The sequence below is a fragment of the Staurois parvus genome, unplaced genomic scaffold (genome assembly GCF_062004578.1).
Source record: "Staurois parvus isolate SC_StPar_1 unplaced genomic scaffold, SC_StPar_1.0 ptg000031l, whole genome shotgun sequence".
NCBI lineage: Eukaryota > Metazoa > Chordata > Amphibia > Anura > Ranidae > Staurois > Staurois parvus.
In genome coordinates, this window is record NW_028317827.1 from 2,462,218 (window position 1) to 3,038,933 (window position 576,716).

General features: G+C 41.3%; 1 protein-coding gene across 1 annotated transcript; it reads left to right on the top strand.

Annotated features, from left to right (window-relative positions):
- The first annotated feature begins 3,264 nt into the window (after positions 1–3,264).
- On the top strand, positions 3,265–326,438 carry KCNJ3 (potassium inwardly rectifying channel subfamily J member 3). Its single transcript, XM_089659642.1, has 3 exons — positions 3,265–4,891; positions 77,161–77,377; positions 314,603–326,438. Exons 1-3 carry the CDS (start codon positions 4,220–4,222, stop codon positions 315,184–315,186), a joined length of 1,473 nt encoding a protein of 490 aa, XP_089515768.1. The 5' UTR covers positions 3,265–4,219; the 3' UTR covers positions 315,187–326,438.
- Positions 326,439–576,716: the final 250,278 nt, after the last annotated feature.

Genomic DNA, 576,716 nt, shown 5'->3' on the forward strand with positions numbered 1-576,716 from the left:
ATTTGCCACTGACAGGGGTGCTTACAATCAGCTTTTATTTATTTATGTAAAATCTTTATCCCAAAAGAAAAAAAAACTGTTGCTGTAACTGCAGTGAAAGCTGGAGTTTGGCTTCAATTTGTTAGTGTATCTAAATCTGCTAGTTCATCAAACACTTACCTCCCCCCAGACTGATAATGCTGCTTTTCAAAAGGTGCCTCCTGTGCTCCTTCATCCAGAGTGGGGACACTCTAATACAGGAGGTGTGTTACTGAACAGATCACCAGGTGAAAACAGAGAGGAGAAAAAGCCTAAAAAAAGAAAACTAATGCAGCCACCACATCCAAGAATTGGTAAGCTGCGATATATTACGTTTATGTTTGTGGGTGTAGTACCACTTCAGGGAGTTCTGAGCTGTGCTAAAACATGCTAAAAGAACATGCAATAATATTGACTGAGAGGCTATATCTTGGTGGATAATTATCAGAATATTATTAGAATAAAATGGCTGATTTGGTAGTTTATTTAATATGAATAAAAACATATGTGTTATAAATGTGACAATCAGCAAGATTTTTTTAGGTATGTCAGGTGATCTTATGGTCTTTTAAGTGCAATTCCACTTGTCCTATTCAATTTGCTGCAATAAGTTTGATTTTTCGTATATGGGCAGATCACGTCACCTAGGTCCACCGTTCACAGTACAATCGCCACATATGACCAGAACCGGGACAAGGGGTGGGCAGGGGGAAGGGCAGCTGCCCTGGGCACAGCAGAGCATGGTGGCAGAGAATGGACACAAGGCAGTAAATCTATTCCATGGCATGCATTAACAGCGGGGGAGGAGGTGCAACATCCTTGCCCTGGGCGCTAGATGAACCTGTCCCTGTACTGCATATAACATCAGAATCATATACAATGTTTTCTGGTGGCCATACACACTTTGATTTGATTATCTGGTCGAACAAAACAATTAAATCCACAAACAATCAAATAGCCATAACTGCCCTAATGATCAATTTAGAATCAATTTTGATCGGATTAGAGTCAATTGGCCAGGGTGGAATATTATTGATTATTCTGCATCGATTGGCAGCACTGGGATAGTTTGTTCATGAATATCATCGTAGTTTGACCAGTCAGATTATGAAATGACATAGTGGAATGTAAGTGGAGATGCATTCAATAACTTTCGTTCAGCCCATACATTCAATTTGTTTTGTTCAATGAGCTGGTTGAACTAAAAAAAACTGACCCAATTCCCTCATCCAGGCACTCAATGTGGATGGAGGGGAATTGATCCCGCTGTGCTATTGTGTCCTGACTGTGGGGAATCTTCCTCACCACCAGAATACAATGATCAGTGCTGCTGGCTATAGCTGGCGGCACTGATCGATTGGGAAAACCTGACAGGCTAGTTGTACAGAAGTCCATAAAAGGTAGAATAACTTCTGTACAACCAGGGTGCCCATACATGGATCAAAATGTGGCTGGTAATATGTCTACAATCACCTCAAGCAGCTGGTCCTTGCTGAACTGAACAAATTTTGATCCATGTATGGCCAGCTTTATGATCGTATCTTACCTATCAGTTGAAATCCACTTCTACAGGTGAGGCAAACCAATCAAATGGGATGTAAACTATAGATCAACTATTCCTATCAGAAGAGATCAAGTGGAATTGTGTATATGGCCACAAGTAGGTTGTAAATATAGTGTATATGGATGTGGCACTACAATACACCTCCCCCTATGTTCTATTAAGTGGCTATAATCTTTTTAATAGAACACATGGGGAGGTGTATTGTAGTGCCACATCTACATACACTATAATTGCATTTTATTGTATCCCTTGTGGCTATAATCTAGGTGCTGGCAGCTACCACATTGTACCATAGCGCAGGATCCTATTTATTATTCGTTGCCATTAGATTGTGTATGGTACCCCTGGAGGTGGTTATATTGGCCATACACACTTTGCTTTTTTTATCCGATCGATGTGAAATTCAGTTAAAATGATCAAATCCACAAAGAATCCAGTAGCCATCATTTCCTTTCCAATCAATTCAGACTGAATTGCAAACAGATTCAATCAAACTGGGTCGATCAGCTATGGAGGAATATTATCGATCAGTTTGCACCTATTGGCAGTACTGAGATACTTTGTTCATCGGTATGATCGTATTTCAGAGATTACATGGTGGAAACGGAGATGCGATTGACAGTTTATGATTGTACATTCCGAATGTATTGACCACAATTCACTTTGTAAAAGAAATGGATCATTTATCGAAGTATGTATGGCTACCCCTGGGATCGCCGCACACTGGCCTACTTTTCGCAAGTCACTGAAATCAGTTCTGTCAACAATACACACAAAAGCCATGCGTCTATATTTTGGTGCATTTAGCACATGGTGAGCATGGCGGTGTGTATTGCGTCTGCAATAGGAATCACCTCTATAGCAAGTGCACCCAACACCAACGTAAGCAGATCACAATCACAGATCAATTTTAAGGCAGCTTTCACACTGATCCGTTTTTTTATCACAAAAGCGGAAGAAAAATGTGTGACCATGTATACCTGTAGAATTCTTCACACTGATCCGTCGCGGGTCAGGTGCTTTTTTTTTAAAAAAACCCGATGGCTGCATTTTTGGTGCAGGTCTGGTGCGGTAAAAAAATTCACTAAAATGCACATCTCCAGTGAAATCAATAGAAAATGCATCAGCAACACATCAATAATGCATAATAAATGTGTTTTTGTGCGTTTTTGAGTCACGTGTGATGTAAAAAACGTGGTAAAAACGGGCCAAAAATGTAAAATAATGGAAAAACGCAATTGCATTTTTTGCCACATTTTTGCTAGGATCGGTGTGAAACCAACCTTAATCCAGGGATATTTCAAGGGAAATTTTTTTTTCCTTTCTTTCTTTTTTATTTATTTATTTATTTTTATATTTAATGTAATTAAATGTCTTTTTAATTTTTTTAATTTTTTAAATTTTTTTAATGTAATTCAGTTGCCTGGAAAAGGGCTGAGTGGAGTGCCCCTGTTAATTATAGACAGAGTTGACCACAGTCCATGGTTCCTAAGGACCAGTGCTCCTGGGTGCACCTGCCTTGATGTGCATGCAATGGTGCATGTGTGCAATGCTCTGGATGTGATGGGCCCTATGAATGGTAGTGCATGCTGTACAAGTGTGTGTGGGAAGATGTCCTCATTGTCTGTGTGTGTTGGGCACTGCAGTCTGGAAGCACCGTACAGATGGGGAGTGGAGGAGAGGAGAGGAGCAGGCGGAGTCAGGGATCGCTGCAGCTGATCACATATACACACACACACATCCACCAACACTATCTCCATTCTCCCTAACACACACTCACCACAATCACCATGATCCTTCCACCTCCCCCGAGAAGAAAAAAAGACTGGAGCTAAATCTCCCTGAGCTGGGTCCCTTCATGCCATCCACCTCACCACCACCCCCCCTCCCCTTGTCAGACCCTCAAAAGGATCTCCTGCAAAGAGTATAAGGATAGAGGCAGACCCTGTGAGCTCTGAGGATCATTAGTGTCTTTTGTTCACAACATCCCAGGAAGCTATAGGAAGAGTAGGTTGCTTGGAGAAAGCAAGCTGGATGTTGCAACCTCAAATCCTTGCAAGCACAAGACAGTTCTGCTCTGCTGAGCCTCTCTTTTTAAGGGGAGGGGGGACTATGCCTCTGTGAGACTGCAAGCCTGGACCTTCGCTCGAACCCATGTGCATTTGCTCAGTGATACTTTCAATGAGAGCCATCCTGAAAGACTTCCACCTGAACAGACGGGAGCGAGATTCGCTGTCACTCTTGTAACCAGATTGCTATATTTTTCTATTCCTTTTTTTTTTGTTTTGTTTCTTTCTGCATGCTAACTTATAGGCAACGCAAAAGCTGCCGGAGATGCTGTGCTGCAGAACCCAAGCTAAAGGGATAGGGATCTGAGGATGAGATAATGAGATCATTTGTATTGTGTTTAAGAAGCTATTGCCAGTCAGTTTCGTAACCTGCTTTGACCAGTTCACGCAACCTTTCAATGGATTCTGACGGATTATCAGGTTTGTAGCTTGGCGCAGGAGAACGATAGTTTGCCAGGTACCCAGGCTGTGGAAGGCAACCAAAAAGAGACGACAAAAGGCCAGAATAATAAACTAACATTGATTTGCACATCCACTGAATCTGGCTGTTGTTGCTTTTTTTCATATTATGTCTGCACTCCGAAGGAAATTTGGGGACGATTATCAGGTTGTGACCACTTCCTCCAGTGGCTCTGGATTTAATCAAGCTGCCCCCAAAAAGAAAAGGCAGAGGTTTGTGGAGAAGAACGGCAGGTGCAATGTCCAGCATGGGAACCTGGGAAGCGAGACCAGCAGATACCTCTCTGACCTCTTTACCACCTTGGTGGACCTTAAATGGCGCTGGAACCTATTCATCTTCATTTTAACTTACACCGTTGCCTGGCTTTTCATGGCATCCATGTGGTGGGTCATTGCCTACATGAGAGGGGATCTTAACAGAGCACATGACGAGAACTACACACCTTGCGTGGCCAACGTCTACAACTTTCCATCTGCCTTTCTCTTCTTCATCGAGACTGAGGCCACCATCGGGTATGGATTCAGGTACATCACGGACAAGTGCCCCGAAGGAATAATTCTCTTCCTTTTCCAGTCCATCCTTGGTTCCATCGTTGATGCCTTTTTAATAGGCTGCATGTTTATTAAGATGTCCCAACCCAAAAAGAGAGCAGAGACTCTCATGTTCAGCGAACATGCCGTCATCTCCATGAGGGATGGCAAGCTCACCCTGATGTTCAGAGTGGGCAACCTCAGAAACAGCCATATGGTCTCCGCTCAAATTCGCTGTAAATTGCTTAAAGTAAGTATACACAACGTCATATGTTTTTTTGAATCTTGTAGCTTTAAACCTTTGTGGTACAATGAAGTTCAGCATGTTTGAAAAAAATAAAATAACACAGCCCTGCCGTTTTCAAATAGCCATGTTCTCCATGTCAAATTTAGCTTGGAGGTTATACGACTTCATTATGTTGATTGAAGGGTTATTTTAGAAAACTGCCAGAGATGTTAAATCAATACATAAAAGACTAGAGAATGAATAATATGAAAACATTTGTAAACATCTAAAAAGACTGAGGCTAACTTTTTGTTGCAAATGCCAAAAAAAAACACACACACATAAGCACACAAAAAAGTCAGATGCAATGTAAAAATATCATTGCTGAAAAAAAATCACAGTTTGCTTAAAAGATTTTTCACACTTTCCACTAAATCTACATTTGAAATGTGGTGACCTAGAAAAGCTTTGCAAAGGTATTAACTGTGACTGTATTTGTGCAGGATCTAAAAGCATGATTTATCATCTATTTTGTTGCAACAAAATATAGTGTATGGCTAAGGACAGTTGTGGAGGTACTGTTGTGTATAGGCTTGGCTGTAGAGTGCACAGTATCAACTAGCATTGCATTCTAAATGGCGATCATGCATTAGGGAATCCATACCTCCCAACTGTCCGTCTTTTGGAGGAACTGTCCCTTTTTTAGAAGCAAGTTCCTCTTTCTTCCTCTGTTGTTCCTCTTTTTGGACAGACATGGAGACCTCTAAAATAAAAGCAATACTTAATTACCAAAATATAACATTGCACTAAACCTTTCACACAGATCTTTTTATTACCACATTATTTTGAAAGCCAGTATAAGGGACGTATAGTGATGAAAAAATTATTGTGGGTTTAGCCATTCATTTTTTTGTGTATGAGTTCTTCATGGTCCATGTAACTAGGGACATGGCAGAGGTTTGCACTTTGCCTATATTCCCTCTTTCCCATCTCAGAAAGTTGGGAGGAATGGGAATGGTCAAACCACTGCCTGTCCAGTTCTCATAAATATGTGTGCACTGATATCTTGCAAAGGTCCTCCTTTGTAGGACAGAACTAGGCTAGAGACCATAGGGGCATCATTTGCATAGCTAAAACTTGCAATAGGTACTCATTAACAAGACCCATGACCCAAACCAAATTAAAAATGTCAGCCATAAGACATCATCCTTCCCACAATTCAAATGGTTTCCACAAACCATTGCATGTTACTAGTTATATTTATTGGAAGAGGACTGGTGCGTACACACAAAATACTCATGGCCTGGACATTTTATGGATAACTGAGGGAAGCAAACTCATACATGTTTCTATTGTAGATGGTCAGCTGAAACAATCCATCTCTTCAATAGCCACAGAATGAGCTGTGGCAAGGTTCTTTTCCAGAATATCACATAGAGCAGGGTTTCCAAAAAATGGTTCTATGGAACCCTAGGGTTCCTCCAGAGGGTGCTAGGGGTTCCTTGAGCAATGAACAATTTCTGCATCTCAGATAAGTTCCCACTGACACCATTGATCTTCATTAGCTATCTGTAAGGGGGTAATTCTTCCCAATGTTCACAAGTGTATTCTTCGCACAGCCATCACACTATTCATGAGTTGCTGATACAGTCATTTTTAGCATGGGCTCCCTAAGGCTGGAAAGTTATTTCAAGGGTTCCTCTGTGTTGAAAAGGTTGAGAAAGGCAGACATAAATAGGCCAAATGTTGTCCAATTCACCTAAAATCACAAACGTTACAATCATGTAGGCCATAGAGGCCTACATATATACGTTAAACAGTTGAGCAAATTATCCAGGAATGGCCATTTCCCACTCCATGGGTAGGCTCCATGTGTATTACATCCCTAGCAAGCCAAATTCAAGTTGTGATATGTTTTCTTTTCTATATACACAGAATTCTGACCAATGCCAAGTAAAAGCATTGTTTCAACAACATGGCATCTCTCTATTTTTGTGACCTTGGAATTGAGCAAATTTTTTCTGCCTGCTAAGTCTTTTTGTAACCAATAAACAGATTTGAGTTGCTCAAAGCTGATGGACACATATGCAGAGATTTCTTTTGTTCATCCTGTTGGCTGAATGAAAGAAAATAAACAGATTCCTCCATCCACTGTAAACAGTGCAGATGGATGAATCCCCCCTGACTGGCTATTATCAGAATACCCAAACAGTGCCTGCATCTGATTAGCTGCTGGCATTATTCAGCCAATAACTTTCCTCCTGGCTCTTTTGACAAAAGTGGATTGAACAATCGACTGTAGTTCAGCCAGGTGATGCCAGCAGGAACACCCACAGCTCCAATTTTAGTGAATTCTCTGTCCCAAATTTGAGCCACGTGTGTCAGCCTTTAAACTCAATACTATTTTGGAGTTCAGGTATTCCCATGCTTGCAAAATCCAAAGTCACAAAGCTGTGTGCTATGAGCATATGGTGCCCCTTGTTTTCTAGTAAAACCATCTTGTACAATTTAAAAAATAAATTGTGGCAGTGCCCTTTAAGTGAATAGGATTCCATTTTTTTTTTCAAATACACCCATGTTACATAATGCATTTTGTACGTGTTTCAGAGCTGGCCTTTTTTTGCAGATGGTATAATTTGGTGCCGTCAGGGTAACAAACTGCGGATTTACTGACTCTTCAGGGGTTAACCTTTGCTAGTTATTAAAGGCCTTTCTTGACTTTCGTTGCCTTTTACATCCGTAGGTAAATACTTAGCTGGATGCTCATTTAGCACCTCATCCGTCACTGTTATAGATCAACACATTTATTTGTTCATATAACTTTCTTGCTTAATGATCACCTGGAGGAGTCTACTTGTTTGTTGACTGTATTTTGCTTGGTCAGGTTCCAACGCTATTGATTTGTGGTGGTAGCTCTGTCATTTATCCTCCCTGCAGTCTATTCTGATCAGTGCACTTGCTTAGTCTATCCTTAATGACAAAATGGAAATTCAAACTAGAAAAATAAATAATATATAAAGTATGTGTCACTTAAGAGTCTTTGGAAAAAAATGCAACATCGCATGTTTTTTCAACTTTTTTTATAGGTCCTCTGTGGGCTTAAAGGCAATTTGTAAAAGCACAAAAAAACAAGGACACCTCTCCCAGTACCCTGTAGAAGAGACTGTCATTGACCATTACACTGGCATTAAAGGGCTTGGGCTTAATCATTCAAAATTTGAGCTATGGGTGATTCTGCAAGCACCACCTGGCTTGGCAAAAGTCGATTTAAAAATTGATTAACAAAGTGAGTTATCATCAGTACAGTGACTGCATCCTATCAGATTTAGTCACTGTTCAGTAGCATCCTTTGGGCAGCTGCAAGCTGACTGAGAGACAATCGAGCCATGTAAGGTTGCTTACAACAAAAATAAAGGCAAAAATACTCATCTTAATTCCAACTGTCCGATGCCTGTGAGGTCCCTTACCGGTGATGGCATCTTCTCCCCAGCTTTTTCCAGGTGGGAGTTTGTCAACAGATCCCGGTCAATGATTCATGGCTGAGACCTGCTGATCAGATGTGTTGAATCACAGACTTGAGCCCTGTGTTGATAAACAACACAGGGCTCTGTACAGAGGAAAAGATCTCTTTGCTTATTTTCCCTGCTTAGGGAAATCAGATCAATGGCAGTAAAAAGCAGCACACGGTACACACATGAACACTTGTTAGGCACACAATTAACCCCTTGATTACCCCTAGATATTAACCCCTTCCCAGCCAGTGTCATTAGTACAGTGACAGCGTACATTATTAGCACTGATCCCTGTATTAGTGTCACTGCAGATGTCAGTGACAGTTAGTCAGTTACCCTCAGCATCAGTTTGCCCGCTGCACTATCACAGTATCACTATAAGTCGCTAATCGCCTCCATTACTAGTAAAAAAATTAATAAAGTTCCAATATATATCCCATATTTTGTAGATGCTATAACTTTCTCGCAAACCAATTAATATACACTTATTGGGATTTTTGTTTTACCAAAGACATGTAGCAGAATAAATTTTGGCCTAAATTTATGAAGAAATTAGATTTTTTTAATTTTTTTATGGGGTTTTATAGCAGAAATTTAAAAAATGTTTTTTTTTCAAAAATGTTGGTCTTTTTTCGTGTATATATTAAACAATTAAAAAACCCAGTGGGGATCAAATAAACCCAAAAGAAAGTTCTATTTGTGTGGAAAAATGATATAAATTTTGTGTGGCAACAGCATTGCATGACTGCGCAATTGCAAGTTAAATTCATGAAGGAGGTAAAATCTTCTGGAGCTCAGGTGGTTAAGTATAATTTTACTTTTGAGCAAATGCTAAAGGGAACCTGTGAGGACAGACATATGAGGGAGGCTACAGATTTGTTTAAGGTTTAGTTCCGCTTTAACTGTTACTAATCGGGTGCACAGTTGAAAGTTACAGAAGCAATGCAGTGTGTGACTTACCTCCGGATGAACAGCTCTAGCAAGCCAGAAGCAGCAGGGTTGCAAGCCTATTTGATAACAGCAATTTTTATGACTTTATAAAGTTCAGTTAACTGAGGCAACCAATCCGATATCTTTACTGTAGTCAGATAAAGTACTACAGTAGTTGGACAATAAAAATTATAGTAGAGAAATTATCAAAATGTGTTATAGATGAAAGTGCAGTTTGTTTGATAAGTCATTGGATGACATTCAGATGTTTGTACATAACATGCTCTCTGAATTATTTACACAGCACTGACTAAGCAAAAAACATACACTATATGGTCAATGGTTTGGGGAAACCTGACCATAACACCTATATGAGCTTGTTGGACATTGTATTACAAACCCATGGGCATTAAAATGGAATTGGCTCTGCAGCTATAGCAGCCTCCAGTCCTCAGGGAAGGCCTTCAACAAAATGTTGGAGTTTATTGTGGGAATTTGTGCCCATTCAGTTCAGAAAAAATATTTATGAGGTCAGATACTGATGCTGGAAAGAGAAGACCTGACTTCCAATCAGTGGTTGACTGGCAACTTTTGGTCAGCGACTCAGCCCCCCCTTTCACTCTCCCTCAATCCCTGCTTCTTCCTGACCCCATCCCAAACTGAAGTTTCACTCCAGGTACTCTCTGTTGCACCATCTCAAGGTTCTCAAACTGGCCAGCAAGGGGTGGCTGGGGCTGAAGGGAGGAGACGGGGTGGTTCGGTCAGGGCTTGCTGGGAGAATGGAGCCTCAGGTGGGGCATGGAGACGGCCTCTGCTCAGACACAGCATACACATCCATGCTCTGTCCTAGTTCTCATCCTGCACTTCATAGGACACCGACAGACTTTTTACTCCTCTTCAGCAGGAAGCCTTTAGGCATGTCTGTGGTAGAAGCGGTGCAGCATTTTTACTGGGTATCAGAGCGACCCGGGGGGCAATTGCCCCCTGGCTCAGTCTTGTCATCAGTATTTCAGTATGGGTGAGGTCAGGACTACACCTAACAGATTAAACCATGTCTTTATGGACCTGGCTTTGTGCATAGTCATGCTGGAACAGAAAAGGGCCTTCCCCAAGCTGTTTCCAGAAGGTTGAAAGCTCACAAGGTTTTTTGACCCTGCAGACACTCTGGAAGACCTTTATTGTATTAGGACACAGACTGCAGTGCCCACAACCAGCAGATCTAACACTACTAACGCCCTTAAGAGGAGGGGGGTCCCAATTCCCCTGGTTGCCTATTTGTATGTGTTATGTCATACAGTAATAAAGTGATCAATGTTCTTTAACTCTCCATAATTTCCAAGACTTCTTATTCAAGCATTACGCTACAACCTTTAATGATCTAAAAAGTCTTTGTAAGCTGTAACAGTACCCTTTGCTGGAAACACCTGAATTTTAATAATTTGGAGATGTGCTCACATAATTTGGGCAATATGATGGTCAGGTGTCCACAAAGTTTTGGCCATATAGTGTATATGCTGATATCCTATAAGTGCAAATTGCTAGCTGGTAATTATCTAATGCCTCCTGGAAACCCTCTGATATGCTTAAGTTTTATATTTTTTAAATTAAAGGATAGCTGAACCCAAGAACAAAAATGTAATATGTTACATAGTTAATCTGGTTGAAAAATAGCAGAAGTCCATCTAGTTCAACCAACAGAAAAAAAAACATACAACACACACACAAATAGAAAACCTCCCAATAAACTATCCAATACTCACAGTTGATCCAGAGGAAGGCAAAAAGCATGATCCAATTTGCTCCAGCAGGGGAAAAAAAATCCTTCTTGATCCCACCAAGAGGTAATCGGATACTCCCAGGATCAACCTATAAATATTAATATCCAGTTATATTATGTTCATTTAGAAATTAATCCAGGCCTTTCTTAAACCAATCTACTGAGCTGGCCAGAACCAGCTCTTGAGGGAATCTATTCCACAGCTTTTACCATGAAGAAGCCTTTTTTGTATTTGGAGATTAAATCTCTTTTCCTCTAGCCATAAAGAGTGCCCCCTTGTCCTCTGTGATGACCTCAGGGTGAATAGCTCTACACCAAGTTCACTATATGAACCACTGATATATATATACATGTTGATCATATCCCCCTTAATCTCCTCTTCTCAAGAAAGAATAAATTCAGTCCCTCTAATCTTTCCTCGTAGGTGAGCTCCTCCATGCCTCTTATCAGTTTGGTTGCCCTTCTCTGTACTTTCTCTAATATCCTTTTTGTGAATTGGTGCCCAAAACTGACCTGCATATTCTGGATGAGGTTTTACTAATGATTTGTATAGGGGCACAATTATGTCTCTCTCTCACTGCAGCTCACACCTCTTTTAATACAAAAAAGGATTTTTCTCACTTTAGAAACCGCAGCTTGGCATTGCATGCCATTATTAAGCTTGTGATCTATCAGAACTCCCAGATCCTTCTCCACCATTGATTCCCTCAGTTGTACTCCCCTAGTATGTATGATGCATGCATATTCTTAGCCCCCAAGTTCATAACCTTACATTTATCAACATTAAACCTCACACTTGCCACATAGTTGCCCAATTTAACCGTGTACTGAGGTTGGCTTGTAACTTGGAGACATCCTGTAAGGACGTTATTCCACTGCATAACTTGCTGTCATATTGCAGCTTACCAGTCCTGTATATGTAGTGACTACATTAGTTTTATTTTTTCAGGCTAAACACATTTTCAGCACTTACAGAAAATACCTGTTGATCATCCCAGAAATGCAAAGTCCTTGTCACTTCCTGTGAGTGCAACCGAAAAAACCAACATTGTTATCTTCCTTCTGTAAACTGCTAATCCCCCCACCCTAATATAAATAAGTTTGGAGTGAATGAGAATAGTCACCTAGGGAAAGACAGTGTAATATTCTTATGAATTACTATGTTAAAATAAAGGAGAAAAAGCCTTAAAAAAGAGCAACAGTTGTGTTCAAACGTTTGCATACCCTGGCAAAAATTGTGAATATTTGGCATTTATATTGAAAATATGACTGATCATGCAAGAAAACTGTCTTTTATTTAAAAATAGTGATCATATGAAGCCATTTATTATCACATAGTTGTTTGGCTCCTTTTTAAATCACAGTGATAACAGAAATCATCCAAATGGCTCAAAAGTTTACATCCCCTGGAATGTCTGGCCTTGATACAAACACACAAAGTGACACACACAGGTAAAATGGCAATTGAAGGTTAATTTCCCACATCTGTGGCTTTTTAAATTGCAATTAGTGTCTGTGTGTAAATAGTGAGTTTGTTAGCTCTCACGTGGATGCACTGAGCAGGCTAGATACTGACCCATGGGGAACAGAAAAGAACTGTCAAAAGACCTGCTTAACAAGGTAATGGAGCTTTATAAAGCTGGAAAAGGATATAAAAAGATATCCAGAGCATTGAATATGTCAGTCAGTACTGTTCAATCACTTATTAAGAAGTGGAAAGTTTGGGTATCTATACCAAGCCAAAGTCAGATAGACCAAGTAAGATTGCAGCCACAACTGCCAGAATAATTGTTCAGGATACAAAGAAAAACCCACAGGTAACCTCAGGAGAAATGCAGGCTGCTCTGGAAAAATACAGTGTTTTTTTTTTTTAAGGAGGACAATACAACAACACTTGAACACAAATTAGCTGCAGGGTTGAGTTGCCAGAAAGAAGCCTTTACTGAGCCAATGCCCCAATAAAGCCCAGTTACAATATGCCCAACACCTTGACATGCCTCACCGAGCTTTTTTGTGGCATTGGCGAAGTAAAGCTGACCAGTGGTAAATGGTTTGTCTCATTCATGTAAATCAATACATTTGCAGGAGAGCTTGTTCTTTTGAAAAATAAAAGACTTACTGGCAGGATCACCAGATGAAAAAAAGAAAGCCTTAAAATGAAAATGATTGCAGTCATCACATCTAAGAATTGGTCATCTGCAATATAATACATTTTTTCTTTTGGGTTTAATACTGCTTTAAGTCTTTTGACATAGTCCCAGTGAAATAGCACACATACGTGTAGCAATGACCCCCCAAGGAGCTGCTAACATTTAATGAGCTCTCCTGCTTTCCCTGCTAGTGATCTGCAATGGCAAAAAATACTGCCTCGGTTCTGTAGAGAAAGATGATTGGGGGTACAGAATACCCCAAAATAGTAAAATATTTCAAACCTTCTTAGTAGCCGTAGTAAAGTTAGTGATGGCTTTGATGATTCAGCTGCACCCTCCCCTTAGCAGGGGTAAGAGCAACTAGTTGATGGCCCTAGATGTTTCAGTAGCAGCTTACCAATGACAATAAATCCTCTATTGTCCTCTGTTAGTGGCCCTTCTTACTGCAGGAGCAGCGTTCCAACAGGAACTGGTCCTCATGTCCTTCGTGAGCAATCATAGATACCTTAAAGAGTTGGGAGAGGAGGTTGTCATGCAGTGTCCATCTGGCAGCAATTTGTTCTAAGCCAAAGGCATAACTAGAACCTTTAGGGCCCCGTTGCAAGAAACAATGAAGGGCCCCCCATCATGGGACCCTTTATTATGGTCCCTCAGTGGGCCCCCTTCCTGCCATCTTGGGGTCCCCCCACAGTGGCGGAACGCCAGGGCCCAGTCTCAAGTGTGACCTTTGTGACCCTGGTAGTTTCGCCACTGGTGTCAGTAGATTTTTATTTTTGTTATTTTAGAAATTTGTTTTACCATTTTATCCTATCTTATTTATTTATTTACAACTTTATTTTTTATTGTTTTAAAAAAATTTGTAGGTACCCAGTTGGGGGGCTTTGGTGAAATATCAGGGATCTAAACAGACCTCTGATGTTTCAGCTTTGATCGGTACCGATCTCTGACTCTTTTCAATAAGACAAGGAAGAGGCCAGTAAATGATACATTTACTGGCCCCTTCCCAACTCTCAATCCTGATAGTATTCCCAGGGGAGCACACAGGGGCCTGTAGCAGCAAGACAGGGATAGGGAGGCGGCAGGGGTGGCATGTAGAGGAACCAATGCTCTCCATTTTCCTTCTGCAGCCACTGAATGTCTGTGGGAGGAAGACGAGGAGAAGCAGACATTCAGCGGCTGAAAGTTCACCTCTCTTCTAAGCTCTCCTAGATATTTTTGCACTTGGCAGACTCCTCTAAAGTTTCTTCCTTTGAGTAACCACTTCCTGACTCAACAGGCCCTAACACAGGCCAGGTTAGGTTCCTTGGACTTTGGCTTTCTCTCCAGGCTAAGAGCCTGGGAGCCAAGGGATTCTCCATGCAAATTTATTCCCCAGGCAGCAAGCCTGGAAGGCAAAGACTTCCTGAAACTACGTCCACTCTAAGCACAGCCTGAGAAGGAAGGACCTTCTAGAAGATCTTCCCACATAGTTATTCTCTTCACTTCACATCACTAGCATGCCTGGACAACAGATGGGCAAGAGGGGCTGCTGCCCAGGGCACAATAGTAGAGAGGGTGCCTCTTCACCACACACAATCCCCAGATCAGTGGCTAGCAACCAACAGGGCACAGATTCATGATACTGATGCCACACATGCTCCAACTGCCCACTCTCAACCCACAGCTGACACAAAAACATACCAGACATAGGCAACTACCTCCTATTTGTTAGAAAGCAAGCAACTGGCCAAATGTAGGAGTGTAGTGAACTCTCCAGGGCAACCATGGACATATGGTGCAAAGGGGGCTGAGAATGGGCACAGGGTGGTACAGCCATTCTACTGCATGTATTAGGAGTACTATAGGGGGTGCAGTTCCTCATCCTTGCCCTGGGCACCAAACAAACCTATACAGGTACTGCTAGCATATACCCCTTGGGGATTAGCCAGGGTGGAATAAATATTCATAACCCCATACACTGTAACTTCTCACTCTATCTGCTAGAGAACATTCCCAAGTAGCAGGCCTGTAGAAGGAGCGAGAGGCTCCGAGAGCGCAGTCTGTGTCACTCTGTGGTTCACATCTGGCCCTCTGACTCTTCTGGTGACGTCAGATTCTTCCTGGTCTTTACATCATATGAGTATTCAACTCCATCTCCATGGCGTTTTAGACCATGACTGGCGGTACCTGCTGGACAGAGAGGAGCAGCCCTTCATAGACCTACAGATGAGCTTTGTTTTCTCTTAAATCTTGTGAGTGTTTTTTATCCTATGGTAATAAATGGCTTACTAACTTACTGCACGTAGCTGGTGCCTCCTTTTCTCTCCCTCTTCCCTCAGTATTTAGAGTTGGCACCACTCTTAAGGACAGCTGATGCCACCTGACTTGCAAGTGATTTAGGACTTACACACTTTTATGGACGTTTAAAATGACGGTTCTCCATTATAGTGCCCTGACAGCCAGTTGGCTATTTTATGTTTTATATTGTATTTGATATCATATTATTTTGGATAAGCTATCTCTGTGCGCCAGAATTACCCTTTGTCCTTAGACATGTTACCAGCAGCAGCAGAAGAAACACCCAATAGTTTACGCTTAGGCTTGGATGCAATTTCATATATTGTGGTATCAACATGTTTAAGCATTTTCTGAGTAATTCTTCCTGGGCCATTGTGGAATATGCATTGCTAGTTCAATAATGTCCCCTGAATTAGCAGTAGACCTGTTTGAGGGTTTTAGTAAAGCCAACGGCTGAATGTTTCTGTTTCCAATGGGCATCTGTTTTTTATTGGCAGTTACTACTCTTGTGTAAAATGTTGTTGCTTGGACCATGAACTACTGAACAGCTGGCAAATCATCTACTATAGACAGATGTTTCCCTTGTTTGGTAGCCAATCAGAATGCTGTCTGTTGATTTAAAGTTTGCACTATTAGTGTGGGCAAATGCAATCTGTGCATCATTTTCAAGGGAAACCAGCAGATTTGGCCTGATAAAGTAGCCCATAAGACTTTTAAGTAGTTGGCAGTACTTGAAGCACAAGTCAAGTAACATAGGAGAATTTGCTTCATGCAAATAAAATTATTAGCAGTACTACTCTATCCTGGCATCCTTTCTTGGGGGGGCTCTTGTTTTGAGTCCCACTACCTACAGCATATCCATCCGTACGAGGGGTGTAAGATGCCAGTGATGATCCAGGAGCGGGTACTTATCTTGGGAGTGGGGCATACAATGATGATCCAGCTGACTTCATGAGATCTTTTCATGCGCTTTAAAATTGCGCATCTGGTGAGTGCGTGATTTTATCATTTGTGTCACACCAGAAGAATTCTGCATGATCACCTGGATTATGAGTCTCACGTTTATAAAAGGATGTTTTTCACCTATACACACCTGTGATCACTTTATTAGGAGCTTTTCATATATCTGAATGCACATTGTCACTTTGTTTCAGCACTCTTTTTGTGTATATGCATTTGGTCTACACTTTGATATATGGTGATATATATTTTTTTGTGTATTGTTATATATTTTTTTGCTATATACTGCGATTGCTTTAGCGCTGCACCGCCTGTATAGAATGTTTATATTTTAAAGGAGTATTTGGTGTCTCTGGTGTATTCAGCAGCTTATCAATTAGCGCTCACTTTTTCTTACCTGCTTTAACATAGGAGAATTGCTATGGAAAATTGTATTGAATTGGGTGAAATTTGGCAGCACTGATTGAAGAAACAAAAACTAGGTCTTAGTGATATGATCCTGTAGGAAGAGACCTATTGCTGCAATCCTTGGTATCTTTATGGAAGCATTAAAATTACATCACCGGTATGAGAGGAACATTAACCACTTCCTGTATGCCCTATAGCAGAAATACTGCTACAGGGTGGCATGGGTGTGCAAAATCACATATATACATACATATGGGGTGCGCAAGCCACGTGCGCGCCCTACCCGCGCCGCCATTCGCGGCCTCAGCTGTCAATCACCGGTCTCGGCCGGTGATTACTTGCCGGCACCTGGTGATCTCTGAGTATTACCAACGGAGAGAGAGAACTGTATGTAAGCAATACAGTTCTCTCCCCTGTCAGCTCCAGAACACTGCTTTGTGTGGCTCTGCATAGCAGAGCCATACAAAGCAGTGTGCTTACAGTTGAAAGCACTCACACAGCAAACTGTGAAACAGCACACAGTTAAACCTTTAGTCGTCCCAGGTGTTAACCCCTTCCTGCTCAGTGCCATTAGTATAGTGTCAGTGCATTTTATTAGCACTGATCACTGTATTGGTGTCACTGGGGATGTCAGTGACACCAAGTCTGTTCCCCCCAGTGTCAGAATGTCAGAACTTTCACGTATACCAATTAATTTACACGTATTGGGATTTTTTTTAGCAAAGACATGTAGCAGAATACATTTTGACCTAAATTTATGATGAAATTAGATTTTTTAAATTTATTTATTGGACATGTTTAATAGCAAAAAGTCAAAAATATTGCTTTCTTCTCAAAATTGTTGGTCTTTTTTTGTTTATAGCGCAAAAAATTAAAAATACACAGGAGATCAAATACCATGAAAGAAAGCTCTATTTGTGGGAAAAAAGGACATATATTTCATTTGGGTGCAGTGTTGCATGACCACGCAATTGTCAGTTACAGTAACACAGCGCCGTAATGCAAAAAATGGCCCGGTCAGGAAGGGGGGTAAATCCTCTGGAGGGCAAGTGGTTAATGTTCCTGTCATACCCGTGATGTCATTTTAGTGCCTCAATGCACGTTACTGAAGCTCACAGACGAGCTGTGCAGCACCCTGGGTTCCAGTTCACAACATGTGAGAGTCTGTCACTCACCTAGAGCGGCATCATTTTAGCAAGAGACCTATCCTTTCCACAGTTACCAAATGGTCTTCATCATCACTTGATTGAAAATAACTTAAAGTGTTACTAAACCCAGGACCCTGCATTCACTATATCTGCTCTCCCACAGTACACAGAACATGGAAGTGCAATTATTTTAGTAAATATAAACTGCTAAATACCTTTTCTCATCAGCAGTTAGAGCAGTCTTGTGACTTCAACAGAGCACTGGGTAAAGCTTGTAGGAGGAATTTTCTTTCTGCTCTAGGAGGATGTGAAATCCCCTGACCCTCTGTCTGGACAGTTCTGATTGGCCCTGTGCTGATCACATGGACTCTCCAAAGAAAAAAAAAAGCTCTCTAGCAATACACACCAAACTGAGCATGTGTATGTGACCACAGATTTAGTCAGTATCAGGTGGTCATTTCAACAAGAGGAAGGGCAGAGAAGAAAGGATCAACCAGCCTTTTTACACAATGCAGAGGATTAACCCCTTAGGTTCCACAGTGAGTATAACAAGCATGCTTTACTATATATACAGACTGATTTTACTGTTGTGGGTTTAGTAACACTTTAATGACATCATATTGATTGAGAATGTGGTTTACACACTCAAGCATAGAAAGCTAAGCGATAGAACAAAGCTGTAAAATCTTTAAACAATCTGCCTCAACAAATTCCTGAAATTCGTGATAAAACTGTAAACATACAACTGTAAACATGTGCAAAGTGGATATGTTTGTCTCTGCAAAGTTGCTCAGCAGTTTTAGGTATGGATTTACAGGCATCTGCAGCGCACAAGGAAGCAATATGGCAGGTACAATAAATGTGAAAGATGAAAGGCTGCTCTGCTCTGAAGCGGGATAATACAGAGTTTCTTGTACCAACCATTATACTCAACAAGGAGGTAGAACTGGTACTGGGTTTTACCAGCATCTTCATCAAAATAAATGGCCATCATGGCTCATTTTTTGGTGGTTGATAACAGGCAAGTTTTTGGCACTCCTCATTATTGCACTTGCCAATGAGGTTTTTGTATTAGCATGGACCCTTTGGTATGTTTACTACACTGGGGATTTGCTAATTTGGAGTCTGGAAATCAGTCAGCCATGCTGTTGGCAAGATCATCTAACAAACACAGTGGCAAATTTTTTTTGGCAATAAAATTAAGTATTTTCAAGTCAGTTAAACAAATTATTCTTTTATGAACCAACACTTCTGATTCTGTGCTTTGTTTAGCAAACGCAACAATTCTAGAGTTGGCTTGCCTAGCTGCAACAATAGTGTTGTGTTTGTAACTTACAGCACAACTGCGAACATCACAGATGCCACCATGTGCTATGCTGACAATTGTTTGCACCATAGACACTTTGCATTGTGCTTTGAATCATCATCTACTGATAACCAGTATTTGAACTGCATTTGATCTATTAGCCATGAGCCTGAGAAGGAGCAATGCCTCAATTTCTTCTTTTCGTTTTTTGCCAGGAGGCTCAGGCATTGTCCATTCCATACAATCCTTTTGTAAAGTGCAACTGCACTGCGCACAGTGTAACCTAAAACACATATCATGAACTTTTGTGTTACCAACAGTAGCTGTTAAATGTATCAAACTTTAAAGTGGAATCAAAGAGCCCTTTAAAATCTTTTGACACTTCTGTAGGAAAACTGTGGCCAAACCAACGCAGACTGAACCCGCTTAAATTTCAATTACTGCATAACCTAACCTAGTACTGCCTTGTGTGCATGCTACAGATGCATATATGTCTGACACAAGTCAGGAAAGCTATAGTTAATGAAAACTTATCTTTTGGAACTCTGTGAAAAATGTTCTGAAAACATATTAGGTGCAATTAGAGATGCATCACGTGTGAAGATTGGTTTGGAGTCTTGGAAGGTGTCTAAGACAAAGAAAGAACAATCTTGTTTATCTTTCACGCTAGTACACCACATACACATTTTGTCTTTGCAACTTACTGTAAAAGGCAAGTGGACAACAGAGATAACCACTCACTGCTAGATGACCAGGTTGTCTAATCTGATGGTGGTGGTTTCTGTAGACCCATACAGCTGGCTTCTCAATATGCTGTTGACTGTTTTCTAAGGAAGAAATAAAAACATATTCAGATTGCCGTGACCCCAGTGACTGTCCCCAGACTCCCCAGTCCCCACCCAGGTTTCCAAAAACATAAACAATAGACAGTCAAAAAAACACTGGATTCCAAAAATTACATACTGGTACTTGCCAGAAGACAGAGTTCCAAAAAAAAAAAGGGATCGGGAGGCAGTGCCAGTGGCTGGCCAATAGCGATTACTGATTGTCAATAACCTAATGGCACAAAGACTGAGAAGGAGAAAACCAAACATGACACTATAGCAGATATTTTCTTGAAAAAGCACACTGCAACAAATTGTGTATTTGCTTACTGTATGATACAGTTGTATGAAGCCAAAGGGAATGATTCAGAACAGGAGTTGCAGCTGACCTTGTGTTTGGTGCAATTTACTTGATCCAAGGAGGGCTGAGGGCAACAGGCAGCAGGCAAGGCATTGGTGGTAGTGGTAGAACAGAGGCTGGTCAAAGCAGTGGTGTGATTAGACCAGGCCAGGGAGTACCAACCTAACAGCACAAAGAGGGAGAAGTAGAAAACCCAACATGAGACTCACTATAGCAGATAAGGTATTGAAAAAGCATAATGCAACAAATTGTTTATTTTCTTACCATGTGATATGAAGCCAAAGGGAATGCTTCAGGAGGAGTTGCAGCAGGCAGGAAGGTGGTACTTCTTGATCCAAGGAGAGCAGCAGGCAGGCAAGGCAGTGGTGGCATAGGCTGGTTAAAGCAGGCGTGATTGGAAGTCCAGGGAGAACCAACCTACCTGCACAAAGAGAGAGGGAGAGAGGGAGAACATGAAAAACCAATAGTATAGCTGTGCTCCTTCTCTGCAACCTTTGCTTACTCCAATAGTCTATTCCATTCCATTGCATTCATTCATTATTGCAGCCAGTAGACTGCTCCATTCATTGAATGTATTCATAATTGCCCTAGAGAGAGTACACTGATTCATCCATCCATTGACCTTTGCATTCATTCATTACTGCCCCAGTACTAGTAAACTGCTCCATGCCAGCATCATTTATTAATTTAGCCCGAGCCCAGACCAGACTGTTTCATCTGTTCCATTTCAACCATTGCATTCATTCCTTAATGCCCCAGCAGTACTGCTACATTATTGCATGAATGCCAATTTGTCAATAATACCAAGTCAATGCCAACATAAACCAATCAATCCATGTTCATTTACCCACTGTAGACTGCCCCCACCATGTCCATTGGCCATTTGCATTCATATATTAATAATTCACCATTTGCAGACCATTTCTGTGGCTTGTGGTGGCTTGGCCTGGGTGTGGGCAACGGCAGACAGCAGCAGAGTGGCAGTACAGAGGGTCAGGGTAGTGGGCAGGACGTCCAGGCACCGTCTGAGACCAAGAGGAGGAGAGAAGAGTAGCATACTGAGCACAGCAGGGCAGCGTCCGTGACTGAGCAGTGACGAGACTCCTTGCTCCCGTGATGGAAATGGCGGCTAGTGGGAAATGGTGCGCGGTTTTATGCACATTGTGCACCATGCATCATGACATCATGAATTGCCCACAGTGTGTGTACGGACCCAACCTGACATTGCAAAGTGCAATTGGCCGATATTAACAAACTGTAAATTTATGGATGGTTACCAACCCTGGAGCAAGGACCACATGAAATGGCTTGGTGATCCAGATTCAGCCCATGGGCCATGTGTTTAATACTTGTGGTCTACACCATGCAGTGTCTAGCTCCTTGCCTGCATTATACATGCCTATAGGGTGCCCAGGGATGCGTTCTTTCACTTTTGCAATCAGCAGGAAGTTGATATATAACTCCCCCTACTGGTTATTTTGAAGAGCCAAAAACAGCAGCTACAGGGATGAACTGAAAATATATACACATTTTTATAAAAAAATATTTTGAAAAATCCTAATGCAACATTCTGTGTCATTGATTAATGTTCTTTATTAATATTTAATTCAATAATTGTGACTTTGGTACCCCTGTAATGCATCTCTAAGCTGATTGTTTGGAGCAGCTACTGCTAATTGTGTTCCTCCTTGTGAATTCCATCTATGGTTTTAGAGCCATCCAATAAAGATTATTCAACATATATTATTCCAGCAATACAGAAGGTCAACTGCAGGTGAAAAGCACCTGTCACTGAATTCTAAATGATCTCTGAAGGTCTTAAACTGATGTCATCTGATACCCCCCCATAAGCCCAAAGCCCACTGACACAGGCCCTAATGCATCCATTTAAGGACTCGTAAGCTGCAATACATTAAAATTCTATTTTAAGTTTAGCTATGCTTTAAGAATGTTCAAATGTAGATGTAAAAAATCTGTTGAACCCCATTACACAAGCAATCATTTATGTACAGGATTTCATGAGATGCTCTGGGAATAACACACAATTAAGGTGAAATGTGTATGTTATAGAAAGGTAGAGGTAAAAATATGAAATTCACAATACAAGAAATTCAAGTGGATAAATGATGGAGCCTGGAACAGCTAGGCTGATGAAATATAAGCATACCCATGAACAGTTTGTTCCTTGAAGCAGAACCTAATGTAAATGGAAAAAAAATTACCCTTTAGTCAATTTATGCAAATAATAAAAAATCATAAGGTAGAGGTAAATTCTAAAGAAATTAAACTTAGTTTGCTAAATCGTTGTATTTAACAAATAATTTAAAAAAAAAAATACAAAAAGGATTAATAGCACTGCTGCATGGCTGCAAAAGGGCAGTGCGTTTCTGTGTGTTTCTGCAACACTGACATTTGAGCGTAGCCTAATTGTATTTTTTAAATGCAAGCAGTTTAACCAATTCAAGTCCAGGTCAATTCTGACATTTCTCTCATACATGTTAAAATCTACATTTTTTTGGGGCTAGAAAATTATGTAGAACCCCAAACATGACATATTTTTTAAGCATAGACCCTGGAGAATAAAATGGCTGTTGTTGCAATTTTTTATGTCTCATGATATTTGTGAAGTGGTTTATCAAAAGCAGATGTTCAAGAAAAACTATACTTTAATGGTTGTGTTTAATCAATGCACACAAACACAATATAACACAATACATAAGTACATACAATTGTTTTGGTAAAACAAAAAATGATGTGCCAAGTAAATAGATACATGACATGTCACGCTTTAAAATTGCATATGCCAATGGAACTGCACCAAACTACGGTACCTAAAACAAATCTCCATAGGTGATGCTTTAAAAGCCTTTACAGGTTACCAGTTTAGAGTTACACAGGTCTGGTGCATTTGCTTGTAAGCACTTGGTAGCAAAGGGGGCGCTTTAATATAAAAATATATATATATTTTATTTATTTTAAAACTGTACCTATAATTATCCAAAAGCATCTAATCAGACAGAGATCAGTTCAGATCAGATGCTTTCACAAGTCGGTAATGGCTTGTTTACATTAAACCGAAACGGGAGGTGACAAAATCCTCATTGCTTCTGGTTTCTGACCTCACAGATGAACAATGTCAATTTCTTTTCACTTTGTGTACAGCATCAGATACAATCGGTTGCTTCCTAGACTGCAAGCTCTAACGAGCAGGGCCCTCTGTTTCCTCTTGTACCAAATTGTATTGTAACTGTAATGTCTACCTTCATTTTGTAAAGCACTGCGCAAACTGTTGGCGCTATATAAATCCTGTATAATAATAATAATCCGTACCGGGCCTGGAAGGAGCCCGCTGCCATTTTAAGTAATCCAGCAGCTCTTTAGCCACTCGGATTACTTTTACTTGAATGACCAGATCTAAATAATAATACCTCAGCTGCTGCAATGGCCGAGATATCACCCTTCCCATCCACAGACATACAGGTGCTTCCTATGGACAGGAAATTATTAAGTACCTGAATTTGATTTGGTATCAATCTCTTGCTGTATCTGTACAGCAGAGCTCAGGTTAAGAGAAAGAGTAGCAGCACAGGGAGCCAGTCTGTATTGCAGTGCATGAAGTATGCTCATAGGAGGAAAGAACAAAATTACAGAGGGATGAGCTTATCACTATGCTGCTTCTCCTTTCACTGTCCATTCACAGGCTGGGAGAGAGGCACAACCTGTAAGTATTACTGTAACAATACTATAGAAGAGAAGAATCAGAGCCCATAAGAGGGCTTTCCTGTTTGGCAGAAATATTGGAACTAGATGTACAAAAATTCAAATCCCTTGGCAAGTAAGGGTTTGTTCACACATGATGTTGTAAAACCCAACAGTTGAGCTGCAGTTTAACCACCCCTCAACCACTCCCCCCTTTGCAGAGGCAGCAGACGGGGCTGTACAAATGCTGCAACTGTTACGCTTTGTTTACTGGCCACGGTAGGAATTATACCCTGCTGATTTCAACTGACTCTTCTGCCCACCAATTGTAACCCATTCAAGTGAATCAAAATATTCCCAATGCACACATTCCTGAAATATGGCTGTTCGGTATTGCTGGGTGCTGCAGTGAGCACAGGTTGGAAACCGTGGACACTCAATGTAAAGAAATGCCACCAGCACACCAAGGATTCCTTAAACAAGTCCAAAGTTTTAGGTCCAAAGTTTGAGAAATCCTTGGTGTGCTGGTGACATTTCTTCCCATTCAAATGAATGGGGCCATCTGCAAGGGCTTTGCGACCACGCACAAGGCACATGGTTGCGCTAGTGTGGTGTCCAAGGGACTAAAGCAAAAGGTTAGGAGGCGATATAACGCTTCATCATTGCCTGTCAAACACCTCTGAAAAGTGATCTGAGCATGGATCATTTTCAAAGGAGCAGCAGTCCCTGTCGCACACACGAACGAGCACTTAAACAGCTCCCACATGCGTGTTTCACTTTGTATTTAGCTCTTTGCCTGGAGTTTAGCTTTAAAGGCTAAGGATAATTTTCTGTAAAATGCAATGCAATATGGCTTCCATTTTTAGGGTGGAACATGTAACATGTTTCCAATGTTGCGGTCGCTGCCCTTCCCTTACTGTGGGTTTCCATGGTAGTTCATTGAATCTTCTTATCAGTAAATCTGCTTGCCTGTACATCCTATATGGGCAAGCAGATATACTGACAGGTCTGCAGGAGACCTGCATATTACCAGCAATCTGCTGATCGCAGGTGCAATGCTTTACAGGCTCCTGCAACCAAAAATAATACATGAGTATTTTTTTGCCAGCAAAAAATCCTTTAAGGCTGTATATTCTAATTCTTACATGAGCCCAGTCCTGACTGGTTCTTTTTGAACTAAAGATGGCCAAATCAGAAGATTATTGCAGAATTATTTTACCAGTGAGTCCAATCTGACAGCCAACAGGCAGTTGTAAGGAGCAATAGAATATGATGTGTTTTATCCGACAGTGCCAGAAAAAACTCAGAAATGTTGGGTACCAGCTTTAATTTTGTATATATTTTTTTTATCTGCACCGGTTGCCTAAATTCTAAGATTTAGCTCTATATTAAAGAGCCTGACTAAATGTATAACAGGTTCTCTTAGACCTAACCTGCAGAGCCCGACCTTCAAATTATATGTCTGATAAGAATAACATGAACAGTAGACATGGCTGCTTCTGTCAACAAATGTGGTCATCTCATAACTTTCAATTATTTGCCTCACCTATCTCTTTCAGTGTGTTTGGCTAGGTCAGTTAAAGTGGACCAGTCATTCAATTTATACTTAACGTAAATTGACAGTGTACGTGTCAGCATTGCCAAATCACATCATCAATTTATTTTTTAAAAATTTCTTCCATCTCACCAGAAATAGAAAAGTGCTAACACCCATTTCCCCATCTGAGTCTCATGGAGCCTCAACAGTGAGGCAAGATAATCTAAAAGGACAAGCTGACCTGCGAAAGGAGCAGTTACAGGGTTGGGACAAACCATTTTACTTGCTTCTGGCTCCTCCCCCCTGCTGAATGCCCACTATATCAAGCCGTTTGCTATGGGGGCACTCACTCCCAAGCCGTGCTCTGTGTGTCTATAGAGTGTGGCTCAACCCTGCCCCCACTCTCTCCTCACTGACTGTGATTGACAGCAGTGGGAGCCAATGGTTCCTGTTGCTGTCTCTAAACCTATGATTAGGGAGAGAGCCACTGCTCTTGTGCACATCGCTGGATGGAGATAGGGGGGGGGGGGGGAGACTGCATGCAGAAGGTTTTTATTTTACACTAATGCAGATAATGCATTAAAGTGGTTCTAAAGGCTCAAGGTTTTTTACCGTCATGCATTCTATGCAGGAAGGTAAAAAAACCTTCTCTGTTCTGCACCCCCAGCCCCCCTAATATTCACCTAAGCCCCCTCTCGATCCAGCGATGTACACTGCAGTCTTGGCTATCCTGGGACTCCCTCTCCTCATTGGCTGAGGGAAAAGAGGGAGTCATTGTCTCCCACTGCTGTCAACCACAGCCAGTGAACCAATGAGAAGAGAGAATGGGCGGGGCTGAGATGAGGTTCCATGTGTGAATGGACACATGGAGCAGCGGGTACCCCCATAGCAAGCTGCTTGCTGTGGAGTACCCGACAGGAGGGAGGGGCAAGGAGCACCTTTAGAATCACTTTAAAGTAAAAAAACCTTCAGCCTTTAGAAGCACTTTAATGCTTTTTTTTTTCAAAAGAAAAAGAAAATTGTTGTAACTCCCTTATCAGTCATTAGACTTGGTTTGTCTTTTACCTAAAGTCTATGTGAACTACATATTCATCTAAGACTACTCTGTCCACAGGGTGACAACGCTGTTGCGTGATCTTTACTTCAGAAAAAACAGCATTGATACCATATTAGGGGAAGTGGGAAAAATAACAGATGTAGTGACATGATTTAAAAGGCCTCTCCTATTCCTATATCGACAAAATGAAACAGTGTACATTTAAAGGGTAACCACTTGTGTGGAAAAAAAACAACAAATAAAAAGAAAAAATAATATAGCGTATACATTAGTGACTCAAGTCATATTGTAATTGAATGTTATTAAAAATTACCTTTCCTTTTCAATCTACAACGCTGTAATTTTCTGTAAAATGCAATGCAATATGGCTTCCTGGAAGTGTTCTGTACACAGATGTTGTACAGATGCCCATTGAGAATATAATTTCCTGCTTGTGTGATTGGCTTACTGATTTTCCCAGAGATCTGCACTATGATACAAATCAGATTTTGAGCATCCCCTGCAACAAAAATGGCATTTTTGGTGAGATACTCCCAAAGGGAAATAACATCTAAAGGGACGCACACCCTTTCACTTTCCGCATTAGAGCCCTGCAGGTGCCTACTTACCAGGTTCCTCACAAGACAAGACTAGAGTTTTGAAACAACCAAAAAAACTAATTTACCTATCTGCCACCAGCCCCCTGTTGTTCACCTGGCCTTAGTGAGTACACTCTTACAAACCCAATGACCATGAGATGACCTTATCCCTCCCCATGATATTCCAAAACCAAGATTCACCATCACCTCCTCCATCACTGTCCAAATCTTCATTGCATGGTTGAAATTTTGCATTTGTTAGAAGCCTGCACCCAACTTCCAAGGGAAGTCCTCAATTTTACCAGTCACTAACCAACTTGGTAGGCTAAACATGTGTCCCTCTTCCCAAACACCACACTTGCACTATAAAAAACTAAAAACCCAAAACAATATAAGGCTAGGCTCACATGATGGCAGTTCACTAAAAAAACAGTTTTGCAATAGATGGCTTTTCAGGGGGTGGCAGAACACAGGCTTCCAGATGTCCAGGAGGCAATAATGTTACCTCCCGAATGTCTGTTTTTTTTTTCTTTTACAGCCTAACTGTAATTTTGCATGAAACAAATGTGCTGCAATTGTGAGCAAAGCATTTGGCTTGTGGTTGTGGCCCAATCCCATTGACTTCAATGAGTGAATAAGACAGGCGGTGCTTCTTATCAACTCAACAAGCTGTGTTAAAACTTTCATGGCAAGAAAGCCAAGCCTCACGGCTGTAGCATATGTATGGCCTCCTCTGTGTTTTTTTTTTTGCTTTTGGTGGGAGGTTGAGGGCAATCTGTCTGAATGAGGCCCAAGGGAGGGTGGGTGTTACTGCCTTCGGTTGTTCTACCACAAGGGAATGGCTGCTTCTTTATGGTTGCTGTCACCCTTACCTCCTAACTCTTCTCCCCTCCATTTAAACCTACCTCTGCTGATGCCCTAAATACTTTACCCTTCCCCTCTAACCAAAGCAACAAACAAAATTGTAATCCCTCCATTGCTTTGCCCATTCCAGTCAAGCCTCACCTTCTGCCGAGGTGCAGTATCAACAGGTAATAAAACCTATAAAAGGGGGAGACAAAAACTGTTGTGTAGTGACAAACTGCATTCTACACATTTTATAAAGCAAACACAAAAGCCAAATCATTTAAAATCAAAGAGATACAAAAGGAGTTGGTATGAAAGGAATGTAAACTACATAGCAAGTCGTTCTATAAAATGACACACACATATACAGGAGCATTGTCAACCTGCTGCATTGTTAACTTGTTTTTATGACGATCCATTTTCAGGACGTAAAAGAGGTTAATGCAAGCTCTTGCTTTACTACCGTGCCATTAAAATGAAGTAAATTAACAATTATAGCTCAGCGAACCTGATTTAGTCCTTGCTCAGTGTTTATTTTTAGCATTATATAAGGTTCACTGTGCACATTATGACTGAAAGATGATCTGTGCCTTCCAGGGAGGCGATTGCAAAGTGGTACAGTGAATGTATGAGCAAAGCATTATGGGATAGTTGTCTTCTTCTTTTTTAATCTTGTATTTAGAAGCAGAAAGCATTGTGCAGTTCTATTTCCATTACCATGTTTAATTTCTGTTTGTTTGTTTTGGGGTTTTTTTTGGGCATGTGTGTTTTTTTTTTAACGACCTTAAAGCAAAGCAAAAATGTAAAAGGGCCCCAAAAGGTTCCAAGGGAAAGTTTTCAATGCTCTACACACAAGTAAATCATTAAGTGCTTGTACACAGTTTATTTCACAGCCCTTTTAATTAACGGCATGGGGGATGAAGTACAAATTAGAAAAGCTTAAGGGTCCCTGCTGTCTGTCCACTTAGCAATATACAAGAGTTTCTTAATTATTAAATGAAGGAAAGGAAGCCTCTTGATGGCCATTTTGCCAGTTGTCTTTTATTTTGGACAACAGCTGACGTGCCAGATTCTTGTACAGTAAGAAAATGATGTTGAAAATGCTCCTGTCACCCAGGCACAAAAAGGGGGCATTGAAAGGGAAGTCGGGCTGCTGACTCACTTAGAAATTGTGATATTCTTAGGTATCACCAAGGTGTTTTCTATAGAAATCTATATATTCTGCCCTTTATTATATTCAGTGCAATGTGGAAGAATGTTACTGGTTTCTATGGGCCAAAATAAAGGATGAATCCTCATACTTAAAGTCAACCTGTAGCCACCTCACTCACTAAGCTAAGTGAAACATCACTTTTCATAGAGAACATTCACTTGGCTTAGTGAATGAGGTGAACGTTGCTGACCTAATGATCATCCAATTGTTGTACCTAGGAGCTTTGTAATTCCCAATAATAGGCGCAGAGTAGTGGGTTGACGCAATTGGCTACAAGTGCCTTACCAAATGGTGGCTATGGGCAAAGTGAGAGGGCTATAACTACATCTGGACTGCCTGCCTGAAATGTACTGCGGATGGGTGGCCCGTGCAGGCACAGTGGCGTACTGGTATGTCGCTGCTTGTTTCCTGGTATAGGGCACCCCCCACCGATTGTACACAGCGGGAGTCTGTCAGCAGGCCCCGGCCAATGATTCATGTTTGAGGGAACAACACATAAGTAAAAGTAGCACATAACACACACATTACACATTGTTAGGCACACATTTAACCCCTTGATTGCGCTAGATGTTAACCCCTTCCTAGCCAGTGTCTTTAGTACAGTGATAGTGTATAGCATTATCGCTGATGCCTCTATTAGTATCACTGGAAATTTCAGTGGCAGTAAGTCAGTTCCCTTCAGTCAGTTAGTGTCAGATTGCCCACCACACAAGTCAATGACCACCGCCATTAGCATAAAAAAAAGAAATACAAATTCTAATATATATCCCATAGTTTGTAAACGCTGGAACGTTCATGCAAACCCATCAATATACATGTATGTGAGTTAAAGGGGAAGAAGTTAAAACAGAATTAATTACACCTAAAAAACACTGACAGGTAGGGTTTATCCCTTCTCCCTGCCTGCCACCGCTTACGTACACTGAGCTGCACATGCACAGCTAAGCATACACTTGTAAATGAGATTTAACTTCCATGTAAATGCGTGAGCGTTATGTCCTCCTAACCCAGTCAATCAAGCAGCTGAAGAGTCCCAACCCAAAAGGAAGATTGGGAAAAGATGAAAGTGCCCACAAAGGATGGGAGTGCTGATTCCACAGCATTAGATGAGATTGTTTGTACGGCAAGTCTGCCATAATTTGCTAATATGAGGAACATATTTGCACATTATGGTTAAAAGTCCCTGGAGCCCATTTTATTAATGTGTTTTTTTGTCAAGATTTAATTTGGCTTTAAGGGTCCGTTCACACTGATTGCGGTGTGGAATGTACACTTTCAGCACCACACGCCAAAGCGCTGCCCTTGTCAGATGCACACAGGTGCCATTAATTGGTATTCATACCCCAAAAACTTCTAAAAAAGCATGTTTTGTGGCCACCAAACCACATGGTCCAGCGGTACTATGCGTTTTGGCGCAGCATGATTTTAAAAGTCGCACCTGACGCACTTTATGCACGTTCCCGTGTGTTTGGCAGCCCATTGAAATGAATAGGCTATAAAGCATGCCATGCAGGAACACGCGGGAATGCAATAAACACGGGCACAAGAATTCCAGTGTGAAATTCCATTTCACACTGTGAAAGCAGTAAGCAAACATGGCTGCTTGTGCAGTATGTAAATATATACTGTAAATACAAGTTATGTACACAGGAATGTACATTTATACATTGACACAATAATATTACCTGGATCAAGTCATTCTCATTTTTGGTATCTAAAAATGACTGAAAAGCTTAAAATTCCCTTTAAAAATGACTAATGTGTAAAAAAAAAGTGCATGTTATAAATCTGCATTGTTGCATTTTCTAAGGCTCCATGTACACGGGACACTTCTGAATGATGAAAAACGACTGATGGAAAACATAGGTTAAAAAAACCTCTGTTTAGCAGCATTTGCATACCGCGTTTATGTGCGTTTGAGCGTTTTAGAAGCGTTTTTTAAAGATAACCTCAGGAGACCTTCCAAAATGCCCAGAATGCACTGAAAAACAGTAAAAAATTAACTATTACAGACATTTTGAGAGAAATAGAGAGAGCAGAAGCAGAAAGAGAAGTATTTGTTGAGATTAGCTGTCTTTTTTTTGTGGTGTTTGGATGTGTTCCAGCTCATTTCTGTGCAGAAATGATTGCAGCAGTATCTAACATATTTTCTTTCAAGTGAAAACTCAAAGTATGGTGTACCAGGTCCATTTGAGTACTGGGAAAACGCTTTGCATGCATTTTTCATAATGAAAAAAGGCTCTGGACAGCATCTGGAAATGGAAGAGTTAAAAAATTTTCAAAACCCAAATGCTTATAAATGCAGTTAGCCACATTTAAACGTGTTTACACTTGTTTACAAGTGTTTAGTGTTTGAAACGCTGAAAAAAACTACTGAACGCAAGTTTGGTGTGTTCAAAAAACTGCCTGTAAATGACTGTAAACGACTATGTGTACATGGACACATAGGAAAACATTAGGGTGAGTTCAGGGGCTGCTGAAAAAAAAAGCGCAGAAAAGCTCCTAACAGTGAGTTTGCAGTGTACATGGAACCTTAGCAGGGGCGGACTGACAACTCATGGGGCCCCCGGGCAATAGGGGATCATGGGGCCCCTGTGTCCTTGCCCAAACTCAAAAAAGCCTATGAAAAAAGGTACCAGGGGCATCTCATGGGGCCCCCTACTGACCCCGGGCCCTCGGGCAGTGCCCGAGTTTCCAAATGGTCAGTCCACCCCTGAGCCTTAGTGTGTGCTGCTGCATGTGTGCTGGTGTGCAGATTCTCTATGCAGGTGTGCAGATTCTCCATGCAGGTGTGCAGATTCTCCATGTTTTTTATGTAAGTCCATATACAGAACTTCCTGTATTACAGCTTACCTGTGACAACCAAACAGATGTGTCCTTTCATTTTCTGCCTTGCACTAGAAGAATGACAGGATGCATCTGATTGACATTAGTGTAGCAGCCATTTTCCTCCCCTTCTATTTGTTACACAAGGTCTTTTTTTCCTGTTTCCCAGAGGCTGCAAAAGCCAGATATGCACTTGGCAGGGGCAAAGTATTTTTGATGATAAATAGCTAACACTTAGCCCAGGAAAAATGTGTGTGGTTAAAAAATTTTATAAATCTAGGTTTCCTAGCTAATTCTTAGGTCCAAAAAAAAGAAGAAAAAAAAAAGGTTGCCACGGCAACACACTGCTAGTAAATTAGGATTGTGATGGACCCCCACTATTAAAAAAAAAAACCGGGAGAAGCAGTCATTGCAGAATAAAATATTCCATCGTACAGTCATTTGGTATTCTGTTTGTAGGCCCTTGTACTCTATATGATTTTTTTAGCCTCTCATTTGTGCCATTTATATTACACTGCATCTAAAATTCAATAACGGTGTCCTACATGACTTATTGCTGTAGATAAGTAAAGATTTAACAGTTTACAATATTTGACGATGGCTCTAGTGGTATTTTACAAGCATGACTGTAAATCAACTGGATCACCTTCATTAAAGGCCCACTCTGCACAAAAGATTTTTGCTTTGGTAAGTTAATTATCATCTTCTTTAATTTTGCATGCAAACCAGTGGGTAAAAAAAATGTACACCAAGCCTTTGGAGCAAGAATGGCAGTGTGTGTGAGCAGGGATTTTTTTTTACATATTAGGTGTAGGTACTCCCCTCTTCCCTCCAGCCACCCCTTGTCTCTGCCTCCTATTCACCTCCAAGCACTTTCCCTTGTCTCTGCCTCCTATTCACCTCCAAGCACTTTCCATTGTCTCTGCCTCCTGCCCACCTCCAAGCACTTTCCCTTGTCTCTGCCTCCTTCCCACCTCCAATCACTTTCCCTTGTCTCTGCCTCCTACCCACCTCCATGCACTTTCCTTTGTCTCTGCCTCCTACCCACCTCCAAGCACTTTCCTTTGTCTCTGCCTCCTACCCACCTCCAAGCACTTTCCCTTGTCTCTGTCTCCTACCCACCTCCAAGCACTTTCCCTTGTCTCTGCCTCCTACCCACCTCCAAGTACTTTCCTTTGTCTCTGCCTCCTACCCACCTCCAAGCACTTTCCCTTGTCTCTGCCTCCTACCCACCTCCAAGCACGTTCCCTTGTCTCTGCCTCCTACACACCTCCAAGTACTTTCCTTTGTCTCTGCCTCCTACCCACCTCCAAGCACTTTCCCTTGTCTCTGCCTCCTACCCACCTCCAAGCACTTTCCCTTGTCTCTGCCTCCTACCCACCTCCAAGCACTTTCCTTTGTCTCTGCCTCCTACCCACCTCCAAGCACTTTCCTTTGTCTCTGCCTCCTACCCACCTCCAAGCACTTTCCCTTGTCTCTGTCTCCTACCCACATCCAAGCACTTTCCCTTGTCTCTGCCTCCTACCCACCTGCAAGCACTTTCCCTTGTCTCTGCATCCTACCCACCTCCAAGCACTTTCCTTTGTCTCTGCCTCCTACCCACCTCCAAGCACTTTCCTTTGTCTCTGCCTCCTACCCACCTCCAAGCACTTTCCTTTGTCTCTGCCTCCTACCCATCTCCAAGCACTTTCCCTTGTCTCTGCCTCCTACCCACCTCCAAGCACTTTCCTTTGTCTCTGCCTCCTACCCACCTCCAAGCACTTTCCTTTGTCTCTGCCTCCTACCCACCTCCAAGCACTTTCCTTTGTCTTTGCCTCCTACCCATCTCCAAGCACTTTCCCTTGTCCCTGCCTCCTACCCACCTCCAAGCACTTTCCTTTGTCTCTGCCTCCTACCCACCTCCAAGCACTTTCCCTTGTCTCTGCCTCCTACCCACCTCAAAGCACTTTCCCTTGTCTCTGCCTCCTATCCACCTCCAAGCACTTTCCTTTGTCTCTGCCTCCTACCCATCTCCAAGCACTTTCCCTTGTCTCTGCCTCCTACCCACCTCCAAGCACTTTCCCTTGTCTCTGCTTCCTACCCACCTCCAAGCACTTTCCCTTGTCTCTGCTTCCTACCCACCTCCAAGCACTTTCCCTTGTCTCTGCCTCCTACCCACCTCAAAGCACTTTCCCTTGTCTCGGCCTCCTACCCATCTCCAAGCACTTTCCCTTGTCTCTGCCTCCTACCCACCTCCAAGCACTTTCCCTTGTCTCTGCCTCCTACCCACCTCCAAGCACTTTCCCTTGTCTCTGCCTCCTTCCCATCTCCAAGCACTTTCCCTTGTCTCTGCCTCCTACCCACCTCTTAATACCTCCCCTGTTAGAAAATACAGAAGCAGATATCGGAGTGTGGTGCTAGGTAATTTATATGTAAAGGCAATAAAATGAATGTCCTGCAGAAGGCAACAATAGATTCCCCACCCCAGGAACAATACCCCCTCCCCCAGCAATGTTCAATATCCCCACAGCAACAATAGACCTCCCCTCAACAACAATAAACCCCCACCAGCAACAAGAGTTCGCCCAGCAACAACCAATTCTCATTAGCAACATTAGAGTCCCCCAGCAAAAACACTTCCCCCCAAAAAAAACAATAGACCCCCCAGGAAAAAAATGCCCCTCCAGCAACAATACAATAGATCTACTGCCAGCAACTATAGATCCCTCAGCAGCTAGGATGAATAGACCCTCAAGCAGCCAGCAACAATAAATCCACATCTCAAAAGTAGACCCTCTTCAGTAGCATAAGACCCCTAACCAGCAACAATAGATCTTACACCAGAAATAATAAACTCCCCACAGCAAAACAGACCTCCTTCCTCCACAATATCAGATCCCCCAGTGACAATAGATTCCCCAGCAGCAAGCATCAATATCCCATCCAGAAACCCTTGCCAGTACATATAGTTAGTGTAGGTGTCAGAACTGCATAACACCATGTTCCAGCTGAAAAACATCATGTGTGTGAAGCCATTTATCTCTGGGAAGCTGTTCTGAGACAATGATGTATGAAATGGTGTATGTATGCTGGCTGTGGACAAACTGGGTATATCTGTGCTCACACACTGTGATACCCTCAGTGCAGCATGCACTATGGCTTTTTTTATACATTTACTGTTTTTTTTAACAGTCACCTTTAGGGCTAATTTACATTTGCAGTTGCAGGGCAGTAAAAATGGTTGAACTGCATTTTTACTGCCCACAACTGTTCCCCATAGGCTCCCTTGACACAGATAGCTAGGAGGCAGTAAAAACTGGTGGTTAATCTGCATTTTTATTGCCCCTCGACCACAAACCTGCAAGTGAACATGGAGCTGCTCGGAATAGTACACAATTGCTATGAACTGCGATGTGGTAATTTTAGCACCACATCCTGAGTCCTACAGGTGGCATTGCCATTTAAACGATCCCATATATTTTAATGTGACTGCTCTACAACCGTAATCCAAGCTTTTGGTTCATAGTTTGCTAAACAGGCCTGTAATGTAAAATTGCCATTTGGCAAAAAAAAAAAAAAGCCAAAAAGAAAACTGATGTAGCACCCCTCTAGTTAGCCAGGGGGAGCTAGCTAGATTTTTTTAGTTAGAGGCTGGATAGCAGCCTGGGATGAGTCAGCTTGGGACTCCCTGACCTAACTTTAGGTCAGTGCTGAGGGCTCTGCAGGTCAGTTCCCTGATGCTGCCCCCTGCTCTACAAGCTTGAGAAGTTTCTAGAAGGCAATGGGTGGGAGTGAGTAGGTGCATACTCAAGTACTCTGACCAATCCCCAAGCAAGAGGCTTGGAATGGAGTCAGGACAACCCTTAAGTAAGAGAGAGCCTGATCAAGAAAGTGGTCAGTGTCTGGTGGAAAATGGAGAGAGAGGCTGGAATGCAGAGCCTGGAAGGGGGCCCCGGGAGGGGCCTACCTACAGGCAGGTGTTGGACAGGAGGATCTCTCTACTTCAGCTTCCCCTGAGAGAGGACAGCCTGGCAAGCAGGGTAGGAGCGAGCTCAGCGAAAGGCCTGAAGGCAGCCACCAACCCAACAAGCTTACAGGAGAGCAGAGTGAGTAGTCCTACACCCCCTGGGCCAGACAAGGGAGAAGGCAGTCAGGTGGAGAACCCAGCTAGCTTCTCATCTGGGGCTGCTTTGCTAAAGTTCATAGTTCCCTTGGGCATCCCATACACCCCTTAACCTCATCCAAGTACAATACCCCTTAATAAAAAAAAACAAGCTCAAGGACTGTTTACTGTCTCCAGTGTGCAAATGTGGAAGAACATGTGTGTTGCCTGACTGTGCAGGACTATAGGAAGACCCAAAAACTCAGCGACTCCAAAGGGTGTAGTGCTACATCTGGAAGCGGCAGCATTACCTCCTGAATGCCTGCAATCCTGTCCTTAATGCAACTCTGTAATTATTAAAGCAGAACTATACTCACTTTCATTCCAGTGCTGTGGTTCCTTTCCATACACTGACATTTTCAGGTGATCTGCTTCTGGGAATTGATCTTCAACCATTTTTCGTTGGCCAAGTCGAGATTATGTCACTCCTGCACATTTGTGGGAGTTTATTCATCTCAACAGCGCCAAAACTGTTCATTGAGCTGCATATACGCAGTTTAGTGTACAGGTCAGACAGGCAGGTAAGAGACATAATGAGGTTAATTTACTAAACCTGGAGAGTGTAAAATCTGGTGCAGCTGTGCATGGGAGCCAATCAGCCTCTAACTTCAGCTTATTCAATTAAGTTTCGACAAAAAAACCCGGAAGCTGATTGGTTTCTATGCAGATTTTACACTCTCCATTTTTAGTAAATCAACCTCAGTATGTCTCTTCGGCATTATAAATCCTGCCTGTTCAACAATTTTTTTCCACTTCAATAAATCGTTAAAAGAGAAGTAGGGGTTTCTTTTTTTTCCTCAGTTGTACTTACCTAGGTAGATGCAGGTGGAGCCCCCGCCAGCTCTAATGCAGGCCATAGACGGTTCATTTATTGGCCGAATTTTTGTCCGAAAGAATAATCGGCCAATATTCACTCCGTTAGTGGGGCAATGTCCTCAGCCGATTTTCGCAGTTCCTCCTCATTTCTTTTATCGGTCATGCTGGAAAATTTATGAAAAACGGCCGATTTTTGTAGGCATTGGTGGCAACAGAATGACCGATTCTTTGTTTTTTGGCCGAAAATTCAGCCGATAAATGAACCGTCTATGGCCTGCATAAGTGTTAGAACTCAGCGATCACATGGCCGCTGATCACTGAGTTCTCATAGCAGCTCTGAGCAGAGAGTGGGACTGTCAGTCACCGCTGTCTGCTCAGACCCCCCTCAATGCTCACTGGAATGCTGGGCTGTGGAGGGGGGAGGGAACGACTGGCTCAGGCTCTTAGCGGATCGCCGAGAGGCTGGACCAGGTGCCACGCCAGACTCTGGTGTGGATCCCGACTTTAAAGTCGGGATCTTTCCCCAGCCTGGACCGGCTGAGTGACATTAGCCGACAGCTGGCTTCAACCTGCTGTCAGGTGAAAACGAGTCACAGGACTGCAGAACGAACTGCACTTCTGTGATCCACAGAAGAAGTACAGCCAGAAGAGCTTTGGTTGTATTTCTCCTTTAAATACATATTTTTAAATGCAAGCAGTGTGAGGCTCCATGTACACGGGACGTTTGGAAAACACTTCTGAACGATGGAAACTGACTGCTGGAAAACATCTGTTTAGATGCGTTTGCATACCGTGTTTATGTGCGTTTGCGTTTAGAAAGCGTTTTTTTAAAGATAACATCAGGAGACCTTAAATGCCCAGAATGTACTGAAAAACAGTAAAAAATTAACTATTTATGACATTTTGAGAGAAATAGAGAGAGCAGAAGCAGAGAGAGCAGTATGTGTTGAGATGACCTGTCTATTCTGGTTGTATTCACTATGGATCCCATCATGAGCATAATGCCACACGTTCTAACATTTTTTCCTTCATGCGAATCCTGGAACTGACTGCGCTGGTGTACCGGGTACATTTGAATACATGGAAAATGTTTTGCATGCATTTCTGATGAGGCTCAGACAGCATTTGGATATGGATCAATTAAAAAACGCTTCTAAACGCAAACGCTTATAAACGCAGTTAGCCATGTTTACATGCATTTACAAACGTTTGGCATTTGAAACGCTGATAAAATGTACTCCTGAACACAAGTTTGGTGCGTTCAAAAAAAGACTGTAAACTCAACTGCCTGTAAACGACTATGTGTATATGGACACATAGGAAAACAATAGGGAGAGTTCAGGGGTTGCTGAAAAATATGCAGAAAAGCTCCTGAATGCCAGTTTATCAGCTGCAGTGTACCTGATCCCTAAATAGCTGAACTGGAAATGATACCAACCTCTTTCAGTCATTACACAGAAAGAAAGGAGTATGAAAGGCAGTTCAGGGGTCCCTCAGTTCATGTGCTGACAAGGCACATGCTGATAGGAGAAAGCTGAGTGACAGAGAGATGAGCTCATCATTGTGCTACTTCTCCATTCACTGACCAGTCACAAGCTGGGGGCGGGTCCAGAGCAACCTGGGGTCAGGCGGAAGGAGGTTGAATGATTCTGGTTATCAGACCGAGGACATCTAAGGGCAGAAAAAAGTACTGAAGGGGAAATCTATGGATTGAAGTTGTATATTGCAGCAAAAGCAGGTTATATTATTTTATTTTTCAAAAAACTAACTGCTTGTAAGTTATTTTTTTACAAGCGTTCTAGTTTAAGGTCAGGGACGCCCACAATGAAACATTTTCGAAAGGCATGGTCCTGTAATTTCTTATAGCTTTCCTATAACTGATTAACAGAAGCGAGGAAATGACTACTTCACCAGATTGTAAGCATGAAATGTATTGTCTGCTGTAGATGTCCAAAAGTTGCTGTTTCAGTAGCAGAACAGCATATATTAGGCTAAGCAATTATTCTGAATGCTTGGCAATATCTGTAGCCTGACGGATTGGACAGGGTTTTTATGGTAGGTAGGTGCTCAAACTGACTTCAGTTCTCCACAGCCTCCGGGTAGAATGTTTTCCGATTTCTCGCTGTGCTGCAGAATGTTCTCAAACCGAACTCTTCTAACAACACGGCTCTGAGCTCCTCCCTTAGAAGACGTGATAGCCAGCAATGGTCACTTCAGTTTACATCGTGCGAACATATTATAACTGGCAGAAAAATCAGAGAAACTACATTCTAAAGAGGACTGAATTACCAAAGAAAAATATGCATCTGAGCTTTTTCATAAAACAGAGCCTTAGGTCTACAGAGATGTTTGGAAGAACTACCTGTATCACCCATGGACATCTACTGGATGCCCTATTGTATTTGAATCAAACTGGTCTCAAAGACATCAAAGGAAAATCTGATCTGGCTCTGGGCAGTTTATGCGCTTGTTCACACCAGAATGCAGTGCGTTCCGCGTGCATTTCACACACCATATAAAACACACACTGGGTATGCGATCTGCTGTGGATGTCAATATATTCATAAAAACACCCCAACACAGACTGCAAATGTTTGCCTGTAATGGATCGCATGGTAGTGCAGTACCGCAATTAGGTGCAGTGTTTTTTTTTTTCTGGTGAGTTTTCACTTTGGTGGATGATTTGAAGTTTTATGGATTTTAATTTGATGCACGTGTCATGGTGAAGGAAATACATTGAAGTTAAATTTGAAAGAGATTTTTTCAATGTATTTGTTTGCATAAATATTTATTGTCTTTTGGCACTACATTTTCACCTTGAACATTCTTTTGGGATTTGTATGCTAAACCTTGATGTTAGCTGCCTAGCTATTGAAATCCCTAGCACTGACTTTTATTATTTTATTTGACTCGTATAGAGACGACCATTACAGTACATTGGTTGATTTGTGTGATACACAAAATACAATGTTCAGTACATAATCAGTCCAAACATTGAAAAGGTCTTAAACATGTGGTATCAATATATTTATGTAGCACACCCTTGGGTGATGCTTGGGTAGATATATAGGTTCAGCTCCCACCTGAATCTGGTGACACCTCCGATTTTACCCAGAACACTTCGACACTCTGAGAGTATTTTTTATGGGTTTTATTGAAGAAGACAAACCCTGAAAAAGAACTAGCTGATTTAACACAGGTAATGTACATAAAACACAGATACCACTTTGCATAACACAGTTAGTAAGAAGTCACAATTCACTCGCCAAAGACTCCAAAAACTGACTAGTATCACACTGACTAGGGCAGTGTTTCTCAACTCCAGTCCTCATGGACCCCCAACAGGTCATGTTTTCAGGATTTCCCTCAGATGAAACAGCTGTGGTAATTACTAAGGCAGTGAAACTGATCAAATCACCTGTGCAAAATAATGGAAATCCTGAAAACATGACCTGTTGGGGGTCCATGAGGACTGGAGTTGAGAAACACTGGACTAGGGTGACATATGAGAGTGACATTGACACATGAAACAATGACTGTTAATGAGGTTTAGCAGCTTATTGACATTTGCTATAGCGGTACTATCTAGAGCAGAAATGTCCTACCAAACCACTGGCCAGTGGGATGAAACTTAAAGTCTCTCAACGTTGGGGCCCTTTAATCAATGGAAGAGCGCTCACTCTCTGCATGGGAGAGCATTTGTAATCCAGGGGTAGCAGGATAGCACAGTCTCCTTTAAGCAGAATCTTCCAGTGAACATTGCAATAGAAGAAAAACAACACTTCAACAAAATCTTTACCATACAGGTAAAATCCTGATATACTGACACTTGCTCAGTATATTGAGAGCAGCAAGCTTCTGTGGGGACTTGTGCTATGGTTGAAGTGTGTGTTTAGTTCCAAGTCTTGAGGAAACAAACCAGTAATATACAGAGACAGAGTTCTCTCATCAATCAGCAGCAGGAATAGCTAATTCTGAGCAGCTTGGGCTTTCCAAGATCTGTGTCACTCTGAGAATTAGAGAGTAGGCTTTCTCATGACCATTCTCCAGAGATGAACAGCAAATGCAGCAATACCAAAATCCCCTTTCATCACAGAGTACTCACTGTTTCTGGATTTTCCTCTAGATAGCATTAGACAGTAGTAGAAATCCTCTCTCTTTCAGCAGCTCCAAATTTTGAGAGACACATGCACTTGAGTGGCTGTAATCCTGAGTGTCAGGCAGGACAATACTTGATTTGCACACTGTCCTCCTGCAACCATTCCTCTGCTACACACCCCCAGCCCAGTTTATGGGTTCCAGCAGCACAGAGAGTGAGACTCTGTGACTTTACACCAGGAGCCCTTGCTCCATGCTGTCCCCTGAAAATGTCTGCTTCCCCACATGTGCTTCTTCTTCCTTTTTCCTCTCTCCTTTCCTCCACAGCCAATCATAAGTTCAGCTGCAACAGTGCTGCTATGGGTGGATCCTTCTCAGCTGTAGCAACAACCAATTAAAGCACAGTCCTGCTTTTCCTGTCTGTCACTCACAAAGAGAGAAAAGAAAAAAAAATGCTTTGCAACTGCTGTTTAAGTTTTAAAGCAGCCAGCACATCTCTACACTTAGAAGTAGTACAATGTGTTTTGGGTTGTAATTCTAAGTATGCCCATGCTGTGTGTGAGAAACATCTTTTTAAATTGGCAACTTTGTGTAAAAAATTTATTTTTATTTTCTTTCTGCATTTTCCAAAAACTTGTGACAAAAAAATTAAGTCTTCAAAAGACTCACCATGCCTCTTAAAAATACCTTACGAGTATTTACTCTCCAAAATGTCATCATTTTGTGGGTGTTTCTACGGTCATGGTGCACCAGGGCCTCCAAAAATGTAATAGGTAGTCAGGAAATTAGATGTTTAATTTTTACTGCCCCTAGAATGCCTAAAGGTGCTCCTTGGGCCTCTCTATGTGGCTAGGCTGTGAAAAAGTCTCATACATGTGGTATTGCCACACTCAGAAGGAGTAGCAGAATGTGTTTTGGGACGTATGCCTACACTGCGTGTTAGAAACAACTTATTAATTGACAACTTTGTGTAAAAAAAAAAACCTTACATTTTTATTTTCAATCCTCATTTTCCAAAAAACCTGTGGCAAAAAAAAAAAAGTTCAAAAGATTAACCATGCCTCTTAGAAAATACCTTGAGATGTTTACTTTCCAGAATGTTGTCCTTTTGTGGGTGTTTCCACTGTTTTGGTACTCGAAGGTCTACAAAAATGTGATTGGTAGCCTGGAAAGAAGATTTTATGCCCCTAGAATGCCTGAAGATGCTAGGCTGTGAAAAAGTCTCTACACGTGGTATCCCCATATTCAGGAGGAGTAGCAGAAAGTGTTTAGGGGTGTAATTCTAAGTATAATTTTAGGTATGTCTATGATGTGTGTTCAAAATACCTTGACAATATTGATTCACAACTTCATGTAAAAAATACATTTTCATTTTCTTTCCTGCATTTTCCAAAAAGTTGTGGCAAAAATGACATGTTCAAAAGACTCATTATGCCTTAAAAAATACTTTGGAGTATTTGCTTTTCAAAATGTGGTCATTTTGTGGGTGTTTTCTTGTCATGGCACTTTGAGGACTCAAGAAATTTGATAGTTAGGAAATTAGCTGCTTACTTTATACTCCTTGAAATGTCAAGGTTCTCCTTGGATTTTGGCTCCCCTGTGCATCTAGATTGTGAAAAAGTCTCACACATGGTATCTCCATACTCAGGAGGTGTAGCAGAATGTGTTTTGGGGTATAATTGTAAGTATGCCTATGCTGTGTGTGAGACGTAACTCGTTAAAATGACAAAAAAAAAACAAAAATTGAATTTCTTCATTTTCCAAAAAATTGTGACAAAAAATGACAACTTCACAAAACTCCTCATACCTCTTACTAAATACCTTGGACTGCCTACATTCCAAAAATGGGTCATTTTGGGGGTTGTACTGCCCTGGCATTTTAGGGCCTCAAGAAATGAAATTATTTTTTAGCAAAGAAAGGTAGCAGAATACACGTTGACCTAAATTTATAAAGAAAGATTATTTATTTTCAAGATTTAATAACAAAACCTAAGAAAATGCTTTTTTTTAAATTTATATAGCAGATATTGAAAAAAAACTATTGGTAGTTAACTATCATCAAAAGAAAGCTTTGTCTCAAAAAAATACTATACAATTAATTTGGGTACAGTGTTGCATGACTGAGTATTTGTCATTCAGTATGACAACGCTGAAAACTGAAAAATGGCCTGGGCAGGAAGGGGGTGAAACAATCCAGTCTTGAAGTTGACAACTATGTCGTTGTGGGTAAATTTTGCCTGTTCTTTATTGAGATCCTGATTTCACCTGAAATACCTGTCGAACCTGCCAGTTTCTCCTTCTGCTTGTTTCATTCTGACCAAGGGAAACAGATCTGTGCTGGCATGACCATTTTGTGTATCTATGCTTTCTGAATGGAGATACAAGACTCCATGTCCATGCACGGCATGTCTGCATCTTCCATAGTCAGTTTGGCAGCATACATAGATCTAAATGAGCCCTAACATGTTACAGATATAAAAAGGACAATCTTATTTTCTGCTCTGGGCAATTTAGACTATTCCAGCCATACTGTCAAAGGACCAGACTAGAATAAAAAGTTTCCCTGGCACATAAAGCAATAATATTTCATTTCATGACCAGAAAAGGCTGGAGGCTGATGTTGCACAACTCCAAGGAATGGAGCTCCCTCCAGGGCAGAGTACACTTCTGTAGCTTTACACTCATATGCTTTCCTGAAACAAGCCCCTCTTTTTACAGTTGTGTAAGGGTTAATACAACAGCCAGGTCCACCATAACCTATAATCATCCTATACGTTTCATATTCTTTTAAATGCTCAAGCTGGCTGTACTTAGTCAGTTGTGGCCGAATAACACTTCTTGGCTGAAGGTGACCTGATCTGGAACAGATAGATTTGGCAGTCCACGGAGATTAAATCTGACAAAAAGGGATGGGTGCTGAGCATGCAGAGGACAGTAAAAATGGTTATGAAAGCATCGTGCACTCTAACAGTGCAGTATAGTTTCTTTACTACACATTTAATATCTAAGCAGATATCTTAAATTACAAAAGATATATTCAGTTGCAAAAGTCAAGGGCAACAAACTTATGAGTTCATCTTTACTAAGCACTTTTTGCACCTATAAATCAATAACCTGCGCCAAAAAAAATATTTAAATCCTTAACCATTGCTGCTGCTCTTTGTTGACAAATCAAACAATATTTATGAAAATAAAAAACACAGCGCAAAAATATTTAAACAAATGAATAAGAAATTAAACAAATGAATAAAAATATAATAAATGTCCAAATAAATCTATGTGCAAAAAAAAAGTCCCGATCCAAAGAATAAAGAAATATTAAAATCTGATGTGCTCCAAAATCAACACAATGTGCTGTATGCAGAAACTTCAGTGTATTAACACCTTCATTGGCAACCAACATATACTGCACTCACCAGATATATTGGACTCTCAATAATTATGAGTCAGATATATGCTTTGTGGATTTTACATATCCTCCCAATAGGGGATCACACTGCTCAGAAGAAGCTCCAACAGAAGGATTTCCTGCAGCACATACAGCATAAAGAAACATAAAAGTTCATAGATGGGATTTACCCCAAAGTTAGCCGAGTCCAACTCTGGCTGTTTGGCAGCTCCCAGCAAATGTGCAGCACTCCAACAGGTCTCTCTCTCAAAACTGCTACTAGTACGTTTGCTGGGAGCTGCCAAACAGCCAGAGTTGGACTCGGCTAACTTTGGGGTAAATCCCATCTATGATCTTTATCTTTCTTTATGCTGTATGTGGCGGCACAGTGGCTTAGTGGTTAGCACTTCTGCCTTGCAGTAATTGGGTCATTGGTTCAATTGCCAACCATGGTGCCTCCTGCATGGAGTTTATATGTTCTCCCTGTGTTCGCGTGGGTTTCCTACGGGTAGTCCGGTTTCCTCCCACACTCCAAAGACATGCTGGTAGGTTAATTGGCTCCTGTCTAAATTGTCCTAATTTCATCCCTGGCCACGCGGGATCTCCTGCATGGTAGGGGTTGGGGAAAGACCTGGCAACCTACCCTGTAAAATAATTGCTAAGAGAATTCATGGAAAAAGTTGCTTACGAGTGACGCTCCATGCAATCGCCAAGGGTCGGATACGACTGAATAGATAGATAGATAGATGCTGTATGTGCTGCAGGTAATCCTTCTGTTGGAGCTTCTTCTGAGCAGTGGGAATCCCTATTGGGAGGATATGTAAAATCCACAAAGCATATTTGACTCTTAATTATTGAGAGTCCAATATTTCTGGTGAGTGCAGTATATGTTGGTTGTCATGGATGGTGTTAATACACTGAAGTTTCTGCATACAGCAACGTTTGTTGATTTTGGAGCACATTTGATTTTAATATTTCTTTATTCTTTGGATTGGGACATTTTTTATATTATATTTTTTATTAATTTGTTTAATTTCTTATTCATTTGTTTAAATATGTTTGTGCTGTGTTTTTATTTTCACTTTTTGCACCTAAATTATCAAAATGACAGATTACAGGGTCCCTATGCCTCTGAAGTTCAAATACATGCAAGAAGGTAAAAATTGGAAATTGTAGGTGATGAGAGACGTTAACCCTGTTTGGTATGTTGAGGAGGCTGTAGGAGCCAGTCAAAGCTTACAGAGCAGCTATGGGGGACTGGTTGCAGTACTGGAAGGGAACCTGCTGTAGTAAGGTAAGCAGGTATTTTCTACTCCTAGACTAAACAAGAAATTAATCCCTGGGGGTCAAGGTGAGGGTGGATTCTTTACAGAGTTTGGCTTCAATTGTTTCTTTTTGGTATTTTACATGCTGGTAGCAGCACGTACATTGCATTTCATTCTTCTCCTTTCACCTGGTCATTGCAGGGGTGTTTTCTTGGCTTGTAGGGTCATTTGGAGTCCCTCTGAAGCCATTCTTATGTGCATGCTCACACATCTGTCCCCACTCTCTGTACTGGCAACACACAGACAGTCCAGGGAGACAGAATAATCATGTCATGGTATTTGTGCATGTTAGATTTGCAAATGAAAGCTTTGTTGCAGCTGTGTTACTAGCCATTTTCTTTTACTCTGTTGCAGTCTTCTGTCACTGTATCTTGCATTTATTTGCTGTGGCAGGCTATGACTGGGCCCATAACCTGTTAGAAATTCTGTATATAGTCGTACAGAACAGACAGTGCACAGTCCACGTGTGTTTTTCTGATTCGCTGCAATCAGGAATCAGGAACATTTATTCAGAGAAAAGACATAGAGAATACCATAGATGCAGCTATAAACCTATAAACACTGCCATCTACTTGTTAAAGAATATATCTCTACTTAAACTGTTACTAAACCTACAAAAGTAAAATCAGTCTGTATATGCAGTAAAGCAGGCTTGTTATACTCACTGTGGAAGGTAAGGGGTTAATCCTCTGCATTGTGTAAAAAGGATGTTTGATCCTGACTTCTCTGATCCTCCCTTTCTTCCACAGTCCCCATTTCATCTTCTGATAGAACAGAACAGCCACACATGCTCAGTTTAGTTTGTATTGCTAGAGAGTTTTTTCTTTTTCTTTGGGAAGGTGCATGTGATCATCACAGGGCCAATCAGCACTGTCCAGACAGAGGGTCAGGGGTTATGCATCCTCATAGGGCAGTGAGAGGAGAATGAAAACTGCTCTAACTGCTGATGAGAAACGGTATTTAGCAGTTTATATTTACTAAAATATTTGCATTTCTATGTTCTGTGTACTGTGGGAGACCAGATATAGTGAATGCAGGGTCCGGGGTTTAGTAACACTTTAATACTGATGTAGTTGTCGCACTAAATAAACAAACACTGTATTCCAACAGTGCGAATGTGTGATGGTGCAAAGATTGATGGTACATATAGACCCAAGGATAGTAAACAGAAGACTTTTTAATTCAGAGTGTGTGCTCACCAACCAGAAGTTCAGAGTAAGAAGGTGGCTGCACCAGTAAAATGTGAGTCTGTAGTGGCATTGTGGTGAGCAATCAATTATTGTCCAGTTATAATTGGTCAAAAGGGATGTGATACAAAAGCAAAAGCTTTATTACCTTCTCAAGTACCTACAGCCAGAGAAATTCCAGAGCTGCTGACAAGCTTAAAAAAAAAAAAAAAAAAAATCCTGGCATGTGCTGATATGATTGAAATTCCATGTGCATGCGCAGGAAATACATCATCCCTGGCCAGCCAGGTAAGATGACCAAAAATACCAAATCCAGGTGAGTATAATTGCATGTATAGCGCTATCCCTAAAGGGGCCGAAGTAGATTAGACAGTTTCTTTCTCAAACAGTTCAGAAGCAGCTAGGCACACAGCACCAGTCCACTCACTTTGGCTCATTGAACAGTTCACGTATTGTCTTTTAAATGATATTTGCTTGTAGAAACTTGTAACAGGAGAGGATCTGGGGTGATGTGGGGTACGCCAAATCATCAGGTATTTTAAGCAGAGGACACTTCTCTCTCAGGTGCTGTAGCACCATTACAGGTAGAGTCAAACAGTCTACAAGTCCACGGCTGGGGAACATGAAGTAGATATAGCACAGGTAAAGGTTCGACTGGAACAGTCTACAGCACGAGTGTCAAGCTGACGGCCCTCCAGCTGTTGCCAAACTACAAGTCCCAGGAGGAATTGCAAGATTGACAGTTACAAGCATGACTCCCAAAGGCAGAGGCATGATGGGACTTGTGGTTTCGCAACAGCTGGAGGGCCGCCAGTTTGACACCCCTGGTCTACAGGTTCACAGCTGGGGACCATGAATTGAGGTGCAGCACAGAAAAGAGGATCTACTCACAGGATCCTGGAACAGAACTGAACAGAAACAGAAGTCAGCCCATAGGTGTAGCCTCTTGTAAAGTAGTTAGTATCCAGTCCATGGTGCTCCAGGAGCAAGCACCCCCCCTTTCAGCTCACAGACCCATTCCCTCAGCCAGGAAAAAGACAATAAGGGCTCCAGACTATTTACCAGCATCCCAGCCACCATCTGGGTACACCTCTCCAGGGATTGTCTAGGCCCCGCTCAATATTTATGCTGGTCATGTGAATTCTTCTTCTCTAAACTCCAAAACCTTCTTCAAGAGGCAGGGGGAAGTAATCAAACTCTCAGCCTGTAAAGCCCTGAACAGACCAGATCAAACAATTACTGCTCCCCTGATTACAGAAGGAGCCAAAAATTAAATGTGCATAGCAGCCTAACTGAGAAGGTGCTACACACTAAGGTTGTCACCAAAGCAAGAGGAACAAGTGACAAGGGGAAATCTTCCAATGGAGACACCTATTTTTGTGACAACAGTCAAAGTAGTATTTACTTTCACTTTGGAGAGATTACCCCTAATTTCCTGTTATGTTTGTGAGACAGGAAGTGAAGGGAAGTCTCCCTGGTGGGAAAAAAACAGGGACACCAAATGTTCCCTACAATAACCAAATCGAAAAAAAAAAAACTTTTCACTTATACAGTAAATACACTTTAACAGAACAATGCCAAGAGTATAATTGGTAGAAAAACACATTACAGTAAAGGACAAAATGGATAGCATACAAATGGTCATGCAGTGGTTAATGTTGTGGTCGAGATAAGAACTTGCTACAAAATTAGCAAGTTGAGGCAAAATTAACTGCCACAGGGAAAGTATGTACTGTCTCCCAATGTTTGGTTGCAGATACCATAAGAACATCCAAATGGGTTTGGCTGAAGGTTAAATGGTCATATAAACATACCATCTAATAAATTGCTAATTTAGCTGTGAGTACACATTTGCTCAGAACTAATATAAATCAATATACATTATATTTTATGGTAAACCACATTTAATACGTGTGTTATTAAAGCAGCAGCACCAGATGGGAGTGCATATGCTTTTTCACATTTCTGCGGGTCCAATTTTAAAATAGTTCATATTGTAATTTATTTCTCACTAAACACCCATGGAGCTATTTTAAGATGCTTTCTGGATGTTAGCTAAAAACTCTCTTCTACAACATGCAGTAAATCATTTTCACAAAGAAGTTATTTTTAAACTGCAAATAGTGTCTGTTTTACCTTGAAATACATATTTATAGTAAAGCTATAATGGATTTGAAGTTGCGCCAAAAATACTCTGCACTTAGGAGGAAGCCCACCCACCAAATATAACTTACAATAGTGAGCTGCTGCCATAAATACATAAAATGACACTATAAACCAAAAAGAGTAAATATAATTCTCCCTTAGGCAGCACTCCTAAACTTAAATATATATAACGTAAACACCCAGAGATTGTGGTGAAAAAACAACATTTCACCTCTGTGATAATCATTCACAGTTCAGAAGTCATATTTATCCAAATGCTCGTTACATTTACAAAACACTCTTTGTGTATTCCGATCCCGAAGCCAATCTTGTCCCCTAGATTGCTTTCACCAGAGTGCATCAGGTGACTCTCACTCCCCACCAGGGGCGGACTGACAACTCATGGGGCCCCCGGGCAATAGGAGATCATGGGGCCCCTGTGTCCTTGCCCAAACTCAAAAAAGCCTATGAAAAAGGTACCAGGGGCACCTCATGGGGTCTCCTACTGACCCCAGGCCCTCGGGCAGTGCCCGAGTTTCCAAATGGTCAGTCCGCCCCTGCTCCCCACAAGACACCACACTCACTGAGTTTTATTGTCTCTCATTTTACTGATGGGAAAAAAACACTTAAATTGATCCTTCACAGCAGTTTCTCCTCCCCAGACCAGCAGACTCCACAATCTCCTCAGATGTGCGCTATAATTTGGAGGAAGAAATGGCCCACTCAGTGTAATCCCATTAAATACACTTTTTCTATCACCTCCCAGTTAAAAATACACTAACAAGAGTAAAGATTAGTGCTGCAATCAATGTATATAAATTGCCAACCCCACGCTTAGACTGTGTGGCTGGTGTTACCAGCGTCTCACCACCCTCATCATATGTGGACATCATGGTCCGCATCACTTCCAGTCAGCGTGTTGACATCACTTTCAATCATTGTTTAGCCTTCCACTGACGCGTTTCATCATCATGACTTCCTCTGAGTGTGTGGCTAAATGGCACAGCAAAGAGGAATTTATATGCACCTATTGCCGTCACTTAAAGCGATAGTAAACTTACGAAAAAAAAAATCTTCCATTTTGCTTGAGGTGATTGTAGCCGTATTAGTGCATTGACGACAGAAACAATTGAGTACTGTCTCTGTTATCTCTTTTATATCTTATATACTATACTGTTATAGTAATTATCTCTGTTCTCTCTCTTTTTTTTTTCCATCCCCTACATCTCATCTAACATTCTGCTAAACCTTTGTGATCAGTACTTCTTTGACCAGAAGAAGGGGACACTCCCCGAAAATTTGTCCTCAAAATTGTTTGTTAGTGCAAATAACAAAAGTATCACGGACAGTACTCAATTGTTTCTGTGAAAAAAAATTAAAAACCTTTCTACCTGCAAGGTAAAACCATAATGTGCTATGCATCACATACTAGCACATTATGAAAGACTTACCTTTAAACTAAGTTCTCCAGTGGCACGCTGTCACCGCTGCAGAGGCTTCCATTGTAACCCAGTCTTGAATGGCTGAACCACAATGATGTCACTCTGGCACATGCATTTGGGTGTCTCGGCCACAGCACACAGCACTGTCCCCACTGCAGAGTCTTCCATCTTCACTTGATTTTCCTTCCAGGTTCGCGGGCTTGAATGACCGAGCTGCCGATAACGTCACTCCAGCGCAATTGTACAGGAGTCTCGGCCACGGCACGCAGCTCTGAAGGAATGGCATGGGTATGCTGTTCCTTCAGAGCACATGCGCCGGTGATGTCACCAGCTGCTGCTCACTGAAATATCCCCTAAACAGTGCATGTTTAGGAAATATTAATTTTACCTACAAGTAAGCTTTATTATTAGTTTACTCGTAGGTAAAAATCACGATCAGGAGTTTACTACCATTTTAAAGACATAAACCTTAACTTACATATATAATATAACAAACAAATAAGTAGTACATCATAAAACATTCCTCAGACACTCAGGATTGTACAATTTAAATAAAACCATTTCAAGTTCTCCCTGATCCTGTTCTGATCACAATTTCTACAATTTATAAAAAAAACGTTAAAATAAGTAAAATAATAATGGTGACTGCTTCAGAATAAAATGGCCCCATAAAAAAACATAAATAATTCCTCTATCCACTTAAGATACAGAATCACAAGTAATAGATTTTGCTATTTTAAAGAGCCTATTTAGCCTTTGGTTGCGTCTCTGCTACATATCTCCTTATAATCATTGATGAAGAAATTGATGTCTATTTTTATCATATTTAGTCTATTAGTATACAGATCCATTTGGTTTCCCTCTTTGATAAATCCCTAACCTGGTTAGGGATTTATTGAAGAGGGAAACTAAATGGATCTATATACTAATAGACTAAATAGAACAAAAATAGACATCAGATCCTCTTCAAGAGGAGTGGACCCTATCCAACCTCCAAAATTTCAATCCTGTGGGGTCCCCCCCATTACATTGCCTACAAGGAAGGGATACATTTTGTTGCTTATAACCTACAGTATTTAAACATTGTGTATATGCTCCAAAATTATTTTCTGTAATGGATGTTAAGTGCTGTCCACATACATGGGTGGTATTGCATGTGATGAATTCAGATATTTTAAACTCCCTATTATTGGATCAGAACATAAAACTGGTTAAATCCCCAACTTTATTATTAACCTGTTTGCCTGCATTACACTCACAGAAGGCATAAAATCCTTTCTTGTCCCAAAAAATTTGCTGCCTTGCAGGGAGATCCAATATCTTTTGAACTATTTTGTCCCCAAAGTTCGGGGCTCTCCTGTAAATTAAAATAAGATTCTTTGGAAGCAGTGATCCTAACACTTTATCCATCAGGAGAATATGCCGATACCTTCTATAAATGGCCTCCACTTTTCTGTACTGCGAGTGAAAATCTGATTACCATCGTCTTTAACTTTGTCTTGCAAACTCTCCTCTTTAGGTATATTTAACACCTCCTGTATTACTCTCACCAGCTGTTCAACTTTATAACCTTTCCGAATGAACCTTTCCTTAACCACTTCCAGTCCGGCCGCTGTTTATAAACGGCAGGACGGGACAACTACAGGAGCGGGTTGCCGTCTCTAAACGGCACCTTGTATCTGAGGCTCGTGCGCGGCTCCTAGAGCGCGCACCCGCGAGCCCGATGATCGCCGAGTCCGACAGACACGGTGGATTAAGTGACATGGTATGGGACCAATGAAATCGTTCCCATACCATGTGATCAGCTGTGTCCAATAAGGACACAGCTTAAGTGTAAACAAAAGCCGCATGGTGCGGCTTCCGCCTCCTTCTCCTCTCACGGAGTTGTCTGTGAGAGGAGAAACAGCGAAGGAGAGGGTTGTAGCTAACTGCCCTCCACCTCAGTGACACCTGATCGCCCCTAAAGTGTCCCTGATCGCCCCTAAAGTGGCCCTGATCGCCCCTAAAGTGGCCCTGATTGCCCCACGTGTCCCTGATCACCCCAATAAGTGGCCCTGATTGCCCCAACAAGTGGCCCTGATCGCCCCCACAAGTGTCCCTGATCGCCCCCACAAGTGTCCCTGATTGCCCCCACAAGTGTCCCTGATTGCCCCCACAAGTGTCCCTGATTGCCCCCACAAGTGTCCCTGATTGCCCCAAGTGGCCCTGATTGCCCCAAGTGGCCCTGATCGCCCACAAGTGGTCCTGATCGCCAACAAGTGGCCCTGATCGCCCCCACATAGTGTCCCTGATTGCCCCCACAAGTGTCTCTGATTGCCCCAAGTGGCCCTGATTGCCCCAAGTGGCCCTGATCGCCCACAAGTGGTCCTGATCGCCCACAAGTGGCCCTGATTGCCCACAAGTGGCCCTGATCGCCCAACAAGTGGCCCAGCAGTGTCCCTGATTGTCAGTGTCCCTGATCACCACATAGTGGCCCAGCAGTGTTCCTGATCGCCACAGTGTCCCTGATCGTCACAGTATCCCTGATCGCCGCAGTGGCCAAGCAGTGTCCCTGATCGTCACACAAGTGGCCCAGCAGTATCGCCGCAGTGGCCAAGCAGTGTCCCTGATTGCCACACAAGTGGCCCAGAAGTGTCCCTGATTGCCACAGTGGCCCAGCAGTGTCCCTGATCACCGCAGTGTCCCTGATTGCCGCACAAGTGGTCCAGCAGTGTCCCTGATCGCCGCAGTGTCCCAGCAGTGTCCCTGATCACCGCAGTGTCCCTGATTGCCGCACAAGTGGTCCAGCAGTGTTCCTGATCGCCACAGTGTCCCTGATTGCCGCACAAGTGGTCCAGCAGTGTCCCTGATTGCCGCAGTGTCCCTGATTGCCGCAGTGGCCCAGCAGTATCCCTGATCGCCACACAAGTGGCCCAGCAGTGTCCCTGATCGCCGCACAAGTAACCCAGCATTGTCCCCGATTGCCGCACAAGTGGTCCAGCAGTGTCCCTGATCACCACAGTGGCCCAGCAGTGTCCCTGATCACCGCAGTGTCCCTGATTGCCGCACAAGTGGTCCAGCAGTGTCCCTGATCGCCGCAGTTGCCCTGATTGCCGCAGTGGCCCAGCAGTGTCCCTGACCACCACACAAGTGGCCCAGCAGTGTCCCTGATCACCGCATTGGCCCAGCAGTGTTCCTGATCACCACACAAGTGGCCCAGCAGTGTCCCTGATCGCCGGATAAGTGGTCCAGCAGTGCCCCTGATCACCGAAGTGTCCCTGATCACCGCAGTAGTCCAGCAGTGTTTCTGATTGCCACACAAGTGGCCCAGCAGTGTCCTGATCATCGCAGTGGCCCAGCAGTGTCCCTGATCGCCGCAGAAGTGGTCCAGCAGTGTCCCTGATCGCCGCAGTGTCCCAGCAGTGTCCCTGATCACCGCAGTGTCCCCGATTGCTGCACAAGTGGTCCAGCAGTGTCCCTGATCACCGCAGTGTCCCTGATTGCCGCAGTGGCCCAGATCACCACACAAGTGGCCCAGCAGTGTCCCTGATCACCACACAAGTGGCCAGCAGTGTCCCTGATCGCCGGACAAGTGGTCCAGCAGTGCCCCTGATCACCGCAGTGTCCCTGATCACCGCAGTTGCCCAGCAGTGTTTCTGATCGCCACACAAGTGGCCCAGCAGTGTCCTGATCATCGCAGTGGCTCAGCAGTGTCCATGGTCACCGCACAAGTGGTCCAGCAGTGTCCCTGATCGCCACAGTGTCCCTGATTGCCACAGTGTCCCTGATCGCCACACAAGTGGCCCAGCAGTGTCCCTGATCACCGCAGTGGCCCAGCAGTGTCCCTGATCACCATACAGTGGCCCAATCAGTGTCCCTGATCACCTTACAGTGTGCCTGTTCATAAAGTGTCCCTGATCTCTGCCACACCAGTGGATCCTGTTCACTGCCATCGTCTGTGAGGAGAGAGATCCAGTACAGCTAACTGTGAGTAATTTTCAGCCTTTGCACAGAGTTTACACACACTCACAAAACATTGCCAGCCACCTCACTGTATCTCTGATTTTTGCCCAACAGTGACTAGTGTGAACCAACTGCAGCCAGATATCTGTCCCTCACTGCAACACCATCCTGATCACTGCCATACCAGTGGGTCCTGATCAGTGTCAAAAATATGGCCAAAAGATCATATACAAGCGAGGAGGCATTTCAAATTCTGAGTATGACAGATGAGAGTGACGGAGAACTTAAAACATACCTTGGGGTGTTTGCTTTCCAAAATGGGGTCTTTTTATGGATAATTCCATTGTCCTGATGCTCCAGGACCTCCAAAACAGCAATAGGTAGTTAAGAAATTAGATGTGCGATCTTTGCCCTTAGAACGCTAACAGGTGCTTATTGGATGTGGAACCCCTCTATGTGGCCAGACTGTGAAAAAGTCTCACACATTTGGTATCACCATATTCAGGAAGAGTTAGAGAATGTGTTTTGGGGTGTAATTTTAAGTATGCCTATGCAGTGTATTAGAAATATCTCATAGATTGACAACTTTGTGTAGAAAAAAATACATTTTCATTTTCTTTTCGCATTTTCCAAAAACTTGTGGCAAAAAATGAAGTCTTCAGAAGACTCTGCATGCCTCTTAAAACATACCTTGGGGTGTTTGCTTTCCAAAATGGGGTCATTTTGTGGATAATTCCATTGCCCTGATGCTCCAGGACCTCCAAAACGGCAATAGGTAGTTAAGAAATTAGATGTGCGATCTTTGCCCTTAGAACGCTAACAGGTGCTTATTGGATGTGGAACCCCTCTATGTGGCCAGACTGTGAAAAAGTCTCACACATTTGGTATCGCCATATTCAGCAGGAGTTAAAGAATGCGTTTTGAGGTATCATTTTAAGTATGCCTATGCTGTGTAATAGAAATATCTCATAGATTGACAACTTTGCGTAAAAAAAAATACATTTTCATTTTCTTTTCACATTTTCCAAAAACATGTGGCAAAAAATGAAGTCTTCAGAGGACTCCCCATGCCTCTTAAAACATACCTTGAGGTGTTTTTTTTCAAAAATGGGGTCATTTTGTGGGTAATTCAATTGTCCTGGTGCTCCAGGACCTCCAAAACTGTGATAGACAGTCAAGAAATTAGATGTGTAATTTTTGCCCCTAGAACGCCTAAGGGTGCTTATTGGATGTGGGGCCCTTCTATGTGGTTAGGCTGTGAAAAACTTTTACACATGTGGTATCGCCATACTCAGGATGAGTAGCAGAATGTGTTTTGGGGTGTAATTGCAAGTATGCCTATGCCGTGTGAGAGAAAGAACTTGTTAAATGACAACTTTGTGGGTAAAAAAAAAGAATTTTTTTTACTTTCATCATTTCCTTAAAAAATTGGCAAAAAATGACAACTTCAAAAAACTCCCCATGACTCTCATTAAATACCTCAGACTGTCTACTTTCCAAAAAGGGGTCGTTTGGGGGGTATTTGTACTGTCCTGGCATTTTAGGGCCCCAAGAAATTATATAGGTAGTCCATGCATCAGGATTGATACATTTTCAAATATATCAAATATATATACCGTGGTCTGTGGACTCTATAACTTTCACAAAGACTAAATAATACACACTGATTTGGGTTATGTCTACCAACAAAATGTAGCACAATGGATTTTGGCCTAAATTTATGAAGAAAGTATATTTATTTGCAAAATTTAGTATCAAATACTAAGAAAAACATGTTTTTTTTCAAAATTTTCAGTCTTTTTTCATTTTTCTAGCAAAAAATAAAAACCCCAGTGATGATTAAATACCACCAAATTAAAGCTCTATTTGTTTGAAAAAAATGATAATAATTTCATTTAGATACAGTGTTGTATGCCTGAGTAATTGTCATTCACAATGTGAGAGCGCCGAAAGCTGAAAATTGGCCTGGACAGGAAGGGGGTAAAAGTGTCCGGACAGGAAGTGGTTAATTGCTAGACACTGGTCCAGAAAATACGAGTCTAGACTACAATTTCTCCTTACTTGCATTATCTGGCTTTTGGGTATATTTTTTAGTATTAGTATAATGGATTTGAGTCTATTCTAATTTTATGTTTTGTAAAATTATAACCTGCTTTTAAAGTGGAACGTAATTGTATCTGAGCACCACAAACTGAAAATGCTATTTATTTGTGTTTAATATTTAAAGCAAACTCTTCCATCCATCCATGTCTCCATGCTTTATTTTGTTGAGGAATCACTTTGGAAAAACACCCCCCTAGCATTTCTGGCTGCATCCATCTTGATTAAGGATAGATGATTCATGTAGCTTTTACTTTCTGGAATCCATCTACCCTTAGCTTAGGCGTGCAGGTAGGAAGGTGTGCTTAGCTGAGAAAACCCCTCCTCCCTTCCTCCAGATGAATAAAAAAAAAATCCCATCCAACTCTTGGGATGTATGAAATGATTTTGACCTAGGCCACAAAACAGGAAATCTATGGGCGTCATAACGTCAGGAACAGTCCATTGCACAACACCAATAGATCGTGGGGTGTGGGTGGGGCAGGAGCCACAGGGACCAGTCTTGCACTGGGAGGATTGAAGGATTAGTGAGTATATATCAGCTCTCCATGAGCAGTTAACCCATGCAGTGCAGGCACAGCTGCTGCCAGTCAGACGTGTTATATCACGTCATTACTGTCGGGATCCCTGCAAAGCCTGTACCAGCTCTGTGACGTCAGCTGACAGTGGACTTTAGCCCACTGTTGGCTGAATCTGGGTCACAGAAGTGCAGAACTAAGTGCACTCCTTTGACCCATGAGAGAAGTGTGGCCAAAAGAGTTTTTGCCATACTTCTTGAAAAAAAAAAAATATACAGCTTACCTTTTTTGCTCTGATATAGATCATCCAGCAAGTAAAAAAAAAACCTAAGTAGTTCTCCTTGTTTATGAAGGGGTTGGGCAGCTGTGTTTGCCATAATTAACCCTATCTGTACCATACAGGTAAATCACATTATCAATCACATCTAGATTTGAACACTGTCTGTGATAACAAACGGTAGAGGCTGGGCGTCTTGCATTGTATGTTAATTAAGACAGACTTGGGACAGGCTCACTCTAACATTGTTTAAAAAATGTTGCAGTCAGCCATGACAACTCTTCTTGAGAAACATCTAAAAGGAAAGTAATGTAAAAAAAATAGGTATGCTGTGTGAATGGGAACATATAACAAACATATAGCAGAGTTTTCTCAAATTTGACTAAATATGCTTTAAGGTTGAATAAATTGATTTTGTTTATTGAGACAATTTTACAAAAATCACAAAATACTCACAAGGACATATCAGATTTGGGATTCTGAGGACTGGAGATCAGTAATAACCCTAGGAGGGGATTACTGTATTCTGAATTTACAGGTTGGTAAAGGTTTAGAGTGAAGGAAAGTTAGGGCTGCTTATGGAGTCTGCCATTATGGTGAATGTGTTGCTTTGCCAAGCATGGGCACAGTACAGGTTCACATTAAGGTGGATTCAACAGACTTAATGCTATCTAGGAAACACTTCCACTGTGCTAATCAGTTGACTGATTTTATTTGTTGACTGGAGTTGTTTTTTAACGTTATGAACTTTTAAAACACCAAAGATCTGCTTCCACGACTAAGCTACCGATATTCTATAATGAAACAAAAAGTGATTATTACAAGCACTTTTTTTTTCCTGTGAAAATAATGAACTGACAGGTCTGTTTATCTTTAATTCCATCCTTTTTCTTACAGTTAAATTCCATTAGTTCAGACATTGGTTTTCCTTAGTTCTCTCTGCCGGAGGTGATTTTTCAACATATTCACAAATGCTCTGCATTCTGTGAATCAATACATTTATACAATGCTGTAAGGCAGGGAGACTGTAAATTCCTCGGAATGGCTAATCAGATGCTTACAGTCTACTGCGAATGCATCTTCCCGGAAATGTTTTTTTTTTTCACAGTGGAAAATTACTGAAACATTGTGTGCTTGCAGTCAGTGGTGAAGCTTGATACATCTGGGTCTCAGTGCAAAAAACAGTGTCCCTGACCACCAATTCTATTCCAGCATCCTCAACCGCTATAGTTTCCTTTCAGTTACATGCCCCATTAACTCCGGATTTTAAAACCTCTAATTCTCATAGCCCATTATTCTCACCCACCTAGCCAGCCATTGCTCAAAGCCCTTCTTACCCCTCCACCTTCCAGGAGAAACAATTTATAGCTACACTATTCAAGGTAATAGCAATGGATGTTTAGATATGGCTAGATAGGATCCTAGGACCTCAGGAGCAAGGTCCTATGCATGTGCTTTTTACATTGACAGGTGCAGCCCTTATTCTCACCCCTCTAGCCAGCCACTGCACAAAATTTATAGCTACTATATCACTGCTTGAAATAGGGAGGTTCTCCAAAAGTAGTATGGAGGATTACGGCAAAGTGGCAGAGTGTTAGGGCAAAAGTACCATAGCGTATACTAGTGACCACCTCTTGTACTTTTACTGCTACAGTGAGGTCACTGTGTGCAAAATCACATATGTATACGTGATTTTGTACAGTGCGTTGAAAAAGTATTCATACCCCTTGAAACTTTCCACATTTTGTCATGTTACAACCAAAAACGTAAATGTATTTTATTGGGATATAATGTGATAGACCAACGCAAAGTGGCACATAATTGTGAAGTGGATGGATGATAAATGCTTTTCAAAATTTTTTACAAATTAATCTCTGAAAATTGTGGCGTGCATTTGTATTCAGCCCCCTTTACTCTGATACCACTAACTAAAATTTATTGGAACCAATTGCCTTCAGAAGTCACCAAGTTAGTACATAGAGTCCACCTGTGTGTAATTTAACCTCTTCCATACAGGGCACTTTTACCCCCTTCCTGCCCAGGCCATTTTTCAGGTTTCAGCGCTCTCACACTTTTAATGACAATTGCGCGGTCATACAACATTGTACCCAAACTAAAATTTTATCATTTTCTTCACACAACTAGAGCTTTCTTTTGGTGGTATTTAATCAACACTGGGGTTTTTATTTTTTGCTAAATTAACAAAAAAAGACCAAAAATTTTGAAAAAAAACATGTTTTTCTTTGTTTCTGTTATAAAAGTTTGCAAATAAACAATTGTTCTTCATAAATTTAGGCCGAGATGTATTCTACTACATGTCTTTGGTGAAAATAACCCAAATTAGGATGTGTTTTTTAGTTTGTAGGAACGTTATAGAGTTCACAAACTATGGTACATATCTGAATATTGATCAATTCTGAAGTACTGACGGCCAATCTAATTTCTTGAGGTCCAAAAATGTCAGAACAGTACAGATATCCCCCAAATGACCCCTTTTTGAAAAGTAGACAGTCTGACGTACTTCATAAGAAGCAGGGCGAGTTTTTTTAAGTTGTAATTTTTTTTGTCATAATGTTTCGGAAAATGAAAAAATTAAAAAAATTATTTTCACTATTTTTTTTACGTACTATCACCAGTGCAGTACAGCGTCATCATATAACTAGCATGGCGGTGATCAGGGACACTGACTGGTGACAGTATGAAAAAAAATATATATTATTTTTAATTTTTTATTATATTTTTTTTCTTTTTTTAAGATTTTTTTTCATATTTCACTATGACCAAAGTAGTACAATGTTACCATAGTAGCATTGTACTACTTTGGGGAAGTGATCAGTATTTTTCTTTTTTTTTTACACAATTTACTTATAGCAAAGAATTACTTTGCTATAAGCAAGCATTTACCTGAATGACATCGATTCATTCAGGGTTTTTTTTTTTGTGCTTAGCTGTGATTTGGCCATGGCTAATCACATGACACAGCTGGGCTGTGATTGGCCCAGCTTGTGCATGATATCGCTGTGACTGTTCACAACTAGGCACACTAGTATACAATGGATGGCATGAATGAAGCCATCCATTGTATACAACTGTCATGTGACCTACTGTGATTGGTCACAGCAGGTCACATGTTATCGGCAACGGGGCCGGTACTCAGATCTGTCATCGGCCATGTCCGAGGTACACGGCCGATGACAGATCACGCCGCTGCGCGGCTCTGTAGGTGCGCAAACTGCGCATGCCCCAAAGGACGCCATATGGCGTCCACCCGGAATGCTGAGTGATTTTTCCGGCCGCCAATCGGCCATTGGCCGGGCGGCAAAAGGTTAATCTCAGTATAAATACAGCTGTTCTGTGAAGCCCTCAGAGGTTTGTTAGATAACATTAGTGAACAAACAGCATCATGAAGGCCAAGGAACACACCAGACAGATCAGGGATAAAGTTGTGGAGAAGTTTAAAGCAGGGTTAGGTTATAAAAAAAATCCCAAACTTTGAACATCTTACGGAGCAATGTTCAATCCATCATCCTAAAATGGAAAGAGTATGGCACAACTGTAAACCTACCAAGACAGGGCCGTCCACCTAAACTGACAGACAGGCAAAGTAGAGCCTTACTCAGAGAAGCAGCCAAGAGGCTGGTAACTCTGGAGGAGGTGCAGAGATCCACAGCGCAGGTGGGAGAATCTGTCCACAGGACAACTATTAGTTGTGCACTCCACAAATATGGCTTTTATGGAAGAGGGAGAAGAAGAAAGGCATTGTTGAAAGAAAGCCATAAAAAGTCCCATTTGCAGTTTGTAAGAAGCCATGTGGGGGACACAGCAAACATGTGGAAGAAGGTGCTCTGGTCAGATGAGACCAAAATTTTACTTTTTGTCCTAAAAGCAAATCGCTATGTGTGGCGGAAAACTAACACTGCACATCACCCTGAACACACCATCCCCACCGTGAAACATGATGGTGGCAGCATCATGTTGTGAGGATGCTTTTCTTCAGTAAGGACTGGGAAGCTTTTTAGAGTTGATGGGAAGATGGATGGAGCCAAATACAGGGCAATCTTATAAGAAAACTTGTTAGAGTCTGCAAAAGACTTGAGACTGGGGCAGAGGTTCACCTTCCAGCAGGACAATGACCCTAAACATAGAGCCAGAGCTACAATGGAATGGTTTAGATCAAAGCATATTCATGTGTTAGAATTGCCCAGTCAAAGTCCAGACCTAAATTCAATTGAGAATCTGTGGCAAGACTTGAAAATTGCTGTTCACAGATGCTCTTCATCCAATCTGACAGCTTGATCTATTTTGCAAAGAAGAATGGGCAAAAATGTCACTCTCTAGATGTGCAAAGCTGGTAGAGACATCCCCAAAAAGACTTGCAGCTGTAATTTCAGCGAAAGGTGGTTCTACAAAGTATTGACTCAGGGGGGCTGAATACAAATGCACATCACATTTTTCACATATTTATTTGTGGAAAATGTTTAAAACCATTTATCATTTTCCTTCCACTTCACAATTATGTGCCACTTTGTGTTGGTCTATCAGATAAAATCCCAATAAAATGCATTTACATTTTGGGTTGTAATATGACAAACTGCGGAAAATTTCAAGGGGTATGAATACTTTTTCAAGGCACTGTATTTCCAGGTAGGAGGTGCACTTGCGCGTCCGCTCATCCAGCTGTGCTTTGGTAAACAACACAGATCTCTGTATTGTCAGCAGGGATGTGGCAGTTTTGTCTCCCTGCAGAGGATGGGATTAAAACCGTCACATCCTTTAGTAAAAACAGTACACAGTATACACATAGACATTTGCTAGGCACACAGTTAACCCTTTGATTGCCCGAGATGTTTACCCCTTCCCAGCCAGTGTCATTAAGACAGTGTTAATTATTAGCACTGATCACTGTAGTAGTGTCACTGGAGATGTCAGTGTCAGTTAGTCAGTTAGTCAGTTCCCACAAAATGTCAGATTGCCCGCCGCACTATAAGTCTCTGATCTCCGCCATTACTAGTTAAAAAAAAAATTCCAGATTAATATTATTGGCTGTCGATATAAATAAACTGAACCTACATTGCATTTTAATAGATAGGTGTTTAGAACAATTAAGGGACTTTAAAGGTACTTCACAACATGAAAACATATTTATAGTCATAGAACATTTCCTTAGAATATCTTTAAAGTTAAAATAACATTTATTTAATTGCAAAATTAAAATGTTTTGCTAAAAAGCAGACATGCACAAAGTATGGCTGACAAACTATATTTTACAAGCAGTTCATTGATTTTCAGTAGTCCCAACATGTTTCACCCATCAGGGCTTCTTCAGGGAAAATGATCGCTGCTTATTCTAGAGCTACATACAAAAATATACAAAAAAGTTGTACCCAAAAATTACAAAAATATCAGTGATCAGAACAATTAGTAAACAATACATTTGGTTTTATCTGAAAACCTTGGTCTGCCATGCTTACCCAAAGTGTCTCCAATAACAAATTATAAAGATGCTTTTATGACTGATGGCGAGGATTGGGGTCCAAATAGTGATCACAGGGGACATAGAAGGACCAAGCTGTAGAAAATTAGAATAGTTATAGATCCATAGCTTAAAACAAGAGGCAAAATACCTCCCACAAAGAAATTCTACAACTGACTTACCCCAATCCTTACTCCAAAGTCCCTTAATTTTTCTATACACCTAGAAATTTGATTTTTAAAAAAATTGTTTTATTGTATATGTTTTATGGCATAAAGAAGAAAATATTGGGTTTTATTTCAAATTTTTCAGTTATAGCGCAAAAAATAAAACCCCCAGTAGAGATCAAACACTGCAAAAAGAGAGTTGTTTAATGTTAAAAAAAAAAAAGATATAAATTTAGTTTGGGTACAGTGTTGCATGACCGCACAAGTGTCAACTGAAGTAGCTCAGTGCAGTATAGCAAAAAATGGCCTGATCAGTGTCAGGAAGGGGGTAAAATCTTCCGAAGGGCAATTGGTTAAAATGTATTTAATGCCTAAATTTTTATTTTAGATTTTGATGAGTAGTTACAACCCTTGTCAGGTTTGTATTTTTATTGTGTGTCCTTGTTAGGGAAACCACTCTCTGTTTGTTTTGGAGACCATTGTCACTGGGACTGAAAGTGAGGGGGGTACCAAAATTTTGAGTTGCCATCAAACAGGAATAGAAAATAAATATTCCTGTGGGAATACTTGCTCCAGTGACAGCTGTCTAAGAAGGAAGAATGCTTTTTTCTCACTTTGAAGACAGGGTTGCTGTTAGAAATCACAGGGGCACCATATAGCCCAGGAGGGCTGGCTGTACTGCCTTATCAGCAGCCTTGTTTGAGGATATTCACTTACTGTTGTGTCTATGGCACAGAAAGTAAAGGTAATTGCCTAATGGGTCAAAGATGAAAAAAAAACTGGCAGGGCTCCCAACTTTCTCTATCTCATACAAAATGCATACATTTTGGCTTTAGTTATATTTTAACAGCCAAACAAATGATATTGTTGAAATCACAGTTTTTCTTTAACAACATACAAAGTGGTAGTTTACAGTTTGAAAAGAGCAACTAATGCATCATATTTAAGCAGACCAAGAAAGGGATAACTTGACAGATGGACAATTCATGCCACGTACGCAACTGAAAGACAGAAGATGGTTGCATACATGTTAATAGGCATGCCTATTCTGGTCGTGCCTCTTGACCACCTCATTTCATGCAAAATGATTTTCTATATGTTCTTTATTATTTTCTAATTATTTTAAAATTAAATCATAATTGTATAGTTATATTTAAATTTGGAATTATTTTTCATATCTATTGCATTCTTTGAGGTAACTCAGGTGTAGTGCTCAGCGAGGAAGGTAGCATAGCACATAATCAATGGCAAGAGGATGCAGTCCTGTCAAAAGACTCTACAACAGCCCTGCTCCATCTGATTAAAAGAGATAATAAAAAATGTATATTCAAAAACTACAAGGAGAGGGCTTCCTCTTGTTACCATAGAGATTGTATTTCCTGGATTACATTAGCAGTTTACTATATAATTGTACTTGTTGACTGGAGTTTCCCTGTAACGCTGGTTTTACAGGATATGGCTGTCACTTGATTTAGTTGTCTTCTTTTTTCCTATGAATGTTATATTTGTCTTCTTTTTTTCTTCAAAATAACTGAAAATGTTTCTTTTTACACAGAGTAACACATGCAATTAAATACATTCTCACATCTCCTTATATGCGATAACACTATTTCGATGTGCATTTGTAATGTTATTAATCTGAGTTTTTCTTGTGCTTTTGTGGAATGTTGAAATTACTATTATTATTTTTTTAAAAGATAACAGTATGCAATAAAAAAGCTAGTAAAAGTATTGAGTGCTTTTGTTAATTCTGTGGGATGTTTTAAAGTGCTTTACATCAGAAAACAAAAAGTAAAAACAGTACAGAATTTTTTTGTCACATGTTACCATTCAATATGGTCATCTGAACAGCCTAAATACAGTATATGTAGCACTACCCCCTTAGGAGTCACTGAAGTTTGGGTCCCCCTATAGTCCTGTGCAGTCAGGCAACAAGCATTTCCATTCATTCAGACTTGCATCCAGGACACAGTGACTAGTCCTTGCAGTGATCCTTGCTCTGGAAGTTGGTGACGTTCCTAGCTTTCCTCCTTCCAAAACCGTCTGGCTGTAGGTGAGCCCCTCTCCATCTGGGCCCCCTCCCAGACTCCTTCTCTCCAGCATCACTTCTCCATCTTCCACCTGAACTCTCCTGCTGCTGAGCAGGCTCTGTCACTTTTAAGGGTTGTCCTGGCCTCATGCCAAGCCTCCTGTTGGGGATTGGCCAGGATCCCTTGAGAGTGCAGACCAGCCACTCCTCACCCCCTTCCACTGCTTCTGGAATCTTCTCCAAAATTCTAATGCAGGGGGAAGACCCAAAAAGCTAGTCTGCAGAGCCTCATGGCCTGCATTTGACCTCCCTCTGACTATCTCCACAGGCTGCTACTAAGCCTCTATCTAAACATTTAGAATCTAGCTTCCCCTAGCTAACTAGGAGGGTGCTACATATACACCAGTTGTTTTGGTGATTTATTTTTCTCAGTTCGGGAGGTCCAGTTGATGTGAACAAGTAAAAAAAATCTGCTGCTCCACTAAAGTTAAAGGATAAGTTTAGGGAAGCTTTTGGGTTTAAGAACGCTTTAAAGTATATAAAAATGTTTGATTTCCTAACTTTCGGTCCTAGAGACAAAGGTCATCAAGACGAAGAGAAGGGATGAATTTCACTAGACAGGGGACATAACTTTAACCCTGGTCTACCTAAACACAGCTCTAAAACTATCCTGCAATACAATATTTAAAGTGGTTCTAAAGGCTACACTTTCTCTTTAACCCTTTCACTGCCAGAGCCGTTTTTGCATTTTTTTGCACACTTGTTTAAAAAAGCATTAGGTCTGAAGATTACACAAAACTACCAAACATTATATTATTTCTGAAAGCTGACACTGCAGAGAATAAAATAGTGGTAGTTCTTATTTTTTATGTCACAGGATATTACCGCAAAGGTCTAGGAAACGCAAAATTTCAGTAAAAAACACACCAAAGTGAATTTTAGGGAAAACAAACACAATACATTATGCACATTTTTGGTAAAATATAAAAGACAAGGTTGCACCAAGTAAATAGTGTCTTGGAAATTCGCTTTAACGAATTTCTCCTTACCGTGAGTAGTCGCAGTTGGATGCGCAGAAATCCCCCATAAAGCTGTGTGAATCTCGCTTACCACGACTGTAGCTAAACTACACGATTCCTGCCCATCCAACTACTTTTAGCTTCTGTTGAAATGTGGGGATGATGGAGCTCCGTTACCCTAGAATGATCAAACGACACTCTCAGGATGATGGTTGAATTCACATAAGGGCTGTTTTCAGACTCAGCCCCTGGTTTTATTAAAAATACACACATGCCCCCCACATGAATAAAGTCAATCCCCTCCCACCGAACAATGCAATGGGGAGTGCCTATACACAGGATGTACATTCCGATTGGAGCATAGCCTTTCCTATTATCTATCACTGGTCCTCCCCCATGAGCCTTCTGAGGTCAGCAGACTTCCTCCCCTTCCCCCCCCATGAGCCATCTGAGGTCATATTTCCTGTCCTACTAGCTCCCATTGGCATGCAAATCCTTTGTACAAGTATTCCCTAAGCTAAACACCAGTCTGTACCTGGATGGGCCCAATACGATCTTTATTAAAACACATCCATCCAAGATACAGTTTCAAGTTGGTAATGGGTTGTAAGATATGCATAAGCCTACACGTGGAGTTCACACCGCTTGGCGCCTTGCGTTATGAAGCCCATGTGGTACTATGCTGCTGATATGTGGATACAGGCCCACGGTCTACTGCCAGCGACATTCGCATCGAATGCTGTGGTGGCATACACGCCGGTCTATAAGCGCAGATCTGCCATCTCATCCATTACCAAGCTGAGTACTGTAATACATACATTGTACATGCGCATGGCCCAATTGCAGCCTTCAGAGCTTTAATTAAGCCACACGAGAGACATATGAATAACACTCATATATGACACATTTAAAGTTCGACCAACAATACAAAATTTCCATGACATTCCCTCCTGTTTTATCATATTCTCCTCGTGTCCCTTCTTGATCTTCTTCAGCTTGATGGGTGTAGTCTCAAACCTCAAAGAGTTCCTGTAGTTGTCCCTGAGAATAAAGCTCCACGGGGTACCTGAAACAACAAGACCCGACGCAGACACGACGCAAACAGGCTTGATTGAAGCAATGATCCTCAAGAGCGTTGGAACCTTCACTACAGGAAGGCTCTTGCAAAAACCACAAACAGATTTGTGGTATGAATAAGGCTTGTGATCCCACGGTGGTCTGGGGAGATCCAGCAATAGATTCTCAAATTGCCCCTGCAGACGGGGCCACACAAGGCTGGTCTCGACCCAGACAGTTTTCCAAATCGCAGACACAAACCGTGATGAGGCTTGAAGCTTGCTTGAAGGTCTTGGAGAATGTGGTCTTCAGAGAGATAAATTAGAGGGAAGCCAGGACGTAATCTGTAGAGAAGGTGGTTGGTTGGTGAGGTCTTCCTCCGATCAGTGGTTGGAGTGAAATCCCAGGAGCGGGCATGGAGATGTGGTCGTCTGCCCGAGCTTGGCTTACACGGTCGATGAGGCAACAGGAACATCTCACCGCAGCATATAAAAGGCAGATGAAAAAGAGAAGCATCAGGACATACACTCCCACTTCCTTCAACCAAGATCCGATGGAGAACAGGGAATCTCCCAATCCTCCCAAACCCTTGAACGGATTCCAACCCTCACTAGCTATAGCTCTAGCTTTTCCCTGTAGTTCACTAACTTTGTCCATATGGGCCTGGACCTTGTCATCGGTGTCTTCTATCCAAGTACAACAATCCTCTCCGATGAACTCACAGAACCCCCCTTTGGCGGCTAAAAGATAATCAAGGGCCATCTTCTCCTGAAGCACTAAAATTCCCATTTGCCGTTGTTCTTGGGCAATTTCTCTGACAGCCTCTACGGTCTCGTTAAACATACTATCCACGATGACAGAAAAATTGTTCAGGCGCTTCATAAGTTCTATTCCCCATCCTGTCCATGAGGGGAACCAAGCCCATGCCTGGTCGCCCTCAGAGAACAGCTCTCTGCGAACTCTCCCTGCCATCCTTACCTTCTTGTGGACCATCAACTCTTCATGATCCATCACTACATAGGATGCGGGGACTAGCTTTATGAAGGCACACGAACCTTTCGCTTTCTGGGGAAATGTTCTATAGGCTGCCGAACCACACAGAAAATAGTATGGACCTGTCAGAGCAGAGCAGGAGGAGTTCCTCGTTCGGCCTCTGGCATTGAGCAACAGTTGCACAGACTGGGGGATTGCTCCCTCAGTCTGCACATCACATCCGTCCTTCCAACACACGTGGTCTGGTCGGTCAGTGTGGTTACTCAGAAGGGAAGTCTGGTTAGTCAGATTGACAGTTATACCTCCCTCACAGGTGGTAGTCCCAACAAACTTGTTACCTGTGCCAAAGCTGATGTTAAAGCACACCTGAGGGCTGCCTAGCTGTCCAGTTACCCATAATGGACTGAAGAGGGTCCTACTGGAGCTAGAGCTAATATTGGTGCTAAAACTGATGTTACCTGCTAAAAATGTGTCATTAAGTTCTACCGACAAATGTCTACGTGGGGGCTGACCAGGGGTCCCTTGCTTTTTCATGCCGACGCGGATGTCATATAGGGCATGAACAGCGGCCATTGCGGACATGTGATGACTGGGTGGGGGCTTAGAGCATACCCAACAGTTGGTTTTGTTGGCGGTTCTGGCTAAACGCAGGTGCATTTTAAATAAAAGGTTGGGGTATCTGCCGTCTTTTCCTCCGTTTACACACATGTAAGACATACAAACAAAAAGAAAAAGGAAAATGACACCCCTCATTCTCTGGTGTAGCTGAAAAGCTTCTTGCAGTGGCTTGCGTGCACCCAGTTGTCTTGTCCCTCGAGCTTGAGTGAGGTAGGTGTCGTCAGCTGGACTTGGTATGGTCCGGTGAACCGTGGCTCGAGTTCGGTTCTTTGATGTTTCTTTAGGACGACCCAATCACCTGGCTCAATAGAAAGAACACCTGTTATTGCATTTGGATCCGGGAGCGATTTACGAACCCAGTGGTGTATCTTCTGCAGCTCCCGTTGCAGAGATTGCACATAACCTGTAAGCTGTGAATGCAAAGACGACAACTGTTGAGGAAAGTACAACCCTGTTTTGGGAGTTCCCCCAAACAACACCTCGTAGGGTGACAGCCCATGTGGTTGCCGAGGGGCATTCCGGATGGAATAGGGGGCAATGGGGGGACACTCAGGCCAAGGTTTTTGGGTATCGGAAGACGTTCAACCTTACCGCTACTCTCGGGGTGATATGGGGTGTGTCGCCGCTGACTCCAGTTCCACCAAAGAAATGCAGTCGTGTCCTTTGGAAGAGAGGTTAGTAGTGGACAAAGAAGACATGTTAGCAGAAGAGGTGTTAGTATTGTTAGTCGTGTTGCAAAATTCAGCACTGTCATTGCTGTCCTCCCCCCCTTCTCATCTTCCAATACAGGAAGAAGAGAAGCTGGGTTAAGAATAGTGCATCGTTTGATAGTGAGGTTAGTAGGGGTTAGGAGGGCTTTCCCCTGAGAGGGGTACCTTGCCTTGGATGTCCTGTTTTCGCAAGACCGTTCTTGCTGCACTGGTGTCGGTGAGGCAAGGGAGGGAATATTTTAATTCCTCTAGAAAAAGATGGATCTGGGCCGACACCGATTTGTCAACTTCCTATGAGAATTCATAGGAGTTACTTACCATGGTGGTCATAGGGGCGGAGGACTCATCAGGAATGAACTGCCACCGACCTTTAGGTAATTGGGGACAGCTCCTCCTCATGTGCCCCATTTGGTGGCACTGGAAGCACCTGGGTGGGGGCCTATCCTTCCTGTGACTCAGATCCCTTGGTTTTTCGTGTGGGGTCTGGGACATAAGAACTTTGGCCTTGTCTTGTTTTCTTCTATCCATTTCCCTCTCTATTGCCGCAAGAGTGGAAAGGATAGCAGGGATAGACATCTCATTATATTCGGGTCGGGCCAGAACCAGCCTTTCCCGAATTTTAATATTGATGCCTTCCAAAAATTTGGCCCGCAACAGAATGTGCGTCGCGGTCACCTTTACCCCTTCAGTTGGAGCATCAGGTCCAACTTCCAGATCCGCATTCCAGTGCCGTCTGCTTGAGACGGCGCCAGAAGCAGGCGCTTTCCTCATTAGGACCCTGGGTGAGCTTCATCATGTCCGTAGTAGAGGTAGCACCATACATTTCTGGAAGCTTTGCCTTTAGCTGTGTACAGAACTCTTTGCCCCCTGAAGTCATCTCCTCATGCGTGGTTATAGAGCACCCTGCAATCACTGTACTGGCCACTTCCATGCCCACCTTAGCCCGCAGGATCTGCGCACAATCTGACCCGCTCATACCATAGCTGAACTGGTTTTGTCCAAACATTCGAGCAAATCCTCTCGGATTGACTCGATAGTCCGGGAGCTCAGCCAGAATAGTGCGGATCTCTGCCGGGGTGAAGGGGACATGCCAAACTACCCGTTCCCCTAAAGTCCGTTCCCCCTGTGCATTGGGAGGACCTTCAAATTGCTGCACTCTGACTGGATAGGCCTCGGTCCGGGAAGAGTGCAAGGGCTGACCCAGCTTCATCGGTGGGCTTAGATTAACCACCTCGCTTACTGCACCTTCAGGTTTGAGGTCCCTCAGATCAGGGTATAGCTGGGGGCAGGGGTCTGATCAGTGGTTCGTAGCGCTTTGATGCAATCCGCCCTGTTTCTTAACCGGGTGTCTATTCCCCTTGATTCACAGATAGTCTGCAAATCGGTTGTTGAGTAGGCTTCATAGTTGGAAACAGAAGGAGCTGGGGTGAAGCAGGAAGAAGGGAGAGGTAGAGGTAGAGGCTGAGGCATAGATACAGAAGACACAGAAGGTACATCAAGAGTGACGTCACTAACAGAAGAGACAGGTGCAGTTATACTTCTCTCAGCCACTGTTGGTTGTTGGGGAACCCCAGCAGACCCTGATCCTGCCTGCCTTAGTAGAGTCAGCCCTGAAAGAGCTTCCTCCACCTCTGACACTGGATCCTCCTGTTTTATTCCCTCTGGAGGCCAGGTATACATCACCTGGTTCTTCCGGACAGATACCAGTTTATGTATGCCCTGCTTCCCTAATCGGATTGATCTGTGAAGCCATAGCTGTGCGATCTCTAGTTCTGACGCCTGCATTCGTGGTCCAAATTCAGAGATGAATTTTTCCCACCTCCATGCGTCAAATGTACCTTCCCGGGGAATTTCCCATCTGGTACCCTTCGACCATTTATTCCACCTTTTGAGGGGTTCTGTAGACTTCCCCCCCAAACTCACCTTCATCAGTTGTGCAGCTGTCCTTACCCTGAAGAGGGCTGGTTCCCCCTCTCTCTTCATGGACTGACTACTGCCCATCGTGACTAGTCACTGGTATATATCCCGCGTCCGGGTACCTGTTTACCCCCTGGAGCACTCGGTGGGATCCTACCGAGAGGCCTGATTCCACCACTTTCCCAGCACAGCGTAATTTATGTGATACTTATCGATCACCCGAAGCGCATCAAGTGGCGGTCAGACTGAGAGCACACCTCCCACTCCCACAGCACAATTTATGTGATCCTGACCACCCGAAGTGTTTGTGGTAACCAGGCTAAGTGTTATACTTCCCTGGACCGCCCACTCGCACAGCGTAATTTATGTGGTTCTCATCACCCACTGTGTTTGGCAGGCCACACCGCACAATGATGAAAGTGGCTTTTCTCTCCCAGCACACAGTAGCTAACACAAGTCAAAACAAAAAGAGGGGTTCTTGGATGTTACTTAGGGGTCACTGGCTGGCCGGAAACCTGCTAACTGACCTTTAGGAAATTTGTGTAAAGAAAAAAACTTTCCTAATACACACAGAAAAACCCTTTTTCAACCTGAAAAACTGTTAAAAAGGACAAAGTGGATCCTTATGAAAAACATGGGACGTGTCACAGTAAAACAATTACACAGAGGTGAACCAAAAAACTGCGCCAAGAATAACCCGTTGCTGACGCGAAAATCAATCCTATCAGCGCCGCTAAACAATCTGCGCTACACACGCGATCTTCACTGCAACCACCTAAAACCGTTTACACAAAAAGTGTGCTGGACGCGAAACACGCAACGCAGCAGCTTTAAAACAAACCCGCTTTACAATAAGGAACTACTTTTAACAAGAAAAACACAAGAAAAACATAATCACTATACAAGAAATCTATGTGCAAAAACCCAGACTTCACCACGCTCACTAAATGTGGAACACGTGAGGGAAAAACTCGCTTAACACACTTTAAATTGGCCGGCAATACGCAAATTTAAAGCTAAAAGCAAACAAATGAAACTGTAAAAAATTTGGATTAAAAACACAATATGGGTCAAATGCATATAGGAAACTTCATGCACATTGCATAGAGATTACTGCACATGTGGTACTCAACAAAATGGCCACCAACAGGGAAAGCACATGGTCATTAACAAAATGGCCACCAAACAAAAGGAGTACATGTGGTTAGTCAAGAAAATGACCCCCCACAGGGAAGCACATGGTAACACTAGAATGACCCCCCACAGAGGAGCACACGGCAGACTCTAGCCTCAAAATTGCCTCTAACCTCTTACATAAAACAGACTTTTGGACAGAACATACACTGGACAATTACACAACAATATGAAGTACACATACAACACAATTTGGCACAATCACAGAACAGATATAAAACACCAACATGTCACACTAACATGCACATGTAACAGAAAGGACCCCCTGCTGCATGCTTGCTGGGAGCAGTAGTACCACAAAACATTGCACAGACTACATACACACAGAGATCTTACAGCAGTTAACAATTAACCTAAGCCTTTCAGCACTGTAATAATTACCTCACGTGGAGGGGGGTAGAGCAATCACCACAGTACCTACAACCCACAAATACTTACCTAACACTATGCAACAACTTTTACCCACTAAAACATATACCCGTTTAATTTTTGGTTGGAAGATTTTTAAACTTGACCAAATCCAGCCAACCAAACCCACCCCTCTGCTGCTCTCCGCAGAGACAAACCCTCGTCTTTCACCCACAAATCAAGAGTTTAGGACAAAAAACTAGGTCCTTGCTAAGCGGTAATTCTTGTTAGCTAACAGAGAACGAAATCAGCCACACGAACGCGCAAAAAGCGATCCTCTTAATGGCAGAGAGACCTGAAATGTGCCGGCATACTTTTTTTAGATGGCTCATTTCCCCCTCGTACTGGGTTAGCTATGCAAGAATACGCGTTAGTATCCACCAGGCTCGCCAAACTGTCTTGGAAATTCGCTTTAACGAATTTCTCCTTACCGTGAGTACTCGCAGTTGGATGCGCAGAAATCCCCCATAAAGCTGTGTGAATCTCGCTTACCACGACTGTAGCTAAACTACACGATTCCTGCCCATCCAACTACTTTTAGCTTCTGTTGAAATGTGGGGATGATGGAGCTCCGTTACCCTAGAATGATCAAACGACACTCTCAGGATGATGGTTGAATTCACATAAGGGCTCGTTTCAGACTCAGCCCCTGGTTTTATTAAAAATACACACATGCCCCCCACATGAATAAAGTCAATCCCCTCCCACCGAACAATGCAATGGGGAGTGCCTATACACAGGATGTACATTTCGATTGGAGCATAGCCTTTCTTATTATCTATCACTGGTCCTCCCCCATGAGCCTTCTGAGGTCAGCAGACTTCCTCCCCTTCCCCCCCATGAGCCATCTGAGGTCATATTTCCTGTCCTACTAGCTCCCATTGGCATGCAAATCCTTTGTACAAGTATTCCCTAAGCTAAACACCAGTCTGTACCTGGATGGGCCCGATACGATCTTTATTAAAACACATCCATCCAAGATACAGTTTCAAGTTGGTAATGGGTTGTAAGATATGCATAAGCCTACACGTGGAGTTCACACCGCTTGGCGCCTTGCGTTATGAAGCCCATGTGGTACTATGCTGCTGATATGTGGATACAGGCCCACGGTCTACTGCCAGCGACATTCGCATCGAATGCTGTGGTGGCATACACGCCGGTCTATAAGCGCAGATCTGCCATCTCATCCATTACCAAGCTGAGTACTGTAATACATACATTGTACATGCGCATGGCCCAATTGCAGCCTTCAGAGCTTTAATTAAGCCACACGAGAGACATATGAATAACACTCATATATGACACATTTAAAGTTCGACCAACAATACAAAATTTCCATGACAATAGATACCCAACATGTCAAATCTTAAATTTGTATGTTCCCATGAAATGGCGACAAAGTTCAGTACCCTATATTTTCTCTAGGTGAGACTTCAAACAGGTCATCAGGTTAGTGTTACAGAAGAGGTCTTGTGCTAAAATTATTGTTCTCACTTCGTTGTGCGTAGTGATATGTAACATGTGTATCGCAATCAACGTTTTCACACATATGAGCGTAAACACATACATCGAGGGCACCTATGTGCGTATATGTGGGTGGGGGGGTTAACATTTTTTGGGGAGGATGTTATGGGGATGTTGGGTGTAACTTTACTTTTTTGCAATAAAAAAAAAAGAAATTACCTTTTTTTTGCATCCCCTATGTGATGATTTTTAGGTGACAGATTATCTTTTAAGAGACATGCAGGGTCTAAAAAATGCTGCATGTCTCCTCTGGGCTCCACTGAATGTATTGCAATTTAAATCACATTAAATCGTAATTAAAGGGTGACCCAGAAGTGACATCATACACAACACTTTCTGGGTCACAGCAAGAAGGATGTGTGTCTGCTCTCCTCTCTCCCCTCCACCTGCCACCTTTTTTGCAATAAAAAAAAAAGAAATTACCTTTTTTTTGCATCCCCTATGTGATGATTTTTAGGTGACAGATTATCTTTTAAGAGACATGCAGGGTCTAAAAAATGCTGCATGTCTCCTCTGGGCTCCACTGAATGTATTGCAATTTAAATCACATTAAATCGTAATTAAAGGGTGACCCAGAAGTGACATCATACACAACACTTTCTGGGTCACAGCAAGAAGGATGTGTGTCTGCTCTCCTCTCTCCCCTCCACCTGCCAGCACCCACGATGTTGGTCCTGGGCCCATAGATGGCCAAGCAGAGCCCTGATTACATGGCAGAGACGTGGCTGGGGGGGCATTATTGGGGGTATGTGGAAGCAATCGGGTAGCAGCACAGCCGCCCAACTGCTTCCACCTAACAGGCACGGGTCTGCTTGTCAGCTTTATACACAATCCCAATGGCTGCAGCCTCTAGATTATGTGTAAAATGTATGGGCTTGGCAGCGAAAGGGTTAGAGCAGTAGTAACCCCAAAAGAAAACATTTATTATATTGCAGCTTACCAGTTCTTAGATGTGTTTGCTGCATTCTTTTTCTTTTTTTCCTTTGTTTTCACCTGGTGCTCTGGCCAGTAAGTCTGTTGTTTTTGAACAGAACCAGCTGTCCTACAGATATAGCAGTTAAAGGGATGAAACAAGCCATTTACTACTGACCGTGGTGATTACAATTGTCAGCTTTTATTTATTTAGGTAAAATCTTCATCCCAATATGGAAACAAAAGTTTGCTCTAACTGTTTATAAAGTGTTAGCTGGAGTTTGGCTTCAGTTTGTTAGTATATCTAAGGCCCCTTTCACACGAGTGGACCCATCATTTTTAAAGTGGATCCAATCAGATGCTCCATTGCTCTATGTAAATGGTCATGTGTCTGCTTACACTCACCTGCATCCGATCTGATCCTGTGTGCTAAAAACAGATGGATAGAGATCTGTTCTGGTTGATCGGATTGGATGACAGTTGGACGGAAATGGACTGGTGGTCCGTTTCCATCCGACAGCCCACAGAGGACAGTGAGCTGTGTCCGTGTCTGCTCTGCATAAGCGGAGCAGACACAAACCTGTCATGCGCTTGCTCAGCAGGGATCAGCGGGTAAATCCCCCACTGAGCAAGCAGATCCACTGACGGGTCTGCCCCATGCGAAAGGGGACTTAATCTGCTAGTACATCTAACACTCCCCTCCCCCAGGATAACAATGCTGCTATTCAAAGGTGCCACTGTGCTCTTCCATCCAGAGTGGCGTCATTGTAATACAGGAGGTGTGTTACTGCCACCAACATTAGGTGAAAACAGAAGGAAAACAAAAACTAATGCAGCCACCACATCTAATGATTGGTAAACTGCAACATATTAAATTTTGGCCTTGAGTTGAATATCACTTTAGTGCATTCACTGCATTAAAGTTAAAAAAGTCCCAATACTTTTACCACCTTCCCGCTTTCCATCTCCCAACATGTACTTGCTGTCCTTCTCATGGCCGCTGGGTCCAGCATTTATCAGTGCAATTCCCTGAACTACCTAGATGCTAAGGGCAATGGAATGATAGCCTTCAACTGTCATCAACCAGCCTGCCAGGAGGAGGGTGCAAGGTTCTACCAAGGGTATCCTTCCAATGAAATCTGCAGATTGAAAAAGAGCAAAACTTTAAAAAAGCAACTAGCATTTGCAGAATGAGAAGTAACCAATGGCAGTTCCATGATTCTCCTGGGAAAGGTTTGCTTTAAAACATTTTGCTGATGAGGCATTCTAAGATTTTAATACCTACAAAGTTGTAGGCCCCTAACCCTCCCCATCTATACTGTTCATAGGTCCCTGAATAATGCCATACAACATATAGAGAGGAAACGTGTCTCCTGTAATTGAAAATGTCAGATGTTTGCAGTGATGTAATGCAATGTCAGCCTGTCATGAAAGCTGCCATCCTAGTGATAATGTCTTTCTCTCTTCTTCTGCATGCTTGTCTAGTCTCGGCAGACACCCGAGGGTGAGTTCCTCCCTCTCGATCAGCTGGAACTGGATGTAGGATTCAGCACAGGGGCTGATCAGCTTTTTCTGGTCTCCCCTCTTACAATCTGCCACGTGATTGACGCCAAGAGCCCCTTCTATGACCTCTCCCAGCGATCCATGCAGACGGAGCAGTTTGAAATTGTTGTCATCCTGGAGGGCATAGTGGAAACAACTGGTGAGTTGCCTTTTATTTTATTGCCTAATCTTAATCTGCTGTTTAGAAAGGAACCATTCGTTAGAAGCAAGGAAATAAAAGAGTCCATATTTGTGCTGGCTTGTGTCCGCTTACTCTCAGACGGAAGAAATGTTTTCAAAGAACTGCATTTTTTATATTTTTGATATATTTTTTTAATTGTAGGACAGCCTACCACTTTGAAAATATTCCTCGAGTTTGACCCAGATTATGATGTTTCTGACACAAAATAGCTATCTTAAATCTACTTCTTTTGACAAAAACTGTTGGCTTGACTTTTAGATGAGAATCTGTCCTATAGCATATTTTTTAAATACCTCTGTTCTATCCTTCTAACCTCCTTCATGACCCTTCCTTACTAAAAATCCTAACGTGGAATTCGGGGAATTATCTTTTTTGATACTTACGTTGGTCCAGCTTGGTTCAATATACAGTAAGTACTCATATATAATATCTGGAGGGCCACTAAGGATACTTTAAATCACTGTAGCAGTCTGGCCTACATATGGTGATAGCTGTGATCTTCATTGGAGTGCATTGGAGAGCGCATCAGAGAGTTGAATTTAATTTTGTTTAAAAGCGGAACTTCACTCTCTCAGTCAGCTATATTTAATCTTTATGCCACTAGCATTAGTAAGTAGATATGAACGTATATTATATTTACTTGTTTTAAACTTTTTTTTACATTTCTCCAGTTACTTCCTGGTTTCCTGCCTAGGCAAATTATGTAATAGATCCCAGGAGTCTTCGGGAGGGGTTTTATTAGCTAAGCACACCCTCCTGCCTTTGTTCACCTGCCCTTGTTTCTATCCATTTAAATGCATGTTCCTCCATTGTGAGGACTCTCAAGATTTATAGAGTTAGGATCACAGATACTCAGGGTGCCGTGATGTGGCTCTGTGGCTTACGTATGTATTTGCAAATGTGTGCTAACTAAACCCCTGTTTTTAAAACGCATGTTCTTAGACAGGTTAATTTGGTTTTTGATAGCTAACTGGCTGGCAGTTTGAACTGGCTTTCTTATCCCCCTCTTTTGATACGTTATACTTATCCATGTTCCTTGCCGACAATAGCCATTATTTAACTGGGGTAGGCTGGCAAGTTGAACTGGATAGTCCTATTTTTTACTTTGTGACGCCTTCCATGTTCACTGTTTAAAAAGCCAGTTATAGACCTGGGTAGGTGACCAGTTTTTTCTTTGTACTTCCTGGTTTCCTGCCTAGGCAAATTATGTAATAGATCCCAGGAGTCTTCAGGAGGGGATTTATTAGCTAAGCACACCCTCCTGCCTGCATGCCTAAGCTAAGAGCAGATGGATTCCAGGAAGTAAATGCTACATGAATCATCTGCCCTTACTCAAGATGGCAATGGCCATAAATGCTAGGGGGTGTTTTTAAAAGGGATTTCTTAGCAAAGTAAAGCACAGAGATGTAGGTTGATGTCTGAGTTTGCTTTAAATATTAAGAATTAGGTAAACAGTGTTTTTGTTTTGTGGTGCTCAGATGCAGTGAAGTTCCGCTCTAAGTAAGGATTGTTAGCCTAATGTGCAAGGCTTGTGAGTTGAGCCATTGAGAATAAGAACTCTTTACTGAATAGGAGGGTTTGTTGCATATTACTACCTACAGTGTGTGTTTTATGGACACAGAGAAAAGGACATGTTTTGCTTTCATAAGTATTTTTATTTTCATTTTATAAAGACAGAAAAAGCAACAGCACAATATTGCTCATATATCAAAGTGCAAAAACAAGAATAAAAAAGACAAATACACCTCTCATGTCATACATCATAGACTAGCAGGGTACAATAAGAATAGTCGTGGGGCTGAGGGATATAAACAACTAATGTCCTTCCCCCTTTGTCTCTCAGGATGTATGGTTACAGTATATCCTTAGCCGCATTTTTCTCATCTCCTTTTTGGGAGACTTGCTGGGCTTTACCTATCCAAGACCCCCATTGTAGGAGGGGTCCAGCTTAAAGGTAGCATGCTGAGGGGGGGTATTAGGCTGGGTGTGCTGGGTTGGCCCCCAGTTTCTGTTTTGTCTTGCTTTTTTCTGCACTCTGTCTTCTATACCCCCTGGGGAGTCCCCCCCCTCTTTTTTTCTCCTTCCCTTCTCTTTTGCCTATTCCTATTCTGCGAGACATATCTTTACCAGAATAGCCTCTTTATCAGTGGTGGGCCACTGATTTGCTGTGAGAGTTGCTCCTGGATGCTTACTCTTGCCTGGATGATTCAAGGTATTCCTTATACATCCTAGAAGTTAGACCTTCAATATCTTTGTTAATAGAGATGTTATGTCTACATACTGCTGTTTATTCCTTGCACATGTATTACTGAGCAACTCTCTTTTGGCATTGCTCACCTATATGCCACTTACTATTGTTATCTTGTTCTTTAAGTCCTTATAGATAAGAGTGCTCCCTGCTGTAGAGATGAAGATCCTTTACTACACTGTGTTTGTATACTAACCTTATATTTTTACTTGGTACTTTGTAATCTGGCTATTGATAGTCTTGTTTTGCTTTGTCCATGTTCCTGTATATCCTCAATAAAGTTTAAGTGGAACAAAAAAAAACTAACAGTCGTAAAGGCAGGATGCTTCATCAACAGCAGAATTCCCATTTAACTCACCCCTTATTGGCAAAAGTAACCAGCATGGTAACACCGTATAAAGTATCTGGCGTATTGTACCCTGATGTGCCGTCAAGAACCTTGAGGGCCTAGAAGACCTAAGTAGAAAGAAGGAAAAAAAAGAAAGGAGAGCAAAGAAAGGTAAAGAGAAGAGAAAAAATAGCCGGTCTGTTCACAGTAGAGACACTCGCATCCTGCGCCCAGAGGTATCCATGAGGTTTCAATCAAAATGTGGTTATATCTAGCCCATGGTTCTCAGGTCTTTATGAACCTTTGAACAGCATCCTGTAAGACACACTGTTTTCATGAAGAACAATCCACATGATTTGCTTGCAGAAAGGACACCAAAGGTTGTTTCCACAATTTGTTTCTAGTCATTTTGAACTCCAAGAAAGTGAAAAAATCTGGCGTGTTTGAACATTTAGGAATTTTATCTATTGAAGTGTTAAAAAGAGCAACATGGGATGTTTGTGGAACCAACACACTTGTGACCCTACGCAATAATGCATAGACACCATTCCAGAATCTGCAAATCCTGGGGCACTCCTATCAAACATGATACATGGACCCTCACAGATTACATCCTTGGAAAAATAGCAGAGAAGAGGAAAGGTACATTTTAGCCAAATGAGTTGGGACTTAATACCATCGAGTGAGTATCTTCAGATTAGCTTCCATCAGGGCAACATTTGTAATACCAGTAAATGAACATAGAAAGCATTTATGCCATGTATCAAGATCCCTTTCCTCTAAAATTTCCCTCTTTCATTCCAGCATATAAGAGAATTTGGTTGAAATGCCCAGGAGCAGCTTATAGGTGAGAGATATACCAGCCCACTGACCCGGGTCCTACATGCAAGCCCATAGTGTTAAAGTAGATAAATGCTTTTAAATTAAAACCAAGTGAAACGTTTTACATAAGTACCTACTACTCGGTCCCAGTGTGGTTTTAAATATTCAGGACTGGCACCCTTTGGATAGGGAACAACGTGCATCTTGTCCTAGAGCTGCAGTAAACCTTACTGATGAACTACTTCTAAAGTAAATATAAGGGTCTTCAATTCATATCTAAAGGCATGCAGGTTATGTTGTATTTCATACAGCGAATGTAATTTGAATTCAGGCTCTGTGCATTGTTCTGTGAGAGGAAGTTAGCCAATTAAACAAGCAGGAACCCAAGCATTCAGAGAAATCTTGATAAAAAACTGTATTTCTGGTTTGCTGATCTGCGGATATATGCTGAGATGTGATGTGGCCTGCGGCAACCTATGGTCATTGAGATAGATGGAGGTCTGTAGGTCACCACTGACTGCTGTCAAAGTCATCACAGAAGAGCAGGTATGGAGATCTTGGATCCTGATGCCTCATCTAAAACCCTTACATACTAAATAGCTTGTATGGGAATTAAATATATTGTATCGGTTTATTATGGCTGAGAGGTTTAGGTATGAATTTTAGAAATCTTTTGTATATAGGAAGAACGACCTGCAATGGACTTTGTAGGCTAAGTCTCCATCCATTGATCAAGCACGGTCTTTTAAAGGAAAATGTCATGTGCACTTTGCAAGCAAAAGCATTTAATTAAAGACCCATCAGACTTTGTCAGATGCTGTTTAACATAAAGATAAAACTGGACAAAGTACCAGGAGAAATGAAATTAGTACTTTTAAAATATATTAAGTACCGTAAGTGATTTTTTTTGCGTGTTTTGAATAGAGTTGAAAATTGTTACAAATCCCTGCCTTTTTTGGCCATCAGTGTCCCATTGGGAAGATTTCTCTTTACTCTCCATCCTGTAGCCACAACAGAAAGTTAAAAAATGTATCTCCAAAGAGGGGTAAATCTTTCTTAGATAAACACCTAAGGTTCCTCTTATGTAAATATCCCCTCTATTGCTATTCCAGCATCAACTCAACATTTTCCCTCACTTTCAACCCCTGTAACAATGGTCTTCAGCATAGCTCCCAACTGTCCCTCATTTGGAGAGAATGTCCCTCTTTTGAAACCAAATCCCTTTATTCCTCCTTCCTTTTTAGATGTCCTGATTTTTCCTCTGATATATATACAAAGCTCAGTGAATTTAAGCTTGGTACTGTGATAGATTGCTACCTGTGAAATAAGTACATACATGAAATTTCCTTGCTACTAAATATCCCACGGTCAACTGTTAGTGGTATTATAACAAAGTGGAAGCAACTGGAAACAACAGCAACTCAGCTACGAAATGGTAGACCAGTGGTCGGCAAGCCGCGGCTCGCGAGCCACATGCGGCTCTTTACCCACTCTAATGCGGCTCTTCTGTGTGCCGGGCGCCTGCTCCCCTCCCTCCTCTCGGTCGGCCGCTCCCCTGCCTCCTCTCGGTTGGCAGCCCCAAAAGTCCGCGCGGACCTTTTAATCCGGCCCGCGGATGTGGCTGTCAGGATGTGTGTAGGCGGGTCAGCGTGCCGAACGTGAGGGGAGGGGAGCTAGGCTCCTCTCACAGTCCGCCCTGAAGACCCGAACGGCGCGGGAAGACAGCGAGAGGAACGCAAAAGGTAAGTGAATTGACACGGGGGACTTGGCTTACTAGAAGGGGGGGGGGGATAGTACTGTGGGGGGTGAAATACTATATGAGGGATGAATTACTTTATGAGGGATGAATTACTTTATGAGGGATGAATTACTATATGGGGGATGAAATACTATATGGGGGGATGAAATACTATATGGGGGGATGAAATACTATATGGGGGGATGAAATACTATATGAGGGATGAATTACTATATGAGGGATGAATTACTATATGGGGGATGAATTACTATATGAGGGATGAATTACTATATGAGGGATGAAATACTATATGAGGGATGAATTACTATATGGGGGGATGAAATACTATATGAGGGATGAAATACTATATGAGGGATGAATTACTATATGAGGGATGAAATACTATATGAGGGATGAAATACTATATGAGGGATGAATTACTATATGAGGGATGAAATACTATATGAGGGATGAATTACTATATGAGGGATGAAATACTATATGAGGGATGAAATACTATATAGGGGGATGAAATACTATATGAGGGATGAAATACTATATGAGGGATGAATTATTATATGAGGGATGAAATACTATATGGGGGGATGAAATACTATATGGGGGGATGAAATACTATATGAGGGATGAAATACTATATGAGGGATGAATTACTATATGGGGGATGAAATACTATATGAGGGATGAAATACTATATGAGGGATGAAATACTATACGGGGGATGAAATACTATACGAGGGATGAAATACTATACGGGGGATGAATTGCTATGGGGGATGAATTACTATATGGGGGATGAATTACTATGGGGGATGAATTACTATATGGGGGATGAATTACTATGGGGGATGAATTACTATATGGGGGATGAATTACTATGGGGGATGAATTACTATATGGAGGATGAATTACTATATGGGGGATGAATTACTATGGGGGATGAATTACGATGGGGGATGAATTACTATATGGGGGATGAATTACTATGGGGGATGAATTACACTATGGGGGGTGAATTACTATATGGGGGATGAATTACTATGGGGGATGAATTACTATATGGGAGATGTATTTTCAGTTTTAAAAATGTGGCTCTCAAAATAAATTTCAATCATGGTTTTGGCGAGATTTGGCTCAGTTGAAAAAAAAGGTTGCCCACCACTGTGGTAGACCATGTAAAATGACAGAGCATACTGAAGTGCACAGTGTGCGGAAATCGCCAACTGTCTGCAGAGTCAATAGCTAAAGACCTCCAAACTTCATGTGGCCTTCAGATTAGCACAGCAACAGTGCATTGAGAGCTTCATGGAATGGGTTTCCATGGACAAGCAGCTGCATCCAAGCCTTACATCACCAAGTGCAATGCAAAGCATCAGATGCAGAGGTGTGAAGCATGCAGCCACTGGACTCTAGAGCAGTATTGAATCACGCTTCTCTGTCTGGCAATCCGATGGAGGTGTCTGGGTTTGCCTGACTACATTGTGCCAAGTGTAAAGTTTGGTGGAGGGGGATTATAGTGTGGGGTTGATTTATCAAGGTTTGGGCTTGGCCCCTTAGTTCTAGTAAGGGGAATTCTTAAGGTGTCAGCATACCAAGACATTTGGGACAAGTTCATGCTCCCAACTTTGTTGGAACAGTTTGGGGGTGGACCCTTCCTATTCCAACATGACTGCGCACCAGTACGCAAAGCAAGGTCCATAAAGACATGGATAAGCGAGTTTGGGGGTGGAGGAACGTGACTGGCCTGCACAGAGTTCTGGCCTCAACCCAATAGAACACCTTTGGGATGAATTAGAGCAGAGACTGTGAGCCAGGCCTTCTTATCCAAAATCAATGCCTGACCTCACAAATGTGCTTCTGGAAGAATGGTCAATCATTCCAATAGAAACACTCCTAAACCTTGTGGACAGCCTTCCCAGAAGAGTTGAAGCTGTTATAGCTGCAAAGGGTGGGCCAACTCTATACTGAACCCTATGGACTAAGACTGATATGCTATTAAAGTTCATGTGTGTGTAAAGGCAGTTCACAGTTCCCCTGGGCATCCCATGCATCCCTCAACCCCATCCAAGTTCAACAGCCCTTAATAAAACATCAAAACTAAGCTCAATGACTGTTTAGTGACAGATAGATAGATAGATAGATAGATAGATAGATAGATAGTTAGATAGCAGTTTAATAGATAGCTAGGTGCATGTTTGCATACTGTAGGTAGATAGATAAATAGATGGTAGAACTTTGGATAAACAGACATATAATAATGATAGTTTTATATAGATAGAACTAGAAATATAAATTTGCTATAAAGATAGATAGATAGATAGATAGATAGATAGATAGATAGATAGATAGATAGATACGTAGATAGATAGATAGATAAAACACGCTGACTTTATGGTACATACTTGCTATACAATGATATGCTTGTAAAAATTAAAACTGTTTTTCATTATCTTCCCCCGGTGTTTTGTCTAGCGCTCTCTGCTTTGGTATGGATATGGTTAAATTTATTACAAATCCAATTTGGCACATTCCTTGCACCAGTCATGCTATAATAAACAATGGCTAATTACTTTTATATAGCAGAGCTAGAGAGATTTAGCTTTGTTTTGTATTTCAGTGTATCTTGCTCATACCATCTGTTTTGAATTAAGTTTCTTAAGAATAGGCGACATTTTGATAACTTGGGATGAAGATATCAGTTTAAGGTATTTTACTAAACACATTTTAAAATAAATTCTGTTTCCTAATAAGCAGGTGTGGTTAAGCAGTGGTATCTGATATGTTATCTAGAACTTCCTTCCCTATAGACTGCAAACGCTCATGTTGAGAAAACAGAAAAATATTGAATTTCAAGATAATACAAATTTTGTCAAAAAAAGACCTAGAGAAGAATTCCAGGTATGGATATTTTATACACTCCAGCTTGGACCAATGCAACTATGTACAGTGTATACAATACCCAGGGCCAGGACAAAGGGTGGGCAGGAGGAGCGGCTTCCCTGGCACTGTGGAATCATGTGAGGTGGGGGAAGGTATGCCATTGGACTCTGCAAGGAGATTGGGGGGAGGGGATATGTGCTGGGTGGGGGAATTTGGGGGGTTTGTGATAGAAGAGGTGATATTGCGGGGGGGGGGGGATTTATGCCTGGCAAGGGAATTTTTTTTAGGGGGGGGATTTGTGCTAGGAGGGGGATAGGTGGAAATTGTGTGCTAGAAGGGGGGTTTTGGAGGGGGGGGAGAGGATTTGTATTAGAAGGGAAAATTTTAGTGGTAGAGATTTGGAAAGAGATGATTTGAGCTGGGAGGGGGGGATGGGAAGGCGAACACTTTTGCTGGGAGTGGTATTTTAGCAGGGAGGTGGATTTGTACTGGGAGGAGGGGGGATTTATGCCTAAGGGTTAAGCATGCAGATAAGTGCTAGATTTTTTTGGGGGGAAGAAGATATTTTTGCTGACTCATAATGCTCATATCTTCGGGGGGCACAGTTTGACATGTTCGCCCTGGGCTCTAGATGACCTTGTCTCAGCACTGACCATACCTATCCGATACCCCTGGAAGCTTGAAATCACCATAGTAGGCATTGCTACTCTACTGATCTCCAATACTGTAGCTTCCAGGTCTCATGCCAAGTGGCTGCCCTGCTACAATCTGAAGACAGGACGTGGGCCGGTCAGCATGGTGTTCTCTGATTGGTTGAGGTGGAGAGGTGGGACTGTGATGTCACATGCTCTACCTTGTCTAATCAGAGAACTGTTTGCATTCATTCAAACAATGTAAAGCATTCCTATGCCCACCCATGTCAAGTCAGCCAACCTCTTGTGTTGATAAAGCATCAGGACAGCCGCTCAGCACATGACTTGTAAGATAGTAGAGATCATTAAAGTAGCTAAAAAACCTTTTTTTTAGTTATAATAATAGATAAATAAATTATAGAACTGTTAGGACTTAGAATCCCTGTTAGGATTTTATTGGTGTCTGTACCCATTAAGTAGGTTCACTCTTTCCATTTGTTCTGGAAATCATGGGGGCTAAAGGTGAGAGAAAACCCAAATTCTTTAAGGTGCCACCATAACAGGATTAGAAGGGTGATCTTCCAATGGGGATACCTCTGCTGGGAAAACTGTGTAAGGGTCAGTTCACATCTGCGTGGTGTGTTTTATGTGGAATATGTTTTAGGTGCGATACTATTGAACGCTATATTATGTGTTTGCATGAAAGTACATCAAAGATGCAGAAAGCAGGATTTTTTTTTTAAACGCACCACACTGAAAACACACATGCAGTGTACAGGTGTGAACAAGGCCTTACTTTGGAAAAATGACCTTCCACTTATTGGATGGGGTGGACGTTTCAATCATCCACCCATCCTCCATTCATATATCTTGTTTCATTCAAATAATATTTAGGACAGTTTCTATGAATGGAGAAGGTGGGCAGAATGGGGGGGGCATAGTTGAGCATTCTTAAGTTACATGTACACTAGCCTAACCTAACTGCGGCCACAGGAAAATGCAAAACGCTGCAAAAATGCGTGTAAACGTGGTATCATGTATCCCCGTATTTAGTGTTTTAGCGTTTATTCATTTCATTGGCCAGAGTATTTGCCATTAAAATTAATAAACACCCAAGTGCTAAATGAGGCTAGCACTTTTACACATATTTTTGCCGTGTTTTGCGATTTTTAGCCAAAAACTCCCTCTCCTGAACACAATTCTTCTGCATTCAGGAGAGGGATGTTTAACTGCCCCTAAATCCTGCTAAACTCTGATAAAAGCTCATGTATGTATGGACACATAGGCTTTTATTGAGTTGAGTTTAGGGGCTTCGGCAAAAGAATGCCAAAAGCTCCTAAAATCACATTTAGGAGCGGCAGTGTGCACAAGGCCTTAATGTGTGCCTGTCACAGGCTCTATTAACCCTTGCCGCACTGGAAGATTACAATCCCTTGTGCTTATGCTCCCACCAGCCGTGATCTGCCTGCTTTAGAGAAAGAGACACAGAGGCCTCTCTGATGGCATCTCTGGGTATAAAATACAATATGTAATGAAAATAGAAAGGGTTTATTTAACCATTTCAGTACGATGTTGATGAGAGGTGAAAGAATATACCAGAGAAAGCAACATACAAGCAGATTAAACTCCAGTTTTAATGATCTTTATTTACAGATTGCTTTAAAAAATGATGACAAAGTAATTTTATTATCCCTTATTTAGTAAGAGAAAGTGTAGAGGAAGAAGTAGATGCGGGGTAGTCTGTAAGTATAACTGTGTATTATTATAACATCAAATGTCATGTAACACTACTGAGGTTATTAAATATTCTTGTTACCCCCGAATTGCCCTTTTGGCCCCTCTGTTACGATCTCCCTCCCATGTGTTTTCGTGTAGTGCTGTACATGACACTTATGCATAAGACACGAGAACTATGGAAACTGATTGCAGATGACAGGCCTTGCTATCACACTGACACAAAACTGTAACAGATGGCCGTGATTTTGTGGCAGTGCGTCATCTTGAGACCCCGTACCCAGCCCCTCATCTGAAATATATTCAGCTTTTACCTCACGTCCATATGAGCTGTGTTTATTTGTCCAATTAATGATCAAAGTGAATATCTTATCTGGAGTGCCATTCAGCCGGCCAGCGTTTTATTTATTGCACAGTCTTTTTCACTTTGAGATCTGGCGGGCCTAATATGATAACGGAGTACTATTGGAATAATTTATGTTCGGCAGTCAGGAGAAGCCAATCAACTTTTGGCAGTCCAATGAAGTCAGACTAGTGGGAGCTTATCGCTGATCAGTTATGCGTTTCTTCGATTTTCACTTCATTCTTTGCCTCATTAAATAAAGGCTAATATCTGTATGCAGGGTATGGACAGAATGATCTAAAAATGGCACAAGGTCACAACAATGACAAAAGGATTTTAAAGTGTATATTCTGTGGTGACAGTGAAGGAAGGGGTTCAGGTTTTTATCACAATGATGTACTGTGATACACAATGATGTCAAGATAATATACTACATTTGAGGTCATAAACCCACTAATAAATGAGCAAAGATTACTGCTACACATAAAACCGATAGAGCAGCAATTCTCAACAGGGTTCCATGGAACTCTTTTGTTCCGTCAGAGCAGTGGCAAACTGACCTTCCATCTAAAGTCCCTGCATAGTTTTGAAGTCAACACCATTTATCAGCGTCAGTGTTATGCCACCAACAGGTGCGGACTGACAATTCATGGGGCACCCGGGCAAAAGGGGATGATGGGGCCCCTGTGTCCTCGCCCACACCCAAAAAAGCCTGTGAAAAAGCCAACGAAAGGGGCATCTCATAGGGCCCCCTACTGACACCGGGCCCTCGGGCAGTGCCCGAGTGCTTGAATGGTCAGTCCGCCCTTGGCCACCAATTAACTTTTTAGCTGTCTGTAAGAGTGGCATTCTTCTCACTGACCATCGATATATGAATACTCTTCTTGACTAAGGTCTCATGTACACTGCAGCTGATAAACTCACGTTTAGGAGCTGTTCAGTGTTTTTTTCAGCAGCCCCTGAACTCTCCCTAATGTTTTCCTATGTGTCCATGTACACACCTTCGTTTACAGTCATTTACGGGCATTTGAGTTTACAGTCGTTTTTTTGAACGTAGAAAACTTGTGTTCAGCAGTCGATTTTATCAGCGTTTCAAACGCAAAACGCTTGTAAACGCAGCAAATCGTGTTTATAAGCGTTTGCGTCTGAAACTTTTTTTTAACTCTTCCAGTTCCCAATGCTGTCCAGAGCCTTTTTTCATCATGAAAAATGCATGGAAAGTGTTTTCCCGGTACTCAGATGGACAAAACACTTCACACAGTTGTTCCTACCAAGCTTGTCACACATTGTAATGACCAATTCACACCTCAGACCTCTCCCACCCTTGGAAACAAAAGATATGTTAATGCCCATTCACACCTCAAATTCCTCATGAAGACCCCCTGCCAGGTGACCTTAATGGCTCACTCCACCAGAAACAAAAGAAATGTTAGTGAGCAACTCACAACTAATTATCTCAATACATACTTCTGTCTCTGCTTCTACTCTGTGTATTTCTCTGAAACAGTCTGAAATAGTTAATAATTTACCATTTTCAGTGCATTCTGGGCATTTGGGAGGTTCTCCTGTGCTTACCTTTAAAAAACGCTTCTAAGTGCAAACGCACATAAACGTGCATAAACTCATTATGCAAACGTGGCTAAACAGACATTTTTAACTTACGTTTTCCAGCAGTCCGTTTCCTTACATTGTAAGGCCCCATGTACACGGGACACCTCTGAACGATGGAGACACTTTTCCATTGACCAACAGTGTAAGGCGACACTTCTCCCTTGACCACCAGTGTAAGGAAGCTTTTCTCCACTGACCATCAATGTAAGGAGGAACTTCTCCACTGACCACCACTGTAAGGAGGCATTTCTCCCCTGGCTACAAGTGTAAGGAGGTGCTTCTCCTCTTGCAACCAATGTAAGGAGGATTTTCTCCACTGACCAATATAAGGAGGTACTTCTACACTGACCAGCAGTGTAAGGAGGCACTTCTCCATTGACCACCAATGTAAGGAGGAGTTTATCTACTGACCAATATAAGGAGGTACTTCTCCACTGATCATCAGTGTGAGGAGGCACTTCTCCACTGACCACCAATACAAGGAGGCATTTTGTCTAATGATCACCAATGTAAGGAGGAATTACTTCACTGACCATCAAAATAAAGAGGCACCTCTCATAGTTCACCAGTGTAAGGAGGCACTTTTCTGCTAACCACCAAAGTAAGAAGACACTTCTCCACTGACCACTGATGTTGCATACTTAGTCTGTTTAAAAAAAGACAAAGGTCCTTCTATTTCAACCAATTAAAAAAAAATAGAAAACCTCCATATGTGTATGTGTATGTATGAATGTAAGTTAGGGACCTTAGATTGTACACCCCTTGAGGGTTAGGGACTGATGTGAATGTTCAATATGTATGTGTGAAGTGCTGCGTAAATTGACAGCGCTATATAAGTACCTGAAATAAATAAAATAATAATAAATATACAGAATCCTATACCAATAATTAGCTACAGTTGACCCAGAGGAAGGCAAAAAAAAAAAAAATAAAGCATGGTCTATTTTGCTCCAGCAGGGGAAAAATACCTTACTTCCTGATCTTCTAGAAGGCGATCGGATATTCCTTGGATCAGTAATCTCTGCTGTTATTACCTATACATGTTAATATCCAGTTATATTTTGTTCATTTAGGCATGCATCTGTGTCTTGTAAAACAATCTCCTGAGCTGGTCAGAACCAGTTCTTGAGGGAATCCATTCCATGTTTTCACAGCTCTCACTGTGAAGAAACCTTTCCATATGTGGCGGTTAAATCTCTTATAATGACATATTAATTAATACACAGTTGTATTAGTCTGTGTTTGTTTTCATACCTGCCTGGAGCTACGCTCATATAAAGATGCCACCTGATCAGCACACTTTCCCTGTGCTTTTTTCTTTCTGGAAGCATTTTCAGTGTTATGCTGGCCTTACACCTGTAGATTTTCATTTGAATGTTCAGAAAAGAAAGTATAAAAATCGCTTGTCTGACTGTTCAATGATGCCTTCATGCACTCAACTAATTTTAAACTGCTTTTCGTTGGAGTACCGTGTCAACTGTCTCCCTTAGAATGAACATCTATTTCCGGATTAACTTTAACAAGTGCATGAGCATAAGTCTACTTCAAAATTTTCTCATCTAGGGTGAATTCAAGGATTAGAAATTTGTTTCTTCCCATTATATTCGATAACAAATGTCCATCTTTTTCTTTTGATATTTTTTTCTACCTCTGGTTGTGGGTTTTTTTGGAGAGGTATAGTTAGGGCACTTTAGTTTAAGCCATTTAGGGGTCCATTTAACTTAAACTGAATGGCAGATATAAAGGACACATATTAATGGAGCCCTGTAATCATTATTAGATCATTATATCATTAGATCATCGTACTAGCTCCAATTTTTGAAATCAGCATGGCCTTGCGGGGCTCCGCCCACATGTCTGTCATTCATTTGAGTTCTGTGAATGAATGAATGAATGAACTACAAGTCCTGACAGCCTTAGCGGCTGTCAGCTTGTAGTTCTCAATTAACTACCATGACACTACACAGTGGTGGTAGTTCATTGATTATTCCGGTCAGTATACCTGCTTGCCCATACGGGATGTACTGATATACTGACAAGTCTGCAGGAGACCTGCATGGCACCAGCGATCTGATGATCACTAGTACAATGCTTTACAAGTTCTTGCAACAAAAAATAATAACTGCACATTTTTTTACCTGCAAAAAAATGTGCATTTATTATTTTTTTTTAAAAAAGGTATCCTTTAAATTTATAGCTGTGAAAGTATCTGAATTTCAACATGCTGAACAGCAGGGCTGGAGTGTGGGAGAAAGAAAGAAACAGCACAAGGAACCAATCAATTGATGTGCTGAGAAGGCGCATTCTGACAGTAGGAAAAAGCAGAGTGATAAGCTCATCACTGTGCTACGTCTCCTTCACTGTCCAATCACAGGCTACAGGTGGGTCCATGGCAAACTGGGCTTAGCAGAAATGGGTTCAATGATGCTGCCTGTCAGGCTGTTAGACAAAAAAGTACCATGGAGGATAATTCACAGTTGACGGTAAATATTGCTGCAAAAGTTCATTTTTAACTTGTTAATTTTGGCTTTATGAAAACCGTATATAGCGAGGCATGATGGCAACATACTGCAAAATGGACTGTATTTACACTTTAAATATTCACAGATAATTTATGTTTTATAAAACCGATACTCCAGAAAGCTTTGCTCACTGCATCGATGAGTGATATTTAAAGGACGCTTTTAGTATTCACTTTGTCTCTTGTAGCAAAGCAGATTACTCTTGATGTTGCCTTGCTGTGTGCAATTACAATATCTGACCCTCTGCGCATTGACTAGAATGGGTGGGTTAAAATAATATTTGTTCAACAGATTGTTCCTTCTGTGCCCTTTTAGCTGGTAATTGTCCCTCCATTTAGGGAGGTAATGTCTTCCTCGGTGTATGGTAATTTTTTTCACCCTCAACACTCCCATCTGTGCCTTCTTCACACTATTTTTATCATTTACTATCCCATCTGCTCCCATTTCTTCTCTCCTCGCAATATTATCATATTAGTCCTAATACAGTCCTCTGAGTTATTCAGCTCATGTTCTTTTCTTATACCTGTCTGCAGTTATGTAAGCACTACATTCCTCTTGCTGCTTGCTTTTACTGTCCCTGTATTGTGCATTGTGTAATAGTCTTTGTACTTGGCACCCAGAGACAGAAACAGGAAATATGTTTGAGATATATATATACCGTATTTGCCGGCGTATAAGACGACTGGGCGTATAAGACGACCCCCCTACTTTTCCTGCTAAAATGTAGTGTTTGGGCTATACTCGCCGTATAAGACTACCCCTCTTCCAATGCACACCAGTGGGAGGAATAGTGCCCCATCATTGATGTCAGTGGGAGGAATAGTGCCCCATCATTGGTATCAGTGGGAGGAATAGTGCCCCATCATTGGTATCAGTGGGGGGAATAGGTGCCCCATCATTGGTATCAGTGGCAGGAATGGTGACCCATCATTGGCATCAGTGGGAGGAATAGTGCCCCATCATTGGTATCAGTGGGGGGAATAGGTGCCCCATCATTGGTATCAGTGGCAGGAATAGTGCCCCATCATTGGTGTCAGTGGGAGGAATGGTGTCCCATCATTGGTGTCAGTGAGGGGTGGAATAGTGCCCCATCATTGGTGTCAGTGGGGGGAGGAATAGTGCCCCATCGTTGGTGTCAGTGGGGGGGGAATAGTGCCCCATCGTTGGTGTCAGTGGGGGGGAGGAATAGTGCCCCATCGTTGGTGTCAGTGGGAGGAATAGTGCCCCATCGTTGGTATCAGTGGGAGGAATAGTGCCCCATCATTGGTATCAGTGACACCAATGATGGGGCACTATTCCTCCCACTGACACTTGCTGACCCTGTTCTAGTACGGTGCTGCTGCAGCCAGCATATGTGGTTGCAGCAGCACCTCTACACACAGCACTTACCTGCTGCTCCGGCACTCAATTTTCGCGGGGCCGCTCGGCTCCGCCCCCTCGCCGGTGATTGGCCGCCTGTGTGCCTTTCCTGAGCTACAGTTCTGGCGGCCAATCACCGGTGAGGAGGCGGAGCCGCGCAGCCGCACGAACATCCAGTGGCCGAACTGAAGGAGACGCCGCGCTTCCTGGACCGGATCGTCGTGGGACTGGATCCAGGTAAGAGACGTCAGCCCCTGCAAACCCCTGTACTTAATGCCGCAGCCCCCCTAACATGTGTACCGGCGTATAAGACGACCCCCGACTTTTGAGAAGATTTTCAAGGGTCAAAAAGTCGTCTTATACGCCGGCAAATACGGTATATATATACACACACACACACAGTATATACTATATATATATATATATAAAGACTGCTTATATATATATATATATACACACCGCATATAAAAATAAACATATTGTGTATATATATATATATATATATATATATATATATATAAAGAATATACTGTGTATATACTGATTGGTTGCTATGCAGAGGTGCACCAGATTTTGCACTCTCTAATTTTAGTATATATATACAGTCATGGCCGAAATTGTTGGCACCCTTGATATTTCTCCAGGAAATCATGTATTTCTCACGAAACGTATTGCATTAACACATGTTTTGCTATACACATGTTTATTCCCTTTGTGTGTATTGGGACAAAACAAAAAAAGGGAGGAAAGAAAGCAAATTCGACATAATGTCACACAAACCTCCAAAAATGGGCTGGACAAAAGTATTGGCACCCTTTCACAACTGCGGATAAATAAGAATGTTACAAGCATGTGATGCTCCTGTAAACTCACCTGGGGCAAGTAACAGGTGTGGGCAATATAGAAATCACACCTGAAAGCAGATAAAAAGGAGAGACGTTCACTTAACCTTTGCATTGTGTGTCTGTCTGTGCCACACTAAGCATGGACAACAGAAAGAGGAGACGAGAACTGTCTGAGGACCTGAGAACCAAAATTGTGGCAAAATATCAACAATCTCAAGGTTACAAGTCCATCTCCAGAGAACTAGATTTGCCTTTGTCCACAGTGCGCAACATTATCAAGAAGTTTGCAACCCATGGCACTGTAGCTAATCTCCCTGGTCGTGGACGGATGAGGAAAATTGATGAAAGATTGCAACGCAGAATAGTCCGGATGGTGGATAAGCAGCCCCAAACATGTTCCAAAGACATTCAAGCTGTCCTGCAGGCTCAGGGAGCATCAGTGTCAGCGCGAACTATCCGTCGACATTTAAATGAAATGAAACGCTATGGCAGGAGACCCAGGAGGACCCCACTGCTGACACAGAGACATAAAAAAGCAAGACTACAGTTTGCCAAAATGTACTTGAGTAAGCCAAAAGCCTTCTGGGAAAACGTCTTGTGGACAGATGAGACCAAGATAGAGCTTTTCGGTAAAGCACATCATTCTACTGTTTACCGAAAACGGAATGAGGCCTACAAAGAACAAAACACAGTACCTACGGTAAAATATGGTGGAGGTTCAATGATGTTTTGGGGTTGTTTTGCTGCCTCTGGCACTGGGTGCCTTGACTGTGTGCAAGGCATCATGAAATCTGAGGATTACCAAAGGATTTTGGGTCGCACTGTAGGGCCCAGTGTCAGAAAGCTGGGTTTGCGTCCAAGATCCTGGGTCTTCCAGCAGGACAATGACCCCAAACATACGTCAAAAAGCACTCAGAAATGGATGGCAAAGAAGCGCTGGAGAGTTCTGAAGTGGCCAGCAATGAGCCCAGATCTAAATCCCATTGAACACCTGTGGAGAGATCTTAAAATTGCTGTTGGGAAAAGGTGTCCTTCCAATAAGAGAGACCTGGAGCTGTTTGCAAAGGAAGAGTGGTCCAAAATTCCGGGTGAGAGGTGTCAGAAGCTTATTGATGGTTATAGGAAGCGACTGATTTCAGTTATGTTTTCCAAAGGGTGTGCAACCAAATATTAAGTTAAGGGTGCCAATACTTTTGTCCAGCCCATTTTTGGGGTTTTGTGTGACATTATGTCATATTTGCTTTTCTGCCTCTGTTTTATATTTGTTCCAATACATACAAAGGGAATAAACATGTGTATAGCAAAACATGTGTTAATGCAATACCTTTTTTGTGTGAAATACTTGATTTTCAGGAAAAATATCAAGGGTGCCAACAATTTCGGCCATGACTGTATATATATAATTAGGAATGGTATACTGTAAAACACATTTTAATAGTTAAAGTGGTTCTAAAGGCTCAAGGTTTTTTACCTTCATGTATTCTTTGCATGAAGGTAAAAACCCTTCTCTGTGCAGCAGCCTCCCTCTCCAATACCCACCTTCTGTAAGCCCCCTCTCGATCCAGCGATGTGCACTAGAGTCTCGGCTATTCTCCCTCTCCTCATTGGCTGAGACAGAAGTGGGAGACATTGGCTCCCACTGATGTCAATCACAGCCAGTGAGCCAATGAGAAGAAGGAGGGGCACGGCTGATACATGGCTCCATGTGTGAATGGACACACAGAGCTGCAGGTGCCCCCATAGCAACCTGCTTGCTGTGGGGGCACCTGACAGAAGGGAGAGGCCAGGAGACCCAAGAAGAGGAGGATCTGAGCAGCTCTGTGCATAACTACTGAACACAGCAGGTAATTATAGATATGTTTGTTATTTTTTTTAAATAAGCCTTTATAATCACTTTTAAGGTTATTATGGTATTCTCTCTTGAGAAGAGGAGATTAAGAGGGGATATGATCAACATGTATAAATACATCAGTGGTTCATATAGTGAACTCGGTGTAGAGCTATTCACCCTGAGGTCATCACAGAGGTCAAGGGGGCACTCTTTACATCTGGAGGAAAAGAAATGTAATCTCCAAACACGGAAAGGTGTGAAAATGTGGATTGCTTTAACCATTTCCATACCGGGCACTTTTACCCCCTTCCTGCCCAGGCGATTTTTCAGGTTTCACCGCTCTCACACTTTGAATGACAATTGCGCGGTCATACACCATTGTACCCAAACTAAAATTTTATCTTTTTCTTCACACAACTAGAAATTTCTTTTGGTGGTATTTAATCACCGCTGGGGTTTTTATTTTTGTGCTAAATTAACAAAGTTCGAAAAGAACACGTTTTTCTTGTTTCTGTTATAAAAGTTTGCAAATAAATAATTGTTCTTCATAAATTTAGGCCAAGATGTTTTCTACTACATGTCTTTGGTGAAAATAACCCAAATTAGGATGTATTACTTAGTTTGTAGGAAAGTTATAGAGTTCACAAACTATGGTATAGATCTGAAAATTGATCAATCCTGAAGTACTGACAGCCAATCTAATTTCTTGAGGTCCAAGAATGTCAGAACAGTACAGATATCCCCCAAATGACCCCTTTTTGCAAAGTAGACAGACGGACGTATTTCATAGGAGGCAGGGAGAGTTTTTTGAAGTTGTAATTTTTTTGTCATAATTTTTCGGAGAATGAAGAAATTAAAAAAATGATTTTTTTTTTTTTTTACATACTGTCACCAGTGCAGTACAGCATCATCATATAACTGGCATGGCGGTGATCAGGGACACTGACTGGTGACAGTCAGTTAGTTTTCATTTTTTGTTACTTTTTTTCTCTTTTTTAAGATTTTTTTTTCATATTTCACTATAACCAAAGTAGTATAATGTTACCATAGTAACATTATACTACTTTGGGGAAGTGATCAGTATTTTTTTTTTTTTTACACAATTTGCTTATAGCAAAGAATTACTTTGCTGTAAGCAAGCATTTACCTGAATGACATCGATTCATTCAGGGTTTTTTTTGTGCTTAGCTGTGATTTGGCTACGGCTAATCACATGACACAAGCTGGGCTGTGATTGGCCCAGCTTGTGCATGTGATCGCTGTGACCATTCACAGCTAGACACACTTCTATACAATAGATGGCTTCCTTTCATGCCATCTATTGTATACAACTGTAATGTGACCTGCTGTGATCGGTCACTGCAGGTCACATGGTACTGGAAACGGGGCCGGTACACAGATCTGTTATCGGCCGTGTCCGAGGTACACGGCCGGTGACAGATTGTGCTGCATGCGCATGCCTGAAAGGACACCATATGGCGTCCACCCGGAGGGACTAGCTGCTCGCCCGCCCGCCATCTGGCTATAGGCCGGGTGGCAACTGGTTAAAAAAGGCCTGGATTCTTTCTATTCTTTCTTGGATAGACAGAATATAACTGGATACTGACATTTATAGGTAACGTTGATCCAGGGAATATCTGATTGCCTCTCGGGGGGTCAGGAAGGAATTTTTTCCCCTACAGGAGGAAATTGGTTCATGCTTTGCTGGGTTTTTTTTGCCTTCCTCTGGATCAACTGTGGGTGTAGGATTATAACTTTTTTTTTTAATGGTTAAACTGGATGGACTTTTGTCTTTTTTCAACAAGACTAACTATGTAACTATATGGTGAATTAGCATTAAATATCAATTTTATGAATGCGAGGCAATATTTGTTTATCATTAACATCTAATTAAAGATTTTTGGGCACCCTTAAAGTCTCTTTCTATCTTTCTCTTACTTTTTTTGCATGTTCATGGGTGAGATGTCCTGGCTTGCATGATCTCTAAGGTGATTCTGGGCTCTTTGAGGTCTGGGCTCTTTGCAGGCCACTCAAGTTCTTCCACACCAAACTCATTAAAATGTGTCCTTTTGACTCTGGCTTTTGCACACAATCCATCCAACAGTAGACATGCTCTGGCATCCAGGCAATGCTGCATTGGCAATATACTGTATACTCCTGGTGGGAACAGCACAATTATATGTCTTAGGTCACAATGAAAAATAAATTGAAAGAACACATAATCTGAATATACTGTATGTGTGCAAGCAGGGGCAGTTAGCTAATATGCTGGTGACACTTATCAGTATGTCTGTGTGATGTGATGTGTCACTGCCATCTTTGAAGTACATCAGTGGAGTGCATAAAATATACTTCTTGTGTGGACATTCCTTCCTTATGAATATAAAGGCTAATGGCTGAAGATGTTGCGTGTAGCCCTCTGGCAAGGAGATGGGCCAAGATGGCAGAGGCTTTTAGGTAAAAGCAGTGGGCTGTTGTCCTATCCAAGAAGAAGTGGCACAGGAGCCTGAGCAATTGGGTACTTACAGTCGACCAATCAGAACCCTCCTTGCATGTGCCCTTGTTTCTTTCTGATGGCAAGCTTCTGTGGTATCTGCAAACTACAGTTCACAGTGTATAGACAAGCTGCCTTCAGTACAGTCAAAATTGAATTCTTTTAAATTAGAGCATCAGCTGGCCTTGACAGGTTCCACCCTGCTATGCCACTGACTGGCATTTATGTGGAATGGCATTGTTATGATCCGCCAGGTGGTACCTCTGGCTGCCCACTTGACAGACCTACCCAAAGCGTGGAGTCTAAGTCCCGGTCTGTGCTTTCACCAGGGTCCCTGATGGTGGGGATGGACTTGAAACAGACCAGGACCAGGTCACGACCTCTGAGCAGGCCCACCAGTGGCAGGGGGAACCTCTGGGGATGTATTGGTACCGGGAGAGCCAGATGTGAGGAGGACGGCAGGACCTAGCAGGATGGATCACGAGCAGTGGTCCCATGGGGGAGGTGAGGTACAGAATCGGCAGGCGGAGAATCGTCAGGTCACACGCAGGGTCAGCAGGATAAGTCAGTCCGTAGATAGGTCAAACAAGCCTGGGGTCAGGATGGGAGAAGGCAGAGTAGTCAGGAACAATCCGGGTCAAACGCAGGAGAAGGCAGAGTAGTCAGGACAATCTGGGTCAAATACAGGAGAAGGTAGCGTAGTCAGGGTCAATCAGGATCAAAAACACAGGTACAGGACTCAGGAACTCAAATAGACCTTGCGGCGATCAGTGACAGTGCAGGACATCTTTAAATATCGCGCCCTGCACTGTTATTGGCTGCCCAGGACGCGCCCCCGGGCTGTCATTTGCCGCCCGAGGCGCGCCCGCGGCTCTCACTGCGCATGCGCGGCGTCCTGTCATCCGCGGCTCGCCGGGACCTGGTGCTTGTGTCCCGGCATGAGCCGTCGCCAGCGCGCATGCGCCGGCCGACAGGACGCCGCGATCCCTGACAGGCATCCTCCTTTCTTTAAATAGATGTAGGCATCACCTAACAGTGGAGAGGACACACCTGAGGGATGCATGTTAGAATGTAGGGGATGTGGATCTGATTTTGAACTCAACCAGGTTCACACCTAAGTGATTTGAAGCACTTTTCCAGAAGTATTTCAATGCTCTAGTTGAAGATTCCTAAGGTATCCTATGGTACCCATCCACAACTGAGCATCACATAAAGTTTGTCGCTCGAAGTTCCAAAAGGTATGAGAGCCATTTATGGTGTAGAGTCATGCATTTTGGTACCTTTAATGGGTTTTCCTGAAAACATGTGAAATGGGTGTTTTCTGATCAATTTCTTGCCTTTTTATCTCCTAGAACTAATTTTCCATTGGCTAAAACAAAAATTCTCAAAAAGTACCTGAAAGTGCCTGACAATGTGTGTACAAATGACCAAAAAATGGAAAAAAAATAGCAAAAAAAGCTCCTAAAGAAACTCAAGTTCTAATGTGAACCTAGCCTTAAAGTGTTTGTAAACCCTAAGACTGAAATCCTGTAAGCCGTGTACCGGGGTGGGCTCCCCAGGATACAGTGAAGTCACGAACGAGGAAAGCAACCCCAACACCAGCTTTTGCCACAACAGAATTTTACTTAGATGTGGCAAATAAACACAACCACAAATGCTGGAAACATACAATAAATTTACATACACCCACCCCAAAGGCTGAGACCCTTGTGCTGCACGGCATGGCGCCTTCTGATGGATGAAGGTAGAAAGTGAAGTAATTTACCTACTGGCGTGCACAACTAAGCTGCCACACCTTACCTGTTATTACCCTAAAAGAGCAGGAAACAGTGTATGGGTGTATGGTATGGGCTAGACCAGCAATGGACAAACTACGGCCCGCGGGCCGTATACGGCCCGGCGGACCTTTTAATCCGGCCCGCGGAGCTAGGCTCCCGCTAGGCTCCTCTCACAGTCCGCCCTGAAGACCGGTGTAGCATGAAAATCTGTCTCCTATGAGGATCTGTCCCCCTCGACGTATCTGCGCATGTGCTGGAGATCGCCGATCGGCTGCTAATGCCTGAAACTGGCACATGCGGAGATACGTCGAAGGGGACAGATCCTCGTAGGAGACAGATTTTCATGCTACACCGGAACGGCTCGGGAACACGGCGAGAGGAACGTGCGGAGCAAAGGTAAGTGAATTGACACAGGGGGGACTTGGGGACTTAATATGGGGGATGAATTAATATGGAGGATGAATTACTATGGGGGATGAATTACTATATGGGGGATGAATTACTATATGGGGATGAATTACTATGGGGGATGAATTACTATATGGGGGATGAATTACTATATGGGGGATGAATTACTATGGGGGATGAATTACTATATGGGGGATGAATTACTATATGGGGGATGAATTACTATAGGGGATGAATTACTATGGGGGATGAATTACTATATGGGGGATGAATTACTATGGGGGATGAATTACTATGGGGGATGAATTACTATATGGGGGATGAATTACTATGGGGGATGAATTACTATATGGGGGATGAATTACTATGGGGGATGAATTACTATATGGGGGATGAATTACTATGGGGGATGAATTACTATATGAGGGATGAATTACTATGGGGGATGAATTACTATATGGGGGATTAATTACTATGCTTACTATGGGGGAATATTACTATACTTACTATAGATGACACATACACATCATTCATCTACTCTTGGTCCGGCCCCCGGGTCCAATATGTGAACCCATTGCGGCCCTCAAGTCAAAAAGTTTGCCCACCCCTGGGCTAGGCTGTGGTGCAGCACAACAGCTTACACTCTTACACAACTCTACAGTATTCCCTCTCCCATAACTGGTCCTGTAGCACGTGCCTGAGTATTCCTTCTGAGCAAAATTCCAGTCTGGCTTGAGTTTGTAGGATTTTATCAGCTCTCCAATGTGAAATGTCACTTTAAGTTGTGGAGTCTTTCCAATGATCAGTAACAACACTTGTGGCCTGACACAAACAGAGACCCTAACTAACTAACTATAGGCCTGGACTCAGTCTCAAGGTGCCAACACTGAAATGAGATGTGTGCATGATCTTACTGACCCGGGTCTGCTTTGTATGCGCTGGTGACTCTGAACAGAACAAATGTCTCTCCAACAAGCATGCGGTCTCGCTGTATATGTTGCTTAGTTCCTCTGCTCTCATCAGCATTCCTGGCAGCAATCTCATCAGCATTCCTGGCAGCAATCGCATCAGCTTCCTGGCAGCAATCTCATCAGCTTCCTGGCAGCAATCTCATCAGCTTCACTTAGCTGCAGCTCTGGTTATGGAGGGATGCTTTCACACCTGGATGTCATCAGATTCTCAGCTCACAGGGAGCCTTATTCCCCATGCTCTAAAAACATGGCTGCTCTCTCTCTGTGTGAAAAACTCCACCTCTTCATGAATATAGAAATATCTATGCAGTCTGAGGATGTGTTAGAAAAACAGTGACATCTTGTGGCTAAACTGCAGAATGTCAGTCAAAACATTTAATTTACTCCACACAAGCAGTATTCAAACAATGAGAGCTGTTTCCCCATCTCACAATCCTATTAATGCAATCATGTACCTATGCTGAGTCTCCATGGTTAGTCTTGTATGTGGTTCTTTTTTATATATAAGGTTCATAATTAGCAGAAAATAAATAGTAATCCTGCTAGTCCCCTTTCCTATTTGGAGATTTTTGACCATGCTAAGCATAGAAGCAGATTTATGCTTCCATGATCAGATTGCATCCTTCAACTCCCAATCAGAGCTACAGGATGCTATGCCAATGCACAGCATGCTTGTAGTCCCATGATCAGCCTAGCTGGCAAGCCCCCTGCCTTGCTTGGCTTGACTGACAGTGACTCCTACCAGGAGCCTTGCGGCCAAAACAGAAGCTGCACACTGCTGTTTAGCAACAGAACCAAACCAGTGAGACTGGTGGGTCAGAAAGTTTATTGGAACAAAAGAAATCTATTTTGTAGAAATGAATTTCCCCACTGCCTTCTATGTTATGCCATATTTACAGCTCTCTACCCCTCAACAGCAATATATATGACTATTCACAGTTATCATACCATGCTTTCTGCTTAATGGCTTTAAGCATAGGAGGGGCTAGGAAGATTATATCAGGAGCGTGTAGGAAACAAAATATGTTGACACATCATCTGGGTCTCTAGGGATGTACAAATCGGTAACAGGTGCTATTGAGAATACTCACTATACTATTAAACCAGACAAAAAGATGGTGTTCCCTGTACACCACAATATTGCAAACAAGGCAGTTTATAGACCTCGGGGCACTATATCAAAGTGTGGGTGAAAAGAAAAACCCTGGGTTCATAAACAGACCCCCTGGCATTGTTTTCATTGCATATTTCTTTTATGTTACTTGGAACAACGTTTAATAAAAAATTCAGAGGAGACATACAGAGCCTCTTTAAAGTCACACATGACATCTATGTATCTTGTACTGGAGGACCTGGTGCACTCGCTTATCTGCAGGGAAGGTTCTAAATGTGTGCAGCCTCAGCTGGAGGAGCATGCCGTCTGACCTCAGAGCTAATAGTGTTTAATCTTCTACATAGCTGTGAATTTTTCATTGGTAAATGATCTCCAGCCACTGAATGAGGGAAGCCTGAATGCTTGTGTGGTTTCTCTACACAGATATCATACTTAGCTTCTCTATAAGTGCTAGGTTTTATACAAAGTGAATATCATTTTCCAGTTCGAATTACATTTGCAGAGAAGAGCCGGCACTTGCAGGATGAGAGCTCCTTACTCACAAGTGTTTCCCTCTGCGTTTATCTCTTCTGAAAGGCTCTTGTGCTACAAGACAGGCCAAGGCAAATCTTTCCAAAATCTATTTGCCATCTTCTGAAAGATAAGAGCCAGTAACAATGTGACCTTCATCTGACACATACTGTACCATTCACCCTTCCCTCCTAGATTGTAAGCTCCAAGGAGCAGGGCCCTCAAATCCCTCTTGTATTGAACTGTATTGTTACTGTATTGTCTCCCACTATAATGTAAAGCGCTGAGCAAACTGTTGGCGCTATATAAATCCTGTATAATAATAATAATGTAGTTCTTCCTTGTTACAGCAACCATATGTAGAGGTCTTTACCCTACAACATCCATATTTACTCTACCCCACAGCAGCAAAATAAAAGCTCTATACCCCCACATCTGTGATATATACAGTTCTTTACCCTACAACAGCCATATTTACAGCCCTCTACCCCACAGCAGTAATATGTACAGCTCTCTACCCCATATCAGCAATATATGCACTCTATACCCCACATCAATGATATATACAGCTCTTTACCCTACAAAAGCCATATTTACAGCCCTCTACCCCACAGCAGTAATATGTACAGCTCTCTACCCCATATCAGCAATATATGCACTCTATACCCCACATCAATGATATATACAGCTAAAGAGCCTACAAAAGCCATATTTACAGCTCTATAGCCCACAGCAGAAATATATAAACTCTATACCCAAGACATGATACATACAGCTCTCTACCCTACAAGAGCCATATTTACAGCTCCCTACCCCACAGCAGCAATATATATGCTCTATACTCCTCTTCAGTGATATATACAGTTCTGTACCCTACAGCAGTCACATTTACAGCCCTCTACTCTACAGCAGAAATATATACAGCTCTCTACCCCATATCAGCAATATATATGCTCTATACCTCATATCCATAATATATCCAGCTCTCTGCCCTACAACAACCAGTTTTACAACTTTCTACCCCACAGCAGTGATAATAACAGCTCTCTACTGGCACAGCTCTCTACCGGCACAGATACAATTCTCTATCCTACAGCAATGATATTGTATATACAGCTCTCTACCCCACAGCAGTGATATATACAGCTCTCTACCTTACCTATCTTATATATATATAGCTATCTACCCTACAACAGGGTAATACTGTATATACAGTACTCAGCATTTTCCATCACAGCAGTAATATATACCATTTTTTACCTCTTCCCTTATGGCAACAGTTTGGGGAAGACACATTTTCTGTTCCAGCATGTCTGTTTCCCTGTGCATAAAACTAGCTTCATAAAGACATGGTCTCATGAATTTGGTGTAAAGGAACCTGAGTGACCTGAACAAAGCCGTAACCTCAACCCTACTGAACACATTTTGGATGAACTGGAATGCCGTTTGCAAACTAGGTCTTCTCTTCCAGCATCAGTACCTGATTTCACAAATGCTCTTTTGGTTGAATGGGCACCAATTCCATTAGACACAGTCCAAAAACTCGTAGAAGGCCTTTCAAGAAGAGTTGAAGCTGTTATAGCTTTTACAAGGGCTGATCCATAATAATGTTCATGGTTTTGGAATTCAAAAAACATATAAAACCTTGGCTGCACCTTCCCTAAAAACATAATGAAACCTGCAATGCAATATCAATAAATAAATGATGAAATGTGAAATAAATGAGCTTATATAAATAAACTTAATTCATATCATATCATCAATAATAGTTAATGTGCGTCAATAAATGTGCATCCAAAAAAGGTGTATAAATATTAAATAAAGAAATAAGTTTAAAAGTCCTAATTCATTTAATTCGACAATCTTTATCTATTGGTTTCCTGTATCTCTTTTACCATCCATTTTTTTAACCATATTCAGTGATTCCTACCATCATTCAAGATTACACTCACCAGAAAGATGGGACCTGCAAATATTCAGGTCAGATGTGCCTTCCTCAATATGTGCCTTCCTCAATATGGGGTAACACTCAAGATTCACTCAGCTGTGTTAAGAAACCCTCCAGACTTCTATTGGTAGCCTCCCATACTTTTACATGGCTTTGGAATGAATTGTCCAAAAATCTCATACAGGTGTGATAGTCGGGTGTCCACAAACTTTTAGCTATATAGTCTACCTTGACATTTCTGTGTCAAGTCAGGTTATCTTTAAACAACATGCTTGCTAGTGGTTAAAATCCCATGTGCAACTGAGCCTTTAAAGAGAATTGAAGAATTCCATGAATAATTAAAATAAGAGTGACAGGAGCATTGCTTTGCTCTCATATTCAATGAAAAAAAAAAGAATTCTTGCCAGAGATGGGACTGAAAATACAATGCAGATTTCTTCTTTTCTCCAGGTACAGTTCTTAACAGGAAGAACAGGCATTGGAGACCAGCGATTGCTTTTTTTGTGTGCTATGTGAGCACATAGGCGCTCAGAGATTGCCACAGGTCACGCCTGTATAACAGGAGTGTTCAGCGGTTTTACACACAGCACACAATTAAATGCTCCTAAAGAATACGGAGGACGCTGTTATCATAATGACGGTCATCCCCTAAACACTACAGCTTAAAGGAGAAGAATGCTATTCATTTCTTCAGCAGATTGATTGGTGGGTAATTGGGAGCAAGCTATGTGAGCAATGGAATAACAAAGGTTAAGCAGAAATAGATTCTGAAAAGCTGCTACCACTAAAGGACTAAGTACCCCATATATAACCTACTTTCTTGTACTGGTGGCTTGCTAGAAATGTCCAGATCTGACACTAACCCATGCATTGCACTGAAGAACCTGTCAGGTATGCACGCTGATTGGGCAATAAATATCGATAACTGTAACAGTTTTATGAGATGTGTTTTTGCACAGGAACGCATCCCTAATTTTCAGAGGATTAATCATTTGCATGCAGTTTTTTATATGCACATGAAGAATATCAAAAGCTAGTATTTCATTCATCTCAAACAAATACTACCTTAAAACAAACCATCATGTCTTGGATGCTGTCCATGGTGCTGGTTCTGAATCTTTGCAGGATCAAGCAAGAAACTGCTATTCTCATGAAAAGGGAGCAGAAAAGTTATACCCTTTCATGTAGATACCAGCCACCACACCAATCCTTCCCATCTCCACACAGTGTGAACCTTCCTTGGTCTGTGTCTTTTTATCTTTCTAGAAAGTCCACCCCCTGACCCACTTATTCTCACCTTCCCCATACTCCACCGCTATTCTTTTCCTCCTTCAAAGCCAGAAGTGAAACCCTGTATAAGATCCTTGTATGCTGGTGTTTGAGCTTACTCAGGGTTGATATCAGCATTCCTGTTTTATTTGGCAGTGTTCAGGCTTGCTAACTGGTCCTTTAGGGTCGACCACTGCATCCTGTTTCCCCATGTCTGAAACTACCTTTTTTTTTTCACAAGAAGAGACTCTAAATAGGCAAAGTGAATTTATTTAAATCTGACTGGTTGTAAGTGTCTCTTTAGAATTCCATCATAGCTCCACATGACATACATTCACTGGCCATTTTATTAGGTACACCTTGATAGTACTGGGTTGGACCCCCTTTTGTCTTCAGAACTGCCTTAATTAGCATAGATTAAATGGGATAGATTAAAAAAGGTGTTGAAAACATTCCTCAGAGATTTTGGTCCATATTGACATGAGTTACTGTTGCCTTTCTATCATCTCAAACCAGCCTGTCCATTCTCTTCCGATCTCTGACATCAACAAGGCATTTTTGTCCACACAATTGCCACTCACTGGATATTTTCTCTTTTTTAAACCATTCTATGTGAACTCTAGAGATAGTTGTGAGTGAAAATCCCAGTAGATCATGAATTTTTGAAATACGCAGACCAGCACCAACAACGCTCTAAGTCAGTGTTTTTCAACCTTTTTTGTGCAAAGGCACACTTTTTTCATGAAAAAAATCACGAGGCACACCACCATTAGAAAATGTTAAAAAAATTTACCTCTGTGCCTATATTGACTATATATAAAGTAATTCTCTTGAATAGGAATCAAACACAAAGAAATTATTTTATAATTACTTTATTATGAAATAATAAAGTATTTTATAATTGGACCCGGGGGCCGGACCAAGAGTAGATGAATGATGTGTATGTGTCATCCATAGTAAGTATAGTAATATTCCCCCATAGTAAGCATAGTAATTAATCCCCCATATAGTAATTCATCCACCATAGTAATTCATCCCCCATAGTAATTCATCCCCCATAGTAATTCATCCCCCATATAGTAATTCAGCCCCCATATAGTAATTCATCCCCCATATAGTAATTCATCCCCCATATAGTAATTCATCCCCCATAGTAATTCATCCCCCATAGTAATTCATCCCCCATATAGTAATTCATCCCCCATAGTAATTCATCCCCCATAGTAATTCATCTCCCCCATATAGTAATTCATCCCCCATAGTAATTAATCCCCCCATATAGTAATTCATCCCCCATATAGTAATTCATCCCCCATAGTAATACATCCCCCATATAGTAATTCATCCCCCATAGTAATTCATCCCCCATATAGTAATTCATCCCCCATAGTAATTCACCCCCCATATAGTAATTCATCCCCCATATAGTAATTCATCCCCCATAGTAATTCATCCCCCATAGTAATTCATCCCCCCTATAGCAATTCATCCCCCATAGTAATTCATCCCCCATATAGTAATTCATCCCCCATAGTAATTCACCCCCCATATAGTAATTCACCCCCCATATAGTAATTCATCCCCCATATAGTAATTCATCCCCCATAGTAATACATCCCCCATAGTAATTCATCCCCCATAGTAATGCATCCCCCATATAGTAATTCATCCCCCCTATAGTAATTCATTCCCCATATTAATTCATCCCCCATATTAAGTCCCCAAGCCCCCCCTGTGTCAATTCACTTACCTTTGCGCCGCGCGTTCCTCTCGCCGTTCCGGTGTAGGTCTCCTATGAGGATCTGTCCCCCTCGACGTATCTGCGCATGTGCCAGTTTCAGGCATTAGCAGCCGATCGGCAATCTCCGGCACATGCGCAGATACGTCGAGGGGGACAGATCATCCTGACAGTATCACGCTCCGTGGGCCGGATTAAAAGGTCCGCCGGGCCGTATACGGCCCGCGGGCCGTAGTTTGCCCGTCTATTTGTGAGCCGAGGCAATTTTTCCCACGGCACACCAGACAATATCTCATGGCACACTAGTGTGCCGCGGCACAGTGGTTGAAAAACGCTGCTCTAAGTTACCTAAATCCCCTTTCTTCCCCATTCTGACACTTGGTTTGAACTTCAGCAAGTCATCTTCACCACATCTACATGCCTAAATGCATAGGTGTACAAAATAAAATGCCGGTAAGTGTATGCTGGTGCCTTCAACCTGACAGGAACAAGTACACAAATTTGTTGCATGGTAGAAGGCAGCACTGAGGTCAGAGTGTCCATTCTTAACAAACCATTCTCAGTGCAGGCTCATATCAACCCCTCCCCCCCCCCACACACACACACCATCGCACAGCAGCTTGGAATGCTACGATGCTGTCAGATGTTCAGCCAAGGACTCATTCCCAGTCTCGTTCAGATGCCAACTGGGAGATTCCTACCATTGTCCAAATATGGCCATTGCCATATTTCGGTAATGACATCAATGGCATCCCCATTCCATCCCCGTCCCTCCCCTATGTTTACATTCAGCTATTGGCAGTAGAATAGGGCTGGGGATAAGTCATCGGTTGAAACCAGCCCTGTGCTGGAAAGCTGTCATGAATATGACAGCATCCTGCCAGGAAGCTGTCATATTCATTATGGCTTCCCAGCACAAAATGTCCCACTCCCAGCATGAGTGTCACTTTGTATATCCACACAAAGCTGCCTTTATTTCTGCTTATCCACAAACTGGTGGTAAATCTTTTTGAATTTTGCACCGCCATAGCAACAGATTCTTAAAGGATTAGTTCACATTCACAATAAAAGCAAAAGGGTGAACTAACACCCATCCCCCATATCCCTACTGTAGTTACATTCGGGAATGCTGAGCTGTCAGTGCCCATGCAGCTGGTCCAGTAGTCCAGGTATTTGAAATCCCAGCTTTACTCCATGCAGCACATCTGGGCAGGGCCAAATCGATTCACTGTGCAGGCACTGACCAATCAGAATCACTCTAGTCTTTCCTGGAAGCACTGCACAGATTTCTAATCCCCAGACTGCTAACCTGGCTGCATGGGCACTGACACCTCAGCATCCCTGGAGGTAAGTACATCAGGGACCGGGGGGGGGGGGATGGTGTATGGTGTTAATGCATCTTTTTGTTTTTTTTTCAGTAAAGGTGAACTAAAACTTTAAGGTAGTGCAAATAAGAACTTCCAGAACATGTACTACATGTTTAAACTCTTAAAGAAACAGTTGTAATTAATTAGGTGTAGGCAGTTTAAAGGGGAGCCTACCACCATGTTGTAAATGTTTTAAATTGGTTCTTCAGCCTTATTAGAAAAAAAAATTAAAAGTCAGCAGCTAAAAATACTGTAGCTGCTGTTTTTTAAAAAAGGGACACTCACCTGTCCAGGAGTCCAGTGCCTTTCTCACCCGAACCGCTTCTTAGCTGGTCTTTGGGTCCCCTGCACTGGCATGTTTACTGAGGGCAGCCAGCTGTAATTTCTTGTGGGTTCACAGCCGGCTGCCCACTACTTGACTTATACCAGAAGGCAGCAGGTAGGGGAGAACTTGTGAAGTACCAGTGGGAGCTGGTACTTGTGAAAACCATGTGCTTGCCCCCACCCCCTCAAAAAGTGCCAAAACAGAAGAGGGGGAGGAGGACATAAAGCACAACTTCCCCTTTAGGGTGAAGTTCCGCTTTATTGACTTACCCTCATTGTATTTTGATTCAGACACTTTAATAAATGAGATCCTTGGCGTTCCTTCAATATATCGAAAAAAAGAGTACCCATTGTCTCAATATGTTTAGTATTCCGTTACTCCAACATTGTAATTCGTGTGTTTATTGAATAATTCTGCCTTTGTATGCTCAGAAGTGATTATGATCTTGATTGTATGCGAAAAGATTGACTCAGTTTTCCTAGGAAACAGAGCAAGGATTCCTTCTGTTCATTTTTAAAGAGATAATTAGATGCTAGCTGACTAATTTTATGTATTAAAAAGTACAGATTGAAGTCAACATCAATGTAAGATAAAAACAATTATTTCTCTTTGATGGATTGTATAAACACGTGAAACTTTTTTTTTTCTTTTCTAAACTATAATAGTTTAGTATGGTACTTTAGTCGCTATCTCCATCTTTTTTATTTATAACAATATATTTATAATTACATGAATAACTTATTAAAAAGTGATCTTGGGATTTTTTGATATTGTGTCTACAACTTTGTAAAAAAATACTTAAAGACCAACTCATCTTTTCTTTTTATGCAGCGTTGGAAACTAAACTACCTTCAGATTTTTTTTATGAGCTTCCATCCCATTGGAGTGATTTTCCCTCATTTCCTTTCAGGACAGAAAGTGATAAAAAGTCTCTCCGGTCTAAACACAAACTGCAAAATGCTTCTTTTCCTGTGAAATTGGGAAGGGTTAGAACATCAGCTTATTTATACTGTTTGTGTCTTACTCTTATTGTTTATTCTGCTGTCACATGGGCAGGAAATGAAGCAAAACCTCCCTAAGAGGATTAGGGACCTTTTTTTGCATTGTTTGCACACATTTTCAAGTGTTTAAAAAATAGTTTTAGACCTGAAGATTAGTTAAATCCCCTAACAGTATATATTTTCTGAAAGCAAACATCCCAAAGAATAAAATAGCAGTAGTTCTAAATTTTTATGTCACACGATGTTAGCGACATACACTAAAGTTAATGTTTGGGCATAGAAACAATAGATCACCCAATTGTTCTGGCAAAAAATAAATGATGAGATTGCGCTGGGTACCCAACATGTGAAGGCTTAAAATTGTGTGCACCTGCGAAATGGCAACAAACTTCAGTACCCTATGTTTTCCATAGGTAACACTTTAAATATCCCTACAGGTTATTAATGTGGAGTTAATCATGAATAATGGGTCTATGTGGCATTTATGTGGAGGTGGGGGGAGGGGGGATTGCGCCAAAAAATGTTGGGGTAGGGATTTAAGTGCTTGGGTGTATCTGTAATTTTTGTACCCTTTTAAAACATTTTTCCCTAAACTTGATTTTTGGTGACATATGGGAGGGTGCAGTGTGGTGTGATGCCATTAATTACACAGAATCCAGTTGCAGATAGGGAGAGCTTGTATTTAACAACAGCTCAACTTTACAAACAGCCCAGTGGAGGGAGCAACACGACAGGAAACACTCAAAGTTCTATGCAGCTCGGAGGTACAACAGGTTCAGAGGCACCCACAGAGTCTGTCTCAGAGGGTGGAATGAGACCTGACTGGTCTGGTCCCAATGGGGAGGCTTCCAAAAAGATTGGCATATCCCTAGCCTGTCCCTAAGTGTCTGGAACCTGTCCCTTCCACTGTCAGGTGGGTGATCTTTCCCTGCCCTATCCACTTTGCAAATACACACCAAAACCTGGGGGCAAGGACCTAATAAGGCTAACTTGACCCAAGATGGCCACCAGGGATCACCTGGATGCAGCGTAGTCAACCTGATTGCTGCCCCATAGGCCCAGGAAATCAGAGAATCCAGGTTTCTCCTGACTTCCTTTCCAGTTGTAGTACCACGCTGGTCTATCGCCACCTACAGTGGAGGAAGCAGACTGCACCTGCCTACAGACAGGTTCTCTTTAACAGAAAAACAGAGGTCTTTCTTGCCAGCCAATTAATCTAATGGAGTGTAGATTGCACTCTTTGGTCTGTAAATATACCATTGAAAGTGTCTGGTTATATTCAATTGAAAATCAGTTTATTTGGGGTCAGTGGGAAAAAATGCCCCTTACATTGGGGGTCATTGGGAAGTATGCCCCCCCCCTCCACAGTGGTAGTCAGAATGCCACCCTTGGGCTGCATTTCCACTTGACCTTACCATCTTTAGTCATTTTACAGGTATTTTTTTAGCATTGATGCAGGCATTTTCCAGTGTTTTTGTGGGTATTTCACACTTGAGCTTTTTTTTTTTTTTTTTAATTGTTTCTATCCAATGGAAAGCTAATTACTAGGGGAAAACATTTGATATATGCTTTTTCATGCTTTGTTTAGGTGCTCTTATTGAAATCCATTAGGACTAAAAATTCTTGAAGCACAAAAAAAAGCTTATGTACATTTACAAGCTACAAGCTTCAAACTTAAAGTGACACTATGCTCATTTAGGACCAAGCAGAATTAAAAACCATGAGATTTTGGATGTTAAGCATTTTGGAGCTTTGAGATACAAAAGTCTCTGGTGTGACCGGAGCCTTGCAGATAGTTAAAAAGATAATTGGTGTCATGTCACTGCATCATTGCGCCGGTTTCTCCAGTTTCGCCAGTTTCTCCTAGCCAACAGTCCCGTGAAGAGGGCTTCCGGATCGGCTTCTAGGTAGTGTGTGAGCGCCCACTCACAGTAATGCTGCTGAGTGCTCCAATCAGCTGAATGGTTAGTGTGGCAATGTGTAAAAAGGCTTGACAAAGGTGGACCTGCCCCCAAAGTGCCCAGCAGCAGAGCTGTGAGCTTACACACTGTGTAGAAGCCGCTGCAGCAGCCCTCTACACTGGACTCTCTGCTAGGAGAAACTGACAGGCTTGGGAAACCAGCTTCCGCATGAGGAAGATTTGGCATGGGAGAGGGAGCGAACATACTTGTCCAGCTGAATGATGCCCCAGACCTGACAGAGGAACCTTATCCACTGCGCTCCTAGCTTCAGTAGATTCTAATATAAGCAATCTCATCTTCATCCAAATCTATATCCAGTGGTGACTTGGAAGCAGCAAGACTATTGGGCCTTTTCTTCATGATCCTAGAACCATATTTAGAGCTTTATCATTTTGAGTATCCATTTATGGATTATGGATATGAAAGGCTTAACTATCATAACAATATGACAATAGAGATTCGTATTCTTACTGTAGCACCCACTAGTAAGGTAAATTTATTTTTGGCTCATGGTAGTAAATGAGCCTGAAATTTCTGTGGGTTCAATGTGAGCTCAGGCTGGGTGACTTAGCAGGATGGGACTCTATCACCTCTACCTGGTTCTGGAGGGCAATGGAAGCTTCCAGAAGTCAGTGGGCGGAAGGGTGGAGACTCCAAGCTGCATATTCATGGGAGGCTGACCAATCCATGGCTAAGAGGCCCTGGTAGTGTTGTAGACCAACCCATAAATATGAGAGGGCTATGTTAGCAAGGGCAGAGAGTCTGGAGTCAGGTGGAAGATGGATTGAGGAAGGAGCTTGTGTTTAGCCTGGGAAGGGGCTCCAGAGAAGGGGGGTCTACCTACAGGCTGGAAGCTTGAAAGAGGGACCTCCACTATTCCATAGTTACCAGGGAAGGGCACCCTGTCAGCAAGGGAAGAAGCCAGTCTGGCGTAAGGCCTGAAAGCAGTTACACTCTTAAAGCTAAAGGAACAGGACAGTGTGAGTACTTCTACACCCCCCTGGGCCTACAAGGGAGAGGGCATTCAGGTGTCATAAGTATACTGTTCCAGGGAGAATTAGTTGGGTATGTGTCTCAGAATCTCTTGCCCTGGGATACTTTTCATGACAGCCAGGTGGATGAGGAGATTTTCATCTGGAGTTTGAAGAGGTTCATCTAAGAAGACTGAGTGCTCTTAGTAAGGACTGTGTGTTGATCCGTTAAGAGACAAAAGTCACTCCAGAGGGAGTAGAAAGTCCAGGATCCATCTCTGCTTCGCTTTTTGTACATAGAAGGTTCTGTTCTCCAAGCTGTTCCATTGGGCATCCCATACAGTATATACCTAGACTCCATCCAAGTTAACCGCTTGCCCGCTGCCCTATAGTAGAAGTACTGCTACAGGGCAGCAGGGCTGTGCAAAATCACGTATATACACGTGATTTGTATTTTCGGGTAGGAGAGCGTGCATGTACGTGTCCTGTCCTACCCTCACCACCGTTGGTGGCTATGGATGTCATTCGCCACATCCCGGCTGGAGATTCCCCGCTGGCACCCGACGAAAAAAAACTGATAGGGGAGAGACCTGTGTGTAAACAAACACAGGTCTCTCTCCTGCCAGCAAAGACATGCTGCTGTGTATTTCTTTGCACAGCAGAGAAATACACAACAGCATGTTTCCCTAGTAAAACACACACAGCACAAGATGTAAAACACAGCACAGCACACAGTTAACCCTTTGATCACCCCAGATCTTAACCACTTTCTGCCCAGTGCCATTAGTACAGTTTCAGCTTTTTATTAGTACTGATCACTGCATTAGTATCATTGGACTGTCAGTGGCAGTTAGTCAGTTCCCACCCAGTCCCTCTATAAATTTCTGATTGCTGCCATTGCTAGTATAAAAAAAATTAAAATTCCAGAATATATACCGCCATTTGCAGACGCTATAACTTTCATGTTAACCAATTAATTTACATGTATTGGGATTTTTTTTAGCAAAGACATGTAGCAGAATAAATATTGGCCTAAATTTATGAGGAACTTTGTTTTAATTTTTTTTACTGGATATGTTTTATAGCAAAAAAAGTGAAAAAATATTGTTTTGTTTTTCAAAATTGTCGGTCTTTTCTGTTCATAGCACAAAAAATTAAAACTGCACAGGTGATCAAATACCATCAAAACCAAGCTCTATTTGTGAGAAAAATGACATAAATTTCATTTATATACAACGTTGCATGACCGTGCAATTGTCAGTTAAAGTAAGGCAGCACCATAACACAAAACATGGCCTTGTCAGGAAGGGGGGTAAATCCTCTGGAGGGCAACTTTCTAATAAAACTAAAAAAAAGAAAACAAGCTGAGAGACTGATCACTGACTTTGGATGCAAGAATGGAAAATGCATGTTGCTTAGCTGTGCAGGAAAATAGGGGGACCCAAAACCAGCGGCTACTAAGAGAGTAACGCTACATTACCTATATACAGTAGATAATAAACATGTCTAAAATCCAGATCTATTCAGACTTCAAATGCTGGCTTTGTTCCATAAACTGCATCCTTTATTTAGATCTCTTGATTAAATTACTAAAAGATTAACAATGCAAAGTTCAATTTTGTGCTCTTGCCATTCACCTAACAGGCAGTGTTCCCATGATCATCTAATGTCATTATAGTACCGGTTTCAGGTTCCTTTTGTGTTTGCATCTCCACAGCATTGTTTTTAGGGATCATCCTATTGTGCCTGCTACAGCACTTACAAAAGAGAACATTTAGGCTTCCGTTGTTTTCCTTTGTGTATGCAAAATATGTCTTTTGTTAAATGCCATCCACTTTGAGTACCTGGTACCTTTATAGCTTTAAATACATACAGCCTCTCCTTTGTAGTGGAAACAATAGATGGCAAAGGGCAGGGTTATACATACTGCACAAGAAGGGGCACCTTCCATTACAGTGTATTTACTCCCCCTCTAGATATAAATGAAAGGACCCAGATGTCAATGCACACAATACATTTTTTCCTGTAGGAACATCTGTCTCTTTGGCAGACTAATTAGGTAATTTGCTTGGCATCAATAGAGCGATCATACCTTTGGGTTTATGTAAAAAAAGTGATCTGCAGATGGTTTCTCCCCCTCTTTCATTGGCCTGGACACATTGTTCCTGGATGAGTTTGTTTTGTACTTATATTTGGATCATAAAGAGACACACAAATAAAAAAGGAAAATATGTTTCCAAGCACAGATAATGTCCTTTTTTTAATCTGTTAAATATTTTCATGTTCCATGAAGCAATTCCTCTATGGGCTACAGGATTCAACTTCTGGACATACATGTAAAGGTGTATTTAAACCCCACCAAAGATCTTTTCTCATTTGTTCCCATTTGATCTCTTAAATATACCATTGAAATCATTTCCTTATGTCTGTTGACCTTCTCAGAAATTTCAGACTGTTCTGTACTCTCGGACTGTGGGGTGGATTTACTAAAACTAGAGCACTCAGAATCTGGTGCAGCGGTGCATGGTAGCCAATTGGCTTCTTACTTCAGCTTGTTCAATCAAGCTTTTATAATTAAACCTGGAAGCTGATTGGTTTCTGTGCACAGCTACACCAGATTTTGCACTCTCCAGTTTTAGTAAATAAACCCCTATCCTATCTAAAAGAGACTATTTAGCCTTCCCTCTTCTTTTCTTGGACTGCATGTCAATTATTTCTCTATGATGTGGGTAAGACTATCTGGCTCACTAAAATGATACATTCTCCTTGTAGGTAGCTGATTTTGGCCTGTCTACATTCTCCTTGTAGGTAGCTGATTTTGGCCTGTCTACATTCTCCTTGTAGGCAGCTGATTTTGGCCTGTCTACATTCTCCTTGTAGGCAGCTGATTTTGGCCTGCCTACAATACCCTTTATGGTTTAAAGGCAACAGGAAAGATTACAATGGCTCCCAACTATCCCTACTTTGGACAAATGCAGCCCCTGTTCCTACATCACTCCTGACCAAAAAGCTATTGAAAATGACAATGCTCAAGTTTACAGCTGCTAACAACTCGGCCTTTATATTTGAGATTTGTATCCCTAGGTGTAGAGTCAGCTCCTTTTTTTAATTAAAGTGGAACTAGACACTTTCAATGAACATTATCTAGTTTAGGTGTCCGTTTATGAACCAGCAGTAATAGATCGCTGCTCAGTTCTCCGGCATTCTCAGAGAACACAGTTCTCCTGTGAATGCCGTTTATGAAGCATATGTAGATCAGTTCTCCAAACGAAGGGAGAACGGTCTACAAACGCTGGAAAACGGCTGATTTTACTATAATCTCGCGAGATTACAGTAAAAGATCAGTTTACTAAGCAGAGGTAAATTATCTCTGCTTAGTTTGCGGTCCCTCCGATTCTCCAGCTCTGGGCTGGAGAATCTGGAGGGAGAACACAGATCTCCAGTGAAGGGCTGACATGATCTCCTGAGTGTTAGAAACTGTGAATGACCAGAGAATAGCTGCGATCCTCTGAATCACAGCTATTCTCTGTGTCATAAAAGGACACCTTAATCTTTATGGTATTAGCCTTAATAAATAGGTAGGAAGGTATACTATATTTTCTTGTTTTAAACTTTTTTTTGTTTTTTACATTTCTTCAGTTACTTTCTGTTTTCTGGCCTAGGCCAAAATGATGTCATACATCCCAGTCTTCATGGGCATTTCAGGAGGAGGGAAGGAGGAACTTCCATAGCCTAGCACACCTTCCTGCTTCATGCCTGAGCTAAGGGCTCATGGATCCCAAAGAGTAAATGCTACATGAATCATCTGCCCTTACTCAAGATGGCTGTGGCTAGAAATGTTAGAGGGTGTTTTTCAAAGTGATTTCTAAACTAAATAAAGCATGAAGACATGGATGGATGGGTGAGTTTGCTTTGGACATTAAAAATAAATATCAGCTTCTGGTGCTCAGATACGGTTCAGTTCTGATTTAAGTTTAAGTCTCCCCTTTGTCATAACATGTAGGCCTCTAAAAAGAATTTTTCAGAAGCATATAGGGAATTATGATCAGTTCTGTGTTTCTGGTAAAATATGGCAGCTCAGCCACTAATTTTAAGCTCGACAATTAATGTTAATGTAGGAGAGGAATGTACATTCTTTAAATTAGTCATTGCATGGAAGATTAAAAGACCTCCTGCATGAAAACCTAGGATGAAGAAATGAGTTATAAATAAGTAAAGATAGGGTTATCCTTTGGGGAACTTACATTTTCTCCTCCAGCTGTTTGGCGCTATGATATAAAAAATCGCATGGCTTTGGGGAAGTGCGATTTGTACTGATGTTATTGGAAAGCCAGGGAAGATGTATCGAGCTGGAATCCTTCACTTCAGGTTTGCAATGATTTATTGGATTCTTTGCAAGTTTAATTTACTCTGAGTTATTTCAAAGTTAACATTTGCTAAGCCTTTTGCAAATGCTTTTATCCAACTTTGTATCTTTTAAAAACAAATCCTTGTTTATTTGTCTGACACTGTATCATTGGATGTAGTTATTCTGACATTTACAATGGAGCTGAACTCAAAAGCAAAGATTTTCTATCTGATAAGGAACATCTATAAAAGTTAATTACGCTTAAGCAAAAGCCAGACAATGTAGATTTTTTCGGGAATTCCTCCTGGAAAATAGCACTTCTTGTGCCTAGGCACCTCTATTCTGTAGCCTCATAGGGGTATATGTGTAGTGTGAGATCATCTTAAAGCAAAACTAAACTCAATCAACAATAACTATTTTTAATCCTTATTTTGCTATCCTCAGTAAATAGGAAGGTATATTATATTTACTTGTTTTCAACCTTTTTTAATTTCTTCAGTTGCTTCCTGGCTTCTTGCCTAGGCCTAAATGACGTCATACATTCCAGGAGTCTTCATGGACATTTTTTTCTTTCATCTGGAGGAGAGGAGGAGGGATTTTCTCAGCTATGCACGCCCTACTGCCTTTGTGCCTGAGCTAAGGGCAGATGGATTCCAGGAAGTAAATGCTACATGAATCATCTGCTTTTACTCAAGATGGCCATGGCTAGAAATGTTAGGTGGTGTTTTTCAAATTGATTTCTCAACAAAATAAAGCATGGAGACATGTTTGGATGGATGAGTTTGCTATGAATATTAAAAATGAATTCAGTTTGTGGTGCTCAGATACAGTTTAGTCCCTCTTTAAAGTAAAACTATGGGCAAAACTTTTTTTTCATTTTGGATACAGTAAGGGAGGGTTATAACACCCTGCCAGTATTTTTTTGCCATCTATGTCTAATTGGGGAGATTTCCCTTCATTCCTGTTCCATAGTTTAAACAGGAAATGAGAGGAAATCCCTGCAAGTTAAAGGAATTCCTTGGAGCCCCCAGGTCACGGGGATGAGTGTCCCTATTGAAAGATTCCCCTCTCCCCCTATTACTTTTCTGGGGACAACCCAAAATTTGATGACAGTAAACAGGACAAGTTGAGAGGGTGAATTTCCCTAACGGGTACACAGATAGGAATGAAAACTGACAAGCATATGGGACAGACTAATTGTGGATGCTGGTTAGGTGAGGGCGGGGAACCTTTCAGGGTTTGCTCATCTATTGGCAGGTTCCAAGGGGTTCCCTATGGAGGGTCCCATGTTCAAAGTGACTTGGTAGGTCTAAGGGACCACCCTTTATCTGAGCAGGAGTGGATTATAGAGTGTACATGCTCCCCCACCACATAGTTAGTTGAACAGGTGAAGGACATGCAGGCCAGAACCAGGGGCGGACTGACCATTTGGAAACTCGGGCACTGCCCGAGGGCCCGGGGTCAGTAGGGGGCCCCATGAGTTGCCCCTGGTACCTTTTTCATAGGATTTTTTGAGTTTGGGCAAGGACACAGGGGCCCCATGATCCCCTATTGCCCGGGGGCCCCATGAGTTGTCAGTCCGCCCCTGGCCAGAACAGAACTTCCATGATATAAAACTACAATGAGCAAAGGCAGGGCAGGCAAACTAATGGCATTATATAGAAGAGAGACTGACAAGTGTTCCAATCCATCTCCACTCTGTTCAAAACTAAAAAAAAATGCTCTCTGCAGTGCCAATTTCTAAAGATGATTTTTTTCCTCAATGGAGAAGCATTTGGTGTCAGGTGAGTTTTGATTACCTCCTTTAAAACAGAGTTTTTCTTTGCATTTCCAAATTTAAAAGAAAACTGTCTTTAGTGCCACACATAAAGAAGCAGTTTCTGATTGGATGTAATAGGCAACGCAGAGCCCCATGTTTACAGAGACATTCATCCAAGCTGTGCCGGCTGCGACTGTTCAGGTTCTCTATCTACCTGTTCCACACAGGCCTATGGTAGAGTAGATTATGATGGCTTTCTACAGGGTAATTACTGACCTTTCTCCTGAAATACTTAGTAGAGATAAAGTGAGAAGCCCAGGGCCACGGTTCAAGTACAGAAGTAAAGTATTGTTAGATTGAAGGAAAAAGACAATTATTGTTGCCTGGCTGTGTAGTGTACCATTTTCTACTGCATTTCACTTCAAAGAAATCGGTGAAATGGAGTCAGAATTGTCGCAGTGGCTTTTCAACACCAAAGCACATCTTCGGTAATGGCAATGGAGAGGTAATTGTGGCATGCAAATTGTCATTTTAAAACAGAGTAGAAGTCTAATGATGTCAAAATAAGATATTTCTGTTGATACTGTTATATATCTCAAATTCCAAACACCCAGTCATTTCAATCTTTGGGATGCTTACCTGGAAATGTTTCACCTATTCAAAGTTAGGAAAATATGGTTTTGTAGCATGATGCCACAAGGTCCTTCACATTGGTATGAACTCACTTGTGATGCAAAAGACACGCAATGCAAAATACTGAGTTGACAGGCAGGAGTATAGTTAGCAAAAGAAGGTGGTCAAAGCAGATGGCATTCAGGCAGATTCATTACACACATGAAGCCAAAGAATGGTAATGTAGCTGCTAGAGGCCCTCAGAGTAGTAGCGGGGTGTGACCATAGATAGTGAGGTAGTGCCATCCCTGCCAGTGTGGGGTATCTTGGAAAGTAGGGCTCTGTATAAACAGTCTGGTGCAAGGCCACCCAGCGGTCGTCATTGGAAGGGTTTGGAGGACCAATATACAGCAAGGATGATTGATATTGGGGTCTATTGCCATAAGGCCTGAGGAAGATATACGTGTAGGTCGATTCAGTCTACAGTCTATTGCAGGTAGTGCTGTTCTATAATGGCAATGCAGCCGGACGAGGAAGTCAAGAGAAACTGGGTTTTCTCGGTCTCCTGGAACAGTGATACAGTTGGTTATGCTGGATCTAGGTGACCTTGGTGGCCATCTTGGGTCACACAGAGTTGTTCTAAATCCCTGCCCTTGGGTTTTGGTGCACATTTTGTGAGTGGCTAATGTAGGGACACTAGCAGTAAGGAGCAGTTCCAGAGGAGTAGGAAAAGAATAGGGCTTACATCTGCATCTTTAGGAAGCTCCCCTTTGGGTTGGCTGCATTCTGCTTTCCATGCCTGATGCGATCTTTTGCTCGGGCCTACACGCTGCTGACTCTCTACTTCAACCTGGTGTAAGTGTCCTGGCCGGGTGAGCTCACCCCCTGGGACTGTTGTTCTGTTTTCCAAGTTTTGCAATACATTGCACAATGCTGCACCTACTCAACATATGGGACAGACTAATTGTGGATGCTGGTTAGGTGAGAGCGGGGAGCTTTTCAGGGTTTGCTCATGTATTGGCAGGTTGCAAGGGGTTCCCTATGGAGGGTTCCATGTTCAAAGTGCCTTGGTAGGTCTAAGGGACCACCTTTTATCTGAGCAGGAGTAGATTATAGAGTGTACAAGCTCCCCCACCACTTAGTTAGTTGACCAGGTGAACTACAGTGAGCAAAGCCAGGGCAGGCAAACTAATGGCATTATATAGAAGAGAGACCAGAGCCATAACCAAAATGTCCCAAATTACCATGTTCAGTAATTGTTCTAGTGCACAGGACATGACTTATGCCACCCTATGGCATCTCAAGCATGCTTGAACAGTTCTGTACTGCATTTCTGTATTCTAAATAGCAGGTAACAGGGCATGAGCAATCAACCAGGCGAAGACTAAGAGGTCTCGGAAGTTCCTATTTGGTTCTCCGAACATTAGCAGTACAAACACAACATGTACCTTGGTATATTTTATCCATCACCCTTACACTAAACCATTTGAAAAAAAAAACGCAAAGACATTGCTTGTCTTCCCTAGCCTCCTCCTTTGCAGTATGTCCTTTAATGGACACAACAATTTCCACTTACTTGAAAGAAGGCTCATTGGGGCACTGTTGTAGCTTTATTGCTGTGTAATAGTTTTTTTTCTGCATCCAGTTCTACGCAGTTTTCCAGGCCATGCTCTCAAGGGGATAGCTGCTTCACAGAACAGCACATAAGTGATGCTGATCAGCAGACTCCATTTCACTCCATCTGGGATCTTGGTTCCTTGTACGCAGCTCAACCAAAGATCCTTATCATGTTATTTTTTTTCTCCTCCTCAACCACCAGTTTGTTAGTTAAAGTGTTTAGCACTGCAATATTTTCTCTCAGTTTTCGTATTTAGTGCAGTGCAGTACCTCAACCATAAAGAATAGGCTGTACAAAATAGCCTATTAGTAAGGCCCATTAAAGGCTTACGCCAAACAAATTTAAAAATATAAAACTATCAATGGTCTATTCTGTTTTTCATCATTGGCTATAGTAAGGATTAGAACATCTGTCATTTTTTTATTGCTGTCTGTGTCTCTAATGGGAACAAACACCATCTCTGTTTGACCATTTTAACCACTGTCAATAAGATAGAAAGTAATGGGAAATCCAAATTTTAACAGTTGGCATTGGAACAGGAACAAAGAAGATATTTTTCAATGAAGTCTCTTGTTTTGATGATTTCCTTTTACTTTGTAGAGATTTCTTCTAATTTGCTAACTACAAATAGTGGGACTTCTAAGATACCATATACTGTACATCTGACAACCTCAGTTTAAAATTCCATAGATATTTATTGATTAGCCAAACATTTTTTGAAAGGACAAACATTCAAAATCATTAAAACAACAGCTAATTCTGTTCCTAATATCCATATATATTTGTTTTCATACACCTCTCCTAAATATCTCCTATACATATTTTCCCACATATAAATAGATTCAACAAGCATTTCCATTTCATCTTGGTTGGTATGGGGATTTCTCCAAATGTTGGGATATTTAGGAGAGGTGTACAGAATCAAATGTACATGGATATTATGAACAGCATTAAAATGGTTGTAAACCTAAGACATGACGTATGAATCACACCCCTCTATAGTGTGTATTTGTCTCAATCCAGAAATGTAATTTCTGTCCACTGCCTCATTCCTCTGCTATCAGCTTGAATCACTTCCGACAAGTTTTCTTGACACCAAGAGAAAAAAGATGAAAGGGGAGAGATTTCCAGCACACAGCCTGTGATTGTCAGCCTCAGCTCTGTTCCTGTGAGCTGTGTGGAGGGGGGGGGGTGTCCATTCCCTCCAATCGCTCTGAGACCTCTCCTCACTGAGTTCTGCAGAGTGTAATTTCAGCTCTCTGCCCCCTGTTTTCTGACATATCAGAAAAGCTTTATAAGTTATGGACTTTGAACTAATGTAGAGAAGAAAATACTGCAGATAAATGGGTACAATTTATGCAAGAGAATTTGTTTAGTCTCTGTGTATCACCTGAGGCCAGTGACTTCTCTGAACAGTTGTAAAGGTTTACAACCACTGTGACTGCAATTTTAATGATTTTGGATGTTTGTCCTTTTAAAACAGGTTTTTGCTAAACAATAAATAACCATCGAATTTTAAATAATGGTTGTCAGATGCATATGGTACCTTAAAAGTCTCACTATTTCTAGTTATGTTCTTTATCCTGTACAACTGAACTGAGGATGTTGGTACAAAGTCTCTGAAAAGCCATAGAAGTACATTAAATGCAAATTCAGGTGCGATTTGTAAATCGCATGTCTCACCTGAAGCTGCAGCGGTGTGAGACAGGGCTTAAGCTTGAGATGCATAAGGGAATACAGTCTACTTGCCCATTACTTCAGGCAGGCATTGCTGTATGGCACCAGTCCACCACACTCCTTTTTGTCAGTAACCTAATGATCCTGCAACCTACGTGCTAGTGATGCTGGTGCATATACTAGAGAAGTTACTGATTTTGGCAAGCAACAATCCCTATGTTAAAAGCTAGGGCTAAGGAGAATCAAAAATCCAAAATCAGATTCAAGCATGCCTTGGAAGCTTGAATTGAACAAGTAATTCAGGAAACAGGAAATTGCACAGGACAAGGTTAAGGCTGCCATACAGTAATCATTCTTTTTCATTAAATCAATGGGTTGAACAAAAAAAAAAAAGAGATGACCTGATTACCCCATCCAAACATTCATTGTGGAAGGGGGACTCACTCCTGCGGAGGCATTGGGGTTTATTTACTAAAACTGGAGAGTGCAAAATCTGGTGCAGCTCTGCATAGAAACCAATCAGCTTCCAGGTTTTATTGCCAAAGTTTAATTGAATAAGCTGAATTTAGAAGCTGATTGGCTACCATGCACAGCCGCACCGGACTGAGTGCACCAGTTTTAGTAAATCTACCCTGCTGCATAGCAGAGAGACTTCCCTGCCATCAGAATACACTATTCAGTGCCGGGCTAATTTTTGGGGTAAACACGACAGGCTGGTTGTACAGAAATCAGTCGGTAGATCGACTTCTATACAATCAGCCTGCTCATCAGCCGGTACCTACGGAACTGGCTGAATTTCTATGTAGGACCAGCCTTAGGAAGTACACTCCTTTTGCCTTTCTGCTTGTTTGCTCCTTGAAGCAGTGGATTATGGAGAACTCAGAGAAAAGCAAGCCTATGTTTTGCCAAAACAGGGCAAAGCAACACATTCATTGTAACCCCCCCCCCCCCACACACACACACACACGCACTTTTCTCAGCAGCATATACTTTTCCTTTGTCCCCCCCCCCCCCGCCATTCCTTCTAGGCACCTAGGCAACTTACCTTTGACTCGAACATGCAGCCCATCATTACCTATCATGTGTACAGGAGAGAAAGTCAGGCAAAATGTCCCCAATTTGACATTGTAAAAAAACAAAAGCATGGGGGTTTAGCCATTCTCTATTCCATCCATGATAAAATGAAATGAATAAAAAACAACTTTGTCTTTGGATATAGTTTAGCTATAGATTTTAGCACATCAATAGACATGTGCTTTCCATTTTCATTTCGGTTAGTTTTTCAGACGAAAATGTCATTTTCAGAGATTCAGATGTATACGAATCTCTGAATGGACATAGTAATGAATGTCAACAAATGTGAAAAAAAGTTATAACGAAATTAACAAATGCACTTGTTTTATTTGGATGCCATCACATGCTGCAATGATAGTTCAGGCTCATGGGGAGATTAATAAAATGTTTGAATTTGTTTAATCATTTGGATTCGGATAACAATTGGATGCTGAATTTCATTCCATTTGTTAATTCGGATGCAGATGACGCCACTCGATATTGTCCAATCAGCTCATGCAATTTCTCTTGGGGGGGTTGGATGAACATTTGAAAATATTGAATCCTTCTGCTTCAAATCTGTCCAGTTCGATAATATAGCTAAAATTTGCTGTAGCAATCTTATGAAAAAACTACAAAATTTTTTTAATCCACCTGGACCAACGAATATAGGAAGTTAATGCCAAAAAGATGAAATGTGTCCTAAAAATGAATCAGTTCACAATAACGAATATGACAAAATGAAATTCTTCAATGAACAAATGCATCCGAAATGAAGCAAAAATTTCCAGTGGGCGCACATCAGCAGCTTTTGATGGATATGCTTAGTAGCTTGCTACATAATATATTGTTCTGCCTCGAATTGAATCATCTTCAAATGACACGTTAAATTATTTTCACAAAGGTGTCTGAAAACAATTTTTTGCATGTTGTTTTTTTTTTTGTTATTGCACTTTAGGCTTGCTTCTTTTTTTTTTTTAATTATGCCTGTTTGAATAGTTTTTTTTTTATTTTTTGCTTAATTTCAGACTAAAACTGCAGAATGGAAGGAAAACAGCCAAAAAGCTGTTTGTTGTGCCTAGATAGTACATGGTGCACAGAATTATGGGTATTTCTATGCTGCACCATATGTGCTCCAGTTTCCAGGGAAGAAAATTACACGCATCTGGTACTTCATCCCAATTTCTATTTTGTTTCTGAGCAAATCCCTTAAGACTAAAAATAAAGTAAATGTTTTAATAGAAATATATGCTTTAACACTCAATTATATAAATGAATGGTAATAAATAGTCTAATGAAGTCAATATTTAAATTACTGCACCTCACATGTACATAAAATATAAGGAAAAGGAAAATGTATGACCTGAAGCAACCAATCAAATCCCCCGGTCATCTTTTGGGCAGCGCAAGATGTGTAATTTGATTACCTACTTTAGATTATCAGCTTTGTTGTAGATGTACAGTAAACTCTAACTTAAAGTGGTAGTAAAGTCTGTTTTTTTAACTTGTACCTGCAGGTACGCCTATAATAAAGCTTACCTGTAGGTACTGTAAATATCTCCTAAACTTGCACCGTTAAGAGATACCTGTGCAGCAGCTCTGGTGCATGCGCTCTGAAGGAACAGTCCTTCAGAGCTGTGTGCCGTAAAAAGTGACATCATCGCGGCTCGGCCATTCAAGCCGGAAGAAGGACCGAGTGAAGATGGAAGCCCTGTCAGCAGTGACAGCAAGCCGCTGGAGAGCTTAGTTTTAAGGTAAATTTCACATAATGTGCTAGTATACGACACAAACTAGCACATTATGACAATGGGGTTGATTTAATTTTTTTGTCAAAACTTTCTTAGTGTCCATACAATTATAACAAAAAAAAACAGAAATAAAGTCCATAAATCATTTCTTCCAATTTAAAACTCGCCGTATAAATCCAGTAGGTGCCGTGTACCTCAAATTAAAAAAAAACTCAATAGTGTATTACCCTCACAATATAAATTCATCAATATCCCAAAATTAGTTATACCAAAAAACATTTTTATAAAAATTTCATGCAAATTGCATAAATCGTGGAAAATCGTGGAAACGTGGTGACCCGTGAAAACATGTGATAGTGAACCACTCTGTGTATTCTTACTATATCTAGTACTTAGTGAACACTTAGTGTACACATCTAATGTGGCTGAATTGCATACCCTTACCCAAATGAATAATAAGCCAGCCTTTATAAATAAATCCAAAAGGAGGGTGCAGATACGGATCCACTGGAACCTCGTGGGTACCTTCTGATCCCCCAATACTTCTTTCAATACTCTTGCCTCCTTAGTACTCCAATACATCCATTCATAAAGAGAAAACAGATCCATATAGTGTAGTATGTTAAAGATAAAGTAACTCCACGCTTTAATGAATATGCTTACATAATATGCCAGGTAACTAGCATAAAAGATCCCATGACTCCACCATACAGCAGCTTCCAGGAACACCAAACACTATTCCCACAGTTAAAATGGCCACTCCGCTACTTCCGGTTTCTCGGGCAACGTCCAACGTCATGTCTCTTGACGCGTTTTGTCACTTCCTTGACTTCCTCATAAGGGACTTTTCTTTAGTGATTTTTCACAGGGTTTGCAGATATTTTTTAGGACACTGATTTACATTTATAAATGGGGTTGATTTACTAAAGCTGGAGAGTGCAAAATCTGGTGTGGCTCTGCATGGTAGCCAATCAGTTTCCATTTTTTTTTGTCAAAGCTTAATTGAACAAGCTGATTGGCTACCATGCAGAACCGAACCAAATTTTGCACGCTCCAGTTTTAGTAAATCTTCCCCATTGCCTTCCAGGAGAAAAGGTTTTTTTTTGAGTGATCAGGTTTACTACTGCTTGAATGACTTTTAATTTACTAAAGTACTGTATAATAATAACAAATGATGTAAAAAAAAATCTCAGTTTTTCATCCTTTGTTGCATCTCAATGCAACTGATCTCCTGAAAACCCTTTACAGCTACTTCCTGTCTACATGCACTCCAGCGATGGCAGCAAGATATTTCTCAGGGCAGGTTGCCTGATGATAACAATGGACAGTTCTTGGGTGCCGTATTGAAACAGCTAGGTGTTGTCTCCACTGGAATCCCTAGTAACAAGGTGACAATCCAGGAGCACAACTGGGATACAGGGAGAGAACGTTGTCACCCTGTAACAAGAAGTGCCTGAACCAGGACCTTGATGGTAGGATTACCAGTTATTTTTTGTCTGAAGATTTTTAAATATTTAAAATTACTTTTGATATTACATTCAAATGGTACTTAGCGCTCAATTTTCATTAACTATTACAGCGGCTGACATTAGCATGTACTTTGTCTGCTGCTTCATCCTCTTTAAAATCTTGCATATGTACTTAACTGAGGTATTTCAAAGATTGCCAATGCAGGTTTTTTGTTTTAGGGTGGCTTCATTGCCCTGCAGGATCCTATGGAGCCACTTTTGCGTGAGCATTCCTGGTCAGGACTATTAAGGCTTGGGAGGAGGGACTGCTATTAACTAGGGCACGCATGCGCAGTATGACTGGATGCAAGTAATTACGGGGACATTATTATTATTAGTCACAAATCAGAAGGTCATCTGATGCTATTAGGTGGGCACGCATGTACAGAGACAAAGGTAAAGAGAGGACGGGCATTAGGCATCATGGAACATGTAGTACCAAAGCAAGAAATAACCTGATGCTGCACTGAGCTCTCCCCGATCTAGAAGTTTGGGGAAGAGGTGCTCTATGATCTGGAGCTCTCAACTTTGAAAATTTCAAAATGTGTTTTCCCTGTACATTATGTTTTCCTGGTTGGTTCTGTAGTACTACCCTCTTGAGGGCTGCTGGATTTGTTTGATCTCCTCCCTAAGAGATGGTGGAACAGTGAAGATCCTCCTGTCCAGCCACCATCCTGTAGGTAGGTTCCCTGGGGCCCCCTCCCAGGCTCCACACTCCAGCACCTTCCTTCAGCCCATTTTCCACCCCACTCCTTTGCTGCTAAGGATCAGCCCAGTTTAACCACTTGCCTTCCTGAGGATTTATCCCTCCCCCCTTTCTGACCAGGCAATTTTTTGCATTACAGCCCTGCGTTACTTTAACTGACAATTGCACGGTCATGCAACGCTGCACCCAAATGAAATTTACCTCCTTTTTTCCCCACAAATTGAGCTTTCTTTTGGTGGGATTTGACCACCTGTGCGTTTTAAATTTTTTGTGCTATAAAAAAAGTCTGACAATCTTGAGAAAAAAACAATATTTTTGACTTTTGCTATTAAACATGTACAGTAAACAAATTTAAAAAAATCACATTTCATCATAAATTTACACCAAAATGTATTCTGTTACATGTGCTTGCGCACACCCCCTACCCGGAACCACAAAATCATATATGTGGTTTTGTGAACCCCTGCCTCCCTGTGGCAGTATGTCTGCTATAGGGCAGTCGGGAAGTGGTTAAGGTTTGTCTTTGGTCACCATGCCCAGCCTCCTGCCTGGAGATTGGCCAGGGTCCCTCAAACATGCAGATCTGGGCTTGCTCCCCTCCTCTTCCCGTCTTCCGGAAAGTTCTCTAAGTTTCTGGAAGGGTGGGAGGGTTCCAAAAGCCCTGACCTATAGAGCCTCTCAGCCTATCCTGAAATGAACTCCTCACTCTCAGGCTGACTCATCCAAGGTTGCTACCCAGCCTCTGACTGCAAAACAAAAAAGCCCATCAACCTAGAGCGTGCTACAGTTAGAATGCAACCTATCATTAAATTGCATCATCTAATACTACTTTAATATTACTTTAATAATTTAAAGCCTACATCAGATTTTAGTGATTGATTTTATATCTAAACCGAGCTCCTGGTCTTCCCCCCACCCCGTGCCACCCCCATCCTCTCCATCACTACTAACAACGCCACCATCTCTCCCACCCCACACGCCAAAGTCCTGGGTGTCACCCTGGACTCCCACCTCTCCTTCCTACCCCACATCCAACTGCTATCTAGATCTTGCAGGCTCCACCTCCGCAACATCTCCAAGATATGCACATTCCTCACCCCAGACACCACCAAACAACTCGTACTCTCCCTAATCATCTCACGCCTGGCCTATTGCAATTCCCTTCTCACTGGCCTACCCAAACGAACGCTATCCCCACTCCAGTCGATCCTAAACTCAGCGGCCAGAATCATCCACCTCACCAAGCGCTCCACATCTGCCTCCCCCCTCTGCCAATCCCTTCATTGGCTCCCGATTGCCCAACGCATCAAGTTCAAGCTGCTAACTCTGACCTACAAGGCCATTCACAATGCCGCCCCGAACTACATAACTGACCTGATACCCAGATACTACCCTACCCGTGCCCTCCACTCCTCACAGGACCTCCTGCTCTCTAGCTCCCTGGTCTCCTCCTCCCACGCCCGATTGCAGGACTTCTCCAGGACTTCCCCCATCCTCTGGAACTCCTTACCCCAATCCATCAGACTGTCACCTACCCTCCTCACCTTCAGGCGCACCCTGAAAACCCTCCTCTTCAGGGAAGCCTACCCCAACCTCACCTAAGACCCGACCTCACCTAACAACTAACCTCATCCACTCCTCCCACCACTCCATCCCCCACAGCCATCTCCTCCTGTGCCACCTTCCCCTCCCTCCTAGATTGTAAGCTCGAAAGAGCAGGGCCCTCGAACCCCTCGTGTATTGTTTTGTTACTGTCTTGTCTCATATTATGTCCCCCTTGCTACTGTACAGTGCTGAGCATACCCTTTGGCGCTATATAAATACTGTATAATAATAATAATATCTGCTTTAAGAGAAATTTGCTGTTTATATCTGCAGATTTATTGATAGTACCCGTACCACACCTTCAGAGCTCTGTACTGGGGCTCCCGCAGACATGTGTGCAGGATTGATCTCATCGAGGCCCTGGCCATTCATACAGCTGGAGCCTGCGAACCTGGAAGAAAGATCGGGTGAAGATGGTAACTCAGGGGAGCCGTGACAGCACTGCGGTGGAGGGTTCCATGTCCAGGTAAGTCTGTCGTAATATGCTAGTATGCATTGCATTGCATACTAGTACATTATGACTTAAAAAAAAAAATTGGGCCCCCTGCAGGTTTTTTTTCATTTTGGTGGCGGTTTACTACTGCTTTGGGCTCTACTCTGTGCAAGCAAACTCCATCCATTTGCATATGACTTATGTTAGGAAGTTGTATCATGGAAGAGGACTACTCAGTCCTAACTCTTTAAAATGATAGTCTGACACTGCTGTTCATATAATAGGCAGAGCTAGGGTCAGCATTATAAAGAACTCTTAAACACAACTCAAACCTTAATGACTAGAATATTCGAGTTAGGCATCCATCTCTCTTAAGCCTCATTCACTTACCCAAGGATGCCGCAAGTATTCCCTTGGATACTCATCCCAGGTGTTACGGTCAGTTGTGTCTGCTCAGCCTGTACAATTTAAAGACAAGCTGAAAGGAGCTGGGGCTGTCCATGTCTATAAACATGTATCTACATGTATCCACAGATCTAACAGTTACCTGCGGTTAGGGACCATGGACACAGTAGGGGTTATTTACTAAACCAGGAGAGTACACAATCCGGTCCAGCTCTGCATAGAAACCTGAATAGATGGTGCATCTGCATCATCTTCCAGGTTTTATTGCCAAAGCTTAATTGAACAAGTTGAAGTTGGAAGCTGATTGGCTACCATGCACCGCTGCCCGTGATTCTAAGTGCTCCAGTTTTCATAAATCTCCCCCAATCTGTCTTTACATTCCGTCATCACTGCAGCTGCCCAGTATAGGTGCCAGCAACCGACATAGGCTGCAGGGATGCCCTGGCATAAAAGCAGTTAGAACTTTTCCAGCTTATGTTTCTTGCTTTCTATGCCTTATTGTGTTTTGCCAGTTGGCCAAGCTCTGTCTCCATAGAGAATATGCTGAACTGTAAGACAAAATGTTGTGTTATGATACCTTTTATTGGCTGCAAGCTTTCAAGACATTTCAAGTCTCTTCTTTATGCATGATGGCAATATGCCTTAACCCCTTTGTGACTAGAGTTAATGGAAATAAATCTTGCCTGTAGCATAATGCTACTTCTACGTTTGCTGATCCCCATCTAGCCTCAACACACAATACATTCTGCTTTAACAATGATTGTTCTAACAACAAGAGCTCATTTAAGAAAAAATAAAATTCCCTAACACTTGTCCCTCTCCAATTAGATCAGCCTTTCTTAACTTTTTCAACTCAGAGAAACCCTTGAAATAAGTTTGCAGTCTCAGGGAACTCCTGCTAAAAATTACAATATCTACATATCCTGATATATTAGTGTGATGGTCAGTAGGTAGAATGCTCCTTACACTTGTGGTCATTGGGAAGAATTACCTCCTTATAGATCGCTAAAAAAATCAATTGTATCAGTGGGAACTTACCTGAAAGGGAGAAATTGCTCATTGTTCAAGGAATCCCTAACAACCTCTGGAGGAACCCTGCTTGAGAAACCCTGTATTAGATAACGGATTGTCTTGCTTGAAGCAAGCATTATCCCGTTGACTTTCTACTCCAGTGCCGCCATCTTTAATGGCAATCCAAAGCATGAACAGACATGCTGGGAGTCTCTGCCAGGTCTACAGGCAAGTCTGCGCATGTACCAGATCTCCCAGCTGTTCTTTGGCAAAGACCATGCAGAATGTGAGCGCATGTGTAACATCTTGAAAACGGCTCCTGGGATACAGTAACTAAGTCACACGTCTGAGGAAGGAGTTGATGAGATGTCATGCATTTTCAGAGACACTGCCAGAGACCCATGGCGTGTCTCCACATGTAGGTGGGCCCTAATGTCATCTTGCCATCATTTCCTGAAACTGAATATGTGTACATGGTTGGCAAGAGATTAAATAAAGCAAAAGTGGCAAAATCTGTAATTTTGAGTAAAAAAAAAATCACTTCACTCATTGGTTACTAGGTGTTGGCTGTAAAAAGCCTTCCTATCCAGATCTGCTGCAGCGCATAATCAAAATGAAGCAAGAAGGGCGCATAACCTGAGAATTTGAAAGTTTCTTGAAGATGTTAATCCAGACTGCAGCTCTTCTTCAACAGCGGAAGGTTTGATGAAGAATGACACTGCATTGTGATTGACCTTTTTAAGAACAGTATAGTAACGCATCTATTTTTATGAATCCTGATCATGGCGTGACCAAGAAGTGCACAAATGAAGGAGGATGGAAACGTAGCTGGGGAAGGCATCTCACAACACAGTTTACAATTAGCAGCTTTAATGAAGTAATGTGTTCAGACAGCTCCTCTGCACTGGAATGGAGCTGGTGAATGCTAATAATAGAGCAATGTGCAATGTGCAGTGGATGGTGGTATAGACAGGCGGTATAGATACACTGGGAAGATACAGCTCCCATATATATATGCACTTTAAACTCTGGCTAAAACAAAATTTAAAATGCATACGTAAACCCAATCATTAAAATCAGATCTAATCTTATAATTGTTTTAATCTGCAACATTTTTCAAATAACATCTGATGTCTTGCCATGAAGGTCCTTGTTCAGGCATTACCTATTCTAGAGTGACAATGCACTGTCCCTGTCTCCCAGTTATGCTCCTGCAATGTAAACTAGGCCTTCAGTAGAGACTACAAGCAGCTGTGCAGATGTGCATTGCAAAAGCATGTTGTCACCTTTAGGAAACCCATCATAAGTAATGCCATATAGCTATCGCTAGAGTACATAGAGTTAAATATAAAATAAAACTGAGATGCAAAAAAGTAGGAAAAAGGTAAAAACAGCATTTTATTTAAAAATTGGCAATTCTTCATGGTACACAGTGCTTTCAAACCAAATGTCGTCCAGTTTGGGTTTACATTTACTTTAAATGGTGAAACACATTCATAGATTACCTACTCAGAGCTCCTGTAACATGTCCAGTTCAGTTTATTGCTGTCTCTGTCATTCTGTTATATTGTTATAGCACAGAGCGCCATGCTGTAAATGTATGCTGAGATGCACATGTGCGGCTTGGTGTACACAAACACAGACAAAAAGGTTTATGACAAAAGAGACCAGTGGGGGCTCCTAATCCTACCTGACATCGTTTTTTTTTTTCTTTTTTTTAGGTTTAATTTCATTTTAAGCACCTTGGCAAGAATATTTAGTTTACACCAATCTCATCTCATTTTGTCAAACCAGAGAAAGCTTTGAAATCACTGAGAAAATGGCCACACCCAGCGACTGACTGTTCACAGGACAGCAGGGCAGCCACTCGGCACAGGATCACTGTGTGGGTGGGGCCTACTGTGCCCTGCACATGGGGGTATCTTTAGCTCATCAATGCAAAACCAGAGGAGGCCGCGTTCATATGAGGGGCAGCACAGTGGCTTAGTGGTTAGCACATCTGCCTTGCAGTAAATGGGTCATTGGTTCGATTCCCGACCATGGCACCTCCTGCATGGAGTTTGCATATTCTCCCTGTGCTTGCGTGGGTTTCCTCTGGGTGCTCCAGTTTCCTCCCACACTCCAAAGACATGCTGGTAGGTTAATTGGATCCTGTCTAAATTGGCCCTAATATGTGTATGTATGAATGTGAGTTAGGGACCTTAGATTGTATGCCCCTTGAGGGTTAGGGACTGATGTGAATGTTCAATATATATATGTGTAAAGTGCTGTGTAAATTGACAGCGCTATATAAGTACCATAAATAAAAATATGCAAGTGACATTAAGGCAGCACTCTGGATTAGAAACAAGCCATGCACTGTGTGCAGTAGCTGAATGTACAGAATCCCTCTGTGAAGCATGCTGCCCCATGTCACTGTACACCTTGTCTGTGAGTTTTTGCATTTAGAAGGGACACCACTGAGTCTATGCCCTCTCCACCCATTCAGCGTACCTCTGCCACCTCTCTCCCAGTGACAGAATGGGGTCCTGCCATGCTCTAGTGTGGACCTCATGTGTGACTCCAGTAACTCCTGCTGCTCTCTCACACAATGTGGCTAGGCCATGGGTCTCCATAACATGGATTCAGTCCCATTACTTTTGGTGAACCGATGCCTGGATAGGGAGTCAGAGCACCATCCCCTTCGATACCGAGGACCCGACGTGACGCCAAGTACCACATTTCACGACAGGCTACTATTCACCTTCCACCAGTCCTTGTTTACATGTGGCAACCACCCTCCTCCTCCACAACCTGCTCAGGCTTTAGAAAGGTGACAGTCCAATACTGGTGTTCCCCAACATCTGGTAGTGTCCTCCTGAACTCTGGTGTCTTGTGGGATTATATGTTGGCTTCTTGTACAGCTCTCTGGGCTCTGAACTTCTAAACTCACCTCCAGGCTCCCTTGAACTGAACCTTCCCCCTATTTATATATACCACAGAGTAGAGGGCCAGCCCTAGAAAAAGACCAGGAGCTGAGATCCCAGCAGATAACCCCTTCCCCAGCCTAGGCAGACCAACTAGCTAAACCATATACAAAACTCCCTGTAGGCACCTGACTACAACTGGAGTATAGTTGTTTACTACAGCAATTTTCAGCTCCTAGAGAGATCCCACAGGGATATATATATATATATATATATATATATATATATATATATATATATATATATATATATATAGTTACATTGGTCCAAGCTTGACCAATGTAATTATGCAAAACACCATACCTGGAATGCGTCTTTAAAGCGGACCTTTACCCATAACCACTTGTTAAAAAATAATGTTCTTTAGCAAGGAGCATACATTCCCCATTAAGAATTATGCTACCAAAATTAGTGTGTGCTATCAACTGCCTCCAGCATTGCTTCTGTTTCTTCTTGCCGGATGCTGCCAATTTTCTGAAGCCCAAAGTCCTGAGCAGAAGTAAATCTTTAAGTTGTCAGCAGATTGGCCTCTAAAATTTCAGCAGTAACAAAAAATAGAGAGCAACTGAGCATGTACAGAGCAGGGTGAGACATTGTATTACTAGAATTTAAAAAGTATAGGGACTTATTTTTAAGTTTTACATAGCTGCAACTGCTAAAGGGGCCAACCTGAAGTGATCAAGCTGAACTTATTTTTCTAACTAAGGCCCCTTTCACACTTGCGGTCCCCTGCTCAGCGGGGGATCTGTCCCCTGACCCCCACTGAGCAAGCGGATGACAGGTTCCTGTCCACTCCATTTATGCAGAGTGAACACAGACACAGCCCGCTCTTCTCTATGGACGGTTGGATGTAAATGAACCACCTGTCCATTTACATCTGGCTGTCATCCAATCTGCTAGACTAATGGGGAATGGACCCCCATCCATCTTGGTTAGCGAATTGGATGCAGACGGATGTAAATGGACACATGCAGCTCCATAGAGTGCACTGGATGGTCCAATCAGACACAATCTGACAAACGGACAGATAGACCCAATCTGTCTGCCCTTGTAAAAAAAGGGGGGGAATGTAAGTGTGTCTTATGGAGCGAATATGGAACGGCCGGTCCGGTATTCCCGCCGCCACCGCCGTGTCAGAATAGCGGCCGGCCACTCGGCTCTTCTCTGCAGCAGAACCTTACCTGTTTCTCGGTCCAGCGCTGTACAGTCTTCCAGTACCGGCATCTTTAGACTTGGCATCCGGCTGTGACAGCCGGGTACCCACTGCACATGTGCAAGAAGCTCTGTGCTTTGTGGATGGTCCGGCGTCTTCTGGGACACATGACAGGTCCCAGGAGATGCCGGACCATTCACAAAGCGCAGCGCTTCTCAAACATGTGCAGTGGGCACCCGGCTAAAGGGAGGACAACTCCGCAGAAGTGGGAGTGGGTACCTGTCAAATTCAGGTACCCACTCCCCCTCCCTCCCCAAAGGTCCGCAGTCTCTTGGTCATCCCCTGTACTGTCTGCAGTCTCTGGTCATCCCCTGTACTGTCTACAGTCTCTGGCCATCTCCTGTACTATGTCCGCAGTCTCTGATCATCTCTTACTGTCTGCAGTCTCTGGTCATCTCCTGTACTGTGTCTGCAGTCTCTTGTCATCTCCTGTACTATGTCTGCAGTCTCTTGTCATCTCCTGTACTATGTCTGCAGCCTGTGATCATCTCCTGTACTGTCTGCAGTCTCTGGTCATCTCCTGTACTGTGTCTGCAGTCTCGTCATCTACTGTAGTATGTCTGCAGTCTCTGATCATCTCCTGTACTGTGTCCGCAGTCTCTGATCACCTCCTGTACTGTGTCCGCAGTCTCTGGTCATCTCCTGTACTGTGTCCGCAGTCTCTGGTCATCTCCTGTACTGTGTCCGCAGTCTCTGGTCATCTCCTGTACTGTGTCCGCAGTCTCTGGTCATCTCCTGTAGTATGTCCCCAGTCTCTGGTCATCTCCTGTAGTATGTCCGCAGTCTCTGGTCATTTACTGTACTATGTCTGCAGGCAATTGGTTCAGAATATATTTTTTCTTGTTTTCCTCCTCTAAAACCTAGGTGCGTCTTATGGTTAAGTGTGTCTTATGTCCGCAGTCTCTGATCACCTCCTGTACTGTGTCCGCAGTCTCTGGTCATCTCCTGTACTGTGTCCGCAGTCTCTGGTCATCCCCTGTACTGTGTCCGCAGTCTCTGGTCATCTCCTGTAGTATGTCCGCAGTCTCTGGTCATTTACTGTACTATGTCTGCAGGCAATTGGTTCAGAATATATTTTTTCTTGTTTTCCTCTGTCTCTGGTCATCTCCTGTACTGTGTCCGCAGTCTCTGGTCATCTCCTGTACTGAGTCCGCAGTCTCTGGTCATCTCCTGTAGTATGTCCGCAGTCTCTGGTCATCTCCTGTAGTATGTCCGCAGTCTCTGGTCATTTACTGTACTATGTCTGCAGGCAATTGGTTCAGAATATATTTTTTCTTGTTTTCCTCCTCTAAAACCTAGGTGCGTCTTATGGTTAAGTGTGTCTTATGGAGCGAAAAATACGGTACATTGATTTTAATATACATGTCCATGCAATTGTACATCCCTGGTGCATTGTAAGATGTATCTTGTTCACAAAAGGACAACTTGTATATATTCCTATTCTCCCAAGTGCAGGACACACCATCGATGCCACAAGACCTACTTCACCATCATCCCAGATTTGCAGCCCCAGCTATACTTATATATCATGTGGTCATCTTTGAAAGAAAAGCCATGCATCTGGCAACGCAGCCATGGTACAATCACTAAGCATAGGCAAGATATTAATATTTTTTCAACAAGTCTAGTAACATTTTATTTCTTTCAACTTGAGCTTTCAGTACCATAAGCCAGGAAAATATGGTGATAAAAAAAATGCAGCTCTTGTTGCTTAGCAACACCATAACTATATATAACAGCACTAATGCGTGCATTGTTTTAATGAAACAGAACAGCGATCCCTGTATACTCGGAATTGCATAATCTCTAGAAACGTTCTGCAAACGATGCTACTGACTGTGTTTTCAGGAGCAAAACTGCAGCAATTAAGCAGAATGTGTACCAACACTTTAGAGACAGAAGTTTACAATATGCGCCCGTAGCCGAGACCCGATGCTTAAAAACATCGCGTGCAGTGCGCAGAATTCACTCTGTACAGTGCTGATCAAACTTATAATGGAGGAATCACTGGCTTGTTTTCATTTAACACCTGCAGTTTTAGTGCTGTAGTGTTTGCTTTATGAACATCAGACTCCAGCTGGGGCAAATATCATCAGAGATCTTGTACGGTGTAGGATTTTACATTGACATATACAGGATAGCTTTTCCACAAGGTTTAGGCTTTATCAAGAATCAAAAGCACAGTATTAGGCTTTAACTATAGCTGTGTCCACGGGAAGATAACTAATAAAGCTGCATTTCTTTCTGAATGCCATTGCTTCTCAAAATTCAGGTTTTTAAAGTGGATCGGAACTAAAAAAGGGAAAGATTTGCTTTGTTATAACGCCTAGACATGTTAATTGTGCCTAAGCATTACCATGAAAAATTGACCTATGTATTGATTTTCCTTTGAAAAATAACAGTGTTCTTCTTGGTATGTGAGGGTGCCTAGGCTCCTGTGGCTACAGCCTCATAGCTATATATTTGCAATGTGAGATCTAAGGCACTGCTGCGTCTGACTGCTGACTTTTGACCTGAATTCAGAAACTGGAGATTTGATATGGTATAGGGAACATTGAAAAGTGTTGTTACCCTACCTTAATGGGTGTTGGAAATGGACTCTATCATGGACCCTAAACAGGGGCGGACTGACAAGCTCATGGGGCCCCGGGCAATAGGGGATCATGGGGCCCCTGTGTTCTTGCCCAAACTCAAAAAAGCCTATGAAAAAGGTACCAGGGGCATATCATGGGGCCCCCTACTGACCCCAGGTCCTCGGGCAGTGCCCGAGTTTCCAAATGGTCAGTCCGCCCCTGGACCTAAACCTTCTCTTGGCAGTGGGATATGTTAGGCTAGACCGGGTGTCGGCAACCCGCGGCTCCAGAGCCGCATGCGGCTCTTTTTCATCTTTGCTGCGGCTCCGGAGCACACTGCCCACCAGGTGGTCGGCAAGCCGCAGATCGCGAGCCACATGCGGCTCTTCTGTGTGCCGGGCGCCCGCTCCCCTCCCTCCTCAAAAATCCGGCCCGCGGAGCGTGGAACATTGGCTGTCAGGATGTAGGTGGGGCAGCCAGGATGTAGGCGGGGCAGAGTGACGAACTCCTCTCTCAGTCCGCCCTGAAGACCAGAACGGCGCGGGAACACAGCGAGAGGAACGCGCGGAGCAAAGGTAAGTGAATTGAGACAATATGGGGGATGAATTACTATGTGGGGGATGAATTACTGTGTGGGGGGTGAATTACTATGTGGGGGATGAATTACTATGTGGGGGATGAATTACTATGGGGGATGAATTACTATGGGGAATTAATTACTATGTGGGGGATGAATTACTATGGGGGAAGAATTACTATATGGGGGATGAATTACTATGGGGGAAGAATTACTATATGGGGGATGAATTACTATGGGGGAAGAATTACTATATGGGGGATGAATTACTATATGGGGGATGAATTACTATGGGGGATGAATTACTATGGGGGATGAATTACTATGTGGGGGATGAATTACTATGGGGGATGAATTACTATATGGGGGATGAATTACTATATGGGGGATGAATTACTATATGGGGGATGAATTACTATGGGGGATGAATTACTATATGGGGGATGAATTACTATGGGGGAAGAATTACTATATGGGGGATGAATTACTATATGGGGGATGAATTATTATGGGGGAAGAATTACTATATGGGGGATGAATTACTATATGGGGGATGAATTACTATGGGGGATGAATTACTATGTGGGGGATGAATTACTATGGGGGATGAATTACTATATGGGGGATGAATTACTATATGGGGGATGAATTACTATGGGGGATGAATTACTATATGGGGGATGAATTACTATGGGGGATGAATTACTATATGGGGGATGTATTTTCAGTTTTAAAAATGTGGCTGTCAAAATAAATTTCAATCGTGGTTTTGGCGAGATTTGGCTCAGTTGAAAAAAAAGGTTGCCCACCACTGACCTAAGGCTATGATTGTGATTATGAAGATACACTGTGGCCCTGATTAACCCTTTGCTTACTGGGCCCTTAAACCCCCTTCATGACCAGAGTGCTTTTTGCAATATATGCAGTGTCGGATTTGTTATAAATGTTGCAATGGTTTTGCGGCTCCCAGTCTTTTTTTTCCCTTCGGAAACGGGTCCAAGTGGCTCTTTATGTCTTAAAGGTTGCAGACCCCTGGGCTAGACCAACACAAAACTACCTGTGCCTTCTGGACTGTATTTTGCTAGTCCATGGGATTTTCAAAATATATTGTTATCATAAATGTAAAACCTCATCGCTCATGGTGGAGTCAGGTGGGAATATTTCCCAACCCCTCCCCTCTACTCCGAACCTCTCTTCAGTCTCCCCTTCCTTCACCAACCTTACTTCTATTTTCTCTACCCCTGCCTTCTTTCTCATTTCTCTGGAGAGTTTTCCTTAACCTCTTTCCCTTCTGATGAGTATCTTTTGGCAACCTTAGATACATTTTTACTGGGATAAGTAGATACACTATCAATGATTTTTAGGCAGGCAGATATGGAGAACCCATAATATGCTACTACTGAATAATTGAAGTGACTTTACCTAGATATGATTGCCTTCAAGTATCTTAATACATCTATGTACATCTATATTTGTATCTTCAGTATATGTTTCTATACAATACTCTACAGTAGAAATGTTCATACCAGAGATTTTCATTTCAGATGCATTCGTTCATTGAAGAATTTAATTTTGTCATATTCGTTATTTTGAACCGATTCATCTTCGAACTTCATTTGGAATTCATTTTGTATATTCGTTGGTCTGGGTGGATTTGAAAAATTTAGCAGTTTTTCCAGAAGATTGCTATATACTTGATATATTATTGAATCGGATGGATTTGAATCAGAAGGATTTTAAATCTTCGGACGCTAATCTAACCCAGCACGAGAAATGGCATGAGCTGATTGGAAAATATTGACTGGCGTCATCTGCATCCTAATGAATGAATAGAATGAAATTTGGTTCCATTTGTTATCCAATTGCGAATTATCAAACAAATTTTGAAAATTAAATTAATTTCCCCATGGGCCCAAGCTACTATCGTATTGACTTCATCCGTATGGAAAAAATTAAACAAATGCATTTAATGTGTTCTATTTTTTTTTCAGCTTAGTTGACATTTGTTTCCATGCCTATTCGGAGATTTGTATAGCTATAAATCTCTGAAAATGAAATTTTTGCCTGAAATATGAATCATAACGAAACACACGTCTACTCTACAATGTTCGCTACCATGTGAATCTGAAGACTACTGTAATCGTTTCTTTTGCGTTGTCTTTGAGAAACCTAACAAAGTATGTTTGAACAAAAAATTTTTAATTTTGCCTAATTGGTAGCCTGAAAAATATAACCTTTGTCTTGAATTTCTTCTGAAAAATAGCAGTGAATTTCTTGGTATGTGAGAGTGCCTAGGTACTCTTGTGCCTTTAGTCTCATAACTGTACGGTCCAAGACATTGCTGCCTTTGACTGTTAGTCTAAGAAGATTTACTGTGGTTTGGTGATATTACTACTATGCTGCTCATTGTTCTCCTTACTGGAGGATCTAACATGAGGAAGCAAAGTCCTGCTTCTACCAAGATGGCCTTGACACAGAGACACAGTGCAGAACAAGACTTGATAAGTCAGTATTGGGTAAATGTTAGCTACAGGGACATCACAGGGCATACAGGTGTACCTCCGTGCATCTTTTTTTTAGGGGGAATAGCTTCTAGGGTTCAGTTCCTCTTTATGAAGAATTCCAGGGATGGTATATTTTTACATAGTTAGATTGGTCCAAACTTTGTATATACCATACCTGGCCAATGCTCCTTGAAGCTGGAAATTACTGAGTTAGACACCATCACTCCGGTGACCTCCACTTGTCTCCGAGTCCCATGCTGAAAAGCTGGCATGAATAAAGGAAATCGACCGCTTGGCACAGGCATCGTTCAGTGAATGCTTTTCTGTATTAATGCAAAGTGTTTTCTGATTGGAAGAGTTGGAGAGGTGGAGCAGTGGCATTTCCTTAGAAGATTTCCCTCTGTTCTTGTTCTGGTGACAACTCCCAATTTGGAATTTTCCCACACTTTACGATGGCTACCAAGACACATACAGAGAGCATATCTCCCTAATAGGGACACAGACATCAATAAAAACTAGTTAACCCTTCCCTACTTAATATGAATAAAAAATGTTTGGGCTTAAGATACTGTCAGGAATGGACTTGCCAATAATGGTGGGACTTACCTGCTTTGTGGGCTGCAGTACCAGGGCTGGCCAGCGGGTGCTCTCAGCAATCAGAGACTCACCCCTGCAATCAGCCAAACACCTGAAGCTGATTGCAGGGGTTGTATTTAAGGAATGGCCAGACTCACAGTCAGGGCCTTGGTGTATGTTTTTCCATGGGCCCCTGTACCTTGTATCCTGTATTCCTGTTCCTGTCTGACTTGTTGCCGACCCTGCCTGATCCTGACCTCTGCTGACTTCTCCTGCTTGATCCCTGGCTTGTGACCCTGACCATTCTCTGCCCGACCCTCTGTACCGCGCTGCCCGTGAGTTACTGAACCCAGCTTGTGACCCCGACTACTCTCCCGCCTGTTCCTGGTACTCCGTTTGCCCGTTTGCTACTGACCCAGCCTGCCTGACTACTCTTTGTATTGTATGTATTGTTATCGGTGGGTGGTTTGGTTTGTTTGCACTGTGTTTATATTTAGTTTTGCACTGCGTTTTGTATTGTTAGTCTTAATAAATTATATTGTTTATACCATATCTGAAGCCTGCATTTCCCTGTGTCAGTCCACACACCTCTGGTCATACCTGGAGCCCTGACAGATACATTTTGAGTTGCTATGTTGCTTCTAAAGGTTGTCTATTAAGGATATCAAATGGCTAGCTTGGTTGATATACAGCTACTGTATATGGCAGCTCCAAGTCTATAGTATGGGCACCTAATGGTATTTTACAAGCCATCCATCAAATTATGCAATAGGTGAATACGTATTTTATTTTGACATTGAGTAAAATAAAATTTCAGCTGTGCCCTTGGTGGCCGGCCAACCTTTCACAAACACAACAGCTATAAATGGCAAAGGGCTGGCCTGACAATTATGTTGAGCCTTCCCTACTATGGTTATAGAGGAAAATCTACATAGAGAACCTCTTTAATTACAATTTTGTGGATTTTGCCTTGAGCAGTGCAGCCTAACAGCTCTGGAATCCATCCCACAAACTTGTACGCGGCTAATGTTTTGTACTATTAAGAAAAATGCAGAAGGGGGTGAAATTTGCTATTCTTTGGTGCATCCATGGTTCTTTATTAAAATATAAGAATAGAGCCAATAAATGGTTTTCTTCATAAAGATTCACATAATCCACATCTGACAAATTTAGCATCCTGCCTTGGCACCCAGCCATCTGTATTGTTAATCAGTGGCGGGCTAAAAATTCAATTGTGATTCTTAATGAATTTAGAAGGGGTTTTGCTGTTGCTAGAATGAGAGAGAAGTGTAGTGTGACAGGAAGGTTATCAGTTAAAAAAAAGTTTTCATTCGTTCACATTATCATTTGCAGTGGGTGAGAAATCAAATAACTTGGTATCTGATACTCAACACCATTTTATACTTTATGTCTCAATCTGTCCTTCCACCTAGTCATTATATCTCACACCTTAGAGTTAAATGAGAAATGCTCGGCTAAAGGGGATACCTGCTTTCTGCTCTTTCTTCACCCGGGCTTTCTTACACTGCACTGAAGGCAGGTGCTGTATAGAAATGATCGTTTAGTGGCTCTTGGCATTGAAAGAGTTGAATCATCCAGATATATAGAATAACATTAAAGTGTTTAATTTTATCACAAAGGTTCTCTTATCCTTTAAAGACTGAACAAAGAATAACAAGTAATATAACAGTAAAATAAGTGGCATTTTCTTTCTATGCCTGCTTCCTTTGAATAAAATGTCCATAACAATGTATCCATATAGTAGTATAATAATGGTCTAGACAGTTTATAAACACATATTGTACCAGAAGTGCCATCGGCACTAAATGGAGGGGTTGTATATTAATGTGAACATTTGTCTGTACATAAGTCTTAAACTTTTTTTTTCTCTGAGTGACAGAACTCACTAATAGTGATAAGGTTCGGGTTCAGGGCCTACTGAAGGTGAATCTCTCGGTGTAGTGAAACTAAATTTATGGTTGAAAATTTGGTCCTGAACCTATAATGCACTGTGTAACTAGGGCTGCTGATAAGGCAGTACAGCCATCCCTCCTGAACTGGGCCTGGACCCCAGAAATTCAAAAGGCGGGGCCTAGGAACCTGATGAGCAGGAGGGCTGACTGTACCGCCTTGTGACTCTTGTGGGACCCTCTGCAGTGTTGCCATCTTTCTCTCTCAGACTCCACTGCAGGAAGATCAGTTCTAGAATCATACCCCCTTCGGCTTGCATTTCAGTCCCACCTGTGTGCCCCCCCTTCCCCTGCAGCGCTTCCGACTTCCCTCTTCTTCTGCCAGCAGGATGGAGAGTGGGGTTACTAGTAAATATGTCATATTTACTGGCGCCTTTCTTTCCTGAATGAACACACCAATCGCTCCTGTGTCCATTCATCACTGAAGCATAGTAAACTGTTTTTTACTATGCTTTAGACAGGAGGCATCAGAGCCAGGGGTGGACTGACCATTTGGAAACTCGGGCACTGCCGAGGGCCCAGGGTTAGTAGGGGGCCCCATGAAATGACACTGGTACCTTTTTCATAGGCTTTTTTGAGTTTGGGCAAGGACACAGGGGCCCCATCATCCCCTATTGCTCGGGGGCCCCATGAGTTGTCAGTCTGCCCCTGATCAGAGCGCTTCCTGTTCATTCACTGTCCAGTGCAGCTGAGGCTGCAGAGAAAGGGACTGATGAATTGATGTCCTCATTCCTTTTCTCTGTCTCAAATGTGGAGGTGGGGCTGTCAGGTAGGCTGTATGGGGCCTCATAATCTAAAAGGATGGACAATCCAGCCCCCTCACTATAAAAAGGAGGGGCTCCCAGCAGCCATATTGCCTATATACAGTATGTTGAAGCAGCTAATAAAAGCTGAAAAAGCTGTTTAGGAATACATACTTTTCTATGCAGTGCTATACTGTGCTATACAGTGCTATGCAGTACTATACGTTGATATATAATGCTATACTGCGCTGTAATGTGCTATGAAGTACTATATTGTGCTATACAGTCCTATACTGTATTGTTCATTGCTATGCAGCACTATATTGTGCTATACAGTCCTATACTGTGCTGTATATTGCTATGCAGTAATAAATTATGCTATATAGTGCAATACTGTGCTATACAGTGATATACTTGGCTATACAGTGCTACACTGTGCTATATTGTGCTTTATAGTGCTATACTGAGATATACAGTGTTATTCTGTGCTGTATAGTGTTATACTGTGATATGCAGTGCTACACTGTGCTGTACTGAGCTATACAGTGATATACTGTGCTATATAGTGCTACACTATGCTATACTGTGCTACACAGTGCTATACTCTGTACTGTGCTCTACAGTTCTATACTTTGCAATATAGTGCTATACTGTGCTATACAGTGCTACACTGTGCTATATTGTGCTACACCCTGCTATACATTGCTATATTGTGCTGTACTGTGCTACAGTATGCAGTGCTATGCTGTGCTTTACTGTACTGTATATTACAATACTATTTTATACAGAGATATACTGTGTTATAGAGTGCTACACTGTGATTTGCTATGCTGTACAGTACAATACTATGCCATGCTATACTGTGTTATACAGTGCTATGCAGTGCTATTATGTGCTATTCTGTACTATATATCTTTATAATGTGCTATGCAGGGCTAAACTGTGCTATGCAGTGCTATAATGTGCTGTACTATTATACATTGGTATACAGTGAGATACTATACTATTATTTTCAGAGAATGCCTTGCATTCACTGGAAAAAAGGTGTTTTGTGTGTAGCACTACCCACTCAGGGGCCGCTGAGTAATTTTCGGGTTCCCTGTCTTTCTTGACCCCACTCTATAAACCTAACCCCTGCTCACACTACCTTACACTGCAACCATAAAATAGACTCACGCACAGTTTAGAGTGTACTGATAGTTTGGTGGTTTGAGATCAAATGGAAGCACAACAAAGCAACAGGAAAATATGTGCATAAGACAACAGCTGTCACTCTGTAACTTCAAATAAGGATCACAACACAGTACACTCTCAATCAGTTCTAATGTCCTGTAATTCAGAATATAAACAATAGCTACAAGTCCTGAAATGAGTGAGTAAAAAAACTACCAAGCAGAGAGGCTAACTCACTTTGGGCTCTCAGGGGCTACGGGCCGAGTCTAATTCTGAGAAAAAGAAAAGCTCTTCTATAAAATAGGCTAATGTCCCTTTAACTGCAGTGTCTGATCTTCTGCGTGCTGGATTGGGCCCTAGTTGGTGCATATAAGGATTCAAATCTTCTTTGAGGCAAAGGTAGAAGTTCCTTAATAGAGGGTGACCGCAAAGGAAGGAAGCTGCTTTTTAATATGATATTGAATTTGAATGGTACCCCTTTGCCAGATACAGGATGTGGTGTAAGATTTGGCAGAGATTAAACATTGGCAAAACACACTTCTGTAGAATTTGATTCTTCCTTGAGTCACAGTAGCAAACTGCAGCAATGGAGGAGGACCTTGGCGAATGAGAATGTAATGGGAGCAATAATACAGCTGGGCCTGTGGAGGACAGATAGTTCAATAGACCTTTATGATTGGATATGCTGGAACTGTAATAACTAATAGGCGGAACAACTTGGGTCTTAATACATGTAACTTGAAAAACAATAGTAGTCAAGCTGAGTACAAAGTAAGATTTTGTAATGTCATGTGCAACTTAGATGGCTTGAGTATGGAATTCTCTCACCCGATCCATGGCCTCGGTCAGGTGGCGGATGGTCTCTCTGCAGACGGGTGGCCCCCATTTCCTTGTGGTTCCTCCTTCAAAGATAACTTTGGACAGCAGCACTTCAGCCTGCCTGCTCTCAGGGCTGTCTGCCAGACTTGTCAGCAGTGTCAGCGGTCAACAATTGGTCCCCTCTCCTCCACTCTTTGAGATCTGGCCCAGCCTGGACCTCCGGCATTCCACTTGGTCCTCTCCTTACACCTGCTCTCCAGCTCTCTCCGTCCACTTTACGGGCTGCTGTATTTATCTTTCCTGCCCTTCCACCAGCTCCTCTGGGAAAAGTAGTTTGTTAACTCCCTGTTAGACAGTGAAGCAATCAGCTACAAATCCCACAAAGCTTTTCAACGGAGTCTATATAACTGGGCTGCATTACACTGCTATCTTGTGTCCATTTAACATCCTGCAAACAGTATTATGGCAGGGTGTTACTTGTGTATGGTGGCAGTACCAAACGAGCCAACCCCTTTGGTGTGCAGTGGCGCAGCTGCCTTGCACAGTCTTGTTTGATGGAACAGCCATGCTGGTGACCTGATTTTTACTTTTTTCATCTGTAGTTAAGGTAAGCCATAGATTATGCAATTTTCTTTCCTTCAACCATAGATGAAAATTTGGACTTCGCAGTGAGATCCATGTTGTTCTGGGGGCATATTTTACATATTTTGTTACAGCTCCCTAAATGGCAAGTTCTATTCCAGTATGGTGTAGGATGTGAATATACTGATCAATCTCCCCAGTGGGGACACAAGCAGTAAGAGTGACCTGGCATAGGTTCTACCTCTTCTCCACTATATCCAAACGTAGATAAAAATGCTTTGGCTGTAGTTCCTCTTAAAGCTGAATCCAGATAAACAGCCAAAAACAGATGAAGTACATACAGTCAAAGTTAGCTGTTTCACTTATCAAAGGGGTTGCCTGTTAATTTGCTTTGCACATGTGCACACATGTGCTTGCATTTGCGCGTATTTGCACACATGCTCATTCTAATGCACAATATATTTCCAGACAAAAACCATTAATATTTATGCTTATATGAGCATATTGGCTTGCACATGAGAGTATTTGCATGCAGATTAATGACCAGAATTGCAAATTTAATTTTTTTTTTTTACTCTTGAATACGCAGTGCTTGTTTACTAATTGTCTGTATGTACAGGCACATTGTAAACAACGGGCTTCATTTTAGATAAGTAAAGAAAAAATTAGCTGTACTGAGCTTTTTCAAGCTGACTTGTCTAATAGGGAAAGGGACCTGAATTTTTTTTCTCTGCCAAAATTTTATATTCACTTATGGGTCCTCTACCCTTTTCCATCCTCTGAACGGACAATGAAAGGAGAAGGAGGCACACTGATGAGCTTGTCTCTCTGTCACGTTGTTCTCTCTTCCTATCAGCATGCTCCTTGCACTGCAGCACAACTGATTGATCCCTTGTGCTGCATCTCCCTCCCATTCTAAAAGGTAAACTGTACGTACTGCACTATAGACTGCACAAGGCTAAAACCAGGTCACATTCAGGTACTTGCACTGCTTGCATTTACAAAAATACATTTCATGCTTTATTAATGATAATAGGGCTGCATATATTAGTCCTAAATATCTGGTTGGGGTTCAGTGTCAAACCGTTCCCTAATTCCTAACATTAACCTTTAAAAAATGTAAAAGTTTTTTTTTGTATTTTGCAATACCATACATGTTACACTTACCTGCCCTGTGCAATGGTTTTGCTCAGAGTCCTCTTCTCAGGTCCCCTGCTGGCAGTCCTGGTTCCCCCCCCACCAAGTGCCCCTATAGCAAGCCACTTGTAATGGCGGCACTTGTGCATACTCACTCCAGAGCCCTGTTCTGTGTGTCCATAAGACACACAGAGCGAGGTTGCCCCCATCAACCACTCCCTCATCACTGCCTCTGATTAACAGCAGTGGGAGCCATTGACTCCTGCTGCTGTATCTGAGCCAATGAGGAGTGAAAAAGCAGAGAGATCTGGATCAAGATTGGGCTCAGGTATGTATTTAGGGGAAGCTGAATGCAGAAGGCTTTTTACCTTACTACGTAGAATGCAGTAAGATAAAAAACCTTCTTCCAACCACTTTAAGCTGATTTCCAGGCAAACTGCTAAACAGTTGTATCTAAATGTATAAATATGAGGGGTTTAAATCTATAAATATATGGGAATCTAAAACTATAACTACAGTGGGGATCAAAAGTTTGGGCACCCCAGCTAAAAATTTGTATTAATGTGCATAAAGAAACCAAGGAAAGATGGAAAAATCTCCAAAAGGCATCAAATTACAGATTAGACATTCTTATATGTCAACAAAAGTTAGATTTTATTTCCATCATTTACACTTTCAAAATAACAGAAAACAAAAAAATGGCGTCTGCAAACGTTTGGGCACCCTGCAGAATTTATAGCATGCACTGCCCCCTTTGCAAAGCTGAGACCTGCCAGTGTCATGGATTGTTCTCAATCATCATCTGGGAAAACCAGGTGATGTCAATCTCAAAGGTTTTAAATGCCCAGACTCATCTGACCTTGCCCCAACAATCAGCACCATGGGTTCTTCTAAGCAGTTGTCTAGAAAACTGAAACTGAAAATAGTTGACGCTCACAAAGCTGGAGAAGGCTATAAGAAGATAGCAAAGCGTTTTCAGATGTCAGTATCCTCTGTTCGGAATGTAATTAAGAAATGGCAGTCATCAGGAACAGTGGAAGTTAAAGTAAGATCTGGAAGACCAAGAAAAATATCAGACAGAACAGCTTGCAGGATTGTGAGAAAAACAATTCAAAACCCACGTTTGACTGCACGATCCCTCCAGAAAGATCTGCAGACACTGGAGTTGTGGTACACTATTCCACTATAAAGAGATACTTGTACAAATATGGTCTTCATGGAAGAGTCATCAGAAGAAAACCTCTTCTACGTCCTCACCACAAAAATCATCGTTTGAACTTGGCAAATGAACATATAGACAAGCCTGATGGATTTTGGAAACAAGTTCTGTGGACCGATGAGGTTAAAATTGAACTTTTTGGCCGGAATGAGCAAAGGTACGTTTGCAGAAGAAGGGGCCCAGAATTTAATGAAAAGAACCTCTGTCCAACTGTTAAGCATGGGGTTGGATCAATCATGCTTTGGGGTTGTGTTGCAGCCAGTGGCACAGGGAACATCTCACGAGTAGAAGGAAAAATGGATTCAATAAAATTTCAGCAAATTTTGGATGGTAACTTGATGCCATCTGTGAAAAAGCTGAAGTTAAAGAGAGGATGGCTTCTACAAATGGATAATGATCCTAAACACACCTCGAAATCCATGGGGGATTACATCAAGAGGCGTAAACTGAAGGTTTTGCCATGGCCTTCATAATCTCCTGACCTCAACATAATTGAAAATCTATGGATAGACCTTAAAAGAGCAGTGCGTGACAGACAGCCCAGAAATCTTAAAGAACTGGAAGACTTTTGTTAGGAAGAATGGGCAAAGATACCTCAAACAAGAATTGAAAGACTCTTGGCTGGCTACAAAAAGCGTTTACAAGCTGTGATACTTGCCAAAGGGGGCAGTACAAGATATTAATTCTGTAGGGTGCCCAAACTTTTGCAGACGCCATTTTTTTGTTTTCTGTTATTTTGAAAGTGTAAATGATGGAAATAAAATCTAACTTTTGTTGACATATTATAAGAATGTCTAATCTGTAATTTGATGCCTTTTGGAGATTTTTCCATCTTTCCTTGGCTTCTTTATGCACATTAATACAAATTTTTAGCTGGGGTGCCCAAACTTTCGATCCCCACTGTATATGGCCCGATGGCGTCACTTATGACGAAACATGTCGGGCGGAGCTAGGATGCGCATATGTCACCAAGCACACAGATTGTCCATCTCTGATACTGGAATCGTTTGTGCAGTACTGTTCATTTGGATGTGAGTGTTCTACCTTTTTAATCAATAACATTTTTTAAGTGTTTTTACACCATTGGGAGTGCTTCCACTCTTGTGTTCTCTATACACGATAATGATCTTACTGCCGAGAGGAGTCTAGATGGGGTATACATCCTTGCCTGCGGGGGAACTTATTACCATCGCTTTTATGACTGCTCTATAACAGGAGGGTCATTATGCTCCAGTAAGCAGCTTCTTGTTTACAGTGGCGGATGTCAAGTCTGTACATGTTCATCTGGATTGTAGTTCATTTCACAAACTCTAGTAAAATACATATGGAGTTTGAATTTCTGGAAGTTTTTTGGATCTATTGTTTTTGCACAGAGTTTATATTATATGTTTGTATAATGCTATGCTATGTCAAGTTGTGGTACTTCAAATTTAGTTTGTGCAATTTATTTCAGTTTATTTGTGTACAATAGCACTTTTATGTATGTATATGGATGTTTGCTGTGTACTATGCTATAAGGTTGCCGTACGTGACTAACAATTTCAAGTTGTCTACACAAGTGTCATTAATGTGTATGGAGGTACAGTATACTGACACAAGCTTGCTGTACTTTGCTAATGCACTTTCATATTGACACAAGATTGTTTTGTTTTTGTACTTTTATTTCTGAGAGTTTGTTTACCATCTTTTCGTGCTGCACTGTTTTCTATTATTAACCACTTCCTGGCCATCCTATAGCAGAAATACTGCTACAGGGTAGCACAAGTGCGCAAAATCACATATATATGCTTAATTTTGCATTTCTGGGTAGGGGGCGTGCGCCCAACCCGTGCTGCCATTCACGGCTGTCAATCACCAGGTCCCTGCCGGTGATTACTGGTCAGCGCCCGGTGATTGTCGAGCATCTCCAATGGAGAGGAGAACTGTTTGTAAACAAAACGGTTCTCCTCCCTGTCAGCTCATGCACTCTGCTTTGGATGGCTGTGCACAGCACAGCAATGCAAAACAGTGCGCTTATAGTGAAGCACACGAACACAGCCCCTAGTAAAACAGCACACAGTCAACCCTTTGATCGCCCTTCATGTTAGCCCCTTCCTGCCCAGTGCCATTAGTACAGTGTCAGTGCTTTTTTTAGCACTGATCACTGTATTGGTGTCACTGGGGATGTCAGTGACACCAAGTCAGCTTCCCCCCAGTGTCAGAATGCCCGCCGTAGTCAAGCAGTCCCGCTATAAGTCACTGATCACTGCCATTACTAGTAAAAATAAAAAAAACTTTTACGCAAACAAATTTAAACGGATTGGGATTTTTTTTTAGTAAAGACGTAGCAGAATACCTTTTGGCCTACATTTATGACGAAATTTTATTTTTTAAATTTTTCCACTAAACATGTTTAATAGCAAAAAAAATTAAAAATATTTTATCATTTCCATAGGCATTTGAGGAGCGTTAAAAACGCCCCTCAAATGTCTGCTTTCAAAACTAGTGTGAACTAGCCCTTAAGTATATCATATTTGTTATTTAAAAAAAAATGGCTACAAACACTTTAAGGCTGCTTTCACACTAATCCATTTTTATTCATCTTTTGCATTGAAAAAGCAGAAGAAAAACATGTGACCATGTATTTCTATGGAATTCTTCACACTGATCTATTGCGGGTCAGGTGTGTTATTAAAAATCCTGCTTGCTGCATTTTTGGTGCAGGTGTGGTGTGGTTAAAAAAACGCTCAAAAAATGCACCTTCCCATTCACCACTTCCTGTCTGCCCTATAGCAGACGTACTGCTATAGGGTGGCATGGGTGCACAAAATCACATATATATATATATATATATATATATATATATGTGATTTCGCATTTCCGGGTAGGGGGCACGCACATGCGCTATCCACACCACCATTTGCAGCTGCGGCTGTCAACCACCGGGTCGCGGCCGGTGATTACTCGCCGGCGCCAAGTGATTGCCGAGCATTGCAAAGCAATGTGCTTACAGTGAAACACACACACAGCCCCAAGCAAAACAGCACACAGCACACAGTTAACCCCTTCTTGCTCAGTACTATTAGTACAGTGTCAGTGCTTTTTATTAGCACTGATCACTGTAATGGTGTCACTGGGCATGTCAGTGACATCCAGTCAGTTCCCCCCAGTGTCAGAATGTCTGCCGCAGTCCCGCTATAAGTCACTGATCGCCATCATTACTAGTAGAAAAAAAAAATTCCAGTATATATACCGCCATTTGTAAAAGCTCTAACTTTCACGTAAACCAATTAATTTACACGTACTGGGATTTTTTAAGGCATGTCGCAGAATACATTTTGGCCTAAATGTATGATGAATTAGATTTTTTTAATTTTTACAGGACATGTTTAATAGCAAAAAGTCAAAAATGTTGTTTTATCTTCAAAATTGTCGGTTGTTTTTTTTCTTATAGTGCCAAAAATAAAAAATGCATAGGCAATCCAATTGCGCTGTAACGCAAAAAAAGCTTGGTCAGGAAGGGGGGTAAATCTTCTGGAGGGCAAGTGTTTAAAATCAATGGAAAACGTGGCAAAAATGCATTTGGTGTGGTTTTTGAGTAACGTCATATTAAAAACACACCAGAAATTATGTAAAAACACGGCAAAAATGCATATACAGTTTTGACGCAGATCAGTGTGAAAGTAGCCTAATGGTTACAAAGCTTCATTATTTATGTCTTTTATATTTGCCTGGAATTCAGCATTTCTTGTGTAAAATGTATATTATTACAAATACTATAAATAAATAGCATTTTGATACTATCACTGTGTTTGAATAAAAGCTTATCTGTAATGTGCTAAATGACTAGCCCTGTAAAACCGCTGAATTCTCTGCATTAAAACTCTAATAATGTAATGCTGCTGAGGCCTCTTACCTTTCTTTATATCCTGCTTAGCGGACAAGTACTCTTTTCCTTGTACGCATGTAGAGGTAATGTTATTAGCGGAGGGAGGGATGTATGTACCATGCTCCATCACCTCTCTATAGTTACCGTAGGGAGTGGAGTGGTATGAACTCCGAGAGATTGATGGGGCAGCTCTACCAACTCCCAGTAATAATTGTTCATAGAAGCTCCTCCATTGCTCCAATGCGGTCAGATAATTATGTACTAGAGCTAACAGCAACATATGGACTAGGGAATAATTTAACCTGGATTCAGCACGGAGGAAGGAAAAAAAAATCGCTACGAAATATAAAAAAACTAACAGCTACAGATATATAATTAATATACTGAGAATTTACGGTTCACAATGGCCTTCATTTATATCTATAAAGAAGTATAATTAATATATTTTTTTCTGCTCACAGTGGGACTCATTTATAATATCTGGAGCAGAGGAAAAATAGTAATGTTTGCCATAGAAACCAGCTGGTTGAAAGCATTTTGAACCTGCACTAGAAAATCACTGCTTTGGGCTGTGGGCAGAAACCTAGATGCTTATTTAATAAGAAGTAGAAGGATTCCATAATGTGCAGAGATTCAAGTTATTATTGCATTCCCAACTAGCCTGCTAAATATGCCTGTTGTGAAGATGTGTATTTGCTTAGTGACAGTTCATCAAAAATAAGAGAATTTCCCATGTGCTCCTTTCTCCCAACAGTTTTTTTTTTCTTTTATATATAGTAAGTGCCAAATATAATTTTTTATATTTTTACAGTGGCCCTTACACTTATGCTTTCCTAACCTAGGCAAGCCTCCTGGTATATCCATGCCACATGTACCAGTATTTCCACTAGCATCACAGCATCAACCAAAAAGTAGGAACATAGGACTTTGAAGGTACAGAAGTATACATTTCATAGAAATTGTAGTTTAAAAGACTCAATATATTGTAGATGTAGCACTACCCCCTTAGGAGTTGCTGAATTGTTTTCCGGTTCCCTGTGGATCTGGACCCGACTCTGAAAGCCCAACCCCTGCTGACACCACAGTACACTCTTAACGGAAATAAATGATCACCAGAAAGTGAATTCACACATGGATTGAAGTAAACTAGTAAGAGGCTTATAGCAAACTTCAGTATGGCTGGGTTACACAGCATAAACAGAATTGGAATGTGTAAAATCAATTGTTACTTGTGTTGATTTGAACTTAAGGAAAAGACAACACTTATTACAGAATCTCAATTTAGTATTTGCAGGCCTGCTTTTCAGAAACTAACCTAATACCTTCAACCTGAGGTGGTTTTATAGTCCCCATTGAGCAGCTAGGATTATCAAACAGGTAGACTAGCTCACTTTGGGCCCTCAGGACGTGATGGCAAGGAAAAGCCTGAAATAAGGAAAAGTGTTCTTTACCCCAAAACAACCAATGTTCTTTAAAGGCACTAAAGAATCTTCTGCGCACATGATGGGACCCAGTTGGTGCACAGTGAAGAGAAGTGTGGACTGTAATCCTCTGAGGAACATAGTAATAAAGAGAGGGAAGAATAATGGTTAGGACTTCCGCCTGGCAGTACTAGGCCGTTGGTTCAAATCCCAATCACAGTATCACTTGCCTGAAGTTTGCATGTTCTCCCTGTGCCTGCATGGGTTCTCTCTGGGTACTCAGGTTTCCTCCCACACTCCAAAGACATGCTGGTAGGTTAATTGGATCCTGTCTAGATTGGCCCTAGTATATGTATGTATGAATGTCATTTAGGGACCTTACGCCCCTTGAGGGTTAGGGACTGATGTGAATGTACAATATATATATGTAAAGTGCTGCGTAAATTGGCGGCACTATATAAGTACCTATAAAAAATAAATAACAATCCCCCTGCAAGCAACAATTTTACAGATGTAATGTTCCTTCAAGGCACTAATCACTAGCGAATCTAAAACAACAAGTAGCCAATCTGGTAAAAGTGATTGTTGGCACAGGGCAACTCTTCTTTGGGCTACAAGATTTTTGGCACAATAGGGAAAAGACCTCCTTAGCAGAGTGAATTGATGATGATGATGGTGACACAGCGGTGGTTTGGCCTGTGGACGACTATCCTGCTCTGATGATAAGACTAAGCGTAGTCAGACTATAGCAGCTAAAGAAACTAGGCTGCAACATCTAATAACTATGTGCAATGTCTGCAACTGTATACAGGAAAATAGCAAAGGTGGAGCAGGTGTCAGTATTTCCTGTCCTTGTTAGTGCTTTGGACTCTCTCACCTAAGGGATGTTGTCTGGAGAATTCTGGTGGTCTTTCTCCACACACTCTCCACACACTCTCCAGTTCCGCCTGCAGCATTCCATCCAGTCACCTGCTAGCGGATATATATACACCTCTCCCCACACACCAGCTCCTCTGGGAAATGTAGTTCTTTACCGAACTGTTCCTTAGTAAATTCCTGCTGTTCAGCATACAAGATCAATGGGGCCTCTCTACAGAGTGTGAATGCCACTATTCTGCAGGACTCTTCCATCTTGTGTTTGTTTTAACATCCTGCATCAAGACTTGTAGTAGGGTGTTACACAGAGATAGGGCTGGTAATGTATACATTGTATGTTTGCTACATCAAAATATGACATAAACCTATATAGATCACATTTGGCCTATATCTATAACACGTCTAGAAACGTTGACAGGGGGTCTGTTTGTACTAAGGGTTTGCGCTGTGGGGGTCTGTCTGTGCTGAGGGGTCTGTGCTGGGGGGATCAGTCTGTACTGGGAGTAGAGTCTGTATCGGTGTTTTAGGCTGGGGGGGTCCATCTGTACAGAGTGGTGTGTGTTGGGGAAGATCCTTCTGTGCTGAGAGGTCTGGGTTGGGGGAGTGGGGTATTTCTGTACTGAGTGTTTGTGCTGGAGGGGGTTTGTCTGTGTGCTGAGGGGTAATTCTGTGCTGAAGGGGGGATTGGTCTGTGATGCAGAGGGGAGTCTGTACTGAGGGGTTTGTGCTGGGGGGGAGTCAGTCTGTGCTGGGGAGGGGAGTCTGTACTGAGGGGTTTGTGTTGGGGGGCCAGTCTGTGCTGGAAGGATATTCTGTACTGAGGGGTTTGTGTGGGGGGGTCTGCATTGAGGGGGTAGGGTGGGATGGGGGATTTAGGGATGTACTACATTATAGACACTGAATGGAATTGATCTAAACTGAAGCAGCCAGAAAATGGAGCAGCTGTGCATGGCAACCAATCAGCTCACAGCTTTCATTTTCATTTTCAAAGTTTAAAGTGATAATAAAGGCAATTTAAAACAAATAAACATGCTTACCTGCTTTGTGCAGTGGTTTGGCACAGAACAGCCCCTTTCCTACTCTTCTTGGGTCCTCTGCCACCGTTCCTGACCCCTCCCTCTTGCCAAGTGCCCTCAGACCAAGCAGCTTGCTATGGGGCACCCAAGCAGGCTCACTCCCGAGCCGCTACTCTGCATTTCCACTCTGCGGTTCCGTCCTGTCCTCCCTCTCCCCTCATTGGTTTACTGGCTGTGAATAACAGCAGCAGGAGCCAGTGGCCAAGGCTCTCATGCTAATCACTGGATTGCAATGGGTCTTAGGTAAGTATTGGGGGTCTGGAGGGCTGCACAGAGAAGGTTTTTTTACCTTTATGCATAGAATGCATGAAGGTAAAAAACCATAAGCCTTTACAACCACTGGACAAGTTGAAGATAGACAATTTCACAGTTACATTGTCTTTATGCCAGTGAAAATAAAATAGGAAGTTATATTATTTGTTTGGATTGTTTGGATTTGTTTTGGATTTGTTCTCCTGAAAAGGAAGAGGGACAGTGGGGCACTATGGAAATTATTTTTTCTCAGGGTATCTGTGTGATTGTATCCAGTAAAAGTTTTAGAAAACTGCACCATATCTCTGGTTTGCCATGTCTTTAAATGTTAATCAGGCCAATCGCAGACCGAATTCTCTAGAGACATGAACGTATATACGTGTACATTCAGGCATTGTTAGAAGATTATCACATAGAAGTGGTAGGCAGCCGAGTTTTAATATATAGTGAATCATTGTAGCTTCTGATAAGTAAATGCCAGGACATTATTTCCAGCTGTTGAATGAGATTATTTTTAGGATTTCATTAATATTTGGATGTATCTGGAATTATTATTACTTGTTTCTGCAAATTTGAAATGAACAGTTTTGTTAAACTCATCTTGCTTTGCCTGCAAACAGTGGAAATGCCATTTGGAAAATTACATAAAAGGAAAATATAGTATTTTGTATATATTTTCATTCTTTTTGTATTCAGAACTGGAAAATACCATACAAATATATATTGTTTTATTTTTAGTCGGGTAATCATTAAATATTGCTTATAAATATTTACATTTCCAGCTGGAGATTTCTAGGCTCCTTTTTTTTACATGTGTTCCAGGATTAACTGCTGACTTATAATAAAACAAAAAAGCTGTTGTTTACGGAGTTCAATAGCTCATGGTCACACCACCACACGAACTGAATCAAAGTAGTGTCTAACACTTCCTTCCTTCCGTGCCCTAAAAGGGACTGTATGTAATTCGCAATAAAAGCAGGGCTGATTGAAAGCAAAAAGAATCTATTGTGCTCAGAAACTCACTATGAAATGTAAATCCCATGTTTTAGATGACTGCATTCTGTATTGAAGACTTGTTTGTAAACTAAAGATTTTATGTAAATACTCAATTAAAAAATATTACTTTAAACAATTTTTCAAAGTTATGTATGTAAACAGCTTGGTTGGGCCTTAATATAAGAAGGAGAGAAAGCAGGTTTTATCTTCAAGTAGAAATTAAAGTGTATTATTTGAAAAACAATAGCCACAAATATTGTACAATGCCTGGACTGCATGTAAGCAGCTTGGCAACACTGCAATGTAAGAGAGAGAGATGAGGCAGTTTTTATCATGGAACAAATATTGGAGTGTATTATTCAGTGATAATAGCCACAAATATTGTTCAGTAGTTGGACAGTATCTAAGCAGTTTGGTTAGGTTGCAGTACAAAAGAGAGAGATGATGCAGGTTTTATTATGGAATAAACATTAAAATGCATTATTCAAGAATAATAATAGCTACAAATATTTCTGAGTACTGGGGCATCTGAATAGGTGGCATATGTCAAGGCACAAGCAGGATTCACCTGCGGAAAACATTAGAATTTTGGAGGCTAAAGATCAGATGCAGAAACTGATTGATTTACTAAAAGCAGATAGACTGTGCACTTTGCAAAGTGCAGTTGCACTCTGTAAGCACATTTGCTCCAAAGCTTAGTAAATGAGGTTTCTTAGTAAATGAGTTTCTTTTTGCAAAGTATAACCATTCAGGTGCAAGGAACATAAAAAAAACTGCATTTTTGCTTGCACATGATTGGATGATGGAAGTCAACAGAGCTTCTGCTCATTTACTAAGCACTGGAGCAATTGCTCTTGCAGAGTGCAACTGCACTTTGCAAAGTGTGCAGTCTATTTGGCTTTAGTAAATCAACCCCATTGTGTTGCACCTTGACAGTGTCTGGGAACCAGTATAGGTTGCAAACCTTAAGACACAAAGCAGCATTTATCCTGCAACAATATATTAGAATATTGGCGATTATGGTCCCTGCATTTTGGAGGTTAAACTCCAGCTGCATAAACATTATGTGACACCTTTACAATGCTGGAGAAGGTGCAGGAGCTGGTAATAGTGGCCAGAATCTTTCATAGGGCCCAGTGACAGGTAAAGTGATAGTAAACCACACACACAAAAAAAATTGAGTCCCTGCAGATTAATGTCATAATGTGCTAGTATACATCTCCCAATGGATTGCATGCCGTCCATTGAGAGCGCAGTGCGCATGCGCCAGTGATGTCACCAGCTGCTACTAAAGTAAATATGTCCTAAACGACACATTTAGGAGATATTTACTGTACCTACAGTTAAGCCTATAATAAGGTTTGCCTGTAGGTACAAATAAAAAAGCGGACTTTACTACCACTTTAAAAACGTAGTCTGTAGCAGCAGTATTGGTAACCTAAGAATAAAATGAAAGTGAGTTATTCTACACTGTCTGGGGGTTCTCCGTAACAAAATATGGATTCTTCCTAACAAAATAGCCTGCTGTGCTGAAGGCATAGAGGAAATAGAGTGGATATAAACAGTCTACACACCCTTGTTAAAATGGCAGGTTTCTGTGATGTAAGAAAATGATAAATAATTTCAGAACTTTTTCCACATTTAATGTAACCTAGTTGAACACCAACTAAAATCTTTTAGGTGGAGGGAAGTAAAAATATAAAACTAAAATAATATGGTTGCAAAAGTGTGCACACCCTTAAACTAATACTTTGTTGAAGCACCTTTTGATTTTATTCCAGCACTCAGTCTTTTTGGGTATGAGTCTATCAGCATGGCACATCTTGACTTGGCAATATTTGCCCACTCTTCCTTGCAAAAACATTCCAAATCTGTCAGATTGTGAGGGCATCTCCTGTGCACAGCCCTCTTCAGATCACCCAACAGATTTTCGATCAGATTCAGGTCTGAGCTCTGGCTGAGCAATACTTTAATCTTCTTCTGGTGAAGCCATTCCTTTGTTGATTTGGTTGTTGTTATGCTGAAAGATAAACTTTCTCTTCATGTTCAGCTTTCTAGCAGAAGCCTGAAGGTTTTGTGCCAATATTGACTGGTATTTGGAACTGTTCATAATTCCCTCTACCTTGACTAAGGCCCCAGTTGCAGCTGAAGAAAAACAGCCCCAAAGCATGATGCTGCCACCACCATGCTTCACTGTGGGTATGTTGTTCATTTGGTGATGTGCAGTGTTGTTTTTGTGCCAAACATATCTTTTGGAATTATGGCCAAAAAGTTCAACCTTGGTTTCATCAGACCATAACACATTTTCCTACATGCTTTTGGAAGACTTCAGATGTGTTTTTGCAAACTTTAGCCAGGCTTGGATGTTTTTCTTCGTAAGAAAAGACTTCTGTCCTGCCACTCTACCCCATAGCCCAGACATGAAGAATACAGGAGATTGTTGTCACATATACCACACAGCCAGTACTTGCCAGATATTCCTGCAGATCCTTTAATGTTGCTGTAGTCCTCTTGGCAGCCTTCTAAACCAGTGTTCTTCTCGCCTTTTCATCAATTTTGGAGGGACATCCAGTTCTTGGTAATGTCACTGTTGCGCCATATATTCTCCACTTGATGATGCTGTCTTCACTGTGTTCCATGGTATATCTAGTGCCTTGAATATTCTTTTGTACCCTTCTCCTGACTGATACGTTTTACCAGTGAGAGCCCTCTGATGCTTTGGAAGCTCTCTCTGGATCATGGCTTTTGCTGTATGATGCGACTAAGAAAATGTCAGGAAAGACCTACTAGAACAGCTGAACTTTATTTGGGGTTAATCAGAGGCACTAAAAATTATGGCAGGTGTTATTTAACATGCTTTTCAATGTTATTGCTTAATTCTGAAAACAGCTACATCCCCAGTTATAAAAAGGTGTGCATACTTCTAAAAAACTAAAATAATGTGGTTGCATGTTTACTCCCCCCTTAAAAGATTTCAGTTTGTTTTTCAATTGAGTTGTACAGTTTATAGGTCACATTAAAGGTGGAAAAAGCTGTGAAATGATTTATCTTTGTTTAATTTTTTACATGCCAGAAACCTGACATTTTAACAGGGGTGTGTAGACTTTTTTTTATCCACTGTAGATGCAATGGGAGAACAGACTTGAGATCTTTAAAGGGGGCATCTCATAGGTGAGCTTCACATTTAAAAATGTAAACCAGCACAAGGTACAAAATAAGGTATTTTATTTGTATTCATCTGAGGGCTTTACAAGTTCCACTGGTCGTTGCTGTCCACAAGTCCTTCCTGAGCAACAGATGCGCTTTACACTGGCCATAACTCAAACATAAAACTAAATGAGTTTGTAGTTTATTCCCCAATGGTGAGGGCACTCTGTGTTCTCTGAGTTTCCATGGATACGTAATCAAATTGGGGCCTTTGCATTAAATCACAAATGTGAAATCCTCCCATCAGGACTATAAGCTAGAAGCGGAGGATTTTGAGAAGGGTTGATCCTATTTTAGACTATGAAATGCATTCATGTGTGTAGGGAGATGTGCGGAGATGACAGATTAGGTTTTTATAAGTGTATTCTGGTCCAGAAATGTCACAATTCCCTGTCATGATTTTGGTTTCCTATGCTTTAAAAGTTATAACCTCAGTTATAGCTCCTTGCAGTTGGGGGGGCATTATAATCATGCAGCTGAGCTGCATTTTTATAACCCCCCCAAACCAGCTCCCTTTAAGCTGCAATGACAGCGGACAGGGATGTTCACATGCTGGGGTCACAATGCTTAGCAGAAACAGTTATCTGACATGTTGCACTCCTGCCGAACGCAACCCTTAAAAATGAATGAGCAAGTGCTGCAAATACCCCACGGGACTGCATGCAGTTGTGACATGATTGTGCAGAGAATAGTGGGTTAAAACAAACTGATAGGAGGTGTCACATCATCTCCTCAACACCTGTCAAATGGCTCTGAAAAGTGTTCCAATTCCGGTTCACTTTTCAGAGGAGCAGCATTCTAAACCTAGTGTAGCACCCTCCTAGTTTAGCTAAGGAGAGCTAGAATCCTGATTGTCAGTGAGGAAGGCTGAGTAGCTGTCTGGGTGTAATAGGCAGAAGGTCAAATTGTAGTTAGGGCTGAGAGGCTCTGCAGGCCAGCCCCTCTGGCATTTCCATCTGCTCTGGGGCTTTTGGAGGAAGGCCCTAGAGGCAAGGGGTGGATCTGAGGAGTGGCTTTCTTCACTCTTGAGGGGTCCTAGCCAATTCTCAAAAGACATTGACAAGGGCCTGGACACCCTTAAAAGTGTTGGCGCCTGCTCAGTAGGAGGAGTGTGGGAGAGGAGTCGGATGGAAGCGTGAGAGAGGAAGATGTGAGGCTGAAAGCAGGAGGCTGTCAGGAGGCCCAGTTGAATGGGGCCTGTCTGTGAGCCTGAAACTGCAAAACTGGGAACTCACTGGCCCCCTGAGAGAGAACCACCTTTATGGCAAGGAAGGAGAAACCTAGCTGACAGGCATGGTAGCAGCAGCTAACCTGCAAGTGGTACAGGAGAGTGAGTACACCTGCACCCCCTGGGCAGATAGGGGAAGGAGCACTCTGGTGGGAAACCAGATTAGCCCCATACTAGTGACTATTCACCTATTTTATGGTACAGGAGCCAGATCCCCTGCTCAGGAAAAACCTTCAGATTGCTAAGTGAAGACGAGAATTTCATTTAGGGTCTGAGGTGGTACATCAAGGAGATGATGGCTAGCTCTCTAACAGAGACCGTGCTGCAGAGAAGCTTGTAAATATTTCCAGGACGTTTGTCCTCAGTTGTCGGTCCCCTTTGTCATCCTGTACACCCCCCAACCCTATCCCAGTTTTAAATCCCCTTAATAAACCTTAAAAACAAAGCTCAAGGACTGATTTGTGACTTTGGATGCAAGATTGTGTGTAGACTGCAGATTGCCTGGCTGTGCAGGAGTATAGGGGGACCCAAATCAACAGCAACCCCCAAGGGGGTAGTGCTACACAAGCTCGAGGGTTGGTTCTCATGTGTGGCAACCTTTGGTTCCCCACTGAAAAGTCATCTGGTGGTGGATAGCTTTTAAGAGGTGTTTGACAGGTGGTGAGGAGGCACCACACTGTCTGTTTTAACTATAAAAATGCATTGCATGCAATTGCAGGCTGGTTGTGGCTCGTCCCCATTCACTTGAATGTGTCATTCCTGCAGCCAAATGTGACCTACTGTTCAATTTTTTTGCAAAACCTAAGCATCTTGGCCATGGCATGTTTACAGTCTTGAGTGGCTGCATGCCCTTGTTTAGGTGGGCAGTTGGGGGGGGGGGGGCTCTGGCTGCATGTTCGAATGAGCCCTAGCATCACTGTTTCTAGCAGTTACAACCCCGGATGACACCGTACCTTTCATAGCCACCATGGTTTGGAGATCAGTAAAATACATTAAGACGTTTACAGCACGTAAACCATTCAGTAAATGTATTTTATATTAAGCTGGTGTACTACAAGACGCAGTAACAAAGCAAAACAACTGTGATGTGATGGTGATGGGATGATTCATACATACACTGACTCATAGAAGGTGTACTAGTTTGGAAGCAGTTGCTTGGTAAATAGGTTCAGCTTCACCAGCTTAGGTCTAGTATGCCATACATGAGTCAAGGATTAGTTGCGCCCATCTCAGCCTAATCCTATATGTGCTTTGCATAATGATAGGTTCCCTTTAAAGTGCACTTTAATATCTTCAGGGCTTGTGTAGCTGAGCAAATGCAAAATGTTTTTAGGTCCATTCTGCTTGTATTTGAGATCATGTCAATTCGAGTTCCTCCAAAAGGTACTTCTAACCTCCTTCTAAGGTCCTGCATTTGACCTCCTTCTACGGTTCAGCAAGCTGCATTTTCATTACCTTTAACTTAAAGTGAAACTAAACAATTTCCTAATTTTCCAATGATAATCCATACACATCCACTACTTATAGTGGTTCTAAAAGCTCAAGGTTTTTTACCTTCATGCATTCTATGCATGAAGGTAAAAAACCTTCTCTGTGCAGAATGCCCCCTAACCACCTAAGCCCCCCCCGATCCAGCAATGTGCACTGGAATCTTAGCTATCCCAGGACTCCCTCTCCTCATTGGGATGTGTCCCTTGTGCCAAAAACTCTTCTTTTAGTATTAATACAAATAAGATGCAGTAACAAATTCTCATAAAGAGAGCCCAACTATGCCCGCCCTTTCCATTCTACATGTAGAAACTACTAGAGCTTCTATGAATGAAACAGGATCTCTGAATGCAGGGGGTTGAGCTATCAATAATCCTCCATTCTTAGGCATTAATTCTTAGCCCGCACCTTTAATTCCTGAACATCACCCTGCTGATCCCTCCCACAAGCCATGATCTACCTGCATTGCATAGAATACCACGGAGACCCACTGGGGAAAATTTCCTTCACTTCCTGTCTTGAGACACAAGAGGAAGTGAGAGGAAATCTCTCCAAAGCTAGGGAAATCATCTTTTTGGCAGTTGTCATCAGAAAAGATGTTCCCATTAGTAGACTTTAAAATCTATTTCTTGTTACAGTGACAGCTTAAAATTTTAGGTTTTACCTAATTTATCATTCTTAACAACATTTCCTTCCCCAGGGCAGAGTTAACCCTTCTCATTGACCAGGCAGCACAAACACTTACTTGAGTGACCCACCCACACCCCTCCTCTAATTGTGCAGGTATTATGTGGGTACCATTCACCATAATCAATGTCTTTATTGAGGTTCTACTCACGCACAGTAACTCAAACAATGGTGACAGCATGATCCTGGGACATTGTCCATGACAAAGCGTCGGGACTGAAATCCAAGATGCAAGACTATCCTGAACATTTGGCATTGTTCCTCAGTACATATACTCTCACCGCCCACTTTATTAGGACCCCCTTTTGCCTTCAGAACTGCTTAATTCTTCATGGAAAAGATTCAACAAGGTGTTGGGAAAAATCCTCAAAGATTTTGGTCCATATTGACATGAGTTACTGTTGCCTTTCTATCATCTCGAACCAGTCTGCCCATTCACCTCTAACCTCTGATATCAACAAGGCATTTTCGTCCACAAAACTACCACTCACTGGATATTTTCTATTTTTCAGACAATTCTTTGTAAATCCTAGAGATGATTGTGCATGAAATCCCTGTAGATCATCAGTTTTTGAAATACTCAGACCAGCTTGTCTGGCACCAACAACCATGGCACATTCAAAGTCACATAAATCCTCATTCTGCCCCATTCTAAAGCTCAGTTTGAACTTCAGCAAGTCATCTTCACCACGTCTACATGCCTAAATGCATTGAGTTGCTTCCATGTGGTTGCTTCTACTATCTTATTTCTACAAGAGGGAAAGTGTGTATTGTACAGAATGAGTCTTCTGTTGTGAGGTTATGTTCCATGGGATTAAAGGGTGGATTTAAACTAAGAGGTATCGTGTGTTGCCAGATGGGAGGTATTATCTTTGTCAGGGTCTCCAAACTACAGCCCCACAATCCAACTACAGCCCCACAATCCACATGAGGCCCACCACAATATTGTATGTGGCTCACATCTGCTGTGCACAGCCTCCACTTTGATAGGGACCCCAATGTAGGGGGGATTCTAATGGGGACCCTGGTGTAAGTTAGGGGTCTGATGTTGACTCGGATAAAAGGAGGACCCTGATCTAAGGGGGCATTGTGATGATGGGGATCCTACTGTAAGGGGGATTCTAATTAAAACTCTGATGTAAAGGGGATTCTGATGGGAACCCTAATATATGGAGAGACTCTGGCGTGTATTCTGTTTGAAGGGTGATTGTGATCAGTACTCTTATATAAGGGGGATTCTGATAGGGAACCTAATATAAGGAGGGACTCTGATGTGGACTATGTTGTAAGGGGGATTCTGATGGGGACCCTGATGTAAAGGTGACTCTCATGTAAACCTGCAAATATTGTAAAATGTACAATTTGGCCCTAATATTGAAAAGTGTGGAGAACACTGATCTTTATGATGAATACATCAGAAATTGCAGATTTTAATTAAAATATTTGCACAAACTTGGTAAACTATCTTTCTGTTAGGTACATTTTGGTTTGATATATTTTCATTATTTGGATAATTATGTCCCTCTAAGCCATAGGCTGGATTATTTATGAGAGGAATGTAGAAGTGTTTTCTGCAGTAAGGTAGAAGAGATTGAAGATTTTTACCTGGAAGCCAACTTCTTTTATCTCAAGGGCTGGATTATGGTAATATTTGTGCATCATACTCTCAACACAGCTCCGTCTCTATGATTCAGCCATCTCTGCTCCCCTCTGTTATCCATACAACCTATAATCACGTTCAATAAAATAAGCAATACAACAACATATTGTCATATCTGTCAGAGGAGATAAAGGCATTGATTTTTCTTTTATGCTCACGGTAATATGATAAAGGGCTTTTTTATCAGATTTCCGCCTTGCAGGAACAGGATTACACTGACCTAAATGCAGGTCTTTCTGAAAAGATAACAAATGTGACAAGGATCCCAGTATTTTCATAACATTTGGAGGGCACAGCTCCTGCAAAACATCAGTTTACAAAGCACACTCAACTGAAATGTACCTTATGTGCTTTTTACTGCCGCCTTCCAAGTTACGCTAAGTCAGGCCTGAAGCACAGAACAAGATGGCTGCCCCAATAGCCCAGCTTGAAAAATATGATATGAAATTGTTTCTAAAATTAGAAGATTAGCTGGCGGCTTTGTGAAAGCAGAGGCCTATAGCATTTGACCTCTTTGTCATGCTCTAAGAATAACCTTGTTATTAGAATGGTTGGATTGTCATGGATAATTAGATGTATGGATTTCCAGCCTGCTCTTCTCGAAACATATGTTTGTATTTGTGTCATCGAAAATTAAGCATTTGTGTATGTGTAAGTCCTATGTTTATTTCAATTTACAGGCATATAATGTAGTAGATTCATCAGAGTATGTGTACTTTTTATGCAGTAGAGATGGATCGGCACACTGACGTGCAATATTCACCAAATCTCCACTATCTGTCATTAGGAAGGACTATCCCTCTTCTGGAACCTAATCCTTCTCTCCCTTAGTGGAAAGGACTGTCTCTCTTCTGGAACTCAATCCTGATATCTGTCATTGGGAAGGGCTGTCCCTTTTCTGGAACCCAATCCTTCTGTCATTCATTGGGATGGACTGTTCCTCATCGGGAATCCAATCCTTCAGTGGAAAGGACTATCCCTCTTCTCCCTCTTCTGGAACACAATCTTTCTATCCCTCATTAGGAAGGACTGTCTCTATTCTGGAACTCACATCCTGTTAAATGTCATTGGAAAGGACTGTCCCCTTTCTGGAACCCAATCCTTCTGTTCCTCATTAGAATGGACTGTTTCTCTTCTGGAACCCAATTCTTCTGCTCATTATTGGAAAGGAATGTCCATTTTCTTGAACTCAGTCCTGTTATCTTTCATTGGGAAGGACTGTTCCTCTTCCAGAACCCAATCCTTTTATCCTTGGCCCTCTTCTGGAACCTGATCCTTTTGTCCCGCATTGGGAGAGATTGTCCCTCTTCTGGAACTGGATCCTTTTGTCCCTCATTGGGAAGGAGTGTCCTTGTTGTGGATCACACTCCTCCTGTGTCTCTTTACTCTTCAGTTGTCCATCTTTTTGTTTTTACTCTAAACAGCTCTATTAAAAAAACTTTTACCCACAGAAATGTTATACTATACTAAACTTTTCATCCAACCTCTACATCATTGCATTTGTTATTTTAAAAAGCCAATATAAAGGAAAACTAGTAGTGAAAAAGAAGCCTTGTGGATTAAAAACTTTTTGTATATTAATTATACATGATATGAATAATAATACATAATGTGTATTAATTCTAACTACGGTATATACTTTGTTATCTTTCTTTCTTATCTCACATAGTTATGAGATATGTTTTTTTTTTGCTTTGCATTTGTATAAAGCATTAATATTCTGGGTGCAACTCCTCCACAGACAATACTTGCCTACATTTTCAGTGGTTTATTCACTTTTGCATAGTCTTATTCCTGCAATCCAAAAACTGTCCCTAGAAAGTACTTGGAAAGGTTTAAAAAGTATGCAAGGTCATTGGCCATATTGATAAGTACTACCATTCTTTATCATTTGAATCAAATAAAAAAAAAGATCTGCTGATCCCCCCCCCCCCCACACACACACACGGGTGGCTAGTACAGGCACAATCATCTACCTGGAGGTCAGCAGTGTCTTCCGGGTTCAGGGCATGTGCCCCCCCCCCACACCCGTCTAACTCCCACTGTGATTGGACACAGTGAGATTTGGTAACCAGTTGTGGGCCACTTGAAATGAAACGGTTCCGAATTTTTTTGCTTGCACCTGCTGAATACCGGCGGAAGGAAGAGGAGGAGAAGCTGGATTTTACTGGTTGCTGGAGGAAAACGAGAAAGGGTTGGTTCCTATATATGCTTCCCCTGCTTTCCAAGTGTAAAACAGAATGTGACAGGGAGGCCGCATGGGCCACCGGAGCACGGGGCAGGGTCATCATTGCAATCCCTGATGCTACACCAGTGGTTGGGGGGTGTGGTAAAGACATGTCTCAAACATGGGGTTTTACTGCCCCCAAACTGCAAATGTAAACAAGCCCTTAATGTCCTGATCCCCCTATAAGGCTGCTTTCACACTGATGTGCTGCAGTTTACCCGCATCATAGGTGCACTGCAGTGCACTTGTGGCTTTCCTGCGGGTTAGCTGCGCTTTGCCATAGGCTTCTATTATATCTTGTGGAGTTTTGGTGCACTTTTAGAAATCACAAATTACAAATCCGTAGGATATAACATAGAAGTTCACTTCCCTGGTTTGAGGTTAACCCTTTGAGGACCAAGGGACGTATTTGTCCCATGTTTTTAATTGCGTGTATCATCTGATTAAGAACTTAAAACTCTTTTTTTTTTTTTTGGTTTGAGTCAAAATATTAGTTCTCATCAACAAACAACAAATGGATCTAGCTTTTTGCCAAATATTTCATGAAATGGCTTAGTTACAGCAACTGAAGTGTACGAACTTTAAAAACAAAAAAATTGATTCTTTTGGCGTTCCAAAATCTTACGGTCCTCAAAGGGTTAAGGGCCACATCAAAGGGCTCCGAGGGCCCATGGCCTGCAGGTAGAGCAACCCTGATCTAGAACCACTTTAAATAAGACCAATTGTTAACCCAAAGCACATTATAAGTTGTGGATGGAGGCTACTGAGATGAATCACCCACAGGCCTTTTAAACCTCTCCATTAATATTGTTCTTCACAAATTAGAAGATGTGATATGATCAGAGCAGATTAGATGTAGCCATTCACATAGATGTGCCTTTGAATGTATCTTCCAAACAGAAACAAGCTCATTACAGTAAAGGCTAGATTCCCCTGTGTACTGTGATGTATGTCATAAGCCTTGTATGTATCTTTCAGCTTCCACTTAATCAAATGCTGTATATAGTATGTTTGACACCAACTCAATTAATTTAAAGATGAACTCTAATTTTATTTTTCTTTTCAAATATGTATCTCAGCATGGTTAAGAAAAAAAAACTATAACTGAATCACTCTTTGTCAGTCAATTTCTCTCTTTCCTTGCAGACTCATAGCTCTAAAGTTCAGAGCCCTTCATTGGAAAAAACTACCGTCTCTATTTGTCTTGGTGACCATTGTCACAAAAAGCAAAAGTGTGGGGGAATACAAATTGTTTTAGTTGTCAATGAAAAAGGAGTGAAGGGGTTAGCTTCCAGAGAGGACACTTATATATATTTTGGTGTCAGTGGTCGAAGCAGGAATTTATTTTCCTTTTTTGTAATTTGCTCTCATTTTTGTTGTGTCTCTGAGGACAGGAAGGATGTAGAAATGTCACTAATGGGGTTCTAGACAGTAATAAAAACCTATTATGGTGTAAGAGTGCTGATCCTTATGATGATATGTTATAATGTGATGGGTGGTTTGCGGTCCTATAGGCTGTTCACCAGCAGTCATGACACCTGTTTTGAAAGGATGATGTTAAGAGCATGTAGCACTCCTGCACCATCACAGTTGCTGGTATCATTCCAACAGCCTGGTTTGGGTTGTGATACATTATCTCTGTCTGTCTGTCCATCTGCAACGTGATTGATGTGGCCAGTCTCTGGGTAGAGACCAAACTTGATTTAAGCCAGCCAAGCCTGCAGTCTCATGTGATATTGTGTTTGTAACACATGCTCCAAGCTTCCTGTTTGTCTGCCAATTTGAATTTCCTCGTTGATGACCTTGGATTGGATATCATCTACTCTCTGAACTCTGCCTGCCTTTTGATTATAGAATTGACCCTGAGTATTCTGAACCTTGCCTGCCTTGTATGTGGGCTGCCATTGAACTACTCTGCCTGTCTGCCAACCGCAAGTAACTGTTTGCTGTGCTCAGTTCATGCCTGCCCCAGTATGGTAGCCAAGCACTATAGCATTGTGTATAAGTTCTGGGGGCAACTGAGTACCGGTAGGCCTGCTTGCTTTATGGAAAAAAGGGTCTGCTATAGGTGAAGAACACAGATGCCAGCTGTAGTGTCTTATCACCTGTGTTTGGGGTAAGTGTGACAGATGGGCACACCACACTTGCAATTCTTTGAAAGATTTTATTTCGTAACAGCCAACGCATATTGAGGGTTCAGAACTTGCCCTTCATCAGGGTTAAAAACTAGAACATGAAAACCTTTAGTTTGTTTTAGTATTTTATACTTCTCAATTGTGTGTTTTGTGTTTAATAACAATGCATTGAGGTCTTTATAGTTTCATATACATAGTTTTTACCTTGTTTTTTTTTAATTTTTAAATTTTCTTTATTGTCTAAGAACTTTAGCAAAAATTAGCAGACAGATGTTCTAGTCCCTCCCTACTCATGGACTGTTGTAAAATACTACAGAAGTCAGAGTGGTTAGCTGTGGGATGGACCAGTCAATAGCTGCTGTAAGCACAAAGCTGATATCAGCACAGGTTTAGGTACTCATTCACAGCTTTGTATTGTAGTAGTGCATGGTAACACATACATGGCACTGCAACACACAAACTGCGGTGCCATGCCATTCATTTTACAAACCAACTGGAAGCACTTACCCAACACACCACCAAAGCACAGGTTCTTTAACCATTTCCCACCAGCGTATGCTGGACATTAATGCAGAGAGGCCGCATATACAGTATGCTTCCCAAATGTAAAGATTTCTGTGCTGAGAGCGAGTCCTCCCAGCACAGTTACTGGCGGGAGGACTGGGAATCACTAGTGTGATTGGGAGCTTTCTAATCATGTGACTGCTGTTACTGCCAATCACAGCAGTCACATGACCGGAATTCCTGCATTTGCATCCCGGCATTTAGAACCTCTTAAAGGGCTGGGAGGGGTTTAAAAGATCATTGTGGTGCACTGGCAACCCCAATAAATTTCACTAAACTGGACTGCCCACCACAACACATGTTAATGTGCAACTTTCACTTGGTCTTAAACCAGCATTTAAAAAATACGTTATTTTTTACTCAATGGATAAATTCATAATTTGGTGTTTATACTTTATATATGCCTGGAGATCAGACTTAACCTTTCTGCCTTGATAATTCAGGAACAAAATAGACACTCCACTGGTTCTATGGCATGTATGTAACAATGTCATTTTCTTTTACTGCTTTCAGTAAGTGGAATATAAAACCTGATTCATCGTATTCACCTTTATTACATTTTTCATAAATCTGCTATTTAGTATTAATACCAGGCGTCTTTGTTGTGAAAAAAGATCATTTTCTTTGGGTTATATCATTCTGAATTAATGCTGCTACAGAACCAGGAGAGAAACGTGAGTCATCACAGGTCACATCACAATGAGTATAGTGAAGTCCCAGATGTCCATTTGCCAGCAGTTGGCTTATATGTGTGTGCGTATTTTGTCTTCTTTAACATGTTTAATATTAAAGTGTACAGTAGGGAGCCAGCTTTGATGCATCATGAAGTCACAGCCAGCTCCCACAATCAAGGTAGCATCTTCAGGGACCCAAGCCCAGCTAAGGATTGGCTCCAGTCAAGACAGCGGTGGACTCATGGACTGGTAAGTGTCTGTTTGCTAAAAGCCAACAGCTACAGTTTTTGAAACTGCTGATTTTTAATTTTTTAAAACAGGAGCAAAGTTTCTCTTTCATTTACATTTTATTTTAAATAACCCAAATTGTTATAAACTGTTAGTACATGCTATAGTACATTGTGTGCATACTCACTTTGCATTCGATTTCTGTAGATTGCAAAACAAACTTGGTGATCCTGCTCTTCACTGTCCCTCCCTCCTTGTCTGTGTCCCCGCTGCAGCCTGAGATTGTGCAGAAAAGCCCTTGCCACATCTTCTGAGCATGCTCCAGTTTCAGTTCCCTTCTAAGCTGTTCATTTACTCCTTTTTCTTATCTGTGCAGCCCACATGACTACAGAGTCACACATGTGGGTGTATACACAGTGATAAATGACACTCCCCTCCTTTCCTCTTCCTGCATGTCCCTATATTGCTAAACACTATGGGGCAGGATTCCAGATGGTGTTTGATGGAAGCTTCACCTCCCTGTTACTCCCAGCACAAACACACCATAGACACAGGCTGGAGAGGTGTGACACAGCCTGTGACTGGCAGAACCAGTGTGAACAAAGTGAACACTATTGTCAGTCAACTGAAATTTCACCTGTAGGCAGGTGCAGTATCTTTTCTCCTCTGCAGGTGGTGCTCAAGCTGCAATGGCATTTCAGGGGGAGAAGAAGTCAAGAGGTATTAACTCCTCTATGGTTTTCTGGGTCACAGAGATGCGATCTGGTTGGATGTCATTGTCCCATGTGACTTTGGTGGCCATGTTGGGTCAAGCAGAGTCTATTTAAGGCCCTGGACAGGGTAGGGACAGGTTACCCATCTGTCAAGGAAAGTGAATAGTGGTAGGGAAAGGTTCTGGACAAGTAGAGACAGGATAGGGACACACTATCCTTCCTAAGAATCCTTCCCCCCCCTCCCATTGTCTCCGAGTGTAGAATGCTTTCTCGCCAGTCTGAGCCAGACATTGTTGCTGCATCATAATCTGCTGCTCCACTCTACATTTTTGGCACAGAACTGTGAGTGTTCCTAGCCGGAAGCCTTTCCACTGGACTGTTTGTATCTTTGAGCCATTCCTTCATTACAAACTTGTTGCTGCAACTGGACTCAGTGGGGTTTATTTACTAAAGCTGGAGAGTCCAAAATCAGACTCCCTTCTGCATAGAAACCAATCAGCTTCTAACCTCAGCTTGTTCAATGAAGCTTTGGCAATGAAACCTGGAAGCTGATTGGTTTCTATGCAGAAGGGAGTCTGATTTTGGACTCTCCAGCTTTAGTAAATAAACCCCAGTGTGTTCACTGCTGCTGCACCACGCTGCACCCACCCGCACATCTACAACATGGTTTTCAAAAAATAATAAACATTTGCTTTGAAATATAGATTTGTATGAAGCTTTAAAACACCTTTTTGCTATTTATTATATTTTGATTCTCTACTCTGAAAGCATTTTTAAATGTAATGTGACCATTACAGCGCCAATTAGCGCTGTGCAGACACAGATTCATATTCCATAGGCGTTCTCTGCTGCTGATGTAGAGCATATATCAGTAGAGTACTAGAAACTCCTCCCTCAGATTTTTCCTTGAGGACAGGAAAGACCTGCAAATGTCATGTGACCGGTGAACAGCTTTAATAAAATGAGGTACTCAGATGCTTTTTTTAAATATTAAATTATATACAATGGTATGATCTTTATACATAATTAGAAGGGATAATGGCAATTAACCATTTGCCTTCCAGAGGATTTACCCCCTTTGCTAACCAGGCCATTTTTTGTGATACAGCGCTGCGTTATTTTATTTTCATGCAACGCTATACGTAAATGAAATCTATGTCCTTTCTTCCCACAAATAGAGATTTCTTTCAGTGCTATTTGATCACCTCTGCGTTTTGTATTTTTTGCCCTATAAACAAAATAAGACCAACAATTTTGAAAAAAAAAACAATATTTTTGACTTTTTGCTATAAGACACATCCAATAAAACAATTAAAAAAAAAAATCAAATTTCATCATAAATTTAGGCCAAAATATATTCTGCTACATGTCTTTGCTAAAAAAAAATCCCAATACATGATATATATACTGGAATTTTTATTTTTATTTTTTTTAAACTAGTAATGGCGATCAGCGAGTTATAGCGGGACTGCAGCGGGCATTCTGTCACTGGGTGGGAACTGACTAACTGCCACTGACATCCCAGTGACACTAATACAGTGATCAGTGCTAATAAAAAGCACTGACAATGTACTAATGACACTGGGCAGGAAGGGGTTAACTTTTGGGTGATAAAAGGGTTAACTGTGTGCTGTGTGTGTTGCACTATGTGTGCTGTTTTACTAGGGAGACATGCTACTTTTTATTTCTCACCTGATTGCTGTCAGCTATAGTAGAATTCCATGCAGCCAGCAGCCCAGTCTTTTTCTGATACCCCTCCTAGCTTTATGACTTCCTCTTCTTTTCCTCTCAGCAGCCTGCAGACACACACTCCCCTTACTTTGTTGCATCAGCCAATCACCGTCCTCCAGGATTGATAGAGACCCACTGAAGACACTCCATCAATCAGCATTGCAAAATGGTCTCTTTAAAGATGGCTGCTGCACTTCTGCATTAAAGCATTTGTAAAGGTTAAGCTTTTTTTAAAAATAGCAAACATGTCATACTTACCTGCTCTGGGCAGTGGTTTTGCACTGAGCAGCCCCAATCCTCCTCTTCTCAGGTCCCCTGCCGATGCTCTTGGACCCTCCCCCCTGATAAATGCCCCCATAGCAAACCGCTTGCTCTGGGGGCACTCACTCCAGAGCCACCTTTGTGTGTCTATGAGACACATACAAGTTCATAGAATGCATGAAGGTACAAAGCCTTCAGATATTAGAACCCTTTTAATGAATATTCAGTTTTACCCTGTCTACACTGCAGAAGGATAACACAACAGCAGCAACAGAAGAAGTTCCACAGCAGTTATCAACTACAGTCCAGGTTACACTCATAAGCTTTACCAAACTGTCATTTTCAAAAAGTTTTAATCTGAAACTTTCATTAAAGCCATACTCTGCTACTTTCATTAAAGCTAAGCCCTTGTTCAGGCACTTCCTGTTATAGGGTAGCAACATTATCTCCCTATCTCCTAATTGTGCTTCTGTGTTGTCACCCTATCACATGGGGATATACAAGAAGTGAGTATTTAAACATATTACACAGGCATGATTCACTGTTGTCACCATCTGGAAACCTACCCTGGGAAATGCCATGTAGCCATCACTAGAGCGCATATAGATGAGAAGTGGTCGCTAGGAGGCTGCAAAAGATCAGATGCAAGTTGCAACAGAGGATGAAATAACAAGTATTTTTATAAAAAAGGCAATTGTTTATGGTACACATTGGTTTGCCAAATAAATGGCACTCATGTAGGCATTACATCTACTTTAACGCCATCTAATAAGAGACCTAGTTGGTTACTGGACTTCCTCTTTAGACTGTGACTGGAGATGATTTTTTGTGCATTTATACTACGTTTTGCATTGCATACTGACAATAACATACAATAATTATAACATTTCCAGCTTGGTTATCTCTGATGAAACATGCACAGAGCTCCTAGATACAATTTCTATCCCTGTCTCAGCCCATCAAAACTTAATTTAAACTGCTGCATTTTGATTTTCCTTATCTGGCTGAATTGTTTGTGGAAATTATGTTAGCCTATATAGTATATAGAAACCAATAGCAATATTTGTGATGGTTCCATTATAGTATAAGTGCATCTCAGTGAGTAAAGTCAAAGTTGAATGTTATTTACGTCCTCTTCCCTGGTTAATTCAATTCCTTTAATACTAAATGCCATAAAATGATTATTTGTATGCAGCGCATACTTTAAGTGAAGTGTCACAAAATATGTTTACAGGAAACAAAACAAAAAGTAGACAAGCTTCAAAAAAAAGCCTGTACCAGAAACACTGTATTAGAGAACACTTCATATGACCGTTGCCTGGTTGTTAGTACGTTTTTGTATGCATAAACATCTGATAGGGCATCACGATGTGAATTCTCACAACAAGAGATCCTTAAAATGTTTTAGGTCTTAAACTTTCAGTTTAAATCAACTAAATATATACCAGATGTGTGAGAATATGTCCAAAGTCTTACATTGTGCCTTTTTTAAAAAAATTAGCCATAGCCTGAGAAGAAAAGCCTGTTCCCTGCCAGCATGCTGTAGGGAAGGACGCTTGTGGAAGCAGCAGTCTCTCTGTAGAGGTTCAACACACCTGTTAAATCAGACCTTGTGCAATGTTCCAGCTTCCTGTTGATTGGCTAAAGTTATAACTTATGAAGGCTATACACGGTTTTAATTACAAATGATTTTTCGTCCGAAAATCGAAAACGTTGTTCGCTCGGTAATCCGATGGTGCCATCAATGATTTCGAAAATCAGCCAACCAAGTCATAATGTTCACCCCATATAACAGGCAAAACTTCTGTTCCTTCCAGGTCATGGCTCATGCTCATATTCTTTTCCGAAAAAATTATAGTACAATTTGACCATCATTGAGTCGAAAATCAGTTGTTTTTCACAACTTTTCCAACGTGCCCGATCAACGCAAACGGGAGGAACCATGAAAATCAGCCGGTGCCATTGACCCACTAACAGAGCAAAAATCGGCCGATTATTCTTAGGTACGATTTTCGGATGAAAATTTGGTCAAATTTCAACTATGTATGGCCGGCCTTAGCAGAGGGTGTGTCAAACCTCTGCTTCCACGCAAGAGTCTCTCTACACCATGCTGGCAGGGGACAAGCTTTTCTACTCAGGGTGTGATTGCTTTAGTAGGGAACACACTGAGTTTTGGCATCTTTTATTGCTTGATAAAGTTATCTGCAGGTAAACAGCTTTCTGCATACATTGTTGTATGAAAAAGCATCAACAGAATTGCAATAGATCTGAAAACATTATTCTCCCCTTCCTTTAGCACTTTTCTTTTTGTGCATGCTTCTAGACATTTGCTTGAAGGCATGTGATATATCAAGAATTCACTATTATAGCTGCTGGTACTGTAATAACCAGGTATGTAGAACAATAATATTTATTTTGAGCTCTTTTGGCTGATTTTTTAATAAGGCCCGCAACACTGTACAGAATTCACTGTATTCATTAATCAGCGACCTACAGGCCAGAAAACTAGGAAAACACTAAACTGGATTTTGAAAGTTTGAAATAAAATAGCTGAGAACTAGGGATGAGCGAATCTTTCTAGGTTCTGAAAATTGTGAAACCCTATCTTTGCTGCCAATTCCATTGAAGTCTTTGAAACCCTGCTGTTAAATTCTGGTCATCTTGAAGACTAATAGGCAAGCTGTTGTCAAAGGAAGCATTGCTATAGAGGACATTTAAAGCGACATTGAAGCTTCATTAAAACAAACAAAAAAACCCCCAAACAATCATGTTATTCTTACCCATGTAGTATGTTATATTAACTCCCAAATAATAATAACTCCCCAGTCATTTTTATATATGTAATAATAACTCTCTCTATGTAAGAATAACCCCCCTAGTTTTGAAGAAGCTAAATGACAAAAAAGTTGATAGTACGAGCTTAATTTAATATGCCTTATCTGTTGATATATACAGTTGTGTTCAAAATAATAGCAGTGTGTTGAAAAAAGTGAATAAAGCTCAAAATCCTTCCAATAGCTTTTATTTCCATACACACAAATGCATTGGGAACACTACACATTCTATTCCAAATCAAAACATGAAGAAAAATATATCAAATTTGTGTTGTTCCTCTAAAAACAAATTGAAGAAAAGTGAATATTAGACTGTTAAAAAAATAGCAGTGTTTGTATTCTTCTTTACAAACTCAAACATTCACTATATAAACTGAAAAATGTTTGAAGGTTTTGCTTTCCTTTGAATCACTTCATTAATATTTAGTTGTATAAGCACTGTTTCTGAGAACTGCTGTACATCTGTGTTGCATGGAGTCAACCAACTTCTGGCACCTGTGAACAGGTATTCCAGCCCAGGATGATTGGACTACATTCCACAGTTCTTCTCGATTTCTTGGTTTTGCCTCAGAAACTGCATTTTTTGTCACCCCACATGTTTTCTATTGGATTAAGATCCGGGGATTGGGCTGGCCACTGCATAACGCCAATCTTGTTGGTCTGGAACCGAGATGTTGCACGTTTACTGGTGTGTTTGAGGTCGTTGTCTTGTTGGAACACCCATTTCGAGGGCATTTCCTCTTCAGCATAAGGCAGCATGACCTCTTCAAGTATTCTGATGTATTCAAACTGATCCATGATCCCTGGTATGCGATAAATAGGCCCAACACTGTAGTATGAGAAACATATCATCTAATCTTTTACACCCCCATGCAGTGAGGTAAGGGATTAGTAAAACAATCCCTCTTGTGTTCCGCCTGGAGCACACACTCAGTGGATTTATGGACTGAGAACTGGAGGCACAGCAGCAAGAAGAGGAAAACTTTCTGCTCTCTCAGGGCCAGGAGGATCCTTTGCTTACTTGTAGCCAGGGTTAGTGTGGTGATTGTTTGTCACATCCTCCATGTTTTCCAATTAAATTGTTGGGCGCCAAGTCTGGGAAATATGGTCTACCCCGGGGTGGGTTCTTCTGGGCTACACTAGGCATCTTTCCACTGCAGCTTGAAATTAGACGGGCCGTGCCAAACACAGACCACAGCCACCTGTTCAGCGTTCCCCACTACCGATCCCAGTAGCTGTTGCTGTGAGATGGTCACTATTCCTAATTCCCTAGTCCCTAAATCTAACCAGGCTATGTGCTGCCCCAGCGTACCTACAGAGGTAGAGTCCATGTGGTCATGGTATCCAACAGAAGCATACTCCAGCAGCTGGTGTCTTTGGGGTGAACCCTGATTTTGATGGCACACTGTGATGTGACATTTTTGTTGTCCTCTTGGGTGTAGCTCTCTTCAGGACACCGGGAAAACGGGCAAACCATGGAAACAACAAGTTAGCCAATCACCCCAACTCTGACCGATGGACTCGTTTGACTTGAGACCCCAGTCCCTCAGACTCAGTCCACTGACCCCTTTTATATCACAGGTGCAGTGGGCCAGGCCCAAGGATCCCATCAAACAGCCAAAGAACCAGGGAAAACATTAACCCCTACTCTCCCATCCGAAGCAGCACCTATCTAGCTAATTTCAACCTGCCTGCAGACTTCCTTCATCCTTGTGAGACAGAGGCAGCAGTAGGCAGAGGAAGAATACAAGAAGTAGGAGGGTTGGGTTGTTGGCAGTGAGGAACAAGAAAAAGAAATAAGGCAAGCTTTAAGGGGGGAATCTCACTCCTTTGGGTCATCAAAGTAAGTTCGGCCCCTACTGGGTGGCCACCCTATTAGAGCCCCAATACAAGGATAAAATGGCCAATCTCCTGCCTGCATCCCAGAGGAAGCCTAAAATGCAGTATCTCTTTGGTGCATTTGCTTACACTGGTAGGATTGCTGATGACCAACATGCCTCCGATCCTCTGAGGAGGAGGGTATTTATTTAGACTTACTGAATGTGAGATTGCAGACAGAACCCCCTCTGGGGGGTGATGTTCCAAAACATTGAGCTGTCTTTTGCCTGTAGTTACACTTTCTATAAACTCTGTAAGATGTGAATAAGATGTGCAAAATGAAAACTAAAAGCCACTAAAGAATATTCATCCAGCATGCGATATGATATATTTCTGCTGCAAGCTGAACCTGGCGTAACTGACCTTTTAAGCAAGATAGCAACTCTAGAACAATAATTTCAGCAGAAGTTAACTGTCAGCTCCTGTTTGTACCTGACCTTGCCATGCTGTAATAAGTCCACATCCCTATATCTCTTCTCTGAGTTATTCCTGTGCCCCTTCCGTATCACACACTGCACATATTCAGTGAAATAAAATTTTTTTGTCCAAATATCTACTTTATCTCTGCACTGTTATGTTGGTCAGGAGCCAATTAATGCCTCTGTGCCTACACTGCATGGGCTAACTGCTCGTTTTTGCCTAGGGGTGATAACAGTGGAGATATACTTACCTAATCCTCTGAGCGCAAGACCAGTCCTTGCTGCTTCTGTCCCTCTGCATGCTAGCAGTCTTGTGAATGGACTGTTCCTAACGTCATCACACCCATAAACTGGCTATGGATGTGAGGAAGGCAGGAACAGTCCACTGCTGGATGTGGGGGAGGGCCATTTTCTGGAGGTTTGAAGGACAGGGTAAGTATAGTCTTTCGTGGGCCCCCTGGAAAAAACAGGCAGTGGGTTCTGTTTTAAACATATTGTAACCCTTGCACAAGTGATCTTTATATAACAATTTTTCTCTACAGTAAAAAAAAAAGTTCCCAGTACTCAATCATGCCTTCCAGAACAAAAGACATAACTTTAAGTTGTTTCTAATATTTTTATTAAAGTTAAATCAAGCCCTTTTTTTAGTTTTAGTTTTGAATAGAATGGGCAATAATTTTCATTTCTGTTACATTTTTAGCAATTTCTGGGGAGATTTTCTCAGATTTCCTGCCCTGGTGACATCTGTAGAAGAAATTAAATGAGTTAAGATTATAAAATACTCAATTTTTTGTTGCTTATACTGCTAGCATTATCAAATAGATAGGAAAGTACATAATATTTACTTGTTTTAAACTGTAAAAAAAAATATTTAGTCACTTTAATGCCTAGGCAAATGATGTTATACATCCCAGCAGTCTTCAGGAAGGGAGGAGGGGGTTTCTCAGCTAATTACACCCTCCTGCTTGTATGCCTGAACTAAGGGAAGATGGATTCCAGGAAGTAATTGCTACATGAATTATGTGCTCTTACTCAAGATGGCCATGGCCAGAAATGCTGGGGGGGGGGGAGTATTTTTAAAAGTGATTTCTCAGCAAAATAAAGCATGGAGACATGGATGGATGGGTGAGAATACTTTGAATAATAAAAATGAATTAAATAACACTTTTGGGTTGTGGTGCTCAGATACAGTGTAGTTCTGCTTTAAACAGTTCAGCTCTCACACCTGTTCGCCCCCTATGGATCAGAGCAATTTTTAAATTTCTGCTATGAGACTGTTTGTTTGGCAATATGGTTGTCAATACTGAAGATAACAAAATAATACTCATACCATTTACTGTATTTCAGACAATTAAGAATTTCATTTAGTTATATTGTCTTGCAATCTATAGAATTTATACATTAAAAATGTAAAAAATGTAACTAAAAATAGTGTATAAAAAAAGTACACATTTTATTCTTTAATGTGTCATGTTTAAAATGACAATAAAATTATGATTCTCGTAGGAAGTATTGCAAACTTAGTTACAAATGAAAGCTTTTGTTTTAATTCAATGCTTTTTTTCAATATGACATTAAATTAAAAAAAACGAACAAAGGAATAATAAAAAAAGTTTAAATATGAATTACAAAAATAGAATAAAAAAAAAAATCAGCAGAAAATTAATAGTCAAAGAGAGAAGGGGGACGAGAAGTTAATTAGGGCTGTTTAGGGTAAATTAAGGATTAATAAGAGGTGAAATTGCAAGAACATTTTATTGAAAAAACTTTTTTTTTTACTTCTTAGATTGCTTTAGCTGACATCATATGCAGATTGAAGCTTTTCCTTTCGATCCTCAGATGAATGAAACAGAGTAAATACAAAGGTAACAATGTTACTTTGAAGCTCTCTTTCTACATCTGTATATAAACACTGTGTCAGGTAGTTCTCTTTTTGATAAGCAGAAGCTATTACACAGCAACTGCTGGCTGTCAAAATGACCACCAAGTGTGTGGGGTAGAGCAGCAGCAATTTAGAAGGACAGAGTCTGCTGCATACTGTACACTCAAGCTGTTTTTGGGTGTGTGTAGCAAGTTCACAAATGGTTAAAGTATATGTCAAGGCAACATTATTTTTTAAAAAAAGCACATCTCTCCAATATATTTCCCGATGTCTTATCCCTTTCAAAATGCTACAAATACAGAAAAATACCCTATAGAAATTGACTCATGGGTATTTACATTCTGTTTATCTAGTAAGGTAAAACGCGTTGATCCAGTACGCCATTTTGAAAGTATATAAAGCACTAAACTGTATATGGCAACTGATGTTTCTTTCTGTGATTTCATTGATGTTTTTATGGTGCAATACAGAGGTTTGTGTTTTATCAATTAAGTATTATATGTCTTCCTTAAAGTGGAGTTCCACCCAAAAGGGGAAGCTCCGCTTGTCTGCCACCTCCCCCCTCCACTGCCACATTTGGCACCTTTTGGGGGGAGGGAGGATTGGGTACCTGGTTTTGACAAGTAACCGCTCCCACTTCCGGCTTAGTTCACTGCTGCAAACTGACCCAGAAGTTCACTCCCCCCTTCCTTCTCTTGTAGCCTTCTGAGATACTGTGGCCCATTCACTAAGAGCAGCGCTATTTGAACATGCGCAGTAGGAAACTAGCTGTGAAGCCGCAAGACTTCACTACCGGTTTCTCTTAGTCAAGATGGCAGAGCCGACACCTGATAGCTGATTGAAGAATCGTCTCAGGTGGGAACACCTCTGGATGCCTGGACAGGTAAGAGCCCTCATATCAAAAGTCAGGAGCTACAGTATTTGTAACTGCTGACTTTAATTTTTTTTTTTGGGAGGGGGGATGTTTTAAGGCACAATATAAAGTCCCAGTTCACCCTCTCCACCACTAGTCCATGTGGTTTTGGAGAACATTTTACAGAAAAATACCTGTTTATGTGCCAGAATTCTATTGAGCTCTTGTCTGCATAGATGTACACTTTTAGGTTCAATTTGATTGCATTATAATGCTGGGAACCAGATGTTAAATGTGAATGTTACACATGATCCAAGCTGGACCAATCTATGTTTAAAATATCCATATCTGGAATTCTTAAAAAAAAAGGATATTAAAATAAATAGCCTATGGGAGTCTAAAATACATGTGTAAAATATGTCTTCCCTGCATGGAAGATGAATATATACTTCTGCTACTGCCCATGCAATCAGTCTCTGCTGTAATTAGGAGATACTGATGGCCGAAGAATCTTCAAAACCCAGAGTGGTCCCCCCCTTATTGGCCCCACCTCACTACAGAACACAGTAGTCATATAGCTGTCAGTGGATCAACAGAAATATAGGGCTCCTATTAATGAACTTCTGAAAATGATAGCTGCTTTGGATCCAGTACTTTGAGATACTGTCCTGGAACCAGGGTACTGGTCAGGAAGGCTGGAGTCAGAACTAGCCATCCGCTATACTTCTTCACTCTAATAATGCCTTTAATTCTTCCAAATGGGAAATAGCATAATTGAAACCTATACTGGTATATTTTTTTTTACCATTCACAGAGCATTTTGGCACATTAGAGCAAAATTTGAATGACTTCAGTCTATCAACATAAATCATATATACAGACATGTTTCCAATACTGCAATGGATTCAGGCAAAAAACAGCTAGTCCTTTATGAGGCAAGAAACACAGCAGGTTGGCTGTTTTTTGGCTGAAATTGTTGCAAAATTGGGAGCCCTTCTGTATACCTGGTTAGTGTGTCAATAAGGCTTTTTGGAGTGCTGCAACTCTTGTGCTGACTCTAGTCTACATTGCGGCCGCATGGGATGTCCTTGATGTACACCACGCTCCACCTGGCCCAGGTGCAGTTTACCTTGTAATTGCACTATATACTGTGCAATATATATATGTATAATGTATATACTGTATGTATACCATTGTTTGGGTTGTGGTCTCTTTAATGGTGTCAAGTAGTGCAAGGTGAGGGGTACCTGGGCAAACCGTTTAACCACTTGCCAACCGCTGCAGTACAAATATGCAGCCTGACTGTCGGCTCATACAGGCACAGTAATGTACTTGTACGTTGCAGATTTTTTCCAGACTCCGGGCACGCATGTGCATCCCCGCCCACCAGCTCTGCTGAAATTGAACACAGCAGGACTTAATCAGCAGGTCCTGGCCATGAATCATTGGTGATCGGCTGTGTCCAATCACAGCCCAGAGCTCTGTTTTGACAAACAACATAGGGCTCTGTACAGAGGGAATCATTTCTGTGTTAGAAACAAAGCAATCTTTAGTAAAAGCAGTGCACATTACACATTGATGGACACACACTTAACTCCTTGATTATCCTGAGATGTTAACCCCTTCCCAACCAGTGTCATTAATAGAGTGACAGTGTACAATATTAGCACTGATCACTGTATTAGTGTCACTGGTGATGTCAGTGTCAGTTAGCCAGGTCCCACAAAGTGTCAGTTAGCGTCAGATTGTGCAATGCAAAGCATCGGATGCAGTGGTGTGAAGCACGCTGCTACTGGACTCTAGAGTAGTGGAGACACGTTCTCTTGAGTGACGAATCACGCTTTTCTGTCTGGCAATCTAATGGACCTGTCTGGGTTTGGCGGTTTCCAAGAGAACTGTACCTGCCTGACTGCAATGTGCCCAGTGTAAAGTTTGGTGGAGGGGGGATTGTGGTGTGGGCAGGGACGGACTGACAACTTATGGGGCCCCCAGGCAATAGGGGATCATTGGGCCCCTGTGTCCTTGCCCACACTCAAACCACACACAACAAAGCCTATGAAACGTACCAGGGGCATCTCATGGAGCCCCCTACTGACCCCGTGCCCTCTGGCGGTGCCTGAGAATCTGAATGGTCAGTCCGCCCCTGGGTGTGGGGTTGTTTTTCAGGGGTTGGGCTTGGTCCCTTAGTTCCAGTGAAGGGAACTCTTAAGGTGTCAGCATACCAAGACATTTTGGCCAATTTCATGCTCCCAACTTTGTGGGAACGGTTTGGGGATGGCCCCTTTCTGTTCCAACATGACTGCGCACCAGTACACAAAGCAAGGTCCATAAAGACATGGATGAGTGAGTGTGGGGTGGACTGGTCTGCACAGTGTCCTGACCTTAGCCTGATAGAACACCTTTGGAATAAATTAGAGCAGAGACTGTGAGCCAGGCCTTCTCGTCCGACATCAGTGCCTGACCCCACTAATGCGCTTCTGGAAGAAGGGTCAAACATTCTCATAGACACACTTCTAAGCCTTGTGGACAGCCTTCCCAGAATACTCCCTTACAGATTACCCATATTGTCACAAAGAAATAAGATTCATTACACTCACCCATCTAAACTGGTAATAGTAGGACTGTGGGAAGAGTTAACCTTTAGGCTTCAACTTGCTTAGAACAGGCCAGATCCCATCACCTCTGCTGGAAAGATCCCACCAATGGGCATAAGATGGTTGCTGATGTGCTAGTGGAAAATATGTTGGCATTTTTTTTTGCAAGCACAATAAGCCCATAAGACGATGCACTGACATCCCATTCATCAAGGCCTCTACACACTGACAGTTCTGGACTAAACTGGAAACTGATTTGCAGCTAGTCTTTGATCTCTAGAAACCAGTATTGTTTGAGCTGCAATTAATTCATTTTAAAGTGTCTTACCAGCATTAGCAGTCAATTAACAGAGGTGGCTTTACTAATGCTGAATACTGCTGTTCCAGGTGACGTTATTGAAGTCTAGCTCGAGGTTCAGTAGGCAAAGAACAATCGGCATTGTTATTGAGATAATTACGCTGTACTTCACCTTTAGGCTAGAACCACTTCTTTGGTATTAACACGCAGAAATGAAAACCTAGTTTCCATTTACAGTACTTTGAAACATTATATTTTTTGTGTTTTGGGTGCAGACCTTTTAATTATATGATATTAGTGCAGTGCTTTCAAATGCTAGAAAAAAAAGCAGTTTAGAAAAGGGGAAAAGTTTTAATGGAAACCTGCAATAGGTGGCCACCATTGCTGACCTTCTTCCAAAAATATTATTTGCCAGGTCATTTTGTATCCCAATGCTGCCAGAATTAAGAATCATTAAATTTCAGAACTCCTAATTAGGATAGAAAGGTCTTACAAAATGATGCTGCTTTGGATGGACCTCTGACTACTTTGAACAAATTATGGGTACAAAGGCCAGATGGTGTCCATTTTCTATGATACAATCAAATAATATAGAGAGACGCACATCTTCTCAATACTGTTTTTTTCTGTTTCAATCAAATTTTTCGGACTGTATTTTATATTGAGCATAATGCCTCACCACCAGACTCTTGCTACTTCTTCTCTGACACATTTCACCCCTTTAGGGGCTTTAAACACTAAATGTTCTGCTTGTTACACTATCCCCAACTGTCCTACCTCAAATGTTCATATGACAGCTATTAAACAAAAAAACACAAAGTTAGACAATATATTATACTTGGTGGAATGGCTTGAGACACCTGGCCTGGTACCAGAAGCATGAAAGGTAGAGAGGAGTGCAGATTATTCTATAATGTTTGGTGAATGTTACAAGCTAGGGACTATAGAAATATTTTAAATACTGTTTTTTTTTTACTAGATAAATATGTTAGGGTTTAAAATATGTAATGTTTTAGTATTGCATTTTGTTTGTTTCTCATTTTTGGATGCAGTTTGCATTTTTTATTTCCTGTTTTTTTTCTACACTGTAGTCCTCCATCTTGATAACACACTGAAGATGTTCACCTCTAGCCAAGGTTTAGCAAGGCTTAATGTAATGGCTATGCTATCACTACAATAAACCTTGGTTGGAGGTGAACGTCTTTGGTGTGCAGCCCTGTTATTTGGATGTGGACTACAGGGGAGCAAGGGTGAACTCCAGGGCCGGATGATTGCAGGGAATCAAGGAAGATACAGACTGGCCTGTGAGCAGTGAAAGGGGCTGGGTTTGGGGCTGATTTTTCTCTGTTCTATTTGTTTATTGAAAAATCTTTATCCACTTCTCACCACTGCCTCCCTTCCCTTTGATAGGACTTAAATGCCGAGAGGCGAGCATTCCAATCATGTGATAGCTTTGATTGGCAGTCACAGTGGTCACATGATCGGAAAACTCCTGATCACAAGTATGCATTGGGAGCTTTCCAGTACCAGCAAGGAGCACACTCTCAGCACAGTAGGTTACCTAGGGACGCATACAGTATATGCAGCTACTGGGCTGTAAAGCCCACCCGCCACATATATGTGCCAGGTCAGCGCGAAGTAGTTAAAAAATAAAATATGAATTGGAAAAAGATGGAAATATACTTACTTTGCAGTCTGCATATGCCATTGGTTCCTAGATGATGGGGAAGTCATGGTCCTTCTGGCAATACTGAGGATCCCAGACCTCTCAAGAAGATGTTTCTACACTGCGCTGGAGCATCTTCTAGTGAGATTTTGGGCAATCAGAATCCTAGGTTCTTGTCAGAAGGATTGTGAAGTCCCTCTTTCCATGCGTGTGTTTCTTACAGCTATCCTTGGCAATTTAGGATAGGAAAGGTTGATGTAATAATAAATTTTATTGTAAGGACCATTTGAACAGTTACATCAATCAGACTCTATAAACTGTAATATATCAGAATCTGCTGTTTACATTTTATAGATTGCACCATGGACACATAATAAAGTGAGTGCATTCTATTAACATTACAGATGACAGATAACATGGTAATTCAATAAGGATGACTCAGACCTAGAATTTATTTTTTATTTTCCACTCATTAATGTATGGAAAAGCTGCAGCCAACTGCAAAGAATGATTTACTCCAGTTATACGTTCAGAAACATATTTATGGTATTCTAGAGCCCTACTAATTTACAGTCAATTTGATTAAATGGATTGAAATGTTGTACGAACCAAGCAAGTGTTCAGGACACAGAGAGGGAACCATCCTGGAGACTGGCTATGGCCAAGTTTATGCATATTTCTGATTTACAACCCACCTAGCTTAGGTAATGTGCTAGGAAAAATCAGTTAGCTTCTTTGTAAGCAGATGAAGAGGGGTTGATTACTAGGGGCTGATCAGTGTCTCACAGGCTACTGTTCTGGTACTTCCCCAAATCTTCTAGCCAGGGCCGATGCTTCCACTAGGCAAACTAGGTGGCCGTCTAGGGTGCACTGCCACTAAGGAGCACTTGGGCGCAGCACAGGCCGACACTCTCTCTGTGTGTGACGCCGCCATGTCATTCATGATCCTCGACCTGAGAGGACGGGGGAAAGAAGGGAGGAAGAAATGACAGCGAAAGATGCCTAGTGTCTGGGGCCAGTGTAGCAGCTGAGCTGTGGCTCCTTCCAGTGTTCCTCTCAGACTCAGTCCTTTACTACAAGCCGGCTGGCAGCTGCTGATCACTGTGGCATTCCAACCCTTGTCTTCCCATTCAACAGTGGAGGCAGAGCTGCCCCTGCAGAGGAAGGTAATGTCTGACGTCTCGTGTCTGTGTGACCTGGCCGGCCATCCATCACATGTGCAATATGTCAGTGAGTGATGACATCATCTTGATCCCACAGCCTGCTCTTCTAGTGCCTGCTGATCTGTGTCAGTGCTAGTAGTTTTGGATCTGTCACTGTGTGGGATCACGTGTGTGTGTGTGTGTGTGTGTGTGTGTGTGCGTGCGTGCGTGCGTGTGTGCGCGCGCTGGGCTGCCTGCCGTCACAGCGGTTTATCTCCCCCCATTGCCTGGAAATTCCACCCTGGGATCTGTCAGAGAGTGGATCCATCACTCCCCACTCACTGCAACTGTCACCCTGCCACTGCCAGCCACAGATACAGTCCATCCGTGACACTGATTTTGTCTTTAATATTGATGCTGGTGGCATCTTATGGCACTTATTTTTGCAAATTAATTTCGCAGTTTCATGTCTTGTTGATTCAATATTTTCTACTGTTTTTAAAATGTTTTATTTATTTATCTTTTTTTTTGTGGGGTGGGGGGTGCAAATAGCTGGTCTTGCCTAGGGCACAAAACAGTCTAGCACCGGCCCTGCTTCTAGCGAGCGGGAGAGCAGGATAGGCAGCCTGAATATTTATAGGTCTCCCTCCAATCCCTGGGGTGGTGTGTCCAGTAGGTGGAGGAAAAGCCCAAAGATATGATGAGGCCTGGGGAGAGTTCTGGGGTTCTGCCTTCTACAGGAGAACCCCTGTGCTGGGGGCTCTGCCCCGGAGGCAGAGAAGCATGGAGAGTTCCTTCGTTTTGAAGATGTCAAGGTCCCAGCTTGGCTAGCTGGGGGGCCTACCGAGAGAGGGCCTGGGTCAGAGTCTGGATAGAGGCAAGAGAATAAGAGTAAGGAAGCTCCACTATTTGGAACTGAGTGAGTACTTTTCAAGACAGTTGGGAAAGTGGCATACTACCTAAGTGTGCCTACAGCAGCCAGGAGCTGTGCAAGACAACCAGGAGCATGCCATATTGTTTCAGTGTGCCTACAGTAGCAATATAACCAGGATCTGTACAAGTCCAGCCAAGAGACAGTACATTTCAGTTTAAAGTGATTCTAAAGGTCGTAACAAACATGTCATACTTACCTGCTTTGTGCAATGGTTTTGCACAGGGCAGCCCAGATCCTCATTGTTTTGGGCCCCCCACCAGAAGTCCTGACCCCTTCCCCCTGCCAAGTTTCTCCAATTGCAAGCTTCTTGCTATGGGGGCACTTGAGCAGGCTCTCTCCAGAGCTCTTGTGAATGGATATTGCCATTAATTTAATAAAAAACAAAAACACCCAGTGGTGATCAAATACAACCAAAAGAAAGCTGTATTTGTGTGAAAAAAAATATAAATTTTGTTTGGGTACAGTGTTGCATGACCACGCAATTGGCAATTAAAATTAATGCAGGGCCAAATAGCAAAAAATGTCCTGGTCTTGAACTTACAAGCTTAAGTGTCTCAGATAATGCATTTGTGCTACATTAACCCCTTGCTCTCGAACATTTACCCCCCTCTCTGACCAGGCCATTTTTTGCAATATGGTGCTGCGTGCATTATCTCACAAATGCGCGGTCATGCAACACTGTACAGAAATTAAATGTATGTCCTTTTTTCCCACAAATAGACAGAGACACACGATCCTTCAGTTCACCACCTGTCGGAACAGAGATCTGCCTTGTTTACATAGGCACAGCTCTGTTCATTCTCCTGTCCGATGATCAGTGGGTGCTGGCGAACATTCATTTGCTGGGACTTGCAGATTGGCTTCTACTGTGAGTGTTCACAGCAGAAGCAAGACGCCACCGGCACAGGCATGCCTCCTATGGCGGAAGTGCAAAATCATATATATATATATATATATGTGTGACTTTGCACGGGAGGGCTGCCCTGTAGAAGTAAATGTGCTATTGGGTGGTCCTCAAGTGCTTAATAAATAAAATAAAGTAACAATATTAATACTATTAATTATTATTAATAATTCCTCTTCTGCATGTACCGGAGCATCAGAAACCTGACAGGTTCTAACCTCTCCCTACTCTATCCAAAACAAAAGGAAAAAAAATGTCTCTATCCAAAAAAAAAAAAAAAAAAAAAAGGAAAAACAAATCAACGCCAGCATTCTGAAAAGTCCACATTTTCATAAAGTAATTTGTAAGATTCCATGGTTCAAAGCTGACAATTTCACCATAGTAGAGGCACATGGAGGCAATGCATCCACATACATTATTTTTATTACGTTTTGTGTGATATTGTGTTTTGCTTGCAAATGATTTTCTGTCCACTGATTTATTTTTCCGTAGGGCAAATCTGTTTGGCCTAAATGACTACAAGTGCTTTTTATACTGCGTTTTGCAGCTGCCGATCGAACACAGGGAGCGCACAGTTCACTGAACATTTCCCGTCTACATTACTCTGTGCGGATACATTTTTTGCCACGCGCAGAATCTGTGCTCTGATGTCTAGTATCAGCATTTTTTTTACATTCTCATTCCTACCGCAGCAAAAACTAGGTGTTCAGTTGGATTATCATGCACATTGTTATGTGCTGCTGTCAAACAAGAACAGGGTGGACGGAGGAGGGGGGATGTCACAGAATAGACAGTGATCAGAAGGAAGTGGGCCATGTTAATGCAGGTCCCGCTTCAGTAAATTGAGGACGGCTGGATATAGGTGAAGAAATATGTAATTCTGGAGCATCTAGAAATTATATTTCAGTGTTGTTGTCCTATTGAAAGATAATCATGATTGTTACACTTGCTACATAGCTCAGGTCTTGAAGTTTTGTCCCTATAAAGGTTGCTTGATTTTATTTATTATAGGTACTTGTATATCGCCATCAATTTACACAGCGCTTTACATATATATTGTACATTCACATCAGTCTCTGCCCTCAAGGGGTGTTCAATCTAAAGTCCCTATCTTACATTCATACCCATACTAGGACCAATTTTAGACAGGGTCCAATTAACCTACTAGCATGTCTTTGGAGTGTAGGAGGAAGCCCACACAGGCACAGGGAGAACATGAAAACTCCAGGCAGGTGGTGCCGTGGCTGGAATTCAAACCGATGACCCTAGTACTGCCAGGTGGAAGTGCTAACCATTTAGCCACTGTGATTTTCTTTACTGAATGATTTTCCAAGACAATCTATTTTCCTGATTTGTAGGGACTAATCTTAAAGGGGTCTATTTATAAAACATTAGTGGGATGAATGTCAAACACATTTGTGCATGTTGTACAAATGTTGGCTGTAATTTCTTTAATAGAGTAATCCCTATGATCGTTAGCACCATCTAATGGCCAAATGGGCTATATTTTCTCATTGACCACATTTTGGCCACTAGATAGAGCTGACAAACATAGGGATTAATCAATTAGAGAAATTACGGTTGCATTTCATGCAGCATGCACAAAGGTGTTTTGCATTCATCCAAAGAGTTTTAGCCCGCTGTCAGCTGAATCTGGGTCACAGAGGTGCAGAAATAAGTGCAGTCCTGTGACCCACATGAGAAGTAGGGCCAAAAGAGCTGTGGCCATACTTTTCCTTTAACCACTTCCGCACTATCCTATAACAGAAATACTGCTACAGGGTGGCACAGGTGCGCAAAATCACTTATATATATGTGATTTTGCAGTTCCAGGTAGGGGGCGCGCACGCGGCCTATCCGCGCCACCATGCGCGGCCTCGGCTGTCAATCACTGGTTCCCAGCCAGTGATTCCTTGCCAGCACCCGCTGACCAATGAGTATTACCGACGGAGGAGAGACCTGTGTATAAACAACACAGATCTCTCCCCTGTCAGCTCCTGCACACTGCTTTGTATGGCTCTGCAGTGTAAAGCACACACACAGCACATAATGTGAAACAGCACATAGTTAACCCTTTGATCGCCCCACATGTTAACCCCTTCCTGCCCAGTGTCATTAGTACAGTGTCAGTGCTTTTTTTTTTTAGCACTGATCACTGCATTGGTGTCACTGGTCAGTGACACCAAGTCATTTCCCCCCAGTGTTAGAATGCCCGCCGCAGTCCCGCTATAGGTCGCTGATGTTCAGCTGATGTTCATGTTTGTTGATGTTCATGTTCAGCACTGTGGACGCTCAGCTCCTGGGGCTGGGCTGTACAGTATTGTTGGTTGCACCATAACAACCAATGGCTCTGTGAAGCCTGGCCGTCTGCTCCATGGGCAACCAATGATACCGTGCAGCCAAGCCACCAACGTCCTAACAACCAATGATAGTATTTTTCATATTCCCCCAGGCGGTATTCATAATCCAATATGCCGATACTGTCATTGGTTTCTAGGATGCTGGAGGCATTATTAGTTGCTAGGCCACAGACATCTGTGCTGTGTTGTTTTTCCTTCCTGTAACATCCTTCAGAAATGTAGCCACCTTGTAACCATAAGTCAGATCACAGCAGAAAAGAAAAAAATGAAAGTTGGAGGAGCCTGAGAGTAATGGAAGGTACTGTATTAGGTTAAGGATACATACTTGAAAAGATTTTTTTAAAACCAGAGTTTGTCATTTTAAATATATTTATAATTACAATTAGTGGAAGAAAGAGAATTTGCATTAATAATAGGCATTTATAATCTGGGAGCAGGTGGGGACAGCCAATCTGAGCAAATCTCATCAAATCATGCTTTATTGTATGCACATTTGCTAACAAGAAACTGCCTGCCTTGAGAAAAGTATACACTATATACATATTTTTTTCTTTTTTGTTATATTTGTTTTTTTCATGTATATGAAAAATGCTATATATATATAGCATTTGGCATAGGGGGGAGTGGAGAGTAAATAAGCAGACCTTTTATTTTAAGTTCAAGGTCTACTTTAAAGTTTTACTAAACCCCGAACCCTGCATTCACTATATCTGGTCTCCCACAGTACACATAACATGGAAATGCAATTATTTTAGTAACTATAAACTGCTAAATACCTTTTCTCATCAGCAGTTAGAAGTCACAAGACTTCTCTATCAGTGTCCAGCTGAGCACTGGTTAAAGCTTGTTAGAGGAGTTTTCATTCTGCTCTGATTGTTCTATGAGGCAGTATAACCCCTGACCCTCTGTCTGGACACCACTGATTGGCCCTGTGCTGATCACATGCACTCTCTCAAAGAAAAAAAAAATATCTAGCAATACACACAAAACTAAGCATGTGCATCTTGCCACCAAGGCTCTGTTTTATCATCAGATGGATTGGGAACAGTAGAAGAAGGGGAGGATCAGAGAAGATAGGATCAAACAGCCTCTTTACACGATGCAAAAGATTAATCCCTTAAGTGAGTATAACAAACATGTTTCCTGCATATACAGACTGATTTTACTGTTATGGGTTTAGTAATACTTTAACTAAACAGTCTGCTGCTGCTCCTTTATTATGCAATCACCAACTGGAGGTTGGGTGGTGGCCAAGCTGTATTGCTTAGCTGCAGCCTGCAGCCGAGAAAGGCGATGTCACCAACCTGGCAGTGCTGTCTGCCACAAGTGTGTAAATTCCAGACAGGGTGGACACAATGGCATATTCTTGGTCAGGTTAAACAGATCCCATGTATGCATTCTAATTGTTTGCTGTAACAGCGACTATGGATTGTAGCGTGACTGCTGCAACTTGTAGTACGTATTGTTCTGATGAGCCCCGGGTTACGTCTACCTTACCATGATGATTTTTTAGTGTCTCTGATAACCAATTTTTCTTAGCAATTAGAGCTGTTGTGGTAGCAGTTGTCCAACAAGAGACCAAACATGATGCCACTTAAAGAGCTTCGGGTGAATGGAGCTGCTCTGTGAGCGGGACTGAAAAGCCATCTGTGCATGTTATTGCCCAACCAGCAGTGAAAATATTGGGCTGAATGCACGGGATCAGCTTTGCAAAGAACAAAGCATCTGTGTGACAGACTGCATCTCTTCGTACAGTAAAATTAGAATTCTTATCAGCAAAATCCCATAGAGACTTCTTGTCCCATTTGTACAAAACGCTTATGGTGAAATAAGCTGAATAATTGTGCTGCTCCTACCAAGTTTAATTTATTTTTTTTTCTTGCACTTTATATTTTGTTCTCATGGTGAGTCAGCACTGTTTAATTTACATAGATTTCAACAGAATGATATTAAAGGCAAATGAAACAGTAGGGTGGAACTCTTGGAAAATATGTATAATAATGTAGTATTTTTCTTTTTCAGAAATCAGGGTATATTCACAACACACCGCATGTGTTAACGCATGCACATTGCATTGTACTGCATTGATGTGCTTGCGTTTTGTTTTTTATATATATATACATATATATATATATATATACACACACATATATATGTTATACTTTTTTTTAACAAATGTGTTTACTCACTTGCATGTGTCTGCTGAGATCTGTTGATGCTTTCCCATTGTGGACAGAAATAGGCACCAATCATATTGCGACAATACTGTTAACTGTTGTAAACAATCAAAACAATAGTTAAAAAAAAGAAATAGGCACCAATCTTTTTCCATATTAGTCCTTTATTAAGATTGTCCTTGGCCTGCCCATGCTTAAACTGGCCATAGATGTTTAGAATCTTGGCTGGTTCAGCAGGGACCAGGCGAGATTCGAACCATGTATGGGCAGGATGAATGTACCCAAGTTGATTGATCGATCCACTTGGGTATAATCACCCTGCCAGATGTTTCATGCAAATTTTGCTAGTGGCTAATATAGCTGCTAGAAGTAATCACTGTGTTCTCCCAATAGAGACATTCCCCCTTCCCCCTCCAGGAGAACACAATGACTCTGTGGGAGGGATTGCCCCATCAACACTGACTGTGTTAATGGGGGAATTGGGCGATTTCTTGCAACTCGTGGTTGAATGTAAATCGCTCCATCTATGGCTGGCTTTAAGATGATTTTTGACCAAATTTAGCAGTCTGTCTGTGTCCAACAAGTCTTTGTTGGTCATTTTTCTTCTTCTTGAAAAGTTCTTCAGCCAGTTAAGTGATCTCCTTCTCCAGGAGCATGTGGCAGAAAGTGGTATATGGTGCTCCAGAGAAGCCAAACTTCATGGAGCTGAAGTTTTGCCTTGCAGCTTTATGCATTAAGGTGCACTTGTTGCACTTGAGCTGTGCTGAAAAAAGTGTCTGCTATACTTTTTTTCAGCACAGCACAAGCGCAATATAATGCAATGCACTGGTGAGACCAGCACTCATAGGGAACCATTCTTTTTTGAATGATCTGCATTGGGAATGCATTGGGAATGCAGTTGCAAGTGCACCCCAGTGCATGTGATCAGCCCTATATGAATGTATTTTTTTAATAATACTATTTACCGTATGTGAAATTAATCTTTGCATGGTGTATCATAATCCCCCTGAACAATATATATAAGTCTGAGAATGGGAGTGCTAAATAGTGATTGCACAGTGTTGTCATTCTAACATTCAGGGCTGGGACAAGGGATGGGTGGGAGGAGCAGCAACTCTGGGTTCAATGGCCTAGGTCAGTGGTGGGCAACCTTTTTTTTCAACTGAGCCAAATCTCGCCAAAACCACGATTGAAATTTATTTTGAGAGCCACATTTTTAAAACTGAAAATACATCCCCCATATAGTAATTCATCCCCCATAGTAATTCATCCCCCATAGTAATTCATCCCCCATATAGTAATTCATCCCCCATAGTAATTCATCCCCCATATAGTAATTCATCCCCCATAGTAATTCATCCCCCATATAGTAATTCATCCCCCATATAGTAATTCATCCCCCATAGTAATTCATCCCCCCTATAGTAATTCATCCCCCCTATAGTAATTCATTCCCCATATTGTGTCAATTCACTTACCTTTGCTCCGTGCGTTCCTCTCACCGTGTTCCCGCGCCGTTCCGGTCTTCAGGGCGGACTGTGAGAGGAGAGGAGTTCGTCACGCTGCCCCGCCTACATCCTGGCTGCCCCGCCTACATCCTGACAGCCAATGTTTGCCACGCTCCGCGGGCCGGATTAAAAGGTCCACCGGGCCATAGTTTGCCCATTGCTGGGCTAGCTGCAGAGTCCTGACTTTTGGGGCGGCCGCCCGAGAGGAGGGAGGGGAGTGGGCGCCCGGCACACAGAAGAGCCGCATTAAAGTTTGTAAAGAGCCGCATGTGGCTCGCGAGCCGTGGCTTGCCGACCACTGGTATAGAGGCAAAGGATCTGGTCTGACAGCTACTGCTCTCACACTGTGCACTAACATGCCCACTATCACAGCTGTTCACAGCTGGCATGAAAATCACACCATGCATGGAAAATATCTAGATGCTAGAAATGAAGCAATTAGCCACACATATGCAGTGCACACTCCATGTCAACCATAGGCAGCCAGAGCAAGGCAGTAGAATGGGTGGTGCACCCATTCTACAGCATGAATTAAGAGTGGAGTAGGAGGCATAGTTCTGCAATGTTGCCCTAGATGCTGGAGGAACCAGTACTGTTAACATTGTGTAGCACTATCCCCTTAGGGGTTGCTAATGAATTGGGTCCCCCTATAGTCCTGCACAGCCAGGTAATCCACATTCTCCAAACAAGCTTGCACCCTGAGTCAGAAAATCAGCCCTTGGGCTTGATAGTTATTTATCGAGGGGATTTGAACTGGGATAAGAAAAGTGGGGTATATGATGCCCAAGGGAACCGATAACTGAAGACAAACTTCCTGAAACTATGCACAAGCTTTTCTACTGCAATACAGTCTCTGTTAGAGAGCTAGCCAGCATCTCCTAGTTATACCACCCCAGAGACTAGATGAACTCTTCACCCAGCAATCTGGAGACTTTTCCTGAGCAGGGGATCTGGCTCCTGTCGCTTTAAATAGGTAAACAGTCACTAGTAGGGGGCTAATCTGGTTTCCCCACAGAATGCCCCTTCCCTTATGCGCCCAGGGGATGCAGATGTACTCACTCAGATCCTCTCATGTACCGCTTGTGGGTTGGCTGCTGCTACTAGGTCTATCAGTTGGACCGCTCCTTCCCTGCCATATAGGTGGTCCTTGCTCAGGGGGTCAGTGAGCTCCATGTTTTCCGCCTCTCCAGCTCCAGGCTCACAGGCAGGCCCCATACCACTAGGTCTCCTGACAGCCTTCCTCCTCCAGCCTAACATCTTCCTCCAACTCTCTACAGCTCTCCCATCACCACACTCCTGCTACTGAGTAGGCTCCAACACTTTTAAGGGAGTCCCTGCCCCTTGCCAAGCCTTCTGTAGGGATTGGATGAGGTCCCTCAAGAGTGCCCAGCCACACCTCAGATCCACCCACTGCCTCCAAGCCTCAGAGCAAGCGGAATTTCCAGAGGGGCTGGCCGACAGAGTCTCCCTGACCACAATTTGACCCCTCTGGCTATTACACTTGAGCTGCTAACCAGTTCCTGTCTAACCATAAGGATCTAGCTCCCCCTAGCTAAAGTAGGAGGGTGTTACAATTGTAAGCATTGTAATTGGTGCAAGGGGGAAGGTTGGAGTTTTAGAAGCGTTATAGGAAGCATCCCACTATCTAAAGTCTCTTGACTGGAGACATGCCGGAGTTCAAAAGTTAATGCAAGGTCAGGGCCTTCTTTGTACTTTTCTGGAAGGACTCTAATGACATAATACACGCATCTGGAAACCTAGTGCTGTTTGAATATGTTGTTTGTGTGTACAGGTGCACTTTATTGGCTGTGGTGCAGGGGCGGACTGACCATTTGGAAACTCGGGCACTGCCCGAGGGCCTGGGATCAGTAGGGGGCCCCATGAGATGCCCCTGGTACCTTTTTCATAGGCTTTTTTGAGTTTGGGCAAGGACACAGGGGTCCCATGATCCCCTATTGCCGGGGGGGCCCATGGGTTGTCAGTCCGCCTGTGGTGCTTAAGCTGGAAGTATTGCAAATGGCTGAAAACCAACTTTGCGTCTATAAACCAAGGCGCTCCCAAACGACCTGTTAAAGTATAACTAAAAGGCAAAACTTATTTAAAGTTTTGGATAGAGTGCAGACAGATTAGAACTCCTGATGGGTGTTAACGCTGCCTGTGCCCCAGTTAAGGAAATTAAGCTTTTCTCTTTGTCCTGTTTACCACTGAAAATGAAAGTGAAAAATTCCAAATGTTGGCTTGCCATTAGAATGGGAATAGAGGGGAAACCTTCCAAAAGAGACACTAGTTCTGGTAACAAGGGTATTCCTCACTTTAGCAGGATTTACTTTCACTTCCTGTTTTGGCTATGGGATAGGAAGTGAAGGGAAATCTCCCCAATGAGACACAGATGGCAAAACAAAAATTATTTCTGGACTCTAACATCCTTGGCACAAAATGATTTTTGCAAATAACCAGAATCTTATAGTGATTTTGGAAGACATTAGAGGGATAATGAGAAAAAGTTTGGTAAAATTGTTTTTTCATTTTAAAGGCAACTTAGAATGAATTAGTAGAAAATTAGCCAAATGCCTAATGTAGCAAAATTTCACATAAACTATTGTGGCACACAATGCTTCTCCGCCTTCATAATAAGAGTCTAGTCCTCATGTAAAATTTTATGTTTAATTGTACATCATCTTATCACCATGGAGACATTAATAAGTGAACATATTCTCCATTCTATAACGGCAATCCCGTGGTCCCTGCTCACCCGCTGCCTTTCTGGTTACAGAAATCAACATATTAAACAGGATTATATGCTCTGCTCGCTGAGCTGAATTTCTGAAGAGGTATCTGCCAGTGAAAAGAGGGCAAAGGCCTTTTTATTGAATATTCCTCTTTACAAGCTAAATGCACTTTAAAACAAATGTATACCCTGCTCTCCTTTCTCATGTAATTGTAGAATATAAATACAGACTTCTGATGAAGGCAAGGAGGACTTCCCACCACTGGGGTCTAGCATGGGTAGGCATAAACAATTAGGGCCTGCTATGCCAGTGTATTTTTACAAAGAAATGAAGTTATTCAATCAAGAAATGTAAAACCCAACTCAATCTTTTTCAATTATCTAAAAATCAATTGCTCAGCATGCGTTTGCTGCCATACTTACCTTCTCCCCAGAGTAGTCCCTCGCAAACTCAACATTCAGGTGTCTTGCAGTAAGTCCTCTTCCAAGCTGATTGAAGCCCAGAATCATTCAACCAACATCATATGAGCCCAGGGCATGATGGACACCTCCAATGGGGGATGGGGGGGGGGGGGGTGTCATCATTCCTGCCTAAGCTCATTGTATTGCTTTACAAAACCCTCAGAGTGTGCAGGAGCACAAAAAATGCCCAATGGCACCACTCAACAAAATCAGAAGGAACCTGTGATGTAAGGTGACCAGTTGGAAAACATCTAGGTTTTGATATGTTTACTATAGAATGGGCAGCTACTTTAGGGAAGACTGTGAGGGCTAGGTCAGGTCAAAAAAGTTGGACTTGTATGCTAAAGGATAAAAATACATTTAATAATTATGAGGTTAAATGCTTCCCACTTTGCTTGTCTCATCCCATGTATAGTTCCTACCAGGTCAGCCAGTTAAAGCTTCAGCAAGGTGGTGGTTCCCAGCTTAATTTGCACCAAGGTGGTGGTTCCCAGACTAATTTGCACCAAGGTGGTGGTTCCCAGACTAATTTGCACCAAGGTGGTGGTTCCCAGCCTAATTTGCATTCCCTTTTCTTTCTTTACAAACCCAATCAAGAAACTATCTGCTTGCAGAGTTAAAATGTTATGAGCTTTTTAAAATGTGATGATCAGGCCCCTCCCCTGTTGTATGTAAATCTCCCCCCTTTGTATCATAATAGCAATGCTAAATGGTTAGGTTGTGTGATGTAAAAACTTGGCTTGTGACTTTTGCCTCTCTCTCCATATTCCTTTTCGGCCGTTTTCTTCCTCCAAACATCTTTTCACAATATCGTTGCCAAGGACTGTGGGATTTTATGTGACCGAATGCCGATAGCTGGAAGAATGTGAAACTGTAGAATATGTTCATTTGTTAAAAGAAGCTGAATGATAAGGATTATTTGTGATGAAGACTTAGCATTATACTTAGCTTTTTTTTTGGTGAGTCTTTTAATCATTTTCAATTCATCCTTTAGAATTCACCTTTTGTAGCATATACTGTATATGTGAAAAGTTGTATACATAAGGACAAGTTCTTTAAGACAACACACACTTTTTACCATGGCCACCAATCACTATGACACTCTTCGTGTCTCCCACTTCCTTTAGCCCGCAGCTAACTTTCCCTTCCATAGAAATGGCAGTTAGAGAGGTTTACCTTTCAGGCCAAAAGCTCCCAGTCCTCCTGTGATTGCCATTCACTGATTTTTCAGTCAGTGAATTTTCACTGAAGTGGAAATTTTCAAATTTGCTCAAAGAGTTACAAAATTTGCTTAAAGGAGAAGTTCACTGAAGACCGAGATCAGTAGTTTTTGATTGCTTGGTTCCTGGTATTAGGGGCAGCAGGGGACAGATCAGCATCAGAACAATGCTGCATCCACCTAGGTGAGCTTGTAGGTTTGTTTTTTTTTGCATTCCCATACTTCTCTTTTAAACAAAATTACTACTTTTTTTATTTATTTAGAATGTGTTTGTGGTTTTTAACTTTTTTGTGTTTTTTTTCTTTTCATTCTTTTTTATTTCCTTTCTGGGAACAGAAACTTCAGTAAGGCTAGCTGTACACATTAAAATTTCTCTTGAGAGGAATCAAAAGGGTCCCCCTATCAACACTAAACAGGGAGTATGAATCTCCCCTGCCAAACATCCCCTGTTCATACAACTGTTAGAATACCTGACCAGTGACTGCATTTGATTGGCTGCAGTCACTGTGCAGCAGTGGATTTACTGCCCGTCTCCTTCAATTTCCAGCTAGAAATGTGTCGATCCAGGTGGTGTCCATTGACTCCCGTGCATTTTGCCACAATGCTGAAATGTTGCAGGAAAAAGCTAACATGCCAGTGAGGGGATCCCTCTTTTTTATGATTCTTAGGAAACTTTTTTTTTTTTTTAAAGGGACTGTTAATTTAAGCTGAATGCAATGAGACTGGAAAATTACAATGACATGGCTACAGTACAGATTCTTATCTTTGTGTTAAAGGTTTATGAATTGAGCCTTGAAATTGGACAAGGTTAGAACTTCCTGGAGAGATTTGGCAGATCTATGAGTAGCAAATAAAATAGCATGTGGTTTGTTTCATAGAACGTGCAAGTTTGTAAACCTACAAGCCCCTATCTGCTTTATATTCCTACATTGGGGGAATGTGGCGAGAGGTGCTTCAGGAAGCCATAGAGATTTGAGGAATGTTTTAGGAGGCAGAGTTGTGATCCCCTAGGAATTTAAAGTGTTAATAAACCCACAACAGTAAAATCAGTCGGTATATGTAGTAAAGCATGCTTGTTATACTCATTGTGGAACTTAAAGTGTTACTAAACCCAAAGTGTTGCTAAACCCAGGACCCTGCATTCACTATATCTGATCTCCCAGGACCCTGCATTCACTATATCTGGTCTCTCACAGTACACACAACATGGAATTGCATTAATTTTAGTAAATATAAACTGCTAAATACCTTTTCTCATCAGTAGTTAGAGCAGTCTTGCGACTTCTATCAGCGTCCAGCAGAGCACATGTAAAGCTTGTAGGAGGAATTTCCATGTTGCTCTGGGAGTATGCAGAACCCCTGACCTTTGTCTGGACAGTGCTGATTGGCTCTGTGCTGATCAAATGCACTCTCCCGAGAAAAAAAAAAACCTCTCTAGTAATAAACACCAAACTGAGCATGTGCAGAGTGTCTCCGCAGGATATGTCTTATCAGGAGATCAGAGGGAGGCACTGGAAGAAGGGGAGGATCAGAGAAGTCAGGATCAAACAGCGTTTTTACACAATGCAGAGGATTAACCCCTTGTGTTCCACTGTGAGTATATCAAGCATGCTTTACTGCATATACAGACTGATTTTACTGTTGTGGGTTTCTTAACACTTTAAGGGGTTAATCCTCTGCATTGTGTAAAAAGCATGTTTGTTCCTGTCTTCTCTGATCCTCCCCCTCTTCCACAGTCCCCATTTCATCTACTGATAAAACAGAGCCTTGGGGGAAAGCTGCACATGCTCAGTTTTTTTTTGGAAGGGTACATGTGATCAGCACAGGGCCAATCAGCGCTGCTGAGACAGAGGGTCAGGGGTCCTGCAGCCTCATAGGACAGTGAGAGGAAAATGAAAACTCCTCCTACAAGCTTCAACTAGTGCACTGCTGGACACTGAAAGAAGTCACAAGACTGCTCTAACTGCTAATGAGAAAAGGTATTTAGAAGTTTATAATCACTAAAATAATTGCATTCCATGTTGTGTGTATTGTGGGAGACCAGATATAGTGAATGCAGGGTCCGGGGTTTAGTAACACTTTAATCATTTGTACAACATTATTGTCAAACTCAGTTGCTAGTTAGAAAATATTCAAAAAGGGCTTTCAGTCAACAGAAAACATTAATTTTTACCCTTACTGCTGCCGGGGCTGCCAATCTTCAAGTACTATCTTCAGAATCCAACACTTACAGTATAAGAGTGTGAAATGCCAGGTCCCCTGCTGTGTGATCTGGTTCCTTCCAGTGGCCCCTACATCATTACAGGACACATTAGTGACTTAGGGGTCAGCAGAAGGATCCATAGCACACAGCAGGGGAACAAGGCATCTGACACTTTTGGAAGTGAGTTCAAAGCTGAAGTTTGTTTCAGCTGCAAGAAAGCAGAGATTGGCAGCACAAACTGTGGTTGAGTAAGTATCATCCCTTTAGATTGCAGGAAAGCCCATTTAAAAAACCCCTTTAACAAGCAACACTGTCACTTTAAACTGAGGCAGCCATAAAGCAATGGAGTCTTTGTCAGGACAAAGTACCGCTGACACAGAAAAATGACACATTTTATAGTTCTAAATGGCCTTCATGAATGCTTCTAAATAGTATTTATTTTTAACTGGTTTGTTCCTTTAAGCAAAGCTTTGCATCTACAAAAAAAAACACAAACAGCGGCTCCGAAAATGTATTTTTAGCATAAATTTAGATGTTCCCTAAGTAAGCAGTCATGCAGCGAGTCACTCAACAAAACAGAATATGGTTTTAGGGGACTTATTAGGAGAAAATCTCACCCTGACACATTAAAAGGGAAATTTCATCAAAAATGAAGTTTTTGCCTTAGGGGAAAGTACAGCGTGTTCTCTGCAAATTGGCTGCAAGGGTGAAGCAGAGACTGAAAATGAAAAATGTAAATGGAACAAGGGTGAGGGTCACTTGCAAGGAGTCACTGAGGACTGAAATAGGTTGAATTTCCTTAGAGGTTTGTATGCTGGGCTGGTGTGTATTTATGGGCACTTACTGTACTTTACTGTATGTCTTCTGGGCATGGCTTACACAGCTGAAAAATAATGGTTCAAACTCTATCGCTGTTATAATGGCTGCATATCAGACCTGCCAGGCAGTAGTGCTGTATATATCTATTGTTAATTTTATACAATGTCACAACTATGTGCAATGATCACATGAGCTGTATGCCAATATGCCAGCCTGATAGATGGCTTTAGAAGCAAGGAGGACAAACCCCATTCCACGATTAAGCTGGTGGCTCTATTTAATACTGCCTGTAATTTCCTAGTAATGTTAATGCTGTGAAGGAGAAGAGTACGGTATGTCAGGTTGGGCACTTGTCTATTTTATTGATGAAGATTTAATGTGTTATGGAGCTGTCATATTTAATGTTGAACTTTGGGCTAGCAGCAAAGAGAAATAATCTCCCACATGTATACTAGATATACAGTCAGAGGAGGTACTACTGGAGTGTTGTCTTCGTCTTACTCCATTGTCCTGAAGGCTTCCTTCTCTGACTAATGTATCACAGCCAAAACCAGGATGCTGGAATGAAACCAGAAGCTATCAAGGATCAGGAGCGCTACATGTTCCTGACAGCAGCAAGCCAGAATTGGGCTTTAAGCCATGTGTGCTTTCGTAAATGTTGTGTTTTATTATGGAAGCACTGAGGGATTAGGTTGTAGTAAGAGCTGGAGTCACCATTAGGCATCATTGGCCAATGTGATAAAAGATGGCTTTTCTCTTTATTGTCACTGCCCATGCATTTTTTACACAAACTGTAGCTGATGACTTTTAAAAAACAGCCACTCACCTCTCCCACGTTCCAGCAGTGTGTTCACCCCAGCCTGGTTCACCTGCCATCTTCTGTCCCCACTTCCGGCATCTGAACTGTAGGCACCTGGCTGTGATCGCTTGTGGCTTCACAGCAGGGTGCCCACTGCACATGAGCAAGCAGCATTGCGCATTGTGAATGGTCCAGCAGTCTTCTGGGACCTGTTACGTGTCCCAAAAGTTTGCAGGGAGGTGGACTTCCGCTTCCTAATGCTGGTACCTGCTTCCCCCCCCCCCGCTCCTTAAAGGTGCCAATTCTTCACAGGGAGCTGGGGACGAGTCCTTGAAGTGGAACATCCCCTTATGGGTAGAGTTCCTGTTTAAGTTGGTTCTTATTTTGTATATGAATAAGCAGCTAGAGTTTTGTGGTGAATGTAGGTAGTCAGAAAACTGTGAATTGAGTTTTCAGGTGAAGATTTTAGTTTACAATCAAGCTGTGTCCCTGTCCTCACCTGTGGTCGCCGTTGTGACTCTGGACCTTACACTAGTGGTTGGGGGGTGTGGTAAAAACACATCTCAACTATGGGTTTTTACAGCCCCCACCTCCCCAAACCACAAATGTAAATGAGCCCTTATTGTCCTGAGCAGCCTATAAGGCTGCTTTCACACTGATGCACTGCAGTTTATCCACACCGCAGGTGCCGCGCAGTGCACCTGCAACTTTCCTGTGGTTTAGCTGCGCTTAGCCACAGACCTGTGGGTGTGGTGCACTTTCTGAAAACGCACCAAAACACCTGCATTTACGAAGTCTAATAGATGTCTACTAATCAGTGTAGCTAACCAGCAAGAAACCTGTAGGTACACTGCGCTGCACCCGTGGATCAGTGTGAAAGCAGCCTAATAGTTGTTTGCTCTTCTATAGGTATTAATACAGTTGTGACCAAAATTATTCAACCCCCAATGCTGTAAAGGGGTTTAGGGACTATAGTGTACATTTGGAATTGTATTCAGAATCAAATCCTACAAGGACGTTGTAACTACCCAAATGCAACTAAAATGACATCAATTGTTTATGTAATACAGTAGTAAATGGTTCTTATGTGGTTTCTTCATTGCCACAATTATTCAACCCCTTAAAGACTACCACTCTGAAGAACAGAGGTTCATACAGGTGCTTTCCATCAGGTATTGAAAACACCTGTGGATGTCACCGAGCAGCAATCAAGCATAATAAGCACCAATTAGGCAGCTTTAAAATGACTGTGATACTCAGCTCCTTCTAGACATTTACTGGTGTGGTTACAAACATGGTGAAGGCAAGAGAATGGTCCAGGAAGACAAGAGAAGAGGTGATTTCTCTTCACAGGAAGGGCAATGGCTATAAGAAGATTGCAAAGATGTTAAACATACCAAGAGACACCTTAGGAAGCATCATTCGCAAATTCAAGGCAAAGGGCACTGTTGAAACGCTACCTGGTCGTGGCAGAAAGAAGATGCTGACTTCGACTGCTGTGCGCTACCTGAAGCGTAGAGTGGAGAGAAGTCCCCGTGTGACTGCTGAGGAACTGAGAAAAGATTTGTCAGATGTGGGTACAGAAGTTTCAGCCCAGACAATAAGACGCACACTGCGTAATGAAGGCCTCCGTGCCAGAACTCCCAGGCGTACCCCCTTGCTGTCTCCAAAGAATAAGAAGAGTCGACTGCAGTATGCCAAAAGCCATGTGGACAAACCACAAAAGTTGTGGGATAGTGTTCTGTGGACTGATGAAACAAAATTAGAACTGTTTGGGCCCATGGATCAACGCTATGTTTGGAGGAGGAAGAACAAGGCCTATGATGAAAAGAACACCTTGCCTACTGTGAAGCATGGTGGAGGGTCAATCATGCTTTGGGGCTGTTTTGCTTCTGCAGGTACAGGGAAGCTTCAGCGTGTGCAAGGTACCATGAATTCTCTTCAGTACCAGGAGATATTGGATGGAAACGTGATGCAGTCCGTCACACACCTGAGGCTTGGGAGACGTTGGACCTTTCAACAGGACAATGATCCCAAGCATACCTCCAAGTCCACTAGAGCATGGTTGCAGAGGAAAGGCTGGAACATTTTGGAGTGGCCATCGCAGTCACCAGACTTAAATCCGATTGAGAACCTCTGGTGGGACTTAAAGAAAGCAGTTGCAGTGCGCAAGCCTAAGAATGTGACTGAACTGGAGGCCTTTGCCCATGAAGAATGGGCGAAGATACCCGTAGATCGCTGCAAGACACTTGTGTCAAGCTATGCTTCACGTTTAAAAGCTGTTATAACTGTAAAAGGATGCTGTACTAAGTACTAAGATTGAATGTCACTTGGGGGTTGAATAAAACTGATAATGCTGTGAGCACAGAAAAGACATTTGTGGTTATTTCATTATAACTGTTATGTTATATTTGTCTGACCTACAAGTGCCTCTTTAATGTAAATGTAAGCAAGATGACTGAATGATCAAAAGCAATGTCAAACTGGCCAAAACACTCAATTTCAGTGGGGGTTGAATAATTTTGGTCACAACTGTATGTCCATCGCAAAAGCACAGTGTATGTGTTGTTTAATACACTGACCTTTTCATCCTCTTCCAGTTTCTGCTGGCATTGCTCTCCAGGTTGCTAAAAATGTCCCAGTCAAAGTGCACTTGGTAACACTCCTCCTGGGACAGGAGTTGGCGCTACAGAGGAAGTATCAGCTTATGTGGATCCTGCTTCCTCCGCTGCCAGTGCTGGCTCGATGGACTCTGATGTCTGGGATAGTGGGTCTGCAAGCCTAGATTGCAATCAACAGGTTGGGAATGTTGCTTCCCTGGTATGAGGTCAAGGGCCACATCAGAGGGCTCCATGGCCACAGGTTGATCACTACTGCCCTAACAGAACACAATGGCATATTATATGACCAAGACCTAGCTGGCTTGGACATGTCTTTGTATCTTCCAAGAAGAACTGGAGTTCACTAATTGATAGGGAGAAGTCTGGACTGACCTGCTTAGTCTATTTAAACACCCATCTCTTCTCAAGCAGTCTGAAAATGATAAACTTAATGATGGTGGATATAGGGAAGATTATTAATTTAGCTTTTTACTGATTGATCTGGAAAATGTTTCTGTTGCTCACTAACTAACTGTGCCAACTGTACAGATGCAAATCGGAAGACAGAAGGTGGAAGCGTTGCACACTGGAACCCATCTACTATACAGAAAGGTAAAGATACGATTTCAGTCTAAACTCCTCCTAAATGCAATGCATGAGCTTAGGCTGAAGCCATATCTTCACCTTTCTAGAAAGTGACTGGGTTCTGGTGTGCACGCTTCCACCTGCTGTCTTCCGATTTGTTTCTGCTACCTTGGGTGAGCTTGTTTGAACGTCAGCACCCAATCTGTGTTTTGGACTATAGGGGGGGAGCTTTGTAGTGCTTTGAATGGTGCTCCACGTTCTCTGTATATGGGTCATTGTGCCAAGTATACAAACACTGTAATCTGCATGGGTCAGCACTGCTGTGGGTCCTCATAACATTCGTAGATCGACCTTCATAACACTCTATTGGCGAACCAATACAATATAAATAAATAGCTAACAACCCTAGTTTTGAGGGTCTTTAAACTGGAACTGGAAGGCTACCAGTTAAATTGTCAGTCTGCTCTAATAGCTGCAGAGAGGGAGTTGTCATCTAATATTAGCACTGGTTTCTCAATACAGTTCTCTGACTGGAGCTTGTTGTCTGTGCCCGGCTAAACATCGCTGTGCCTGTTAATTCTCCAATCCAACATTCTTTTTTTTTGCCATGGTAACGTACATATATTTGAGAGATAATGAAGGGCGCCGGATGTCATTTATGACAATGAAAACTCATATATATATATATACATACAGTGCTCAGCATAAATGAGTACTCCCCTTTTGAAAAGTAAGATTTTAATCAATATCTCAATGAACACAAGAACAATTTCCACAATTTTGACAGAACTGAGTTTTATAGAACATTTGTTTAGCTCATTACATGAAAGTAAGGTTAATAATGTAACTTAGATTACAAAATCTATACAATAATAGAGCAGTAAGTCTGTGAATTCATGATACGATCAATGAAATGCAGATCCCCGACACCAGCAGCAGTAATGCAGCCCCACAGAAGGACACTGCCACCACCATGTTTCACTGTAGGCACCATGCATTTTTCTTTGTACTCCTCACCTTTGCGACACCATACAGTTTTGAAACCATCACTTCCAAAAACATGTATATTGATCTCATCACTCCAGAGTACAAAGTCCCAGTAGTCTTCTTCTTTTTCAGCATGGACCCTGGAAAATTCTAGGTGGGCTTTTTTGTGCATGGGATTTAGGAGAGGATTCCTTTGTGGATGACACCCATACATGCCATTCCTCTGCAGTGTAAGCCGTATTGTGTCACAGGAAACAAGCATCCCAGTTTGGCTTTCTCCTTCCTTAGCTAGCTGTAGGGAACTTGCATGGCAATTTTTTTCAACACTTCTCATCAGAAGACGCTCTTGTTGAGGTGTTAACTTCTGTGGATGTCCTGGATGTCTCTGTGAGATGGTTGCAGTTCCATCATTGTCAAAAGTTTGTATCACTTTTGCTACAGTATGCTGACTGATAAGTAAAGCTTTGCTGATCTTGTAACCTACACCTTTCTTATGTAAAGAAATTATTTTCTTTCTCAGGCCTTGTGACATTTCTCTTCCATGTGATGCCATTGCTGACAGCATGAAATGGGAAGGAGTTTTCTTTGTTAAGTAACACCCTTTTATAATCAACTGTCTGCTGGACACCTGTTTAACCACTTCCAGTCTGGCCCATGTACATAAATGGCCAGACGGGGGCAGTGCAGGGGCAGGTGGCCGTTTATAAACGTCCTCCCACATTCCCTGCCTATGCACCCTCCCTGGCAGCGCGCGCACCGTGATCTGGTGCCCGCTGTGTCCGAACACCAATCGCTGTACGGAACCTCTGTGTGAGGTCCTGATCTTGTGATCACTGATTGGCCAATCAGTGATCACATGAATAGTAGTAAGATGTCACTTCCTGACATCATTGCTTACTACTAGTGAAATCTGTGAGTGATCACAGAGGTCACATGGTACAAGGCTATTCACAACAGCCTTGTACCATGTGACAAACTGTGACCAATCACAGCTCACACAGTATTTCGCAATGGCTGCACGAATGCAGCCAGAGAGAAGGAGAAATTATTGCTTTTACAGCCTTTATGGGTCTAAAAGCAATCAGTGTACTGCTAGGGTGACAGTATGTAAAAACCCATAAATAATAATATTAAAAAATAAAAATCTAAAAAATGTTTTTAAAAAATATAATAGTTTTTGGTTATAAACTAATTTGGGTTATTTTTTTTACTAAAAAGATAGCTGAATGCATTTTGGCCAAGCTTTATGAAGAAAGATTATTTATTTGCAAAATTTTATAAGAAAACCAGTTTTTTTCAAAATATTTGGACTTTTTCATTTATATAGCAAAACAATAAAAATCCCAGTGGTGAATAAATACCACCAAAATAAAGTTTTATCTGTCTCAAAAAATGCTAAAAAATTCATATGGGTACAGTGTTGCATGACCGTGCAAATGTCATTCAAAGTGTGATAGCACTGAAAGCTGAAAATTGGCCTGGACAGGAAGGGGGTGAAAGTGTCCAGACGTGAAGTGCTTAAGGAATAATTAGACTCATCTGCACTTGAATTCTTGTGAATTAGGATTTTGTTGTCTAAAATTTAGCTTTGCTCCTAAGACTTTCATTGGGGTGTATTCATTTTTGCAACATGGTCTTGAATTAATTTGTTAGGAAAATTCCTTTTTTGTGTGTGCAAATTAACAAATCTTGTTAGCCTTTAATGGCCCGGAATGGGAGTATTTTGTAGTATAGTGTCCTATAGAAAATGTTGATTCTGAAAGCAAAGTAAAGGCTTTCTGACAAATCTGTTGGGCTTTACTCATTTATGCTGAGCACTGTATATATATACACACACACTAGATTGCCAAAGGTATTGGAACACCCCTCCAAATTATAGGATTCAGGTTTTCCAATCACCTCCATGGTCGCAGGTTTATAAAATCAAGCACCTAAGCATGCAGACTGCTTCTACAAACATTTGTGGTTGCTCTCAGGACCTCAGTGAATTAAAGTGTGGTGCCATAATAGGTTACCACCGCTGCAAAAAGTCTATCCATGAAATTTCCTTGCTACTAAATATTCCACGGTCAAACATTAGTGGTATTATTCCATAGTGGAAACAACTGGGAACAACAGCAACTCAGCCACGTAAAATGGCAGAGCTGGGTCAGTGCATGCTGAAGAGCACAGTGCTTAGACATCAGCAACTGTCTGTAGAGTCAATAGCTATAAACCTCCAAACTTCATGTGGTCTTCATATTAGCTTAATAGTGCGTAGAAAGCTTCATGGAATGGGTTTCCATGGCCGAGCAGCTGCATCCAAGCCTTACATAACCCAGTGCAATGCAAAGCAGTTGTGTAAAGCACGCCGCCACTGGAATCTAGAACAGTGGAAATGTGTTCTCTGGAGTGACTAATCATGCTTCTCTGTCTGGCAATCCGATGGACGTGTCTGTGATTGTCGGTTGCCAGAAGAACGGTACTTACCTGAATGCATTGTGCCAAGTGTTAAGTTTGGTGGAGGGGGGATTATTATGTCAGGTTGTCTTTCAGGATTTGGGCTTGGCCTTAGTTCCGGTGAAGGGAACTCTTAAGCCATCAGCATACCAAGACATTTTGGACAATGTCATGCTCCCAACTTTGTGGGAACAGTTTGGGGATGGCCCCTTCCTGTTTCAACATGACTGTACACCAGTGCACAAAGCAAGGTCCATAAAGACATGGTTGAGTGAGTTTGGGGTGGAGGAACTTGACTGGCCTGCACAGAGTCCTGACCTCAACCCGATAGAACACCTTTGCGATGAATTAGAGCGGAGACTGCGAACAAGGCCTTCTTTTCCGACATCAGTACCTCACAAATGACCCAAATGGAAGAAAAATATATTTGAAATATATTTTAAAAATATTCTTCCCAAATATATTGCCATATATTTGAAATGCTACAATTTTGGCCATAAAATATATTTCAATAAATAAATGCATTTCACTAAATGTGTTTTTATTATAATGTATATGAAACATATTTTTAAAAATACATTTCAAATATACTGTATGTCTTTAAAAATACAAATCTACATTTTTGTAATACATTTACAAATATATGTAAAAATATATGTTAAAATGACTTTTTTGAAGTTAAAAAAAATATGAAGAATATATTTTTAAAAAATGTTCAGCCAGTGGCATGGATTTTTTCATATCCATCCCAGGCACTAGACTACAGAACGTTTTGAGGTTACAGATCAGAATACTAAATACTCTCCACCATCTCTTTAGCACAGCACATGTGTCTTGCTCCAACCCATTGCTTTGAAAGGAGATTACCATACACTTGCAATGCCTCACTTTTTCCGTGGTTCAGGCCTTGTCCCTGAGAAAGTTCCATACCACAGTGGTTCTAGCATAGGTACCCACCTCTGAGAATGGCCTGTTTAGATAGACACTAAGCCACCCTTCTCATTGGGCACCACTGTATTAGCTGCACTTCCTTCTGAATAGTGATGTTACACAAGCACTTAACTCACTCTTTGTTCCCCTATTACACACATTGTATTGACCACATAAGCTCTTCTTCACCAAATGATAAGACCAGACGTTGCAGAATGAAGTTCCTCTTCACTATACTTCATGGGAATCACATTGCTCACAGCAACAGTCTCTATAAGGTAGCTTTAGAACATAGCAATAGGTTGAATTAGTACTTTAGATTAGACTGGTACAATGGTTTAGACCCGATACAGCTGTTTAGACTGGTGCAATGGTTTGGACTGTTGTAATGGTGTGCATACCTTTAGCTTGATCTTCCTCCACATAAGTTGTAAATAGTTTTCAGTCTCTCACTTCTGCCAAATCCCTGGTCCCGTCTTGGGTAAACCAAACTCAATATTGAGTCTCTACACCATAACATTTGTGAAGGTTCCTTACTTCCCAATAGTTTTGTTCTATCCTTGCTACACGTTTCCCTGTGTGTAACTCAACATGCAGCTAAACCCTCCTATACTGCAATAAGCCAGACTGAATGTAATTTTGAAGCTTTATTAACAAAACAGGGTGGGTAATGCTATCAGTAAAAAAACAGATAAGAAAGACATACAACCAGTGTAGGAAATATACAAACACAATGAAATGATTAAGCCGAGATGGCAATAAGCCCATGCTCACCAGCGATGCTGCCTGTAGGGGATATAAGTTTAGTTCACAACATGTGCTCTTATGGCTGGTTCCTTCTCTCTCAGTTTCTAAGATGAAGTCTGAGCATCCAGGATGCATCTGTCTTTTTCTCAGATTGATGGTACTGTTTATTAACTCTTAGCTCTTATATAAACTGTCTCAAGTTTCTGTAAAACAGTAAATTTATTCTGGGCTTTATCTAGTGGCCAAATTTATTGTTGCAGGTTGAATCTCCCTGCTAGAGGCAGAATGAATTTGCCCACTGTGGGCACTACTTCCTACACTTATATACTCTTTAGCAGGACATGACCTAGCCGCCGGCTGACACCCCACTGCACTCAGTTAACCCCAATACTCCTAGGCATCAACACACATAACAAACCACAAAGAATAGCTGACACCTGCCAACATGGTGGCACTAATTCTAACTTTGTCATTGTGTGTTTTTCAGTTTTATATTCAAAATAAAAAACAACAATAAGCAAGGATGACAGTAGATAGGGTCGCTGTCAGTGCACATTCCTTGTTTTGAATACAATTAAAATCAGCAACGTGGAGCTGTTTTGTCCGTCTCTTCATTTCAAGGAGTCCTACTGAAAGGAGTGATATTTGACTAAGTGACCTTTGTTTTTACAGTGCAGCCAGCCTAACAATAATGAACCTGAAAGTGTACAGACAGGTCTTATTGATGTGTCGCACTGCGCATACTGTGACTTAAGACGGTTGTAAGCACTTAGCAGAACTAAGTGGAGAAGAAATACAAAACTCAAAACTTTCATCGCTCAGCTGAATCTCTAAAGTTGGCCATAGACAACATAAGGCAATAAAATACAGTGATAATATGACTGCCATTTTCTATTTTATTCCTAATATGACTGCCTTTTTCTATTTTAATACTAACATGACTGTCTTTTTCTATTTTACTAATGTTTAAGAATACATGCGCTCTTATCTAAAACACGTCCAATATTAGTAGCTATGGTCACTTTCTTATAGACTGATTGTGTTCCTCTCTTCTCCACAAGACTTCCCATTTTAGAACAGATCTTTACCAAAATTATTATATAGATAAATATCATTAAGATAAAAAGAAAAGCAGTGCAACAAAATCCAATAGTGTAGTATATTGGGTCATCTGTTTGTGGCAAAAGGTCAGCTGAATCTGCTGGTTTAAATCTGGTCTGGATGCTGCCCCTCTCATTGAAGTTATGATGCTCTATACTTTAGTTAGTGCAGGATCAGCAGCCATGTCATCAGGAAAGGACAGGATATAGAGGGCGGTCTGTATTATTTTTTTAAGGCTACTAGTGCAGTCTCGCTTGAAAGGGAAAGCCAATTTTCCCATTATTAATTCATAATATTTCTCTTTGAGAGTGACCCCTGCTCTGAAAATTGGCTGTAGACACTCACAGAAGCTGCCAAATCTCCTGCTTGAGGTCACCACTAATAACAGATGCTCTATCTGAGCTGCTGCAGCAAATAGCAAAGGGGCTGTCAGGAACACAGGAATACATCTATATACTTTGTCTTTTAATTGGTTAATGCATGGTTTCTCAACCAATGTCCTGTGGAACCCTAGGATTCCTCCAAACGTTGTTTGGGGTTCCTTGAGCAATGGGAAATGTCTGCCTCTCAGATAAGTTCCCACTGACACCACTGATCTTTTTAGCTATCTGTAATGGAGGAATTCTTCCCAAAGTCCACAAATGTAACAATACATCTTCCTGCTGCCCCTCACGCTAATGTATCATGAATTGTAGATAAAGTAATTTGTAGCAGGAGTTCCCTGAGACTGGAAAGTTATTTCAAGGGTTCCTCTCTCATCATGTGCAAAGGAGGGTAAGCTGCTAATAGGGGCCGCTGTAGAAGTAAATAGATTATTTTCCAGGTTAATGCAAAGTAGCCAACCTTACAACTGTCATCTATCCACTCTGGATCAGTAAACAGTCCAGGGGTGCCATTTTGAAAATGTATTACTGGTAGAACTTGGGAAGAGATCTCAGAGTGAAGCAAAACAGAACAGATTGCTAATGGAGGACACTTCTATCTTGATAGTGGCACTAGTATTTACCAAGGTAATGGTAGTAGGCTAGGACAGTCTATTAGTAATCCACGTTTCATGACAGAGACCATGAAAATTTCAAAACAAGAGAGGAAACTTTGCTCACGAGGTCCCAGAACATACACAGTCCATAGGCAAAGCCGCATTGAAGTAGTCCAGCATCCAGCCCAGGAATGCCTTGGGGCAAACAGCCCATGGAGTTCACAGATCCATGCCCAATCAGGGGAAAGAGCCTCTCCTCTGGACTTCAGCCTATTTAACAGAAACCCGTCCACCATCTGGCCACACCTCCCCAGCAATTGGATAGGCCATACTAAGTATTCAGGCTGGGAATTTATAATCCTCCCACCCTAATCTCTGGAAGCTTCTCCTAGAGTCAGAGGGCGGTAATCAAACTCCCAGCCTATGGAGTCTTGAGCAGACCAAACAGTTCTGGCTCCTGTGTCTGTAGCAGACGCCTCACACTAAATTTACCCAACAGCGTATGTAGTAGGGTGCTACATCAGCTTTTGGGTATATATACACTTTATAGAGAACCAGTCTGGCAAGGGCCTTTGTAATAATCATAATCTCCATTCTTGAACTGGAAGTCCCCTTTAAACTGACATTAGCTGGGTAATTTAATAATTAGCTTCTGTTTCTTCTATATAGTAGATACTGTTTTCCTGCTGCTTCCCTTTTAAATTGGCACTCAGCAGACTGAAAACAAGAGGGATCACACAGGATTAGTTTTCCAGGAATAATATATCATCATTTGTTAGGCATTCTTTAAGGCATTAGGAACTAAGTGAGCCATATTGTGATAATAGTACAGTAGCTGGAGCTCTGTTGCAGCCCATGGCAGTGTGACCTTCATTAATATGTAGAGATACATTGCAGTTACATTGTCAGCACACATCATACATTGTACTTAGGAAAAGTATTCTTGAAAACTGATATGAAGAATCAAGGAAAGCTGCTATTAATAGCTGCATGGTTGTGAGAGAAGTAACACAACCCCAACGTGCAATGATCTGCTTTTACAACTAATGTTTGGAAGATGCACATTAAAACGCCATCAAACCCATTTTGTTGTGCACAAAGGCTGCAGATGCTATAATAATCTACGACTTATTATTGGGCAATTAAAGGGGATATTAAAGGATGTAGTGCCCTCCTAGTTAGGCTGCTTAGTAAATTTAGTTTTGGCTCCTTCTATAATCAAAGGAGCAGGAGATTGTTTGAACTGGTCTGTTCAGGGTTTCACAGGCTGGGAGTTTGATTGCTTCTAGAAGAAGCTTCTAGAGCTAAGGGAGGGAGAATTCAAATGGCCAGCCTGAGTATTGATCAGGGCCTAGAAAATTCCTGGGGAGGTGTACCCAGATAGAGGATGGGCAGCTGATAATAGTCTTTCCCAGTTAGGAGAGGTCCTAGCCTCAGGGGGGCTGTTGCCCCTTAGGAAGCTTATAGACTGGCATGCTGTTTAGTGAGGTCTGAGTAGGTGCAAGGACCTGGAAGTGACCCGGAAATGAAGAAAAGAAGCTGGAAGGTGCACAACTGTCCTGACGACTTGTGAGTAAACACCCTAACATGATCCCTGTGACTGTACAGTGTTCTGGAGATTGCACTGGGTACTAGCAGCTGTGCATTCATGCAAGGTAATCAGATGCCAAAGAGAGACTTGCCCTGACTTCAGCTATGAGTTAATAGTTCAATATTCATGTTTACTTACAGAGAAGATTGTCCTTAAGGCCCCTTTCAGACGGGCCAGACCCGCCAGCGGATTTGTTTGCTCAGTGAGGGATTTCTCCGCTGATCCCTGCTGAGCAAGCAGATAACAGGTCTGTGTCCGCTCCGCTGCTGCAGAGCAGACACAGACACAGCTTGCTTTTTCTTATGGGGTGACCGGATGAAAATGGACTGCCTGTCCGTTTCCACTTGACTTTCATCCGATCCGATCCACTGGACACATAGGGAATGGATCCTCATCCATCTGTTTTTGGTGCACAGGATAGGATCAGATGCCGGCAGGCGTCAGCGGACAAGTGTCCGCCATTCCATACTGGTCTATGGATGGTCCAATCAGGTCTACCTCAAAAACTGACAGGCGGACCCGATAAGGCCCTTTCGCACTGATGGCCTGTTCTGCTGTTTGCTAATCATTTTGAAGTATCCAATGCTGAACCCCTCTCCTGTTAAAGGTTTTACCAGTATTAAAGTAGACTGCAAGACAACTCCTAGAACAGCGGTTCTCAACCTGGGGGTCGAACAACTCTTTAACAGGGGTCGCCTAAGACCATCGGAAAACAGATGGTCTTAGGAACCGAGACACAGCTCCTCTATCTGTCTCCAGGCGGGTCCGCCCACATGCAGATACACATACATACATATGAGTACCCAGCGTGATGACATCATCACGCCAACCCCATCACATACACCCCGTACAAATACAGGTGTATGTGACAGGGTTGGCGCCATAATGTACTTATGTGAACCAGTCACACATGTGTAAAGAGCAGCTACTGTGTTGAAAGCAGCAGTATTGGAGATAAAACAATACTTCATGAATTATAATTACTGGGTAAATGTAAAATCATGTACTGTAAAATCATCAACTACTGCAAAAAAAACCATCCTGCATAGCAGATATTTACATTACGATTCATAATAGTAGCAAAATTACAGTTATGAAGCAGCAACGAAAATCATTTTATGGTTGGGGGTCACCACAACATGAGGAACTGTATTAAAGGGTCGCGGCATTAGGAAGGTTGAGAACCACTGCCGTAGACTGTTTATTGGAGCCAGATCACTGTTCCCTGTATACAGAGTTCTGTGGTTTGTAAACGCAGACCTCTGTATGTGATTGGACACAGCCGATCAGTTGATTTCAGCCAAAATCATTGGCTGAAATCAGCTGCCAAACTTGTGCTGTGTCCAATCACAGCATGGATCAGCAAACCCTAAAGAAGGCCTATCGCCTATATTTACATGACTGCACCTGCTGCCCCCCTCGCAGTAAATATGCGGTGGCAAGTGGTTGAGTAGTCTTTCACCTGGTTGCAGTAATTGCTTGATAGCATTTTCGTTTAATTTTGATCTGCATCAGACATCAACATTCACCAGACTTATGATAAATTAATTGTAAACCCTTTTAGGACTTTTATCCATCATAAGGTCTGTTATCATAAACTGCCTCTCAGGGAGTGCTTTGTCTAGTATTGCTGTGCCGGCGATTTTCAAGGAGATCCCTCTAATAGCTGGGCAGTTTCAAACTACAGAGCAATCTTGGTTTGTAGCCTTTTCTCCATCTCCGTAAAATTGCTCTGGGCAATCCAGTAGTACTAGTAGGGGGCCTGGTAGGTCAAATGCAACATTCAACAAATTTGTCCCTCCTGGGCTACATTGATTGAGTGCTGCACAGTTATCGTTTAGATGACGGTCATTCATCAATTCTTTCCCATAGCTTATTTCCTATTTAAAGAAAATTACACTCTCTCTATAGGTCACTGTGGTTTTCATGTATGAGAAAAGATTTCTAATAGAAGCATGGTTGTATTGCCCATAGCAACCAACTAGCTGTCCCTTTTGATTTTCAAACCTGTATTGGAGATATACAAGCTGACACAGCCCTGTAAGTACAATATATTTAAAGCAGAACTAAACCAAGCCATTAATGGTAACTGCTACAGGTGCTTGTGCTCTCAAGCAAACTGTCAAGCCATCAAATGGCTGGCATCATAGGTGACATGTAACGCACCCACCAGGGCAAGTGCAGATCAAACAAAGTCAGTTTTCTTAAGATTCAATCAAACTGAGTCAATTGGCCAGGGCAGACAATTATTGATTGCTTTGCATTAGTTGGCAGTCCTGGAGATACCTTGTTGTATAATATGATCATATTTCAATCGGTCATACTATGAGATTACATGGAGGAAACAAAGATAAGATTGATAACTTCTGCTCAGAAGTTACTATTGTATCTTAAAGTGGAACTTAATTGTATCTGAGCAGAAACTGAAAAAGCTATTTAAATATTTAAAGCAAACTCACCCATCCATCCATGTCTCCATGCTTTATTTTGTCGACAAATTGCTTTGCAAAACACCCCCTGGCCATCTTGAATAAGGGCTGATGATTCATGTAGCAATTACTTCCTGAATTCCATTTGCCCTTAGCACAGGCATACCTTCAGGAGGCTGTGCTTAGCTGAGAAAGCCCCTCCTCCAGATAAAAACAAAAATCCCCATGAAGACTCCTGGGATGTATGACATCATTTTGGCCTAGGTCAGAAACCAGGAAACAACTAAAGAAATATTAAAAAAAAAGTTTAAAACAAATACACTATCCTTTCCTATCTATTTACTATTTCTAACAACATAAGGATTAAAAATAGGTAATGTTGATTGAAAGAGTTTAGTTCTGCTTTAACGATCGAAATCCACTTCCCCATGTGTAGAATATTAATCGAATGGGTTGTCCACTATAGATCACAATTATTCTTATCAGAAGAGGTTGATCAGAAAATAAATGGACCATTTATTGAAGTGTGTATGACCACCATAAGATGGTAGCTTCCATAGCTATAAAGAAAAGGAGGGTTTAGTTCCGATTTAATTCACAAAAGCTCACACAGCTGAATAAGGATCCGTATTTTCAAAAAAGTGACAGTTATTTTCCACTAAGCCCAGGTAGATTTGAAAATGACAGTAATATGGCTAAAATAATGTTCTTTACCTCCTTACCTTGTGTTAAGTTGTTAGAATGGTTAAAAAAAACTGTAAACAGTGAGATGTTATGTCTCTCCTGCAATAAAATAAACTTAGCTGCCTGTGGCACTCTTCTATTGAATGTGCACTGCGTACATTCTTGGTACAATGAATGACTCCCATGCACAGGTGTCATGTTATCCCGCACCGACCAATAATGACAGGTGAACACCAGCACCCAGAAGAACCTCAGGGAGAAGGCGTCAGTTCCCAGTGAGAGGTTGCATCACTGAAGCAGAGATAGTAACTGCAGGGTTCAATTTTAATTTTAGACTAAGGAGTTGATATAATGAGGAGCGAATATTGCCATCCACTTTCTAATATATTTAGCAGTACTGATACATACTGTGGCCTGCATTTTGTGGCCCATTCATAAAATACAGGCCTAAGCACAGAGCCTATGGTATTCTACGTTGCTCTCTCTGGTTAACGCAGCTGATGAAACTCCATAATACAACCACACCACTGCTTTTTATATGGACCCCTTACTTACCAGGCATTACATGTGGCACCCTGATCTTGACTAGGTTGAAAGGGCCCTTGATTGTGGTTATTTTAGAAGAATTGTGTTGGACTTTTTGATAGTCTTAAGGGTGAAGAATTAATAGAAAAAATGCAGGGTATTTTAACAAATTAATAACCAAAAAAAGTGGTGCTATACACCTCTTACAATAATCAGTAATTAGCCCTATGTGAATAAATAGTATAAGCCGCCCCTTTAAAAGCATAATAATACACTTTAAATAGAATAAAAATGAAAAAATACAAGTGGTGCTATACACTCTCCTTATATACATGTGTACATCAGACTATAATACATAGAGCTTCCTGAAGATGTCATTATAGTCAAAACGCGTAGAGACGAGACTCCAGTCATCATTTATGGTTCTGATTACGTCACATCTGGTGATGCGGTTTCCGGCATTTGGAGCGCACTTAGGCTCCAGGTGAGAGCGGAGGAGTGGTGCTTCCATAAAATTGTATCTGCTGATGGTTTTGGTGCCGATTTGGGGAACAATAAATTGGAAGTGCAATATAGTTAATTTTGTTTATGTGGCTTTATCAATAAATATACTATGAGAAATCTTTTTTTTGTTGGTCCATGGTGGATATTTTGATAGCATGATGAGAGAGAGGATAAATTTGGTGCATTAAAGGAGTATCGAGCTCTGAGAAACTAACCTTCTGGAAGGAAATGGAGGAGGAAAGTCCTTTGGTAGTCCAATTAAGCACATTTTGACCAGCCTATTACTGGGGGGTCATTATGATCTGGTGAAACAGTACAGTATTCTTCTATTCATGCAATGGGTGAAAAAGGTATCACAGTGGTGGAGGAACATAAAAACTAATTGACTTTGTATGGATACCGGATGTTTTATTTTAATGCACTTATTTAGTGAATTTCAGCACTGCATGGACTTTATTCTTCATTTAATTTATTTAAGTTATTTATTTAAGTTTTACTATGATATATCATTCACAATTTAACAGATTATCTTCTATTTGGTAACAATTTCAGTTGGCTTTGGCCACAATGGCAAACCGCCACTTTAATGTGCAGTAATTAAAGGACCACTATAGTGAAAACCCTTGTATTCTGATATCTAAGTTTGCTTATTACCTACAATGTTAATAATCATTATATTTTCCTACTTTTACATACAGACCAAGCTGACCAGCAGAAGACAAAATAAACAAACTACACAACACTACCAGGGGTGCTTACAATGGTCAGCTTTTATTGATGTGGCTTAAACCTTTTTTCAAAGTGGAACTTAGTCCTCATGCACACTGGACATTTTTACATCGGCTGTTTTTGGCTTTTGGCATTTTTTTCTACAGCCAGTAAACCCCCCAGCATGTTATCCTATGTGTCCATGCACACATAGACTGTAATCAACGTTTTTTGGCAGCGTCCTTTTTTGGCTGAAAAAAAACCCAAGACTAGTGGGTTTCAAGAGGAGTTTTTTTTAGCTGTAAAAATGCTCTAACGTGGTAAATCGCGGCAAACTGGCGTTTTTGGACTTTTTTTGACCAAAAATGCTTTTTATTTTTTTGGTAAAAAAAATGTGAACACGAAAAAACGCTGCAAAACACTAATGAAAAAATGCTAAAAAACGCTGAAAAACTCACATTTTTAACATGACTTTACACAGCTAACATTACCAGCGTGATTAAAACGGCCAGTGCGCATGGAGCCTTAAAGTGTTACTAAACCCACAATAGTAAAAATCAGTCTGTATATGCAGTAAGCATGCTTGTTATACTCACTGTGGAACCTGTGGAAGGGGTAAATTTCATTTTGTAAAGAGGTGCACAAACTGTTGGCGCTATATAAATCCTGTATGATAATAATCCTCTGCATTGTGTAAAAAGGCTGTTTGATCTTGTCTTCTCTGATCCTCCCCTTTTTTGTTGTCCACAATCCATCTGCATAGTTAGAGCACCAGTGGCAAGTCTGCACATGCTCAGTTTGGTGTGTATTGCTAGAGATTTTTTTGGGGGGAAGGGTGCATGTGTTCAGCACAGGGCCAATCAGCATCGTCCAGACAGAGGGTCAGGGGTTAATCCTAGATTGTAAGCTCGAAAGAGCAGGGCCCTCGAACCCCTCGTGTAGTGTATTGTCACTGTCTTGTCTCATGTTATGTCCCCCTTGCTACTGTACAGCGCTGAGCATACCCTTTGGCACTATATAAATACTGTATAATATAATAATATAATATATTATAATAAAATAATGCAGCCTCATAGGACAGTCAGAGGAAAATGAAAACTCCTCCTACAAGATTAACTAGTGCTCAGCTGAACACTGATAGAAGACACAAGACTGCTATATACTGCTGTTGGGAAAAGGTATTTAGCAGTTTATATTTACTAAAATAATCGCACTTCCATGTTCTTTGCACTGTGGAAGACTAAATATAGTGAATGCAGGGTTCTGGTGTAGTAAAACTTTAAAGCAGAACTAAACCCTCCTATAGTTTATAGCCAAGGAAGCTGCCATGTTAGCCTCTATTTGATCTGTACCTGTCATGGTGCTGCACATGTGATCAGTTATAACATCAGCCATTTGATGGCTTGACAGTTCATTTGAGTGCTAACAAGGGTACACTAGTAACTGAACAAAGCAAATGTGACAGTTGTCATGCTCAACATGCCTTGAAAGTAACTATTTTGGGAAACCATTAAATGGGTGGGTTTAATTACCCTTTAAAGTGGAACTAAACCCATCGATTTAACAGCGTATCATAACAGTTAAATTCAAGGCATGCCTTGAATGATAACGGTCACATTTGCTTGTGCTCTCAACTGAGCTGTCAAGCCATAAAAAAAGAGAGTATGTTCCATTTAACCACCCCCTCCCCATCACCACAAAAGGGATAATACACCTTACTCTGTATGGCATATTAAAATGGCATCCCTCTCTATGCATGGTAAGCCACCCAGAGATTTTGCAAAGGGCTAAGGAACATCAATACTGGAGCCATTGTTTGGTCTAACAAATCCTGTTCCACAACCACTGAGATGAATGAAAACGCATCATCCATCAAGCGTAATATCAACTCATACACCTTGGATAGTATTGTTTTGCACTGAGGTCTTGGTTGGTTGGCCTTAACGTTGGGACAATGTAGGATAATGTGGAATCACTAGTGTGGTTTAGTTGATATTATAAAGGTCCAACATGTTCATATGTCTGGTTTTTTGGACGTTATTTTAGACACATTTTTCCCTCGTCTTTACCATCTTGACGTACACAGACTGTAACTGCCAGGAACTGGTTGCGTTTTGTTAACCTTCATCTCTTTGAGGGTCAGTGGATCGCAGTTTCCAATACCTTAATGCTCCTTAGAGTGGCTTTGAGATGATGTTAGCTCTGGCTTTTAAAGTTCACGTAGCATTGTTTTCCCATGAAATTTCATAAAGCTGAAAGTTCTGGTAATTTACTTTTTTCTGCAAAATTTATTTAAGACCTTCACAGGGCATGAAGTCCAGTTCATAATTACCAATCCAGCTGACAGAACAAAGTAGTTGTAGGCTTAGCGCATATATGCCTATATCTAATAATGTGATTTATAATGTAAGTTTAAAATAACTAAGGGTTTGTTGACACATACAGTATGTCATCTCTGAACCATTTCTTGCAGGTCATATTGAAGTTTGGAGAGCGTTGAGAAAGGTTAAAACATTTTTCATTTTTTGATTGCAGTGTCCTAATTATTTATTTTATTTCAGGTAATTGTATAGCGCTGTCAATTTACGCAGCACTTTACATATACAGTTGCAAGAAAAAGTATGTGAACCCCTGGGGATTACGTGGAGTTTTGCATGAATTGGGCATAAAATGTGCTCTGAACATCATCTAAGTCACAATAGAAGAACACAGTCTGCTGAACATAATACTACACAAACATTAGATGTTGCCATGGTTTAATTGCACATAACATGTAAACATGCACAGTGCAGGGAGGAAAAAGTATGTGAACCTTTGGAGTTAATAACTGGTTGACCCTCCTTTGGCAGCAATAACCTCAACCAAACCTTTCCTGTAGTTGCAGATCAGACCTGCACAACGATCTGGAGTAATTTTGGACCACTCCTCTTCACAAAACTGTTTCAGTGTAGCAATATTCTTGGGATGTCTGGTGTGAATCACTCTCTTAAGGTCATGCCACAGCATTTCAATCGGGTTGAGGTCAGGACTCTGACTGGGCCCCTCCAAAAGGTGTATTCTGTGCTGTTGCAGCCATTGTTTTGTTGAATTACTTGTATGCTTTGGGTCATTGTCCTGTTGCATCACCCATCCTCTGCGGAGCTTCAGTTGGCGGACAGATGGTCGTACGTTTTCCTGCAAAATGTCTTGATAAACTCTGGAATTCATTTTCCCATCAATGACAACAATCCGTCCAGGCCCTGAGGCAGCAAAGCAGCCCCAAACCATGATGCTCCCTCCGCCATGTTTTACAGTGGGGATGAGGTTTTGATGTTGGTGTGCTGTGCCTTTTTTTTCTCCACATATAGTGTTGTGTATTCTTCCCAAACAACTCAATCTTGGTTTCATCTGTCCACAGTATATTTTTCCAGTAGTAGTAGTAGTAGTAGCTGTGGAACATCCAGGTGCTCTTTTGCAAACTTCAAACGTGCTGCAATATTCTTTTTGGACAGCAATGGCTTCCTCCGTGGTGTCCTCCCATGTACTCCATTCTTGTTTAATGTTTTCCTTATTGTAGATGTGTCAACAAAAATGTTAGCATGTGCCAGAGATTTCTGTAGGTCTTTAGCTGACACTCTGGGATTCTTCTTTACCTCATGCAGCATTCTGCGCTGAGCTCTTGCAGTAATTTTTACAGAACGACAACGCATAGGTAGAGTAGCAACAGTGCTAAACTTTCTCCATTTGTAGACAGTATGTCTTACCGTGGACACATGAACATCAAGGCTTTTGGAGATACTTTTGTAACCCTTTCCAGCTTCATGCAAGTCAACAATTCTTGATCATAGGTCTTCTGAGAGCTCTTTTCTGCGAGGCATGGTTCACATCAGACAGTGCTTCTTGAAACCAAAAAACCCAAAACAGGTGTGTGTTTTTTAAGGGCAGGACAGCTGTCAGCAACACATCCAATATCATCGCACTGATTGGAGTCAAGGTTGGCTCACTTCTGGCTCCAATTAGCTCTGGGAGAAGTCATTAAGCTAGGGCCTCACATACTTTTTCCTCCCTGCACTGCGAATGTTTACATGTTATGTGCAATTAAACCATGGCAACATCTAATGTTTGTGTAGTATTATGTTCAGCAGACTGTGTTCTTCTATTGTTGTGACTTAGATGACGTTCAGAGCACATTTTATGCCCAATTCATGCAAAACTCCACGTAATCCCTAGGGGTTCACATACTTTTTCTTGCATCTGTATATTGTACATTCACATTAGTCCCTAACCCTCAAAGGGCGTACAATCTAAGGTCCCTAACTCACATTCATACATACACATACTAGGGCCAATTTAGACAGGATCCAATTCACCTACCAGCATGTCTTTGGAGTGTGGGAGGAAACCGGAGGACCCGGAGGAAAACCACGCAGGCACAGGGAGAACATGCAAACTCCAGGCAGGTGGTGCCATGGCTGTGATTCGAACCAACAACCCTAGTACTGCCAGGTGGAAGTGCTAACCATTTAGCCACTGTGCTGCCCAAATTAGAGGGGCATCCTGTCTTTTTGGCCACCGCCACCATCCCAGAAGATACACAGGCAGCAGTGCAAACATAACAAAGGTTCTAACACTTCATTGTCCCATCAATAAAAAAGGGTTTGGCTTATGGGCTCATTGTGTGGCTCTGAGACCTGTCCTCTATGCTGAGTTGCTTTTTGCTTCTTCTGCATCCACCTTGGAGCTGCATGCAATCAGTCCACAGAAGTGGATGCAAATGCAGCAGCTGCATGAGCACAGTTGCATCTCAAAATTTGGCATGTAGGCAGAAGCCATTGTGTTCTTCCTCACCAAGAGAACACAATGGCTCCGCAGGAAGGATTCCCCCAACAACACTGACTGCGTTGATGGGGGAAATCAAGCAATTTTCTTTCCTGCAACACGTGGTTGCAGGAAAGAGAATCTCTCCATTTATGTCTGGCCTTATACTCTGCCCTAGCATAGTGGATGTACACAAGCTAACCTTTGCAAAAGATATGCCCTATTCAAGTGTTTCAGTTAGAGGGTCTGGAGTTAAGGAGGAGTGAGCATCAGGTAATAAGGCTACCGAAGTGAGAAGTGATGAGTGTTTCCAACAGTTGAATGATGCTTGGTATTGCATACAAAGATTTTTAAGCTTGTTTGGAATAGATTTTTTTTCCAACAGGAAATGGCCTGGGAGGAAAAAGGAACCAGATTTTCACTGTGCATGTACAGCTAACACCTCTTTGATCTGATAGTTTTGGTTGTGCGGTAATGTGTTCAAATAGTTCACCACCAGTTCTTGTGATACATCTGCTAGTCCTTTTGAATATATACTATAGCCTTAGTTAGTCCTCAATTAATGGCATCTCAATGGCTTCCCAATCAATTTCTACTCAAACCAATAGTTTTCACATCGCAAATGTGACAAATGATAATAGGCACGTCCTCCTGAAGGGTTAAGTATTTTGATGGAGTCTTATTACACTACAGTTGGGTTGGAATGGTTAACAGAAAACCTGAGAGGCCATTGGCACCATTTCCACCATCAGTCTGTCCAGCTTACCTTCTACAACCCTGAAAGTGGCTTTGATACTTCTTCTTGTACTGTAGGAGTACTTGTACAGTACTCCTTCTTGTACTCTTTTTAAACATAGCTTTTATTAAATAAAGTCAAAGTTCTTTTACGCCTTTTGCTATGATCGTGATAATTTCACAAAATCTGATTTTTAAATATAATATTTTTCTTTTGCTAAAAGTGCCAGCAATTCAAAAAAGACAATCTACAAACATGACCTTCACTTGGACTGCTGTTTCACTTACAATAAATTTGATGATAGGCTTTTTGCTTTGGAGCTTGAAAACTGTTGAAGGCTAATTATTATAAGGAGAACTGTCAGCGCTGTCACTTTGCAGAAAGGTTTAAAACAATCAGATTTTTTTTCTCATTATTGCATAACCTATAGATTAGAAAGTCTATTCCAGGTAATTAAAGAGAATGTTTAAACGTGTTCACTGATACCTACACCAACACAGATAAGAGATCACTTTTTGTACCTGAAGTAGAAAAGGTTTGCCCTCCGCATATGGAATAATCTTTCACCAAAGTTATTTCTAGCCAACTCAATAAACTGTTAAAAAAAAGCTGGTTGTGTTTAGAAATGAACAAAATATACTGTAACTGCCTATTAATATTTATAAGAATAACACTGTAGATTGTTGATCCAATGTGTATTCAGTTGCCTTTGGGGACCAGGAGGGATTTTTTCTCTGTTACAGCAAATTGAATCTTGTTTGATTTTTTTTGCCTTTCTCTGGACTAACTGTAGGTTTAGGGTTTTGAGGATGCAATCACTATTTAATGTATTTATTTTTGTCTTTTCACTCAGCTCAATGTTTTTCTTTTTTTCCAGTCTATTTAAATGTTAAGACCTCAGATCTGTTGATCAGCATGTCCAAATGTTGCAGCCTACTCTACGAGGAGACAGAGTCCCCTAGTTAGATGACGGCACTGTGTGTGCATAGATTGAATTGAATAAGTCCAGCATTTTGCTTCAGCATGCTACCAATAATGTGTATGTAGCACAGTATGTATGCAATATGCAACATTAACCACACAGTACCATATGTCTGGTAGTGCCAGACATGGCAAAAACAAACATTTTCAAATGGCAAAAATTGTATTCCTAAGTTATCACTGTATTCGTACATATATAAGTTTATGTGATACATATAGTATCTATCTACATACAATGTCCTCCTCAGACAATAGTCTTCTCTTGAAGAGGACAACGGCCTTTGCAATAAATCACTTGGGATTTTACATTCTATTATTTATTAGTGTGAAATATTAATAAGATGTGTACAAGTGCAGCCCCAAGGAAAACAGAAACAGTAACAGATTATCTCATATTCTCTACATGCTAAAGAATAGTCTCCTGATCTAAATGTCTTAGTATTAGGTCTTCGAGAAGAAGCAGCTAAAATCTTTTAAATATATAATTTATGTGGAAAATATATATTTTTTGGCCTAGTTTATTTTGTTTTACATGTTTATAAAATGTTACATAGTTAGTCTGTCTGAAAAAAGACAAAAGTCCATGCAGTTCAATAATATGAAAAAAAAAAAGTTACAATCCTACACCCACAGTTTATCCAGAGGAAGGCAAAAAAAAACAGCAAAGTATGATCCAATTTGCTCCTGCAGGGGAAAAAATTCCTTCCTGATCCCCCCAAGAGGCAATCAGAGTTTCCCTGGATCAACTTTACTTATAAATGTTAGTATCCAATTACATTCTGTATATCTAGGAAAGAATCCAGGCCTTTTTTAAAGCAATCCACTGAGCTGGCCAGAACCAACTCTTGAGGGAGTCTATTCCCCATTTTCACAGTGAAGAAACCTTTCCGTGTTAGGAGATTAATTTTTTTTTCCTCCAGACGTAAAGAGTGCCCCCTTGTCCTCCGTGATGACTTCAGGGTGACTCTACACCGAGTTCTCTATATGAACTACTGATGTATTTATACATGTTGATCATATCCCCCCTTAATCTCCTCTTCTCAAGAGAATACATTCAGTTCCTCTAATCTTTCCTCATAGCTGAGCTCCTCCATACCTCTTATCAGTTTGGTTGCCCTTCTCTGTGTTTTCTCCAGTTCCCCAATGTTCTTTTTGTGAATTGGTGTCCTACATTGAACTGCATATTCCAGATGAGGTGTTACTAATGATTTGTACCGGGGTAATATGATATCTCTCTCTCTGGAGTCTATACCTCTTTTATTACAAGAGAGGATTTTGCTTGCTTTAGAAACCACAGCTTGGCATTGCATGACATTATTAAGCTTGTGATCTACCAGAACCCCCAGATCCTTCTCCACCATTGATTCCCCCAGTTGTACCCCCTAGTATGTATGAGGCATTCATATTCTTAACCCCCAAGTGCATAACCTTACATTTATCAACATTAAACCTCATTTGCCACATAGCTGCCCAATTAATCAGTGCATTGAGGTCGGCTTGTAAATTGGAGACATCCTGTAAGGACGTTATTCCACTGCACAGCTTGGTGTCATCTGCAAATAATGAAATGGTAATTTTAATCCCAGACCCTATATTGTTTATAAATATATTAAAAATTAAGGGTCCCAACACTGAACCTTGGGGTACACCACTGACAACCCTAGACCATTCAGAGTATGAATCATTAACCACTACTCTCTGAAGACGTTCTTTCAGCCAGTTTTCTATCCATTTACATACAGATTTTTCCAAGCCTGTAGACTTTACCTTACACATTAGCTGTGTGCTGGGAACTGTGTCAAACGCTTTTGCAAAATCCAAGTATACCACCTCCACAGCCACCCCTCTGTCCAAGTTTACCACGTCCACAGCCACCCCTCTGTCCAAGTATACCACGTCCACTGCCACCCCTCTGTCCAAGTATACCATGTCCATTGCCACCTCTCTGTCCAAGTATACCATGTCCATTGCCACCTCTCTGTCCAAGGTTTTGCTCATCTCCTCATAAAAAGAAATCAGATTTGTTTGACAACTTCTGTTTTTCATGAATCCATGCTGTCTGTTGCCTAACCACTTCCATACAGGGCACTTTTACCCCCTTCCTGCCCAGGCCAATTTTCACGTTTCAGCGCTCTCACACTTTGAATGACAATTGCGTGGTCATGCAACACTGTACCCAAACTAAAATGTTATCATTTTCTTCACACAACTAGAACTTTCTTTTGGTGGTATTTAATCACTACTAGGGTTTTTATTTTTTGCTAAATTAACAAAAAAAAGACCAAAAATTGTGAAAAAACACGGTTTTCTTTGTTTCTGTTATAAAAGTTTGCAAATAAATAATTGTTCATAAATTTAGGCCGAGATGTATTCTGCTACATTTCTTTGTTAAAAATAACCCAAATCATTATCTATTGTTTAGTTTGTAGGAAAGTTATAGCGTTCACAAACTATGGTATAGATCTGAAAATTGATCAATCCTGAAGTACTGACAGCCAATCCAATTTCTTGAGCTCCAAGAATGTCAGAACAGTACAGATATCCCCCAAATGACCCCTTTTTGCAAAGTAGACAGTCCGACATATTTCATAAGAGGCATGGCGAGTTTTTTTAAGTTGTAATTTGTCATACTTTTTTGGAGAATGAAGAAATTAAAAAAATGATTTTCACTATTTTTTTTTTTACATACTGTCACCAGTGCAGTACAGCATCATATTATAACTGGCATGACAGTGATCAGGGACACTGACTGGTGATAGTATAAAAAAAAAATTAATTTTTAAAAAAAAAATTTAAATTTTTTTATCAACTTTTTTTTGTCTTTAAGATTTTTTTTCATATTGCTATGACCAAAGTAGTATAATGGGGAAGTGATCAATATATATATTTTTTTTACACAATTTGGTTATAGCAAAGAATTACTTTGCTATAAGCAAGCATTTACCTGAATGAAATCGATTAATTCAGGGGTTTTTTTGTGATTAGCTGTGATTGGACATGGCTAATCACATGACACAGCTGGGCTGTGATTGGCCCAGCTTGTCCATTTGATCGCTGTGACCATTCACAGCTAGACACACTTGTATGCAATGGATGGCATGAAAGGAAGCCATCCTTTGTATACAACTGTCATGTGACCTGCTGTGATTGGTCACAGCAGGTCACATAGTACTGGCAACGGGGCCGGTACACAGATCTGTCATCGGCCGTGTCCGAGGTACACAGTCGTTGACAAATCTCGCCAAATCATGCCTGCGGACATGTGCAATGCGCATTCTGGAAAGGATGCCATATGGCATCCACCTGGAGGGACGAGCTGTTCCCCCAGTCGCCATCTGGCTATAGGCCGAGCGGCAACTTGTTAAAAAAATTTTTTCCAGCAAGAACTTACCTATGTGGTCTTTTATCCAACCCATGGTTGCAAGAAAGAAAATTGTATAATGTGTGGCCTGCTTTAGACATTCTTTCATTGAAGAATGAAAACAAACGTCAGCTTGACCTGACCCTATTAATGATTAGAAAATTGAACATATATTCTTAAAACAAAAATTTGGAAAGATATTCCACTAGTGTATGGCCAGGTTTTAAGCCCTAGCTATAAAGCAATGGTATGGCTTTGAGTAGCCAATATATTATGCAATTTCTTTCTTTCCACCACAGGTGGATGGAAAGAAAGTTACTAGATTCCCCCATCAACACAGTCAGGATTGATGGAGGATTCCCTCCTGCAGTGTCATTGCGTTCTGCCATCTGCAGAACACAACGATCACCGCTGGTGACTATAGTCACCAGCAGTGATCAAAAGCAAAAAAAAAAACAAACAAAAATGACAGGTTGACTATTGAAGTTGATTGATGGATAGAGTACAACCAGCTAGGCCATAGATGCTTCAAAGCTCTGCCAGACCCTGCTGTAGCAGCCAGAATTTGATCCATCTATGGCTGGCCTAACAATGAATGTGTTTTTTGTTTTTAGTTCATCCCTTCAACATGGTAAAAAAAAATTTTTTTGTAGCAATCCCAAACAACATTTGTCAAGTTAATGAATATACTGATTTGAATATTCAAATGAATATTTGCATGAACATTCATTAAAAAATCTACTAGTATATGGCTGGCATTAGTGCTCTTGCATTTGCATTTTCATTCATTATTTGTGTATTTTTCATTTTTTCTAACTTTTTTTCTCCTTATGGTAAAAATAACAAAAAAATGGTAATACGCGGCCATTTTTAGGCAGAAGAACAGGAACACTTTAAAAACACCTTAACTTTTCCTGTGACTCCAATGTATTTTTCCAAGATAGAGATTTGCCACAATTTTTGGTGAAAACTCTTTTTACCACTTATTACAAGTTTTAAGTGCAAGTTTCTTGTAGTTCAGCAAGAGGGGGGAAAGCCTATAGATTAGGGATCTCCAAACTGCAGCCCAGGGGCTGGATGGGGCCCTTTGCTTGCTTTTATCAGGCCCTTAGGGCACTATTTTATTTAATGACTCCAATGAAGGGCACAATTTCTCCCAATGGCACCAAAGATGGGGGATTGTTTACTCCCATTGATACTGGGATATTTTGTATTCCCGATGGCCACAGTCCAGCCCCTCTAAAGTCTGAAGGACAGTGCATTGGCCCATTGTTTAGAAAGTTTGAAGACTCCTGCTATAGATTTTCCTTTTTCTCTCAGAATATGAATAACCTCCTTGATTTTCAAACCAGTTTTGAATGTGGACAACTGGGGTTTGATTGGCTGCCATGGGCAATGCATTTTACCTCCTAACCGCTGTGGTAAAGGAGGCCTACAGTGTTCCTCATGAATACTAAACAAGCCCATGGAATGGCAAGCCTTCACTGAATATAGGCAACCAGCACATAAACTTTAGCCTTGTCCTGTATAGATATGCCAATAAATAATAGAACGGTCTCATTCGGCGTGATAGATTTGGTCTATTTCTAACATGTACCAGCATTTTGTATGCACTTACTTCTAATGTGGTTGCTATGCTACAAGTACCCATCATTAAGGGTTGCCATGACGATACTAATATAAACCCTTTTTGTTGCTTATAAGCAAGCTATGTTTTCCTTTCCACTGCTTCTGGAGCTGTCTTGCTTTCGCTATTTGGGAGCAGAACATGCATATTTGATATCTTACATCAAAGACTCATATATTCATAGCTGTCCACTGAAGCCAGTCATAAAATAAAGGTTGGCTGATCATTGGGATGGTTCGTCCTATTAGATTAGCTGAATCGATACTGGGGTACGGAAGTGTTAATCTTTTTTTTATGTCCTGATTTACCTCGGCATCGACTGCATTGCTACGGCTGTTGGGTTAGTCCCTTCTCAGAAATAATATAAATTTTGTTCTCACATGGTGAAAACATTTCCTCTGATGCCTGGAGCTAGTTTGCATTGTGCACTCCTAATTTTGATTTGCCAAAAGGCATTAGGATTTTATTTAGCCTCTCTGTGATTATAGAAAGAATATGAAATGACCCACGTCCCCTGTACTGCCTGAGCAAATGTGATGCTTTGGAGAAGGCTGCGAGAATTTGCCCCAGAGGGGGTTGAATTGTCTACAGCTAAAGGGGTCAGACATCCAAATGTGATGTTTCAATTCTTGGTATGTGCTGATGAGTTACATTGCCTAACTCTTTCCTTAATCCCTCGGGGGGCTCCAGGGGTGAGATCTGCCTGACGTAGTACTGGCACTCCTCCCACTGCTTCATAGTCCTATTCCTTTTGCTGCATTTAGGCAGCCTCACTTCTCTTGTTGCATTCTCCAAAATAAAAGATTAAAATATACCTGAAGGCAATTTTTTTATTATTTTGGACTGGGATCGAGTGGTGAGTAGTTAAAACCTCTAGATAGAAACACTGGTAATTTAAAGTGGTTGTAAACGCTTACATATACCCAGTGAAGTGACTGGCCTCATGTGATAGACAGGTACAGCATATGTAGGAGGATCTGTATCATCTCTGTGTATCTGCAGTTTTCTCTTCTCTACATCCGTTCAAAGTGCTGAATTTTTAAAGCTTGTCTGTGCTTTCAGAAAATAAGGGGCAGAGAGCTGAAATTACACACTGCAGAGCTCAGTGAGGAGAACTCAAAGAGCTGATTGGAGGGTAGGGATGCACCCCACTTCACGCAGCTCACAGAAACGGAGCTGAAGCTGTCAATCTTCTGGAGCTCCCTCCCCTGTCACCTTTTTTTTCTTGGTGTCAGAAAAACATGTCAGAAGTGACTCTGGTAGCAGAGGAATGATGCAACAGACAAAAATTACACTTAATGCTCTTAATTGAGACAAGTACACACTATAGAGGGATATGCTTTGTTCATATCTCATGTCTGAGGTTTACAACCACTTTAAAGATGCCAAAAATTATACCAAAATATTATTTAATGTTAGAATTCAACTTTTATTATAAAACAGTTAAAGCAAGTGTGATTTGAACTTACTACCATACACTGTACAGGTATATTACATATTATGGGTACATAAAACGTATTTCCTTGTGTTTTATAGTCAATCACTATGTATTCCCCTCCACTCATCAGTGAGGTTCCCAGATCGATATTAGGGTCTGCTCGGGGGGAAACAATGCAATAATTACGACGCTTTCGTCGGTATCCACCCCCACTTCCTCAGGTTCTGTGAAACTATGAAACATAGTCAGAATTATATAATTTTTAATCATATTTCTTTAAAAAACAATGTGGATGGTGGTCCCAGGCCCATGATTCCAGTCTAGGATTGACCTCTTATTTTAGCCTGAGGTATTTAAAAAAATATGAGTGAAACTCAAATGTATATAGTTAGAAATTAGTCAAAATGAATTCTGACTATATTTTATAGCATCACTGAACCTGAGGAAGTGGAAGTGGATACCCAAGAAATGCATATCACATTGTTTTTCCCAAGAAGACCCTAATATCCATCTGGGAGCCTCACTGTTGAATGGAGGGGAATACCGATTGGCTGTGAAACACATGAAATAAGTTTTATGTATCCACATTATGTAATATACCTGTAAAATGTATGGTACTAAGCTTAAATCACACTTGTTTTAATTGTTTTATAATAAAAGCTGATTTTTACTAGCAGAGCATATTTTGATACTATTTTTGGTACCTTTAAAGTTCCACAACTAGAAGAAACTGCATTTGTATCTATTGATCTTAGGAATGTTGGTGACTATCCACACAACCCTGGCATCAGATATACATAGTTAAAACTTCTTCTGGTGCTTGCAGTCTGTGTTGCAGTTAGGCAATTTACTGTCTGTAATTTTCCCAAACATCAGTTTCATGGGGAATGAAAGTAACAGTAAATCCAAAAGTTTGAGTTGCCACCAGACCAGGAATAGAAGAGAATTCTTTCAAAAGGGCACTTTATGACAAGTCTTAGTGGGGACTTCCTCTCATATTGGAAAGATATTCTCTCACCTCCAATGGAGTCAACAGGAGCCCCCCCCCCCCACAAAAAAAAGTACTGAAAATAATAAATAATCTTAACTCTCCCATACTTTAAGATATACTTTAAGTTTTAAGATATACTTTGATATAAAAAAAATTGCATGATCTACAAACACTAGTACAGAGATATAAGAAAATATGAGGCAGTGATCAACTTAAGAGACATCAAGTACAACCCATGAGTGCGCCACACAATATTTTTGGCATTAGTAATCCTGCAGAAGGCTAATACTAAAGATATAATGCAGGATGTGATCAGATACTGAAGACACTTTAGAGGAGATACTCAGGAAGTAAGGACTCGCTTCAGGAGATGTTCAACTGTAGACAGGATACACCACACGTAACCTGCAACATACTAGAGATAACCTCTATGTTAGCAAAAAAAAAGGGGAGACACTCCTAGAATTTCTCTACCAGACCCTTCAACATGACTCATGCCATAAGGTGTGGGTCTAACTGGAGAGCTTGCCTTCAATCACTGATCACATGACATAGAGCAGCAGGCAAATTTAAGGATCTCTTCATTCCATGCTTCTCCTAAATCCGGAGGTGTAAACAAGCATCTAGGCAGGGATGACATTGACATAGAGCCATGCAGTAAGCACTGGAGGAAGGGGGAGGGAGGTTTGAGCACTAGTGATGCAAGCAGCCTCCAAGTGAAATATCATCTTTGGATGGACTGTCACATTATAAGGAAAGTTGGGTATCTCGAATACAAGTACAATTATGGTACACCTAGCTAAACAGTACCTGATATCTGTTAATAGCATGTCATTATTCTCACTTCCCACGCCAGCTTCTCAAACAATTAATTTCTGCCAACTTAGTTTATAGACACTGAAAGGTTAGATTGTATAAGTGTTTGGTGTAACAGTGATGCTTAAAAGGTGTTATATGACAACTGAGCTTGTCATATCTTATTCTTCTATAGGTTAATTTGTTTGCATTGTCATGGTAACAGGCAAACTAAATAAATGCATTCAGGACTAGAACATTAAGTGGACTTGAGCCAGGTGAGAGGAGAAGAATGGCCGTGGAAGCATGCAATGTATCTTCTACCAAAAAAATGCTACCCCCTAGCAATTATTTTTTTCCTTTCAGTTTCAGTTCAGCTTTATTTTGTTATTGAATCTTTTTTTAAGGCAGTTACAAGCTTAAGCTACAAACATGGTAGGGTGGTATGTTACTCAATAAGGCTTAGAAGAAACATGTGCCTAGGTGGAAATATTTACCAGGTAACATTTTGCCTTTTTATATAGGTGAAGATAGAGTATAGTTAAAAACTTAGAGGGAAAAGATGGTATATGAGAGTAAAAACCAGGAGGAAGACGAGGAAGTAGAGGGGTAGGAGACAAAGTTTGAGCACTAGTGATACTGGCTAACATCAAGCATTTAAAATGTTTTATGATAAAAGATCAGCAATTTGGCAACCTACGTTGGAGTATTACCAAGAAGGGATGGTTTGCTCTATGCAGTAAATACGGCGAGTAATAGTTGGCGAGGGACCTGTTGGTCAGGTGAGGGGTTCATGTTTTCAAAGTCAGTATATGAAGAGAAAGTTGGTTCACACACTGCAGGTTCTTTCAAATTTTGTAGAAGGGTCTCTCAAAGCTTGAGCGATAACTTCAATAAATAGAGTTTCCTTCTTCCAATGCCTTGGTGACATTTAACAAATGTGGAGGCACTATTTGTTTTACTGATTTGTTAGTTGGTGGAAACAATAGGAACAACAGCTCACGAGGCAGGGGTGTCCCAGTTATGATGGAGATGTATTTTGCAATGGCCTATCCCCTCCAACACTTGAGGGAGTTTGCTGGTTAAATTTATTTGCACTTAGTGGGTGTAAGGTATCATATGACTAGCAGCTTAAAGTTAGTATTCATCATTTTGGTATTAATAAAAGAGGCTGCAGCTAGTAATAAAATCTTGGACCTTTGCTCATCCAGAAGTGATCATTGCAAGTCCATTATCTTTTAGGTTTCATGGTTCGTGTGGTTCAGAGATGCTAACTGCTGCAGAATTTTTTATAGATTTTTATAGAACACATTTGGCATAGTTGTCAACTACAATAGTGTTTTCAGTTGTTATGGTGTTTTATGGATAGGAGCAGAAATTTCACAAAGTTGCAGTTGGCAGTATCTCCATGTGTCTAGAGAGTGCATTCTCCAATATTCTCTCATTTGCTGAAGAGAGAACATGATGAGACCATTGCAGATATTGTGTATTCCTAATGATTGTTCTAAGGTCCAGTAGTTGAAGCCCTTGTCATTGAATCTTAGTGGAAAATTACTGTCTCATCATGGAGAGTAGTGGGGAGTTATACAATAGATTGCGGTGTATCACAGTGGAAAAGGGCTAGGCCTCCCCTACCTCTTTCCCTAATGAGGATAGGATGGGAGATCCTTGGTCTACCATAGCATCATACAAATTTGTGCACAGCACACTGGAGGATTTTGCAATATTGGGAATAGGTTTATAGGGATTATCTGGCTTTAGTACATGACTCTAGGCAACACATTCATTTTGATTGTGTTCCTTTTTTCTACCCAGGAGATGCAAGACTTAGAGCCTTTCCATTTCTTTAGGTCATTTTTATTATTGTTAAGCATGGTCATGTATCTTGTAGTTTGTTGTGGATAGGTCAGATACTTGGGGAGGTAGGTAGATATGAAGTATTTCAATTTGTTACTGTGCAAGAAGAATGGTAATTAGAACTTGATGCCCTCCACTTTGAGGCTTGAATCTGAAACATGTCAAATCTCAAACTTAATGGGGCTGAAGTGGAAGTGAAGTTGAGATGTGAAGTGAAGTAAGAAGTGGAGAACCTGCCAAATGCCATTAGTTCCTTAAACATGAACAGGATGAAGAGTCAAGGTTGTACAAAAAAGATATTGTTATCAGCATAAGCTGCTAATTTATTCCATTCGGCTGTAAATATGACAGTTCTAAAACATACCATGACTTTCATCATTGGAAGATTAAAGATCAGAGGATCAGAGGCTATTCTCCTTCTTAGTCTTCACAACTAGACATCACTAAATTGCAAGTACCCTTTAATAAACCCACTCTTTGGTATGTATTTATGGCATTATGAAATAGACAAAGATAACAGTCCCTTGAAAGCCTTCTGAACTGCAAAGTGTAGAATAGGTAATTAAAAAAAGGAGCTGTTTATGTAATCACATAGGATAAGCAGCGTTTTGGGCGTGACATGAAATGATTGTAATTAAATCTGACATAAGTTTCTAAAAGTCAAAACACTGATTCACCCTAAAAGAAAATAGGAGACTTGATAACAACAGCAATTCAACAATTTTCTCCGCTCTCGGTTTGGCTTTGTTTTTCTGTATAACCAGTATCCAACAAATGTAATTAGAATCACATATGACCCAACTTCCTTCTTAGGATTAGTCACCCACTCTGACTTTATCTGCTGCAATAGATTTCCTTTCAAGCTGTGCATAAAGAAGAACTCTGCTTTAACTAAAAAGAATGAGGTTTTTTTTTAATGACGAGTAGTTCAAATCACTAAATATAAAGATAAGCAGACATAAACCCTACCTGAAAGAAATGCGGTTTGCTAAAGAACTGTGTATCATTGCTGCTGACCCCCTGTACCCATTTACTGTCTACATCAGGGGTAGGCAACCTTAAAGAGATGGAGATCAACCTGAACAACATGGGAGAAGTCAAAGATCACTGAGCAGTGTCGGCCTGTGTCACTTCCTCACACTTGACTTAAACCTCTAATTGCAGTACTACTGTCTCACTATTGTGTGCTTTGCACGCCAATCATGGATTTAAAGCAGGTATTGAGGAGGCAACATATCATCTCCTCACCACCTTTCAAACACACTCAGATCACTGTGCAGAGGAGCAGTAGCATCTGCTGAACTTGTGAATGAGCCCTTAGTTGCATCCGGCAGCGGCACTCTTTGGACTTGTTCACATGTAAAGTTGGGTTGTGGTAAACCACTGCAGTTGACTCATGGTTTTACTGCCCCCAGTCCCTACCCCCTTTAACTGCTGAGCCTGCAGCCAAAGGTATACACATGCCGCATCAGGAATTACACCCCCTGTTGCTTTTGGTACGTGCTACTGCCTGTCGTTCGAGACCCATTCAAGTAAATGGGGCCACTCTGCAAGTACCCCGCAACTGCATGCTTCTGCAGGGTCCAAGGGGTTAAAGCAGGTGGAAAGAAAGCAACACACTGCTGCCTGTTTAACCCCTTGTTTGTCTTTTTTGCTGTATTGCACAAGGTTACAGGGCACAGTGGCCTCATTCACTTGAATGAGTCATGCTTGGCAGGAGCTACACCCATCAACCATAACAGGGAGCCAGCACTACAGAGCTCTTGCTCCCAACTACAACTCCAACTTTACAAGTAGTCCCTCTGCATTGCACTCTGTTTGATGCTCTAGGGTGGCAGGTCATCAAGCCCTGACCGTGATCTACTGTCACCTGGCTGAGATCTACTGGTTGCTGACCCCCGGTCTACATACACTTTATAAGATTTCTTAGAGTGGTCTCCATAATGGTGGTCACAGTGGACCATACCCTCCTAGATTGTAAGCTCCAAGGAGCAGGGCCCTCAAATCCCTCTTGTATTGAACTGTATTTGTCACGTACCTGATTGGAGACTGAAATGACGAGGTCGGCCTCACTTGTGTCACTAGCCCTGACCCCACTGGAAGTGGAACAGAGGGTCTAGGGACCAGGGGGACAAGAGCGCCAGCAGATGTTGTTTGCAGCTCTTGCAGTTGGAGACTTTGGAAGACTGATGAACCTCCAATTCAGGCACCGTAGTAATTTGCAGTGCCTGAATTGATGCGGCAGTCCGTTTGTCCATTTGTTTGTGAATGATATGCAGAAGAGAAGTGAAGTTTGATCTCTAGTGCCTCACACAGAGCTTTCCAGAACTTAGAAGTGAACTGTACTCCCCGATCGAACATGATATTGTTAGGAATGCCATGTAATCTTACTATTTCTCTGATAAAAGCAGAAGCAGTCTCAGCAGCAGGAGTCCCTTTCAAGATAATGAAGTGAGCCATCTTTGACAGACTATCAACCGCGACAAACATAGTGGTGAACCCTTCAGATGGGGGAAGCTCTACAATAAAATCCAGAGAAATCATACTTCATGGCTTTTTGGGTACAGGCAGAGATTCTATCAGGCCCCAGGTCTTGGTTTTATCAGACTTGTTTCGAAGACATACTGAGCAAGATCTAACATAGTTCTTACAATCCTTCATTAGGTTTGGCCACCAGAAGGAACGGGAGACCAAATTTGAGGTCTTATGGATCCCGAAGTGACCCGGTAAAGGATGATCATGACATTTTTTAAGGATGAGAGTTCTGAGTTGTTCTGGTATGTAAATTTGTTCCTTGTGAAGGTACAGATCATCTCTTAGCTGAAGATGCATCTCCAAGGGGGGTGGATGATCATCAACCACTTCTCTTATTTGTGTTACAAGATCTGTTTGCAGGAGCAAAAAGTTCTTAGCTGGCAGAATCGTGTCAGGTTCGGATGGTACAATTGGGTCATGAAACATACGTGAGAGTGCATCGGGCTTACCGTTCTTTGATCCTGGGATGGTATGTCAAGTGGAACACAAAGCGGGAGAAGAACAGTGCCCATCTTGCCTGTCGTGGCATTAGGCGTTTTGCAGTTCTCAAGTACTCTAGGTTCTTGTGATCCGTAAAAATGAGGATAGGATGGGAAGCTCCCTCTAGCAAGTAGCGCCATTCCTCAAGGGCTGCCTTGATGGCTAACAGCTCCCTGTCTCCCACGTCATAATTCCTTTCTAGAGGAGTTTAACTTTCTAGAGAAGAAGGCAACAGGGTGAAGGAGGGATTTGTGTCCCTGTCGTTGTGACTATATAGCTCCAACAGCATTTTCAGAAGTGTCTACTTCAAGGACAAAGGCTAAGGCAGGATCTGGGTGCTTCAGGATAGGAGCAGAGGTGAACAAGGTTTTTAATCATTCAAAGGCTGCTTGAGTCTCAGGAGTCCACTTGAAAGTAACATGTTGCCTGATTAACTGTGATACAGGTGCAATGATACCTGAAAAGTGCTTAATGAATTGGCAAATCCCACAAAACGTTGCACTGCTTTCCTGTCTCTTGGAAAGGGCCATTCTAATACGGGGGTCACCTTCTGGGGATCCATAGCAATGCCATCGGGGGTGATCACAAGTCCGAGGAACTGAATAGTCTGTTTCTTAAACTCACACTTTTCCGCTTTGGCATAGAGGTGATGTTGGCATAATCTATCCAGAATCTTCTTTACATGATCCTGGTGTCGTTCAATTGAGCTGGAAAAAACTAGGATGTCATCCAAGTAAACGATAATAAATAAATCAAGATAGTCCCAAAATATATAATTCACGAAGTGTTGGAAGGTTGCCGGGGCATTACAGAGGCCAAATGGCATCACCAGGTATTCAAAATGCCCAAAGCGTGTTCGAAAGGCTGTCTTCCATTCATCCCCTTCGCAAATTCTGACTAAATTGTAAGCGCCTCTTAAATCCAGCTTTGAAAAGGCACATGCCCCTCGTAGCCTTTGGAACAATTTGAGAATCAGAGGAAGAGGGTAGCGATTCTTGACTGTTATTTAAATCAGATCACGGTAGTCTACACATTGTCTGAGGGTACGATCCTTCTTCTCGATGAAGAAGATGCCAGCTCCCGCTGGTGATGTAGAGGGCTGAATAAACCCTTTTTCCAAGCTTTCATTTTTCCGGAGGACCTCTAATTCCAATTCAGAGAGAGGGTAAATTCTCCCAAAAGGAATTTCAGCACCGGGCAGAAGTTCAATAGGACAATCATACAGGCGGTGTGGAGGAAGAGCATTGGCACTCTTTTTGTTGAATACATCCAGGTAATCATGGTAACCATCAGGAACGAGTTTCATCGTCTCAGAATCAGGATGGATACTAAGAAGAGGAGTTACTGTGTGTGGTTCCTTTGGAATGCAATGGTTCTGACAATATTCGGAAGGGAAAAGGATCTCCCCAGAAAACCAATTGATGGAAGGGTTATGCGCTCTTAGCCAGTGCATGCCGAGGATGACCGGAAATATTGGTGAAGTTATGACATCCAGACATAGAAATTCCTGATGTCCCGAGTAGGAGTGGCAGAAAATTGGCATAGTCTCTTGTGTCACAGGACCAGAATTGATACCAGAGCCATCAGCCAGATGGACCGAAAGTCTTTGTGTCTTAGTACAATCGGGGATCTTATTTTGGTTGGTGAAGGTCGAATCCATGAAGCAACTACAGGCACCAGAGTCTATAATTGCTATAACAGAAATAGTTCTTTCAGCAAGTTGCAAGTAGAGGTGGAAGGAGAGGTGCGTTTGACTAGTTCCTTGGGGGGTGCATCATATGGAACCATCTAGGAGGAGACTTATGAGGTCTCACTGGACACGTCAGTACATAGTGACCTGCATCACCACAGTAGAGACAGAGGTTGGAGTTTTGTCATTGAAGATGTTCAACAGAGGATAACGGTGGTCTCCAGAAGCTCCTTCTAGGAGAATTACGATGTCCTCTTCTGCTGGAGAGTATGTCTGATGTGATAGCAGTGGTTGAGGGAACAGGAGTCTCCATCTCTGAGCATATCAAGACACCTCTGTTAGTCTTTTCATCCCGCCTTTCCTGGATCCATTGATCGATTTGAATGGCAAGGTTTATCAGGTCCCCTAGCCTGGTTGGTACCCCAACTCGGGCAAGCTCAACTTTCAGGGTGTTAGAGAGGCCAAGGCGAAACTGATAGTGGAGAGCAGACTCATTCCATTGAGTGTTGGAACTCCATATACAGAACTCGGTGACATATTCCTCTATGGGCCTTTGGCCTTGCTGTAGCTTGCTAAGCATAGATTCCGCAGTCTGACGACAGAAGGGATCAGCATAAAGTTGTGACATCGCTGAGAAAAAAGAGTCCATTGAAGTCAGAGCCGGATCATGTTGCTCACGAAGGTGGTGTGCCCAGGATTGGGGTTCATCCTGAAGGAGTGAGATAATGAATCTCACTCTGGTGCTTTGTAATGCAAAGGTTCTTGGTAGCAGAGAAAAATATAGCTCACAGGAGTTACGAAAGGTTTGAAACTTCCTGCGGTCCCCCGTGAAACACTCACGTATTGGAACCCGGGGTTCTGGTGGGGGAAAAGTTCCATGAATCATGCTGAGCTCTGTCTGGGTAGTTATGTCTGAGACTGCAGAGGGACCCATGGCTGTTGAGACATCTGACTTGGCTGGTAGTTGGTTTTCCATGTGCTCAAGGTTTCTTTGCAAACTCTGCACCATGTAAGACAAGGCAGAGATTGATTGACAGATGTCCCCCATTGCAGAGGCCTCCCTTTCAGACTCCATCACTGGCTGTCTGGTACTGTCACGTACCTGATTGGAGACTGAAATGACGAGGTCGGCCTCACTTGTGTCACTAGCCCTGAACCCACTGGAAGTGGAACATAGGGAGTCTAGGGACCAGGGGGACAAGAGCGCCAGCAGATGTTGTTTTCAGCTCTTGCAGTTGGAGACTTTGGAAGACTGATGAACCTTATTCAGGCACCGTAGTAATATGCAGAGCTGGTATGGTCGATTGTCAGGTGTGCACCAGAGCAAGGCAGGAAGCAGGGATGGGAGACAGGAGCAGTGTCAAAGGAATAGCCAGGGTCATCAACGGGCGGACAGCGAGGTACCAAATCATAAACAAGCCAAAGTCAGGAGCAGAGCTGAAGTCAGGAACCAGTATCAAGCAGGAGAGGAATCAGAGTCAGGTCAGGAACAAGCTGGGTCAGCAACAAGGAAATCACACACAGTAATGAGCAGGAAACAGGGAACAGCTGAAGACCAGACAGCACTCAGCACAGGCAGAAGCACCTTTTAAATAGTCCATCTGGTGCCAATCTTCACCGTGCGTGTGTGTGATTGTGCATTTCTGTGCATATACGCACGTCTATTCACCAGCCGTCTCACAGTAATTCCCTTACAGTATTGTTACTGTATTGTCTCCCATTATATTGTAAAGCGCTGAGCAAACTGTTGGCACTATATAAATCCTGTATAATAATAATAATACTTGTGTAATTTGTGTAAATATAATCATGTGTAGTCTCCAGCTATATTTTTTAAGTAAAAGCAGCACTAAAAGGCAAGGTCAACTTTTATGGATATCCCCCACCCTCTGCTGTTCAAAGGCTGAAACTAAAAAAAAAACTCTTTGGTAAAAATCACAAAAAAGAAGAGTTACAGGCTTAACAGATTATATCCTCCTATGACCACTTTTTAGAGGGTGGTAGAAACTGATACCCATGTGAAAGAGGCCTTATGAATTAAACCATTACTACCATGGCTCTCTCAATAGATATAGTGGAGAGATGTGTAGAAAAGTAGAGATACGGAGGAAGAGGTAGTATGTTTTTTGAAGGATTAGCAAGTGACATAAAAAGCTTAAAAAAATAAACTAATGCAATGTCCACATCTAAGGACTAGTATGCTGCAATATTTTCTTTTCTTCATTGTTGTATTTAAATACACTGTGGTGCAATGCTTGGTAACATGCGGAATGCTGCACCTTAAAACAGACATTCACCCCCCCCCATTGACTTTCTCCGTTTCATCTTCTGCCCTCTCCTCTCACAGAATTGTTTCTTTTTGGGGGGAGGGAATACCTTTATGGGTGACCACTCCCCGCTCTTCCTGGGTTCTCAGCTAGACTAAAATGATGTTTACAGTGTCCGCAGCCTCCTGGGATACCTACATCATGGATCCCAGGAGGCCATGGGGTACTATAAGAAGTGTCATCAGGGTTGCCAGCTTTCTGTTCATGATTTTTGCAATAACCTCCCTGATATGGAGCATGCACATCATCATGGGGCTGTTGCACAATCTATAAAGCTGGCCATCGATGATTTATCTTGATCAGCTAGAAGGTTGATCAAAAGAAACTGAAATAAATCCCCCATCCACACAGTCAAAGTGGGTGGAGGAATCCTCCCCAATGTATTTATCAGCGCTGCAGTTGATTGCCTGCAGTGCCATTCAAGAGGAGCCAATTGTTAGATCAACTCCTCTCCAACGGGAATGACCATGGATGGATCTAAATTCAGACAGTGCTTGCTGAAGATGCCAAACTTTGATCCATCTTCGGCCAGCTAAAGAGAGAGCTGCCCCCCCTCCCCCAAGATGTCAGAAGAACATGGTGGGCGTGCTGTGGTGGAGTCAATGATTGCTAGAGAGCACATGCTTGATGGCCAGGTGTGTTTTTTGTGCATGACCCACCTGTAGAGGTAAGAGTGGAGGGGGGAAAATGGGAGCAGTGAAGGTTAAAGTGGTTGTAAACCTTATCCATATACCCAGTGAAATGACTAGCCTCAGGTGATACACAGAGATTAAACAAATCTTCCTACATAGGTTGTACCTTTTAATCTGCAGTCTTCTCCTCTCTACAGCTGTTCAAAGTGTAGAATTTAAACAGCTTTTATAAGATTTCAGAATTCAAGGGGTGGGGAAGTTAGACTCAGTGAGGGGAGCTCTGAGAGCTGATTGAAGAGAAGGGATACACCCCCTTCACACAGATCACAGAAACAGAGCTGAGGCTGTCAATCACAGGATGTGTGCTGGAGATCTCTCCCTTGTCACATTTGTATCACTTGGTTGTCAGGAAAACCTGTCAAATGCGACTCATGCAGATAGCAGAGGCATGAGGTAGCAGACATAAATGACACTTAAGAGTATAAGGTGAAGAGCCGGCAACTCATTCTCCTCATAAAAGTACTTTATTAATAAAGGGTACAGTGTGCAAGTTACAGCTTGCGCATTTCAATAAAAAAACCTTATTCATAGCTTCATCATGGACTATAAATAAGGTTTTTTGCCAAAATGCATAACCTGCTGTAACTTGCACACTGTACCCTTTATTAATAAAGTACTTTTACCAGGAGGACGAGTTGCCGACTCTTCACCTTATACTCTCATGCTGTTTAAAGTGCCAGGAAGACACTTTGGGCTTTGGAGCACCGTTAGTGTACGTCCAGGGAAAATCAACCTAGGCATACATTTTCATTTATAAATGACACTTAGTGCCCTGGAATGAGATAAGTACATGTTATAAAAGGATATGCTTTTTTTCTTATTTCATGTCAGAGGTTTACAACCACTTTAATGCACATGCAGTAATGCAACACATCGTACCAGTCAGAATGGGCCCTTAGCTGGTAAGTTATGGCCTTATGGCCTGTAAATCAGTACAAACACAATATTTTCATGCCATTTAGCTTAAAAATAATGAATTCCCCTTGTCCTGTAAATATAAGTGCGAAGATTACTGTCAACTGCAAATCTCCCTCTTTGAATATTCTTAAGACGTTGGCTGTGTCAGAGGCACGTATCTGTCTCACGACCAGTTAAACCCACCCTGAATATTCTACACTTGAACTTGCAAAAACCCTGCATGAAGCGTCTTAAGTAGATTGACTCTCAGCCGACATATTTGTTGCTACATATCAGGCGATCATTTATTTTCAGGATTCGGCTTGGTGCAGAAGGCTTTCCTGAATGTATAATATGGATAAATCTCATAAGAAAGATGCGAGTAGAATTTGTCTGATGTATGCAGATCATTTGGGCTGTTGAGTCGTTTTGACTAATGACAACTCTAAATCATTTATGCAAAATGATAGTTTTCTCTTTCTCCAAGTACAGCTGTAAGTACATTTAAAAATCAATCAAGCTGTGCTTGTACTGGCCTACCTTCATGAACGCTAGGTACTACACAATGTACATTTTTGACACGTTTAATTAGCTAAATCTAATATTTACAGGCATCTAGCAAACTATTTACACAGAAAGTGTGTCAGTGATCCGCGTCTTAATTACGATGTAATATAATATTCATAGCTCTAATAACCAACTTCATTTTAACAATTACATTGTTTCCCGAGCTCCCTCAGGGATTTTCCATGATTGACCTAAATATTTTCTTCTTGAATGTGTCAACAGGAAATTGGAAGAGGCATAACCCATTTGAGTCGCTTATAAACTGGCTCTGAGCATTAAGGACTAACTGCGTGACAGCTTTGCTCTATAGGGCTCTGTGAATTTAGCTATCCAATGGGCATGCTGCTTGCCGCTATACACATGGAATAAAACACAGAGGAGGACCACAAATAGCATCAGGATACCTCGCAGGGATATGTTTTCTTTTATGAGGGGCAATCATGCATTCAGGCGATAGATAGATAGATAGATAGATAGATAGATAGATAGATAGATAGATAGATAGATAGATAGATAGATAGAGATAGATATGTATATAGATGGACTGACATGAGAAGGGATAGGTTAATCAATCAATAAACACAGTAGACTAAATTCACATAATGATAAGGATCTTTATTTTTAGCTATTTGATGGTTATTTTCTGATGAGTCAATGAGATTTTAATATTACAGTCACTTTTTGTTTTCTTAAATAAGGGTCTTTAGATAGATAGATAGATAGATAGATAGATAGAGAAAAATAAATGATAGAAAGAAAGAAGGAAAGAAAAACAAATGGAGAAGATATAGTGTTGTGTTCAGAATGTTCAGAATCTATTTGGATTCTGTCATTGGACCAGAGAGGGACTGTTAGGAAGAGAGGTAGATAGTTACTGTAGATAGATAGATACTGTAGATAGATATTATTATTAGTATTATTTTTAAAATTCAATAATATATGAAACAGATATGGTCTCCTCAAGCAGGGCAGCGCAGGGAAGTTGCTGTCACAGATTTGACTTGTTCTGGCTCTCTGACACTGGGCTAAATCTGCAATTGGAATGACATCTCTCCCTTTAGCTTCCGCCCCACAATTTCTAGCTTCTTCCAGAGCTTTGCAGAGGTTAAGGGAAAACCCCCCAGGTGGAGCATTTTACTACCAATGCTGCTTGTATTGGCGGGATGTGTAGTGCTCCGATCAAATAGGATGAAAAGGAGAGTAGATATTGGAGAAGTATACATCCCATCCACAAAGGTAGCAGCAGTAGTAAGATGCTTTGCCTCTGGGGTTCTCCCGAAACCCCTGCAATGTACTGGAAGAGTGCCAGAAAATGCAATGGGGGGGTATAAGGGTCCACCCATGCACCTGAGGCCCCTGGATAGTGCCCAGGGGTGCCCATGTGCTAAGATGGTCCTAGATAGATAGATAGATAGATAGATAGATAGATAGATACGTAACAATAGTGAAATATCGGCATGAATGTCAATCCACTTCCTCAGACTCAATCTTTCCAAAACTGAGCTCTTTGTATTCCCCCCAGCCCGTGCCCCCTCCCCTGACTTCTCCATCAAGATCAATAACACAACCATCAGTCCCTTCACTTATGCCAGGGTACTAGGTGTAATCCTAGACTCCTATTTGTCCTTTCAGCCCCAAATCCAATCGCTGACCAAATTATGTAGACTTCACCTCCGCAACAACTCCAAGATACGGCCATTTTTAACCTCTGAAACTACTAAGCAACTTATTCACTCCTTGGTTATCTCTCACCTTGTAACTCCCTCCTCATTGGCCTACCTCATCACAGGCTATCCCATCTTCAGTCTATCATGAATGCGGCTGCCAGACTCATCCACCTTGCTAACCGTTCCGTATCTGCCACCCCTCTCTGCCAGCCCCTCAACTGGCTTCCCATTGCCCAACGGATAAAATTCAAAACATTAACAATACCATATAAAGCCATTTATAACTCTGCCCCAAATTACATGACCAATCTTGTCTCCAAATATCACCCAAATCATACTCTCCGCTCCTCGCACGGCCTCCTGCTCTCTAGCTCCCTTGTCTCCTCCTCCCATGTTCATCTCCAGGACTTCTCCAGAGCTTCCCACATCCTCTGGAACTCTCTACCCCAATGTATCAGACTATCGCCTACTCTGCTCACTTTTAGGTGATCTCTGAAAACCTCTCTCTTCAGGGAAGCCTATCCTGCCCTCAGCTAATAATGGAATCTACTACTCCTCCTACCAGTCCATCCCCCACAGTTACTACCTTTTGTACCACTAGCCCCTCCCTCTTAGATTGTAAGCTCCAAGGAGCAGGGCCTTCCTAACCCTCTTGTATTGAACTGTATCATTGCTGTATTGTCTCCCATTATATTGTAAAGCGCTGAGCAAACTGTCGACGCTATATAAATCCTGTATAATAACAACAATAGGATCCACCAAGGGCATTACTTTTTTGTAATTGAGTTTTGGGTTTTTCCATAGTTCATATGGATTCTGTTATTGTGCCATAGTACTCTAATGACTAACGTCTTGGCCTAGTTCAACCAAAAGGACTCAATGAGCCAAATTGCCCATATTGTTAGTGGTTGTTTCCTGTCCATGGATAACTTAAGTCCTGTTGGAGATCTGCACTTTTATTCTTAACTTTCCTGTAAGTTAGGTTTCTGATCACAGCACCTAAGGAAGGCGCTGTATTCCTAATCTCATCACCGGCAATTATATTTCAATAGCTCCCTAGACATTTTTTATCGCTTGTTTTTCAGCTACATAATTTAAATGTTGCTATTATCTTTGGTGATATCATAGGAAAAAAGAAAACAAACATCTCTGGGAAATAAAACAATAGCATATGCTTTGCTTTGACCAGACAGGTTGTTTGATTGTGCATACCCACCGTGTACTTACAAGTTTGATTCCATTAGGCTTAGGTAGACGTAAGGTGCTGAAGATTGTACATTCCTCCCTGAGTTGCCGAGATTCTAATGTATTATCTCCAGCTGCTCTATTCATTTACCCTAGAGCACATTACTGTATCAGCGCAGCACCCGATACATTGATAAGGAAAGCAAAAAAGATTAAACCATTGTGCTGTTTCCTAAGCCGTATCTGTATAGAAAATGAATCGGGTTTTGTTATCAAAATATGGCTTATTTGGCATTAATATAGATGTTCCCTAGCTGCTTATTATATTTGAATTGTGGTTTATCTAGCGCACCTAGCTATAATGCATCTGAAGTTTTGAAATAGGATTCTAACTTGTTCTTCAATAGCACTGTCTCAATAGCAGCTCATAGGTTGGTAAGGAGTAGCAGATTTTTGGCGAAATTGCTGACAAGATAGCCCTATTTTCCCAGCTATTTGCCATATTTATTGAATTTGCTCAGACCGACTCACTCAGTTATCTAGGACATCATGCCCCCATTGAAGTCCAATTCTAGACAAAGTATCTTAATTTGCTTTGGATTGAGGCTAGCAAGCTTTAGAACACGTTAACTTCAGGCCAGCCTCAATTTAGGCCATTTCATCCAGATTTTATTACAAATCCTTGTTCAAGCCCTGAAAAAGGGGGAACTCCTGATCATCCAACCACTGTGAGAGCCAGTCACAGTAGTCACATGATACAGAAGCCTCACCGCCTCCTTAAAGGGACTATTAGAAGGCATTAAGGGATCAAGCAGCCTATAGATGACTCCATTTTGTTTTTCGTTCAACCAGCCAGTTGAATTAAAATAAACTGACCCAATTCCTTCATCCACACATTTGAGGTGGATGAGGCGAGCTTCCCCACTGAGCTATTGAATTCTGACAGCAGGGAGAACTTATAACCATCAGAATACCTTTCTGTTGTTACACTTGTGTGAATATATAACACAAAGCATAGTCATGGTTAATGTTCATTCATTCATTACTGTGAATTGAGAAATTATAGAATTTTCCTTAGCCATTGTTTATTAGTATAATTAGTTAATATACTGCCATCTTGTGGTTATTTAGGTTATGACACCATCTTTTTCTGTCTTCCATCCTGTTTTCCTCCCACTTGTGATGTATTTTGAGTTCCTTTTCACTCTGTCTTTATTGGAATGAATATGGCTGCTAGTGTCTAGGACACATGTAATCTGTTCACATCTGGGAACACATTACCATGTTTTGAACTGCAAATACTGTCTTTTCAATCGTCTGCTACATATTGTTGTCTGCTGTACCTTCTGCATTGCAATATAAGACCCGTGGATGAGAAAAAGGTGTTTGGTGAGTCTAGCTATCTGATAAAGACTGCCCGCAGTGATTGTAAATGCTTACACAGGCCAGACACAATGGGGTTTATTTACTAAAGCTGGAGAGTCCAAAATCAGACTCCCTTCTGCATAGAAACCAATCAGCTTCCAGGTTTCATTGCCAAAGCTTCATTGAACAAGCTGAGGTTATAAGCTGATTGGTTTCTATGCAGAAGGGAGTCTGATTTTGGACTCTCCAGCTTTAGTAAATAAACCCCTATAGGTCTCAACAATGCTTATACAGGCCAGACACAAGAGGTCTCAACAAGGGATAAATCACTAATACAACAGTTGGAGTGAGAATAACCCTGATCAGTGTTGCAAGCTATTGCCTGCAGCAAGGATTGAGTGAGGAAAATCAGTAGATCAACTTCTGTACATCCACAGTGTCCAAACATGGATTCAAATTCAGCCGTTTCCTGCTGAACTGGCTAAATTTTGATCGATATATAGCCAACTTTAAAAGTACTCTTCTTCTTTGCAGGCTATAGTTTATTCCAAAACTCCTGACAAAACAGTGTTAACCTTTGTGTATGTGATGGGTGCAAAAGGATTTCAAGTGGAGGTATACTTTTAGCATCTTTTCACTTTCGATCAAGCTGTGTTTAATAAAAGTTCATTTGTGTCATGCAGAGACCATAAAAAGAATCAAAGAATCAGAATCAGGTGACAGCGGCTAAGTCCTGCTGTTGGCTGATGTCATTGAGCTGCTCCAGTCTCTGGATGTTGCCTGACAATAATGTTGGGATCCACCCAGAAGCCCGATCAGCAGTTGGCTCAGCCTCTCAGCTGAGAGTGTGAGTTAGCTGCTTCATCCCCTTCTCCTGTCCGGTCACCACTGAGAGTCACCGTGCTCAGAGCAGACCCAAGCAGTCAGCAGTCACTTGATCACTCAGTTTTTGGGCTTAGAGCCGGTGAGGGAAAGTGGACTCATCAGATTGATGCTGCAGCAGATAGGTAATTATGTACGTTTATTTTTTTAAACTTCCCACATTTCTCCTTTAAAAGAAAAGTGACAACTAAGTATATATTTTGAAGTATATATTTCAAGCAAGCCTATTTTGAAAAGCATAGGGAAAAACAAATAGCACTTTGGGAAAACTCATGCTATTTTCTAAAAAGTTTATAGCATAAGCAAAGGTGTAATTATTACAATAAGAACAAGATCCTTTATAACCCACTTCCTTCTTTTACATCATTATCTAACCAGCAGAATATCTATACATTAGCATGTGTAGGGTAAATGATGTTCTCACAGAGTGTAGAGTGACACATCAAGACTGTTCACTTGGTTAAGTGAATGTTCATTTGATTTAGAGTGCAGCAATGTTCACTTTAAATAGTCATATGCAAGGGAAACCTTTCTAAGTGGACAGTCTTTATTTGTTTAGTCATCTCCTTTATTAAACTAGAGCCATTTCAGTTGTAGAGACTGCCATCCAAAAAAAAAGAAAGAATAAAATAATAAAATATAATGAATAATTCTACTCCTACTTTGGCCACCAGGATGAAAGAGAAATCCATAGTACATCTGGGTATGGGGAGCATGTGACTCATTCGACATGAGAACAGTAGAGCCTGATCAAACTTCAACATGACTGATGTGTGATCAGGCACCTAGCAACATTAAATATGGTTGGGGAGAAAGTCTCAACCCCACCTCTCTGTAAGCTCCAAGAGTAGTCCATGGGCACAGCTTTTTGCAATTTCTGTCCATTGGAGACCATTTCCAGACAAAGCTTAAAGTGTTTGCAAAATAGTTTTGGATAGATTATGAAAGGATAAAAACCTCTGCCAAGTTTTTTTGTTTGCTATGTCCTAATGAGGAGATTAATTCTATCTACACTGATTAACCATTATGACCACTGACAGGTAAAAGGAAAAATATTAATTATCTCGTGACAATGTCACCTGAAAGTCAGTGGAATTTATTAAGCAGCAAGTGAACATGTTGTCCCTGAAGTTGATGCATTGAAAGAAGAAAAAATGGGCAAGTGTAAGGATTTGAGTGACTTAGAAAAGGCTGGATAACTGGGTTAGAGCCATTGAAAACTGAAGCTCTTGTGGGATGTTCCTGGTCTACAATAGTCAGCAATTACCAAAAGTGATCCAAGGAAGGAAAACTGGTGAAAGAGTCATGGGCAGCCAAAGCTCATTGAAGCATGTGGGGAGAGCAGGCTGGCCCATGTAGTCCATTCGAAGAAGTGCTCCTGTAGCTCATATTGCTGAAAAAGTTAATGCTAGTTCTTATACAAAAGGTGACAGATCACACATCACAGTTTGTTGCATATAGCCCATGTCTACAGTCAAAAGTGCCAACAATGAACACAGGAGATATCAGAATTGGAACATGGAGCAATGGAAGAAGGTGGCCTGGACTGATAAATCACATTTTTTATTTTAGATCATATGAATGGCTGGGCACGTGTGTTTTGCATACCTGGGGAAGAGATGGAATTAGGATGTTGTATGGGAAGAAGGCAAGCTGGAGGAGGAACTGTGATGCTTTGTCTAGTGGAGTCCATACTTTATGGGTCAGGGCTGTTTTAGTGGCTGAAGGGGGACCTACTCAATTATAGTGTTTCTTCAGGACAGGAAATGTGGTAAATCTTCCCAGCAGGGTAGCATTCCCTACTCTATCCTAATCAGTTAAAAAAAACTTTTACGTATACTTGAATCTGTATTCAAAATTATACTCTTTGATTTTACATCATATTAGCGAGGGAAAACAAGCAGAGATATCTGCAGCTGAATCCTGATAAGGGCATGCCTGAGCATACACAGGACAAAAGCATATCTAAATTTTCCTAGACAGAAATACCAAGGGCACAGTGATGAGGGAGACTGTTCAATATGCAAGATATGTCAGCACACTGGCAGATTATTGCGAGAACCCAAAATTCCCCAATAAAATGTTCATTTTCAGATTACAAAGATGTGAGATGGACTGTTTGACCAACCACTTTGGAGGTGTTATCTCCCCTATTGTGAGAAGAAGCTTTAGCCTACTGAAGTGGCCATAGGTTATATGTGTAGCACCCTTCTAGCTTAGGATGCTAGGTATATTTAGTTTTCTTTTCCTTCTGTAATCAAGGAAGTAGTGATTGTTTTATCTGGTATGTTCACGGTTTCACAGGATGGAAGTTTGATTGCTTCCCCGTGCATCTACAAGAAGTTTCTAGAGGTTAGGGAGGGAGAATTCAAATAACCAGCCTGAATATTGATATATATAAATAGTCTGATAAATAGTCTGTAGCCCTGAAGAGATGGTCTTTCCCCAGCAAGGAGATTTCCAAGCCTTGGGGGGCTATTGCCCCTGAAGCAGCCTTTGGACTGTGTTGCTGTTCTGTGTGGTTTCATGGGTGCAGAGCTGGAATCTGGAAGTGATGTAAAGCTGACTGCAGGACTTCACCAAAGGGATCTAGTCTAGAGAAGGACTGTCTAACTCATTGGATTGTGTCTGAAGAATGTGGCAGCTGTCCCGTGGACTTGTAAGTAATGACCCTGAATTTATTCCGGGTAACTGTACTTTTGGAATATAGGTTCCAGAGGTTGCTTGGACTGAGACAACTCTCATAGAGTCTCAGATACTGGGCATTCCCTGCCTGCAGCAGTGTCCTGGCCTGAGAGCGCTCTTCTGAACTCTGCCATGTTCCTGAGCTTTCACTGGTTAACAACAGCTGTGCAGTGGTGCAGGGTAACCAGATGCCAAAGAGACTTGCCACATGGTCCCCCTTTGCGAGGCCTTGAACTGTCCAATAGTCACTGTTGCTTAAAAAGAACACTGCCTTCCAATTGCTATGTACTAAACGTTGTGGAGTATCCCATGCCCAAGCCCTCTCCTGTTAAAGTTTCTTCAAGCAATAAATCTTAAAAAGACAACACCTGGACTTTTTATTGGAGCCAGAGTGAATGGACTGTTGCTTGGGTGGCTGGTGGCCTCTGTACTGATTTAGAGCGAACCAGTCAAAATCAGCAGCCTATGTGGAGGTATTGCAACATATGTACTGACTGTTTATGGTGGGTTTGGATTTCCAACATTAGTGCATCAGCCACAAGTCCACATACCGTACCCTCCAGGCTGCCATGAGGAAGTCCCATTTAACTATTTTGTTGGTTCCTAAGTGGCTGTTCACAATTAGGACATACAATTTTGCATCTACACATTGCTTAAAATATCTACTATCAGAAGGGATATGTTTCATCTTCCTGTGACTAAGATCTTGGATTTTATTTAAAATTAAACTTATACCCTCTGATCTAAAGACACTAACAGTGATTATTGACAGTTCATGGTCTCACTGTGTACAAATCACTTCTTCTTTGCTGGGCTTTGCAGCCCACAGATCTAAAGTTGTTCACCTTTATCTGCACACAGGCCTGCAGGACCCGTCAGCTGGGTTGTTAGCAGCTGAGTGTTATTTTCTTAGATCTCCAGGCCCACGTCCATTCAAATTAAAAATTTTTAAATCTTTCTTCTGGTTAAGCAGAATTTCACCCTAAAAATCATGCTATGTTGCCCTGCCTCCCCCCTCCCTCTCTTACAATCGGATATATTAATGTGTATTATTTGTGCTGCATAGCACGAATTCTGCATTTCCCACCTTGTTGAGAATTACATTTCTGAGTATCTGAGCAGATGTGTGGGTTAGTTGCAGCATGGTGTGGTGGCAGTAATGCCTAGGATGCAGGAACAAATGTATTGTAGAACTTGCAGAATAGTTACAACAACCCGGCAGGGAAAACACCCATTTGGGAACTTACAGTCAAGGCAGCAAAGATTCAGCAGTAGTAGGCCTGAGATGAAGGCAGCAGCTGCTGAGGGAGGTGGAGTGTGGCTTGGCCGATCCAACCCAAAGTTCCCAAATAACTTTCCCTACTCCTCTGGAACCTTTCCCTTTCGCTAGTGCTGTCCCTGGCAAGCGGGTAATCTCTCCCTACACTAGCCACTTCGCAAATGCATGCCAAAACCTGGGGGCAGGGACTAAAAAAGATTCTGCTTGACCCAAAATGGCCACCAGGGTCACCTGGATGCAGCATAACTATCCGAAACACTGCACCAGGGGACTGAGGAAACCATAGAGAAACAAGGTTTCTCTTGACTTCCTCCCCAGCTGGAGTACAGTGCCTGTTGAGTGCCACTTAAATTGGAGAAAACAGACTGCACCTGCCTATAGATATGCCACAGGACTTTGGACCTTGAGTGAGTCCTGTGACACAGCTGTGCACACATGGATTTCCCGATTATCTGTGCACATGCAGGATTTCCTGTGCATGTGCTAATACAGCTATTAGGGAAGTTAAAAACCATCATCATCTTTGCGCATGCACAGGGTGTGAGCAGATGAGCCAAAGGGCTCTGCCAGGACCCAAGGCCAGGCAGAGCCATTTGGTACATCTACACAGGTGCCAATATGGCAACGCTGGACTGATGGTCTGCTTTAACTTCTAAATTAATCACTTCCTTACAGCTGAATGATGGCTACAGCATAGTCTTCCAGTTCTGGGAGGGCAATATATGACTGGCACTGTCTGTGATCACTGTGTCCTTTGGACACAGCTCATCACGTGACATGGTAAAAGGCCAATCACAGTGTTCTTTTACCATGTGATCAACTGTTTCCAATCACTGCTGATCACCATGTAAATACACTTGCCGGTTATCAGCAACTGTCAAAGGAGACATTTGTGAATAGGTAAAGGCAACAGCTGCGCCTGGAGACCCTCTTTACATTCTGCAGGATGTTAAGCTGATGTTTGATCTTGCCTGGCATGTGAAAGAGCAATTTCATGTTAGCAGATAAATTAGACTCAGATCTCCTATTTGGTTCAATTTAACAGACACAGTACCCTGAAAGAGACCTCAGTGGCTACTTGGAATCCAGACTTATTCAATAGAAGTCAACCTTAACTTACCTAATCAGATGAGCCTAGTGTAAAAGCGCTGTGTGAGTATTCTACCGCAAAAGTACGCAGAGCCATGCACTGTATCAAGAAAAACAAGATGATAAATGAGATTAGAACTGACAGATCTTAAGTCTTTCACTTGATACAGTGGAGTTGCCTGAAAATTAAATATATTTAACAGAAAAGTAGACTTCAACTTGCTTCTGTTTGAAAATACTTTGTGATCAGAGTTGGCAAACCTTTATATAAAAAAAGTAGTTTATTACAAATATTCCTAAAATGGACCTTCTATACCAAATGGAAAGTCTGCTTTTTTTTTTTGCAAGCTCCCTGTCCACCAACACAAATGGTCGTAAAGGGTCATTTAAACACAGATTACCCAGAAAAAAAACCAAAAAGTGGCCTACCCTGGCCCTGGCTTTTGACGCCTTCAAGATGCATGTTTGATGTCACTCTGCCTCACCACTGTCCCCTAAGGAAGATGGGCACTCGGAATCCTACAAAAAGGCACTCTTGCAATGAGCATGAGTGCATTCTCAAGGGATATCAAGCTCTCTTGATCAGTGCCTCCTGAAAGCATTGAACATAAGCAAATTCTTTTTCTTTGGTGATCTGTTTGTTTACAAATTTATTTTTAAAACCAATTGTGCTGGGGGGGTTGTCAAAAAGTGGACCATTCATTTAGCCTGGAAAGTCTGCTTTAATATGGTTGTAAAACCTTACCTATACCCAATGAAGTGACTGGCCTCAGAGCCTCCTACATAAGTTGTACTTGTTTATCTGCAGCCATTTGTCCTATACGCCCTTGTAAAACTCAGAGATGAAAAGGATTTTTCACAGACTCACAAAGCTGGGGGCAGGGAACTGTAGTTACAAACTCTACAAGAGCTCTGAAAGCTAATAGGAGGGAAGGGACACACCCCCTTCACACAGGAACAGAGCTGAGGCTGTCAATCACAGACTGTGTGCTAGAGATCCCTCCCTGTCACCTTTTTTAGCTCATGCTGTCAGGAAAACTTGTCAGAAATGAAAGATAACAGATGAACTAGACAACAGAGAGAAATTACTATAGAAATACGTGCTTTGTTCAGATTTCATGTCTGAGGTTTACACCCACTTTAAGGCTATATTCCAGGTATGGATTTTATAGCACATTGGTCCAGCTTGCACCAATGTTTGTATGCATATTTCAAAGATGTGGGATCCCTGTGGAAGTGAAGAATCACTGTATTAGTCTCAATGATTCAAGGAATGCAACTAGGTGGGGATCAAGATGTCTCCGCCCCTCCTCTCCACCTTGTCCAATCAGAGAATACCTTATATTCATTGAGAAAATTGCAAGGAGCTCTGTAAATGACACCTGTGTCAAGCGGATGACTCCCTGTGGTTGCTATGCAGTAGGGCAGCCGCTCGGCCCAGGACCCGAAAGAAGTCAGTGATCACTGTAGTAGCAATGACCACTACTGTAATTTCCAGCTTCCACATGGATCCCACAGGTATGGCATATGCATACTTACATTGGTCCAAAAATATTTGTACAGACAGATGACTTCTTTTTTAGAAATTTGACTATAACGAACCTTTCACACTGTCATGTATTATGATGAGAGTTAGCATGTGCAATATAAGGTCAATGCAGTGCATTGTAATTCATTCTGAATGCCATCCCCTGGCATATATACAGTGCACAGAAAAGGTGCTTGCCCTTAACGCAATGCACATCAAATAAACAAAAGTGTGTTAACTTACACACAAAACTATGGGTATAGGTGTGAAAGGGTATGTAGATCCCCCTTAGCCTAAAATGGGTGATCACACAGAACAATAGTCAACAGAAATGAGGTGTAAGCCATTTCTCCCAGAACTATTAAAATATTCATAGCAGCTAAAATGCCTTAAGTATTTTTAAATCTTTAAAACCTTTGGAACACTTTCTCCCTAAAAACATATTTGCCATGTGTTCTTCATTCTCTCAGTTGTATTTAATTACCTTTCTTTCTGCTTCACTTTTCTGTGGCTTTCTTCCAACTTTTGCCGGTTGCCATGGTTGCACTGTCAACATCTGGAGCCCCTACGCTGACAGACGATATGCGTTCTGGAATCACCCTTATCTCGCTTTAACTGCCAGTCTTTCAAAGTGCAGCGCAGTGCAGGTCACAGAAACCTCAGGGGAGATGAATCAAATACATTCATAGTACACCTGATTACATAACTGAATCAGAGAAGATTGTAAGCTCCTTGGTGTGTGTTATATGAAACCAGAAAGAATGAGATATGCTGAAAACAAAACATAGGTCTAAAAAAATGTACCAGCATGTGATATATGTGATATGTATCAATATGTAATATATTTTATTTCCTTCATTTTTCTTGCTGGTTAATATTACTAAAAGTAATTTACCAGTTCCTCACACATATATGCAGTGCTACAGAGGTGGGCTTTCTTCAGTGACTGAGCATGTATCAACACATATTAGCACCTGTGTTCCATCACGTGCTTCCAGCATATCCAAGATGTCACCAAATTCTCTGGGTCTCCTACTAACAACCAGCAGCTCCTAATCACAAGATCACTAGTTTTAGAACCCTCCCCTGTACTCTTCCTCATCTGAATGTAGAAAAATTGAAGTCCTCATTCAGATCGGTGCAGGCTGTGTTTGTTTAGGCATCTGCATCTACACATATGGACATAGCCGCATGTCAAAATTTGCACAGGTGCTCCAGCATGGCTGTCAAATTTTGACACACAGTTTTGCCCATGCAGCCGCTATGTTGAGTAAGTGCAGTGTGGTGCGGCAGCAGTAATCACACAGTCCATGTGCAGTAAACAATGTAATGAAGAATTTGCAAACAGTACAAAAGCCTGATGGGGAGCTCACCCAACTGGGAACCTACAGTCAATGCAGTGGAGAGTCAGCAGTAGAAGAAAGTACTTTCCAAGGGAGGTGGAATGCGGCCTGGCCAGTCCAATCCAAGAGGGAGCTTGCAGAAGTTCAGACATAGGCCCTGCTCTTTCCCTACTGCTCCTGAAACCTCTTCCTGCCACTAGTGTTGTTCCTCACAGGCGGGTACGCTTTCCCTACACTAGCCACTTCACAAATACGAACCAAAACCTAGGGGCAAGAGCTTAAAAAGATGCTGCATTACCCAAGATGCCCACCAGGGTCACCTGGATACAGCGCAGCCAACTGGAATGCTGCTCCAAAGGACCGAGGGAACCACAGGGAAACCAGAAGAGCGCCACCCGCAGTGGAGAAAACAAAGTGCACCTGCCTACAGCTGCACCTACATCCACCTCTATAGGTTGTCTTCATGCAGCTTGGGATAGATGCAGATGCATTTGCATGTGCACAACCTGCATGCAGTATGAGTGCTAGTGTCAATCTGAATAAAGACTAAACAAAATAATTCTATGTAAATAAAAAATAAACAAAATAAAAACAGCTACTGTTGATCAGAGGTGATTAAGGTGCCAAGCTCATGGAACCCAGTTTGCCCTGGATCAGCATTATGAGTTGCATGGTGTGGATGGGCCGTTGCCAGCACAGTGTCATTCGTTGCTGTAGTGATGGCTGACTGCATCTTTCATTAAAATGATAGCTGGTGTTCCTGCCATGAAGGTTAATGTTTGGGCACTTCCTGGTAAAGGGTGACAATGCTCTGTTTCTGTCTTTCAACTGTGCTCCTGTGTTGTCACCCTGTCACACAATGGGGACTACAAGTCACTGTTTCAAAAAACATTACGCAATCACGGTCCACTGTTTTGACAATCAGAAAACCCAAGAGAAATGCCGCACAGCTATCTCTGGAGTGCATGTAGACAGGCAACAAAAAAATGTGCAGGTAATTGACGACACTGAGATGCAACAAAGGATGAAAAAACAAGACAAAAACGTTATTTATTAAAACAAAAGAATATAGCTATCATTTATGAAACACAGTGCTTTGGCAAATGTCATTTAGTTTGGGTTTACATCTGCTTTAACAACAAATCTGCCATATAATAGTGTCTCAAATATGATTGCTAAATATTAATGTTGATGTTCCACAAGGCGTGAGATTTTTAGTATTGCATCCTTTACATTTGCTGTGAATCTATGTAGCTTATTGCATATCTGTGACCATTTCGTGCTTCAAAGGAAGGCAGCACTGTACAAAAATGTGCCTCTCCCAACAATATTGTATAGCTATTATCACCAGCTTGAATAAGGTCCTGAAAATACCTCTGCCATATCTCTAAATGTTGGTTTTAATGGTCTCTCTGGCCTGGAGTATAACTAGAAGGGGAGCATAGGACATCCACAGACAAATACTGCTTCTTTCTGCTTAATTTATTAGAGTCTGCACCGTATGAAGCATCACCATTTGAACCATTAACATGGTCAACCGTGCATGTTGTTTAGGGACAGATTCTAATTATGAACAATGAGGAACTTGGTTTTAGGCTTGGGTTTTTGGTCCAAACCCAAGTTCACTCAAAACTTGTAAAATTGTTGGGCCAATGAACTGTAGGCCCCACAGTTGATGTAACAAAAGGTGGGATTGTGTAGAATGTCATTCACTCAGCACATACCCATTTTAGGACCATGTTGTTGACTTAATATAGTCTTGTGACTATTTTAGGTCAATGATTATTATTATTACACAGCATTTATATAGCGCCAACAGTTTGCACAGCGCTGTACATTACAATGAAAGACAATACATGATACAGTACAGTAACAATACGATAAAATACACGAGGGGTTAGAGGGCCCTGCTCCTTGGAGCTTACAATCTAGGAGGGAGGGGAGAGTGGGAAATAGCTGTGGGGGATGGAGTGGTGGGGAGAGCGGAGGAGATCAACAGTTAGGTGAGGGTGGGGTAGGCTACTCTGAAGAGGTTGGTTTTCAGGGTGCGCCTAAAGGTGAGGAGGGTAGGTGACAGTCTGATGGAGTGGGGTAGTGAGTTCCAAAGGATGGAGGAAGCCCTGGAGAAGTCCTGGAGATGGGCATGGGAGGAGGAGACCAGGGAGCTGGAGAGTAGGAGGTCTTGTGAGGAGCGCAGAGTGCGTTTTGGGTGGTAGATGGATATCAGGTCGGTGATGTAGTTGGGGGAAGTGTTATGAACAGCTTTGTACGTCAATGTTAGTATTTAGAATTTTATGCGTTGGGCAATCGGAAGCCAGTGGAGGGATTGGCAGACGGGGGTGGAGGATACAGAGCGGTTGGTAAGGTGGATGAGTCTGGCCGCAGAAGCGGGGATAGCCTGTGTTGGGGTAGGCCGATGAGGAGGGAGTTACAGTAGTCACAATGATGTCAGGAATATCCCCGTTCCTGTGGATACATGCAGCTATGGGACGAGAAGTCTCCACCAGCAGCTCATTGGCCCATGAAGGACAACTAACTTCCCAGTTCATGCCTAGTTATCAACCTCTGACCCAGGAATGTTCCTTAGTTTTCAAAACTAACTGGGCATATTATAAAAGCCTTATTTTTCTAAATGATTAATTAAATTCTTACTGTATCATCTAATGATGGTAAATTGATCTATTACAGTAAAATGGATTGAAAAACAGCTTTTAAAATTCAGAAATGTATCTGTATTAATTTAATTAACATGTCATAATTGGTTATATAGTAATCTGTGCTGTTCTGAAACAATTTTATCCTTGACCCGAACTGATAAAACAGCTGTGCAGAAAACTGTCCCAGGCAATCGCTTTAATATATTTGCAAGTTTGTCTTTAAAATGAACTCCTACTTTGCCCATGCAGGACAAAGCTACAGTTTAACTTTAATGCAGCCTTCCCCAGCAACATATTATGATGTGTTTATATGTAGAGCCAAAGAAAGGTAAGTATGTGCTAAGCATGTGGGGAATAAAACAAAATGTTTGCTATGCTCGGAATAGCAAAGCAGACATATGCTTTAAAGAGATCCTGTTGCAAGAACATTCATTTAATAATTATCATCTCTAAGATTATATGTGCATTTAATGTATTTTATACAGTACATGTTATTTTTTTAACAGTAAAAACTTCATTAAAAATCTCCAAATTCTAATATACTGTAACAGTAGCTGTCAATAGTGATAACACAGTTCCATACATACTGTAAGTATAATATGAATAGAAATGTACAATCTGTATAAACCTCACAGATGTCACAAACCGGTTTTCAATCATCACAAATCAGAGGGCAATTTCTCTCCATATGATAAAAGGTGTCAGTGGTATTCTGACATTTGATAGAGAGAGGAGAAAGAATGGGATTGATGTTATGCAACCTCTGGGGGGTATTTTATGTCCAATCTATAATTCTTCTTTACTCCTCTCCCCCGGCTGCTATATAAAAGATTATGTAAAAAGGTTGCTGGGCCAGCACAGACAGTTATTAGGCATTCACAGAAAAGAAAATACTCCCAGGAAATTTTCTGGCATATTCAAGGGCACATTGCAAGTAAAAAACAAATGTGTTTTTACCTGCAATTTGTTGAAAGCATGTCTTTTTAAAGAGATCGCAAAGCAAAAAGCCAATAACATCACTTGCCTACATGTAAAAAGATTTGAAGTCTCCGGTACTCTATACTGTAATTATAGCTCCTCTAATACACAGATTAAATGTTCTGCAAAATCAACAAACTCAAGAACCAATGTTTAGCTATCCCAAATAAATAAGCAGCTGTCTCCCGTCCTGATTTTCTTCAAACCTATAGTATTTTATTGTACAAAACATACTAAAAAAGACAAGGTACATTAATAGATAATAGATACAATACCCAACTCATATAAATCACCCTATATGTTGGCACTCAGCAGTTTGATTAAAGGACAAGTACTGTATATGTTTTGTGCCAAGGCCCGAATAGGATAATCGGTTATGTCTTTCTGTACTGATCTAGATTCCCAAATCTGATAATATCCCAGGCTCTATACTGTATATTTATCACATTGGTATCCTATATTTGAAGTCATCAAATAAATTCAAGGCTGTTTGATGCTTCATAGATTTGTCCCCCAACGGCAATATCGATCATTTAGATTTCCACAGGTCTATGTCCATGTACATCCCAGACCTTCAAAGTAATTCAGTGTCCATTGCACTATACCGCAGCAATTGCTTTTAGCTATACCTCAAAAAAATAGAATTTCTTTTATCACGTGCCATTGTTATGCCCCAGGACACGTGTCTAAGTTCATACACGAAGCTCTCAATTTTTAGTGCTATGGTGTAATAATTTTCTATACTTGTACTTCCAAAAGTGGCATGGCTCCTACCATAAAGACAGTATATACAGTATGTCACAGAACCAGAGAATTGTTTTCCTTCCTCCCTCCAGGAATTTTGTGAAAGTTATCTATGTAGAGTGTCAGGGCTCCGGGTATGACCAGAGGTATGTGAACTGACGCAGGGAAACGCAGGCTTCAGATATGTTATAAACAATATAATTTATTAATACTAACAATACAAAACGCAGTGCAATACTAAAACATAAACAAAGTGCAAATGAACCAAACCAAACCACCCACAGATAATACATACAATGCAAGCGTAGTCACGCAGGCCGGGTCAATAACAATCGGGCAGGTAGGAACAGGAGGAGCAGGCAGAGAGTAGTCAGGTCACGAGCCGGGTACAGCAACTAACGGGCAGGTAGGTACAGGGGGTCAGGCAGAGAATGGTCGGGGTCACAAGCCAGGGATCAAACAGGAGAAGTCAGCAGAGGTCAGGATCAAGCAGGTTTCGGCAACAAGTCAGTCAGGCAGGAACAGGAACAGGAATGCAGGTAACAAGATACAGGGGCCCATGGAAAAACACACACCAAGGCCCAGACTGCAGGTCTGGCCATCCCTTAAATACACCTCCGTAATCAGCTTCAGGTGTTTGGCTGACTGCAGGGTTGAGTCTCTGATTGCTGAGAGCACCCACTGGCCAGCCCTGGTACTGCAGCCCACAAGGCAGGTGAGTCCCACCATTACTGGCAAGTCCATTCCTGACATAGAGTATCAAGATGTGTGCTTCACTCATACCTGCCAAATCTTGTCCCCCACTTTGTACTCCCATTATCCAGATTTTAATAGGTTTTACAGTTAGAACCCAGCAGACATACCCATAAAGTACCTGCCAAGAAGGGTTCTACACACCATTAAACTTTCATCTCACACTCATTTCCCAAACGGGTCCAAAAATTGAATAAAGCATTTATACAGTATATTCCACTCAGATTACACACCTACATTTTTCTAGTTCTGTACTGTAGATCTAATTGATGTCTGCCACATGTAGATACAAGGGAATAACCTCAAACTTACGTTTTTAATACCTTATAGGCGTCGATAGTGTTGGTGTTCAAATCACGTAAGGAGGAGCCATGAATTCCCAAACTTTAGTCAGTGCCTTCATTAAACCATGCTCATCATGTCCTGGGAATCCCTTTCTCCTCAAGGTGGTGTCCATTGATGTGGGAGATGAATGAGTGGGGTGTAAAGTCCACACCTGAATGTTTTTGCTCCAGCTGTTTCAGAGGTTCAAGCTAGCAAAGAGACGCTGTTACCTTGTCCATTCAGGGTGAGATGAAAGGGTCTAAGGAGACCACTATGCTCATCTTGCATGCAGTCCCTTGTGGCTCGTTCCTTCATCTCAGTCACTCATATCAGCAGTGTTGGTAACCAATAGGCAAGTCACTCCCTTGGTGAAAATGATGGGTCTCTGTCCTTGGATCTCTCCTATTCTCAATCTACACTTCTTCCTTGGGACAGCTGATAGTTCCCATGGTTTCCAATACCATTTCTATGCTGATGACACATAAATCTCTCTACTCCTCAGCTCACCCCATCAGTTTCCTCACATATCACTGATTTACTAACAGACATATCAGACTGGATGTCACATCACTTCCTAAAACTCAATCTATCCAAAATTGAGCTCACAATATTTCCTCCCCCATATGCCTCTTCCCCTGATGTCTCACTCAGGATCAATAGCACCACTACCAACCCATCACTGCATGCCAGGGTGCTAGAGGTAACCCTGGATCCTGAACTATCCTTTCAGGCCCACATCCAATCCCTGTCCAAATCATGCCACCTCAACCTCCGCAATATCTCCAGAATACGCCCCTTTTTAACCAACGATACTACAAAGCTCCTAATTCACTCCCTGGTTATCTCTCGCCTCGACTACTGCAACTCCCTCCTCATTGGCTTGCCTTTACATAGGCTATCCCCCCTCCAGTCCATCATGAATGCTGCTGCCAGGCTCATCCACCTTACCAGCCATTCAGTGTCTGCCACCCCTCTGTGCCAACCCCTCCACTGGATTCCACTCACCCAACGAATAAAATTCAAAATGCTAACAACTTACAAAGCCATCCACAACTCTGCCCCCAGCTACATCACCAACCTGGTCTCAAAATATCAACCAAACCGCTTTCTTAGATCCTCCCAAGACCTTCTGCTCTCTAGTTCCCATGTCACCTCCTCCCTTGTTCGCCTCCAAGACTTCTCCCAAGCTTCTCATATCCTATGGAACTCCCTACCCCAATTTGTCCAGCTATCTCCTAATCTATCTACCTTTAGACAAACCCTGAAAACCTCTCTCTATAAAGAAGCCTATGCTGCTTTTAACTAGTAAATTGCCATTTATCTCCTCCATCAGCTCATCCCCCCACAACTATTACCATTTGTATCACTCAACCCTTCCTCCTAGATTGTAAGCTCTAACGAGCAGGGCCCTCTGTTTCCTCTTGTACCAAATTGTATTGTAACTGTAATGTCTGCCTTCATTTTGTAAAACGCTACACAAACTGTTGGCGCAATATAAATCCTGTATAATAATAACAAAAAGGACAAAACATGAAAAAAAAAAGACACTTGGGTCCAGTAAATCCAAAGGCATCTGAAATTTTATGTAAACCTCAACTTTAATGTAAAGATCAAAGCTAGCCCCTTTTACTTCTCATCTCCTCCTATTCATCAGATCTCTTCCTACTCCTCTTCTTATTGAACAGGTCATGAGGGTAAAAGGAGGGGGCTTAGTGTGACAGTACACATCAAGATTTGCTTATAATTCCAGCTGCTTACATCTCTAGACCTATCAGTCATTTTGACAAGTGTTTTTATTAAAGGAAACCTGTTTATGGTTTTCTTGATGCATTTAAGGATTTAAAAATTCATCACTTTACTGAATATTATCAGAATTAAGTACTCCAAAGATTCAATGGGAAAGTTTTTGCATGAGATATCAGCCATAATTCCAAGTTTTGTACCAGTGCTCTGTGGCCTTTAGCTGCACTTCCATTAAGCCAGTTAATGTAACACAACAGAACAGCAAATTTTAATTACTAATTAAGAGTATATATCGTAAGCAGAACTTAATGTTCTCGATCTATTGAACTATGCCCAGCTATTTTGCCCTGGGCAGGTCAATGTATGCACTGCTCTTCTTATTAAATCTGGGTCATATCCTTTGTGTTCATGTCAGTGCCTTGTACTTTTAGAGAAGCAATACCTTTATCTGAAATTGTCACAACCAGTTTATCCAAACCCTCAGCGGCTTTGTCTGACAAACATTCCATAAATGCTATCTTAGTCTATGCACATTTAGCCTATTTTTACTTTTCAATATCAACTCCGGCTGCATGTTTTAAGTACCATGCATTCCAAAGCAATGTGCTTGGAGTAATTACCATAGTCTAGTTTTCAGTCCTAATACTGGGCTGCCTATAGGTTGGGTTATAAAAGTAAATCAAAATCATAGCGCTGATGTTTTACCTTAAAGTGGAAGTTAATGCTAACTCTAACTATTCTTAAAAACATTCCCTCCCCCTCCTCCTACCCGTCCTGGATACCTTGTTTAAAGAAAATCTGTGTACTTTTCATTTTTTTAATCGGTTCCTGTCCAGTATGGTTCTATGGCAGCGAGCAGCTGCTGCAGGGGAGAGGAGGGAGAACAAACAATAGTTGGACCATAGGAGCTTATGGGTGACTGATACCTATTTACTTGGTGCAATTGGGTAATATACTGCATTTATGTTCAAATATTTTTATTGAAACATTTTCAAGGCAATTACAAACTGTTTATACATATATGAGCATTCACATAGAGAGATAGCAGAGTATTACATCTGTCATAAGATGTCTATTCACCCCTCTATAGGGTAATACGTGTGTATATTCCAGAAGAAGAAGAAAAAAAAAAATCGGTAGAAAAAAATAGTTAATGAAGGTATCTTATGAGGTATTCTCATTCTATGTGAATCAGTTGATTGAACAAGTATATTGGAGGGTAGTAGGGTATTGAAAGTATGAGGGGGAGGGGAGGAGGGGAAGGAAGGAAAAAGCCAGTCTCGCTTTGTAGGAATAATGTGGGGTTATTTTGTCAGCAAGATATTGAGCAGTTAGGATTTTTGAGCCATCTGGACCAATGAATTTGAAATTTATAGGGTGAAAAATTTTGGATCGATGTTCTTTTTTCCATCTCACCATGCCAGTTAAGTTCAGTGATGAGATTTGAAAAAGAGGGAGCTGTATTAGATTTCCATAGTTTGGTGATGTTAGTTTTAGCTATTGTGAGGATATGGATGATAATGGTACGTGAATTGTATGGGAGGCTATCGATTCCTAAATGGAGGAGAGCCAAAGAGGGAACTGGTGTCACTGGGTATTCTGCTATTGTGGATATAAATTTGAAAACTTTGATCCAATAGGATCTGAGAGATTTGCATGACCACAACACATGAAAAGTGGTACCAAGTTCCCCGCATTGTCTCCAGCATAAGGGAGAGCTTTGGGGGTAATAGAGGGCTAATTTGGTAGGCGTTAAATACCATTGATGTAGTACTTTTAAATATGTCTCCCAATGAGTAGTGCATTTGGAAGCTTTATATGTAATAACAAACGTTTTTAACCATGTAGACTGCGATGTACATTGTTGTAAAATTTTTTCCCAGTTATGAAGAGAGGAAGTAGACGGAGTGAACTGTGAATTAGTAAGGGCCTCATAGAACAATGAGATCCCTTTTTTAGGATAGGTTGTTTATCGTAAAAAAGGTATATCGGGATTTGGTAGTCTAATCTTCAGAGGGAGTGTTGTCTTTCGTAGAAGGTGTGTAATTCTAATATAGGTGTATATTTCATTGTCAGGGAGAGAGAACTGTCTTTGAAGAGTGGAAAAGTGGTGTAGTGTTAGGTTCGTATATAATTGGTGTATATGTGTGATGTGTCGGTCTGTCCATGGTTTAAGGTTTAAATCAGGGATGAGGAGTTGTAGTATGGAGATAGGTGTAGATATTGTGTTAGTTTCATTGTTGGGGTATTCGTAGGATAGGAGAGTAGATCAGGCTTGTAAAGAAGCTTTAATGCAAGGGTGGTTAGATTCTGTATGTGGTCGGATTTTATTAGGTAAGAAAAGTAATGTGCTAAATGAGTATGGTGTGTGTGTGAGAGTTTCCATGTTGGACCATATTTTTTCGCTCGTGGGATGCCACCAGAAAAAAGTTTGGTCTAAAAGCGTTGCGTGGTAGTAAGATTTTAGGTGTGGGATGCCTGCTCCTCCTTTAGATGGGGGTCTGATTAGAAGGTTTGTTGTGCATCTTGGTTTTTTGGAGTTCCATGTGAATTTTGTGAATATGGATTGGAGTTTAGAGAGGAAGGAATCAGGAATTGGGATGGGAAGAGTCCGGAATAGGTATAGTATTTTAGGGAGAATGCACATTTTTAACGACGCTATTCTTCCTAGCGTTGATAAAGTGGAGGTACGTAGGTGTTTTAGTTCTTGAGGAATTGATTCCAATAATGGGGTGTAATTAGCTTCAAATAAGTGTGAGGTGGTAGATGTGAGTTTTATGCCTAGGTAAGGAATTTTGTGGTCTTCCCATATAAAGGGGTATTGTTCGGTTATCTTTTTTTTGTTCTGTGGAGATGAATAAAGATTTAAAATGGAGGATTTGTTTGCATTGAGTTTATAGTAGGAGACTTTTGAGAATTCGTTGAGGTGGTTATATATTGTTTGAAGTGATGAAAGAGGGTTAGTGATCATTAGTATGATATCGTCTGCGTAAAGGCTGATTTTGTGTTCTGTACTTAAATGGGTGATCCCAGTAAACCTTTTGTCATCTCTTAGTTTAGATGCTAGGGGTTCTATGGTTAATATAAAGATAATGGGGGATAATGGACAACCTTGTCTAGTGCCATTAGATATTGAAAAAGGGGAAGATAATATACCATTAGTTAATACTTTGGCAGAAGGGTTGGAGTATAAGGAAAGAATTGCAGATAATATCCAGCCTGTGATCCCAAATTTTTGGAGGGCTAATTTCATAAATAACCAATGAATGCGGTCGAATGCTTTTTCCGCGTCTAATGATAGTAGAAGTGATGGCTGTGTATTTAACTCGAGATTATGAAGCAGGGATATTAAGCGTCTTGTTGCGTCTGGTGCTTGTCTATTAGGGACGAAACCTACTTGATCAGGGTTGATCAGTATGGGGATGTATGGTAACAATCTTTGGGCAAGTATTTTAGCATAGAGTTTAATGTCTGTATTTAATAGAGAGATTGGTCTATAATTTTGGACCAGCTGAGTGTCTTTTTGTGGTTTTGGTATTGTTGTGATAATTGATTGTAACATTTCATCAGGGAATGATCCTGTTAAGGCAGCCTGGTTGTATATGTTAGATAGATGAGGTGAAAGGTTTGTGGCAAATGTTTTATAAAATTCGTTAGTGAAACCGTCCGAGCCTGGTGATTTGTTTAACGGGAGTGTTTTAATGGTCTTTTCTATTTCTGTGTGGCAGATTGGGATTGATAATGCAGTAAGTTAAGTTTCATTTAGACGTGGAAGATTAGTAGAGTCTAAAAACTGTTGGATTGTTTCTATTGTGGGTTGTGTAATCTTGGAGTCATTTTTAAGATTATATAGGGATTGGTAGTATGACGCGAAGGCGTCAGCCATATCTTGTGGGTTTGTAAGGAGTGTATGTGTGTATGGGTGCTGGAGTGTGGGGATCTTATTTTTGAGTCTTTTTTTGTTTAATTGTTTTAGATAGTAGTGAGCTCGCTTTGTTACTAGATGCATAAAATTTGGCTTTTGGTCGTTGTAGGTTTAGATCGTAGTGGTGGAGTAAGATTGTACGGAGCTTACCTCTGTCTGATGATATTGTATCTGTTACGGAGGGTGTCGGGCTTTTTTTGTTTATCTCTTCATTTTTTTTGATGGATGTGAGTAGTTGGTCGATTTGATGTGATCTCTGCTTTTTAATTCGGGAATTTAATTGAATGAGAATACCTCTCATATACGCTTTGTATGCTAGCCAGATTGTGGTCATAGAAACATCTGGGGTATTATTGGTGTCAAAAAATACTTTGTGTGCGTCTAATAAAAATTTTTGGTGTTCTGGGGTCTTTAGTATCATCGAGTTCAGCCTCCATATGGGCGGGAGTATCGACCGTTGATTGTCGTCTAGTGATATGGTGACAGGAGCATGGTCAGACCAGGTTATAGTTCCAATACTAGAGAAGGTTACGTGCTGCAGTGACCATTTATCTGTCAGGAAGTAGTCGATCCGAGAGTACGATCGGTGGGCTGGTGAGTAGTTTGAGTAGTCCTTTTCCATGCTATGTTGGCACCGCCATATGTCGTAAAGGTCATCGTTGTGTAGAAATTGGTTGAAGGCTGGTTTGAGAGATTTATTGGAAGATGAAGAGTCTAATTTCGGGTTTCCAATTATATTGAAGTCTCCTCCTATTATGAGTCTTCCTTTCTTTACACAGTTGATGTTCTTTATTATTTTGTTGAAGAAATTGATCTGGCGTTTGTTAGGACCGTATACATTCACTAAGGTGTAGTAAATGTCATTAAGTTGGCAAACAAGTATGTGGAAGCGGCCCAGGGGGTCCACAGATTCTGAGATAAAACGAAATTGGATAGAGTCTTTTATAGCCGTAATTATTCCGTTCTTTTTTTTGGGGTTGGTGGCCATAAAAATATGTGGAAAGTGAGTAAGTTGAAGCTTGGGGGCCTTATTTGTAGCGAAGTGGGATTCTTGAACAAATATGATATCTGGATGAAGTTTTTTGAGTTCTTTTTGAAGCATCGATCGTTTGAATGGAGAGTTCAGACCGTGGGCATTTAAAGATGTAATGTTAATCATGGTGGTAGGTCATTTGGGTTGTCAATCTTGAACTGTGTGAAGTTTAAAGTTGTAAAGGTATTCGTAATAGATCCAGGATATATTCTTGAAGCTGTATTAGTAGGCGACGATTGATTATGCTTTGGAGGTTGTTGTATGTCGACTGGTGACATGGAGGAGGAAAGAGGATGTGGGGTGGAAAGGTAAAAAATAGCCTTGCAAGGAAAGCAAGGAACCTGAGTAGCCGGACCGGCTACTGCCGAACTAGAGGACTTATTCAGGTTTAGACCGGAACATAGGCCAAACCTGGAGAACATATGAAAGAACAATCTTCTCATCTGTGGCCAAATGCCAGATTATTGAAGAATAGATTCACAACTTAGGTTTGGAGTGGTGATTTGGTGTTTGCTGTGTATTTGAATATTCAAGTTTGTTCCATAGGTTGAGAATGAGTTGGCTGGTATTGTTGTGAAACCTCGGGAATTATTTTCCAGCTTTTGAGTAGTTCTAGGCCTTCTTCCATATTTTTAATTGTATGGATTTTGCCATGTTGTCTTATGGTCAATTTTGTTGGGAATCCCCACTGATACGCTATACCATGGTTTCTTAGGGCTTTAGTTATATTGATCAATTTTTTGCGATTAAGCAGTGTGAGCTTGGAGAGATCTGCATATAGACGAAGGTTAGCATGAGATGGCGGGAGATTAGACATGCTCCTGGACTGCATCATGACTTTCTCTTTAACGTGGTAAAAATGTATTCGAGCTAGGACGTCTCGTGGGACCGAGGCGGGTAGAAAGGAGGGTTTGGGGAGTCGGTGTGCTCTGTCAATAGCCAATTCTCCTTCAGATATTGTGGGTATCGCGATTTTCATATATTGGTGTATATATGGTATTAATTCCTCATTACTGACGTTTTCGGGAATGCCTCTAAATTTGACATTATTCCGCCTCGAGCGGTCCTCTAGATCAGCGAGTTTCAGTTTAATTTGACCAATTTCTGTGGAATGTTCTGTATGAGCATCAATCAGATCATTATGGGCTGAAATGATATCACTAATATTGGTTTCAATATGTTGTATTCTATTTTGTTGCTGGTGCATTGCAGTGGAAATTTGAGCTAATGAGGATGCCATATCATTATGCAGGGTCTGGCGGAGTGACATTAACATACTCTTCATGCATAGCTCTGTTAGCGGTTGGTCTGTAGCTGGGAAGGCCTCAATCACAGGCACCTCAGGGTTTATGAGGACCCCTGTTTGTATATGGGTCTGGGAGCAAGGAGACTGGTGGCCTGAGTCTAGCCTAGGCTTAGATTTTGCTGGGCTGCTGGTTGTGGGTGATAGAGGGGGAGATTGCTCACCAGGGTCCCCTGGGTATAAGGGATACTGCAGCCTCGGATCCTTATGTGTCTGTGCTGTCTCCTGTCCCTCTGTGTCTGCTCCTGAGGTACCGCCGTCGGCGCCATCTTGGATCCCTGCATTCACTGCAGGGAAGAAGTGGGTGAGTTTTCCCGGTATTCCCGGGGTTTTGCGACGCCGGGTCATCGTGCTGGAGGATCGGGTGCCCTTCATGAGTACTCTGGTACTCTTTGAATCGCCCGGGGTTTGTGTGTGCCGGTATGTATGCTGGCGGCAGGACGGAGCGGGGTTAGTGCGGATCCGTCACTGAAGCCGGCCGCGCATGCACCCTATATACTGCATTTATGAGCCCTAGAATTAACTTTAGTGTATTTTTTACTAAAATGTTGTGTTTCATGTTCCATTGCAAATCCTTATGAAGGGAGCCCCTTGGAGTTCTTAGAAAGCATTGCTTTATTGTTTATGTTGAACATAGATTATTGAAACTATTTGGACTCCTCGTGCTTGATGTGGTACTCTTTGCAACTAAATCCCCTATATCCTGTTTGAAGCATCATTGGAAGCTTCCTTTGTGTCTGAATGTGACCTATCCAGCGTTGTTACACTTAACTTATACAACTAACATTGCATAGCAAGTACTGAATCAGTACTAGATCCAGAACCTTAACTATATTCTCCTAAACTTTATTGCTGTCTATGTCCCTAGTGGGAAGACTACCCTCTCACTTCTTGTCCCAAAAACAGGCCAGAAACAAAAACAAAGACACTTTCCAGTGGAATATGGAAGAGTTGCCACCTCTCCTTTTATTGCTGTCTATGCCTCTATGATTCTTCTTCCTCTTGTTTCTTGGATCAAAGGGATACAAAGTGATGGGATGACTACCCAATAGAGATACATAAATCAATAAAACCTGACCAATGTTATAAACCCTCTCTCTATTCAAAACTAACAAATTTGACTTAGATTTTGGTTTATTAGCAGTATTAAACATAGTATTTTTATGGGGGAAAATATATTTCATTATTTGTGTACTGTATGGTGGTGTGGTAGCTTTCCTCTCTCAACTGCACCATTTAAAGTGCTCTTTCAGTTAAAATAAGTAGCAACGGCAAGCACCCATTCCTTAAACATTTCAGGCACATGACACATTTTTGATTGATATGTGTAGGCCTTCTCATACTATGATGTTCACTTCTTTTTGGCACCTAACACTTAAACCTCTCTACCTCCAAGTCACAACCGCAAAAAGTACAGATATACACTCACCAGCCACTTTATTAAGCACACCTGTTCAAGACGACATGCTAAAGTTCAAACCGTGCATCATAATGGGGAAGAAAGGTGTGACGGAAGCGTAGGCAGGACAGAACACACAAAGAAGATGGGGAACACACAAAGCTTTATTGAGACAACAAAATGACAGTCACTCAATGGGGAAATGGCAGGAAGGGTGATTTGTGCGCACACTAGGGACGGTTCCTGGCACGGGTGGTCTCGCCAATAGGGGGTGGTAACGAGGAGGGGGCTAAAATACTTGTAGTCCAGCACCAAGGGCAGAGGAAGAGTCTCTGTGGCAGATTGTAATCCCACAAGGGGGCAGGGGGTCATCACAGGAACAGTTCGGGTAAAACATGGGATCGTCCTAGAAGCAGTTCAGGTAAAACAGGGGAAAGCATGTGCCCACGGATCCGACAGGGTGTCCGGTCCCCCAGGGATAAGAAAGTAAGACACCGATACCTGTTGGAGGTCCGGGACAGGCAAGGGGTCTCAGGCAGGCTGGCTTGTGCGGTCTCCCCCCTTTGGACTGGGGTCTTCGGCAGCAGGTGAACAATCTCCCTCCTAGGCTTGGGTCTCTGGTGACAGGCAGGCAATCCACCCCTGGACTGGGGTCTCGGACAACAGGCAGGCAATGTACCCCTAGACTGGGGTCTCGGGCAACAGGCAGGCAAACTACCCCTGGACTGGGGCCTCAGGCAACAGGCAGGCAATCTACCCCTGGACTGGGGCCTCGGGCAACAGGCAGGCAATCTACCCTTGAACTGGGGTCTTGGGCAACAGGCAGGCGATCTCCCCCCTACGCTTAGGGGGGTCCTAGGCAGAGCCTGGTCACGAGAGTCCCGCCTCAGCTGGGCTCCCTCCGTGACTGCACAGAGGACAGGGATCTCAGGCAACAGGCGGGCAACCTACCCCTGGACTGGGGTCTCGGGCAACAGGCGGCAACCTACCCCTGGACTGGGGTCTCGGGCAACAGGCAGGCGATCCCCCTTGGCTTGGGGGTCTCAGGAGGCTGGCAGGCAGTCTCCCCTGAACTTGGGGGTCTCAGGTAGGGGCAGGCGATCTCCCCCCTAGGCTTGGGGGGTCCCCAGCAGAGCCTGGTCACGAGGGTCCCGCCTCAGCTGGGCTCCCTCCGTGACTGCCCAGCGGCAAGGGACAGCAGCGGGAGTCATGGCCGTGGGGTCTGACTTTGGTAAGGGGACTCATGCAGAGCGTGCAGCGGGGATGCCTGCGGAGGCCCGGTCCCCACCCGGACCTCCCACGACAGTGGTGGCCCCAGGGACAGCAGCGGGAGTCATGGCCGTGGGGTCTGACCTTTGGTGAGGGGGCTCATGCAGAGCATGCAGCGGGGATGCCTGCGGAGGCCCGGTCCCCACCCAGACCTCCCATGACAGCGGTGGCCCCAGGGACAGCAGCGGGAGTCATGGCCATGGGGTCTGAGCTTTGGTGAGGGGGCTCATGCAGAGCATGCAGCAGGGATGCCTGCGGAGGCCCGGTCCCCACCCGGACCTCCCACGACAGCGGTGGCCCCAGGGACAGCAAGGGGAGGAAGAGACCGGCCGGCTCTTGTGCCGGCCTTTTAAAGTTCCCTGGACCCTTCCGGGTTGACCCAGCAATGGCCGGCCCAGCGCCGCGTTGCCGGGGCAACGAGGCACGCCCCGTGACTCGGGCCGCGCTGAGGGAGCACGGCCTTTGTCTCCGGAGGGCACAGAGCGCGGGATGTATAGAATGAGGATGAGGCTAGGGGGGAGGAGAGGGGACAAAAGGGTATTTAAGTGACTTTGAATATGGCATAGTTGTTAGTGCCAAACGAGGTGGTCTGAGTATTTCAAAAACTGCTGATCTACTGGGATTTTCACGCACAACCTGCTCTAGGCTTTACAGAGAATGGTCAAAAAAGAGAAAATATCCAGTGGCAGTTGTGTGGACAAAAATGCCTTGTTGATATCAGAGGTCAGAGGAGAATGGGCAGACTGGCTGCTGCGATATTCAGATGGTGGTGTCAGAATTTGGTGTAAATAACATGAAAGCATGGATCCATCCTGCCTTGTATCAATGGTCCATGCTGGTGGTGGTGTAATGGTGTGGGGGATATTTTCTTGGAACTAGAAACATGTGCCTACTAAAGTGGCTGGTGAGTGTACTTTAATTGGCTTAGCAATGTGTGCATTACTTAGTGGTAGCTTCGATATTGCTGTGCTGTTTGAAAACAATATAGTATACAGTAAACTTGAATTCCACCTTAAATTAAATTTCTCTGAGACATCAGGTACAAATTGCAGCCGGAGGATAAAGGTTTAAGTTATTGCAGTTACGTAACTCTCAGTTTTTCAACCATGACAAAAGCTAGCGGTCTTTATTGAACTCCAAAGCTCACTGCACCTCCTGAGAGACTGCAGCTCCACTTCCCATTTATTATTTGTTAAAGTGACGCATTTCTCTGCAATAAAATAACTGGTGGCTACAAAACAGCAGTGCTTGTGAATATTGATCTGCTTGGGTTTAGTTTTCAAATGTTCACTAATCAGAAACATGTCTCGATTGCTCACTGGGCATCAGCACACAATTTTCTCTAATGAAATCTAATTAAAAGAAATCTGATTAAATATTAATAACAAACTGAAATGCAATCTGCGCTTCTGTGTGCCAAGCTTCTAATCACCTACAGTAACAATGTCTATCAGACACACTGATTCTGAGTCACAAGATAATATAGAACAGAAAACTGTTACTACTTGATTTTCATCTTGAATATACAATCACCAAGCCAACTTGTTTCTATAAAGTCTATTTAAATAGGATCTTGCCTTATAAACCCACTCAAGAAATGACCATAGCCTTAAGCAAGGTTTGGTTGACTTGCCTTTGTGCCTTTGCTAGTAGTGTTAGGAATTGCTATATTGAAATAGTAATAACCTTATCCTTCTTTAGGTTCCTTTCTTTGATTTCTACTTGACATGTGTGGCTAAATTCAGTAAGGAAACTAAAGGAGATAAAAAGGATGCCGAGAGGGGTCAGAAATAGGAATAGGCTTGGGTTCAGACCAAAAGCAGAAGGAAACTGTCACCCTCTGGGCAGGGCATTAACATTCCACATGGTCATATTAGGTCAATGATGTGTGTTAAGGTGCAGAGGAAGACCTGGGCTTCAGTTGGTTGAGCAGAAGTGGGAGGGAGTGACTAATTCCTTCCAGGTTCAGTCTGAACCCAAGAATGGACTCAACCTGAGCCCTTCAAGGTGCGGTCCAAACCCCAGGTTGGACCAAACCTAAGCTCATCTCTAGTCAGATGGTTCTTTAGGGTTCAAAAAACATAAAACCATTTCTCTTTTTTCTTGTTTACTGCTCTGTACAGTTGAGTAACCCTTCATATAGACCAGATAGCATGCTGCTACCAAACAAAATGGAAGGACAAAAATATTAATCCCTGGAAAGCAACCAAACCAGCTGGCCCTTTTATGTAAAGGATGGTTTACTCTGGGCCAAAAACTGTGCCACATATAATGTGTACCCTGGTTTTTCAGTCTTTGGCAGCCATGGCGAATGGACAGTTTTCTTTTAGAACTTTCTTCTTTTTTGTAACACACCTTTTCACACATACACTATATTGCCAAAACACCATTGGACACACTTCCACACCATTGGAATCAGATGTTCCAATTATATCCATGGCCACAGGTGTATAAAACCAAGCACCTAGGCATGCAGACTGCTTCTACAAACAGTTGTGAAATAATGGGTCACTTTCACCTGTGCAATAAGTCCATCCGTGAAATTTCCTTGCTACTAAATATTCTACGGTCGACTGTTACTGGTATTATAACAAAGTGGAATCAACTGGGAACAACAACAACTCAGCCACAAAGTGGTGGGCCACGTAAAATGACAGAGTGGGGTCAACACATGTTGAAATGCACAGTGTGCAGAAGTCGCCAACTGTCTCCAGAGTCAATAGCTAAAGACCTCCAAACTTCTTGTGGTCTTCAGATTAGCACAACAACCGTACATAGAGAGCTTCATGGAATGGGTTTCCATGGCTGAGTAGCTGCATACAAGCCTTACATCACTTAGTGCAATACAAAGCGTCAGATACTGCGGCGTAAAGCACGCCACCACTGGACTCTAGAGCAGTGGAGACGTACTCTCTGAAGTTATGAATCACACTTCTCTCTCTGGCAATCCAATGAACTTGTCTGGCTTGGCGGTTGCATGACTGCATTGTGCCAAGTGTAAAGTTTGGTGGAGGGGAGATTATGGTGTGGGGTTGTTTTTCAGGGGTTGGGATTGGCTCCTTAGTTCTAGTGAAGGAAACTCTTAAGGCATCAGCATACTAAGACATTTTGGATAATTTCATGCTCCCAACTTTGTGGAAACAGTGGGTAGAGAGCTTAATGGAATGGGTTTCCATGGCCGAGCAGCTGTATCCAAGCCTTACATCACCAAGTGCAATGCAAAGCATTGGATGCAGTGGTGTAAACCACGCCACCACTGGACTCTAGAGCAGTGGAGACGTGTTCTCTGGAGTGACGAATCATGCTTCTCCATCTGGCAATCCAATGGACATGTCTGGGTTTTGCGGTTGTCAAGAGAATAATACTTGTCTGACTGCATTGTGCCAAGTGTAAAGTTTGGTGGAGGAGGATTATGGTGTGAGGGTATTTATCAGGGTTTGGGCTTGGCCACTTAGTTCCAGTGAAGGGAACTGTTGAGGCGTCAGTATACCAAGACATTTTGGACAATTTCATGCTCCCAACTTTGTGGGAATAGTTTGGGGATGACCCTTTTCTGTTTCAAAATGACTGCGCACCAGAGCACAAAGCAAAGTCCATAAAGACATGGATGAGCGAGTTTGGGGTGAAGGAACTTGACTGGCCTGCATAGAGTCCTGACCTTAACCCGATAGAACACTTTTGGGATGAATTAGAGTGGAGACTGCGAGCCAGGCATTCTCGTCCAACATCAGTGTCTGACCTCACAAATGCGCTTCTGGAAGAATGTTCAAACTTTCCCAGAGACACACTACTAAACCACGTGGACAGCCTTCCCAGAACAATTGAAGCTGTTATAGCTGCAAAGGGTGGGCCAACTCAATATTGAACTCTACAGACCAAGACTGGGATGCCATTAAAGTTCATGTGCATGTAAAGGCAGGTGTCCCAGTACTTTGGGCAATATAGTGTATATCATTATAAATAACCCTTATCATTCAGCTTGCTTTATTAAATGAACATATTACACAGTTCTGCCTTCCTACTGCATTGTCTTCTTTTGTAGCTCTCTGGAAATATAACATCTCAGACAAGCAGGGGAATTGCAGCTGGAAGAATAGGGGAATATAGTTACATAATTACATATATATAGCTACATAGTTAGTCTGGCTGAAAAAAAGACAAACGTCCATCCAGTTCAACCACTACAAAAAAAAAACAAGTTATAAATCTATACCCACAGTTGAACCAGAGGAAGGAAAAAAACCCAGCAAAGCATGATCCAATTTGCTCCTGTAGGGGAAAAAAATTCCTTCCTGATCCCCCGAGAGGCAATTGGATATTCCCTGGATCAACTTTACCTATAAATGTTAGTATCCAGTTATATTCTGTGTATCCAAGAAAAAATCCAGGCCTTTTTTAAAGCAATCCACTGAGCTGCCCAGAACCAACTCTTGAGGGAGTCTATTCCACACCTTTACAGCTCTTACTGTGAAGAAACCTTTCCGTGTTTGGAGATTAAATTTCTTAATTTCTTTTCCTCCAGACGTAAAGAGTGCCCCCTTGTCCTCTGTGATGACCTCAGGGTGAATAACTCTACACCAAGTTCACTATATGAACCACTGATGTATTATACATGGTGATCATATCCCCCCTTAATCTCCTCTTCTGAAGAGAGAATAAATTCAGTGTTTTCTGAATAACTGCATTTGTTTTTAACAAAGATTCAACAATCCCCCCCAAGAATCACACATTTTTCTTTGTAGATTCAATTTGGAAAATGCATGATTCCTGGCTGAAAATTGTGTGAATCCTCTGTGAACACAATTATAAATAGCCCTCTAAATATCACCAGCCCAACATAAATTTGTACTAGGCCAGAGGGCAAATGTGCCCCAATCCTGCCCTGAATAGCACATTGTAGTAGATATTTTTAATAAAATATTTAAATGATGCAAGAAACAAAGCTTGTAAAAAGGTGTCATGAATCAGGTGTGCACAGGGCAACAAAGGCTCTATTTGCATTATCATTGTCAACTTTGGCTGGCCATCAGGAATTGAAATGACCTTCCCAACTTCTACAAGCAAAGCAGAAATTACCAGAGAAAATGGTTCTCCAATACTAAGGCAAGACACAATCTCTCTGACAGGAGCTGGGACAGTTATTCTGTGCCTACCCTAATTTGTGGAAGGTAAACTGTCCAAATTTTAACTTTCTACTTTGCTTATATCATCTGGTGGTGTTACATTGGAATGGAAAGCTTAGCATGATCTGTATGTTGTCCAAATAGAATCCAGCTAAAAGTGTAAACCCAATTACTAAGATCTTATATAAGCGTTAACATGTACATTTCAAAAGTTATTTTCAATATGGTTAAATGTGCAGTTTTCATTAAAATAATCATTGGCGATCCTACAATGAAGATCCATGTTCAGGCACTTCCTGTAATAAAGTGGTAATGCTCTGTTGTGACCTGAATATGATGTGTTTTTGGAAACTACAGTAAAGGGTTGATTTACTAAAACTGGTGAGTGCAAAACCTGGTGCAGCTGTGCATAGAAACCAATCAGCTTCCAGTTTTTTTCGTCCAAGCTTAACTGAACAAGCTGAATTTAGAAGCCGATTGGCTACCATGCACAGCTGCACCAGATTTTGCACTGTCCAGTTTTAGTAAATCAATTCCAATGTCTCATTCAATTGGATTTCAAATTTACTTCAACAAATTGGGTGCATTTTGAGAAAAAATCTGGGGCCTATCTAAATAAGTAGATGAATTTTTTTTTTTACTTATAAGTAGGGATGAGCTGAACATACCTGGGCACGGTTTGAGGTGGATTGTCAGAACATGACTAAAATTCAGGTGCCAAATCCAAAACTCATTGAAGTCAATAAAAAAAAAAAATATATATATATATATAAAACTAATACCAAAGCAAAAAAAAAAAAAGTTTAAAAATTCCAGCAGTGATTAAAAAAAAATCCTTTAAATAGCATGTCTGTGGGTGCCCTAAACCTGCCCGTGAAGGAGAGCATCTGTATGATGTATGCAACCTACTGCTGCAAAACTGACAAAGAAAATAAAATGCCCTTTTATTTCCGGTAAATGACAACTTCAACCTTTTACCTTCTTTATAAAACTAAGACTGATGATTCCTTTAATCTACACCAGACCCTTATCCTAGGTGAGGGTCTGGTATAAGCATTAATGGGGGACCTCCCACACAAAAGGAATAAAATACTGACAAGGCGGTTCCCCTAAAAATACACACCAGATCATTCTTTTATAGATATAATTTAGGGGGACCCCATGCAGTTTTTTGCATGTGGTCCTACTTTACAATTATTGAATCTAGTTATTTAACAATAAGGGGCCACCCAGGTACTGGCCTGATGTAAATGAGTAAGGGGTACATACATTAGTATCCCTACTCATTCACATAAAAAAGTAGACAGTAAATGTAGACACTTACACAGTTTTTGGCAAGTCATTTATGTTCTTTATTAAAAAAAGAAAAAGTCCCACACTGTACATCCATTGTCTATCACGTTGATGTCAATCATGTTGAATGAGCACCAAAAAAAAAAATCCCACTGACACACTTGTCACTGACTCATGCTGAATGACATCTCCTGAGGCCCCAATTGCTAAAATTGAACAAAGACTAAGTGGTCTTCTGGGTGACGTCAAAGACCAAATATGACCAGCAACCATTGACAGATAAGAAGCCGTCATAGATAGTAGCAGTAGAAATACTACTACTATATTTATATGATATTTGGCTTCTACCTAACAGGTTGCAAATTTGGCGTTTGGACAAACACCTCAACAGTCAAAATTTGCTCTGAACTTGTGTGCTGACCGAACCTTGAGCTCATTCTTATAGAATGTTGAATTACTGCACATAGGAAAACAACCTGTACAATTTTTATGTCAAATGAAAGTTGAACCTTCAGCCAATAGGGTAATGCCCAGCTACAGGTGAAACTTGAAAAATTAGAATATCGTGTAAAAGTTCATTTATTTCAGTAATGCAACTTAAAAGGTGAAACTAATATATGAGATAGACTCATTACATGCAAATCAAGATAGTTCAAGCCGTGATTTGTCATAAATGTGATGATTATGGCTTACAGCTCATGAAAACCCCAAATCCACAATCTCAGAAAATTAGAATATTGTGAAAAGGTGCAATATTCTAGGCCCAAAGTGTCCCACTGTAATCCGCTAATTAAGCCATAAAAGGGAAATAATAGGGAAAGCCTCAAAAGGTAATTGCAAAAGAAGTTGGATGTTCCCAAAGTGCTGTATCAAAGCACATAAATAGAAAGTTATGTGGAAGGGAAACGTGTGGAAGAAAAAGGTGCTTGAACTATCTTGCTTTGTATGTAATGAGTCTATCTCATATATTAGTTTCACCTTTTAAGTTGCATTACTGAAATAAATGAACTTTTGCACGATATTCTAATTTTTTGAGTTTCACCTGTACATACAGCAGCTGGGAGAAAAGGAATAGGTCCCTAATGAGCACCACTTTCCCATATTCTTAGTGCTTACTATGTGCATGTTCAAGCAGAAGAGGAGTGATGGTGACAGGACATGGATTAAATTAATATGTGATTTCTGTATGTTCCTCTTTCATCCTCAACAAAATGGTTGATCCATTTTTGCTCTTAATAAAGGGAATAGATAAGTTGGTAACCATTCAGGAAGAATGCATACTGCATGAGAAGAGCTGAGGCTCGGAGTCCCTTTAAGTCAATCTTTCTCAACCTTTTTAACATGGAGGAACCCTTGAGATAAATTTATAGGCTCAATGAACCCTTTCCAATAATTACTATATCTACACCTCACAGGACATTAATATGATGGTCACTGAGAAGAATTCTTCTTACATTTGTGGTAATTGGGATTAATCCCCCTTACAAGTAGCTAAAAGGATCATTGGTTCGGTGGTAACTGACCCATGAGTCATAAAGTCCTTATTGCTCAGAAACCCCTAGCAAGCTATGAAGGAACCCTAGAGTTACACAGAACCTTGGTTTAGAAAGGCTTCTTTAGTTTCTCTCCTAGCTTCCTGCAAATTGGAGAAGATCACTGTTGCTGGCAGGTGGAAGGTCAGGTAACCTACATAGCACTTGCCTATCAGTACATGCTCTGTATAGTAAGTGAGGCCATTCTTTCATTGCGGGCAGTCATTTCCGCTCAATACCTGCACATTCACTATGTCTGTTTGCCTGTTATGTAAATGAACAAAGAAGCATGTCAACGTAATATAATACTTTCAGATAAATTTGTCAGTGAATACATTTATAAAAAGTGAGATAATATAATTATCAGCTTATTACAATGTGTATTCATAGTGCAACTGATATATGAATATTGTAACATACATGGGATAATCCCACTTGTGTTTTAAATATATTCACTGAAAGTACTATATTTAACAAAAAATTATCTGAAAGCATTATAGAAAGTTGATAAGACCTGTTATAACTTTTTTTTTAGAACAACACACAGACTCATAGCAAATGTGCTGTTTATGGCAGAACAATAATGCCCACAAATGAAGGTCAGCCTTCCAGATTCTGGCGTGAATTAGCACTAACATTAGGCATGACAGGCAGGGGTGTTGCAGTGATTGCAAGGGTCTTTCAATCCACTGAATGTTGTAGAAAAGACCTAAAGAAGCCATGTTTTTTTTTTTTTTTTTTCAAAAAAGAACAGCAAACACTATTTTTTAATGAGGAATGTGTTCTTTTAATTAAAGAAAATCCAGTAAAGCACCCTCATTGCAGATTAGTTTAATCTTTTACCCCCCTTCCTTCTTATTAGCCCACACTCACATTTTTCAGTTCCCTGCCCCTCTATTAAGTTGCTGGGATTAGAAAATGTTGCACTCTCTTAGCTACAACTCTTCCTACATGACAGCACTGTTGCTTGTTGATTGGCCCAGTGCTGTCACATGAAGTGTGCCACATGCTTCCCCATGCCTGAAGTACTGGGTATTTCTTTGTTCTCAGAAGCAGAAAGGAGCAACTTGGAAGCAAAGCTAAGGTGGATGTGTGTTGTTGTGAAAAGGGAATTAAAGCAAACCTTTCCCAAGAGAAACAATGGGATGCTATTGCTGACCTCTTATTAAAATGCTGGTTGTTTGGTAGTTAACCACTTCAAGTCCAGACACTTTCACCCCCTTCCTGTCAGGCCAATTTTCAGCTTTCAGTGCTATCACACTTTGAATGAAAATTGCGCAGTCGTGCAACACTGTACCCATATGAATTTTTTTACCTTTTTTTTGGAGACAGATAAAACTTTATTTTGGTGGTATTTATTCACCACTGGGATTTTAATTTTTTTCCTATATAAATGAAAAATTCCAAACATTTTGAAAAAAAAGTGTTTTTCTTACAAAATTTTGCAAATAAATAATCTTTCTTCATAAATATTGGCCAACATGTATTCAGTTATCTTTTTAGTAAAAAAAAAATAACTGAAATTAGTTTATAACCAAAAATTATAATTTTTCAAAAATTTTTCTTACATTTATATTTAATTTTTTTATATTATTTATTTATGTTAACCACTTGCCGCCCAGCCACCGCATATAAACGGCGGCAGGACGGCACTCGTAGGCAAAAGCACATTTTAAAACGGCTGCCTTCAAAACAGGTAGGGGGCGCGCGCGCGCCCTACCTGTCCCGCGGGTGTCAGCAGCGGGTGTCAGCCGCCGGGTCAAGGCCGGTTTTTACCGGCCGTTTTCCCGCGATTGACGGTGATCGCTGACACAGAGCAGGGCTGCATTGTTTACACACAGCCCTGTTCTGTGTCAGTTCTCTGACAGCTTGTGAGAAGCTGCAGAGTTTCTCTCCCTCGATCAGCTCCCCCCTCCCTCCCCCCGTCCAGTACACACCCCCGCCCCCTAGTAAAACACTCCCCTTACACAGCAAATTCTAAAAATGTTAACCCCTTCCTCCCCAGTGACATTAGTACAGTTTCAGTGGTTTTTTTTCACTGATCACTGTATTGGTGTCACTGGGGATGTCAGTGACCCCAAGTCAGTTCCCCCCTAGTGTCAAAATGTCCGCCGCAGTCCCGCAGTCCTGCCATAAGTCACTGGTCGCCGCCATATGTTGCTGATTGCCGCCATAAGTCGCTGATCCGCGCCATTATTAGTATAAAAAAAAATAAAAAATTCCAGTATCTTTCCCGCCAATTGTAAACGCTACAACTTTCACATAAACCAATTAATTTACATGTATTGGGATTTTTTTTAGCAAAGACAAGTCACAGAATGCATTTTGGCAGAAATTTATGACTAAATTTGATTTTTGCATTTTTTTTTTACTGGACATGTTTTATAGCAAAAAGTTCAAAATATTGTTTTTTTTTCTCAAAATTGTCAGCCTTTTTTTTTATAGCGCAAAAAATAAAAACCGCACAGGCAATCAAATACCACCGAAAGAAAGCTCAATTTGTGGGGAAAAAAAAGGATGTAAATTTCATTTATGCACCGTATTGCATGACCGCGCAATTGTCCGTTAAACTAGCGCAGCGCTGTATAGCAGAAAAATGGCGTAAATGCAGTATTTATACCATAGTTTGTAGACGCTATAACTTCCACACAAAGCAATCAATATACACTTATTGGGATTTTTTTTACCAAAAACATGTAGCAGAATACATTTTGGCCTAAATTTATAACCAACTTTGAGTTTACTATATATTTTTTATAGCTGAAAGTAAAAAATATTGTTTTTCTTCAAAATTTTTGGCCTTTTTTTGTTTATAGCGTGAAAAATAAAAAGCACACAGGTGATCAAATTACACCAAAAGAAAGCTCTATTTGTGTGGAAAAAAAGGACGTAAATTTCGTTTGGGTGCAGCATTGCATGACCGCGCAATTATCAGTTGAATTAGTGCAGTGCCGAGTAGCAAAAAGAGACCTGGTCATTAAGGGGGATAAATCCTCAGGAGCTCAAGTGGTTAACATACCATCACCCTAGCAGTACAGTGTCACCTTAGTGACACTCTACTACTTGTGGGGGGTGATGAAGATTTTTTTTTATTTTACACTGATTGATTTTACACCCATAAAGGCTGTAAAATCAATAATTTCTCCTTTTCTCTGGCTGCATTCTTGCAGCCATTGAGAAATACTGTGAGAGCTGTGATTGGTCACAGCTTATCACATGGTACAAGGCTGTTGTGAATAGCCTTGTACCATGTGACAAGTAGTAAGCAATGATGTCAGGAAGTGACATCTTGTTTACTACTATTGATGTGATCACTAATTGGCCAATCAGGGATCACATGAATTGGGACCTCACACAGAGGTCCCGTACAGCGATCGGTGTTCCTCCGGACACAGCGGGCACCAGATCGTGGTGCTGCATGCTCTCAAGGAGCATGCACAGGCAGTGAATGTGGGGGCCGTTTATAAACGGCGACCCGCTTTAGCACTGCCCCCCATCCAGCCGTTTATGTACATGGGCCGGATGGGTAGTGGTTAAACTATTTTAGGGGGTGTGTCAATGAGCTTTTTTGCCTTCAAGGAGCTTTTATATCCCCATAAAAGACTATGAGAATGCCAAACCCACTTGAAGCAGGTCAAAGGTGTGTCAGAAGAAGATCAGCTGCAGGTCAGATGCACTTGTCAATGAATCCTGAATCATCTTTAAAGAATCTCAAATTGATGTCAATCTGACATTGTCGACACAAGCTGTTAAAGCAGGACTACACTGCAACTGATCACCAAAAACCAAAAATGCTAATTAATTCACTTTTATATTCAGAGCAAACTCCCCCATCCATCCATGTCTCTGTGCCTTATTTGGCTGAGAAATCACTTTGCATTTCTGCAAAGCAGAATTAGCATTTCTGGGCATCTTGAGTAAGGGCACGCAGATGATTTGTTTAGCATTGGCTTCCTGGAATCCATTTGTCCTTAGTTCAGGCATACAGGCAGGAAGGCTTGCTTAACTGAGAAAACCCCTTTCAGATGACTCCTCGGATGTATGACATCATTTTCTTAGGCAAGAAACCGGGAAGTAATTAAAGAAACATAAAAAAAATCGTTTAAAACAAGGGTCAGCATCACAGTCAGACAATAGCATTTGTAGAAATCAGAAATCATAGTCTCCATTTAGAGAAGGTGGAAGATTGTACTAAAAATAAAGTAAATACAAGTTTGCATATATATTTTAGTTTGATAAAATTTGTATGTACTAATTGTGTGGGCAAACATTAATATTTTTATGATAGTTGTCCCTTATCTAATAGGTGATGAACTGTTCAAAAGTCTGTGCCTCTGTGCCGATATTCTTCACTGTGTTTATCAGTCATAGCAGGAAGATTTAGCATTTATGCAACATCTTCAACTATGGAGAGGAATTTCTACCAGAGCAAGCAGAGAATAACATGTTCTTTATCTATCCGGACAGACATGTCTGAAAAGTCAAATGCTTTCTTTGTCTCGACTGGACTGGTGGGTCCGTGTCTTAGAGAGATGACTGTAATCTCAGCCATCTGTGCCTCCTTAGTATTAGGCTGTATTACACTTTGGGCCTGGAAATTGGACATAATGGGTGCTGTGTGTGAATCTCTAGATTGTATTTTATTTTATCGAGGTGTAAACTAACAAAATATCAGAAATTTAAAATATGGAGTCCCATTGTTTTAAAAGATAAGAATGCCAATTGCAATAAGTATACCGAAATGCAGATACACAAAGAAACTGATCCAATGTCATCTTTTCTCTCTTTTGATAGCTGTAAATTTATGGATTGGTTGTGCTGCCAGCTTGAAAAGCCTCCAGGGAGCACTTGGGACTCAGAGGAATCTATTCTGCCAGTACTTCAGCTAGAAATCTTGGACTTTGGTCCGCTCTCCCACTTTACAAAATAAAATGAGACAGTACTTGTACAATTAAATACAATTCCATATAATACAACCCCATACAAAATGGATCAGGGCACTGTGTTCATGAGAGCGTATAATGTAAAAGGGAGGGTCATGTGATACAAAAGGTAATAACTGTGAAGGATGAGCTGATGGAGAAAGTAAAAGTACAATTTATTAGGTGGAGGTGGAGTAGTCCTCCATGAAGAGATGAGTTTTCAAGGGTTGCCTAAAGGTGGACAGAGTAGGATAAATTGGGTGCCAGAGGATGTGACAGGCTAAAAAAAAACCCTGGAGATGAAAAGGGAGCAAGAGCAAGGGGTCTTTGGTGGGGCAAAGAGGATGGTTTGGTTGATTTTTTGAGACAAGGTTGGTGATATAGATAGGGCAAAGTTGTGGGTGGCCTTGTTTGTTGTATTAGTATTTTAATATGTATTAGTTTGGCGATCTTAAGCCAATTGAAAGTTTGGCAAAGAAGCATAGTAGACAATGAGTGGTTGGTAAGTTAGATTACTCTGACAGTATCATTCAGGATGGACTAAAGGGGGATAGCCTATGTAAATGTAGGCCAATGAGGAGGGAGTTGCAATAGTCAAGATGAGAGAAAACCAGAAAGTGAACTAGAAGTTTCAGGATGTTGTTGGCTAAGAAGGCTTGTATTTTGAAGATGTTACAGAGGTTAAGGTGGCAAGATTTGGATAGTGGTTGGATTTGGGACCAAAAGGAGAGGTCAGAGTCCAGAAATACACCTAGCACCCTGGCATGAGGGGAAGGATTGATAGTTGCTGCATTAATCTAGATGGAGAAGACAGGGGAGGAAGCACGGGAACAAGGGGGTGAGGAAAAATATATGGAAAATGGAGATCTCATCACAAATTGCTTCAGTTCTATTTATGAAATGATTACTAATCATTTAAAAATTATATATCCAAAGAGCTTTGTAAGTCTTGTATACTAATCCTACCCCAAAAATCCACACTAAGCATATGAATATATGGGGAATAAGTCTGCATAATAACATGGCTTTATAAGCATTTCTCAGCAAGGTGGATTGAATACAAACATGAAATCAACTATTCTCCCACCACTATTTCTAATAACATTTTACGTTAGCTATAGGCACACATTTGACTCTTCAAGAACAGTACACATTGAGTCTAATAAAAAATGTTCAGTTTGATGGTAGTAATGGAAATCTCTGTACAGCTACTTGTAGGTATCTTTAATTGACATTAATGCCTACATTGACACAATGGACCTTGTATATTAAAGGTCCAGGCTTTGTGTCGTAAACAGGCCAAACACTAGCTGCATTCTGATCAGTGTGTGGTGTGTGGCCAGGACATGCTGCAAAAATGTGTCAATCAGCTACAGCCACTGAGTCCCACTGTTCGAATATAATGTGTTCTCCGCACCCGTTGGGGATGGTGGGAGTTTCTCCAACTCCAAATTTGGTGGCTGTTGTTATAACTAATCACATTTACAGCACCATGGAAGATCAAACAGTGGCTAAGTTGGCCGCTTACTTTAGCTGGGAAAACGGAACTAAACTTTTGTATCTGTTAAAGACAAGGAAGCTGACATCTTAGTCTCTGTTTGATCTGCAGTTCCCATGGTGTTGCACATGTGATCAGTTATGACACCAGCCATTTGAAGGCTTGACAGTTTTGTTGAGAACATACAGCCACTGTTACAGTTATTATTCATGGCTTGCCTTGATTGGAACTGTGTTGGGAAGCAGTTAAATCGATGGGTTTAACACTTCTTTAAGGATAAGAGGGTTTAAGTCTACCTGAACTGAAGAAGCTGATGTTGTAAGCTGGAAGCTATGCACAGCTGCTGCAGATTCTGTTTTCTCCAATGCTAGTAAATTCCCCCTAATATACTTACCTTTTCAGGGTCCTGTGTGTTGAAATGCCACTGCTTCAGGTAGTCCACACTTTCTGGTGTGTGGAATATCTGCTCCCCTGCCACATGCCATACTCCGCTACAGGTTGGTGGGAGGAACCAAAGCATGTGGCAGGGGAAGCAGGTATTCAGTACAAACACAATGTGCAATGGCCAGAGAGTAGCAAAACAGTGGAGTTTGAAGACATGAGCCACCAGATAGAAAAGCATATTGTTTCTTTTTTGAACTGGATATTGTGACTCATGGGTCACTTTACCCATGAGTTGTATAAGGAGGGGATAATATTAGACCCATTCACCTTTTCATGGGACACCTCAGAACAATTCAGAGTCATGTTACCCATAAATTGTGTAAGAAGGGGATAATCCTTGACCCATTCACCTTTGTATTGGACACCTTAAGCCAATTCTGTTCATCCACTGTATGTTTTCCTCTGAAAGAGAATCTTTAAGGCCTAGTTTTAGGTCCCAAAAGTGTGTTATAAGGCCAGAGAAAATATATGCAGAATGTCTAAATAACAGAAACGGGGCAAAAGGCAATAGACTGACATCTCATTGAACCAACTCCAAGTTTTCCTCCATCCACAGTGTGTATGCGAGTTATTAAAATCCACCGTGACTTTGTCCAAATAAATCATGCCTTTGTGTTTCCAGAAAGCCATATCTATATCATATCTCGTCAACTCCCAAGTGCCTGGCTCAATTCTCAACAAACAAGTTGTTTAGATGTTAATTCTAATAGTTACACATATTTTTGGCAGACAGAACTAGGCAAGCGAAGCAGGCAGACTTCCAGAGAAGATAAATTGAAGTGATGGCAATGTTACAGCACCTTCTTCTATTATATACCAGCAGTCTGAGAAGCTGCATTTTTAAATCGAAGTATGTATGAGTTTTACACACAGAAAGTGCATATTTTGTCCCCAGTGTTCTTTCAGGCCTTTAACAATTTTTCCTCCCTGATCTCTAGTGTCTGAGGTTACTATGGTATTGTGGTTGCCATGGTAATCCTAGACTCCATGGTGCTTTGGGCAGCTATCAATTTTGACCTCAGGAAGGCTTAATATTTCAGCTGTTCTTGTTTCTTGCCCTTAACGGAACAGTAGATTTAAAAGAAAAAGAGCAAGGGAGTCATTTAAAAGTCTAAAAATACCGAGCCTTGCCAGGCTTCTACTTTTCTCATTAATGATATTCTGCACGGCTGCCTGTGTTTCCATATTGTGGTGTTGCCACCTGAGCTAAGCGAACTTTTAAAAGGCCATTCAGCTAAATTGGCCCTGTCATTTATGGATCGCCGAACAAAACTAGCCAGTCCAGAAACTATTACTCACTGGGTGTTTTTTTAACTTACAGCTCTAAAATCCCATTATACACGGAAAACTTCTAGAGGGAAAGCATATTCAACAAGTGATATAATGTTACACTGTGTGCATTGTTGTTGGCTTTTCATTTTTTGAGCTGCGGTAGTCTCTCCATAATGAAGGATACAATTAAATATTGGTTCTGGAGGAAAATACTGTACCTATCTGTGGATGGAAAGAACTAGTGGTAGAAGAAACTGCATTGTCTATAATAATCCCTGCCTAGCTCAACCAGCGTTCTGTAGAACCCCACTGTTTCTCTACAGGCTTCTATGGGTTCCTTGAGCAATGAGCAATTTCAGATTTCTCATATAAGTTCCCCCTGAAACCAATGGTCTTTTTAGCTATCTGTAAGAGGAGATTCTTCTCACTGACCACATATGTAAGAAGCATTCTTTCCACTGACCATCATGGTAATGTACTCTGAGCTGTAGGTATAATAATTATTAGAAGGGGTTCCCTGAGACCATAAGGTGGTTTCAAGGACTTCTCCATGTTAAAAATGCTTGAGAAAGGCTGCTATAATGGCTGGTTTATTAACTAGGTCCCAGAGACAAGGCAATTGTAATAGGTGAGAGTAAATTTTCTTGGATGTGTGGTTGGGAGCACCTATTAAAAACAATCATCCAACTTAGCAATTCTTATAAACTGTTTATTGACCTTTACAGAAAGCCAACATATTTTGGGGGAGAATTTAGATAGTTTTAAATATGTTTGTGGATGATTAAAAATGGTGTCATACATGATTTGTACTAGCATATGTCAAAATGTACCATTATAAGTATGGAGGGAAACCTTTTTAGACATGTGTGATTTGGTTCACTATGGACCAGAATATGATTCATACACACTATGCTGCAAGTTAACCTCCTTAACCCCTTCACGCCTAAGGGTAAAACAAATCTTAATGGCTCAGCACAATTTTGCAACGTTGACATATGTTAGTAAAACCGTACATATCATCACAACTAGTAAATGGTAATGGATATCTCCTAATTTTTTTTTTTATTATCAAAGGAAAACTGGCCCAAAATAGTAAAAAAAATTTTTTTTTTTAAATTTAGCTGTGTGTTTCTTGTTACTACCATAACCTACCACCAAAGCACAACCCAAAATATATGTTCCAGCTCTTGATGATCGCAGCGATATGTGTATGTTATTTATTGTTTGTACCCGTAGTACAGCCCAGAAACAATAGTGTACATTTTTTTTGTTTTGTTTTTTTGTTTAACTAAAACACACTGACACTGACAATAACTGACACAAATACCAATTTTTTTTTTTATTCTGACGTTTGACCCTGACCTTTTGATTTTTGACCCTGGCCTTGACCCAAACACTTAACCTGGCACTGAACTAGATCAAACCTTGATCTAGGTATTTTTTGTTTATTTTTTATTTTATTTTTAAAAATGTATTTATCTTTTCTTTTTTTTTTTCTCCCTCTATGCCAGGAGTTAGAGAGATACAATGTATTTCTCTCCTCCATTCATAGAGAGAAAAAAAACAAAACATGGGGGCCGGATTGTACAGTGACTGATCACTGTGATAGCCAATAAGAGGCTATCACAGCAATCATGTGACCCGGAATCAGGAATTCCAGGTCCTCGATCATTAGAACAGTGACACCCCGGTCTTTGTGCTGGGAGGACGCTGTGCGGCGCACTACCTGCAGAAAGACAGGTACGCAAATATGCGGCTGCACTGGAAAAAAGCCCACTTCTGTGAGGCCACATATTTGTGTGATGTTGGCATCAAGGGGTTAAAGGAGAATTATCCATATAGCTATGCAGTATGGCTGGACCAATGAGAGTCAGGGTACTTGCACTGCATATGTATTGACTAAGGTGCACTTCAAAGCTGATTCCAGGCAAAACTTTTAGTTTTGAGTGTTGAAAAGTTAGAACATCAGGTTTTAGGCCTCGTTTATGCTTGCGAATGGGGCTGTTAGCAATTAGTTGCGGAAAACCCAGTAGGGTTTCCTGGTAATTAGCTATGGCCGGGAGCCCCATTGAAAATAATGGTTGCTGACAACTCCCTCAGCTATTTGCAGCTGCTCACATGTAATCACTTAGATTGGAAATTTACTCTCTCAGTCCACACTATTTGACTATTTGTTATCCTTATGCTGCTAGCATTAGTAAATAGATAGGAAAGTATATCACATTTACATGTTTTAAACTTTCTTTTATGTTTCTTCATTTACTTCCTGGTTTCCATGACTAGACAAATGATGTCATATATCCCAGGAGTCTTCAGTAGGGGAGGAGTGGTTTTCTCAGCTAAGCACGCTTTTCTGCACGCCTAAGCTAAGGGCAGATGGATTCCAGAAAGTAAATGCTACATGAATCATCTGCCCTTACTTAAGATGGCCACTGCCAGAAATACTAGGGGAGGTGGTTTTCAAAGTGATTTAAAGCATGGACACATGAATGAGTGGGTGAGTTTGCTTTGAATATTAGAAATGAATTAAAGAGAGTTTTTGGTTTGTGGTGCTCAGATGTAGTGTAGTTCTGCTTTAACCACTTCAAGTCCGGACACTTTCACCCCCTTCCTGTCCAGGCCAATTTTCAGCTTTCAGTGCTATCTTTGAGTGACACACTTTGAATGACAATTGCGTAGTCATGCAACACTGTACCCATATGAATTTTTTAGCATTTTTTTTCAGACAGATAAAACTTTATGTTGGTGGTATTTATTCACCACTGGGATTTTTATTTTTTTGCTATATAAATGAAAAAGTTCAAACATTTTGAAAAAAAAGTGTTTTTCCTAAAAAATTTTGCAAATAAATAATCTTTCTTCATAAATATTGTCCAAAATGTATTCATCTATCTTTTTAGTAAAAAAAAAAAACAAATTAGTTCATAACCAAAAATTATAGTTTTTCAAAAACAATTTTGACATTTTTTTTTTATATTTATGTTTTTATTTAACATACTGTCACCCTAGTAATACAGTGTATTATACTGCACTACTTGTGGGTGGTGATGAAGATTTTTTTTTTTTTTTACACACTGATTACTTTTAGACCCATAAAGGCTGTAAAAGCAATCATTTCTCCTTCTCTCTGGCTGCATTCTTGCAGCCATTGAAAAATACTGTGTGAGCTGTGATTGGTCACAGCTTGTCACATGGTAGAAGGCTGTTGTGAATAGCCTTGTACCATGTGACCTCTGTGATGATTCACAGATTTCACTCGTAGTAAGCAATGATCTCAGAAGCATCTTGCTTACTACTATTCATGTGATCACTGATTGGCCAATCAGTGATCACATGATCGGGACCTCACACAGAGGTCCTGTACAGTGATCAGTGTCTGGAGGGCACAGCGGGCACCGGATCGCGTTGCCGCTTGCTCCTAGGGAGCGCGAGCAGGCAGGGAGGACGTTTATAAATGGCCACAAGCTCCTGCAATGGTTCTGTCTGGCCGTTTATATACATGGGCCAAATGAGAAGTGGCAGAGATTACCTGCATATGATCAACCATGGAAGCAGTTCATCGCTGGGAACCCCCACTGGGTCTCCTGCATCTAATCGGTAATGGCCCCATTCACAATTGTGAAGGAGGCCTTAAATGCTGTCTGTGTCCTGATTAAGTAGACTTCCTTTTACTTCCTGTGCTGTCTGACGCTTGTCACCTGGGAGGGAAATAAGGGCAAATCTCTGCAGGAGAAACACAGACAGCAATAACAACCCCTAAAAGAAACTCTAATCGTAACCCACTCTACAAGACAAATTGTTTTTGTTGCCATCCAGAGAGATTCATTCAATGCATGTTCTCAACGCCTGAACATGAAGTGATAGGAAATCTACCCAACAAGAACATAGACGGCAATAAAACAATGACAGAAGGTCCAGTTCCCAAATGTTGTTTTTGTTGTCCCTGTTGGAGAGCTTTCCTCTTATTTCCTTTTCTGTATGACCGGAAGGGAGGAGAAATGGTTTCTCAAATGGTTTTAACCCTTCTCCATGCTATCCAAAATGAAAGAAATAAAGTGATCATTTTAGCTTTGGTTTTTTTTTTGTATCTCACAATAATTTTCATATCAGATAGTTCACAAACCTAAGTATAGTATAGGTGTGGAAATGATGCATGAAATAATGAGTCAGCCTTCGAAAAGCTTTTGTTTCTCATAAATCGATGTGTTCTGTCATGCTCTGCTCTCCTGCATAGTCACCCCAAAGAGGCTTGCATTAATGCCCACCAGAAACTAGAAGTATTTCAAGGAAGCTTTTATTGTGCAATAGTGTTTGTGAACTGGTATTTGCATACAACAAACATTGAAAATTTTGAATACATAGAGAAAGTCAGTGTACCATTTCCTTCACCCCTAATCAAAAGGTTTTTTCACTGGTCGTTACCAGAATTCATTTTTATACTGTTGTATAGGATTGAGTATTAGGTCTCCTTTTCTGTATCCTTTTTCTGCAATGCACTGCTGTATTTCATTGCCTCTGATCGCTGAGTCTGTACTCTCTTGGATGTCCTATACAACTCCTGGCTGTCTTGCACTACTCCTGGCTGTAATGGGCAAACTTCTAGCAGTATTGTAAGCCCCTGGCTGTCTTGCAGAACTCCTGGCTGTATTGCACTTGCTTGAGAAGTCAAACCACCCCACAATCACTTCTCCTCTATATAGTAGGAACAGTTACTCACTCTTTCCCAAAATGGTTGGGCTTCCTCCCACCAACGCCCTTCTGACTCTGCTCAGTCTCTGGACAAAGCTAGAGGAGCAGAGTCTCTGCACAAGGGTCTTCCCCTGAAGGACTTAACCCAGGACCACACTGCTGCTCAGGCCTCAGACTACTTATGGGCTCTCTCTCCACCTTCTGAGCACACTCTCCTATGGATTGGCTAGAGTCGTGTAAATATTCACACTGTAGACTATGTCCTTCTTCCCACTATATCTCTAGAAGACAGGGACAGGTAATAGAGCAGAAGCCTGTGAAACCCTGAGCAGCCCCAAGGTAATCAACCACTGAACTGAACTAAATTTACCTAGCAGCCTACTCTAAACAAGGAGGGTGCTACACACATTTAAAGAAATCAGCTTGATGTAAATAATAATTATTATTGCACATTACTGTTTTAAAAAGCTTGCTTATGCCTATAATTTATAAACAGGCTCTGCTTTTTGATTTGCAGTGCTGAACAGCAGTTGTGCCTTACTGCTGCTTCTCACAGAGCCAACCCATCGAAAACTATGCATTATTTGGATGGCTGATATGTTATTTAACCTCTTCATGCCGAGAGCATGCAAATGTGCGGCCTCTCAGCATCTGGGCATTGACACCGAGCAGCCACACATTTGCGTGCAATTAAAAATAAAAAAGGGCTGACAGTGTGCGCCCTGCGCGCTTCCAGTACACATGTCCGCTACTCACGGAAAGGTCCCGATTTTCTCTTGTGATCGGGACCTTTCCCGATCATGTGACCACCGTAACAGCAAATCACGGTGGTCACATGACCCTAAAATCCCGCCTTGCCTCCCAGCTTCTGAAACCCTTAAAGGGCTGGGAGGCGCCAGCGCCAAGGGGTTAAGCACCTGTTAAAGAGACAATAAAGTGGAACTCTAAACCTACCCTCAGCCCCATTCTAAGCCTAATCTATCTAGTCCTGTATAGAAAACATCACTATACTTACCAATTCAGGAGTCGCTCCGGTCCTGTCCCAGGCTGAGCTGTCAGCAGTGACTCCAGTGTGTAGGAGAGGCAGCCAACAATGGAAGCTACATAGTAGGTCTATGGGTGACGTCACTTCCCAGGCATTTCCCAGCCTTTGTCGGCTCCAGAATAGGTAAGTATAATGTTTTTGTTCTTTACAGGAGCAGATAGATTAGGCTTAGAATGAAGTTGAGAGTAGGTTTAGAGTTAGTTAGGTTTTTTCTTTACTTCCACTTTAAACTCTGAGTTTTCAAATTTGCTGACTGATAGGGATTTTATGAAAGAGTAGACACTATGGGGTTTATTTACTAAAGCTGGAGAGTCCAAAATCAGACTCCCTTCTGCATAGAAACCAATCAGCTTCTAACCTCAGCTTGTTCAATGAAGCTTTGGCAATGAAACCTGGAAGCTGATTGGTTTCTATGCAGAAGTGAGTCTGATTTTGGACTCTCCAGCTTTAGTAAATAAACCCCTATTGGTCTCTTTCCTTATAAATGCTTCCTTCTGCCAGTCAGCAATCATGTACACTGAGCTGCCAATACGTAGCTCAGTGTACACTTACAGCACCCGCTGTGTGCCGTGATGATTCACTGATGATTCACTCAGTATGCATGTGTGGGTGTGATGTCATTGTGGCCTGGTCATTCAAGTGGACAAACAGATGGAACAGCAAAGGAATACCAGGCGAAGATGGAATTGCCTGAGACTCATAGGATCAGTGACAGGTTATGTCTGGCACAGTGGCATCCCGAGGCAGGTGCGGGGGTGCGGTCCACACCGAGTGACACTGACTGCATGGGGTGACACCGGACCCACTCCACAAAAAGGTAAGTTGTAAAGCAAGCCGACGATCGTCGGTTTTCTTTACAACTTACTTTTTCTTTACTTTTCCTGGAGCGGGTCCGTTGTCACCCCGTATAGGTTGCATGTGGACGATCCTGTGGGGTGACACCGGTGGATCGGCAAGATGTGTCTCCCATGTAGATGTCCCCCTGAAGCAACTGTGCATGTCCCGGTTTCAGGCATGATCAATTGATGATAGAACTACTGCTATCATCGATTGATCATGCCTGAAACCGGGACATGCGCAGTTGTCCCGGACCCGCTCCAAGAAAAGGTAAGTTGTAAAGAAAGCTGACGATCCCCGCAGGATGGATCGGATCTGCAGATTGAGCATAATGGATCAGAGCCCGATCCATTATGCTCAATCCGCAGATCCGATCCATTCTGCGGGAATCGTCGGAGGGGTGTCACCCAGTGTTACCGCACCTGGTGACACCAACCCTAGGGACGCCTCTGGTCTGGCATAATGTGATAACAAGTGGTGCATATTCCTACATTATTGCATAAATCCTCTGGGGGCACATTTAACAAATAAATACTATATATATATATATATATATATATATATCAATCACTTTATGAGACTGATAGTAACTTTACTGATCTACTGAGACCTCCTACTGTTTGACTGCTCTTTTTCTTATCTACTTATGTACTTTATTCTTATCTGCTTTATTTCAGAGTAAATAGGAATTTTTGGTACAATACAATGAAGTACACCATGGTTGCTCAACCTGTGGCCCTCCAGCTGTTGCAGAACTGTTGCAGTCCCATGAGGCATTGCAAGCCGCTGTCGATTACAAGCATGACTCCCAAAGGCAGAGGCATGATGAGACTTGTAGTTCTGCAACAGCTGGAGGGCCATGGGTTGAGCACCCAGGAAGTACACATTTACTCTAATTTATCTAAATTACTTAGTTGCTAAAGTGTTGTGCTCATTGAATGCTAAAGCACCGTGATCCTGCATTCAGGGCAAGATCGATAGGTACTATTTTTTACAGAAGGTGTGGGATCTACAGATAATGAAAATAACTTTTTAAAAAACATTAACATGCTAAAAACTGTATGAAATTTTAGTGTTTGTGTTTACATCTATTTTAATAGATAATTTTAAAATGTTTACATTTTTTTTTACTTAAATAATTGATTATTAATTAAATAAATTAATTGACTTGATTATTTATTAATTAATAAAAATGTGGCCAAGGATATGAAAAAAAAATACATTTTGTTTGTCCCAATTAATTAAATATTACATAACAAATGCTGTGTCTAATTTTGGTTTGGACCTGTAACAAGAAGGAAACTTGCCTGCTTCTTACTTACACATAAGACGATTAGCACAGATGAGTCATATATATATATATATATATATATATATATTATTTTTTTTTTTTTGGACAATGGTCATGACCAAGGACTGCAATAGTTGGATCTTGGCCAAAACTATGGAACCAAAGTTGTCTAATGGCACCATAGTTCTAAGCTTAGATTGAGTGCTTCAAGGCAAACTTTAAAAATAAGTAAAATGAGAAAGTAAATTATTTAGATCTACATCCTCCCAAAATCTTGTTCTTTCATGACATAATTATTATGCATTATCTTGAATAGGCCCAAGTGTACCTAAACCCAGAAAGTGGTGGATGAATTTATTTTCTTCTTTCAGGCTTTTTTTCCATTTATTTTAATCTATATGGTTTGGCCAGTAACGCGCTTCTTGTCTTTGGGTGAGAAACAGCATTGTCACAATAGGACAGAACTACAGAATATTTCCCATTATCCTTTTCTCCATAACATAGTGGGTAGGAGCTCTGTAGTCCTCAGATATAGCTAGGTATTTTTGCAATTACTGAACAGATATAACAAAACACTTTCATTTTTATATTTAACAGAGCAAAAGGGAGCAAATAAGAGAAGCTCATTTTCTAGGGTTTACATACCCTTTACTGGTTGCAGGCCTATGCCTAAAAAAAAATTGATTTTACCATCAACAGTTTTCCCTTTGAACGGTGCAAATGAAAGTTTTTTTGGAGAGGGCCAACAGATGGGATCTATCAAGAGATAAACCAGGTCAATTATAGCATTGATTATCTGTATTTATTTTATCATGGCATGTAGCAGATAACAAGTGTATAATGGATGCAGAGAACAGGAGGGAATACATTAATCTTTGGTAAACATTATGCTTGATTAAGGTTTGATTCCTAAATCATTCCCCACGTGCTTAGAGATTTCATTGGTAAACAGTTGTGCTTGTCGAGAATAATGAGGATCAGTGAAGATTAAAAATAATGATTTTATATTCTGGGCTCTAAAAACACAGCATCAAGTCTTAACCACTCATTCAGCAATGTTGGTCGCAGTGATGGGCTGTAAACTTGCCAAGAGTTTCAATGCTGTGGGAATCAATTATCGGGCTAGTCGTATGTTAGAGCTTAATACTGAACTCTAAGCAAACAGCTAAATATACAGATTAAATACATAAAAGGAATGTCAAAGTATTTGTATTTATGCCCTTCCAGTCCTAAGAATTGCATAGTTCTGTCATACCACAAAGCTATGGCTAGCTGGACAGGAGACCTGATTTTTCTATACTTCAGTCCAGTAACATTTACAGGATTTTTTTTTTGTTTGCTTGAATGGCTGAGCTGCCAATGACGTCACTCCTGCGCATGCGCATGGGAGTTTCGGCCACGGCACACAGCTCTGAAGGAACGGCACGGGTATACCGTCCCTTCACAGTGCATGCGCCGGTGATGTCACCAGCTGCAGCTCTGTAGAATATCTCCTAAATGGTGCATGTTTAGGAGATATTCATTTTACCTACAGGTGTAAGTAAAATAGAAATGTAGGTGTAGGTAAAATAGAAATTTGAGTTTTCTACCACTTTAAGAGTGTTCTAATTTTTTCACATGTGGACAAGATAATGGCTGTAGATCATGTGACTGCTATGGAGCCCCAAATTAAAAGGGCCCCAGAGCTGCGTCGCTATAATTATAAAACAATAAAAGTTTTGCAGATAGCATTTGGCGCAGACATTCAGATAAAAATGAAAGTATTCATACTCTGCAGATCTCTACTTCTGCCCTGCCAAACAGAAAGGAACAAAAAGGGCCAAATAGAATTGAATAAATCTGCAAGCAGCGATTTTACATCTGCTAAGGTCTGCACCTACAGAAAAAGACAGTATTTTGTTAATTAACATTACAGTAATAGCTGCATTTACAATATAATCTTAAGAAAAGATCTATAAAACATTTGATGAAGTATTCAGCTGAAAAATTATATTAAGAAGTGTAGTTTTTTTATCCCCTGGAGAACAGCCCAAGACCTCATTCAGTTTAAACTGGCTGAGAGATGCAAAGAAAGAGCGGCAGGACCGCAAAAAACACCAGTTTGACATGCCTGCATTACACGACTGCTATGAAAGCAATTAGTATCTGTACCACTGGAGGAATTGCCTTTGAGATTAGAGAGATGGAGTCCTCAACAGTTTTGCTATGGGGCTAATCATGTATAGAGGCATGCAAAAATGGCTTTTGCTGCAAATTAGGGCAAAACCATATGAAAAAAGTGCAGCAATAGAAAAAAGAACAGTCAATGTTCAAATATAATTGTTCCGTTTCAGCTCCTTGTAGTGTGTAGTGATAAATAAATTCCACTATATTAATACCGGTGATACATTCATTTTACATATAGTCAAAATGGTTGTTTTAAAGTTTACATAAACTCTCCCCTTGTAAAACAGCCCATTCAGTTTAAAACAGAAATGAAAGGCAAAACATTTGTGTATAGATATAAAAACCATATTAAATATTCTTTTTTCCCCACTTTTTTTTTATAAGTGATCACGTTCCTTCTGTTCTCATCAGCACAGCGAAGTGTGGGAAGAGAAACAACAGCACACTGAGCTTCCAAGTGAATGGCTGTGCAGGAGGCATGGGGGAAGGGGGGGGCTGTCAGGACCAGGGGCGGACTGACAACTGATGAGGCCCCCGGGCAATAGGGGATCATGGGGCCCCTGTGTCCTTGCCCAAACTAAAAAAAGCCTATGAAAAAGGTACCAGGGGCATCTCATGGGGCCCCCTACTGACCCCGGGCCCTCGGGCAGTGCCCGAGTTTCCAAATGGTCAGTCCGCCCCTGGGCAGGACAAGTCTGATCAATGGAGGAGAGCAGGCTGAGTCCTCAGCACAGCTAGAGAACTGATCAAGCTGTGCTCTCCTGCTTAGTGTGGCCAGTTTTTAATAGGAAAGCAGGACTGATAGGAACACCAGGGATTTCACACAAGGGAAACAATACAAAGCGAACAGGATAATTTTTCATACAAGTACATGGTACAGCAGGCACAAATCGGGAATATGAAATATTGGGTTTCCATATTCTTTAAGAAAGGAACTACACTGCTCAAAAAAATTAAAGGAAAATTAAAGGAACACTTTGAAAACACATCAGATCTCAGTGGGAAAAAATATCAAGCTGGATATCTGTACTGAAATGGACGGGGTAATGTGTTAGGAATGTAAGGATGCCCCATCGTTTGTTGGAAATGAAAATTATTTAACTACAGAGGACTGAATTTAAAGACACCCCAAAAATCAAAGTGAAAAAATGATGCAGCAGGCTAGTCTATTTTGCTGAAATTTCCTTGCAGCAACTCAAAATGGTTTGTATGGCCCCACGAGCTTTTGTGCATGCCTGACAACATCGGGGCATGTTCCTAATAAGATGACGGATGGTATCCTGGGGTATTTCTTCTCAGATCTGGACCAGGGCATCACTGAGCTCCTGGACAGTCTGAGGTGAAACCTGGCGGCGTTTTTTTTATTTTTACACACTATGATCGCTTATGACAGTGATAATCACTGTTATAAGCAACCATTTTTTCTGAATGAAATCCATTCATTCAATGTATACTATTGTGATTAGCTGTGATTGGCCCTGTCTGTACCATGTTATCACTGTGACCAATCACAGAGATCAACACAATAGTACACAATGAATGGCTTGAATGAAGCTATTCGTTGTGTACAATTGAGAGAGCTCCCATTCGGCCATAATTTTACTATAGGTCGGGTGGGAAGTGGTTAAATTACATGTCTGGAGTGTCTTAATCCTGCCTCTGAATCATCTTCTTGAGGTACAGAAAGTGCTTCAGCAGCTTTAAAATTTCCAAAGTAAAAAAGTTTTTAAAATTCCTGCAAATGACTTGCTGTCATTGCCAGCTTCTTTGTAAAAAAAAATAAATAAATAAACAGCACGCAGACCTCTTCAAAGGTCTGCTATGCATTTTGGAGGGGTCTTGCAGCATCACACCCTACAGAAATAATGCAATTCTATTGCATAGGGAAGGTAAATATAAAACTGTTTTTTATATTTAAAAAATTGCATTTACAATCACTTTAGCCACCAGAAGGTTTTACCCCCTTCATGACCAGATTATTTTTTTGCTATTCAGTACTATGCTACTTGAACTGACAATTGCATGGTCATGCAACACTGTAAATTTATATAACTTTTTCACACAAATAGAGATTTCTTTTGGTAGTATTTGATCACCACTGGGTTTTTTATTTTTTATTATATAAACAAAAAAGACCAAAAAATTGTGGGAACAAAATAATATTTTATACATTCCGTTATAAAACATATCCAATGAAATCAAATGTCTTCATAAATTTAGGCCAAAATGTATTCTGCTGCATGTATTTGGTAAAAAAAAAAAATAATAATAATATTAGCCACTTGACATCCTGAGGATTTACCCCCCTTCCTGACCAGGCCATTTTTTGTGATGCGGCGCCACGTTACTTTAACTGACAATTGCATGGTCATGCAACACTGCACCCACATGAAATATGTCCTTTTTCCCCACAAATGAAGCTTTCTTTCAGTAGTATTTGATCGCCTCTTTTTTTTTTAATCTTTGCTCTATAAAAAAAAAAGACCGACAATTTTGCAAAAAAAACCCCATTATTTTTGACTTTTTGCTATTAAACATGAACCTCACTGCATGGGAAAATACAATTTTTTTTTAAGAGTTCTGCTTTAATACTGCATTATAAAATATGCTGTTATAATGCAAGCAAGGTAAGTACCTAAATTTGGCCTAGTATTTGCCTCCTGCACGCTCTGTACAGCAGAACTGAGTGTGAGAGGAAGAAATAACACAAGGGGTCCATCAGCTCAGGTGCTGGTAAGGAGCATGCTGATAGGAGGAGAAGGCAGAATGACAGAGAGGTGAGCTCCCCTGGCCTGTCTGGGCCAAAAGGAAATGAGCTGAATAGTTCTGGCTGCTATTCAAAAAGGAAGATCGAGGATTTCTCCTGGCTGAATAGAAATACTGCATGAGGACAGCTCCAACAAACTCAGTGATAGAATACCAAAGAGAAAAGAAAGAAGATATTTTTTTATATTCTGAAAATATAACAATAAAATAATGAAAAATGGATTTCCAATTTATATTCTTAATGGACCTAGGGGGCAGCCTTGGAAATATTTACTAAAAAGATTCTCCCTGTTGCTTACAGAACACCTACCATGACAGAAATATGGGGGCTGTATTTGTGGCCTTATTCTGACAGTGCTAGGTGTCTTGCTGTGTCTGCTTTCATTCCTCCTGAAATAAAGACATAATTAAAAGTCCCCAGGACATGAACAGTGAAAGGAAAGTAATCATTCAGAGAGTTCACTGGTTCAGGTTAGGCAGCTCACATAGAACAGAGCTACCCTCCATTGGGTACCCAGAAGGTCACTTGAAGGACCACAGAAGGAGCACCAGACCAAATAGTCCAAATGGTTTTCAGAGTTCACACCTAAAACAGCCAACACATATAGAGGAACAAAACATCCCCCCTTCATCAGGGCTTAGGATCTTGTCAGAACTTGAATGGACTGAATGCAATGGATTAATCCTCTAATAATCTGTATGGGTAAGAATTACCTGGATCCGTCAATCATCAATAGTGCAATCATTATAAGCAGTAATATCCTTTACTATTCGGTCTGCCACTCATTCCATGGTTCTGTGTTTCAAGTGACCATGAACAGGCTTGCAGCAAACAAGTGTCAGGTAAAAGAGGCAGAAATCATTATATCTACACTTGTTCTAAGTCAAGTAATCAAAGTATTGAGCCCAAGGAATCATTATAACAGCCAAACAACTAGAAGGAGAGATCAGCAATAGCAGTCTGGATACTTGTCTCATAACTCTCATCATTAGAGATGTATAGTCACAAATAAAAAAAAAACAAAACATCTTTTGCTTGCACATGATTGGATGATGGAAGTCAGAGCTTCCCTTCGTTTACTAAGCTCTGGAGAATCTGCACTTTGTCGGGTTCAACTGCACTTGCAACGTGCACATTCTTTTTGCCTTTAGTAAATCAACCCCCTTCTGTCTGGAAACCTTTGCAGAGATATATAGGAGTTAATTTACTAAAGGCACGTAGACTTTGCAGTTTGCAAATGCAATTGCACAAGATTTTAGCAAATGAGAGGTAGCTCTGTTGACTTCAATTATTGAATCATTGGCAAGCAAAAATACATTTGTTTAAAATTTGCCTTGCATGTGATTGGATATTCTATAGATTGTAAGCTCCCAGGATCAGGGCCCTCCTAACCCTCTTGTATTGAACTGTATTGTTGCTGTATTGTCTCCCTTTATTTTGTAAAGCGCTGAGCAAACTGTTGGCGCTATATAAATCCTGTATAATAATATAAATAATAATAACAATAATCTTTGTAACGTGAAGCCTTACCTAAGCTCTGGAGCAACTGCACTTGCAAAGTGAGCAATCTATTTGCCTTTAGTAAATCAACCCCTATGTATTTATATAGTACATGCTTTCAGCTAAACTCAGTACAATGAAAGTCCTCTTGTAAAAGTCTTTAAATAAATATGGTATATTTTTGGGATGTCAGTAATGGTGATTTGATGGAACCTAGGTATTCTTATTTTTGTATATTTTTTATGTATAGAAAAAATACATTTTGATATACTTTTTAGTCTGATAAATAGGAAAAAAAACCAATGCTTGTTTAACACTTGCAACTGGCTGGAAGTGCACTTGTGTATCAGTTCTGTGTCACTTTTGCTTAGTCATTTTTAACTCAATTGATTGACTAAAGGCTGGTACTCACGGGTTGATTATTGTCCGGTATCAGCTGCTTCAACAGACTCAAGCACTGACTGGTGTGCCCTGGCGGGGGGGGGGGGGGGGGGGAGGCGTTGGAGGGTGATCCCCCTGTCAGAACACAAGAGCTCAGTGGGGAGATCACTGTACTAATATTGCAGTCAGTACAGCAAGCTCTTCAGTTTTTATTTTTTTTTTCATTCAGCCCGCTGGGTTTAGGTTTAGAGAAGGGACACCACCCCACCCACCCCATACAGTACTGTATGGAGACTGTCAAAACTGAGCCGCTAATGCTGAGCTTTGTATCACAGGGAATGCAGGGTTTATATATTTTCTTTGTTTATAATGATACGGGCCAAAAAAAAAAGTATTTTCAAAATACAGCTTTACTTTTTTAAGTCAGATAAATATGAAACACAAATAGTTCATTTAAATATATTTCCAGCCAGTAGATAGCACTTCAGGCTCTTTTTCCCTTGTTTAAATGTCTATGGCAGCCTTTCTCGGCCTCTTTAACATGGTGGAGCTCTTAAAATAAGTTTCCATTTTCAAGGAACCCCTGCAAATAATTATTTTATCCTTAGCCTTATGTAGGTTGGTGTAATGGTCAGTTGGAAGTATGCTTCTTAAATTTGAGGTCAGTGGGAAGAATGCTTCATAAATTTGTGGTCAGTGGGAAGAATGCGTCAAAAAATTTGTGGTCAGTGGGAAGAATGCGTCATAAATTTGTGGTCAGTGGGAAGAATGCATCATAAATTTGTGGTCAGTGGGAAGAATCACCCAGAACTTATCTGAGAAGCAGAAATTATTCCTCACTGAAGGAACTCCTAGCAACCTCTGGAGGTGCCTGGTTGACAAAAGTTGGTCTATAGTCTAGCCACAGTTTTACTTGAAAGCAACCTGTTACTACAGAGAAAAACTGAAACAGGTCTGCCTGCAAAAGAAGTGGCTAAATACTTATTTTTCTGCTTCCTGTGCTACCTAGATGCTGCTCCATTCAAGAGAAATACTCCACCAATATCCATTGGGAAACTAGCACTTCCGGGTGTGTCAACCTCCTTGGTCCCAGTGTTTCCTCCCACCAAATTTCCAGTTCATGACTGTATCCAGTAATGGCGTGGAGGTTGAAAGGAGGAACCAGGGAGTGATGCAAGGGGTCAAAGGAAATCAACACTCGTGGACATTTCCCAGTGGATTTCAGTGGAGGATATCTTTTGAGGCTCTTTCTGGAATAAATGATTCATGAGTAAAAAGAATAAGCTGAATTGTGAACTTTTTGAATGTAACAGTACATACATAATGGCTTAAGACATCCTTGAAAATATTCTGTTATGTGTCTTGTATATTTAATGTATTGGGACTTTATTTAAATAATTCCTGTTTACTTTGATCTAATTTTATTAACAAGGTATGCATGCAGTTATTTTTATTGCAATTAAAAAGTAATGAAACTGCTTGACAGCAAAGATCATTATGTTCACAGATTACAGCAAACAGTAATCTTGCAACAAGGCACCATGGGATCAATAACAATGACTGAAATGTTTTAAAAACACAAGTCTTAGGAATTTTATACTGCAAAATCATTGCCTGTCTCTAAAATGCAATCATTCTTCTGGAAATAACACAAAATCAATGCAATGGACGGAAAAAGACACTACAGTTCGTAAGGTTCAGTAATTCAAAAATGATCCACTTGTCTTATCTCTTTGAGCCTATAAAGAAATAGTAAACAGAAGAATATTTTAACATTACATTTTAAATCACGGAGTCCCTATGGCTCTACCTACAACCTGGATAAAAAAAAAAGCAAATCTGCTTAAAGTTGTTCTCAATTTTTTTTTAAAGAAAGAGTGTTATTGTTGGGTTTACTCTTTATAAGGGCCCAGCTGCTTTGTCTTCAGTTCACCAGAAAATGCAGCCCGTAATTATACTTAAGACAACATTTCCTGTTGGTGAGACTAGTCATCCAAACTGGCTACATCTGTTCTGGATGTCTGGTCCTGAGCGATCGAGGGAGAAGGGCCTTAGCCAGGGAGGTAACCAAGCACCCGATGGTCACTCTGAAAGAGCTCCAGTGTTTCTCTGTGGAGAGAGGAGAACCTTCCAGAAGAACAACCATCTCTGCAGCACTCCACCGATCAGTCCTGTATGGTAGAGTGGCCAGACGGAAGCCACTCCTCAGTAAAAGGCAAATGGCAGCACGCCTGGAGTTTGCCAAAAGGCACCTGAGTGACTCTCATACCATGAGAAACAAAACTCTCCGGTCTGATGAAACAAAGATTGAACTCTTTGGCCTGAATGCCAATTCCATCCCTACAGTGAAGCATGGTGGTGGCAGCATCATGCTGTGGGGATGTTTTTCAGTGGAAGGAACTGGGAGACTAGTCAAGATTAAAGGAAAGATGAATGCAGCAATGTACAGAGACATCCTTGATGAAAACCTGTTCCAGAGCGCTTTAGACCTTAGACTGGGGTGACGGTTCATCTTTCAACAGGACAACGACCCTAAGCACACAGCCCACATAACAAATGAGTGGCTACGGGCCAACTCTGTGAATGTCCTGGAGTGGCCCAGTCAGAGCCTAGACTTGAACCTGATTGAACATCTCTGGAGAGATGTGCAAATGCCTGCGCACCGACGCTCCCCATCCAACCTGATGGAGCTTGAGAGGTACTGCAAAGAAGAATGGGAGAAATTGCCCAAAAATAGGTGTACAAAGCTTGTAGCATCATACTCAAAATGACTTGAGGCTGTAATTGGTGCTAAAGGTGTTTCAACAAAGTATTGTGCAAAGGCTGTGAATATTTATGTACATGTGTTGTTTTTTCATTTTTTATTTTTAATAAATTGCAAAGATTTCAAAATGAAATTCTTTCACGTTGTCATTATGAGATATTGTTTGGGGAATGTTGAGGGAAAAATGTATTCAATCCATTTTGGAATAAGGCTGTAACATAACAAAATGTTGCAAAAGTTAAGCGCTCTGAATACTTTCTGGATGCACTGTATGTTTGAAAAACATACTGGCCAGGTCATTCAAAGCTAGCTTCAGTATATAAATGTGTAAAAGCTTTAGATAAGATTGATCCAAACTTTTCCCTAAACTTCCATTTTCCCCTCCAGAGCATGTCCCGGAATTCGTTTTTTACGTTTTTCCTTTACAAGAATAATTTTTTTTACTACCTTTGATGTGATCACCAAGCTTCCAGAAGAAGCTGCTGAGAACACAGTACTTATTTCTATAGGCATGCCCCCAGAATTACATCTCCAAACAGACGTCTCCCGACACATGATGTGTGGACAGGCTGTTAGTATTCAAGGCAGCGGCGTAGTTTTGTTGGGGAAAAAAAAATCAATGTATGTACACTGCTCAAAAGAATAAAGGAACACTTTGAAAACACATCAGATCTCAACGGGGAAAAATATTATGCTGGATATCTATACTGATATGGACTGGGCAATGTGTTAGTAACGTAAGGATTTCCCATCATTAGATGGAAATGAAAATGATCAACCTGCAGAGGACTGAATTCAAAGACACCCCAAAAATCAAAGTGAAAAAATGATGTAGCAGACTAGTCCATTTTGCTGAAATTTCCTTGCAGCAACTCAAAATGGTACTCAGTAGTTTGTATGGCCCCATGTGCTTGTATGCATGCCTGACAACATCAGGGCATGCTCCTAATGAGACGACGGATGGTGTCCTGAGGTATCTCCTCTCAGATCTGGACCAGGGCATCACCGAGCTCCTGGGCAGTCTGAGGTGCAACTTGGCAGGGTTGGATGGACCTAAACATGATATCCCAGAGGTGTTCTATTGGATTTAGATCAGGCGAGCGTGTTGTCCATTCAATGGTATCAATTCCTTCATCAAGAACTGCCTGCATACTCTCACCACATGAGGCAGGACAATGTCATGCACCAGGAGGAATCCAGGACCCATTTCACCAGCATAGGGTCTGACAATGGGTCCAAGGATTTAATCTTGATACCTAATGGCAGTCAGGGTGCTATTGTCTAGCATGTAGATGTCTGTGCATCCCTCAATGGATTTGCCTCCCGAGACCATCACTGACCCACCACCAAAATGTTAATGCTGAACGATGTTACAGGCAGCATAACATTCTCCATGGCTTCTCCAGACCCTTTAACATCTGTAAATTGTGCTCCATATGAACCTGCTCTCACCTGTGAAAAGCACAGGGCGCCAGTGGCGAACCTGCCAATTCTGATGTTCAATGGCAAATGCCAATCGAGCTCTATGGTGCCGGGCAGTGAGCACAGGGCCCACTGGAGGACACCTGGTCCTCAAGCTACCCTCATGAAGTCTGTTTCTGATTGATTGGTTAGAGACATTCACACCAGTGGCCTGCTGGAGGTCATTTTGTAGGATTCTGGCAGTACTCATCCTGTTTCCCCTTGCACAAAGGAGCAGATTGTGGTCCTGCTGATGGGTTAAGGACCCTCTATGGTCTTGCCCAGCTCTCCTAGAGTAATTACCTGTCTCCTGGAATCTCCTTCATGCTCTTGAGACTGTGCTGGGAGACACAGCAAACCTTCTGGCAATGGCATTAGTTGATGTGCCATCCTGGAGGAGTTTGACTCCCTGTGCAACCTCTGTAGAATTCAGGTATCGTCTCATGCTACCAGTAGTGACACTGACCCTAGCCAAATGAAAAACTAGTGCAAAACAGTCAGAAAAGATAAGTAGGGAAAAAAATGTCATTGGCCTCCATCTGTATAATCATTCCTGTTTTGGGGTTCATCTCATTGTTGCCCATCTAGAGCACCTGTTGTTAATATCATTAACACCAAAGCAGATAAAACTGATTAACAACCCCCTCTGCTACTTAACTGACCAGATCAATATCTGTGGAGTTTAATTGACTTGATGCTACAGTATACTCTGATTAAAAAGTGTTCCTTTAATTTTTTGAGTAGTGTATATAAAAAGGGCGAGTGGTAGCGATAGGCAGAGTTCTGTATTCCAGCAGAGAAGAACTTAGGCAGGGTGGACAACACTGCTAGGTTTATCTGTATACCAGAGGCATATATGTCAGTCATAAGTTAGGATCAATTGGCACTATATTACTTGCAGCATTTTAAAATGAAAATGGGGAAAATGTGTATGTTTTGCATGTATGAGACAGTGCTGTTGCTTGGTCCCTGGACCAGTGCTGTCACAGAGGCAGGAAGAACAAGTTCTTACATTTCTAAAACCTTGACTAGCGTGACCAGTTTTTAATTTCTACACTCAAAGGCCAAAAGGAGCAGCAGGGGAGCAAAGGAAAGGTAAATATGTGCTGCTGGGAATGGGGGGTCCAAACAAAACTGTAGATTTACCCTACATTGTTTTTCTTAAAGATTCCAGTATAGACAATTTGAGATCGTAGTATATGGTGTCCAAAGCACTGCGTGATCTTTTTAATGCAAAATCTTTCTATAAACACAGCATGTGAGTACCTATAAAGTAGGGAGGGAAAAGAGCTGTGGGTGCCAGCAATTTTTGGGAAAGATGAGTGATGAGCTGGGAAAATCCATCCCACCAAATCAGCTCGGAGTTGGAGCTTTGGCCAGGCCAGTGGAGCGACATACAAACATATGAATGTTCCTTGATCCAGACTGGTTGAACAGTCTCTGATATCTTTAGAGTCATGTATATGTTCTGCTTCGAGAGACAAGGGCTTATATGAATGGTTATGTTTACACAGTGGCTAAAAGGGTAGCAATTCTGCCTGGCATCACTAAGGTGCAATGGTTTGAATCCCAACTACAGCCTGGAGTTTGCATGTTCTCCATGTGCCTGCAAATGTTTTCTCCCTGTGCCTGCAAATGTTTCCTCCCACACTTCAAAGACATGCTGGTAGGTTAAATGGCTCCTGTCTGAAATGGCCCTAGACAGTGAGTTAGGGGCTTTATATTGTAAGGTCCTTGAAGGCAGGTAGTGAAGTGCATGTGCAATATATGTGTAAATTGTTGGTGCTATATAAATACTCTGTAAAGTGCTCCATAATATGTTGGTACTATATAAATACAGGACATAAAAAGTTATTGTGGCTGTTTTTGTTACAGTTTAATAGGGGAGAAGAGGATGTGAATGCATGGATACAAGTTTGTCCACTGATTGTACCAGTAAAGTCCCATCATGTATTGTTTTTCTTTGAAGGGGAGAAGAGGAGTCAAGAATAAAAACTATGTATTAGCACACACATCAGACATACAGTAGTTAAAATAAAATTTGCATATCATATACTGTACAGTGTATAAAATGTAATTCATTTGGTTATGCAAAATGTTGAGCTTACTGTCTACTTAACTTTAAAGAGTCAGTATTTTACTATTAAACACATTATGACACTGCTTTTAATGTTCAACTATTTTTTTGCTTCTAGGAATGACTTGCCAAGCCCGGACATCGTACACTGAAGATGAAGTTCTTTGGGGTCATCGTTTTTTCCCTGTAATTTCTCTAGAAGAAGGGTTCTTCAAAGTAGACTACTCACAGTTCCATGCAACATTTGAAGTTCCCACTGCACCTTACAGTGTCAAAGAACAAGAAGAAATGCTTCTCATATCTTCACCAATAATAGCACCAGCAGTAGGTAACAGCAAAGAAAAAAATAATTCTGTAGACACTCTGGACAGTCTGGATGACATTAGCACAAAAATGCCTCCAAAACTCCAGAAAATCACTGGCAGGGAGGACCTACCGAAAAAATTACTCAGAATGAGTTCTACAACTTCAGAGAAAGCTTACAGTATGGGTGACTTGCCCATGAAACTCCAACGAATAAGTTCAGTACCGGGTAATTCAGAAGAGAAACTGGTCATTAAAACCACTAAGATGATCTCAGATCCCATGAGCCAGTCAGTAGCGGATTTACCTCCGAAGCTTCAAAGATTGTCTGGTGGGGGCAGGATGGATGGAAACTTGCCCCCTAAATTAAGAAAAATGAATTCAGACAGATTTACATAACAAAAACTTTTAGGTATTATTTTAAAAAAATGGGTTAAAAAAACTCATCAAAATATATGTAAAGAACTGTACAAGCTCTTGCTGAGATCTTGTTTCCTTTGTAGGAAATCCATATGGGGCACCATTTTTAAGGCTGACTGTAGACAGGACTGTACTGTATATATAGTGCTTTCATAAGAGACCTAATGTGTTTTTATGGTCTTTCTAGAACTAAAGTAATACTAACTGGCATGTAGTATCACATCAAGCATGCAATAATAGTGTGCATATTTTGCATATAGTTTTATGGCATGATTCTTACTTTATATTGTATAATCAAAAAAAAAAAAGAAAGGGGCATTATTCTCCCCCATATTTTTTAAACTAGTACTTCTATCATAAGAATGGGTAACTATAAGGGCAAAGTTTTAATCAAGATTTATTTATCATTTGAAATTAGAACTTGTAAATATACATACATGCAAGCTATTTCCAGGCATGTATAATTATTAAGGCTGAAATTAATTTAATAATGTAACTTCATTTTGCTTTAAAGTAGACCTGTCACTTCTGCGCAAAATTGAACCAGGTGATTTTGGGGCATATGTATAAACTATCCTGTTCCACAAAGCACACTGCAGGTCACCACTATATCCTCTATAATATGTTACTGATAAGATTTATAAACTCAATATTGTTTTCTATTAGCCTGAATACACTGATATAAAAAGCAATGAGAACAGCAGTATTGCTTTCTCTAACGTATTTCACAATCTCGTTGACATTAAGTACAACAGTTTCCTGCAGAGAAACAAAAAAAGTGACACAAATGGTAAACTATTAAAATGCTATGGTAACTTTAAAATTTACTTTATAAATATATGTTGACAGGTGCACTTTATTAAATTAAATAAAAAGCTGAACTTCAGGCAATCAGCTAAATATACAGATGAAATACGAATATAGGAGCTGTTCTGCTCTGCTCTCTCATCCTATCAGCATGTCCCTTTTTTAGCATATGAGCACTGCAGTACAACTTAATGGCTTCTGTGCTGTATCTCTCTCCCAGTCCCAGCTCTGCTGTACAGGGATTGCAAGAGACTGATATTTAGTAAAATTCAAGTGCTTACACTGCTTGCATGCACAAATGCATTTAATGATGCATTTATGAATACAGAGCTGCATTCAGTTGCATATTTTATATCTGCTGGGAGTTCAGTTTTAATTTGCCAAATTGAAAAAGGGCTGTTAGCTTAAATGGGATATACTTTGTTTTTTTAATATTTTTTATTATTTTTTAAATGTGTGTACACAAGACAATTCTCATCCTTGCCAAAAATTCCACATCGCAGCTTCTGCAGAGTGTAAAAGAAAGCAAACGTGAAGTTTTCAAATTAATTAGAATTTCAGTTTTAATGATGTTTCCTGGTGTTTTCATTTCTCATGGGCTAAATTAAATCTTTCAAATAGATAGTATGACTTTTTATATGCTGTCATAGGAAAGGTTTTTCCTTGAAATACCATAGTAAAACATTATATATCAGTATTCATTTCCCCAAAATTTTCATTTCTATTGCAATGAGCTAAAGGCATGGTATTTAGAAATTCAACATTCTTTTTTAAATTATATTCATGAAATATTCGTATCACAAAGACATAGTATATTCTTGATAAAAAGAATGTGTCCTTAATTAATTTTTAAAGCCATACAACTGGGTTTCAAGAAAACAAAATACCAATTATTTTCTTCAGTGTAACAATAATGATTAGGTTTGTTTTGGTTTTTCAAAGAGATTTTTATAAAATCTCCTTGTAAGGTCCAATATTTATTTTCAATGTACACTGTTGAGGACTGACATTAGGGAATATTAAGGGAGCATACTAACCTAAGATATATATTATTGTATGTATTTGTATATGACTACATTATGCAGTTTTATACACTTTGGGAATATTAAATGATATTGTGTCACTGTGCTTAGACCCTTCGAATCTACTGCAAATAAGTTTTAATACTTATTTAAACAGCACTGCTGTTAGTGAGTTAAATCCCAGCTGTGCTACGTGCACCGTGTCAATTATGTCTGAGTAGTTAACTATTTTTATCCTCAATTAAAAATTAAAAGACTCGACAACACTGCAAAATGACAGGCAAGGCAAAATTCATTAAAATAATGGAATGACTGTTGGTCTTTAAAACAAAATCGTAAAATAAAAAGACTCATTAAAAAAAGACTACAATGTAACTGTCACCCCTACTAAACTAATTTATTTTTACACACACGGTTACTAGGAAACAAGATAGCGAAGTGTCTTTCGAAGAGGTTTGTAATAGCTTCTATATTCTTTTAAAGATAGCTGTCAGTGACTTGTGTTGCTCAGAAATGTATACACCAAATTTAGTCATCGCGTAAGCACAGCTTTTAGTTTTTTCCCTTTTATAGCTTACTTGTTCCACTACCACGTATAGGATTGCACAACCACATTGGTTAGTGTGGGTCAAAGTCGGGCATTCTGTGTTTGACATGACATTCAGCTCTCTGAAAGTGGTATTAAACCCAAAAACAAACCTTTAATATATTGCAGTTCACCACTCCTTAAAGTGATTATTTTATTTATGTATTTTTTATTAATACTAAACATGTCATACTTTCCTGCTCTGTGCAGTGATTTTGCACAGAGCAGCCCTGATCCTCTTCTTCTGGGGTCTATAGACACAGGCAGCGTAACTCGGCCCCAGCTCACTTCCTCTTCCATCACAGAATTTGTTTGACATCAGCCAGATCCAATGGCTCCCACTGCTATCAATCTGCCCTGTGAGAAGAGAAAGAGCAGCAGCTGCTCTCAGGCACAGTGCTGGATCTATATTGGGCTCAGGTAGGTAAAAGAGCAGCTGGGGGGATGCAGTGGCATAGAAGGTTTTGGTTACCTTAATGCATAGAATGCATTAAGGTAAAAAAAAGCCTTTCAAATCACTTTAAATGTGGTGGCTGCATTACTTTTTATATTGAGTCTTTTTTTTCTTTATTTTCACCTGGTGATCCAGCCAGTAACACATTTCCTGTCTTAGGGTGTCTCCACTTTGGATGGAGGAGCAATGGAGACATCTTTAGACGGCAGCTTTCTCAGTCGAGGGGGGGAGGGTAGTGTTAGACTAGCAGATTTGGATGAACTTGACTAACAAATTAAAACCAAACTCTTTTTAAAGCTAACACCTTTTAAGCAGTTACAGCAACCATTTTTTCTCCTTTTGGGATAAAGATTTTACAACCATGAAAAAAGGCTGGTCATTGCAAGCACCCCTGTCAGTGTTTAATGGTTTGTCTCAACCCTCTAACTGTCACTTATGCTGGACAGCTTGGTCTCTTAAAAGGAAGCTGAAAAGTAACAGTATCACTGTGTGGATCACCAGGAGAAAATAAAAGGGTCAAAGCCTGAAACAATTCATACTAATGCAGCCACTGGATTTAAGAATTTGCAAGCTGCAATATATGACATTTTTGGTTTTATGTTTAATACAGCTTTAAAGTAGATCTATACCCAATCACTAAAGTTTCATAAACAGATTAATTTAATATAGACTATTGTTTTCAATCTTTTTAAATCTGCAGATTTCTTTAAATAATCCTGCCATGAAGGTCTTTGTTCAGACATGTCCTGTTATGGGGCTGACAACGGTCTCTTGATTGTGTTCTCACATTGTTGCCTTGTCACAGGCACCCCTGGTAGAGGCTACAAGTGGCCATATCAGCACACATTGAGCAAGCATGGTCTACCATTGTCTCTAGCACGAAGCTGAACCAAATGTGCAGCCCACACTGGAGCACGTGGATGTAGACAGAGGGGCTGAAAGAAATCAGTAGCTCTCAGATTTACAAAATGGATAACAATAGTATTTTATGGGGAAAAAATGGCAATTGTTTTTGATACGCACTGCACAGTGCAAACCAATTGTCATTCACTTAGGGTTTACAACTATTTTACGTGTAAATCATAATTGCAACTATTATGTATGTGGGACTGAACTAAAAAATCTGGATCCTGCAGGCACTGAAACTTTGGCACAGAAAGCATCCCAATGCATTTGGCTTATGTCTGCTTTTTTTTCCTTTCATAATTCTTTCATATAGCAGATAACTCAATTTATTTTTATTTTCCGTTTGTAAAGATAGAAAAACATTTAATGCAAACATTGTTCAGGGAAAATCCAATTCTTAGTATTTGCTACTCTAGGCAAAGACCTGCTGTGCCTATTGATCAAATTGATATAAACCTGTATATATTTGAGAATACCAGATAATATCAATGTATTAGTTTATATACACCAAGGTTTCTATGGGGCTTTGCTGTACCTCCTAGAGGAACCAGTTGTATAGTACTGTAAGGCTAGCCATTCTCATAAGGATGCTGATGAAAGGCCCAACCACAGACAAACATTAAGGAAGGTTTTTCCATAGACATGCATGATCGTTTACATAAACATCCCTGGGATGAACAATTTGGAAGGATAGAAAAGAACCTTCTAAAATGGATTTTCCTTAACAATTGCTACTCTGGGATAAAACCAACACCAGTGACCATGTACTCAGTGCATAAGCACATATATTCAGCTGAAACAGTTGTGCATGTTTATAGAAAGATCTTTTATACGGCTGCAATCTGACTGCTGTCTTGTAGTTCCTGTGGAATTGCTCCCTCTGTAGTTGAGGCAGCGAGATATTACTCCCATCACTAATGACTTAGCAGCATTCTACACAGTGACAGAGCGCCATCTTGCTGCATCTGGCTACTGAGCGAACGATGCCTTAGGGACAGACAGGCAGCCTTTTTACCGATCCTGCCGCTGGTGATTTGCATCTAGCAGCAGAATTTCCCATCTGACATCAGTCTATGAAAAATCCTTTAGTGGTTGCATAATCCTGACTGCTACCTCCTGGGTATGGCTCACCTAAGTGTTTGTTTTTAATTTAATTAGTGGCTGTATCTGATTTTCAGCACAAAAAGGCAGTTATGATGATTTTCTAGCATTTCGATTGAGATCTAGGGAAACCTTAGATAAAGAGATCTCGGGAACTCAGGAACAGAAAAAAATATATTTATGAGAAATTATTTTATCCTTATTACATGGATATATTCTTTATGTGAATCTAATTATTTTATCATACAGTATTTATTTTCACAGAAAGTAATCAACAGCTAAGACAAACTAATTGTTAAATGTTTCCTTTTTTCTTAAAGATGTCTATAATTTACATTTATGGTTTGATGTGCTAGGCTCATATCATAATTCTACAGTGAAATGTTATTATTAATTTAAATGACTATGGCATTAGATAGAATGCAGGTAGACAGTGGTGATTAAAGCTGAAATCTAGTCATTTCTAAAATCTACCCACTTGGTGGCCCCTTTCTCCTGTACAGGAAAGGTTAAGGCCCCTTTCACATGGGCATTCTGATCAGGTATGCCTGTTCATTTTTAAGGCTAACCTGATCAGAAGGTTCATGCATCCCGTCAGGGGTGTCCAAACTATGGCCCTCCAGGTGTTGAGGAACTGCAAGTCCCATGAGGCCTTGCAAGACTCTGACATTCACAGGCAAGACACCCAGAGGCAGAGGCATGATGGGACTTGTAGTACTTCAACAGCTGAAGGGCTATAGTTTGGACATCCCTGCGTTAGACAGTCAGGTGTAGACAGACTTGTGTCTGTCTACACCTACCTACCTCTGGGTCCGATCCAGTCCGCAAAAAAAAATGTCAGAGGACTGCATCCTTTTACAGTTTTGTGGAGAGGATCGGAAGTAAGTGGATGTAAATGGAGAGGGGAGCCCATAGAGCAGAGAGGGGTCTGTCTGTGTCCACTCTGCATAAACTGAATGGAGACGGATGTGACATCTGTCTCGTCTCGCTCTGCTCTGATTAGCAGGGGATCAGCTCACAGATCCCCTTCTGATCAAAGCAGAACCCGCCCCTGTTAAAGGGGCTTAAATGTTCTTTAGTTTTGGGTAGGTTTTGAGCAGAAAAATGCTTACCTTATTCCTCATTCCCCTGGCGACTGGTGCTTTCTTCTGCTCTCCTTTATTTCCAGTATGCAGGCCTGATAGTCCTGCAATGTACTTGATGATGCTGGGGAGTCCACATCCAACTGACCATCAAAGAGAAAAGGCTTCATTAGCTCGGTTGTACAGCGGTAGGAAGCTTGCAGGTGTCAGGAATAAGGTTGGTATTTCTCTGCTTTAAACCCCCCCAAATGAGCATTTAACTCTTACTGGGTTATGGTGGTGGGGGGTGCACAAACTGGGGACATTTTACAGCTGACTGGAGTTCAGCTGAATTCAACCTTGGTCTAGTTGAAAAAGAGTAGTCATGCTTTTTTGCACAGATTTTTATAAAATAACATTATCAACAGAATCCATTAATGTCCATTAAGAAACAGGTAAAAAAAAACATGTTCAAATATCCAAAATGTTTTCAAAACAATTTTCTTTAAGGTTATTTCATTCATGCAGGAGCCCTAAAGCCTCAAATGAAACTTGTTTATGGAACTGTTGGGTTGATTTGTCACTGTTTTGAACCAAGTTTACTCATATAAATCTGTAATACATTTTGATGAAGTCAGCATTATCAATTGATTAGACAGGAAAAAGGTATTTGCTTAAAAACTTAAAAACGTGGAATAAATGACTTTGGATTCCAAAGCTTGGCTCAAGTTTTATGACGCTACTGTTTAAATGTTTAAAAGTATTTGCAAATTCCTTATATAGGGTTGTATCTATCACTATGGATATTTGATGCACTGTTTTCTAAATGTATAAAATATCCTTATAATTACAGAAGCGATTGACAGCTAACAGTGTTCTTTACAATCTGTAGATAATTTGTTTGGTATATGAGTTACATTAGACATAAAGGCCTTTAGGTACATTAACTTGTCTGTATTCACAAAGCACTCCCAATTTTTCCTTTACGGTCTCTTTTGATTAGGTCTGTAAAAGAGAATGTCCTTGATATTTTAAGCACTTCTACTGCTTTATTCTAATGTGGGTGAAAGGAAGACTGAATGATGTAAAGAAACAGGTCTTTGATAAGTAAGGGGAACAGTCCATAAATGTGTATGTATCCTAAATGGTGAAGAATGGGATAAAGAAAACCTATCACGCCTATGAAAGTTCCCTGCAAGAGAAGGAGTATTGTACTCAACTCTCTGGTGGCCCTTGTCTTCTACATTCCTTACATTCCAACTCTACAGCCTCCATCAGTCTCTTGAATATTCAACACTTCCAGGAGTGTTGGATGCATGTGTCACCAGGCGTGCAATGGTATTTTTCCAGGACACAATGGTGTCCGTTTATGACACAGAGAATAGCTGCGATTCAACGGATCTCAGCTATTCTCTGGTCATTCACAGTTTATGACACTCAGGAGATCATGTCAGCCCTTCACTGGAGATCTGTGTTCTCCCTCCAGATTCTCTAGCCCAGAGCTGGAGAATCGGAGGGACCGCAAACTAAGCAGAGATAATTTACCTCTGCTTAGTAAACTGATCTTTTACTGTAATCTCGAGAGATTATAGTAAAATCAGCCGTTTTCCAGAGTTTGTAGACCGTACTCCAGCATTTGGAGATCGTTCTCTCTTTGTTCGGAGAACTGCTTCATAAACTGCATTCGCAGGAGAACCGTGTTCTCCGAGAATGCCGGAGAACTGAGCAGCGATCTTTTACCGCTGGTTCATAAACGGACACCAATGGTCATAAAGGAGTTGGAGGATGGAACTACAATGTGTAGTAGGGGACATAGGCATCTGATATTCCTAAAAGTGCTAGAAGGGAAGAAGAGACAGGCGAATGCCAAACTGATTGACGGGAGAGAGGAGACAAAGGTGTCCGTTTATGAACCAGCAGTAATAGATCGCTGCTCAGTTCTCCGTCATTCTCGGAGAAGTTCTCCTGTGAATGCCGTTTATGAAGCATATGTAGATCAGTTCTCCAAACTAAGGGAGAACGGTCAACAAACGCTGGAAAACGGCTGATTTTACTATAATCTCGCCAGATTACAGTAAAAGATCAGTTTACTAAGCAGAGGTAAATTATCTCTGCTTAGTTTGCGGTCCCTCCGATTCTCCAGCTCTGGGCTGGAGAATCTGGAGGGAGAACACAGATCGCCAGGGAAGGGCTGAACATGTTCTCCTGAGTGTTATAAACTGTGAATGACCAGAGAATAGCTGCGATCCTCTGAATCACAGCTATTCTCTGTGTCATAAAAGGACACCTATGTCCACTAGAACGGCAACTATAATGCCTCATTTCTAACAGGGAACCTTCAGCTGCTTTCTTTAGAAGCTGACAGGGTCATTTTAAAGTAAATCTATTGTGAGAAAAATATGTGGGCTCTAGTTGTTGATGACATTCTGAAAAGGCTACTTGCCTGCCTGTTATGTTGTCCCACGGGCTACATTCCTGGTTACACACACTAAACATGTATGCAGCACAGAAAAAATATGAAACCCTTTTTTTCGCATGCTTGTTTCTGGTCAGTGACGCAAAGTATTAAAGCCAAAGGCCCAGCAAACCAGCTAGGCAAGTAGCATTATTTAGAGCTCAGCAATGGCAGCTTTCATGACATGTTTCTATTAAAGAGATCCTCTGGTGTGCACAAAAATGACACAGCTGTTTGGAACTCTAAATATAAACTATTGGTTTTACACCATTATCGGAAGTGAGGGAAATGCATATATGAAAATAAGCCAATCTCAGATTTCCAAAAATAGTTTGTAGCTGTGCCCACTTTGCATTAAGATCATTGGGAGTGTATGGAAGCCAACCGGATGGCAAGTTGGCCATTCACAAAGTGTAGCAAATAAATGATTCTGACATATTCGGATTTGTTAAGGATTCATAGTGAATTGACTCACATACTGTCAAACTCAACTGTCACAAAAAAATTTTGGAGGAAAAGTTGTAAAATTCTGCCAAATATTCATTTATATCTTGCTAAGATGGATTTCAACAGAGATAACCTTACACCCTCTTTTTTTCCTTTTTAAACAGAAGGTGAAGTCCACAAAATTACTATAAGACATGTGTAGATAAAAACTGAATATATAATAAAAGTAGATATTGTAATAAATAAAGAAAAAGAGTAGTGCCAAAATTTGGCAATAGTTCAAGTAATAGGATGCTCAAAATGGTCAGTCTAGTATAGGGTATGTAGCCTAAATGTAGTTGAACACTACTTATGATGGCTTTTGGTCATTTTTTTTGTTTATTAGTTGAGTTAATTAGTTTTATATAATTTTAGATGACTTGTATAAATTCTTTAAAATTGTTATGAATTAATTTTGACAATTCTGCAGTCAACACAGGGTACTGCCTTCTCCTTTGTTGACTACTGCTGTCTAACAATATCTGGCTTTATTTGAGCTAAGAAGAAGGAGGTGTGTGCCTCCTGTCACTTAATCAGTAGTGTGTGCGTGTTTGTATGTGTGCATTTGTACTCCTGAATTAAGGGAGATCAAATTATACAAATTTTTTGGGCTATTCACAGCGTAGCATTAAATTAAGACTGATTAGAAATCATGAGGAATAGATTCAAGTGTCTGACTGCAGGATGAAAGTGGGAAATATGCAATATTAGTCAACATCCTTTTCATGGTATAGATTAGGTGTAATGTGTGTGTGTTTCAGTAAAGGTTTACCCAGTGTTTTTGTAGATTTTCTTTTAGTTGAGAATAGTCCTTCTAATTTTCATTATGCCATAAACCTTTTGTTGTATTACCAGGCTAAATAAAATGTGTGTATTTATCATGCATAGAGTCCATTATATTTTTAGTGTATGAATATTCATCTTTCTCTGGATTAATCTGCTCCTTTTCCCAATACAGCATCTGCACCTTAGGCTGTGCACAGCCTTAACTACATATCTACTTCATGGTTCTTATGTGCTAAAGGCCTTAATGTCTAGTTTATGCATATCCAGAGTTTTTCACCTGTTTACAGCTTCTTGCATTAGGGTGATACCTACAAGTGAACCTTGTTTTTCTAAAGTACTTATGTGACTCTGTAGTTATTTTATTTGATAAATTAAAAAAAAACAAGGTTGTGCAGAATATTCTAAATGAATATTATTTGATGTTACTACAAAAAATAATGATTATACAGTATCTAAATATACGGCTCTTGCACTAACAAAAATCATTTTACAGAACACTTAAATGTATGTATCGGCTTTGCGCATGGTAATAATACAAAAAGATGTGAAGCCCTAGGAAGTATTAAAAAAATATTAAAATGTGTGCATTTTAAAATTTTATATTTTTTCCCTATTCAGGGCTTTACAATCTTGCTTTGATCCAAATAAAACCTTTATATTGTTTTACTTTTAAAACATCAAATCCAGTTAAAAGTTTAACAACTACCATCAATTTGGATGGCACGAATAGCCATAATTATTGTGGAATGTAGTTTCATATATTAAATAATGACACCTAATGTACAGTGTGCAGTGCATAATAAATTAACTCAATAAAGGTTTTTTTTTAAACTTTCTACGATTGCTTTTGTGTGATTGCAATGGAGAACTGTTGTTCTTATGTCTGTATGGTCATGCTTACTATTATATAAATGTATATTAATGTGTTATATAGTAGTATTATATTCCAAAGCATTTCACGCAAATCACTGAGCTATTAACCTTGTCTAACAGACTATGATATAATATCACTAATAACACATTAAAGGGTTTTGGGTAGTAAAAAGCGATAGTTGTTCTCTCTTAATGGAGACCTTTCTGTGTGCAGAAATGTTTGGCAGAATGTCCCAAAGACTAATGACCTCAACAGCACTAGTATCATGATGTTTATTCTTCAAAGAACTTTTAAATGGATATAAACATCTAATTTGTGATGTTGAACCCCAACCAAAATAGTAGCAATTAGTCACATTCAACTCTTCTTGTTTTGTAATGTTGAAAATGATTCGTAGCTTCTCCAAGCCACTTCTTCAGTTGCAGTAAGTGTCAGGAAAATGTTTTTTTAATCGTAACTCACTTGGGGGAAGAACGAAAAAAACCTCTGTAAAGTTTGTTTTGCAGTTTGTGCTCACGTTAAAGAGATTTCTCGTTACATCCTGTCCAGATGATTGGGGCCAAAGGACAGGAGTTGAGAGGAAGTCTTTACAGTGTGGACACAGACAAAATATTGTCGGGAAAGAATTAGAACTTCTGTTGGGTTTTCATTGCTGTTTGCACCTTAATAAAAATATATTTGCTGTCCCAGTGACAGGTGACTCTGGGCCTTTTTTTTATTCTCTTAAAAACAGAAATTTGGTAGATATTCTAATTTAACCTCCCTGGCGGTATGATTATTTCAGATTTTTGGTGCTGAAAGCGGTACCATTATTTTGCCAATATTTAGGAATAACTCACTGAAATCTGTCCGAACAAGAGTCTATTAAACATCCCGGGTATGATAAAATTTGAAACACAAAATCATAAATTATAATTTAATAAATAATCATAAAAAATAATAATATAATAATAATACATTTAATTCAATAATATAATCAAACCAAAAACACTGAAATTTGAAATATAGCGGCAAGTTCGCACATTGCTGAGCAAAGTCGCAAAATCGTTTTCAGTGTCTGATGACGAATTTCCCCACGAATCATTATCACTCAATTCTGCAAGTGGTTCTGATTTGCTATCGCTGTTCTCTAGCTGATCTAAACCGCTTTTGACCTAAAGGGACACTTTTTGGACGCCATGGACGTTTCTCAGTTTCCAGGCAGAAAGAACAGACAAAATGCAGGCAGGGAGCAGGACAAAGCAGTAGGGACAAAATATATGTGAAATTGGTTGAGACAGCAATGTTTTACTATGTAAAATGTAAAAAAAAAAAAATGACATTATTTAAAATTTTTAAATTTCCCGCCGGCGGCGGAGGTGCCCATACGTCCCGACGTCACAGGGACAGGACACAGAAGCCGGATGCTGGCATCGGCCGAAGGAGATGGCCGGGGACACTGCAGGGGACACATCGTGGGAGCGCAGGGTAAGGTAAGTGAAGAACAAATGCCGGAGCAGTGCCGCATGGTATTCCCGAGTGTAGCTCGGGGTTACCGCTCTTGGTACTGAAATGTTACCCCGAGCTACACTCGGGAATACCGCCAAGGAGGTTAAAATATGACCTCCCCCTTAGGGAATTTGTCCATTGAGTAACTCCCTTGGGTGCATACTACCTATTAAAATATTTATCTTCCTGCCCTCTTCACTGATATTTGTTGTGTGGCCTGGCCAGTGCCTGACAGTCTTTGGGAAGAAAATATCCCTACTGGCTTCTCTTCCTACTGATCATGTGTGCAGTAGCCCAGTTATTTTCTTTAGGTGAGCCGTACTCCATCAGATGGCCAAAAGCTGCCATGAATACAGCTAACTCTTTGGAATAAATAGGACCGTGTGTAGTTGGAAGGTTGTGCAGTGCCAGGCAGGGCTGTACAGCAAAGATTGCTGGAATGGAAAGGAAGATAAATAGATTGCCAAGTGGGCTGCACAAAAGGGTTACTGAAAGGGCAATTTTACTACAGGTGAAGTTATCCTTTAATATAAAAGAATAAAATAATAAAAAAAATGTTTTACAGAAGAATTAAAGAGAGATGGACAGAGAATTGTCCACTGAAAGCTTTGTAATTTATCAGAGACGGAAACTATAAAAGAAGGTCTAGGTGAGTGAAAAGAGGAAAGTGTGTGTCATACTGTCTTTTAGAACTCAGCATGGTGGTCAACTGTGGGAATTTGTCAGACTGGCAATTGGAACAGGAAAACAAATAGAGTCAAATACTATCAAATATAAAATTTAGTGCTCTCTTCTAGTGCACACGGGGAGATTTTTCTTGTCATTATGGTTCAGTTCTGTGGTTCAGTATATGATTAATAAGTGTGCTCTTGTTCACCTGGTGAGTCATTGAGTGAACCTGTTGCTTTGTTTTGCATGGGAAAAGAAACAGGTTCGCTTTAAAAATGTTGCCTGTTATCTGGGATACCGACAATTAAAAACACAGTTTTTTTTCCAATTTCAGATTGAACAGGGAATCTTTTTTTTGCAATCTGTGTCCTACTGGTGAGATTTCCCAACACTTTCTATTCCGTATACACAACAGGAAGTGAGAGGAAATCTCCTCAAAGTTAGGAAAATACCATCTTAGAAAGCTATTACTGGAACAATTGTGCGCATTGGAATGTATCAACTTTATTCCTGTTTTGGTGACATTTTACAATATTTTGGATTTTTCCTCACTTTCAGTCATAGTGACATTGATCACCAGGAAAAATGGAGAGAGTAAATCTCATTAATGGAGACATAGCAACAAAAACATGACATGGAGTCAAATCCCTCACTACTTTATTCAAAACTAAAAAAAGACATCATAAATCACATCATTCATGATACAACACTGTGGCTGGTCATAAGAGTTCTGGTTCTGCCCAATCTGATTGCTTGACACAAAACTTGGGTGGGCCATGTAGGGCTACCCTTAAGAAATAATATGTGCTTTTGACACTGGAAATGCTCTTTTTTTTATAAACAAAAATTTGCATTTGCAATTGTTTTTTAAAGGAGAAAAGGATGATTAGTATTACTTGCACATGTGCTGCTTCAGTCCATAAGGCACTTTGCATGAATAAGCAGTGGTTCACAGGGCTACAGAATGTATTAAAAGATCTTGGAAAACATATGGCTAGCTACAGAAAGTCGAAGGTCTCCTAGTGACACTCTTGTCTTCATTCATTTTTACCTTTTTAATGAAATAAAATGCACAGGCCTTGCTGAAGGGGCCCTATGTGGTCTTAAAAATGACAATATTTTGTTAACCTTTTCATTAGAAATAAAAAAATATCTTGAAAAGGATGAAAGTGTGCTGGGGGCACATGTTCTTCTTTTAATAAAAAATAAGACCTGGCTACAGCCTTATATTTACATGGAGTATGCATTTTTACTTTCACATAAAAATCAAATAATGCGTACCATTGTTTAGTGTATTTTAATTTATTTAAAACCAAGAAAACTTTCTCAAGAATTCTTTTACAACACTTTTCCCTATTTGTCACAAATGCTAAACAACTGAAATAGGAAAGTGATTGAAATCAAAACAATAGATTGCTTTGGATTGACACTGCACCATGCTGAAGTTTTAAAATGGAATACAAGAACAAGTATTGAAAATTCAGCACATTTATGCCAATAAATAAACGGGAAAATAAAGGCTTTAATAATGCAGCAAAATGTTTATAGAAAAAAAATGGAACAACAATGTTGATGAACAAGCTTACATGTCCATAGCCATAAAGAAATGTGCAGTAATACTTCAGTGATTTTAAATTAAAATGTGTTTTATTTTTGCTATTTTTCTACAAACAAACTACGTCTGCTCCACTGGTTAATGTATTTCCATTTCCTCCCTTGTACCATATCCAACAACAGAATAGAAAAGAAAATTAACCAAAGTTTAGAATCTCCAGAATATAATTTTGCATTCAGATTTTATATTATTCTCATTTTCAGGACCGGTTGTTTTGTTAACTCATAATTGTAAAATGGCTTGCATATGCAAAGGAATAATTAGATAATCAGTATCTGTTGACTCCTAAATGGTTTAAACACTACTGGACTAAGGACCATAAAAAAAAACAACTAGAACGGATTATGAGACATTATAAACATACGAGAAGGGACTAAATATTCAGAAAGCTTTCAGCTATGCTAAAACTCATTCTAAAAAGCTTGCTAGTAAGTGTTTTAAATGCAAACACTGAGCAAAATCAAAGACAAAAACAAGCCTAAAATTGTAGACACAAACCACGATGGTAATATGAGTGCTTTGGTGCTAACATGGCATACCGTTTCACTCCTGTTAATGAATAAGGTATGGTCACATAGATTGACTCTGGCTCTTGTGTAAAAGAACATAAACAATTATTAGCAGTTCCAGCTTGTAGAGCTTCCCTCCCGCTGACAAAATGTTCATCACCTAGCACTTTGGGGTGTGTCAGATGCCTTCTTCTTAGAGAGAAAACAGGTGGCGCACACACCTAGTGCATTATCCAAGGTTTATTGTAGGAGTGAAAGAATAATAAAAACATACTCACAGACGAAGCATGTATCTAAAAAGCATAGAAAAATGACAGTGGCCACAACGGCAGGCCAGGTGTTCTCACTGTCAGTGCGGCCATTTGACCGCACTGACAGTGAGAACACCTTGCCTGCCGTTGTGGCCATTGTCATTTTTCTATGCTTTTTAGATACATGCTTCATCTGTGAGTATGTTTTTCTTATTCTTTCACTCCTACAATAAACCTTGGATAATGCACTAGGTGTGTGCGCCACCTGTTTTCTCTCTATCCAGTGGCTGATTTCCCCGTCTGAGGAGGGCTGCACCCCTGAAGCATTTCCTTTGGTTGTCGCTGTCCTGATACCCTTGGCTTCCCTTTTGGCTGTGCATATCCTGAGGCGCTGGAGAGTACATACGATATCCAGATGCCTTCTTCTGCCTGATGCTCGCTTTTATTCCACCTGGCAGCCACAACAACACTAGTGTGTCCCTTTAGAGTTGCAGGTAGCAGGGAGTCCAAACCTTGTGGATGGTGTCAGAGCTTACACAAGATCTTCCTCGTGTGACAGTATTTGGGCCTCAATTAGCCACTTAGGACCGAGCACTGCATCCTACAAGAAAGTCATGTGCTCTTCTATATTAGACATAAATGGAGCATTCCTTTCCCAAAAATCCAGGAACTGGTCTTCTCAGTTCACTGATGTTTGCAGAGTGTTGTTAAAAGAAGAGGAGATACTACACTGTGGTAAACATGGCCCCATCCCAACTTTTTTGAAACATGTTGCTGCCATCAATTTCAAAATGACCTTATTTTTTTCTTATAATGGTACATTTTCTAAGTTTAAGCATTTGAGATGTTTTTATTTTCTATTGTGAATAAACTACAGGTTTCTGAGATTTGCAAGTCATTGAATTTTATTTTATGTAGATTTAACACAGCATCCCAACTTTGTGGAGTTGGGGTTGTATTTCCTGAGGACCTCAATGTAGAAACAGAGCTGCAGGGGTGTGATGTGAAGGTGAGTATCAAGGGAGAGGGGGTAAAATATGGGTTTATGAGATTTTCAAGTCATTGCATGCTTTTTATGTAGATTTTACACAGCATCCCAACTTTTTGGAATAGGGGATGTATTTCCCGAGGACCCCAATGTAGAAACAGAGCTGCAGGGGTGCGATGTGAAGGTGAGTATCAAGGGGGAGGGGGTAAAATATGGGTTTATGAGATTTTCAAGTCATTGCATGCTCTTTATGTAGATTTTACACAGCATCCCAACTTTTTGGAATAGGGGGTGTATTTCCAGAGGACCCCAATGTAGAAAACAGAGCTGCAGGGGTGTGATGTGAAGGTGAGTATCAAGGGGGAGAGGGTAAAATATGGGTTTAAGAGATTTTCAAGTCATTGCATGCTCTTTTTACGTAGATTTTACACAGCATCCCAACTTTTTGGAATAGGGGGTGTATTTCCCGAGGACCCCAATGTAGAAACAGAGCTGCAGGGGTGTGTGAAGGTGAGTATCAAAGGGGAGGGGGTAAAATATGGGTTTATGAGATTTGAACAATTTTGTTTGGTACACCATGTTTCATGACTATCGACTGGCCACCTTTCCAGCCAGGGGCTGGTTGGAAGATTGTTAGCAGCAGAATCTCCCAAAAGCAGTAACAGACGGCAATACAAACCTGTCATCGTTTTTAACCCTTTTCCCACATGGCTATAGTTAGGTTTTAAAATCCTCCTTTGAATAGGGGTCCTGTGCAATCAAAATTCTTATTTTTTTAACAATACGCAATTCAATACCTGTGAGTCTTTGTGAAATGTTAATGTGAAGCTGTGGCTCTACTTGCCCTTTAAGCTAGAACTCTCTATAGAGAAAAATTTAATTTCTGTGTTGTTTACTCTGACATCCACACTGTCGAAATAACATCTGAAAAAAAAAAAATCTTAATTGTCTCATAATGCCGGGAAATATAACAGCTAAACTAGGATTCCACGGTCATTCGGAGATGTCTTACAGCCTTAACGCTATGTGGATGAGTTGCCTTGTAGCCTTAGGGGGATAACAGTCATCATTACGCTTTTAAAACATGTCTACAGACAGGTTATTGGAAAAACAAATGCTATCCGCAGTCCCAGGAAGGAGCAGGTATGATATTTAAAGAGTGAACTCAAATGACATTGTCTTAGCATACCTATATGACAATATTACAAGGTAATCTCTTTTTTTAAAGGCGACAATAGACAAGTCTCTAGATACTGGACATCTATAAGGGACACGTTCAGCTTCTCCTGCCACCCGACATATAAAGTGCATATGATTGATGTTAATGAGTTACATTTGTGAAAGCAATGTCCATACTGATTTGACAATCTGGAAATGAAATGCAGAAAATTTTGGCATTGTTAGTGGGAATTATTTTAGACTGTATTCGAGGCAATTGTTTTTTTTTTCCAAGATCTACAGATTTTTCTTTTTTTAACCACATGCAATTTTGTTTATAAATTAGGGCTGAGCGATCTCCAACTCCACTGAAATCTACTTGAGACAAAACTTGATACTTAACTTCAGCCATTTTCGAGGCTAATATGCAAGGGATTGTTAAAAAGGGTGTGGGGAGCAATGCCATGGGGGACAAGTACCAATTAAAAAAATATATTTTTTTAAGTTCCTTTAAATAACATGCTTGGGGGATGCTGTAATTATGGCACTGTAGAATTTGCACTGACAGTCTCATTGACTGCATACACTGGCAGCACTTACAAACTATCACATCTAAGGACTACTAGATGTCAAGGATGCACCACTGGATGGAGATGGCCCAATATACATTTGAAGTACTAGCCTGCCCTGCTGCATGTGTCGTATCATTCAGAGAGGCACAATGAAGGAGGGGGAAGGTTGCGACAGAGAAGATGACTTTTAATAAAACAATCAGACCTGGATCACAGAAAACAATGCATTTAATATTTTATGTTTAATTAAGAAAAATCCAAACAATTTATGTGTCTATGGGGATACATCAGGGGGTCGTGGTTCACCTAGAATGAGGTTGTATAGCATTTTGTGTGCACAGTGTTTTTACTTCTTTTTCTTTAAAGGATGCAGTGAGGTGCTGAGAAAAAAGGTGGCTCTTCAATGGATTGTCATTAACACCCCTCTAACCACCCCAGGCTAAAAGTTTAAATGTAAAAAAAGAAAAGGAAAGAGGATTTATACTCTATTTAATAGAAAAAAGTAGCTAGGGTGTTGACAATTAAAGGGCCAGCTATCAATCAGTTACTGTGGTCAGATATTGGACCTTAAAGGGATTTTCAGATGTAAAAATCTGTGCACACAGGCAAGACACATAAGAAAGTGTGCCTCAGCACTCCAACTCAAAGAACTCAAGCATAGTCTGTTAAAGTACATGTAAACCCAACAACTAAAATCTCATAAATCCTTTAACATGATATTATTATCACCTATTTTCGTTTTAATCATTAGCCTGAATGAAAATAGCAGCCTGCGACAATGATGTAAAGGTGATTTATATTATAGTATATAATATAACATAAAGGCCCTTGTTTGCACTTTGTTGAGGAGTGACAACGCTCAGCCCATGTCTTTTTTTTATCGCTGGTAGTAAATCACCCTGTCTAATGTTCTGCCAAAGGAAACTATGAACTTCTGTGTTCATGCACGTTGCAGAGGCATATTTCATGGTTGTCACCATTAAAAAGACCTATAAAGAAATCACAGCAAGCAATAATTTAGAAATATATTGTGTGAAAAAGCACATGCAGCCATTTGCCACTGTAATGCACGTGGACGTTCATTAAAGGTTTACTTCTATGTTAACATCCTGTACCAACAAGATATACACTAATCTGCTTTATGCCACTTATCAACAGGACTACCTATGCTTTCCTTATCACAGCAAAAGCTTATTATCAATATGGCTGCTGGGAACCAACCATTTTATAGTGAGGTAGCTGGCTTATTTAAAGAAACTGACACGCTAATGTTCTGCCTCTCTTTACCTCATCCAATCAGAGAACAATTTGCATCCATTCTGAAAATGCAAAACATTCTTTGAATGTTGCATCCATGCCAAAAAGCTAACCTCTTGTGTTCACAATGCAGGAGAGCAGCTGCACGGCATAGGACCCGGAAGCAAGTGGAGGCCAAGGGAGTAGTGGTGTCTACTTTAGTGATTTCCAGTGGCATTGTCCAAGTATGCCATATATATAGTTACATTACTCCAAGCTGGACCAGTATAACTAAATATAACATTTCTATGCCTGGAATTATTCTTTAAAAGCTATATTATTGGTCCTTTTAAGCTACCTGAACTAAGTTCAAAGGCCACAAAGTGTATTATGGTTACTTGGTTTCCAATAGTGGATCTGGAAATGAGATATAGCAATACCAACTTTATTTCCAAGAAGAGTTTGTCTAATTGATTGGTAGGATGAGGAAGAAGGAATTATAACTGGAGGAATATAATGAAGAAGAGCCATGTCCCACTTTACCTTGGAGAAAAACAAATTCATAATTTTCAGCATTGTATTATGCCATTTGTTTTAATCTGGTGTTTCTGTTTTTTCTCTATTAATATCACAGTTATGGTAGAATTCAATATGTCGCTACTAGCCATGTGCACAGTTCTAGCTATGTTTGAGTAGATGCTAAACCTTGTTGACACGGGCTTTAGCCTGTAATATTAAATAAAGAACGTGTACAGCTGGTGTTTGCAAAGAATTTAAAACACTTATAGCAAGCTTTGAGTTGCTTTTGTAAATTCCTTAACTGCTAGGCATTGGCAACCCATAGATTAACATCCCCAGGCATGGATCCCTGTGCCAAGAGGAAGCTCATTAGGATTTCTCATGTGATAGCTAGCTACCTGCAAGCTGTCAGACTGCAGCTCTCATTGACAGCCGAATGTCTCCATTAATTATTTGGGAACCAGTTAGCATGGTTCCTGACTATGTGCTCACCATGATTTGCTATCATGGAAAGCAAAAATGAATTCACAAAAATAAAACTTCTGCATGGAGATGCCACAGTAGCCTGAATATGACAGTTGCATCTGAATACACTGTAATTGTTAGATACAATTACAGTATCTATACAAAATATTTTTTTATCAAATTCTTTTTAACATTTTGTCAGTATGTAATACAACATCTGAGCAAGATAGTGAAAAAATATTTAGATAGGCAAATTATTTACTGCTAAATTTGGCCTTGGCATCTAAGTTCCAATTACATCTGGAAAGAAATTATTAAAGTCAGACTCCAGTCCGAAAATGTTGAACACAGATTCTAATGGGGTGCTGGCTGTCACCAGACTTCTGGATGGCATTCAAAGAGAAACTACAGATGGTGTTGATTAACTTTGATTTAAAACTAATTTCCAGGCATATGGAATATGTTTGGGCATAAGGCATAAATATATGTTTGTAATACATACACAGAAGCTGTTTTATGCATCAGAGGGGTTGCTTTCCAGTCAGTCCTAAGATTTACAGAGCCCTCCCAGACAAGAGAGTCAGACCGGTGACTAACATTTACCTTCTGCAGTTCAGTACCGTATCCTGATCACATTTCGGCTCTTAGCCTGACAATGAATGAACAACATTAGTCCAAAGAGCTTATCCCTCTGCTCACTCTGCTCTCTCTTGCTGCCAGCATGTTTCTTGACATCACATTACATGATAGCACATCTGATTGGCTCCTGGTTCTCCCAGTCTGAGTGTTGCTGTAAAAGGGTATTAGAAGCTGATACCAAGTACAATTATGGTGCATGTACTGGCTGCATTCATATAGGATACACAATTTTAGGAGGTGGAGTAATCAGTCTTAAAGAGATGGTGTCACCTTGCCCAGGCAGAGCAAAAAAACAGTGTCTCTACAAAGCCAGTTCCTCCATGTTCCTTCCTTTTCTGCGATCACTACTGAAATAAATGTTGGCGACCAGAGGGAGAGGGGATGTCACTCCTCAGGTCATGTGTTAGTACTCAGGTTAAATGATTGGCTGCCAGAACCAAGAACCATCCAAGGGGAGAAGGTCACATGCTTATCCATAACTGCAAGGTATTGTTCCTGGCTGTGGAGAAGAGAAGAGCAGAAATGGAGTGCTGGTAGGGTGTGTATAGGGGATTCGGTGGACCCTTTGCAGAAACACTATCACTTTGGTCTGCATTAGTAAAGTGACAGTGTCTTTAACATTTATAAACCTTGGATGACACTTTAGACATATAATTGTTCTGGAGTAGCCCGTATGTGAAGCAAGTGAAGGTAGTGTGGTAAAAGACGTTTTCATGCATTTGGATAATTGTATAGGAGCATGCATTATGCAATCCAAGCATAAACGAATAAATTGTCTACTGACATAATAGAATCATTTGTGAATCAGGTGGAAAATGCTGCATGAAATAAATATATCTTCCTGATGTGTAGCCGCACCAGCTGTATCCAGGAAAGTACAGATTAATCTGTCTAACCCATGAATAAAGCTATACTGAAACTCACTTGTTCTGCATGCATGTCCAGGCAAGGGAAATTTGTCTCCACTTAAGAAACGTTCAGCAGCTGGCCAATTGAATTACTGGTGCCTTTTATTTGCTGGTATTGTAAGCCTAGGGGTAGTAACTAATTCAAATGTAGAAGAGGTAATAAAGGTTTTTTAATACAAAGCAGAATGTCATCATAACGATTAAAGCAGTAGCATTTGTTTCTGTGCATTCTGCATATGGTATTAAAATATTTCAAGATGCCATCCAATACCTGTGTGTTTTAGTCTTTACCCACTTCCTTACAGCCTAACATGCAATCAGAGAAACATGGAAAACTTTGATTGCAAAATAGCATGCATTTGGAGAATCTCAAAGCCTCACCAAAGGAAAATTGGAAACTTTCAAGAAAACATCGGTTAAAGTTCAATCAGACCACAGAATACCTATGACACACCTCAGATGCCTCCACGTAATTACTGCATGATGTATACTGCAACAGCAGCCCACCTTTCTAAAGCATGGCAATGTTCTTTATGTGTTGATTAGGTGCCACATGGTGAGGTGGCAGTAAACACAGAGGCATGGGATGCAGGAAACAATGTATTAAAGAACTTGTAAACAGTACAACATTCCAGCAGGGACACCCACCCAGCTGGGAACTTACAGTCAATGCAGCAGAGTCAACAGTGAGTAAGCCCGAATTGAAGACAGCGCCTGCCAAGGAGGGTGGAATGCGGCCTGGCCAGTCCAACCCAAAGGGGAGCTTGCTGATGTTGCAAACGTAGGCCCTAAGCTTTCCTTACTCCTCTGGAACCTCTCCCTGCTGCTAGTGCTCTCCCTGACAGATGGGTGTGCTGTTTCTACACTAGTCACTTCGCAAAAGTGCACCAAACCCCTGCGGAGGGGATTTAAAAAGACTCTGCATGACCCAAGATGGCTGCCAGGGTCACCTGTATAAAGCAGAGCCAACCAGAACACTACTCCTGGGAACCAAGGGAACCCAGTTTCTCCTTACTTCCTCCTCCAGCTGCATTACAATTGCGGACAAGAGCCATCTACACTGGAGAAAATAGACTGCACATGTCTACAAACGTACTTTGCTGTCATCTGTCTTTGGACTTTGAAGCCAGCAGAGCAAAATGAAAATCAATCAAACTCATAAGGAAAAAAGCAAGAGACCAGCCCTCTGACCTCTCCATGTCACGCAATCAGCTCTAATTTCGCTGCCAGAGCCATTTTTGCATTTTTTGCACACATGTTAAAAAAATTATTTCAGGCCTGAAGATTACACAAACCACCCAAATATTATATATGTTCTGAAAGGATACACCCTAAAGAATAATATAGTGGTGGTTCCAATTTTTTATGTCACCTGATATTACATGTATGGTAAAATATAAAAGATGAGGTTGTGCCAAGTAAATAGATGCCCAACACGCCAAACCTTAAAATTTGTGTGTGCCTACGAAATGGTGACAATTTTCAGTACCCTATATTTTCTATTGGCGATGCTTCAAAAGCCCCTATAGGTCATCAGTTTAGTGTTTTACGGAGGAGATCTTGAGCTAGAATTATTGCTCTCACTCCAGTGTGCACGGTGATATGTAACATGTGTATCAAAATCGTTGTTTTCACATGTAGGTGCCCCAACACATGCGTTTACCTTTGTACGTTCGCATATGTGGGAGTGGGAGGCCTCAACATTTTTTGGGGGAGGAATGTTATATGCTTGGGTACAACTTTATTTTTTTGCAATAAAAAAAAAAAATTACTTAACTTTTTTTTTCATCACATAGGGGACACACACACACAGGTTTCCTTTAGGCTCTCTGAGGCTGTCACATTCCACTTCTCAGCTCTCAGATCATACACAGCCCTTCCTCCCGCCATTAGACCCTGAGTTCTCTCCGGTCCGGGAAGTGTCCTCCTCCTCAGGCCCTCTCGGTTTCTGTCAGTCACTCTCTCTTCTCTCAGGACCAGACTTGGAGCTCGCTTACTCCATCCATCCTGCCCATTCTTCCAGAAACCTATCATGGGCTCCCCTACTGACCCCGGGCCTTCGGGCAGTGCCTGAGTGTACAGTCCACTCCTGGCGCCAGCACCCAGCTCCATGTCCATTGGTGACATGTGTATGATGGTGTGCAGGGTGAGGGAGGGGAGAGAGACATGACATGGTATCTGTCTGAACAATCATCCATAGGATAATGCCCAGTGAGCCCTATGGCCAGTTCGGTCCTACTGCCTACAAGTGCTGAACACAACATATCAAATGTACACATTATAGTGATAGTCCAAGATATCTTAGATTGTAAGCTCTAATGAGCAGGTCCCTCCGTTTCCTCTTGTACTAAATTGTATTGTAACTGTAATGTCTACCTTCATTTTGTAAGGCGCTGCGCAAACTGTTGGTGCTATATAAATCCTGTATAATAATAATAATATTAATAGTAATATGGGCTTGCTGAAAAAACTCTCCCATTTACCATTAAACCATTTTGTTATGTGCAGTACAAACAGGACAGATACAGTAGGTTCCTCTGGTAAAACAGGAAATGCATCATGTTCGGTCACGCTGGCCTACTTCTGCCTATGTAGCATTTTTTACACACCACTTCCACACAAGTCGTAGTGTCACTTTTATTTATTAAATCCTACTGTACCAGCTTTCACTCTGCTGCATGAGAATACTTCCTGCGTCACAGGCACTGCGCTTGTCATCAATTATTTCTACAAAGCTATTAGGGTATACTTGTCTTGGAAAAATAGAGCTTGCATGAAGGATACAGCTACGGTACACACAAAAGAACTTTCACCGGCACATGGGCTTAAAGGATCACCTGTGCTGTAGTAACAAATACAGTGGTGTAAAGAAGGAGGGTGAGTGAGGTAAACCTGATCTATAGTGGGGAAGGTCATAGCACATTTCGAAAGTGTCCAGTTTTGAGTTTGGCTGAAAATGGTATTTTGTAAAAAAAAAAAATAAAATACAGAAATCTTTTATGACACATAGGAGGTTATTTACTAAAGCTGGGGAGTACAAAATCTGGTGTAACTCTGCGTATAAGTCAAGCGGCTCCAGGTTTTATTGCCAAAGCTTAAAGTGTTACTAAACCAACAACAGTAAAATCAGCCTGTATATGCAGAAAATAATGCTTGTTATACTCACTTTGGAACCTTAGGGGTTAATCCTCTGCATTGTGTAAAAAGGCTGTTTGATCCTTTCTTCTCTGTTTCTCCCCTTTTTCAAGCGACCACCTCTTATCTCCTGATAAGACAGACAGAACCTTAAGCATTTGCACATGCTTAGTTTGGTGTATATTGCTAGAGAGGTTTTTTTTTTTTCTTGGGAGAGTGCATGTGATCAGCACAGGGCCAAACAGCATTGGTCAGACAGAGCTCAGGGGTATTGCATCCTCCTAGAGCAGAAAGAAAACTCCTCCTACTAGCTGTAGCTAGTACTGGGCTGGACACTGATAGAAGCCACAGGACTGCTCTAACTGCTGATGAGAAAAGGTATTTAGCAGTTTATATTTACTAAAATAATTGCATTTCCATGTTCTGTGTGAGAGCAGATATAGGCTCCTGGGTTTAGTAACACTTTAATTGAACAAGCTGAAGTTAGAAGCTGATTTGCTACCATACACATCTACACCAGATTTTGAGTGCGCCAGTTTTAGTAAATCTCCTCCTAAATGTTTTAGTAAATGAAATGTGTCATTCATTTATTGTTTAAATCAGGAGAGGACTCAGGCGCAATATGTCCCCAGGGACAATATATACTCTGTTGAGCTGGTGGCCAAGAATGGAGTGTTTTACGATTCAAATATCAATCAGAGTGGGACCTGCAATCAAAGACTCATGGTGACCATTATACAGCTACCTTTCCCTATTCAGATCTGCAATCACAGTCTCTGAGGCTCTGAGATGTCATGTCATGTGACCGAAAAACGAGATCTGCAAAGTAAGGGCTCATATACATGGGGCGTTTGGAAAACTCTTCTGAACGATGGAAACTGCTGGAAAACATAGGTTAAAAAACATCAGTTTAGCCACGTTTGCATACCACATTTATGAGCATTTGTGTTTAGAAGCGTTTTTAAAAGATAACCTCAGGAGACCTTCCCAAATGCCCAGATTGCACTGAAAAACAGTAAAAAATTAACTATTTCAGAAATTTTGAGAGGAATAGAGAGAGTAGAAGCAGAGAGAGCAGTATGTGTTGAGATTACCTGTCTTTTCTGGTTGTATTCACTACGGATCCCATCATGAGCATAACGTGGCGCGTTCTACCATTTTTTCCTTCACGCAAAACCTGCATCTGACTGCGCTGGTGTACCGGGTCCATTTGAGTTCCAGGAAAACACTTTGCATGCATTTCTGATTATGAAAAAAGGCTCTGGACAGCATCTGGACATGGAACAGTTAAAAAACGCTTCTAAACGCAAACGCATATAAACGCGGTTCACCGCGTTTACAAGCATTTACACATGTTTACAATCGTTTGGCGTTTGAAATGTTCTGTAAAATCTACTCCTGAACGCAAGTTTGGTGCGTTCAAAAAAACCACTGTAAACTCAACTATCTGTAAACGACTATGTGTACATGGACACATAGGAAAACATTAGGGAGAGTTCAGGGGTGCACCACGTTTACAAGCATTTACATGTGTTTACAAGCGTTTGGCCTTTGAAATGTTCGGTAAAATCTACTCCTGAACGCAAGTTTGGTGCGTTAAAAAAAAAACGTAAAAAAAAAAAACACTGTAAACTCAACTGCCTGTAAATGACTATGTGTACATGGACACATTGGAAAACATTAGGGAGAGTTCAGGGGCTGCTGAAAAAAACGCTCAATAGCTCTTGAACGTCAGTTTATCAGCTGCAGTGTATATGAGCCCTAAGCTGATTCTGAAAGATGTAAAAGATGGGACAAAGTAAGCCATAACCTTTAAGAACATGCACCAATCACTGCAGCTCCATGGGACACGTTGCCTGGTTTACTTTCTTTATTCCACAGAAATCTGTTTCTACCCTAACACCCTGCTCACACTGGATGCGAATTAGCATGCGATATGTATGCCATGTGACTTGCAAATCGGACGCCAAGTCGCATTCTATTGTCCGCAATTAGAGCTGTCATATCAGTGTGGTTCTGACTTGGTGGGAGCCGCACCAATTTCTAAAGTGGTACATGCACTGCTTTTGGTTTGATTTGCATAGACATCTGTGTCAGATGTTTTGCAAATCGCACCTGAAATCGGCATTTCACCCAACTTTGAAATCGTGTGACTTCACTGCAAATCAAAGTCGAGTTTGATGTGCCTGGGGTGTTAAAGGTCCACTTGGTTGAGTTTTGAAACGCCCATCTCCCAAGATGCCATAGCTCTTTTACTGATTTTTTTAATAGCATAAATATATGGAATAATACAGTTGTGGCCAAAATTATTCAACCCCCAATGCTGTAAAGGGGTTTAGGGACTATAGTGTACATTTGGAATTGTATTCAGAATCAAATCCTACAAGGACGTTGTAACTACCCAAATGCAACTAAAATGACATCAATTGTTTATGTAATACAGTAGTAAATGGTTCTTATGTGGTTTCTTCATTGCCACAATTATTCAACCCCTTAAAGACTACCACTCTGAAGAACAGAGGTTCATACAGGTGCTTTCCATCAGGTATTGAAAACACCTGTGGATGTCACCGAGCAGCAATCAAGCATAATAAGCACCAATTAGGCAGCTTTAAAATGACTGTGATACTCAGCTCCTTCTAGACATTTACTGGTGTGGTTACAAACATGGTGAAGGCAAGAGAATGGTCCAGGAAGACAAGAGAAGAGGTGATTTCTCTTCACAGGAAGGGCAATGGCTATAAGAAGATTGCAAAGATGTTAAACATACCAAGAGACACCTTAGGAAGCATCATTCGCAAATTCAAGGCAAAGGGCACTGTTGAAACGCTACCTGGTCGTGGCAGAAAGAAGATGCTGACTTCGACTGCTGTGCGCTACCTGAAGCGTAGAGTGGAGAGAAGTCCCCGTGTGACTGCTGAGGAACTGAGAAAAGATTTGTCAGATGTGGGTACAGAAGTTTCAGCCCAGACAATAAGACGCACACTGCGTAATGAAGGCCTCCGTGCCAGAACTCCCAGGCGTACCCCCTTGCTGTCTCCAAAGAATAAGAAGAGTCGACTGCAGTATGCCAAAAGCCATGTGGACAAACCACAAAAGTTGTGGGATAGTGTTCTGTGGACTGATGAAACAAAATTAGAACTGTTTGGGCCCATGGATCAACGCTATGTTTGGAGGAGGAAGAACAAGGCCTATGATGAAAAGAACACCTTGCCTACTGTGAAGCATGGTGGAGGGTCAATCATGCTTTGGGGCTGTTTTGCTTCTGCAGGTACAGGGAAGCTTCAGCGTGTGCAAGGTACCATGAATTCTCTTCAGTACCAGGAGATATTGGATGGAAACGTGATGCAGTCCGTCACACACCTGAGGCTTGGGAGACGTTGGACCTTTCAACAGGACAATGATCCCAAGCATACCTCCAAGTCCACTAGAGCATGGTTGCAGAGGAAAGGCTGGAACATTTTGGAGTGGCCATCGCAGTCACCAGACTTAAATCCGATTGAGAACCTCTGGTGGGACTTAAAGAAAGCAGTTGCAGTGCGCAAGCCTAAGAATGTGACTGAACTGGAGGCCTTTGCCCATGAAGAATGGGCGAAGATACCCGTAGATCGCTGCAAGACACTTGTGTCAAGCTATGCTTCACGTTTAAAAGCTGTTATAACTGTAAAAGGATGCTGTACTAAGTACTAAGATTGAATGTCACTTGGGGGTTGAATAAAACTGATAATGCTGTGAGCACAGAAAAGACATTTGTGGTTATTTCATTATAACTGTTATGTTATATTTGTCTGACCTACAAGTGCCTCTTTAATGTAAATGTAAGCAAGATGACTGAATGATCAAAAGCAATGTCAAACTGGCCAAAACACTCAATTTCAGTGGGGGTTGAATAATTTTGGCCACAACTGTACATTTTAACTACCATCTAGAATTCAGAAGCTGGACTCCCTCTATTCCAATGCTAATTACCTTGTTTGGCTGGTTCATAAAGGCTAGTAAAACAGAAATTGGTGTTAACAGGACCAGTGTCACGTACCTGGTTGCGGAAAAAAAGAACAGACAAGGGCGCACTCTCATCGTGCATTACCGTGGTATACCACGTATTTATTAAATAGACAAAAGGATGTATACTCACAAACCAACGATAATAAAAGCAGTGTGTATGGTCCACAAAAACAGTCGCAAAAGAGCTGTGTCTTTATTGCGGATAAGCTAACGCCTTTTGTCTATTTAATAAATACGTGGTATACCACGATAATGCACGATGAGAGTGCTCCCTTATCTGTTCTTTTTTTATTAGTGGTCAGATTTCCCGATCTTTGAAGGGCAGCACCTCTTCGTTTGGCATCCTGACATTTTTCCAGTTTGCATGAGGATTGGAGCGCTGGTTTCGTTTGTTCATCTTTTGGAGTACCTGGTTGGGGAGCCTGTCGTGAAGAGAAGGCGTCCTCTTATGACTCCCGCTTGGAGCCCCTAATAGTGGGAACAGAGGGCGCAGAGCCAGGAGTGGCACGAGTGCCGGGTGGATCTGGAGCTGGCGGCAGGTAGCGGAAGACCCAGGATATCCAGATGCAGGCCAGGTGCGGATGCAGGAATGTAGGTTCAGCAACAGGTATGGCGGTAATCAGGATGCAGACTGGGGCTGGACACCGGAGCGTGGGTGCGGTAGCAGGCTGGTATGGCAGTGACCAGGATGCAGGCCAGGTGCAGATCCGTAGGTGCAAGCGTGGCACACATCAGGATACAAGCCAGATGCAGGACCGTGGGTGCAGCAGCAGGTAAGTATGGCAGCCGTCAGGATGCAAGCCAGGTGCACGTGCGGGTACGTAGATACAGCAGAGTCAGACAAGCCAGGTCAGTATTAAGCAGGCAAATCAAGTACAAGGGAGCAGGCAAGCGGATGGTCAGGGATAGCCAAGGTCGGTGCAGGCGAGTGCTTTCTTAGTCAGATCAGAATACAAGCCACATGATCAGGTAATAGTACAGGGACGTTGTAGACCAGAAGGCATTGATTGTACTGTATTACAGGTTTAAATAGCCCGCCTAGTGGTGACGAGGACTCTACTGCGCATGCGTGCACTTCCGTGCTCCTGCGCATGCGCACTCGCACCGCCGCAACCCAAAGGGACCTGTCACCGTCACACGACTGCACGGCGACAGGGTCCCTGAAAACCAGAGGGGGAGTCTGGAAGAAGACTTGGGTAGAAGGAAGGGGACTTAATAACCAGAAGACCTAAGAAGGAAGGGCTCCATAACATTATTTAACTTCTGTGCCAGAGAGGACTTCGCAAGACCAAAGAAGGAACTTCATCTGGGGACAACACAAAATTTATACCATGAGAGCACCCAATTTTCTGCAACAATCATTTAAGTAGCCCGAGGCTTGTTTGTTACGGAAATTCTGAACTATAACCATAACTTTTTATTGTTTCCCTATTACATACAGATCATTCTCAATGCTCATTTGCTAGGAAGGTAGATAACATGTGCATGTGTGTTGTATGCATATTTGTAATACTCGTGTATGTCTTGTACTGTTTTCCTACAATTGTAAGTGTTTTTTATGTACTGCATTCTTGTTTGGTAAAAACACACTAATACAATACAGGGGTTTCTGCTTCCGTGCTTTACCACAAAATAACCTAAAAGAGAAAAGCTAAACATCAACCCTCAGGCCAAAACTTCACCGTCCTCCTCAGTGCAGTGACCTTCAGCCCCTATCTCAGTGGGGAGACCTTGCCATTTATGGCACCAATCTGACACTCTCATCTGGTCTCTTTTGGGGGTGAAATTTAGATTCGGGTTGAACTAGAATTTGAAGCACAATTCCATTTTTCAAATTTGATTAGAATTTACACATTTTAGTGCTGACACATAATACCACCATGCACATAATCTTTAACCCTGGTTAGAGTTTCAAATCAACCAATAAATTATAGAGGTTGGAGTCCCTCTCTATAAGGGGGATGGGAAGACTGAGAGCAGTCTGAGTGTCAGTGTGTTGGAGGTAATAATAGTGACAGAAAAAGAGTCCCGGACTGCCAAAAATTATGTATTGCAGAACTTGTAAAACAGTAAAAGCCCAGCAGGAAGGCTCACCCAACTGGGACACTTACAACAATTCAGAGTAGAGTCAGCAGTGTGTAGGCCTGAGCTGCCAACAGTTTCTTTCAAGGGGAGTGGAGTGTGGTCTGGCTGATGCAACCCAAAGAGGAGCTCCCTGACGATGTAGACATAGGGCCTACTCTTTCCCTACTCCTCCGAAACTTCTCCTTACTGCTAGTGCTGTCCCTGACAGATGAGTACCATGTCCCTACACCAGCCACTCGCAAAATGTGCACCAAAACCCGGGGGCAGAGACTTAAAAAAAATTCTAAATGACCCAAGATGTCCACCAGGGTCACCTGGAATCAGAGCATCCAACCAGATCACTGCTCCAGGCAGTTGGGGAAACCATAGGGAAACCCAGTTTCTCCCGATTTCCTCCTCCAGTTGCATTGCTGCTACAGGCAAGTGCCACCTGAGACTGTAGACTGCCTACACACAGTTTAATTTATTTATACCCAAATCTGCCCTAGGATGTGTGTGTAAGACTGTATTAGGTACATGTAAGCTCCCTCAAGGACAGGAACTGATGCCCATACAGTGCTGCACAACTGGTCAACACTGTACTGTAGATGTAAACACAACAATCCTCATAATACTTGCTATTCCTGGACAGAACTATTCATAACTCCACTGGTGTGCTATTTGAAAGCTAGAAGGCCCTGGTTCCATAAAAAACAAAATAGTATTTATTCAAGCTATAATGCCTCAGGTTTTCTAGAAAAAGCCAATACAAAAGTATAACCAGGCAGATGAGATAAAAAGGACCCAAGGTATTAGCATTCAAAGATCCATCACACATTCCAAAAATAAGAGGGTTCATTCTTCACCTTCAGATAGTGGATGGGGCCATGCAAATTCATCAGTTATGGATAAACAGTTAGCACAGCTTTTCTCTGCATACCCTGTGCTGCATGGCCACGTTTCTATTTGCATGGCTCTCCCCACTATCCTAAGATGAAGAATACTCTTTATTTTTGGATATGTGATGGGTTTTAGACATACAGATATCTTCTGTTTTAAGAATGCTCGACTCTGATAGATAATATCAAAAGAGAGTCTTTGTTTCTATGTCTATTTGGGACAAACAAGGGTAGATACACAGCTGCAGAGGCACACACATCAACCTAGCAATGTGACAAGAAAATGTTTCCACACTTTCAAAACTGACCCTGTCTTTCTGAAAGCTATTTATCCTGAAAATATTATTTATATCTGGCTGTGTATGTGCCATTTTCTACAGGTAAGCCAGCGAATAAGAAAGCAAAGTGCAGTTGCTTTTGAAGTTGTAACAAGGAAAGAAAATCCAGACTTTTATCTTTCCGCTGTAGGCTCACAGGCTTGTCAAATAAAAATTCAGATTTTTATTGAAATACAGATAAAGAAAATTGTCAAAGGAAGAGAAAATGAAGGACAATACAGCCAAAGGGGGACATCAAGCATAGACCAGAGTATTACCAATCTCATGTGACTTGAAATCTGAAAAGTTCTCTAACTGTGTATTCTAGGTATTTTATGTTGCAATTCTTTTTTATTTAAAGCTTAATGCCCTACTCTAGGCAAAACTTTTTTTTCCTTTAGATGAAAAAAAGTGGTAAATGTTTGGCAAGGTTATATTGCTGTTTATGTCCACACTGGGAGATTTCCCATTACTTCCTGTCTATTTGATGAACACAGGCAGTATTAGATACTTTCATTTACAAAAAGAGATGAGATTCCCTGTTCACTTCCTAACACATGACCAACCAGCTGAACAGCGATTGGGTCCATAATGTGGTCTTATCCTACCTTAAAGGCACTGTTTTAGCTTGAGAAAAGTATTAATTGGCATCTATAGCCCTAGTACCCAACTTGAAGCTCAGGGGGGTGCATAAGGCCCTTTTGGCATTTATTGTGTGTCCCTCAAGGCCCTTGCAAACTAAGTCTGTGATTTAGTACTTGCAGTCTTTGACCATCTCTGGTTGTCTGTTGTCTGCAGTCTCTGACAGCTTTCTGTAGCATTACATTCACTGAATGTTATGTATGTCCCTTTTGTGGCCTTTTGGTGATGTCACACTTGACTAACTAAACTAACTAACTAACTAAACTTCAGCTCCAATGATGCAGCATCTATGCCATCTCTCACTGGCGCCTTCTCTCCAACTTCTTCCATGTGCTGTGTCTATGGTCATTTTGAGGTATAGCATAACTATCTCGCATGTAAAGATTAGTTCATTCATTCCAGTGGTGAATGGAATGGAATGGTACCAAGAATGTACATTGAGCTGCACATGTACAGCTTAGTGTTTATTCTAAAGAAGATTGAAGTGTAGATTTTAAAGGGGTTTGGAAAGGAGAAAAGAGGAAGAGACCGAACATCTGCGAAGTGGAATTTTGTCCAAGTGCAGGGCAGCTTGCAGAGTCCTGGAAGGAGCAGCCATCCTATTCTATTGTATGGCACTGCCCCACATGTACTAGTCACTGCTATCCTCAGAAACTGACCACAGAGCTCTGCATACTGGGCATTTTTTAACACATCTAATGCTGACAGCACTGTTGTGGTCGGCAGCCTATGTTTTTAACATATCAGCAACAGTAAAACTACCAGTCCTTTTTTTATACCACATGCATGTGGAATTTGCACCACAAAGCTTGGTAAGAGCAGCATCTCAATGATATTGGTAGGAAGAAAAAGGCCTATGCTCCTTCTCCCCTTCATAATTCCTCACTTTCCACCTCTTCCCTCCTTCACAAGATTCTCCAGTTGCATTCATTGCAACATCGGTTACCTCTAGTGATAGGTAGAGAAACAATGAGGACGGACCTAACCATCTGGTTAGTAGAATAAGTTCTTGCAAAGGTGGAATGCTAAGATCCTGATCTACTGATTTGAATGTGGACTTCTAGTTCCTGTAGTTCTCAGGGAAAATGTTGAACTTCATAAGGTCAGTATGAGTAAGTTCCCTAAGGGTCATGTTCCTAGCAAGGTATAACATATTGTTTCTTTTAGATTTTGTTGAAACAAAAAATATGTGTTGTACTGTCTAAGGCCCCTTTCACATTAATGGTCTGATCGTGTATGCCTGTTCGTTTTTCAGGCGGACCCAATCAAACCATCCAAAGACCTCTATGGACTGGCGAGTGTCAGCAGACAAGTGTCCACTGACACCTGCCAGTATCCGATCCGATCCTGTACGCCAAAAACAGATGGATGGGGATGCCTCACCCATCCATCTGGCTGACCAGTTGACAGTCCACCAGACAGGTAGTCCGTTTCCATCCGACTGCCCTATAGGAAGAAGCAGGATGTGTCTGAGTCCGCTCTGCAGTAGAGGAGCAGACACAGACCTGTCATCCGCTTGCTCAGTGGTGCTCAGCGGAGAGATCCCCCGCTGAGCAAACAGATCCGCTGGTGAGTCTGCCCCACTTGAGAGGGGCCTTATATGTCAAGAAATATACCAATTAAAAATGAATAACTGAATCATAAATGACTGAATAAATAATTGTGAATAAAAAAAATCCCCAAAAAAATAAGTGACAAAGAGTAAAGTGAATGATTCATAATAAATATCAATAAAAAATTCCCAATAATAGTGAAAGTTCATGAAGAATGTGAGTAAGCACAATAAAGTGCATAAAACAGGTGCTCCACTTGTGCATCTAGCAACAATCTTGTGCCTCCACTCTTCACCAGTGTGCATTCCACAAAGCAGAATATTACAGCCTCTTACCAAAGGTTTAGACCTCTATACAGAAGGTCTAAATGCGCTTAAAGGAAAGAATCCTCATTGGATGTATGGATGGATGGGTCACCGCTCAACTTCAACTTACGAACTGCCAGCACATCGAATGGCTACAGGTATCACTCTCTAGAGATGCTCCACATGCCACTTTATACCAAAGGATAAATCAACCAGCTCCCAACAAAGTTTTTTTCAAATATACCATGCAAAAAGAAGGGACTTGCTCATCGTATAGCTATTTTATTTCAAATAAGTCATCTACTCACAATTGTGAGAGAAAATCAGGCATATCGTACAAACAGCATCGAGTGCCCCAGCAAGCTTGCTGATGTTGCTGCTAAAACTCCGTCCAGCACGTTTCGTCCAAACAACCACCTTCACCGTGGCAACAATACCTTATATTTCATGGTTGAAGTAGAAAATGGAGCAGCAGATAGATTCAGTACAAGTGAAGGCTTGTTATCTGAAGGTCTCATTGTGTGAGTCTTTAGAACTGTGTGGCCAGTATGAGAGGGTTTTGAGGTCATAGGATGTTAGTAATTTTGGAGGTAGTGAAGTGTCTGCTAGGTAGACAGTGATCTGTGTTGTGCATTGCTGCAGCTTTTCCAGCTTATGAACGTATTATAGGCATGTGTACAGAATTTAAAGCACCCAGAACAATTTTGTTGTCTTTGTTCTGGCTTAGGACAAATTGCAAGGTCTTTCTTGCAGGGTCATAAGAGGCTGTCAAAGTGGGTCTTCTTCTTCCTCTGCAGGGAAGCACTTAGCCACATCTGCTGCTTCCCTTGTTTTCTTTTGAAGTACCTATAGCTGAGCTTCTGCGTGTGCGCATGCAAATAGTGCTTCTGCATACCAACATTAAACTGTTGTACCACTGGTCAAATCCTAGAAAGCTGAAGGCTTTCGTTTTTTAAAGAGTAAACTTTCCTGTATCTCTTAAATCTGTTGCCGCTGCTACTTCTGCCAATCAATTTGCATCCCTTCCCACCCAAAGCTACCAAAAAAGCATTTCTGTTTTTTACAATTCCAACAAATCATATTGGAGTGTTGCTGTATAAGCTAAGCTACAGTTAAATGTAAATGTTAAAAAAATCAAATACAGATCCAAAATACCCATCCCATACAACCTATGCATGTTACAGATGCATCAGCCCCGTTCCCCCATTTTGATAGCCAGCGGGGGATCTTCCCCCCCTTGCTGTCACAATCTGAAAATGCAGCCATGTGGGGCTCTGCTTGGCAGCGCCATTCATGCACACTATTTTGTTATCACAGTCTTTCAGGCTGTCGGCTTGTAGTTCTCAACCAATGGACTACCAGAGTGCTGTTGAGCTCTCTAGGTAGTTCATTGAGCTTCATGTCATTGTGTAACTACCTGCCCATATTTCTGACACCTACAAAGACAGTCTGCAGGACCATAGCATTACACCCATCATCTGCTTATCATGGGTGCGATGCTTTACAGACTCCTAATAAAAATATAATAAATGTATATTTTTTACCTGCAGAAAATGTGCATTTATTTTTCTTTGTAAAGGTGAACTTATCCCTTGAAGGCATCTCCCAAGCATGCCATTTAGAGGACTGATGCTTTTCACATGTCATCCTCAATGTAGCAATACAAGGAGAATCTTTTCTCTGCTGTAAAAAAAAAATATGTAGCTTTGGTGCTTGTCCCCTATGGCAGTGCCAGCTCACTGTGCCCTAATCTCTTGCCTATTAGGCTGGAAAATGGCCAAAATTGATTATCAAGACTTCCACAAGGGTTCGCTAAGCTTGGGTTTTTGGACTTCAAGCAGGATTTGGGAACTCTGTGTAAATTGAACCTAGACACATTTGCTCATTCTTACTGACCAGCACTGCTAGGAGGAAGGGTTTATTATAGCCTGAGACAATTATTGACCACCAATTTTGGGGGAAGGGGGGGTTATTAAAGCCTGTAACTACTATTGCTGTGCGTTCTTAAAATTATTACAGCCTTGCACTAACCATCTATGGAGGGGGGTTAACCTTTCCATCAATGGCCACCATAGCGGGGGGGGGGGGGGAGGGGGTGGATTTAACATTACTACCACTGATACCAATAAAGGAGTTTTTTGAGTTTTTTGTGGCCACTTGGGAGTTACTATTGCTGCCACTGACACAAATGATGGGGATAAGTCATACACTGTGAAGTGACACCCACTATGTTTGCCTTGTTTCTATTTGCTTGCCACATTTATTTCTTGATCCCATTAGACATCTCTCCTAAATATTTTTAAATGTTTGGCAGCTATGTACCAGATAGCATCTCTGAGCTCCTGCTCATTGGGCAGATTGATGTGTTAAGTTCAGCAGTGCGTATAGCATCCGCTATCTACCCTCCATTGGTCATATCTGTTCCCACCATCACTGTGCATGACATTTCATGATAATTTTGATGCATGGGGGAGGGAGGGAAAACATGATCCACCCAGGTTCCAGATATGCTAGGTATTCCACTGCCATAATAGAATTGTTTGCCCTTCAGCAGAAGCTAAAAAGAAAAGTATTCGATTTTTCTGCTGCGACTGAGAGATGTCAGTTCCATGAAAGCTGTTTGAAACATTTAACCTTGTTCTATGATATATTCTACAGCATTATTTTCATCTGCCGAACGCAGATGGCTTAATGAACAAAACTGCTGAAAGAATCAAAACTACACACCTAAAATGCAATTTTATTGAATTAAACTATGCCCATGGAATGCAGAAAAAAGGCTGATCCAGGGCTTCTACAAGTCAATAGTTAGTCAAGTGACCCTGAGGTTCCAGATAGGCTATTAAAAGGTTTAACAGCAAAACATACAGAATGTGTTATTTGTTATCTTAGATATTGCTGGAAATAGTTTTATGCGATTATTTGTATTGCTTTGTATCATGTAAAAAGATGAGTTCTTCAGTCTCCTCTTCCCCAGTGATCACAGTGTAAGACTATGACTTTGTAGCAAGTCGTATGGCTGAGGCTGGCTCAGGGGCTGAACTGTGCAAAACATTGCGTAAACACAGGCACCAGGATTGTCATGGCTTATGCTGGCCATACTTGGTTAGAAAATTGTTCAAAAAAGGGTTCCATATGCACGATTGTTCAACTTTTGAAATGTTAATGGGCTCATTTTGATTATCGAAATGAAAAGTTTTATGGCAAAAAATCCCATCATGTTGGATTTTTTGAGCCAAAACTATTGATTTTCTAAACATTAGTATTGAAATCGATTGAAAACAGTTGAAAAAATCTACAATATATGTATGTGTTAAAATCTAATGGAAGAACAAGCAACAAAAAGAAAGATCTTTCTTTTTAATACAGTTGGCAAGCGGGAGGGTTCACAAAGGTCAAAAAATCTTTACATCATTTCCACTTATCAATGAAAAATGCACCTTTTATGTTTTTAATATGTTACCAATTTGGGAAAATATTTTGATACATTGATGGCGTTATCGTATGTATGTTAGACAGATTTAGAAATCCGACCATTTTTTCAAAATTATTTTTCAACTATGTATGTATGGCAAGCATAAGTCATCTCTGAGCCTGCATCTCAGCCCAGAAAGTAGATGCTGACCCTAGATGATGCTTGAACAAAGATGTCTGTCCTCCTGGAGAGAAAAAGACATTGGGGTTGATTTACTAAAGGCAAATATACTGTGCACTGCACATGCAGTTGCTCCAGAGCTTAGTAAATGAGGTAAAGTTTCACTTTGAATACCCAATATCTGCGGAGTCACTACTCCTGGCACTGTCATTTTTTTCCTTTTTCTTTTTTTTTTTGCATTGGTACATGTTCCACCACCCATACTATTTTGTGACGTAACCTTGCCTATTAGCTTAGAAAATGGGCATTTTTAATTTGACAGCTTCGACTCCAATTAAATTAGCTTCTTTGAAGTTCGGCAAACAAATGGCAGAAAATAGTTATAATATGGAAGTTTGATGAGTAAAACTTTGTGTGCAGGCTACTACTGCACTAGAGGAGCAGTGTAAGAACCCAATCACAAGGCAATTGTAGAGAATAATTGGTAGGACAAGTGCCAACATGTTTTAATGAGGTGATGAACCCGTTAAAGTTTGATATGTTGTCAATTAGTATTTTATTCTTAAACAAAAAATCCAAGTTGGTGACTAGGTGGGAACAGGTTACAACATCAAATGTCAGAATGATCGGTAAGGATGGAAGACTCATCTTAGATGACAGTATAAAAATTGGCTTTGACTGGTTTATCATCTCACTCAAAATGTTGGCACTTGTCCTGAAAATAGTTATTTTCAAAGTTTTATACAGGCCCTAGTCTACTGCCCTGGTTGGCATTAAGCATACATTTCTGGGTCCCATCCTCACCATTCAACAGTCCAGTGTGTAAACCTCAGTGACCAGTAATGGATTTTCCATTAATATATTTAATTACAGTGGAAAGTGCTGACAAGGGTAATGGTTCAATACCAAAGATGAGGCCTTGTTTGCAGCAGTTCCCTGAAATCCAGGGAGCTCTGCAGTAGTTCAGAAACCAATATAGGTAAAGCACAATGTGGAGAGGCAGCCTGGGGCAGGGTTGAGAGGGGGTTAATTGTGGAGGGCAGGTACTTCACCTACAGCCCTGCTTATTAATCAGGTGAACAAAGAGAAAATGGGGGTTATTAAAGAAGAGTTCCAGGATCCCCCCCAAAAATTAAAAGTATTTTTAATATAAGGACACTTACCTGTCCAAAGGTCCAGCTCCGTTGACACCTGGGCTAGTTCTCCACTAGCCTCCGGGTTCCTGGCGCCGTAATTGCAAGTAAGGGAAACCGGAAGTGCAGCCTTCACAGCTGGTTTTCTACTGTGCATGCTTCTGTATTAATAATGCATACATAGTTTCCAACATTTTAAAAACATTTCCAAAGACACATGGGAGCATGTTACATGTTCCCAAAGGTGGACTTATCCTTTAAACATATGTAGGAGATCTGTAGTTATGGGGTTAAAGAATTAGAAAAGTGAACAAAAATATACTGGTACTAACAGTAAGTTTGTAACACTCACCTCAAGGTTATATGCCCTGTTTATACCTGGGCATAGAAACATGGGCAGTTTCTGCCCACTTTTCTGTAAATGCACTGAAATGCACTCATGGTGCCATTATTTTTTAATTGCACCCCAATCACAAAAAATGCATTTGGCTCAGTGCCAAAAGTTGGTACATGAGCTTCTTTAGAACATTTTATGAGTGGAGGGAGGCCCATTCAAATGTATGGTACAGTTCCAAAAACACGCTAAAAAAGTGCCAAAAACAAAACATGATAGTGTTGCTCAAATGTAAATGGGGCCTTATAGGACTGCAAACAATAACTCCATTGCACAGAACAGTTATGAAACTTTACTAAATGTTTCAAGAATTGTACAATGTAAAGGGCAACATGGTCCTCCTGACTAACTATTCTGTGGCTGCCCAAGCATACCTGTACAGGTGTGAGTACATGATTGGTAGAGTCCATTAGAGGTGAAGAGGTGAATCCCCTTAGGGTAGCAGGTCCAGGTGTTACGGACCCTCCTGCTTCCCATGCGGTCCTGCCCAATAACTCCCTCTAGCCCAGCCTTCCTCCTACTATGTATAGACCGGGAAGGAATTCAGGACCCAAAAAGCTCAGGAAACTCCAGCTTAACCCTCCCTCAACCTTGGCAGTCTGTCTCACTTCCTGATACAATATATTCCCATTGTAGGCACCTGCCTACAGGGCAGTATGTGTAGGAGAGGAGTGTGGAGGATATGAGGGTGGGTAGTATGTGCCAGAGAGGAGTGTTGAGGGTATGATGGTGGGTAGTATGTTCAGGAGAGTAGTATAGAAATTATTACCATGTGCTGAATGTGTAAGAAATGATTGTCAAGGATTTGGCAGTGGGTAGTATGTGTAGGAGAGGAGTGTGGAGGATATGGCAGTAGTTATTATGTATTGGAGAGGAGTGCAATTGGTCTGATGATTAACAGTGTGTGCAAGAGAGCTGAGAAGAAGGCATGATTGTGGGCTATATGTACAGGATAGTAGCATGAAGAGTATGAAAACAGATAGCATGTGTAGGAGAGGAGTGTGAAATGTCAGCTGCAGGATGTTAAAACCAACACAAGATGGCAGTGTCCTGAAAATTTAGTTGCACTCCCTTTTACAGAGCAGCCCCATGGACCTTGTATGCTGAACTGCAGGACTGTGCTGGGGAGCAGTGTGTCAGAGGACTACTTTTCCCAGAAGTGCTGGCATGTGGGTGGGGGCAGATATATACAGAAGTCCAGGAGACTGGACAGGAAGTGAGAGGGGAGAAAGCTGGAGAGAAGAAGCAGAGGGAGAGTTGTGCTGACTGCTGGAAAACCGGATCAGGCCGCAGAGCTACAGAGAGGCAAGGAGGAGTTGCTGACCGCTAGCCTTGCCACCTTGCTCAACCAGACAGCCTGCCAGCAGGTGACCCAGAGTGCGGTGACCAGATGGAACACTGCATGTGACACAGGAGAACCTGTGGGGGCCCCCATCCGCTGACAGGGAGAGACAGCCAGGACCTGCTGAAAGCCACCAATCAGGTGAGAGAGTCCCATACACCAGTTAATCAAGAGCATAGTTCCCATAGCTGCTGCGGATGAATATATTTGAAGCACAGTCCAATCATCAGAGCTGACCACAGTGCACAACTTCTACAGACCAGATCACATCAGTGATCCCTTAACCATTGGCTTACTTTCCTAAAGGAGCTTCTACCACCCTTGCCATTGGTTACTGCAGCCCAGTTGCTTCTTTGCTTAGAGTTGCTAATTCCACATATCCACACCATGTTGTACTGTTTAACCAAGCTTACATTGAAGTTTAATATAAACCTCATATCAGTTTACTCTAATTTGTGTGCGAGCCTACTTTCTGGTGGCAATTTACTCTTGTCAAAATAATCCTGTGTCGACAGGGATTGGGCTTTCAGAAAGGGGTCCAGAATGACGGAGCCTGAAAATAACTCAGTGACTCCTAAGGGGGTAGTGCTACAGGCAATATGTGTAGTATGCAGAAGGTATGCAAGCTCAGATTGTATTATGTTACCAGCACTACGTTTTACTGTTGACTGCCAGCAAGGATGACTCTGCTGACTAGGTCAGCAACCCCATTTGAGGTGGGGGAAGGGTTGTGGAGCAGGCTGTGAAGGCATTCTGAGATGTAGAAAGGGGGAATGTATAGGTGTTGGAAAAGGATGCCCAAGAACTGCATAGTGGTGATTGTGGAAAATTTACAGTGGGGACTGAGGAGTGTTAGGATAATCGAGGAATTATGTCTCTCAGCAGGAAGGAGGGTGTATGTGAGAGAAAGCTGGAGAAGGGTGTCTGTCAACAGGGGGGTGCGGGGTGGTCAGGGAGGGACATCAATGAGTGGGGGTGGGGGCAACTGGAGAGTGTTGTTTGTTGAATTTGGATGGGGTTCTGAGATGGCTGTGGGAAAATGTATATTGGTGGGGGTGAGTCAATTGGAGAGGAATATCTTTCAGTCTGTGGGTGACCAGGGAGATATGATGGGAAGGTACGGTGTGTCCTTGGAATGAAGTTTGTCAGCTAGCAGGTGAGAAGTAGCTAGGAGTAATGCCTGTCAGCTGAAGATATGAAGTGGCCTGAGAGTAATGTAAGCTGAGGGGATTTGTGGTCTGAAAAATGACCAGTGATGTGTACTAGCTTAGGGTGAAGGTGGGAAATGGGTGGGTAGTGACAGCCTGGATGGTGGTAGGTGTGAAGCTAGAGATTGGAGTCTGAGTGCGGTATGGCAAACTCAGGAGGCAGAACAGGTCAGGATTCATTTAGGAGGCAAAGTAGCCTTCTTCCCTCCTTGCTGGAATCCTTCATGCTGAAGATTGCTGGAGGCAGGGGCCTGAATAGCCTACCTGACAGGGCCCCCAAGATTTATCCGCTTGGTGTGACTGTGTCAGGGAAAAAAACGAAGAAATCCTGGCAAATGCGTGAATGCCCAATGTGGCCGCGCTAATTTGTGCAAAATTGTTCACGTGCGCATAGGCACACGGCATGCAGTCGCACATCCTTGTGTGCGACGGCACATCGGCACATGCAAGACACGATAGTTGCTGGCACCAGAGGCCTTTATAAGGACTGCAGCCCTTCACAATAATTGCTGGATTATCGGCAGCCTACTGTTCCTGTGCGAGTTACCCTGCTGATCATTCGTTACCGACCCGACTTGACTCTGACCTGCTTTGGCTTTTCTCCTGGTTCTTACCCTAGCTTGTCCCTCCGATTTGCTCCTGCCTATTTCTGATTGATAACTTGTGCATGACCCTGGCCTGCTCCTGACTACGCTCCTGTCTCTGCTCCTGATTGATGCTCTGTGTTTGACCACCTACTCTGGCTTCTGACTTCGCTTCCTGTCTAGATCCACCAGTCTTCTAGATAGCCTACTCCTGTATCCTCTCTACCCACGGGTGTTGTCTCATTGTCACCAGGCAACTACATTATTGGCAACCCATGCTTCTTTGAGCACTGCACCTTCTGTTACCACCTTCAGGAGTGCTTTGCACTTAGCCGTAAGGGGATCCCTCTCATCATTTCAGCCCCCGGTCAGGTATGTGACAGTCTGTAGTGTCAGTGCAGAGCAGTACATAGAAAAGTGCAGTGAGCAGTGTGCAGTGCAGAACTAAAGGGTGTATGGTATGTAGCACTAGGAAAGTGAAATGCAGTCAGTGAGCAGTATGTAGTGGTAGGGCAGAGAGTAGTATGTGGTGGCAGAGCGGTCAGTGAGCAGTGCATTTTTGAAGGGAGGCCAGTGAGCAGTATGTAGTGGCAAGGCAGTCAATTGCAGTATGTAGTCATAAAACTGAACAGTATGTAGAGGCAGGCTAGGACATTATGTAGTAGCTGGGCAGTCAGTGAGCAGTATATATTGGCAAGGCGGTCAGTCAGCAGTATGTAGAGGCAGGCTAGGACATTATGTAGTAGCTGGGCAGTCAGTGAGCAGTATATAGTGGCAAGGCAGTCAGTCAGCAGTATGTAGCGTCAGGTTAGGGAAGTATGTAGTGACGGCAGTCAGTGAGCTTAATGAAGTTGCAGGTCAGTCAGTAAGCACTATATAGTGGAAGGGTGGTCAGTCAGCAGTGTGTAATAACAAGGCAGTAATTCAGCAATATATAATGTCAGACTAGGGCAATATGTAGTGACAGGGCAGTCAGTGAGCTTTATGAAGTGGCAGGGCAGTCAGTTAGCAGAATGTAGTAGCAGGTCAATCAGTGAGCAGTATGTAGTGTCAGACTAAGACAGTTGATGGTGACAGGGCAGTCAGTGAGCAGTATGTAGTGACAGAGCAGTCAGTGAGGAGTATGAAGTGGCAGGGAAGCCAGTCAGCAGTATGTAGTGGCAGGGTGGTAGGTCAACATCATGTGTTTGCAGGGCAGTCAGTTAGCAGTATGTAGTGACAGGGCATTCAGTATGTAGTGGCAAGATAGTCAGTTGGCAGTATGTACTGATAAGATGGTCAGTGAGCACTATGTAGTGGCAGGGAAGTCAGTGAGTAGTATTTGGTGGCAGAGTGGTCAGTCAGCAGTATGTACAGTAGTGGCAGGGCTGTCAATGAGCTGTATGTAGTGGTAGGACAGTCAGCAGTATGTAGTGACATGGCAATCAATGATCAGTATGTAGTGGTAGGGCAGTCAGTCAGCAGTATGTAGTGGCAGGGTAATCAGTGAGCAGTATGTAGTAGTAGGGCAGTCAGTCAGCAGTATGTAGTGGCAGGGCAATCAGTGAGCAGTACGTAGTGGTAGGGCAGTCAGTTACTTACCTCAGGGATGGAAATGAAAGACTTCCTGGGCTGCTATCTCCACTCCTCCTCTTTCCCCATCTTCAGCTGTGGGATCAGTCCCCCTGATCCTGACAACAGGTAGATTCAGGCACTTTAGCAGTATTGTGTGGTTCTTCTGCATCAGCAGTGGGAAGAATGGTCTCCTTCAAGTTCCAAACCCTCCAACACCACAGAATCTGTGTACTGCAATAACTCTGCTTCAGATTTTTTTTCTACCTTTTGGAATAAAATGCCATAGCTTTCAATCAAAGTATTTGGGAGTTCAGGAGCAGATTATTTTATGCCTTTATTAGTAGCAGAGATTTTGGAAACTAAGGACATACGGAATTGCCCTGTGAAGAGGTACAGACTTTACTATGTAGCATTCCTGGTCAAAGAGCCTCAGGTTTTCACCAATGATAAGTGAAGGCTTGTCCCTCCAGATGATATTGTGGGTCATGTGATTAGCTAATGGCTTACCTAATGTCATGCACTGGTACTAAGGTCTGCAGAAGTGCTACAAGCTAATCTAGCAAAGATAGTGAAGAAGATGGTGCATGTACAAAGAGCATGGTTGCCAATGTCTTCCATACAGGAAGGCTATCGTGTTTGTTTATTATGTAGCAGATTTCTCGATGATGGGCCTAACAAATGCCTCTGGATCAGTGGCAACCGAAGTCAAGAAAAAAGACACTGCTGGATCAAGACTTATTTATGTACATCGTTCCCTTGTCTCATTTTAAAGTGACACTAAAGCTTAGTTTAAAAAAAAAAAATGCAACCATGTCTATACATACCTGCACTCTTCAATTTTGCACAGAGCAGCCCTACCCTAATCCTCTTATTTTCAGGTCCTCCCCCTCAAGCAGTGCCCCCACATAAGACACATTGAGCCATGGCTCAGCTCACCCCTCCGCTCTCTCCTCATTGACTCACTGGCTGTGATTGACAGCAATAGGAGCCCATTGTCTCAGCCAATGAAGAATAAGTGTTCCCAGACAGCAGAGGCTGTTGAGAACGTCACTGGATTGGAGGATAATCTGGTAAGGATGGGGGGGGGGGTGCCTGGGGGGGGCTGCTGCACACAAAGGGTTTTTATCTTCATGCATAGAATACAAAACCTTGATAGAATACAAAACCTTGATCCTTTATAGCCACTTAAATAAATAAAACTATTTTTGACTTGAAGTTCACTAAGTCATGAGACAATGATAATAATAGCAATAACCCCACTAAGGAATTCTACAAAGTTTGTAAAATGCAATTGTTCTTCCTTTCCTCAAGAACCTAGCTAAAAAAACTGAAAAGAGGTAAAGCTGTCTGTTAGTTCCTTCCTCTGAACATGCTTGACAGTAATTTGGTAAATTAGATTTTCAGAAGATTGTCATTGTGAGGGCTTTGCCTTCTTTCAAAGTTAAAAATGACATATATTATCCAACAATGAAAAAAGCCAGCAATAGTAAATTCCATTAGATCCATCAAAATGTGCCATTGTTCAACCATGTCTGCAATGTGATTTTCTTCAATTCGTGCATGGTATGGTATAATTTGGAATCTCAGCAGTCAACCCTCAATGTCATTTTTAACTACATATTTCTATACCTTACTATGTATTCACCTTTCGCTACCTATTCAGAAGGACAAACATAGGAAAATTGAACAATTTTACAGGATTGTAGGCATGGAAAATTCATATCCTGAAGAAGAAAAATGAACTGGATGATGCTGGAATAAAAGCCATCCAAGCAGTGTTATAAAAACCTGCCAGTCAAATATTAAAATTTGGCAATCTAAAAAAGAATCTGTCAAGAAATAATTATTCCTGTTGCCATTTTCATCCTCAGTGAGTCATTGACCCCTAGAAGGCACATACAATTCAGGTGTTCTAAAGCTTCACCATTTCTATGCCTATCAGTGACTCACTAAGGTAATAATGTAGCAAGATAAGGAAATATGAAGTATTCATCCTAATGGTCTAAAAAATATATTCTTGGATGACACACTAGGCCAGCACACCTAAAATGGTCACATACGCTATGTATTTGTAAATATCTCTACTGCTTATCACAGAATTCATTATGTAGAACACTTCCTGTCTCTGGGTTGCTGTGTTGGAAACCCTAGAAGGAAGAAGTGAAGAGAGAATCTGATACCACATGTCCTGTCCATGGGTGAGATGCTGCTGAATCCAGACAAGATGCAGGGAATAGTAGGCAAGTGCTTCTATTTTAATATACTATTTTTTCAAATAGGGTTCAATATGGAGTTGGCCCACCCTTTGCAGCTACAGTATAACAGCTTCAACTCTTCTGGGAAGGTTGTCCACAAGGTTTAGCAGAGTGTCTATGGGAATGTTTGACCATTCTTCCAGAAGCGCATTTGTGAGGTCAGGCACTGATGTGGGACAAGAAGGCATGGCTCACAGTCTCTGCTCTAATTCATCCCAAAGGTGTTCTGTCGGGTTAAGGTCAGGACTCTGTGTAGACCAGTAAAGTTCCTCCACCCCAAACTCGCTCATCCATGTCTTTATGGACCTTGCTTTGTGCACTGGTATGCAGTCATGTTGGGACACGAAGTGGCCATCCCCAAACTCTGCCCACAAAGTTGGGAGCATGAAATTGTCCAAAATGTCTTGGTATGCTGACGCCATAAGAGTTCCCTTCACTGGAACTAAGGAGCCAAGCCCAACCCTTGAAAAACAACCCCACACCATAATCCCCCCTCCACCAAACTTTACACTTGGCACAATACAGTCAGGCAAGTACCATGCTCCTGGCAACTGCCAAACCCAGACACTTACATCGGATTATATAAAGTGACAGTGAATTTACAAATTTATCCTAATATACAATAACTGTGAGATATAATATCTCTATATACCTTTGTCCCAAAAATGAAAATTATTATTTTTTTATATATCCAGTCCACTACAAAATAAAGTCCACTCAAATTTATGTACAATCCACCAACTAAAAGTCCAAATATTTCTTCCAACGATGTCCCAAAATATATCCACCTCAAAAAAAGGAAAATCACATAGTGCATTATACATCACAATTTCCATATAATTTATATAGTGAATATCCGTGAAAAAATTGTGAAAAACGTGAAACAAACGTGAATCAGTGAAAAAAATGAATGTATATAACACTCAACAGTGCCACATCAATGCCACAGCATTGAGACTAGAGGACTAGCCTGGAAAGTTCCTGAAGCATTTTGAAGCATATTATTTTGGGATAGTTGGTAAGGGTACCCTTACTATAAATAGAAGTGTGCACTAAACTTTGCTGTGGCGTTGATGTGGCACTGTTGAGTGTTATATACATTCATTTTTTTCACTGATTCACGTTTGTTTCACGTTTTTCACAATTTTTTCACGGATATTCACTATATAAATTATATGGAAATTGTGATGTATAAAGGGTAATGCACTACGTGATTTTCCTTTTTTTGAGGTGGATATATTTTGGGACATCGGAAGAAATATTTGGACTTTTAGTTGGTGGATTGTACATAAATTTGAGTGGACTTTATTTTGTAGTGGACTGGATATATAAAAAAATAATAATTTTCATTTTTGGGACAAAGGTATATAGAGATATTATATCTCACAGTTATTGTATATTAGGATAAATTTGTAAATTCACTGTCACTTTATATGATTTTGCACACCTTTAGGGGAGGGTGTTGATGGTGTTATAGGGCATTTATTTTATTTTGGAGGTGGTTACTTTCTAATTACTTACATCGGATTGCCAGACAGAGAAGTGTGATTCATCACTCCAGAGAACACGTCTTCACTACTCTAGAATCCAGTGGTGGCGTGCTTTACACCCCTGCATCCGACACTTTGCATTGCACTTGGTGATGTAATGCTTGGATGCAGCTGCTTGGTCATGGAAACCCATTCCATGAAGCTCTCTACGCACTGTTGTTGTGCTAATATAAAGGCCACACGAAGTTTGGAGGTCTTTAGCTATTGACTCTGCAGACAGTTGGCAACTTCTGCACACTGTACGCTTCAGCATGCGCAGAACCCGCTCTGTCATTTTACCTGGTCTACCACTTCGTGGCTGAGTTGCTGTTGTTCCCAGTTGATTCCACTTTGTTATAATACCACCAACAGTTGACAGTGGAATATTTAGTAGCCAGGAAATGTCACGGATGGACTTACTGCACAGTTGGCAACCTATTACAGTACCACGCTTGAATTCACCGAGCTCCTGAGAGAGACCCATTCTTTCACAAATGTTTGTAGAAGCAGTCTGCATGCCTAGGTGCTTGATTTTATACACCTGTGGCCATGGAGCTGATTGGAACACCTGAATCCAATGATTTGGAAGGGTGTCCTAATACATTTGGCAATATAGTATATATACACATACCTAAAGACTGGTGACATAAGTACAGGTGAAACTTTCAAAATTAGAATATCGTGCAAAAGTTCATTTATTTCAGTAATGCAACTTAAAAGGTGACACTAATATATGAGATAGACTCATTACATGCAAAGCAAGATAGTTCAAGCCGTGATTTGTCATAATTGTGATGATTATGGCTTAGAGCTCATGAAAACCCCAAATCCACAATCTCAGAAAATTAGAATATTGTGAAAAGGTGCAATATTCTCGGCCCAAAGTGTCCCACTCTAATCAGCTAATTAAGCCATAACACCTGCAAAGGGTTCCTGAGCCTTTAAATGGTCTCTCAGTCTGGTTCAGTAGGAATCACAATCATGGGAGACTGCTGACTTGACAGTTGTGCAGGAAACCATCATTGACACCCTCCATAAGGAGGGAAAGCCTCAAAAGGTAATTGCAAAAGAAGTTGGATATTCACAATCCAACAAGTGCACAAGCAGCAGGGATGACCACAGCCTGGAGAGGATTGTCAGGAAAAGGCCATTCAAAAGTGTTGGGGACTTTCAAAAGGAGCGAACTGAGGCTGGAGTCAGTGCATCAAGAGCCACCACACACAGACGGATCATGGACATGGGCTTCAAATGTCGTATTTCTCTTGTCAATCAGCTCCTGAACAACAAACAACGTCAGAAGCGTCTTACGTGGGCTAAAGAAAAACAGACCAGGTCTGTTGCTCAGTGGTCCAAAGTCCTCTTTTCTGATGAGAGCAACTTTTGCATCTCATTTGGAAACCAAGGACCCAGAGTATGGAGGAAGAATGGAGAGGCACACACTGCAAGATGCTTGAAGTCCAGTGTGAAGTTTCCACAGTCTGTGTTGATTTGTGGAGCCATGTCATCTGCTGGTGTTGGTCCACTGTGCTTCATTAAGTCCAGGGTCAACGCAGCCGTCTACCAGGAGATTTTGGAGCACTTCATGCTTCCTTCCGCAGACGAGCTTTATGGGGATGCTGACTTCATTTTCCAGCAGGACTTGGCACTTGCCCACACTGCCAAAAGCACCAAAACCTGGTTCAATGACCGTGGGATTACTGTGCTTGATTGGCCAGCAAACTCGCCTGACCTGAACCCCATAGAGAATCTATGGGGCATTGCCAAGAGAAAGATGAGAGACATGAGACCGAACAATGCAGAAGAGCTGAAGGCCGCTTTTGAAGCATCTTGGTCTTCCATAACACCTCAGCAGTGCCACAGGCTGATAGCTTCCATGCCACACCGCATTGAGGCAGTAAATGCTGCAAAAGGGGCCCAAACCAAGTACTGAGTACATATGCATGCTTATACTTTTCAGAGGTCCAATATTGTTCTATGTACAATCCTTGTTTTATTGATTGCATGTAATATTCTAATTTTCTGAGATTGTGGATTTGGGGTTTTCATGGGCTGTAAGCCATAATCATCACAATTATGACAAATCACGGCTTGAACAATCTTGCTATGAGTCTATCTCATATATTAGTTTCACCTTTTAAGTTGCATTACTGAAATAAATGAACTTTTGCAAGATATTCAAATTTTTAAAGTTTCATCTGTATATCTGTCCCTTGTTTGTAGTTTTACATTCACAATACGATATAACTGTCTGTGATACGGTGTGCGTGCGTAGGGAACTCTATGTATATTAGTAAGTGAACCTGTTTATTTCAATAGAGTTTATATGCAGCACTTGTCATTTTAGTTAATCCTGTCCCTTCTGGTTTGAGATTCTATAACTAGTTTTAGTTCAGGGATCAATAATCAGCATAGGCTAGAGCCAGGTTAGGCAACCAATGGCTACATGGTAGTTAGAGGTTCAGTTGCATGGCAGATTAGAAGCTACTAGGGACTAAGATACAGAGTACTGTAGATAGGTTGACTCTGAGTTCCAGTACCAGTGGTGTGTGTAGGTACCTCTGGCTACCTACAATGTATGCCTGGCAGCAGCTTTCTTTCTTATTTAAATGACAGGGTGTTTTTAAATCTTAAGGAACTCTACAAGATTGCTCATTCAGAATGTGCACATGATTTAGACTAACTACAGACTAAGGTAGAACTAAACTATCTGAGAAACACAAGCTGAAAACTAATTAATTTTTAATATTCACTGAAAACTCACCTATCCATCCATGTCTCCATGCTTAATTTTGTTGAGAAATCACTTAGAAAAACACCCCACTAGCATTTCTAGCCATGGCCATCTTGATTAAGGGCAGACGGGTCATGTAGCATTTATTTCCTGGAATCCATCTGCCCTTAGCTCAGTCATGCAGGCAGGTGGGTTTGCTTAGCTGAGAAAGCCCCCATCCCCTGCTCCGGATGAAAGGAAAAAAATAATGCCCATGAAGACTTCTTGGATGAATTGCATCATTTTGGCCTAGGCCAGGAACCAGGATCCCACTGAATAAAAAGGTTAAATAAAACAAAATATACCTTCCTATCTATTTACTAATTCTAGCAGCATAATGCTCCATGCACACTGGGTGTTTTAATAATACTGGTAACGTTAGCTGTGCAAAGACACGTTAAAAACATGAGTTTTTCTGTGTTTTTTAGTGTTTTTGCATTAGCATTTAGCAGCGATTTGCTGTGTTTTTTTGCGCTTGCATTTTTTAGCGGTGTTTTTTTTTTTTTCAAATAAAGTCCAAAAACGCTGGATTGCCGTGATTTACTGCATTTTGCTGACTTTTTCAGTGTTAGAGCATTTTTACAGCTAAAAAAATCCTCTGGAAACCCACTAGTTCTGGGGTTTTTTTCCAGCCAAAAAATGCCCCTACCAAAAACAGCTGATTACAGTCTAAGTGTGCATGGACACGTAGGATAACATTCTGGGGAGTTTACCTGCTGTAGAAAAAAACGTCCAAAGCCAAAAACAGCAACTGTAAAAACGTCCAGTGTGCATGAGGATTTAGGATTCAAAATAGTTAATGTTGATTGAGAGAGTTTAGTTCTGCTTTAAGATGCACATAACAACTGACTGTTGCATGTAAACAGGGGCGGACTGACAACTCATGGGGCCCCCGGGCAATAGGGGATGATGGGGCCCCTGTGTCCTCACCCACACCCAAAAAAGCCTATGAAAAAGGTACCAGGGGCATCTCATGGGGCCCCCTACAGACCCAGGGCCCTCGGGCAGTGCCCGAGTTCCCAAATGGTCAGTCCACCCCTGCATATAAAGGCATTTTATAAAACTTTTTAGCAAGTATATAGGCAAAAGAGGAACCTTTGTCACACCCCTGGTTATGTGGACAATGAAGAATGAATATTCCAAAAATGATTTGTTAAAACCCACAAATACTTTTTTCAGCTCTACTCCTTTACACTAGCTTTTCAAAATAACAAATGCAATAAATATAGAGTATGGAAAAAAACACTTTTGTTAGGTCAAGAGTCCATTTTATATCAAGGTCTATCAAAACTGACGGACAACTGAGAAGGAAAGTGGGACTGATGAATTTGGTTCAGAAAGAAGTAGGATGAAGGATAGTTGGGAGCTAGGCAATCCCGGAATTAACCTGCAAGATTATCTTGCCCGAGCTTGTAGGGTTATGCACTATGCAGCCAATACCTCCCTACCATGCACTGGCCTTATCTCATGGTATCAATTGCAATCTTCTGAGAAAATGTCTATATGATGATCTCCTATTCATGGGATTGCAGACCCCAAAAGCACCCCTTTAAACAAGTAATAGAAAAACCTCCTAAAATAAAAAAGGGGTTTATTAAATGAAACAACAAACCCAGAATATCTTTGAAAAATATTAGGCCACTCCCCTTTATTGGGGTCATAAGCACATTAATGCATTTCTTCATAAACTTTCTTTAACAATACCAAACACTTTCATGCCCTTTCTGCCCAGGCCAATTTTCAGTTTTCAGTGCTCTCACACTTTGATTGACAATTACTCAGTCATGCAACACTGTACGCAAAATACATTTTTATAATTTTTTTTTTTTAAAAATAGAGCTTTCTTTTTGTAGTATTTAATCACCACTGGGTTTTTTACTTTTAGCTATATAAACAAAGAAAAAAAGACAGAACATTTTGAAAAAATAATTTTTCTTAGTTTCTGTTATAAAATTTAGCAAATAAATCGTTCTTCATACATTTAGGCCAAAAAATAATCTTCTACATTTTGTGGTAAAAATAACTCAAATCAGTGTATATTATTTAGTCTGTGTGAATGTTATAGAGTCCACAGCTATGGTACATACAGTATACAGTATATGAAAACAGATGACAGATGTTTAAGGTCCACTGGGACACTGACAGATGTTGATGGTGCACTGGGACACTGACAGATGTTGAAGGTCCACTACTGACACTGACAGACGTTGCCAGACCACTAGGGACACCGACAGGTATTGATGTTGCAGTGTGACACTGACAGATGTTGATATAGAACATTATTTATGTATGTATTTATATATTACAGGTACTTATAAAGCACTGTCAATTTATGCAGTGCTTTACATATATATTGTACATTCACATCAGTCCCCAACCCTCAAGGGGTGTACAATTTAAAGTCCCTAACTTACATTCATATACTAGGGCCAATTTAGACAGGATCCAATTAACCTACCAGCTTGTTTTTGGAGTGTTTGAAGAAATCGGAGTACCCGGAGGAAACCCACGCAAGCTCAGGGAGAACATGCAAACTTCAGGGAGGTGGTGCCATGGTTGGGATTCAAACCAATGACCCTAGTTCTGCTAGGCAGAAGTGCTAACCATTTAGCCACTGTGCTGCAGATGTTGTTGTGCACTGGGACACTATTGCAGCTGTTCGGCACTGGGGCACTGACAGATGTTGATGGTCCACTGGGGCACTATTGCAGATGTTGTTCTGCACTGAAACACTGTAATATATGTTTATGTGAACTGGGACACTGTGACAAATGTTGATGGTCTACTAGAGACACTGACAGATGTTGACAGTCCACTGGGACACCGACAGATGTTGACAGTCCACTAGGGACACCAACAGAAGTTGATGGTAAACTGGGACACTCCAGATGTTGATGTTGCAGTGGGACCTGACAGATGTTGATGTTGCAGTGGGACACTGACAGATATTGGTGTTGCAGTGGGACGCTATTGCAGATGTTGATGTGCACTGTTACACTATAACAGATATTTATGGGCCACTGGTAGACTGTGACAGATGTTTTTGTACGCTGGTACACTGTGAAAGATGTTGATGGTATGCTGGTACAGATGTTAATGTGCATTTGGACACTGTTAACGATGGTGCTTGGTCCACTGGTAACAGGTGGCTGCACTGTGCGGGATCTGTGTGTAACTGCACAGCAAAATCAGCAGTTACACACAGATCCCTGGCAGGCTGCACAGTCGGCTCTCCCTCTCCTCATGTCACTCTTTGTGTGAGAGGGGGGAGAACCGATACAGAGAAATGGTGCCTCTGTTTATGTTGATTGGACACAGCCATCACATGATCAGCAGAGCCAATCAGAATGCAAATCTCCAGATCTGTGATCCGCTGTGTTAAAGGTACACAGCAATCAAAGGGTCACGCCATTGCCTGGCTCCAAGAAGTGGGAGGACGTATGGGCACGTCCTCCCAGATTGGCACTTGTCCCACCTGGCCTTTTATGTGCAGAGGCCAAGTGGGAAGTGGTTAAACTTATTTAAATAACCATAAATAAAACAATAATATTTGAAACAAATGCCAAACACCAAGATTTGAGCTGAATGTAACAGTCCATTAAAGTCCTGAATCCCACAATAGTGGGTGACAATACCCTCAACAAAGTATAGCCACGACTAAGGGAAGGGTGTGCGGGAGAGCTGGTGTTGACTGAAAATCAAACTGCTAATAATCACCTCAGTAGACAGATATTTAAAGATGGGTAAAAGTCCCAATTGGGTGCAGGTTTTCCCTCCAAAAATCCTTGGCCAGTTTGAGAGTGATGGGCAAAAAGCTGACCTGCTTAGCGACAGCTGATAGCTGAGAGTCTTCATTATGTTTGTGGCCCTGCCATTGTATCTCCTCCTTCTATTTGGCTTTAAATAGGCAAGCTTGGCCTTACCATAAGTTTATAAAAATAGCTTTTGGTGGTCATCTCCAACCTCATTTCTATGGCTGTGGGTTGCTACTTAAAGTGGTTGTAAACCTTAGACATGAAATAAGAACAAAACATATCCCTCTATAGTGCCTACTTATTTCAATCCAGAGCAATGTGTCATTTCAGTTTTCTGCTTCATTCCTCTGCTATCAGCATGAGTCACTTCTGACAGGTTTTCCTGACACCAAGAAAAAAAAGGTGACTGGGGAGAGAGCTCCAGTACACAGCCTGTGACTGACAGCCTCAGTTATGTTCCTGTATGGTGTGTGTGTGTAGGTGTGTGTCAGAGCTCTCAGAATCCCCTGATGTTCTGAAATCTCAGATAAGCTGTATAAATTCTGCACTTTGAATGTTTGTACATAAGACATGACTGTAGATAAACAGATACAACATATGTAGGAGGATTTGTTTCCTCTCTGTGTATCACCCGAGGCCAGTCAATTCACTGGGTATGTGTAAAGGTTTACAACCACTTTAAACCATATATATATATAAAGGCTGCACTTGAACTTAAACAGTTCCTTGCAATGTAAATGATTTTTCTAGCAAGTCATCTAGTAATAATGACTAAAAACATTACATTGCATTAGTGACAATGAGCTTTGCAAGTATTCTAATAAAGGTGAGAATGAATTCCTTCTCTTCAGACAAATTAATTCATGAGGAAATTACATATAGCAACTCTTATAGCTCTGGCATATAAATACCACTTAGTCCTTCATTATGGAAATTAATTTTTCAGCTTAGAGGCCTACGGGTATGGCACCCGAGTAATGAGACACTGGAAAAAGAGTTCAACATTTAAATTGATTACTCTGTTCCTTCTTCCATTTTTTTTTTTGCACTTCTGATATTTTTGTTTTTTCTCACTGAGCAAAGTTTAGTGTATCATAAATGTCCTGTAAGCACTGAAGAAGGAGCTAGTGGAGGACTGTATTATGAATGAGGCATTCAGTTGTAGCACCCTCCTAGATAGGTACTGCACTTTTCCTGCACAGCGCCCTTATGAACAGGTCTTTTGGCTAGGACCAGGGCAATTTTTGCTACAGGCCTCAGGGCCTGGTCTGTGCACTATTTGGCACGACCACTTTTTTATTTTCTATTTATTTAATTTATTTCACCTCCCACGTTTTGTCACTTTTTCTTTACTTATGTGTGTGTTTTCCTCACAGGATGGAGGGTGTGGGTCCTCGGGCCTGCCCTGAAGTCTATGTGGAGGATGTGTGGCCTTTTGGTTCCTTCCTCCCCTGTCCCTAGGGGGTTTTCTCTTCGGGAGAGCCCCTTGACCAAGTACTGGGTGTCTGGCTTCGGCTGGACACAAGGAACGGTGGTCCACCAGGCCTTTTGGCCAGGAGGACCAAATGGGAACCTTGTCCCTGTCAGGAGCTTCATGCCCCGGGGGATCAGGGTAGTGGTCCATCCCCTTCGGGGGAAGGACAAAGCACACCCCTATGTGCACTTTTTCGTGTGGTGTTTTGCACTTGCACATTTTTTGTGAACACTTACAGGTTTTTCGTTTAGCTGCACGTTTGCGGACAAAAAAAAAAAACCCTCCTAGATAGGTTGCTAGGATGTTAGGTAAATGTAGTTCTTTTTGGCTCTGTAATCATTGGCTGTTCTGGATTTTACAGGCTGCAGGTTTGATTACTCTCCCCTGACTTCTAGAGGTTTCCAGAACATAGGAGGTTGGGGAAGGCAAATGGAAACATGAATATTTATTGTGCTGCAGCCAAGTTCCTACAAGCAATAAATACTTTTTACTTTACTTTTTTACATATCCCCTAGACTGTTTATTGAGCTGCAGTGAATGGACTGTTGCTGTGTGCCCGGATATGTACAATTTACGGACTTTTTGAAGCCATGGCCAAAAAATGTTTTTTCCACTGTTTTTGAAATGGAAATTTTTGAAAAACTGAAAAAAATAATCAGTGTGGAGTAGTTTTACAAATTGAAAGTCATTATGTTACACTGGGAATGTGAAATGCAGAGTATATAAAATGATTATATGGGCAGCACAGTGGCTAAGTGGTTAGCACTTCCGCCTCGCAGTGCTAGGGGTCGTTGGTTCGAATCACAACCACGGCACTATCTGCCTGGAGTTTGCCTGGAGTCTATGTGCCTGCTTGGGTTTCCTTTGGGTACTCCGGTTTCCTCCCACACTCCAAAGACATGCTGGTAGTTTAATTGGCTCCTGTCTAAAATTGGTCCTAGTATGTATGAATGTGAGTTAGGGACCTTAGATTGTACACCCCTTGAGGATTAGGGACTGAAGTGAATGTACAATATATATGTAAACCGCTGTGTACATTGACAGCGCTATATAATTACCTGTAATAAATAAATTATGCTTGAAATAAAAGTACAGCTTATTCAGTAAACTAACTTGCTTTTTAAAATTGTATTTTTTTTATAAATGGAACAACAAGGACTGTACAGTATATGTTAAGAACATTTCAACTATACATGAGAACAGGTAACCCCCTTTCCCTCATAATAATTTAAAAGCTTCTTCCCAATATGCATTTCCAGTTATTGACAATGCTGATCCAGAAGCATATATTGCTCTTGCAAGAGCTTGAGCAATGTTCTGATTTTCAAGTGTCATTTTATCTATAAATGAAGGGATTGTTTATTTTTGGGAGGCGGTGGTCTGTAATACTTCCTAACCTGGAAATGCTGCTGGTGAAGAAACACTTTGTGATAATCCAGAAGCAGCAGAAAGATTGTTTCTGGAATGAGAACTCTGAAGGGAAAAGCTACGTACACTTTCATTATAGACCTCATCATTTAATTCCATAAAGTATTTTTAATGTCTTTAGGGCAGCTCTGGCATGCCAGGATGTGTTTTGTCATCCATGTAGCATTTGGAAAAGAATATTTCTGCTCTCAATATTTGCAAATTGTAGCTTTGCTCTAAGCAGAATTTGCACTGTGGAAATGTTTCCAAACTCTAGATGTTGGTTTCACCATTTTACTGATAGGAGCAAAAGAAAAACCAATTTACTGACCAGACTTTAGATAAACCTTATGCTGCATTGGTGGAGAACATTAATAGGAATCATTTAAAGTTAATAAAGAAAAACTAATTTGTCAGACAAATTTGCCCTCTTACCTGTTATTTAAGACCTGATAGGACAGGGACTATCATCCACTGCATCCCAATGATCACTCAACTGTAGGGGGTACAGGATGGAGCCTACAAGCAAACTAAACTGGACACTTCCCCCTGTAGTGCCCCCTACTGGCAGAAATGCATATTTCTCTTGTTTGAGAACTGCATTGATCAGTACAATAATATTTGAATGGTATTCCAGGATTTGCTTGTCTTCAGCTGAGAGAACTTGCAAAAATGTAAGACTTTACATAGAGTCTCAGAAATCTTTCATCAAGCGCTGCATGTTATATAGTTATTATACCATGTTACCATGTCACAGATATATTATTTATCATTGCAAAAGAACATATTCCACACTTTTTTTTCCAATTTTTTCAGATAAAAACAAAAAATGACCTTGGAAAAAAAAATGGGAAAAAAATATTTTTTCTCCAATTTTTCCTCTTTTTTCCAAGGCCTTTCAGTCTCTATGTGTGCCTTGCTGCCTCTGCACTCTTTCAGGAAAGAAACAGTTAACTCCCACCCAGCCAATCCTCTTGCTTCCGCACCTTGTGGGCCCTATTGCAATCTGTGATTACTGTGTTCAGTGTACACAGCAGATCACAGTGCTCAGTTCTGGGCTCCTGAGATTGGCCCAGGTAACAAGCGATCACTGTGAGCATTTACAGTGATCACATGATAACAAGTAAACACAACTGTCATGAATGACTTTTATTCATGACAGCTTGCTTACTATTGTGATCTCTGTGATCGATCATAGTGATCACATGGTACAGATCCAATCACAGTGGCCCAGTTCCATGTGATAGCTGTAGCCAATCACAGCAATCACAATAGTAAACAATGAGTCAACAATGAAAGCCATCCATGACACCTAAAACTATTGCTTTTACAGTAATCACTGTAAAGGCAATCATAGTGTTTTAAAAAAATCCAGATCAACTTTCCAGAGTAGTACAGTGTCACTACAGTATCAAGACGCTACCCTGGTGACAGTATGTAAAAAAATAAAAAATGAAAATTGTAAAAAATATATATATGCAGTACTATGCAAAGGTTTTAGGCAGGAGTAAAGAAATTCTGTAAAGTAAGAATGATTTTAAAAATATGTATATTTTAATTATTTATTTTTATCAATTTACAAAATGCAAAGTGAGTGAACAGAAGAAAAAAATGTAATCAATATTTGGTGTGACTACCCTTTGGCTTCAAACCAGCATCAATTCTCAGGCTTCATGCACGTAGGACATTTTTGCAGCTGCTCTTAGAGCCTGGCATTTTTTTTCCTGCCTCTAAGCTCTCCTGCATGTTAGCCTATGTGTCCATGCACACATACAGTTTTAGCAGTGTTTAGTAGTAGGAAAGGTTAGAGGCAGGGGAAAAAATCCTCTGCCTGTGTGTCCAGGAGCACCAGAATTTGGGCAGAAAAAATGCTTGACATTTGTAAATGTGTCTAGACGAGCCTAAATGGGTGTTAATGCTAGACACGTTTACTGCTTGAGCGTTAATACATTTCAATGGCCAGAATAAATTACAAGTGCTTAATGCCTGTAAACATGCATAAACACTTGTAAAACCATTAAATGCTTTTACAAGTGTCAGGCGTTTTTTCTGCAAAACCATTGCTGGCTTCTAGGAGAGTTAAAAAAAAATATTTGTGCATACCCACATGGAAGAAAAATATATTTGAAATATATTTTAAAAATATTTTTCCCAAATATATTGCCATATATTTGAAATACTACAATTCTGGCCATATTCAATATATTTCAAAATATATTTCAATAATATATTTCACTGCATGTTGAAATAAATTTTTAGTACAAAATATATACTAAATATTTTTAAAAATACATTTCAAATATACTTAATGTCTAAAAATACAAAGTTACATGTTTGGAATGCATTTACAAATATGTAAAAATATATGTTAAAATGAGTTTTTAAAAATCTGTTAAAATGTTATTTTAAAATATATTTTTACATATATTTGTAAATGCATTCCAAAAATATAGATTTGTATTTTTAAAGACATACAGTATATTTAAAATGTATTTTAAAAAATATTTTTCATATATTTTGTAATAAAAATGCATTTCAACATGCAGTATATATATTTATTGAAATATATTTTGAAATATATTGAATATGGCCAAATTGTAGTATTTCAAATATATGGCAGTATATTTGGGAAGAATGTTTTAAAAATATATTTCAAATATATTTTTCTTCCATATGGGACACCTGAACGCTCCAGGAGAAAAAATCAATTATTCTCTATGGTGGAAGTTCACATCTCTACTCCAAATTACCTAAAGCTCAAAAATGTTTTGGAGCTACAGTACTTTTGTAGCTTGATTTGGGCAGAATTGGTGTATTTTTGAAGCAGCTGAAATCAGAAACACATAGCAGCAAATGATGTAACAGATGATAGTTTTCTCTATTGGCTAATACAAAAATGCCAAAGCTCTGAAACGCTTGGAAAACACTTTACAAAAACACTAAAAAATGTACTACAAATGGGGGTGCAGATGCCAAAGATGGCGGATATGTAGAATCTCCACTCTACCACACCGCTGCCTTTCACGGTTCCTACTCAGCCAACATTACCTCCCACAAGCACTGGAGTCCAGGCACCGATCTCAGAGCACATTAGAGATCCATATGGGCAAACCCGCCCTGTATCCCCAGCCTTCTTAGTGGCTCATACAGCCCCCTTAGAGGGATCAAGCAGAAGCGGTAAGAGACTCTCCTGATCTTCATTCCACTCTTCTCGCTCCCTACCTAAAGGCAGACATCCTAGATGACAAGCTCCACATGCGTTTATTAAACATCTCTCGCACTATATCCACTGGAGTGGGGAAAATAGCACAGGAGCTTAGGAAGGAGATTGAATTATTGGAGAACGTACAGATCATTCGGAGACTAAATTTGATAATCTGGTCCAATATGTCCATGTTTTAGTGGAAGACAATTTAACATTGAAGCAACAGGTTTCCTAGCTGCAATCACAACAGGAAGACCTAGAGACAGGGAACACTGTCAAAACCTATGCATTAGTGGAATTCTGGAGTTAGTTGGTGATGCTGCGCTCCAGGATTATTTACGGAGTCTATTTATAATCCTGGCCCCCAATATCCCTGATATCCACTGGCAGATGGATCAAGCTCATAGTTCTCTTGCTCCTAAACCTCCCGCGGGTGCTCAACCCCAGGGCAAGGACTATAACATCAAGATGTTATAGGCCGTTTTCACTACTATGACAGCAAGGAATCTCTTCTGAACTCTTCCCGTAACAGTCATCAATTGACTATAAAGGGGAGAAAATCCAAATCTTTACTGACTTGTCACCTATCACACTAGCCAAGTGACACTCACTGAGACCCATCACTCTACATCTACAGAAGCATCGCATCACTTATTGTTAGGGATTCTCCTTCAAGCTTGCGGTGACTAAAGAGGGCATTCAACATAATATCAGTAACCTGCAGGAAGGTGAAGCTTTTCTTAAGAACCTAGGACTGCCTCCTTTGCCAGATGAAGCATTAACAGCCCCTATACCTAAACCTTGTCCAGGAGCAACTCTGAAAAAGATCTGGACACCAGCTAAATCCAAGACCAAGTTGAAAACAAAGCTACCTGTTCTCCAGCGCTCGCCCTCACCTAGACTTCCTGTGGGAACATAATAAACCTGAGGATATTTATTTTATCTCTCTGTGCTTTAATTTCCCCTCCTGGTATTGTCCAGGCACTTGAGCCCAAGTGTTGTTAAAAGATTTTTTGGGTACTGTCAATTTCTCCATATAGATCACTTGGATCGCCTTTACGTTGCTAATTTTCTGGTGATATTTTGTTCTCTCTTTTTTCTTGAGAGGATGCAAATGGCCCTTGTCATATATCCATCACCCACATGCTCCCTTATCAAGTCCATGGTTGAACCGTGGACGGCTGAGAGATTTGTTCTTCTCAGGTACTCTCATCAATATGTTTTTTTTCTGTTGAACCTATAGGTCTAGACCACTTATTTCTGTTATGTTGTATGTTTAGCTTTCTCCCAATTCAGGAGAATGTAACTGTGTACATGATCTGCAGATCTTTGCAAAGTTGTTTATTATTGATATTATGGCTCTGCATATTTTATCATATAATATTAAGGGTTTAACTTCTGTACGGAAGAGGTGGATGGCTTTAGAATAATTTAGAAACTCCCAAGCAGATATAATATTGATATAAAAAACTCACTTCTGCAAGGGTGCCTCTTTTAAATTTGCTCAACATTATTTTCCAACAGCCTACATATTCTCTGACTCTTCTGGGAAAGCAGGTGTCACTATATTGTGTAGCTGCTCCTGCCCAGTCCATGTCCTATCCTCAGAGATAGATACTCAGGTTTGATATATTCTGCTCAATTGTAGTGGAGGGAGCCCCATGGACATTGATAAATGTTTATGCTCCTAAGTCAGGCCAAATAGAGTTCCTTAATCATACTTAAACTAAGTTCTTACAGTCTTCTCACCCCTCCACGATAGTAGGTGGGGACTTTAATTTGGTTTTGTCCCCTACTAAAGATAGGGAATCTCTTAGAGGTCATCAGTCCTCCAAACAGCTGATTAGATAGTCTACAGCATTCCATAAATGGTGTCCTGTCCCCAGAATACATTCTTTTCTGAGGACTTCAGGATCAAGATTGATCTGTATGGTAATTGTATGTTGTTTTGCATTTATTGTGGTTATGTTTGTTTGCAGCTTGGTTGTCTGTTGGCTAGACTTTGGAGCTGTGTTGTTTAGCTTGGCCAGGATGTGATATAGAGGTCATCTCTCCTCCCACAATACAGGAAGTGAACCACCTGATAGGAAACCATGATTCTCTACATGAGAGAAGCACCAAACTCTATCTCTTTCCATCTGACGGCATCGGAGGTATTTAATGTCCATTTTTCCCTTCTATAGGTAGCTAGGATTGTACAGTAGAGGATCTTAGCTATATTGAGTGTCATTTATCTGTGATGTTTATTGTATAGTGATTGTATGTTATCTTCTTGTTATAGTTTTACCATTTATCTGCAACGTGCCAATAAAGTACAGACGAGTTACAACCATCTATTATTGTGTGCGCAGAGAAGCTTATCTGCTTGAATAGCTTCCCATAGACTCCGGGAGTATGGGGAGCAAGGACAAATGGGTTCGAGAATTACATCTGTTTGATTCTTGCCATATAAAAACACCAGACTCAAACAGTACACTTTTTATTCAGCTGCTCACAATATGTACTCTCGATTAGACACTTTTCTGGTATCCTCACCATACCTTAAAATAGTAAATTCTTCAGAAATTGACCTTGTCACTTGGTCAGACCACTCTCCAATTGTTCTGGACTTGGATATAGTACAAGCTAAACCGAAAACCTGCCATTGCCTTTAAATGACACCCTACTTCATAATGAGGAGATTAGGACTGCTCTTACTAAAGATTTAGAAGAGTTCTGCAGCTTTAGCTGGGGATCAATTTCTAAAGCATCCATGCTATGGGAAGCCCACAAGGCGTTTATACTGCAAGAGGGCACTGTATATCTGCTAGCTCCCGACTTAAAAGGAATAGAGCTCAACAGGCAAAAAACCATCTATGCCAACTCCAACAGGCAGAAAGCCAGCTATTGACCTCTCTATTGATCTCCAAACTCCGGGTGGTGATCCTGTTGCAGAATCAACTCAAGGAATTAGACTCTAAAAACCTTGCAAAAAGTATTTTATGGACTAAACGCAAATTTTATGAATTTGCTAATAAGCCTCTCCGGATGCTTGTGAACAAATTGAAAGCGAGACATCCAGTTAATGTTACTTTCTTTATCAACAGGATGGTACACCTACATACTACTCACATAATATAGCTAAAATATTTGGCACTTTTTATAGTCATTGTATGATTGCCTTTCCCCAGGGAAGCATCCAACCTTTAACATAGAGGCATTTGATACTTTTACCTCTACTCTAAATCTGCCAACACTTAAAACATCAGATCTGGTATCCCTCAATGCAGATATTACTGTGGAAGAGTTAGAGAAAGTGGTCAAAAATTTACCCATGCATAAAGCGCCAGGACCAGATGGTTTCTCAACTATTATTACAAACTGTTTCTTCCCACTTTAGCTCCCTATCTTTTAGAATTCTATAGAACCCTTCTTAAAAGGTGAGATCCCATACCCTCACTTTCAGCACTCCTACATTACGGTTGTCCCAAAGGCTGTGATAAAACCTGCCTCTTCGGCCAACTACAGGCCTATAGCCCTCCTTAACTCGGATTACAACATTTTTATAAAAATCCTTGCCAATAAATCTCTCATATCTCCCTTTAATCTTTATCGACTCCTTAGGACGCCATCAACTCAGGGGTTCCATATTGGAAGATTGCATCACATGACATTACATGTGATGTCAACACGTTTCACTAGACAGTAGCGTAGCTTCCAATATGAAAACCCTGAGTTGACAGCATTCTAAGGAGTTGATAAAGATTAATGGGAGATATATGCTATATGCTCAAAATAAGGGAGCAGCAGTGATCTCTATACATAAACCGGAACAACATTGGACAAGTTAGACATTTTGGGAGCAATGTGGACAGCTGCAAGAGTGGTAAAGTATAAGCTGCCTTCACTGTGAAGCAGTGGAGACCTAAATCACTCAAGCACTCCTCAGATATCAGGGTTAGTTTGGACCGGGAGGTACATGGAGGAAAAGGTCCCTTTATGTTATCCATAAAGGGTCATACATGTTTTTTGCTGACGTTGCTCTACACATACTTCATACCTGTGTTATCACAGTTGGTCACACAGTCTCTGTCGGTGCTGCTCAATACATATGCTATACTCAAGTTCATTATCGCACAGGACCTTTACAGTCTCTCTTCCCTTCTACCCCACATAAGAACCATCCAAGTGGGGAATTAAGCATCTCTTTCTATATGGGACATATTTAATTTGATGAACTTTCAAACAAGGACTGATACATCAACTCATACAGGGCTCTGCTACACATATCAAGCATGCTCTATAAGTTATGATGTTTATGGTACACTAAGTGCACTCGAGGCTTTATAGCATGATTTAGTCCTCAAGGTTCCTATGATTCACACATGGGGGAAAATACATATAGAAGACTCTGAATCTTTACACGCAGCAATTGCAGCGGTATAGATCCCATGCGTTCGGACGTTCCATTTTGTGTTTTACTTACGTTTATCTTGTCTCTATCCACATTATATTATTACTATGTTTATGCTGGCAGTTGTTTGGAATCCACGGCAGTGTTTGTTTTAGCTAATATTTGGTAATAAAGCATTATTGTTTGATTGTATTTTGAATTAAGTATTGCTTTTGTGGCATCCCATTCCAGGAAAATTTGTCACCAATAGTAACCACTGTACCCATCTCTTGGGTTGTTTGTGGTAGTTGTAGTATTTTTTGGTTACGGTGACAACGCTTAATTTAAGCGGAGGTGTGCTGGTATATTAATTTATTCTTTATCAACCTCAAATGTTCTTTTGACACTATCTTATCAACCTTGTGACTCGAAGACTTCTGTCTTTCGAAGAGCTTCGGACTAGGAGAAACCCTCCCCCCAATAAGGTCTTTAATATCTATCTTCAGCAGGGGCGGACTGACCATTTGGAAACTCGGGCACTGTCCGAGAGCCAGGGGTCAGTAGGGGGCCCCATGAGATGCCCCTGGTACCTTTTTCATAGGCTTTTTTGAGTTTGGGCAAGGACACAGGGGTCCCATGATCCCTATTGCCCGGGGGCCCCATGAGTTATCAGTCCGCCCCTGATCTTCAGTTTCAAAATGTTTTTGCTACCTTAAGACCTTCCTTAACTCTAGATAGTTCAACAGCTTTTGAACCCACGTCTGCCCAGGGAACTACACAGTTACATCCTATCTCTAATCTCTATAAAATATTAATGGAAGCATCCTCTCTTACAGCAGTTACTCATACAGTATATACTATATATATATATGCAGAAATGGCGTTTAGCCTGTGATCGATCTATCCTCTTGGTTTGCTGGCAAAAGATTTGGGATATGACCGCTAAATCCTCAAGATGTGTTTGCTATAAGGAGACCATCTATAAAGCTTTAATGTACTAGTACAGAACTCCAGATCTTTTACACTCAATTAATGAGAAGGTGCCAGAGGTTTATTGGAGATGTGAAAGAGACAGAGGTACCTTAGCTCATATTCTTTGGTTCTGTCCCCTTATATAGACCTATTGGTCCATAGTGCAGGAAGTTTTGGAGAATATTTTAGATACTTCTTTCCCACTAGACCCTCTCAATTATCTTTTAGGCCTGCCTGTATTAAGTATACCTAAGGGTGCTAAAAGACTTGCTGCTCATATTCTCACAGCAGCCAGGAGACAAATTCCTTGCCATTGGAGAACTAGAGTTCCAACACACGTACAATTAATTTCTTTTTTTTTTTTATTATTATATCTTTTATTAGGTTTTTTTTAAATATAAAAGAAGCATCACATACACACAGATCTGGGAAGAAGGAAGCACATACAATAATAAGCTTCTCCTGTACATCCCAATTACCTTTTATCATATTTTCCCAACTCTCTCCTTATTCTCTGAAACCACACCATTTTCTTAGTTTCTAACCTTTCTCGTCCTTCTCAGTCTATATCTGTGTTCTATTTCTCCTGTCCCCGCTTCTCTGTGGGCCATCCATAGAAGTTCCTCCCAATACTCATTTACTTATATTCCAAGTAGTTCTTTTATCTTTTAGTTCTTTTAAATACTGACCACTTACTCCATGTCTTCCTAAATGTTCCCATTTATCCTCTTTAATATGATAACTCCTCTACTCTATCCTGTAAATGTTATCTACTCTATTAACCCAGTCATTCCTATGTGGTAGATCAGGGGCAAACCAAAATTTAGGAATCAGGCTCTTAGCCACACTAACTAGATGATAAGATATCATGTTCTTGCGTAATTTAAAGATTAAAATTTATAGAATAAACAACTCCACGGGTCTCTCTGTATCCCACATATCTCCTGAACATATTGTAATATTTCCTTCCAATATTCTTTTATCTTAGGGTAATCCCACCATATGTGTGCCATCGTGCCCTTTCCCCCCACATCCTCTCCAACATAAAGGTGAAACCTCTGCTTGTTGTTTATGTGCTTTACTCAGTGTGATATACCACCTAGCCATACATTTATAATTAATTTCCACCGTGCTCATGTTTGTTACTTCATATGTTAATTTAAATAAATTATTCCTGTGTTGTTCGTTCAACTTTGACCCCAGCTCCCACTCCCATTTTTCCAAGAACTGGGGAAGGTCAGTACCCTCTATATCCATAAGGAACTTATATATCTTAGAGGTGCCCTGTTTTCGAGGCTCTGGTTACATTCAGCAATTTCTCAAGTAGGTTCTGATTCTCCAACATCCTCAGTGGTTGTGGAAGTGTTGACACAAAGTGAGCAAGTTGACCATACCACCATTCATCTAAAGTGAAAAATAAATCTTTTTTTTCCTTTAAACCAAAAAAAAAGTGTGCATATTCCCCTTACTCAATATATCTTTTAGACGTGTATTCAGATTTTTGATCCATTTCACAGAGACGCACAATTCATTTCTGCTGGTTAGGGAGCTGGAATACCTAACGGCTATCTCCAACGAGTCCCTAGACACTTTACACAGAATATGGATCCTCTGGGACAACTCCCCTTATGGGTCACCTTACTCTTCCATTACAATCCCTTAGCGTTATTTACTAACTAAAATTCTGGTGCAGAGTCAAAGTTATACATCCTGATATGTGTTTTAATTACATTTTAAATATTTTTCGAGCCCAGTAATGGGCAAAGTTGATGTTTTGAGTCATTTTTCGATGACTGTTCCTTCTTGTTTCTTATATATTTCTTTTCCCTTTCTTTCAAGTTTATATCATACATGAGTATTTGCACATTACTTTTGGCGTTACAGACATGTTTTTATAGCACTGCTGTAAGATCCGACAATTCCCTGCCTCTAATAAGACATTTTGTCCTTCCCAGATGCTATACTTCTATTTCTGTATCTGTTATAATTGCTTTCATGACTAGGAATGTATTGGACTCTATGGGACCTGCTGGTGATCCCCTTTTTATTCATCCGTGCCATTTGTAAGACCATTCAGTATTATATGCTTCTGTTTTGTAATTGGTTTTCTTTTGCTTCTCGTTGTAAAGTTTAATAAAAATTACAATTATTTTAAAAAAAATGTACTACAAATGCTTGACAAAACACCTTAAAAAACTTGCAAAAACGAGACACAGGTGTGAATGCAGCCAATTAGGACAGTCACATTCCTTAGCACAAGTGTCTTCAAGCAGAGAACGGGAGGGACTTTTAAGACAAGTTTTGGTACTGAGTGCTGATTACTTGAGAACATGAGTTCTAACTTTGGTGCCTATTGGACGGCACAGCCGTATTTAGCCACCCTGATCAGCTGATGTAACAGCTAAGTAGAAGCAAGACTATTAAAATTGAGGTTGATAGAACAATGTTTATATGACAGCATGTCTATTTCTGGGCTTAACACCTCCGAAGTCTAATCATAGTGTTGATTATATAATTTAACTCGCATGGAGCCATTCACATCAATCGCCTTCCTACCAAGATACTCACAATACTATAGTTCAACTAAACTCATGGTAAGAAAACTCATACAAACACAGGAAGAGCTGAGCTTCATGCAGATAATTTGGGATGTAAATCGGTGACTCAGAGCCACATTGTAAAAGTGTCAACTATTGTGGAGATTGATATAGCCAAAATTAATTTTGACATCATTTTTTTATTAAAGAGAAGGGTGTATTTAAGGTAGTTTAGTTTATTTCATTTATTGACTTTTGATTTTTTTTTTCTGTGTGTAATGGTTCTGTTTGTGTACTGTCACTTTACATTTCTATTTTGCTTTTGTTTTTCACTGTCAGTTTATTTCTTCTTGTGAAAGTTTTAATAACTTGTGCCTAGTAAGAATCAATATTTTTTCAGGTTCAATGTAGTTGAAAGCAGATTCTTAATCCTCAGGGTACATTTATAGCCTGTTACACCAATAATTAAGACTGGATTTAGCAGAGGCACTTTGAACCTCTGTAGAAAGACCACTGCTTTCAAACAGACAGGAAGCGTCCCACTCTGGGGCTGCTGGCAGGTGACAAACTATTCTACTCAAAGTATACCTCTTTGTACATCATTTGTTTTTAAGGTAGACCTTCATAGCAAAAAAGTACCTTGTTGGATTGCAACTCTTTCTCCAGTGCCAAGACTTTTTTTTTTGTTTACCCTTTTAAAACAAAAATTCCCTTCCTCCCTGCCATCTGCCTCCATTCTCGCCTAGACAGAATTGAGATCAGTCCTGCTCCAGAAGCCTCCTAGGATATCCATGTCAGGAGGCCTATCCCAGGAGGCTTTGGCTTCCATGCGGCTGGAGGGGGAAGGACCTGGTAGCATGCCACTAGAGGTCCGGCTGCAAGACAACTGGTCCCCATGACATAAGGAAAGAAGATGGTGATGTGGGACTTGGCGGAGTGGCAGATTAAACTAGGACAACACTGGAGTCGCTGGGCATGTCAGTTACTTGAGCATAAAACAGGGAAAAGGGTAAGAGGGGGTAAAACGTTTTTATGACTATCCATGGCAGCCGAAGTTTCTGTGCTGAGAGCACAGCTCCTGGCCTCTGTAAGTGATTGAGAGCTGACGAGATGGATTCCCAATCATGTGACCACTGTGACAGCCAATCACAGTGATTACATGTTTGGGAAGTCTGTTCCACCTCTCGGCGTTAAGACCCAGTTAAAGGAACATTGAAAGGGAGCAGGAAAAGATTAACCTGAAAGTTCAATACGGCTTTCATATGCAATAATAAAAAGTGTAACAAGCAAATAAAAAATGTATTACAAGAATAAATCGCAATGTACCAATGACATGTATAAACAACGATGTGAAGTGCTAGTAAAAGGTCAGCATTACCATTGCATCCTGCTGTATGTTAGCAAGTGTGTCAAAGTGATTGAATTAAGTGATTGAATTTTAATACCATGCACGGATTCTTTATGATTAAATCTGCAGTTTAGACGGCGGGAGGGAGGCACAAGACACGGGGAAGAATGGAAACACACACAATTGATATCTACATTAATAGTCATTAGTTGCCTCACTTGAATAAAGTAGCAATTATTAACCGCTAATGCAGAATCCAGCATGAATCTCCAACTAATGGCTGGAATAATTCAGAATCATTAAATGTTGCTTCATTACACTGTAATCAGCTAATCTCTGTTTTTATAAATGCCTACATATGTTCCATATTATTGACTGATGATTCATTTACATACAAATGAAGCCGCTTACAGTACAAATATCCTGGTGTCATAAAAGATAACTTAAAAAAAAAAAAAAACACAACAATAGCTGTTAAAGCTGTACAAAGACCTATTCTGTAAGGCAATTATCTCTCCTGGAGTTTCATCGGATTTGGAGAATAATCATTTTGCAGTGGGGATGACTGGTGATTCCATAGTGCCAATGTATATACTTCTATTAATGGAGCAGCTGTTATTCTATTTGCAAGTCAGTACATTTTAAAAAAACAAACTAAATCAAATTTTACTTAAAGCAGAGTTCCACCCAAAAGTGTAAGCCCCACTTGTTTGCCTCCTTCCCACTCCACTGCCATATTGCCACTTTTTTTGGGAGAGAGAGGAGCGGATGCCTGGTTTTGACAGGTACCCGCTCCCACTCTGGCTCAGTTCACTGCGGTGAAGTGAGCTGGAAGTTCGGCCCCTCTTCTTCCTCACGCAGACTTTTGGGACACTTCACAGGTCCCAGAAGACTGCTGGACCAATCTGGATGCTCAGTGCGACTAACGCATGCACAGTGGGCACCCGGCTGTGAAGCCTCAAGCTGTCACAGCCTGATGCCCACAGTTGAGATGCCTGCACCAGGGAGAGAAGAGGGAGAGAAGGGATGGCACGGGTGAGAACACAAAAATGACTGGAACTCCACTTTATAACAAGTATGCATGTAGGTAAGAGATTATCTTTGCTCTACCGAGTTGCTGGACAGTTAATGGTACTGGAAAATTAATAACGTGTTATACGGACAGATGTATGTGGACACCCATCTAGATTATTAAGTGCACATTGAAGGGTACTGTTAATTCTACAGCATACAAATACATTTTAGTCAATTGTGAACTTGATGCAGAATGGTGTTGTTGACAGTTAACACTTTCTGGCTTGGAGGTATAGCTTTTGTCACTCGAGTGAGGCTGGAGAGAGAAATTCAAAGGAGAAGTGGTCATGGAGCATGTGTCCAAGATGGGAGGAAGGGTGTAGGGGAGAATCTGGAGGTTAGCTGGATCCTTACATGAGAATATAGCAGAAAATCATTGGAATATAGTATCAGAACAGTCTTGTGAGTATCACAGCACCCTTTCCGTAAGACCCACACCACATGAGGTATGTGAGAATTGTAAACGTACAGTTCTATGAAACCTCTTTGCATATTTGTCACACTTAAATGATTCAAACAAATTTTAATATTACATAAAGATAACCCAAGTAAATACAAAATGCAGTTTTCAAATGATGATTTTATTTATTAAGGGAAAAAAACTGTCCAAGCCTGCCTGGCTTGAAAAGAAATTGCCCCCCCGCTAAATCATGAATGAACTGTGATTAACCATTAACCATTTTTTGGAAAGCTGAGTTAAATTTCACTTGCCATGCCCAGGCCTGATTATTGCCATACCTGTTTAATCAAGAAATCACTTAAATAGAGCCTGTCTGACAAAGTGAAGCACCCTAAGAGATCTCAAAAAGCAACAGATCATGCTGTGATCTAAAGAAATTCAAAAACAGATGAGAAACAAAGTAATTGACATTTATCAGTCTGGTAAGGCTTACAAAGAAATTTCTAAGGAGTTCGGACTCCAGCAAACCATGGTGACAGCCATTATCCACAAATGGAGAAAACTTAGAAAGGTGGTGAGCCTTCCCAGGAGTGGCTGACCTACCAAAATTACTCCAAGGATGACTCATCCAGGAGGTCATTAAAGAACCCAGAACAGCATCTAAAAGAACTGCAGGCTTCACTTGCCTCAGTTAAGGTCAGTGTTCATAACTCAACAATAAGAAAGCGACTGGGCAAAAATGAATAAGGAAGATGATTCACACTACCATCACTGCTCTAAAATCTTTGTTTATTATAAAGACTATAGAAAGACAACATAAAGTATATGCATCAGAGATATCACAGAATCTTGTGGAAAGCCTTCCCAGATGAGTGGAGGCTGTAATCACCATAAAAGACGGCAAGTTCCATTTTATTTGCCCATGGTTTAGAAATGGGATGTCCAGCAATGTCATGTAGGTGTAATGGTCAGGTGTGGTCAAACATTTGTTATATAGTGTAATATTCTAGAGCAGAAAACGAAGCCTGTCTCAGACTGTGAGATGTAGATAGCAAACCATTATTATTATTACACACAAGCCAAAGTTGTTCTAAAGGCTGAAGGTGTTTAACCTTTATGCATTCCCTGCCTTAAGGTAAAAAAACCTTCTGAGCGCAGCTCCCTTACCTAACTTACCTGAACCTGATCTCGACCCAGTGCTGTGCACAAGAGCAGAGGCTCTCTCTGCTCTCTCCCTCCTCATCAGCTCAGAGAGTGGATTGGCTTCTGCTGCTGTCAATCATACCCAGTGAGGAGGGAGTGGGGGCAGGGCAGAGCTGAGCCACAGGAGAAGAGGAGGATCAGGGCTAATCTGTGCAAAATCATTGCAGAGAGCAGGTAAGCATAACATGCTTGTTATTTAGAAAAAAAATGGGTTTACAATCACTCCAACTCACCCACTACCTGAACTCCCCACTGTGCCCAAGCTCTGTCTCCAATAACTAAGAGTTCCAGCAGCAGTATCATTGCTATCACTTTCCTCATTTGCACTTTCACATATCTTATCAGAAATGTATCAGTTTTATCCAAATGTATCTGCAGCCGGTAGCTCCATTCCACTCATGCAATTATCTTGCTAGTCCGGCATTTAACGTAACTCCATTATTATGGCACATCTATTCTGGTGATCACAAACAAAGCCATCTGCATTTAATAAAATATGCAAATGCTGTGCAGAGCAATAAATTCCGGCATCTGCTTCTTCCTCGGTGACCTTATAACGGCTGACCTTTGGGACATTCCAGATCAACAAGTGTTCTGAAGTCACTGTCATATGTCAGACAGCTGGAGCTCAACAGCGTTCCCCAGATAATGGGTAAAATCACAGATCACAGATTTGTTGCTAATAAAGAGATTTCTTTTTTATCCTACAATAAATCCATCCTAAAACTGTGCAATTCTGTATAAACTGAGTTTATGATGGAAAGATCCATTAGCAGAGCGTATCTTCCTGTGAAAACCGAATGATCAGTAGATGCAAAAATATGGACAGCTGGTCCTCTGTACATCTTAACATGTCACATCCTTTTCCACCTACTGAACACCCTATTAGTCAATAAGTGCACCCATTACTAGATAGATCAAAAGCGAGGCTGAAGGACCCAGGCACGACTTGCACAGGAAAAGTCAAGAATAGCATTATAGGTATTTATATAGCGCCAACAATTTACATATACTGTATATTATACACTGCTCAAAAAATTAAAGGAACACATTGAAAACACATCAGAAGTGAAAAAATGATGCAGCAGGCTAGTCCATTTTGCTGAAATTTTATTGCAGCAACTCAAAATGGTACTCATTGGTTTGTATGGCCCCCACGTGCTTGTATGCATAGCTGATAATGTCGGGCCATGCTCCTAATGAGATGATGGATGGTGTCCTGGAGTATTTCCTCCCAGATCTGGACTAGAGCATCACTGAGCTCCTAGTCAGTCTGAGGTGCAACCTGGAAGTGTCGAATGGACCAAAACATGATATCCTAGAGGTGTTCTTTTGGATTTAGGTCAGGCAAACATGGGAGCCATTCAATGGTATCAATTCCTTCATCCTACAGGCATACTCTCACCACATGAGGCCGGGCATTGTCATGCACCAGGAGGAACCCAGGACCCACTGCACCAGATTAGGGTCTGACAATGGGTCCAAGGATTTCTTTACTATACCTAAGGGCAGTCAGGGTGCCATTGTCTAGCCTGTAGAAGTCTGTACGTCCCTCCATGGATATGCCTCCCCAGACCATCACTGACCCACCACCAAAACGGTCATGTTGAACGATGTTACAGGCAGCATAATGTTCTCCACGGCTTCTCCAGACCCTTTCACGTCTGTCACATGTGCTCAAGGTGAGCCTGCTCTCATCTGTGAAAAGCACAGGGCGCCAGTGGCGAACCTGCCAATTCTGGTGTTCAATGGCAAATGCCAATCAAACACTATGGCAGTTAGCACAGGGCCCACTAGAGGACGTTGGGCCCTCAAGATACCCTCATGAAGTCTGTTTCTGATTGTTTGGTCAGAAACAATCACACCAGTGGAAGGTCATATTGTAGGGCTCTGGCAGTGCTCATCCTGTTCCTCCTTGCACAAAGGAGCAGATACTGGTCCTGCTGATGGGTTGAGGACCTTCTACGGCCCTTTCCAGCTCTCCTAGAGTAACAGTCTGTCTCCTGGAATCTTCTCCATACTCTTGAGACTGTGCTGGGAGACACAGCAAACCTTCTGGCAATGGCACATATTGATCTACCATCCTGGAGGAGTTGGACTGCCTGTGCAACTTCTGTAGGGTCAGAAAAGACAAGTAGGGAAAAAAATGTAAACCCATTCCTGTTTTGGGGGTCATCTCCTTGTTGCCCATCTAGTGCACCTCTTGTTAATTTCATTAACACCAAAGCAGCTGAAACTGATTAAGAACCCCCTCTGCTACTTAACTGACCAGATCAATATCCCAGGAGTTTAATTGACTTGATGCTATACTTTGAAGCGGTCCTTTAATTTTTTTGAGCAGTGTACTTTAAAATCTCTTGGAGGGTATCTGGGGTGTGTTTTTAGTGCACCTTAAGCATGTTAATGCTACAGGTACTTTGGTTGGTGTTAGAAGTTTTTGCAAGTGTGATCTTTGCCTTTGTCATCTTGGGATGCTCATAAATGCAGGTTGGACAGTACCAGTGTGAATGAGGCCTTAGTGTGTGGGCTGAATGACTGAGCTCTCAGGACCCATTAACACCTGTTCATGTGTTAAGATGCTGGCACTTCTTTTAAGATAATATAGGACTTCAATAGAATGTGTAACAAAAAAAAATAAAATTGCAAAAATCCATGAAGATGCAGACACATAAGTATGAACCTGGCTTAAAATGCATGTACAGTATGTGTGATGTGTCGGGGAAGGGAGGGGAGGTATGATGTGTTATTAAAGAGCATTGCAGTATTTACTTTTTAAACTTTATTGAAATAATATAAGAAGATTCTTCATTAAACACTGTGCACTGCGGTGTGTGATGGCGCGCTGTGTGGTGAGTTGTGCTGTGCACACATGTTGTATCATTATGCTGAACACATGGCCACATAGATATAATGGTGTGAAAAGGATACATAGTAATCAGTGGTGTACTCCGCAATCCTGGTGTTGATCTATGTGAACATGGCATGGGCAAGCTCAGTTCAGGGAGCTGCGGCATCCCAGCTGTGGGGAGACTACAAATCTCATCATCCTCCTGAGGTCAAGGCTCTCAGTCCTGCCTCTTGGGATTTGTAGTTCTACAGCAGCTGTGAGATGAGGCCCCTCTCCTGTGTGGGGGATGGGCAGACTCCTTCTACTGACATTGTGGTGGATGTTGCTGTCACCCTGGGTGGACTGCAGAGCTTACAATCTAATGCTATAGCACAGTCTCAGCCCCCTCCCTCTGCTGATAAAAAATAACAATGCTGGAAATAACTCTGCCATGTCCTCTGTGTCATCAATAGCACTGTGAAGTACTACAGGTCCCTGTAGTGATGGTCCTGTGGTGTCTCTGTGACCTGTGACAGAAGGAGAGGACCAGACAGTGGGCCAGCGGACCACCCCTCCCCTCACTGATGCACAACAGCTGGTGTTACTGGGACCATCAGATCTAAGGGGGAGAGTTGCACAGAGTGGACAATGGAGGAGATACAAGCACCTGACACCCCGCATTCCTCCACTGACACCACAGGCGGGTCCCACACACGTCATGTCCGTGCTTTTCAGTGGAGGAGGGAAGGTGGTATTGAAGTAGGATGGCACAAGACACCTGGCCCATGCACCATGCAAGAATTTGCCCACACAGGCGAAAGTGCATTTTACCCCCCCCCCCCCCATACCAGCACCCTAAGGCGGTTGCCTGACCTACCTTATGGGAGCGCCAGCCCTGGTTCCTCCACACTAATCAAACTGTATTCATGGACCTGGCTTTTCAGTTATGACTAAAGCCATATAGGCTGAAACGTGTCAACTGACTGTTACTCTAACTTTTTAGCTGTGCTCTTCCTAATAAAGACACAATTTTAGAGCTACGTTGGTTGTGCAGATCATGCTTCTGGATACCTGGCTTTGCATACTAGGGCACACAGCCATGTTGAAACAAGAAGCTCTATTTTAATCTCTTAAATATCAAAGTCTTTCCTAAGAACATATACAACAGAGTGCCTCCTGTTACCTTTTCTAGCCAGAAGAGACCCTTCTGCTTTCAAATGAAGCTAAATGTATTACAGTAATTCCCTAACTTCTTAGCTAAGCTCTGCTTTGTGCAGTAAGGGTGACCACACTGTCCATTCTGGCAGTCTGATTTGATAGTTGAAGGGAAGTTGGCAGAGTTAATCTATATATCAGGGACAGTGAGGCCTGTTTGGTGAAACTATTGTTACCAGTAATTTTTTTTGGGCATACAATTTATATGCAGCTTTCAATCGGATTGGCTGAGGGGGGGGGGAGTTGATTGAGCGCTCTCTACGTGAGAGACTGCAGAGAGAGTGTTTGCGAGTTATCTCTTTATAAGAGCCCACAGTGGGAGTGTTTGTGAGTACTTTTCTTACATTGCAATCAGATAGGAAAGAGGGGTTCCCAAACCATCACATTACCAATAAGAGGGAGTAAAGTGGACTGCAGGGCTTAAAATTTCAAGTCTAGACCTACTAGCCAGGAAAAAACCTTACTCTCCACCAGTTGCCCCACCAAACCTTGCCGAGCTCCACCTCCAACCCCACCCCAGGCACGGCCCCCAACCCCAGCCCTGCCCCCAACCACGCCCCCTTAAAGCTTATGAAATTACATTTTACTTTAGAATAAAGAGTCCAAAATATAAAAAACAGCAATTATAACATAGCTTTATTATGTCAATTTAAGCATAACAGCAATAGCTTCATAGAGTCTAGATTCTGGTTAACATAAAACAATGTAAACATAAAATGAAAATAAGTGTCCCCATCAGAGTCCCCCTTTACATCAGGTGCCCCCATTAGAGCCTCCCTTTACATCAGGTGCCCCCATTAGAGTCCCCATCAGAGTCCCCCTTTATATAAGGTGTTCCCATCAGAGCCCCCCTTTACATCATATGTCCCCATAAGTGTAACCTCACCCTTCCCCCTTGTACTCACAGATCTTCTTGTGAATGCAGCTTCTCCTTCTTTCCCTCCTTCGGTCATGTGATAAGTCACATGACAAGGGTAGAGAGGAAGGACACTCTGCCTTCACTCCTTAGTGCCAGCTGTCTATTGCCCCCTGCAGGCAGGAGGGAGGAGGAAACCTAGTCCTCCCTCCAGCAAGTGTCAGCAGCTGCTCCCTGTGACAGGAGTGAAACTGTGATCACTCCGGTCACTGAGGAGCGTCACCAGCAGTGTGCCCCCCCTCAACACAGTGCTCGGGGCAGGTTGGTGCTGCTGGTAGCACCCTCCCCCCACCCTCTGATGTGGTGCCTTGGACACACTCACCCCCATGTTATTTTCACTCGCCAAATACGAGCAGGCGAGTGGAAATTTCAAGCCCTGCTCTACAACCAAGCCTGAATAAGAACAAGAGCACTGAGTAAGTAGGCTATGCTCTTTATATGCATCTCAAGGCTTTTTCTTCAACACTCAGAGTGAAACATTTTCATGTTCACCTGGACGACACCTTTAAATATAACCCCATTAATACCTTAGCTTAGTCTTGCCCATTAATGAATCGCTTGCCTCTGAATATTGACCTTATTTATCTGCAACACAAATGAAATGCCTCTTCTAGCCCAGCCAAGCATGCTCATTGTTATCCTTAGGAGCCACGTTGTACACGATGTAGTGTGTTTTTCAATAGAGCTATCTCTCCAGTGATTAGAGGCATCCGTATGTTAGATAATTGGGCATTTCCTGGTAAAGCGGCATTGCGGACCGACGCTTTCTGTAAAACGTTATATTTACCGGAGGTGAAAAGTTCATCTGTTCTGTTAAATTGAAATGACTGCTGAAGATGCTGAAAATCTGCAAAGATGTAAACATTATTTTCTACGGAGCTGCTGAAAAGAAGGGGGCTCCACGCATGAGATGTTTTATTAATGCAAACATTTACTGAACTGTGCAACTGTTTAAATGGGTTCAAATGCACATTATTTATCAACATGGCACACAAAAATGCATGCCATACAATGGTTTAATATAGTGAGTGAGATTTCTACAATATACGTACCACATAATTTTTATGGCAGGCTACAGGGCCACATAAACCATAAAGATTTGGCCAGGACCTAGGACAGCACCAGCAAAGCTTTTATAAATGGATGATTCATAGATCAGAGGATTGCTCTGTTCCAATGTGCCAACATCCCCAAACAAATCAACAATTTCAACAACCACATATGTTGTTGGGACCTGGGCACATGTTCAATTAAAGTGGTTCTAAAGGCTTATTGTTTTTGAAGAAAACATAACAAACATATCTATACTTACCTGCTGTGTGCAGTGGTTTTGTACAGAGCAGCCCAGATCCTCCTCTTCTTGGGTCCCCCACAGGCTCTTCTAGCCCCTCCCTCCTGTCTGGTGCCCCTACAGAAAACAGCTTGCTATGGGGGAACCTACTGCTCTGTGTGTCCATTCACACGGCTCGGCCTTGCCCCCTCTTCTCATTGGCTCACTGGCTGTGATTGACAGCAGTGGGAGCCATTGGCTCCCACTTCTGTCTCAGCCAATGAGAAGAGGGAGTCCTGGGATAGCCGAGACTCCAGTGCACATTGCTAGATCGAGTGGGGGGCTTAGGTGAGTATTAGGCGGAGCTGGGGGGGATGCTGCACAGAGAATGCATGAAGGTAAAAGCCTTTAGAACCACTTTAATGTGGTAACAATACAAAAAGATAGAGTTACAATTACGCTTTTTTAATTAAATAATAATTTGATAAAGCAATGCGTTGTGGCCAATTCAGCATCAAACGTCCGTACAATATACACCTATTATTTCCATATACATAAATTGTAAGTAACTCTTGCACAAAAGTGACAGGATTCACATGGAATAACCCCTCACCGAAAAGTGACAGAATTCACATGGAATGATCCCTTGCCGAAAAGTGACAGGATTCACATGGAATGACCCCTCGCTCAAAAAGTGACAGGATTCACATGGAATGATCCCTCTCCGAAAAGTGACAGGATTCGCATGGAATGACCCCTCGCCGAAAAGTGACAGGATTCGCATGGAATGACCCCTCGCCGAAAAGTGACAGGATTCACATGGAATTATCCCTTGCTCAAAAGTGACAGAATTCACATGGAATGACCACTCCCTCAAAAGTCACAGGATTCAAATGAAATGACCGCTCCCTCAAAAGTGACAGGATTCACATGGAATGACCCCTCGCTCAAAAGTGACAGGATTCGCATGGAGTGACCCATTCAATGTGAATCCTGTCTATTTTGCATGAGAGTTACTTACATTTTATGTGTAGAGATGTGCTGGTTGCTTTAAATCTTAAACAGCAGTTGCAAAGCATTTTTTTCTTTTCTCTCTTTGTGAGTGACAGACAGGGAAAGCAGGACTGTGCTCTGATTGGTTGTTGCTACAGCTGAGAAGGATCCACCCATAGCAGCACTGTTGCAGCTGAACTTATGATTGGCTGTGGAGGAAAGGAGAGAGGAAAAAGGAAGAAGAAGCACATGTGGAGAAGGAGACATTTTCAGGGGACTGCATGGAGCAAGGGCTCCTGGTGTAAAGTCACAGAGTCTCACTCTCTGTGCTGCTAGATCCCATGGGCTGGGCTGGGCTGGGAGTGTGTAGCAGAAGAATTGTTGCAAGAAGACAGTGTGCAAATCAAGGATTGTCCTGCCTGACATTCAGGATTACAGCCACTCAAGTGCATGTGTCTCTCAAAGTTTGGAGCTGCTGAAAGAGAGAGGATTTCTACTACTGTCTAATGCTATCTAGAGGACAATCCAGAAACAGTGAGTACTCTGTGATGAAAGGGGATTTTGATATTGCTGCATTTGCTGTTCATCTCTGGAGAATGGTCATGAGAAAGCCTGCTCTCTAATTCTCAGAGTGACACAGATCTTGGAAAGCCCAAGCTGCTCAGAATTAACTATTCCTGCTGCTGATTGATGAGAGAACTCTGTCTCTGTATATTAATGGTGATTGTCTCCTCATAACTTGTGCTGCGACTGAAGAGTGTGTTTTAGTTCCAAATCCCCACAGAAGCTTGCTGCTTTGAATATACTGAGCAAGTGTCAGTACATCAGGATTTCACCTGTATGGTAAAGATTTGTTGAAGTGTTGTTCTTTTCTATTGCAATGTTCACTGGAAGATTCTGCTTAAAAGGAGACTGTGCTATCCTGCTACCCCTGGATTACAAATACTCTCCCATTCAGAGAGTGAGCGCTCTTCCATTGATTAAAGGGCCTAAACGTTGGGAGACTAAGTTTCATCCCACTGGCCAGTGGTTAGGTAGGACATTTCTGCTTTAGATAGTACTGCTATAGCAAATGTCAATAAGCTGCTAAATCTCGTTAACAGTTATTGTTTCATGTGTCAATGTCACTCTCATATGTCACCCTAGTCAGTGTGATACTAGTCAGTTTTTGGAGTCTTTGGCAAGTGAATTGTGATTTCTTACTAACTGTGTTATGCAAAGTGGTATCTGTGTTTTATGTACATTACCTGTGTTAAATCAGCTAGTTCTTTTTCAGGGTTTGTCTTCTTCAATAAAACCCATAGAAAATATTCTCAGAGTGTTGAAGTGTTCTGGGTATAATCGGAGGTGTCACCAGACTCAGGTGGGAGCTGAACCTATATATCTACCCAAGCATCACCCAAGGGTGTGCTACATATGTGATATGGAAAGATAGTGGTAAACTATAAGAATGTTTCATGCTGAATTGGCCATGATGCATGGTTTCATCATTATTGTTATTTAATAAAGAACGTGTGATTTTAATATTGTTTCAATTTGTTATCGCCTTCCTTGAACATGTGCCTTTTAAGGTTCCAGTTACATATATGGTTGTTGAGTTCATTAAATCTTTATAGTTGGTTCACATTACCAAAAAAAGTAACACCAGGTGAATCGGAGACCAGTAGCTATAGCAGTAGAGAGAACAGCAGTGATAGGTCACCCTGGCGGATGACACGGGTTCACCTGAGCTAATGGCAGGGCCGGTGCTTCCACTAGGCAAGCTAGGCAACTGCCTAGGGCGCACTGCCACTTAGGAGCACCTGGGCACATCACGTTGGCACTCTCTCTGTGTGGGACACTGTTACGTCATGAATGATCCTTCAGCTGATGGGAGGGGAGGCAGAGGGGAGTCAGAAAGATACCGAGGAAGATACCGAGTGTCTGGGGCCAGTGAAGCAGCTTAGCTGCCACTCCTTCCGGCGTTCCTCTCAGACTCAGTCCCTTACTGCAAGCCTGCTGGCAGCTGCTGATCACTATGGAATTCCTGCCCTTCTCTTCCCATTCTTCAGAAGAGGTGGAGCTACACCTATGGGGAATGGTAATATCTAAATCTGATGTCTCGTGTCTGTGTAAGTGTGACCCAGCCGGCCGTCCATCATGTGTGCAATGTGTCAGTGAGTGATGACATCACCATACCACAGCCTGCTCTTCTAGTGCCTGCTGATCTGTGTCAGTGTTGGTGGTGGTGTGTTGTGTCAGATCTGTCACTGTGTGGGATTGCTCAGTTCAGGTGTTCTCTCTGTGTGTGGGGGCTGGGTTGCCTGCTGTCACAGCGTTTTATATACCCCCATTGCCTGAGGAATTCCAGCCTGGGATCTGTCAGAGTGTGGATCCATAATCCTCCACTCACTGCAACTGTTATTCTGCCACTGCCAGCCACAGATACAGTCCATCTGTGACACTGGTTTTGTCTTTAATATTGGTGCTGGTGACATCTTATGGCACTTATTTTTGCAAATTAAAAGAAATTTAAAAGTGTAATGCTTTATTGATGTAATATTTTCTATTATTGTTAACATTTTGTATTTATTTATTTATTTTGGTGGGGGGCTCAAGTAGGTGGTCTTGCCTAGGGCGCAAAATGGTCTAGCACCGACCCTGGGTGCAGGGTCTAAACACTAACTGGTATTTACCAGAGCTTCTGGTGGTGGAGATGGGTTTTGCTGCGTGTTAGCACTAGGTCGCAGTCCTCAGGATTGCCCCACCAGGAGGTGAGCAAGCCAAGGACCAGTAGCAAATATAACAAGTAGGGGTCAAGCAGAAGCAAAGTCATTAAACAAGCCAAAGTTGGTAACAAGTGGTTGCAGGTTGGGATCAAGTAGAAATGTAGTCGTGGAACAAGCCAAAGGTCAGTAACAATGGGGATATTGGCTGGAGAGTACGCAATAATCTGGCAAACAGAAACTGTAAAGCCATGGTTACATAGAAAATTCATGGGAAGCAGTGGCGTTACTAGAGTTGGTCTCACCTGGAGCAGTAAAACATGGTGTAACCCCCAACCCCCACCCCCTCCCAATCCTGTTAGCCTACCACAGTGCTCTGTCCTGCCTTTACGGACTCGATAAGTAGAACATGAAAATATCAATGCATACAGAGACATGTTGGATTATTTCATACACAATACAATGAAACAACAAACATGCTGCCATACTGATCTATTATATTGTATATACTGTACATATACATTTTGTGCACAGCAAACCAGCTATAAATATTATTATTCATAGCTGGTTATCAGAGTTTGTTATGAACAAAGGTGTGTACAGTATGTAATAGATTTGTAATAAACAGAATAAAATAATAATAATAATAATGTGCATGCATTTGATTATTTTAAGACTATCAAGATTATTTTATTAGACCCTAATAATTGACAAGTCTGTGGCCCCTGATAACTGAAACATCAGTGGACCATCCATTGATCTTGCTGACCTTTCCTTTGCTGTTTTAGAACACTTAAAAGTTTTATTTTAACTTGTTTCCTCGCTGCGATTGACTGACAGGTGGACAGAAGGCATGGCCACTCCCTGTACCTCCACTACATAAAGGGAAAAGGCCGCTTCCATAGGAGGAGCTTGCAACTATTCAGAGCGGAATCGGGGACACTCTAGTAAAGGGGAGAAGTTGGAAAGTTTGTCAAAGTTGGTCCCGTGCACAGTGCCACACCTCCTCTGTGCACACAGCGCCCAGGAGAGGAGTGTCTTGGCCACGCACCTGGTGGCCCCTGTGAGATCAGCCTGTACCATGTACACCGCCAGCCTGGCCCTGTTCAATGCTGCTTCTCACTTCAAGTTTTCACCTCTCTGCAGAGTGTCACCGGGGTGCGGTCCGCACACCCCGCAGCCCCATAGCAATGCCACTAATGGAAGGAGAAAGCAGTTCAAGGTTCAATCATAAATAAGACAAACTTTTTCCAGGTAATCAGGCATGGCACTGTCCAGCATCTCAGGTGGCTCAGCATGAAGATCTACTGCCAGATGTAGAGGAGGTAATGGGTTCAAATGCCAGTCCTGACACCACAAAAACATCTAAATACTGTATGTGAACTGTTGTACATATGCCGCTACAGTGTATTATCACCCTGCTTTTTCTTCTTCTAAATGTTTTAGTATCATGCACATATCAAAAACACCCAGGTATGTTCATTGGTTTCTACCCAACACAACTTTACTGAGTAAGCATCCACATGTGTATGACTGTAAGGAACATTACATTGCAAGAATAGAGAGATATTTATTGGAGTGATTAGGTGTTCTTTTTAAAGAGCTGTGGAACAGTTGTCTGTGCTAAATAAGCAAAAACATCCAAATATACTATATGAGCAGCAGAGATCTCCCCACAAGTATCGATGGGTGATTCAACCCAGCAGTATTTCCTTAAAACTAAGATAGCAGTTTTGGGTGCCCTGATCCTTTCAATTAAAAAAATTGGAGATTGATATTTTAAACCAACGGTTCTCAACCTTTGGGTTGCGACCCCTTTGGGGCCGAATGACCCTTTCAAAGGGGTCGACTAAGACCATCGGAAAACACATATTTCCGATGGTCTTAGTAACCATGACACCGCTCCTCTATCCATCTCCAGGCGGGTCCGCCCACATGTAGATATGCCCTCATACGAGTACCCGGCGTGATTACATCATCGCGCCAACCCCGTCACATACACCCCATACAAATAGAGGTGTATGTGACAGGGTTGGCGCCATAATGTACTTATGTGGACCAATCACACATGTGGAAAGAGCAGCTACTGTGTAGAAAGCAGCTGATGTGTTGAAAGCAGTTACTCTGTTAAAAGCAGCTACTGTGTTAAAAGCAGCAGTATTGGAGGTAAGATAGTTACATTACGATTCATAATAGTATCAAAATTACAGTTATGAAGTAGCAACGAAAATGATTTTATGGTTGGGGGTCACCACAACATGAGGAACTGTATTAAGGGGTCACGGCATTAGGAAGGTTGAGAACCACTGTTTTAAACCATTTGAAAAACTTGAGTTAACGTTCTAACAAAAGTTGGTTCTGACACAGGCACATCTATTTTTGGGCTTGAGATTTTACATTTTCTTTTTGTAAAATTGATGATTCACTTCCTTTCATCATCCAAGTGTCTCTCCGTTTCCCTCTGTTGTCAGGAAATGTGACTTCAAACTACGAAGACCAAAGATCCAACTTCATGTTTGACTTGGCCTTTGATATGTTTCATTGTGTGAGTTTTTATATTTTTTTTTTATTTTTATGCTTTTTATTGCTAACGTGCCACATATAATTCTTTGATGTATATTTGTTATTAGTTTAGACCTTAAAATGGTTTGCTAAGAATCACATTTTTCTTTATAAATGAAGAGTGCACTATGTTAACGTTGCCTTTTATGCGGTGGCAAAAATTGAGGGTTCAGAAAAAAAACTGAAAAGATGAAGTAGGACTTTCCATTTATAGTTTGATAGTCAAAATCTGGGACATATTGATTGTAGGTAAAAAGAATTAACATATGAAAGTCTTTTAGAAGTCAATGAAAAGTTTTGAACCGTGCATAGTGGTTGATGAGAGGAGACAGTATAGTGTATAAAGGTTGGAATGCAGGCGAAAAAATAAAAGGATGAGTCAAAGGAAGGCACATTTGCATGAGTGCAATGATAGAATGTCAATGTCTATTTCAAAAAACTGCAGATTAAAATGAAAGGTGACAAGTAAAAGATGAAGCTTATTTTACAATGGGACAATGATTCTCGTAATGCCAGTGTGACTTCTATTTTTCAATTAAAATTATTTAAAGTGTACCTTTCAGAAGACTAGCTCATAAAGTAAATCATAAGGATCAATTATGCAAATAAAATTTTTTTTTTCATAAAGTTGTTAGCATATAGTAGAATATAACACTTGCTATTTGCTACATAAGCACTCCTTGTGGGCAGGTTGACATGTTAGAATGGATGATGTACAGGGCCCTTGCGTGTATTGAAAACTGCAGGATATACATATGTTGGTTTGCAATAAGAATGGACCTTCCCTTGCAGGGAACACATTCAGTAATATACAGATCCAGGAAAATATGCCCCCTAATGATACACCATAGGGCGAAACGGGTTGAGAAAAAGTTTTTGGTTGTGACATCAGGTGCGGGATATGTAATACTGATACTGGCAGTGTACTGTAACTGTTAAGGATAAGGATATTTTTATTGTTATTACTGTACATGGATTCATAAAAAGTAATAATACACAGTACTGCCTCTAAATGCCCCTGCCTCTAAATGCCCGTAAGCACCTACGTATGTGTGCATGGACATATAGGCCAATATAGAGAGGCATTTAGGAACAGCACACAAAAAAAAAGCAAAATGCCTCTAGTGGAGTGGAGTTTTTAACGCTCTGTGTGCTTGAGGTCTAAAACTACACAACAGCAACAGATTGCATTATAAAATGTAATAACACCATATAGATCAATAATGCCATGACAAAACATCTGATATCTTTGGAAGAACACTGCAGCCAGCGAAAAACTATTCCTTATCTTGAGGTCCTGGTCTGAATATTACAAAGCGTCCGACCTAAATGAAGGGGGGTAAATAATCCACAAGCTGAATGCCTGAAATCCCTCATATTGGCTAAACCTCTTCCTACCCAATGCTCTAAATGTCTCAAATAGTAGGTAGGCTACTACCAATGATCCTTCGTGCCGACTTTATCACCCGCTGCAGTGACTCTTTACCTGAAACAGTGCAGTTACCATACCATACATTGATGCACAAGGTAAGAATACACTCTACTATGCATCTGTAAAATGAAATAAGAACTGGCGTGTCAAGACTAGCATTCCTTGATCTCCTCAAAATATAAAGGTGTTGATGGGCCTTTTTCACTATACTATCTATATCGATACTACAAGTGTAAGGAAAATCAGGTATACTCTAGTACACGGAAACCAGTGCAGGCTTATGTGCTTGTAGAGATGTCTGTGCATAGAGTAGTTGCTGGACATACCGTAGAAATGTGCATGCTTTGCAATGTGTGCACGGGTATTAGTATGGACACTATGCACTGGTTTTGGTGCTCAGCAGGCTATATAAACTTGAACATTGCAGAGAGAAGTTGCTGAATGGTATTTAGCTAGTTCCTGATTACCTGCATCCCAACCTTGTAATTCTGTGTATGGTATGGATTGCCTGCTGACGTACGCTGACCTCAGTTCATTCTATTCACTCTTTCTTCGTACCTCTATGTCCTAAATGGGACCCTCTTGCACAGCTCTGTCTACCCTGGCCATTGACTTGACCTTGTTCTCATCACCTGCTCCAGTATCTTGATGTTCCTGCTCTTGGTTCCTCTAATCCACACACATCTGGCAGTCACAACATGTTATTTACTTATCAGACCTTAGACTTGCTGGTAGCTCTCAACATACATTATTTTAGATTTATAATGGATTAATAAAGAAGTAGAAGGTAGCAGAGGTGAGGCTTAGATGATCAAAGAAAACACCAGAATAGCATAGCAGTAAACATCTCGGTATTTAGAATAGGGCAAATCAGCTGTTCTCTTTTTTTGGTATAAGAGGAGAAGTTACACCTCTACGGTAACAGAAACGGATATATATGCAGACAAACCCCATACACTGCCCAGTTTGCCTCCCTGCTTGAGGAATGTCAGCAATACTTGGAGTTTCATGCCATCTTCAGCCAGCCTCATGTTCCTGGAGTGTAAAAATAACATATTTTGTTGATCCAGTCCTATAGTACGTCAGTTCATGCAAGCATGGAAGGGAGGGCGGAGAACCTGGTAAAACAAGGCCAGGCTTTAATTAACATCTATCTTTGTGTCCTTTTGCAACTGGTAAAATGCATGGAGACATGATGAATTTATTTACTGAAGAAAAAAAAAAAAAAAAAAAAAAAAAAAAAAATATATATATATATATATATATATACACCCACATGGTGTTAGAAAAAAAACCCACACTTTTAAAGTGGAAATAAACTGCATCTGAGCACTACAAACCAAAAATGCTATATATTTAATTTTTAATATTCAAAGCAAACTCCCCCATCCATCCTTTTCTCCATGGTTTATTTTGCTGACAAATCACTTTGAAAAACTCCCCACTAGCATTTCTGGCCACAGCCATCTTGAGTAAGGGCTGCTGATTTCTGTAGCATTTACTTCCTGGAATCCATCTGCCCTTAGCTCAGGTATGCAGGCAGAAGGGTGTGGTTAGCTGAGAAAACCCCTCTTTCCCTCCTGAAGACTCCTGGGAGCCTAGGTCTGGAAACCTGCAAGTAACTGAAGAAATGTAAAAAAAAAAAAATGTTTAAAATAAGTACATACCATATACGTTCCTACCTATTTACTAATGCTAGCAGCATAAGGATTAAAAATAGTCAATGTTGATTGATAGGAGTGAAGTTCTGCTTTAATTTATGAAAAAACTAAATAAAAATTAGCAAAAAAAAACCCTAAGGAGAGAAACAATTTTAAAAAATAAAAATAAATAAAGATGGACTCTTACAGGTTTGCTAGAACTGACATTTTGTACAGATCAAAAGAGAAGTCTATACATAAGCCATTATACAGTAACCATTTAATATCCATTTTTTCTAGCACTGGACCAGCCCCCACCCTTTTCTTATGATTAGAGGGTGTTTATTCTTAAAGTGTATCTATCAAAATTTCTTTTTGAATGGAGTTTTTAAGTGCCTTGTTGGAGGGGTTTCCCTTTACTTTTCATTCCAGAAAATCAACGGGGACTTTCCCACTTAAATGATTGTCACTAGAACAGGTGTCCCCATTAGAAAATGTCCTCTCTATTCCTGTTCCAGTAACAGCTCAAAATCGTGTATTTTCTCTCTCTTTCAGTCCCAGTGACTATGGTCACCAGGACAAATAGAAAGGGTGAATCTTCTCAGTGGGGACAAAGACAATTACTTGATAAGGGTTTAATTTCTTCCCTATTCAATCCATAATTGAAAATAAAGTTAAAGAAAAAAAACCTCAACAGGCCTCCCAGGGATTCCAACTTCGTATTATTTTTTAGAGGCGTTTGACAAGCAGTAAGGAGGCAATATGTCGCCTCCTCACTGCCTAATTTAATCCCCTTAAGTGCTGCACTGTTGCACTGAAAATGTGAGACAGTTGCAGATCTATTCATTTAGATGAGCAGCGCTTGGCATGCCAGAGTGCCCACTGAATATGACAGAGGTTAAAATTTCTGCCACAAAGCAAAGCTTTGCTCCCATGGCATGTGTCCACCCCAGCTTAAGGGGGGCAGTAAAAGTGTAAATGCTCCCTAACTGCTGTAAGTGTCAGTTGCAGGGGCCGCTGCAGTTTACAATTAGAAAAGCAATCAGAATGTTCACATATCCTATTGTTAATCTTCATTCTCCTTTCTTTTTTCTCTGATTGTATTTAGGAAACAAACACATTTGCTCTACAATTGTGGCATGTGATACAATGCAATTTTTTTCTTTTGCTACCAAATTAAAAACTCTTTTGCCCATTGTCATTTTTTTCTTGATAGATCCTCTATATGCAGCACTTAGGTGAATGCTTTAACAAAGAAGCTGATTACACTTTATCATTTAAAATGTAATATTCTGTCAAAACCAAGAAAGAACATTTTCAAAATTGGTTTCCCGAGCTTTCATTTATGATTATGTTCAAGCAGGAAATGTACATATTAAAACAATTTGATGTAATGTTCAGACAGAGTGAGAATCCCAGGAGGGGCAAGACACTATTTTTAAATATTCAGAAAACTATACCATATGGCTTTACCCTCTGGATTTTCTGTGCTGATGGTTTTATATAATGATGCGGATATCTGTCACACCTTACCCAAGCAGCTCTTCTATTATGTATCCACAGAAATAATTATATGTGTATTATCCTTCCAAATTATTCATTATATTCAGTTAATGTGGTGGTCATAACTGGGATCTGGGCACATTAAAGGTGACCTAAACTCTGAGTTTAAAAAATTAGGAATGAAGGAGTGCTAGTGATGAGGACTAAAATTTATATTAATGAACCTGTCAGCTGCATTAAGCAGGTCCTTTGTGCTGCAGTTCCAGGCCATGTGAATTAAATCTGGTACTAGGTCATGTGACCTGCATCAGCTACACATTATCAGCACAGACTTAATTTACTTTTAATGTCACTGAAGGCTCTGCTGATGTCAGTGTCTCAGTGTATGCTGTCATGTCTTCAGGGATATAATAATGTGTGATGGGGCCCTGTGGCAAAACCATTATGGACCCCCTTGCTTGCAGTTCCTCTAGTGACACAAAATACTTATTGCTTTCATATAAATTCATTTTCTGCCAAATGTTATTGGCTGTATAAATCACTTCGTAACCAGACAGTTATGGGCCCCATAGTAGTTGTATGTAACATGACCTGGTACTGAACTGCCACATGACCTATAATATAGCAAATTTTCACTTTCTGTTCAGGCCTGCTTTATGAGAATCGGTAGTCAAACTGAATATCATACATATATTGTGACAGTGCTGTACCCTGCCCATGAGTTAGTAGATTTAAAGGTTACACAGGGTTCTTACAGTTGCAGATTGAGAGGGCTCCGTAATATTGGTTCTGAGTGGAGAAAACTGGCTAATTCGTTTTCTCCAGATTGTGTAATTCTTGGTCTGGGTTCTGGAGTTTGGAGGCTTCAAAGAGTCTTGGGAGGGATGAAGCTTCAAACTCTGCATCCAGGTTCTACCAGAGACCAGCAGGCTGTGTGTGTGCAAGTGTGGATAGCCGTTCTAAGCAAGGGGCTGTCAGTAGTTGAAGGCTCCACCAGGGAGACAAGAGGTCCCTTGCCCAGGCCAGGGTGTGGGCCAGTACAGCAGGGAGCCAGTACAGCAGGGAGTGCAGAGAGAGCTGCATGAGGTACAGAATTGAACATGAGCACAGAAGTGCTCTGTGAGGTAGCCTGAGGGACCATATCAAAGGCCTAGGTTTGAGGTAATGCTGTCAGAGTAAGCCAGGAGGTTAAAGTTATTTTTGTGTTTGAAGTGATGGTGGAAACCCCTGGCAGGACAACCATTTGGTTCATTGAACTTTTACTTGTGTAATAAAAGTGGGCCATCAAGCCCTGAAACATATTTCCTAGCTGAGCTGAACTCACTGGTAAGCACTACACTTAAGTGAACCCCCTAGAATATCAACGTGGTGCTCGGAGATAGGCAAGAGGTGCAATCAACTAGATCCTTGCTCAAAAAGTAAATTTAAGAAAGTGGCCTTTGCATAAAAATGCAAGACATTATTCTTTGTACCCCCCCATGTAAAAACTCTGCACTAAACATTCCAAAGAATCAAATATTAGTAGAGGCACATACCTTATGCCCTCGTTTCTGCCCACAGCATCCAGGCCAGGGTGACATCATGGAATAAGTCCTGGAACTCTAGGAAAACTGAGGATCTCATCATGAGAAGACCCTTGAATACTGTAAATGGAAGTTAGATGGACTTGTCCCAGTGGTTGTAATGCCCAAGGGTTTGCTGCTGGACTTATTTGGTTTTAAAATAGAATATTCTGATGCCAGAACATCTATTACAGTTGAGTAAAACTTGGAAGAGATTCCACATCTGCACATCAAGCTCAAAATCAAGGATTGAGGTGAGGTCTATAAATGCCATCTTTACAGAGCTGTGCACCCAAGAAAGTATGGATATTTTTGCATATAGGATTAAGGGGTCAGACTTCCTGTCTGTGTCATTACCACTTGCTGTATGTGGAATCTGACCTAGATGAAAGCAGATAGCAAAATGTTTTGATGATTGAAAATAAAAATTCTTTGTATGATTGGCTTACTTTTATGGTTTATACAGGTATAAGTCACAGGAAGTCCATTAAAATATCTGTTTATAATTCTTTGTCAAGTATTTTTTAGCTTTCTAGAAGCTAGTGCTGTTGTCTATAACTTACACAATACAAACTACCCTTTGATTTCTATATGCCAGGGACATTGCCTTTATTAATTTACCTGTGTTGTGTCTCAATATTTGATGGCTGTCTCCATATGCATTTTGGAGGATGTACAACGCGGAAGCAGTGTTTGATCATGTTTTATTCATGATGTTTAATAAAACAAGATTATTATCACGCAATAGTCACATCAATATTTTATTAAGGACCCAAAGGAAATTCATTGTGGAGAAGACATGTACTGGAGTGTCTGCTAACATACTATTTCTCTTTGTCGGTGGCACAAACGCCTATTCTCAGCATTTCCAATTATTTTAACACATTTACATGATTCGGGTTTGTTTGTTGGAGAGGGAATCAGTACTTAGCAGGGTAAACAACAGCAAAATTTCTAAAAGTGTCTGATTTGTTGTTTTCATTATATTTAAAATGAGCTTGCTGCGCCGATTACTGTTCACTGGAGGACAAGAAGCAAAATTGAAAGTCACTATAAAGATACATTATTATCCAAATTAGAATGTGTCAACATATATATATATATATATATATATATATATATATATATAAAAACGTCTTTGCTGTATATGATTGTCTGCTGAAATTTAGTTGCAGAATTTAGGGTACCTGAACTCAAAAAGTGTAGGTTTGTGATCTTGTAGGAAATATCTAGAAAAAGGTAATTGCTTTTGTCTTGAAAAATAGCAGTGCACTTACTGTGTCTAGGTGCTCCTGTGCCTAAAGCCCCATAGCTGTATATCTGTAGAAAGATTTCTTCTAGTACCCTTGCCTTTGATTGGAGTGAGATTTGGTGATGTCATTGCTGTGCTGCTAACTGTTCTCTTTGCTGGAGAAGAACCTGTACCTAAGGAATTGCAGTGCAAGGATATCCCGCTTCATCCATTCTATGAATCAATGCTTTCTTAACTTCTGCTGCTGCTTTTAAATATCCCCCACCAGTCATAATATTACAACTCACCAGTGAAGGCAGGTCTGACATTAGGAAGCAAAGCCCTGAGCCTCTACCATGGCAGTCACCAAGACACGGTACAGAACTAGAACCTACATTGATAAAAACTGCGTTCCAACCTGTATTCTTACAGGTCTCTTTAGTCATCCACAATAGGTCACAGCCATACTGATTCCATGCAAACAAACTATCTCCTCCTTGCATCTTCTCCTCCTTAACACAAGGATGGTGATTAAGCCACTATGCGGTGAAACGTGTTATAAAGGAGATGGTTTATTTGGGTGGAAACAATAGGCTGTGACCTATTGTGGATGACTTATTAAAGAGACTTAAAAGAATACAGACTGGAGTGAGGTCCTTATCAATGTATCTTCATGACAGGCAAAAGACAAGCTTTTTTGGAACCTGCACCAGAGATTAAACTAGAAGCCAGTCTAGATCGGTGTGTTGGGACTGGGATATTGTTAACAGTGCATAACAAAGCATGGCAATTCAGTAATGGGGAAAGATCAGCTGCAGGAAGACCATGAGAAATACTGGGCACATTGCTCTCTGCTTACCTTTATTGGGCACAACTTGCCTTTACAGTAGATCTGCTTCTACTCTGCTGATCTGTTGCTGAACCAGCCTTCCTTTTTACCTCCTGTTCTACCCTTTCCACCTGTTGCTGACCTGGCTTACCTTTAGAACTACATTTACTCTGCCTACTTGTTGTTGACTTGCCCAACCTCCTGACCCGTTCTACACTGCTCATCTGTTGCTAATCCTGTTTGCCTCTTGACTTGTTCTACACTGTCCACGTTTTACTGAGCTGGCTTCGCTTCTGGACCTGTTCTACTCCGCTCAGCTGTTGCTTACCTAGCTTGCATTTAGACATACTTTTACTTTCCTATTTGTTGCAGACCCAGTTCACAACTCCTTTAGTAAATCAGCCCAGTTGCTGGAGAGAAGTACTTGGGCAAATTCTCAATTTCCTTTGACTAGAGTGGGTGAGCTTGTCACTTGGATGGGTGAGGTTTAATTAGACAGTTTGACATCTGTCAGATTATGTAAATAATCTTACATCAGATCATGCTGTTTACCGTACATATGTCATTTGTAGGAACTGACGCAGAAGAAAGAAAAGTGTTTAAATATGTGTAGTTATAATAATCCATTTGTTGATTTTTTCTTTAATTAGAGTGTTTCCTCTCAGCAGCTATATATAGATTTGCAATGTTCATTGCAGGTAATCCTACAGCTCACATCAAAACAGAAATCACTTAAGCAGATGTTTTATTTGCATTTGGTAGTGATGTTTATCCCAAAAGGACAGGAGTTCTTTCAATTAAATATTTTTCAAAATTTCACATTTATTCATCCTTCTATTGCACTTATAACTAACACCCCCCCCCTTCTCCTACAGCTATTTTTACATATGCATAATTATGTCTTTTTTGCATAAACTGCTGTTTTTTTTGGAGACACTTTAATACCAAAATACCTTGAATCCCTGATGCCATGCATGCCACGACCTATAGGGTGCTTATTAATGAATAAAACATTTGCAAGCTTACCCTACAATTTACTTCTAATATCTAAATACACAATACAATAAATCTTTTTAAATATGTAACTTTTAACTAAAATAATACCCAGAGACTCTGCCATCAATATCCTTGTTCAGGCACTTTATGTTATAGGGAAGAAAATGTTCATATGAGCCACACATCTCTGCAAACCCCAGGTAAGAAAGTGACTGAGCCCCAGCCAGGCCATGTGCCAAAGGCATTTCACTCCACCCCTAGAGCTTAGCTAAGCTCTGTGGGCAGAGTGAAATGCGTTGGAGGTGTGACCTGGCTGGAGCTCAGGCTGACACTTTCTTACCTGGGGTTTGCACAGATGTGTAGCTCATATGGTCATTTTCTTCCCTGTACATTGCTGTCAGGAGCTTGGACGAGCTCCATCCTAGCCTGCACTCATAGTGGTTGCTTATTTATTGGGATCCTTACAGCCTGAACGGCATCCATAATTTCAGTTTGGGGTCACACTTTATGTTATAACTTAAAATAAACAGTGCTCACTGCTTGACCTTTTCAACCGGTCGGCATAAGCGGAATCCTAATGGTAGCGCTAGGTTCACATCCACCTTTCCAAGTTATATATATATACACAATACTGATAGTCCTGCACACAGCAATATTTAATAAATACAAATCTTACATTAAAACTATCCTTCATTGCATTTAGGCCAATAAAGAGCTTACTCGTCGACAGTGATCATAAGACCATTATTGGCTGACAGCATTAGGAGATCATTTGATGTAAGCCTCTTTTAGATTTAATAACTGTCGGAATCTATTGCTATGTGCAGAACTATATGTACCTTATGTTACAGGGTGACAATATTTTGCCCTGGTCTATTTTTTTTCTACTTTTTAGCTTGTCTGGGGCTACGGCGACCTCAGTGCTGGATTCCTCTGGACCAGTGGGGGGGTTCCACATTCGGTCATCTCTGTGGGTGTTGGCAGATCTTGGCAGACTGGATTTATTATGCTATGGCTATTTGTAACTCCAGTGCATGTACATAGGATGGTATGTATTTAATTGCAACATACATGAAACATATTTGAAATTCTGTTATTGTTTAAGGTTCTCACTGTGACCTGTTATATTACAGAATGAATCTACACCATCCTCTTCCATAATTCATCCCTGATGAAAGAAAGTATTCAGAAACGTGTCGGGTGTTACACGGATGAAGTTCTAGTGCAATAAATGAGGATGTTCTACACACAAGTTAATGTTTCCAGCTTACTATGAAATATAGCCATCACTATCAATGTTTTATCTATTGGTGACACTGTATAATTTTATTTTATTCTCTTAAATAAATCTCTTTGTATTATTATTATTATTATTATTACTACGAGTTTATATAGCGCCAAAGGGTTTGCTCAGCGCTGTACAATAGGGGGGACAATACATGGCACAGTACAACAACAACAAACAACGTACGAGGGGTAAGAGGGCCCTACTCTTACGAGCTTACAATCTAGGATTGTACCTCAGTATCCCATGTAATTGCCTTTGAATTCCCGTACCATTATTGGGGGTTCTCTGATTTTTCCTAACTGTGCTTCTGTGCTGTCACCTTGTCACATGGACTTCCAATGAAGATGATATGTGGCCATTTTTACACACATTACGCAGGGATGGTTCACTGGTGTCAACATCTGAAAAACTTGCCCTAAGAAATACCATTCAGTCAGTCAAAGAGGCTGGAGGATAGCAGCAGTGGTATGCAACAAAGCATGAAACAGATGAAAACAAGTATTTGATTAAAACGAAAAATAGCTGTTATTTATGATTCACAGTGCTTTAGGTAACTAAATGTAATTCAGTTAGAGTTTATATCTACATTTTCTCAAATTCAGGAAGTTTTACAATGAGTGATGAGAATCTTTGACCTAATACAGGGACTTGAAGCAGTCTGTTTTCACACACATCTGTTGGTCTTCCTCGGTTTTAAGTGAGACAAATTTACTATAAAGACACACTGAGGATTATTTTCTAAAACTGGAGAGTGCAAAATTGGGTGCATTTCTGCATAGAAACCAATCAGCTTCTAGGTTTTATTGCCAAAGCCTAAAAGGAACAAACTGATGTTAGAAGCTGATTGGCTACTATACACATCTGCACCAGATTCTGAGTGCTCCAGTTTTAGTAAATCCCCCCCCCCCCCCCAATGTCCTCAGTAAAACACAGCAACATTTTGCATTGTGCATTGGTTGCCAGTCGGATGGCCTTCCTAAGGGTTATGTTATAATTGGTGTGCAGAATGTATATTTTTGTAGTGTAGCTAAATTAAATGCCTATTAACAGTAATTCTATGCTTTGTATGCATTCACAAGGGCCAGCACTGTATGGTGTTGGAGAAACAGAAAAGGTTCCAACTTGTAATTTCCACATGATTGACCTCACAAGTGGTATTTGCAACTCAAACAATTCAGGCTTGAAGAAGCTTCCTAAATTATTCAAGTTGTGATGTCACAATGCCCCCACCCATTTACATCTGATAAATGGCTGCACAAAACACAGGCATTGGTAAAAAAAAATAAGGTGGGACCATATGACACATATGGGAACTACCAACAATATGTCAAAGCATGAATACAACATGTGCAAATGCTCAACCTCTGACCTGACCACACAAAGACAGGAAAACTGATGACTATGGGGACAGTGTAGAGCAACTGCAGAAAGAAAAAATGCTCTGACAATCCTGGAAGTGTCGGAGGTGGGATATAAAAACAGAAACCACTTACCAAAGACAGTTGAACAGAATACCTCTAGTAGAATCACTAAGAGATCTATTTTTTACTGCAGATTCCAACAAATTTTACCAAAGGTTCTCACATTTCTAAAATTGATTTACAAAATGTGTGAACCTTGGGTTAAAGCTGTGCAAACATTACAATTAGAACATTGATAACCTGCCCCTAATGGCTCCTTTATTAATTTTGCATGATAACGAGCCTGCATGTTTTCACTCAAGATTTCCGTAACCTTTTCTAAAAAAAATTAAAAAAAATTTAATTATAAAATGTGTAAGTCTTGGGTGAATGTTGTGGAAACTTTATAATTAAAACATTGATAATCCAACCCCTAAGTGCTCCTTTATTAATTTTCTATGATTTAATGATCCTGCAATGGACAATATGATGGCAGGGTCACTTTAAAGCTACTATGCAATATAAAACTACTGTTCAAATTACAAACTTTCTTAGGAGCAATGTTATTCCTAGTCATCTTTTAATTTCATATTAACCTTTCAATGGTATTAAATGTTAATCAACCATATTATTTTTAATAAGAAATGGCAAGGAAGTGAACCTTGTCAAATTTTGTAGCTATATGACTCTTCCTGGGAATCAATTATCTACAGCATTGGGACACCATTAAACCATATCCAGCTAATGAGCTCAGCGACAGGCATTTTATCCAGCAGTGAAATATGAGAGGATCTGCAGAAAATTGATGGTGATATTTCAGACAGGAACATTTCACAGAAAAACCAGGTACTTCCAATATCAATCTTAACGAGGACCTAGCCTTATGATCACTTTGAAAGTCTTTACAGAGGGACAGGAAGAAAATGCCTGTGCAAAAATTTGACAATTTGCTGAAAACCCAACTTTAGCCAAAACTTTTTATGCAACATTTGGATAGAGTGGAGGGGGGTTAGAACCTCTGTCACGTTTTAATGGCTGTTAAGAAGGTGTGGATAGGATATGCTGGATAAAATAACTGAAGTTAGCTTAGTTTTGTAATGCAGAGCAAAGTTTATATTGTAGAGTACAAATGCTCTACTTAAATTCCAGGTATAGATGTTTTATACCTAGTTAAACTTTAAATGTAGCATACTTGGCCAATGCACCTGGAAGCTGGAAATCACTGAGGTAGACACCATTACTCCAGCAAAAACATGCAAAGTAATCTCTGATTGGACAAGGTAGAGAGCAAGACATTATCGTCCTGCCTTTCCACCTCATCCAGTTGGTAAACACCTTGCATTCCTACAGAAAATGCAAAGCTTTCTCTGAATTGCTGTGGTGCTGAGCAACGAACTTCCTGTGTTCTGAGTGCAGCAGGTCAGTCACTCAGAAAAGGATACGAAAACTAACAGAGATCTCTGGAGTAGTGGTGTCTACTTCAGTGGTTTCCAGGGGCATCATCCAAGTATGGTATATGTATATTTACATTGGATCAATGTAACTATGTATAAAACATTCATGCCTGGATCTCTTCTTTAAGCATCTCTGAATAATGCCCATGTGTGGACAAATTCCTGGTGAGAAAAACAGGATCGCTACACCATTGGTTTTAGGAGCCCATACAACACATAGACAAAATATTTCAAGGATTACATGCACTGGGTCATAGCATACTAATGGAAGTCATTGTCCTTTCCACAAATTGTTTCCTGAATGGAAGCAATCATGTCGATGGGAGACATTTTTCATATAATTCAAGAATCAAAACCCCATTTTGATGCAAAATGGGATCTATGGTTTTTATTTTGTCTACCTTCAGCAGAGTGAAACCATTCAGTTATTTCATATAATGTTTTCTTGAAATCTGACCTACTTCCTGCTACATTGCCTTTAGGTACATCTACCTACTTTGAACCTTTGTATGTACTTGAATTTACTCAAAATTTACCTAATGTGATTTGAAGGTGCCTTTTTTGTATTTTTTCTTTGTATGTTCATGTTTTTTTTTCTTTTGTATTATGTATATATGGCTTATTGGATACGACAGATGTGAATTGCCTTTTGCTACTTTTAGACAAATTATCTTGGATGTATCCACTGTACTCTGTACCTGCTTCACATTTTTTTTCAATAAAAAGTTTGTAACATAGATTATAAGGTGCATTAATCAGGGCTAAATAAATACAGACAATAAAAAAATGCTGAGAAGAAAGCCTGTGACCTGTCAAAGTCGCATGACCAGCTCTTATCCAATCATGATGCTCTGTTGGCTGCAAAGAGCAGAAAGCATAACTTTGGTGCTCCTCCAGCTCTACACTGCAGTCTGCATTTCACAAATGGGACCCAAAATGTTGGCCGCGGTGTTCGAAGGCCTGTGGAATATTATGAATGGCAGGATCTCAGGTGTATACATATTATTTGACAAATCTTATGGCACATAAATCAGCTTCTGTATATACATTTATCTGATTATTCAGCTATCCAGAAATCCTTTATGTAAGGTGCTGTTTTGGACTTATTTGAAAATGTCTTATTATTTCATGTGTAGGAGGCTTAATTAACTGCCGCTCTGTATCTGATATATTCGGATGAATGACCTTCATTTACTTTTTTTTTTCATTAGATGTTCTGCCTGACTAACAATTTCTGTGAGCTGACTGCTTTGGCCAGTAATTTGCAATAGAGCATTAAATTGTTCCGTTAAACAGCATTAGATAGCCGCGTTCATATGTGTTTTCAAGATACCGAGCTAAGCGCAGCACTTTCTTCAAATTCGAGAGCCTCCCTCTCCCCCCTTCGTTGTTCATTTTACATTAACCTGCTTTTCAGACATGTAATTACTCTCATGCAATGCACTTCAATGTCCACATAATAGAATTTACAAAGGGACAATATATTCTATTCTCCTAAGTGTTCTAATGGAAGTGCTCGTGTTATATGAAAGGAACCGGGATGAAAGTTCCAAAGTGAGCATATTTCTTGGCTACAATGAGAATGAAAATGCAGCTCCAGTAAGTTTGTTAAAAAGGCCTAAAACAGGCCAGTTCTTTACCCATTCAGGGCACAGAGGCAGGTTTGCTTTAACCTCCTCATGGCCTAAAGCATATGATCAACTTTTCTCCCCTCTCCGCTGCAACTGTGATCAGTTCTGGAAGCCGAATGAAATACCCAGTACTTCCATGTATTGATGAGCATGGGACTCATTCCATGTGACAATGATGGGCGACTCAAGGCTGTCACACCAAGAGCCTATAGCTCTGTGTAAGCTTTAATACCAACAAAAAGTGGCTTATACATAGCCTTCCTTTTCGTCCTAGTGGCTGAATGGAGCTGCAACGGAGCAAAAAGAAGGTACGTTTATATTACTGGAGAGTAACATATACTTACCGTACATATCTTACTGGAGAGTTATGTTGCCCTGCAAAGCACAATATCAAGGTTAAGAAAATGGCTTCCTCGGTCTGCACACTCAGAACATATAAAGTATGGAAAATAGGAAAGTGATTGATTCTAACAAACAAAAATTCTTCTAATAAGTAGGATGAGTCAATCTCTATGGGTTCAGTTCAGTAAATCTTGTTTGAAGTTCAACAAAACCATACTAAAATGGTAATCCCCATTCAAGTCTATGGAAGGAGAATTCTCTGAGTAAATTCATTTTTATGGTTAATAGACAAGCCACTGTTTAAAAGGCATGGCATTGCCATGTGGGACATGTGCCAATGCAAAAACATTTTTTTTAACAGTTATACTTTTATTAGAAAAGCAAAAAAAAAAAAAGTACAAAAACCAAGCACTGCTGTAGAAACATGACATCAAATTCAACAGTAATTAATACTCTGTGTGGTAGGCAACAACAGACAATACATTGACATAACCAAAATAAAGAGTAGGATCAATAGGGTTTCAACATTCCAGCCCAAAGGGTAAATGGGGGAGGGATAGGTAGAGGAAGGGAAGGAAGAGGACGAAGGGGAAAAAAGGAAGCAAGAAAACCAGAAAAGGAGAAATAGGGTAGGAAAAAGGAAGGGAAAAGAATGGGGGGGGGAGACAGGATAGGGGCCAGGGAGTTCAAAAGGCAATGAACATATAGTTATCCAGGTGCAAATACGTGTATATGCCAAGCAGACTAAATTTTATCAAGCTTTTTAGGTCAATTGTTAGTTTATATTAAGGTAATACAACATCAGTAGCCAAATGCCAGAAGGATACAGTAGGAAGCAAGAGGGCTTCCACATAAGAAGGATCTCCTTGCGGGCATAAAAGGAAGAAAAAAAAAATAGTTTGACAATTCATTGCTAAACCATCCAGCACTCCCTGAAGTATCACCTTGGGATCCAGATTTAGGGATAAGTCATATGTATCATTAATGATGGCAAGGATGGATGTCCAAAAGGCTTAAAGCCATATATAAGAAGGCATCCTCAGCAAGCTGACATCTAGAACATAAAGGGCTGACTGTGGGATAGATAGCAGCTAGGCACACAGGAGCATAGTAATCTCTATGAAGAAATTTCACTTGAATAAAGCTATCCCTGGCTGAAAGCATATTAGTAACATATTAGCGCACACACTTGTTCCAGTCCTCTTCCGACAATTCCAGTAAATCAGCCTGCCATCTGGAAAGCAGTTTCAGTAATTTTACAGAATGTGCAATGGAGAGATGAAGATAAATGGATGATAAGAGTTTTCTTATCACACTAGACGTCAATAGGTGTTCCAAGGGATCAGATTCAAGAGTGACAGAATCAGGGAATTGCGATAGCACCACATGTCAAAGCTGCACATAGTGAAACAGCATCCAATTAGGTAAATTAAATTCTGTTTTAAGTTCCATGAAATTTCGCAATCTGCCATTGGATATAATATGCTTACGACCCACCATGCCCCAAGTGGCCTATACTGAGGATCATGGACTGTGTGCAAATGAGGCAGAATGTGTGAGGTGTACAATACTGGGCCCTCAACGGTGTCCAGACAGCAATGGTGGCTCCCATAAGGCAAGTGAGTGCGGGATGGGCACAGAGGCCCCAGAAGACCAGGTTGCTTAAGGTGGCATAGGAGCCCACAATTCCCACCTCCAACCTAACTGTTGGGTTGTCTTTTGGCTGAGAGAACTCCCAGTGCACTGTAACAGATACCACCACCCTGCAATATAAACAAAATTCAGGGAAAGAAAGACTTGCTTGGGAAAGAGAAAGTCTTAATGTCGCTTTACCCAACAAGGGGGTTTTCCCTGTCCAGACAAATGACCATACAATACAAAAACATTTTTGAAAAATTAAAGTGGGGGAGAGGGTATTTTCATATGTCTTGGTGGACAAAATTGAAAACACACATCTCCTTTAAATAACATGTTTGAAGATGTTCTAAGGGTACACTGAGTTGGGTGATTAACTACATCCTCCGTGCAGAGCCGCTGGCAGTTGCATGTGCATTCACCTCAGAGCAGTGTGCATGCATCCCAAATGGATACACAGGGGTTTATTTACTAAAGCTGGAGAGTCCAAAATCAGACTCCCTTCTGCATAGAAACCAATCAGCTTCCAGGTTTCATTGCCAAAGCTTCATTGAACAAGCTGAGGTTAGAAGCTGATTGGTTTCTATGCAGAAGGGAGTCTGATTTTGGACTCTCCAGCTTTAGTAAATAAACTCCACCGTGTCTGCATTCAGGTCTCTGTAACCACTCCTGCCCACATATCTAACTTGACATGCTACTGTGTCCATGCAGACGCTGCATGTGCATCCTCTTTTTTTCTCTCTCTCAATCAACATGGGGCTATTTTATTTTGCTAGCATTAGCAAATAGATAGGAAAATCTATTTAATTTTTTTTTTTTACACGTCTTCAGTTACTTCCATGTCTAGTCAAATGATGTCTTACATCCCAGAAGTACTAAGGAGGGAAGGAGGGGTTTGCTGAGCTAAACACACCCTCCTGCCTGCATACCTGAGTTAAGGGCAAATAGATTCCAGGACATAAATGCTACCTGAATCATTGGCCCTTACTTAAGATGGCCACGTTCAAAAATGCTAAGGGGGTGTTTTTCAAAGTGATTTCTCAGCAAAATAAAGCATGGAGACATGGACGGATGGGAGAGTTTGATTTGAATATTAACCTCTTCATGCCAGCTGCACACAAATGTATGGCCTCCCAGCGTCTGGGAGGCCATACATTTGTGTGCAGCCTAGACGCCGAGCGGCCGCACATTTGTGTGCAATTAAAACATTAAAACAAATTTGTGTGCAAGAAAAACATATGTGCTGAGAGCGCGCGCCCTGCGCACTCCCAGCACACATGTTCGGTACTCACAGAAAGGTTCCGATCTCCTCTTTCCCGATCATGCGACCACTTCTGGCGGCGAATCATGGTGGTGACATGACCCCAAAACCCCGCCCAGCCTCCCGGCTTCTGAAACCCTTAAAGGGCCGGAAGGCGCAAGGGGTTAAAAATGCATTAAATAGCGTTTTTGGTTTGGTGCTCAGATGCAGATGGAAGATGGAACTACAATCAGAATTAAAGTTTTACAACAGTCCTAATCTCTTCCTATGCATTCTGTCAACTTTTCCTGTCCTTTCCCTGCAGCAGCTTCCAATACATTTACATTATGGCTGGTCTGGTAACCCTTTTTATAACAAGGGTGCTGCTACATAACAAAGCTCCATTATTGGCCTTTCTAAGCCAGCCTACTTAAATTTAAAGGCGCTTGAAATAATGTTACAAATAAAGTGGGCGGCTATTTTATCAAAATTTAAGATTACCAGGACCATAATTTTGAACACACTTTGAGCCTAAACTCCCCTCGAGGCCATGGTGGACCTCAACCTGAACCTCAACTCTACTGCCTCTGACAGCATTATGGAAAAAGGGAGAGAGTACATTTCTGTATCTTTTGCTTGCAAGCAGACAGGTGTCTGCTTGCAAGCAAAGTGGAGGTCACCCTCTTGCACCCAAAGTGGAGGTCAACACCTTCTGTTGAGTGGGAAATTCATTTATTACTCATGAGTGGTTGAGAAGAATTTACTGGATCTGTTTTACACCCTCCTATGGTACTCTCATTCATTTACAAGTTTTTGAACTTTGCCATACCCTGTATTAAGATAATTATTACACGTGGTGTTGAGAGAGCACTTTACATACATTTGTGATTCCATTCTTATGTTATAGTATATTTATTTTATTGAGCAAGCACAATATCTATTTATGGTTTGTTATTTAGAGTGTTTACTCACTTAATAGGGGCAGCTGCCACCACTGCCTGATTATGGCAGAATTTATAATTCTATTTTAGAACTTACACCAGGTATCACAGGCACCACGATAATTGTTTTTTTGATTTATGAGTAGCAGCCTGGGCTGAATCATAGTCAGTGGGTCGATTTTTGGTCACACCTGAGTGGCTGTGCAGATCAGTTCCTTGAACCCCCCCCCCAAAAAAAAAAAAACTCGGAGAAGATTCTAGAAGCAGTAGACGGAGTGAGGAGGGGCATACTTAAGGGATCCTGACCAATCCCCAGGCAGGAGGCTTGGCATAGGGTCAGGACAGCCCTTAAGTATGATTGAGCCTGAAGATGTGAGGAAGGCTGAGATGCAGGAACCTGGGAGAGGGCCCAATGAGAAGGCACCTACCTACAGGACAGGTCCTGGAAAGGAGCCTCGTCAGTCCCTAGAGGAAGGACCACCTGTGGAACCAGGGAAGGAGCCAGCCCAGCAGAAGGCCTGAAGGAAGCCACCAAACCAACCAGCTCACAGGCAAGGACTGAGTGAGTAATCCTACACCCCCAAGGCCAGTTAAGGGGAAAGAGCATTCTAGTGGGAAACCTGACTAGCTCCATACCTGGGAATGTTAACCCTTTGAAGTAGCAGCTACTGGATCCCCTTGCCCAGGGATTACTACAGACAGCTGGGTAAAAAATAGGATTTATCTGGGGTCTGGGGTGGTACACCAGGAAAGGCTGGAGAGCTCTCCTAGAAGAGAAGTTCTATCCATGGACTTGTACATAGTTGCATAGTTGCTAAGAAGTTGTCCTCAGTTTATTGTCCCTTGGGCATCCCATACACCCCTTATCCTATCCAAGTTCAATACCCTTAATAAAACCTAAGAACAAATCTCAAGGACTGTCTACTGTCTCCAGAATGCAAGTATGTGGAAAATATGTGTTGCCTCCCTGTGCAGGACTAAAGGGGGACCCAAATCCTCAAAAACTCCTAAGGGGTAGTGCTACATGCAGATTCTTTAATAATTTAATTCAGCTTACAGATTTTTTCATTCGCACTAAAAATGTAAGCCTTAAGCAGCAGTGGCAGCCAATTTACGCTGTACACTGTAGGCATGTGTAGCACCCTCTAGTGTGCTACTAGGGTAATGTAGGTAAATTTATTGTGTATGACTCATGATAACTATGTGAGTCTTTGATTAGGTTGGGTTACTGCAGATCAGACTGAATGGCTTAACAGGCTGGGACTCTATCACCTCTACCTGATTCTGGAGGACCATGGAAGCTTCCAGAAGCCAGTGGGTGGAAGGGTTGGAGACCTAAATCTGCATGTTTATGGGAGTCTACCTAATTCCAAGTTTGGAGGCCCTGGTAGAGTGGTGAGGCCAACCCGTAAATATGGGAGTGTCAGGCTGGCAGAGGAGTTGGAAGGAAGATGGAGTTCTGAAGAGGCTGTTGGTGGCCTGGGAGGGTCCCCAAGGTCTGGGCTTGGGCTCACTAAGGAGAACCCATTCAGCAGGATCATTGCCTGGAAGCAGTGTGAGCAAGGAGGACAGAGTAAGTATGTCAGCCGGGAGGCAGTTCTACAGGGGAGAGGAGATATCTCTGCATGTAGTTTGCAAAAAGCTAACCTAACCTTCAGAGGGACAAGAGGTGGGGGGGGGGTGTAAAGCACTGTGTAAATGTCAATTTACACAGTGCTTTACATACAGTATATATTGTACATTCACATCAGTCCCTAACCTTCAAGGAGCATACAATCTAAGGTCCCTAACTCACATTCATGCATACACATACTAGGGTCAATTTAGAAAGGAACCAATTAACCTACCAGCATGTCTTTGGATTGTGGGAGGAAACTGGAGTACCCAGAGGAAACCCACGCAGGCACAGGGAGGACATGCAAACTCCAGGCAGGTGGTGTTGTAGTTGGGATGTTATGGATTATGGATGTTATTATGGATGTCCCATTGTATTCTTTCCTGAAGACAATAGAGAGGGTTACCTACCCTAGTGCGGTCACAAAGAACAATAAAAATCTAACAGGTTTAACTAGGGGTGGACTGACAACTCATGGGGCCCCCGGGCAATAGGGGATCATGGGGCCCCTGTGTCCTTGCCCAAACTCAAAAAAGCCTATGAAAAAAGGTACCAGGGGCATCTCATGGGGCCCCCTACTGACCCCGGGCCCTTGGATAGTGCCCGAGTTTCCAAATGGTCAGTCCGCCCCTGGGTTTAACCCTTCTGCACTTCATCTAAAACAAAAAAGAATGTAGATATTGTGACAATAATGAAGACTGACAAACACCAAACTGAGTGAAAGGAATGGATCATAGCCACGTTGAACACAGCATATCCCTAAAAATGCACAAGATGGTAACAGAAACAGTCAGCTTTAAATCTCATGTCCGGGGTGAGCAGCTAGGAAAGAGGACACTTGTCATATACAAAAGACCTGCACACACCTAGTGACACAATGAAATCCCACTCATTGGATTTAATTAGGTCTGGAACACCCTTTCAAGGCACAGGAAATGCTGTTAAATATTGGTAACTCTTACTATAGAAACTATGCTAAATATGCAAAGTGATTTATGGGGGCCAATGACTCAGATTGACTCATGACTCATGATATATGAGATTGGAATTACTCTGCAAGTGAACTGGACTCATGGAACCAAAACCAGGCAAACTGCTTATTTATGTTTCAATTTTAATCATGTTTATTTTACTGTTGCTTATTGTCTGTTTCAAAATATTGTTTTCTGTAAATATTTCCTGCTTAGTTTTTCTTTTTTCATTAAAATTCTAATTGAAAATCTTTAAACTGAATCTCTGAATGATTTAGTTAGAAACTAAAACATTTGCAGCTTTGAAGATATTATACGACTCTGTTACATTCCTGTCAGGTCATGGAAGGTAGTGATACCGAAATTTTCTTTTAAGGCTAGGATTGCAAGAGCAGATGCTATAAATGGTGCATGCTTAAATTAAAACACATGGTGGTGGCTACCGCATGTAGGTAAAGGGCTAACTACTTGGTTAACCGGCCCATTAACAATCACTTTCAGTCTACCAGTCTACCAGTGCGGAGAATGTTGTTCCAGAGCTGGATAATACATCACATTTTAGTCAAAGCCAGGACTGTTTTTCAGCGGGAATGAGGGGGGAACGTGGTTCTGGCACCTCCAGCACTGAATGTATGTAATGGCAAGGGGTGCGTGGGTGTGCTGGAGTATCTATTGTTGATAGCTGCTGGGGGACCTATTGTCACTGAAGGGGATCTATTTTTGTGTGGTGGTCTATTGTTGCTGGGGAGGTCTCTTGTTGTGGTGGGGGATCTATTGTTTATGGGGGTCAATTGTTGCTGGAAGGGATCTAAATTGGGGGAGGGCTCTATTGTCTATCGTTGCTGGCTGCTGGAGAGTCTATTGATGCTGGCTGCTGAGATATCTGTTGCAACTGCTGGGGGTGTATTGTTACTGGGGTTTGTCTTTTGTTTTCATGGTCCATTGTTGCTGGAGAAATTTATTGTTGGTGGGCGGGTCTATTGCTGCTGCCTTTGGGGGATCTATTTTCTGCTTGGCTCTGTATTCTCTAAAAGGAGAGGTAATGGGAGGTGGGTAGGGGGTGGAACCAAGTAACGTGCTAAGAGGTGGGTAGGGGGCAGACAAGAAGTGACTCAGAACGGGGGAGTTCCTGCACCTATTTTTTGAGAAAAAAGCCCTGGTTATAGCAGTAGGATTTGAGAGTGTAGTCATATTCAGATATACTTTAATAAATTGGTATACCTGTGTTTTCACCTAAATAGGTTTTATACAATAGGGGAAAGAACATGCGGTGATTGCTAGTGTAATGTCCTCCAGGTTAGTTAGATAGCAGTTTGTTGTTTTATTTTTCTAGGCCTGAGCAGTAGCCTAAAATGAGTCAGTCTGTGAATGAGGCAGGAGTTCACTTCAGGACAGGCTAGGGAGGTTCTAAAGGTCAGAGCTTCTGGAGCCCGCCCACCTCTCTAGAAATCTGAAAGCTTTCTGGAGGAGGGATAGAGGAGGGGAGGAAGCTCAGATCTGCATACTTGAGGGACCAAGGCAACCATTAAGTATCACAGAGCCTGGGTGGAAGGGAGCAGTGTCGGATGGAAGATGCAGTGAGTGGCTGGAGTGTGGAGCCTGGGAGGCAGCCCAGGGAAGAGGCCTATCTACAGGACGTTATTGGAGAAGAGGATCCCCACTGTACCACTGTCTCCAAGGGAGGACAATCCTGAGTAGCAGGGAAGGAGTCAGCCCCGCGAAAGGCCTGAAGGCAGCCACCAACCCATTGAGCTAATAGGAGAGAACAGTGTTAGTACCCTTACACCCCCTGGGCCAGATAAGGGGAGAGGGCAGTCAGGTGGGGATCCCACCTAGATTCTCATCCAGGGCTGCTGTGCTAAATTGGCAGTTTCTGGGACCCTTGCCCAGGGAATACCTTCAGTGCACTTGCCTGAAGAGGAGGCTCCATCTGGGGTCTGAGGAGGTTACACCAGAGGGCTGGCATGCTCTTAAAGGAGAAACTATTTTGTCCACATCTGTACATAGTTATTAAGGAGTTTGTCCTCAAGTTTGCAGTTTCCTTGGGCATTCCATACACCCCTCAACCCCCTCCAAGTTCTAAACCCCTTAATAAAATCACAAAGCCAAGCTCAAAGACTGTTTACTGTCTCCAGTATGCAAAGTGTGGAAGAAAATGTGTGTTGCCTGACTGTGCACAGCTTTTGAGGGTCCCAAAACTCAGTGACTACTCCTAAGGGGGTAGTGCTACACTAGTAACTATTTAGAAGTTAAAGTGAAATACAATTAGTTGCCTTGGATTATGCTCTGTCTTACCTAGTAAGTCTTGCTGCATACTCAACTACTAGAGACACTACAGCAATTTCACCCTTGTATTGTGTTAAATAACCCTCAAGAATCTTAATTTCCAGGAAACCTTTTCAAATAACTTGAGAATCAGTAGGGTCAAGACACAGAAATCAGCTAAATGAGGCTTTATAAATAACCTTTTATAAGTCTGCGGTAATTATTAAAGCTAGATTCCCATTTTCATGTTTTCCTGACAGTGCTAACCTTTCATGTCTTAATTAAGTCCACAGTTTTACAATGGAATAGAATATAAAAAGGAAAATATAGTATATTTTCATTATGCACACATTTATAGTTACTATTGCAACATTTACTAGGAAGTAATTTCTGATGACAATTTCGCATTTTACTTGCACTTCCATGTTTTTAACTATTTCTTTAGTGCTCATAGCACCAATAGAAAGACAGGAAAACTATAAAGGCCCCCCTGTTTCATTGCGTGCATTGTATTAAGGCAACCTATTCAGTGGCTTCCTCTGCTTAACTGAATGTTTGGAAGATGTCCCATGAATAAACACCCACATGTTCAACTCAGTCACCATATTCCAATCACCTTGGTATCAGAAAATGTGTCAAGGCCAGGGGCGGACTGACCATTTGGAAACTCGCGCACTGCCCGAGGGCCCGGGGTCAGTAGGGGGCCCCATGAGATGCCCCTGGTACCTTTTTCATAGGCTTTTTTTAGTTTGGGCAAGGACACAGGGGTCCCATGATCCCCTATTGCCCAGGGGCCCCATGAGTTGTCAGTCCGCCCTGGTCAAGGCAGATGTGGATTGTCCAAAATCCAGACTGGAGTTGAACAAAGTTGTGGTAACACCCTATTATTTTAAGCTGATAACATTTATATGTGCAAAAATTCCCTTTCAACAGCTGTCTTCTGCAGTTATCACAACAGGTTATAGAGCTTGTTAGGACATCTACTGCCTGTCAAGCGCAGAGCAGCTTCAGGACCCAATATATACATGCAGCCAATAGGTAACAAGAAATGTTAAGATTTTAAACCAATCAACAGCTCAAATGGTGAAAGTTCACTTGCTATATGAAAATAGAGATAATGAGAGAATAGAATAGACAAGCATAAATATATTTATTAAATAGAAATCATGAAAAATATCATTCACATGTTACCAGCTGAGAGGAGGGAGAAACACGGCACAAACATTTTGCTCTGCTTAAGTGGAATGGCCTTGCAACCCTAATTGTGGCCAATATGGAATACTGAAAAAAATGTTGAGAGTTCCTAATTTGGTTGCACTGCGTTCAAGAGGGATAGTATGAACCCTGCATTTACCTCGACATCATGTTCTGCCCCAGCTGTAGGGTTGGCCTGACAAAAATTTGCAGACTTTGAACACCAGTTTAGTCTAGGGTACCAGTGGACAGTTCTGGCTGAGCCATCTTGAGGGTCAAAAGATTGACTGGACAGCATTACAAACCTTGTCCAATAGCTAATGTTCCCTCTTCATTGGAATAAATGATTATGTCTACAAAGCAAAGTGTGATATTGATTGAAAAAAACCCTTTGCGTGTTTATATGGCAGAGATGCCTGTGGGTGAATAGGAAATGGTTCTGGTGCTTAAAGCTACCTTTGATAGTCTGAAACACAGTCTGACTAGTGTAGGTAACCTTGACAAAGCCATTGTCAGGACTCAGGTCTGAACGTGCAACCTCTGCTGCATCTGGCGATGTCACTTTTTGCTGAGCCATCTGGAATGCTGGACAGCTCCCTGGACAATTCCTTGAATGATCCTGCCTAGAACTTTGTAGGTCTTGAAACTTGAATCCTTTGTTCCTCCCATGAACCTACTGATTTAAGCCGTTCCTTTGCACTTCCTGTTTGCCAGATTATTGTGCTCTATCCAGTCAATATCCTGCTCTTGTTACTCTTGCTGTGATCCATATCTTCACTTTCACTCATTACTTTGGCTTGCTTCTCGATTACACTGCTGCTCGTTCCCAACCTGCAACTACTTGTTAACGACCTTTGGCTTGTTTACTGACTATGCTTCTGTTTGATTTCTAACTGCTATATCTGCTACTGGGCCCCAAGTTGCTCACCTCCTGGTGGGGCGATCTTGAGGACAGCGACCTGGTAATAACATGCAACAAAACCCATTTCCACCATCAGTAGCTCTGGTGAATACTTTTTAGTGCTTAGACCTTGCACCTTGGGTGAGCCAGCATCATCCACCAGGGTGACCTGCTTGTATACCTATCCTGCTTTTCGGTGGGAGCCTCTACTGCTAAAGCTCCGAGCCTGATCCCTGACTGTGATGGCCATACCTATTAGATGAGGAGAAAGCTTACCAATCAAACTGTGCATGTTTATGGTGCAGCTGGTAGAGACCCATGCCTGAGGTCAGCCGGATTCTGCTTGCACTACTGTAGGGACACCTTTGACCCCCAGAACTATAGAGCAAAGTGCTCCAGCCCATGGCAACCAAATACATTTTCCTATAGTAAAAGATGACTGACAGATTCCAGTTGCTTACTGTATAATTACTGCACATTTGGCTGAATACATTTGTACATGTTTATTACCGTATTTGCCGGCGTATAAGACAACGTTTTTGCCCTGAAAAACATGCCTCCAAGTGGGGGGGTTGTCTTATACGCCGGGTGCACTTCAGTTGGGATAGACATAGCTGCCATAGTGGCCTTCCGATACTCGCCCGGTGCCCATAGTGGCCTCCCGATGCCCGCCCACCTCATTCTACATACCATCCAGTATCGCGCGGTATCCAGTGCGGCCGCAGCGGGTCATCAGCGTGGCTGCGGCGAGCATCAGCAGCGATACAGGGGTGCCAGCCTTTTCGGCGCTCCGGCCCGCCCCTTGTCTACGCAGAGCTTGCACATGTGGACTTGCGCACTAGTGCCAATTACAGGGAGATGCAGGGACTGGCCGGAGGCGCTGCGGTCGCATTGTGGCTGTACAATGGTGACAATGACAGGTACTGTAATGGCACTCATGTGAAACCGGTAACAATAAATGCACACAGGGGTATAGTTTTCCTGCATGTCATAAGCATTCGAATATAAATTAACATGTTGAAATCAAATCTGATGTTCTTTTACGTTTTATTTGGTGTGTGGAAGGTGTGCGGAAGAGGGGGTAGTCTTATACGGCGAGTATATAACAAACTCTATATTTTGAGTGGAAATGTTGGGGGTCGTCTTATACGCCGGCAAATACGGTATGTGTGTTAACATTTTGTTGTTACATTATTGTCCAGCAGTGACATAAGGCATCCATACTTGTCAATAATAAGGACTTGTTTTACGAGACTTTGCAGTAAACATGTCCTTTTGTTATTGCAGATAGCAAGGAGTTCATTTTAGGTGCCTCTCCATACCAATAAAACGCTTAAGAGATCTGTCAGGTAGAATGACACGACTGGTCGTGGAAACCAAGTGGGTCACAGCTTCAAGCAGAATGGAATAGAAAGCAGCTGGTGCTATTTTTAGAGTGTTGTAAGTAGATTACCATGACTCAGCAATGTTCAGATTTAGACTGAAGCAAACCGTATGTACAATAGCAAGCGTTAACAGCAAGATGGGCACAGAAAGTAGAGGTGGAGAGCGATGAATAGGCCTTCCTGTGCCACCTGCTGGTCGCTGCACACAAGCTGTTCTCTTCATCAAGAACAGGAGTTTTTACAGAACTCTATTAGGCATTCTTTGTATTATTAATAGAAGCCCAACATAATTGCATTTGATTCTTAAAAAAATCAGCAACCCTACTTAGTAAAAAAAAAAATAAAAGAAATGGAATTTTATAGTGCATTATGCCTCTAATTCCCAGCCACACTAGCATGGTTTTTCATTTTTGCTTCTGTGGGTGGCCAGTTGAACAAGACCGAAGCAGAAAAAAAAGGATCTCCCATGGTGCAATGGGAACACTTTGGTCCTGATTCATCGAACTTAAGGTCTGCTGCCTGGCATGTAAAGGGATATTAAACCTTTACTTTTTTTAATCACTTTCAGCAGATGATTTAATGATGTACCAAGTACACAGTTTCTTTATCTTTTAATCCTTGCCTATGTAGCACCCCATAGAGCTACTGTTTTGCTAAATCTAGTTTTTGGCCTCCCTGTAACCAGAAAGAGCAATATTCGCTTAGTTAGGTCTGCTCTGGACTCTATAGGTATGGGCTCAATCAGGGGCTGACTGACAATTCATGGGGCCCCTGTGTCCTTGCCCAAACTCAAAGCCTTTTTTGGCCTCCCTGAAACCAGAGAGCAATTTTCGCTTAGTTAGGTCTGCTCTTGACTCTATAGGTATGGGCTCAATCAGGGGTGGACTGGAAACTCATGGGGCCCCTGTGTCCTTGCCCAAACTGAAAAAAGCCTATGAAAAAGGTACCAGGGGCATCTCATGGGGCCCCCTACTGACCCCGGGCCCTCAGGCAGTGCCCGAGTTTCCAAAAGGTCAGTCCGCCCCTGGGCTCAATTACTTCCCCCATCCTTCAGGGGATCCTGGAACATAGTGGGTGGGAACAGGGCCAGGACAAGGGGAGGGGCGGCTGCCCTGAGAGCAGTGGTGTCATGTGAGCTGGAGGGGAGCTACGTGGAGAGTTCCTACTTACAGGCTGGAAGGAGTAGTATCAGCAGATTCAGAGCAACAAACATTTGTGCTGGGGATTAGAGTATTTGTGCTAGAAGGGTGAGAGAGAAGAGGATTAGTGCTAGGAGGGGGGATTGGGGGGAGATTTGTGCATGGAGGAGGAAATTAGGAGGTGGCATAGAATTTATCTTTTGAGGCAAAATTTATTTGGGAGGGTGGGTAATTTGGAGGAAAATTGTGCTGTGAGGGGGATTTTGGAGGAGGGGATGTGTACTAGTAGGGGGATTTGTGTTAGGAAGGGGGATTTGGGATTTTTGCTCAGAGGGGAAATTAGAGAAGTAGAGGATTTGTCCTAGTAGGGGGGATGGTGGGGTAAAGATTTGGGGCAGGGAAGTTGTACTGGAAGAGGGGGAGTTTTGTTTGAGTAGAATTTTGTTTTACAAGTGGAATGGGAGAATCATAACCCCAGCCCGTATGTTATTATCTCCCCAGCCTCCCCAGTCAATATGACAGGTGACCAGCAGGGGGCTGAGGGAGATATAAATAGGCCAGAGTCCCGGGCAGGAGGAGCTCCTTGTCCCAGGGGAGTAAGACCCAGCCCAAGGGCTGTGGGATCCCCAGGAAATCCGCATGGAACTGCCAGCGCTTTACGGGGTCCCAGCTACAGTCTGGCTGGGGGACCGCTGCCATATTCTCCTGAAACTTTTTCTGAAAGTCTCTCAAAGATCCAGGACACAGGCTGCTAGAATAATTAAGTTGACTGACCCTGCACATGGGTGCCTGGAAATCAGGAGACAGTACCAGCCTTTTCGATCTAAAGACTACTTGGCACTGCTGGGAGAGCATTTACCACTACTAATACATTCAGGACTGCATTCCTGTTTTGAGATTCCTGTTTATCTATAACAGTGGTCCCCAAACTGCGGCCTGTGGGCTAGATGTGGCCCTTTGCTTGCCTTTATCCGGCCCTTGGGGCACTACTCCTTCAACTGACACCAACGATGGGACACTATTCCTCTCATTGACAGTACCAATGGGGCACTATTCCTCCCACTGATACTAACAAGAAACACTATTCTTCCCATTAAAACCAATGATGGGACACTTTCTCCTACTGATACCAAAATGGGACACTATTCCTCCCATTAAAACCACTAATGGCGCATTGCTTGCTTCCACTTATCACTGTCTGGCAAGCCCAAAACCTGAAGGATAAGAAACTGGCCCTTTGATTAAAAAGTTTATCTATATACTTCAAAGGGGCTGCCTTCACCCTGAAGTTTTAGTGCAGAGTTAATGTCCTCATTTTCACGTTTGCAGTTACTGGAGTATCCCTAGACTCACCCTATCCAAGTCCTACCCAAAAATACAAAAACAAAAAAAAAAGAGCTACATGGCCTGTTTACTGACTTAAGTGTGTGGGAAATGTTTTCCTGGCTGTTTTGTGCCTTTCAGTGATTGGAATCCAGGACCAACCTGCCGGACCAAACTGGTCTATGCGCTACACCTTTATTCTAGTTTAAACTGGTGCCATGACTACTGCCCGAGGTTTCCTGTTCCAGGGTGGCTCCTTTCTCTTTCAGCACCCTTTGTAGCCACTCTTGTATGCAAAGACTAGACATTTTTCCTTACACTGTGTGCATCAATAGAAACACACAGCCCTGTAGCCATGGATAGCAAGGCATTTCCCTGCTCCTCCAAGCCAACAGACTGGCTCAAGACTGCACTGCCCATTGTTAGGTACAGTATGTCAGAATCTGTGGTAGTGAGCCCTTGTAGATACTCAACTTGGGGTTCCCCAGGGCACTGAGTCTAACCCCCAGCCTGCTTCTTCACCAGAGCCCCTGATGGTGGGGATGGACTTGCAGCAAGCTGGGACCAGGTTGCAGCCCCCAGGTATGCCCAGCTGAGGAAACCGCTTACAGGAGCAGAGTACAATGGGAGGAGACCAACAGAAATCTGATAGACTAGCCAAGGTCAGGGCAGGCAGAAACAAGCACAGTCAAAGAACAAAGCCAGGGTCAGTACACAAGTAGTCAATGCAGGATACAGGCAATAGCCACACACAGGAACTAGGATGCTGCTCAGGCAAAGTGGCCTAGACTGAGCATGTCTTATATATGCATTTCCCTGCTCCTCCCTCCTCCAAGCCAACAGACTGGTTCAAGACTGCACTGCCCATTGTTAGGTACAGTATATCAGCACCTGTGGTAGTGAGCCCTTGTAGATACTCAACTTGGGGTTCCCCAGGGCACGGAGTCTAAGCCCCAGCCTACTTCTTCACCAGAGCCCCTGATGGTGGGGATGGACTTACAGCAAGCTGGAACCAGGTCGTGGCCCCCAGGTATGCCCAGCTGAGGATGAGGAGACCACTCACAGCAGCAGAGTACAATGGGAGGAGACAAACAGAAAGCTGATAGACTAGCCGAGGTCAGGGCAGGCAGAAACAAGCACAGTCAAAGAACAAAGCCAGGGTCAGTACACAAGTAGTCAATGTAGGATACAGGCAATAGCCACACACAGGAACTAGGATGCTGCTCAGGCAAAGTGGCCTAGACTGAGCATGTCTTATATATGCATTTCCCTGCTCCTCCCTCCTCCAAGACAACAGACTGGCTCAAGACTGCGCTGCCCATTGTTAGGTACAGTATATCAGCACCTGTGGTAGTGAGCCCTTGTAGATACTCAACTTGGGGTTCCCCAGGGCACAGAGTCTAAGCCCCAGCCTACTTCTTCACCAGAGCCCCTGATGGTGGGGATGGACTTGCAGCAAGCTGGGACCAGGTCATGGCCCCCAGGTATGCCCAGCTGAGGATGAGGAGACCACTTACAGGAGCAGAGTAAAATGAGAGAAGACAAATGGAAATCTGATAGACTATCCGAGGTCAGGGCAGGCAGAAACAAGCACAGTGAGAGACCACCGCCAGGGCCAGCACACACATCACCAATACAGGCACTAGCCACACACAGGAACTAGGCTGCTACTCAGGCAAAGTGTCCTAGCCTGAGCATGTCTTATATAGACAGGCAAACAAGGAGACGGGACAGGAAGTGATGGAAGGGAAGGAAATAAAACCCAGAGAACAGCAGATGACGCCCATAGATGAGCACAAACACATGAGAAGGGATCAGGAACAGGACTGCAGCAAGGAGGTGAGAACACAAACCAGAAACTGCAGGCTGACTTGTGGCACAGTAGGTACTGTATTTAGGTACAATATAAATATGCATCAAAAGAGTACAACATACAGAATTTTCAGTTAAGTGTGTTATAGGATTGGTTTCAGTAAAGGTAGTCATCAACAATATGTCATTCCCATCATTTGTTTAGCATAGTGTAGTGGTAAAGAAACATTGGTGGGAGGGGGAATTAAATGAGAGGATTAGGAAGGCATTTGGGGTATAGATTCATGAATCCATCTGGACCAAATATTATCATAGTTTGCTGGGCAGCTTCTGCTTATACTGTATGTTGGTAGATTGGGAGCAGCATTGTTCACTGTTCTGTCTTTTCTGTACAGACTGGAAGTTAGGGGATGCAGCACTGAGAGAACAGGAGCTAGCAGCATTGAAAGTTGTAAACTGCAAGTTCTGGGGTAAGAAAATGTAAACCCAACATTTCATATTCTTGATATGTGCCTGCTGTATCATGTTCTTGTATGAAAAGTTATCCTGTTCTTTGTGTGAAATCTCTGGCTATTCCTGCCAGTCTCTCTGTTTTCCTATTAAAAATTGACTACACTAGGCATGAAAGCACAGCTTGGTCAGTTCTCTAGCTGGGCTGGGAACTCAGACAGCTCTCCCCTAATGTTTAGACTTGTTCTGACACTCCCCCTCCTGGTGCAGCCATTCACTGGGAAGATCAGTGTACTGCAATTCATCTCCCCTAGATCTCTGAGCTCCTTATACAGCTGGAAACAGATTGTGATTATTCATATAAATGCAGTTTGCATTTGAGTCATATCTGCATTACGTTTTGCATTGCGCTTTGCATTTTTGCACCGGCGTTTTTTTTGAGTGTTTTTTTTGTTTTTTTATTTTTCTTGTTGCTAGGCAGATTTAAAAAGCCAAAACACGGCAAAAATGCACTACATTCTTTTCTGCAGCGTTTCCACTGAATCTATAGAACCAAAGACGCAACTATTTACGTTCAAAAAAGTCCCTGACCCTTTCCAAAAAATGCACCTGGTGAACATGCGGAGATGTGAATGTGTCCCATAGGAAATCGTGTTAAATGGACTGTACTGCGTTTCTGCAAAACGCTGTAGAAAACGCTTAAGTGTGAACATAGGGTTAGCCTGAGTTCAGGTATTCAGAAAGTTTCAAGCCCTGAAGAAGGGGGACCCTTGCAACCCCTAACACATGTTTGTTCTCTTGTTCCAGTAATCCATATTGAAAAAGCATTCTGGACTTTGAGGGTTCTAATCTAAAACTATAAAAGAAAGTTTTAACTTTAAAGTTGTAAATATATGTATGTATATCTCCAGAGAAATGAGTACGTGATAAGCAGAGAGGAAAAAATACTTTTACATAAGTTGTACCTGTTTACTTGTTTTCTCTACAGCCACCTAAAGCACACATTTTACACAGCATCTCTGCTCTTCAGCAGATCAGAGAGCTGAGTGTAATCTGATACCCGAGTGCAGGGAAAGAACACACCCACCTCTACACAGTCTCATAGAAAAGCATGCACAGCATGTCAAACACCTTCTGAGGGGCGGGTCCATCTCTCGAGATTTTGTGGTGTCAGCGTGGACTGTCAAAGGTGACTCATACAGATAGCAGAGGGAAAAGAGGGCAGATAGGAACCACAATTGGCGCTTGGGATTGAGTCAAATACACACTATCGAGGGGAATGCTTTGTTCATTATTTATGATGTTTACAACCTCTTTAACCTAAGGAGGACATGGTAGGTTGCAAACTACAAAGCAGATTTTACCGGTGAAAAAATTCTATTTTGGCTTTTTGAAATATTTGCGAAGACAATGCTGCTAAACATAGATTTTTACTTTTCACACAAAACACAGAATTCCATAAATATTTCTTAATGACTCTGTTACTAAGGTAGCATACACAGTTAGCCCAAAGCGTACGCTAGATCTATATTGGGAGAATGCTAATTGTGTTGAATAGGAGCCAGTCTGGGGGAATTCCATTTGAAGCACAACTGCCTTTTATTTAGTAGGAATGCTTTTTATTCCCTCCTTTGCTGTTTATAGATATTTTGTGTGAGTCTCTAGTAACCAAAACCCGTGCAATCAGTGTGGTACTACAAAGGATGCTATCCTTAGAACACAAAGTATATATTCAATACGGGATTGTTGCAAGACTTGTGTCACCCAGCATGTCATTTTCTAAAAAGGCAGTAGGCAAAATTTTTTTTTTTTCACTGTACATCTTATAATTGAATCTATTTAAAGTATAGAACATTAAATGGCTTGTCAGTCATACTGTTAGTTGCCATGGTGAATAAACTGTATTGTTTGGAAAGTTACTTATAAGATTTCTTTTCATCTTTCATGTTCTCAGTCCGTTTTTAATGTTTCGTTTTTATGTGCTTTCATGGGTCATTCTGCAGAGTAGCAGTTTTTTTTTATTTAGCAATAAAGGAAAACTGTACTTTAATTTTTGTTTTACTTTTAGTGACTATTAGGTTTGAAAGCTGAGGTTTATTCTGTTTAGATTTTACTTTTCTTGGTTTTTTCTTAACCCCTCATAAAAATTCTAAAGAATATGTAAACAAAAAATGTTGTTTTAATTACATACCTTATTTTAGAGCCAGTGATGTCATCACTGGGCCTCTATTCTTCTCTATGCAATGCAAGCAGCTCATGCCTGATGGGAGGGGCATGCAGGGTGCTGTTTAGAGCTTCCTAAAAACATCACCGCACCTTGCCTCTGAAATCATCTCAAGAGGCAATTTGCAATCTGCACTGTATTTTTAATCTGCGTTTGGGGTGACATTAACTTAACATTGACATTTGTTGCACATCAACTGCAGTGCATTTTGAAAACTGCTTTTTAATTACACAATGGTGGGCTACTTATTTTTTGTGTTTAAGGTGGAGTTGAATTGAAAGCGATACTAAAGGTTAATTTTTTTCGGGGGGGGGGGGGGAATAACAAACTTGTTATACTTGTCTGGTGTGTGTGGTGGTTTTGCACAGAGAAGCCTGGATTCTCCTCTTTTCGGGTCCCTTGCCGGCGCTCCTGGCTCCTCCTTTCTGTCGGATGCTCACCCAGCATGTTGCTACGGGGGCACCTGAGCAGGCATGTTCCCAAGCCATTGCTCTGTGTCAATTCACACATGGAGCCGTGGCTTGCCCCCCCCCCCCCCAATTGACTGACTGGCTGTGATTGAAAGCAGCAGGAGCCAATGGCTCCCCCTTGCTGTCTCTGCCAATGAGGAGGCAGAGACTCTGGACAGCTGAGGTTGTCATGCTCATTGCTGGATCACGATGAGGCTCAGGTAAGTATTGAGGGGGCTGGGGGAGCTGCAGCACACAGAAGGCCTTTTACCTTCATGCAAAGAATGCATGATAGTAAAAAACCTTTAGCCTTTACAGCCTGTTGAAAGTGATACTAAAGTGAGAGTTTTTTATCTTAATGCATTCTTTGTATTAAGGAAAAAAAGTTTTTAATTTCTGTCTTCCCCCTTCCCTGTGTGAGAGGGAAGAGAGGAGAGAAGAGATCCAGCACTGTACATGGCTGCATCTCTTCTCCCCTCTTCCTCTTCACACAGGGACTCGCACAGCAGCAGGAGCCATTGGCTCCAGCTGCTATTATTCAAATGCAGTGAGTAGAAAGTGGGGGGTGGGTCCCACTCTAAGTCCCGCTGTGTGTATCTGTGGAGCCTGGCTCCATGGACACAGCCAGGGAGCGAGCAGACACCGTGTGCCCCCACAGCAGCTGTTTGCTATGGGGACACACAAAGAAGAGTAGAAGCCAAGATAACCGGTGGGAGACGCAAGAACAAGAGGATTGGGGCTGCTCTGTGCAATACCATTGCACAGAACAGGTGACTATAACATGTTTGTTGTTTTAATTTTATAAAAATTAGACTTTAGTAACACTTTAAAGCTTGCCTTTAAGAGACTCATAGAACAAAGTGATATCCACACCCATATCCCATCTCACCTTACTTATAGGTCCCCAGTGCTCTGTTCCTGCCCAGTTTTAGCCCTGTATTAGATGGTGTCAGGACTTAAGCTGGCCATACATGGATGGAACTTTGCCTGGTTCATCAGGGACAGGCTGAATTTCAATATGTTTGGTCACTGTAGTTGAACAGAAGTCACTCAATCAAATTCTGGTTAACCACCTTGTCGGATTTTAGCTGCTATAACCTGCAGCACTGATCAGTGTATTCTGAGAGTGGGGAAATCTCCCCGCTGGCAGACTACACATTTGATGTGGATGGGGGAATCTGGTCAGTTCTTTCCATTCAACCCATTGGTCTGCTACAGACCCAGAACCAGCATGGCAGGTGTCGGTTGGTGGAATAGAGGGAGTACTGAGAATGTCCATGTCTGTCTATCACTTTACTTCGTCACACTGTGACCGGAGAAGAAGTTAATGGAGTACAATCTATCTAAATTACACAATTACAGAAGCTTTGTTCTTTTTTTTTTTTTTTTTCTTTTTATACTGTTCAGCCAGTCTTATGATTAACCACTTGCCTACCGGGCACTTATACCCCCTTCTTTACCAGGCTAATTTTCAGCTTTCAGCGTCGTCGCACTTTGATTGACAATTGCGCGGTCATGCAAGATTGTACCCATATGAAATTTTTTATCATTTTTTCTTTTGGTGGTATTTAATCGCCGCTGGGCACTTTACTTTTTTGTGCTATAAACGAAAAAAGTGCAAAAAATGTGAAAAAAATGTTTTTTCTCCTTCACTGATGTGCGTTGATGAGGCGGCACTGCTGGGCTTTGACTGGCGGCACTGCTGGGCATTGACTGGCACAACCGCTGGGCATTGGTAGGCACAGGTGGGTGGCACTGGTGGGTGGCACTTCTGGGCACAGGTGGGTGGCACTGGTAGGTGGCACTTCTGGGCACAGGTGGGTGTACTGTTGGGTGGCACAGGTAGGCAAAACTGGTGGGTGCACTGTTGGGTGGCACAGGTGGGCGGAACTGGTGAGTGGCACTGCTGGGCACCTATCATCAGGGCACCGATCATCAATGCCCTGATGATTGGTGCCGATCCCTGCTCTGACAACTGCTGGTTCTCGGCAGTACTTTCTTCACTGACAGCGTGAGGAAAGTGCAGCCGAGAACCGGCAATTGCATTACCCGGTCATTGGACACGGCTGATCACGTGGTAAAAGGCCACTGTGATTGGCCTTTTAACGCATCACGTGATCAGCTGTGTCCTACGGACACAGCGATCACGGAGGTCGCCGGGTGTGCGCCCCCGGGGGAGCACAGGAGAGCGCACTCTGGGAGGACATCATATGACGCTCTCCCAGAACTGGCCGGCCGCAGTGTAGACGTCATTCAGCTATCTGCGGTTGGCAAGTAGTCAAGGTATCCTTGCCAGACATGGCAGTAAAGTTTGTGATCTCCCTGTGTGCAACATTACATCCTAGTTGGATCCATCCTACCAGAAAGTAAACAATGGAGGTGCAATGGTGTATTGATGAGATCACTCCTGTGCTCTCTCCTCCTGCGAGCACATTCACTAAGCAAATCAATAGAGCCCTGATTGGCTTAGAGTGCTGCCCCTTCCTCCCCACCCTTAGTGCTACAGAGAATGGCATTTCAGGAGGTTAGATCAAGACATATTTGGACCCTAGTTCTACATAAAACTATATTTAAAGTCAAACTCAAGCATGTGTTAGTAAAACTGTATATGATCCCAACTACTTGGTGTATTCAGGTGGATTATACCTTTTTTCAGGGCAAATTGGTTTTCATTTGGGGGCAAATTGCAACAGATATCTCTTGATTTTTTTTTTTTAATCAAAGAAAAGCTGCATAAAACAGGAAAAAGAAAACTTTTTAATTTAGCTGTATATTTCTTGCCATTACCATAACCTACCACCAGAAAACAGCCTAAAATAAATGATCCTGCTCCCAACAATTGCAGCAGCAGTATGCATATAGTATGTGCATGTTATTTTTTTTAGTTTGTACCTGTAGTAAAGCCCAGAAATAATATTGCGCATTTTAGCTTTTTGTATCCTACTTAAAACATACGGACACAAACTGGTACTGATAATTCAAAAAATTTAATTTTTGTGGAAATTCTAACTAAAATATACTGACCTTTGACCCTGGCCTTGACCTTTAACCCTTACATTGACCCTAACACTAACCCTGGCATTGACCTAGATCCAGCATTTTTCTGACTATTTCTTTATTAATTTTTTTTATTATTATTCTTACACACTTTTGTATGTTTACATCTTTCTCCCGAGCAAGGAGAGAAAGATACAATGTATCTTTCTCTCCATTCAGAAGAAAGAGAAAACATTGGGGCTGGCTGCACAGTAACTGATCACTGTGATAGTCAATCAGAGGCTATCACAGCGAACATAAATATAATCACCCAACTCAGCGCTACAGGCATACAATACCCAAAAAATATCAGTGTTACTAAACCCAGGACCCAGCATTCACTATATCTGGTCTCAAACAGTACCCAGAACATGGAAATTCAATTATTTTAGTAAATATCAACCTTTTCTCATCAGCAGTATATAGCAGTCTTGTGACTTCTATCAGTGTTTAGCAGAGCACTGGTTAAAGGTTATAGGAGTTTTCATTCTCCCCTGATTGTCCTATGAGGCTGCAGGACCCCTTACCCTCTGCCTGGACAGTGCTGATTAACCCTGTGCTGATCACATGCACTCTCCCAAGAAAAAACTCTCTAGCAATACACACTAAACTGAGCATGTGCAGGGCTCTGTACTATCAGTAGATGGATTGAGGACAGAAGGGGAGGATCAGAGAAGACAGGATCAAACATTCTTTTTACACAATGCAGAGTATTAACCAGTGAGTATAAAAAGCATGCTTTGCTGCATACACAGACTGATTTTACTGTTGTGGGTTTAGTAACACTTTAAAACAATACGTAATATCGCTGCAGCCTTCAATTCAATATACCAAAAATATGTAACAAAATATTTAATATGCACAAAATATGTAAAAATGGCACTGCGAACATAAAATGTGCATTTTATCAAATAAGCAGCACAGTGACTAAATGGTTAGCACCTACGCCTGGCAGTAATAGGGTTGTTGGTTCGAATCCCAACCACGGCACCACCTGCCTGGAGTTTGCATGGTCTCCCTGTGCCTGCGTGGGTTTCCTCCAGGTATTCCGGTTTCCTCCCACACTGCAAAGACATGCTGGTAGGTGAATTAGCTTCTGTCTACATTGTTCCTAGTATGTGTATGTATGAAAGTGAGTTAGGGACCTTAGATTGTACGCCCCTTGAGGGTTAGGGACTGATGTGAATGTACAATATATATGTAAAGCGCGGCGTAAATTGATGGCACTATATAAGTACCTGAAATAAATAATAAAAAATAAATAAGCATCACAGCAATCAGGTGACTGGGAACCAGGAGTCCCAGGATCTGATTGTTAGTACAAGACTCGGGGCTCTTTGTAAGAACCTGGTCTCTCTGCTGGGAGAGTGCTGAACACAAGAACACTTACAGTATATGCAGCACTCAGATTTAAAGCCCACCTCCTGGACACCGCATACTGTATGTGTTACCTGTAGTTCTTTGTAGGTAACCTGTAGTGTGTGGAGCCTGCTGGATCCCTCCCACAGCACTTCTGTCTGTACAGCCAATGTGCAACACATTTATGAGGTCACTGCACTTTAACAAGGTAAAAACTGGGTTTACAAAGGCATTTCCTGAACAGAGTGGATTTCAATACTTTGTGGCTATTGAGGGATATATGCTATATATGTAAAGCACGCCGCCACTGGACTCTAGAACAGTGGAGATGTGTTCTCTGGAGTGACAAATCACACTTCTCTGTCTGGCAATCCGATGGACGTGTCTGGGTTTGGCGGTTGCCAGGAGAACGGTACTTGTCTGACTACAATGTGCAAAGTGTAAAGTTTGGTGGAGGGGGGATTATGGGGTGGGGTTGTTTTTCAGGGGTTGGGCTTGGTCCCCTAGTTCCAGTGAAGGGAACTCTTAAGGCATCAACATACCAAGACATTTTGGACAATTTCATGTTCCCAGCTTCTTGGGGATGGCCCCTTCCTGTTCCAACATGACTGCACACCGGTGTACAAAGCAAGGTCTATAAAGAAATGGATGAGCGAGTTTGGGGTGGAGGAACTTGACTGGCCTTCAGAGTCCTGACCTCAACCCGATAGAACACCTTTGGGATGAATTAGAGCGGAGACTGTGAGCCATTTCGTCCGACATCAGTGCCTAACCTCATAAATTTGCTTCTGGAAGAATAGTCAAACCTTCCCATAGACCAGTGGTTCTCAACCATCCTAATGCCGTGACCCTTTAATACAGTTCCTCATGTTGTGGTGACCCCCAACCATAAAATTATTTACCCAGTAATTATAATTCATGAGTGTCGTTTTACCTCCAATACTGCTGCTTTCAACACAGTAGGTGCCTTTAACAGAGTAGCTGCTTTCTACACAGTAGCTGCTCTTTACACATCAGAAATATGTGTTTTCTGATGGTCTTAAGGGACCCCTGTGAAAGGGTCGTTCGACCCCCAAAGGGGTCACGACCCACAGGTTGAGAACCACTGCCATAGACACATTCCTAAACCTTGTGGACGGCCTTCCCAGAAGAGTTGAAGCTGTTATAGCTGCAAAGGGTGGGCCAACTCAATATTGAACCCTACGGACTAAGACTGGAATGCCATTAAAGTCCATGTGTGTGTAAAGGCAGGCCGACCAATACTTTTGGCAATAAAGTGTAATTAAATGAGAATGTGTCCGAGTTCACCTTTAAGAAAGCTGTGAGGCATGATGCCGACCATACTGAAAATTAGATTCTGGGTTTCTGTACACTTTAAACAGACGACACTGTTCTGCAAAGTGAGATAACTATTAAATGCGGGCTTCTCCTTCCTTTGCTGCAAAGCAAAATCTATTTTATTATAGGTTTAACTAAAACCCTGCGTTGCCTGTAATGATCCTGAGTGTGGCAGATTCAGGCTTTATAGAGAATCAGTTCAAACAAGCAGTGTGTCTATACCCCACAGCAGCAATTTTATCATTTAAGTATGACACGCTGGCAGAGAGCGCTTCACAGTTTAATGATGTGTCTGAATGACAAATATCATCTTCTATCTGACATGCTGAACACATCATTTCTCACCTTCAAAAGTTGCCTCCTCTATCTGTTCAAATGTCACTTTTCCTGGTGGAGGTAACAAAGTAAAGCAAGAGTGTGTAAATTTAAATCAGGTCAAGTGTGCTAAGTACTGAGTTGTCACACCGAGCTCTGAATTCCGTTGGATTTCTGTCACCTACACAGAGGAGTGTAAACAGCACATTACAGTAACCAGACTAGTTTGTGGATACAAGGACCTGTCTTCTGTCACCTTCTCCAAATCAAAGCCTTTTTAAAGTGGAACTCCGGGTATGATCTTAATTGTATACTTATATTGGTCCAGCTTGACATAAACTGTAGGCAGGTGCAGTCTGCTTTCTCCACCATAGGTGGCGCTCTATTGGAGTGGTACTGCAGCTGGACACCAAGTCAAGAGAAACTTGGTTTGTCTATGGTTTCCTCGGTCCCCTGGAGCAGCATTCTAGTTGTATATGTTGCATCCAGGTCATCCTGGTGGCCATCTTGGGTTAAGAATAGCCTTTTTAAGTGCCTGCCCCCATGCTTTGCAGCACATTTGCAAAGACTAGTGTAGGGAGCGATACCCCATCTGTCAGGGATAGCACTAGTGGCAGGGAAAGCGTAGGGAAAGCATAGGGGCCTACATCTACTCTTCCACAAGCTCCCGTTTGCGTCAGACCAGCCATGCCACACTGCATTTTCCTCGCCAGGTGCTGTTGTCACCTTGGACCTCCTACTGTTACTCTTCCCTGCATTGACTGTGAGTTTCCCAGTTGGGCATTCTCTCTACCCGGCTGTCGTGTCCTTAACAATCATGAGTCATCTGCTGTCAGAGGGACTCCCCACTGTCAGTGAAATGTAAACAAAACAAGTGGCAGTTAAGAAAATGTAAAAAACGTGCGGCTTCCCTTCAACCTATACTAGGCCCTTCAGGTCTGGGAGAGATTTTGAGGGAAACCCCATGTCAAAATAAAAAAAAACTGCATGAGGTCCCCCAAAATCCATACCAGGCTCATTGGTAAGGAAGTTGAAGGTGCTGTCAGGGGACAGTCAGGTCAGGTTCGAGTCAGGGTCGGAGAGCCGGCTGAGAGACTCAGGGCAGCAGGGAGTGAAGGCCGGAGTGTCCGGCTGCGATCCTCCCCGGGCCTGCTGCCTTTGCAGTGAGCGTGCACCCTGGAACACAGGGAGCAGCACGTACCTGCTCTTCGCCCCCCAACCCCCTCTGGTGAGTTGCGCACGTCGGGGTGGCCACGGTGGGATCTGGGGAGGATCGGGGAGAAGTTCTGCTCCTTCCCATGCCGGCGGTTAGTGGAGCTTGCCGGGCCGGATGTCGGGTGAAGGCAGTTCCGGTGGAGGGAGTGGGGCTTCTCCCAGGGTTGCGGCTTCTGCTTTCGGCTGCGGCCCTAGACACCGCGGCGTGTGATTCAAATGGCGGAGCGGAGCAGCCTGGGGGACAGGTTACCGCGTCAGGCGACCACCCTCCTGGGAAGATGTCAGGAGCGGATGCACCAGGACCAGGGGAAACCAGCACCAGCCAGTCTCAGGTAAGGTGACTCAGAGGAGTCCTCCCCTACCTGGTGGCCCCTAGCGCTTGGGGTTTTCTCGGACCCTCGGGTGGTGAGGGTCTTTTAGGCAGGGGGAGGGTCCTGGCGGGGGGTGTCAGGCCCTCAGGCCCTGCCGGGGAAGTAGAGGGGGGGGCAAGGGAGTTGGTGGCGATTGGGTGATAGGATCCCTTTCTGCTCCTTGTCTTTCAGGGCAAGGCCCGGGAGAAGCTTAAACATCAGGAGCCTAAATGCAGATGCCCGTCCTGCAAGTCATTTTAAGGGAATCATGGAAAAAGGTTCTATGCAGCCCTTGCATTGAAGGGTTAGTGAAGGAGGAGAAGCCAGAACAGGGTGACTTGGTCAGGCCAGTGAAGGAGTTGTCCAGTACCTTTGACTCTTTCAAGAGTTTCATGGAAAGGTTGGCCGTTCCCCAGACAGCCCCTTGGGGCCCCCCCGTGACCTCAGCCAGTCTGAGCAGGGAACCCCTCGTTACAGGGGAGGATGAGGAACCCTCAGTGGATTTCCAGTCAGAAGAGGAGTCAGCAGGGGAGGGTCCCTGTCAGGAATGGACTCAGCACTGGTAGTGGGACTCACCTGCCGTGTGGGCTGCAGTACCAGAGCTGACCAGCGGGTGCTCTCAGCAGCCAGAAGCTCACAGGTGCAATCAGCCAAACCTGGAGCTGATTGCAGAAAGGTGTATTTAAGGCATGACCAGGCCTGTGATCTGGGCCTTGGTGTATGGTTTCCCATGAGCCTCTGTACCTGGTATCCTGTGTTCCTGCTTCGTTGCTGACCCGGCTTGATCCTGACCTCTGCTGACCGTCTCCTGTTGAACCCCTGGCTTGCCTGACCATCCTTCTGCCTGATCTCCTGTACCGCGCTGTCCATGAGTTACTGAACCCGGCTTGTGACCTTGACCATTCTCTGCCTGCTCCTTTTGGTACCTTGCTGCCCGCACGTTGCTGACTTGGCCCGTCTGACCACGATAACTACTCTGCCATCCATCCATCCTGCACGGATCCAGCCGTACCTGCACATACCTCTGGCGGATCCCTCTACCACGAGCAGGTGTACTCAGGGGCCGCGACCTGGTTCCTGTCTGCTCCAAGTCCATCCCCACCATCAGGGGCCCTGGTGAATAAGCAGACTGGGACTTAGACTCCGCGCCCTGGGGAATCCTGTCCTGGGGACCACTAGAGGTACCACCAAACGGTCATTACAGAACCCTACGGCCGGCCTGACCGTTCCACCTCTCCAGCCCTGACTACGCCTGTGTTCCTGCACCTACTAAGATTAGTGGAAGGTTGGTTTGTTCACTGTGCGTTTATTTATTTATTTTTATATATATATATATATATATATATATATATCTGGGTGGCTAATAATAACCTGTATTATTATACTATACCTGAAACCTGCGTTTCCCTGTGTCAGTCCACACCTTTCTGGTCATTCCTAGATTCCTGACAGTCCCTCAGATGAGTGCAGGGGCCCGTCCCGGTACAAGTTATCCCTGGAGGAGGTAGATGACCTCCTAGGGGCCATATACGTTTGTAAGGCATTACAGACTCGACCTGGTCTCGGTGCAGGAGCAGGCCTTTGGGGCCTGGGTTGGAGGAAGTTATAGACCGTACGGCAGACAGGAAAAAGTCCTTCCCCCTAAAGAGGAAGCTACAGGAGGTGGGGACTCAGAGATCGTGCCCGGCAAAAAGACAGAGCCTCAGGTTAGAGGGACAGGGAAGGTCTTTGGGGCAGAGAGGGAGAGGCGGGGGGGGGGCAATTTTTCATCAACAGCCCCAGAAGCCACGATGACTTAATTCCCCCTGTGGGAGGAAGATTGGCAGCCTTTCTCCCACAGTGGGAAGCGGCGGTTTCCAGACCCTTTATTTTAGACATTGTGAGAAGGGGTTATCAGCTGGAGTTTTCAGAACCGCCGCCAGAAAGATTTTTTGTGACCGCTCTGCCAAACGGTTCGGCAAGGGCCTCAGCCTTGATGGACTCTCTGAGGGACTTGGAGGATCAGAGAGTCTTAGCCAAGGTCCCAGAAGCGGAAAGGGGATTCTATTTCTATGTATTCGTGGTTCAAAAGCCGTCTGGAGCCTTCAGGCTGATTCTGAACCTGAATACCCTGAACAAATCGGTGCGGTACAAAAAATTGTGCATTTTCACAATCAGAGCCCTACTCACGCCAGGAGCATTTATGGCCTCCATAGATCTAAAGGACGCGTACCTTCATGTACCAATCGCAGAACCCTCTCAGCGCTTTCTCAGGTTGGCAGTACAAGGAGGAGCAGGTGTATGCCATTGGCAATTCAGGGCCCTGCCGTTAGGACTATCCTCCTCCCCAAGGGTTTTTACCAAAGTACTGACAGAATTACTGGTTCCCATCCGTTTAAGAGGGATTGTGGTTATAGCCTATTTGGACGATCTACTGCTTTTCGGGGACTCAGAGATCCGGCTGCAGCAAAACATTGCGGTAGTGAGGGATCATCTGGAGAATCTGGGGTGGCTCTTGAATTTGGAAAAGTCCTGTCTTGCGCCCTCCCAAAGAAGGATTTATCTGGGATACGTTCTAGATTTCGTGAGACAGAGGGCCACCTTAACCTTGGAAAAACTTGCCAAGCTGGACAGAGGGATCAGGTTGTTACAGGGGAGCAGGTCAGTAACAATGAGACAGGCCATCAGGCCATGTCGGTGCTGGGGTTGTTAACATCTTCCATCCCAGCAGTGCAGTGTGCAGGCTTGCATCTGCGTCCCCTCCAACTATTTTTTTTGATAGTGTGGGACAGATGGGTACAATCTTTAAAGGACCGGGTCCTTATTCCCCCCAGTGTAAAAAGGTCCCAGTGGTGGTGGAGGAAGTCGGCCAATGTGACCCAGGGTCTGTTGTGGTCGTTTTCGGTAACCAGGGAAGTTACGACGGATGCCAGCGCTCTCAGGTGGGGAGCCCACCCAGAAGACTCAGTGGTTCAGGTGGAGTGGTCTCTAGGAGAGAGGAGAGAATCCTTGAATTGGAAGGAGTTGAGGGCGGTATTGGAGGCTCTCCGCTCCTTCCAGGACAGGATCAGGGACCAGCATGTGCGGGTCATGACGGACAATGCTACGGCGGTAGCTTATATAAACAAACAGGGAGGGACAAGGAGCAGGGCTCTCAGGTCCCTAGCAATAGTGGTTTTATGCTGGGTGGAGAGAAACCTGGCTTCCCTGTCCACACTTCACCTGAAAGGGTAACTGAATCAGAGGGCATATTTCCTGAGCAGGACTCGGCTCAGAGTCAGAATGGGCCCTAAATGCAGGGGTATTTCAGGCGATCGTAAGGAAGTGGGGGTCCTTGGATATAGATCTTTTTGCCTCGGGGAAAAGCAAAAGGGTCCCAAGGTTTTTCTCCCTAAGCCGAGGGGACGGATCAAAAGCGGATGATGCGTTGGGACAGAGTTGGGATTACCCATTGTGCTACGCTTTCCCCCCGGTCCCCCTACTTCCCCTAGTATTGAGAATTCAGGTCAGAGGGGACCTCGCTTATCCTGATCACCCCATTCTGGCCACGAAGAGCATGGTTTGCGACTCTAAAACTTAGCCACACGGCTGCCCTGGGAGTTGCCGCCCATAAGGGGATTTGCTGACAGAGGGACCGGCCCTATGCCCCAGGGTAGAGAGACTAAGGTTGACAGCCTGGTTTCTGAACAACAGCTCCTTTTAGCAAAGGGACTTTCGACCAGGCTGGTAGCTACACTGCTGGCTAGCAGGAAGGAGGAGACCCAGGCCATTTATAGCAGGGTTTGGGGTTGCTTTAGGGCCTGGCGCGGGGAAGCGTCGGTAGCGACCCATAGTGTGGTATCTGTTTTGGAGTTTCTGCAATCGGGGGCAGATAAGGGGCTTTCCATCAGCTCGCTCAAAACCAGGTTTCAGTTCTCAGCGTGTTTTTGGAGACACCCTTAGCCAGGGAGGCTCTAGTAGTGAGATTTTTTAAGGCCCTGACAAGGCAAAGACCTCCAGGGCCCAGACCTTTCCCGATGTGGGACTTAACAAAAGTGCTTGGGGTGCTGATGAAAGCCCCATTTGAACCCTTAGATTCCTGCCCGATAGGAGATCTTACAATTAAGATGGCCTTCTTAGTGGCGATTACCACAGCAAGGAGGGTTTGCGAGCTAGAAGCCCTATCAGTCAGAGCCCCCTATCTACAGTTTTTTTTAGGTTCGGATACATTGGTTAGAACCCCTGAAAGTTTTTTTACAATGGTTTGTGGAGATATCAACTTTACTTCCCCTCTAATTAGGCACTAAGACAGGTACTAAGACATTCAAACATTAATAAACCTAAAAACAAAAATTTTTTTGCAGTTTACCAATTCTTAGATGGGGATCGGATCAGGTGAAAATAATGAAAAAAAATAAAAACTAAAAAAGGAAAACCAATGCAACCATCACATTTAAAGTATCACTAAAGGCAGGTGAAGCTGGAGCTTGCCCCGACCCCTGCAACAGCCCATCCATTTGGGCATTCAGCCACTGCAGACCATGCACCATTGAGCCCATCCGAACATGTGAGAGCAAGCTCTCAATGTCCTATGTGCCAGCCAGGAACTGCGGAACCTCGGCCGCAAGTACTCTCCACGCAAGTGTCTTCTCTATTGACCAGGCTCCCACTGACCCTAGAGGAACTTCTCCCTTCTACCAGACCACTGCTGCCACTCCCAGAAACACCCTGCCCACCTTCTCATCCACCAATAAGGTAAGCCTTTTCATCCACTTAAACTAATCAAATAAAACAATCTAACTATAGCCTTCCCAGCCACCTCAGTCACGCAGGCCCTACACTTGCTCCGCATCCAGTTCCTGGCCTTTTCTTTTTTGATAAAATCCAGCTCCCCATATGCACCAATATACCAATAATGTACCTCAGTTGCAAAAATATTCAAGCTTTGATCTGGAGAGCAAGGCCTTACCTTAGCCTTTGGTAAATTTTTTTGGAATGCTTTTTTCAATTCCTGGAATGTAGACAGAGCCAGTAGGACCTTGGAAGCAGATTACCAGCTGATCAGGGGCGGACTGACAACTCATGGGGCCCCCGGGCAATAGGGGATCATGGTGTAAGGGTGTGACGCATGGATAAATACTGATGTCCAATGTTAAACTATAATGTGCCTGTAATATGCTCTTTGGTCAGTAGATGGCAGCAAAGTACGAGAATCAAGTTTGCAGAGAAGTTTGCTAAGACAGAACCAATACTTATTTACCTTATAAAGTTTAATGAATGCTAATTTAGGGGTTGAGTAGGACCCTCAGAAGGGTCATAGTGAACTGTAAATACAGGTTTGAGGCTGCAATTAGGAAATTACTTACTGCATCACAAACCCTCTGGGAAGGGGAGGAGTTCCTGTGCTGAGGAGGAAGTGAAGTCTGGGTCTGGCTGATGGATGCTGAGGACATCTGGAGAATCTGTGTGGGGCCTGGAAGAGGATTTACGGCTCACAGTGGAATCTGGCGACGGCACCTAGGGAAGATTCACCACAATGAGACCAGGAAACAAGTGACTGTATGGTCTGGTTCTGGAGTGGATCAGGAGAGAGCACCAAGAGCCTGCCAGGGAACTGTAAGTGCGGCTTTGCTGCAGCACAGCGCACCACACGTGGTCAGTGACATTTTGGATATACCAGAAAGTTACAAGAGACACACTCCACTTTCCTTTGGATTACAAATAGTATTGCGCAATACTTAGGGTGCACCCCGTTATATCTTGCTGAGGAACATTCAGGCGCAGCCAGGCTGCTTTCTGGACATTGGGGAAAAGTCTGCAAGTACGGGGTTAGTGTTAGACAGTATTATTCTTACTGTATGGTTATGTGCTGTTATCATTCTGTTTACGTATGCTCAACTACATGATCACTATAACTGTTCAGTAAACGTAATTGTTTTAAAAGAACCGCTGTCTGTGTGGCATCGTGTACCCTCTGAATCTGTGGGCCCAGCCCTCGGTCTTCCTTCAATGGGGCCCCTGTGTCCTTGCCCAAACTCAAAAAGCCTATGAAAAAGGTACCAGGGGCATCTCATGGAGCCTCCTACTGACCCCGGGCCCTCGGGCAGTGGCCAAGTTTCCAAATGGTCAGTCTGCCCCTGCAGCTGATCTCATTAGCAGTGCACACACATGCTGCACTGACCTCAGTATTTATTACAGGTGCTTATATAGCGCTGTCAATTTACAAACTGCTTTACATATATATTGTACATTCACATCAGTCCATAACCCTCAAGGGGTGCACAAAGGTCCCTTACATTCATACACATACTAGGGCCAATTTAGACAGGAGCCAATTAACCTACCAGCATGTCTTTGGAGTGTGGGTGGAAACCGAAGTACCTGGAGGAAACCCACGCAGGCACAGGGAGAACATGCAATCTCCAGGCAGGTGGTGCTGTGGCTGGGATTTGAACCAATGACCCTAGTACTGCCAGGCAGAAGTGCTAACCATGTAACCACTGTGCTGCCTGTTAGTACACACCCTTCACCCATCAACTAATTTTCACGGCATCCCCAGGATCTCTCCCCTTGTGCATTTGCATGGCTACCTCAGCGTCTCTACAGGCAGGCTCCGGCCAATTGATTGGATGGATGCTGTGTCCTCCTATTATATAGTTTTGGTAAATCTAAAGGAGATCATACAGAGATTGTACAATCAGATTGTAGAATGTATGGCCACCTTTATACACCTATAATTGCCTAGTTGCACGTTCAATGTAATTGTTAATGGCACACCAAACACAGAAACAAGCACATATTTTGCCACATGAGAAAACAGGCAAAATATGTGCTTGTTTCTGCAGTAAAACACGCAGTAAAAAATGTGCAACATGCATCACACCAAAATGTCCCATGAGCCTTTGCCATGTGTAGTGCAGCCCATTGAAATCAACAGGCTACCCTATGTAACTGGAAAAATGAGGCAAAAAACATGTGCTCCCTCTACTCTAGGTGTGAATGGGGCCTGAAAGTGAAATTGGTTTGTTTACACAAGAACAATGAGGCTCCATTCACATCTGTGTTTCCAAATGCATGGCAATCTGCACCAAAAATGCACGCTTTGCCATGTATTTCAGAAACGTGCTGCAAATGTGCATTGTTTGCGTTGGCATTACATGTTAAAGGCACCCCCAATGTGGCATACACACCAAAAACTGTAGTAACGCACCATGCTCCCTTCAAAAAAAAGTTCTGGGGCGATTGTTGCATGTATGGCAGATGGTTCAAGTGAATGGGCTTCCCTATGTGACAATTGAAAACACTCCAAAACACTCAAAACAAACGCATGTGGGAATGTGAGTCTTCACTATGTGGAGATGTGAGTGGGGCCTGAGTGTCTGTCCACTCCCTCCTGTGTACTTGTATAAAGATGGCCATACACTATGCCATCTGATTGTACAATCTCCCTACAATTTCCTTTAGATTTACCAGAACTATGGAATAGAAGGACATGCCTGAACAATCCATTCAATTTGTATCAAATCAGACAGATCCTTGTACTACATAGCTGATGGGAGAAAGGTAGCATTGTCATGAGGGAGGTGTAGTCCAGAGTAGTGAACACACCCTATCACATCGTCTTCTTTGATGCAACAGGGAAGTGAAGGCTTCTGGGAAGTGGCCTACTGGAAGTGAATGCTGAGAGACCATCAACAGGAAATGATGAAATCCATTCAAAATCTCACAGAAACGGACAAAAAAATAAATGAGGTAAGTGAGAGAAAAGCACATTGGGATGGCTGGGCCAGAAATGGCATTGGAAACAGCTTCTATTTAATATGAAAAGTGAAATTTTGCCTGAAAAAGTGAACTTATCCTTAAAGTAAGAAAGTAAAGGAAATCTACTTAATGGTGGCACAAAAAAATAAACGATTTTTGACAATTGTGCCCCTGTTGGAGAGATCTCACCACCCTGATGACAATGATTGGAACAAGGGAAACCTGTGAATAGGAAAACCATCCCTAGTAATAATAATGAATGGTGGGATTTTCCCTTCCATTGCAGTTGAGTTTATGTAATTCATGCAGAATACTTTATATTCCTTTTTAATTCTCTAGATGGAAAAGAATCTTCATTATATATGTAATGTATTTTATTTTCTCATGCTGTAGACATTGATTAAGAGTTGTTCTTGTGTTGCACTTTCACCTCCTGTGACACGGTACATAGTACATAAGATAAAAATGGCTATAAATAATGAAAGAGGCCCAAAGGACCATAATTAAGGACAGTGAGTCACATTCCTTGTTCCAGTAGACGGAATGCATTGTATAGATTGGTCCATCTCAATGGTTCGTGCTTCATTATTTTTCCCATTTATGGTATTTTATGCAGTACTCTAAAGGCCTGAAAACACAATGAAGATTATGTTTAATATAGAATTTCAGAATATCACCTCTGCATCCTCATGTACTGTAGTCAGATTGTTAGAGGTCTCTAGAGTTTGAAAATGAATTTAGTATTTATAAGAATTCTTGGCAATTCAATACAATGTTAGTATTCCTACCTGCAAATTGAAAGTAGTTGCAGTAATTATCTCTAATTGCCTGTAGAAACATTGCTGAATTTAAAACATTTACTGTACGATTATAAAGGGCGACGCAGAGAGAGAATGGATGGAGGGCCGGCATGACTAAAGGGAGGAACATGTCAGAGGTTAAAATTTGGGAAATTTAGTGTTGAAGGGGCGTAGTTCTTACCTGATTGGAGGCCTAAGGTCAGATGGGAAGTGCGGAGCCCCAAGGGTAGTTTGTGCAAGGGATAGTGGGTATTCATTTCAGAAAGTTTTGGCAAAAAGGAAACTTTCCTTACTCCCGCCTAAAATTGCAGGTGCCTGGTGTTCTTGGGGGTTGTAGGGTTCGATTTTGGTGGATAATTGTACCAAACCTACAGGAAATGAAATTAGGGAACGTTGTCACAGCAGCTTAGCAGTTCATGGGGTTTTTGGGGGTCAGTGTGTAACTATATTATTACAAACAAACTGGGGGCCCATCTAGGTTATAGCACTTCCACCTAGTTAGTTATTAGTGGTTATTCCAGGATCTGGTCCCCTGGGGGAAAATGTAAGAATGTGTGAGGTTGCAACGTCTTCGAGCCGGTCGGGGTGCGGCTGAAGACATAGGCGGTTACAGTGATGTGCAACAGGAAGAAGGGTCAGCCGCACACCGTGGATTGATGAATATAGTGTATATTGATCCATAGGACACACAACACAGGACATGAATACAGGACCTGTTAACGCGTTTCACATGATCTCGTGTTTAATCATTACCATGTTTATAATTACGCAGGAGATCATATGAAACACGTTAACACCCCAGAGCCTACACCTGTTTTGGATTGATCTGGATTATTTGTTTGTCTGAGCGGTATACCTCTGTTCTAGTGATAACGTGTGCCTTAAGGACATCCAAACACCCCTCTCCTGGTTGCATTGTTGTATTTGCATTGTTAAATTGTTCTAATTGATGTTATTTATTCGTTTGTTAAAAAAAGGTCTGCTGTGGCCATTTAAACCCACATCATGCTGTTTGCCTCTTTATTGTAAACGTTTAAGGAGCGAGGTTGATGAATCTTGTAGTCAAGAGGCTGAGTGTTGGTGTATTTTCTAGATAAAGACAGACATTCGCTGGGCATAAAAACATGGCACAAATTCACGAACACTTAGCAAAGTTTGCTAAATGCAATAAGCAAAAAACTGGGATACTCATCTTACACTGAATTACTGGTACTTATAATAAAGGTGCTTAAAGGACTATTCCATATATAACTTTAAAAGGCCTTTTCCTTTCTGTAAAATATTATGAATAGAGATGAGCGAATTATTCAAAAATTCGATTCGGCTGATTCGCCGAATTTGCGGAATAAATTCGATTCGAGGCGAATTTATTCGCTGTGAATTTAACTTATTAAAAGGGTTTCTAGGCTTCAGAGAGCCTTTTTATTAGTGCAGAACACTGTACCTTTAATTTAAATGCCCTTGGAGTCTGCTGGGGAAGAGAAATAATACTGTCAGTTAGTATGACATGCAGATGAGTGCCGTCGATCTTAGAATCACCGCACACTTCACTCATTTGGGCAGTCACGGGGCCAAAACCAGAGTGTGGAGCCACAGTGTGGCGGTGGAGGCAGCAGCAATGGGAGGCCATACAGCACCCTATGACAAAATGGAACCCACCAGCAGTGTGAGGAGACCTGAAAGTGGCACATGGCAGAGTGTGGCGATGGAGACAGCAGCAATGGGAGGCCGTACAGGGACCCATGACACACTCTGGACCTGGCAGCAGCATGAGGAGGCGGTACAGGGGCCCATGGCAGAGTGGCGAAGCGTAAGCAGCTTAAATTGAAGGCCATACAGAGGCCTATGTTAAAAAGTCCCCCCCAGCAGCAGTGTGGGGAGACGACTATCAAGAGTCCAATGGCAGAGTGGCGGAGCAGAAGCAGCTTCAATTGAAAAAGAGGATGAGGATGAAGAAGAAGAAGAGGATGAGGATGAAGAAGAAGAAGAAGATGAGGATGAAGAAGAAGAGGCAGAGGAAGAAGTAGGATGAAAATAAGAAGAATTCCAGTACAGCAAAAAGTGTATCTGCAGAGAGCTCCGCTATTTCTGACAGTTCTCTGACAGTTCCTTCACATTTACAGCGGTTGAAACATTGTATCTATTTGTTTCCGAATAAAAACATCTGTATCCTAAATGGAAACAAATAGATACAATGTTTCAAACGCAGTAAATGTGAAGGAACTGTCAGAGAACTGTCAGAAATAGCGGAGCTCTCTGCAGGGACACTTTTTGCCGGCTGTAGAAGGGATGAAAATCGGCCGATCGGGGAAAATTCGATTCGTGCATCCGAAGTTTGCTAATTTTCGGATTCGGCGCGAATCAAATTTTTCCTGATATTCGAAACGAATTCCACTTCGCCAAGTTCGATTCGCTCATCTCTAATTATGAATAGTATGTAAAAATATTTTTAAAATTATAAAGTAAAAATATATTAATAAAAATAAAAGATTTATATAGCACCAACAGTTTACACAGTACTTTACAACATGAGAGCATGAGACAGTACAGTTACAATACAATTCAATGCAGGAGGAATCAGAGGGCCCTGCTATTTAGAGTTTATAATCTAAGTGGGAGGATCAAAAGATGCAAAAGGTAATACTGTGGGGGATGAGCTCATGGAGAAAAAAGTACAATTGTTAGGTAATTAAATATTACATAAATGAAATAATTAAATATTAAACAAATTATTATTATTATTACATATGCAATTATTATTATTTGCAGTAATTAAAAATAAAACTATACATATAAATAACAAAAACATATAATAAACAATATATTTTTCTTTTAAAGGCCTGTTCCTGTCTATAACTTATTACCGGGGTCATTAAAATATATGAAAAGGCAGACAAAAGTGTAGCACTGTAAAGCCTTCTCACAACAGAAGGTATTCATGTCTCCTATCACGTATCCCCTCAGAAAAATGTATTCCTCATTTCAGGATATTGGGCAGAGCCATACAAATCATTCCTTTGTACCATCAGCCAGATGCACATTCAAAACCGCTGGCGTATAATACAAATAAAGCCTAATACTATATAGTCATTTATTCTAAACTGCATACGGTTTCAGACTTTTTGCCCTTCAGTGCAGTGTATGAAAACCTAGACTTCTATGGATCAGGACTTGGGAAACAATCAGACTGCATAACCATGATGGTGCGAAGGAATAAAAAACCCTCCAACAGACTCAGTGCACAGCACAGTAAAACCTTCTTAAAACAGAAGATATTCGGATGTCTTATTCCATAACATATCTGGAAAATAATCGGGGGGGTGTATCTGTTATTACCTTGTAGGAGGGAGGGGGGATCATCTGTCATTGCCTGGTGGGGGGAAGGGTCATCTGTCATTTCCAGGTGGGGGGGGGGGCATGGGTCATTACCAGGAGGGGAAGTCATCTGTCTTCACAGGAGGAGGGGGTCATCTATGATTAGCTGAAGTGGGGGGCTTTTGAAGGAGGGGTCATCTGTCAATACCAAGAGGAGGCAGGAGGGCATGTGTCATTACCATGAAGGGGTGTTACTTTTCCCGAATATCCTGCACCCCCATATCACTGCAGCCTGGCCATGAGATCAATAACTTGGTGATGTTTAACATATAAAAGAGGTCTTTTTTTTTTTTAAAGAAAAGTGTGATATCTACAGTGGCACTCTCTGATTAGCCCCCCACCCAGCCCAGTACAGTACCCCCCTCCTGTCCCTGTTCAGTCCTGCATGTGCACACAAGGTGGGGGCAGGCAGGCCAAACTGTGAGGTGCAGGGTGAAAGTGGTGGGCTTGTATGTGGATCTGGAAGTCAGAGAGCCTGCTGAGTTTCCTCTTTTACATACAAACCTAACACTTTCAGCCGGCAGCTCAAAGTGTGACTTGCCTGCCCCCACTTTGTGTGCACGACCAGAGGGCAGCAGGAGAGAGAAGAGAGACGGCTATCATATTTTGGCACACAGTGGGAGAATCTTGGTGCACGGTGGAAGGTAGTGGGAGCCCCAGATCAACTTTTACATCGGGGCCCACAAGCTTTTCCTCTACAAGGGTTTCTTGTTTTCCTTTTAGCTGCAATTGAATGTTTTCCATTTTCTACATCTTCTCTGTATCCGCTCTATAATCTTCTTTGAATTGCAGGTCAAGATGTCCTTTTGGGCTGAATTTGCAGAACTTCCTATGTAGGGATATTCTTATTCAGTTAGATGACATGGCCTGACTGCCAACATCAAAGTAGCCAAACAACTGATAAATCTCCCAGCAGTTCTATTGTACCACCTTTTCTTTCAGATGTTCCACATTACATTTTTCAGAAAACTTTCCACTCATAAGTCAAAAACAGGGGAGACTTTATTTTTTAAGAATACCTTTTTGTTTTTACATTCCTTTTTGAATATCTCCAATAGATTCATGAACCTGACCATCTATAGGTCTTTAAGATAAGCTTCCTAAACACTATATCCTTTCACTAAAGGTGGTCCAGTTTCCTATGTCTTATCTAAACTTTTAGCTCTACAGTTTTCATACTATATATTTCAGAAGAGAAATTCCTTAAATCTTTGAAGAAAGGAATATTGCATTCCTTTGTCTGTAGATAATTATTCAGCCTAAATGATATTGATGAGAAAGGGTGAAGAAACAGACACAGGAATATATGAGGTTACTATAGAAACTGGATTCTTACCTATTTATCTTATCTGCGTCCTCTTATCTAATAGAGGTTTTCTTAATATTCTACACTTCTGCTCTGTAGATCATGATGTCTCAGAAAGATGGAGTTGCTGAGATTTGCAAGTCATGTTTATCTACAAAATATATTGAGAAAGTAGTAGTAAATATGTACTTCTGCTTTAGAACACAGTATATTGTTATGCATTAAAGGTTCAGCCTAGCCAAACTGATAGCTCAACCATGGATAAATGTCTGCCGATGAAATCTCCCACCAGCTTCTAACACTTTATTTAGAAACTATTTGCTATGTCAAAAGGATTTGCAATTCTACTGTGTTTATCCAGTTGTGTAACCCAGGCACCCCTGCCAGGCAACATAATAACTATAATGTACCAACTGGGCTTATTGTTGAACCCTAATAAACAAGCAATTGCTGGACACCACTAAAAATTCAATTTAAACCATTAATCTGATTGCAACCAAGCAAGATAGTGCCAAGGCCTAGACATCATATACATTCACAGAGATAAAGACTTAAATAAGTTGGATGATGATCAATGAAAAGTTAAAATTAAGAGATACAATGACTACATTTGAAAAATGTGGATGCTTTGGGCAAACTACTACTTATTTACTATGACCAGTATCTCCTTATAATGTGAGCAAGGTGGGACAGCCTAGAGTGACAATTTGATGGTCAGAAAAAGCTCATATATGCTGATACACCACACACTACCCTGACTGCTCCCCTCTTCCCCCTATTCTCTTTCCCTACTCACCCAAATCTAAATTCTTTTCTTTCTACCCCTTACTATCTATTTGTTCTAAAAGGTAAAAAAACAAAAAACTGTTAAATATTTACTGTTGTAAGTACCATGCCTACTAAGGGATCTCTTCTTTTACTATATGTATATTGGTAATACAAATATATATTTAATAAATAACAAAGACTTCCCAAAGCACTATATGGTTAATTAACTGAAACCAAAGCACTTAGAATCTGGTGCAGCTGTACATGGTAGCCAATCAACTTCTAACTTCAGCTTGTTCAATTAAGCTTTGACATAAAATACCTGGAAGCTGATTGGTTTCTATGCAGAGCTGCGCCAGATTTTGCACTCTCCAATTTTGGTAAATCAACTCCTATGTGTATGCCAGCAGAACGGTGGCAGCTTGCCTCATTTGTGTGGTCTTTAAATTAAACTTCACAGTGAGTTGTCTGCTAAGGGATGAGTGCCTGTCATGAATCCTTCAATTCTATGTGCAAATTGCAGTTTTGAGCTACGGAGCACTGTAAACAAAAGAGCTCATCTTAGGAGCCCCAAAGTACTAATATGAAATATTTTATATTAACCTAGAAAAAAGTTTTTTGTTTTGTATGTAAAACCAAAACATTTTTGTGGTTTTGAATAGAATGTGTAAGTAATATAATCTTTATTGACCTTTTGCCACTGTCGATTGCAGAAATTTTTCCCTCACCCTTGGTGCTACATTTTTCCAGACAAGAAGTTGGTCGTAATTTTACAATGGAACCACAGACAGCTTTTTATTCAAAGATTAGGGAACGGCTAAAACCTTTGTCAGTTTGTTTCTCCTTTGCAGAATTTCCCTTACTTCCTGTCTAGCAAAACCATTTTCACTGTGACAGTAAGTTAGAATAAATGTTTTTATTTTACAGTTGTCTATTGAGGTATAAACCAAGGAAACATTGGTGACAATAAAGTAAATTAGTCTGACACTGATATGTACAGATGGTAAACAGCATACAGAAGTAGCAAAAAGGTTCGCAATGAGAACAGTTGAAACAGTTCAAGGTGTATTGAATGATGGCTCCTTTATAAGTTCAACAGCATGAAGCTGAAAATCTAAGCATGGGACATGCAGTATAAAAAACCAGGAAGCACCACTAAACTTAAAAAAATATAAAAATAAATGTCATATTTACACATTTTAAAATTATAATAAACAAACACAAAGTGAAATAAATTATATATATATATATATATATATATATGGGCAAGGATGGGAACTGAAAAGACTGAGAGACAATATATGATTTTGACTGCTTGCTTTCTGCCAAACCACAATATAGGGAAATGCTTCCAAAAGTTTTGTAGGGAGTCCTACTATCAAAGTTGGGTTGGTAGAGAGATGCATAGAAAAGTGTTAAGGTGATACCAAACCAGGGCAGAGTACTTAACCATTGACACTAGGAGCTTTGTGTAGTTGCAAGCACCTATAGCAGTAAAGTGACGGTCAGAGCTTTTAAATTATTTAGACTTGCATGCAGTCCCAAGAGCACAGATAATTCATCCAGTTGCAAGAAAAGATTAAGGAGGGTGATGAGTGAGGTGTTAGAAGACATTATTATATAATTTGCAAATAGTGAGCTGATGATGAAGAAAAAAATTGTGCAACAGCTAATATACGGTATATTCCTAACTAAAGCAGCATGCACTATAAATCACCTGAAGGTGTATGAATGTGCTGTGCTAAAAACTGTGTAAAGATCTATACAAATGTGATATAAAGCATTACAGTAAAAATCAACAAAATGTGTAAATGTGTGTATAGAAATGTGTGAATGTGTATAAAAATAAATGTGTATAAAAAATGTAAGAAAAAAAAACATCTAAATTTAATAAATGTGTATAAAATATATATAGTAAATGTGCAAAAAAATCAATGTGTATCAAAATATGTTTAGATGTGATAACAATGATTTATCCAAAAACAACTCATATGCTACCTAAAACAACTCATTTGTTGCACATAAATCAAATGTTGAAAAAAAATACAAATAAAGTCCAAAAGTATAAATAGTTCCAAGTGAAGAGAAGCACAAATTCCAGTAGTGCAAAATCACACTTCAATGAAAATGTGCTCCAAGAAAGAAGACACAATCCTCTATCTTCCCCTTGAAGGTGAACGCTTACCTCCAGAAATTGACCCTCACCACAAAGGTCAATTTAGTATGTTGGCAGGCACCAAGACCCAAAGAACATCTTCAAGTTGCTGCTGCTTATATATGCAATAAGGAAAAAGAACCACAAGACTCAGCTTCACTACCACATTATCTGATGAAATTGACCACAAGGATGTCCATTTCTCAAGCTCAGAAAGAAAAGAAGCAAACCATAGTGCACTGCTCACCACTGAAAAACACTTTATTAAAACTATGAAAATGAGCTCACATTATACAGTATAATAATAATAATGCAGGATTGAACCAGACAGGTGCTTCTGAATGGCCTCAGTTAGTATGAGATTCAATGACTATGAACTAGTGATAGCTATTTAATTTTAACGGTTTCAACCCCTTTGATATCAAGATGCATGCATATAGCTTCTGCCAGGGGTTCAACAGCTAAAGTGAATAGTATATAGTATAATAATTTATGTAATTTCTCCCTGAATTAGAAAAAAGAAGGGGGGTTCAAGTCCACAGTATTTGCTTTGGTTTGGAGAATACTATAAAGTACTGTAATCCATTATATAAATTGGGGACAAGATAGCAAAGGCTTTGGAATTGCTCCATGAAGGCAACAGCATCTCTTGTGTGTGAGAGTGGGATATATGGTTAAGCTGTAATATGCTGCAACTGTTATACTCTGACTGTTTCTTAGGGACAAACCCCACTTGATCTTTCTTAATCAATTGGGTGAGAAAAGTATGAAGTCTACAGACTAGGATTTTATTAAGTATCTTGACATCCATAATTCGTAATAATATTGGCTGGCAGTTTGACCAGCTGTGGGGACCAGATTTGCAGGTAACATTGCAGAGCCAAAAGAACCCACTTTTTTGCTTGATCGAAGAGTTGCGATAAATAGGGGAGTAATAAATTAATTTGGACCTAAACTTTTGCTACACTTGAGGTTTCATTAGGTTTGGGAAGCAGAGGGTTGGGGAAGGGATAATTGCTATAAAATGTAAGTGGTAGCAGCTGGTGGGAGTAGGGGTGATAGAATATAAGGCAGAAAGGTGGTGTTTAAACTAGAAGATTTTTTTTTAACAAAAGCCTTAACAGCAATAAAAACCCAACTTGAGTCCTAAACATCTTCATCAAGACCAACAACACTACCATCAGTCCCACCCCTCAAGCCAGAGTACTAGGCGTCATCCTAGACTCCAATCTGTCCTTCTATCCCCAGGTCCAATCTCTGACAAACTCATGTAGACTTCACCTCCGCAGCATCTCCAAAATATGTCCGTTCCTAACCTCGGAAACCACTAAGCAACTCATCCTCTCCCTTATCATATCACGCCTCGACTACTGTAACTCCCTCCTGATTGGCTTACCTCACCGCAGGCTATCCCTGCTTCAGTCTATCTTGAATGGTGCGGCCAGACTCATCCACCTTACTAACCACTCCATATCTGCCACCCCCCTCTGCCAATCCCTCCACTGGCTTCCGATTGCCCAACGGATCAAATTCAAAATGCTAGCACTATCATACAAAGCTGTTCATAATACTGCCCAAAACTACATCACCGATCTTGTCTCCAAATACCACCCAAAACGTACTCTCCGCTCCTCACAAGACCTCCTACTCTCTAGCTTCCTGGTCTCCTCCTCCCATGCTCGTCTCCAGGGCTTCCCCCATCCTCTGTAACTCCCTACCCCAATCTATCAGACTATCACCTACTCTGCTCACCTTTAGGCACTCTGAAAACCTATCTCTTCAGGGAAGCCTACCCCGTCCTCAGCTAATTACTGAACTCCCCCACTCTTCCTACCACTCCATCCCCCACAGCAATTTCCTCCTGTACCACTATCTCCTCCCTCCTAGATTGTTAGCTCCAAGGAGCAGGGCCCTCGAACCCCTCGTGTATTGAATCGTATTGTTACTGTACTGTCTCGTGTACTGTCTCCCACCATAATGTAAAGCGCCGACAGTTTGCTCCTGTATAATAATAATAATAATAAGAATAATAAACCTTTCCAACTCTATCCAACAGTAAAAGAAGAAAAGTTTTGGCTGGAAACACACGTTAAAATGGAATTCCAATCATACCCTAACTGAGCCTTAATCTACTCCCATCCCCATTCTAAGAATCTAAAAATGTGTATACTTACCTGTTCTGAAGCAGCTGTGGTCCATTGACATGACCATCTTCCAGCACTGGCTTCACTGTAGAGGAGAGGCAGTGACAATGCCTGTAGAGCCTATGCAATGCCATCACCCATTGGCTTGCTATGGAGCATCCAATGTCAGCTGCCTCTACTCTACACTGAATCTGACACTGGAAGCCAGTCATATGAGCAGAGCAGAGCAGCCTCAGCATAGGTAAGTATTAGCATCTCTCCTTTTACAGGGCAGATAGAATAGTCTTGGAATGGGGATAGGAGTGGTTAGGTTTTGACTAGAATGCCACTTTTTTATTCCTTTCATTAATACATTTTAAAAATGTGTGTATTTGTACACATCGATCACCTCCTCCTTTCTTCCACAAAAGCAGCTTGAAGAGTATCCAAAAATGCTGATAACCAAAATAATGTCCTCTTATCGCAAATTATTGTGACTCAGCTAACTTCAAAAGATTACACTCAAAAACCTGGTAAACAGGCAACCATGGAACAGAAACATGTAATTTGTGCTTACTAATAAGAATTTTCTGTGTACAAATCCTAATATCCTAATACCTTTTACATTTCTGAAAAATAGGAGAAGGTAGAGTCTTGCCTTACTCCTTCACAGCAACTTTTGGTGGAAAAGCGATAGGTACACAAATGATAGTCTTTTTCTATCCAAAGTCATCTGATCTAAACCGTCAATTGTTTAATGAAGGAAGTAATGTTTTCAATAACTCAACTACACTATGTTGTGGCTGATTTTACATGACACAGCACCTGGTTTCTTGAAATCGCAGCACTAGGTAGATCTGTTTTATCAATCGAATAAAATTAAGTGGCAAAGTCAGCTCTACCTGAAGTGAAAGGGGCCGCAGGGCATTAAATTTAATGCAGGTCAGTGATCTGGAACAACTGTCTAACAACAGGAATGTGCTGTGGTATCTAAAATAGAAACAACAGATTAGTGACACTGTCCCCATCTAAGCTTCCTACAATGAAATATCTGAGGAGTACTGAGGAGGTAGCATTGAGAGTTTATATTCCGACTAGCAATACACAGGACAAATAGTATTCTACTGTAAATGTCAATGTAAGAATATCATCATATAAATAGTATCAGTTAAAGTGCAATTATGCTTTCGCTGAAAAATAAACAACCCCCTCTGTACATTGTAAGAGTTATAGCAAAGTTTATTTCTGATCCCTAATTGATCCCTACCTTTTTCTGTTCTGAAGAAAAATCTGCATGTTCCATTATGTCATTTTAAGGCTGATTGTTGAAGTGGAGGGAATGGCTTATTATAACCACCTTGTGCACTTCAGTATTCCGGAGGAAAGCTGCAGTGTCTGCATCCCTTTGAAAATATGTAACCCTTGGGGAGTATTGCATGCCTCTTTTACAATAACGTCCCTACCTGCTCTGTTTTTGACAGTTTGAAAACTGAATTCCAGCTTTTGTTACCCTTTACATAATTTGTTTGGGCCAAGCTGGCCCAAACTAATTATGTCTCTCACTAAGATGTATAAACTGCTTGTAGCTGAGGATACATACAGCATATAGCACTGTGTTCCAGTTACAGGTCGAAAACTTCCTGCCTCAGACCCAGAACACAAAAGAGTCTGTCTGAGCGGGTCTCAGCTAAACATAGAAAGAAATATATTCTATCAATGAATACATAGCTTCCTCTGATTGGCTATGTCAGAGGTTGTGACATTAGCCCACATCTCTGGATCAATCAAAGGAAGCTTTGCTAGAACACATCCCTTTCTATGATTGGCTGAGCGCCGCTCAGACGGACTCTGTTGTGTTCTTGGCATGAGACAGGAAGGTCTCGGCTTGCACCCAGAACAAAGTGCTGTATTCTGTATTCTGTGTATAGCCTCAGCTACATACAGTTTATACAGCACATCCAGTGGCCTCACATGTTTGTGAGGGATATAGTTACATAGTTAATCTGGTTGAAAAAAAGACATATTTCCATCTAGTTCAACCATTAAAAGGGGAAAAAAAAAAAAAAAAAAAAAAATATATATATATATATATATATATATATATATACACACACACACACACACACAATTCTATACCCACAGTTGAAACCGAGGAAGGCAAAAAAAAACAATAACGATCCAATTTGCTCCTGCAGGGGAAAAAAATCCTTTCTAATCCCCCAAGAGGCAATCGGATATTCCCTGGATCAACTTTACTTATAAATATTAGTATCCATGTATGTTGCGTGCATTAGGAAAAAATCCGGGCCTTTTTTTAAAACAATCTACTGAACTGGCCAGAGCCAGCTCATGAGAAAGCCTATTCTACAATTTCACTGCTCTTACTGTGAAGAAGCCTTTCAGTATTTGTAGATTAAATGGCACCATATACTATATATTACAAGTCATAAACTTGAGAGAAAAGGGTACTGTCTATTCACAAGATGCTTTTCAATAATATATCAGACATTTACATACTCAAAAATGCCAGAGGAGCACTTCCCTTAGAGGAGTTATGATATTGCTTGTCTGCATTGCAATCCAAATGTCCCTCCAGATATCATCTGGCTGCCAATGGGAGACTTCTAGGAAATTGACAGAGTTGACACCCTGAAACCTAATCTTTTCCTCCTCAACAGCTACCTCTGCCTAATACCATTCCTTCTCTCCCCCTAACCAGCAGGGCTATAACCCCAACTTACTCCCACACTGCTGGCAAACCGAATGACGCAGAATCTCCTTTTTTTATGGCCACCCAAATCTCACAGGATTTTGCAATCAAATAGGATTGTCATCCTCCTTGAGATGGCTGCCTGGACCCCATAGCAGGGGACACTTAGTCCTCAATGGTCTCCTGCCAGCCGGAATAAACAGCACAGTGCCACCTTCAGGCTAGTGGATATTCAGCAGCTCATACCTGCCTACAAACTGCTAGCCAAATTTGGTGGAGTGATTTTTGGTCTATTGTGGTGCATTAGGCAGCCCATTCACATTAAAATTTGGGTTTTTATCAGTGAAGATGTCTCCCATTTTTAAATCAACAAAGTGAACCTTTATTATATAAGTTGTGATTTGTAGACACCAATCACATTAAAACACACTTTCCTTATACCTTTTTCAGCACTGTAGCACATGGTATCCAGGGGCGGACTGACCATTTGGAAACTCGGGCACTGCCCAAGGGCCCGGGGTCAGTAGGGGGCCCCATGAGATGCCCCTGGTACCTTTTTCATAGACTTTTTTGAGCTTGGGCAAGGACACAGGGGCCCCATGATCCCCTATTGCCCGGGGGCCCCATGAGTTGTCAGTCCGCCCCTGATGGTATCAATTCATTTTAGTCCGCATTTACTACATAGGCTACAACACAACCTCAATCCACTGCTTTTACCAGCTAGTGCTGGCATGCAATGACAGTTCCTGTAATATAGTGTCAGGAGGGGTGCTGTCACATACTGTGATTTCTAAGCAGCCTCTGTGTGAGATAAGGTGGAAGGATCAGGATTTCTGCTGGTGACAGTGCCCACCTGTCCAGAACACATTTCTATTTGGGGACAACTGTGACACCTGAGGAATACAGTGTAGGTGCACAGCAGTCCAGCTTGTCCCTTTCCTGCACCTGCCCCATTCAGAGCCAGCAAACAAAGATCCCCTTTGAATTGCAGCCACAAGTGAAAGGCATGGTTGCAGTCTAAAGTGATACTAGGCAATTATTTTTCTTAAAAAGATAATAAACATGTCATACGTACCTGCTGTGTGCAGTGGTTTTGCACAGAGCAGCCTTGATCCTCTTCTTGGGTCCCCAGCTGGCATTCCTGGCCCCTCCCTCCTGCCAGGTGTTTTCAGAGTACGCTGTTTGCTATGGGGGTACCCAGGCAGGCTAGCTCCTGAGTCAATGCTCTGCGTGTCCATTAACCCACAAAGCCACGGCTCGGCCCTGCCCCCTCTCTTTATTGGCCAATGGCTCCCTTGCTGCCTGAACCAATGAGAAGGGAGTCCCAGGAGAGCTGAGGCTCTCATGCACATCACCGAATCAAGTATTAAGGAGGACTGGAGGGGCTTATGCACACAAAAGGTTTTTTGCTTTCATGCATAGAATGCATGAAGGTATAAAACAGGTTAAATGGTTAGCACTTCCACCTGGCAGCACTCGGGTCGTTGGTTCGAATCCCAGCCACGGCACCTCCTGCCTGGAGTTTGCATGTTCTCCCTGTGCCTGCGTGGGTTTCCTCAGGGTACTCCGGTTTCCTCCCATACTCCAGAAGACATGCTGGTAGGTTAATTGGATCCTGTCTAACTGGGCCCTAGTATGTGTATGTATGAATGTGAGTTAGGGACCTTAGATTGTACACCCCTTGAGGGTTAGGGACGCATGTGAATGTACAACATATATGTAAAGCGCTGCGTAAATTAATGGCACAATATAAGTACCTGAAATAAAATAATAAAACCTTGAGCCTTTACAACCACTTTAAAGGACAGCATCACAACCCCAAGTCAAATAAAATCCCCAATCTGTGGACCCCATCTCTGTTGGGGCCGATGTGCACTGCATGTACTGTACATAGGGATACATCACTGTATATACAGAATCTTGTTGGCCCCTTCCACGAGTCATAATCTACCTGCATTGCATAGAGAAACACATTTTTCCTCACTGAGTTTAAAACAAGATATGCAATGAAAATGGAAAGGATTATATGATGAGCTCAACATCATGTTGATGAAAGGGGGAGAGGAGAACGAATGAGGATAAATATATGTAAATTAAACTTCAGTACTGAAGACCAATACAGTGGAAACAGGCAAAATTCTAATAACCCACAATTGTGAAAAAAGCACCATGTCTCCAGTGTTGTCCCCTGTAGACTCACAGATCTAAAATCAAGTCAAGAGTGTCAAGGACCTACCTTCTGGGTATTCTTGTGGGAGAAATGCTGCAGGGAACAGCAATATGTCCTTGCAAGGAGAGTAAGTAAACCTGTGAAAATATGCAACCAAGCTGAAGACTTTTGGGGAAAAAAAAGTCATGTACAGTGTATGGATTACAAATAAAATTGAGTCTTCAGTGTGCATGCAATCATTGTGACATTTCAATGTTTTGAAACTGCTCTGATTGGTTCAAAATTACTGGTAGGACTGGATCTGCCAGTGATGAGCAGCACTGACCAGAGTCAGTCATGCACAGTGTCAGCTACTAGCTGCCGAAAGGAAAATGTATTGTAGATTGATGTTCCCTACAGATTGCAAGCAGGCTGGAGTTATTTGACATCGGCCTGGGGACTTGAGAAGTAAAAGCAGGTGGTTGAGCCATGGTTTTACAAGCCCCCACAAACACTCACCTAAAGAAGGGCATGCATTTCACATGGGTGGCTGTACACACAGCAAGGACTATACACATATGTTTACCACTGCTCAAAGTAGAGAGACTCCCAATCTCCAAGCACAACTCCTCCTGTAGGTGCTGGCCCAGCTCCTGTGCTGCATAGATGAGAACAAAGGAAGTCTGATTGGCTACACTCCAAACACTCCACTTTATTGAACCAAGATAAAACCAATACAAACAGTGGAGATACAGTGGGGGACTGGCAGGTAAATGTGTTTCACACTAAAGACACCGCTTATTGATTACTCCAATTCATTCATTAGCGTGAAATGTGCTTACCTGCCAGTCCCCCACTGTATCTCCACTGTCTGTATTGGTTTTATCTTGGTTCAATAAAGTGGATTGTTTGGAGTGCAGTTGATTGGACTTCCTTTGTTCTGAAGGGCTATACACATGTTGCGGCTTTGACAGAAATTAAACCATATGTCGCTTTTGCGGAGCAAGTTAAAGAAAAAAACTGACTCATTTCCCCCATCAATACACTCGATGTGATGGGGGGTTCCTCCTGCGGAGCTATCATATACAATGCACAAGGGAAAAGCACGTTATGGCATAACAAGGTACCTTCCTTACGCTACAAAACACACCTCTATACACATCCATACATTTAAAGGGCCCCGCCAGTGCCCACCTTTATAGCTTTAATTTTATTTTCACCTACTGTGCCAAATAAAACAGCATCCGGGCACATTTGAAGTGCAGATAAAAACCCATATATACAATCTATAAATCTACCCAAAGACATGAGATTGCAGTGGAATTTTATATGAGGTTTTCCAAAACTATTCACAATCTTTTTCTGCAGTCCAACTGATATTGGTAGCTAAATCAACTGTTTTGGGAGAGTTTTCTAGAGCAACTGCCATTGTTTTACCATTTTACCTTTACCAAAAAACTGCCTATGTAGGTAAGGAGAGCCTGTAGATAAAAACAAAGTCTTCGGCTTTGGACAAAGTTTAAAGTGTTACCAAACCCACAAAAGTAACATCAGTCTGTATATGCAGTAAAACATGCTTGTTATACTCACTGTGGAACCTAAGGGGTTAATCCTCTGCATTGTGTAAAAAGGCTATTTGATCCTGACTTCTCTGATCCTCCCATTCTTCCAGTGTCCCCTCTTATTTCCTGATAAAACATCATGTGGAGTTACTCCGCACATGCTCAGTTTGGGGTGTATTGCTAGAGTTGTTTTTTTCTTGGGATCATGTGATCAGCACAGGGCCTATCAGGGGTTCTGCATCCTTCTAGAGCATAATGAAAACTCCTCCCTAGAAGCTTTAACTAGGTGCTCAGCTGAACACTGATAGAAGTCACATGACTGCTCTGACTGCTGATGAGAAACAGTAATTAGCGCTTTATTTTTATTAAAATAATTGAATTTCCATGTTCTGTGTACTGTGGGAGGCCAGATATAGTGAATACAGGGTCCAAGGTTTAGTAACACTTTAAATAATGCCCTTATAGGTGTAAGCCATTTACATATCTACTGAAGCCTGACCGAAAAACTTCCAGAGATGCCATTCTGTCTAGGACCAACCAATTCAAACCCCCTTAAATGTAAGCAATCTAAGGGACTTGTATTGAGCTAACAGTACACACAGTACTTGAATAACATTTTTTCAAACCAGTTTAGTGTCACTTTAAATTTCATTAGGAAAGTGATCGCCAGTTTAGCCCTAACTTTATGGAAAGATCCTTAATAAGAAAGATCAATCTTACCGACATCTCATGTCAGTGACTAGCCTACAAATTCTTTATCAGTAAACAGGCGTGTAATGAAAATGTTCCATTTTGGTGATGTGGCCATGTATTCCTGTTTGCCTAATTGTGTCTGACACTTGCAGTGGTGTATAATTAAGCTGCTCATTTTAGCTAACCCACATGCTGAGAAACAGATATGTAAGGGGGAGTTAAAGGTAGCATGTCTGCTTGTCATTCCAAGCACCTGCCGTGCCTGAGTTCACTGGGAAGGCTGCCAACTTGAGTTATTTTTCTATGTTCCCTTAAAAAAAAATTACGAGTATTTAAAGCTGTAATTGAGAATTCTAAACTGTTTAAACTACAATACTGGTGAATAGGATATAGCACCCTCCCAGCATAGGATCCAAATTTAGTTTCTAGCTCATTCTTTAGTCAAGGGGGCAGTGATTGATTGCTCTGGACTGTTCAGGGTTTCACAGGCTGTGAGTTTGGCTGCTTTCCCTTGCCTCTGGGAGAAGTTTCCAGAATATGGGGTTGGTAGAGTCAAAAGACCAAACTGACTATTTATCATGCCCCAGCCAATCCTTGAAGGGGAATGTCCAGAAGGTGGTTGGGGAGGTGATAAATGGTCTGGAGCCCTGAAGCAAACGTTCTTTCCTTGTTAGGGAGGGTTCCAGAGCTTCTGGAGCTGCTGCCCCCTGAGGCAGCCTGTGGACTGTGTAGCTAATTTTGAGGCCTCAGCTGTGGCAGAGTTCAGAGCCTGAAGTGTACTTTTGAGGATCTGACTGTGAGATTTTACCATAAAGGATCTGGTCTGGAGAAGAATTGTCTCCCTCACTTGGCCGTGTCCACTGGAAGGTGTGCAGCTGTCCTGGGGACTTGTGTCCCTCTTTTACTGTAAAAGCTAACTCCCCTCCTGTTTAAAGTTCTTCAAGCAATAAATATCAAAAAGACATCCCCTAGACTGAGATATTGGACCTGTTGTGCATTGACTGGTGCTTGTGGGGATGGGAAACCTCTGTACTATTTGGAAAGAACCAATTATTACCAGCTGCCCCTACATGGGGGTAGCACTACAAGAACAACACTTGTGTTTAGAATGTTTGATGATGCTAGTTTTGTTTTTTTAAATCTTCTACTAGTGGTACATGTACCTCCTAGGGTACTTCAGGCAGGTCCAAGGGGTTCTTCTGATTAGTTAATTAAAGTGGAACTTTAGTCAGGAAGTTAGGTCTTGCTATTTCACTTCAGACCCTTTTGCAGGTATAGCTATGTTTAGAATCCAGTAATGCATGTCTCACCCTGCTCTGCACATGCTCAGTTGCTTTTTATTCTTGGACCTATACTAAAAATCAGAACCACTGACCCAAACCTTTACCCCCTGGGTCCATCTGTGTCTTCTGTCTGCTCGGAGAGTGTTACTGAGGGCCTGGATATCCCTAGCAAAGCCATGCATAGCAGTGTGAAGGAGCCGACGGGAGAGAACCGTATTGTTTACTTACAGTTCTCTCCCTCCATCAGGAATGCTCCTTAATCACCGGGTGCTGGCAAGTAATCACTGGACCAGACCCAGTGATTGACAGTCAAGGCTGCGAATAGCAGCATGGGTCCCCTACCCGGAAATGCAAAATCATGTGTGTATATATACGTGATTTTGCGCACCCGTGCCGCCCTGTAGTAGTATTACTGCTATAGGACAGATGGGAAGTGGTTAACATCATAAAGGGGTCCCCTAAAATTATATATGTAATGCTAGTCTTTGCATAGGCAATTGGGCAAAGTTTTAACCCCTGAAGAAGTCATGTGATCTGACAAAACATGTAGGGAGAAGCCGGTGATGTCACAACATACACCATTTTGTTGGTGGTTTTCATGCATGCTTGTACACTGGAGTGCACCAAATTTTGTGCACATTTTTAAGTTGAGTATCTAGTATCCTAATTAAAAAATAGTGGATTTTATACAGAGAGCACTATATATCCCTCTTTTCTATCCTGAGCTTTAAATTGCTGTGAGACAAATGATTTCCGATATGGAATAAAGTGTTACTAAACCCACAACAGTAAAATCAGTCTGTTTATGCAGTAAAGCATGCTTGTTATACTCGCTGTGGAACCTAAGGGGTTAATCCTCTGCATCATGTAAAAAAGCTGTTTGATCCTGACCTCTCTGATCCTCCCCTTCTTCCAGTGTTTCCCTCTTTCTCCTGATAAGACATATCGAGTGGAGTCACAATGTATCATTTTTATATAATATGATATGATGCATCAATACGGATACTGGTATCGGTATCGCTGCCGATACCGAGTATTTTTACGAGTGCTCGTACTTGTGATAATGCTCCCGGTACCGAAAACCAATACTTTGCAGTGAGATGTGCATCAATACAAAGTGTACTGCAAATATTATCATGCGATTTCAACAAGAAAGCGATTCCTGTCCAAATTGCATGCAGTTTCCCCACTGCTCCTGTGTGAACCCAGGTTTGTCATAGCCCAGTTCACACAAGAGCGGTGCAGGGAAGTTTCCCACAGGGGAGAGTGAGAGCGTGGGCATGTGGGGATGTATTCTATGAAAGCAGATGGTCCATATTCTCAGTGGTAGCAGAGGAGAGAAGCTTTTTTTTAAATATTTTATTAATATTTGTATTAATGGAATAAGTTCAAAGAGGAATTTAAAGAAAGATAGGGAGGAGATAAGAAAGGAAGAAAGAAGGGTGCCTTGAGAGTGAAGAGTAAAGAAGTGGAGCAAGGAGATAAGAGGGAAAATATCAGGGAAGAGAGGGGGCAAGGAGGTGGGAGTGGGTGGGCGGGTTTTTTTTTTTTTTTTTTTTTTTTTTTTACAGGCATAAGGGTATTGTGTATTGTTGAATATTTCAGACGTTTTTTAATGATTTAATGTGATTTATTTAAAATTAATAAAGTATTTAAAAAAAAGAGAGGAGAGAAGCTGCTTTCTCTGGGGGCACTCGGTAGGAGGGAGTGGCCTGGAGCACTGGCAGTGGAACATGAGAAGAGGAGGATCAGGGCTGCTCTGTGCAAAACCATTACACAGACCAGATAAGTATAACATGTTTGTTATTTAAAAAAAACAAAAAAAAACCTTTAATATCATTTTAAAAAACCTAATATACAGTATGTTTCAGTTTAAATCACTTACATATATATTTCAGGTGCAGCTTAAAGTTGTAGTAAACACTCATTTATTCTTTTAACCTACAAGTAAGCTTACAATAAAACTTACCTATAGGTAAAATGAATTTCTTCTAAACGTGCACTGTTTAGCGAGCTACAGCCGGTGATATCATAGGTGCATGCTCTCTGAAGGAACGGCATACCCGTCACGTTCCTTTAGAGCTGCATGCCATGGTCGAGAGTCCCATGCACATGCGCGTGAGTGATGTCATCATGGCTTGGCCAACCAAGCGGCCCGCGAACCCAGAAGGAACACCGGGTGAAGATGTAAGCCTCTGCAGTGGTGACAGCGCACTGCTGGAGGGCTGATGGGCTTCTTTTTAAGGTAAGTCTTTTATAATGTGCTAGTAAGCAATGCATACTAGCACATTATGCCTTTGCCTTGCAGGGGGAAATTTTTATTTCTACCACTTTAACAAAAGTTTTATAAAGCCTTTTAATTCTTAGCCTAGTTTTTCTTTTTTGTAAAGCAGTCACAACCTTAATAGAAAAGCCTACTCCGCTACAGCCTCAGTAGAATACCCCTTCCAGCATCCTGTAGAGAAGGAGCCTTGCTGTCTGTTTGGATGCAGGAGGCTCATTGCAAATCTTCAACACACCCCCCTGCCGAATCAGAACTAGAGCTTTCCTATCAGCAAAACACATGCTCCCTGCTGATTGGAGAGCTCCTACTGACTCAGTAGATGGTGTGTTGGACCCCTGCGGAAAGACCACTGCTTCCACACAGAGTTAGGACAAAGGTCCTTCTCAGCAGCATGCTGGTGGGGAAAGGGGGCTTTTCTACTTCCTAACAAAAATTAATAAGCTCTGCACACATTTTGTGTGGTGCACCTCAAATGTATTCACTCATTTAAACTTAAAGTTCAAATGGGCTTTAATTCTAATTACAAGAATAATTCTCATTGGTTGTTTTTGGGTACTGCATTTTATACTTAGCTCCTAGTAGGGTTTTAAGGAATAAGCCTTTAATTTTATTATTATTTCTTAGCATACAGTAGGTGTTGCAAATGTTTACAGTGTGAATTTCTGAATTCACTGGTATTTCCATGTATAATTAAGAATCATTGCCAAGTAGTGGATTTCTTATAAGTGAACTGCAGTTTAGAAGATCTATATTTACTAAATCCTTGGATATAAACAGTACTTCATGTACTTCATGACTGGTTCATTCTAAATTCCTTCAAATATTTGGTGTCATCAGAATACACATTACACCTTACCACTTCTCAAAAAAGTGTCTGAACTATGATAAATGAGGAGTTTTTATCAGTCACTATCCTGGTGGACCACAAGTATGCTAAGTTATCTGCAGCTGTTGACGTGAGGGAACCGGTCATCTTAGACCTACAGAATTAAATTTATAAAAGGTGCTTCACATTGTTACAGGAGTTCTTCGTCCAGGAAAAATGTGACACCAATGAAGAGCTTGATGGCAGCTGCAATCATTTTCAGGTTGTCAATGACACTGTGTGAGAGATAGCTAAGGGAGTCAATATTCACTTTGTAGGAGGCCTGGCTCCCAACACAAGGATTCGTGTATTAAAGAGATGAGTGAATAGTGGAAAATTGCCAACTGGCACATCAGTGAAGCAGACCCCTTTAATAAGTTTGCTGGTCTGTATAGACAAGCTGGACAGTGCTGGTGTCATGTCCAGTCTACATGTGGCCCTTTACAAAAAAGGAACATTTGCAACTCTCCTAAAAAAAAATGAGTCCTTTGCTGTCATGCTTACCCTCTTGCTCTTTAAATCAGTGACTTGGAAACATCTTTTGTTCAGTCTAGCTCTAATGTTTAGAAATTGATTTCTGAGTTTCCTGAGCAGTTGTTAGGACCTGGATCACCTGCTGCTGGCACTGCAGTTCCCTAGGTGGAGGATTGTAATTTCAGTGTCCACTAGCAGGTGTCTCCCAGAAGCCAGAAGATCCCAGTAATCAGTTTCCACCTGATGTTGGCTGCTGAGAGGGTATTTAGGTTCTCTCCTATTCTTATCTCTCACTCCAGTATTATGTCAGGAGTTAGCAGCAGGGATGGCCAGATCTGCATGACTGCAATCGGGAAACTGGGACCAGACTGTGTTTGCTTTAAGTGAGATTTATTTACATTGAAACAAAATCCATACAAACACAAGTACAAAGCAAACATAAAAATATAAGTGACCCAAAAACACAGTGACAGAATACCTGACTAATAACTAACAAACAGAAAGCCAGCTAACTATATACAAAATGAGGAACACAGAAAAGCTAAGAAAATTGGACTTGCAGATAGATGATGGCAAGGGGGAAAAATAACTGGGATTAGGAACAAAGGAGAGCAGCAGGATATAGAATACAGAGTACATGGCAGGAACGGGATAGCAGTATCTGGCAGCAAAAAAAAAACAATGGAATGAGAGGTGCTAATAGGGGAGAACCTAAATACCCTCCCAGCAGACAACATCAGGTGGAAACTGATTATTGAGATCTGCTAGCTGCTGGACACTGGAACTATAACCCTCCACCCAGGGAACCACAGTGCTTGTGGTAGGTAATCCAGGTCCTGACATTGGTTCATTGACAAAGGAAATATCATAGCCAGAAGGTCAGCATTACAGCGAGACGGCTAGAATTTTCAGAAGGTCAGAAATGGCAATCCCCATATTTATCGCATGACTTTCTTGAACATCTGTTTGCTGAGCTAATCTTTTTTTGCAGACAATGTTTCTTTGTATTGTAGTAGCCACATCCAATGGTTGCACTTTATATGAATTAGAACAGTGTACCCTCAACCTAACAGTTGATGTCAAATCTATACAGTAACTAGTAGGAGGTGCTTTTCAGCCTCCTGCAAATGTACCGTTTAAGCTCACAATAAAGCCAAATTATTTTGGTTGAATCCGCTAATTACATTCCCAATGCATCAATGCAAAAGGTGTTTAAAGTCTTGCAGTTGGATTTCTTTAGAAATCAGTCACAGCCTGATTAAAAATGCCAGCCCCCTGCCAAATAAAGGACCCTTGTTGTCTGTGTGGAAGCAGTGGTCTCTCTGTAGAGGTCCAACATATCCCCTGCTGCGTTATACTCATGGCTCTGCAATCAGAAAATCTCATGCTTTCCATGTCCCCTGCTGCCTCTAAGACTGAGAACTGAGCAATCAAAGAACCCCGATCACTCAGTTCTCACGTCCACTCTAAGCAGAGAGTGGTGACTGTCACTCACCGGCTTTCTGCTCTGCCCCTCACCGACTTTCTGCTCTGCCCCTCCCGGCTTTCTGCTCTGCCCCTCCAGCCCTCACTGGAGGGCTGGGTTTTGGAGGGGGTGGGAGCTTCAGGTTCTCAGTGGCCCACTGAGAGGCTGAGCTTGCTGCTGTTCCAGGCATCTAGGTGGATTCTGAGTTGGGATCTTTCCAGAGCCTGGATCACCTGAGTGATGTCAGTCAACAGCAGACTTTAGTCTGCTGTTGGCTGAAATGGCTCACAGGAGTGTAGACCACACTTCACTTCTGTGATTCATAGGATAGGTATTGTCTGTCATATTAAGTCAAGTCCATCTAAATCTAATAGTGCATCTAACACTACCCTCTCCCCCCTCATTGACATTCTTGATGCCCAAGGGTGTCTTTGTTGCTTCTCTATTTAGAGATGCCTTAGACAAGATTTGACCAGATTACCAGGTCAAAGTAAAGGAAAAAAGTCTAATGCAGTCAGCCCATTTAATTAATTGTACACTGCACATTTTTGTTTTTGTGTTTATTACTACTTTAAGAAAATATTATATTCTAACCATCATAACCCTAAAAACATAATGTTGAATAAACTGACAAATAATGCAGACTAATTTCTATTATGAATGAAGAAAATTACATAGTCTGGCTGAAAAAAGACAAAAGTCCATCCAGTTCAACCATTAAAAAAAAAGTTATAATCCTATACCCACAGTTGATCCAGAGGAAGGCAAAAAAACCTTGAAAAGCATGAACCAATTTGCTCCTGCAGGGAAAAAAACTCCTTCCTGATCTCCTGAGAGGTGATCAGATATTCCTAGGATCAACTTTACCTATAAATGTTAATATCCAGTTACATTCTGTATATCTAGGAAAGACTCCAGGCCTTTTTTAAAGCAATCCACTGAGCTGGCCAGAACCAACTCTTGAGGGAGATGGATGTGAAACATAAAGGCCTGAATACCAGAGAGGTTATATAAAACCATATATTTATTAGGAGCACAGACAGTAACAGCTGCTCCTCTGACTTATGCTAATGATGTCTCTATGTATGGATAGAATAGAATGTTAAACTACAATACTTTCATTTATATTTCATGAGAATACACAGATCTTACAGAATGCAGCTCCTTTTATCTTCCATACAAACAATGTTTTGTGCTTTAGGTGAAGCATACACTGAATGTAAAATTCTTCTTATTAAGGTGCCATGAAGTTTTGTAAATTTACAGTTTTTTTTGTGAGTATTGTTTACTTAACATAGCAAAGGATTTACTACTATTAGCATTACCCACCACAAGGAGCGATAAATTCTGAGGCCAAATGTTTGGGTAATGCGGATTTCACCATGGAAAATTTTAATGGGTTAAGGGTGAAATTATCTGCATAATATCCTTATTTTCTTCTAATAATTAAAGGATCAATCCACTTAAAAATGATCCTTTAGTTATAAGTGTAGGTTGGTGAGATAATCCAGACCCTGGGCTTCTTATATATCTTGAATACTTCAACAGCAAAAACTTCACCATCATTTCTGACTATTTTATTGTTCACCTGGGAATTTTGGATGTTCTCATCCACATTTTTGTGTTTCAGCTCCTCTTTTTTGCTTTCTTCATACGTTTTATGAATTAAATCCAAGAAGAAAACTGTGATCCCATCTAACACCATCTAGCCCAGCCACCAAATTATCCTACTCCATAAAAGATCTTCCTACAAATATGAAGACTTGCATTGGATGAACTTACATGTATGTGCCTATGGAGGAGGAAGCTCTCTGAGTATCAGAGGGTCACTGGAGAAACCAGAGTGATTGGGCAGGAAAATCCATCTCAGCCAATCAAATCGTCACTGAGCAGGCTTGGCCATGGAGTACTTGCCAGGATCATGGAAGCAGTTGCCTATCAATAGACTTGAATGGGACTACCCACATGGGGTTGCACAGAACACCTGAGCATCCTCATGCAGGTAAACACAGCCCTCACGCAGGGAATGAATGCATATGCCCTGCGTGAATAAGCCTAAAGTTGGCCATACATTATACAATTTTCTTATATTGATTTACTTTCAACTATGCAGTGAAAGGGTTTTTGTTATTAACCTGGTGGTGGAGCCTGACGTGAAGAGGTAGGCTTCTCTTACATCTCCGGCTCAGGAGCCCTATTAAAGTGATAGCAGCGCTCCAGCATAGAGTGGACACAAGTGCCTGACTGGTCTTCCATTGCAGGATGCTGTTGCTGAACAACAGGCTGTGCATTGATGAAGAGCAGGCTGTACAGGCTGGAAGACCTGGATAGAGGCAGGCTGTGGTCAGCAGGCTCAGATGCAGATGAGCAGAGTCAGGAAGTCCGAATCAGAACCTGGAAGGCAGATCAAGGTACAAGACAGCAGGCAGAGGAATAGTCAGAGTCAGGCTCGGGTCGGCAACAGCAGGCAGATGGGTGGATAAGCAGAGAGAGCAGGCAGAGACAAAATCCAAAGGCAAGCCAGGGGTCGGTACAGGCAGCATTCAGGCAGGGTCAGGAGCAGATCAAGTTGATACCAGGAAGTCAACAGGCATTAGATACTTCAGAAAACATAGACCAAATGACCAATTGGGTAATTGGTAAAAAACAATTAGCCAAGCCCATAGTGCAGCTGAAATAATCCTCTTGGCATTAGTGCACGCTCACGCACCCTTTTTGTGCTCCCTCACACACACACATGCGCACATGCGAATTGGCCGTGAACCAGCTTTCTGCGCACTGGAATGCGTCTTTCCTGACAGCCTGCCGGATTTCATACAAATTGCAAATGTTCAGGTTTGACCTCATGTTATATTGTTTTGGTAAAGCTAAAGTAAAATTGTACAAGAAAATTGTATAATGTATGACCAGCCTAAGTGAGAATGAAAACACTTTCTGCTGTAAATTTTGAAGATGAATTGCTTCCATGGTATCTGTGGCTACAGAGCTTAGTAAGGGTTTGTTTTAAAGCTCATTTACTGTTTCTTATGAATATGTAAATACTTGATTGTCTGTAACCTGGCCACAAGTTTAATTTAAACCTAATCATTAGAATTAACTCCTAACACATAAACTACTCCTTAAATTAGACATAAACCTAATTCTTAATGCTTGGTTGATCCTATATCTTACCCTACGTTTTACAAGGAACCATCTAATTCCTAAATTAACACCCTTTCTGCAAAGTTAAAGTGGTATTAGACCCAAAAACAAAAATGTGATACAATGCAATTTACCATAAATGTGGTGACTGCATTTGTTTTCTTTTTTAGGTTTTTTGCTTTATTTTTATCTGGCGATTCAGCCAGGAACACAATCCTGCCTTATCGTGTCTCTATATATGGAGGAGCAATGGAGTCACCGTTGAACAGCAGCACTGTATGGAGAGGGTAGTGTTAGACTAGTAGAAGTAAACGGACTTTACATAAGTGATTAACACTTTATATTCCTGCTCACAGTTACAGAAACAACTTTTTTTTTCATTTTGGGACACAGATTTACACAGGTCCCCATAAAAATAATTTTTTTTTCAAGGGTTAATTTTTTTTTTTTTTCGTGTGTTTCAGAAACTAAAATTGAGTTATGTTGTGTTGCCTGTTTACCGTGAATAGTGCTTAGCTGAGTTTTTATATAATCTCTGTATGTCTGTTATAATTATATGCCTGTTTGCTTTTTGATTTTGACAAATGTATTGTCTTCTTTTGTTTTTATTCATATGCTTGTACTAGTTTGATTGCATATTGTTGTTTTACCTGCTGCTGTTCCCTCCTCCTGTGAGTACGTACATCAATGCAGCAAGTAGACTTTCACTTTGTGCACTTTTGGCATTGTGGTTTTATGAATAGGAACTTTGACAATTTCAGAATGTTGCAGTCTTAACATAGCATTCCTGCATAAATATAATTGACATTTAAAGTTCAAGCCTAACTCCAGGTTTAATTGAACTTTAGGCACTGTTCACATCTGAGAGATGCTCCTGCATTGCATTTTTTGCACATTTTTGGAGCAGCACCATTCAATTGTACAAAATTTAAAAAAATGTGATTCTTGTGAGCTGCTATGGTATATTTTATACATACATGTCTTTTATAAAGTGGGTAAAAAAAAATAAAATATATATATGTGAAATATGTGCAAAAATTATTATACTCGTGTGTGTGTTTGTGTGTGTGTGTATAATTTAAATAAATACTAATTAAGCAAATAAGTGAGTGGGTCGCCTACACCATATACAGGTGAAGCTAAAAAAATTAGAATATCATGCAAAAGTTCATTTATCTCAGTAATGCAACTTAAAAGGTGAAACTAATATATGAGATCTCAGAAAATTAGAATATTGTGAAAAGGTGCAATATTCCCGGCTCAAAGTGTCCCACTCTAATCAGTTAATTAAGCCATAACACCTGCAAAGGGTTCCTTAGCCTTTAAATGGTCTCTCAGTCTGGTTCAGTAGGAATCACAATCATGGGAAACACTGCTGACCTGACAGTTGTGCAGAAAACCATCATTGACACCCTCCATAAGGAGGGAAAGCCTCAAAAGGTAATTGCAAAAGAAGTTGGATGTTCCCAAAGTGCTGTATCAAAGCACATTAATAGAAAGTTATGTGGAAGGGAAAATTGTGGAAGAAAAAGATGCACAAGCAGCAGGGATGACCGCAGCCTGGAGAGGATTGTCAGGAAAAGGCCATTCAAAAGTGTTGGGGACTTTCACAAGGAGTGGACTGAGGCTGGAGTCAGTGCATCAAGAGCCACCACACACAGAGGGATCCTGGACATGGGCTTCAAATGTCGTATTCCTCTTGTCAAGCCGCTCCTGAACAACAAACAACATCAGAAGCGTCTTACCTGGGCTAAAGAAAAACAGACCTGGTCTGTTGCTCAGTGGTCTAAAGTCCTCTTTTCTGATGAAAGCAACTTTTGCATCTCATTTGGAAACCAAGGACCCAGAGTATGGAGGAAGAATGGAGAGGCACACACTGCAAGATGCTTGAAGTCCAGTGTGAAGTTTTCACAGTCTGTGTTGATTTGGGGAGCCATGTCATCTGCAAGTGTTGGTCCACTGTGCTTCATTAAGTCCAGGGTCAACGCAGCCTCCTACCAGGAGATTTTGGAGCACTTCATGCTTCCCTCTGCAGACTAGCTTTATGGGGATGCTGACTTCATTTTCCAGCAGGACTTGGCACCTGCCCACACTGCCAAAAGCACCAAAACCTGGTTCAATGACCGTGGGATTACTGTGCTTGATTGGCCAGCAAACTCGCCTGACCTGAACCCCATAGCGATTCTATGGGGCATTGCCAAGAGAAAGATGAGAGACATGAGACCGAACAATGCAGAAGAGCTGAAGGCCGCTATTGAAGCATCCTGGTCTTCCATAACACCTCAGCAGTGCCACAGGCTGATAGCTTCCATGCCACGCCGCATTGAGGTAGTAATTGCTGCAAAATGGGCCCAAACCAAGTACTGAGTACATATGAATGCTTATACTTTTCAGAGGTCCGATATTGTTCTATGTACAATCCTTGTTTTATTGATTGCATGTAATATTCTAATTTTCTGAGATTGTGGATTTGGGGTTTTCATGAGCTGTAAGCCATAATCATCACAATTATGACAAATCACGGCTTGAACTATCTTGCTTGGCATGTAATGAGTCTATCTCATATATTAGCTTCACCTTTTAAGTTGCATTACTGAAATGAATGAACTTTTGCACGCTACTCTAATTTTTCGAGTCTCACCTGTACATACTCATACAAGTGTGTCACTAAAATCAAAACAAATGCAAATGTGTCGCGCTCCACTAATAACATTAAAATTAAATGTGAAATATGCACAAAAGAATATATTCATAAATTAAATAAATTAATAAATATAATTTTAAATTACATAAGTGAGTCCAACTTTAGTGTTACAATCCTACTAATGCTGCGTGCTTATTTCAAAACAATCTGTGACGTTTGGTGTGTCTTCCACTAATGAGAAATATGAAAAAAATCCACAAATCTTTAACTAGTGTGCTCCTTCACCAGTGTGCGCTCAACTGACATATATGACCAAACTGTTAAGTGAGGTCAAAAACAGCTTGTGTCCCTTTAAATGGACTCAGATAACTGGATATATGTATCCCTGTCCCAGATGGATGGATGAATGGAATATTTCCCTTTTTTCCAGCAGGTAGAAGTATTATGTTAATGGATAAACCACAAGGAAATGAGAATTTTGATGTACCCGTTTCATAATAAGGACGCCAATGTTCTGCAATTTTGGAGAATTGAAAAACACACCAGTCATTGGAGAGGTGGCAATAAAATCAGAGAATTAAGTAAAGAAGAATCCAGATGGATTTGTGAGCTCCAATGGGCCTCAATAAAGAATTTGACCTTTCGTGTTTCATTAGTAACTATTAAAATACATGTTTACTTATATTTTTAATTAATATTATATTCTTTAAGAGTAATTAATTTATTATATATAATAGCATTTATAAGAAAATAAAGAAATACACATTTATTCAGCAGTGGTAGTAGATATGGTCATCCACCTCTAGGCAGAGGAACTATTAATTATAAGGTGTTTTTATATTTAGAATATTTAGAATTTTAATAGGAATATGATAATAGTAGTAGTTAAGGTGTCATTTATTTTATTGTATTAATGTTTTTTAATTGCAATTTGATTATATAAATAATCCTTCTATGTGGATTACAAGCACAAAGCATGCCCAGATAGTCCTTTAAATAATAATGAAAACTGGATTGGGCCCAAAAATATAATTGTATATCCATATAAATCCAGAGTATCTGAATAGATTGATATTCCCCACACTTATATTATGGAGGGAGCAAAGTGATGTAATGAGCGATACTAGCACGATCCATCACTCTTCCTTGATGGATCTGATCGTACAGACTGTACGATGATTAGGTAAACTCTGATCAATATAACAGGAATTTGGGCCCCAGAAGTATGGCCACCGCCATGCGGACCACCAGAAAATGGCATCCGTAGTTCCTATATAAATCAATGAGCATTGTGTCGTCCAATCATTTCCCCCTGATGAAGCCACATGACCCGGTGGCGTAACATGTAAGGGAGTGACTCTGATGCCAAGACGCTTAAAGTAAAATACGCATCAAGTATTTGGAGTGTGGCAAACACATTGAGGATCCTGTATTATTGCAAACAAAAGCGATTTTATTATTTATATTATGTGAGTGCACTATATTTTGCTTAATAAATACTTTTTAAAGAAGATAAGGCACCATATTTTACTCTTTAATTACATGGCAATTATGCATATGGAGAGATAAATCCGAAAGGAGTGAAGAGACCCCTAGAGCAGGGGTAGGCAACCTGCGGCTCTCTAGCTGTTGTGGAACTACATTTCCCATGAGGTATTGCAACATTCCAAAACTGACAGTTACAGCTATGACTTGCAGAGGCATGATAGAACTTGTAGTCCTGCAACAGCTGGAGAGCCGCAGGTTGCCTGCCCCTGTCCTAGAGGAAAGAGGGATAATTTCATCATCCATCCGACTCCAGGAAATAGGTCTCTAGGAAACAGCGAGACCCCCTGCTGGAAAAAAGGAAATACTCCATGGATCCATCTGGGACAAGGATACATATATCCATTCATCTCTGAGTCAATTTACAGGGACACAAGCTGTTTTTTACCTCACTTAACGGTTTGGTCATATGTCAGGTGAGTGCACACTGGTGAAGGAGCACACAAGTTAAAGATTTGTGGACTTTTTTTTCATATTTCTCATTAGTGGAAGACACACCCAAAGTCACAGATTGTTTTGAAATAAGCATTAGTAGGATTGCAACAAGTTGGACTCACTGATGTCATTTAAAATTACTTAAAATTATATTTATTAATTTATTTAATTTATGTATATATTCTTTTGTGCATATTTTACATTTAATTTTAAATACATTAGCGGAGCGTGACACGTTTGCATTTGGTTTGAGCACCGTTCAATTGAATTGGCCTCCTTCCGCTCCAAAAACATGTCAACAAAGCTCATGTACCAGATTTCGTCACTGAACCAAGCACATTTTGTGAAGTACATTTTTGTGTTTTTTGTCACATGGAAAATGCATGAAAAGATGTGCAACTGTTAACTACATTTGGAGTGCCGTTAAGAAATAATAGCATCGCAAGCACATTGCGTTTTTTGCACATTTACAGAAACACAGGCAGAAATGCATGTTTCTGCTACGCTTAGATGAACAGGGCCTTAAAGTGGAACTATAGTCAGGAAATTAAGTCCTGATGGATCACTTTAGGCTGGCCCCTTTTGCAGGTATGGTATAGCTTTCTAAAACATTAAAAATAAGTCCTTACTGTTTAAAATCCAGTAATGCAGGGTCTCACCCTGCTCTGCACAGCCTCCATTGCTCTCTGTTCTCAGCACTATGCCTAAAATCAGAGCCACTAGAGGCCAATCTGCTGACAGCTTTAACATTTACTGTTGCTGAAGGGGAAAGAAAGCAACAGGAATGACACAGGCTGTGCTGAGGGAACACAGATTGGGAAAGGAGAAAAGAATAGCAGAAGAGGTAACAGGCCCAACTCTGCTGCCAGGGTAGACACAGAGCAGGGGCGGACTGACAACTCATGGGGCCCCCGGGGCAATAGGGGATCATGGGGCCCTGTGTCCTTGCCACACTCAAAAAAGCCTATAAAAAAGGTACCAGGGGCATTTCATGGGGCCCCCTACTGACCCCGGGCCCTCGGGCAGTGCCCGAGTGCTCGAATGGTCAGTCCGCCCCTGACACAGAGTTAACCTTACAAGGGTAGCATCCCTGACATTCTCTCTTTTCTCCCTCATCAGCAGCCTGTGAACTTGAAAACTGTAAAGCTTCTGTCAGCCTACATCTCTAACTGAGACAAGACATATGACAGGCTGGGAATGTACAGTTGTGTTCAAAATAATAGCAGTGTGTTGAAAAAAGTGAATAAAGCTCAAAATCCTTCTAATAGCGTTTATTTCCATACACACAAATGCATTGGGAACACGACACATTCTATTCCAAATCAAAACATGAAGAAAAATATATCAAATTTGTGTTGTTCCTCTAAAAAAAATTGAAGAAAAGTGAATATTAGACTGTTCAAAAAAAATAGCAGTGTTTGTATTCTTCTTTACAAACTCAAACATTCACTATATAAACTGAAAAATGTTTGAAGATTTTGCTTTCCTTTGAATCACTTAATTAATATTTAGTTGTATAAGCACTGTTTCTGAGAACTGCTGTACATCTGTGTTGCATGGAGTCAACCAACTTCTGGCCCCTGTGAACAGGTATTCCAGCCCAGGATGATTGGACTACATTCCACAGTTCTTCTCTATTTCTTGGTTTTGCCTCAAAAACTGCATTTTTGATGTCACCCCACAAGTTTTCTATTGGATTAAGATCCGGGGATTGGGCTGGCCGCTCCATAACGTCAATCTTGTTGGTCTGGAACCAAGATGTTGCATGTTTACTGGTGTGTTTGGTGTCGTTGTCTTGTTGGAACACCCATTTCAAGGCCATTTCTTCTTCAGCATAAGGCAGCATGACCTCTTCAAGTATTCTGATGTATTCAAACTGATCCATGATCCCTGGTATGCGATCAATAGGCCCAACACCGTAGTATGAGAAACATCCCCATATCATGATGCTTGCGCAACCATGCTTCACTGTCTTCACAGTGTACTGTGGCTTGAATTCAGTGTTTGGGGGTCGTCTGACAAACTGTCTCCGGCCACTAGACCCAAAAAGAACAATCTTACTTTCATCAGTCCACAAAATGTTGCGCCATTTCTCTTTAGGCTAGTCAATGTGCTCTTTGGCAAATTGTAACCTCTTCAGCACGTCTTTTTTTCAACAGTGGGACTTTGCGGGGGCTTCTTGCAGATAGCTTGGCTTCACATAGGCGTCTTCTATTTGTAACAGTACTCACAGGTAACTTTACACCTTCTTTGATCTTCCTGGAGCTGATTGTTGATTGAGTCCTTGCCATTTTGTCTATTCTTCTACCCATTCGAATGGTAGTTTTTCGCTTTCTTCCACGTCTTTCAGGTTTTGGTTGCCATTTTAAAGCATTTGCGATCATTTTAGCTGAGCAGCCTATCATTTTCTGCACTTCTTTATATGTTTTCCCCTCTCCAATAAACTTTTTAATCAAGGTACGCTGTTCTTCTAAACAATGTCTGGAATGACCCATTTTCCTCAGAATTTCAGAGAGAAATGCACTGTAACCAGCATGTACAACATTTGCTGCCTTCCTTCCTTAAATAAGGGCAATAATTGCCACCTGTTTTTCAAAGAATGAATGACCTCACTAATAGAACTCCACACTGCTATTATTTTGAACATGCCCCTTTCAATTAGTGATTCAATTACACAGAATCAGCAGCATGCATATCATGACTGTTGGGTCTGTTGGATTTCTATTACTCTACTACACCTGCTAGTAAATTATTTGTCATGAAGAAATATCATTTCTACCAAAAACAGTGATTGATCAGGTTATTGATGTCTGAATGCTATTATTTTGAACACAACTGTACATATTTTAATTGAAGAAAGCAACATATAGTTTTTGAGACCAAGGAAAGAGTTTCCAATAAGGAAGTAACTGTTTTGGGCTTCAACAAAATGGCAACAGGAGCAATGCTGGAAGCAATTTACAGCACACACTAATTTTGGTAGCATAATTATTAATGTGGAATAAACTGAATGTCTTTTTGTTAAAGAAGATTAATTGGTATCAAGCTTTTATGGGTAAAGTTTCACTTTAAATAGTTCATTTGGACCAAGCTTGTCCAAATGGACTATTTTCTTCATCAAGAGGTGTGATTGCTGTCAGTGCTGTATAAACTGTATATGCATTAGCAACATACAGTATACAGCACTGTGTTCTAGCGGCAAGATGGGGACTTCCTGACTTCCGACTGCTCAGCTATTTAGAGGAAGCTTTGCATTCTCTAAATGAATATGCATGATTGGTTGAGATGGAGGGGCAGGTAACTTATGTCATGTTCCTCTCCCTCACTGCAAAAAAGTACAGGCAATTCAAACCTTTAATCGAGATTAGCATGACAGTAATTTTCTCATGCCATTATACGTAAAACAGCAAACAAAATACGTATAAAAGCTACAAAGGACTTATTGCAAAAAATATGCAGAGCACACACATTTTGTATATATATATATATATATATATATATATATATATACACAGTGTTCAGCATAAATGAGCACACCCCAACAGATTTGTCAGAAAACCTTTCAGGATCAATTTTTTTTATGGGACACTATACTACAAAATACTCCCACAAACAAGGGTCATTGTTTGCAAACAAGATTTGTTAATCTGCACACACAAAAAAGTATTTCTAAAATAATGAAATTCTTAGGAGCAAAGCTAAATTTTAGACAGCAAAATCCTAATCACCAAGAATTCAACTACAGGTGAGTCTAATTATTTATAAAACAAGTACCAGCAGACAGTTTATTATAAAAGGGTGTTACCTAACAAAGAAAATACCTTCTCATTTCATGCTGTCAGCAATGGCATCACATGTCACAAGGCCTGAGAAAGAAAATAATTGCTTTACACAAGAAAGGTGAAGGCTATAAGAAAATCAGCTAAGCTTTACTTAGCAGTCAGAAAACTGTAGGAAAAGTGATACAAAAATTTGAAAAAGATGGAAATGCAACCATCTCACAGAGACGTCCAGACCATCCAAAGAAGTTAACACATCGTCAGAAACGTCTTCTGATGAGAAGGCTTGAAATAAATTGCCATGCAAGTCCACTGCAGTTAGCTAAAGAAGTATAAAACAAAACTGGAGTAACTGTTTCCCGTGACACAATACGGCGTACACTGCAGAGGAATGGCATGCATGGATGTCTTCCATGAAGAAAGCCTCTCCTAAAGCCCATGCACAGAAAATCCCACCTAGAATTTTCCAGGGCCTACGTTGAAAAAGAAGACTCTGGATTGATGAGACCAAGATAAATGTTTTGGAACTGATGGCTTAAAAACTGTGGTAGTGTCCTTCTGTGGGGCTGCTTGAATGCTGCTGGTGTCGGGGAGCTGCATTTCATTGATGGTATCATGAATTCACAGATGTACTTCTCTATATTGAAAGAGAAGATGCTACCATCACTCCTTGCCCTTGGTCTTTGTGCGCTTTTCCAACATGACAATGATCCAAAACACACATCTAAGGCCACTGTTGCATTTCTGAAGAAGAACAGGGTGAAAGGGATTCAGTGCCCAAGTATGTCTCCTGATCTGATCCCAATCGAACACCTATGGGGAATTCTGAAGAGACAAGTTGAGCATCACTCTCCATCCAGCATCCAGCCTCTAAAAGAGGTAATTCTTGAAGAATAGGAAAAAGATAGATGTTGCAATATGTCGCCAACTTGTCCCCAACTTGTTCATTCCATTCCTAGAAGACTTGGTACTGTCCTTACAAATCATGGAGGTCATACAAAATACTAGATGGAATAGTTTTTGTTGTGGGGTTTATTAATTTTTGCATAAATTAATTTGAGTAAAACTGAAGATTTTGTAATCTAAGTTATATTATTAACCTTACTTTCATGTAATGAGCTAAACAAATGTTCTATATAACTCCGTTTTGTCAAACTTTTGGAAATTGTTCTTGTGTTCATCGAGATGTTGATTAAAAACTTACTTTTCAAAATAGGTGTACTCATTTATGCACTGTATATACACTGTGTATATACTGTATATATTGCCACTATATATTAATATGCACTGCACATTGTTTACAATAGTCTTTAGTGGCTTTTATAGTTCGTCTTTTATACTACTGTTTTATGTTCTTGTCATTTGTGACATGCTCCTATCTCCTGTGGACAATATATAAAGCACTCACAAGACACCGTGATTAATTGTTATGCGTAAAAGCTATTCCAACAGTCAAAATGTCACAAAGGATTAACTTTCAAGCTGTGGATAACTTGTCACAGTTCAGATATGATGCAATGGCTTATCAAGGGATTGAAACCTATTTGACTCTCCCGTTTAGGAAGTGTTTCACACTAATCCAGATGTTTAGTCACGCTAACTAACTCCAGGACCTCCACAAACTGACTGGAAAATCATTGGCTTGGGCTGTTAGCCAAGTTGATGGAAATGAATTCTGTAGCTAAAGTGGGTCTGAATATACCAGTCACTTGTCATAAAAGACCTGTTAGATTTCTGTATAAAGTCAACAGCCCAGTTTGACAGAGGGGTATTCATAGTAAGTTAGAGATAAAATTAAGAAAATAATGGTAACATTACAATTTTTATGGATGAAGTATAGTATATCAATTATTTTAGATAAATGTTTGAAATAAGGAGGCTGCATCAAAAAAATAACATATATTTTTATTAATATAGTTTTAAAGCAGTATTAAACCCAAAATCAAACATTTTATTTATTATATTGCAGCTAACCAAGTCATAGATGTGAAAATTGGTGTAACTTAAACACTACCACTTACAACAAACTATACTTAATTTTAAAAAGTGTACTTAAGTTATGTTCTGATCCAGCTTACGCAAATATATAAATAATACACATATAAATGTGTTCCCACACTGCAATAAAGTGATAGTGTATGTGTTATGCAGTGCTCCCTTATTGTGCAAGATGCAATATTCACATATATTATATATACACCAAATTAGAAGTGATAAAACAAATAAATTAGTCCATAGATAACTCCACGTATTGCTTACAGTTCCCAAATTATATTGATGTATAAACAGATAATGTCTTATCCACACCACACCAATCCACACCGTCATGCAAGTGGGTCCCACCATTTATTCTCTAATGTGCTCACCTCTAATTTTTAGATGTGAATTGCTGCATTAGTTTTCTTTTTTAGACTTTCTTTCTTCTATTTTCATCTGTTGGTTCAGCCAGTAACTGCTGTTTTTCAGAAGCTTATGCTCTCCAGCAGAATGTATCAGTTTATGTGATGACACCATCCATTTACTGCTGGCAGGGATGATTAAAATGGTTAGCTTTTATTTATTCATGTAAAACCTTTATTCCAAAAGGAACAAAAACTATTTACTGTAACTGATTATAAAGTGTTAGCTGGAGTTTGGCTTCAATTTGTTATTGTATTCAAATCTGTTAAGACATTTAATACTCCCGTCCCCCAATGACAATGCTTCTGTCTGCTGTACCCTGTACTCATTCTTCCACAGTGGTGTCTCACTAATATATGAAGTGTGTTACTGGTCAGATCAGCTGATGAAAACAGAGGGGAAAAAAGCAAAGGAAAAAAAACTGATGTAGCCACCATATCTAATTGGTAAGCTGCAATATAATACATTTTTGGGTTTAACACCACTTTGAAATACAACAAAGTATTTCTTTATATAATAGTAATAATGTTTACACATGGGGGCAGCCATAATTACTAATTACAAATTGTTTTTCTTTGGTTAAATATCTGGTTGTACAGCAGCCTTCAAGGAATAATAGGCATTTATGCAAAATAAACTGTAAAGGGTAGCTTTTCTTGGATTAAAGATGTAAAATGTTGAATAGGGTAAAGGTCACAGAGGGAACCAGTAAATTTAGCCATACATGTGCATACACAAGCAATCAACCCTAAACTATCTATAATATTGTTAGAAGCTTTCCTTAACCCAATATCTAATATTTGCTTATTAACAGTACTAACATGTATGAATGAGTTGGATCTTAATAGAATAATTGAGTTATTATATTTATATTTGTTCTAGATTGGGAAAAGTAAGTAATTAGACTTCATAGTCTGTGAATATATATATGAACATATATCTTGGGTTTTCTTTACATTCAAGCCACACATGTGGTAGCAATTGGTCTATCCATCCTCCCCCATCTATGTAAGAGATTATGTTTCACTAACTAGAGAATTGTAAAAATCTATTTCATACATGTTAGGTTTATACTGTAATATTTCTTGATTACGATATTTATATATGAGATAACTCTTATTTTTAGGAGAATATATATATATATATATATATATATATATATATATATGTGTGTGTGTGTGTAATACATCTAATTTACTCTGATTGATGGAGTGTCTAGGCCTTCTTAGGTTACACTCAGACTTTAGGAGAAGTAGACTGGAGGTTTGTTATATATACACATCTGTTTCCAAATATCTAGGTGGGACTACAAGGAACACAAGAGAAGATCAGCCCATTTTTAGGAGATGGTGGGGGCTGGATTGCTCTTTTAAGAGCAGAACAAAGACTTTTTAAGGTCACACTTTGCTAGGAGCCTTGATGCGTTACACCTCTCACACACACACATATACATATATACAATCTTATTATCAAGAACTTAACTATATTTTTTGGACATTATTTAAACATTCTGTATTCCAATATTTTATTTCTAATTTTATGCAACATTATTATTAAATCATCTTTTTGAGTTTATGCAAGAAGTGGAAGGACTTTCTATCTGAACATTTCTCATCAATACAAGTTAATAAAATATCGAGACAATACGATATTTTACAAATATACATATAAATTAATTGATACTTTAAATCAGGGACGTCATTAGGTTCTGCTGATTGATGCATGCTTTTGGTGGAGTTCTCACTTGGTTAGGAAACACGGGCATGGCTGCTCACTGTTCCCTTTATCCTGAAGCTCTGTGTGTTTTCTACAAACATATGGCTATGTTATTTCAGTCCCTGCCTTCCTCCCAGGAAAACTGAGTTCATGCTTGTGCTTAGAGAACTGCACACAGAATGGTCCACAGAATTTTGAACAGAATCAGGGCCATACATGCATGTTTCAGTTGATTTTGGGGCCCAGTGGCCTATTCAAAAGAATTGCAGGAATCAAGATCTTTGCAGAGTGTTTGTCAGCTCCTTTGACCCATGACCAGACCCTGCTTGTTCTTGTTATATACCCAGTTTGCCTTCTGTCTATGCCTGATCTTGATCTCTCCCAGGGGCAGACTGACCATTTGGAAACTCGGGCACTGCCCGAGGGCCCGTGGGTCAGTAGGGGGCCCCATGAGATGCCCCTGGAACCTTTTTCATTGGCTTTTTTAGTTTGGGCAAGGACACAGGGGCCCCATGATCCCCTATTGCCCGGGGGCCCCATGAGTTGTCAGTCCGCCCCTGATCTCTTCAGTACCTGACCTTTGGCTTGCTTCTCAACTCTGCACCTGGCTTTTCCCTTTGACTCATCATCTGCTCATGTGATACTGTGGCTAATGAATATGTGCTGTCTTTAGCATGAAACAGGTTTATCTGCCAGTCCCCCACTGTATTTCCAATGTCTGTATTGGTTTTATCTTGGTTCAATAAAGTGGATTGTTTGGGGTGCAGCCGATTGGACGTCCTTTGTTCTCATCTTGTTCGTCTTGAAGCTTGAAACCTTTTCCCCTCCCATAAACTTCCTATTAAAGCCATGCTTTTTCACGTCCTGTTTGCCAGATTGTGTTCTCTCCAGCCAATCTCACACTCTTGTCACTCCTGCTGCTATCCGTATCTTTACTACCACTTGTTACTGTCTTTTGCTTGTTCCTTGACTACACTTCTGCTTGATCACAACCTTTAGCTTTTAGTTGATCTCTACCTGCTATGTTCACTACCAGAGCCCGGCTTGCTCACTTCCTGGTGGAGTGATCCTGAGGACCGTGACCTGGAATTAACACACAGCAAAACCCATATTCACCATAAGGAGCTCTGATGAATACCAGTTAGTACTTAGACCTCTCGGGTCATCCACCAGGGTGACCTACTGGTATACTTATCACGCTGTTTGGTGGGAGTCTCTCTACTGCTAGAGCTTCTGGTCTCACAGCCTGACCCCTTACCATGACACTTGGGGACACTGTTCACCTAAACACACAAAGAAGATGGACCTCCCTACCAGGGGCGGACTGACAACTCATGGGGCCCCCAGGCAATAGGGGATCATGGGGCCACTGTGTCCTTGCCACACTCAAAAAAGCCTATAAAAAAGGTACCAGGGGCATTTCATGGGGCCCCTTACTGACCTCGGGCCCTCGGGCAGTGCCCGAGTTTCCAAATGGTCAGTCCGCCCCTGCTCCCTACTGAGGAAACAGACAACAATAAAAGCCCAACATCAGTTCTAGGTTTTCCCTACTCTAGCCAGAGCTAAAAAGAAGTGTGAGCTTTAGACACAGTTTTATACGCTTTTTTTTTCACAGTTATGTAGAGTCATATTAGATACTCTTCATTGGTTGTAGTGGGAAAATGAAACCTCTGTAGATTTAATATAATAAAAAATATGGAAAAGCATAGATGTAAAAATGTGAGTCAAATAAAAAACGACTTTGTTAAATATTCATTACCCAAAAGTATATATTTATCAGTGTTTTATTTTGGGCGAAAGTTGTGTGAATCTTGGGTGTAAAAAAATGATAGGTATAAATGATAACTGGGCCCCAAAGCATATGCATGTTTAAAATGCACTATACTTTCCCTTTAAATTTAACAATGCTTTCATTGAACTACACAGTGTCATTATTCTAACATTGTTCTCCTTGGTGGATTTCAATGTATAGATAACTCTAAAGTCCTAACATTGCTTGTTACAGCCCTTGGCTCAGCTCCATTAAACCATCTGTTTAAACACCTGCTGTATATATAAACTTCCCATAAACATAAAAGCAGTCAAATGCTGTATGTTCCCTGTTCCTTTATTATATTGTACAGCTCTGGCCACAATGGAAAATAAAGCCTTGGGATGTATTCACATCCCATTTTTTTCCCAAATATTACCATAGGGAACTAGTTTACCCCATGTTCACCTTAATTTACCTTTTGTCTGTGATCTGAGAACACCTTTTGCTTACTTGCCTGAAACACTGGACAGGATTTTGAAACAAAACTACAGTAGGTTTTTTGTTACCTTTAACATATGGAACATGTGTTAGAATGTCAGTATTAAGAAATTCTCCATAACCAAAAATCACGTTCAGAAGTGCCTCGGAAGTTTGAATCCGATTAATTAAAAATGGGTAGAGAAAGGTAATGATGCATCACAGGCTTCAGGAATCAAACCTTTCTATGCCACATATGTGGCACTCTCTGAAAACTCACCCAATTTACCCCTCCTTTTTTCAACATAGTTGCAATATTTTTTGATAGCATTAGTAGTTTACTAATACATTTCACTTGTGTCCTGTGCTAATTTGGAATAAAAGAAAGACATTTGTAGTGAACAAAGTGAGGTTGATTTAGTAAAGGAAAACAGGTCACTTTGCAAAGGAAGTATCACTTTTCAAGAGAATTTTGCCCAGAGCTTATTGGATTTGGTAAAAGTTCGCTTTGCAAAGTATACCCAATCATAAGCAAACTCAAGGGCCGCTGAGTTTTTTGGGTCCCCCCTAGGTTCTGCACAGCCAGGCAACACGCATTTTGCGCACTTTTTTCCAAAGTTTGTAAAACAGTCCTTGAGCTTGGTTTTTTGTTTTATTAGAGATTAATAACTTGGATGGGGTCTAGGGGTATATGGGATGCCCAATGGAACTGTACAACTTTTGGAGGACAAACTTCTTAGCAAAAAGAACGAAAATCAGCACACAATCTTTTCAAGGTGCACTTAGTCTCCTTAATGAACATTCTAAGACCCCAGATTAAACTTTCCTTCTCCACCTGGCTGTCTTGAGAGTATCCCGGAGCAAGGGATTCCAAGATCTACAGATAAAGTAGTCCCAGGGAGAACTAGTTTGGTATTAGACCTGACTGCCCTCATCCTTCTTTGGCCCAGGGGGTGTAGAAGTACTCACACTGTCCTGCTCCTGTAGCTTAATCCTGTAGCTTCAGCCTGTAGGCAGGCCCCTCCTCTGGGGTCCCTCCCATGCTCCATTCCAGCAGCTCTATCCTCACTCCATCTTCCACTTGACTTCAACTCCTCTTGCTGATCAGGCTCTTTCACAATCAAGGGTTGTCATAGCCACCATGCCAGGCCTCTTGCCTGGGGATTGGCCAGGTTCCCACAAACATGCAAATCTAGGCCTCTTCCCCTCCTCTGCCCTTCTTCTAGAAAGTGCCAGAAGTTTCTAGAAGAATGGGAGGCCTCCCAGCCTAACCTTAAGTGACCTTGCTGACTCAAAACCCTGCCTAGCCTAGAGGGCACTATCATAAAAAAGAGCATATTTGCTTGCATAAGATTGGATAATGGAAGTCAGCAGAGCTTCACCTCATTCACTAAGCTCTGTGGAAAGCTCCCTTGCAAACTTCCCTTTAAATGTGTACAGCGTATTTGTCTTTAGTAAATCATGATCTTCCCTTTTTCTTCTGGGCTGGCTGTATGGATAGACCTGGAGTAGGCTTTATATCATATATGTATTTCACTTGTGTGAAATAGCTCTTTAAAGAACATTATTTAATTGGACCTTCATGCCTCTGAAGATAGTTGTAGACATGAGAAGGTTGTTGCCTAACACAGGAAATTTCATCCTCACTGGGTGATATCAATCCATGTCTAGGCGTACTTTCAGATACTACTGGATGGAACACCTCTAGAGGAAAAGCGATCAGACAGGTTGGAAAATCTGGTTCATTTGTCTTTGATTCCCCTGAGATAACTGGTGCCAGAGATGTTTCTCCCTCCTCTATGCTCTACAGCTGAACAGCCATGTGGAGCTGAGAGGTCACCTGAGCATTCATGGTCATGCCTCAAGATAAACCAAAGATCATCCTCAGACTGTTGCATTGTGTTGGGATATCCAACTCTCCTATGATTTTTAGACTCAGGTTTACTGACATCTAGCCTTACAAAGATTTGCCCTTTTCTGCTCTACAGAAAGTCAATTTCAGACTGTTGCATTATGCCTGCATGTCCAACTATCCTCTGATTTTTATATTCCGCCTTACTGACATCTACCCTTACAGAGATTTGCCCTTTTTACTCCACAGCATGTAACAGCTGAACAGATCTAACTTAGATTAAAATAAAAAAAATCAAGATGCATTTGAAACTCCACTATTTTGCTGTGTGTAATATATGCCAGTTAGCCTGAATAGGGGAAGATTGGACCCCGGCACAAAAGGTTTCATGATGTTTGCAAATTAACTTTGTTTAATTAAATACAAAGGAGTTATTTTATAATTTAAAGCTGTTTAATTTCAGTAGATCATAGATCTTAACTTCAGTGGATATTTCTGTGTGGATTGTGCAACATGTCTTGACATTAGAGATGTGCATGACAAAAAAAATTCATTTCCTATGGTTTCTGATTAATTTGTTAAGTACCGGTAAATCATTTAATTTTGTCGTATTCATTATGTTAGAGTGATTTATTATTATTATGCAGGATTTATATAGCATCAACAGTTTCCTCAGCGCTTTACAATATAAAGGGAGACAATACAGCAACAATACAGTTCAATACAAGAGGGATAGGAGGGCCCTGCTCCTTGGAGCTTACAATCTAGAATTTGTTTACGGGTTTCGTATATTCGGATTTGTTTTGTATATTCATTGTTCTGAATTGATTCATATTTTTGTAAGTTATATCAGAGGATTGGCTATATTCGCTTTAACGTGCTAATTTATTTTGGGAGATTACTTATGAATTATACCTGATAGTTCAACCCACAAAGAGAAATGGAATGAGCTGATTGGACAATATTGAATGGGGGTACCGAAAGTAACAAATGCAATTAAATTAATTTTGGATTCATTTGTTATTTTATGATCTAGAGATTCTGATGGATCCACCTCCATCCAACACAAACACAATAAGTAGGAAATACTGTATTTCACTTTTATACCTTACTGTTTATTATAGTACTATAATTACTCCAAAAGAGAAATGGAATGAGCTGATAGGACGATATTTACTGGAGTAACGAATGGAATAAAATTAATATAAGTCATTTGTTATGTTATGATTCAGAGATTTTGATGGCTCTACCTCCATGCAACCCAAACACAATAAGTTGGAATAATTTTATTTCACTTTCACACCTTACTGTATTTATTGCAATATGTTTGCATTTCATATGTAGCGAATTTATATACTAATAAAAAACGTTTTAATGTTTTCATGTAAAATAAAAAGGAACTGGATCCAAACCAATCCAGATTATTTGTTAAATTCTTATGTTATTTTCGATGGTTCAGATATTAACAGAAGGGCCAATCTATTGCATCATGTCATCCGAATAAAAAGAATGAATACAAATAAATGTTTCATTATAAAAAAAGCTGTCCAAACCTGCCTGATCCTATGCGAAAAAGTAATTGCCCCCTAAAGCCCCTTCTGCATAACCCAAGTGCGCTTGAACTTGAGGTCACAAACTGATTGCAGGACATTCACCTTCAGGATTTTTTGGTAGAGCACAGAATTCATGGTTCCATTAATTATGGTAAGTCATCCAGGTCCTGAAGCTGCAAGGCAGCCCTAAACCATTACACTACCACTGCCATGTTTGACTATTGGCATGATGTTCTTTTTATAAAATGCTATGTTAGTTTTATGCCAGATGTAAGAGGAGGCACACTTTCCAAAAAGTTAAACTTTTGTCTCATCAGTCCACAGAATGTTTGCCCCAAAGTCTTAGGGATAATCAAGATTTTTTTGGCAAATGTTCTTAGTGCTTTTTTTGGTCAGCAGTGGCTTTCGCCTTGGAACTCATAAGTGCCATTTTTGCCAAGGATCTTTCTTATTGTTGAATCATGAACACTGGCCTTAACTGAGGCAAGTGAGGCCTGCAGTTCTTTAGATGATGATCTGGGTTGTTTTATGACCTCCTTGATATGTCGTCATTGTACTCTTGGAGTGATTTTGGTAGGTCGGCCAATCCTGGGAAGATTCATCACTGTTTTCTCCATTGTGCATAACGGCTCTCACCGTGGTTTGCTGGAGTCCAAACGTCTTAGAGATTGCTTTGTAACCTTTTTCAGACTGATACATGTCAATTCATTTACTAATCTGTTCTTGAATTTTTTAGATCGCTGCATGATGTGTTGCTTTTTTGGATCTTTTAGCATGCTTCACTTTGTCAGAATGCTCCTATTTAAAGTGGTTCTAAAGTCTCAAGGTTTTTTACCTTCATGCATTCTATGCATGAAGGTAAAAAACCTTCTGTGTATAGTAGTCCCACCTAACACATACCTGAGCCCCGTCTTGATCCAGCGATATCCACAAGAGCCTTAGTTCTCCAGAGACTCACTCCTGATTGACTGAGGCAGCAATCACAGCCATAGCAAGCTATTTGCTACTGGGGCACCCGACAGGAGGGAGGTTTCAGGAGCACCGGCGAGGGACTCGAGAAGAGGAGGATCCGGGCTGCTCTGTGCAAAACCACTGCACAGAGCAGGTAAGTATAGACCTGTTTCTTATTTTTAAGAAAGGAAAACAAGACTTTAGTATTACTTTAAGTGATTTCTTGATTCAACAGGTCCAGCAGTAATCAGGCCTGGGTGTGGCAAGTGAACTTTAACCTCTTCCTGTCCAACCTATAGCAGAAATACTACTACACTGCAGCACTGGTTCACACAGGTGCGACTTATCATGCCATTTGACAAATCGCATGACAAGTCACACCCTATTGCTGGCAATGAAATTGTTCAAATCGCACTGATTGTGAAAGCAGTTTCTGCACTATTTTTGGAGATTTCATGTGCAACTTCCATAAACATCTGTACATGAAGTTGCACATATGTGAGGCAAGTCGCACCTGAAATTGCAGTGCTCCGTGGCTTTGAAATCTTGCTACTTCAAGTGAAATAGCACAAATTCAATGTTGCATTTAGTGTGAACCAGGGCTGATTGTGATGGTACCTGCATAGTTCCAGGGCTAACAATACTGATATTTTTAGCTATCTGTAAGGGTGGTTTTCTGACCACCAATGTAAGAGCTGCATTCTTCCTACCTACCAGAAATGCCATGGGCATTTTTCTCATTGACCCCAATTAATTGATTTTAGTAAGGGTTCCCCACAACCTGAAATCTATTTTAGGGGTTCCTCTGGGGTAAAAAGGTTGAGGAAGGCTGCTCTAAAGTAAACGCAAATCAGGAGCTACAGCAGGAGGGGGCATGGTGAGCTGAGCTTCTTGGTCACTACTGGGAGGGAGAATATGGGTTTGCTGAGCTACTGAGAGAATGAATTGAACAATTTTATTGCATGTGCTCTGAAATGTTAAGATACATTGATCCACAGTGTCTGTAGCTACAGTGGGGCAAAAAAGTATTTAGTCAGCCACCAATTGTGCAAGTTCTCCCACTTAAAAAGATGAGAGGCCTGTAATTGGCATCATAGGTAGACCTCAACTATGAGAGACAAAATGAGAAAAAAAATCCAGACAATCACATTGGCTGATTTGGAAAGAATGTATTTGTAAATTATGGTGGAAAATAAGTATTTGGTCATCTACAAACAAGCAAGCTTTCTGGCTCTTACAGACCTGTACCTTCTTCTTTAAGAGGCTCCTCTGTCCTGCACTCATTACCTGTATCAATGGCACCTGTTTGAACTTGTTATCAGTATAAAAGACACCTGTCCACAACCTCAAACAATCACACCCCAAACTCCACTATGGTGAAGACCAAAGAGCTGTCGAAGGACACCATAAACAAAATTGTAGACCTGCACCAGGCTGGGAAGACTGAATCTGCAATAGGCAAGCAGCTTGGTGTGAACAAATAAACTGTGGGAGCAATAATTAGAAAATGGAAGACATACAAGACCACTGATAATCTCCCTTGATCTGGGGCTCCACGCAAGATCTCACCCCGTGGGGTCAAAATGATCACAAGAACAGTGAGCAAAAATCCCAGGACCACATGGGGGGACCTAGTGAATGACCTGCAGAAAGCTGGGACCAACGTAACAAAGGCTACCATCAGTAACACACTACGCCGCCAGGGACTCAGATCCTGCAGTGCCAGACGTGTCCCCCTGCTTAAGCCAGTACATGTCCGGGCCCGTCTGAAGTTTGCTAGAGAGCATTTGGATGATCCAGAAGAGGATTGGGAGAATGTCAGATGAAACCAAAATAGAACTGTTTGGTAGAAACATAACTCATCATGTTTGGAGGAGAGAGAATGCTGAGTTGCATCCAAAGAACACCATACCTACTGTGAAGCATGGGGGTGGCAACATCATGCTTTGGGGCTGTTTCTCCACAAAGGGACCAGGACGACTGATCCATGTACAGGACAGAATGAATGGGGCCATGTATCGTGAGATTTTGAGTGCAAACCTCCTTCCATGAGCAAGGGCATTGAAGATGAAACGTGGCTAGGTATTCCAACATGACAATGATCCCAAACATACCGCCCTCACAACAAAGGAGAGGCTTCGTAAGAAGCATTTCAAGGTCCTGGAGTGGCCTAGGCAGTCTCGAGCTCTCAACCCCATAGAAAACCTTTGGAGGAAGTTGAAAGTCCATGTTGCCCAGCGACAGCCCCAAAACATCACTGCTCTAGAGGAGATCTGCATGGAGGAATGGGCCAACGTACCAGCAACAGTGTGTGCCAACCTTGTGAAGACTTACAGGAAACGTTTGACCTCTGTCATTGCCAACAAAGGATATATAACAAAGTACTGAGATGAACTTTTGATATTGACCAAATACTTATTTTCCACCATAATTTGCAAATAAATTCTTTCCAAGTCAGCCAATGTGATTGTCTGGATTTTTTTTTCTCATTTTGTCTCTCATAGTTGGTCTACCTATGATGCCAATTACAGGCCTCTCTCATCTGTTTAAGTGGGAGAACTTGCACAATTGGTGGCTGACTAAATACTTTTTTGCCCCACTGTACATAGATCAGTAAGGGCTTGTTCTACTGCTTATTTACTGCGTGTTTGAATTTCCACGGCCTGCTCACAGTTATACTGGTCATTGACCCCCAAACAAATTTGCACAGCAGGAGTTCCTTTATATTTCTTTCATCTACCTCCTACATGCTTGTTCTAGGATAGTGATTCAGAAGCCCAAAAACTCAGGCACCTAGCATTTTCAGAAGGGAATTAGCAGTCTGTGTATTTCTCCTACAAATAGGGCCCTAGAGTATTATTTGACCTGTTTGCATGGTGTTTACTTGCCCTTGATTGATGGGTATTTGATACGACCAGCTTTTACCACTTTTCCTAATCGCCAAATGAGCAATTGTGCAATATGGAGATGAATTTGTATTTCTTTAGAAAAGCGATCTGCATTGCTTCAGATTGCCAGACTTCAAATAAATCTCCACAGCAGTTTTTACAATTCTCTTTCAGCAACATCTACACTATACGTATGCCTGATAGCGGAGATATGTATATATTCTCCAACATTTCTGAAAATCAACACTTGACTGTGACAATAGAATCCCAGCAGGTCATCTGCTGATTTACAGTGTAACTTATTTTTCATTACAGCATGGAATAACGACACATTGAAATGCATCAATAATCCTTTACATGACAAGGTGCCCTCCTGCCACTCATACGAGCCTGTCAACAATCACAGTAAATGACAGAGACAGAATTATGCAAATAATTCAGAGCTCTGCAGAGTAACAGATATGTCTTGTTTCATCTATAAAGGGCAATTATTTATACAGTGTATAAAAATGTAAAGTACAACATTGCCTCCTCTGAACAAAGGTGTTTGCATGTCATGTCTTTCGACGCAAAAATTAAAGAAAAAATTCAGCTTAGTGCATATGGTTTGCAAAAGTAACAAAACTAACACTTCATAATTTGTATATTACTAATACTTTTTTTATTATTATATCCAATTAAAACCTTCAGTTTTGTTTTTATTACTGTTATATAATCAGGCATAAACAGTAATAGATTTGAGCATCTTTTTAAAGCAGAACTTCATCTTAAAAGGGAAGTTCCACTGATCCTCCCTCTCCCCCCACCAATTCTGCTTTTTGGTACTTTTTTTAGGGAGCAGGTACCTATTTCTGGAAAGTACCTGCTCCCACATCCATTGGGATTGCCTCCACCCAAAACCTCCTGGGACAAGTCAATGGTTCCAGGAGGCTATGGGACCATTAATTAGGCACAATTCGACCCATACATAGACAGTGAAGAGCCACATGGAGTCACAGCTGACTTGTCACTGTAAACACAGTGTCACCTTGAACCCGAAGACTGGTGAAGAATTTGCCCGGGTGAGGATATCACTGGATCCCTGGACTGATGTTTTTTTTTTATTAAAAGTCAGCAGCTACAGCATTTGAAGCTGTTGACTTTGTTTTTTTTTTCTCCATAGTGTAGATCTTCTTAAATGTTTTAATATAATATTGTGTTATGGCTATGGTTAAAATGCCATGTGTTGGCAGCAAAATGGAGATCCAAACTACTTTTTTCTCCCACTGTCTTTTTAGCTATATTCAAGGACATATCCATAGTCTTGGGAGAGAGAAAAGAAGCTGTTAAAGGAGTTTCTGTCACCTCGTGAAAAAAAGACTGCATGATAAAGTGGTTTTTAACATTCCCTTGTGCCCTCTGCCCTTATTCCCGCTCCATGCAGTATTCAAGATACACGTCTGCCCAAAGAATCATCACATTCAACACTTCCAGGTATGTCAGATGTCTGGTCCCTTTTCCATGCTCTAAGGTACCTCCCCCCCAGACCTCTACAATACTACAGGACACAGTAGGGATGCAAAGGCCAACAGAAGGAACCATTGAACATGAAGGTGGACCAGGCCAACACACCTACAAGGACACCAGATTCTAAAGATTCTTCAGCCAGCAGTATCTCTTGAAATATGGTCCAAGAAACCAAGAGTTCCCCATGTTCATTCAAAAGGGGTATAGTTACTTAGTGTTGATGTGATGCTTCATGTTCCATTTATTATACCCTATGGTCTAAATCCACTCCTCCAACACCAAGGATTGCAACTTGTTCAAAGTTTTTAGGCCATTCTTTACCCTAACTACCAGTTTTTATGTCTTTTAGGCACATTGCTGGTGATTTCTCTGTTCCTAAATGTTTAGATCTGCATACAACTGGGTGATATCACTCTTTGTTAGATTTTTAACAAATTCAACAAGAAGACAACAGTTGCAGTGGGATCACTAAAGAATCGATAAAAAAACATCGAAAAGGCAGGGTGCTACGACTTTGGAGTTAGTTCATACAACATAGCAACAGGACAAAAATGTTCAGAGAGCTCGCTGATTCAGGTTAGGCTGCTAACAGACAAGGCTATGCTCCAGTAGGCACCCAGCAGATTACCAGCAAAACCATGCACCAATGGCAAGAGTGCCCGACCAAAGGATAAAAGAGTCCGAAATCATTTATTGGTTTAAACTAAAAAAACAACCTGACATGGTTAATTTTCAGTTTAGCCCTCCCTGCCCTTCCTTTCTCCCTTTTTTCTTTTTCTTTTCTTCTCCCCCCATTACTGATAGTTCCCTTCGAAAATACTCTCTTTTTTTCCCTCAGTTCGTTTTTTGTTTCTTTTCGATCTGAGATACCCTCTCAGACACCCTATGCTTGCCCTTTCTCTATATCCAATAGTTGAAAAAGTCTTGTAGCATCATGCTTTTGCATGTTTTGTCACTTTGTATATGACTTGATATTTCACCCATTTTGTCACTCTCTCCTATAACCTGCTTGTCATCTATTTTTCTTCAGATGCTTGTTTGAATTTTGGTTTACGTTGTCCTTCATGGATTTTTATCCTCAGAAATGTGAATTTCAATGTGTCTTTTTAAAATAAAGAATTTAAAAAAATATCAAACTCATTTCAGCGGTTAGAAAAAAACTAACCTTTCATCAGAGCTTTACTTAAATTAACCTCTCTAGCGGTCTGATTATGTCCATATTTCTGTGCTCAAAGCAGTACATTTTTTTGCATGGAAATATGTATTTTTTTTATTGTAGGCCTGTAATTTTTAGGAATAACTCACTGAAATCTGTCCAAACAAGAGTCTAGTAAACATCCCAGGTATGTTAAAATTTGAAACACAAAATCATAAATTATATTTTAATAAATCATAAAAAATAATCAATTTAATTCAATAATATAATCAAACCAAAAACACTGAAATTTGAAATATAGCGCCAAGTTCGCACATCACTGAGCAAAGTTGCAAAATCGGTTTCAGTGTCTGATGATGAATTTCCCCACAAATCATTATCACTCATTTCTGCAAGTAGTTCTAATTTACTATCGCTGTTCTCTAGCTGGTCTAAAACTGATTTTGACCTAAAGGGACGCTTTTTGGACGCCATGGACGTTTCTCAGTTTCCAGGCAGAAAGAACAGTAAAAATGTAGGCAGGGTGCCGGACAAAGCACTCGGGACAAAATATATGTGAAATGGTTTGATACAGTAATCTTTTACTATGTGATTTTAGTGAATGTCATTTTTTGTCATTTTCAAATTTTCCGCCGGTCCATCCTCATACGTCCTGACGTCGCAGGGAACGGAACCCGAAAGACAGATGCAGGCATTGGCCGGAGGACATTGCTGGGGACACTGCAGGTGGGACATCGCCGGAGCGCAGGCCAAGGTAAGAGAAGAACAGATCCTGGAGCAGAGCTGCATGGTAAGCCCGAGTGTAGCTTGGGGTTACCGCTTGTGGTACTGAAAGTTTACCCCGAGCTACACTCGGGAATACCGCCAGGGAGGCTACGAACCTTGTATGGACTCAAACATATGACTTTCTTGTGAGAATCTATGTAGGGAAGAAAATTGTTGGGTCAGAAGAATTACTGGCAAGCAGTATCTGCATGAGCAATCAATATAAGAAGGTACTGCTGGTGCTCCTTCCATTGGTGTATGTTTTTTTTGTTTTTTCTTTGATCATGGAAAAATGAGACTCCAAAATAAGTGGAGAAAGGGAAAGAGTTATTATGGCAAGATGCAGAGAATTTTGCTCAATTTACTACTCAAAAGAACCCCCCTTGCTTCATTCAGAGCCATAAACTATTATATACAAGTTGTCAGCATTTGTACAATGCAACACCTTTCTTTAAGAGAAGATGACTGCTTTCTATTTTGAAATGGTTGAAGCATTTTTTTGAAATGTCATTTGCCCCATAAGGAGTCAATTTACAGTCAACACTTGAGCTTGGGTTTATTTATGTCACTTAGCTTGACAGCTGTATCCCTTTCCTCAGAGCATACCTCTCTGGAGACCTGTTGCCTTTATAAAGGTGGACATCTGTAGTTCTAGAGCTACCTGTCATTCCTCAAATTGTGCCCATTAAGGAGAAATTGCAGCTGAACTTTGAGCTACCAAGAAAAAGCTTTGTGGCATTTATATGATCCTTCCTATTTTTTCTTGGCATAAAATGTATAAAATTTGTCCGTGTTTATTTCTATCTTTTTAACTGTTCAAAAGCAAAATTGTTAACTAGAACTCTTGAAAAGGAAAAAGCATATGTCAAAGGATGGCTGAGGAAATGACGACCTAAACAAAACAAAATGTAAAATTAAAATATGAGGGAATGTGCTGAGAATACAGTATACTAATAAAATAAATGAGAAAATGTAAAGCATGTCTAATGGCTAAACTCTAAAGACTGGAACCTCTCTCTGAACTGGCTTACATATTTTAAGCCAGTGACCTGAATCAAGTATAGAGATATAAACCTCTGACTGCTAATCTGCGTACTTGTTCTGGGTCAATGTCCCAGAAAGTACTGAAACCTTTGGGTTAGCATAAAAGCCAGGCTGAGGCAACTAGCAACTGGAGAAAGCACTTAGCAGTGGCAATCCCCTGTATTTCTGGCTGTCACAATCTGGAGTCAGGCTCAGAGGCCAGAACTATAGCAGTAATGAGGCACCCACCAACCAGTTGGATAAGTAGGGCACCTTTGAAAATGACAATGGCTCACCTGAGGTACAGAGTCCAAGGACTAACCGGTGTTCACCAGAGCTCCTGATGGTGGAGATGGGTTTTGCTGCGTGTTAGTACTAGGTTGCTGTCCTCAAGATCACCACCAGGAGTAGAGGACCGCGGGGTCCAGTAGCACATATAGCAGATAGGGATGAGTGTAGTCAGTAAACAAGACACAGGTCAGTAATGAGTGGTTGCAGGCTGGGATCAAGCAGAAATGAGGTCAAAGAACAAGCCAAGGGTTGGTAACAAGTGGTTGGGAAGATACGGATAGCAGCAGGAACAACACGAGCAAGATATTGACTGGAGAGAGCACAATAATCTGGCAAACAGGAGACGCAAATGCATGGCTTTGATAAGAAATTAATGGGAGAAGCAAAGAGTTAATTTGTCAATACAAACAAGATTCAAGACAGGATCATTCAATGAATTGTCAATGGAGCTGGCCAGCATTCCATGTTAATCAGCAAGAACAGACATCACCAGATGCAACAGAGTTCACAGGTTCAGATCTGGGCCCTGGCACTGTTACACTGTTCACTTCAAAGCGGAACTAAAATTATTGGTCTGTGCAAGCCTCTTTGATAGAAAATATTTTCTTCTGTGCATGCTTGCAAAAGTGTTTTTTGATTACTACCAAAAGACCAACTTTGGAAGACCTCTCCATGGTGAAGATCTGGAAATAGCAAGGACAGGTTAATATAAGATTTTAGAGGGTGCTGAGGAAGTGAAAAGGATCGGTTAAAGGATCGCTTTACTAAAAGTACAATTATCATTTAAGATAAACGCTTTCTTACAAACGACTGTGTGGCAGGGCAATGTTAATAAAAAGTATGCATGCTGCTCCATGCACCCTTTGAGCCCCAAGACCTTGGGATTTCTAAAATAAAAATATTCACTTTGAGAAGGATATACCTACCCCCATGCCCCATTATTTGCTACTGAGTCTACTCTGTAAAAAATACATCATGTATACAAAAGAAAGGAATTTTAAATTATTTAAAAAAATTAAGTGTTGCAGTACAGGTTTTTTCTTCCTTCATCTTCCCCCACTCCCCCCACAATCGCCACACATTTGTATACTAAAAATATTTTTGGGTAGGGTTAATTGACACAGGATCTCTGAATGGGGTATGCATGGATGATCGATAGCTTTGCCTCCTCCATTCAGAGATCCTGTGTCATTCATCAAACCTGTAGTACGGCTCCTATGAATTGCAGATCTGGCAGGAAAGGACTAGCATAGTCAAGCTCATTTGATGAGAGCTCCTGACAGCACTAGCTGTATTAGTACTAGTTGTGAACATACAGTATATGTGATATATTAATTTACAATGTATTTGTTTTACTACTTTCTTTTTCTTAATTTACCTTTTCTCTCATATGACATTGAGGTTGCATTTTCCCATATTCAATATAGAATGTATTTAATGATTATTTTATTATTATTTATCACATTTAATATTATCCACAATATAAAATATGGAGATAATTTATTACTATCATCTCCTGCTAATATGTTTTTATGATATGACTAGTTATATTTATGATATCTATTATTATCCATCATATACGATATGGAGGTTATTTATTACTAAGAGCTATTAATATTTTTTCAATGTGATCACCATTTTTAGTACTAAGTATATACAGTGGTGTATCTACATATTTGCTGTTGACTTGTGCTGCTATGGTATTGTTGACATTTTGAAGGTCCTTACCAAACATTACATTGTATTTTTCAAGGTCATTACCTTTTTTTAGTACTATTGGTTTCTAATTGACATGTTTTTATGGTTTGCTAGAGATTTATTCATTTACTGACTTTTCTATTTATATATGAATTATTTCTGGTACACATAATGTTTGACAAATGTATATATCTATGAATATGTTCTGAATCTACTTATGTGGGTTTCATGGTATGCCATACTTTTAGAACTGGCTATTTCTAGATCGACCTATTGATAGGGTCTCATGTTATCTTCTCTCATAGCCTTTATTTAGGCCCTAAAACTTATTAGCTTTATGTTCTGATTTTATTTTAAACAAGACTAATAAATCTACACTGGACTCATGGTGTTCTCATCCTTTGCATCTTTATTTTAGCAAAATGGGTAACAGGAACAATAAAAAAAAAAAAAATTAGTTGGAGGTGGAGGAAGCTAACCAGTCCTCTTATTTCCTTCTTACGCTTTTTTTTTTAAATTTTAACAAAGAATGGTTAAAGAGTATCGATGTTAGGGATCCGGGTATGACCAGAAATGTGTGGACTGACACAGGGAAACACAGGCTCCAGGTATAGTATAAACAATACAATTTATTAAAGACTAAACAATACATAAACGCAGTGCAAGACTAAACAAACACAGTGCAACCAAACCTCCAACAGATAACAATAATAACAATACTAAACGTAGTCGGGCAGGCGGGGTCGGTAGCAAATGGGCAGGCAAGGTACAAGGAGCAGGCGGAAGCGTAGTCAGGAGTAGCCGAGGTCAGGACAGGCAGAGTTCATGCAGAGTCAGGATTAAAGCAGAATCAGGATCAGGCAGGAAGCAGACAGGATGTAGGTACAGGGGCTCATGGGAAACATACACCAAGGCCCTGATCACAGGCCTGGCCATTCCTTAAATACACCTGCTGTAATCAGCCTCAGGTGATGGCTCATTGCAGGAGTGAGCCCCTGGTTGCTGAGAGCACCCGCTGGCCAGCCCTGGTACTGCAGCCCACAAGGCAGCTGAGTCCCACCACCACTGGCAAGTCCATTCCTGACAATCGATGTTCAATATGTAAAATCATACATTCATTCCACTTGATATTTCAATTATTTCTAGCCTTCTCCTATTAATCTGAGTGATTTTGAAGTTTGTAAACTTACTTTGTGAAGATACATACATTTACTTTCGTTGAATTCTGAGGTCAATATGCCCTATGAGTAGGCAGTGCGGTGTCACACATTTCACAGAGCCTGCCTTCTGAACTACAGAGGTGCTGAGAGAAGGACTTTCAGGAGGTGGTTTTTGCAAGTAAGCTTATAATGGATTCAAAAATATTGTTTGTTTTACTAATACAATGTGTATGTTATAAAGTGAAAATCTATGCCGTGACCAATGAATGCTTTTAAAACCCATCATGTTCTTTTTTTCCTAACCTCATGTTTTGTAGAAACAGACAGAACTGTTCCTCTTAGACAGTTATCACCAGAATAAGTTTCCCCATTTTAAGTTTTTCCCTTGCAGGCGGGGCTTAAGGCACCATAGTGGGGACACTGTGTGTAACAGCACTCACTAATGCCTGTATCACAGGCAGGGGCCATGGTCATGTGAAACTAACACTGATATGACGACACTCTAAACTTAGAAGCGAGCAACCTGCACAGTTAACACCTTGTAACCCATAGCCATACTTCTACACTGTTGGCACCGATGCACTTTGGACACAACTTCTGTGAAACAACACCTTCCCCCTCCTGGTGTGAAGCATTTCTGAGCCGGTACCACAGAGCATGTACCAGTCTCCTCCAACTCAGCAGTCCCGTCACCTCACTCCCAGTGACCTATCCTTATCTTGCTGTTTGACACAGAAAACACACTTCTTCATAAGTCCATGCTTGTTCTCCTCCCGGGGCCCCTACTACATTGCTCTCCAGGATAGCTCCCTAGGTACTCTGTGCCGCAAATTCTTTCCCATTATGTGGGGAACTGGTTGATAGTGAAGGAGCCAAGCATAACACCCCCTCACTATCAGAGTATCTATCATCCCCCTCGCTATGTCACCCGTTTCCTGGCTAGTGGTTTGCTTTAGTAATTGACAAGCATGGTAGTCATTAGCAGCTGCAATATAGCACTCTACTTGTTACACCTCTGCACTGTATCTAATATAACCTAATGACTAACCTCTTCAGGCCCCTGTAAGCCTTGTTCTTTAGCTATGCCTTACATGCACCCCCTTAAAGACTTCAGACCATTCAGATTAGATGAACCTTAAAGATCTTTTAAAGAATTAGTTATTGGTAACATATCAACAGTTCTCAGAGACATCTTCCACACAATTTCCGTGCACAGTTCTCTAGCGCCCCTGAGTAGTGCCCCATGGGGTACTCATACCTTAGGCAGGTGACCAAGGCAGACCATACATTATACAATTTTTTTTTGTAGATTTTTCCTTTAGATTTACCAAAACCAAATAATATTAAATCAAACCTAAACACTTTCAATTTGTATGCAATCAGACCGGCCCTTGCACTATATAGCTGCAGGTGAATCTAAAGGAAATGGAATAAGAAAATTGTATAATGTATGGCCAGCTTAAATCCATAAAGAGTCCTTATCAAGGCAAGAGTCAATAATTGGCTGTAATTCAACAACAGATAGCAATAATCCATAACTGTGTCCAGCTTAAAGTAGCGCATGTTAATATAGGTCCATAGGCTCCGGATCCCTTTGTGAACTCCTCACTGGGCTTCCTCCAAAGGGTGGACAGACCCACACCATAACAGCTACATTTTGGCAGTCTTTCCTTTAACCGACTTTCCCCTAGGGCACTAAATGAGCTCCTATTTATCAGGTATGATCTCTAGAGGGCAGTAACCTTCTTGAAAAGAGTGGGAATACCTGGCCAGCAGAGTTAACCCTTCCTTCTCATGAACCTCCCTCTCAACAGGTCAACCAAGGACACAGTGCGATACATTATAGCAATTGGCTTTTACACATAAACACATCTGAAATAACCAGACCCAGAGCATAATACAGAGAAGGAGGAAACGTTTAACACACAGAACCTTTTGGAAGCACCTGCTTACACCGTCACCTCCTGTTCTAGTGAAAACCGTAACATTTTGGGAAACCAGGACAAACAGAGAAGATAAATCTCTATAGTGGGGACTTAGACAGCAATAGAACCTGCCAGAAATTCTTACTCTTCCCTACTCAATTTAAATTCACTCCTTTAAAAAAAAAATCATTTTGGCTGGAGACACCCTTTAACATGGCCGCTTTCACAGGTTCATCTAAGGAGAGGTTCATTTAGCCCATCTGTAGCTGGGAGACACTCTTGGCTTTCACTATTGTTACTCCTCTGCACTGATTCCAAGTGGTTTGGTGGGTTGAATGTTTTTTCACCCAACAAAATGCCTCCGTTGTGTGTAGGTGATAGCTAATACTAATAAAATACGTGACTGAATGCGACAATACAAGTTACAGAAACCACCCATTAACGTCACATGGAGTATAACATAATGACAGCATAGAAAATTATAGGGGGTAAAGAACATTATTTTTCTGGATAATTGTATGGTGTGCTGCCAATCATTGAGGTGTCAGAATATACATGATTTTGTTTCTTAGTAAACAATGTGAACCTTTTACAGCCACATTTGCTAAGATGGCGTGTGCATTAAGACTTACGTAACCTTAAAATCCAGGATGGCAATTATTCTTATAAAGAAATTATATTTCTTTCAAAAGCTTTTAAAACTCAATCTTCTTTCTGAACATTAACCCATAATGTATAATGTTTTTAGTTCTCTTGTCTTTCAATTATTACCTTAAAGCACAATTGAACTCTCAGTTTAAAGTGGTTGCAAACCTCTGAAATGAAAAAGGAACAAAGAATATCCTACTATAGTGTGTACTTGCCTTAATCCAAAGCACCTAGTGTAATTTCTGTCTTCTTCTTCTTCAGATCTGATTAGTAATACCAACACGGAATCCCAGGAGATGGGTGAGGGGGCTCCAGTACATAGCTTGCGATTGACAGAATCAGCTGTACATGTCTCTCTTTGTTACTGTATGGAAGGTGTGTGTCCATTCCCTCTGCCCCCTCCCCAACTCAGCAATCAGCAGCAGAGAAGATGACAGAATTCCTCCTACAGATCCAGCACCACTCTGTGTAGCCGAAGCATCTCCCCAACCCCGCCTCCCTTGGTCTCAGTATTCAGCAGACTCCGGCAGCTGACTCCAGCCCTCCTCTGGTCCTCCTCCAGACTCTGCACATTCTTCTTCCCAGCTACACCACCAGCTTCTTCCCAGCAGGCGCACAAGATGGGGGGGGGGGTGCACTATGATGTAATGGAGAGTGGGGGCTCTTGACTACTGATCGTGGGGAGGGACTCTTGACATCTGATGCAAGGGGGGTGGGGTGCTTTGGACATATAGACTTACAGATACAACCGGTCCTTTGAGGTCAACCATAATGCTGGCCCATGATGAAACACCACTGATGTAGGGAGACATTACTGTAGTCCCTGCATGCAAGGGTGGCTGTATAAGATGCTTCAAGAGAAAGGAGCCACCTGTCAGGAGCCACCGCGGTGTGTGGCCCAGCGCAGGCGCAGTGTGCTGATGCGCACTGGCGTGCAGGCACTAGGTCCTGGGCGGCCGCGACGACGGCGGAACTCGCGCATGTGCACTCGCGACCATGGGCGCGCACCTGGCACCAATGACAGTGCGGGGCGCGGTATTTAAATCCGCTCTGCACTGATACTGGTTGCCGTATAGTCATATCTATTTGTTCCTGCTATCTGTCATTTGATTGTTGCTGACCCGATTGATCCTGACCGCGCTGTCTTCTCCTGCCCTGACCCCTGGCTTGCCTGACCTCTCTCTGGATGCTCCCCATTGGATTTGACCCCCTGTTACTGACCCGGCGAGTGATCCGACTATTCTGTGCCCGCTGCCTTGTACCACGCTGTCCCCACGGTTACCGACCTGGCCTGTCTGACCACGCTTCTGCTCAGCCATCCATCCGTCCCGCACGGACCCATCCGCTTCTTCACGTCAGGCTCTTTGCTAGCAGATACCTCTGGCAGAAACCCTCTACCACGGGTGGGTGTACTCAGGGGCCGCGACCTGGTCTCTGTCTGCTCCAAGTCCATCCCCACCATCAGGGGCCCTGGTGAAAAAGCAGACTGGGGCTTAGACTGCGCTCTGGGGAATCCTATTCCGTGGGTTGCTAGAGGTACCGCCAGCCGGTACATTACACCACCCTGAAACAGAAAACCTGGGGCAGGCATCATGGCACCAGTGTAAAAAGGAACACAGGCAAGGATTAAAAGATAATGAAGTTGCCTACTCTGTCAGACTTGGTTCACACCTATGCATTTTTGGTGCATTTTGAAGAAACACACGACAGTCCATTTAACATGGTTTCCTAGGGATCTAGTTCACATCTGTGTCTTTTGAAAAAGGTCAAGGATTTTTTTTCCTGCAGAAGATTGTGTTTTTTTGCGTGTAACAGACTTCAAAGGATCCGCACCACAAATGCAAGTGTTGCATTTTTTATTTTTTGCGTTTCATGTTTTTTTGGCAAATAGGAAAGTATGACAGTTCTGTTCATGTAGTATGACTGTGATGCGACTTTACACTCTATGGCACTTCAGTAGCATCAAACTAGTGCAGGAATCTTTATGTGTTCAAAGTGTTAGGGTTAGGCTTAAGTGCTAGGGTTAGGGTTAAATGTTAAGGATTGGGTTAGTGGGAATTGATAGGGTTAGCAGTAATTGTTAGGATTAGAACGCTAACCCTATTAATTGCCGCTAACTCTATTGATAACCCTAACCCTGAAGTTTACCGATAAACCTACCCCTCAACCCCAGCTCTTAACCTCAACATTTAACCTTAACCCTAGCTCTTAATCCTAACCCTAACAGGTAACTTTGGACACAAAGGTTCCTGCTGTACTTTGATGTGACTTTAATGCTACTGGAGTGGAGAGAGTATAAAGCCACATCAAAGTCTCACTACATGAGGGACTGTCGTACTTTACTATTAGCAAAAACAACCCCCCAAACGCCTAAAAAAGTGTCAAAAATGCACAACAAAATGAACTGGAAAACGCATCAAACAGCCTGCATGGATGTGAATCTAGGCTGTGTGATTAAATGATCTGCTGAGAGTGCTTAAAAAACTGAGGGTTTAACCATTTTCCCACCGCCCTATAGCAGAAATACTGCTACAAGGCGGCAGGGGTGCGCAAAATCATGTATATATACATGATTTTGCATTTCTAGGTAGGGGAGCGTGCGTGAGCCAAACGCACGCCCTACCTGCGCTGCCGTTGGTGGCCTCAACTGTCGTCCACCAGGTCCCGGCTGGTGATACAGATCTCTCCCCTGTCAGCTCCTGCACATTGCTGCAATACAAAGCAATGTGCTTACACAGTAAAACACACACAGCACACAGTTAACCCTTTGATTGCCCAGATGTTAACTCCTTCCTGCCCAGTGTCATTAGTACAGTGTCAGTGTTTTTTATTGGCACTGATCACTGTATTAGTGTCACTGGGGATTTCAGTGACAGTTAGTTAGTCCCCCCCAGTGTCAGAATGCCCACTGCAGTCCTGCAGTGCCGCTATAAGTTGCTGATTGCCGCCATTACTAGTATCTAAACCGCCAGTTGTAGACGCTAAACCATTTAATTTGCATGTATTGGTATTTTTTTTAGCAAAGCATGTAACAGAATACATTTTGGCCTAAATTTATGACAAAAGTTTTTTACTGGACAAAATATTGGGTTTTTTTCTCAAAATTGTCGGTCTTTTTTTTCTATAGCACAAAAAATAAAAACCGCACAGGTGATCAATACCACCAAAAGAAAGCTCTATTTGTGGGGAAAAAAGGACATACATTTCATTTGGGTGTGGCATTGCATGACCACGCAATTGTGTGTTAAAGTAACAGAGAGCCGTATTGAAAAAAATGGCCTGGTCAGGAAGGGGGGGTAAATCTTCTGGAAGGCAAGTGGTTAATAACACATTAGCTTTAGTTCAAATTTTTATTTTTTTTTTAGCTTGCTATCGCTTACTCCTTCTGAAAGATTAATAAAAACTCCTAATCTGCACTCGTAATCTGTACTGAAATCGCTTGCTCTGATTTCACTGCACGCTGTGAGCTTCCCACAGTGTGCATTAACAACTGCAGAAAGTCATATAGAACCCATCTCATTTCATGGCTGGAGGACTTCCAACATCATCTAATTCTCCCCCCCCCCCCAGTCGTACTGTCCCTGGCCCACCCCTTTTATTAAATTTTAGTTCTTTTAGTCGTGATGCTCAACATTACATGTGGGTGTTACCAAGGCCTGCCTAGGAGCACCCACTCCTCCAGACTGGCATCCACCCATCAAGGCGTTTTGCTATTTTCATAGGGCTGAGGGTTCTTGAGAGGAGTATTGAAGCAGGGTGCTGTGATGTTTCCAAGAATCTACGTGCAGCACCCTGTTAGCCCCTCCCACCAGCCATGATCTGCCTGCATCTCATAGAGAAACACAGAGATGATGTCACTGGGTCTAAAATAAGGCATGTAATGAAAACATAAAGGCATTATTTGAAAATGTCACTGGCATGCTGATGAGGGAGGAAAGGAAGACCCAGAGAAGGCCAAATATAAGCAGACTAAACTTTCAGCTTTAAAGTTTGATTTTAATTTCTAAAATCATGAGATTGAAATTGCTCATGCAGCTAATCTTTGGCCTTCAGTAGGAACCAGTTCCTTTTTCACAGCCAGACTAAAATTTGGGTTTTGGAAATCAAAGTTAAAAATTTTATCTAGCTGCTAGAACAGAATACTTTGCGTTCTACTTCATGTTCAAACATTTTTTCTTTTGAGAATTCCATCAATTGCCTCTGACGTAGTATTATCTAATTCCAATTAAATCCTCTGAGGGTCTGATGTATCACATTCACTCTTATGAATCCCAACTTCAACTTGTAATTAAATTTGGCGGAAATGCACCAAACCGAAATCTGATCACACTACAAATTTTTAGTGGTTCTATTGCAATATGAACTGTAATTGGTCTCATAGGGAAATTCAGATTTTGTTTTAGAAAACATTTCCTCTCTGTCGTTCATTGGATGTCTGCGGTTAATAAACGCGCAGAAACAAAAAGCGTCGCTAAATTGTTCAAAACAGCAAATAAGTGAAATGACATTGCTGTCTAGGGGAGAACTGAAGGCCGGAGAAGAGCCTTGTCTATAAAAATGTTTGAAGAAGGAAGTGTTTTGTCCCTGTGCATGTTTCTAGTGAACAAAGGAAAAGGAAAGACTGAGTGCGTTGTTACAAACAATTTTGGGGGTTTATGTATAGAAAGCGTGAATAGTCATTCATCCAGTGAATTGGCATATGCATGCTTTTGGGCAAAAAAAATGTTCTTTAGACTATTCTCTCTTCTGAAAGAAAGTTGTTATAGGGGAAGTACTAACATACTGGCCACTAGATGGAGCTAAGGAGCATAGGAAATAGAGTTTTTTTACTAAAACTGGAGAATGCAAAATCTGATGCAGCTCCTCATTAGAGATGAGCGAATTATTCAAAAATTCGGTTCGGCTGATTCGCCGAATTTGCGGGAGAAATTTGATTCGATGCGAATTTATTCGCTGCGAATTTAACTTATTAAAAGGGTTTCTAGGCTTCAGAGAGCCTTTATATTAGTGCAGAACACTGTACCTTTAATTTAAATGCCCTTGGAGTCTGCTGGGGAAGAGAAATAATACTGTCAGTGAGTATGACATGCAGATGAGTGCCGTCGATCTTAGAATCACCGCACACTTCACTCATTTGGGCAGTCACGGGGCACGACGAAGAAGAAGAAGAAGAAGAAGAATGAAAAGAAGAAGAAGAAGAAGAATGAAAAGAAGAATGAAAAGAAGAAGAAGAAGAATGAAAAGAATAAGAAGAAGAATGAAAAGAAGAATGAAAAGAAGAAGAATGAAAAGAAGAAGAATGAAAAGAAGAAGAAGAAGAATGAAAAGAAGAATGAGAAGAATGAAAAGAAGAATGAAAAGAAGAAGAATGAAAAGAAGAAGAATGAAAAGAAGAATGAAAAGAAGAAGAAGAATGAAAAGAAGAAGAATGAAAAGAAGAATGAAAAGAAGAAGAAGAATGAAAAGAAGAATGAAAAGAAGAATGAGAAGAAGAAGAAGAAGAAGAATGAAAAGAAGAAGAAGAAGAATGAAAAGAAGAATGAAAAGAAGAAGAAGAATGAAAAGAAGAATGAAAAGAAGAGAAGAAGAAGAATGAAAAGAAGAAGAAGAATGAAAAGAAGAATGAAAAGAAGAAAAGAATGAAAAGAAGAAGAAGAAGAATGAAAAGAAGAATGAAAAGAAGAAGAAGAAGAATGAAAAGAAGAATGAAAAGAAGAAGAAGAAGAATGAAAAGAAGAAGAAGAAGAATGAAAAGAAGAAGAAGAAGAAGAAGGAGAAGAAGAATGAAAAGAAGAATGAAAAGAAGAATGAAAAGAAGAATGAGAAGAATGAAAAGAAGAATGAAAAGAAGAAGAAGAATGAAAAGAAGAAGAAGAAGAAGAATGAAAAGAAGAATGAAAAGAAGAAGAAGAAGAATGAAAAGAAGAAGAATGAAAAGAAGAAGAAAAAGAATGAAAAGAAGAATGAAAAGAAGAAGAAGAATGAAAAGAAGAAGCAGAAGAATGAAAAGAAGAATGAAAAGAAGAAGAAGAAGAATGAAAAGAAGAAGAAGAATGAAAAGAAGAATGAAAAGAAGAATGAAAAGAAGAATGAAAAGAAGAAGAAGAATGAAAAGAAGAAGAAGAATGAAAAGAAGAATGAAAAGAAGAAGAAGAATGAAAAGAAGAAGAAGAAGAATGAAAAGAAGAAGAAGAAGAATGAAAAGAAGAAGAATAATGAAAAGAAGAATGAAAAGAAGAAGAAGAAGAAAGAAAAGAAGAAGAAGAAGAATGAAAAGAAGAAGAATTCCAGTACAGCAAAAAGTGTATTTGCAGAGAGCTCCGCTATTTCTGACAGTTCTCTGACAGTTCCTTCACATTTACAGCGATTGAAACATTGTATCTATTTGTTTCCAAATAAAAACATCTGTATCCTAAATGGAAACAAATAGATACAATGTTTCAACCGCTGCAAATGTGAAGGAACTGTCAGAGAACTGTCAGAAATAGCGGAGCTCTCTGCAGTGACACTTTTTGCCGGCTGATCGGGGAAAATTCGATTCGTGCATCCGAAGTTTTCTAAAATTCGGATTCGGTGCGAATCGAATTTTTCCTAATATTCGAAACGAATTCCACTTCGCCAAGTTCGATTCGCTCATCTCTACTCCTCATAGAAACCAATCTGCTTCCAGGTTGTTGCTTAACTAAACAAGCTGAAGTTAGAAGCTGATTGGCTACCAAGCACAGGTGCAGCAGATTCTGAGTGCTCCAGTTTTAGTAAATCTCCCCCATAGTATTTGTGGCAGGAGATGCAATGTAACAATTTTGAAGAATGCTAGAGAGAACTAGAAAAAATAAATGTAACCAATGGTGTATTTCCTATGCTCCTCAGCTCCACCTAGTGGCCATAATATGGTAGTTTACTACTGCCCATAATAAAACAACATTCATATACAGTATATCAATTTATATATATTGTACATTCACATCTCTGCTCTCAAGGAGCTTGCAGTCTAAGGGTCCTATTTCACATGCATACATACTAGGGACAATTTAGGTGTATTTTACTCCCAACATTTCTAAATGAGTCTGTACTGTGTCTGTACTAGTATTAAACAGTATCCTATCCTTTTTGTATTTTTTCCTTTGTGTGAAATCCCTGCTGTTCCTGCTCGTCCCTCTACTTTCCTATTTTAAGCTGACCACGCCTGAACCTGGAAGCATATCTATCCTAGTGTGGTCAGTTTTCCTCTTTGCATTCTATTTTAGGTCACAGCCTGTGTGCAATCCAATGGTCAGTGTTCTGCTGACAAACTCCCTTGCTCAGGTCATCACTGAGAAGATAAGTGTGCTGCTGTTTCTCTGCCTCCTGTTCTCTGTTCTCCTGTTCACTCCCCCCCCCCCCACCCTTTTCTTGCAGTCTTCACCCTCACCCCTCTAAGCCTCTTATGTAGCTGAAAGCAAGGAGATATGGATATATATATATATATATTTTGCCTTGCATTTCTATTTTAAACTAAATGGGTTGTTTTCAAAGGTAAGGGTTCTCATATACGTTAACCTAACAGTCCATTTTTAAGGTGTGGGAGGGTATTGGGGTAAGCACAGGAAGAATGTGCATACTCCATGCAGGTAGTGTGAGGGTTGGAATTCAAACCCTAGTGTTAACCATTAAGCCACCGTCCATCGTTAAATCCCAACTCTGGTAAAATGAGAAAGTATCCCTTGCAGAGGGCTGTTCCTGCAATGCAAGGGTTAATTGCTAATTTTGGTCTAGGGAAAGGAAAAATAGGTGATTTGCTTACCCCATCATCTGCTCCTCCCCCCAGCTAGACCTGTCCCTGCAGCTTCTTCTGCCTTATTCTCCAGCTGTATAAGGTCCTGATATAATCAAGACCAGGGGCTGACTGACAACTCATGGGGCCCCCGGGCAATAGGGGATCATGGGGCCCCTGTGTCCTTGCCCAAACTCAAAAAAGCCTATGAAAAAGGTACCAGGGGCATCTCATGGAGCCCCCTACTGACTCCAGGCCCTCAGGCAGTGCCCGAGTTTCCAAATGGTCAGTCTGCCCCTGATCAAGACCAAACAGGGGATCCATAGCCCTACACGGGACGCAATGACTCTGAGGAACAGTCCACCGCCAGATCTTGGGGTGAGGGTGTCGCCTTTCAGGGGAGCTGAGGATCAGATATTTTTTTTTTAGTTGCTGGAATTTGAGCTTTAAGAACATATGGTGCAGCAAGCACAAAGTAAAAGTCCTATCAAACTGTACTTTCAGCTAAACTTTATGGGCTGTCATTGAAATACACTATACTATCTCTTTATAAAAAGATATTGTTTTCATTTCATTGAAACATTAAATAAAGAATACAATAGAAGTTCACGCTCCTATATTGCCACTCTCCTCTATATATCTGGATGGCCTTGTTCCATCTGATAATAAACTGTTAGGGCTGGAGCCATCCTTTTCTCCTTTCAGATCCTGGAGCCATAACAGGTAACAGTTAACGTCTCCGCAGCTCACATATAAACTTCTTGATTCAGAACATCAGTTTACTGTACAGCTCAATTTTGGGTTTCCATGGTAACATGCGGGGAGCCTATCTCCTGTGTTTATCTCCATCTCTCAAAAGAGAATTCCCAAGTAGGAGCAGTTTCTGAGTTGATTCCCATAACACAGCATTCTCTGCTTCACCTGGTAGGCAAACACATCTACCCTGGAGACGAGGCGGCAAACAATTTGGGATGAATAATTACCTTGGCAAGTCTATAGTCAGAACAGCCCCTGAGCTGCTGAGAAACTGCAGGATAAAGTCATTTTTCTTGGACTGGTAACTGCTGAGCAAAAAGAAGTGCTCTTTCGCCACCTTGAGGGCAAAGAACAGAATGCCATCATCAAGACTGAAACCTGCAACGGAATTAAACCAATATAACTAGATACGGAAAAATTTTATTGTCATTCTAGAACATGTTTGTAGTACTGACTCCTGAAAGGACCTGTTGATTTGTCCCAGGTTCTTTCCCAAGTCAGGGTAGCGGCCGCCAGGCACACAACAATAGACACTGTTTCTGGCTGAATGAATAGTCTATAGGTCAGGGGTGTCAGACTTCATTTCATTGTGGCCCACATCAGCATTATGGTTGCCCTCAAAGGGCTGATTGTATCTCTAAGACTGCAGTAGCTGTCCAGAGCACCCACACCTTACATCAGATGTCAAGAGCCCCCCACCACCATCCACCAAGTCAAGAATCCCCACCCTCCCTTATATCACAATGCACCCCCCTTACCTTGTGCTGCCACCAGGAAAAAGCTAGTGGCGGAGTGTCAGGGCTCCAGGTATGACCAGAGATGTGTGGACTGACACAGGGAAACGCAGGCTTCAAATATGGTGTAAAACAATATAATTTATTAAAAGCTACACAGTACACCCAAACACACAGTGCAAGAACCAAACCTCCAACAGATCCCAGTATGTGCGGGAACACAACCGTAGTCAGGCAGGCCGGGTCGGTAACTATCGGGCAGACAAGGTACAAAGGAGCAGGCAGGAGAGTGGTCAGGAATAGCCGAGGTCGGTGCAGGCAGAGTTCTAGCAGAGTCCAGATCAGGCAGAAATATCAGGCAGGAATATCAGACAGGATGCAGGTACAGGGGCTCATGGGAACAAACACCAAGGCACTGACTGCAGGCCTGGTCATTGCTTAAATACACCTCCTGCAATCAGCCTCAGGTGATGGCTTGATTGCAGGAGTGAGATCCTGGCTGCTGAGAGCACCCGCTGGCCAGCACCGGTACTGCAGCCCACAAGGCAGGTGAGCCCCAGCACCACCTGTTCTGAGCCCATTCCTGACACGGAGCTTGAAGCAGAAAGTGCAGGGTCTGGAGGAAAACAAGATGAGGGCTGTAGTCAGCTGCTGGAGTCTGCTGAATGCTGAGACCAGGGGAGGCAGAGATGAGCACCTACAGATCCAGCACCTCTCTGTGCTGTGGCTGCACAGAGAGGTGAAGGATCTGTAGGAGGAATTCTGTCCTCCTCTCTGCTGCCGACTACTGAGACACGTGGGGCAGAGACAAGCCTCTTTGCAGCTGCACGGAGAAGCACAGGATCTGGTGGATCAGTCTGTCCTCCTCTTTGCTGCCAACTGCTGAGACAAGGTGGAGGCAGAGATGAGGGGGGTGCTGCAGTTGCTGGAGAGGTGGGAGGGCCACATGAATTAGCCTGGCAGGCCAGATTCAGCCCACAGGCCTTCTGTTTGACACATGTGGTTTAAGGGTATTGTTTTGATTGTTTATTGTGGATTGAATCTGGTTAGGGTGCAAAGAACTGTTGGATACTCCAGCAACACTGAATAACTATGGGAGGACGCTCTTCACTTAGTTAACGCTTTTTACTTCAGTCCTTCTAGTAGAAGCTAAGGGAACTAGCACACTGAGACACCACAAGAAATGTTTCAATTTCAACAAGCTCTGGCACTGAAGCACAAAGAGCAGTAGCAGCACACAGTCACTAGGATCCTATACTCAGGTCTGTACTCAAAATGTCCTTGGATACTTAGATGCCTCCTTCCAATATCAGCCAGACACTTCTCCTGTGATTTCTCATGACCAAATGCTCAGTGAAATCCATTAATCAGTTCCAGAAAGTTTTCAGCAAGACACGTACCCCTACTCCCCCCCTCCCCCCCCCAAGCTCTAGAATAGCTGGGACCCTCGATGAGCACAGGTAGAACTTCAGCTGAGCTGCCCAGAAGGGCAGCAGCTCTTCAAGCTGGGAAATTCTCCTTCTGGACAAAAACAGGGCTGCCTCAGGCCCCTAACTATTTATGAACTCCCCAGTCACCTACTCCCACCAGGGATTGGTTGGGGCAACATAAATATTCATGTAGGCAGGTGGTAGAGCAGGTCTCTTTTAAGGTGCCTCCTCCCCCTGGGAGAAGGCTGGAAGTTTAGGCAGGACCAGGGATGGAGGTGAGTTAGACTGGGGAGGAAGGAGATTAAGCAACATCCAGCTGCTGTGCTCCTGCTCTTCTCCATCTGGACGGAAGGGCAGGGTGACCCAGGTTTCCTCCCAGGCCCAGAGGAAGACTTTGAGAGTTAATGTACCCCTTGGTCCTTCCTCCTCCTTAGCTGAGGAAGAGTAGCAGGCCTACAGGGAGTGAGAAGCACCTCCTGCAGGGTCTAAGACCAATTGTTCTTGACTGCTAATGGAACTGTGTTGAGGTCTTTGACCAATGAAGAGCCACGTTATTAATTGAAGCTTTCAAGTAACGAAAGTTAACCACATCCAGTCTCATGGTCATAATGCTGCCCTGAAGAGGGGGAGAGAGGGTTCTTCTGCTGTCTCCTGGTGTCAAGGTCCTACCTTTTCCCAGAAGTTATGCTGCTCCATGTGCTGGCATCCATCTTGGGCTTCTGCAGAGCATGGTGGGAGCTTTCAGGCCTCTGTGGTCCATCCCCCAGAGGGGTGTGGTTGATTAGATTTAGGCCTGTTGTCTGCACTTGCTCTTTGCATTCGTGTCTTGTATGTTCGTGTTGCAGCAAGCTCTGTTTCTACTCTCGTGGCTCTCCAGGAACCTGACTCGGCTTTGACTAGACTATTCTCAACGTTATCCCTTTATCTGACCTCCCGTTGCTGAACCCAGCTTGTGACCTGTATATTCTTGTCTACTGTTCTGTACTTTCTGTCCCGCTGTTATCGACCTGGCCTGCCCGACTACGCTATTGTCTTATCTGGTTCCTACCAGCTATACGCCATTGGCGGCAGCCATTACCACAGCTTGGGTGACTTGGGGGCTGCGACCTGGCCCCTGGCTGCGTCAAGTCCATCCCCACCATCAGGGGCCCTGGTGAAGGGCAGCCTGGGGCTTAGACTCCGCGCCCTGAGGGACTCCGGTCTGTGGGGGGGGGGGGTTGTCGTCAGTCGGTGCATGACCCTGCCATTAGGCCTGCCTGTCCGTTCCACAGCTCCTGCCATGACACCTGGCTGTTGGGCCTGAGAAGGTCAGCCAGCATCTGGAACCTCTGGGAGTGCGGAGGTAAAGAGGGTCAGGCTCTGCCCATCACCCAAGCATCGAGAGTTATGGGCAAAGGCATCTTATTGTCCAGAATGTCAGTTTAACAATGGAGGTCAGCTCGGCTGCTCGCTATGGCCATGCTTAAGGCAACCCACCATCTGCCAACATTCAGATAGTTGATTTGCCTTTCCCAACCCACTACAGTCTAGAATCTTCCATAAGGTAGGGACAAACAGTCAAATCTGCAGTCTGTGAAGTCCTGAACAGGCAAAAGCAATCATACCCTGCTCCACTGTTTACAGGAAAGCCAAACAAAGACTACATTTATGTAACCTCTCTAGGGTGCTACATCTTGTACATGTAAAGGAATATAATAAGATACTATGGGCTGCTATGAATGAGCACCGGTGGCACACAGAGCCGCATACATGTGAACAGGGGCTTATATCTATTTCTGTCATCATTTCATCCTCTATAGTTATTATCTTTTGTTCCACCAACCTCTCCCTGTTAGATTGTAAGCTCCCAGGAGCATGGTCTTGCTAACCCTCTTGCATTGAATATATTGTCTCCCTTTATATTGTAAAGCAGTGAGCAAACTGTGGGCGCTATATAAATCCTGTATAATAATAATATAATAAAAGTGAACAAAAACAAAGGGCCTTCAACAGAAAACATTGATATTAGTTCAGCCAATAATACATCAATGTTATCTTGCACAGTATGTAAGTGAGTCTATTCCTACCACAGAGGGTTGTAATATATAACTGAATGTTCCAGAGTACTGCTTAGTTCACAATGTCAGTCCCGATGTCACAAGTGGCTATATTCAGTGCATACCACTGCAGGTAGGTGCAAAGTATAGGTAAATGTTGAAGATCCATGCCTAAAGTAGATTTAAATTGCTGTGTTTTTTTGTTTTATAAAATACTTTAAATACTACCAAATGAAAACTCTGTTATAAAATTCTTTTGGGTACAGTATTGTATGATGAGGTCATTGTCAGTCAAACTGTCACAACACTGAAAACTGAGAACCAGCCTGGGAATGAAGGGTTAATACAGGTTAGTACTCAGCTGGTTAATAAAACACTTGTTTTCGTCTTTTTCCCAGCTTTGAAACATTTCAGCACATCCAATATCCTAGTAGCCTCTTTGCATCCACGTCCTGTCTACATGCATTCCAGCAACGACTGCATGGCATTTCTCAGGAAGGATTTCCTGATAGCGACAACAGTGATCAATGCCCGTGTAATGTGCGTTGAAAGAGCAATTTGTAGACCCCATCACAAGTCTGTGAAATAGGATGATAATGTTAGAGGACATTCACAAAAGCTATTTAGTCTTTAGTCATCTCCAGCCAGGAATTCATCCTCCTTGCCTATCTCTAACACCTAGGGATCTGTTTATAAAAAAATTGTTGGATGAATATCACAAGCATTCGTTCATTCAATGTCAATCACTGCTTGTAGACTTTGTGGCAGGTTTACCACTGGCCAGTGGCTAGCTAGGGTTCAATAGATCATAGTTTGGTCCCAATAGTTAGTTATATCTCTTTCTAGCAGAGTGCCCCTTTAGTCACCTTTCTCAGAAGTGGGCATGGACTCCTTTAACTGCATTCCCCACATTCCCCTGGGCTCCTTTTATCCCCTGGACACACTCAGAGGATAAGATCTGCAACTCCTTCTGCTCAGACAAACACAACCTGATAGGCCAGCAGTTCCATGCAAGTTGTAGCCAGCGCTGGGTCTTCCATTGCTGTGTCTGCTTGTAGACTTTGTGGCAGGTTTACCACTGGCCAGCGGCTATCTAGGGTTCAATAGATCGTAGTTAGGCCCCAATAGTTAGTTATATCTCTTTCTAGCAGAGTGTCCCTTTAGTCACCTTCCTCAGAAGTGGGTATGGGCTCCTTTAACTGCATTCCCCACATTCCCCTGGGCTCCCTTTATCCCCTGGACACACTCAGAGGACAGGATCTGCAGCTCTTTCTGCTCAGACAAACCCAACCTGATAGGTCAGCAGTTACATGCGAGTTGTAGCCAGGCGCTGGGTCTTCCATTGCTGTGTCTGAAATGCCGGCCACCAGCAGACAGCACAAGAGTGCACAGCTTCTACTTCAGCTCCAGTAGCTGTGGTGTACACTGAGCCAGCAGACTTCGGGGTGCTGCCCTCCCAGTGAGGTGGCATCGCCTTCAGCCCCATGAACTGCTAGACCAAAGACTCCTCCAGCTGTATCCTTGAGAAGCCTGCCTGGGATCACTGGAGACAGCTACAGCCAACCTCCTGGTGAGAGAGGGGTTACACACCCTTCCAGGTAATTTGTACTTGATGGTGTTCAACTGTTTATTTTGCAAGTGAACTGCCTTTATTTCTGTGCTCCAAAAATCTGTTATACTGTATTGGCACCTAGTGGCTAAGTGTGGGAACTACTCTTAGCAGTCCAGTTACTGTAATGGTTTTATTGACTGCTACTCTCTGTTCAGTACTGGTAACAGACTCTGATATCTGCATGGTCAAGTTGTCTTGCATTTATCTAGTAAACTGCAAGTTTGACATTGCTGTTTATCTAATAATTTGGCTGATACTGTTACACAACACCTCTTGTTGGAAACATTTTGTTGTGTTTATTGTTGATTATCATTGATTGCAGCATCGCTCCCCATATGGAGAGATATGGGAGAGAAATATATTTTTTACATGCGACATATATTTACAATATATTGGCCTACAAAAATATATTTTAACATGTATTCCAAAAATGTAAATTAAAATATATTTTCCAAAGGCATATATTTAAAAATATCTTTTTTAAAATATATTTTCCAGATATTTTTGAACATCTAAAAAAAATGCATTTAAACATAGATTTTTAAATATACTTGTAAATGCATTCCAAATTACACTTTGAAATATATTTCAGCATGTGTTCTGAATATAATTTTAATAATAATTTCACAAATATATTGAAATATATTGAATATGGCCAAAATTGTAGTATTTGAAATATATATATATATATATATATGTCTTCCTTTGATAACGTGCAGGCACACGAAACATGTAAGGAAGCTGCCTCATACAGTGACGTCATACCGCACGGCCCATGTGGACGGCCGCCGGCCATCTTTAAACTGCTGGCAATGTGACTTTTTAAATGTGAGTTATTTTGCCTCTATTTTTGTTACCCCTTTTTTTAATAAAGAGTTACTACACTATGGAAATTCTTTTTGCTCATTTGTCATGAGCCCTCCCTATAAGGATACCTATGATGATTTGGCATTAACTACGAGTGTGGCTCCCCCTGGTGGCTGAACAAGTGTAATCCTGGTGCCTGGATGCCCTGATGGTGTGCTGCTTATCCTACTGATGCCCACTAGATGACCTGGTGTTCCAGTAACCTGATGCAGAAGACCAGGAGTTGGTCCTAATTTACTCAAATGTGCATTTACTTACGCTCTTTGGTTAGCGCAATCTACATCCATTTTTTCTAACACCACCATCACGTATTTCCACCGAGTATACCTTAATTGAATATTGCTTCACTTTATGCACCTTCTTTAAACACCAACTTGGGACTTTTACCACAACTCTATTTTGCAAAACGCCCTAGTGCATTCATTTATTTATTTTACTCATTTTGATATGTTTTGATTGCTGCTATAGATTATGAGATAACCACAGACGGTCATTTATATTTTATTATTAAGAGTTTGACTCGGTCATATATGATTTATATGTTCTATGCTCTTATTACATTTCTAGCGCTGCATGTTTATTTTATATGTTTTTTAGAAGGTTTTAGAGGTTTTTACCTTTCATGCTAGCAGCTCTTCTCATTTCACATCCAGCGCTTGTTATTTATTTTACTTTATTTGAAATATATGTCAATATATTTGGGAAGAATATATTAAGAATGTATTTTTAAAATATATTTAAAATATATTTTTCTTCCATGTGGGTCCTGACTCTCCCAGTGCATTTGAGACAAGACCCTTAACAGGTGCTAAGGAGAATGAACACCTGTCCTCTTTGTTTCAGCTGCACTGTTCAGTGATTCCACTGTTATTGAACTGTTCCCTCCACTATGGATCAACCTCGCCTAACCAATGATTTTCTGCAGGGCCCATAATACAGCCATTGCTGTGTTGGTGTATTGGAGGGTCCAGTTGCAGGGACGGCCACCACTGGGAATGGTAAAAGCACCCATCATATACTAGCAGCCAGGGGAGGACTGACCATTTGCAAACTCGGGCACTGCCCGAGGGCCCGCGGTCAGTGGGGGGCCCCATGAGATGCCCCTGGTACCTTTTTCATAGGCTTTTTTGAGTTTGGGCAAGGACACAGGGGCCCCATGATCCCCTATTGCCCGGGGGCCCCATGAGTTGTCAGTCTGCCCCTGCTAGCAGCTTCTGCTGGAAATGTGCGCTCTGCGTAAAACGACATTCAGGATGCCAGCATGTCCTATGTTCATGAAGAACAACAAGTACAAGCATGCCTTATCACTGTCCATAGAGGCAGTACAAGTGTTATTGTACCCATGTGCAAAGTTGGTGTGATTTAAGTACAGTGGCGTACGATGACAATTTATATTCACGTTTGCAGAGTACTGAGACAGGTTTATTACTAAATTCACTCAATCTCAAATCTGCTACTGAGACAAGGACTTGAAAAATAAAAGTCAGAACATCAGAAACATGTGCAAAATTCAAAAGTGGCCACATTTAAATCTGGCACAATGGGACACCAGATGCCAATTTTAGTTCTTTGTTTACAGCTCCACTTTAGGGCCCCATTCACATCTGGCAATTTGGGATCATAAATCTAATCACCGTGATTCTGCCCACAATTCCAAATCACACTGCAGTCATGGTAAAATGCAACACGGGTGTTTGTATGTCCTTCATTATTAATGGTACCTCAAACGTGGTGTGGTTTTGTCGCAATTTATGGCATGGCAATCGCAGCAAAGCATACCACGTGAAGCTTGTCGCTCAAAAGAAGCTCCTGCTCCTTTTTGGGCGACAAGCTTCACGAGATGCGGTTTACTACAATTGTCACACAAATCCACACCAAGTTGGAGGTGCCATTAAAAATGAATGCAACACAAAACACGTGTGTTGCGTTTTGCCATGATTGCAATGAGATTTGGAATTGCGGGCAGAATCACAGCGATTCCACCCATGATCCCAAATCGCCAGTTGGGAATGGGCCTCATTCTAAACGTATTGCAGCTTGAAGATGTGCTGAACACAGAAAATCTCCTGCCCTGCCACTATACCCCAAAAGAAAACGCAATGCATAGGATGGAGGCGTGGTGACGTCAGTTCTGGCGTGGACGGTAGCCGCCATCTTGCTACACCCATGCAAGTACACCCTGTGTGCTCTGTGTGATTTTGAAGCTTGTGGGTCTGCAGACCCTGTTTATTCATTGTAAGTGGGTATTTCGTGTTTGTTACCTCAATAAATGTTCGAATTACTACACTGTGGAAGTCCTTTTTTCTTACCTCTTAATGGGGGTCACTTGAAAGGCTATCTGGTCCACCATCGCTAGGAGTGGGATACCACCACTGTTGTTAATGGTTCCTAGATTACTGCCTAATGCCCAAACAGGATCTAGACCTTTTTGCTGAATGCCTTTCTGATTTGTGTTGGCCCCTAGGGGTCGCAGCTTGGAGGTGAGGAGACATTTTAGCCGGTGGTGGATACATTTATTAGGTTGATCGCCATACCTGTCACCAATCAGGTCTTGCATGGAGTTATACCACTGGATTTTGCACAAAGTTATTTTGAACTTTAAACCACTTTGTTAGTTCACTTTCTTTGGCACTTTCAGTCACGTATTGTTCATGCGTTTGTATATGTCATTTTCACGTGCATTTATATTTTATATATTTTTTTTTTCACTCACGAAACTACCCATCACATTGGGGTTTTTTTGTTTCATGTGTCATTGGATGATCATATTTCATTTATGATCACGCTTTTGCTGTTATGTTCTTACTCTCATATTTATATGTTTCAATATTCACTTGTGTATTTTCTCATATGGCTTGGATTTGCTCACCATTCCTACAGGAGTGCAGCACTTTTTTCCTTTTGTGTGTCCACCATTTTCTAGTTGGGTGTGTTTATTTGTATTGTATTTATGTTGATATTTCAGTTATGTGGACACATCCTTTTTATGTGTTTTCATTTTCATTCTTCTTTGCTGATTAGTGTTAAGTCAAGGCCTGGACTGAGTGAAGCTAAAAGGGAGGGCCAGCATGACTGGGGTGTGCAGACGAAGCGGAGCGTGTATTCTGGGTGGGAGTTTATGCAGGAGGTAAGGGGGTGGTTACTTACCTGATTGGAGTATGCAACAACGAGGGGTGGTCTTGCCAGGATTAGGAGGGGGGTTGGGTCTTGTCGGAGGTCAGTGGGGTGGTTTCTCCCACCCTCCCTTCCTGGAGCTGTTTCATATTTTGTTTTGCTGTTTTGGTTCTGGTTTGTTCTTTGTGTTTGTCCTGTTGTTTGTTTTGCTGTTTTGGTTTGGTTTCTTCTTTGTGTTTATCCTGTTGTTGGTTTTGCTGTTTTGGTTTGGTTTGTTCTTTGTATTTGTCCTGTTGTTGTTGGTTTTGCTGTTTTGGTTTGGTTTGTTCTTTGTGTTTGTCCTGTTGTTGGTTTTGCTGTTTTGGTTTGGTTTGTTCTTTGTGTTTGTCCTGTTGTTGGTTTTGCTGTTTTGGTATGGTTTATTCTTTGTGTTTGTCCTGTTGTTGGTTTTGCTGTTTTGGTTTGGTTTGTTCTTTGTGTTTGTCCTGTTGTTGGTTTTACTGTTTTGGTTTGGTTTGTTCTTTGTGTTTGTCCTGTGTTTATTTTGTGTGGGTTCCTTGTTCAGAATGGCTTTTTGTGTCCCGAAGTGTTTGTCTGTTTGTTTTGTCATGGCAGCTGGCAGGGGTCAATGGGTCTATGAAGGCGGTGTTGGAGTGACAATTTGGTGGATTATGGGTTGGGCCCATCATAGGTATGGGTGTCCCTTCCCAATTATAAGATCATGTTAATAATGTGGGAGTTCATTGGCTGTATCTGGGACTACGTAACTGTAGTATTGTCCCCCAGGCAGTGTAGTAGCGGCTGGGGGCCTTTTCATTGGGTGTCAGATAAAGTCAAGTTGGTGATGTGAGTAACGGTGCCTTCGAAGACCTTGGACCCGGTTGGGATCATTACTGTCAGTTATTATCTGAGTATATTGTAAGAAGTGTTATGTTAGAGTTATGTTAAATAAATGGCTGCTATGGCCAGTTTTGCACCAAAAAGAGAGTCGCGTGGTCATTTAGGTGGGGAATATTTGAAGGGTGGTGGTTTTTATGGATTAGTGGTAAGTATTCGCCTTGATATTCTGCAAGTCCAACAGTCATGTAGTTTGTCTATACTTTATATAGGATTAGCGCAGCACCACCTTTGTCCCGCAGCTTGAATATGTGACTGTGTTTTGTTTTTTCTTGCAGTAAGGTTTCCTGGAGTATTTCTTTAGGCCTCATTCACATGGGCAGGATGCACAGGTGGTCCAACACAGCTGCTGGTTCCAATTTTACAGCCATGTAGGTGTGTGGCCCCGAAAGCACACTGTCTGTGTTTAGGGTTGCATACTCACACAGCTGTCAGATTGGGACCAGCAGCTCTGTCCATACAGCCACTGCATCCCAACAAACATGAATGGGACTGCCTGCACACAGATGCACGAGGTGAAAAATCGCCCTTCACATAGGTGTATGGATTGGTACACATATGTGGATGAGCCCCCAGGTCTAGCCTGCATAATCTGCTTCTCTGCTAAGACTGCCGTACTGCCGTAAACTGTACAGTGCAGCACTGTGCATGGCTGTCAAATACATTCAGAGAAACACAAGAAGAAATGGGGCTCTGGATTCAGGGGCACGGAAAATGTCACTGGGCACACTAGTCCTGGTTTGGCAACACTCCACAAAATGAGGACTCCTCTTAGAAACAGGGAAGAACCCAGAGTGAGGAATCCATATACATACAGTCCAATGAGAACGCCAGAACAACATTCAAGAGTCCAAGGTTTTTAGTGACTACATTGATTCACAGCAGAAAAAGCCAACAGGTTTCAGGACCAAACACACTCTTTCTTAACCACTTGCCCTCCAGAGGATTTACCCCCCTTCCTGACCAGACCATTTTTTGCGTTACGGCGCTGTGCTACTTTAACTGACAATTGCTTGGTCTTGGAATGCCGCACCCAAATTAAATTTACATCCTTTCATCCCCATGAATTGAGATTTCTTTTGCTGGTATTTGATTGCCTGTGCATTTTTTATTTTTTTGTGCTATAAAAAAAAAGACCACACTCCCTCATCATAGGATTTGATTGACAGCAGTGGAAGCCAATAGCACCTGCTCCTATCAATCTGCACAGTGAGGTAAGAGAGGGGAGAGGCACTGCTGTTTTGCACAACACTGGACTGAGATCAAGCTCAGGTACATAAGTATGAGAAGGGGCAGGAGGGGGATCCTGAACACAGGATGGTTCTTTTAGGTGCAGAGAATGCATTATTGTTAAAAAACCTTTAGGCTTTAGAACCACTTCCCGCCCTGCCTATTGTAATATAATGGTGGGGCAGGACTTTCCTCGTTGGTGGATGTCATATGATGACCTCGCACAATGTGCCTTACGCATATGATGACCTTGCATAACGTGCCTTACGCATGATCTGTCACCCGTTGTGTCCACCGGTTACAGCCGATGACAAATCACTGTACTGGCCTGCTGCCAGTAGCATCCTATTGCTGTGACCAATCACAGGAGATTACATGACAATTGTGGCTTCATTTCATGCCATTTATTGTTTACAATTGTGTTGCTAGCTGTGATTGGTCACAGCGATCACATGGTACAGGCATGGCCAATCACAGCCTATGTGTACCAGCTGATTAGCTGTGGTTAATCACAGCTAATCACAATACATACTGAATGAATCAATTTCATTCAGTAAAAATGCTGAGTAAAAATATCTAAAAAAATATCCTGTTCGTTTTCCCAGAGTAGTACACTGTTACTATGGTATATATTTTTCTGGTCACATTTTGTTAACAAAAGAAAAGTAAACAAAAAAACTAATAACATATTTTTTTTTTTTACTGATTCTTTTATTTTAATGAAAAAAGATTGTATATTTGCAATATTTTATATCAGAAAAAAAACAAACTTTTTTCCCCCCAAATTTTCAATTTTTCATTCAGTAAACATACTCAGTAACAATGTAAAAAAAAGTATCCTGATCAGTTCCCCAGAGTAGGACACTGCTACTATGGTCACATTATATTATTCTGGTCACAGTTTGTTAACAAAACAAAAGTAAACAAAAAAATGGATAAAATAATAAAAACAATGAAAAAAATGTAAAAAATTTTAATTTTTTTTTTTTCATACTGTCACCAGGCAGTGTCCCTGATCACCGCCACACCAGTTATATGATGACGCTGTACTGCACTGGTGACAGTATGTAAAGAAAGAAAATGGGAATTTTTTCAATTTTTTCATTTTCCAAAAAATTAAGATAAAAAATTACAACTTCAAAAAACGTGCCATGCCTCTTACTAAATACCTTCACCAAAAAAATGTAGCAAAATACATCGTGGCCTAAATTTATGAAGAAAGATTATTTATTTGCAAAATTTTATAACAGAAACAAAGAAAAACATGTTTAATTATTTTTCAAAATTTTCAGACTTTTTCATTTATTTAGAGAAAGATAAAAAAAAAACCCAGTGGTGGATAAATACCACCAAAAGAAAGCACTATTTGTATGAAAAAAATGAAAACCTTTCATTTGGGTTCAGTGTTGCATGACCCCACAATTGTCATTCAAAGTGTGAGTGCTGAAAGCTGAAAATTGGCCTGAGCAGGAAGGAGAAGAAAGTGCCAGGTATTGAAGTGGTTAAATATAGTTGGTGTCTGCCATTGCACCCCCATTTTCTGATCTGAAAATTCATTCTCTGTAATATGGGGTTTCTATAACAACTGCCAGGCTGATCTTGACATTCTGCTACCTGCCTGGAAACTTTCCCTTTCCTAATCCTCACCTGAAGCATGAAACTGGCTCCCTGTTAAATGTTTTATAATGTTGCAATAAATCTGAATTTTTAAACTCTGGAATAGATTTGAAGACGTTACAAAAAATTGTTGCAATAATAATTATACTACACCTGCTTGAGTTAATGTCGAGTAGTAAAAGGCAATAATCAAATCTGATGTCTTGTTTTTACTTACTTATAAACTGTATGTGCGATTTAAAATGCACTACCCATATGGAAGAAAAATATATCTGAAATATATTTGTGAAACAAACCAATATAATATAACAGTTCTATGGCTAATCTAATGATGCGAACATAGCCTATCTTAAATATTTATCCTGTTTTATGTATCTAGGTTGTAATGTTTATGTTCTAATGTAAAGATTGCTGTTAATAATTCAGAATCACATAAACACACTTTATAAAAAAATATTTAATAAAACCACTCTGTGAGCTGGAGTTGAATTATAGTGCTAGTGTGCCATCTAGTGTCTGATGTTATTAAAGACAATGAGTTGGAACAGGCAATATGCTGTATACCAGTGTTTCTCAACCTTTTTTCAGTCAAAGCACCCTTTAAAATTATGGACAGTCTTTAGGCACCCCATTCTAAAATGTGGTGCCTCAACACTATCCATAATTTTAACAGGACACCCCATTCTATAATGTGAAAAACTATTCTAATAGTTTTATATAATACAGAAACATCCACACATGTAGGACACCCAACGTTAGAGGTGATTTATTCTTCCAAAGCAAATACACTTTTTCACACTGGTACTGACTAGTATTCCAATATTTCTCTTCTCCCTTAATTTTTCTCCATCACTGAGCTAATGTGACCCCAGTACTGTCAGAGAGGGGCAGGGGAGGGTCAAACTAGGATGCTGTGCAGGCAGCTGACATCCTCCTTATCATCTGATGATGTAATTGGTTGTCAGGACGCAGGCGGCTAGAAGGTTGTAATGGTGCACAATGGAATCCTGTGGCTTTGTGTAACTAGAGGCAGGCTTGTTCCACACGCTGGCTTGTATACATGTTTTGGGCAATTTTTAGACATTTTGCCAAGGCACCCCTGAAGAAACCTCAAAGCACCCCAGAGTGCCTGGGCACCCTGATTGAGAAAGACTGCTGTATATAATACACCCTCTGACAATGTGCATGGCACGTAATGCGTAAGGAGGAGCCTGCTCACGTCGTTGACATCACGCCGCCGAAGCATCGTGGAGCTCCGGCGGCCATTTCCTTCTAGGGACGGTTAGTGTTTATGTTGCTATCTGCCGTTCCTATTGATATCCATTGGATGCATCCTTTGTTCTCAATAAAATTTGCTTTATTCAAACTTTATCACACTGTGGGCACCTTTTTGCTTTAACCCCGCATGGGGAGTACTTTTTTCCAGAAGCTGTGTTACTCCGAATCCATCCAGAGTGGGAGGTTTCTACTACTGTAAAAGCAACACCCATACATCCCTTAAGGGGAACTCTGTGTCAGAGCCTAAATTGTTGTGATCCTGGACCTGCTTGATCTAGAGAAGGATACTCTTCCAAGTGCTGAACCAGATGTACACTTCCAGTGACACCAGGGAATAATATTCATACACTGCACTGTACTAAGTGTAGTTCCGGTGAGTGGGCATTTCTTCCATTCTAAATTGAGGAACATCCACTGATCGGGAATTACTGAGGACTATTAATTTAAGCGCTGCACTATTTCTTTGATAATAAGCAGCCCGTTTAGGCAAATTCATGTGCCTTGATTCACTTGTGTGTAGTTGAGAGTATACACACACAAGCACTCAGTGGTACTTATTTTGAGCATATGTGCGAGATTTTGCAGGTATACACATAAAAATAATGACTGGCAACTCATATTTCTGTTTTTTTTTTTAACAGATCAATACGCAGTGCTTGTTTGCACGCCTGTGTGTACAGGTACATTGAAAACAAAAAAGGCTGTATTTTAGATCAGTAAAAAAAAATGCGTTATGCCTGAAAACGAAGAGTTTTCAAGCAGCAGTGTGCAAGAAGCCTTAAAGTGATCAGCTTCTTTTAAAGGTACCAAAGGAATCTGACTGCCTCTATAAGCAATCCATTACTTTAATATCCAACCTTTCAGGCCCTTTATACAACATATTTATCTGTAGATTTAAAGCCCAACTCCACATTTACCATCCTCCCCTACCCACTGGTGCACCCTGGCATCCCCTATCAAAAAAAGAAAAAATAGTAAAAAGAACAAAGACTATTATATGTATTTTTTTACAGGGTCCTCGGTCCATTCCAGTGATGTCACAGGTCCTCTTTACCCTCTTCTTTCTCAGATGGTGGGCATATTAAATGCTATGGGGTCCAGGGCGGGGGAGCGGAACCTTGATGGCCTGGGCTCACAGGAAGAGCAGTGACAGTGGACTGGTAAGTGGTTGAGCCTGCAGGGGACAGTGCGGTGGCAGCCAACGATAGACCTCCTTCCAGATTTCTTTCTCCCTGCATTGTCCATCATTTCAGGGAGCAACTATCTGCATCTAAGGTGCAACATCCTTCTAGGGCCTCCGGCAGGCACCACACATTTGACATAATTTTCATGCTGGAAGACATATTTTCTCACTAGGTTCAGCTTACTTGCGTGTTCATTCTACCCTAACAAATCTTTCAGCATCTACTACAGAGAAACATCCCCAAAGAAAGATGATGCAACCGCCATGGTTCACAGAAGGGATGGTGTGTTCATGGTGATGTGCAGTGTATGGTTAGGTCAAACAAAAATGTATAGAACTCACACCATAGAACTTTCTTCCATGTATATTCAGTGTCCTCCAAAGTCCTTCAGGCAAACTGTAGCCAAGGTGTTGTGTAAATTTTAGTTAACAGTGGCTCTCCTCTACAAAGGTTGTTCACATTGTTTCTTTAATCTCAGTTGTTAAAGTGGTTGTAAATGCTCAAATTTCTTTACCTTCATGCGTTCAATGCATGAAGGTCAAAACCCCTTTGTGTACAGCAGCCCCTCAGACCCCCTAATACTTACCTGAGCCCCTTTGTTATCCAGCGATGGGCACAAGAGCCTCAGCTCTCCTGGGACTCTAGCTCTTCATCGATTGAATCAGCAGCAGAAGCCATTGGCTTTCACTGCTGTCAATCCAGTCAGTAGACCAATGCGGAAAGAGAGGGGATGGGGCGGAGCCACAGCTCTGTAAGTGAATGGACACACAGAGCAGCAGCTTAGGAGCAAGCCTGTTTGGGTTCCCTCATAGCAAGCTGCTTGTTCTGGTGGAACTCAGCAGGACAGAAGGGCCAGGAGTGCCAGCGGGGGACCCGAGGAGAGGAGGATCTGTGTAAAACCACTGCACAGCGCAGATAAGTCTGACATGTTTGTTATTTTAAAAAAATGCCTTTAATATCACTTTAAGGCCGCTAACTCCCTAAGGGTGGTCATAGGTCTCTTGGTGGTCTCTGTCACTAGTCTTTCTTGCACAGTTACTAGCTTTTGGTTGATGGCCTGATTTTTCCTATTATTATTATACAGGATTTATATAGCTCCTACAGTTTGCACAGCACTTTACAAATTAGGGGAGACAGTTATACTACAGTTCAGTACAGGAGGGTTCAGGGGCCCTCCTGAATTTTGAAGTGATACAAAAGGTAAAAATCTTGGGGGATGAATTGATGTAGAAAGTAAAATTTTAGTTTTAGGTAGACATGGATATAGGCTTTTTCTAAAGAGATGGGTTTTCAAGGATTGTGTGAAACAATATTAAGAGATAGTCATTCAGATGCATTGGGGTAGGGGGTTCCAGAGGAAGGAGGGGCTCTGGAGAAATTCTGGAAATAAGTATTGGAGATGGTGACAAGGGACTGTAGAGCAGAAGGAGATGTGAGGCTGGTGATGTAACATGGGGAAGAGTGTGGATGGCCTCGTATGTTGTATATGTTTCATTTTATGCATTGAGCCAGCAGAAGCCAGCAGTGGGATTAGAAGATAGGGCTGGCAAATACTGAAAGGTTGGTTGGATATGTCTGGTAGCATTCATGGTAGACTGAACTGGATAGACTGTGTAGAGTAAGGCCAAGGAGTAGATTGTGATAGTTGAGGTTAAAGACAACAAGGGAGTGAATAATAAGCTTTTGGTGCCATTTGTTAAGAATGGTGGATTTTGGAGATGAAGATGAAGGCGACAAGATTTGGAGAGTAATTGGATGTGGGACCTACAGAAGAGGCCATAGTCCAGGATTACATCTAGTACCCTGGCCTGAGGGAAGTAATTGATTGCAGTGCTGTGGATCTCATGGGATGATTTGGGGGAGGGGACAAGGGGGGAATGTATGGCTTCATGATACTCTTTCTATTTTCCTATCCCATGGGATATTCAGTGACCTGGAAATTTTCTTGTAATGCTAATATCAGGAACAGGACAAGGGGTGGGCAGGAGGAATGGCTCTCATGGGCATGGTGGTATCATGTGAGGTGGGGGGGGGGCTACATGGACAATTTCTACTTACAAACTGGCAGGAGTAAGGACAGAAGCTTCAGAGTAACAAACATTTGTGCTGGGAATAAGAGTATTTGTAGTAATAAGGGGAGTTAGAAGAGGATTAGTGCTAGGAGGGGGGGGGGTTGTGGCGGGGGGGGACTTGTACTGGGTGAAGGAAATTGGGGGGGCCGCAGTGGTGTACAATTTATTTTAGGAGGCAAAGTGTGGGGGGGCTTGGAGGGGTGATTTGGAAGAATTTGTGCTGGGAAGAGGATGGGGGGGGGGAAGAGGATTTGTGATAGGAGAAGGGATTTCGAAGGGAAGGGGGATTTGTATCAGGAGGGGAAATTTATGTTAGGAAGGGGCATTTGGGTGCAGGATTTGTGCTAGTAGGGGTGATTGGAGGGGGGGATTTGTGCTAGCAGGGGAAATTTGAGGGAGAGAATTTGTGCCAGAAGGGGGAATGTGGGAGGGGAAGGATTTATGCTCAGAGGGGAAATTTGAGGGGTAAATGATTTGTGCTAGGAGAGGGGATTTGGGGAGGGAGAGGATTTGAGCTGGGATGGGGGATGGTGGGGGCTAAGCAGAGGGATGGTGGGGGATTTCAACGGGGTTGGTACTGGAAGAGGGGGATTCTTTGTTTGGGGAGTACTTTGGCTTGCAAAAGGAATTAATGCTTAGGATAAGCATGCAGATTAGTGCTCATATATTTTGGGTGGGGGAGGAAGGGGATTTTGGCTGACTAATAAATTTTGAAGGGGGGAGGGAACTGTTTGGCATCTTCCCCTGGACGCTAGATGACCTTGTCCCGGAACTGCCTTCCATGACTTGTGCTTTTCAGTCTCCCTGACTGTGCATGGAACACTGTGAATTCTGCAGATGAGGTACACAATTTGGATAAGAGGGGTGCAGCCCTTATGAACAAATTATCAAATGTCCTTTAAAAGGGCAAAGCCAGTGAGTTTGCATTTAAGATGGGATATGTACTGCTGTTCTGTCCCATAAGCTGATCCGACTTGAGCAATGAAGTTTGAGTTGATTCAGTCAATAGAAGAAACACGTAAAGGCCATGATTTCCAGAAAACAGAACTCCTAGAGGAAAAAAGTAGACGCAATCTCTGTGCCGAATTAGCTTAAGAGGTGGAAGCAAGTGGCTGGGAAATGTAAATGAAATCACATCAGATGCTTTTGCTGTCACAAACTGGGCACATAACAAGAAACTGAAAAACTGTCCCTGCAGTGCCCTGCAGAATACTAATTTGCTGAGGACAACAAAAAGAGAGATGGAAGTACAGTTGTGCTCAAAAGTTTGCATACCCTGGCAGAAATTGTGAAATGTTGGCATTGATATTGAAAATATGACTGATCATGCCAAAAAAAATATCTTTTATTGAAGGATGATGATCACATGAAGCCATTTATTATCAAATAGTTGTTTGGCTCCTTTTTAAATCATAATGATAACAGAAATCACCCAAATGGCTATGATCAAAAGTTTACATCCCCTGGAATGTTTGGCCTTGGTACAGACACACAAGGTGACACACACAGGATAAAATGCCAATTAGAGGTTTGTCCCACATCTGTGGCTTTTTAAATTGCAATTAGTGTCAGTGTATAAATAGTCAATGAGTTTGTTAGCTCTTATGTGGAAGCACTGACTAGGCTAGATACTGAGCCATGGGGATCAGAAAAGAACTGTCAAAAGTTCTGCGTAACAAGGTAATGGAACTTTATAAAGATGGAAAAGGACATAAAAAGATGTCCAAAGCCTTGAATATGCCAATCAGTACTGTTAAATCACCTATTAAGAAGTGGAAAGTTCGGGGATCTCTTGATACCAAGCCAAGGTCAGGTAGACCAAGAACGATTGCAGCCATAACTGACAGAAGAATTGTTTGGGATTCAAATAAAAACCCACAGGCAACCTCAAAAAAAATTCAGACTGCTCTGTAAAAAGATGGTGTGGCTGTTTTTAACCATTTCCATACCGGGCACTTTTACCCCCTTCCCTCCCAGGCCATTTTTCAGGTCTTAGCACTCTCACACTTTGAATGACAATTGCACGGTCATGCAACACTGTACCTAAACTAAAAGTTTATCATTTTATTCACACAACTAGAGCTTTCTTTTGGTGGTATTTAATCACCGCTGGGGTTTTTATTTTTTCTTAATTAACAAAAAATACAGAAAATTTTGAAAAAAAAACAAGTTTTTCTTTGTTTCTGTTATAACAGTTTGCAAATAAATAATTGTTCTTCATAAATTTAGGCCAAAATGTATTCTGCTACATGTCTTTGGTGAAAATAACCCAAATTAGGATGTATTTTTTAGTTTGTATAGAGTTCACAAACTATGGTATAGATCTGAAAATTGATTAATCCTGAAGTACTGACGGCCAATCTAATTTCTTGAGGTCCAAGAATGTCAGAACAGTACAGATATCCCCCAAATGACCCCTTTTTGCAAAGTAGACAGTCCGACGTACTTCATAAGAAGCATGGCGAGTTTTTTTAAGTTGTTTTTTTTGTCATAATTTTTCGGAAAATGAAAAAATTAAAAAAACTATTTTCACAATTTGTTTTTACATACTGTCACCAGTGCAGTACAGCGTCATCATATAACTGGCATGGCGGTGATCAGGGACACTGACTGGTGGCAGTATGAAAAAAAAAAAATTAAATTTTTAAAAACATTTTTTATTTTTTATTACATTTTTTTTTCTTTTTTTTTTAAGATTTTTTTTCATATTTCACTTTGACCAAAGTAATACAATGTTACCATAGTAACATTGTACTACTTTTGGAAGTGATCAGTATTTTTTTTTTTTACACAATTTGCTTATAGCAAAGAATTACTTTGCTATAAGCAAGCATTTATCTGAATGACATTGATTCATTCAGGGCTTTTTTTTTTTTTTTTTTTGTGCTTAGCTGTGATTTGGCCACGGCTAATCACATGACACAGCTGGGCTGTGATTGGCCCAGCTTGTGCATGTGATCGCTGTGACCATTCACAGCTAGGCACACTAGTATACAATGGATGGCATGAATGAAGCCATCCATTTTATACAACTGTCATGTGACCTGCTGTGATTGGTCACAGCAGGTCACATGGTACCGGCAACGGGGCCAGTACTCAGATCTGTCATCGGCCGTGTCGGAGGTGTCATCATATTGTACTCCTGCAAAACAACCACACTGTCTTTTTCCAGAGCAACCTGTATTTTTCTTGTGGTTACCTTTGGTGCAATTCTTCTGGCAGTTGTGGCTGCAATCTTTCTTGGTCTACCTGACTTTGGCTTGGTATCACGAAGTCCCTGAATTTTCTACTTCTTAGTGAAAGTGATGAGTGGCATATTCAAGGCTTTGGACATCTTTTTATTGCCTTTTCCATCTTTATAAAGTTCCATTGCCTTGTTACGCAGGACTTTTGACAGTTCTTTTCTGATCCCCATAGCTCAGTATCTAGCCTAGTCAGTGCTTCCACATAAGAGCTAACAAACTCACTGACACTAATTGCAATTTAAAAAGCCACAGATGTGGGACATTAACCTCTAATTGGCATTTTAGCCCGTGTGTGTCACCTTGTGTGTCTGTACCAAGGCCAAACATTCCAGGGTATGTAAACTTTTGATCATAGCCATTTGGGTGATTTCTGTTATCATTATGATTTAAAAAGGAGCCAAACAACTATTTGATAATAAATGGCTTCATATGATCATCATCCTTCAATAAAAGAGCATTTTTTGGCATGATCAGTCATATTTTCAATATCAATGCCAACATTTCACAATTTCTGCCAGGGTATGCAAACTTTTGAGCACAACTGTATATTGTTTCTGTTGGAGATCAAAGGCTATTAATGAGAACATTATATGCCAACAATGGTTACTGTATAAGGATTTTCTACTAAAGTGTGGACAGAGAGAAAACTAAAAGAAGTGAGATGTTTGTTTTGGCCAAGTTTGATGGAACATATAATCTATTTTATTTTCCCTCTTTTAAAGCGGGACTGCAGGAATTCAGCCACTTTGTAAAAGGCATACTTTAAGTTATAGTAAACAAGGTGCATGACACTTCATGGACTTTTCTCTCTAATTTACATCTATCAGTTTTACAGAGCTGGGAGAATGCAGTTATGGCAATACTCCTGGAGCTCTGGCAGGAGAGATCCTGTCTTCTCACACACAGCACCTCTGCCCACCCCTCCCTTCTGTTATCCATTCACAGAAGCCTTTGCATTCTGTAAATGAGTTAACTTAATACAAACTGCTCTGTGATTGGGCAGGAGGGCAGAAATGGACACAGAGACAGAGCCTTAGGAGCTGAGACAAGAGGATCTACCAATGGAGTACCGGAAGCATGGCAATAGTTATGCTCCCAACACTCAGAAAAAATGTAAACTGTAAATCACTGAGATAAATATACGGGGTGGCATGCACCTCACTGGACTTCACCCCTACTGATCTAGCATATTCTACAAAGTAGCTGAATTGCCAAAGTTCATCTTTAAGATTATAAACATGAGGCAAACACATGATTTCCTGATAATGATGTGTAGAGTATGGTTGGCTTCAATCTGATCGTTTCTAAGTAGCTTGGATGACTACAGGCTTTTATCTAAACTTTTCATTATGGCTCGGACAATACACTTTCATCAGAATTTTGATTTCCATTAATTTTAGAAAGTCCGCCATTGACACATTCTGTGTACAGTATATACAGTATCTTCCTATGGAAAATACTGCAGTTGATCCAGAGAATTTTTCTAAGTGGAGCAATCTGGGGGTATTTTTCCTTCATCATAAATTTGTTACAGCTGCCATTAAACGTTGTTGTGGCTTATTTGTTTTTTTATTTTTGAGGTTGAAGCATATTTTCTGTGTAGTTATTGCTACAAAATCAAGAGATGGATTGCATCACTCTGACCATTATTATTATTTCGTGTTAAATGATTTTGTTGAATATATGAGAAATACTAGTAAACTCTGAGAATTTAGCCCTGGTTTAAGTTAACTTATCACCAGGGGCGGACTGACCATTTGGAAACTCGGGCACTGCCCGAGGGCCCGGGGTCATTAGGGGGCCCCATGAGATGCCCCTGGTACCTTTTTCATAGGCTTTTTTGAGTTTGGGCAAGGACACAGGGGCCCCATGATCCCCTATTGCCCGGGGGCCCCATGAGTTGTCAGTCCGCCCCTGCTTATCACTTTAGGCAAAAGCCATGTACTACTCTAGTGATCTCCACTTGTGCTAAGTGGCTGCCCTGCTGTGCCCTGAACACAGGAAGTCAGCCGCTCAGCACCAGCACATTTCAGAGAATTCTTTGCATTTTTGGAATGAATGCAAAGCATTCTCTGATTGGACAAAGTGGAGAGGTGGACAGTGATGTCACACTCTCCACCTTATCTAACCATAGAATGCTTTGCATTCATTCTAAAAATGCAAAGCATTCTCCAAATGGCACCCGTGCTGAGCGACCGACCTCCTGTGTTGTCAATGCAGCAGGGTAGCCACTTTGCATGAGACTCAGAAGCAAGTGGAGATTGCTGGAGTAGCAGTGTCTACTTAAGTGATTTCCAGCTTCAAGGGGCATCAGCCAGGTAAGGTATATGCATAGTTATATTGGTGCAAGCTGGAGTTTTCATTTAACTGCTTCAATACCAAACACTTTTATCCCTTTTCTGCCCAGGCTGATTTTCAGATTTCAGTGCTGTCACATTTTGAATGACAATTGTGTGGTCATGCAACACTGTACCCATATTAAATTTTTATCATTTTATTCACACAAATAGAACTTTCTTTTGGTTATATTTATTCACCATTTTTTTAAAAACATAATGAAAAAAGACCAAAAAATTTGAAAAAAAGTGTTTTTCTTCATTTCTGTTCTAACATTTTGCGAATTAATAAACTTTATTCATAAATTTAGGCCAAACTGTATACTACTACAGTTCTTTGTTGAAAATAACCTAAATCAGTGTTTATTATTTAGTCTGTAGGAAATTTATAGAGTCCACAAACTTTGATCTATATACAGTTGTGACCAAAATTATTCAACCCCCACTGAAATTGAGTGTTTTGGCCAGTTTGACATTGCTTTTGATCATTCAGTCATCTTGCTTACATTTACATTAAAGAGGCACTTGTAGGTCAGACAAATATAACATAACAGTTATAATGAAATAACCACAAATGTCTTTTCTGTGCTCACAGCATTATCAGTTTTATTCAACCCCCAAGTGACATTCAATCTTAGTACTTAGTACAGCATCCTTTTACAGTTATAACAGCTTTTAAACGTGAAGCATAGCTTGACACAAGTGTCTTGCAGCGATCTACGGGTATCTTCGCCCATTCTTCATGGGCAAAGGCCTCCAGTTCAGTCACATTCTTAGGCTTGCGCACTGCAACTGCTTTCTTTAAGTCCCACCAGAGGTTCTCAATCGGATTTAAGTCTGGTGACTGCGATGGCCACTCCAAAATGTTCCAGCCTTTCCTCTGCAACCATGCTCTAGTGGACTTGGAGGTATGCTTGGGATCATTGTCCTGTTGAAAGGTCCAACGTCTCCCAAGCCTCAGGTGTGTGACGGACTGCATCACGTTTCCATCCAATATCTCCTGGTACTGAAGAGAATTCATGGTACCTTGCACACGCTGAAGCTTCCCTGTACCTGCAGAAGCAAAACAGCCCCAAAGCATGATTGACCCTCCACCATGCTTCACAGTAGGCAAGGTGTTCTTTTCATCATAGGCCTTGTTCTTCCTCCTCCAAACATAGCGTTGATCCATGGGCCCAAACAGTTCTAATTTTGTTTCATCAGTCCACAGAACACTATCCCACAACTTTTGTGGTTTGTCCACATGGCTTTTGGCATACTGCAGTCGACTCTTCTTATTCTTTGGAGACAGCAAGGGGGTACGCCTGGGAGTTCTGGCACGGAGGCCTTCATTACGCAGTGTGCGTCTTATTGTCTGGGCTGAAACTTCTGTACCCACATCTGACAAATCTTTTCTCAGTTCCTCAGCAGTCACACGGGGACTTCTCTCCACTCTACGCTTCAGGTAGCGCACAGCAGTCGAAGTCAGCATCTTCTTTCTGCCACGACCAGGTAGCGTTTCAACAGTGCCCTTTGCCTTGAATTTGCGAATGATGCTTCCTAAGGTGTCTCTTGGTATGTTTAACATCTTTGCAATCTTCTTATAGCCATTGCCCTTCCTGTGAAGAGAAATCACCTCTTCTCTTGTCTTCCTGGACCATTCTCTTGCCTTCACCATGTTTGTAACCACACCAGTAAATGTCTAGAAGGAGCTGAGTATCACAGTCATTTTAAAGCTGCCTAATTGGTGCTTATTATGCTTGATTGCTGCTCGGTGACATCCACAGGTGTTTTCAATACCTGATGGAAAGCACCTGTATGAACCTCTGTTCTTCAGAGTGGTAGTCTTTAAGGGGTTGAATAATTGTGGCAATGAAGAAACCACATAAGAACCATTTACTACTGTATTACATAAACAATTGATGTCATTTTAGTTGCATTTGGGTAGTTACAACGTCCTTGTAGGATTTGATTCTGAATACAATTCCAAATGTACACTATAGTCCCTAAACCCCTTTACAGCATTGGGGGTTGAATAATTTTGGTCACAACTGTATACTGTATATATATATGTATATATTGGAAAATTAATCAGTCCTGATGTACTGATGGCCTATCTCATTTCTTGAGGCCCTAAATTGCCAGGATAGTAAAAAAAATACCCCCCAAATGTCCTCTTTTTGGAAAGTAGACAGTCAATGGTATTTAGTAAAAAGGCATGGCAAGGTTTTTGAAGTTGTAATTTTTTGGAAAATGAAGAGATTAAAAAAATGTTTTTTTTCACAATTTTCTTACATACTGTCACAAGTACAGTACAGTGTCATCATATAACCCGTGTGGCGATGATCAGAGAAACTGACTAGTGACATTATGTAAAAAAACAAAACAAAACATTTTTAAAATAATTCTTTCTTTTCTTACAATTTTTTTTTTTTAGATACAGTGACCGGAGCAATACAGTGTTACTATAGTAACACTGTGCTACTCTGGGGAGATGATGAGCATTTTATTTTACACACTATAATTGCTTATAACAGAATTGTACATTTATACATTTTTTTCTGAATTAAATGAATGTTTACTATTGTTATTAACTGTGATTGGCCACAGCTAATCACATGGTATAGATGGGCTGTGATTGGCCCTGTCTGTACCATGCGATCACTATGACCTATCACAGAGCTCAACAACAGTAAGGGCTGCTGTTAGAAACCTTGAGGCCCCATACAGCCAATCTGACAGGGCCACCCTCCCAAAAAACAAACAGTTAACTATGCTTTAGTTATGAATGAACACAGTGAGTGATCGGTACCGATCACTCATTGCATTAATTAAGGAAAGGAACGGGGCTGGTAAATGTGACATATTTACCAGACCCTTCACCCATTCTCCATCCTGAAGGATCCTTTTGTGTGCTTGCAGCTTTCATTGGAAAGGAGAGGAGGGAAGCTGGCAGCACTGTGGGGGTGGGGGCAGCAAGGAGAATCGTATGGTGCACAAGGAGGGTGATGGGTGTGGTGGGGGGTAACAGATCCCCTGTATGGCTCTCTATGCAGCAGCTCAAAGCCAGCAAGAGGGAGAGGAGAAGAAGCCAGCTTTTAGCTGCTGCAGAGAGAGACATACAGGGGATTGGTTCCAGGAGTTGCCCCCTGCCACACCGATCACCCTCTCTGCCCACATCCAATTCACCCAGCTGCCTGGGCCCCTCTGCTTGCCTGGGCCCTGTAAAGGAGGACTGGTGGTATCCCCTTAGCCACGGCCCTGACAACAGTACACAATGAAAGACATGAATCAAAGCCTTTCATTATGTACGATTGTCATGCGATTTGCTGTGATTGGCCACAGCGATCACATGGTACCGACAGAGGGCTGATACAGTGATCTGTCATCGGCTTGTGGCCTGTGATCCTGGGGGGATGTTATATGATGTCCTCTCAGGATAATAGGGCTCCCATCCAGCTGTTATATTACAATAGGCTGTACAGGAAAGGGTTAAACGGTATTTTTCTTTAGCCAAGTTCTGCCTGACCACTTGTATGTGTCAAACCAGCTATTGACAAGGCTTCTGTTTGTAATCACACTGGAGGAAATAACATTAAAGGTCCAGGTAGCTGTTTTCAATCAAGCATTGATGAAGAATTAATCTTTGGACTCCCAAAACATGTTGAATACTCTTTGGATAGCTCTCCTGACTTTTATTTGAATAAAGACGTGTCTGGACCTCTTAGCAGAGGTTTGGCATTTTAATTTCCATTTTTGTTACATTACTCTACAAGCGAAGGAAATCTCTGGGATTGTCTTTTTTTTTTTATGCTGTTTTTGCCAACTGCCAACTTAGTACTTGAGGAGAATTTATAGGGCGCATCTGTCATGGAGACAATCAATAGGAAGATGATAGCTGGTATGTGTGATGAATGGAGACATGCCATGGGCAGCACTTCTAAGAGTTTGAAGCAGATTCTAGGATGAGGAGAGAAGAAACAAGAAGGCGCTTCTAAGTGCAGTAGGTCCAAAAAGTTTTAATAAGGTTTAAAATACTTACAAAAGTGACAAATTAACAGGCTCATCAAATGTATGTCTTTGAAGAGCACTTCCCACCATGTGTCAGCCCGCTGAGCCGGGCCAGCAGCTGCAGGGGGATGTGATACCAGGATGGCCACCGCTCTTCTGGGAACACTGGAAAGCACACTGGAACGCATGCTGTCTGTGTGGAGCGCAAATCTGAAGTGACACGAACAGAAGGTGGTGATGTGTATCGGAGCATGTATGGAATGCATGAAGAAGGAGCATTCCATGCATGCTTCAAAATGCTTCACCACCCTCTGTTCACGTCACTTGTGGTTTGTGCTCCATATGGACAGCATGCGTTCCAGCCAGGGGTGGACTGACCATTTGGAAACTCGGGCACTGCCTGAGGGCCTGGGGTCAATAGCGGGCCCCATGAGATGTCCCTGGTACCTTTTTCATAGGCTTTTTTGAGTTTGGGCATGGACACGGGGGCCCCATGATCCCCTATTGCCCGGGGGCCCCATCTGTTGTCAGTCCGCCCCTGGTTCCAGCATTCCCAGAAGAGCGGTGACCATCTTGGCATCACATCCTGAGCTCCCCCTGCAGCTGCTGGCCGGAACAGCAGTCTGACACACAGTGAGAAGAGCCTCGCAAGGACGTACATTTGATGAACCCGTTAATGTATAACTCTTGTAAGTGTTTTTAACCGTACTTTTTGGTCTTACTGCACTCAGAAGCACCTTCTTGTTTCTTCTCAACTTGGTACTTTCCTGGCTACTATTATTCCTCTGCAGACCTGTCCTGATCCTGGTCTGTTGACTTGGTACTTCGCCTAGCTATTGATACTCCAACACTGACCTAGTCTGGCCTAGAACTTTTCCCTCTTTCTTCCCAACTACCTAGAATCAACATTTTCTGAACCTTTTGACTTTTTCATCAAAGTCTCCCTTCAGAGTACGTGACAGCTATGTCACCTCCAATCAAAAATAAAAAAAAACAGGATAAATGGCGCCAGGGAGGTTAAGTCTGACCAGGTGTTCTAATATTAAGTATGTCATATACAAAGGATGTAAAGTGAAACATAAAATGTTGTAAAAATTATGAAAGATGTCCCAAAGGTGTCCTTAGAAGTCTGTAATCGTCCAACAGACTTCCAAGCAGCTCTACAGTGAGATTAAAGTTATCTCTGTAGAACACAGAAAAAGACAACATGGGGCGCCAACTAAGTGCAGTATGTAAGTATTCTTTTATTAAAGAGTATTTACATATTGCACTTAGTTGGCATTCCTTGTTGTCTATTTCAGTGTCACCTCCAGCCACCTCCTGTGTTCTTTTATCAGAACTCACTTCACTAAGATAGTGAAAAAATATGTACCTTATATTATTCAGGTAGTTATAGTACCAAGATGTTTACTATTTCAATATGTCCATTTCCATTCTTCTTGCAGCATTTATGTCCAAAATGTCCAAAATGTTTCAAGGAAGACTTAAAACCATAAAATAGAAAAGGTATATGATGGCCAAGACAGGAACAACATTGGACAGCTTTATTTCCTGATTATCAGGATCTTGTCATACTGTATGATCAAAATTCTGCAATCTGGAAAGCCTCTAAGAAAATGTTATGTTTGAGTGCCGCACACAGCTTTCAAGTGTCAAGCTATTGGCACATCATCTGGAATCTAGGATGATGGATGGCCTGGAAGACTGCTTCCAGTGCAATAATATTCTGATAATAATAATGTGACTCTTGGCAATGATGCTGTATAATGAAGGTCTGGAAATGTCCCTAATAAAATACACATAAATAAAAATACTTAAAAAAATACTAATGATCACTTTTTTTTTACTCCTTTTCCTTATTTGGCTGGTGCTGAATAAAAGTGATTCTATAAGGTTTTAAAGTAAACTGGGGAAAAGTACACACATTCACTTTCATATTATTGAGTTCAGTTTATTATTGATGTAGCACCCTCTAGTGTGCTACTAAAATAGTGTAGTGTATTGCGGGTAAAGTCATTGTGTAGGAATCATGGTAACTGTGTGAGTCTGTGATTGAGGTTGCATTATTGCAGGTCAGCTGGATGACTTAACAGGTTGTGGCTCTACTGCCTCCTCCTGACTCTAGAGGACCACAGACCCTTCCAGAAGTTGGTAAGCAGGAAGGGGTGGAGACCTAATCTGCATGGTCATGGGAGTCTGGCCAATCCCAGGTATGGAAGCCGTAGCAGAGTGGAGGACTGGTTTGATAAATATGGAAAAGTCAGGCTGACAGAGAAATCAGGTGGAAGATGGAGTGCTGAGGAGACTGTGGGTGCCTGGGAGGGGTCCCCTAGGTCTAGGGGAGCCAGCCTCCAGGCTGAGCTCGGGCTGACTCAGGAGGATACACTCAGCAGTGAGGTTGTGGAGATGGGAGCAGCTCTATAGGAGGAGAGAAGATATCTCTGCATGTATTTACAAGAAGCTAAGCTGATTATGGAGGGGCTGCTAGTTCCTCACCCATAAAGGGCAGCTGCTACTGATCCACAATGACTGATGGCTTTCAAGAAAAGAACAGTCCAGGATCTGCCTTTGTACATAGGAAGGAAGTGCTCCCCCTCTATTGATCCAAGCCAGCTGGGCATCCCATGATCCCTTTTTCCCTATCCAAGTTGATTTCCCCTAAGAAAACAACAAACCAAGACCATGGACTGGTTAATATCTCTTGGATGCAAGTCTGTGTGCTAAATACCTGCTGCCTGGCTGTGTGGAGAGGAGCTTAGGGGTAACCACAACACAGTGGCCCTCATGAGGGTAGCGCTATATCGATAGAGCATACAGAGACATTTTAGACAAGTAGACAGCAGCTAATATTATACCTACAGCTTGATTACATTATTTGTTTTGAATTTCTTTGGCTAGGTCAAATACCAGTTGTTCTCTAGTTCTTTACATTTTTGGAGATCATCTCTGAATGAGTGGCCTGCAAGCACTTCAATCAGGTCTACAGCATGGTGGACTGCACACTAAGTGACAGTGGCTCTGGCAAAGCTGTGGCATTGTAAGCATTGTCTGTCAATGACAGTGATAGTACAGCACTAACGCCATGAATAGAATAAATCAGCTCTTGGGCTTATGCTCCTGCTCAGGAGCAGAACATCGTAAACACACTGCATGACAATGCTCCTGCATTGTTCACATAGGAAGTGTTATCCTTCCAGCTGCCATAACATTTCTTCTTAGTCTGACTGATACAGCTCTGTCCTGCCTCCCTTTGCAGTAATAGATCACTGCTATAGAGATCTATAGTTAACTAATTACAGCCAGCAAGAGATCACTAATAAAAGTGATATGTTGTAGCAGTGCTACAGTACATAAGGAGGCAGAACAAAAAAGGAAATGAGTACAACAATACATCAATTACATTTATAATAAAAATAAATAATACCTCACCCTATTGAGCCCCTAATCACAATTATATGGGCTGTTTTGGAAGACATAAGAGAGCACAATGTCTTTCAAAATCCTAATGATAGCGATCCTATGAAAATGTCACCAACATTTTAATTTCTGATAATATAAATTTGACTTGATCTTTTCTTAAGGGCCTATTCACACTATGCATTAGGTTATGTATGCATGTGTGCCAATGCAATGTGGTACTATAAATTAAGGTGGTGTAGCACTATCCCTGTAGGAGTCAGTCATTGAGTTTTTGGGTTCCCTTATAGTCCTTCACAGCCAGGCAACACACATTCTTTCTGCCACATTTGTACTCAGAGTCAGTAAACAATCCTTGAGCTTGGTTTTATGTTTTATTAAGGGGTATTGAACTTGGATGGGGTAAAGGGGTGTATGGGATGTCCAAGGAAATGTAGACACTTGAGGTCAAACGTCTTAGCAACTATGTACAGATGTGAATAAAGAGAATAAAAGTCTCTCATTTAAAAAACTCTCCAGCCCTTCTGGTGTACCTCCTCAGACCCCAGATGAATCCTTCTCTTCACGCAGCTGCCTGAGGGAATCCCTGAGCATGGGGCCCAGAAGCTGCCATGGTAGTGAAGCAGCCCTAGATGAGGAGCTAGTTGGGCTTGTCACCTGACTGCCCTCTCCCCTTATCTGGCCCAGGATTTGTAGGATTACTCACTAAGTCCTCTCCTGCAAACTTGTTGGTTGGTGGCTGCCTTCAGGCTTACACTGGGATGCCTCCTTCCCTGCTTCCCAGGCTGTCCTCTCTCGGAACAGTTGAGGCAGAGAGATCCTCCTTCCCAGCTCCTGCTTGCAGGTAGGTCCCTCCCTGGGCCCCCTCTTAGGCTCCACACTCTGGCCTTCTCACACCAACTGCCACCCGACACTGACCACTTCCTGATCAGGCTCTCTCATACTTAAGGGCTGTCCTGAACCCATGCCAAGCCTCCTGCTTGGGGATTGGTCAAGATCCCTTAAGTATGCAGATAAGCCCCTCCTTACCCCAACCCACTGCCTTCCAGAAACTTCTCAAGCTTCTGGAGAAGGGGGAGGTATCAGGGAACTGATCTGCAGAGCCCTCAGCACTGACCTAAAGTCACCTGGCTGACTCCAGCCAGGCTGACTCGTACCAGTCTGCTATCCAGCCTCTAACTAAAATACCTAACTAGCTCACCCTGGCTAACTGGAGAGGTGCTACAGTGGTATTAAATCCAAAAGCAAACATTTATTATATTGCAGCTTACCAATTCTTAGATGTGATGGCTGCAATTGTTTTCTTTTTTAGGCTTTCTTTTCTTTATTTTTATCTGGTGATCCAGCCAGTAATCTTCCACTGGATTAAGAAGCAATCGAGTTGCCGTTTAATATTTTTTAAGATATTTTGGCACAAGTGGACGTTTTAGCCTGAGTACCAGCCTTCAGCTGTGATTGATTATTGAGTGGTTGAGCTTGGGTGAATTTGATATAATCCAGCCAGTAAGTCTGTTGTTTTACAACAGTACAAGATCTCCTATTTGTAGCAGTTTAGAGCGTTGAAATAAACCATTTACCACTAACAAGGGTGCTTATAATGATAAGCTTTTAGTTTTTTTTTTTTTACTGTTAATTCTTTATCCCAAAAGCAAAAAACTGTTTCTATAACTGTTTGTGTAACTGTAGTTTTAGCTTGAGTTTGACTTCAGTTTGCTAGTGTATCTAAAGCTGCTAGTCCATGTAACATTCCCCTCCCCAATACTGACAATGCTGCTGTACAATGGTGCCTCTGTTGCTCTTTCATCCAGAGTGGGGGCACTATAATACAAGGGCTGTGTTATTTGCCAGATCAATTATTTGAAAGCAGAGGGTAAAAAGCCTAAAAAAGAAAATGAATGTAGCCACCACATCTAATGATTGGCAAGCTGCAATATATTACATTTTTTGGTTTGGGGTTTAATATCGCTTTAAGGTTCTGTAAGTCAGCCCATTCAGTTTTAAATTTCACTACCAATCAGACAGGACTTCTTTTCAATGCAGTATGCCACAAAAGGCCCATTTACATGTATGTGTTGCATTAACATTCAGAATCGATAAATCGTATCACAACGCACTGCATGCATTTTAACAGCATTCCTTGGATTTCACTTTCCTAGTTATATTGACATAAATCTGACTAGTGAGAGCAATGGGTTAAATATACTAGGAAGACATCTTTTATTTGGTCTTCACTATACAATCACCAATAGAGGAACATTGTTGGTGAATTCCTTCCAGACCTATTTAAAGTAAAATTAAAATCAACATTTTTCTTCATCTATCCATCTCAGATGAAGTAAGGGAGGGTTATATGCCCCGTTGTTTTTTTGTTTTTTTTACACCTCCAGTTGTGGATATGTCCCTTTACTCCCTGCCCCATAGTCAAAACAGGAGAGCTGTCACCAGGGTCACTAGAGCTAGCATCCCCATTGGAAGATTTTCCTTCTATTCCTGTTCTGGTGACAATCTAAAATTTCACTCTCAGTGACAAAAGGAACAAATTAAGAGGGTGAATCTCCCTACTGGGGGCACAGACAGCAATACAAATGTGACAGGTGTCCAAATCCCTCTCCATTCTTATCAAAAACTACAAAAATCTCTTTAGTTGCAATTTAATAAAAAATATAAAGGACATGAAATATCTAGCACCCCAAAAAAACTACTAAGAAATGATCTATCACTAATTTGACAACAGTGAACTGAAATCTGGTAACCAATGCTAAATTATTGCCTAAAGGCCTGATTGGCTTCAGTGGAATTTTCCTTTAGAATAAACTATAATTAATGATTGAGCACATACTCCCCATATTGCTTATTGCTCACTAGATGGCGACAGACTACCACAAATGTATACAGCACCAGCATAGAATGAGTATACAAGAACACGTCTATTAGATCAAATGGCAAAGCAGTAACTTCTATCAATCATCTTTAAAAATTAAACCCGTCTTCAGGGAGCTTAATGAAAATGGATGCAACTTTGAAAAGGCTGCAGAATGCATTGTTAGTCCTTACAAATTCTGCCCAGTAAATTCCGCTATTCCTAAGAAACAGATATTGAAAACTGCTTGTTACATTTAGATTCTGTGTAGATATAAATATACATACATACTAACAGGCTTTTGACATGTTCCAGCCATCACTGGCGTTAGTGTCTGTGTAGACAGAAAGTAGCTGCAAAGAGGCTGCCAGAGACGCAACAAAAGGTTAACCACTTTACAACCGCACTTTAGTCGAATGACGGTTCTTCAGTTCTGGGAGGGTGTCATATGATGTCCTCCCAGAACATGCCCCCAGCAATGCCGCCCAACAGTGCTGCCCAACAGTGCTGCCAGTCAGTGCTGCCAGGCAGTACCTTTCAGTGCTGCTTGTTAGTGCCCATCAGTGCCCATCATTGCAGCCTATCAGTGCCCATCAGTCAGTACTGCCAGGCAGTACCCTTCAGTGCTGCTTGTTAGTGCCCATCAGTGCCCATCATTGCAGCCTATCAGTGCCCATCAGTCAGTGCTGCCAGGCAGTACCCTTCAGTGCTGCTTGTTAGTACTCATCATTGCCACCTATCAGTGCCATCAGTTAGTGCCACCAGTCAGTGCCCATCAATGCAGCAGCATCAGTGCATCCTCATCAATGCCCATCAGTGACCCTTCATCAGTGCCCCCTCATCAGTGCAGCCTATCAGTGCCCATCAGTGCCACCTCATCATTGCTGCCTATCAGTGCCCATCAGTCAGTGCTGCCAGGCAGTACCCTTCAGTGCTGCTTGTTAATACCCATCATTGCCACCTATCAGTGCCATCAGTTAGTGCCACCAGTCAGTGCCCATCAATGCAGCAGCATCAGTGCATCCTCATCAATGTCCATCAATGACGCTTCATCAGTGCCCCCTCATCAGTGCAGCCTATCAGTGCCCATCAGTGCCACCTCATCAGTGCTGCCTATCAGTGCCCAACAGTGCTGTCTATCAGTGCAGCCTCATCAATGCACATTAGGGAAGGAGAAAAATGACCTGTTTTCAAAATTTTATAATAGAAACAAACAAAAAAAATGTTTTCAAAATGTTTGTTTTTTTTTGTTTATAGTGCAAAAAAAAACCTGGTGGCAATTAAATACCACCAAAAGAAAGCTCTATCTGTGTGAAAAAATATGCTAAACATTTCAAATGGGTGCAGTGTTGCATGACCGTGCAATTGTCATTCAAAGTGCAACAGCACTGAAAGCTGAGAATTGGCCTGAGCAGGAAGGGGGTGAAAGTGCCCAGTAGGCAACAGGTTAAAAAAGACAAAAATATATTTTTTTTAGCTACTTGAATACCAGCCTGGATTAGCCCTTCATTAGTAGAGAATGATTCAGTGTTCATTTAATATAATTTATTTAGACAAATAGAGCTTTCATTGGTGGTGTGTCTTACCACTTGTTTATTTCATTATATAAAGTAAGAAAAAAATTTAAAAGATTAAAGAAAGAACTTTCCCTTACTTCCAGGGCTTAAATTCCAGAGCTGTGCAAAGAAAAAATCCCCAAAATGACCTCTTTTTTTTTTAAAGCATACAGGTCATACACAGAGGGAGGAGGAAGTGAAGTGGTTAATGTACAAGTCACAAACAGTGGGAGAATGGAGACAAAGGGGGGTTTGTGTGTGGGATATGGAAGGTGAAAGGTTAATATACGGATCACTAATGAGACAATGCAGTTGATAGGCAAAATAGGCAGTGCACTTTGCAAAGTGCAGTTGCTCCAGAGCTTAGTAAATGAAGTTTAGCTTCACTTTGCAAAGAATACCCAATCATATGCAAGGCAAATTTAAAAAAACACAGCATTTTGATTGCACATGATTGGATGATGGAAGACAGCGGAGCTTCTGCTGATTTATCAAGCTCTGGAGCAACTGTACTTTGCGAAGTGCACAGTCGATGTGCCTTTAGTAAATCAACCCCTATGTATTTATGTATGTTGAATTTATATAATGTATCCTATATTGGTGCAAACAGCTTTTCACCTTTCACCTTTTGTTTAGCTTTTAGCTTCTAGGAGCAGAAAAAAATGCTAATAAAAGCTTCTAGGAACTTAAACACGCACTAGTGTGCATGGAGCCGAAGCGCTTGTTCATGAATTTTATGACACATGTAGTGACCTCAAGCACACTTCCTGGAAGCATCAGAAACTTACAGGGGAACATGCTTAATCTCTTTTTAACCACTTCAAGTCCAGACACTTCCACCCCCTTCTAGTCTAGGCCAATTTTTATCTTTCAGCGCTATCACACTTTGAATGACATTTGCGCGGTCATGCAACACTGTACCCATATGAATTTTTTAGCATTTTTTTTGAGACACATAACACTTTATTTTGGTGGTATTTATTCACCACTGGGTTTTTTAATTTTTTTCCTATATAAATGAAAAAGTCCAAACATTTTGAAAAAAAAAGGGTTTTTCTTATAAAATTTTGCAAATAAATATTCTTTCTTCATAAATCCTGGCCAAAATGTATTCAGCTATCTTTTTAGTAAAAAAAATAACCCAAATTAGTTTATAAACAAAAATTTTAATTTTTCTAAATGTTTTATTACATTTTTATTATTTTTTATATTATTATTTATGTTTTTTTAACATACCATCACTCTAGCAGTACTACTTGTGGGGGGTGATGACAATTTTTTTTTCTTTTGTTACACTGATTGCTTTTACACCCATAAAGGCTGTAAAAGCAATCAATTCTCCTTCTCTCTGGCTGCATTCCTACAGCCATTGAAAAATATTGTGTGAGCTGTGATTGGTCACAGCTTGTTATATGGTACAAGGCCAGGGGCGGACTGACCATTTGGAAACTCGGGCACTGCCCGAGGGCCTGGGGTCAGTAGGGTGCCCCATGAGATGCCCCTGGTACCTTTTTCATAGACTTTTTTGAGTTCGGGCAAGGACACAGGGGCCCCATGATACCCTATTGCCCGGGGGCCCCATGTGTTGTCAGTCCGCCCCTGTACAAGGCTGTTGTGAATAGCCGTGTACCATGTGATCTCTGTGATCATTCACAGATTTTACTAGTAGTAAGCAATGATGTCAGAAGTGACATCTTGCCTACTACTATTCATGTGATCACTGATTGGCCAATCAGTGATCACGTTATCGGGACCTCACACAGATGTCCCGTACAACGATCGGTGTCCTCCGGACACAGCTGGAACCAGATAGCAGTGCTGCATGCTCCCAGGGAGCGCACACAGGCAGTGAATGCGGAGGCCGTTTATAAACGGCCACCCACTCCTGCACTGCTCCCGTCCGCCTGTTTATGTACATGGGCCAAACAGGAAGTGGTTAAAGTTTTTTTTTTTTTTTTTCCCTTGCTTTATAAATCTGAAGATTTTACTAGGAGAATATCCTGCCCCGAAGATTCTTGTTCAGGCACATGTTGTGACGGGTGACAATGCTCTGTCTCTGTCATCCACCTGTGATCCTGCATTGTCACGTCCCACATTCAGCTGATGAGGTCTACAGGCGGCTGTGCTGACATGTATTACGCAGGCATAGTCCACTGTCCAGTCTAGAGAAATGATGTACAAGCAGCAGAAGAGCAAGTGAATGTAGACAGGAAGTGGCTGAATAAGTTTGGAGGAAATCAGCAGTGTTGTGATGATAAAACTTTGAAAGAAGTTGTTGTTTATGATTCTCAATGCTTTAGTAGACTAAACGCCATCCATGAGGGGTTAGATCTACTTTAAACATACACAATATGATTTCTCCAATCCATAATAGTGAATGAGGACTGGAGCAATTAGCAATAATTATGTAAATTAGTAAAGCAAGAAAAAAAAACTGAAAAGACCTAATACAACAGAGATAATGTAATTATATAAGGTGAACATTCATTTTGTTTTACGTCACCCTGACCTATTTTACAGGAGAAATATTTGCTTGCTCTTACATTTACCTTTGAGTTAGCCACGCTCCTTTAATTAAATGCTGAAAAATGCTGTTTTACATCTATTAATAAACTCATATCTTTGCTATCAGAAATCTAGCTTTAATATGGGACAGAACCTTTTGGATGGAATGGGGCAAGTCTATACACTGATAAATCTAAAGCTTGTGTTTCCTAATAAAATTTCACTACAGAGCCATTCCAGGCAAGCAAATATAGTGAAGCCATTTAACTTCCAACCAATAAATTTAGCAACTGTGTTAACACCAGAAATTTCCTTTAACCGCTTGCCCTCCGCCCTATAGCAGAAGTACTGCTACAGGGCAGCTTGGCTGTGCAAAATCATGTGTGTATATATATATATATATATATATATATATATATATATATACCTGATTTGCATTTCTGGGTAGGGGGTGCTCGCTGCCCTACCCACACCGCTATTGGCTGCTGGGGATGCCAATCACCGGGTCCCAGCAGACGATTCACGGCTGGGACTCGGTGATCGTAAGCAAGGCTGAGAGGAGAGAGATCTGTGTGTATACAACACAGGTCTCTCTCCTGTCTGCATGGGCATGCTGCTTTGTATCTCTCTGCATGCAGAGAGATACAAAGCAGCATGTCTCCCAAGTAAAACAGTACACAGCACACAGTTAACCAAAAAACAAATTGTCTGGAGTTCTTCTTTAAATAGGCTCAGGTAAGTTGATACTAAGCAACTCTGTGATTTACTGCTTGGAACAATTTTAGGAGGGCAGGTTAAGCCCATTAAAGAAATTATTCATCTATTAAAATATTGGATTGTAGAGACCCTGTCCTATGCTATTGTGTCCCTAACTGAGTTTAGTGTATTTGTTGTGGTAACCAGCCTGAACATCAGACTACTTTTCTCTATGGTCTTCATATCTTCCATAAGCTTAGTGGGTTGATTAATTTTGTTACTACTGTGATGGAGGTTCCAGAAATAAGTAGAGTGTGAAGGACAATCACTAAGTTGTGAATACAGAGCTTGTAGACAGGTGCCTACTTTTTATTGTGTTAAGGCTGTTAACCACTGAAGCTCTGAAAGTTTTTACCCCCTTCATGACCAGGCCCTCTTTTTGCTATTAGGCACTGTGCTATTTAAACGTGCAATTGCGTGGTTAAGGTGGTCAGCGCTGCACCCAAATTAAATTTAAATATTTTTTTTCCATACAAATAGAGCTTTCTTTTGGTGGTATTTGATCACTACTGGGTTGTTTTTTATTATATGAATAAAAAAGACCAAACATTTTGAAAAATGCCATAAAACACATCAAATAAAATATTAAAACAAATCAAATTTCTATATAAATTTAGGCCAAAATATATTCAGCTTTATGTCCTTGATTAAAAAAAAAAAATCTCAATAAGTGTGTATTAATTGGTTTGTGTGAAAGTTATAGCGTCTACAAAAACTATGGTATATATACTGAAATTTTATTTATTTATTTTATACTAGTAATGGCGGTGATCAGCAACTTTTAGTGGGACTGTGATACTGCGGCGGGCAATCTGACATTAAATGATCCTGGGTGGAAACTGACACTAATACAGTGATCAGTGATAATTCTATACACCTGACTTTCTCAATCCTTTCAACACAGAGGAACCCTTGAAATAACTTTCCGGTCTCAGGGAACTCCTGCTAAAAATGACTATATCTACTCATGATACATTAGTGTGATGGTCATTGGAAAGAATGCTCCTTATACTTGTGGTAATTGGGAAGAGCTTCTTCTTACAGATCGCTAAAAAGATCAGTGGTGTCAGTGGGAACCTATCTGAGAGGCAGAAATTGTTCATTAATCAAGGAACCTCTAGCAACCTCTGAAGGAACCCTAGGATCCCATGGAACCTTGGTTGAGAAACCCTGCTATATACTGTTGCTGTACTAATGACACTGGTTGGGAAGGGGTTAACATCTAATGGCAATCAAAGGGTTACTGTGTGCCTAACAATGAATGGGGAGTCCAGTTTGGTTCGGTACAGCTCCCCTCATACGGGACACTTTTTCGAGGGCATTCATGTGAATGGACTCTGTTGCTATAGACTGCCTTAACTTTCAGATATTGGCAGCACCACTACAAATAGCACAGCCAAATCATCCCAAACCTCCCAATAAGCTGGCCCAACCAATATTTGAGGTACTTGTTCTTATGTATGGTGTGGGTGTTGATAAATATGTGGGGCAAAATCCCAGAGTGTTCTCTAGTCCTGTGCTTTTGCCTGGCGAAAATGTGTGTTTAGAGTTTCTCCCTACTTGGCCTTGCAGTTAGCCTGGAGCATGTATGAGAGGCCCAAGGACTTCAACTACCTGGAGTACAAATCTGCAGGTAGCTGGGCTGAGAGGAACCTTCTTTCTGAAGAGTTTTGCAGAGCAGTTGGGTAAAACTCTTTACTGGACATTGTAAGAAGGATTTATTGCCCATCAGTCAGGGTATCTTTGCCTGCTATCAGAGAGTCTAGGGCAACTTGATTAGAGAGAGAACCACTGTTGCTGCCCTTACAGGGTAATACATTTTTGGATCCAATTAACGAAAAAAGAATCTGATTGTAATACTTCTTAGTACTGGATTTTTTTACAAGCTTTCTGTAGGTGAAAGAGAGTGGGGTTGAGTATGATTTTGATCAAATACAGATAGAAAGATGGGTAAACCGGTGTGCTAAAGCAATGTGCTACAGAAAAGCTAAACTAGGAAAGTAGACTGCACCTCTCTGCAATGTTTTCTTTTCAGTTTTGAGTGTTGTGCCCCTTTAAGCATCTGGGGATAACAACATGCCCAAGTTTATAGTCTGGTACAACCTCCTCTCCTTTCCTCTCCTCTCCTCTCCTTGTGATGACAAAGTCATTTTAAAGTGCAATGCCAAACAATAGGTTTAACCAATCAGCTACTAAAGCTGAAGTCAGGGAGTCCACTCAATTTTTCTTGGTCAGAATTTTAATACACTTCAATGCATTTAGATTCTGTAACCTTCTCACCATGCTTCTTGGTAAAACTACTGTCTGGAATAATTGTGTGAGGACAAAATTTTAGTGAGCTTGGTGAAAAGGTTGCACTTCAACACCATTCAGAACAAGTGGGAATTTAATAGTGAGCCAGCTAGGTGTAGAAGGTGAAATTTATGAATGAAAATGACTACTAAAATTTTTATGTGACCTAAGTACAGTAAACATAGCTAAGAATCAATAAAGCTGAACTCCACAGATGAAATGCATTTAAGGTAGCTGTTTCACGTGCCTAATAATTTGTATATCTATCCATCTAGTTCTGAGGTTTACACAGCCCTGCGGCACAGTACAGCCAGGTGGCTGACAGCAGTTACAGAATACAATGATGTCCTAACTCCACCCCAGCCTAATTATTGGAGAGAAAGAGCAACAGCAGACAGATCAGGTCAGCCATCTGCTGACTCTGCTCTCTCCTCCCATCAGTATGTTCCTTGTCAAAACATTTGCAATACACCTGATTGGCTCCCAGTCTTGACCCTACCTTTCCTAGTCTCAGTCCTGCATTCCAGAGGATTTCAAGAGGCTGATACAAAGTCAAAGTTAGGTACAGTATGTACACCAATTTAATGTAAAAAAGAATAAATTGAATTACTTATAAATAAACACAGAGCAGAATGAATGTTGTGTCTTTAGATGTGTCTGGAGTTCTGCTTTAAGTATCTGGGAACTTTTAAGCATGGGAATCAGGTATATTTGTTCCTATCATATTCACCAAGTGACACTTGGGTTTATCTATGATTTTTGTAATTCTCTTGTAGGGACCCTACCTTATGTAGTTGAGTCTCCAGCTAAAATTAGTGTGTGTTTTGGCTGTAACCGGCCTGAACTGTTAAATTCATTTTCAGGGCTTTGCATGTGTTCTGTAAGCCCAGAAGCGTTGATTGATTCCGCTTGTTCCTGGATCAAGTCTCCAGTAAGCAGTGCAGGAGAGTCAAATATTGCTGTTATGAATATTTATTTGATCCAACCAATCCCACCTATTTTTCACCCCACTATACTCCAGACTCTGAAAACTGAGATGTTAGCCCTCTAAGCCACCTGGAGATAACCTTACCATTAGAGGTGGTGGTGGTGGAGGGGTGCTACACTGTAGTATGCCTTTCTATCACCCTACGGTATTGGTAACTGATTGTCAACCACCCCTGATATGGGTACATTAATTACCACTAACCCCTAGTTGTCTATTCATATTTTGTAAACAATCCATTATGCTTTTAAAAATAGAAAAATACTTGCTGATTTCTATTTTGTGCATGGCATGGTAGTAAACCGCCTGCAAAATTCCTAAATAATGGGCCCCCTGCAGTTCTAGGTCATAATGTACTAGTATGCACCGCAGACTAGAACATTATGACAGACTTACCTGTTTGGAGCCCTTTAGGCACCGTGCTGTCATGAATCCCCTGCCCTTCTATCCTCACTCATTCTTCGTTCTGGGTTTGCGGGCTGCGGCAGTATGAATATGCGCGGGAGCCCTCGGCTGCGGCACGGAACTTCAGAGGGAGCGAGCCGTCCCTTCAGAGCACATGACATCACCAGTTGCATGCTGTATGAATATCTCCTAAAAGGTGCATGTTTAGGAGATATTCACTGTACCTACAGGTAAGCCTTAACATAGGCTTACCTGTAGGTACAACTTTAGGTACTAAAGGTACTTCCAATGTAATGATTCATACTCTGAATGGCCTAGGGTCGTTAGTGGTGTACCCCAAGGTTCAATGTTGGGACCATTACTTTTTAATACATTTATAAACGATATAGGGTCTGTGATTAAAAATACCATTTCAGTCTTTGCAGATGACACCAAGCTGTGCAGTGGAATAACTTCCTTACAGGATGTCTCCAACTTACAAGCCGACCTCAATGCACTGTTTAATTGGGCAACTATGTGGCAAATGAGGTTTAATGTTGATAAATGTAAGGTTCTGCACTTGGGGGCTAAGAATATGCATGCATCATACATACTGGGGGGGGGTACAACTGGGGGGATCAATGGTGGAGAAGGATCTGGGAGTTCTGGTAGATCATAAGCTTTATAATGGCATGCAATGCCGACTGAGCAAACTCCTTTCTTGTAATAAAAGATGTATAGACTCCAGAGAGAGAGATATCATATTACCCCGGTACAAATCATTAGTAAGACCTCATCTGGAATATGCAGGTCGGTTATGGGCACCAATTCACAAAAAGGATATTGAGGAACTGGAGAAAGTACAGAGAAGGGCAACCAAACTGATACGAGGGATGGAGGAGCTCAGCTATGAGGAAAGATTAGAGGAACTGAATTTATTCTCTCTTGAGAAAAGGAGATTAAGGGGGGATATGATCAACATGTATAAATACATCAGTGGTTCATATAGTGAACTTGGTGTAAAGTTATTCACCTTAAGGTCATCACAGAGGACAAGTGGGCACTCATTATATTTTGTCTGGAGGAAAAGAGATTTTACCTCCAAATAAGGAAAGGCTTCTTCACAGTAAGAGAGGTGAAAATGTGGAATAGACTCCCTCAAGAGCTGGTCAGACTGGCCAGCTCAGTAGATTGTTTTAAAAAAGGCCTGGATTCTTTTCTAAATGTACATAATATAACTGGATACTAATATTTACAGTTAAAGTTGATCCAAGGAATATCTGATTGCCTTTTGGGGGATAAGGAAGGATTTTTTTCCTCTGCTGGAGCAAATTGGATAAAGCTTTATTGGAGGTTTTTGCCTTCCTCTGGATCAACTGTGGGTATAGGATTGTATATATAGGATTGTATATCCCCCCCCCCCTTTTAATGGTTGAACTAGATGGACGTGTGTCTTTTTTTCAACCAGACTAACTATGTGACTATCCAGAAAGTACTGCCACTCTAGATTCCTAAGCGTATGCCATGGGACAAATATAGAATTTCTCAGTTTTTCTGGCTTTTACTTTAAAATCTAATATTAAAAAAAAATCAAGCCAATTTAGTACAGAAAATTATTATATTTTTGAGATCAAGTGTTCATTAAATTGAAAAGAGACTTTGCTGATCGGAGCTGGAAATTGCTGGCCTTCAGATTCCTATGTTTGGGATTGGGTGTTCCCAGAACATCAGGTTACCCATCAGGATGAAAATATACAACCCCCATGTAGCAAGCTGCGTCCACCATATGTTTTTCCAAGCCAACCTTTGAGACTGGATGAACTGTACTTGACTGTAAGATATCAAGGTAAAGAAGTGTTATTTTAGCAAAATCTCATTACATTTCATTGGAAGTTGGATGGAACTGGGACCTACACTGGACTGTTTTTCCCAGAACACTAAGTTACTATCAGTAGTAAAATCATGAAGCTCTCTATGCAAGTGGTTCTCAAGGAGGGCTTTCTTTCTCTCTGGCTTCCAGCCAGCTGCTGATCCCCTAGTCTTCCACAGTGCCTTCCAGCTCCCATAGTTCCAACTAACCCCTCATAGTGATCCTTATTGCCCCCAGTCTCCATATTACCCCCAGCCTCCAAAATGTGTTCTACGGTGCGCTAAGTCTATGTACTGCAGTCTTCCACAGTGTCCTTGGAAAGCCCCCACCATCCTGGAGAGACCTTCAGCCCCCACAATTGACTCAATTTACTTCCAAAAACCTCATCTTTTACAGGGCCACCAAGTCTGCTTCCCCCTAACCTCCTCCAAAACCCCATCCTCTCATAGTGACACCCAACCCCATCAAAAGCCCTCCAGAATTTCAATATATATTTTGTATTTCCATACGTTTATTGTATGAGTAATTTTTTTTTACTGTTGGGGCATGGAAGATTTTGGAAGAATTTACAGGGCCCTTGCCGCAATAATGTTTAGAATTACTGCCCTACACAGCAAGTTGTATCCACCAAATATTTTTCCAAACCTTTGAAGTTAACTGTCCTGTGCTCTTCTTAAAATATCAGGGTGAAGATGTTTTAATATAATTAATATGAAGTCAAATTATAGAAGATTTATGCAAGTATAATGGTATTTTACTTGAATGTATTTGTAACACCCCAATATAATGCATTTCTCAGCACTATAAACACAGTAAATTAGAACCACATTTAAAATGCAGAGAGAATTCTGCATCAATGGTAATTTTTCATTAATGTGAATAAGAATGTCCTCCATACTGTACAGTATTTTCATAGTCAGTGCCTCAGAAAATGTAACATGGCTGTTACTTCAATGTACTTGTCATCTTTGCTCGATGTGACCTTTTATGGACTAAAAAAAATGCGGACAATTTACCTAAAGCAGGTTGTAAATAATAGGAGCAATTACCAAGCAGTGGGAACCAACCCTAAACACCTCATCTACTCACTACCCATAGAAATGAATATTTTAAACCTTCACTGTTTTGCCAGCCTTTTGTTTTGTTTAATATAAAATTGCCATCTGTATATTTGTTGTGTACAAAATGATAGAATAGATATTTGCTTTCATATGACATTGTTTTATAACCGTAAGACATGTTACTATTTTATTGCATGTATTTGCTTGATTTTCAATTAATTTTCAAATGTGTTCATTTAATAGGAGCTTGCACTATGATCAGGTAAAATTAATACACTAAATAATATTACATTTCAACACTCCACTTCTGTTAAAAATTATGCAGCATAAATTACAGCTGAACAAACCGGTCAGTTATCAAAAACTGACCTTTCATTTCAGTCTAAGTCAGATAAGGTTTTCTAAGACTGATAAACCTAGATAAAAATAAATAAGTGTATAAATACATAATTACATAAAATATTGTTTTCTTGCGACCATAGCAAAAGTACTCTTGTTTATAGATCCCAGATATTCTTTAACTTTACTTATGTAATTGTCTCACTGCTTTTCCTAATAGTCCCCACAGAGCGTGAAATAAATACAGGAATCCCCTACAGATTTATTATGTCATTTTTGGCCTTCATGTACAGGGAAATAAGTGAAGCTGCACTGAGATGCTGCTGAGGATGAGCATGACAATGACATATCATATGCTCACTAGAATCTTTACCTTAACTGGACTGTTTTAAAGTAATATTAAAGGCTTTTTAAAAAAAATAATAAACATGTCATACTTACCCACTCTGTGTAATGGCTTTGCACAAAGTAGCCCCATCCTCCTCTTCTCAGGTCCCTCCACAGGCTCTCCTGGCCCCTCCCTCCTGCTGAATGCCCCCAGAGCAAGCAGACTGCTATGGGGGCACCTGAGCAGGCTCGTTGCTGTGCCATTGCTTTGCATGTGCATTCACATACAGAGCATGGCCCGGCCCTGCCCTTGCTCTCTCCTCATTGGCTCACTGGCTGTGATTGACAGTACAGAAGATTTTTACCTCCATGCTTAGAATGAAGATGAAAAACCTTCAGCCTTTCCAACCACTTTAAGGTTTTGGTATTCAATAAATGCTGATCTAAATCAGTAGCAGATCTTGGTTTGAACAAATGTATTTTTTTATACTAAGGATTTGATGGGAAGGGGTGGGTTGAACCAGTAAGAAATGGGCATTTGTAGAGTCAGGTTCTAAGACCACCATTGGGGCTGACCCATCTCCCTTCTGAGTTCAGGGCTGAGCTGACACTATGTGTGGGATGCTGGAGAAATAAAAAACTGCCCTTTAGAAAAACTGCTAGTTTTATGTCCTGGCAGCACCTTTATCATATGACAGTATTTGGGGTGTCTCTTAGCACTGAGCTGATGCAGGAGATAGGAAGGCCTTGTGGCGTAGCCAGACACCTCTACTCTGACTTGGAGAAAATGCAAGTTAAAGGAGAAGTAGGGCCAAAGCTCCTTGGTCATACTTCTCCTGTAGGTCTCAGGAGTGCCTTTCATTCTGCATTCCTGTGACTCAGACTCAGCAGGCTAAAGCCCACTGTTGGCTAACATCACTCAGTCGGTAGAGACTCTGGAGAGATCCTGATTTGTTGGGATCCACCCAGATGCTTGAACTGGCAGCTGGCTCAGCCTCTCAGCAAGCAGCTAAGAGTCTGAGCCAGCTGCTTCCGCCCCCCACTCCACAGCCCAGCGCTCCAGTGAGCACTGGATGGACAGAACAGAGAGCCAGTGACTGACAGTCACCAGCTCTCTGCTCCCTGAAGACCGAGAACTGAGCAATCAGCAGTCTTTGATCACTCAGTTCTTGGTCTTAGAGGCAGTGGGAGAGAAATGCAGCATCAGACCAATGCTGCATTCACCTAGGTGAGTATGAATATTTGGGTTGTTTTTCATAAACCTATATTTCTCTTTTAACTATCAAACACTGTGATAGAAATATGGGCAAAAACATAAATTACATTCAGTATTTGATGTTGTCTGTCACTAGCATTAATACAGCAGAGCCCCCCTGTAAGTTATTATTAGTTATTATTCTTAATCCTTCCAGCAGCTCCATTGAGTTTCCGCCTCCTTTAATAGGGTGACAGTGCTTTTTATTATGTAGTGAAATCACTGCATTCTTGTCACCCTGTGTGCAGGGTAGGATTAGATGGACATACAGTTTTAAATGGACTTTGGGTAATCAATAAACAAACTAAAGCCTCAACTCTGGCTAACACTTTTAAGCAATTACAGCAATTTTTTTTTTTATTTGGAAAAAAGTTTAGGGCTGGTTCACACCATGAATCACACAGGAATGCGTTATGCATTCCTGTGCAATTTACGTGCGACCCGGGTGCAGTGAGATTTCTGAAATTACACTGGACTGCACAAAAAGTAATACATGCACTACTTTGTAAAATGTACAATAACTGGACCGCATATTACCACTGTACCATATGATCCGGTGCAGGCAGATGCACTGCGTTTGCAACTTGAATTTGTGGTGTCAGCAAGTTAACACTGACACAGCTGGTTCTTCCTAGTGCTGGAGTCTTCTTATTTTTATTCAGGATCTCTCCAGACTGCTCTTTGCTACTTGGAGTCCTGCAAAACAACTAGTGCTGCTCCTTGCTTCTTGGAGTCTTGCAAAAATTACCAGTTCCTTTTTCTCCTCAGCACATGGTTGTGTCCAAGTCATCTTTCCCTCCTCCTACTTTCTGTAGCATCACTTCTTGTCCTGAGCTCATGAACCTGTCCAACGAGTCTATTAGCATATGACTAGAGGAAGCCTAGCTTCTAAAAGCAATACATGTAACTAAAATGTACCATTCTTATATTTATGCTATAAAAATCACTAAACTAGCCATAGCAACACACACTGACACTAGCTACTGCAGTGCATTTTAATGAGGTGTGAGAAAATGCACAGAACGCAGGTTTCCCGCACCACTCTATGGTGTAAACTGACCCCTACACCATATTAATAAAAACTGAGTACTGTGAGCACCCTGTCAATGTTTTAGATTGTCTCAACCCCTGTAAAGTTTGGTGGACAGCTTGGTCTGCATAAAAATGTGGAGAAAACTATAAAAGCATGAATAACTAAAAAGGAATGTACTGGCTGAACACTATCATTACAGGCAAATTCCCACTTCAAATACATATAAAGGAATGGCTTTACTGGAACTTCTATCTGTTCACCCAGTTCCAAGATTTATACAGCCCTACCTGGCAGCACAGCTAGCAGGGTGACCTGATTTTTCTCAACTGTAGTTTGGGTAGTTTGCTACCCCCAGTCTGTGATTGGACAATGAAGGAGAAGCAGGAAACTTGTGAGCTTTCCCTGGTCTCTTCTTCTGTTAGTATGTTCTTTTTCAATGTATTTGCACACCTGGCTGATTCCTTGTACTGCCCTCTTCCAGTCTAAGGTCTACGTTACAAGGGGCTGCCAGAGGTTGATATAAAGTCAAATTCAGTAACTTACCCTACTTGCTTGTTAAATATATATATGTATATATAGGCCTGCTTAAGAAGAATAGTGTCTTTTATTTCCTAAGTGCTAATCATTTTGGAGTAACTCATGACCTAACCCCTCTACTGTTAAAGTTTCTTCAAGCAATAAATCCTAAAAAGACATCCTCTAGACTGTGTTACTGGAGCTGGTATGAATGGGCTGGTTCTTCTGGTGGTGGGCCCCCTCTGTACTTTTAGGGAAGAACAAGTTAATACCAGCATCTCCTGCAAGGGTAGTGCTACAAGTTATTTACTGTGTATGTTCTGTTATTATTGTAATACATTTTATATTGCTGTGGACATTCATTTCCAACATTCTATATACACTGGTATTGAAAATGTATGTAAAATGTATGTAAAATACATGTAAAATCAGGGGAGATTTACTAACACTGGTGCACTCAGAATATGGTGAAGCTGCAAAGGTTAGTAATTGAGATAATAAAAGTATTTTTGGAATATTATTTGTTTTTGTATAGACAATGGGGTACATTTGATAAAAATGGTGCGCTCAGAATCTGGTGCAGCTGTGCATGGTAACCAATCAGCTTCTAAATTCATCTTGATCAGTTAGGCTTTGACACAAGAATCGGGAAGTTGATTGGTTTCTATGCACAGTTGCACCGGATTTTACACTTTATATTTTTAGTAAATAACCCCCATAGTGTCTTTATTTAAGTTGGGGTGGTGGGGGTAATTTGGCCTTGCACCCAATCAAGTGAGTGGGGGAAATTCAATGTTTTGAAGATGGCACCAGAGTCAGAGGTGAGCCACATTGTTCCAGTGGGGACACCTGTTCCTGTGACAACTCTATAAGAGGAGAATTCCTTTTTTTTGGAGAGATTTGCTCCCATTTTATGTTGTGTCTTCAGGACAGGAAATTAAGGGAGATTCTTCCCAGCAGGACACAAGTAGTAACAATAACCTGATGGGGGTTCATACCCTTCCTCCTCTACATAAAACCAAAAAGAAAATTGTGGCTTTACATAAACATTAAGCTACAACTGAAAAGTAATGCTATGCAATTTCCAATTTTCAATTGTTTAGTTATTACACTGGTGACTGGTTTTTTAACGTAGCCATAGATTTCAGAAGCAGCTGAACAAGTGGCAAAATCTGGAAAAAGACAAAAATTAGGAAACTGATTACATTGTTGAAAATGTTAGTGTATTGTAATTGCTTTCCAAATTTAATCCAAATAACTCAAACGGGTAATTCTGTTGTAAAAGCATGCATGGCCGTCTGTTTGCTCAGCTACATACGATGTTCTTTTTTTAATCTTCTTTAGGGGGAAACAGCAACATGAACATCTGAATAATACCCACCAAGATGATACCATTATGACAGATAGCCTGGAAGGTGGTGAGCCTGTTATTTACATAGAGAACCAATGCGAGATGGCAGCTTGCTGCCTGTCACTTCAATTGCTTCTGCCAAGAACAGCGATACAAGGAACGGAGAAGAAATGCTGAAGACCCTCTGGCTTTGTGAGGGGAAAGGACAAGATGAAGACATGTCATATTTCCCCATTTCACATGCAGAAGAAGAAGGTTTTTGATCATCACATAGAGGAAAACGTTCTCCGGGGGCACCGAAGTACCCCAAGAAACGCAAGTTTTCTGTCATGTCGCATTGACCTGCACCCCGAGCTACTTCTTAAAATACTGTTTTCATGTGATCTTCTAACACTTTGGCAAACAGTCATGAACTGGCATAAATGATTAGCCCAAAGCATCTAAAATACTTAGCCCACTTGAAAGCCATGCAAATAATGACATTGTGAACCTTTAAAGATTGCAGACTTGCTGGCTTGACTAGGGCGTATGATACATGTACCATGTTCGCAGTCCTATTGTAGTTTAAAGCAGACATGTCACTGTATGCACTTTATAAATTTTTATTATCTTTCACATCAAAGGCTTGAAGTCCATAGTTGCACACAGTGCGCTCTGGACTTTAGGGGTCTCTAGAGCAAACTGATTTTCTAGCAAAAGATAGACAAAACAGGTACTCTGAAGTACTTAGAATCAGAAAACTCATTACAGAGTTGATGTACTAGAGCAGCCTTTTTCAACCAGGATGCCCAGGCACCTGTGGTTCCTGCGGGTTTCTTCAGGGGTGCTTTGGCATAATGCCTAACAGTTGCCCAAAAATTGTAGACATGCTAGTGGATGGATCAAGCCTGCCTTTTAGTTACACAAAACCACAGGTTTTCATTGTGCACCATTACAACCTTCCAGCCACCAGCCTCCGAACAAGCAATGCCATCATGGGTTGATATGGAGAACTTTGGGCCCCTGCATGGCATCATTGTTTGCCTCTCCCCTGCCCCTCTTCATCAGCAGTGGGGTCAAATTACATGAGTGAGGGAGAGAAACTGAGGGAGAAGAAAAATGCTGGAATACTAGTCAGTACCAGTGTGCAAAAGTGTATTTGCTTTAGAAGAACAAATCACCTCTACCATTGGGTGTCCTACATGTGTGGATGTTGCTGCATTATGTAAAACTATTAGATTAGTTTTTTACATTTTAGAATTGGGTGGTTTGAGACTGAAAAAATGTTGAGAAACACTGTACTAAAGAACTAATCAAAATTTTTTAACTATACTAAATTTTTCAATGCAACCTTTACCTGTAAGAAAAGCAAGGGATAACATCACCTGCCAACCATGCCACCAAACACCACTCCATTCCTGAGAAATCCTTCCATTATATCCTCTGAGAACCCAGCACTTCCAGGTGTGCCAGACTCCTGTGTCTTCCATAGCTCCCATTGCCTTTTTCCTGCTGACCTCATTATAGTCATTATAGGACACTGTGGCAAAGTGGTGGTCAACAGGAGGATCTAGGGAGAGCTATGGGAGACCCAAGAGATCAACATTCCTGGAACTCTACAGTTTTCAAGCAGATATCACTTTTTTTCAGAAACAAAGAAGTGTTTAGTGGCTTGGGGGGGAGGGAATGGTTTGCATTCAATTCTTCTTCAGGTACAGCTAACATTGAAACATTTAGTTCAGCAACAAAGTCACTCTTGAAGCTGGCACTGCATGGGTCAACTGCTCATTTCCTTCTAGTGGTTAGGAGAAAGACCATTATTGGTTTTACCAGCTAAAAGAAAGCTGCCTTAATTTAGATCTGAAAATTATCCTTTGAGTTCGGGTCCATAGCTCCACCTATACTTTTTTCCCCTGAATTACATACTAGCTAGATACTTTGTGGTCTGTCTGGTATTTTTGCAGATTGTGTGTGCTTTGCATCATTATGGTATTCTCAACTTTAATAAATACAATCTTTATTTTCTAAAAACCAAATTAAAAAAGGGTGTGAATATGACAATGCTGTTGCAAAAATGACATTTTTAAGGAGGAGAAAAGCAGTAGCTGTTTGCTTATAGGCTGCCTCCATCTAACTTAATCTTTCTAGGAGGAGGGTCTTGAGCTTTGGAACTCTGTAAACAATAGATATTTCTTAGCAAAGTAGCTAAATTTAGCCTGGTAAATTAGTGAAAAGGGCTTTATCTAGAATCTGCATTTTCTGTGGACAGCCAGGATTACGTGAACATATGAGATCCTGCTTAGATCACAATCCATCCCTAGTTCACAAGAAATTAGAAGATAATGCCTTAATCCCCACAGCTCATAAATAAAGTGAAATACAGCAGTACAGATTTTTCTGCATGTGGCTGTCCTCATCTAGACATACTGTATGACTTCATAACAGCCCTCAAGAGCACTGTGAGGACTCCTTCAGACTTGCTAGGCAAATTTCAACCTCCACAAAATTAGACCCTAGACATCCCCCTACTGGAGTCAATGCTTGGGTTGTTCAAGAGGTTACAAAAGAGCCATCCATTACACTGTGGGATGTAGAGATAACCTAGATCTAGAAGCCAGTGATTGGATGAAAGGGCCACACTGAAAAAAGAGTGTGGCTTAGTGTCTTAAGGTAACTGTAGTTATGTTTTTTTTCAGTTTTCAGTTCAGGCTCTTTGGCTTCCCACAAACAATCTATATATTAACGATGCTTAGCACTGAGATTTCCCACAATCCAGAACTAAGTGTTTCCTAGTCACCGGATCAATATCATAGCTGTGGCTAGTTATTATATTCAAGCTAAATATGTCACTGAGAACAAAATAGTATGGTTTCAGCTTTAGGAGGCCAGTGCAGTCTATAAATGGCAATGTTCCACTGTTTAATAATGTAACTGTTTGATACAATTATAGCATTCAAATAATAATCTAATTAAAACATTATTAAAGTAATATGTACTATATACATATATATATATATATATATATATATATATATATTTATATATATATTTAGGTTGGCAAATTAGTCATTTTGTTTTCAAAGTAGTCATAAAGTTTGGTATTTTTTCTCTGTTTTCTTTTCTCTCCCTTTTAATGCTGCAAGGGTTAGTAATTGAGATAATAAATGTATTTTTGAAATAATATTGGTTTTTGTATAGGCAATGGGGTAGATTTACTAAAACTAGTGCACACAAAATCTAGTGCAGCTGTGCATGGTAACCAATCAGCTTCTAACTTTAGCTTGTTCAATTAAGCTTTGACAATAAAACCTGGAAGTTGATTAGTTTCTATGCAGAGTTGCACCAGACTTTCCAGTTTTGTAAATAACTCCCAATATATATAGTATGATTGTTGTCTATTTTACAGGTTATTGCCAAAAAACTGTTGATATGTTCCTGAGGCCGGAGGAGTCCTGAAGAAGTGGGTGGTCCAGTGCAGGGGTGGACTGACAACTCATGGGGCCCCCAGGCAATAGGGGATCATGGGGCCCCTGTGTCCTTGCCTAAACTCAAAAAAGCCTATGAAAAAGGTACCAAGGGCATCTCATGGGGCCCCCTGCCGACCCCGGGCCCTCGGGCAGTGCCTGAGTTTCCAAATGGTCAGTCCGCCCCTGGTCCAGTGAAATGGGTAGACTATGGTCCTCAGCCTGATTATTATGTATGCTTGATTGTGCTTCTGTGTACTTTTATAGGCCAGCTGTCAGTTTTAATACAAGATTGTTATAATCAAATTGTCAGAATTTTAACAGACAATTGTGGTATTGGTGTGTCAATATCGGAGGTATGAGCAAAGTCACAAGCAATTTTGTCTTTAAATATTTCATGGTGGATGTGGGGATGATGCCTCCCATGGTGTAATTATATTTTAGTTTGGATCCAACACTCCACCCATATGTATTCATATGGATAGTCATAAAGTTACTCAATGCATACCTATGCTTCTTAATTTGGTCTGTGTTTCCAGGCTTTCAAGATCTTCAGGCACTAAAGAGTTAAACAAAATATGCAGGTCTATCCATAAGAGCTGAACACCATTCACACCTTTTTTCACACAAAGTGCAATGATTATGTTCAGCCAATCAAGTTTTAGCAAGTTGAAGAGGATTTGTGATGTTTTGTCTTGGGGTTACTGCACTTTGCATATTTCTCTTTGACTTTACAGAGCAAAAACAAGGAATAAATATAGATCCACTAGAAAAACTTTCTCGCAAGTCACATCTAAACATTTGTTGCTTAAATCAGGCTTGTCCAGCCTGCTGCCTACAGGCTGCATGCGGCCCAAGACGGCTATGACTGCGGCCTAACACAAAACAGTAAACTTACTTAAAATGTTGATTTTTTTTTAGGAATGTTTGGAAAAATGTGTTTACACTTAGTGAACATATACGGTCGAAGAAGAATTTGACATTGTCTCTTTACTGGACTTTTATAAGGTTTATCTTCCAAAGAAAAATATCCTTTTCTTCACAATCACACCTTATTCTTGTAATCAGTTTTTGGCAGCATCTATATTTGTGAGCAACTATTTTCAAGGATGAAGCACACAAAGGGCCAAATTAATACCAAAATATCTGATGAACACCTTGAGAATCCATTGAGAATTGCTGCTACATCCATCCAACCAGATATTGATGTGTTAGTTTATAAAAAAGAAACTGTGTTACAAAATTTACAAAAAATGAAGTTTTATTACCCAGATGGGTAGATAGGTATCTATATCACTGATTGCTAACTTATGATCTGCCCGATTATTTTTGCTCATCAGCTGTCCTTATTGTTAGTGTATTTTATCTGTGACCCAAGAAAATTCCTATTCTTCCAATGTGGCCTAGAAAGTCAAAAGGTTGGACATCCATGGCTTAAATTGTTGATAACATTCAACAGTTTGTCCAGTAATTCGAAATATCCCATTTTATTTTTTAATCCTATTTATATGCCAAACCTAAAAAAAGTATTTGTTTTTCAGACTCCACATTAACTAACATGAGTTTGCTTTGCCTTTAATATGACACTGCCTTTAAGCATCATAGAAAGCTAATTTTACACAATGCAGTGCACTTTAAATATATATTTCAAATATACGTTTTTACATTTCTTTATTTTCGTGCTATTGGGACCACAGTCAGTAATCTACTGTGCTTTATACTCGGTAATCTTAAGTTCATTTAGAATACAAAAAAAAACCAGAACACCTGTTCATTTTTATCCTCCCAGATGTTTTCTGCTGGCAAGCGCTCACTTAGAATGTGAACAAGGTTATTTTTTTTTTTTAATGATGACTGTCTGCATTTCTTCACCGAACAGCTAGGCACTTTTTTCACCTCCCCGCTAGGTGGCACTGTTGAATTTGTTTACGTTAACCATCGCCAAAAAGAAGTCAAAATACAGCCAAACAAGATAGATAAATTAAGAGACAATTATCCTCCTTCCACTCTTTCCGCTATGTGTGATTAAACTAGTTTCTTGCAGCCTGCAGGATAAATTCTATAGGGTGTCTGACTTAGTCAAAATTGTTTTTTCACATACACACCCTTCCCAGATTTCACCTCAATCTGTCATGCAGATTTGACACTGTAGCCTTTTTGTGCTACTTTGAAATGACACGTATATATAATGTGGAATATTGTGCAGATTACAGCCAGAGATATTCCAGCAAAAAAAAAAAAAAAATCATCTTTTTGCCTGTTAAAAAACAAAAAATTGTCAAGATAATAGGTGATTTCCTTCTAAATAAAATAAAAAACTTTTTTTTAATACAAGTAGCTGTTTTAGTGTTATTTACTTTAAAACAGTAATTTACTCAAAACAAGGAGAAATATATTGTATGTATTCTTTTACAGGGAGAAGGTGTAGACGGTTTGTGGCCTTTTGGGTTTTTAACAATCTTTCTTTACCGATTTAAGAAAAACATAAAAAATCTAAATAAATTATGTCACTAGACAAGTACCTATGACATTTACTGTGGTCTGTTCTCATGAGTTACAGTAAACTGTAATGTAATAATGATAAGGTATCAGATATTGGCAGTATTTCATTTGAATGTATACATATATGAGCATATATATTTGTGGATCACCAAACTACACATAAAACGTGCAGCATGTATGTGTTTTATATACAATATAAACATTATAATATACAATATAATATCTAATATAAACTGGTTGGTTTACTGACTCTATTTTGTTCTCACAGTCAACTATTTTACATACATGATCTAATCTCAAGACTGTAAACTCTGTTGGTCATGGCTTTCACTCCTATTGTTTCAGATATTTTTATCTATCATTACTATGGCACTCGGTTATTTCCAAGAGCATCCCAAAAGATGTAAAAATAAATGCATAATTATAATTATTATTATTTGTTTGTATCAGAATACTCTTTTGGAAGGAAAGAAAGTCAATTCAAGGGTGATTATTTTGAACTAATCTTGATCATTAAGAAATTAGCAAAATTAGGTAAAAAAAAAAAATTATACCAGCGATAAACAGTTTACAAAATGCCACCTCAAAAAACACATAAGCAAACTCCAGGATAAAACAGGACTCTCCTGGGTGGTTATTGACTACAAAAGAGTTCAAAGCTCTGATCGATACCAATTCAGGTGGCAGGCAGCTCCTCTGAGAAATTGCTAATGAATCAATACTTTTAAATGTAAGCCAGGGAAAAATATATATATACATGTTACAATTCTTACTTCTCTCTCTCTCTTTTTCTGGTAATATCAATATGCACAGACAAGAAACAGGCGACTCCTTCCAAAGCATTAGGCAGATTGAAATTACAGACGGTACTCAATTTAATGTCGAAAATTCAGCTTTGCGATACCTGGCATGTTTAAGGCAAATATTTATTGGAGTGCAGTGCACTTAATTGCTGCACATGTATATTAATGCTCAAATTTATGTTTCAATTAAGCGGATTATAAAGAGATTCTTTTTTTTTCCATATAAGCCTGCTCAATTTTTTTATATGTGTAATGTTGATTAAATGCAAACATTTTAAAAAAGGCGTAAACCTATTTTATATCAGAATATAATTTTGGCAATGGAAATACAGTTTGTTGCTTGTACTCTAAGCAACATTTGCAATGGTACTGTCTATGATGATTCTAGGACATTAAAACAAATTCCTTTTGCTTCTTGCAGTGGCCTTTAGCCTGCGCTGGGCTCCTTCAGCATTGATGGGAAGAGGGTCAATTTATCAAGCTGATTTTTATTAATGCTGTTCAAAGAATCTGTGAAATATCCTGCAATCCTGAGATCTTCCATACGCTTAACTCAATACTGTCAGACTGGTTATGATTTTACACTTTTTGATGTTTTTTGAAGCACAGCCGAGACGAATAAGTGTGCTGTTGAATATTAGAAGTAGTTAAATGCACATTGAAGTTACCTTGCAAAATGTCAATGCTGGCTAAGGCCTGTCTGTATTTCTGCTGCTCGGTTTGATTATTTTCATATTTCTGAATGTTTTAATTTCTGCAGTTTTTGACATGTTAATGCCACAGGACAAAGGATGTTTTACTTACAAACTTTAAAAAGATCTAGGCATAAGTGTATGGTTCGAGATACAAAATTCAGACCTAATAGAATGTTTAGGAATTTAAATTTTCAGGATACAGAAGGAGAACAGAATAGAAACATTTAAAATATAATAATCTCAAACCTTTAATCCTGAACTCCACAATGTTTTTCTTTTTCAAGAGAAACTAATTCAGTTCAATTCTGGAAGCTGCATTTTTATGGTATTTAGCAATTACTTTGTTAAATGTTCATTTACTACTCTTGGTTAGCTTTTGACTTTTAACCACTGTTTCTTTTTTCTGATGCAGTCTGCCTATGTTTGGCATGTACGCCATCATAGACTGTTATCCCTGACATATTAAATTATTGTGCAGTTGTTTTGACTGATGCACCTGCAGTTTAGACTGGCTACTTGGCCTCTATGTTACTTTGTTAGCTGCCGCATGTTATTTTGAAAACTCAGATATCAAAGTGCTAATTGGCACAACTCTTTTATGATGAAAGATAATACTATTTTTTTTGTGCAAAAGTTATTTAGTTATCGCAAATTCTTTTGACAAATATTGGACCCAGAATTACTCCTGGGGTTCTTTGAGAGAACTGTACTGCACTGGAGGGATGGAGGTGAGGGGATTCAATTTAGGCCTTATTATTTATTGTACTACTTCTTTATTTGAGAAAGAAAGAAAGTAAGAAAGAGAGAGAGAGAGAGAGAGAGAAAGAGAGAG

Excerpts from the sequence above, each read along its gene's own strand:
- KCNJ3 (XM_089659642.1), top strand. The coding sequence starts at position 4,220 with ATGTCTGCACTCCGAAGGAAATTTGGGGACGATTATCAGGTTGTGACC. Across the intron at positions 4,892-77,160 it reads TTCGCTGTAAATTGCTTAAA|TCTCGGCAGACACCCGAGGG; the intron begins GTAAGTATACAC and ends ATGCTTGTCTAG. Across the intron at positions 77,378-314,602 it reads GGGCATAGTGGAAACAACTG|GAATGACTTGCCAAGCCCGG; the intron begins GTGAGTTGCCTT and ends TTTTGCTTCTAG.